At 40.9% G+C, this 576,716-nt stretch overlaps 2 protein-coding genes across 15 annotated transcripts; one reads left to right on the forward strand and one right to left on the reverse strand.

Moving 5' to 3' along the window:
* Positions 1 to 1,340: 1,340 nt before the first annotated feature.
* USP6NL (USP6 N-terminal like) lies at positions 1,341 to 97,816 on the forward strand. 3 transcript variants are annotated; one of them, XM_088526293.1, is made up of 15 exons: positions 1,341 to 1,435; positions 5,108 to 5,197; positions 45,455 to 45,528; positions 45,993 to 46,075; positions 62,413 to 62,452; positions 65,659 to 65,739; positions 71,313 to 71,420; positions 73,964 to 74,073; positions 76,302 to 76,350; positions 78,064 to 78,184; positions 82,006 to 82,100; positions 83,687 to 83,752; positions 83,870 to 83,969; positions 85,792 to 85,944; positions 95,905 to 97,816. In XM_088526293.1, exons 2-15 carry the CDS (start codon positions 5,194 to 5,196, stop codon positions 97,326 to 97,328), a joined length of 2,508 nt encoding a protein of 835 aa, XP_088382419.1. In that variant the 5' UTR covers positions 1,341 to 1,435; positions 5,108 to 5,193; the 3' UTR covers positions 97,329 to 97,816. The 3 variants fall into 3 exon arrangements, with proteins under 3 accessions (XP_088382419.1, XP_088382417.1, XP_088382418.1); XM_088526291.1 differs by lacking the exons at positions 1,341 to 1,435; positions 5,108 to 5,197 and adding an exon at positions 21,528 to 21,876; XM_088526292.1 differs by lacking the exons at positions 1,341 to 1,435; positions 5,108 to 5,197 and adding an exon at positions 41,447 to 41,531.
* A 54,566-nt stretch (positions 97,817 to 152,382) lies between these two features.
* Positions 152,383 to 463,613, reverse strand: CELF2 (CUGBP Elav-like family member 2). 12 transcript variants are annotated; one of them, XM_088526296.1, is made up of 16 exons: positions 463,546 to 463,613; positions 402,934 to 402,969; positions 259,194 to 259,390; positions 236,745 to 236,827; positions 217,813 to 217,861; positions 210,960 to 211,094; positions 203,490 to 203,519; positions 201,517 to 201,596; positions 197,034 to 197,192; positions 195,666 to 195,729; positions 186,231 to 186,365; positions 168,019 to 168,138; positions 161,738 to 161,935; positions 160,063 to 160,206; positions 155,569 to 155,740; positions 152,383 to 154,196 (listed from the first exon to the last, which is right to left on the reverse strand). In XM_088526296.1, exons 1-15 carry the CDS (start codon positions 463,596 to 463,598, stop codon positions 155,613 to 155,615), a joined length of 1,611 nt encoding a protein of 536 aa, XP_088382422.1. In that variant the 5' UTR covers positions 463,599 to 463,613; the 3' UTR covers positions 152,383 to 154,196; positions 155,569 to 155,612. The 12 variants fall into 12 exon arrangements, with proteins under 12 accessions (XP_088382422.1, XP_088382423.1, XP_088382420.1 ...); XM_088526297.1 differs by lacking the exons at positions 402,934 to 402,969; positions 463,546 to 463,613 and adding an exon at positions 358,170 to 358,520 and having other exon boundaries at positions 161,738 to 161,917; XM_088526294.1 differs by lacking the exons at positions 402,934 to 402,969; positions 463,546 to 463,613 and adding an exon at positions 358,170 to 358,520.
* Positions 463,614 to 576,716: the final 113,103 nt, after the last annotated feature.

Here is a 576,716-nt window from a genome sequence, read left to right on the forward strand (position 1 = left end):
CGAACCACTGATAGAAACATCATTGCAGAATTTGTATGTGGGAGTAGCGATAAAAGAAGTATGCTATCACTGTGAGCCCCTTGGAAAGCTGCGAGTTCAAAACTCTCTCCACATCCTACTTGTAGTATTGCAACAGACAACAATGAGCATATGGGAAACAAAAATGCTGATATATAGTTAGAGAACGTATGAAATAAAGATGGTTTAGATGAAGCAGAGAGCTCCCTGTGGAAGATATTTATCTTAACTAATTAGACATTTTCGGAGTGAAAAAATCCCTTGCTCAAAGAAAGATAAGTATGTTTTTATATTCCAGGAACCTCTGAAATTTTAAAAAAGGCAACTAGGGCTTTAAACTGGAAGGAGTCAGATAAGACCCTAGTATCCCCACGCCCCAAATCCCCCAGCCTCTTAGGATTTATGGGGCACTGGCAACCCAGTTAATGACAATTTCTTTATGAAATGCACTGCAAAGCAACACACGAGTACTGTTTTCCAGTGCTGCACTTCCTCTGCTTGCACAAGAGAGAAAACACTTGGACAAAACCCATCCAAGTCTTACTGCTTTTAGGCCTTTCCCCTATGGGTGACACGCTGCCATGCCCGTGCACCGCGCTTTAGGTCTGCGAGACTCCCAGAGAAACAGGTTGGCCGGAATGTTTGCCATGCTGGAGATGCTGCCTTTGGTTCTTCCAGAAGTAGCATCCCTCAAGACATCCTTCCTGGAGAATGAGAGATAACACTGCTGTCAAGAAGCCTTTTATAAAAACGTGGCACCCATGCACAAGATTTACCCATCTTGGGATAACCGATCGGTAATTATTCAGCTCATCTGACCCATCTATATAACTCTGGAACACTGCTCTTTCCAAATGGTCAGAAAAAGAACAATAAAAAGTCCTCGTATCACAACATTTATTAAAAATTAGTATCAGAAGTTGGGAACCCCACAACTGTTAGTCCAAATAATGTGGAAATGGTGATTTTTAGAAGTTTAGGAGAGTGCATCAACCTCCTCTGTTACTATTCGAACAGGAGAGGGGAGGGTGGGCATCAGAGGGAGAGGTAAGCTGGGTGACGACACCTCACCCATTTTACCCATTACCAAACACCAGCTTGCGTCGTTGAACCAAAATGCCGCATTTCAACCCCAAAACAACCCCTCTCCCCACCGCAGGGTCCCCGCGCCTCGCCGCGCGCCCAAGATGGCGGCGGGCGGGTCGGCGGGCGCGGCGGGGGGTACCGCCTCCGCGCCTCGCTGCGAGCCAAGATGGCGGCGGGCGCGGGTCAGCCCGGGGGGACGGCGCCGGGAAGGGGGCGGGGAGGGTTTCCATAGCTGCGGCAGCCCGTGTCACGCCGGGGCACTTCCTGGTTGGAGGCCGCCGCTCCCGGGGCAGCAAGCAGGGAAGGAGGAGGAGGAGGAAGCCGAGCAAAGGTAGGGGCGCGCCGGCCATTGTGGGATCCCCCCCGCTTTGCGGAGTGGTCTCTGCTGGCCGCGGCGGGGCGGCCGGGCGGACCCTTCCATTGGGGGGTCGGGGGGGGTGGGCGCTGGGCCTCCCCGCCGCGGCGGGCGGGGTGGGGCGCGCGCCCTGTTCCTAGAGAGTGGCGGGGGGGAGGGAGAAGGGGGGCTACCATCTCGCCCCGGAGGCGGGGGGGAGGTCGAGCGCCTCCACCCGCGGGGCCGCCCGGTGGAAGAGCCGCGTCCCTGGGGTAATGGGGCGCCTCGGACCGTTCCATTCCAAACGGGGGGGTGCGGGGCGGGGGGGGACCCAACTATCTCTGCCGGGCTGGTGGCGGGGGGGCGGCCGTGGGGGGCGCCGGGGCCGCGCGGGGCCCGAGGCCGCGGGGAGGGGCGGGCGGGCCGCCTGGCGCGGGGTCACCGCGGCGCCGCGCACCGAAACCCCAGCGGGCCCGGGGTGGCGTGGGCGACACGCGCGGAGTGCCCGACACTCGGGGGCCGCCCTCCACGCCCTGGCCAGGCTGTGCCGGGCCTGCCGCGTTTCTCTCCGCTCCCTTCGCGCGGGTCCCCAGCAGCCACGGCCTGGTTTTGGTGTGAACTTGACGTTTCCACCCTCCCGCGGAGCCTGTTAGGGGTTTCGGTGCGTTGGCTCTCGAAGCGCTGCTCCCTTTTGGCTTCGTTCCGCTTCCTCCTCGCTCCTGTTGTTCCTGGCTGGAGCTTCAAAGTTAATTCCCCCTGGATGAGCGTAATTTGGTAGAACTGCCTTTACACGAGCTGTGCTTCTGCGCCCTCGTTACATAGCAGAGAAACTGATGATTTGAGACTCAAATCACCAGCTAGCAAAACTTTAACCTGCATACTTCTTAATTCCTTGTCAGTTTTATTCAAGGGCAATAACATCTTTTTTGCTTAAAAAAGAAAGTATCTGACAGTAAAATATCGCTGAGTGCAAGTAGGCTTTGTTTTGATTATTATTATTATTATTTGTGTATGTGGCATAAAACTGCTGTTTGCATGTTGCTTCTGTGATTTCTGATTCTCGGAAGCTGGGGTTATAAATTCGTAGGTTAACTTCTTAGCATTTAAGTTACACAGAAGCTAGGATAAGTGCAGGCAGAATAGACTTGAATCTTGAAGCCTAGACTTCAGAGTAGACTTGAATCTTGAAGAGTTTTCAACTATTTGTCTCTGGATAGAGACCTAGCACAGAGAATTATAATAAATGGGAATTTACTTGCAGTCTGTCTCAAATTCCGTACAGAAAAATTAGTAAAAACAGAGATATAGAACCATGTAGCTCGGCGTATTATTAGTGTGTTCGAATTTGAAGTTGCAAAGAGCTTTTTCCTTTTCAGCTATTCCTTCCAAAGCAAAGTTGAAAATTTCGCAGCTAGACAAGTTGAAACCACCCTGGCCTTGAAATACATTTTATTGCTAAGAAAGTTCTGGATGCCACAGGAGGGTAAAGTGTGTGTGTATTTTATAACCTTCTTAATTGAAAGAGGAAGAATAAAGGGGCTTCAGCAGACTTTTTTTTTTTTTTTTTTTCCCCCCAAGATGGTATTTTTACAGCAAGCCACTCAACAAGTGTGTGCAGTATGATATTTGGTACTGCTTGTGTACAGGAGAGAAAAGTACAAGTTTCGAAAAGAATCAGGTCATTGGTTAAGACAGCCAAGTGACAGCAAGTTAGTTTCCCAACACACAGATCCTTAGTAAAAGCATCGATGTTGCAATGCAATAAACAGTAAACTCAGCCTTGCTGAGATGTGACAATATTGACCTTTCTTCGTTCTCCAGCACTGCTTGCTGTACTCTAAACTGTATATATAATATGAAACTTTTTTTTGATTTATGCAAAAACAAGTATGCACTTTTGAATAGTCCAATTAAACAACCTTCAGCAAATGCAACCTGAAGCTATAAACAGCAATTAAACTGCATGCACGGCACTTTCAAGGAACAAAATGTGAATTTTGTCAGAAGTATATGTTGACGAGTAGAACGGATATTAGCAATACCTAAACAAAATATTTAGATATGGAAAGCAAGATAGCAAGAGTTCACATGGGGAAGTTGGGAGTTCAGGTTGTTACGCTATGCTGAAGCGTTCACTTTTTGTCGATACATACTGCTATATTTTCTACTACTCATATCTGTGATTACACATGACTAGATTTTATGAATGATATGAGGGATAATTATGCTATTATTAGTGTTGGGTGGTTTTCCAAACTGTTGTTTGGGTTTTTGCCTCGTGAATAGCATCTTCCTGAACAAGCAACAGAGTGTCATGTAGCATCCCTGAGGCAAAGTTCTGTTTGTTCATATTTAAGAAAATGAAGGGGGGCTGAACCTTTGGAGAATGAGATAGAATAGTTTAATTTAACAGGAATGGCAGGACCTGCACTTCAAAATGCTGTTTTCCACAGATTGCACTAATGACTTTGTATTCTTGTACCTTTTAATAGGTTTACCTACGTATTTCTTCTGTACGCTACCATTTTCTTCACTTATTAAACTTTATCTGCCTTTTCAGTCTTTCCCATCTCTAGCATTACTGTAGTTAATTACTATTATTATTTTGCTTTTGCAATTGATTCCTCTGATAGTTCTTGTTCTTCTTTGGCGGGTGCTGTAAGTCTGGAAGTGTTGTGCTAAGTCACACTCTAAATTACTCCTCTTTGTTTCTCTATCTTCTTTTTAATCCCTGTGATATCAGGAGAGTTGAGGCTTGAAAACTGAGTCAGCACAAGGTATTAGCTACATGGGCCAGTGCAGGTGGTCGGGTTCAGCAGGTGCTAATTGGCCCTGAAAAGAGGGCATAAATCACATAATTCTTAATTTACAGAAACCATCTTTGTGCGGGTTTTAGAAGAAAACTTTCCAACTTTATATATATAATCTCAGCTATGAGGTGAAGTTATTTTCATTCAGCTATCATAGATTTGTATAAACTTGCTTATGGCAGCAGGATGGAGATTATATAATAAATGCTCTAAAATGCAGTGCTGTGCCATCACTGTTGAAGATTAAGTCCTGTAGATTTAGCTTTGGGAAAGCCAGGCGTATTGTTAGCGAATCTGCATCTGTCCTACCTAGGAATCCTTTTTTTTCCTGATTCCAGTTATGTGTTTGAGAGAGCAGATAGTTTGAACTCACTAGAAGTTGTAGCTTTTTCAACTTCTGTTTTCTGTGGAGGAGGTATTAGCTGTTGGTGCCGATCTGTGTTTCTTTAGTAAATTGGCTTGTGGTCGTAGCGCTTCAAAGAATATCTTGGCATTGCATTTTCCTGCTAGCTGACCTCGCTGAAGAATTACTTTGATTCTATTTCCAGTTATGTTATCCATAGTTTTGTACTTTTCCCTTCTTAAAGAATGTTTCTTATCCCTCGGGAAAAGTTAAGTTTTATGAATTAGTCTGTGCAAACAGTTTTACAATATGGATGATATAAAGTGCACGTTTTGAATTGATAAGCTTCAAAAAATATCCTTAAGTAGTAAAGTCCAACAGTTGTAACAAATGCACCTTTGTATTTTCTTTTTAACAAAGTGTATGAAAAGTTTATAGGAGAAACAATTTATATATCTATATATATAAAAAAACTTAAAATAACTATTTTTTTTTTTATTATCCTGCTGTCATCAGGACATGTATACCTCTGGGAAACCTTCTCCAACAAGACACCTTGCTTCACGCCCTGTCTTGGATTATATGCAAAGAAGTTTCCAGTCATGAGTGAGTAGATTCCTTTATTATGCCACATCTTATAATATTCAGCACCTAGAACAAGATTATTTTTTAAAAAAAATGAAAAAAAAAAGCCTCAGTTTTTGGTTCAGAAGAAATGTACTTCTGTACTGGATTTTGGAAAGCGGTTCTTCTGCCAAAAAATTTTGTGTTTCCAGTCCCTTACAGCTACCCACACAACTCCAGGTTTGACAGATGTTGCTCTTCATCTGCATCATTTTGGTGAATGTTTGCTCTGTTCTGCTCCTGTATTGGTAGTCTTGTATCATTTTCAAGAAGGTAAATGCTGAGACAAGTTGATGTTTGTTCCTTTCAATTTAAATAAAACATGCGACTCTGAGGGGAAAATGTCTTGGGGTTTGCCCAAGACTCCAAAATATGTGAATGCCCACTGAATTAAAATAGCTGGTAAAAATCCAACAGAAAATGAATGGACTTCATTCTATGAGGAAAAAATAAATATATTACTTAAATTCCCCTATAGATGTATGATCCCAAAGGAGTTTTGGCATGGGTTGGAAAGATCTGAGCAGCAAAATATTGTGACTTAAGATCTGTTCTCTCTTAAAAAAAAAAAAAAAAAAAAGGAGGGGGGGGAAGACACTAGAAGTTTGTTCTGAGGTTTAGGCCATATCTGAGTAAGGCAATCTTTTCTTAAAGAAATGTTTTGAATATTTAAATGTATTTCATAAGTCTTGCTCGATGCAAGTCTTTTGCTTTCTAGCAGCATTACTCTTGCATCATGCAGAAATAACAACGTAACTTCCGATGCGCAACAACCCTATTTCCAATATAGGCTAGTTTCAACATAACTGTACTAAATTTTTTTAAAAATGAACATCTAGTTCATAGCATAATTACATGTTTTGCCAGAAAAATAAGTCCATTTCGTTTTCTGGGAGGAAGTGACTAAAGAAAATTGTTGGCTGAATTTCATTTCTGTCTAAATAAAAGTGATTGTTCTTGTCACCTAAAAGAAAGAAAATTGGTGGAAGAAATACTTGCTAAATGCAGCAGAAAAAAACAGGATTGCAGGATTTTAAGTTGAAGCTTCATGCTTAGTGTCAGTGGTACTATTCTAGTGTTCGCATATGGTGTTTCCCATTTGTTGAGTTTTTGATGTTTAAAATATTTGCAATTTTGAATAAATGACAGCTTTTCAAGTGGTGATTCTGTACACCTGAATATTCTGACCTGTCAAACACTACTGTATTATTCATAATTTGTTTTATAGAGCATCTCTTGTGCTGCCATTGCCTAATGGCTCGTCTTAAACGTAACAAATGCCTGCAAGTCTTGCTAGCCTTTGAATTGTAGTTGTTGTATCCTATTCAGGGGTCTCATTGAAGTGCTGTGGCGATTTTTACTTGTTTAAATTGCTAGTTTGAGTAAGCAAAGGTTTTCTTGCCTTGAGCAGAATATCACTGGTTTTTGTGAGAATGTGAAGTGATTCTGGACTGGACAGTTTAGTTTTATGTATTCAAAGAAGATAGAGGCTTATTCAAACAGCAGATAACACTTTTGACGCTTGTTGCTGTTGTCCTACTTAATAATGTTACTCAGAGTACAGCCTCTTGCTTGCAGGAAGAACACCACGTTTCTGTGTTAGACATTAGTATGCAGGTCCTCTCTGTTTCACTGCCTTAAACCCCATAAATAGATAACATTATATATTTATAGTGAATAACTGTTGGATTTGTTGGTTTACTGTTTGCTTTAGTGAAACATGAGCTATGAGCTTGTTTCGCAAAGTTTAGGCAGCTCTGTACTAAACACCTCACGTATAAGGCATTTGTCAATTTATGCAGATGTATTTGTATACTTCTGTATATATAAACTTTCTAGGATAGCTAAATGTGTTAAAACAGTTGAATTTTCTTATATTCTGATATTCCAGGCTTGTGCATCTGCTGGTGCTGTGCAAAATTAAAATCTAACATAACATGCAGGAAAGTCAGCCTAAGAAGGTGTCTTCTTGGTTCATAAATTTAGATTGCTGTTAGAATCAAACTACATTATTTGTTTACATTTCTTACGGTTTTACTATGGTACGTTTCAGGCAGTATAAATTTCCATTGCAGCTTGTGAAAGAATGTCCTGGTACCTCAGTCTTGAAGTGATTGAATCCCTTTTCTGACATGTGTCCTATTCACATCTATTTGTCTTTTGTCAACCTTATTTCCTAGCTTAAAAAGCCTTTTTTGTTTGTTTGTTTTTGTTTTAACCCTTCATCTTGTTTGTCATTTGAGGAGTTTGCTGCATAGGGTACATTCTTTAACACAATACCTGGCATAAGTAAATCTCTAATATGTTGGTGCTTAATAAACACACATAAGCTTATCTTGAAGGAAGTGATCAATTTTATATTTTCAGAAAGTCAGTAAGGGAACTACTGCTGATGTCTAACTTTTTATCCTTATTGTGTGTAGGAAAGGGTTGTGAATACTGTTCACCAAGAGAAGAATATTGGTAGAAATGTAAGGTCCAGATTTTATGGATGATTCTGTCCCCCTCTCCCTTGGACGGTGCAGAAAATCTGTGACTATGTTAAAATAGTAGCAGTTTCATTGCAGGCTTTTAGTTTTTGGTAGTGCCTTACACTAAAAAAGACAGACATTTATAAGACATTTGTCATATTTAGAATTGTACTGTCCTGTGGTGCAGATAATTTTACAGTGGGATCATGTTTCTAAAGGGTGGCCACATTGATCTTGGTTTATTTTACGTCTAAAGATAATTTGTCACAGAAATTGTGACTATGTGCAACCTGCCTAAAATATCACACCATGTAAAATGTTGGTTTAATTTGTAAAAGGTTTTTTTTCAGTGATTGATGTATAGCTGTTGGAACATGTGTATTATCGTGACAAATTCTTATGCTCCTGCACCTTGCTCTTCATGTTTGAGGGTTTTCCTGTTGTTCCTCCTTTGCAAAAAAGGTTGTCAGCTCAAATTTATCTGGGCTTTTACAATAAACTCTGTTAGGAAACAACTTAACTAAATGTTGGTACTTACTGTTGCACTAAATAGCATCCTTGAAACAAGCTGCTGACATCTTTTTTTTTCTGAACACACAGAATGCGGTGCCAACTTTTTTTTTTTTTTTTGCCTTCTAATTCTGCTGTCATAATAATGGTACAGAATAATTCTTTCCTGGCTTTGTCTTGGTGCTTTTAGTTTTGTTTCCCACACCCTAAAAGCTTATATTGCATGCACTTGGGAAACCAACCTGCTATTCTTCATGCTTCACTGTTGTCTGTTTAGATTTTTCTTGTGACTGGGTTGGAGTGGGTCCTGGGTGTTTGGAGAGATGTTCTGCGATGCAGGGTTATATTTTGGAATTGTTCAGTGTGGTCTGATTGAACAGAGCAGCTTTTTGCCTCACCAGTTCAAATCAAGGCCGCATGGGTGTGATTAAAGGCTGCTCCTGTTTGATGGTTGCTTATTTGTCAGGACCTCTCATTACAACTGGCTTTCTAGTTTGTGTTCAGAGATGACCCTTAGGTTTTGAGGTGCATGGCCTTTTTTTTTTTTTTTTTCTTTCTTTCTTTTGGTTCCTGTAGTGTGAATCAAGAAGGAGATTTAGCTATCGGTTTATCAGTTCATGAGCAATAAACCTGGGAATTAAAAACCAGGTCAATGTGTTTATATTCTTGCGTTTGCAACTGAAAAAGAAGCATGTCCCGGGCTCTTGTAAAGCTTTCTGGTCTTAGAAAGCTCTGTTTTGTTAAGGCTGGCTCAGTTTCTCCCCTCCTTGTATGCCAGATTGAATTTATAGTGAATTGAGGACTAAGAGTGTTCAGAAAATAAATGATTTTTTTTATCACTATGGTTGTTTGGTGCGCATTTTAAAACTTATTTTGCATAGTGTTGCAAGTAATTCTAAAGATGCATGATGTAGTTGAAGAATCTTTGTAGTCATTACAGTTGCTTTCAATGAGCTGAAATACAGTGTTCCGAAAGAAAAAGGCCAGTTTGTTCTGATCCATACCGAAAACTGTGCTGGGGAAGGAAACTGAAAAGTAAGCTAGAATTTCTTTTTAACAAAGCATGGTAATGAATGGCCAAAGGAGGTCAGATTACTTCGTTATTATATGCTAAGTTTTTGTTTTATTTTAGAACCATGAATTCTTAACGCTGACTTTGTGTACCCTCAAGCCTCTACTTTGTATAAAAATGTTTTCTGTGGTGATTTTTCTTCCGATTTCACAGCCTAATGTATACTTCTCCATCATAGTATTTCCAAGGATTCGAAAGATAAAGAAGCTGTTGTGTCCTAGGTCATCCTCACTGAAATGTGAAATGCTAATTCTTTATGAAAAACTTCCCTGTGAAGGTCTGAATGCTAAAGAACGGTTTGAAGACTCAGGATATGTTCAGAATATCTTAAGAGCTAAAGAACACACTGCACTCGAAATAGCAGGATAAGAATAAAACCACAACATTTATTTTATTTTTTATACGCTAAACTTCTGAGCATTACTGGCTCCTAAAAGTTATTTAATTGACAGCTCGAGTATTTGCTGTACTTCTTGCTCTGCTCTTCTGTGAATGTGGCAGGGGAATTTACCAACATGGGTCACTGCAGCGATACATGAGTTATTGCACTGGAATTAAAAATAGTGTAGTAACTTTTTGTTAATCATGGGAAATGGTAGCCCCAAAAAGGCTCGTCTCCTAAGCTGACTGGCTCTCCTGCTGTTCTTATCTTGCTTCATTGTTGCTTTTCTCTGTTGTCTTGGTTTTTGTTGATGCTACCTCAGCTGGTGGCTGCTCCGCCTGGTACCCGAGGGAGGCCATGAGAAGCGGCGCTGGACGGAGATGCTCGGAGGGCAGAGTTGCTGAGTCCCAGAAACCTTTATGGACTTGCAGAAAAGCTTCTAATGAAGCAGAACTTTGTTAGGGGCATCTTGCATATAGAGACTGCCAGGACTGAGCTGAGGGTCTTTCAGGTGCCAGGAGCCACTTGAGCGTTGTCCGTGCCAGACAACGTCCCCGTCCCTGCGCCCTCTGGTTTGCATTGGGAGGGCCCCCGATCTTGTTTCACAAAACCGTGTAAATATTTGTACTGCTGCAAGGCGGAGAGGGCAGCACAGCAGTGAGGATAATGGTAGTGCTGTTCTACCCTTGCTGGAAGTGCACGTGAAACTATGGTTCAAGTGTTTTAGGATTTTAATCGTCTTAGGTTTCTTTTATAGTAGATGAGGAGAGACGTCTCTGGAGGGCTGATCAGATCTTAGATGATCCAGTTTCTTGCCAATGGTGCAATTAAACCTCTCATCTAAATACCAAAAGTGCATGAGAACAAAACATAAGCCTACATACTTTACAGACACACCACAGATTACATTCTGCTTAGCAAGGGTAGGCCTGTGTGTAGAAAGTTGCGTGGCTTCTTGATATTCCCATTTTATGATGTTGAACTTCTTAGCTAGATAAACTGACATAATGACTTTTTAAAAAAACATGTTTATATGTTTATATCACCTTGGCATATTTAGAACTGGTAGATTGTGGCTTTGGTTGCACGTAGGCTTTATTTTTAGATTGGAAGAGGAAAACAAGTATTTTTGCATTTGTGAGGTACTTTCGTTTTCAGTCACTTTAAGTAGGCAGAATACACATTAACTTGAATACACTGAAATGAAGTCAGTTTTCTTTCTCTGAAGCTTTGCAGGAGGTTTGCAGCTATCAAAAATATATTTATCATGTTCAGAAACTGATTTCAAATGACGTATCCAAGTTCAATAGCCTTAGTTTGTATAAGGCTCTGTTAACACACAAGTATTTCTTGGTGTCTGTTGTTTTATTTAAATTAATCAATGAGGTATAGTAAAATTATGTGTAAAAACCCAAACGGAACAAAACCCTTTACATTTATTATTTACATTTTTTTTTTAAATGTTGCCATTAAACCTAACTTCCTTGAGCTGAGCTTTCTGCCTATAGCTTAAAATTGATGGTCAGGTTGTTGGGTTACTGTAAATAAGTTAGTGGAACTTGACACCTGCATTCAAACCAGTGTAATTTGGGCTTGTAAACCAAGATGTTAGCGGTGGCGGAAAAGCTGTGGTGGAAAAGCTGCCATTATGTGTGTTACTGAAGGAGCAGCATTTTAGTATAACGCAGTTGGTGCTCCCTGACCATGTTTTACGAAGAGGACGTTGCATTTCACAAAGATCCCCTGTCATGCTTGCAATGAAGATTAAGCATGGGCTATTTATGAATTATTTATTTTATGACACTTCAAATCTCTGTGTGTGTCCCAGAAATTGCAGTGGTGGTTTTTTATGCATACATATGTATATTTTTCTTTTTGCAGATGTGTGTATGTATATATATATATATATACATATATAAAACACACACACATTCTGTTATGTGTGCATGTATATATGTGCAGAGAGAGAGTTCATTTTCTAAATCTGTCTTCCTGCCATTATTTTGATATTTCAGTAAGGACTGCTGGTTCCAGCATTATGGCTAATCAGTGTACACAGAAGTAGATGTCTTTGCCCTGTTCTAGGTTTCTTGTTTAAATCTCAGTTGCTGGGACCGCTCTGGGTTCCTCTGCAGCTGCTGCTGGGATCCTTGTACTGCAGCTGGGCTCGCCAGTGGGTAGCAAAGAACAGCACAGCCTTGTTCCCTGGAGCGAGTATCAGGTATCCACCCTGTGGAAGCAATTCACATTTCTGGCACCCTGGTCATCCTGTGATATGTGAATGTGCCGCTCAAGTACATTCCAAAGGTGAAGGCAAAACCTCACAGCTGAAATGCACAGGAAAAGCAGTAGCTGAAGGTATGGGCGTTTGGGCAGGCACCCACCTCTTTGTGCAGGGCGCTGTGTAGACACTGACATTGTCTACAGATCGGTCTGAAATGGCCCCAAGAACAACTTTCCCAACAACACTGAGGCATTTAGAAGCCTTTCCTTACCTGTTGTATTACATTCTGTATGTTTTTTGCACAATTAATAGGCAGTGCTGTACTGGAAAGGGAAAACTATTGCTGCTTCGTAGTGGAACATTACCACAGATGGGAAAAATAAGTGAGTTTAACATCTTCAAGTTTTATGTTATTTCTCCTCTATTCAAGAAACAAAGTATCTGATTTACAAGGTATGTGGTTATTTTAAGCTAAACTGACTGTGTTTCAAGAAAAACTCCCCTGACATTCTTTATGCTTTTTTTTTTTTGATAGGAAGCAACTTTGATTTGCAGCGCAGATGGAAAATACTTGGGGTTGTTGCCATAAATGGGGTTATGCAAGTAATCCCAGCAGGATTACTGGCTCCAGAGTGGCTCTGTATTTGTTTAAATTTAAGATCTTTTCTTTACTTAAACTATCCGATCTGTTGCCTCTTCAGTATTTAAAGGATATTCATAAGGGATATTTTGTGCAAACAAAGTAGCTGTGCTTAGATGATATCCTATGCAGCTGCTGGCTGCAAGGTCATTTTAATCTGCCATTGCAGAAGAACCCCTTAATAATTAAGGGATTTTCTTAAAATTGTGTGAGGGACCTACTGTGACTATTGCTATTCCTGTGCTTGCCCTGCTATCCAAAGGTCCAAAACGAGCAGGAAGCTCAGCAGGCCTTTAAGGCTGCCTTGGGAAGCCGATGGGGTGGGTTTTGCTCCCACTTTGTGGCATGCAATGCAGTCCATTAATGTCTGACATGCTGGAGTGTTTCCCCTGCTTTTGGCTTGTGCCACATTAAGCTCACAGATCCCTACTGTAAAAGCCCCTTGGTTTATTAAAGCCCCCTGCGCTGTCACACGAGAGGCTTCTTCAACGCTGTCTTTCTGCTTTGCTCCTGGAAAGCTCCTTGCAAGTCGGCCTGGTTCCTCGGTGGCTGTGGAGGGCTCGCTTGGAGCTTTGAGCTGCGGTTGGACTTCCCAGGATTTTGACAGAGAAATAAAAGGCTCCCACCAAAATCCCTTTTCATGCATTCGATATAAAGCCTTTCTCTATTATTTATATAGAATTTTATATGTGTTTTACGAGGAATGTGATTTACGACGCTTGTGTTTGAGGTATATAAAGGGTGCAGCGAGATACCCCTCCTTCCCCACCCTATCCCCAACCCTGCTCTTGGGCAGTCGTCGGCTGCAGTCGGACCTGCTTCCCTTGCATCCTTCAGAGAGGTTGTGTTTTATATTGCTTCCATCTAGTTGTAAAAACTAGACAAGCTTTTAGCTTCTCTCTTTTGTTTTCTCTTTGCTTTCCCCTGCTGCCCCCTTCCAACTCCATCAAGTTGCTGTAAAAATATTTGAAGGGCATTGGGGTTGGTCTTAGGGGATGGGAAAGAAAGATCAGGTCCAAACTTTTGTTGTTTTTTATTCTCCATCTCTTCTCCTGCTTCTCTTCCTCCCCCCCCCCCACCCCCCCCGCTCTTTTCTGTGGCAAAATCAGTGACAAAAATGTCCATAGTCTGTGCTTTAAATAAGTGGTAGGAAAATATTTATATTTGGAGCAAAGGCCAACGAGTTCCTTTTCAGTAACATTTCAATATTTATTTATGCCCCATGCATTAAAATAAATGAAAAGAAATAATATTTGTGTGAAACTCTCTGTGAAGCTCTTTGTTTTCTATTTGTTATTAAGTGGAACATCCATTTTGAAGAACTAACCCTTAGCTTATGTTTTTCTTGATGCTTTATATTCAGTGGGCCTGCTAGCTGCTGGTATATGAAGTCTACATTTGATATCTGTGTGGTGCAAGCATAAATCTGCTGCAGATGAGCACGTCAGCAATATTTTTTCTAGCACTGGTATAACACCAATGGAAGTTACAGTGTATTAAAATATTGATTCTAATATTGCTTAGAGCAAGGTGGTTCAGCTCCTTCTTGTCCAGACCATGGACAGCCTGCATGATGGTGGGACTTTAAATTCCCTAAAGCTGCAGAGAGTTCCTGGAGAATAACAAATACACCGCAGTCTGCTCCCTCCTGAGGGAGATCGAGGTGCGACTGTGCAATGGACGTGTCTGAGGGGAGAATGTAGGGAGGATGGCGCCAAACTCTTCTCCGTGGTGCCCAGTGACAGGACAAGGGGTAATGGGTACAAGTTGAAACACAGGCAGTTCCATCTCCATGTGAGGAAGAACTTCTTTGCTGTGAGAGTGCCAGAGCCCTGGCACAGGCTGCCCAGAGAGGCTGTGGAGTCTCCTTCTCTGGAGATCTTCCAAACCCACCTGGATGCCACCCTGTGCCACGTGCTCTGGGTGTCCCTGCTGGAGCAGGGGGTTGGACTGGATGATCTCTAGAAGTCCCTTCCAACCTCAACCATCCTGTGATTCCTCTCTCCTCTCTGTGATAGGTAGCTCTTCAGTTGGCTTGTTCACCTGGCTTCTGATAAAGCTGAACACAGACGCTGCTCTGTGAGTTGGGTTAAAGATGCCTGAGTTTTTTCCCATTTTTTTTTTCGAGCGGGGAAAATAGCAAAACCCTTTGTTCGTAGCTGAGTCTTGTCTGTGCTTCGTAGGAAATAGGATTGCATTTGAAGCAAGCATAACTCGCTAGTTTTAAAGCATTACTACTAAAGTAAACATCTTAAGAAGAGGCTAGACAGAGTTGTTATCTTTATGGTTACTTACCGAAATACTCCACACATCACTCCACATCACATTAATTGCAAGTATTCATGGTTAACATGACCGTCCTATTCAACTGTGATGCTAAGCTGGGATTTTGAAACACGGTAATTAAAAAAGCAAGATCTTTGAAAATGTTTTTTATGAGCGAAGGACAAGGAACAGGATCTTGGAGCAGGAGACAGAAGTCCACAGTTGAGCAGGGAGTAGTGGCTCCCCTTAAAAACACAACTGCAGTAGCCAGACAGACCCAGGTACGGACCCCTACGGAGTAAGGATCGCTTTGGATCTGTGTGACCTGTTTAGTTTAAACATTCTGATTCTGCTGCCAAGAGCAAGTTATATCATAGTATTTTTATTCAGCCTACCAATTTTTGCTTGGTGTAGCTAAAATTGTGTTTTGCAGTGGGCTAAGAAGGTCTCGTGACTCCTTCCTGATAGATCTGCACGGCTGCGTTTTCTTATTTCTCATCAACGCAGCAGTGTCCCATGCAGAGCACGATCGAGTCCTCCTAACAAACAGTGATGCACAGAATTGGTTTGTTTTCCTTTGCTTCAAGGAGTTCGGAGGTTGTTAATCATGTTGATATGCTTTTTCACAGGAAACAAAGCTTTTTATTTAAAAGCAAAGTTTTTAATTATTATTTTTTCCTTTGAATTGAGCACACACACATTTCTTTCGGTTTTTGCCAGATTAATGAATTTACTTTTGAATTCAACATTGAAATCTGTATGGTAGTAATGTTTTTTACAATATTTTTAGAAGATCAAAATTATTTTAATCACTACTATGTTTTTTGATAAATATAGATTTGACAGAATACTCTTTATAGCATTCTTTAGACTGAGGATAAATTTATTGATGAATGCTACAGCTGTGACCCAAATCAAGGAAATAAATAATAATAATGAAAAGTAGGAAAAGCTGCATTTTCTTTTTGGAGTAGCCTTTTTTTAACTTGTCTGCTGTAGTATTTGCAGTTTCATAAATGGTTGATTTCTATTTGAGGTTTCTAATATGGAATTTTTACCTCAATTTTTACAATATGCAGCTGAAAGTGTGTAAAGATTAGAGTGGGAGAGACACTGAAATTCTGTAGTGTGTTCACTGAGATTTATTAACTCTTTTTCCTCTTACATTTTAAATATGCGAACAGAATCGATTTTTAAAATGGGCTATGTGGATTTTTTTTTTTTTAAACAATTCATTTTGGTGGTGTTTTCCATAGATTACCTTACCAAATATTATGGCTTTTTGTTTCTGGAAGGACATGAGGCTGGGTGAGAGGTGAAGGAGATTATGCTGGATAGTTACTATAAGACCAGAGGTCCTTACTATCGATCTGCAAAATATGATTTGTTTTCCTCTAGTTTGCCTGTTTAACACGATTGTAATCATATAATTCAAAAATAAACAAACTTTTGCATTATATCTAATGAGTTCTGCATTGCAGCCTAAAATCTTTTTTGACAGCTTTTTACACATTAAATATCTAAGGATTTTTGTGCATCCTTTAAACTATCCAACTATCTAGTTTAGTTGGGTAAAGGTGTCCCATGGGTACCAAAATTCATTTGTATGTTTAGATAGGATGGTACAGTTTCACAGTAAATACATAACCAAGACTATTGCCCTTATTTTGCTGGTAGAAGTGATAAGTACAACACAAATCTATCAAAGCACTGATGTAGAACTCCATTAGTATCTGGTATCAGCAGCAGGATGAAGTGCTACAAATATACTAATATCTATATATTTAGCTACAAATATATTTTCTCTCTCCCTTTAGCTTTTACTTCTTTTTGGCCTGACAATTTTTTGCCTGGAACATGTGGAATGAATTTTATCGGCCCTTTATTGAAGTTTGAATAATGGATCTGAATGGAATGAATAATTCTCCCATGTTTAAAGTGGAAGGAAATACAGACATAAAACAAATGAACAAACGCCTCCCGTCATCTTTAATCAAACATCACTTTGGCAGTTTCCTGTTACCATTATTTGTTAACTTCTCCAGACTTCTAGGTCAAACATCTCTCTTCTACGAGTCAGATTTCTTCTACAAAGCGGTTGTGTATCTAAGTCTGTTTATTTAAAAGCTGTAGCCATTCTTTCATGATTTGGAAGTGGGATTAAAAATGCCAGAAATGCAAAAGAGAATTTTCTAAGTGAATTCCAATCCCAGTGAACTGAGCAGTTATGTACTCCTAGGATCATTCAGAAGGCTCTAAGGATATATCCACATATATGAAGGCCATTTTCAAGTTGGCAAACCAAATACCCCAAAGCAGTTTCCTTTTTTTTTTTTTTTTTTAAAAAAAAAAAGAATACCTTAAGCTTGGATATATCACCAGTGCCAACAGTTTCCCAGCAAAGGCTGCCAGAATTCCAGGTATGATTTCTTGAGGACATGAGGCTTTCTTTTATCTTTTTCATCATCCTCTTAATGCTTTTCTGTCCAAGAATAGTCTATGGAAAATATGAGAATCAGAATTTAAATTTCAGAGCCTTATGGGGTGCTTTAGTTATTACTGGAGCCCCAGAATTCTGCTTTTCTGGCTACCATGGATTATTTAAAATCTAGTGAATGAGATCTATAGGCTTTAGTTCACAGATTGGAAAACTAATTCAAAATATTTCAGAGAAAAGGTAGATGGCCTACTTTCCAGCTGCTCCGAGTAGTAATTCGTATCATGATGTATTGCCTGTCTCTGAGCTCAGTGCCTGTTTATTTTGAGATATTCCTCTGAAGACCAATTGTGACAAGAAAAGTCAGTGGGGACTATTGCAAAACAAAATGCTTCTATTGATACTTAACTTCTCTTTTGCAGTAAGCCAGCAACTTCATTGCAACTTCATATACAGTATATCTGAATTTGTCTTTATTTTGCAAGCAAAGGTATTTTTTTACTGCAGATTTACTCTGCAAATATTTTTACAATATGTTGTTCCTCATATTTCAGATTCAAAGGACCTTTTCCGAAGTCATGTGCCTTACTTGTGTTTCCTTAATCTTTTAAAACTAACATAATGTTGAAAACCTTTTCCTGCTTGAAAAGCACTTACTACTCCTGGTAAAATATATATATTCTGAGTGAAAATCTTCTTTGCTAAGTGGGGAGGAAGCTGAAGCAGTGCTGCTATGTGTGGTTGCTGAAACTGTAGCTTTTAAGTCAAACATTTAAATTAGTCATTAAGAACAGCTGCTTCTGCTGTTCATGATACTTGCCTTTTTATAGCCCTTGTTATGAATAGTCCTACTGACTTTGTAACATGTTTAAGCTCTGTCTGAGTTTTACGGATGTAGACAGAGGAGGCCAAAGTGCAAGTGGAACCGGCTCCCGTAAATCCCCTTGTGCTGCTCGTAACCTCAGACTTTGCTCTTTCACAGAACTAAACAAGTATCAGATGGAGTCTCTCATACGTGATACTTACCTGCTTTCTGGATAGTGACAGCAAGATTTGCAGATGGATTCAGCTTCTCTGGAAATCCCTGGAATTTCCCTGTCTCTGACTGATGTCTTGCTGTGGTCCCTGAATTTCCCTTTGGCCACTGCATTCTTGTGCTGCTTTGAGTTTGTTGGGTCTTCAGCTTGGTGTGGGAATCATTTTTAGGTTTTTACATAGGAAAAAGGATGTTAATGATGTCCTGGTTTTGGGGGGAGCACAAAGTGCATTCAGGAATATATATTGGCCTAGGTTCGTGCAGAGCTGGGATAGAACCTTGTGCAGCCTGAATTCTGGCTGGTTGATGGAGGAAGAATGTCAGAAAAACTTCGTGTCTAAAACAAAATACTAAAAAGGCTTGAGGGCATTTATTTGTGTGAACAATAAGCCTGCATTTTTTTTTAATAGCTTGTATATGTTTTTGTAAATGAGGACACAAGCATGTAACATTTTGGATAGCTGTAATACTGCCTGAGATTACTAAGAGGACTCTGGATAATTCTTCTGAAAGCCTGCCTATAACATCATGGATATATAAATGTTTCAGATTGTAAGAGGAGTAAGGAGAAAAAATTGCCAAGATTTTCTGAAGCTGAAAATCCGATCTTCTTGTTTGTTCATTTTCTTGCAAGTGCTATTTGACATATATTCCACTGAACCATGTTTTTGCAGTGTCTTTAGTGGTATGTGTTGCCCCCTGGCAATGTCCTTTATTAAAAAAAAAAAAAAAAAAGGCTTTCAAAGACCAGTTAATTGTAATTACGTTAATGGAAGCATTCTTGGTTTTGAGTGATGACAGCTGACTAGTCAGGATAGCAGGCATTTGTTCTATTACTGTTTGGAGAGTGCAAAAGCTGCTCCATATTGTGATCCTTAAATCCCTTCCTAGTTAACTGCTCCTTCACATACCACCTTGTTTCACTGACCTGGTAACTTGTGTATTTGCTTCACCCTTCACGTTAAAGGAAGAAAAACAAAATGCAACACACCGTGAAGTGCATATTTCTTAGCTAACTCATGCTGAATAGGTAACACTACTTTTTTTGTTTTATTTCTTGGACAGAATGCCATTAAACTATTGCACTTGCAAAGGTCTGACCCCTTGATTTCTCCCTGGTTTTACCTTGGGAGTGAGCCAAGTGAGTTTTACCTTGCTGTGAGCTTTTGCTTGGTGAAGATCTTCGCTCGCTGTGTGATCCTCGGGCAGGGAGTGTGATCTGGAAGTGGGTGGTTGCAATGACAGATTACCTGGAAGTATCTATTAATTTTCATGATTCAAAGGTGAGCAAGTGTAAACTACAACCACGTTACCGGTGGTGAGTGAAGGATGAAGATGTGTGGATTCGCTAGTTGTGTTTCGGTTCTTGAAGGATTGTTTTTTCTTCTGCAGCAAAAATGACGAAACCTAGTGGAGCAGTCTCTTAAATCAAGAGTCATGGTTTAATATTATTGTCTTGATAGGTGTAAGAATGGCTTTGAAGAAAGTGAAATAGCACAGAATAGTTGGCAAAGTATGTGTTGCTATTAGGAGTCTTTATCCTACCTTTCTGCTTCCCCCCCCCCCCCCCTTTTTTTTTTTATTCTAACATTCTTGCATAAAAAGACCATAAAAAAAATAGCAGTGCTGTAAAATATAATTCTTTGGTGAACTATTGACTTGGTCAAATTTTAGAGTAAATTTCCAATGCAATTTCGCTGTAAATAATGACATTCCTTAGAGTTAGATCTTTCAATTCAAGTCATTTGCCTGAAACCTGGAATTTAAGGTTATGTACAGGAGTCAGAAATTACTCTTAATATAAAGAGTTATAAGCTCAATTTCAAACAGCTCGAGGAAACCTTTTTCAGGAAGGGATAAAATACAGTTGCACTGTAATAATCTCTAAGCTTCCTATTGAGAGGACACTCAGTATTTGCTGGGTGGGAGAAGAAATGCGACAGCTTGTCACAACTAATGACTTATTTTGCCAAACCAAATATGATCGTGTGCTGGAATATTATTATTTCTGGCAGAGGCGGATTAACGGGCAGAGCAGGAATGAGACTACTATAATGAAGCAGTTTGCTGGGCCTGCACTGTATCCGTTTCAAGAGGCTGACGTGCACGTGGATAAGCAGCCCAGCAAACCTCAAATCCGAAACACCCGCGATCTGCGGCTGGAAAGGGAGAGGGATGACGTCTCTGTCCCCGTCCAGCGCTTGAGCAATGGGAACAGAAGGTCTGAAGGGTGGAGAGGGCGGCTTGCTGGGCCTCCCTCGCAGCCTGCGGTCTGCTCTGATGTTTTGGTTTTCCTGGAAAATGTCTTTGGCTTCCTAAATTGCTCTGTTTGTGCCAAGGAGGCCTCGCAAGGCTCAGTGTTCAAAAACATTCACGGAGGCTCTTCGGAGCTGACAGTTACTTAACACAACTGTGTAAAACACAGTTTCTCATGTTTTTTTTGGTAGCGTACCCTGACAGAAGGGATTTCTGGAGTGTCTGTGCATCTTCCGAGCGGCATTTAAACGGTGCTGGGCACATACTGCAATCTGCTCGTTAAAGTCACCGGCCAGAGGTGATGGTAATACCTGGGTTGAAGCTGTCCCCCGAGTGCCCGGCAGTGCGTGGGAGCAGAGCGCCCGAAATGCTCCTTGACTTTCCAGCCTTCATCCCGAGGCAGAGGAGGATCTGATCAACGTGTACAAGTACCTGAGGGGAGAATATAGGGAGGATGGGGCCAAACTTTTCTTGGTGGTGGCCAGTGACAGGACAAGAAGTCATGGGTACAAGTTGAAACAGGAAAGTTCCATCCCCATGTGAGGAAGAACTTTTTTCCTGTGAGGGTGCCAGAGCCCTGGAACAGGCTGCCCAGAGAGGCTGTGTAGTCTCCTTCTCTGGAGATCTTCCAAACCTGCCTGGATGCCACCCTGTGCCACGTGCTCTGGGTGTCCCTGCTGGAGCAGGGGGTTGGACTGGATGACCTCTAGAGGTCCCTTCCAACCTCAGCCATCCTGCGGCTCTGTGAATGCCGGACACGACCAGGAGAGTTGGAGGTGCGTGTGGAGGGGGAGGAAAGGCTACGAATGCCTCCTTTGGCAGGTGCTGCACCAGTAGCCTCTCAAAACCTTACATGAAAATTCATCAGTTGATACCTGCTTTAAAACAAGGTGCCAACTTGCTCCTTAAGCCCTAAGCCCAGGGGATTATGTCGTTTCCATCAACCTGCATTTCTAGAGGGGGTTTTCCTCACTTGCTTTGTGCTGCAAATGTTTCCTTTAAACTTTGCACAAAAAAATCAGCATACATTCTCTTCAATAAATAACCTGAAGAGGGGCTGTAGAAATCCACTCAGGACTGCTTGTGGCTTTTTTGTCTCCATGTGCTGAAGTCACTTTAAATCCATCACTCCAGACTGCAGAGCCAGGCAGAAATCTTCCTCGCAGAGGTAGAGGAGCTGCTCTTGCCTCGGTTTTGCTCGAGCACAGTCAAGACAGCCATGTAATAATGTGCAGTGATGAAACCTGTTGGAATTCTCGAGGAGGGTCGGGTTCCTTCCGTGCAGCTGAGGAGCAATGATTCAAGTGCTACAGATTGTAAAGGATCTGGTGTCGCCGGCAAGACGGAGAGCAGATGCTGTTAAGAAAGGTAAGCACAGCCCCGGCGTGGATTCAGTCTTCTGAGTGATCTCCTGTAAATCAGAAATATTTTGCAGTTTGATTATAGTTCACTTACACGTATGCTTGTTATTTGGTGTCCTCTGCTGTGGTGCGTGTAGCTACTGTAATTGGGTTTTGAACTATATTAAGCCCAATTATTACCATTTTGCCACTGCAGCTTTCCTGAAGAGAATCCTGATGACGTTTATTGTGCTGGAGATGGAGTTTGTGTCAGCGTTTGTAACTGCTGTGCTTGTTCTAAGGATCTTTTCTTCCCTTTACTGTGGAAGTAGCATCCATAGGCTGTATAATCCCATCAGGATAGTTTCTTGACTGTTTAAGTATTCTGAATGAGAATAAGAGTAAAAATAGGCTCCTTCAGTACTTATGGAAATAAGACTTAAAATACACAGCTGCACTGCTGCTTGCGTTTTACAATTAGACTATTTCTAGATTACAACTAACTTAAATATGTGCATGTGTGAGAAACACTTGAAATAATCCTTGAGTTATTGTTTGAAATTAATTGACAATGAATGCTCTTCTTGGTCGCTTCAGACTGTTGAGTGTCTTGTGTTTTCTTCTCTATAGTAGTGTCCTCCTTTGGTATCTTTCATACTTATCTAATGAGGAATTTGTTAAACACTACTTCTTCCCATGGTTCATTTTTACTTTTAAATGCTTTCAGTTGCTGAATATGTTTGTAGGGGAATAAAATGATTTTTTTAAGATATTATAAAAGTGGCATGTATATGTTTTTTGGGAGTTAATTTTTTGGGACTCCTTTCTTTTGTATCGAATAGGTTATGAATAATTTAGGACCTATAGCATCTGTGTCTGCCTCTTAGTGTGTCCTTGTGCTGTTCTGCGCTTTCGTGTAGTTTGTAGCAAGAGGCTAGTGCTTTTCTTTTAAATCACTCCCTTAATAATGTCAGGCTGCTGTAATTCTGCTGAATCAGTTAATAAAACACCTCTGTACAAGGGAGGAAAGGTAGAATTGAGCTGCACTAGTTTTATTTGTCAGTTTTGAGTATGGTTTGCTACTGAGGCTTGACTTTTAATAGTGTAAGTATTGAATTAATATAAGGACTGTTTTTGAAAGATAACCACCCAAACATATAAAAAATGTATTATTGGAACTGACTCAGCTGAATTGGAAATGAAAGCTTGGAATAAAAAAAAACAGGAGGAAAAACTTTTTTTCTCAGTTCTAAAGCTTTGAGTTTTTTATTTTTTGTTGCTTCTTGTTAAAAGTCAGTAAACTTTCATTGTTCAGCTGATGTTCTGAAACTGCTGGGGCAACTGAGCAAATTAGATATTAATTCCTATAGAATTTTATGGTAAATTTTTACAAGCAGTGTTAAGATCTTGCCATTTTGTAAATGTTTTCTTCAGAATGTTCTGACTTTTTTAAAAAAATAAAATATTCAAAATGCTGAGAGACTTCTGCAATAAATGCAGCAATCTGAGTAGGCATCAGTTTTATTTCACTGCGTGCAGCATTAGGCATCTGTTGTATGTGAAGGACTGTAGTCTCCAGAAATGACTCATTTTCATGATTGTTTTCAGCAAATGGAAAAATATATTTTTAAAGGAAGAGCTGCTAGGAAGGCCAGTGTGAAAGCGGGGTGATTTCACGGCGTCGTGATGGATGATATGTGAAGTGTTTACCAACATGCTTTCAAACTGCTGCTAAATGTTGCAAGGTTTCTAATCTCATTCCTCAGGTGCATCCTCCTCTTCCCTTACAAAGCGTGTTGATCGTGAGAAGGTGATTTATTGGGTAAAAGCCTGAAGTTCATTGTTCCTGACATGTGCGAATAAACCTCGGTGACAAATCTCTGTCCCTTATTGTGAGAATCAGAAACTCGAGGAGCTGAAATGGGAAATGTCAGAGCAGACGTGCGGGCGGTGGAGGAGAGCGTCCTGCAGCGGGTGCTGCCTCTCTCGGGAGAGAGCAAAATCATGGGGTTAACTGCGTGTTTTGGGTGTCAAACCTGGTTTCAACTACCCACTCTCCAAAATGGAGTGAATGTCTGCTACAATATTATAATTTCTGTAAATATTGCATGAGGGGGAGAGGGATTTCTCCCTCAGGGAGAGCTTTCCCTCCCTCTCCGGTTTCCCTGATGCTTCTTTTCCTGCCATGGCCTAGAAATGTGGTTATTAACCAAGAGCCGTGTTCCTGCATCCATGGTTCAGTGACAGAAGCTTGTTATAGCTCCTGGAGGGAAGAAAATATGATCCTTGCAGCAGGAAGTCTTGCAGAACGTTACTTGAAGTGAACAAATTCTCAACACTTTGTGGGCTGAGATGGGGTTTTGATGGGGTAGTTGGACAATTTACCAAAGCTGCTTGATCCAGTCATTACTAACATCGTCCAGAGTTGGTTTTCATTTGAGTTGTCTTGTGTTGCTAGTCAAATTAGATTTTGTTTTCTATATCATAAGTGACTAAAATAACTGGCTTACAAATGTAGGATTAAATCTTGCAAGAAGTTAAGCAGTGTGAGGATAAGCAGCCTTCTTGTATCGCAGTTGCGCATTCTCTGGTTATGGTTTTGTCTAGAAAATTCTTCTGTAGACTTGTTAGTTTTTTTTTTTATATTTTTCCCCCCTAATGATACATGAAGAGAACTAAATTTTCTAATATAGAGTGCCACAATTTCATACTTTTTTTCCAAAATGTTCTGCTTAAAACCCGAATCCTCAAATTTTAAAAAAAAAAAAAATTACTGTGTTCTGTGATGTTCCAATTTCCGTGAAAAGGTTTTGCTTTTAGAAACATTGAAACTCCAAATTTGGAGGCTCCAAGCCCTTACTGCATTCGTATTAAGTCAGTTAAAGATGAAATTGCCTTTAGGAGTGACACTTGATTCCACTTTCAAACCTTTGGGCTTTGTATCTTTGACCATACACAAAAGCTGGTGCACGTAAATAAAACAGAAGCAACAGCAAGATTGTGCATAACATCTTAAGACTATTTATTTTAAAATTTGCTAATAAAGTGCAAGTGATGTCCTACATAAAAAGCATAGGTGGTTGTGTCCTTAGAAAGCATCCAGTAGCATTTAATTTTTTTTTTTTTTCCTGGATCTGCTTCAGGAATCCTTCTAGTTCCTATCATTTCATTGTACAAAAAGTCTTTCTCAATCTTTTGTTTGAAAAACAAACCCCTCACATACCCTGCAATATCTTCTAGCTGACAAAAATATCAATTAGTGGTATTTTGGCCCGAAGGAACCCTGAGAGACACCCGAGCTTCTTGAGACTGTACCTACAGAACATAAAATAAATTTCCCTTTCAAGCGTGATGTTGCACTCCTAAAAAAGCTGCTGTGAAAAGTTGAGCACTCATAAAGAACAGAAGCTGCTATGTGGCCTCTTGCCTTGAGACAGGCTTGGGGAAAGCAGCTCCTCCATCAAACTTCTAACCGGGAGCCGACCTTGTATCAAGCAGTAACACAGTTGTCATGAACGGGAATGAAAATGGAGGAGCCACAGGCCTCACCTTGTTGAGGGAATCCTGCTGTAACTCAGGTTGGCTGGAACTGGAGAACGCTGCATAGAACCAGGGGTCTTCTACACCTCTAGACCTTTTTTTTTTGAATTATTATGGTTTTTAGGGGTAGCAATGGATGGGAAGAAGGAAGAGGATTTCTCTTATAAGGCCAGAAGGTAGACTAATAGTGAATTTTATTTTTATTTTTAATAAAAATGAACAGGGCAGTTTGCTTAATGACTGTGTAAGCAAGTTTTTCTTGTTTTCCTCATTAGCTGTGAAGTCTGCCCAAAGCAGTCCAGGTAGTTTATTTTCTGCAGCTCCCCAGTGCACATCTACAGCTTTATTTGTCACAGCATAAGGTTCTGCCAGCACGACAAAATGTAGCTGTATTTCAGCAGGCTTCCTGACTTTATTAAATTTGTCCTGAGGAGAGTCCTTCAGGCTGTGGCTTCGCAGGTGATTCCTGCCATTCCTGCTCGTTCAGCAGGAGCATCTCTGCCTCCCTGGTGCTTCTTGTGAAAGGGAACGTTCCTCGGGTGGAAGTATTCGTACTCGGTTAAAGCACTCCTGAAATTTAACATGGATGCAGGAGGGCGAGGAATTTCACTGCAAAATAATACATACATAAGCAAATAATTAATAATAAGATCAGATCATTGAACAGCTGGCCACATTGCCACTCAATGTTGTTATCTTTACATAAGAAGTTTTATTTTTATATAAAAAGTTTTATTTTTCTGCACCTGGCATTCACTATCCCTCACTTGAAATAATGACAACTTGTGTAGGATAAACACGTGTTTTTGCTTTGCTTTGGTGATTCTCGTCTTCCTTATGTATTTTCTTTGTACTTTATTTTAAAAAATGGCTTAAAATACTTGATTCTTCTCAGTTGCTTCTTCTCACTGCTTAGCTCTCAGTAACTGACTCCAGTGGCTTGTTTACTTGGTGTTTGATTATTAGGTATGTAGCATCATTTAACAAAGTGCTTGGATGTTGTGTCCTGGGAACTGCTCTATGGCTTAACAACATCAATAGCTTTTAGCTATGAAGGAGCTGCAGAAAAATGAGCCACTTCATTTGTTTTCTTTATTTGTGCAATAACGTTAGTCAACGAAAATGAGCTAACGTACAGGAGGACAATCACAATAAAGAAAACTGTTTTTCAGCTTCATACCGTGATTCCGGTGTTGGGTTTAGGCAGGGAGACTCCAAACCTGTGAATGGCTAAGTACCTTAAATTGATTACTTAATTTAGATGCAAACTGTGTTTTCATGTATGCCTTACTTTAGGCAAAGCAGAAAGCCCAATAAAAAAATCAGTTAATAACCTGCCTTGTGCTTAGTAGATTCTTCATTTGAAAAATACTTTACCTCTTTGTACTCTTAGTACTTTTGCACAGATCCTCTGATTTGTTCAATGTTACCAAATATAAATAAATAGAGTGTGAATTTTAGAGCTGCAGAATATTTGTGAGTGTAAATGTATCTTATTTGTTGTCTTTTCTCTATTTTTTCATTTGCTTCTTGCTTAGCTTGTTTCGAAGAGGTATTTTGCACGATTTGCTTTTCAGCTCCCGGCATAATAGGTGATCTGAATGACAGAGGGAATTTGGTCACTGCTGCAGTAGTGACTGCAATACAGGAGAAAAACTGCAATATTCCAAATACTCCAGAAATAACACTGCAGGTTTCTTATATTGTATGGGAAATTTGACAGCTGAACATAAGATGTTTGCATTGTGCTGTAAAAAAGGAGGATGGAAAACAGGAGTAAGGAATGGTGCAGCAGCATGATTGAAAAACCCAGTGTTCATGATGATGATTGTACTAGACGGGACAGGAGCTCAAGTTTGGTCTAAATTGGCACAATTGTGCTGACAAGCAGTATTACAGTCTGTCATCACTTTAATTCTAGTCCTTTTTCGAGGGAACTGCAGGAAGCAACTTCTGTGGTTGCCCTGGCTGCTCTCTGTCTCAGAAGAGGTTTCAGCAACGAGTAAAACTGGTCCCTGTGGCCAGCAGACAAGCTATATTCCAGGTTTTGACGTTGGTTCATTTGCTGCTGCTGCTGACTGCTCTCATTTTCCACTTTGTTGGTCTGTAGTACGACCAGGACAAACACGTGTAATGCAATAGCGAGCTGCGACCCTTGAAATGATGTTAAGTAGCCAGAGTCCGGATAAGCCTCTCTTTCGGCTAATGTCAAAATTGTTAAATGTAAATAGAATGGAACTTTTGGTTAAAAACTTCACTGGCACAAAACAAGCAAGCAACTGCAAGCTCTGAAGAATGCCTGATTATATATTACTGAAAATTGCTATTTATCCTCTTCTGATAACAGGCCATCATGTGGTTTTCTGCAGTTCAGGCTCCTTGGTTTGGTCTTGGCTGCTGGCTGAGCTGAAAAAGAGAAGTGAAGCCTTCTCGTTTGGAGAATCGCTTTAATCTTTACCTATTATGGAGGTATGCAATTAAATGTGCTCACACAAACTCTCCTTGGTGGTTTTGGCACGGCAAGAGGACCTGTCAAGGACCCCTGAAACACAGTGGCTTGCTTAGGTTTCTTGCAAGAAAAGGGCAGCTCTGTATGGAGAGTCACTGTTTCACTCGAGTATTTGTCTAACGTTTTGGAAGGTTAATAGGTTGCATAGTTGGAGCTGGTGGGATGGACGTGTTTGGATTCCTGGTTTCAGTGATACTGCAGCTGAGGCCGCCGCTCAGTGAGTTTGTTACCTGTTTGCCCAGTAAATCTGGGGCCTTGAGGCCAGATCTGAGCCCGAGAAGAAGACTGACCTGTGTCCTGCAGCTTGGAGTGTTTCTGTTGTATCAGCTGCTCTTATGTTTTTGAGAGGAATTTTAGAACCAAGTCTGTCTGTTTTAGCCTCTTCCAAGCTTCCAGGCTGTGAAACCTGTGCTGGGTGCTCCCTCTGCATCAAGAATCTAGGAAAAACAAACTTAATTTTGCTAACTAACATTTTTGTACTTTGAGTGAACATATCTTTCATCAAACCAAGGTCAGAAAAAATCGTGGCAATTGTGCCTGTGTTGTTTTAAGATATGTTTTTTTTGTGGACACTCAAATATAAGAATAAACATTTCCTTTTTATTTGACACACTTAAAGCAGCTGGAAATGACTTTTTTGCCTTAAATTGTTCAGATTTCAGTATTTTAAACTTGTGCTTATGAAACTTGGACTCTGATGCTAAATACCAATAGCAGCTTCCATGTTTATTAATAGTAAAATTTTATATGGAATTTATTTTATTCGTTTATAACTGAAGATGATGACAATTTCATTTGTGAAGTTGCAGTGGGCAGGAATAAGCAGTAGTGCTGAAATAAATATTAATAGGTTTAGTCATTTGTTTTTAATAATTTAAAACGTGATGACACTTTCAAAGTGACAAGGTCTCAGCTGGGCACTTTCTACAACTGATAATTGTAGCAGATTGATGGCTTAAATAATGTTTTGATGTATAGCCACAATTCACAGCTTTCCTGGCCATTTTATCTAATTTTCTCCAAAGTATTTTTATACGTTATCTTGGGCTTCCATATTCTTTTGTATAACGCATAAGTAAAATATTCAGAATTCAAAATATTCTCAGAACAAACACCCATTTTTTTCAGTAAGTTATGGTTATGTTAACAATAAATAAAAATGCAGCTTTTTCCGTGGAATAGATTCCTCTCCTTCATCCCTCTCATTGCAAGTCCAAGCAGCTTCTTCTAACAGAATTTTACCCGTCAGTGTTGGTATTAAACTATCCATAAAAATGTTAATTTGAACTGAATTTCCAGATCAAACAGAAAACTTAATTAATGTCAGTTAATTAAATTCTTGGTGGTGGAAATGAGGAAATAAGTACACAGATGCCCAGGACTGCTGCTGCCTCTCTGCTAATAAAGCAGCTAACGAAGCAGTTTGTAGCTGTACCTGGAGGGGGCTGGTGCTTGGCGGGAATGATTCCCTCAAGGATCGGATCCTGCCACCTCCGGCATCAAATCCCAAGTGATGCAGGTTGCTTTTTTGCTCCTGTTTCCTGCCTGTAACTTTATTGTATGGCACCGTGTTCTCAACCAAGCAGAGCGAGAGCGTCGGGGAGGCCGCTTGGTGGCCACGCTCGCCTCTCTGGAGGGCAGGAGGAGGCCCCGTCCGTATGGCCCGTCGCAGCCGTTGCTTGCGGCCCTTAGTCCTTCACTGGAGGCCGCAGGGTGAGTGTGGTGTCAATCCTAAAAGCTGTCACCTCCCGGCGTGTCCCCTCCCAGGGCCTCCTTTTCCAGTAAGTCTGGGCTCGTGGGTTTAGGCCCCATCCCTCTGGAGAAGCTTGGCTGATATTCAGCTTGCTGAGCTCTTTGAACACTCTGTTTAATTTCTTTGTTGAAAAATAAGTAGTTCTATAAGAATACGAAAATCCATTTCAGTGTATATGTGTTTCATAGCTCTACTATGGGGTGGGTGCTCTACTTTCTTGCATGGGAAGAAGAAATCCTTGCAACAGTAAACGTCAAGAGCTGGAGTTCCTGTAGATGGCCTCTTGTTTTGAGTCCTTCAGCGAAACAGTGATCTATAAACATGTAGTATAATGCACTTGGTTTGCTGTGTGCTCAGCTCTTCTGGGAATGGAAAAATATCCATGGATATTTTCAGAAAAAGAGAAAACAACAAAAGAAGATGTTATCTGAAGCTATAGAGTGCTTTATATAAAGATGTAGCTTACACATTTATAAATTTATAGATTATTTTTATAAATATAAATTTATCTATATATGGCTAAAGAAGATACATTCACATGGCAATGGTTGATAATTGACTATATTACCAGCAGGGCTGGGAAGGGCACAGGGGCTCCCAGGTCTTCCCAGCATGGGATATGCAGTTGATTTTAGGGGTTTTGCTTTGTTATGTGAGGGACAAGTGGCTGCATGGTTGGTCTGCATGCTCGTTTTCTCCTTTAAAAAAAAAAAGTCCTTATTTATTTATTTATTTTGGTGACAGCTGTACACTGAAATGATTGTAAAGTGTTTTGAAATTTCCCCTCATCTCTGCTGCAGCTGCAGCAAGTCCCGGAGACATCGTATCCCCTCAGTCGGTAAAAGAAAACGTTGTGTTTGCGGGCCGTTGTGTGGAATACGTCTTAGACACCATTGGTAAAAATATGTTTTTATTGCTTCTGTGCTATGAATCAGTACCATGCGTAGCTTTTAAAATGTATGGAATGAGTGCTAGTTCAGCGTCTGCCAAGTCTGTATATAACTCAAAGCAACTTCATACAAGAAAAAAGATAAAAGTCTACACAGATTCACATTGCCTTTACTATTTACAGGAGTTAAAATGACCTTCTAAATTGTGCCCTATTTTGTATTATGTATAAAACTGCACAGAAGAATCTTCAGAGTGATGGGACATGTATTAAAAATCAATGTCAGGAAACTAATAAGAATGTAAAGCCATCCTATAAATAGTTCAGCAAGGCTCTGAGGGGAATAATGAGCAAATATGCTCTGGCAAATCCGAGGCAGAGTGGCTGACCTGTGGAACACTCTTTAATATAACAGTATGTATAGATTGTCTGTACTAGCAAGTAGCATGGGGTGGTAGTGATGGATATACAGAGGAAAAGAAGTGGTGCTGGAGCTTTAATATCTGCATCTTTCCAGGCTTTCCCCCCCCCAGATTAAGTGCAATCTGGTCCTGGATCTTTGGACAGAGGATCTGCAACTCTTGTGGATGAGTTTCATGTCAAAGGAAGCAAATCTGCTCTCTTCTGTATTGCTCCTAGTGCAAAATGAAGGGTAATAAACAGGGATAATCTGGAGATTTGCTCCAAAACCAAGTTGCTGATCTAAACCAAGCCAATATTTACAGAATTGCATGGAACATCATTTCTTTACACCACATATATGAACTTGATGTTGGGTGCAGTATGTTAGTGAGTTCTTTAGAAATATGGGAAGGTCCAGTATGCTGAAGTTTAAGGAACATGGAGGCGATCAAGAATTGTCCATTCATGTATTGAAGACTGTAATTTATGACTCGTGTTTGTGTGTGCTATCTCAAAATCAAGAGGAAAATTCATGGATGATTTCCTAGTTGGCTGCCCCGAGGCTGTGGACGGATTTAAACTTTGCAGATGTGTGTGTTGCTGAGCACCCTCCAGAGAGCACCGCCAGGGACGGCAGCATGAACGGATTGACAGAGTTTGTGTCTCAGGCCGAAGACTGCGGTGCATTTGCATGATCCTGTTTACAAACACAGTCGGGATGAGTCCTGAAGTATCTGATTCCTTTTGATTTAGAACATCTTTCCTGCTTTTTTTTTTTCTTGTTGTTTTGCATTCATTTCTCCTCCCAACCTCTTTTTTTTTTTGCGTTCCTTTTATCTGCCGTGCAACTTTCATCAGCTGAATTTGAAGATTTCTTATTAGTTATTTCCATTTTAAAAAATAAAAAGCGAAGTCTTTTCAGCTTCAGACTTGAAAAAAATTATTTTAATGCAAAAATGTTTCAAAATTGCTATAGTATGCAAAGTATATCAGCTCCCTTTTATTCAGGATTTTTTTCATCATTAAAGCAACTGCAGATGAGTCTATTTCCAAAGCCTCCTACCTCATCTTAAGACAAATCTAAAAACTACTTCAGTTATATATTTTTTTCTAATTTCTGTGTTCTAGTCTGAGTCTGAAACCTGTTTAGTATTCCATTTATATGACTATTGATCTAAGCTTGAACTTAAAACGGTGGTAGCTAAATGATGCATCATTGAGCTGCTTGATAATGGAATAGTAATGGAATTTGGATTTCAGAGAGAAATATGTGCTGCTTATGTCCTGCTCTTCCCTCCTACCTCTGTACAGTTGTTGTGCCTTTATATCACGTGAAAGGGGACTTTGTTGAGTTTTGCTTTTAGCTTTTGATTACTTAATTTCAGCACTGTTCATATGTGCAAAGAAATATAGAACACCTTTGGTCTAATATTTGGATGCAAATGATGCAAGCAGGTGCAAGGCAACAAGAAATTGGTACTGAAAGCTGATGGACTTACTTGTAGAAGAGCTCAGTAATTTTTGGATTGTTTGCCTATGTTTTTGTGCATTAAAATGCTTGTGGTGAATGGTAAAATTTAAAAATCCTTTTCTATATTTTTTAGGTTCCTTATTCTCTGGTGCTGCCCTCTGCATGCCTTAGCTTTTTGTATCTCATCGACTTAAACTTCATTTTCCTGAATAACGCATAATGTTCTGGGGCTTTTCTTTTGCACTTCTCTTTTCACTTCACTTCTCATTTCATAGCTTTCAAATTTGTGCTTTGCACTAGGCATGACTTTTAAATTGTCAGCTCTTCTGCTTTTGTAGCCCTGGATCGTGTTACATTACATTACCAGAAAATAATTATCCAGGTCATTGACTATTTACAGACCGTTGTGTCCCGGCCCGCGGATGGCAGCGTCTGAGCAAGCCACAGCGCGTGGCTCGTACCTCCGTCAGCCCTGCAAATCTGGCTGCTGGGCCTGCATTATCCCCTTCACCTCCGGATCAGCCCAGCACGTTTGGATCATTAAGAGCAGTAGTAGAGCTTTCCTACACTCTCACCAGAAGTTTGTGGCTCAGGAAAACCTGATTAGGTAGGTTGCAAATTCACGTGCTCATCCTGCTCGTGCACTTAAACTCAGTGAAGCTGGGCTCATTTGTCTGATCAAAACATAATTTAGTTTGTTTTCAAATCCATGATTCAGTGAAACAGCCCCTCGGCTCGGGGGAAGCTGCAGGAAGCTGGTAAGGCTGCTTTAACGGGAGTATATATAACTTCCCCTAGGATGTGCACTCAATTTGTTTCTTCAGAGAAAAGTGTGAACAAAAGTATGTTTCTGAGATGGTTCGAGTGTTAGCCTGGTATTTAACAGCTATTGGACTTTCAGGTATAAAGCACTCCGAAGCTTAGTATTTTTTTCTACTTTTTCATAGCACGTATCACAAAAATGCAAACTGTTGGTCTCCAGAGTCAATTGGCTTTTGGAAAAACAACTGGTTTTGCTAAATAAAGACTATACAAGTAATTTTATAATGTTGATCGGTTTTCTGTGGTATATGTGTGCATAATATCATTTTTTTTCTCTGTACAATAACGCAGAGAAGGAAGTAAAGTAGGGAAGTGGTGACCTCTTAAGTAGTGAACTAACATTCTTGGGTAAATGCAGTGAAGTCTGTACGTGGAGCTCATATGAGCCCAAAAGTAACTTTTTTTTTTTTTTCTTAGTGTGCGTTATGTTTAATTTAAGGCCTGAGAACTTATTTTGACTAAGTTGTTTGTAAATTCCCTCAAGATCTTGCTCTTGTAACAAAAAGCTAGCAAAAAGTTAACCAATTTGAGAAAATATTCTGAAACAGAAGAAACATTTGGCAATTTTCATTCGCATTCAGACCTATCTCTATATTTGAAGGCAAATGACAGTTTTACTTCTGCTGAGGGGGGAACAACTGATGAGAGGCCATTGGATTTTCATCAGGTTTGAGGCTTCTCTAGTGGTAATGCTTTATCCTTTTGAAGGGCTCTAGCCAGAACGCGGCCCATATTGCTTAACCAGCTCCTCCACTGTCGTTGCATTTTTTGGGGGGAATGTCCTTATGGAGCTGCTGCCTTGGCTTTCTGCATTCAGTCACCTGCTTCAAGGAGATACCCGTACTGCATTTATAGATGCATCAGAAATGCACAGTTTGGATTTTAATGTGCACTGAAGAAATGTCTTTCATGGTAAAAGTAGAAGGGAACCAAAGTTTATAACCCAAATAATTTTGGATTATTTTGGAGTTGTTTAACTTCACTGATGAATAATTCAGGTTCTAACTTGTTTAACATTCATGTGGTTTTAGTGAATTTTAAAATAAACATTAAGGCTCAGGGGGAGTTTTCTGACCTCCTTGGTTCAGTCTCCCTCTTGAGCCAAAAAGAGGATTGAAAATGGATTTGGGCACAGCAATGCTCTGACCAGCACGCTCTGCTGTCTGCTGCTGCGGGCTGTGGTTGGAGCTCGCAGCTCTGCTCTTGGCAGTAGTTGAGGGGTGGTATTTTGTTGCTGTCTGGGTCACTGCTCAGCCCCATGCAGAAATGAGAGCCTGAGCCCTTGCTGAACTGCAGAACATCCTCACGGTTTGTGGCAGAATCTGCCCGTGGACTTGAGCTCTGGAAGGTGCAGACCTGCTCTTTTCCTGTCTCCGGGAGCGAGAGGACAACCTGTGCGTGCTGCTCTCCTTAGGAGGCTTTGCAGTTTGCGTTTGCCCTTTACACTTCGCTGTTGCCAGGTTGCTGAGTGTTTGTTTGCCAAGATCCGACTCGACAGGTTTGGCCGAGTCCTGAGTTTTGCTCTGGGTTTTGTTTCTGTGAGAGAGGTGAAGCCTCCGGAGGCCGAGTGCGGCCTGTTCGGAGGGAAACAGGTTGCAGAGCAGGACTGAAATGTGTAAAAGGTTTTATTTATGCATCGTATTGGCTAATCCTTGCAAATGTGAATAGAGTTGCCTAAATATTGCATCAGTGTTGGGACTGGGTAAAGTAGACTTGCTTCTCTTTACTGAGCTCTGAAATCCATTTTACCCATTTCAGGTCATTTCAGATATGAGAGTAGTAAGAATATTTATTTATTAACAGAGAATAGTGGTAAGAGATGGATCTTCATTAGTAGATTTACTGCATCATTGACTTCAACACTAACAAATAAATGGATCTTTGCTTGATGTCTGTGCATAGGGCCTGAAATAAAATTAACCTTATATGTGTTTGTGGTGTAGCAGTGTCTGTCTGTAGCTCTTCATCTTGCAGGAGTATTAAGCTAACACTATTTCCCTCAAAATCAAGGCTTTTAAAAACTTCATGGTCAGTTTGCAAGTGTCATTAAGCTTGTCACTGCTTACAATCTTCCTGCAAACCAGTGTACAGGAACTATTAATGATATAGATATGTTTGTGCACTGATGATTAAAATAATTATTTCTATGACAAAAGAGTGAATGAATAATTGACTTAAATGAGCACCAGGTCCTTTTAAATTATTTTCAGATTATCCAAAGTATTAATCTAATGATACGTGTGGTCTGTGATCTGTACAGTTCTTGCTTGAAGTAGAAGTGAGATGTGTAATCTCTGTGGGGATTCGGTTCTCATTCACCTTTATTATCCTTTATTTTTGGTAAGTATTTATTTACTTACTTTTAGAAAACCGTATTTCACTTCAATATTAGCATCACTTCAATCTCCATGCTGGCCTCTGAGTAAAAACACCCAGGTTGAGATCTCCGCATCGGCTCTGCCTGCCTGATGTCTCTTTGATGGTTCCTCAGATGTAGGTTGGAGAGGAAAAAAAACAGCTTTTTGGGCTACCCTAAAGAGCAGATTTTTGATTTCAGTCCGCTCAAGTGTTGCAGCAGGGAGGTTTGCCTTACTGGTACTGTATTTCATGGATAAACAGCTGCAGTGCTTTGGAGGGATTAATCAAATGTTCCTTTGTGCTGATTTAACCAAACTGTGAAATTGTCTTATAACAAACGCTTAAACCGCTGCATGCTCAGCGGATGCAAACAAATTTGATACTGCTATTTAGCAACACTAACACAATGTCATCTTCAATTTGCTTAGCTTAACGCAGCCTGCGCTTTCTTGCAGTCGCTCCGTTTCCCTTAAGCTTGATGCTGGGGCCCGAGCGCTCCCAGACAGCTCTCCAGGACTCTCCTCGTGCCTCGAATGGGAAATTCCCTGGCCACTGGGTTAGTTTGTTCCGCAGGTTCTCTGCAAGTGAGTGTGGAAACAACAGAAACCTGATGCCTATCGCTCACTTCCTTTCCTTGTACGGAGGATGAAGAAACTGGTCCCATTTCCTTTCCCAGTTTCTGCTGCTGCTTAACAAACTTGTTTACCCTTCCTTCAGCTTGCTTGTTATTCTTCTAGCCTTTCCTACGCCACTTTAGGAGTAGAAAAATAAGGAACCTAGTGCTGAATGACACTTAAGAGAAATTTCAATTGTTTAAAAGAGGCTTTTGGTCCTTTTTGTGCTCTCCAATCTCATTTTAATTTTTAATTAAGTGAATGACAGGTTTGAAGTAGCTGATTATTGAGATTTTCAGAGCAACTTGCTCTGAAAACTTGACTGATGTATATGCAGGCAGTTATCTAAATGTGCCTTGATGTCTTTCTGCAGTTTTACCCAAACTTACCTGGAAGTTGCTAAGAGTAGATTTAGTGTCAGAAGCTTCTTGATGCCATTCAGACCTTTTCATAGGAGCTACTTAAAGGATCCTACTTGTACTTAGGGTATTATTACAGTTAAAATGTTTTATCTACTCAAAGATGAATGGCCCAGAAGTGGAGGTGCTGAAGAAAGCTGCTCAGCTGTGCTGAAGAGCCGTTAAAACGGCGACACGTAACTCTCAATCTCATAAACTCAGTGATTTAGTGGGAATTCTTTTAAAGCGTTGGGGATGATCATCATCACAGCTGCACCCAGAAGGGCCTTGTAGCTCCACTGTAACCAGCACTGTGATTTCTAGCCATGCCTTTGGTGTGTTATAGGAGGTGGAGAACTTTAAGTGGACTCCATATGGCTCAGGGTCACCACAGGCTGCCCAGCAGCCTACAATAACTGGAGGGTGATGTGCTCTTGCTGGAGTCCAGCAAGAGATGGCTTTCCATCCTGCCAACTCTTTTGCTGTGTTTAGGGCTTTATTTTTCTGGTGTGCATTGGTTTGAAACAACCTGAAGCAACCGCAGAACAAATCCTGAGATGCCGACGTGCAAAGGTCTGCCCGGGATAGACACAGCACTCTTCCAGTAAGCAGGAGACCGAAGCTGCAGTATCTGCAGAGCCCGAGAGCTGGCTTTCCCAGGCTTTTGAGGAAGAGTGAATCACTAGCTGCCTTGTGATGCCTTTTTCCCCTTCCTTTTCCTGAAGTCAGCCTAGAAGTTCGTGTGCTGAGTGGAAGCGGTGCCGCAGCGTCAGGAGCCGCTCCGCTGTATGGCGCGAGCTCGGCCCACGTCCCAGCCAACTGGGAGCAAGAACTTAACGTCACAGGGAGGTGGCGTCAGGTTTGAAAGCAGGAGTGAGGAATTGCTGTGGTCACTGGCCTGGCTGGGACGAGTTCCCTCTTCTGCGATGGGCTCCTGGTGACATCTCGATCCTGGCGCTCGTCTGAGCTGCCTTTGAGCTTCTTAGATTACTCAAGTGGCTGAATGTTATCAGTGAATATTCACTTATGTGAATAATATTTCACGTAAGTGAAACCAACCAAACAAATCCTTTTTGTTCATGTTGTTTTAATCAGTTAAATTGTATGTGCAATCCAGTGATGAGGTGGGCTGCATTTTGGAGAGTACTCAAAGATTGCCTACGTAGAGGAACAAAACTTCATATTTTAGCCAGTAAAATGATACAAATACAGATTAAATTCCCCACCCAACTAGTCACTTCTACTAAAGAAATGAAGCAGGGCTTGTTGTAATAACCTTCTTGAAAGAAGGCTTCTTCCAGAGCATTCCTGAGTGGTGTTTTGCCTGTGTTTTAAGCTAGGAATAGACTTTGCATCATTACCAATGACTGTGGAAGTAGTATTATTGTTTGCTCCATTAATTTTGACTACTGTTGAGATAAAGATGATTAATGGAGACATTTAACGTAATTAGTGTGGTGTGGCATCTGACTACTTCTGTTTAAGTGTGTTAATGTGGTAAGATAACTCTTGTGCTATGTTCAGGCTTGTGTCAGAAAGTAAAATATTATAATGATTTTACAGCTACTGTTTAAACTGATAGTGCAAATCTCAATGCTGTTAAAGCATGCACAGGCTATTACTAATTAAAATTTATAATACAGGAAATTTGAAATTATATCAGCTGGGAAAATCTTAGATAAATTATTTTAAAAGTTCTATTGATTTTTATTAGTGGGAAAGATGATTTTTTTTAAATGTCAACCTAATGTATGGCACTGGGAAAACCAAGAGGAAAGATATTGTGGAGAACTGTTCTATTTAACCTTGCCGAAAGATCACTTTGCTGCTGTGTTTAGTAACCTGTTGAGGGTTAAAGGAGCTATGAATAGTTTCAATGTGCAGAAGGGATGTTTTGTATTTCAAAAATCTCTGGGGACTGCAGACCTAGTGTGTTTTACCTAAGGTGTGAGGGATCCAAACAGAATTTTCAACTTTATCTCTTTATTAAGTCATAACTGACACCTGAAGAGAAGTTAGTGGGGAAAGGATGGCTCAGGAAAGGTGGAGGGCGAAACTCAGGAAATACTGGTGCTATTCTGTCTGCTAATAGTACTTCTGTAGTCATGGGTCTGATCTCACCATCTAGCAGCGTAGTTGATTTGCAGAATATTTTATTAAAACATGAGTTACACAGACCGGCCCTGGGGCTGGCAAAGGTCATGAATTTCAATAGCGTGTGTGGGCTTGTGAGTAATATGGGCCTAGCAGGGTTATAGCTGGAGCAGAGCTCATGAGGAAGCTCAGTCCCTCGTGGCAGACCGTAGCGTCCTCGTCCCTTGAAGACAAAATACGTAAGTGATACTTGGCCATTGCCCGTGGTCCTAACGCCCTCCTTTCAGGGCAGCGAGGCAAGAGAACAAGAACAGCGCCCTGTTGGAAAGGCTGGATACCAGGGCCACGCTCGGGAAGGGGCAGGACAAAAGCTGAGCTCATCTCGGCCGCGAGACACTAGCTGCTTGTTGCACAAGTCAGACCAGTCTGGCACTGGCAAGCCCAGAATTACACCCAGCCCAAGCCGTGAATTTTCTGTCTCCTAAGAGTTGCCGTAAAACATGTCACACTGTATTGACAGTCCTGGGCAGGAGGGCGTTGCTTTATTTATTATTATTATTATTTTCTCAATAAAAGAGTATTGTTCAAAATTTGGCTTCCTCTTTTCAGTTTAGCTCGTTACAAATTAGCAATTAGGGTTTCTTTTGGCTTTGCAGCTGGCTGCGTTGGCCTTTAGCAAATTAATTATCTCGTGCTCATGAGTGCACCTACAGCACTGCGTAAATTGGAATTGCAGTTGAACCCTGCCAGTTCCTGTTACTCCACTTTGCAATCCATGTGGCAACGTTCCTAAGATTTAAGAGTAAGAGTAAGATGTTTTGAACATTTAAACTACAACTTCAGCCTGGATTAGCTACCTATGGCCATAGCTGATGGAGGTGATTTAATTTTAGGGTGTACTTATTTATGCAGGACAATAATAATTGCAAATTAAGAACAAATAAATAGCTAACATTAATTTTGCTAGATCATATTCTTCTTTTTCGCCGTGTTCTTGCATGTTTATTCTAAATTTTCTTCTTTCAGTGCTCCTTTTAACTGTATGTATTAGCAGGGATCTGTTGTTATAAACCTAATCTTGGACATATTGCGATAACTGATTAATCTTTGTAGAGGTCCTGTAAATCTTTCCAGCAAATTGCTGCTTAAAACAAGATAATAATAATTGATTTAAATTCTTGGCAATATAAATTGGACTCCTAAATTCTAATTTCATCTTTGACAGAGGTGTTCTCTGTGGAGTATTACCCTACAGTACTGCCTTGGTTCCTTTGCTCTTTCTTGGACCCCTTTGAGGATTGCTTTTAAAATTGCTTTGAGATAGCTTGTAGTGGCAATTAATTTTGTTTTTCATGAAGTTTCACTGCCAAAATGACCACATGCCACTGGTGACTGTGCAGAAACTCGCGGGGGATCTTGCAGAACTGCAAATAATCTACTGTAATGGAGCTTGTTTTTTTCATTAAGAAGAGAGTTCGCTCTTATTTCTTGTACATCTTCCTCAGGTTCCTTCTCATGCTGTACAGTTGCAATCCTACTCTGAAGAAGTGATTTTGGGATAGGTTGACTTTAAAAAATAATTTTATTGCATGCTTAGTGATTTTATTTATTGCATCTGCATAGGGAAAAGTTTTCTCTAGCCCCAAACTTCCCTTTTCTCTATCTTTGCTCTAAAACACACAATATCTATGCTAAATTGAAACGAAATTAAAGCGATAAGCATAGCAGAAGAACACAGCTCTGAAACTCCTGCTGTCTGGGAGTAGGATGTGGGAGGAGGGCATAAGTTTTATGAAAACCAACAGTGTTACCAGTGATTAACGCTCATGAGACAGAATTACGCTGGGTTGAGAGCATGTGGCCGCTGTGGGCGAGTACTTTCCACACAAAAATGCTCATACAGTTGCTTTGTAGAAAGGAAGGACAAGTCTTGTATAGCAAGAGGATCACTACTGTATGTGTTGAGAACAAAAATATGTAGCTTTTAAGGCAAATGTGCTTAGCAGGAGGTACCACGCTGCCCAGCTGAAGGGCTCGAACCCTAGCAGGCCCCTGCCAGCAGCCCTGGCACAGGAGCTTGAGAAGAGCAAACGCATAAAGACTGAAACGTTTGTAGGAGACCTCCTTGATGTGTCCTTGAATGGTGGCCGTGAGAATTGTATGTTCCCAGATTTGAGGATCATGCCTGTGTACCGGCTTTCACAAAGCAGACAAGTTCTACTGATATTTAATCTTGAAATTTTACTCTTTTCATTTAAAGATTTCTGTCAGCTCCCAACATCCTAGGTATTTTTGGTTCTGAAGGCATCCTTAACAATAAAGTAGATCTAAATAGAAAATATGCCGAATTCTCATCCTGTAAGTAGGAACCCTACCCAATTACGGACATCTAAATCATGCGTTTACGGGGTATCTTCATTTCATGTTTTTTAGGCAGTGGCTTGGATGTGAGCCTTGATTCTAGTAAGCGTGAGGCGTTGTTGTTTTTATTTTAATTTTTATTCATTTAAAGACGCTTTTTACACGGTCCTTGGAAAATGGGGATGCGAATCCCTGCGGCGGCGCGCTGGGCACGGCTGCTGTCGCCCCGCGGCCGCCGCTCCGCAGCAAAGAGCATCTTTGTGTGAACGCTGGTGGCTCCCGTAGCGCAGAGCGAGCGAGCCCACGTCGAGCAGCCCGCGTACGCGGCCGGCTTTTCCGAGCCGAGGGGGAGAGTTTCCCCCACTATTCCTGCAGAAGCCATTTAGAACATGATCTAAGGAGAAAAGAGACTTCATGAAGACTAAAACTGACTTTTACAAGGACTGGGAAGAGAATCAAAATCTAAATGCTGGTAAAGCATCTTACAAATTTTTGCACTCTCTCAGCTTTCTGGTTATATTATTTGCTATATTACTTTCTGTAAGTGCAAATGGGAAGTTTTAAATATGTAACATTACTAAGGTATGCTATTACATTTAATGGTAGCAGAAATGTAGATGAGTTAACTGCTGATAATACCGACTGCCTGGAAGTGTTGTTATGTAAAAGGGAGGTATTGTTTTTCTCACTGTAGCTATTTAACTTTTGTTTTCACTGCCTAAAAATAACCCGAAGAGGAGAAACAGATTGAAATATAGCAAATAATTTTTAATCTTTTCTACTTGGAGTGAGTTTAATATTGATGGAAGTATTTAGAAGTGTATTTTTGAATTCTTTTTCTTCTTTTAAATGTCAGCTACCCACAACAAAATACTGTTAAACACGATGGCTTTTATTCTGTTGCCTGTGGGAATGGAAGGGAATGGGGAATGAATAGCATTGATACTAAAGGGACTTTCCAGGATGACCAGAGACTTAAAAAATGTTCTGTTTATCGCTCCAACACACGCTCTGAGCGCCGGGCTGCGGAGCAGCTGGTGGCAGCGCCGACAAGAATTGGAGCAATGGGAAATCAAATTAGCACGTTTCGAAACTTTCAGATTATTTTTAAGATCTGGGAAGGCACTGGAATTGACTGCCCCGTTCTCAGCAGCTCGAGGACTGTTAGTTCTGCCTTCAGCTACCCTGGACCTGGAGGAACTTTGCTCCTTGCTTGGCAGCCGCTCGTCGCACTCCCTGACTGCTGGAAACGCAAAAGCAAAATCTGAGCGAATGCAAGACCATGTTATTGCTGATTTTTTTCTCCTATATTTTTGCCTTTTAGACCGTTTTTTAAAAAGTAGTGTTTTAGGTGGGCAGTAGTGGGACATCAGATTCTAACTTAGTTGCAAAACGAGGCCGTGTCTCCTCTGTTCTGAGTGATCATCGCGGAATGTTTCTTTCCGAATGGCAAATTTTGTTTCTTGAATCACAGTTGTATCCAATTTTGAAGCTTTTATAACAATAATAAAACTACCAGAGAAAAGGAAAGATGAAGGATTGATATTGAAGGTGAAGGTTTTGATTACCTGTATTGGTGCAGATGTGGGGCAGCCCATGAGGTTATAGCTCGAAGCACTCTACACCAGATGGGCATTTTAGAGGTTCATCACGCACAATCTATTGAAATGACAATTACTGATTAAAGTGCTTTTTTAATGAATATGTGGTTAGTTTTTTACTTGCCTATGTGTTTGCCATAGTAAACCGAAATATGGCTGTTTAAAAAATATATATTGAATAAATATATTGTGATCAGAAAAATCTGGTGATGACAAGAAATTAGCAGTACAATGTAGAAATTTTTGTCTAAACTGCAAGCACTTACAGCACCAGGTGTGAAATTAGCTGGTGTTTGGAATCCAGTGTCTGATGGATCCACAAATACACTTTGAACCTGTACCAGCACGGTTGGTTTGATAAAGAAGGCTTAAATTTTTTCCAACCTACATTATTACAAATAACCTTAGTATACACACAGCAGTGGCACCATCACATAAATGGTGATTTTTATACCACTTTCAGCTGATATACCGCTTTTCAGTGTGTATTTGTTTATGTTTTAGGGAGAAACAGATCTGTCTAATATTGATTGCATATTAATGTCAACCTCACCTGAGGTTGTGTTGTTTGCTCTATAATGGGGTATTGATCATCTCTAATGCCAATCTTTACTTAGAAAATGTAATCATATTTGTTTCACATCTTTAACTGTTTTCATGCAGATAAGACAATATTTAGAGCGTCTATTACTTGCCTCTAATTTCTTGTAAGGTGGAAGAGTGTTTTTTTGCTTAGGGAGGTATTTCACAGAGAATTCTTTCTGTTTCCTTACTTGACTTTTACCTGATCATGAGTCATTGTGTAATTTTAAACTTGGAGCTCCTTAAATACCTCCTTTTATAAGGAAAAAAAATGTATTTTATTCTTGTTTCCTGAAGTATAACCTCCTGTCCCCACTTCAAGCTTTTTCTGAATTTTCAGCATAGGTGGATTAATGTAACATTAAACTATCCCAGTGCAGCTCGAAGGTTAAGATGATTCTGGCAGGAAGTGAAGAGGATTACTTTAAAGGCAATGAATATGATAATTTCCACCCTAAATGTAATTGAATTGTCATGAGGCATAGAGCATGCCAAACTTTGATTCATACATTACTTATATAGAGGAGAAGAAGGCAAGCTATGGACACAAATGGTTTCAGCATTAATCAGGACGTAATTTTTAGTGCAAATATGGTTTGCATTCCTTTAATCAAAGGCTTCAACTTTGTTTCAACTTCTGCTTTTTCCATTTGTGATGGTTTTTGAAAAGCCTGTGTCCTTTTTAGTATGTTTTCCCTAAATACAAGCAGTAATACGTTTGAGCTCTATTCATTGACAATGTCGCCCTATTTGCTCTTTATTAGTTGATCTGATGCATTCGCAAATCAAATCTCATTCCTCTTATGCTTTTAAAATAGTGATAGGAATTTTTTCCCCCTTTCTTCAAGCCCAATGAGATTCATACTTCAAACCTGTAAGCTTTCCCCAGATGTATCCTTTGGAAAAGTAAGGGTTAAGTTTGCCTTATGCTACACAATGTCAGATGTCTAAGCAAGCAGGAAATTCGCTTTTAAGGCTGGAACTCTGTAAGGAGGCCCTGTAGCCCAGGCCTGTTTGTGTCTTGGAAAAGCCAGCGCAGGAGCACCCTGCGTGGGCAGCACCAGGCTGGGCAGCAAGGATGAATCCGCTCCCTTCTTTCTTTACAAAGAGGGAATTGTGTCTCGCTGCTGCAGCACGGAGCTGCAGGCCTTCAAAATGTAGCAGATGCAGTTGGCAAATTTATTTATTTTTTTTCTCCTCCAATAATTGCATAAACACATGACTGTCGGGTCTTGGCACGACAAGACCCATGAATGAGAGTAGCGCCATTGGCAGGCGGTGACACGCGGAAGGGAGCCCCAATGCGGCGAGCGAAGAAAAGCTCCTGGAGGTGGCAAGTGAAAGCTCCAAAGGAGGAGATGCCGTTTCCAATGGCGAAACTCGGGGCAGGCGTTTTGTTGCCATCGTGCCTCTGTTTGCAAGGATGTTCCTGGCCTCCGTGTAGGCTCTCCTGGAGGAGCGCGAGGAAGGGGCTGACGAGAACAGGCTAAGGCTGGTCCAACAGGCGGATGAGAAAGGCAGCCTAGCACAGCTGCGAGAAACATGTCGGTCACTTCTAGTAAAGAAATGCTGCATTTGCACAAATAAGCGTGCTAGTAATGACAGAAAACATAAAATTCTACTACCAAATTGTTTTTCTCAGGCCAACTGTCTGCAATGTTATCATATTCTGGTGTTTACTGAGCTGAATTTCATGTCTGAGCTGCAGGTCTGATACTCCATCACCTCCTCTGCTCAGGATAAGGTTAGAGGTTCCTTAAGGGTTAGGTTGTGCAGTGTTTTTTGAACATTCCTCGTTCTAATCCCTCTGTGTGAATCTTTAAATCATTGCAACTTTTATTTCAATTTAGTATCTGTGCTTCAGATTTCTCATCCTTTATGAATGGTTGTTTAATTAACAATTAGGACTTTACTGCTTTGTTTGGTCTTCTAGTTTGTGGATTATGATTTTTTTTTAACTTCCTGTACTTATTTTAATAGAAAATGGGGAACTTTCTGAATTCAGCAGTTGAGCAAAGTACAATTATCACTTAATATCCTAAACATTATTAAGATGTCACTTCTGCCTGCCAAGGTCATATTTTGCCTTGCTACGATTGCTTTGGCATTTCTGCACTAAATAGTCTCTCAAGTCGAGATTTTTCCAAATATTTAGCTACTGTTCTTGCTCACACGGGAGGAATCTCAGCAGCTTTATTTTAATCCCCAACAGGTGCAGATGCTGAGCAGGATGCTGCTGTCAAACTTGCCCAAGAACGAGCAGAGATAGTTGCCAAGTATGACAGAGTAAGTAAACTTGCTAATAACGTGAAAACTCTGTATAATTAATCTTAGTAATGTTATAAAAATAAATCATGGTTTCCCCTTAGCTTTTGTTTGAAATATAGGGCAGTGCTGATCTGGTGTTTTCACTGTTCTGGGTATCATCTCAGCTCCTTTTTCAGTGTGAAGACTTAGGTGCAGGACTGGGGAGAAACAAGAAAAAGCGTGAGACTATCACAAATCCAGGGCTGAAATCTGCTCTGTGTGAGCAGTGACTAAACGTTTTCCTCCCCAGAATTGATGAAAATACTTTTGCTGGGGGATGGGAGAGGTGCGTTGCCTTCCCTGCTGGTGGTTGGTAAGTGGAGGAGTCCTGTCCTTGCGGCGCAGAGTACCCCCAAGGCTGTGCTTGAAGTGGCTGAATCGTATCTTCATTTTTTAGTTAAGTTGTCATAAACCTTGAGTCTCTTTCTTTCCTTCCCTTTTAGGGACGCGAGGGTGCCCAGATTGAACCATGGGAAGATGCTGACTATCGTCTTTACAAAGTCACAGACAGATTTGGCTTTCTACAGTAAGTAGCCGGCTTGGAAAAAAAAAAAAAAAAAAAAAAAAAAAAAAAAAAAAAGCATTCCCTTTAATTATGCTTGTTTATTGGATTGATTGCTTGGTGAAAAGATTGATTATTTATTTTAGTAGATCTCTTGGGAGTTCTGTTTGCTGTTTAAAGTTTGTAAACTTTCATTGTGCTTTTCAATTCTAACTTTTCTTAGTTTTGTAACCTAATCTAGTGTGAGGAGTGAAATGTTTTTAAATATTTTATTTGGGAATGACAAAGGATGATATAAAATGTGATTTTTTTTTGAGCTGAGTTAAAATGCAGATAAATTTCATGTGTAACATAAATACTTAAACAAAAACTTCAAAGTCCTCAAAATGATTTAAAAAAAAATTAGAATATCGATCATTTTAAAAACTGTAAGTTTACATGGTAGCTGTGTGTGAACACTGACATGACTCAGTCTTTTAAAGTTAAATTTTATTTGACTTCATGTATTTAGAAAACCCTATTGAAGTCTCTGCAGGTTTGGGACCTAATGTTGGATCAATTTGTAAAGTCAGAAAATGTCAGAATCCCAAACAAGTTCATAGATGCCTTGTAAGAAATGATCTCTGTCTTTCTTTACCAAATGAAAGGTGATAGCATTAAATTGTTTTAGAAGCTTTGTGGTTGGCAAAGGGAAATATTTCAGACATACTAACTTGCAGAAATCAAATGCAAGCTGAATTGCTACTTTTTATAAAGTCCAGTCAAAAATTTTAATATATCCAAGCATAAATGTCATATACTAAAAATTGTGAAGTGTAGTTGGGCTATCTAGAAAAAAATGGCGATTAGTGGAGAAATGAATGTATTTTAGCAGTGTGTAGGATTTTTGCTTTTTGAGTTTTTTTTTTTCTTCTTCCTGTACTGTAATGTCATTGATTTAATTATCTGTTAATTAAACAGTTATGTTTACCTGTGAACTGCCTTCACGTCATTAGGAGACAGCTTTGTGCAAGACTGCCAGACGGTGTATTTTACACATAGAGATCTTTGTGTTGGTGATCTACGGCTCTAGCATGTTGTGTTTGGGTTACAGGGAAGAAGAATGTTCTCAGTGGAGAATGGAGGGCAGGATTATTTCTTGTGCAAAAATTGTTGAAGCCGCTCTTAAGTTCACCACTGACACAAGTAGGAAGCGGGTCAAGGTCCCTGGGTTGCGAGGGAATTCTTGATTTGGGTGCTTGTATGAACTTCTGAACTTCTCCTGTTACTTGAATTGTGATGTTTGCTTTTTATAAATATATTGAGCATGGAAGAGTGTTACTAATATCTGCTGCTGTTGCTGTTGCAGTAAGTCATTTCTGCACTGTGACTGAGTATCGTAATCTTTAGGCTGTACCTCCTTTCTAGTAATGTCCTTAGTCACTGATGAAAAGTCTATGCAGGGTTTGTTCTCTACAGAGTCAACTTCAAGGGGTGAAACTGGAAAGATTTGTGGAATGTGAGCACTGCACAACTGAACAGTGTTTGTAGGCACTCCGTCTCTTCACTAACTGTGCAGTGCTCTTTGCTTAGAAGCTGATCTGTGTCTCTGTTTAAGGCCGAGTTTGCTTGAGAGTATCATCAGGGCTGCTTTATGATTCTTCAAAGGGAGCTCATTTTAAATGACAATTCTATTTTCGAGAGTAATAAAATCTCTTGTGATATAAGAACTGTAATTAGAATGAGCATATCAAATGTCTTTGGGAAAGACAATGTATATTGCACTATCAATCACAGCTACGGTCTGGGATTCACGTACACTGCAGTACAGAGCCTACAGAAACTACTGCTTCTGAAAGAAAGGAACTCTTGTTTCTAAGATAATTTGAAAAGGCAAATGGCATAAATGCAGTGTGCATGAAAAGCTCCAACAGTGGCCTGGATGGATGTGATCCACTCCATTCACTGGAACCTTGAGGAGGGTAAGTCAGCGCTGCAGGTACAGTTAAACGTTCAACACTTGCTGTGCCTTGCTGACCATTCCTTCCTGAGCTGTCAACGCCAGTAATTCCCTGTGAAATCATCTATTTGCAGCATGAATTAAAAAAGCAATCTAATGCACACAGAAAACTAAAAATGTGGGGACAGTAGCAGGATTACTGGCATCATGTTAAGATGATTATGCACTTGCTGTGTTTACGTCCACAGCTTAAAATACAAAATAGCTGAAAAATTGTTTTTGTATCATAATGCTATTAGATGGGAGGAACTTATCAGAAATTCAGGTCTTGCCTGCTCCAGTGGAGTGGGCCTTGATTGCCATCAGTAGTTAGTAGTTTAAACCTTCTCCCCTGCCTTGGCTGTGTCCAGTTTGTTGCTTTCCTTGGCTCTCTTAACACAGGTCCAAAGCTTATCTGAGTGCTGTTTGAGTGGGAAGATCTGCATGGTGGGATGGAGCACGGAAGACTTCGGAAGAAGAGGTTTAGTCTTGAGACTTACCCTACTCTATTCAGAGTAGCAGAGGGAACATGCTTTTTTATGTAACGATACAGAAATCAGTAGTGCTTAGGAACAAAAATGGAGTTTGCCTCAAGCTGGACTATTTAACCTTGAGACTAACTTTTGTTTAAGGCTCATGGAGGGGAGTATCTGTTGAGTAGCTCTGCTCAGTTCCAGCAGCTCTTTGTAATGCTTAGGACCATGCTTATCTAATGAACTGTCTTCATTTTAATAGCTATTGCCTTAGGAAACAGAATTATGTGCTGTGATACTGTTCTCCATTTTGTAAACCTGCAAATGAATCTGAAACTTCCTTTGGCTTCAGATAGTAAAAGGTATTTGGTATGACCAGGCTATTGAAATAACTTTGCAAAGTGCGAAATCATTATAATAGTGAAGATTAATCGTATGAAATGAGTAGATGGAAATTTTAAAGCTGGATATGAGAAACTTGGCCAATATACTCCCTGGGGAGCTGAAGGGCATCTCTTCCTGGCATGCTTAAAACTGGAAAAAAAGAAAAAAAAAAAAAAAAAAAGGGGGGGGGGGGGGAAAAACACCCGTTGTCAGTGGGATGGGCTAAATTCTCAAAGGATTATTTTCAGTAACTTACAATTTATATGTGGCTGAACCCTGCATGAACCAGCAGCCTGAGACAAAAATCTCATTATGGCATAAAATATATTTTAAAAAATGCCCTTACCGATTGCCTTTGTTGCAAGACTTTGTTGCAAAGAGGTGATAGTTGAGCTTCATTGAAGCTATATAGTGGTGTGGGCTGAACAGCCTTGACTCTGGGGATGTTTATGTCATTTAGTGTGGGCAATTAACACAATCTTCTGATTTATGATACCTCTGTGTGTGTATCTGGATATCCCTATAAGTGTGTATAATCTCGTGCCCTTACCACCATCCCAAGGCAGAAAGGCTGGCTCAGAGTGCCCCCGTGGCCACAAGGGCACTGCTGGGGCTGAGCTGGGGTGCTGAGGTGCCCTCTCAAAGCAGAGGAGTCGCCTCACGCTCACACTTGGACTCAGGCCATAGCGGTTGGTGCTTTACAGCGCAGTATTTCCAATCCTGTCGCATTAATTTCAGCTTGGTCAGCAGAAGAAAAAAGGTGAGCTAACACTGTTTCATGTTTCTGCTGTCTCATACAGTATTCATAGCATTGTTCATCCTAATTGCTATGGATGTTTTTCCATTGAGTGCTTTTGAGTCCTCCTCAGTCAACTTCACCTGGTACATGTGAGGCAGGGCCTATGAAAGTCGTAATTTTCTAGCGGATTGAACTTGGAACACCCTGCATCTATGAGAAAGGCTCATAGACTCAAGGCCCTTCCTTATTGAAGCCTGAGCCAGATTTTAAAATAAGGGTTCTAAAACTTTTCACTGTGGTCTGAGCTTTCAGGGGATCTTTGCGTTGTGGATGCTTCTATTGCAGTTTTTCTTGTAGTAGTAATTTACAAGGGAATGACTAGGAAAGAACGTAAAGAGACTTCTGCGCGTTTTCATCCTTGTAGCAGACATCCCAATAATTCCTTGGGATCTAGGATTTCCCCAATTTAATTCGTCAGTCCATTACTGCTCTGGATGGTTTAAAAACAAAAAACAAGGAGAACTAATCTGGTATCCCCTGGGGCAACTGCAAATCCCCTGCTACTCTACTCCTTGGAACATTTTGAGAGATATCTTTAGTTTTCATGAAGACTGCTAAGATGAGTATTGAAAAAATTATGCTTATGGTGGCTGTCACTTTGGGGTTTTTATTTTTGTTCTTTTTTTTGTTTAAGCATCTGTTGTATGAGGAAAGACCAAGCGAGCTGGGCCTGTTTAGCCCAGAGAAGACTGAGGGGAGATTTGATCAACATGTACAAGTACCTGAGGGGAGAATGTAGGGAGGATGGGGCCAAACTCTTCTCCGTGGTGGCCAGTGACAGGACAAGGGGTAACGGGTACAAGCTGAAACACAGGCAGTTCCACCTCCATGTGAGGAAGAACTTCTTTGCTGTGAGGGTGCCAGAGCCCTGGAACAGGCTGCCCAGAGAGGCTGTGGAGTCTCCTTCTCTGGAGATCTTCCAAACCCGCCTGGATGCCACCCTGTGCCACGTGCTCTGGGTGTCCCTGCTGGAGCAGGGGGTTGGACTGGGTGATCTTTAGAGGTCCCTTCCAACCTCAGCCATTCTGTGATTCTGTGTGATCTGGTTAGTTCAAAGGACAGACAACTGTATTCTGCTTTTTTCTTCCCTGTCTTGTGTCAGGGTTCACTGGTCACACGTGCAGTAACTGGCCTGGCTCTGCAGAGCAGCCTGAACTTTGTATGCGCTGCCAAAATAGAGTAGAAGCCAAAAGCAGCATTTTGCAGCTCCAAAGGAAACTCATTGGAAGTAGCAATTTCTGTCCTTCCTCAGAAAGCAACAAAGCAAAATGCATTAAAAAAAATTCTTGGCTTTACTTTTTAACTAGCAATTATGATTTATATCATCCACTCTTTTGTTAGTAGTGTTTGTAGTGGTCAGTAGTGTGCGTGTTCTGTTTGGATTCTTTATGTATCCATATAGCACTGTGAGCTCTAACAGAGGTTTATCGTTGCGCTTTATAAGAAAGCTCTTTAAAACAACAATATGGAAAGAAATAGTTGTAGTTGTTTTGGGGAATTTGGGGCAGGTACAGCTCATGGCTGTTTTTGACTAATCTTTGTTGGAAAATGTACTGTAGTGACTGATACATTTTGAAAAGCATTGCAGTTGATGAGGCCTTAACACACATGAAATGCAAATAATAAACAGAAAGCTTGCAATTTACTTTGGAGCTTTTCAATAACTTTTCTATTTCTACCACTTGTTAATGGATGCCATCAACTGGATTGTCCTGTTCACTGCTGATTGTGACCTGTGAAAGGCATAAGCTGCCTTGAGACATTAAAAACAACCCAAACATTTTTTCTAGATTATTATATTTTCTCCACCTACACCATTTGAATTCTCAGATATTAATCTGTTGTTAACAAGTTGTTAAGTTTTGTATTAATTGGTATTAATAGCAATGTGTTGTTATTGGGAGAAATACAGGAACGCAGTCAGGGAATGCAGAGGTGCGACAAGAAAAGCTAATGCGCGTTTGGAATGCAATCTGGCAAGGGATGTTAAAAATAACAAGAAAAACATCTTTAAATATATTAACAGCAAAAGGAATATGAGGGAAAACGTGGGTCTGCTGGTGAATGGGATGGGTACCCTGGTTACATATAACACACAAAAAACAGAGTTGCTGAATGCCTTCTTTGCTTCGGTGTTTACCAAGGGCAGCCCTTTAGAGCCCCAGGCCCCAGGGACAAGAGAAGAAGCCTGGAGAGAGGAAGACTTGCCCTGGGTAGAGGAAGATTGGGTCAGAGACCACCTAAGGAAACTCGGTACCCACAAATCCATGGGCCCTGATGGGATGCACCCCAGAGTGCTGCATGAGCTGGCAGATGTCATAGCTAAGCTGCTCTCCATCATCTTTGAAAGATCCTAGAGAACAGGGGAGGTGCCGGAGGACTGGAAGAAGGCCAATGTCACACCAGTCTTCAAAAAAGGCAAGAAGGAGGACCCAGGCAACTACAGGCCAGTGAGTCTCACCTCCATCCCCAGAAAAGTGATGGAACGGCTCATACTGGCCGTTGTCTCCAGGCAAGTGGAGGACAAGAAGGTGCTCAAGAGTAGTCAGCATGGATTCAGCAAGGGGAAATCTTGCTTGACTAACCTGATAGCCTTCTATGGTGAAATGACCAGCTGGATAGATGAAGGGAGAGCGGTGGATGTCATCTATCTGGACTTCACCAAGGCTTTTGACACCATCCCTCACAACATCCTCCTGGGCAAGCTCCGGAAGTGTGGGATAGATGAGTGCACAGTGAGGTGGATTAGGAACTGGCTGGACGGCAGAGCTCAGAGGGTGGTGATCAGCGGTGCAGAGTCTAGTTGGAGGCCTGTAGCTAGCGGGGTCCCCCAGATGTCAGTCCTTGGTCCAGTCCTGTTCAATTTATTCATCAATGACCTGGATGAAGGCACAGAGTGCTCCCTCAGCAAGTTTGCTGATGATACCAAACTGGGAGGAGTAGCCGATACCCCAGAGGGCTGCGCTGCCATCCAGAGGGACCAGGACAGACTGGACAACTGGGCGGTGAAAAACCTCATGCAATTCAACAAGGCCAAGTGCAAGGTCCTGCACCTGGGGAGGAATAACCCCAGACACCAGTACAGGCTGGGGACTGACCTTCTGGAGAGCAGCTCTGCAGAGAGGGACCTGGGTGTCATGGTGGACGACAAGATGACCATGAGGCAGCAGTGTGCCTTCGTGGCCAAGAAGGCCAATGGGATCCTGGGGTGCATTAAGAAGAGCATTTCCAGCAGGTCGAGGGAGGTGATCCTGCCCCTCTACTCAGCCCTGGTGAGGCCACATCTGGAGTATTGTGTCCAGTTCTGGGCTCCACAGTACAAGAGGGATGTGGAGCTGCTGGAGAGAGTCCAGCACAGGGCCACAAGGATGATCAGGGGCCTGGAACATCTGCCCTATGAGGAGAGGCTGAGGGAGCTGGGCCTGTTCAGCCTGGAGAAGAGAAGGCTGAGAGGGGACCTGAGCAGTGTCTCTAAGTACCTCAAGGGAGGGAGTGCAGAGGATGGGGCGACCTCTTTTCAGTGGTGGCCACTGACAGAACTAGAGGAAAGGGCCACAAACTGAAGCACCAAAAGTTCCACAGGAACTTAAGGAACAATTTCTTCCCAGTGAGGGTGACAGAGCCCTGGAACAGGCTGTCCAGAGAAGTTGTGGAGTCTCCTTCTCTGGAGATCTTCCAAACCCGCAGTCCTGTGCCACGCGCTCTAGGTGACCCTGTGTGTGCAGGGGGGTTGGACTAGATGACCTCTAGAGGTCCCTTCCAACCTTAAGCATTCTATGATTCTATGATTCTCTTGTGCTGTTATTATCTTGAATACAAAGCTCTGTGGTCTGACTTGGATGATTCAGCTTAAACATTTTTCTTATGTTTATTTATCATCTGTTCAGTAAAGTGAAGCTGAGGATGTACATGCATCCTGATGAACTATGATGTTGATACCCAGGAATCAACTTGGGGAGATTTCTACAAGTTTTTTTTTTTTTTTTTTCTCCCTAGGAAAAAACATATACAGTCAAACTACCAGTGGTAGAAAATAGTTTTTCTTTTTTTTCCCCTGCATTCCTGAGTTTCTTTTAAAAGTTGGATCATGTTCTCGCACTCATAACTTTTAGGGTAGTTCCACATTAATTTTGATGGGATTGTACTGATTTAGAGCAGCTGAGAGCCTGACTCACACTTTTATTCTCTTTATCCCAGCAGTATTAGAGTAGTGAACATGTTTTTTGAATAGGTTGCTAATGCTGGAGATTACTGTGTAGCCTGAGGCACATTTCAAATAGAAGAGTTTGTTATTCTCCAGTTCACTGAGATTCTGAGGCTTACCTGCTCTTTTTTCCCTATCAAACTTTATTTTTTGCATTCTATTCTATGCATTGCATTTTTATTAGCTCTGTAATGGATTTTTTTCAGTGTACTGCCAAAATGGAAGTAGGGGAGGAAAGGAACGGAGAGCTGAGACAAGAACAGAGAGATACTTTATGAATCTTTTTCTTAACCCTTGACTTTTTAAAAAGGGCATAATATGGTAGGATTGAATTCCTCTCCTTTTTTTCTTTTTTCTCCTTGCTAATTTATGGAGAGTCTTGCTGGAGAAGAGTCCTTGATTTGTAAAATATTCTTTTCTATGTTCTGTAATGCTTTCACAATACAGTTGTAGAATTGCGTCTTCAAGAACAACATTTTTTATTTAAGCAGGTAACCTGCCTGATTTGAGCAGGTACCCAGGCAAAGTCTGCTCGGGTAAGAGGTTTAAAGATTGATCTCTGCTATAGGAAGCAAAAGAAGTTACCCTGAGACAGGGGAAGATTTGGTAATAGAAACTAGAGAGAGGGAAGGTAATTTTTTAATAATGAAAGAAATGTATAAAAATCCCTGTTGAATAATTCTAATTTCACATTTCTGTTAAAAAAATCTACTTGTCAAAGCTTAGGAAAAGAACACTAAAGCTGGAGACCAAGTTGGAGAGCTATTGTTGATAGTGACATACAGTTAATATCCTTAATTTTCTAGGCACAATAAGTATTCCCAAACTGATTAAGTGACATGACGATGTGCGAAGCAGCGAAATATTTATTCTTGGCTCATCAGCTCTAAGTCGCATTAATTTCTGGGTATTGCAGTCATTAACAGACTCGCTGGCATTTTCTCCTCCCGTCCTTTCCTCTCGGCTTGGGGAGACGGGGTCAGAACTATCCGTCAGGAAAGTGGCTTCGCGCTTCCCTCCCTTGGGAAGCAAGTTGGCTACTCAGCCTCTTTGAGCTGCCAAAGATACGTCTTAAAAGTCAGACCTCAGATGTTAGAAAAGACCCGTGTTTCTCTTAATTCCCTTCTCTACCAAATACATGAATATGCCTTATTTTGACCATGTATATATTTATTTTTTTCATGCAGTTATTTCTTGCTCCTGAGAATAAAATCTTACCGGGAAAATGCTGCTGCATCCTTGCATAGTGTATGATGAAGTCTGTCCTATAATGTGTGCAGTTCCCTAGACTGGTTTTGCTCTGAAATATTCACTGCTAATCAACATATTGAGGAACTGCTGTTTAAAAAAAAAAAAAAACTCTAATTAACCTTCTTTCCTGTACACTGAGGATATTTTTATTGAAGTGGAGAAATGGATTTTTTTTTTTTTAAAAAAACCAGTAATTAAGATTCAAAATGCTTTTTAAAATTCATCTTACCAGTGTTAGGCAGCATCCTTTTTTCTTGCTTGCTGTCACAGAGGGCTACTTCTAAAAGAACATTTTTAATTGCATTACAAAGTGGGGTATGAAAATGAGACAGCAATATAGCAATTATTAATGAGGGAGGTGGTTAAAATATTGAGCCACCTGAAACCATCCATCCAGTTTTAATTACTGGATAGTTAAATAAATAAATAGTTTTAATTATTGAGACCAGAACTGCCGATTTGACCTGTCTATGAATTTTATTTAGTTATTGTCCAGTCTGACCCGTTAATTTTACACCCCTGCTTCCCCATTAGGGACCGAACTTTGATCTCTGCCTTCATGTCTGCTTCTGCTCATGGGTGCCTGGTAATCCTTTTCTTTGCATTGATGTATTTAAACTTAGTTCTTAAAAACTCGGAGAGGAAGGTAGCATTTTGCAATAGGAATGCATTGACTCCTGTAATTTGTGAGAATGGAGGAGAAATGAGACTTTCACTCCCAGCTGATCACCTGTGAGCTACAGAACTGTGTACGATCTACTATATTCAGGTGTCACTTGTGTCCTCGGTGACGTTACTGGAACCAGAGAAGTAAGAAGTGCCCTGTTGCATGTTGCCTTCTGCTGTTTGAAGCACAGCTGAGCGAATGACTAAATATGGTAAAAATATGCTACAATTGGTACAATACACATATAATAATCTGATATACATCTGCTTTCTTGAGTCTGGTTTTAAGTTGCTGCTTAAGCCCTAAAATGCAAAAATTTAACAACGTTATTATCAGTTATTTTTCCTACAATATCTGCAGAGTATTGAAGTACCTGAATATAAGGAATGGCCAGAGTGAGATTCACTGACATTCATTGATTGTTAAGAGTGTAATTGGAAAAGGGCTCGGGGGACAGTTTTTAGAAATTCAAAAGTGCTTCTTCTCTAGATGCAGTGAAAGACCCACTAAATGAGAATTTTAGCCTGCAGAAGATTAATAAAAGAAGCACTTGTAGTTAGATAAAGCATTCCATGTCAGCAGTTAACAAAAATATATTGCTGAAACCATCTGTCTTAGTTAATTTATGTTGGAATATGTTTTGTCTAGGGCATGAATTTTTATACAGATGAAGCTGCCAGCATATAAATCCAGGATCACTATTAATGTATAGTGTAAATGATCTGAACGGTATCTGCTCTTTAAGCACTGCTTAAAAGCAATCTGTCTATATGGTTAGGAACAATCCTCCTTAGACTTTTATGTACATCAGAAGCAAGGCAAAGTGATTCATTCTTCTTAATTTGTCTCTTTGCCATTTTAGGTTTTTAAGGTAGCTTGGGCAAATAAGTGTGGTGTTTTTTATTTTTTTTTCTGCTGCTTCTTTTTAAAAGATGCTTGGAATGTGATGCTGGGACCTTTTTTAACCTTGATGTTTGTGTCTTCAGTCAAAGTGACTTCCCAAACCATGAGAAGTGCTGCTGTGCTTATGCAGATGACAGATTTCCTCAAAGCTCTTCTGATTCCTGGCTAGAAAAACTTTAAAGTTTGCATTTTCCTAAAGATGATGTGTTTCAGTATGTGGCCGTTAGAATACAAATACACTTTTCTATGTATTTCATGTAATTGTTTGTATCAGAAGTAAAAACTTTATAGCTAATTCATCTTCTCCAAAGCAGGAAAGTACTTAAATAATAATTTACCGCATTGATATATAATTGATTTTGCTAAGTCTCTCTTTTTTTTTTTTTCCCCCTTTGCTAATGAGTAATACTCCACACCCTTTGGGCAGGGACCATATTTTTACAGAGTTGTGCTCTGCCTATTGGCAGCACCATCAACAGTATCCGCAAAAAGTTGAAACTAAAATCTAGTTATAAACTCACATATGAGCCAATCCTTTGCCAGTACTAACATTTTTTTCTGCGACATATTTGCTGATAATTATTGTGTACCATATCACGTTGGCTTATCCTGTATGTTAATTAATTGGCTTTGGCTTGCTTATGAATTTTAACAAAACTTCTGAAAGCTGCTTTATAATCTGCTGTAGTTGCCACCCCCATACTGTGCAAAGGTTATTTGGTGAAATTGAAAGCAAATGATTACAGGAGCAGAGCCTCAATTATTTTGATGGATGCACAGTCCAAATTGTGAGTATATAGATAAAATATACAAGGGAAAGAAGAAGGAAATGATCAGTGGAATTTTATCTTGGGAAAATCCATTATTTAGTTTAAAAGACAATTTTATTATTTGCTCCTTAATATTTTCAAAAAAAACCTTTTCCGTCATCATTAGTATCGTTAATTTTGAAAAGGACCCTGTTGCCTTTGATTTCCATTTAGAGGTTGGAAGATGAAAGCAAGAGTTCATAATCAGAAGTCTTCTGAAAATTAATTTTTTGGGGACTAAAAGATCTGAATTTGTCATTGAGTACTTAGATTTGAGCTTTAAAAAGTAGAATAAATTAATCATAGGTCTTAGGGAAGGCATGAAATTGGAATATTGTTTTACTTGTGGTTAATTAGATTCAGTTACTTCAGAAGACAGTTTGCTTTGTGGTGCATTTTGTGACAGTAATTTAATGCAAACATAAAGATAATCATTTTAAGTAACAAATGTTACATCCCCTGTGAATTATTGAATTGGTTTTATTTATCTTCCCTCCTGTAAGATAACGATATGGTTGGTAGCTAACTTTTAAATAGAGATCAGTGACTACATTGGATGGAAAGAGGAAACAAAAGCTGCCCAGAAATGCTCTAGATACGTACAAAATAGGGTAATATTCTGCTGCAAAGCATCATTGCATCTATGCACGCTCTCACTTTTTCACTTCGACAGTTTTATCTGCCTTGTATCCCTGGCTGAAAGGGACACAGAGCTGCAGGAACATCCAGTCCGTATGTTTATTCTTGTGGATAGTTCTCCAGGATAAGGCACTAATTCCTTGGCTACAGTCACTTTTGGCAAATTACCCCATAGCCTAGTAACCATTCATTCTAGGGAACATGTATTCTTTGCTGCCACATTGGAGTTTTGGAAGGCTCTTACAATTTGAGTTACATGCTGTGCTGCTTAATAATTTCTTTTGTATGCTGACGCTTTTCTTCAAATATCTGCCTGCTGAATTCTTTCCATTCTGTCTTATCTAACCTGCCCGTAGTTGCTTTTCATAAACTTACTTTTGGTTACTTCGCTTCTGATTTCTGCACTTTACTGATGTTTTTTGTAGATGTTTTGCTCACATATTCCATGCTCGTGGAAGTTTCAAAAAGCTACGAGTGACTGGATTTTTAAAAAACTCTTAACCATGGAAGTAATTGCTTCTGTTATTTTGTATACTTTGTCAAGTAACTAGATCATGATGTAATATGTGTGGAAAAGAACAAAAATAAAGGTGTAAATATACCTCTAAACTTTTTAAAGCTGTTATTCCTTACAAATATGTTTTCTAGCAGTAACAAATATACTTTCATCTTGTATTTTTTTTTTAAATCATGTGTCATAATTGAAAAAGTGCATGTGCAGCATCTGCATGTACTTCTTAGTGGTCGGGTAAATGACAGTGTGAAGATATGTTCTGCAGGAAACATGTGAATGTGATATGAAATATGTGATATGAAACGTGATTCCAAAGTACTTTTCAGTTAACAAGTACTTATATCGATACAAAATGATGCTCGTTTGCTTAGTGGTAAGTTGAGGACAGGATGAGAAGATAGTTAAAAAAATAGTTTGAGAAACTTCTTTGTTTAGGGGCTGCATTGTAGGTTTTTAAGAGCACCCAAGTATTTCAGTGAGTTGATCGAGTTCCACACAATTAGTTACTCCTGGGATATTCATCAGGAAAAGATCCCCCCAGTTCTGCAGAGCTCACTGGTTACTTCTCATGACCTCGTCTTTAAGGAAGTGATACGGTTTGGAGTAGAAGTTATGAGAATAAAAAAACAGCTTGCAAAGAAATGAGAGTGTAATCATAAATCTTAGTTGCCATTAATTTTGTAGGTTTTTGTTTATTTGTAGGTTTTTAGTTTATTAAGGTCAGTTTTTGCCTCCCTTACCCCGCTTTTTTTCCTACTAGCAATGAATAACTCTTGACAGAACAGTCAGAATTTGTGCTATTTAGAAATGTGAAGAATTGAACTGACCTTCTGGATTTTGCAGTTGTAGAGCTTATAAACATACCAGGACTGATGTTTACACTAAACATCTTTCCAGTTTGGTAGTTCTGTACTTAAATCCTCAGAACTGAAGCTGATAGAGGAGCCCTTACATTTCTTAAACACATTTGAGCCAAACTGGAAGCAGGAAAATATTCCAGTGGAACCAGCAGGAAACTTGCTCTTCGCTCCAGTGTGAATGTGAGAAAAGAATAACTGTGATGAGTGACTAATGCGAGGAAGCCTTTCCTTGGGTTTGTAGTGAACAAATACATCAAAGTGCTGTTTAAGGAAAACTGTTTTAAACAGCAGAAGCAGGTGGGTGACTAAGCTTGTTCAATCTGAGGCTCTTCCCAGTTTATTTAGATTACAATATATGGCTTCATGTAATAATGGTCAAAACCATTTAAAATGCATTTATTTTAATGCATTTAATGCACATTTTTAATGTTCCTAAGTGTCAGTTATTTATGCATTAAGACTTTTAACACTTATCTTGAAAAACGTGTCAAAGCCAGTATTAGTCATAGTGGGTTTAGAGATGAAAAAAATCTATCCATCATTTATAATTAATTAAAAATATACATTCTCAATAAAACCCATGTTCTTCAAAGCAAAATCCTGGTTTCTTTGAACTAACAGGCTGCTTTTGCTTTGCATTAAATCCTCCCAGGAAGGTGGTAATATCCCAGGTTGAAAACGGGAAGAAGTTTTTGACCAGGCTGTGGAGGGATGTTGAGTCGGCTGCTGGGAGTTGCCTTCAGCTCCGTCTAGCCTGGGCTTTGGTCGCATACCAGCTCTAATGAGCCTTAATTCCTGCCCAGTTATCAGGTGGATTTGTCAAGTTTGGATCTTTTATAATTGTGGGCAAAGGAATGCTGAGATTGCACTGCTGTTAAGTGAGACCTTATTTACATGAGTGCGGTTGTCCATGGTTAAAGGCTCTGACTCCCTTTTTTTTTGTGTATCAGGTGTTGAATGGCTCCAAGCTAATTGCATTAATCAGGTCTACTCTTCCTCTCACTGTCCCCTGCTTGAATATTACTGGAGCTATTAAAGCAGTTGCCTTATGGCAGGATGTTGCTGTATAATGTTAATACTGCTTCACATTATTGCTTGGTGGGGTACACAGACAACAATATTGAAAAATACAGGTTTAAATTGACTAGGAAAGAAGGGAAGGATTCCACATCACAAAGATAATGAAGGTGTGAATTAAGCCGGTTAGGCTGAAGGAGGAGAGGAAGAAGTTGGCACGATAAAGAAAAAAAATAGCAGGCATAATAAAAGCAAATGGAGTAATGGGTATTAGCTATTTTCATGCCTGATCTTGTCTGATCTTTTTCTTTTAAAGTGTGATAGTGCTTCTGAGTATAAAGCCAATTCAGTAAATGGAAAAGTATGTATTGAAAATACTGTTACGGATTTGGAGGGTTTATTTTGCCCACTGTGCCTTTGCTTTGCCCCTGGTCAAATAGACCTGAATGTCATGTGTGTTTTTTTTTTTTTTTTTTTTTTTTTTTTTTTTTTTGCTATTTCTATTTATTTTTCTTTCTTTCCCCTCTCCGAGCTCCCAGCCTCCTGCTTTATATTTTTTCATTTTTCAAGTAAGCTTAATTTCTACATGAAGTTACATAACCTGAAAGCAGGCCCTGTGTATATTAATTTAGCTATATGGGAATCATGCACAATTCCATGTTTTTCTTTTTTCCTTTTTTTTTAGTCATTCAGAGCTTCGGGTGTCAATGACTGGAGTAAGTTTTTTTTCTAGCAGGTTAAACTCAGACCTTGGTCAAGTTTTGGAGGGTTTTGACCTTGCTTTTTCAGGAAAACTTTGAGATACTTTGAAAATATTTCCAGAGGATCGTGTCTGTTCCAGGGCTGCTGAAAACAGAGGGCTCTGCTTTTGAAACTAGTTTTTAGGATGTTTTGGTGCATTTCCTTGTTACCTGTATTTGTTATTATAACAAGACTCATCAGGAATGACCACACATACCCAAAAGAAAGATTTAATGAGAATCTAAAGCAGTTACTTTATTTTTGTGACTTATTTATCAGATCTGTAGAGTGTAAAGGGAGCCTTGCTGCTCACAGGGAGCTGCTCGGGCTTCAGGAGCTGCAGGTGCTGCCCACCGAGGAAGGGGCCCCCATTCTGGCACTAAACAAACATTTTAAAGTGCTGCTCTTCATGCTTTATAACAACCTCCCTATTTATAGTTAGATGAAAAAAACTTAAAATTTTGAATTTGGACTAAATACCTACTTAAAACAATTTTCCTTTTTTTTTTTTTTTTTTTCTTTCAGACTACTTCCTTTCTGTTAATCAGAATTTTTCTAAGACTTTGAGAAAATGTAATTTTACTATCCCAAGCCCAGCAGTGTCTCCTGTGGCTTTGCCTGGACACAGTAGTAGAAAAAGAAAAATCTTTTTTAGGGATATTTCAGCCAGCAGGAGCATGGGCTAGTAAGCAAAATTGATATTGATGTTAAAACTACACCTAGGGGCATAAGTATGTTCAAAAATAGCTGGATTTAGAAAGCAAATCTGCATTAAAAATACTTGGGTATGATTTTTTCCTTCATTGGAAAGGCTTTTCTTTCTTTACTGTGCTGCCAAGATATCACTTCGGCTTCAGGAATGCGGCATGGTGTGCTTTTAAGGAAAAAGTAATTTTTCGAATAATACATTTTATTTGAAGCAGTGAAAGCTGTTTTGATTTTGGTTTCTTATCTACTTCTATTTCCTTACGTAATGTCATGAGTGTTACTGTGTTTTACTCAGGAAAGCTTCTCATAATTCTTGCCTTCTGCTTAGTTGCTGGTGAATTCCTGCTGTAAATTAATCCTGAGTTTTGTGCCGCGATGAACCAGGACTGATGTGACCTTTGTCTTTGTTTCCAGCCCAGAGGAACTTCCTGTTCACGATGTGGCAATAGAAAAGGTAAGTCCGGCGTCGCCCAGCTCTTCAAAGAGGAACTTACAGGTTTATCACCCTTTTCTTAAATATAAATGGCTACAAAGTTAGGAGCTGAAGTGTTTTATTGGTTTGCATTTCCAAAGAGCTCTGTTCCTGTGTCCCATAAGGATGTGGCCGTTGAGGCCATGCTTAACCAGCTGCCACGTCCCATGGGGTCACGTAATACCTGTCCCTAGGGCAAAGGAAAAGCTCTTTTTTCTTCTCTTGCGTTGGTTCAGGTGCATTTCCTCATACCTGACCTGAAATTGTTGCATCCTGATGTTTTCCATCCCACTTGATCACATTCTGAGTGTACATCTAATTTCATTTCCTTCGAAAGGACGCAGCAGGGTGTTGAGCCCATGGGCATCACCGTCAGACAGCCTGCAATTATTGTACTCTTACGTGTTTTAAAGCTCTGATTCACAGTAGCTGTGTAGCTTAGCCTTAAATTATTGGGTGAAAGTACTGCCTTACTCCACCATCCTGTATTTGATTCATACTGTCTCAGACAAAATGTCAACCCAGGAACAGTATTTACTGAATCAGTGCTAAATTGGAAATGTAGTTTCTTTGGATAATCATGCAGAAATGCTCCTGGGTTAGACTCCTGATCACATCCTGACCTCTGCTGGTCTGAGCCTCAAATCCGCTTTTTAGCAGCAGTCTTTGGATCTTTGCAATTTGCACTGTACTGTTCCTAGGGTAATTAATGTGCTGTGTTATTGGGGACTGACACTAAAAGCTTTCTGTGCAGTATGTTTTCAAATCACTTATTTGATCGGACTGTTCTTCCTTGCTTTCTTTATTACCTGTGATTTAGAAAAATACATCTATTTGTAAGTGGTATTTTGATGTAGTTTGTAGCTTATGTAAAGAGTTGTCCATACTTGTGAATTTCGAATCCCTGCTCATTCATATACATTCTAGTGTAGAATTAAACTGGGTTTCCTTTGTAAGGTATCTGCATCCATAATGCTTTCAGGATGAGAATTATTACTGTGAACGCAGGGTAATTTTCAGGCTTCATTACATTGCCGGGCACGTGACTACTTAATAAAGCAAATAATAAATAAATAATAAAATAAATAATTGCCCTATGTTATGGACTAGTCAACCTTCAGATAAATTGTGCAGCCCTTCCTAGGGAGGAAGGGTCATCCAGAAAAAAAAAGGTGGATGGGGAACTGGGAAAAGCTGGGAGTCTGTATCTCAATCTGGTTTTGAAATGCTGCAGAAAGTTCTTTACATCACTTTTATTTTTGTTGTTGATTAATTTGATTATTAATTCTTCAGGAAAGGCACTTCGTGTTTTATAACTCTCAGCGAGTTTTGATTTTCGAGGCTTCTGCTAAAGCGTTGCTGTAAACCCCAGCTCTGGCACCCTTTTTCCCCAACTAAACTTCATGCTTTTGGCTCTCAACAGTGTATTATTTATTGACTACTAAGAAAACTTCCCTGCTCCAGTTAGGGATGCTGTTATTTTCAGTGGGTGAAATGTTTCAAAGTGTAAAACATGCTCAAAGACAGATAAATGGATTTTTTTTCTTTTTGTTTTTCTGAGACGGCTACATGGGACTTGCCTAAAAGAGGCATCTGCAAAGAGCATCCGTCTACTGTGCAATAAGCTGCCTCAGATCCGTGCGTGTTTTCACTGCTGCACCTGTTAGACATGAAAGTGAACATAATTCAGACAAAAAAAATAGCTAAAACTTTTTCAACAACCGAACACAGAAATAATTGCTATTTTGACTACAGTCGGATCACTTGAGAACTGGGATAAACTGACATGGGAGACATAAAAGCGTGAACAAACTTGCATTGAAGAGAGCTGCTGACTCAAAAGACTGAAAATCTTGAAAGCAGATCAAAGATACAAACAAAAAGACTGTGGGAGCTGATGGGTTTTTATTTTTCTTGTCAATTATCTGAACAACCTGTTGAGGGCAGAGACCTTTCCTGACTTGACAGCGATGTTATTCCTGCAGTTTAAACTGTGGCTAAAACACATCTGAGATGTTAAAAAATCTGAAAGGTTTGGAAAGGTCTGAGATAGAGAAGAATCAGAAGTGTGTAATTTAGGAAACTTTTTTTTTTTTTTTTTTTTTAAACATTTCCCTTCTAAATGATCCCTTAAGTGCTTTGAAAATAAAAAGGATGCAAGTGGTTAAGAAATCAACAAGCGCAGCATGGAACCTGAACAAGAATATGAAGATCTAATTGCAACATGAAGATCTAATTGCAACATGAAGAGTAAAGCTGAGAAAGCAAAAGTGCTTTTCTCCCCATAACTTCTGTGTACTTCCATCAGGTTTAGGTCAGTTGGATGGAAACACAAATAACTTTAAAAATAGGTTGTTTCCAGGGCAGTTCATGGACAGAATCTTGGTTGAAGTGGACCTGAATGGTCATTAAATTGTATTTCTGCTTTGCACGGCTTTGATCTGCTGGACTGAGGAAATTCTTTGCCTGTTTTATTCCATCGATAGCCCATAGATATTTCATTGAATTATAACAAGAGTTTCTAGCTTTTAATGTCTAGAATTAGAACCTACTTCCATTTTTATCGCTGCAGTGTAACTCTGTATGCACTTATGAGTGTGCTTTATTTAAAACTTGTGGGTAGTTTACCTCAACATATGTTAGTTTGCTCTATCAATGCCTTAAATCTGCTCATTCGTTTTTGTTAAAGCATTTTGTGCCCAACATAAGCACAGGTTTTTATTATTAATTGGAAAGAAGCGAATTGCGTTCAGGGCAAGTCGAGGTAGGGAAAGTCATCGCTTCAATGTGGACTTTTAAAGATTGCAGTAGAAAAGCTTTGCCTGAATGTTTACTTAATAAAAAAAAAAAAAGGGGCAAGGCCTTTCTGTACTTGCCAAAAATGTGTAGGGAAGAAGCTACTATAATTCTTACACTAAAAGCCTCCTAAAAACCAGTATGGCAAAAAAAAAAAAAAAAAAAAAAAAAAAAGTAAATGAAAAAGCCCTGATTGTCAGCACTATACGAAGAATTGTTATAAATAAGAGCAGTTCAACTTAAATGGTGTTACTTTGTTGCTTTTTTTTAGACTGAGTGAACCAGAAACTGAAGATACTGTTATATTTTTTTCTCAATTCTTAAAATGCCTAAAATAAATCATGTTAAATGTATTCTACTTGAAAAGACTAAAAATTGTGATTTCATTTCAGCAAAAGCACCTTGAAATCGAAAGAACTACAAAATGGCTAAAGATGCTCAAAAGCTGGGAAAAATACAAGAATAGCGAAAAGGTAAAATTATGCCTGTTTTTTCTTTTTTTCACTAACTGTCAGTACTGAATGAATGTAAAACCTTAATTCAAGTTGTACTGTTTTCTCTTTATGTAATCAGAAGTATACCTGGGGGAAAAGAAAAGACTTTTTTCAGTTTTTTCACAATGCAGTAATTAACATATGCCTCAATATATACTACATATATATCGATACATATATATAAACCTGAGGTTCAAACATTAATTTTTAAGCAGGTTCAGTAGGATATTTGAACTGCTGTCTGTTTACTGCATTGCACCTGCATGGTGGATTTGGGACCACACTGCATGCCGTGTTCACATCTGCAGAATAAATAGTGGTGCTGATGAAGTCTTGTCTTTCATGTACTGAGCCAAGCAAAATTGTTTTTGATTCCTATTTTGAGAAGGAGAGGAGAGTGAAGAGAAGGAAAAATGCTTTCCTCAACGAGAAAAGAGAGGACACCTTTAAGTGAGAATACCTGCCTTCTTCAGGAATCGTAAATCCCTTTTCAGGGTTATGAATTTTAACTTTACTTTTCATTTGTATGCTGGATATTGTAGTAATTCATATTTAAATTTAAAGTTACTCTTTTGAGGCACAGCTGGTGTCTTACTAAGATCCCTGAGTTCTTTATTATGATTCTCATCCGTGGGTTTATATTTTATTTTATTTTTTTTACTTTTTTTTTGGTCCCCAGGTTTACGGAACCGCCTGGGAGAGCTTTCAGCCATGGTTCAGTGAAAACTACCTTAAATAACTCTCCAAGGAAACTGATTAGTCATAAAATGGGGCATGTAGTTTGATGTTTAAATTATCTGTGCTGGCAGGCACGATGTTTTGGGATACTTGAAGATATGCAGTTGATTTGTTAAAAGGAAAAGTTGCAATGAGTCAGTTTTCAACTAGTAAGAATGGGAAGCCCTTTCTGGCTGATATTTTTTCCTTCCTCTTCTCCTTGGAATAGTTCCGTTATTTTGTGAATAATATGCCATGCAGCATTCATACTCTTTGGAGGCATGAAATTTTTGATGATATGAATGGGATCTCCTTTTGAATAAGATGCTTCATCTTGATGGGCTGCCTTTTTCAGCAAGGAAGGACTGTTTAACTCTATTTATCCCTGAAACATTTCGGCAGCTGTTCAAAAGTACCTTAGAGTACTATGGCATTTCTTGATTAGAAAAGAGGAATAAAAGGATTTTTACTTTGTAAAGTTACACCTAGATTTTAAGTAGATGGATCACTGACATATAGGTTTTACACCTTATAAAATTCATCTTCTACAATTACTCACATCCCATCATTTGCTGTTTTTTATTTTAAGCAGGATAATACAAAAAGTTCTGTAACTAAAGATGCCAACAGCATCTTTAAGTGTTTGCTTGTTTTAAAGGGCAGGTAGGGTTTTTCATGTAAGTAGTTTATTTGCTGGCAATGTAGTCTTGATCATCTTAAACCGATGATGAATATAGTAAAGAATTTTGGTTGGGGAAAGATTTGATAGAGAGATTAGTTTTCCCACGCTGACTTTGGATGAGGTTTTCATAACTGTTCCTGTTTGGACTCTTCAGTGCTTAATGCATGGGGTGTGACATTCCCAAATTCCAGTGATAGGGCTTAAATCCTGCTTTTTTTTTCCCCCAGGGGTTTTTGTTGCTACTCTCTGGTGGTGCTGGGCCCCTTTGGTTGGGTGACACACATTATGCATCTCGGGTCACTGCCTCAGTGACCAGTGTGTGGAGCCAACTTACCCCTCGTTGCTCTTCTGTTTCAGGGAATTATTCCCTGCAAAGTGGAAAGGCTTCCACGGGACAGAGAGAGACCAGAATACTACTTAGCTTGCTAGGCAGGGTGTTTTGCTGAGACATAAGAGATGCTACAGCTCAAGTAGAGAGAGAATTTTGCTCATCATCTCCCATGCTTGTGGCACCTGTATCCTGCCTTTGCTTTTTAGATTTTTAACTTTGTCTTGTACTTTGCTCTGTTTAAAAATGTCCAAAACGGTGGTTGATGTTTCTCTAGGTATCCATTTATTACCCCATTTTTTTCTTACCGTCCTACTTTCTATCCTGTCTGCTTTTGTGAAAGTAGAAGTTAAAGGTCATCACACTTCTGGCCTTGTTTCTCGTTGTGGTGATGGGCTGATTTGAAGATCACTCATCTTCCCAAACCTAAGGGATGATCAGACAGCTGTGTAACATCTACTTAGTTGCTAAGAGCATTATCACATGTGACCTTTCAGGTAACACGGTGGCTCTGCGTTGTTCAAAGAGCAAAGGTCTCCCTCCCTACTCACCAGTCCCATCAGTCCATTTTACACTGACTTAAACCGAATCATCCTCAGTCCACCAGGCACGCAGGAGGTATTGCAGATCAGCTGAGCAGAAAGAGCTTCAGTTAATGCAACAAATCATAGACTGGACTATAAATAGTGGCAGAAATAATTCAGCATGTTCCTAAACAGCATGGACTTTGCTGGGGGCTAGGAAAAATCTTTACTGGTTGTTGAGCTCTGTTAGAGCACTCAGACTTTAAAAACCAAGGGTGTTTTCCCTATTCTTTCTTGCGTCTTTATGTGGTAAGTGAAGCAGAACATGGAGTAAAGCATCAGCCTGTTCCTCCTCCCAGTGGAGGAGACAGTATTTTTTTCACTGCTGTTTGTGATGAGCCTGGTGCTGTTGCTTAGGGTTGTACAAACCTCAAAAATAAAGAATTTTTTTTTTATCTCAGAAATGCAGGTGGGGAGGAGGAGAGGAAAGGACCCAAGGATGGAGCAAGTACAAATGGACATATTACATTCCCACTAGAGTATTTCCACCAAAGTATTTCTGTCCTCCACTGTCTTCCTTCATCAGTCTGTAACTGAAGCTGCCCGAATGGAGAGGGGAAGGGAGGAGGAGAAGCGCTGGGGGCGCCTGGCGGGGCTCAGCTTGGGGCCTGCACACAGAGCCCTCACGGGGAGCCCTTGTCACCTGCCCCAGCTCTTCTGAAGGCCTGTGGCGAACAGCTCTGGTTTTGCACGTGCTCTTTCTCATATGCAATCCACAGAAGCTAAGAAACCCTAAAGACAGCAGCGTTTATAGATGTTCTTTCTTTTCCTTATGAATATACTTTCCTATAGGACTTCAGGTTTTAAATCTTATGCTTCTCATCACTGACATTTTTCTTTGAGGTGGCCTGCTTCTGCTTGTGTGCAGTTCTTGATATCAAAGAATGCTTTGCTTTCAAGAAAACCAGTTGCACATCTGGAAGTAGCAGGAATGGTAGTGCCCACTCCTCAGACTAGGGCTATGTGATAGTGGCCTTGTGTTTTGACCGTGAACCAGCTGGACTTGAGAGATTGCAGGAGGGGAGGTCATAAAGTTGGGCTTTGTGGACCTTGTTATTTGAGAAGATGACTAGTATTTATTTGGAATATTCCCAATCTGAGTGTTTTTGTTTCCTTTGTAAGCTTTTTTTTTAAAATTAATTCCATATAGAGTCTTGTTTCATTACTGGGTGGTCCGATTTGCAAATCCAATATCTTCTCGAGTGAGTAGCTCCTTTTGAATTTGCAGAAGAGCACATCTACATGTGGTATCTTTGTCATCATTTGTGATAGTCTGTGCTATGAAATACTTTGTTCTCAGGCTGCATTGATCTCCTACATAGATAGCAGACAATGAAAGCCCTGAATCTGGTGTTCTGATCACTCTAGCCAGGCCCTTGATACTTCTAATGACTCAAATTGTTATTGAGGATGCACTATTGCTATACTGTGGGTCTGAACAATATAGTTTAATGCCATGGGAGACTTAAAATCGATTAGGACCTCTCTCTCTAGTAAGTTTTCTAAACCTTACTTTCTAGCCAAGGTTTAAAAAACTTTGGAAATTTGGCTCATGTTCATTCCAGGACACATGATCAACACGATCTCTTTGCAGAATGACACTCCTGTAGCTGCTGTTCATGACTTTCAAATGACAGAATTATCCTCTCTTGCAACCTTTATCAATGTTGGGTTGAAAGAGTGATGTTCCCTGTATGAGCTGAAGTCTGGATGTACATCTAGGGAAGCTTTCTCCTTGGACAGGAGGAAACTATCCATATATAACTGTATACATATTAAAACTGCTGAAGCTTTTTAGTGCCCAGGTCATCTTAAAGGTCAGTATTAAAGGCAGCAAAGTTTTCTTAGACAGGTACCTTGAAATTGTCTTTCTGTGGTTAAACAGTGACAGCCTCTGGGTTTGCTATAGCATCTTATGAGTTAAGAATTTTAGCTTGAAAGAGGACAGAAAAATACCATATTTCTTCTGCAGGCTTTATTTGTATGCTGCTGTACATTGTGTTCCCATTAAAGAGCTCTCAAAATACTTGGGAAAAGATCACATATTCTAAAATCCAGACGTTATGCTTTGAAGATATCCTAAACAGCATGAGGTTTACCAACACAGTTACAGAGTGTTCATTAATCTTCCAAACCTGGCAAACGGGTCTATCTAATGATGTTTCTGTGCCATCATTAAAATAATGGTAAAAACAGAGCTTCAGAAAGAACTCAAAGAAAAAAACCTCTGCTTTTGCCTTTGCTAGTCATGTCTTGAGATTTTCTTTTTTTCTATTTTTTTTTTTCATTTTTAAAGTTTCTGTGGTTGGTTGACCTGAGGTTTTGCTTGCTTTGAATCGCTCCTGGTCCTTTAAAGCCAAGATTAAGACAACTGGTCCTTTTTTCTTTGATTGGATGGTCTGTGTGCTCCTAGATGCTGGAGCATAGAGATGCGAATTGGAGAGGAACCCAGGAAGGCAACTGCTTTGCTCCTGATATGTGTTTGTTTATCTTTTCAAGTAAGCCCTATGAGAAGCAAAGCAGCGAGTGGAGCACAAGAGCAGTGTCAGAGGCAGCACTCACGTGTATAGATAGATGCAGATACAGATAGGTATGGATACGGCTCCTCCCTCCAGTGTCCCCGGTCGTCCCCTTCTGACCTATTTCTAATACCGCATTTGCCTATCGGGGTACATGGGGAATTACGAATGGGGAATTTCATTTTCTATTTCACAGCAAAAAAGTTACATATAGTGGTGTAAGGTTATTCACAGCTATGATTTTTTTTACGAATTGTTTTAATACAAATATGTCCTAATGTGCACCTATGAAAATACTCGATTGTTAATTTATATGCTCTGAAATATTTGCCTGGGACGTGGCATTTCTGGTGATCTGTGTACGTGCACTTCAGTGTTGCAGTTTACAAGAATTGAACCTTGCTGCTGTTGCTGTTAAGCTCCAAAGCTTTGTGTGATGCTGCCTGGTGCCTTTTAGTATCCCCATGTATCGTTCAGGATTGTACTGAGCTCTCTGTGGCTTCTTCTGGAAATTTGTGCTGCCATGAATTTTTTTTTTTTTTTATGTGAAATATCAAATACAAAGCCTTCTTTCCTCTATTTGTAGAGCAAATGTTAAACAGTGGAGATGATACAATTTTGATAGGCCATCCTGCTTGTACAACTTCTGTAATTGCCTTTTCCTCCATAGGTCACAGTTTCTTTAGTTCAGCTTGTACCGCAATTATCTTTTCTTTTTACAGTTTCACAGGAGAATTTACAAAGGCATCCCGCTGCAGTTCAGAGGGCAAGTCTGGTCCTTGCTGCTTGATGTTCCTAAAATGAAAGAAGAAACAAAAGACCTTTATAATGTGAGTTTGCAGAATTTCCATTTAATATTAAAATTAACAATTTCAAATGCTAAGACTATAGGTGTTATTAAGCTTTTGTTATTACATGGCATGGAAGAAGGATTAGAAAATACATTTAACCCAACTGTTTGTTTTTAGCTAGGGGAAAAAAAAAGGAAAAAAAGGACAATGTCTTTGGAAAGTACTTTGCCAGGTTATTTTTTCATTCTATAATTAATTAAATTTCATCTTTCTTTTCCATTTCTTCTACCACTCTAAAATCATTGCTAAAATCCTCTGAAAAGCGAAGCAGAACAAAACAAGGCAAAACTCCTCTCCCAGCAAGGAGACAGAAACCTCTGAAACTACAGCTGTTCTTGGAGAAATTTCTACTAAGGAAGCACCATATTAGCTGAAAACCAGTAGTATTTTTAAGGGGATTGATGCCTTGTTGATCTTGCAGAACCTTAAATGGCCCTGCTGGCACAGGCTGACTATCTTTCTGGCATCTCATCCCTAAAAACAACTTAGATATTCATTGTAAAGTACTGTTTGTTTAGTTACTCTGAGGTGTAACTGCACGAAATGCTCCAGGCCTAAATTGACCTCTTAAGTAGATCTACTTAAAGAAAAATTTTCGGGGGTGTCCCTTCCTTGCAATACCCTGGGCAATAAATCCCTCTCTGAATTATTCTGTTCCTTGAAGTCACTTCAATTTTTTTTTTTCCCGCTAATTCTAGTGTTTTTGTGGGTGTTAGTAGAGCTGAATGCTTTCAGAGCTCAACTTCATAAATCCATAAATATAGAATAAGATTCATGTGCAGGCTGATAAGTTAGGTAGAAGAGGAATTAAATCCTGTAAAATTCTGTTTTTTTTTCTTTCTTTTTTTTTCTCTTTCCCTCTGTGCTAAGGGGCACCAGGCAGAGGGTAGGAGATAGGTAATTTGGTATTGTAGATTGTCTGAATCGTTCCCCACTGGAATTTCAATGCTCACAGGATTTTAAGAAATAATGCCCAGAGTTTCAAAGAAATGCATTGCTGATTTGGGTTTGACGTTTTTAATAGCATTTTTTCAGGAGCTGAGGCTTTGGATCTGAGTAGGCAAGGGAGCTCATACAGTGGTGAAAGAAGATGGATGTTGGCAGTGATGTTATCTACATTTTTGTCTCTGTGGTCTTCCTCCTGAATTATTTATCACTCTTTAGTCTGACAGGCTGCTCTTTCTGACTATTATATTTTGTTTAGCTTCGTAAATAAGTCTAGAGGCACATCCTGAAAGGATAAAATGAAGTTCATGCTGAATAATGTATCTGTGGGAAGGAATATGGAGTTAAACTACAAGCCTTTAAAATTACATGAATTCATCTTCAGAGGTTATTAATGCCATCTAGTGCTCAATGCAAAAAATAAATAAATAAAAAATAGAGGAAATAAAGACTTTGTAGTGAAATAGGGAGGTAGAAGGAGTTTTGTCATCACTACCCTTGTTGTTTGTTCATGATGTTTATGTGCAATAAGCTCATCTAATTGCTCTCCATTTTTCCCATTTGGTGAAGTGACATTAAAACACCCTGTTATGAATCTCACCTGGAAATTGTGCATTCTAAAGTAAGAAGAGGAATAGGTGTTTTTGCTGTAGGTCAAACTCACTGTATATGTCAAGAACTTCTTGCACTTCTCCGTACAGGGCATTTACTAATCTACTCTTAATATTCTTCATTATTAATCTTAATCTTCATTGATATGCCTGTTCAGATGTACTGTTTTGAAAATACTGTGTTGCACACAGTTAGGAATGCCTTGCAAATTCCACTTTTAGGGACAGAAATGAGAATAGATGTATGAATGTGGAGGTAAAAATATTGTGAATGTAAAAAGAATAAGGTGTCAGTCCTGCCTATGCAGCCTTTCTAAAGTAGGCAAAGTTAGATTTAATTAGAGAACTTCGAAAAGTGATAGAATGAAGTTGTGCTACCAGTGAATTGGATTAGACCAGAAAGTCGAGGGAAATGACTAGAGAAATGTCCAGTTATTGTCTAAGCTTAGGAAGAAAATAGAAAAACACAGAAGAAAAGAGCAATTAAATAAATATTACTTCTGCTTAGGAAAAACAGACAACAAAAATGTGAAAGCCACGCTGATCATTTGTTAAAAGTCCAGTCTGGAGCAACTGCATCCTAGATGGTTGTTCCTGAATAACAGAATTCCCCTTTTGTCTTCCTGCTGTCATGTGCATACATGAAAAATGGCAATAAAAAATTCAAAATGTAGAAATGTGGCCTCGAATATGGGTAGTGAATGATACAACACAAGAACTTATACTGTAGGGTTGTTTTTTTTAACATGTATACACTATGTAAACGTGTCTGATTCTACAGCACGTGTGTCTGTATATGCACACCTTGGAAATGAAAATTGCTGTTTTGTTAGTTGCCATTCCATGGTCAGTGTTCTGAATCCTGGGGTGGCAGATGCTTTAGTCTGGGTATAAGCCCAGGTAGGTTTCTCATGTTTTAGAGCTTGTAATTGTAAACTTAATTTCTGTTCTTTCCTGTTTTCCTAGAAATTGAAGTGTGAAGCACGAGGGTCTTCGCCAGATATTAGGCAAATTGATCTCGATGTAAATCGAACATACAGGGATCACATCATGTTTAGAGACAGATACGGTGTTAAGTGAGTAACTTGAAAGTTCTTCTTTATCTATCTTAAAATTGGCTTCTAACCTGTATGAAACCTCTTTGATCTGTCCAAGCATATTGAATGTACACTTCAGATTGTTCAAAGCAAAACTACGTATGTGTAATAATTACTTTTATTGCTGCAAAACCAAGTATTTATTTCCAGGAAACCAGCCAGTTTTCACTAGCTGTATGCTACAGTCATTAGCATTCGAGTGAAAAACACTTCTACAGTGTTCTCCTCTTGTTGTCTTATTAGTCTCAGTTATTGTAAATTCAAGAAACAAACAGAAATGCCAAGTTATTTAATTAATTGAGATTAATTACACAATTCCACAATTCTTGTATTTAACTGGTTATTTTTGAGAGACAAAACAACTTTTTACATTTCTAATGCCTCTTGCTTTCCCAGATATTTTAGTCATCCTTTGGATCTTTATATTCCTTCCTTCCTAGTTTCTGTTTAGGGACTGAATAAAACACTACTTTTAGATAGGGACACTTGGTTATTTACAAACATAAGCCTGAGTGCCTTTTATTTCACCCAAATATTTTTACTATCATTGCATGAGGAATATTAAGCAACTATCATCTTCAAAAATGCGTGATAGTGAAATAAGAGGCAATACAAACATCAGCATTGTTGCTAGCTCGCAGCATCAGCACCCTGCTGAGATGAATAGGGTGTTTCTTCTCCTTCTCTGAGTGTATTAATTCAGTTTTTAATCTTCTTTTCTTTCCAAGGCGGATTCAACTGTAATCTGCCATTTTCAAAAAGCTGTACTCAGAGAGCTTTAATGTGATAATAAACATTTTCTTGTATCATTCTTCGAGGAAGTTTGCAGACAAATTATAATTATTATATTTGCCCAGACTTTGCCTGGACTTTGCTATGAGCAGAAGCTTTCCACCCTCACCAGCTTGGCATTGACCCAGCTCCCATCCCATGGTGTAGACACACCTGCACAGTCCATGTGAAAGCCTTTCCCTGCATAAACCACTTTTGCCCTTGGAATAGTTTTTGGGCTTGCTCTACATGTACTGCACATTTCTAGTGATGCCTTGATGAAAATTCAAAAGTCGTTTGGCATATCAATGAAATAAGTCTAGTTATTTTTGTCCCCCAGGATAATCGACAGCTTGTTTGACTTTTCAGTAGTTTGTGCTTTGAAAGGATCGTTCTTTTCTAGGTCTTTAGAGGTATCACCCAGTGTAAATAGAACAAAAATTACCATTGCTTTATAAAGCTTAATGTGAATGAGATTGCACTGTTTCATGTGATCAACATTCCCCTTTCGGATGATACAAAAGATTCCCCTGCTGTTTGGTCCTAATTGTGTCTCAGGTTGTCCTTGTCAAATAAGACCAAAGCCCATCATAATGCCTTTACTTTACTCTTTGGTTACTGAAGAATGATTAAACTCCAGTTTCTGCAAAAGTGTGGGGGAAAATGCCATAATTTAGTCTCTTCAGTAAAAAAATCTCCAAGGGTGCATCCTCTTCCCAGTAGAAAATGTGCAGCTTTTTGCTTGTGCTTTCTTTGTTTTCAACTTGCTGTTGGCTATTTCTGTTTGTTTAGATTAGCAATAGGCAGGGGGAATTTCATAGGTCACAAGGGACAGTAGGCAAAACTCAGCAGATAATTTTTAGCAGTTTAAGATGTTTAGTTTTAGATGTTAAGTTTAGCATTCACATTTCCAAATTCTCTCCCCCTGGAAATGTCAGAAAGGTGTGAGATTCAAAATTCATATGGGAGCTCTACATAAAGATATAGTTGTCATTACGTATGTCCCAACATGAGGAGAGCAGAGTCTATACGTTTAGTCCTACTACCCTTCACAATTTAGGATTCATACAAGATAAGGCAGGCCCTTTTTAAGGAAAGCAAAAAACCTCTAAGTCTGTTTAAGTCTAGTAAATCTGAAGGTCCATACGGAGGTCATTATACTCAGAATATATACGTGTGTGTATATATATATATACATATACATGTACATATATATATATATACACACATACACACACACAGAGCAGAAAAGTGCTGAGTATCGTTAGTCAATGAGAAATCAGAGGTGCAACGTCAGTGTAAAGTGTTTTTCCTACTTAGCACTATGGAAGTTAAATTGGAGAAACAGATTTCCAAAACATAGCTCAGCACTTTTATGCTTATCTATTTAAAAATACATATATTACATTGTTTCTTTTCTACTGTTATTTCTCCAGGCAACAGTCTTTATTCCATGTTTTAGCTGCCTATTCCATGTATAATACGGTAAGTCATGCACTTTTTTACTGAAATGTGATTTCTCTGAATATGCTGTAATTCTGCAATTCTGGAGAATTGCAATTCTGAGTCCTTTTTCTCCCCCCAAAAAGAACATTTCATAGATTTTTTTGAAGCTTTTGAAGAGAAATCGTTTGTTGTTGTCGTGTTTTGAGCCACTGAAGTAAAAAAAGTAAAGCAAGGCATCTTGATTGTGAATATCTAGTTTTATTGGACAGGCAGGACAATGCATACATTTCAACTGAAATTAAATTTAGTAGCTAATGAGAAAAATGAATCTGTACTGAGCTTGAGTTTTCTACTACTGCTGTTTTTCCCCTTTTTATTATATGCCTCCCACTAAGATTGTCTGTATGATGGGGGGAAAACACACAGCAGACTGGAGTACAAGATTGCACATTGGAGTAAATGGCATATTGTAACCTGGAGGGTTCTAAAAGCTGAAAATGATCTTAAAGGTTGAGTCTTCTGTACTCTAGCTCTCATTTAGGAATGCTCCTGTGTATGCATTTAAGTATATTCTGGTAATAAACTTGATCTTGGATGCAGAATGAGGATTTCTTGAAATTGAGTTTCTAGACTTCATTGTAGGGGCTAGAAGCTCCTGCAGTTTGTCATGTTTCTTGGCTGCTTGATAGAAATAGAAGAAACAGAAAAGCTGTAATGTCCACCTGTATATTTTTATACACTATTTTTTCACTTAATTTGCCTACTTAGATATTTTTATAGATGCTTCATTTGCATTCTTCAGTAAATGACTTCACATATTTTTATTGAATTCTGTGAAGTTAAAAATTTGTGAAGTTATTTTGTTTGCACTTCTATTTTTAAGGCATGGAATATGTTTTACTTAATATATTGTCTGGCCTTTTATTGTGAGCTGCCTTGAAACATATTGAGAAATACAGCACTGGATCTTTATACAACTCCTATTGTACATTGGATTAAATAACTTCAAATTGCATGAAAAATATTAGAGTCAACTGTTGCTGTACACATGATAGGAAGAGTGAAGGGAGGTTTTTTTATTTAGCATTTTTGTTGTATTTTTCTTCTCAATGTAGCACAGAGCGTTAAGTGCTTTGAATTTGTTTCTAGAGCACAGTTCTGCTAATAACCTTTAAATCTGAAAACCTCCCTCACCAATTAATTCCTTCTCCCATAATATTGTATTGGGGAAGTTCTCCAAGCCGTTAAGTGATAGAAACAGTTGGTTCCTGCCATAAGAGTAAAAATTAATACAACGATGACACAAATTTGGGTTTGGAACATGAGTATGTTTTTTTCTAGCACATTGGTTGCATCTATTTGCTGTGTGCTGCTGTCCATAGGGCAGGTTCACAGTTAGAGATTGAAAACTCCCAGGTTTATCAGGTGGTCTCCATACTTTAAGAAAATACTAAACTGAAACTAAACAGGGAAAAATTATTTGACATTGTTTATCTCAGCAAGGATGTTGTGTTTCAGTAGAGAATTATAATACACAGTCAAACCTCAAACCTCAAACTTTTCAGTTGGAGGACAGTGCATCATCTGTTCTGTCTGGGAATATTTCAGATTTTTAAAATGTGTCTCTAATAGTGGCATAATTAGAGAGCTTATACTATCAAGACAGAAAAAAATAATAGCTGGTGAATATGAGTGTTTTTTTTTTTGTTTTGTTTTCTCATTGTTGTACTATTTTCCTTGTGTATTCTGCAGGAAGTTGGATACTGTCAGGGAATGAGCCAAATTACAGCTTTGCTCCTGATGTACATGAATGAAGAAGATGCCTTCTGGGCCCTGGTGAAGCTCCTCTCGAGTCCGAAGCACGCTATGCACGGTAGGGAGCCTCGCACAGCACGTGTTAGGTTGCAACTTGCCCTGGTTACTGTGGATTATTTGAAAACAGGGCTCCACTATTTTTTGCTTATGCCCAAAATAAGACATAATTGGAGCTTCACAACTCCCACTTATAGTGGGGGCCGTGGGATGTTACTGGAACTCAACCATTACTGTAAGTAATTGTTTTCGAAGAATTCTTAATGAAAAGCAGATGTTTTCTTTCCTCTTCATCTGTCATAAGTAGCCACTTGAAAGCTGCTTCTGTAGACATCTATGTAGCAAGTGGAAACTTAATGTTGAATGTGTTAAATGATGTTGTGGCTCTGCTATCCTTCGGCAGGAAGGGAGTCCAGAGCAAACAACAGATACTGTATTGAGGGATTAGCCTTGAGTGTCTTAGTTGTAGCTCTGCCTCGGACAGAATTGCCTTCTTTCAGTCTAGTTACCTTTCTATTGTTGCTTCTTTCTTTCCGTTTTGAGTCTGATCTGTAGATATTCTACTCCCGTAGGGATAAAACAACTGCAGGAATTCCAGCATCTTCTATAGTTGTTAATGGTGTGGTTATTCAGGAGAGACGTTGTTCTTGGAAGCCTGAAAAAGTAAATATTATCTAAACTTACTCCAATTTTAAGGCTTTTCAGTAAATTTCCAGCAGATTCTGGTTCTTTTTCCCTTTTCAGACTTTCACATACTTTGGTAGCTCCCTGTCCTGATTTTTCAGTCTTTCTGGATGTTTTGTCCCCAATACAGTGCACTAGTTCATTATTTTTCTGCTTGTACTTCCTCAAATATATCAAGTTTTGGACAAAATAGTGTTATCTGACAACGGAGTGAGTACCATAAATTAAATACAATTATGTAGAAGACGTTGAGTTCCTCAAAGGTTGTGGAAAATTTTAGCTCTTTGAGGGAGTGAATCTAAATCAGCTTGTTATAGTCAAAATCCATTGATCTGCTTTTGATCTGGACTTGTCTTTTTAAGATGCTACAAGCTCTTAAATAGGATTTTAAAACATTCTGCAGATTTTAAGTATTAGTCTTTTGTCCATTTCACTTTTTTCTTCAAATAGAGCAGAGTCATGATGTTGGAAAATGATGCTAATCTAAAAGTCTAAAGTGAATTTCTAAGACTTATTTTTGTAGAAAGTTTTGAACTTGCTGGGGTGAACAAAAGCAGGTTCCTCTGACAGCTGGTGAAGGGCAGATGTATTGCTTGCCCTATGGGAGTCAGTGCACTCATACTGATATATATATATATATATATATATGTATATGTATATATGTATATAAAACATGGATGCTATTGTCAGTTGTGCTACCGATAGAATAAACTGAACTCAAACATTATACTGCTTTGTGTTCCTTTTGAAATGTTGGGGTGACATCATATCGACTTTGTTCTGATTACTTTTTTCTCTAGTAACTCCTACTACGAAAATTGCTTCTATGCAGTAAGGAATGGCTAGGTACAGTAGTAATTTAAAAATATATTCAAAAAAAAAAACCCTACTGAATTAGATAAGGTGATATTGGATAGATGGAAGTAGGGTTTGTATTATTATAGGTTTTTTTGTTTGTTTACAAACTTTAAATGTGTAAAAAGACTTTTGAATGCTTTAAACGATCAGGGCTCGGTCTTTCTGGCTGATCCTGTCACATTGCAGAGCAGTTGGGTGATGAAAGGGGGAGCCTTGAGTCACCAAGAGACTTGACCGGATTTACAGACCGCATGGAGCATCGTGCCATGGTTTTGTGCACACCTCGAAGCTGGCCTGGCAGCATTCTCTAAGGAAGTTTGCTTTTGTAGATAATGCTGAGAAGCTTAATTATAAAGTAAATGAGTGCTGCTTCTTCACCTATGATTTAAGTATTAGTAACCTCATCTAAGGCCCTGCTTTCAACAGAAGATTGAAGCAGATAATCTCCAGAAGTCGGTTCTAACCTAGGCTTTCCCGTGAATGTGGTTTGTGGCACAATGTAGCATTACTGGAAATATCACTCTAGACAGTGCAAGGGTAACTTAAAAATTAACTTACTTTGTACTTCTTAAAGCCTAAGCCATTTCGATTCCAAATTGCTGATATTCCTAAAGAAAAATGTTTATTATCCAGCTTGATGCTAGTCAGTATCAGATGCTCTCTGAAATGAATGGCTGCCCATAAAAATTATAGGATGGGCCAAATAGTTAAATAAGAAGTGTATTGACAAGAATAGAATAGATAAAAGTTCCTCCCTGCAGACCAAGTTTTTCGTCTGTTTTCTTTTCTCCTCTGTCTGTGATCTAGACATATGACCTAGAATATTTTCTAGAGGGGCAAACATGTGCATCCCAAATGGATGTATAGTCAGATTAATATCTGCTATAACACCATTTGAAATCAAGGGGTGAATTTGGCCTTTGGATGATTCATATTTTATGCATGAGATGAAGTCTATAAATGACAAAATACACATAGCTGACCCTGAAAGGGATCTAGGTTTTTGAAAGCTCTTTCTTTTGGGATCTTTTTAATCTTAAAAAAAAAAAAAATAAAGATGAGTTAGCATATGGGAATTGAAAGAGCTACTTCCATGGAGAAAGCACCTTTGAACTTGTTATTAATGATGGCTAATTAGCTGTAGTCATTCAGTAGTCATTCACTGTTTACATTTAACAGCCCCTAACAGCCACTCTCCTGTCCTCTTGGTATTTTAAGGAAGAAGTTCCATGCAAGAGATGCTTCAGCTCTTTTATCCTTCGGTTCAGTGTCTTGATTTGGGGGTCACCCTGATTTCTTCCTTGCAAAATTTAACTTTCTTTTAGCATGAGCTTATCTTCTCTGAACATTTGAGTAAACAAGCAAAAAACTAAAACTTGATAATTTGCTCTACAAATTCACCATTTTCTGCTTCTGTTGTGTTTGAAAATATTATTATTATTATTATTAGTAGTAGTAGTAGTAGTAGTAGTAGTATTAGTATTTCTTATGTCTCCTGTAAGTTTAGGTAAGTTTTAGGGGGAGATTTGATTTCTAGCATTTTGATATTTAATCTGCCAGTGTTTGATCACTTCAGCTTTTCTCATCTGAACGCAGCTTAAGCTTTTGAAGGATCGTCTTTGAATGCTCTCTTATCCTGCTGTGTAGCTATGCTTGCTTGCCTTCACATTCCTCACATTTTTGACTGATTCTGCATCTGCTCTTTTTCTTTTTCTTTTTTTTTAAAATCTCTGCTGAAAACTCAAGTGGAAGAGGATCTTAGTGCTTTCCTTTTCAAGCACATTATCAGTAAAAGTGCTAAAGATTTTATATATATCCCTAAATTCAATTCTGTAAGCTCACTATTATTACTTCATATCATCTGTTCATAGTAGTTGGTCTTGATAGAATAATCCTCTTATTCATCTTTCTTCATGGTCTTTTCTTCAGTGCAGATGGTCCTAGTAGCTGTCTGTGTTCTCTGCCTTTGTCATGAATTTGCAGGCCAAAATCATGATTCATGGTTTTTGGTTATAAAAGTATTTAATTGAAAAATAAATATTAAAATCTGTTTTCCACATGCTCTTATAGTGAGGCAGGCTAATGTAGGACTGATGTAACTGCTGTTACCTACCATTGCTAATCTAAAAATAGGCAATAATGGAAGATATTGATGTTTTATTAGTCATTAGGGCAGGAGAATATCCGTGTTGTTACATGAGCATAATAGCATTGTTATAAAAATCTGTTTGGATCCAGTGGTCTTTAGAAGGATAATATTCTCAGTGCTTTGAAAGCTTTTAAAAATTGCTATTAATTTATGGTGTATACATGTGTTACATGGTCAGCTTTCTTTCGTAGGTTTTTTTATTCCTGGTTTTCCAAAACTGTTGAGGTTTCAAGAACATCATGACAAAATACTGAAAAAATTTTTGTCAAAACTGAAGCAACATTTGGTAAGTATTTATAACACTGTAAAAGCAATAGTAACCTACAGTTTGCTACCTTGTACAAGTTTAGGTTACCCCAATAGGTTAACCTGATCTAATTATCTTCAAGCAATTGAATATGATTACCTTTTTTTGGTTAATTTTGGTTATATTTATTCTAAGCAACAGACAGCAGCTATATTTTATTTTCCTAATGGTTGTAGAATGCTGTTCTAATGTAGTCAACAAGAATTTTCTTTAAAAATCATGATGGTTCTGCCAGAATCCCTATTTTGATGTCTTAAACGGTAGTTAAGAGATGCTTAGGTACTGCAGCAGCTTGTAAGAGCTATACCTTGTAGTTGCTTACAAACATTTTTTTTTTTCTCAGGAATATGTTATTCTGTTTAGTATGTTTATCTCCCTAGCAAAAATAAAGCAACTGGGGAGCCAACTAGCACCTTGGCAATGATGAATTGCTTCTCATGTATGCCTGTTGTATTATAAACTAGAATTAATGTCTTCTTTGACAACATGCTGTGAGACTTGCTCAAAACAGAATTAGGCATATCTGGTTAGAAAAAAAAATTATGTTAAAAGGTCAAGCCAAAATTAGCTGTATAAAAACATCTTCTCATGTCATATTAAAACAAGAAAGATTTATTAAGTCAAGACCAGTTCTGCAACTGGCTTGGATCTAAAATGAAAATTGTAGATTTATTTTTTACAGTAAATGCAAGATGAAAATACGTGAAAAAGATTGCAAAAAAGGTTGCTTAAGTAGTTGAAAAACTCAGCTGAAGTTAAGTGCTTTGATAACTCCCTTTTGAGAGAGTTCTTGGCCACTTTTGGGAAGTGGTCTAGAAAAAATCATTTTTTTTTTTCTTTCAGTTTTAATTTGGAACGTATTACTATTTTTGTGTGAATTAGTTCAGTGTCAATAAATGTAATAGAACTGTATCTTCTTTTTTGTGAGGGAAAGACCTGCTCCATTATATCTTGCTCTTTCAGGAGACTAATGATCATTCTATTGGTTAGAAAGATATCAAAGTAAGATGTACCATATGGGCCAGGTGGACACTAAGTCCTGTAGTTACGAATGAAATCCAGATGCTATTTTGAGGTCTTGTTTTAAAACAAATTGATTGTCTTAGGCCATTTCTGATACATCTGATCTGTCACAAAATTCTTTCAACAATTGGCAGCCTTCTAAGCAGAGAAAAGAAAGACCAAAGAGACCCAGGCTCTGGCTGTTCCAGAACATAGTTGATTTTTTTTATTGAAAGAGGATTTAATTCTTTCCTCTCCTTGTCCCAAGAATAAGATGAAGGTCTAAGATATATTTCTGTACTGCTGCATCTTCAAGCACGTATCTCTCTTAAATGAAAGATTAGAAATGATTAGAAATGTTTAGAAATGAAGAGAAACTATAAAGGAGGGAAATGGTATTTGTTAGTAAAGTAATAGCACTTAATGTAGTTGAATTAGTATGGTATGAAGAATGCTGGGGTACTGTGGCCAGAAAATCATTGGATCAGTGAGTGAAATATCTTTCCATGGACAGTGCAAGGTATTCCTAGATTCTTGTGATTGTTTTTTGTACTTTTTTGCAGGACTCCCAGGAGATTTCCACTAGTTTTTACACAACAAAGTGGTTTTTCCAATGTTTCCTTGATCGTGTGAGTATTTTTTTTTTTTTTTTTTTTTTTTTTACATTTTCCATTTGTGGTTTTTTTTTTTTTTATTGTGGGTTGGGACAAACTGTGTTCTCACTGATTCTTATTCTCTTGTTGCAGACTCCCTTTACATTATGCCTCAGGATATGGGATATCTACATACTTGAAGGAGAGCGAGTTCTCACTGCTATGTCTTATACAATCCTGAAACTACACAGAAGTAAGAAATCTCTCAAACATTTCAATGCTAAACAGGGATTGAGCTGGTTATGCTCTTATTTGGAGTGGCCCTTTTTTTTATGAAAATCTGTTTCTCTTATTGCACTTATTTGCATGTTTGCTGAATGTAAGCAACTCATAGAGAAATAGAAGATTTATTACAGTAAGTGTGTTATTTTAAACATCTACATAAAGTGAGCAATGTGTCTGATTAAACAATACTGTTTCTAGAAAATGAGGAAAAAGAATTTTAGTTCATGGTTTGGAAATGGTTTGTTAGCCACAACAGGTTTTATATTAATGCGAGACCAAAAAAAAAAAAAATCCACAAAGAATCCAGAGCCTAAAATGTGTGTCTTTACCACTAAATGCCTGGAAGTCTGTCAATAAGCAAAGCAGCAGCTAGGTTCTACAAAGGTTTGATGCTTGGTGCCCTGAAGTGGTTTAGTACCATAAGTTCCAAAGATGTTAGCTTCTAAACTGCTTGGGCATTTCTCAGTAAATTACGTTGTAGCTTGAGTTTGACAAAATTTTCCTCTATGCGTGGAGCTTTTCACACAACTGATGTCTTAATTAGCTTGCTGGTTTACCCTTATTGAACTGTGGTGATTGTACATCACTCTCTTGTTGGGGTATGTTCATTAGTTTGCAAACGGTTTTGAAAGATGAAAAATGTTTGTTACAAATGTGATTTGTAATTATTGAGCATAAGAATGCTGAACATATCGAGGCAGGTCAGTAGGCTTAGTATTTGGTTCATCTTTTTTGTTTACAGACAGACATCTACTCAAACCATTTTTCATCACTCTTGTTTTTATGAGGAGAAAAAAAAAAAAGTGCAGCTTTGCTTGCATTATAGTACATAGCAACTTTCTAATAACCCAAACACCCAGATTAGATTATGGTGGCAGAGATTGGCATAGGAGAAGACAGAAGAAAAATCAAATTCCTTTTTTGATTTGTTTTTCTGGTCTCTGCTTGCAGCCTTTAAAAGCTTTGATAGTATAGCTATTCAAACAAAATGTCACGGTGCAATACGTGCCAAGAGCCTTTTTATTACAGTGGTAAAAACAGTTTTGGTGGTTTAAGTAGAAAATCTGTACATTCTGGAACTTTTGATAGCGTACATATGCTTAAAGAAACTGCATAGGTGCAGTATTACAGCCTTGCAAGCAAAATGCATTTGTATGGAAATCATGGTCTTACTGCTGTGTAAAAAAGGAAAAGGAAAATAAATCTCCAATAGCTGCTAAAATTACTTTTAAAATGTGACCTGAATTAACTGAAGCACCAAAAAGTACCTGAATTTTCAGAGAGCCTAAAGCAGTGGCTCTGAGTTGTGAGCTGCCATACTCATTTTGTTGGAAGTTAATTCAGTTGTGAATAAACATACTTTAAATGTCAGTTTTTAGACTGTTTCACTGCCTTTAAACAGAGAGGATGAACTTTTTGAAGATCTTCGACAGTATTTTGAAAGTTGCAGACTGAAAAAATCAAGACCTGAAAAAATGTTGAACATTGGAAGGCCGAAGGAGGGTGACTTTGATTTTGTTTTGCAAAGATGCTCCATATTGGAAAACATTGTCCTAAGCAGAGAAAACGTGGAAAGCATTTTAATATGAATTTACAAGTGAATTTTAAAATTCTTTCATAGATTTTGTTTGATGTAGAACTCTATTTCCTGCTTAATTAATAGGTGTTTTTAATTTCACTTGAAAGTTATTGGAGAATTTATACAAATATCTAATATCTGAAGTACATCTTTTTAATTTAATGTTCATCCTCAAGATATTTTTAATCTATAACGTTTTCTTCTTACCTAGAGCATTTGATGAAATTACAAATGGAAGAGCTTGTAGAATTTCTGCAGGAGACTCTAGCCAAGGATTTCTTCTATGAAGATGACTTTGTAATAGAACAGCTCCAAAATTCTATGTCAGAATTGAAACGAGCAAAGTTGGATTTACCAGCAGCTGGTAAGAGACTTGTACAAATACAGATTTAGATGCCCAGAGCTGTTCACACATGGTCCATTTTGAAAGTGTTAATTCATGCTGCTGAAACGTATGCATATTTTTATCAGTGCATAGTGACTTTTCTTTCACAAAAATCTATTTTACAGTGGAAAAGCAGCACCCTTCATTTCATGAGTTTGCTCTTTTTTAGTGGAGTTTTTCCTGGTTGCAAGCCAATGAAAAGTACTTTATGTGCAGGATACTTGAAAGCATCCCATATTCAGATAATTTTATTAACTTGGATGAGCAAGACAGAAGATTTTTTTTTTTTTTTTAAATATGTTCCTAGTTGTTAGAGGCACCATGTTTTCTGAGACTAAATTGTCCTGCAGCCTGATGAGCTGTGGAACAAACCAGGTCAAATACTTTCTCCCCTTAGCCAGATTCTGCTTTTGAATTCTTTGCAGGTGATGGGTCTTCTGGGGGTTTAACTGGATTGCTTTCTCATTTGTTCTCAGCCTTTGTTTTGCTTTTTAGTTGAAGAACAGGGACAGTTATTTCTCTGAATGCTACTTTAGAAATATTTAATGCCTTTCTTCTTCCTGTATTGAGATTCCAATAGAGATTCTGTCACAATTGAGGTTCTGTCACTGCAGTTAAAGGTGTTTGCCATAGTTAGTCAAATTCTTCTTTATTCCTGTTAATTTATAAAACAGTATGTAAGGAAGAATGTGTGGTTTATAAAAGTTACAAAAATATAGCAGAAATGACCTTAACATAAAGTCATTACCTTCCAAAAATTAAGAAATATTGGAATAAAGGTTGGCTGCCTACTCTTGTTGTTATAACATGTTCATGACGTTGTACTTTCATTACAGAGTTTATTTTTTCTCATTTGTACCCCTTATTGCATGCTATATCGAGGTGTTTCAAGACCACTCTTGACTCGTAGATCTGCATTTCTTCAGGTTCTTCAGCAGATTTGTCTTTCTGGCCTAGTCAGTCACTCTTTGTACACTTGCTTCCCATCATCCTGACTTCTTGTCCTATGCTTCCAGCTTCTTTGTTTCCTTTTGTTAGGATTTTTTTTTTTTTCCTCTTCTTGTGACTTCGTGTAACATTTCTCCCATCACACTTTCTCCTGTCCCAGTAGGTCCCAGGAACAAGTTCTTTCTTCTTCTTCTTTCATCTACCCAGTCTTCTTGTTCACTTAATCCACAGACTCCTCATCCAGTGACGTCACAGCTCCTGCCCATACTGCTGCTCACACTTTTTCTCTCTATTTTTTATCACAGCCTTTTCATTCTACCTTTTCTTCATCCTTTTTCTTTTTCCTCCCCAAAATTTCAGTCTTTTCTTATTCTTCAGTGGAAGTCCCTCTTTCCATCACCCTCCTCATTGTCTGCTCTGTCAGACGTCTTCACCTGCCTGATGCTTGATTGTGGTGACTGCATGTGAGCAAATAAGTCATTGAGCTTTGCCTTTTAGTGGCAATTCCACAAAAAATAAAGGAAAATAGGATCATTGGAGTGTTTTCTGTAAAATTTTGAATACCCAGTGCTTTATGATTTTGTATGAACAGTGGGAGTCACTCCTTCCCCTGCCAAAACAGCAACAAGAAAACCTTAGCATGTTTGTAATAGGTTTCTTCGTGGAGGTGATTTTTAAAAGAAATCAGCAATGAGAAGTTATTGGTTCTCACTTGAAAATGTGGTAAGTGTTCAATGAAGAGGTTATAGATTGCTATCTGCTCGAGTTAGTGGGTTGTTTTCCAGTCTAGGAAATCATTTATGGATAACTTTTGTTGAGAATTTGTGGGGAAAACACAGAATTTACTGGAAATCTGCTTGCTGGAAAACAAATGAAGCTACCAAGTCTGTTCCTGACTTGCTTTGCTTCAAGGTTTCTCTTTTGGGAGAACATGAAACATGTTCAACTGCCATTTTGTTTGAAAATGTTCTGGTTTGTAGCAGAGTTCATAGCTGACAAAAGCCATCCACCTTGGTGTGCCGTGAATGAAGTGTGAGGTGCAAAGAGTCGGCTTGGGGAGGCCCAAAGCAAATGCAACAAATGTAGCTCCTTAATGAGACATTCTGGCAGCAGGATGCAATATGTTTGGTTTCATACCTTGTATGCTTAAGAAGTGTGATTACTTGATAAGGCAGCAGTTATTTTGAGCCATATTGGGTCTTTTTTTTTGGGATATCTAAAGCAACATCTATGTCGAAAAATGCACCCCCCCCCCAAATTTTTCTTTTTCTTTTTTTACCTGAATGATTTAATTTTAAGATAAAAACAAGGAGAGCAAATGTAGAGGGAGAAGTATATTTCACCGCTGGATGAGGGAGAGAACTTTTTTATTTCTTTTTTATTTGAAAGTAGTCTGGGAAATTCTCTCTGTGAGGTGTATTTTTGCCAGAGTAGATGGAAACGTTACTTAACCTTTTCCAAAATAAACATAAAATGTCTTTATCCTAATCTTTGAAAATCTAGCTGATTTGTCTGCTGTTATCTGTGGTTGAGTGAGACGGCCTCATTTGTGCTGCTTATGAATTTCACAAGCTTTGATTTTATTTTTTTTTCCTTTCCCCACTCTCGTGTGCATTTTGATTCTACTAATCACTGACTTCAGGCAATAATATTTTTCTGCAGGTCTCCAGACATTCATCCATGCTCATGTGTGTGTTTGACTACTGTCTATGTTACCTTCAGTCTGTCCTTGTAATTTTTCTTTCAATTCTGTATGGAACTTAGAAATCATCATATGCCACACAGAAATGCACAGAAAAATACCAGACTCTGGCTCTATGTATTTGTTGTGGCCTGAGAAAATAATGTTTATTTTCACTTTTCTGGGCTGAAATCAGAGGTCCACTTCATATCTTGTATTTTTATATATACATATTGAGCAACAATTACACCTTTAATTATTGAGAACTAAAAAAAAAATGAGTGTTTAAAAAAAAATCTCCACCAGACAGTTGCATCAGTATCTGTCATCCAGGAATAGCAGTGAGCTAATTAAGCTCTGAGGAATTTTCCATCTGGCATCCTTTGATAGGCTGTATAGATTTCCTGCCCTAGTAGAGTAAACTGTGGTAGGGTATTGAGAGAGATTAACTTTTGCATTACTGTAAAGTGGTTATGTCTGAGGTGGCCTTCTCTGCTTGCTGCTCCTCTAGTTTCTCCCACTGGATTGTAGGGTTCCTTCCTCCATCCAGAAGAGATGTCAACTGCTTTCTCAACAGTAAAAGCCTTGAAATGCTCATTGACACCCTAGGGCCGCAGCCAAACAGGTCATTCTAAGTTAGGGACCTCAGCTGAGTCACTTTGCCAGTGGTCGGGATCTTCTGCATAAAGCAGACTAAAATGGGTTTGCATCCGTTTTTCTGGTAAATTCTGATTTGTGTGCTGTGTAGGTTAGCCTGTGCTTTGTGGGGAGGACCATGAGGACATGACTTCTAAGCCACAGGCTCTTCAGAACCCAGAGCAGGGGTCTATATTGCAGAGACTCTGTGACAGTAGGTAGGGATAAGCACATTTCTTATCAAGCCACTTGCTTATGAAGGCCTCAAAGGATGAGCTGCAATAGTTACACAGAATAAACTGTCCAGTAAGGTGCTCACTCCAATGTCTTCTCAGATTTAGAAGAAAAGGGTTGTCTAATATTTTCTGTCCTACTCAGAATATTATCAAGGTCTCCTGCTTTACTATAAGTTATCTCTGTATGGCTACTATTAATAAATATTGTTTAATGGACAAGATATAAAACAGCTATTTATATATAGTGTCTAATTGTAGCAAATGTCTTTACTAGCCCTCAGGTCTACTCTCGAGGCAATTTCTCACCCATCCTTTGATGCAAGGTGCCTGAAAAGGGAGGAGAGAGAGATCCTGGGATTCTCAGTTTTTATGACTGAAAGTTTAATAGACTTTAGCTAAGAAGACCTTAATTCAGAGATAAAGGTCTTGAGCCTTAATTTTAAAGAAATTCTGTACAATTTGGAGGCTGCTGTTGTCCTCTTGATCATCTTGGTTGTCTCTGTATGGAGTTTGACACCATTTGACCTGGTTGTGTCTGTTTTTGTATATTGAGGGACAACTAGTAAAGAAACTCGGATCTTATGGCTGGTGCCACAGATTTATAAATGTTTATCTGGTGCTTGCCTTTAAATTTATATTGAAATGACAGTTATTATCAATATCTTTTAGTCATATATTTGTCTATTCTAAATAATCTATGGCATTCCAGAATTATATACTAAAATAATGTATTATCTCTGGTGTTAATCTTACGATAACCAAAATGATAGTGATATGTAATTCAACTTTACTGTTTCTAATGCTGTATCTCTTTTGATTTTATTTCAGAGGAATTTTGGATTTTTCGCTTATGTATCAGGAATAAACAAGTAGCTATTTCATACAGTGCACTTCACATTTTAATCAACTAATTTTTCTGCCTTGTTTCTGGTGTGATATGAGTGTTTTACAGTATTTTGAAGGAAATTAATATATGGAATGGTATGAATTTGAGCAGCTTTAGATATTGGCTTTGCATCATTTAAAAATCTTTACTGCTTAAAACTTGCATGTTTTTGTTAAATATGAACTAGATCCTTTGACAGACCTTTTCAAGAAGGCAGAGTTTCCAGAGGAAAAAGTGAAATCGATGTAAAATTAAGTGACTGAATTGAGTATAAAATACAGATACCTTGCAGACGCATCTAGGCACAAGTCAGTTAATCTTTTTCCTGCTTATCTAAATGCAGAGGTTTATAAAGTAAGTTTTTTGTTAGTGTGAGTACTACAAAACTGGCATAGCTTGCAGACAGGCAACTGTATATTTGGTTCCAGTGCCATCAAGTTGTCAGGCAGGATTTCATCTCCCTATCTCCGTTGCTGATGATGGCATGTAGAGGAGGAGGAAGAGTTTGACTTTCAGACAGCAGCCTGAGCTTCTAGTGCAATCACTTAAATTTCTCTAAAATTCTCTTGGACTTGTAAACTGAACAAGAAAGAAGGGAAGTCACTGATGGAAAATAAACACAAAATATCAAGATGTCATTTTAAGAGTTGTTTTTATGACCATTACCATCCTTGAAAACTGTGTTAGAACAGTCAAAGTGCATGTATTCTGGCGCTGAAAATTAAGGACTAGACTGTTATTCACCAGAGAGAGCACTTAAAGCACTTTACTCCAATTATATGTCTGCTATTCCATGCATGAGGCTGTTAGTGCCTCCTAAAGCAATTATCTGCACAGTCTTGTAGTTGGGATCGACTTCCACTGGGTGGTGACCAAGACTTGTTAGAGGAGCGGTAAGTCAGTAGAATAAACTTTAAGATGACTTCATTTTTTAAATCTTTTTGGGGAAAAGGCAGACCTGTGCATATTTGCTTTGTTCCTTTTCATGTCAGGTATTTTTTTCCTGCAGCAAACAAATACTTGACTGTTCTTGTTTTGTTTAAATTCTTTCCTTCTACTACTCTCTTTGCCCTTTCCACCTGTTTTTTTTTTTTTTTTTTCTTCTATTTTTCAACTATTGCTATGAGCAGGACAACTGAATCGCTCACTACCTTTTCCTTCAGGGAAGAATAGAAAATCCTATAGGATCCCCTCTGTAAATTCTGATGTAAGTTATCACATTTGTCTTTGGGAAAACCCAATAAGCAAATTGTCCAGAAACCTGTTTTATTGAAGGAAGTGAGGGAGGAGAAAGAAATACCCAGTTCTGCATTTTGTGCAAATCCTGGCAGCCCAGGACAAACCTGAGTGCCTGGTAAGCTCCCAAAGACCTAAGCGCAGTGTCCCTGCACATTTGATGATGGTCAAAGTTGCTGCTGAATTGGGCGATTTTCTTCTAAATTCTGGTTTTAAAATGTCTGTTTGCCTAAAAAGCATTTGCCCCAGAAATACTTTTTTTTTTTTTTTTTTTTTTTTTTTTTGTGGAATTCAGACGTTCCTCCGTCCTTATTTCTTTGGTCAGACAGACATGGCCAGAAAAAGCAGCAGCTCAGACGTAGGTTCAACAGCACAAGCAGATTCAGTTTAACGTCTTTGAAAAATACCCAAACAAAACTTCTGAGACACTGAGATCTGAGGGATTTGACCAATGAATTTAGCTGAAGTGGTGAAGCAGAGGGCTGCAGCTGCATGGAAGCTTTTAGGCAGTTTTGGAAAGGAAAATGGGTAGATAAAGGTATGCAGCTCTTAAGATACACACTCTTAAGTGCTTTTGCATGCTTCTGGCAGACTGTTACCAGTGGAGATGTTTATGTGACCGGGTTTCTTTTGTTTGCTTTTGCATTGTGGTTTCTTTTTCTCAGCTTTTTGCTTTTATTACCTTTTTTTCTCCTGCCACTCTTGCCAGCATGAAATATCATTTTCTTCTTGCCATTCTAGGTGACAGTGACTTACTTAAAACATTCATAGGCAAAATTTGCATGTTGTTTTGTGCGTTTGAGGAATGCCTGCTTTGTATGAACATGCATGGTGTGATAGATGTAGTTATCCCCTTTCTGTTTAATTTTTTCATTTAAAAAAGAAAACAAGACGTTAAGAGTTTTTGTTTGATTTTAGTAATAAAGTACTTTAGTAGTTCCTGACAGTGATAGCTAAGTGTATGTATGCATACGCATATTTATTTTATATGTATTTTTAAATACTAGAGTTAAATACATGTTTTCAGTTTAAATCAGTTTACCCTTAGAGGGTGACCAGTCTGCTGGAGGTCCCCGTGCTGCAGCATCGTGAGTCCCAGCAGAGCTGCTCTGCCTTGGATGTCTGTCGTGGCAGGAGGCAGATAGCACAGGCTTTTCAGAAGCCTCGGCCTGTGCTTTTATATCCTTGATTCCTAAATTGAGCATCTCCAGCCTTTCCCAAAGTCTGAGATGCAAATGCTGTTGACTAAGCAGTCTATGTGTGTTCAGTGTGAGGTAAGTTAATACAAATTCTGTGGAGGTCTTATGGCCGAGATATAAAACCGTATTTCTTTCCCCTGTTACTCCCACTGACCCCTCCTTTGCATACATACACATCAGTCTGTATTTTTGCTTCCTCTGCAAGCACTGAGCTCCAGTATTACCAGCCTATAAAAAGCTAAAAGCCTCGTGTCATGCTGTTAGCATGCCACTGTTTTCTTCTAAGCAAACTACTCTTGTGTCTGAACGCTTTGACCATCACTCAGTACATGGATTAATTTCCAGGTTTTAACAGTTTCACGACAGACATGGTAGGACTGCTTTGATATTAATTGCACAGCTATAGTCCCTGTGATTGCAGGCACCAGCCAAACGGTGCAGACCATATGTACCCAGTTGTACTGTGGTCTTTTACCTGAAATGTGAAGGAAAGATGACAAATTAATCTTCAGAGCAGTGTAGATAGAATTCAGTAAATATGTCTGCAGTTTTCTCACTTAGATTTTTATTAAACCTTAATAGGAATAGGAACTTTAAGGTTGTGAAATTAAAACAAACTTCTTTTTGTACAAGAAAGTGTATTTCAAAGGATCCCATTTTGCTCTGTATGCATTTCTTAAAGAGCAGGAGCTGGAAAAAAGAAAAACATTTGATGTTTTCAGTCCCTTTGTACAAACAAAGGAAGAGTCGCAGTTACTGAATGAACTTCTGTTCAGGTTTTTTGTGTAGCTTGATTTCTTCCCTCATTGAAGGGAAGAAATCCCTCCCTCCCTCAGCCATCCATTATGCTAAAATAATTTATTCTAGAATATTCTAAGGAATTTTTTGCATACAAAACCATAAATTTCCTCCCTGTAATCAAGTAGTTTACAGAGATAGAGGGGTGGTTTTGCTGCCGTATCCAGTAATTCCTCTGTGTGCCAGTTGTACAATCCTGAAAAGATGACTTAACATGTCGAGGACAAGTCATTGCGGGGGGCACTCAGCGTGTGCAGCTTCTTAGGGTAATAGATGGACACTGAGCAGTTTCTCTGGAACAGAGTAGGTTTGTGTAGCTAAATAATGGTGTGCTCATAACTGATTAGGGGAAAACTAGGAGAAAATAAGTGGAGAGCATTTCTACTGCAAACTCAAGTAGGTTCTGTGTTTGTTGGGTGCACGTGGAAGTTTCTGCTCTTGTGCATTTCTACAGGAAAAGGTTGGGTTCTGACCATTGGCCTCATGTGGAAACTTCGGAAATTGAGAAAAGACTAATTTTTTTTTTTTTTGACAAAGCCAGTCTTTTGTTAAATATTTTTCATTTAGCCAGCACACATGGTCTCATTGCATTTTTTCTCTCCTGTTCTCCTGCTATGCCCTAGTTGGCACAAACTACCCAAGACTGTAAGTTTTCTTTTAGTGTATATGGCAACTGATCTTGCTGGTAATTTGTTGATGCTGTTATAATACAGATGTATGTTGGCTAACAGCTTTCTGGTGTCTTTCTGTACCATGAGCCAGTCATCAGAGATTGAACTGAGGCTGTTGATTGTAAAATCTAATACGGCTCTCAATACTTCTAACCATTGCACTTGTATCGGAGATGGACACACTTATATGTGCTTACACATGTGAACCTTATGAAAGCTGTTTGCAAGTAACTAGTAAGAGTGAGACACAAATTTTAACTTTTAAGATCTTTGATGACAGAGAGAGGTTCTGCAGCTCTTGTCTCTTGAGAAGAAGCAGGAATTAAATTATTTTCCTGCCACCTTTTTGTATATTTTTTTTTATATAACAAAGCAGTAATTTCTTTTTTTTTCCCTCTCAGTAGAGTTTTACTCAAATGCATATACAGGAGGATTTTTTTTTTGTTCTGCTGACTTGAAAAAATCTATCTTTTGATAAATAGAATATTAAATTTAGATTAATAAATTAGCAGTGGTCATTTGATCTTATGATGGAAAAGAAATATATTTTACACAGTTAAAGAAGTCACATGTAAGTGTATACCATAAAAGACTTTATGAATGTCACTGAAAGAGACAAAGGCATGGACTGCTAGATGGAAAGACTTCAGTGAAAAGTTGATGAAACTTTGTTGTATCAACAGCATCAAACAATGAAACATTTCTTTATTGTTTGTGTAGTTCCAACCTGGGCTGTTTGGAGTCCTTACACAGTGCTGGTGTTCGCCACTGGCTGTTACAATATGTTGAGCTCCAAACTAGGAGATTTCTCCTTCTCTGTCCTTGTGCTGTAAATGATATCCTTGGTAATAGTGTTTGGCAAAACTTGCCTGTGGAAATTTTAACTACAATTTTCATGTAGATGGCATCAATCTTAGTTACTTAGATTGTTTTATACTTGATAAAAAAATGAATTGAAAAAATGATAGATACATCTGTATAGAGTTTCTTAGATATACTGTGGCTTTTTAATAATCTCTACATTGATATTTCTAGCCGGAGTTGAAGCAAAACAGGGATGTAACTGTGCAGATGTTAAGGGGAGCTTCAGGCAAACACAAGAAGTGAGAAGAGGTTTAAGGTCAATTAGAATGGTAATACCTGTGAGCTGACATTGTAGCTGTAATATTAGCTATAGCTAATATTAGCTGTAGCTATAATATTAATATTTATCAGAGATAAATATTAAAAGATAAGTGAATGGAAAATGATAGGTGGGGAGGTCTCAGAAAGGATCCTGAAAGTGAAGAAAGTAGTTTTTAGGTAATGTGATGATGGGGTAGTGGGAAGAAGTGTACGTACAGTGTAGTTAATGTAGCTGAAGTATCGTGTGCGAAAATGATTTTTTGCAGCGTATCATGAATGAACAAAAGTTTGTCAAGATTGCATGAGCTGCAGAAAGGAAGACTAGAGAGACTGAGAGATGAGAGCCTGAACAAAATCTGTGTTATGTGGATGTACAGAAAAGCTTTGAGGTGTTTAGCAGCAAGGTGGCATAGAGAGATACCTGGATAACTCAGTTGGTAGTTACTATTTTCTTAGCTCTAATAGTCACACAAGCAAACTTCTGTACAAAGGTGAATTTACATGATTGCTCTGCTCCCTTTAGGTAAAGAAGATGAGTTTCCAAAGAAGCCACTGGGGCAAATTCCACCAGGACCTCAGCCTGCTGTGCTTAATTTCACTCCAGTGCTCAACGGACAGAACAACACTGGTACACAAACAGCAAGAAGGACAGATAGGAAAGCAGCTCCTGGAGAAGGTTTGGAAAGTTCACCAAATAACCGGAAAAGAGTTAATTCACTGGAAAAAAAGCCTTCTTTAAAACAGCAGAAGCCCCGACCAATAGACACACACAGTGATCAGACTAAGAATGAGGTAGACATCAGAAGGAAACCTCAGCAAACAGGGCAAGATAGCTCAAGACAGTATAATAATGCAGCTGCTAACCAAAATTCTAATGCAACTTCAAATACAAGAAGGGAATTTGTACCGAAGTGGAATAAACCGTCTGATATCAAAGTAATTGAAAAGACTATGAAATTTACTGCAGAGGTGAAAGGAAGGCCAACGAACCATTCTGTTTCAGCCTCACCACCAAGTCCAGGAGAAACACAGCCTTTGAATGTAAAGCAGAAGATGAGGGTTTTGGATGTTGATGAAGGTAAGCGAGGGTCTAATGCGTCACAGTATGACAACGTTCCAGAAGTTGATCATGAGAATGAGAATCTTGTTGAAGAGATGCTGGAGAGAGCTCATCCACAAAGTCCTAGGCACGTAACATACTCTAACAGTCCAAGGAAGCAAACTGAAAAAATACCAGCTCCGCTAAAAATACCCAGTAATTACACATTCACTTCACAGCCCAGATCTCCAAAATACTCGTCACAATCTGATGGACTGCCTCATGGATTGAATGTAAAGCAGTCACTGCCATCTTACAGTAACCCACCTACTTACCACGGAAATTCTCCAAAGCATGTCCCCAGCATAGGCAATACAAGCTCTGCTTCCCTGCATTACCATGGGAATCGAACCAGCCCTTCTGGGAGGCCGTATGGTTCTTTTATTTCCATGGATTATTCTCCAGATAAATCCCAAATGAATTCTTACCCTGCCAGTCGCCAAAATCCTCTTTCACCGAGCCCTGGTCAGATAGAGGTAGCCCCTATTGATGCTTATCCCAACAATTCAAGGTCCCCCACAGGAGTCAAATTCATAATCCCACCAGTGGATTACGTACCAGAAGACAGACAGTGGCCAGATGCTGCATATATGTACAGACATGAGCCATATAGGCAGCCCTGGAGCCCAGATGCTAACAAGGGCCAATCGGATAATTTCCAGAAATACCAGCATTTTCAGTCAACACCTTTTCAAGATAACAGTCTTCCTGCTGTTTCTGTTGATAGTCCAATAAGATACAGGACTTCACCAACCTTTGACGAGCGTGGTTCGCCACCATCAGCTCAGACCCAACACTACCGAAGCAGAAACGATGGATTGTCCGTGCATGAATCCGTGCTCCTCTGAGAATCCTCTCTGCTTACTAAAATATCGAAAACCAAAACCAGCTATACAGTGCTGTGTTACTAGTAGTCCACCTCAACTCTTCAATGGAATGTGGACAGTTCATGCAACCCTGAAAATAACAACTAGTTGAACGATTTTTCAGCCTTTCCATGAAGGCTAGTTGAGTGCTTAGACTTGCATTGCAGCTGTTGAAAGTGATCTGATGCACATAAACATAGCAATAGCAATAAGATCATATACACAACATGGCTAATACTGTCATTGTACCTTAAATTTAAATAACTTGTGTTATGATCTTTCTGCCTAAAACCTGTAACGCATTTGCAAGTTTTATTTTGACTGACATTTTAATGCACTGTATAAGTGTGCGTGTGTGCGCGCGCGATTGTGAGTGTGTGCTTATATACACAAACACATATGGAAAAGAACTAAAGAATTTAAAGTTAAATGCATTTAATTTTGGGCGAAGCTTGTGAAGTACTCTTATTTCATATTAATTTTTCCTTATAATTTATTTGATAAGTCATTCACTATGAGTGGGAATCTCTGTCATTTTTATACAGCTGCCTCAGTATCCCAGTGTCCGTTCTGGGAAGAGAGATGCTTTGGGATTATTAATTTAATCTTGTTGTGAGAGTTAATTCTTGTCTTTTGACTACTGTTCTGTTGTTTTCCTCAGCAGGCTGGCAAAACCAGAAAGCCAAAAATGTCTCTCTAATCTGGCTAAGAAATGGTGCTTAAAATCAGGGCAGTCTGATCGTAGCACGTCTCCAGGGTTTGAGGTGCGTTGCAGGTGGGGAGGTTTTACCTTTGCATCCAAATCCGCTTCCCGGATGCCGTCCTATATGCAAAAATATTAGAGCACAGAGTAGGCAATGCCAGATATGGAAATGGTGCTGCACCCTTTGTGTTTTGCCGTGCTCTGCTGTCAAACTAAAATCAGTTGCAGGGTATCGGGGAATTTCCAGCTCCTTGACGCTGAAGCATATGCAACAGTTTGAGGCTTGGTGGAGCCTCGATGCCCACCGAGCTGTGAACGTGTGTGGGGTCCCTTCCCCAAAGCTCTGTCCCGTCAAGTCCGTGTTACTTTTTGCCCTTCTTTTCCCAAAGAGCCGGTGGGTCTGTGTGTGCAACGGCGCAGGTGCTGCTGTGCTGCGAGGCTGCTGAGAGACTGTGTTATTTTACACAAAAATCATCCTGACTGTTAATGGGAAGCGCAGTAGACTCCTGAGAATATAAGTATTTTGAGCATAACGAGCCTGGGTGTTTGCAGCCTTTTGTGCTTCATCGTGTTTTCCTTTCCTTTCATCGACTGTGAAATGGGGGGTGAGAAAATTTGCCGGCTAAATGGCATGTAGGGGATGTGATCCGGTAAGTGCCGAACGCACCCGGCTCCCGTCGCGGCCACGGGAGCTGAGGCCGACAAGGATCCGGCCAGAAGAGGCCCTTGGAGCGCTCAGCAGAGGGTTTCTGATGCTCAAGTACCAAACGTTGGTGTCAACGTCAGCTTGGATGGTGTGGGAAGCTGTCCTGTTTGTCTCTTGTTTTGTAAGATTTGTTAACCGAAGACGTAGAAATGGATAATTTTTTTTTCTTTAAAGAATGAGCTTTAGTGCCTATTATTGCTGCAGGTTGGCTCTGTAAGTTTTAAGGTACAGAAGTAAAACAATTTTTACAAGCGGAAGTAACATTTACTTAGAGTATTTCAAACTCTTTTTGTGTATATAATGCGTCTGATGTAATTTTTAATGATCTGGGCAATTTTGTATTTTAAAAATTGCAAACTGCAGCAAAGTAACAGTAGCAAAGCACTACACCGAACCTCTGAACTAAAATTGTGAAGATAAATATGACTTGGGCTTACCTTAGTTCTGATTGCTTACAGCAGCTTAGAAATGTATGTATATAATATTGTGGCTAAGTGTAATAATCCCGTGTTTAACAATCATTCTGTAATTCATAACAAAGCTGTACAATTTATTTGTGCAAGACTCCAAAATATGTATCAGCATTAGTAAATACTGTAGATTTTTATATATAAGATATATACACACTATTTTCTTATGTCATCTGCAACAGTTTTATAACTGTGTATCTATTTTGATGTGACTGTATTTTTAACATGTTAAAATAATAATTAAGCTTATGTTGTTCTGTCTTTATTTTTTAATCATGTTTGATTAGCTCAGAGCTGCACTTCTGCTCTTAGCACAACTGATTGCTCTTCAGAAATGAATGGTGTATCTATATTTGGTGTACGTCCTTTTTAATTTGTTTGTGCATGTTTATTTTTAGAGGGAGCAATATGGATATGATCTTTATAGTGCTTTTGCATTGTTACCAAAGCACTGAGACTATGGATGATTTTTGTTTTACACACGGCCAAACTCAAGCTATGATTTGTGACAGTTAGGAGTGTATGCTGGGAGCAAAACTTTCTGATTTTTGTCCTAATAATATCATTCAATGCCAGTACCCAAGAGAAGAAAGTTCATTGAACTAGAGGAGAAAAAAAAAAACGGCAAATAAACACAAACTAAGGGTGTTGCCAGATTAAAATCTATCATTCATGCTAGTAGCAAAAAACCTCAGCAGAGTGAGGCAAGAGGCAGCTGCACCAGTGTCTTGTGGGAAGAGGGATTCACCGCAGCGTAATGGATTCGATATCCTTGTTGGAGCTTTTTTTGTCGCTGTTTTCTTTGATCTGAAAACATTCAAGCAGTAACTATAAACATAAAATACTCGGAGACCTTTTCTTCTCGTGGTGTTCTAATTTTAGAAAATCGGCCTGTCTGGAGCTGCGTAAACTGCAGGTTTCCTGTCAGGTGGTTGTCATGACTCTCCTTGCTGTAAGCGGGAGAACTTGGAGGTTCGAGGGGTTTAGGCTAAATGTCCAACTTCTGCAGGGCAAAAACTAAATGAAATTAGCTGAGCAGAATGCAGGAGGAAATCCCCAAGGTGGGTGCTTTGATCTTACACTTGCTTTTCCTGTGACCCTCATGCCACCCTGTGTTAGATCAGTATTTCAGGGGTGAACTGGAGCATTTCAGCCCTTCAGGATAAAAGTTGTTGTGGCCATGACAAAAAGGGAAGATCACAGGATCGCTGTCCCCCTAACATTTCAGTGGATGCAATTAGAATGTGGTGGAGATAACCAGTTTGGGGGTGTCTCAGCTCAAGCCATGTTATAGAGGATGAGTGAAGGCAAAAGCTCCTTGCTAATCCGCCCAAAGGGAGGCTTCTTGAGACACCAGCTTGAGTGATGAATTTGAACCTAAGCATCAGCTCTGTGGGACAGTTTAGGGGACCTCAGGATGTAGCCTTACCCTTTTCCTAGATCCATCAGTGCCTCTGTAATGCTCCAGAAAAGGCAATACGCAGGAAAGATATAAAAGTCTTATCTACAGGGAGTCTATTAAGGAAAGCATTTCCTCCTCATCCCTGCTGCTGGCTGCCCACAGCCTCGAAGCAGCACGTTTTTGCCGTGGTTTTGGACGGTTCACATCACTGCAGGCAATCCTGTTTTTCCCAAGGGCCACGAAGGAATGTATTTCACACGTGTAAACATTGGTTACATTGCTAATACCTGAGAGCAGAATTAATGTCTTCTTGTAAAAGTAACGGACAGCGTATCCTTGCTCCTAGGAAACGTTCCCATACCAACACCGAGGGGTTTTGGAGATCTGGAAGGGTGCAGAAGAGCATTGTCTTCCTGTTAGTCAGAGATGCACCTTTGCAATAAGCCTCTCGGCAGCTCCAAAATTAGATGCAAAGAGTAAACAACATTGAATGTCGAAAGATGGAGCAGCCTTCCAGGGAGGAGCAGCAAATCCAAAGGTTCCCAGCAGTACCTGTACATTTTCCAAGGAGATTTCTCTAAAGAATCCTACCCTGAAATTCATATCATCCTCAATATGACTTTGAAAATTACAGATTTTTTTTTAATCTCCCCCTTGGGTGGTATCACACAGCATGTACAAAGAGGAATGCTGTTTAAAATACGCCATCAGCTGCCCACCCTTTCATTTCCAGCAGCGTGCATTCAGCTTTCAGTACTTCAGTGAGAGGAATAATACAATCTTTTCTTGTAGTCCTTTAAAAGCTGTGTTTTTGTAATGCTCTGTAAACAGAGCCTGGTTACAAATCAGCAGTTATTTAACAAATGCAGCGAATTTTCTCTTCCGGTGACATGAGGGTGCTGCAGAGTTTGCTGCAGAGTGTTTTCTTTTGGGGATGTTAAGACAATTTAAAGGCTTTTAGCTGTGTAGATGCAGCAATGCGATGGCTGGGCCAACCACTGAAATGGAGCATATCACTGCAGTTGTTTGAATATGGTCTTTAAACAGGGGCCAAATCAATTGAGCTGGGAGAAGACACTGTTTCCTGGTATCTTTGCTAAGAGGAGGTCTTCTTGCAACAGCAAAAGCATCACGTCCTCTCCCAGGTGATTTGTTTCTCTGACTGCCTTGTGCCATGGAGTTAATAAATCCATAGAAAATTACTGATAGTTTTAGAAGATATTAGAACAAAGCCAACAAAATCTTACCTCCTCAGTATTACAGTTGTCAAATATTATCCAGGAAGATGCTTTTGACAGGAGATGATTTAATTTAGCAATCGAAGGACATGGTGGTGTGAAGGCACTTGTGCTGCCTCCACAACCCGAAGTCGTAGGTTGCCTCTGCTCAGGACCAAGCAACATACACTGTGCAGTGCACAGGACCCGTTAAGCATCTGGGCAAAATGTGGTGCTGTGCCACTCAAACGTAGCTTCAACAGCCTTGATATGGTCAGGGAAGTGCTCCCTTGTCGTTCCTTGATGCTCTTTCTGTGCAGGTTTTCTGCTAGAAATGAGATGAGGCAGTGAATTGAAGCCATTGCTTCAAATTAGATGTCTCTGCAGCTGTCCTTGTGAAGAAACCTAGAACTGAAACTGCTTGTAGCCATCCGTGTCCAGGGTTGCCTTTGCCAGCTCAATAGTATCTTCTTCAGCAGTTTGCAGTCTTGTTCCTTAGAAAGACAGATCTTGTTTTCTTCCTGATTTATTGGTGCATAGTCCAGATAGGTTTATTCATAGAAGGAGCTCCATTAGATGATACCATCCAGTCTAAGCTTTCTTTTTAAGCTTATCTGTATACAGACTTTTTTTTTCCACTTAAAGATAACTCAGTTGAGAGCATGAGCTCTGTTTCACTGAGATGACACCAGCTGTTGCTACAGATAACGATCTGCATTGCCACCACCACGAAGGCTGAAGCACATTGTGGGGAATCACTGCTCTCAGGAAAGCAGTGGGTCCATTCTGCAGTCAGCAGTTCTCAAATTACTAGACACATGCTAAGTAATGGTTTCCTGGGGCAAACTAGATACTTTTAAGAGTCTTTTTAAAGTAGTGGTTTCAAAACAGCCCTCTTGGCCTCAGTCTTCCTAGCAGCAACATCTCGGTCAACCTTCCGCTCTCCAAAGACAACTGTGCTACAAGATCTTTATTTGATGTCAACTGCTTAAGTGGATCCTCTGGACACCAGAAATCACATTCAAACTTTGTCTGGCCTCCTGGTAGCCTCCACGGCTCTGTCCCCATTCTGTTCCACAGCGTTTATTGTGTCGGCTTCTTTCCACCCCTATGTTACCTTGTCACGGGCTGCCTGACCTCATTGATTCATGCACTCTCCATCTTGAAGCCTACCTTCAAGCTGCAGTGCAATCACTTTATTTATGATGTTTGGGATGTGGATGAAGTAAGTGGTTTTGAGACCATAGACCAGTAGATGAGCATAGGAATTTAAAAGCCAGTCCTAAGTATTTTAAAAAGTGTATCTGACGGTTGGACAGTGCTTTACATTATGCATCGCCAATAGAATGGAAAATGGTGTCTATTTAATCTGAAGGACTGGGTGGTTGAGTCCCCCAGGCAAGAACACCTTGCTTGAGAGGGACGTTGTGCCTTCGCTTTGAGGACCTCCTGCTGCCCCCCACAAAGGAACAAGTCAAGCTCTATTGGGTGGCTGGGCTCACTGCTCTGTGGAAATATTTAATCACATAGCGAGTGAAGAAAGAGCTAATAGCCTCTCTTAGCCATAGGATTAGCATGCTCGCAGCTACGGAAGGTCATTAATTTGTAACCGCTGGAGTTCAGCCATTGTTCAGAACTATCCCGCAACCTTTTTGATGCTGTAAATTGTAATTCTGCTATGTAAAGTGTGAAAGTGTAGCATTAACCTCAGGTGTTCTCTTTTTGGTACTGTTGTGCAGCATACAGGCTGCCTCTGGCAAGGGTTTTAGTGATGTGCTTAATTGCTATTGAACATGCCTCGTCCTGCTAATGAAACAAGCCCCCGGTCTCTCTTAAGTACTCGTGGCTCCTCCTAGGTGGAGGTTGTTTTATTCAATTGGTTGTGTTTTTTTTTCTTAAGCAACGCTCAAGAAAATACTCAATATTCACAATGACCTCCCCTCCCAGGCCTTCATGCCCAGCGCCGACGGGAAGGGTCCGATCGCTGCGTGCTGCAGAAACGCTCCTGGCCTTGGTCACGGACAGACTCAACCCACAGCAGGTCGAGTGGGTCGCTCTGCTCCCCGGGGCGAAAAGCTCCAAAGGCAACAATTCAGCCTGCTTTTCAAACGGCGTTATGAAAGAGCCCGAATTTGGCCAATGAGCGCGGTGCTGCACTGCGGGTGAATTTGTTGCTGTAAATGTTATGTCTGAAATGCCTTTGAAATGCTTTCAGAACTGGTGATTTTGGGGCACGTAAGCAGATGACTTAATATAACCCTCTTGTTATGCTCAATAGGGTTGATCATGTGGTGTTTTTCCCCGTTCATCTAAGTGGTTTCTTGCAGAGGCCTTCAAGCTCCGGAACAGCGTTTTGTGCAACCCTGATAATTGCTTTATTATTAACACTAAGGATAGACTCCTTGTCTACCTCCCCCTTTAGACATGAATCATGTTCTGGTATTTAGAGTGACTCTGAGCAGAGACCTCAGATTTCCCTGCCAGCTGGATTAATGGCTTGTAGGAGGGAAGTCAAACCTTCCACAACTTCTAATCACCATCAGATTGGATTAATAAAGGAAAATTACTTAGCTACAAGACTGAAGATGGAGAGAGAATTAGCAGTACTTTTGAAAAGACTTGCATGACGCCAACCATTTGAAGCAGCTGGATTTGACTTGTGCTTTTTTTTTCAGTCTGCTTTGGTATATGGTTCTCTTAGGCTTTATGCAGAAGGGCTCATCCCTGAGGGCACCATTTGGGTGGGCCATAAGTTGGTCGCCAGAAGTGGACCTAAGATGGCATTTCTATCGTCATCTCCAAGCTCTTAGGAGCAAGGCGGGTCTACCAGCATGAAACAATAAAGCAGGTCAAAGAATTTCTCAAGTGACTTAGCACCCTTCGGTCTTCACAAAATTTGAAGCAACAAGGCCTAAATTTCTAATATAAGGAAGAAATCCTGTCGTTATGTCCTAGGCCTTTCACAGGTGCTCAGTTTTGCCATTCACCCACAGTTGAGCCACCTCTTCTACCTGATGTCTCTTTTCTAGTGGTGTTTATACCAAAAACCTGCCTTTTTTACTGGTAGCTCCATCGGCAAATGATGGTAGCTCCTAGGGAGACTTTCCCTCTTTTTTTCTTGCCTTTGCTGGAAACAAACACCAATCAGCCCCAGAGGACTTTAAAAAGATGTAAGGTATCTCCCCCAAAATGTTTTGAAACATTTAATTTCCCAAATATTTCTGCTGCACATCATTCTGCTGAACATAATTTCACAAATACTTTTCATCTGATTTTTTTTTCTTTGAAAAGCCTGCTTGCTCTGATCTTTCCAAATCTCTTTTTTTTTGGCTTGGGGTGTTATTTTCTGCTCACTAGATGCTTTGTTTCTCTACTAGCTGGGACCTGTTTTAGACTTAGGAGATGTCACCAGTGCCTTGAGACAGACATGCCCAAACCTCCCACAACAGGGAGCTCACAGAAGAAAACAAGACCTCGAGAAGCCAAGCTTTAGGAGACTGTCAACTGAAATACTTAATTATTTTAATTAGAAATGGAAGCGAGGAAGGAAAGCAGAATTTTAAAAATATTTAAGCACTAAGGTGGTCCAGGGAAACATGGTGGAGGGATACGGTCCTCCAGGTCTAGGTACAGAGTGGATGGGATAGCGAAGTGTGAGAATTAAGAAAAAGCTTACAGCAAAAAGAAAAACCCATCCAACTGTGTGTCTTTGGTGCCTGCGATTAAAAACCTCAGGGAGATCTTCCTACCTGTTAGCAATGACTCCATGCGGGGCTGGCACTGTGCAAACAACGCTTCTCGCTTCTGCTTTCCGTTTTTCTTTTAAATTACATTTCTTTCATCTTTAATTTCATTCGAGGGTTTTTTTTTGTTGTCTTTGGGGTTTTTTTTTTCTTCTTTTGCATTCACATACGTGGGACGAAGCTTTTATGTCTGTTCAGAAGGACCGAACTAAGTGTTGTTTCTCTGTGCATGATACCAGGTATTTCTGTCTCTTCAAGTAAGACAAACCTGCCTGTCTGCAACATGTTTGTTAATTCACCCTGAAAACCACTGTCTTCTTCTTTTTTTTTTTTTTCTTTTAGGAGTTTCTTTCTGTAAAGATGTTGTTTAAAAGGATGTATTTAAAATGAGATTTTATTGTAACTGCTCCAGGAGGCGCAAAACCCTCCTAGCCTTGACATCTGAAGTCTTCCAGAACGAGTTAAGTGGGCTCTGCATTTGAAGTGGCAGCACAATGCAAAGGTGTAGCGGAAGGGAAATGAGTCGTATTAATTCTGACAGACTTCAAGAAACTTATTATATCTCTGGAAGTTCTTTACAGCTTCGATTCAGAGGTCTTGGGTAGAAAGGAGTGTTGAAATCAAGGACGAGGATGCAAAGACACGTGGAAGATGGACCCCCGAGCCCCTGTGGAAGATCTGAGACTCCTTTACTCAGGCTCCCGGCAGAGTAATAATAGTGCTAAAAAACACTCAGCACCATCTCCAAACACAAGGACTGAGAAAGTGTCAGCATCTCTGGCCTCGGAGATGGATTTCTTTATTGATAATTAAATGCAGTCATGGGCAGTTGCCATGCCAGGTGCGATCTGTATTTATGGCTTTGGTAACCAAGCAAAATCGTGAGTTACTGCTCCAAAGCTCGGCTCAGGCTCTGCCTACCAGTCGTATATGCAAGCATAGAAATTATTGGTCTGTCTTGCATAATTTCTTTTTCTTAGCAGGATCTGATATGATTTTTATAGCTGAAGCAAACTTTTATCAAGAGTAAATCCATTATTTTGCTGTAAAAAAAAAAAGGTGTATGTGGAGTACAAATCAATGGAGCTCAGATACCTTCTAACTGGCTCCTCCTAAAACTTGCAGCTTGCAGATCTTAAATATTGCCCCAGGAAATAAATTTCAAGAGTTGGCGGTGGATTTATAAATGCAATGACTTCCCAACAGTCGCTGCCCCATGCAGGTAAGTGTATGGAGGCTTCTTCCTTCTTTACAAAGAAATAATAGAGAAGCTGTGGGGTTAGCAGGCTCATTGCTGTGGTCCTGGGAGCTGTGAATTGCACATGCACTTTTAATTTGAACACGTGGATATTTCAGAAGGAGCCAGGAGGGCCCAGGCAGAGCTCGTGGGGAGCAGCTCCATGCAGACTCTTATGCAAGCGTGAGTTCTTTGCTGTCTATTCTGCTGCATATCCCAGACCCCATTTTTTGTTTTATCCCCAATTTAAATCCCGAGGCTCAAGACGTGCATTAATACAAAGCGTTCAGGAAACTAAACTCTTACTCGCCAGCAAAGAGCAGACAAAACTGAACCGAAACCCTGAAACAGAAACTGAAACGGAAGTGAATTTGTGATGTTTCATCTTCCAGTTCTTTGCTGATAAAACCCCAGAGTTTTATCCTCCTGCTTCCACAAAGGATTTCCCTGCATTTGGTTATGCTCAAATTGATTAGATTTTACTAAGAACTTTCAAAAAAAAAAAAAGAAAAAAAAAAACAGTTTATTTTCTATCAGTAAGTTCTCATTATTTACCACCATGCAATCTATTTGTCATCTACAGAAAATTTTCTATAAACATCCATAAAATTGTAAGATATTAAATAATATTGAGATAAGAGTAAGTTGCTGGGTAATCTGGCGGGAGAAGCCCCCCTGTTTCCTATCTCCCACTAATGTTATTAAATATAATTGCCTTTTTATATTGCTGCTTGTAATTCTAACAATAACATCTAACAAAAAAGCCATACCTGATACTTCTGATAGTTTTTTTTTTCCTTTTTTTGTATCAAGTTGCCTTCTTTATTATACTTAATTTGGGCAGTTGATCAAGTTTTCAGTGGAGACTAAAGAATTCAATATTACTAGTCTCTATTTTAACTGGAGGCTTTTGCCACTTCCTACTCTTCTTCCCACTGCTCCTCTTTATTGAAATGTTTGTTCCCTTTAACCAGACAGGGCTGTTGCCCAACATAGGTTTTTGCATCTCTGCTTGAGTGTTTTTGCTGCCTGCTGGAAGACCTTGAACAATTTGCTGGTTTTGCTAATGCCTCCCGCTCTAAATGCGATGTTCCCGGGTAGGAATGCCAGCAATTCCCTATACTTTGGGAGATTTGCCCTTTTAAAGTTCCCATAAACACAGGCTGGCAGCGTATCTGGCCCTGCCGGGTGAGCAGCTCTAAGTCACCATTTCTAGCACCGAGGCCAAAGCTTGTTTCTAGATGAATATTTCGCTCTGCAGAACATAATCTCATCAAACTGTCCCTGGGTTTTGCATGTCATAAAACTCATTTCTTCCACAGAAACGCTGCTTTTGGTTAGGGTAGCCACAGGCCATGTCTGGCAATGTTTGCCTGTGATGGGCCAGCTTTTCTTGCTACAGACCAATTTTTAAAGAATAATTCCTCCTTTTTGGCCCAGGCGCTTGGAGCCGTGGTGCACATATCACCCTGTCATTGCTTACAACAGTTATTACTCAGATGCCTGCGATTCTGGTTACCTCTGAGGAGCGAGCTATAGGGAGTACCCTCACCCACGAGGAACTGAATTAAAATTTAGTCATTATTTTCGAGGTGAAAAGACTAAAAACATTTCTCATCTACCCTGCACTCCAAACCTGAATAGAAGATTTCTTATTGGTGATGCAGGGCTGGTAAACCTTATATATGAAACAAGAGCTAAAAAAGGAAACGCTTTGCAGCCATTCATCCTCCTCAGGGAACACTGCTGGAGCCCCAAGAGTTAATTCCCCATGGAATTTACTGCTGTGGATGCCCATACTCGACACCCATCTGTACCGGGGTTTACAGACTCCGATTCTTCCTTCTTTTGGATGTTTTGGAGAGTTTCTGCTGAGTGGGCAGCGAGTGCTTGGCCTTTCTGTGTTGCTGCAAAATGCCCTGCACTGAGTTTTGGTGTTTTCCCTTTCTCTATGAAGTGCTGTAGTTGCTAGACAGAGCTGTGTTAGTTTACTGCTTTATTAATATACCTATACATATATTTACAAATATATAATATAAACATATATAATATAAATGTGTATTTCTTAATATTCAGAGTTGATGATACTGAGTACCAAGTCCTTTTCCTACCCTTATTGCCAAAGGATTTATTATCTCTAACAATCAAAAGTTTATAAACTTGTGTTAGTAGTGCGTGTTGTTTAGAATTTATCACTGAGAACAGGGCTCTCTTTTTCATAGCTTTGCTATTTGGTGCAAAGCATCCATTATTTTCCAGGATTATTAGTATTGCTTTGGTTACAGCCCAGCCGTGAGTAGTTTCAGCCTGCCTCAAACCTGCCTCGGGAACGGGGTTGCTTCCTGCTTCCAACACTGGCACTGACTTTGCTTGGTGCTTCCTAACTGCTTTAAGTCATTTCTTAGGGCAGCCAAGGGATTTACAGGCCCATAAACACATACCAACCTCCAGGAAAAAGCAGCTGAGCATGAGGGATTTGGAAGAACTGCGTGTTCCCACCGCTGTGTCCGACATTTCCCAGTTCAGGGATCAGCACGGACCTGGCTGAGAGCAGGACAAGGACTCAGTGTATTCCCGAGTAGCAAAGATGTGGAGCGTGCCCATTCTTCCAAACCTCATCTCCCCCCTGCTAGTGCTGGATGAGCCATTAGAAATAATTCATGTTTAAAAATCCAACAAAAAATGGGATTGGTCAGCAGTTATCCTGAAATTGTTGTTTTGTTGGATGTCTTTAGCAGAACTGATTGAAAAAAATAATTTCTAGGGCCACCAGAGCTAGAACTAAATACTCTTTTTTTTTTTCTTTCTTGAAATGATTTTTTTTGCCTTTGCTTTTTCTTATGAAAATAAAAACCTGGGAGTTCCTGGGAGATCTGGGGTGGATGGTAAGAGGAAGGAAGAAAATGTAGAGAATTTTCATTTTTAACATTAACCTTAGTATAGACCAAGTTTGACATTTCTTTCTACATGGGGTCCGCAGAATTTGCGTAGGGTTTGCAGGGGTGGTTTTCTCCCATTCCTAAATGCACCCTGAATGGTGCATATACCCTAATGTTTGCATATACCCTAATGGTGTGCATATGCCCTAATAGCTTTTGGTTTTGTTTTTTGAGGGGGAGAGGAGATATTCTACCAGCTCGTTTAGGAAGATTGGATGATAATTTAGCCACCGGAAAGCTAAACCACTAGGAATCAATAGTCCTGACCACCTTTGGAGAACCATCTGTGTCATGCTGACTTGGCCTCCTTCTATGCTTTGCCTTTTCTCCAAGCTTCTTTTTGTGTGTTAGCAAGCAAGGACATACCCTGTGTGCTGCTTGTGAAGTGCCTGGTTGACAGCGCAGAGGTCCTGCCGAGGCCAGGCGGATGGAGGACATGTGGCCCCGGTGGCATGGGCAGCAAGGCAGGTGCTGGACCTGGTCTCGCGGCGGGAGACGTAGCTGAAAGAGAGTGTCCAGCTGTCCTGGGGGCTCCAGAGGTGCTCCATAAAGCAACCAGAAGTCAAAATCCAGCACGTGGTTGAGGATTAATAACTCTTAGGGGGGTGATAGAACATTTAAAGCTTCATAAAGCTGCTGTCTTGTGTGAGGAAGCCCCGGGAAGAAATATTCCATGGTATCTGCCAGGATAAGGCAAGATACCTGGGCAGCTGCATCGGGATCTACCCATAGGGACAAGTCGGGTGGTTGCATTGGCAATGCAAAACCTCTGGAGAGTGGTGGGACCCCCAGGAGTCCAACATCAGTGCTGGTTTTCCAGCTAGGAGAAGCAGGAATATTTGTAGCACACGTACTTCTTGTATGCAGCAAAATGGAAGGGAAAGCATCTCTTCCCAGCGCAGATCAAAGCCCTGTCATTCCCTCCAGGAGCTGTGTGAGAGCAACAGCAGGTAGAAATGGAGACATCTACCCAGTAATGGGAAGAAATAGTCCTGACCTGGACATACGCAGCAAACGGGGAAGCTGTAATCGCCCGGCACTTTATTTTCCCTGGTGAAATAAATTGACTGTATTTGACATTTAAATTGCTCCCCAGAATTAACCTCCCATGGAGACAAGAGGAGAGGGGCAGGTCTGGTTCTTCTCCAGCTTTTTGCATCAACCTTTTTTTGCTCCTGGATATTCCTGCAGGGAACAGAGCTGCTTCCCTGTTCCCATCTCCTGCTCCAACTTTGCAGCAAGCTGGACCAAAAGAGTGGCATTTTCTTTATGAACATTCAATTAGTTACATATTTAAATCTTGCCACCGTGACCCGGTGAATTATGCAAGGGCCTGGGTACGAGAAATCAATTGAGCTCTAATTCCCAGCCCTGGCATCGGCCTCCTGCTCGCATCGCCGCGGGTGAGTTATTTCGGAGCCGGCTCTTTCCCTCTGCGCCTCGTGTCTATAAATCGCCCAGGCAAACGTTAGGTGACGCAGCAACATCACAGATGTAGTGAGATATTTGGGTGGAAATACGCAGAGTTGCAGCAAGTCTACCCCAATCGGCCACGGCAAACCGGGATCTTCGAATAAACGATGTTTTCGGAAGTGCGTCCGTAGCCAAGCACCTACCAAACTCCCTTGCAGGCTCTGTCTCGCTTCTATTAAAGACAGAAAGTCTAGGGGAAAATGTTACAGATTATCATATGAAAGGCAGTTGAAGACGAAGAGAAGGTTTTGAGAGTAACAGACACAGTAATTTTCCATTCCCAACTGCTGGGAGGAAATTATCACCGGTGCTCAGTCTGCCACGGGGGATTCAGAGCCCCGGGGGTCCTTATCTCCCGGTGCTCACACAGGAACCGGCACGTTTGTCACCATCAGGAGCGGCCACACGGCTGCTGGGACCATCTGCACCGTTGCAAGGTGCTCTCCAGCCTGGAGGTCAGAAGGGCTTGTGATTTTTCTGCTAGTTGTTTGCTTTTTTCTCTCCTTTTTTTTTTTAGCCTTGAACGGACTGTTTTTAAGATTGGCTGTGCAAAACCTGAGCCTGTGGCGCTCCTTTGCGATGGAGTTGTAATACAATGTAAGTGGTGGGGGAAAAAAATCAGAATTGCGATGGCTTAGAAGCCGTTCAGGTCCCTTTCCTTGGAACCTGGGCTGTGCCTGTGGTCTCCTTTTGTTGCTGCTCGCTTGGGGCTTCCCGTCACGTTGCACTTTAAAGGCAATTATTGCACTTTGGAATCATTATCCGCTAATGGATAAACTTGGAGCGCGAAGCAATTTGTGGCAAAAACTGAGTTTTTTTTTTTTAATTTCAAAGAATATTGGAAAAAAATATATAGTTGGACTCAGTGTTTCCGGAGCAGTTGGAAATGTCAGCCGAGACTGAATTGTGCTCAGCTGTTCTGCAGCATGATGTTTTCATGGGGAAACATTTGTACGGCGCGGGAGAGCCAAAATGTGAGCTCACTGGGGCCAAAGCCCACGACGGCTCTCGTGCCTGCACGGCCGGTCCTCTGAAAAGCACAGGGCGAGGAGGGGAGGGTAAATTAGGCAGTTTAAATGCCCTGAGCTTTAATTAAAGATGGTAGCACTGCAATTTTAAATGCAATTAGCCTAAGAGCGTCCTGCTAACAAAGTGGCCTTGGCGCGGAGTTGGGAGCTCTGATTTCATTTCCTGAGCTGCTGAAACCTTCCTGTGTCACTGAGGGCTCCGCTGAGATCAACAGCTTTTTTCTCCTTTTCTTTTTCCCTTATTGGCTTCCAGGATTTTTGGATCGAATCCCTAAATCCTCTGTGACTCAGCCACTTGCCCGTAAAAGAGAGAACACTTCCCTGCTTCCTAGACGAAGCCCTTGGAGATGGGGACGGACGCACTGCGGTGGCTCATGAGCAAGGCTGGTGGGTCCCCACGTGTGGTGTCTGGAGGACTCTTCAAGGTGGAGAATGTCTCTGGATGAGGGTCCAGACAAGCTGCTGCCCGTAGAAGTCCGGAGAGGAGGTGACAATATTTGCTGCATCCCAAATCTGCTGCCTCCTTTTAGCTGCTGCTCCACGGAGCATCTTGGGGCTGTCTTGGTTGCCATGCTGAGCCTCCTTTCCTCTGTCCCTTAAGGAAATGTCACTTGTAAGTTGGGGTGGACATAAAGTCGCCGTCCATAGGTGATTCATGGACTATCAGATATACAACGCTCTCTAGGTCACAGAACAGTTTGGCCTATCGATAAATAACCAGGAACCTTGACTGGTCCTTTCCGTCCATCTGTCTCCCCCGAGCGCTTTGTTTGAGTAGGGGTAATTTATTGGTGAGTGCGTTAAAAGCCAATCACTGCAATGTCACCAGATGAATTACCACGGTGCGACTGTCACTTGGCGACTTTTTCAATGCCAGGCGTCCGACTGATGCGAGGGTGGGTGGGGAGAATGTGGGCTTAGCTGTTGTTTTGCTCCTCTGTGCCTGTAAATGTGCTAATTAAACACTGAGACTGGGGGAAAAAAAGTGTTTTCAAGCTTCTCCAAAAATCAAGGGAGCTGTTTATGGTGCGGGCTCCTAGGGCTGGGGGCAAGCGTGTGGGTAGCTCTTCTTTTTGTTTCCCTGCCTTGTAGACTCGTGCCCAGGCTTTTCAACCTTGACAGGGAGGATGCTGTTGTTTTTGGCTTGCCAGGGTGACAGCTGGTGGAGCCAGGTCCCCAAAGGAGACTCTGTGAATTGGGATTTTCCCTAGGAAGGGCAGAGGCACAGGCTCCCTGTGGAGGCCCTTGCTCCACTCGCCTCCCGACAGAGATCACGTATCCAACGGTTTCTCTCTTCTGCTGATTTAAAATATCTTTCTTTTAAACATTTCCCCCCAACACGCACATCTGGAGCTGGTAGGACAAGCTGCCAGGCTGGCAGCCTCTGAAAACAGATACAAAGAGCCCCTGGAAGGCAGAGATTTGACAATCTTGCAAAAGACCTAATTTTAATCTAATAGACTGTCTTGGTATACTGGGTGAAAACCTGCTTTGTCCCTGGTGTGAAAAAGGATGCATTTCGAGTCAAATTTTGTCTCACAGTGATCATGGAACAAGCTAAAATGCCATGGAAGACCTTTCTAAATGGCTTCTCTTAATCCACTCCAAAATGCTGGGAGAAGAGAAGCTCTCATGTCATCTGCATGCACGTCCCAAGCCCCTTGACCTGCCGTATGTTTTTGAAGAAGCAAAGCCGGGTAGCAGGGATTGCAATATCCCATCTCGCCGGCCAACTCCTCTTCCTCCTGCCTGGCCCTGGCCCTGGCCCTGCCCAGAGCTGGTGCCTGTCTCTGCTCTTGCTCTTGTTTTGAAAAAGCTCTTCAAAAACAAGCTAAGAGAACTCCAAGAGTGCAGGAGGCAAGCCCTAAGTAGAAAAAAAAAAAAGAAAATCCAGTGCATACTTCTTAGACCCCAGAGTACGTGCCCACCATCGTAGGAAAACTTGTAACTTCTGCTTAATTTCTGCCAAGCCTCATGCACTCCAGCTAGCCCCTGGAGGCAGGATGCTCTTTAGGCTTCAGTGGAGAACACATGCAGTTCTGGTCGGTTATGGTTTGTAAAACCCATATATATTTTGTAAAATAGTAAAGCACTTGTGAGATAAAACGGGGGCCGAGGGGATACTTCCCCTAGGGAAGAATGGTCACCACTCGCAGCAGATCACTCAGTCTGAAGGGTTCTCCTTGCTGCCCTCTTCCCTTTTTGTAACACAGAAGGAGAAGTGGGAATTGAGCCATGTGGGCATTCCTGGAGGTGCCTCATCTTACACATGCTGCTTGCTTACCCATGGCTTAGATTTAGTCCCAATTTCCCGTTTTTTTTTTTTTTTTTTCTTTTAGTATAAAAGATAAATGGATGCAACATATATCCCTGTCCTTGAAACCGTAGCAGCAGCTAAATGGGGACAAACATAATTCAGCGTGTTGTTGTTGTGGCTGGAGCAGCTGTATGTGGTCTGGTACCCTGATTTAGGAGCTGTTGTGCTTAGAAATAACTTGGCAAAGAGTAGGTAGTTTTCCTGCTGCATGCAGGAGTCTGACACGAGCCAAAGACATGTTCAGGAGGGGAGAGATGTTACACTGAGATAGGGGAAAATTTTAATTCATTTCAGCTGTGACCTAAATTCAGGCCTTCTGGCCATCATGTCAACGCAACAGTCTTGTCTGCTAGATCACTGACGTAAGTAGTAGTGACACATGTATGTATTGAATGTCCTTCTCTGGGGCTTTGAGAAGGACAGCTCAGGAGAAAAAAAAAAAAGTTGCTTGGAGACCTCATTATACTCATAAATTCTGTTTTCCAAATACACAAACTCTAGTTTGCCCTGAGAGCGAAGGACAGTGGACCTCCCAAAAATACAATGCGATTTTCCTACCAGGATGGCTTATGTGGTTAGAGATTACACACCTTTTCCACTGGTGAGGCCAGAAAGGATCAGTCCATGTTGTCCTGAAAATAATGCAAAATGTGTGGATGATTTTTGTCAAAGCAGCTAGAAATCCTAAGTCCGTGGTTCTGCATATGAGATTTTCTCAGTGGGCTACATAATTTTGCTCTCACTGAGGCCTTTCCTCCTGGTGGAGGTGGAGTAGCAGGAGGAAAATTGGGGTATGGGATGTCCGAGCTGCTAGGTCAGGGGAGAAAAGCTGAGCAGCAGCTCCTCCCTCTGCCTTGTGCATAACAAAAAGCTAAGACTGCTCAGGGAACGTAAGCACCAAAAGGCCTCATTTTCACATCCCAACAGGCGTATACATGACATCGATGCTAACCCACACAGTCCTGCTGAGATGACAGCGTTTCTGAGTGCCGCAGCAAAACTCTAGACAGCTGCGTAATTACAGTGGCAAAAATTATGTGCTCATGGCCCTTCAGGAGCCTCAGGTGATAAATATTTTGTGGATTGCAAGCCTGCAACCGAGTACCAAAATTCAGCCCGGGTCTCCTGTAGTTCCTCATGCCTTCAGCAGGTCCAGACCTCGGTCACTGCCTGCACAGGCTGCTTTAGTCACGAATTAACTTCTCCAAAGTAATCCCAGGTTTCTTGTATGCTTTCCATAGGTCGGCCCCAACCCAGCGTGCCAGAGTCTGTGCAAGCAGCGGCTCAGCGGCGTGCCTGCCCCCGCGTACCCGGCTGAGCAGCTCATGCTGGGTGTTTCATCTCAAGGATTGCTGCCTGCTAAAGCTAAAAGAAATAAAAGTCATGCTTCACGGAAAATAAACCTTTATAATGCTGATCTCCAGCACCACCTGGTCTTCCGTCCTTTCCCTACCCTCTTCCAGGATAACATTTCCCATGCTGATTGGATTAGTGTAGTATGGAGTGAAGTACAGTCAAAGGCTAATCTTTTTGTGATTGAATATTAGATTCTTCATTTCAAGAGGCTCTTACAAGCAGGTTTGTGTCAGGCAGATAGAAAATGGTGGGGAGAGAATGTCTGTTCTTCCCAACAGTTCTACTCTTTTTCCTCATAGCTTTTAGATAATGACCTAAATTAGGGCTGTTATTTCAAGAAAATGTTCACAACTGAGTGGCCACCCTGATCATCTTCAGTAGGAAATGGGCTGTGGTTAGAATTGACAAGTTATCTGAAAAGGATCAGAAACTCAAACCTTGCAGCGGACAAACAGAAAAAAAAAAAAAACACCCTAAGACCACCTAGAGCAGCAGAACTTAAAATGGAGGGAATCTGCAAATTCAGTAAAAAGCTCAGTAAGAACATGATACACTACAATTTGAAGCCTCTTTCTTGTGTTTATGTGAGGACTGTTAATGCAGGATGTCAGCACTGACCTTCAGGAGAGCGGGAGGAGGAGGAAGATTCTGGCTGAAGATCCTGAGGAATTTGGGATGCTTTTCTACAACTCTGAGTAAAGAGCCTCCGAGGGCCATGAGACAGTGGGCCTCTATGCACAGCATCTTTTACCCGCTCGGGTAAAGCAACCTTCTGCTCTGTGTGTGTATGGGTACTTTTCCCTCCCTCTCCAAAGAGCTCTCATCTCCCTCTGGCTGTTGTAGGTGAAGCAGGTTCTGGATTCTTCCGTGAGGTGCCAAAGCCTCAAAACAAAGCACCATGTTGCCTAATTGTGAGAGCTGAAATTATTTATGGGCCTGGCCTTCACAGTCAGAGCCTCAAAAGTCTTCAAGTACCTTTGGGGATCCGTGTGCAGAATACCATGGTGATGAGAGTAATATTTGGAATTCAAGTCTTGTCTACTGTGCTTTAGCAGCTGGAATGGACAAGCAGCTGATTATGACCATAGCAGAAATCATGCCAATAAACCACACGCGCACCGTTTGGAGTGCTGGCTTTTTAATCAGACACATAAAACTCTTGTTATCTTTCTTAAGCCCTGCTGGAAACAAAATCTGGAAGGAAAGCTCCTCTGTTCAATATTCAACATCCCCGTGCAATCCGAATCTTTACCTGTGCAGCTGCTTCTCTGAGAACGTCCTTACCAAAGGAGGAAAGACTAGAATTTAAATTATCTTCAAGGTACTTCTAACTGGGCATTCATATACCTCCACCAAGACACAAAAACAATGGAAAATGCAAATGATTCCCACTACAGATCCCTACTAACATTGTTGGAGTTAGACTGAATCTGCCTTCAGTTGAATCAGGCTTTGCAAAATAGGAGCTTTGGGGAAAATGTGAAATTTTAGGGTGATTTGTTTTTCAAATGAAACCATCCAGGTTCATTAGCAGATCATGCTAATTGTCAGCGCAGCACCAGTGCAGCAGTGCTGATGATATCTGGGGACGGCTCTTGCTTTTCACGCTTCCCTCTAACGATCCACCAACGCACAGCTGTATTCTTTGTATTCTTCACTGTGGACCCGGACTGCAGTTGTTTCAAAAAGAACATGAGATCTAGAGGCTCTGAAGAAGCCTCGGAGCTCATCTGCCTTTAGAGCATGGGTCAAGGCCAAGTTTTCCAAAGATCAGCATTTAAAAGGAATGACTGAAGTTGCAGCTGATGAGTAGCTAAGGCAGCAGAATGGGCACTGATGTTGGAGAAGTGTCTTCTAGTCCTCATGACTTTGGGCAAGTTGCTGCTCTTGCTCCCTCAGCTCTTCCTGTTACCATGGGGCTGAGAAGGTACGTGAACAGGGAGGTATGTGCAGATTTGGTTTCCTCCGCCTAATTTTCTGCCTGGCCAGATGGAAGATGACCCTGGCACTGGTGTTATATAATGCATGGGTGCATTGTAGTAGCCATAATGCATGGCTACCCGAGCTAACACATCCTGCTCTCAGTAGGATCATCTCAGATGTGGGACCAGAGACAGTTCACATCCAGCCAGATCATAGCAGCAGTCTATCAGCTCTAGCCACGTGGGATTCATCTGAGCAAATAAACTAGTTGTCTAGTCTTGCTTTGGCACCGCAGGGGAATTGGCACATTCAAGGCATGATTCATCTTGCCCCAGAGCTGATATCTGAAATAGGTCAGCTGTGCACGCTGTGAAAGTGCCTGTTTCTCTTCATGATTACAAAGGACGGGCGGCTCAGTGAGACACAGATGTCTCCAGTGTGGATGTTTTGAATTAGGCAAGATGAACCCTGTCTACTCTGTCTTTTTTTAAAAAGGCTTTGTATGGTGCATATCCAGTCTCACTTGAGGTCTTGAATTGTTACTACAGGTCCAATTAAGATGGCGTGTCCTCAAACACCCTCAAAGAGCCACGGGGCTGAGCTCAAGTCTGACCCAAAGTGCTCATGTGCCTTTTCCTAACATTTACTGGTTGTAAATCTGGATTCTCCAGAGATTGGTCTTATCTTCACTGACTGTTTTCAGACAGATTTGGTGAAAATTATTAATTTCTTGGGTAACTTAAGATTGTTTGGATCAGGTAGAGTACACATTCCCTCCGCCACTCCCTCGGAGAACTACAGACCTTGTAATAATGAAAATAAGACTTTGCTCCAAATTCCTATTTTCTTCTTTCTTTTCACCCCTTATCATGATGCTGTGACCGAGCCATAGTTAAGGAGAGATCTTTTGAGGAGTTTGCAATGCCTTGAGCTTACATTTCTAATCCATTTGCATGAACAGCTATGGAAATGAATACCATCAGTCAGGCCTTTTCTGCCCGACACTTTCTCTCTCACATTTGTAAGAATAAATCTGAAGAGCAACATAAGTGAGTCTTGTATAATTACTCTTCCATTTATATTTCTAGACTTGTCAATCTGGTAAGCATTATATAGCAGGATTGAAAGCTTTCTCCTTCTCTTTCAATCAGCATTTTCGTTTGCAGCAGCATCTTACAGTAAATATAATCTTTCTGGCGGGAGATGCTTTTGTTTTCTGAGACAGTGTCATTCCAGTCAAGGGCACCCTTACTGGGGATATAGGATAGGGAGGTAGCTGCAAGGAGCCTCTGGTGCCGTTATAGCTCTGGACAGAGTGGGATGGGGTCAAACAGGGATTCTGGCATCTCCATTGGAAACCCTGGGCACTTCTTGGGGTTTAGGTGCTCAGAGCGAGGCTGACGTTCAACCAAACTCCAGGCGGGAGCGGGATGATGCCAATCCTCGTTAGCTCCACTTTTGCCCCAAATCTAGGATCTCTGGGAAGCTCTTCCAAGCATGCGAGGGCTCATCTGCCAAAACTGTCCATGGCTGCAGCACCTTGGCAGTGGGGTGAGGAATGGGGCAGTTTTGGGAGAAGGACACAGGCTTTGGGAGCGGAGACATCTACAAGGTTGGAGAGCAGCAGCACAGGGAGTTTTAAAATGTTTTCTATAGATTTAAGCATGGAAATCCCTTTTCCACCACATTTCAGCACTGTCCTTTATTTCAGTCTGCATCCCACCTGTGGGCTCTGCAAGCCTCACTTTCCAAAATGCAAAAAACACTCTGCAAAATACGAAATGAAAAGCAAACCTGCCCCTAAGCACCGCAAAAGTTTTTCAATGCTTTTCCTAATGTCTTTAGTTGCTTTATGAGGGCAAATGGCAGATTTTTAATCCCCTCCCATTGCAGAAATCAGCCCAGGTATTACAGGAGGGTTTGTACAAGGAGAGTCAGGGCTCTGCTGCATCTGTCAAGGGGATGCGCCTGTGGCATCTCCACTCCCAACCTTGTTTCTGAAATGCATTTCAATTCGGTCATTTTTAATTAGCGAGGGCATTAAACTTGGCACATGGCTACCCACGGGCTGTATGCTTCTGGTTTAATTCATTTCTTTGATCCAATCTGTTAAGCCTGTCTTAAAAAACAGCCTTTGTTTCCACTTGCTGGGCTGGCTTTAAATATCCGCATGCATACATGTGTTCCTCTGACTGTATAGAAAAGAAATGAGATTTATCAAGGTGAAGAATTGCATCCAAGGACCCGAGCAAGTTGCTGAAGGATCCCATGGTCCCAGGGCCACTATAATTTACACTGATTATTTGCTGAACTGCTGGATTTTTTGCTGAATCTCAGGCTAGGATTTTGTCCATTTGGGACATGCAACAGGTTTTTTTTTACAGAGTTAAACTCCATTTTATACACCATTTTTGATAAATAAATATTTGCAACTCACTGGAAGCTTTAAAAAGAAAAAAAATCTTGATAGCCAGTCATGCTTATGATATATAAAACTTTAAAAATAATATGATACTGCAAATAGTTTCATATTATACACTACATCTTTCTAAAACCCTGAAGTTACAGGGCCATAAACCTCTCAGGATTCCTTAAGCAGTTTTCCCTTATACACATTTCCTTTTTTTTTTTTTTTTTTGTCTCTGCAATATGTTTGAAAACAAGCCTTCAAAAGAACATTTACCATTTGTGCCAGGTATCTACACTAAGTTACAGAACTACAGCACTAGAAGGAGGGAAAAGAGATACCCGTGATGCCCATATCATTCCTGAGAACTGTTTTTCTTTACCTGCTTTTAAAGATCTGTTTAAAATTTACTTTTAATGATGCAGGTTCTGTGTTGTCAGAAAAATCTATTTTTCTCCCTGTTATCCCAACCTCTGAAAGTTTTTTTTTTCTAATATCTAAACTGAATTCCATTCTCCATGATGGAGGTTACCTTTGGCTTTGGAAACATCCTGACTCAACCAGCTTTTTCCTGTCTTTGCCTGAAGTCCTTGGGCTACAGCAACATGCCTGTCTACATGTCCCTCTGTCCCGTTATTCTCAGTGAGGGTCTTGAACCTGCAATGGCTGCAACCTGCTGCGGACCAGGAGATGCTTGGGTGGTTTGTTTGAATACAGGTCCGGGTTTGCCTTGTGTCCTGCGTCCTACCTGCTGTCCCGGCCACATAGCCTGGTGTCCCAACTGCAAGAGTTGTCCTGCTTTATAGGCTCTCCTGGTTGTCCGTGCAACAACCTTCTGATGTGTCACATAAATCTGGTGTCTCGGATGTGAGCTGCATTCTGAGCATCAACCCCCGACACGCTCTGCTTTTCAATAACTTGCTGTTTGCAGGATGCTTTTATTAAATCCACAGTGCAAACGTCTCAGGGGCAACTAGATGCTATGCATGTTTTCAGTCATTTTTCATGACCTTGCTCTCCCTGCAAGCTCTTGGGGTCCACCTGCAGCCAGAGATGTTTCCAGACTTGGCCCAGCTGTTGGGCTACAGTACAGAAAAAGAGCCACAGAGGTAGGTGAAGAAATCTGAATATTTCAGCTGAGAGTTGACATGACACGCAGAAGCCCAAAGGACTGTTAAGTAGATGGTATCAGCTCCTCAGGGACTTTGGGGTTCCTAAATTGGGGGTAACTCGGTGCAAGGTGAAGAGCACAAGCAGGTCACTTGCTGTCCTGGGAGGGCTGCCCCGTATTCTGGGAGGTGAGGAAGGGTGTTCTTGTAGGGCTTGAGGTGCTTTGTATGGGCTGCAAGTTGTTTTTCTCCTTCGCCTTGCTTTGCCCCAGAGTGGTGAGGACAATGTTTGGAGGAGCACAGAGATCACCACTGCCTGATTTGACGGGTCTGTCATCTGCAGCAACGCTGCTCCTGGGGTAGGTACGTTTGTCAGGTGAAATTTTTCTGCAATTTCCTTGACAGGAGCAGCGAGTGACACATGTTCCCTGGGGAGATATTTCCATGTTTTTGCTATTCTTCCAGCTTCTGTGACATTTCCCAAGCCCAGCTGTTGGAGCCTCAGGTTAAAGCGCCTACACTGCCCTGGACCACATCCCAGAAGGTTAATTTGGTCCTCCAGCGGTGAATACATAGAGACTGCTGCAGCCAGCGTGTGCAGGGTGGCTTTCCTGCATGAAACCTCTGTTTTTGAGTGCTCAGTGGCACCTGTTGCTCAAAAATGAAGATTAATAAGAAAAGCAAAAACATTTTTGTTTCCTTTTTAGCAGCGATACAGGACTGAAATTTTCAAGGTTTTAGTGATATATGAAATACACACATCCAACACCAGGCTTGAAGGCCATCAGAAAAAGTGTCATACACTATGATTTTCTTGATAAAATCATGGCAGTTAGCAGCACTAAGGAGCAAACACGAACTACAAAAAATGGTTGTTTTTTCTGAGTGTGAGCATTACTGGCACCTGTGCTTCTCCGGCCTGAGAGTCATTTCCAAATCTCTAGTCAGCTGTGAAAATTTAGAGGAAGCAGCTCTTACTGTTCCTGAACTTCTAAAGTCTCTGAGGACCTTTGCTGAGAGCGCAGCCAGGGGACAAACCAGCCAGTCCCTTTCATCTTCTCACAGCAAGAAGGGAGGAGAAGTCACTTTTTCACAGCTTGAAGGTACATCTACCTCTTCTTAAGGCCATAGGAACAGGTTTGGCTCTCTCTGCCCTCAATCCGGCATTTCCAGCAGACCTCGTGTCCTCACACACCTTAGCTACCCTCAGGTTCCCACATTTCCCATTTAATCAGAATCTCAAAAGTAGTTACCCTCTTTGGTAAACCAGCACAAGGTCAACCGAGACCTCTCTAATTGCAGGACTAACCAAGTCTCACTTGGTATCAGGTAGGTGAGATTTGTCACCAACCTGCTGAAGGACACAGGATGGGGCAACTCTCCCTCTCCTAAATTGCAGTTCTGCCGACTGGGAATCATATTGCTAGTTGGTTTTGTAAAATGCCATGAGATTAACCGGTGTGAAATGCTCTCTAAAAGTGATGAGGCCTTTACTGCTTGTGCTACCTGTTCCCACTCAGATGCCACAGGGAGCAAGGTTCTGAGAAAGCTATTTGTAAGAGGTGCAATTTCAACCTTCATCTTCTGTTGTTCATCGTGCTTAACACACCTGATTTCTCAGATCTACTGGAAAATAGAAACAGGATGGAAATTGTGGCTTGGTATGCAAAAAAAGACAGCCCCATTTTAGGTTTGCTTTTCATTATTATTGACCAAGAGCTAATCAATGTCCCCTCACCATGTTGTTGAAGTCAATTCAGCGCTGAATGTTCCACCCAGAAAAAGCAAAGCACTTCTTTTGAGAGTGGAAAAGAGTGCTGATAATGTGGCTGATTAGTTGCTCATCTTTAAAAATACGGCTGTTGGCAGCAGCTTTGTGGTGGAAAACTGTAGAGTGGGACATATAGAGGTTTGGTTTCCTCAGCAGGATCTCACTATATGCTAATGTGTCCTTGGAGCAGGGTTTATTTTTTTTTTGGTTCGTTGCCACTCTGTTTTGCAAATCCACTAAGTCAAAAGACAGCCTTCACCACCACACATGCTCATGCAACTTGAAATCTATTTTAGCAACTTGGCTCTTGAGCAGCTAATTGAACTTCTAGGTCATAGCTCTTCTAGGGAACATTTCACTCTCACTTCCATTAAAATACATAGCTCATGTGGTTTGAAAGCTTAAGTTGTGTGCTTACCTATGTGTTTTCCTGATACTTGCATCTAAACTCTCATTATTGTTTATTGGCAATAGCTATTATTTGGCTATAGTTATTATAAGGAGCATGATAATGCAATAAATCTATATGAAAAATGATGCTTGCTCTAAATTTGGCTATGGTGGTGACACTGCTGTTAATACATTTTAGAGATCTGACACCAACAAGCTGAAGAGACAGGTGGAAATTTTATTTTTTAAGATTATTTCCTGCCCCCTCCCCCAAAAAAGGAAGAAGAATGGTTATATAGAAAGCTCTATTTGAAAAACTAGCATTTATTTCAGCAAAATTTCAATGTTGTAAAGGAGAAATGGTGAGTTTTTCAGCCCTTCTGATAAAAAAAAATCAATTTTCAGAGGATACAATTAAAAATATTCCTTACCCAATGAAAACCAACAAAAATGTAGCTGAAACATGTTTTAACAGTAAAGGAATCTACCAGTTAGAGCAGTTTCTTCTCTGGTACGTAAATTGCTGATTTAATTTTTTTTTTTTAAGTCTTCTTTCACTGTACTCTTTCTACTTTGGTTGCTCTCCTGAGGAATCAGCTGTGGCAGAGGGAAAACCAGCATACCTTTTGCCTCTAGTTACCTAAGCACTTCCAGAATGGTTGTGAACTGCACCAAATTGATACTCAGTTTTTAGCGATGACGGCCAAAGCAAACAATAATTCCTAATGACTTTTTTTTCTAGGTTGTCCTAAACAAGATTAAACAAGTTTTCCTAACTAGAACAGTTTAGTCCCATGCACTGACAGTTTAAATAAGGTTCAAGACAGGATGAAATATCACCTGAATGGCTGTGTTCTAGTTTTGGATCTTAAAACTTCCAACAGAAGAAAATTTAAGAATTGCACTTAGAAGCTCTCAGAAATGAGCCATTAAGCTCTTGTCTTGGCAGAGGCTTCTTTTATTTCTGTTTCTTTTTTGAAACTGACAGCTTTACTGGATTCCACTCAAAATTGTGAAGGCCTCCCTGAATGCACAGGAGCGGAGCTGCAGAAACATTTATTAACACGTTTGCATTGACCACTTGCTAACGACATGATGAGTTTCTCCTGCATTCCTGGTGCAATAAAGCCTGGAGCACAAGGGGTTATGGTTACACCAAGTGAAAATGAAGCTGCTGTGAAGAGGGTGTCTTTGGATGGGGAGGGAACAAGCCTGGATGCTACAAAAGCTGGGGAGGCTGTGAGAAACTGGAGATAAGATGGTAGGATGACATCAGGGAGGTAAGGGTTAGAGAGTAAATGATGAGGCTGCCAGTGGCAAAGACAAGGCATCACTGGGTGAAAAGGCAATTAGTTGATCAAAGGGGCAGGAGCAGCATTGTGACACCGAGGGACACACTTCCTGGCAGTGGGGAACTGATTAGAAAAAGCCAAGGTGCAGACTGGATGATGGGAGTTTGGACTAGCTGATCTCCAGACGTCCCTTACACCCTCGATTATTCTGTGAATAGTTCTGTGAATTCTATTAAAAATAGAGCTAGCGAGCAATCCCAGAGCCATCAGCGGAGCAGAGTGACAGAATGCATTAATGGCAAGAAGGGGACAGATTGGAAAACACAACAGGGAGATGACAGACTCTCTGGGGCTCCGGATTTGCTCTGCTCTTCTTAACAGGATCTCAGCTGGTTCCCTACCTGCCAGCTACATCTCATCCTGCATTGCCCAGTGCCTCATCTGCCCAGGAGATCCCTCCTTTACGTTTCCTGGCAGTTCCTTACCTTCTGCTGGACTGCTCGGTTTTCTGTTCTTTACATCACCATCTCCATCAGGTCCTGGTCCCTCCATCCAGCCTGAGGAATGGCCAGCCATGGCATCTACTGTCTATAACCTGCTTTTAGGGACCCCTATACACACGTTTGTGTTTTATCTTCAAGAATCTGAGGATCCCTAACCCACGTTGATGGATTTTTCCCCAACATCAGCCTTGATCTTGAGATGTTTCACCAGCCTTATTTAAGCACAGAGGAAGGAGCTGCTCTAGAAACATGGAATCAGTAGAAACCTTCTGCATTACCACATCCAATCCTTCACCCTCCCTCAGTAACCACATTTAATCTGTTCACTAACTAATCAGGATCCATCTTCACACCCACCTGTAGGCAGGAAGTCTGGGTGGACACAGAAAGCTGGTCCTTGGTCCTCATGTATACGGAAGATGGCTGGGCAGCACTGAGCAGAGACTCTCTGGTTCATATTCAGGATGCATGTGCATTTAGGGGAAAAGTTCCTACCAATTAATCCTATCTTTTCATTTTGACTCTGACACTGCTAAAGGAGAGATTTAGAGAGATTGCATCTCTTCACCTGCCATTAGCCAGACTGACCTCTCCTGTGATTCTCCCGATCAGGCTAGAAGCTAATATCTGCACCAGAAAGAAAAAAAAAAAAAAGTGTATGTGTGTGGGGGGTGCATGGTAGACATCAAAAGCCTTAATTAAACTTTAACTAACCACTCTTTCCTGCTCCCAGACATGAACACATTGCTCCTGCTACATTCCCCTGGCCCAGGAGCTGAGCTTACCTCTCCTCCTGCAGAGCATCACTGGGCTCCTCTGTTGATGCCAGAGGACACGAGCATCTTCATGGCAGTGAAATCGATCTCAAATCAGAGCAGAGTTTTTCCAAAATTCACTTCTGTTTTGTTTTTGGGAGTGAGCCCTGTTGTCTCTGAGCTCACAGCAAGTCCTGCAGCCTTTCCAGTGCTTTGGGGAGAAGACAGCTTGCTCCTTCACTGTGGCTGCTTTAGCCACATGAAGATGGTAGCCCATGTTGGTCTGGGAGCCCCACCATAGCTGCATAAATTCAGGCTCAGCTGAGGAGGGAAATGGAAATGTTATTTCTGTCTGGCGTTGAGTATTCCTTTTTATCTCTGGCTAGTTCCCTTTTATAGGAGATTTTGTACACGAGGCTTCATCAGAGGATAAAAATCGATGCCTTCCAGCACGCGTCTCCAATTCATTCGTTCGACAGCTGACAGCTTCATAGCTGGGTGATGTGACAGCCTGAGAGAGTGCAGAGGAGTACGCCCAAGGCCAGGGACCCCTTGGGACCCTGCCACTACTGCAGTCACTGTGAGCAGCCCAGGGCTTCGCATGCAGAGAGAGGGGAAGCGTCCTGACAAGCAACAACCACTATGTTGACTGTTGCTTGCAGATTTACCTAACACCCACACAAAGTGGGGGAAGCTGATGGGGTTTTTGTTTTTTTTTACCAGCTAGAGTGATACGCCGTTTCTCAGGAGGGTTCTTGGTTCCCTTATGCAACGCAGTGACTCAGTGTTGACAGGGAGGAGAGTATTCCCTGGAGCAGGAGGTTTGGGGGTCCTAGGAAATCTGGTCAAAGGGCTCAAGTAGTAACACTCAGTTATATAAGGAGAGATCCTAGCACATTTAAAACCAAGACTACCACACACTGTATAGCAGATTTGCATAGGAAGAAAGTCTGGTCCCCAGCAATGGTGCCTGTGCACCCATGGGGTATTTGCCCTCGTGGCACTGAGCACAGTCATGTCGGTTTGGCTGGTTCAGGGCCCAACCAGCAAAATACCAGAGCAGATCACTTGGTGGATCTGGCTGGTCTGGGAAATTATGGGAGAAACTATTCCTCTCCCTCCAGGGATTGTATAATGGTTTTTACACCTTCAGGGAACTCAGTTGAGCTTTTGTGTGAGGTAATGAATGCCAAACATATTAAGTACAAATCATTTTTTGTTTGCTTTTATTCTAACCGTGGGTCCATTGTAACTAGACCCATGTTGCAATGATGTTCTGAAACATCAGAAATTCAATGCCATCATATTTGGCCATGTAAAGTTGCCTGGGAGGAAGTGCATATCAACCTGCTGAGAGCCCTTCACAAGCCAAAGCGTGAAAATACCTTGAGCAAGCGGAATTCAATAGATGAGACCTAAGAGCAGGATTTAGGAGCTAGGGTTTGCCAATGACCTTCCATGTGCCTGGGGGAAATCAAGCCAACTTAGTCTTTGCTGGCTCTTTCTACTCTTTGTCAGACATTTAGACCTAGGCTCTTTGAGATATGGGATGTCTACATCTGCACAGTGTCCTGGGGCTCATCTCCATGGTGTTAGAGAATTTGTATTAATAAGCAGTGTTTCCATTGCACAGGAAACACTGCAAGCCCAGAAATGTCTTCTGCAATGAATAAAATGTAAAAGTGAGCTGTTACATTGCACAGGATCACAGAATGGCTGAGGCTGGAAGGGACCTCTGGAGATCATCCAGTCCTACCCCCATGCTCAAGCAAGGTCATTCCAGAGCATGTAGCATAAGATCACATCAAGGCTGGTTTTAAGTATCTACAGAGAAGGAGACTCTACCACCTCTCTGGGCAATCCTCATTTCCCAATACTCCATCTTCCTAGTTATTTCATTTCAGACTGGTCATTTTTTTTTCTTTTTTTTTTAAATGTGTTTAGCTGGAAGATGCCAGATGTTTTAATATTTATTTTTACAAGTTTTGCCAATGTCATATCAAAAAAAAAAAAAGTTAAGGAAATTGTTTTGGCTGAATTTTGATACTATTCAGCTGCAATGTCTGTGGCATTTTGACCTGGGAACAGCCACCCTTAATGGCTGTTTATTGTGGCTGTGGGTCCCCGGGTGGCAGCTGAATTCTCATCCTGCAAGTGGCTTCATTTTAGCAGTGGAATGAGAGATCCCCAGTAGCCATTAAAGTCAACATTCATCAGCAGTTACCTTAGTCTAGTGGCTTGGGGAGTGCAATTTTCACTTCTTGAAGAAGAAACTGCCATAATCTTGCATCTTCTCTATCATACGATAATATATACTTCTCTATCGTATAAGAAGTGGAGCTTCCATTAATCACTGTAAGTTGCTGAGAGATCATAGGTGGAAAAGCACTTGACAGAGCAAAATACTCTCAGTGCCACAAACTTAAACAGAAAAAAACCCCCTCAAAATCATTGTAAAACTCAGCTTCAAGATTGGAAGGTATAAGTATATTGTGTTGCCTGAAATTAGGATCTTATGGATGAAAAAGATAAGCAGATTCAGGCTCTGTTAGCTCTGTTAGCTCACTATTTGCTTGATGGCCCTCCCTTAAATCAAGTCAATGACATATGAGATATTGCAGATGTTTTCAATCTTCTCATCAGGAAGATGTCAAAGGTTGCACTCTGGTCAAAACTGATCATATCCAAATCTAAATCAAAAAATTCCCATCCGAGTTTGTATTTTCGGCTCTGGACGGCAGTAGTGCAAAATGCCAGGGTGAGGGGATTCAGAAAGTTCCCACCTCTGCTTTCTGGCTGCCTGGAAAGGGACTCCTTAGAGATTTGACTTCCATACTGACAAGAAGGGAGAGGAGGAAGCTGCATTCGCTTTCATGGAGATAACTTCCTTGTATGGGACTACTAGATTTTTGGTGCTCTTCATCCACAGCACTGGATTGCAGGGATCATGGGAAGCAGCACTATAGAAACTATATCCTTGGTAATCCACATAAACAAATCCTTTATGCTGCAGTCCACAAAGATATCTTGATATGATGTCACCCTTCCAATTTTTCTATCTGAAGAGCACATTGACTCTTTATTATTGTTGTTGTTGTTGTTGTTGTTATTATTATTATTATTATTATTATTATTATTATAGAAGGAATTTTCAGCTTGTCCCAAAGAAGATAAGAGGCACTAGGCAGCAAGAGAGTTCCTGATTTGACCTTTTTTTTTTTTCTTTTCCCCCAAGTGAAGACTAAGGATAATACGTGGATATTCAGCATCTACTTCCAGGACCAGACAGTCAGAATTAATGTGCTGGTTCCAAAATTTGTCATTGTAAAATCCTAGTGGCTAGTGGTTTATTTTTTTCTTCTTTTAACCATTTGCCCCCTCATGCTGATTCTCTTTAAGTCACTTTCGTTATTGCAAAGAACCTGACAAAGAGGTTTGTGCAAACAAGCTTGGGATTTGGATCCCAGCGTGCTGCTGAGGGCCAGGCCCCGAGCCCAAAGGGGCAACATTTGTGCTGTGTCATCGGCTTCCTCTGTCACCGGGTATTATTGTTTCTCCATGGCTGAATGCTCCTATCCTTTAAAGCAGAGCAATCAGGAATAAAGAATGCCGGATGAGAAATGAACTATGAAGGACAAATATTTCCATTTCTGCACAAATAAACCTGTCCTTGATAGCCTCCAATGACAGTTTGCAGACAATGCAAAAAACAAAACAAAAACCCAACAACAAAAAGCCATTATCCAAGTACCTGGATGAACAAAATGCCGATTGCATGTTTATTTATGAAAAAAATAAAGGCACTTCCTGGCCTCTAAGCCCAGGAAGGATCATTGTCTTTTCTAATTTGATCTTCTCTGCAGGAAGCCCATTTTTTTCCACCTTATTTCCTGTTTGAATTTTTGTCAGGTTTCAACTTCCCGTCAGGACTGGTTCAACCATGCAAATGAATTCGTGCAACTCTGCATGACACTGAACTTCATTAAAGATTACACTGCTATTTCAACAGAACTAGAACACCGCGCGCATGTGTGTGTGTGTGTGTGTGTGTGTGTGTGTGTCTGTGTCCTGGCTGGGGAATGGGCACAGGTTTTGTGTATGCAGCTCTGTAGGGATGGCCCCATTTCTCCCACAACTAAAAATCCAAGTCTCTCCAAAGATTCCAAGTTAGTCCCTTCAGATAGTCAAGAACATTAGAAATCTTTGGCATCCCGCTTTGGAGTGACAGCTGATGGCTTGGTGGGGAAGGTATCAGCCACTTCGTGTGCACTAACTGCTAGTGATGGTGCACCTTATACAGGGGCTAGTTTATGGCACTGTTTTCCCTTGTCATCTATGAATAGAATAGAAAAGGATAGACTAGATTAGAAGTAAGGACTAAAAAAATGAAGCAATGTTGACTGTATTAAATATTTCTGACCTGGAAATTGGTTGCTATGTGACACTGCTACTGAACTTGACTCGGTTATTTACTATTTGCAAATGCAAGTACTGCTGATTCTGGGAATCCTTTGTAAGGAGGCATATTTGTTTCATATTTGTTACTGAAAAACAAATATGGGCACATCTGGAACAGCTGGACTAAAGCATGATTTTGCCTAGTTCTCCGGCACAGGACTGCATTTCTCCGTGCTGTGCTGCAGACTCTTGTTGGAATGAGACTAGGGTCTCAAAACAGAACAAACTGATTTCTGGCTTCTACATTTACTAGCCAATTGTGTGAAATCATTTTTTCATGTTTTAATTCAGCTTGCATTAGCAGTGTGCTTGAATTTCTGATCCTCAGACTACATCCCACCTTACTGATTTCACCTCTTTGTAGAAAGGAGTGTCATTAAAACCTGCTTCTGCTTGGAAACGGTGGAGGAAAACAAAACAAAACAAAAACACATCTTCTTACCTATATCATCCTGGAAACATCTCTCCTTACCTATGTCAGCTTGGATACTTCATGTGCATTCAGAGTTATGTTTTCAGACTGGGGAAACCATGCAATTTTTACTAACATCAGTCCTGGTGCACTAGCAGAACTCAGGAAATGGATCTTTTTCTATCTTCTGCATCATCCAAAAGAATTGATCATTTATTTCTAATTGTAGAACACACTGTGCAATCCTGCTGCCTCCAGACTGTGCTCTTGCTTACCCATGTGCAACTTTTAGGAGACACTTTATTACTCTTGATGGATGAGCCTGGAAGAGCTCATCTTAACTTTCAGATCTTAAGCTGCATTTACAGCCCTGGAAGATGAGAATCTTGGTGAGAAACATTTTGCCAGTAAACTGAGCAAATGAACATACAATAAACCAGAGACACAATAATCCCAGAAACCCATGACACTATTAATAATGAGTCCTTGTCAGAGCAAAAGCACACTTCATGCCCCAAAGCTTCTGGGATTATGCGTGGGTAAGCTGCAGACATCACAGTCCTTGGAGGGCAGTAGTCTAAATGGCCTCCTTGTCTGATGCCACTTACCTTTTTTCCCTTTATCAGAGATGGATACACTTCCTTTAGGACTCCCATTTTACTAGCTTCAATCCTTTTCCACCTTGCACTTATTGGTCTTCTAGGCAGGACAGGTATACTGGTGAGTGGAAAATTTGAGAGTTTTGTAGTTAGTTTTTATTAGCAGGAAAGATAAAAGGAGAACTTCTAATTTCTTTTTACTAATGAGAGAGCACACAAGAGAGAATGTGTGAGTGTGTTTGCATGTCCCACCTTGTATCTGCACCAACCATATGTACGGTTGGTGACAGAGACAATTATATAATTTCCACAGATGTTCTGATGATCCAGATTATGGATTTGAGTGTAAGCAAAGATCTGAGCCACCAGGATATCTCTTTTCTGGGACTGTCCGCTCCATTATTGTCCCACCTCTTCATATTCTCAGCCTGAGAGAGTTTTCTGAAAGCAAAAGGTTCCACGAGCTGCCTCTGTGGTTGCTGTGTGCAGCTACAACAACAGCTCCATGTCCTTGAGCAACCCATACTCCCATTGGTCCCTGTGTAGGCTTCTCCACCATTTGTTAAATTAAAGCAAGAAACGATCACAGAACCTCAAAAGTACTTAAATGCCCTTTGCCTCCTCAAATACCTAATTTTGGTGTTTTTGTTAATGTGTTTGGAATGAATGTTGAATACTTAAATGCTTACTAGTGGGTGTGAATAGAGCTCATGATACCCAAAACTCATGAGAAGAAGGACTGTAAGTCTATCCTAGGGAGTTCAAGCTCTTTCCTGCCCTCATGTGTCCTGGGAGCAGCCAGGTGAATTGCAGCCAATGTAGAAGACTCTTCTTTCCGTGCAGGTGGAAGTCTCCTCAAGGTCTCTTGGGTGGGCAGATGACAGGGAATGAGGGTGTTCAGGATCCTGTTGTCAACAGCCAACGTGCAGGTGTGAGCAGTACTATGTTACATCCACGTTAATGCTCTCAGCACGTTTGGGAACTGCCTGTAGGTGAGTTACTCTCTCCCTCACTCAGAAGCCAGCTTGCTGCTCATGGTTCAAGATCCCAAAGATGCCTTCTCCCCAGCCCAACCCTGCTTGTGAGCAGGGTGCTGTCACAGTCAACTTTTGCATCCTGGATGAGGGTATGGAGCTGGGATCTGCTGCAAATGTGGAGTCACCTGCAAAGAATTTCCAGTGAGGATATCAGGGTATTGCTACAGCTGTCAGGCAACAGTTTTCAGTGCTTTGATGGACTGTATTTCTGAAAATTGACCTTTCTGCTTTTCAAGTGTTATTATGATGTAAATTGTATTGTAGCTGGAACTATAACAGACTCATAAGGGATTCTTTATTATTATTATTTTTATTTTTAACCAGACTTGGGGGTTGAGTGCCTTCTACATTAGGCCATTATTATAGCTCCAGTATTATTATTATTTTTAACAGAGATTGTTTATTATGAATGCACTGAAGCGCAAATATGGAACAAATGAATCTGATATCAAATTAATGCTGTGATCAGGTTTCCTCCTTTTCCCTCTTTAGTTGCCATAACAATCTGTGATCTTGAAGTAACAATAGAATTAGAATTGCATTAAAGGTGTTTACATCATGTACACTCTGTCTCCCATTATAATTTTTCAGTGTAATAAAAGCATTGAGCGTTTGCTTTGGGAGAAAACACCATTATGACTCTTGCTTTGCTACATCTTATGTAGCTTTTTGCAGCCCTTCAAGTTGTTTGTTTTGGGAAGATGGCAGGCTATGATGGGCAGGAGGTTTTGTCAGTGGGGGGGAGTTTTTTTGTGATTTTTTAAGATTTCTAAGGAGTAATTTTGCATGTGCTACCTAGGAATTTTAGAACTTCGTAAAGATGCATCTCTGCAGGCTTCCAAACATGTAGCAGATCTCTCCTTCCACAGTGGTGGGAAATATATCCCTTAGCTCTTGCCTTCATTGACAGAAAAACAAAACAATATGGCAATGTGTGTGAGGAAGAGATTGCTTCAGCATGTGTGTGCACGCATGTGCATTTGTGTGTGTACGAATGTATGTATAAGATGTAATTAACCCCATTCCCCATGACTGCACAGTCTGCTGCACCTGGGGATGGGAGGAAAGGAAAAAAACTTGGCAGATGTTGCTCATATTGCCTAGTGCATGATTTGAAAGTGCTCTGATAGTTGAGCAATGAGCATTTTGGGAAAAAACATTTATGGAACAAAGAGGCTGTTATCTCAGCATCTCCACAGCGCCTGGCATCACGATACCTTTGCTGCTGCTCTTGTCCAGTTTAGCATGTTATTCCTTGCTGTGACATCTTTCCATGCAGTCTTTGTAGATAATCCTTCTGATAAAGCTCCCTTCAGAAAAAAATGGGACTTTTCATTTTTAAATACATAATGTGATCTCCTTATGTTGAGGCTGGACTTGAATTGAAATACCATGAGAAGATTTTCCTTCTCCAGCCACTAAGCCTGCTGTTCCTAGACATAAACCATCCTTTGATTTTTTTTGCAAGTTTAGTCTCTGTTAGGAGCACAGGATCCATCTATTTATGAACATTGTGATTTTTTCCCCTGATTAATCTGAATATAAGATGTATAGCAACGAGTTATTTCTGAGGCTTTTTCTTGGTGGAGCTAAGAACCTTTCAGTTCTTTACTTCCAGGTCTATAAAGCTGAAAGGGAGAATTGTTGTAGTGGGGAGGGAAATGTGAGAGGCAGGATAAAAAAAAGAAAAATTCCATGTAGGCTGATCACGGAACACAGTTAGCTGCCATGAATGTATAGAGACAAGATCTCCTCTGAGGTGGGCTCATCCCCTTACAGACCCCAGTCCGAAAGGTCAAAGAGTGGCAGACTGGGTAGTACGTATTCTGTTGTGACATGCTGCTGGAGATGAGCTACGTAGGAATCACAACGCTAAGAGATGACAGAACAATTCAGATTGGCAGGGACCTCTGTTGGCCCTTGTTCAGTTCAGAGCTGGGCCAACTTCAGTGTTAAACCAGGTTACTTGGGGCTGTACCCTCTGTATTTTGAATATATCTGGGGATAGGGATCTCACAACCTCTTGGAGCCTTCTTGTTGTTCTTTATTGTCTTCATGATGAACTTCTCTTTCTTTATATGTAATTGAGATTGCCCTTGCTGCAAATTCTTGTGTCCATCTACTCCATGTAGTTTCTTGTCTTTTTGTTACACACTTCTGACAAGAATCCAACTTCATCTTCTTTATAACCACCCTTAAGAAAGCTGTAAGATTTACCTTCCCCTGAGGCCATCTCTCCTCCAGGCTAAGCAAACCACCTCTCTTAGCCTTGACTCATATGTCATGTACTCCAATTCCCTAGTCATCTTGGATTATTAGAAAACTGTTGATCTTTCTTTTGCACCAAGGGCCCCAAACTGACCACAGTACTACAGATATGGCCTCACTGGATTCAAATAAAAGCCAATAATTGATTCCCTTGGCCTGCTGATGGAGCAAAGGTGAAGTTCTGGTGTAGTGCTGATACTGGTATGACAGAAGCCTTTTGAAGCTGCCACCAGCTCTCAGTGCTGGAGTGACTGGTAGAAAGGATGGCCTTAGGCCCGTTTCTCACTGCATAAAACTCTTCTTGTTCCATGAAAAAATCACCAGTTGTCTCAAAAGAGGCCCAAAGACTAAATGATGTTGCTTTTAGTCTTGACTGTGGCCTAACAGGATGAGGGCTTAGGCAATTTGGGGTAGCTGGAAGTCTGCCACCACTGCTCACAGATCTAACCTTGTTATGGTTATGCTCCCTTCCCTGGTTTGGGTGTTATAGTCATGCTAGTTGGCTTCAGGGATTGGTTCTGGAAAAAGTCACTTGGAGAAGGTTCTTGGGCTTTGCTGTCATGATATATCCATGAAGGCTCTGGAAATGTGACCAATTCTCTAACCTGATCTTACTAGACTTCACACTCTCAGACACTACTTTATCCTCTGTTACAAGGCCTTCAACACATACCCTCATTGTGCTGCTGTAAAGATATAACAAGAACAACTTGCAACATGTAATCCAGAGAAACTCTTCCCCTGCAGAATGGCTGAGGGCCATAAAGTACGTACAGAAAAAGCAGATTGAACTGCTAGACCATGTGGACTTATCTACTCCAGAGACTGCTGTCACCTTCCAGTGTGGCTATAAGGAGTCTGCCCCAGCAGGTCTTGTTGGAAGGATGTGAAAAGGGTCGATTTACGCTTTATTGTGGCCCAAGATCTTGCAGGATGGATGGCAAAACTATGGATTCCTGACACTGTTTGAGTCTTGCTTGGTGCTATAATTTCTTTGCAGATGTACTCAAGGGTTTCTGATCATTGGCACCAGTGACTGGGAAGATGCTACAAGGACTATAAAGAAGAGGGAGAGAGAGAAGAAGATATCTTATGCTGACTGCTGGTTTGTGACCATATAAATCATACTCACTCTGTGTAACACAGTGGAGAGGCTCTTGTGTTAGCTCCAAAATTACACAAAGTTTAGCCATAGGAATATGATTCTGTGCCCAAGGAAATTCATGTTAGTTCGGGCTCAGGGAATGGAGATCCTTGCTAACAGCCTGTATCATCTTAGGGTCCTGAAATTGTGTCCTTGCCTGGTGAAGTACCCAAGCAGTTGGAGGTCATGTGGTAGGTCACCATGCCACATGCTAGTGCATGGCAGAGACTTCCGTATTCCTCACACTTTAAAGCTCCTGCTTTTTGGAGTAAATTTTAAAGAGAGTTAAATGTGCAGAGAGCATTTGCCATTATTAAGAAATCAAACTAAAAGGTAGCTGAGACTGTGTTGTTTTTCCAGTGATGTGAATCACAGGGCTGGTGCAGTGTTTTCACACACCTTCTGTTGTATTCCTGCCTTCCTTTGTGTGACTGAGTGTTACACAGGGTACTGCAAGGATTTATAACATGCTTTCTAGTTAAGGGCATGTATTTATCATGTTACAACAAACGAATGATTAATAGTTGCCATAGTGATAATGAGTACTTGAAGTCTTCAAGCACTACTGAATCAAATGCAAGCCTTGGCACATCTTTGCTGCAAACCAAGTGTGGTGGGGTCTGAGAGTCAGTCTGAAAACTGAAGGCTCAGGAACTAGCATCACTTAGTAACACTTTAATACTTTATGAAGAAAACATTAAAAATAATCATACTTATTTGGAAATAAAGAAAAAAGGTAAAGACTCACTTCAGTATTTTTTTCGCTATAAAAAATAATTATTTTTGCAGACCTACTTTCTTAAATGCAGCTGAAATGTGCTGTTTTTCACTGCTAACCTTCCCCTGCCACCTCTTCTCTCCTTCTGGCCACAAATCTCCTGATGGAAAGGTTATATGGGCAATGTCTCAGCTTTTGAAGGGCCCTGCCAGTGGCTCTCCTCAGTTTGAGGCACTTAATCAGCTCTCCTTGCGTTTGCTTACAGACGAGCAATGACAGTGCTTAGCAGGAGTACTGTGAAACGCCCACTACAATTCCCTGAGATTATAAAGGAAAATGGGATTCGGGCATCTGTGAGGACATTAGGGCAGAAGGGTTGTTGCAGAACCTTCTATAGCAGTTTCTTCTAGAACAGGTTGGCCACAAGCCCCTCTATATTCACTGGTCTTCTGCTGTATAATGCGATGGTCAAAGAGGAGCTTCTTAGAAGTGGGAGACCTGACCAAGAACTGACCAAGTTAATTCAGTTGACACATCCTGACAAATGGATGACTGCTTCCCGTGAAATGGCAGCGTGCAGGAGAGGCAAAGAGACTGTCATCCCCCACTGGTATCAGTTTGCTGCAACATTTAGCCTGGAAATGAATACTCAGCAAAAGCAGAAAATAAAACTGTGAGGTCCAGAGTGGCAGAGCCCCCCCTCTTCCACGCTATCCCTCCTGAGACCGTTTATAAATGAGACTCTGATAACCCACAGGGAGAAGTAGCGAGCAGCCTTGCTGGCCATTAACTACTACAGAAACTAATTAAATGAAGGAGAATGAATCTGAAGCCGCGGGGACGCACACAAGCTTTGTTTTCTTTACTGGTGCACTGAGAAATTGCAGCTGCGGATTCAGAGGAGGCATTAACAGAGGTATCAAGGAGACCTGCTGAAGACTGGGGCGGGAGGTTTTGTGCCAACCTAAGGAATGTGCAAAATCTTGTTTGGCATCAATGTGCAGCTAATATCCTCAGGGGAGGAAGGAAAAGCGAGCAGTGAGATGCCTCTCCTGTGTGTTATTTCTACATTTTTTTTTTCTTTCCCTTGGGATCTGCAAACAGTTCTGAAGGATCAGGGTTTTACACTGTAAAATGGTTTTTCTTGCTCACTCTGCCTCTGTTTGTGGGAATCCAAAGTCACCATCAGCTCTCTTGAAGGTAAGACAGGACGCAGCGAAGTCCTCCCCTCAGCAATGTTGAATTAAAGAAAAGGGGAGCACAGGCACAGCTGGGAATCCCGGGGAAGGCAAAAGGACAAGAAGTTGTTTTGGTGCTACTAGGATGCTTCCATTATTTATTTACCCAGTTAAGCTTGGATCTCTCATTTGTTTGCACAGCCACTAGACTCCCCAGAAGCTCCAGGGCCTGCTCTGTTGCTCTTTGTCACCATTTGTGTGATCCATCCTTGGCTGGCGGGTGCACAAGGACCAGCTCCACCACCAATATTGCAGCATTAGGGACCATACCTGTGCAAGAGGCCAGACGCAGGCAGTGTGCACGGGGGATGAGCTGGGCTAACTCGGCCACACAAACTGGTGCCTTTTGGATGAGGAGGACCATAATGTGACAGCAGCTCCCAGGACTCAAGGTGACTTGTCCAGCACAAATGTGGGACATGCTCCACAGACCACCCTGGATCCTACGGAGGTACTTGAAGCACTGAATGCAGCTCATGATCCTGTTCAGAAGCAGTAGTATTTTGGCCATCTCAGTGAACCAGAGAAGACACGATGCCATCAGACCTTTGCAACACTAAAGCACACTGTAACTAAATGAGTACTTCTCTAGTGATGGGTTTCCTCCCAAAAAGTGCTTGTCCTCTCGCCATTTCCTTATGTTGCCCAAAGCCACAGCCTAGCTGGGCTCAAGGTACCCCTTGGTCTACAGCCAGAACAGGCCACGTGAGTTGCCAGTCATCCTGAGACTCCCCATGAGCAACAGGTTTGTGTGTTATTTACAAGACAGAAACTCACCCCCCCCCCCAAAAAAAAAACCCCCTCAAAACTGTCACTTCAGCAAGAAGACTTTTTTTTCCTCACTGAGCTGAATTTTCTGTTCAATTAATGCAACCTGATTTATTGCTAGGTGAGCCCTCAAACACATTCTGTAATTACAGCCCAGCAACTGCAAAGTAGGAAGATTATGAAGGTTAAATATATCAACAGTCCTTGTGTTAGAACAAAGTGATCAATAGGGGGAAAAAAGTAGAGCTAACAGGAGATAAAAGGATTCAAGAGCATGGTGGATAGATTCATACTGGGGCATTCTGTAATGAAAGGAGACAGCTCAGCAAATGAAAGTGGAAAACCCTGATATTGCTCAGGGTAATATTAGAAATCTTAGATGCAGTCTTCACAAATAACCCTCATTTTAAGGGCTAGTGTGCTTCCTTTTCAGTCCCAAACTTTCCTGCTGTGCTAATGCAGTGTCCTCTCACACTCATTATTGAAAACTAATTACTTGAGTAATAAAGATATATAAGGGAAAAAATCATCAAACAGGTTATAAAAGAGTTGTTTGCACTGAAGAGAAGTTGCCCGCTGCATTTTAAGTTTCTAGCATGAATAAATTTCTTTGGGTTCTCTTTTCAGTGCTTTTTCACACCCTGTGTCTCATCAGTGTGTCTGCAAGGGACAGACAAATACAACCTCTTGGGCTAGCTGGCCTTGACCCAGAAGGATTAGTCTTAAAGTCCCTTTTCTACTATTTCCAATTTTAAATGCCTAGGAAGCAGAAACCTCCAGTACTGCCCCAGAGGCAGACTTGCCCTCTATTACATTTCACTTTAAGGAAATATTTTCCTGATCTTCAGTTCTTATGTCTCGTATGCTTAATTCTTTCCCACCACATCTGGTTAGACTCCCTTGTACTATCCTGAATAATTGATCACCTTCGCTCATTTCAAATACTTGTTGAATACTGAGCAGAGAACAAGTGTTTCTTGGAGGGGGAAAAAGGAATGGGAAATGGATAAGATAGGACCAGCTGAGAAATTGGGAAAAGGGGAAAAATGGAGTTCCAACTGCTGAATCTAGGATGTTGGGAAACGTTAATAATGGACAAAGCTGTGCTTCAGGCTCCTTCCTGCTGCTTTTGCATATTCATTTGGGAGGTCAAAACACAGGTCCTCATAGGATCTGAAATTCTGCTCAGAAGAAGGGCTCTTTTGATTCCTGTCACTCAAAACAAGAGCAGAATGTCCAAACTTTCCAAGGCATGGCTGGACATCCCCATGCAAGACTGAGAGTGGTGGGTGCACCGTGAACACGAGCCCGTTCAGTTCAGGGCTGGCTCCCTCCTCTAATCCTGGTGTTCCACACAAGCCTTTGACAGGGAGAAGCTGTTCAGGAAAAAGCAGCCCTGCACATATGCAGGAGTAGGACTCAAGAGAGTCCTGCACTCATGGTAATGCTCCTCACAAGCTTTCCTTTGCAGGAGTCTTCCAGGAGCACAACTGCATTTTACGGCACAAAATCTGTTCTGAAGGTCTTATTTGCATTTTTTTTCCCCGTGTTTTGATTTCTTACTCCAAAGCTGATAATCTAAGCGAACACAGAAACGTGTTCCTAAAGCTCAAAGGCTCATTGCTGGTAGTGGGCTCTTCCCATGCCCCAGAGCATCACGTCCACCTGCCGCTAGCCAAACACTTGAAATGCTGAAATCACAGCTCAGTCATTAGGAGCCCTTCCTCAGTCTCTCATTCATCAGAGAATGAACAGTTTCTTCAGCTGCTGAATCAGTTTGGCTATGATCACCCACATCTGGTGATAGCTCTCCCATTAGGTATAGAGGGGTACTCAAGGAACCAAGCATCTTGGATAGCAGAGCCCAAGGCCTGGCTACGAAAACGGCACCAGTCTCCTGGGCTCCACAACCGTGGGGACTATAGACAGGAAACATTTCTGTACCTTGTAAAGGGAAGACAGAGCAGTCAACAAGAGGTGCAGGGAGATGGTTAACTGATAATGGAAAACAGTAAGGCCAAATGAGCTGGAGAAAATGAGGCTGGAGGAGAAAGGGACACTGTGAATTCCTCCTGTGAAGTCTATTTACCCTCCATGCAAGGCTACAATCCAGCTGTTTGGGGTTGTTTCTGTCCACTGTGCATTTCTTATTTATTTGTACCTTGGGACATGACCTCTCATCCAGGGGCCATGTTCCATGGAGCATAAATTTATGGCTGGCTTCTGCTCTGATGCCAGCCACAGAGGTGATTTACAGCAAAGAAATTGCAGGCTAACCCAGTTGCAAGCCATTTTATGGTGGTGTTGAGGATAAATAGTTAGGCTGTGGTGTGAGCATGGTGCAATTTCAGTAGCTATGAGAACAGTTACACTTCCCAACCTATCCCCAAGCCTACTGCTGCTGTGGAAAAGTGGCTGCAGCTACGAGTCTCCTGTAAAACAGCAGGACCATGAACAGGGACGTGCAAGGCCTGGGCAGGACCATGACAGACCTCTCTCCTTGGTGAGAAGGCTTCTTTTGGCATAGATTAGATGGCTGGTTAAAGAGCATCACTGCTCATGAGAGAGCAAGGTGCTTGGAATGGACAAGTGGGGCAGAGGCACAAGCATCCTATGTGGGAATTTTTGTGATGGCACATGACTATGTAAGGCCCATGAAGATGACCAAGAGATCTGCTGCCTGTGAAAGATAGTATTTAGGGAAAAAAAAAAAAAGTGAAAGGAGACCTGCCTACGCAACATCATCTGCTGGGATTGTTTGTCCTCCTCAGCATCTGGGGACAAACATGGTTGGAGAATAAGAATGTGGGGAAAGGGGAGGAAAGGGTCCTTCAGTGCATCTCCACCTCCAAACATGTCTGATGGCCCAGGTGTTCATACCTTTCTGGTTAGCATGTTCTCAGTCTGTAAAAAATGTTTTTTTTTTTTTTTCACTTAGCCTGTCTTGGTGGAAAATGAAAAAAGGGTGAAGAAAGGTGAGGTTTGCAGCAAAGAAGCTGCAGAAAAAGCTGTGATGAAGGTAGAAGAGCAGGAGGCCTAAACCTTGCTCATCTAATGCCGCAAATTGACCTCACGTCTGAAGAAAGGAGATACTGCTTTTGCCCACAAGCAACAGCTTGTGCTCATTACAGCCAAGCAGCAAGCAAGTGGGTGAGTGGATGGGCGAATTCCTGTCTCCTGCAAGTGCCAAGACTGTGACTGCCATAGAATCATGGAATATTTATGGTGGAAAAGACCTTCGAGATCATCAGGTCCAACTGTAAACCCATCACCACCAAGTCTGCTTAGCCATATCCCTAAGTAAGTGCCTCGTACATATTTCTTGAACACTGCTAGGGATGGTGACTCCACCGCTTCCCTTTGCAGCCTGTTCCAATGTTTCACCACTCTTTCCATGTAAAAGGTTTTCCTAGTATCTAACCTGAGAGATGTTACAGCCACAGCTTTGACTTTGTGACTAGTCTGGACAGGTGCTAGTGGCTCTCTGAACCAGTGAAAGTTTTGCCCAACAACCTGCCTCACAGCTTGGGCATAACGATGAGCAGAAGTGTTGGGCTGCCTCTGAGGACATGAGAGAGGTGAACAAGATCCCACTAATAACACACCGTCTCCTCAGCTTGACCTTGTGTTTGGTTCAACCATCAGGAGGACAGGTGAAACACAGGAGTAGAGCAACATCCATGTTTCACACTGCTCCCGTTTCCCATCTTGTCAGGATTGTAGATGACAGCAGGCAAGGGCAGGGCTGCCATTTGAAGGGACCTAAGTGAGCTGGAGGAAAGGGCCACCTTGTGAAATCTGTGGAATTCAAAAGGGACAAATGCAAATGTCTGCACCTCAGGAGGAAGGACAGAGGATGGACTGGTTGGGAAGTAGCTCTGCTTGAAATGACTTACGGTGCTAGCGGGGAAAGCTGAACACGAGTCAGCAGTGTGCCTGGCAGCAAAGAAAACTGACAGCATCTGGGTTGTATGGACAGGAGCACCAAAACCTCCAAATTCCAGCAAGGTCAGCCTTTGAGTTGCATATTTATCCCACTTTTCTGTCTTTACTGCTAAGGTTAGTCCCCATGAACTACAGAGCCCGGATATGAGAGAGGGAACCAGGAGAGAAGAAGACTTTCTGCTGGTTGAGGAGGATTGGGTTAGGGATCATTTAGGCAAACTGGACGCCCATAAATCTGTGGGCCCAGATGGGATGCACCCAAGAGTGCTGAGGGAACTGGCAGGAGTTATTGCTCAGCCGCACTCCATCATCTTTGAGAGGTCACAGAGAGCAGGAGAGGTGCCGGAGGACTCGAGGAAAGCCAACATCACGCCAGTCTTCAAAAAGGTCAAGAGGGAGGACCCAGGAAACTACAGGTCAGTCAGCCTCACCTCATCCCTAGAAAGGTGATGGAGCAGCTCATCCTAGAGACCATCTCTAGGCATGTCAAGGAAAAGAAGGTGCTCAAGAGTAGTCAGCATGGATTCACTAAGGGGAAGTCATGTTTGACAAACCTGATAGCCTTCTAGGATGGAGTGACTGGCCATACTTGTCTACTTCAGGGCAAGCAACTCTCGTGGTGCTTACTGTTGCCTGTCACTAAAACCAGGACTCTTAATGCATCTATAATCAGCTCAAGCTAGGGGTCAGAATTATCAAGGGCTTGATTGAGTTGCCCAAAGGGAAGATACCAAGAGACACCAGCAGATATGACAAAGGACCTGGAGGAGACCTTTACTGCAGCAGCTAGTGCCAAGCAGGGTATCAGCAGGGATGTTTGGTGCCTAAGTTTAGAAACTGAATTCAGCTCCTGTTCTGCTCTTACAGACGATGAAGGGTCAGCAGCACTTCTCCCTGGCCTTAGCCCTGCTGCTCAGGGAGGGAAGACTGTCTCCAAGATGTGCTATTGTGCTACCGTGTCCAGCCCATGGACACCTTCCCTGCCAGCAGCCTGTTCCCTCTCTCTCTTGATAGATCTCATGATTAGAAATCATTTCCTTAGCTAAATTCTGTTCAACTCAGAGATGGGTGGTGAGAAAATCATCCTGCTACTGTATTATAAAAAGTAGCTTCACACATTAGCAAAACTGGCTTCAGGTCAGCTCAACTAATTCAAATTTCTTCTGATTTTTACAAACTTGAGTTTCTCCTCTCTTTCAGATGACCTCTCTCCTCTGCTAGGTCCCCATGTCCCAGATGTTACCAGCTCTTACTCAAGTGCCTGCTTTAAAATCACAGGGCTTTAACTCACATCAACCTGTGCATCAGCCAAGCGGGGCTGTGCTGACTCAGAAGAGGATGACTGTGAAGGCATTTTACCTTCACTTGTGCCCCTAAGTGTCTTAAACGTTTTACACATTGCCCCTTATTTCCCCACCATGTTGTCAACTCCATCTCTGTGGATAGTTCACAATGAAAGCTCAGGAGGGCAAAGAAAGATTCAGGAGATATTTAAGTATGGTCAACAGAGCCATTTTACCTTCCTTTATGGAGGTGGAGAAACTGTTAACAGTGGTGCAGAAAAAGAGGAAATGGTAAAAATTCTTCTTTTCTTTCACTGCTATGTGTCAGGAGAATGGTAGAATGGTTTTTGGTCTCACTCCGTAATAACCTCCTTGGCTACTCTCTCTTAAGAATCTGTTCAGTATTTCCAAGAAAGTAGTCCCAGACAGTTGGGCAGGGGAACGGGCAGAGAGCTCTGCCCCACTGATGGGCTCTTTGGGGATTGAATCGTTAAGATTTGTTAAAGACAACAGCATCAACAGTCTGACAAGAGGGAACGTGCTCATGTGGTTCACATTTGGAGAAGACAGGATGACCCAGCTGGCGATAGGCTAGTTTGGCATTACTCTTTGGCAAAATAATGGAAATTCTGATTAGGGAATAAAGGAATAGAAGACATTAAAAAAAGAGGTAAACAATTAATGCCAATCATCATGCTTTTTAGGGAGGAAAGGTTGTCAAACTAGATTTCATTCTTTGATGTGATTGTAGGTTTTGGCTGATAAAAAGTAATTGCGAAGACGGACTACAGTCTGACTTTTGTATGTTTGACAGTGCAGCAGCTACTGATTAAAAATTAGCATTCTGCTCTATCAATACAAAGTACATAAAATGGATTAAGAATGGGCTGACATGTCAACAAAGAAGCTGTCAAGAGGGAATCACTGCAGGAGAGTATTTTTTTAGTATGGATCACTAAAGATCAGTAGTAAGTCTGACTGCTGCTGACTGCATTCTCTACTGACCTGGAAGTAAATATTAAAACTGCTGGTAGGGCTGGGAAATAATGAACAGGAATTGTACAAATAATGCTCTTAGGATGGTTGTAAGCAAGTTTTGACACCTAAGACCATGGTAAGCAGGCCACACAGCAGAACATCTGAGAGAGATTTGGGAAAAAGCCGCCCCAAATGATCTCCTAATGCAAGAGTTCATGAGTTTTGCATACTTTTCTTCTCAAGGACTGATGCAATCTCTGATTGCATAATGCAGAGGAGTAAAGCAGGGATGAACTTTTTAATTTCTGCAGGTTGCGTTACCAGATGAGGCTGTGATGAAGCATCCGGCTCTCTTGCTCACAATTTAGAAAAGATGCTGGAGGGGAAAGAAAAAAAAAAAAAGAGGTTGCAGAAATAAATTGCAAAAAATATTCATGGCCTGAACAGTTTCTGTTGCAGGGAGATACTTCAAGAGCATGATATACTTACTTTCTGAGAAGGAGGCATGAAAAGCAATTTGAGACTTGTTTATGAGTGCCTTCGGGGAAGAAATCACAGATACAAAAGGACTCTTTAATGCAGCACAGTGGTGCCTGGCCAGAACCAACAGAGAAGCCTTGGGACATGTCAGACTCGCCTTGGCTTCAGAGTCCCAGCGCCCTTTGGGCTATAGGTCTGTTGATTCAGTCAAGCAGCGGGTGGTTGACCTGTTGATCTACATCTTAAGGGTGACACGTGTTGATTTATTGGTCCCTTCTAACTTGTTACATAAGGGCAGGGAGCTGGGAAACCTCTAGTTTAGGGCTCTAGGAAATCCGTAGCTTTCACGATGGGCTTCATTCTCGAGTTTTCTTCGGCATCTTGCCCAAATCCTGCCTCTGTGGGCTGCCCCAGTGCCGATGAGCTGGGTATGAGCTTTCCAAGTAATGGGTCAGAATAATCCAAGCTAATACTGAAAATGTCCCTTGGCGTGATCTCAGGCAGGCCAACGTGTGGGATGTGCAGAAGCTCAACCACCACCAAAGTTGGAGGACCAGAAGTTAGTGCATTTGCTCAATGGCTGCTGCCTCTTTTGACTTGAAACTCCACAATTTATGCACATCCCATGAGTGAACCATCCCTGGAGCAGCATGGGATGGGTTTCCTGCAGTCCCATCTGCAGGAGCCAGCTTGCCTGGCTTCAGATGTGTTTTTACTTATAAAATAAAGTCCACCAGCCCCATAACCAATTGCTTATTCTAAAGAACATCCTCCCATTAACGCTAATGGGGCTTTGGAGCATATATCCTTGCTAATTGATATAGGAATGCATCCCAGAAGAGTTTACTTTACTGCTGATTTAGCTGATAGGTATAAATGTGTGAGCAGGAAATATTAGCATTCATGTAAAACAATTAGGTTATCAACAGCGGCGAACAAGACAGAAAATGCCTGCAACTTTGCAGATCTCATAAATGGAAAATAAAAAAAGAAGTCTACTAATGAGAAAAAAAGTCGGAGGGGATACAAATAGGAGCTAATTGCTACAACTTAATATTTGTGGAGCATCAGCAGCCCCTGAAAATGCAGAGCAGACCCTGCTCTTGCCCAGCTGGGTGCAGGCAGAGGATGGGGAGGTCTATCGGGTACCCCCAAGGCTAATCCCCTCGTTGGCCGCTTTATGGAGCAGCATCCCTGGTCTGTCCCAAAGGCTTATGGGGCTACCAGACCCAGCAAACATGCTAAAAATGCTAAATGCAAATGAAGAGCAGGGAATGAGAGAAGGAGCAGAGAGATTTCCACAGCCGAATTAAAAAAAAATAATTAGAAATAAAATCATAGGGTATGAGGAGGTGAGGCAGCAAAGCAGTTAAAAGGGAAAAAAGGAAATGTCTCCCCCACTGCTAAGCAGCTAATTTGCTAAATCCAACAAGTCTTAGGCATTGCCACAAACAACTGATTATTGGAAACCGTGCAACTTTGTGGTACTCAGCATACTCCTCAGTTTTAGCTATTGGACTCCGGTTTAAGTCATGGGATTGGGTGTGAAAAAGCTTTCCTAAAAGAAGGCTCAAATACCGACAAATCCCAGCAAACGGCACGTCAAAAAGACACTTGGACCTCGAGGGTTGGATCTGTGGTTTTGGAGCATATGGGATTTTTATTCTTTATTCTAATATAATAAAATAGAATCAGACGGAAAGAAAGTCGCATACCAGGAAGAAGCATAAATATTGTTTGCAAAAGAAATCCCGTCTCATATTTTCCGATTTACATGTTTTAGCAAGTTTGTACAGTCTTAGCAGGAAAACAAACAGTTTTAGGAAATGATTGAGATGTTTTAGGATCTTTTGCTGCAAATGACTGAATGGCGAGACTCTCCCCCGTCACACGTCAGTAAGTCTAATATTCAAGGTCTCACTTATTAAGGAAATATCAAGTGGAAAAGATGACATTTGCCTGGGTATGGTTGAAGACCATACGCCCAGTAAGAGTCAATATAACAAAAGAGCGCCCAACCCTAGAAACACTTTTTTTTTTTCCATTTAATGCTCATAAAATTTTACAGACAACAGAATCCTTTCTTAAGCTTTATTTAAGAAATCGAATACTATTATAGTTCAATATATATAAGACACATCCAGTATTGTGTTCCTGATAGCAAGTGCATAGATTTTGTTAAGATATCATTTTTTTATATTTAATTTATTATTATTATTTATTATTATTATTATTATTATCCGTTACTCAGTAGCACGTTTCATGATCACACGAAGGGGAAACTCCCGGGTGATTTCGCTAAGAGCATGAGAGGAAAAAAAAACAGAACACAGCAAAGTAGTGAAAAACTACAACAGAGATGAGGAACAGAAACAACCAGGCAAACTACCAGTACAGTCGATTCCTGATAAGTGAATAACCTGATTGCTGGCTCACAATGCTGTATTCACTTATCAGGAACGATTCTCCCGCGCCGCGGGGCCGTGTCCCCGGCGAGGCGCGCGCCCACGGGAGGGACAAGCTGTTCGGCTGCGCCGCTTGGAGGGGCTCGTTTGGGTTCGCTTATTTTTGCTCCCCGCCCCCATTGTGGAAATTGCAGGAGAAAAAAATAAGAAAAGAAACCATTATCTTTCAGCCCTGAGTAGTTAAAAGAAAGCCAACTATGGTATTAAGCCTTTCCCCCACCTCTTCCCACCCCCTGGATGGTATTTTTGGAAGACCTTCTGCGAAGTTCTAGTTTTCTTTCCTAAGTTGGCCAGGATGGGAAAAATCCCCGAACATTGGGAAAAAAAAAAAAAAATCCCAGCGAGCAATCCTGTGGGGTCATTGGGATGTCCTGAACTGCAGCAGCCGGAGAAACGTTCCCCGAACTGGAAACAGCAGCTCAAAGGGTGGCCCAGCCCCAGCGCGCGGTGCTGCTCCCGGCGCAGATCACGGAGCTGCTCGAATCACAGCGCGGCACTGAGGCCACGGGCCCGGGGACCATTCGTGGGCATCAGCCAGTTGCCTTTTGTGCTCGTTGAGGAATGCAGGGGGAAAAAAAGCGGGGAAAAAAAAATAAAGGAGGAAAAAAAGTGAGGGGAAAAGGTTAAAAAAAAAGGAGAAAAAAAGGAAAAAAAAGAAAAAAAGAAAAAAAATAGGCCAATTTGTGAGTCACCCAAAACGTCCTGACCCTTCCAAAGGTGGGGGCTGCTGCGGTGGCTGAAACTGAGTTGGGGGATGCCGGGATTTGGGGGCGCTGGGACTTTGTGCAGGGCCCCGGGGCGGCTGCAGGGACAGAGGAGGCGGCGGGGGGTGTCCATGGGGGTCTCATAAGAGCACTTCTAAGTGGGCTTCGATTCCTGAGCATCACGGAGAGCGGGGCGAAGGCAAGGGCCGGGGCGTATGGCTTGAATCCCAGAGAGCACCCGCGAGCGCTGCTCTCTCCTCCTGGGGTTTGGTTTGGTTTTGGCTTTTTTAACGTGTGTTTCTTTTGTTGCATTTTTTTGTGTTTTATTTTTTTCCCCCTCTCCAAATTGTAAGGTCTGTACCTGGGGTCGGACAGAGAGGCTGCAGAGACTTTACTTTGTAAACCAGACCGACATGTGTTTCCTTTTGCAGCTTTGATTTCGCCGTGGTGGGCACAGATAAGGGGAGAGCAGAGAGAGTCTCGTAAGAGAAAAACAATTATATATATAAATAAGAATTATTTTTTAAAAAAATCTAAAAGCTAACTGTTAAAAAAATGGAGAAAAAGTGCTATGGCATCTTCCTTCTACCCCTTCTGGGTTCATGCAACACTTCCATCCAACGTCGGGCACAACCTGCTGCGCAAGCCCCATGGCTAAACCCACCCCTTCAACCCGGGGGAGTTTCTTTCCCCCCAAATTTACTTTTTATTTTCAGCTTCCACTGGTTTCAAGATGAAAAAAATCTCCCTGTGGGCTCACTTGGATTTTCTTTCTTTTTTTCTTTTTTTTCTTCCTTTTTTTTTTTTTTTTAATTCTTGTATGTACAACTGCACTTAACAAACTTGCTCAGCCAGTGGCTTAAATATATATATATATATATGCATATTTTATATATGTGTGTGTGTGTATATATATATATACACATATATATATATGTATTTATCTTCCCTGGCTCTTATAGCCCTAGTTAGGATGTGATTTAGTTTCCAAGGAGCCTAACACCATATGCTGTCAGATTACTGTGTGGTTGGGAAGCATCCCAAGGCTACATCCTGCTTCTCTTCCATGGTTCAGAGGCTTCTGGGAAGGAGCAGCAGAGAATCTGGGCATTTTCTTTTAAGGACTAGGAAGACTTGAGCTCCCTAATCCGCACTTTCCCGACCGGCTACCCAAGAGGCAGCTCCTCGGCAGGGCAGGCACCCGAAAGGCTTCCCGCTCGGATGGGTTATCCGAGGGATAAGGCATGGGGAGGGAGTGGGAAAGAGAGAGAGAAAGCGAGAGAAAGCGGAAACAAAACAAAACAAAAAAGAAACCAAAGAAATCAGAGAGCAGCTAAAATGCACGAAGCCTCCCTTGCTCCCCAATCAGCTATTCACTTAGGTGGAATCGACTGTAGCTTTTGTACACAACCAACAAATAGAGAGGAAAAAAAGGGGAAAAAAAAAGAAAAAAAAAAGAAAAAGGAAAAAAATAACAGGGACGTGCAACAGTGAGGTGTGCAGATGTATTACCAACACAGAATGACCACCAACGATACGACACACAAAGTAGAGAGACAAGTATTAGGAAAATGGTTTAATATTGGAGACAGAAGCAAAAAACTGCATCACACAATAACATACGTTACAAAAATAAGTCTGACTCGTTTCAACTACACGGTTATGTTCACAATGAGGACAGGAGAATCAGAAAAAACTCTGATCTAAACAGCAAAAAAGCAAACCCCTAACGGCTTTAACTAATACATTTATCCACGCAAAGTGACCGAGTACTCCTAATTCTAATTACCTTATTGTGTAACTGCACGATACAGAATAAAAAGTGTAACTTACCGCTTTTGTATTTTTTTGTTCTTTTTTTTTTGATTTTTTTTTAAGACAAAAATCTAAACACTAGATATAAGCAAAGGGAAAAAAAGAAATCAAGCCAAAGTTTTTAATTCTCTAAACAAAACCAACTCTCTTCCAACTGTCCAGAAATCAAACCTGAAAATCAGTCGTGATCAAGGGGGCCCACGAGAGTAAGCCACAAAAATTTCCATTTGTTTTTTAATCTCCAGTATAAAAAGTTCCACTGGTACAAAATGCATAAGTACAATCAAGTTGTAGAAATAGGAAAGCCTGCTTTTTTTTCTTTTTTCTGTTTTTTTTTTGGCTCAAATTCCATCAAACAACAAAATCCAAATGCATCAATAAAACAGAAACAATACTCAAATGGTCTTACAGTTTCCACTAGATTGCATTAACTTTGGCTTTTCTCAGACAATACTTAAAAACTAGTTTGTAATTCTAAACAAAATGATAGTATTCTTAATCTACAAACAACAATTCCCACAGCACAAAAAGAACACAAATACATAGGCTTTTTTTTTTGTTGTTTTGTTTTGTATGACATTATCCAAAAAGGTAATGAAACTACAGGATATTTTTTTCCTTTTGTTAATTAGCACTTAAGATAATAAAAACAGAAACAGTAAAATGATTCCAGAGTAGCACAAGCCAAGGAACTGTAACCCCTATGGTGAAAGAAAGATGAACTTGTTACTCCTTTGAGGACTGCCATTTCATTGCAATTAGCTAATTTGCTTGAAAAAAAAAGGAAAAACAACTAGTCTAGGCTTTTGATTAGAATTTTGTAAAGCAATTTCCCTTGTTTTATTTATTTGCTTTTATTTTTTTTAGTTTCTTCCTCTCTTATTAGGCCCTTGCACCCTTGCAGCTTTTTCCTTTCAATATTTTTGAAGAAGAGAACGGGTGGGTAATTTGCCTCCCCGCAGGGGTACGTTGCAGTTTATTTTTTTCATCATTATGGGATCTTTTTTCTTTTTTTTTCTTTTTAAACTATTTTATTTTAATTTTTGGTTTCCGGGCAGGCCCTTTTCCCGGCGAAGCGCTCCGGTGCCTGCGGCGCCGGCGAACCCCAGGGCCGCCCCAAGAGAACAAAAACCTCAGGGATCTGATACGGAGGGGAGGACGAGGAGAAATCAGGGAAAACAGTCTAAACGATCCGAATGATGAGCTCATGTTATATATATATATATATGTACATATATATAATATAACGCACGTGAGATGAAAGTTCGACTACGCAAAAATTGCTGCAAGTAGTACAAAATAGCCCTCAAAGGGTGTAGGAAGGCCCCAGCAGTAGTAAAAACACGTGAGAAAAGTAGAGATCATTTATTTATAAGTGCATGTGCTATACGAAGGAAACTTTTTTTAGTTTTTTTAGGTTTTTTTTTTAGTTTTTTTATTTTTTGTGTTTTTTTGTGTTTTTTATTTTTTTTTTTTTGCATCGCTAGCGGCTAGTCCTTTCCATCCCAGGGCCCTACGTAAAGAAGCGGCTAAATCGGGAAAGGAGCCGGGAGACGCCCTGGGCTGGGGCTTCGCTCGGGGGCTGGCGGCGGCCACCGGGCCCCGAAGCGGGTCGGGACCCGAGGCGGCACCGCGGGGAGCGGCGCGGGCTGCAGCGCGCCCAGATCGCCGCCCGGGGAACATCTAGTGCAGCTGACTTAGGCAAAAAGAGTTCATTCCTTGAAATTTTACAAAAATAATTTTTTTTTCTTCTTCTTCTTTTTCTTCTTCTTCCATCAAGGGTTATTTATTTACTTTTTTATTATTTCTTTTATTTATTTATTTTCAAATGGTGGGTTTTACCGCTCCGGTCTGGGAGCGGCTCACGCAAGAGATAATTAAAGAATTGTTTTCTTTTTCTTTCCTTTTATTAATACTGAATAGCATATTCCAGCAGCATATTAAAAGCTCTTTTAAGAAAAGACAAAGATCCCCAAAATCTAAAAAGGAAAACCACAAGTTAATTACCGTTTTAAATAATTTTAGTTATAGATACAGAAGAAATTTAGACAGCAGTAAAATATTTTTTTTTGTCCTTCAGATCTGCCCTGTGCATTGTTCTGATTTCAACCATGTATTAAATAAACCACAAAAAACTAAGTATATATATATTTATAGATATAGATATATATATAAAAATAAACAGCAAAATGGTGAATGTATAAAAGGTATTAACACTCAAGACAGCTCTGGGTGGAAAGGGTTAAAAGTTCAAAACTTTCTCACCTTAGAGGTTTCCATACAATATGAAGAAAATACATTGTGAGGTTTGCTTTCACAGCATTGATGTGTGCAGAGTGGTTAAAAAAGTGAAACATGGGCACTTGTACAATGTTTTACAAAAAACATCAAAGAGAAATAACAAACAATAACAATTTCAGGCAACAAGACCACAGGATAGCAAGTTAACAAACTTTTTAACCTCTTTTTTTTCTTTAAATATTAGGGATTTATACAAAACACATAATAAAATACCCATGTTATCAAATTACTTCACACAAGAAACACACTGAAGCTCTAGGAAGAAAGTACCTTTGGAATTTGGCACTATAGTTTCACTGATTTTTTTTTCTTTAAAAGAAAAACCGATCACATTTTGCTGAACACAAACACATCTAAATTGTTCACAATAAAAAAATGACATCAATGCGTCACAAGCCAACACAAACTTATTCTGGAATAGTTTTTAATTTTTCACATGAAATCCTTTTTTTTTTGTATTTTTTTTAAGCAAACAACTTTTTTGTGTTTTTTTGAATCTTGTTTTTTTTGTTCCTGTTGTTCAAGTAAACCAATTTTAAACTCGTCCTTTATAAACATAGAACACTTAAGACCATAAGACTCATGATGAAACCACAACTTAATTCACAGAAGCACCAACGTAACACATTTTACAGTAACCTTTCTTCTGTACATTGAAACAGTATAAAATATAGGTAATTTCATGTGCATTAAACCATGGATTGTCTAACTGTGAGTCAGTTCAGCAAAAGGTGACACAAGTAGGTAGCATTTGCCCTAAAACAGGGTAAATATTTTCTTATACTAATCTACAAAAAGTGGTTCTATATATATATTTTAATGAGAAAGTGAGCCACCTAAAATGGCCTTATCAAAAAACTTTACACTGCCTGAAAAATGTAAAAACTATTACAGACCTCTAGAGACTTAAAATCAGACAGTTTTTATTTCTCAAACTGTTTTGGAAGTAGTCTGTTAGAAACCAACATTCTGTGCCTCTGGACACATATTGCTATTGTCACCAGTGACCAGGCAGAATGCCAATCCCTGTATAATACTTTCAAGTCTGTTTTTTTTTTATTTTTATTTTTTATGAAATGAAAGGAAAACTGGAAAAAAACCCAACAAAACAAAGGAAAAAGAGAGAGAGAGAAGAAAGGAAAAAAAATTGAAAAAAAAGGAAAGAAAGAAAACAATATTTTGCCACAGGTTGTTTTTTTTTTTAATCCTATCATTAATTTATCTAAGAAGAAATTTTCAGTCTTGCATGATTGCAGCAATGGTTTGTGTTTTTTGTTTTTGTTTTTCACATTGACTTCCCAGATTTCATAGCTAGATGAGGTCACATGCAAATCTCAAAAGGTCAGACTAGCTCAAAAGTCAGTAGGAGAACCAAACATGATGTGAGGTCAGAAAGACATCAGAAACAATGACGGGACGATGGAACTTTTTTTTTTTTTTTTTTTTTTTGAGACGCCACAGGGACATGCTAGGCAAACGATGGGCTATGGAGATGTCTAGGGAAAAAACAAGGAAGAGGAAAAAAGGTTACACAGAATCTATGCAGCACAAACGGAAAATAACAAAAATAAAGTCACTTTTATAGGTGCAGGAGAAAACGAATGCAAATCTTTTCTTTTTTTTTTTTTTAATCAGTAGAGTCTAGGAGCCATTCACATAATTTGCATTAAACTCACAATATTTGTCAACACGAGCACGATGGAGTCCCAAGAGAATCCGCCTGCACAAGGAGCAGCGAGAACGGATTCCTCTTTGGGGAGAAAAGAGAGGAAAGAACTGCTTTCTACAAATGCAAGGTAAAGGGATGGAATTGGGGAAAACAAGAAAAAAAAAAGATCAGACAACTAAACTTTAAACTAGGTAATGGAAACTACGAACAAAATAACCAAGACAAATACAAACAGGAGGATAAAAGCGTGAACTGTAAAGGGTGGAGGGTTCAACAGTGAAAAAACGCCCATTCTTGGCACAATTACTCTAGAGACTACTTCAAAGGATCTAGCTAGCACAGAGCTGCTCTTTAGGTATCCAATAAGTTAACAATAGGCAATAAATAACTTCCATTATTTCTGAGGCAGTAAAAATTTTGTATAAAAATAGAAATGCTTTTTACAAATAAAATTTACAGGCCTGTGGCTTTCTTTTTTATTATTATTATTAAATTTATCTCTCAAGAAACATCAAGTATTGTCACTCATTTTATTTTATTTTTTTTATTTTAAACCCTGTAGCTTTAGAAACAGATCTCTAAATCTTTTTTACATTAATACTTTCCAAAAAAAAAAACAAAACAAAACGCAAGAACTTTAAAAAAAGTGAAATATAAAGACGACCAGTGTAAAATCAGACTAATATATAACAACACGTCGATCTGAAACGAAAAAAAAAAAAGAAAAAAAGGAAAAATATCAAATCTTCTCAAAAACAAGTTGATGTAGTGGAAAGACTTGTTTCAATTATTTTTTTGTTGCAAAATAAGTGCTTTGACTGGCATGAGGCCATTTTGTTTAACCTATAAACTGCTGGTGCCACCCTGGTAAAATAGGATCCATCCGTACAAAACAACTATTATTATGTGCTAATGGCACCAGGGTTCACAGGGTTAAATTGCACATTTTTGTGTGTGTGTGTGTGCTGCTTTGAATTTCAAGATTTTTTTTTTGTTAAAAAGGAGATAAATTATGCTGCAAAACAAAACACAGTAACACAACTCAGTAACCACTTGGCAAAGAAACGGGAGCCAAGTCTAATAAGGGCAAGTGGGGAAATGGAAGTGGTAACTGTAAAAATAACCGTCTCTTGGTGAAGGTTGGCTATATGTTCTTTCTTAACCCCCCTGCAGAGGACAGGTTTGCTCATGGGACTTACCCTAAGAAAGCTAAAATAAGAGCAGTAAGCATCTGGGGTTAAGATCAGTAAGGTTTGCTGTCATTTTTGGAGCGCTTCAGCTGAACCTTCAAGCGTTTCATGCCAATCTGAAAGCCGTTCATAGCCTGGATGGCAGCTTGTGCGGAGACGGGATTGTCATAGCTAACAAAACCTGCGAGACAGAGCGGAGGTGGGAGAGAAAGCAGACCGCACGTTAGAGCACATCTCTGAAGGCTTTTGGATTGCATTAATATCAGCCTTTCCCTCAATTGCAATTAGTTCCCTGATTAAAACCTTTCCTCTCCTGTTCTCCTTTCTTCCCTTTACCTTCATCCACTATTCCTCTCCTTGTGGAGTGCAGGTGGATGGCTTTGGCACATTGCAGCTTCCCAACCTCTGATTGATCTACCTACCTTTGGTCTGAAGACCTTATTAGAGTTGCACTGGTCACCGTAACATTTACCTACCTCCCAGCCTATTTGCAACTGCTATTAGGCCAGGCAGATGGGAAGCTGAAAGGAAAGCCTGGTTTAAGACACAACAGCCCAACTTGGATGCTCCTAAGCGTTTTACACCTCCCAGCATTGGTTCACATGCGCTGGTCCTGTGTGACATGACGCCCTCGTCCCGTCAGACTTGGCCTAGGACAAGTGCAATATTAGTATTTCTTCAGCTTCTTCCTATTCAAGATCTCAAGGTGCATTAAATGTTAATTAATGCAGCCTCCTGCTCCCTAACGGGGTGTGTAAATGTCAAAATTAAGCAACATCATAAAGACAGTGACAGGGCTTGATGAGAGCTCCAGATTTCCAGCTCTTCAGCCCTGAGCACCAACGATGGGGACAACTCTTGCCAGGGGATAACTCAACTCATCTTCCTTTTCCCCCTCAGAGACTAAAAACTCTCTGTTCATAATGGAATCAAACCCTCCCTGATTCTGGAAGATCAAAATTCATTTTCATATTTGGGCTTCCCACTTGTAACTGTAAAGCTGTTCTAATCACTGCTCTGCCTCTGCTCTAATTGCTGCTCTATTGCAGCTATTGTGCATCTGCTTGGAAACGCTCCCCGGTCTCTCCACTTGAATCTTCCCTACCACAGGTCCCTTGACTCTGTTAAAGCCCGGATCCCACACACTGTTTTCTGCACTGATGTGGATGCTTCTCTGCTCCTCTCTTCTACCTTCATTTGTTCTTCTCTTCTTCATTTGTACTTAGTGTCTTCACCCTTTTCTGATTCTTAACCTCATTTTTTTTTACTATCATTTTTAACTTTTCTTTTATGGCTTTTGTTTATCTCACACTGCTGCCCTATTCCAGCTTGGTGTCAAATAATACACTTTCCCCATTGTAAAGAATAAAAGCCCCTACCAAGCCATTTGGCCCCTTGGCTTCTCTTCTTCCCTCACATATCTACTCTTCACGTTATATCAGCATCACCAACCTATCCACCTAAGAGTTGTCTCTGTCAATTCAGCCTAACTTCTGCTCCTTCCACTCAAAAACACCTCTCACTCAAGTCTCGGAAAGCTTTCTGCTCATGTGCTCTCTCCCTGTTCTTCTGTAGTTGATTATTCCTAGGCTCTTTAAGGTTTAAGAAGTGTTACTTCATACCTTCCTTGGTTTTGGTCACTCTCGTCACCTCCTCACTTTCTTCTCGCAATCATTTCGTCCTATTTCCATATTCTGAAGAACTTCCCTGCTCTCCTCCTTTCTCCTCACCTGCCTTCTTCTAGGAGATCTTGCCCATTCACATGACTTTACTTGCTGCAAGAGTGCAATACTGCACTCCTCTGTCTACCTCCATCAACACATAGATCTCAACCTCTATTGCTGGGGCTTCCTTGCAGGTAGAAAATACGTCTACCATGAGCTGAAAGGGAAGTGCAGCATTTTCCAGGCAGATGCTCCACAATCAAGGCATAGCAGTGTTAACTATCTTGACAACTCAGATTTTTCCTCTACAGCCTTCCTGACCTTCACGTTGTTCTCTAAAGTTCATTCAAAATGGTTTTCTATTATAAAGGTTTTCTATTGGTTTTCTATTATATGGTTTTCTATTATCACCACTTGTCATCTTCACTAGTTTCTCAAAGTTAACCATCTGATCTAACCTAGTCACTTAGGCGGCGCCTGTAAGTCAATGAAAGGGAGTGGGCACATTCAGAGGGTTTTTTCCACCTACCACTCACCTAAGCAATTTAGACACCTCCACTAATGACAGAGGAATAATTAGCTTAGGCTATGCTTCCCTCCCAGAGGGCAGAGATAAGCCACCTCATTCTGCATCTCTGTATTAGCTTCCTTGACTCGGACACAAATTCAGGTGCACGGCCTTTCTCACCCAGAGTTTGTCTGTACATACAGAACGCTGTGCCTTATCCTGCTACCCTTGCATCTTGCCCCTTACTGAGAACCTCCATTTATAAGACTTAAGGAGGAATCTGGCATTCTCTTTATTTATGTATTTATTTATTTACTTATTCTTTTTTTTTTTTCTAATTGCATCCATTCATCATTTTTGGCTGAAATTTAAACTACTGCATTTGGAAGGGATGATGTTTCTTATCAAATTTCAAAGAACTTGTCATGATGATACCCTGTCATGACGATCTGATCTTTGTTCTAAGTACTTCTATATCCAGGATAACTATTTTTTATCATGAGTAATTTTTGCATCGATGTCACTGGGTCCCCCCTCCCTTGCCTTACTTTTACACACCCTCACTTCTGTTATTCCAGGATCTATGACAGGAAAGAAGAAGTTCAAAGAGTGAAACCCTTTGACTGCTAAATCAACGAGAGTTTAGGAGAGCTAATGGAAAAGTATGTCCATGGGAAAAGGTCTGTATTATTATGGTCATGGAGCCAACACAACAAATAGACCATTCTTGCTACTAAAGCAGAGAAGATACATACATAGGACAGTATGTTAAACCAGCAGGATTCATGCTGGCTTCACCTGTGATTAGCAGGATGACCCAGGTGGTCATCTACTGAATCAAAAAATCTCAATTTCTTCTGCCACTGCAGTACTTTTTGTTTTTAAAGCTGAACACTGGTGGCACAATATCTGAGGAGGAAGGATGAGAAATGTAAATGTTAGTGAAACCTGATTAATGGCAAAAAGGCAGAAGACTCCTCTATCCTTTGGGTATTAATGTTCCCTCAGGTAAAACCCAATACTTCATGCTAAGTTAGATAATTGTATTCGATGAATCAAGACACAGATAATCAAAGACATAGGTAATCAAAGAGCACAAGGAAACCCACCAAAACCAAGTGTTGGAAGTGAGCTCCTTGCCCAAACTCATCTATGTTCTTTCAGAATTAATCAAAAGGCAGCAGCTGTGATGACCACAGCTTGATTTGGTATTTCGTCAAGATTCCCGAATACTTCAACAATCATTTTATCACCCCAGCATATAGACTCAACTGGTTGCAGATCAACGGGGATCCCCTTCCAACTTCACTTTTCAACTTTGCCACAGTCCCCTGGAGTGCTTTAACCCATTGCAGAAATGTACGGGACCATATTAAACTAAAGATCACCAATTTTTGAAAAGCCTGAACAGATGGAATTTGTCAGAAAGGGCCTGCAAGTACATGCAGAATTGAAAAAACAATGCAGTGCCCTTTCTCTTGTCTTTTAGTAAAATATATGAATCATTATTGGTCCTAACTGTCTAGATAAATTTAAACCACTTAAAGCACAATAGGTCTTCTTGAATGATCCTTCTGTAGATAAGCCACGTTTTAAGAGAACCTAGATTTTAAAGAACTAGTGATATGCAAGCTAACCTATGTTACTTGGAAGGCATCACTCCATTTAACAAACTCTAGAACTTGATTGATGTCAACGCATCATATTCCCATCTCATTTCCTGGCAGCTCCAAGCATCCTCTGGGAAACTTGGCACTAGATGTACGAGACTACCTTCATCCCTACCCTATGGCAAGGCGAGGTGCTGTCTTTTGTGATTCACTGGACCCTTCTGCAACTGCTGTAGCTACGTAGCTAGACACCAACTGTCTATAAAAGGTTGTGAACTATGGGTACATCTCACTCAAGCACTAATTGCACAATCTTGTACTTATTTCAAAAGAAAGAAATTCCTGCAATGTAGAAGTAATGGGTTAAACATGGAGCATTTTAAAGTGGCTCAGCTATACAATGGAGAATAATTAGGTATTCATAATAAGGCAGCTTAATAGTATACTAAATGACATTCCTCCACATAGGGTGTAATTAGTTTCCTGTGCTTGACACACTCATGCGAGATGTCAAACTGGAAGATTATTATTGTTTTTTCATATCCAGTTTTTAGTTACAACTAGCTTGTCTCTGGATCTTCCCATTCATTTGAGGATTACAATTCCATTACATTGGGAATGAAATGCCAGAATGACATTTCTCACATTGTCATTAATTTCCCCGCCCGGCCCCTTTTCAGTGCAATGCATGTGTTTTTGCTATTTATTAAATTTGACATACCAAAGCACTTGCTCAGATTGGTCTGTTTGTCAATGAAGACTTTAGCAGAGATAACATTTCCAAAAGGCATGAACATCTGCAGAATGTCCTGGTCTCCAAACTCCTGGGGGAGGTGGTAAATAAAGAGGTTTGCCCCTTCTGGACCTTTAGGAAAACAAAGAAAGTATGAAAGCAGCTATTACAATTTAATTTATTTTTTTCCATAACACCGAAGGAGATGGTCAAAAAAAGCACTCCACTTCCTGACTTTGAAGGAAGAAAAGTGGATTATCAAAAGAACAGAGTTGAAATGCAGCTCTTAAGAGCGTCCTACCTCACAAAGTGTTTACTTGCTATGTCTACTACAAAAGAAGTTAAAGTGCAGCCTCTCTCTTCAATTTGCACAAGTGTCTTTGGGTGTGATTAGGGTTTGAAAGCAGGTACACAAGGTATTACCCTCACTCAGCACCCCACAAACTGCCTTACACAGCCCCAGGGGTTTTGGGAATTGATTCCATCTGGGAGCACATATGGAAACGCAAGGAGCTGGGGTCAGATTTGAACAGCAGAGATTGAAACTAGAGGGGCAGGATGTTGGCTGTGACAGGAGGGAAAAAGGTGAGACAAAACAAAGCTTTCCAACTGGAAATCAGGCAAGAGAAATTGAACTCTTCACTAGTTCATCAGAAATCATATATTAAGAGACAAAATATGGCTGTCTGTATCTAACGGTGAAATTTATTCACTTTTTACCAAAAAAACAACATATGACAAAAAATCTATTCCAAGAGACACTACACTAAAAAATAAAAAAAATACACTTAATATGAATGTTCATAAACTAAAATATATATATATATATAAAATGTTTTACAATGACACCAAAAAAAAATTTGGTTTCAAATAGTCTGTTGTTACTGGGCAAAGTGAGCGCAGTAAAGATAAAAGCAGAGCATCAAAATAAGGAGAAAAATAAGAGATTAAAAAAATCCTTTCAGTTTAAATAGTCTAAATTGTTAGCAGTAAATCAGGTAATGAATTTAGAGAAAAATATGCATTTTAACCCCACAGTGTCTTTATATATGTAACAGCCAGCTGGGGGAATGCCAACTTTGTCTTCCTAGGAAACATTGCAGCCCATAATAGCACAAGATATTACTTTAAAAGAGAACGAAAATATTTCTCTCGAGGATCTCACAGTAGGTTTATTTCCAAAGCTTATCCCTGGCAAGAGCTGTAATGGTAACACAGATGCAATCTTAGAAAGCCTGCAGTCCTCCTAGAATAAGCCAGTATTTTGGAAGGGAAGCAGAAACAATCCTGTGCCTTTTTACAAGTGGCAGCCACTTGTCGATGGCAAAGATGAGGCAGTAAAACACATTGTGAGGGCAAAAAAAGTGAATTAAGTTGGGGGTTAAAATGGGAAAGATGTTAGGAATGAAAGATGAGTATAACTGAGGTTCTTCACCATGGACCATCTGCAGCTGCTTGCAGATAGCAAAGATGGAGCAGCAAAATACATCATGAGGACAAAAAATTGAATTAATTTGGGGGTTAAAATGGGAAAGGAGAGATGTAGGGAAGGTGAAGCTGAATGAGGTCTTTCACTGAGGACCATCCGCTCCATGAAGAAGGAAGCTCCAACCACTGCATTGACTTGGCCAAGCGTTGCTCATCGCGCGTCGGGGCCGCTTACCTTCCTTCTGGCTGCCGGCCGCGCTCTGCTGCTGTAGCAAGCTCTGGCTGTACAAGGTGGGCAGCGCGGCGGCCGCGTACTGCTGGATTCCTGAGTAGGCCTGGGTGAGCGCGTCCATGGTGCCGGCCGTGCCGTTCGTCAAGCCGGTGGCGCCGAGTCCGCCGTTCAGGGCCGCCATACCTGAGAGCATTTGAGCAACTTTACAAAAAACCCAACAATAGAGAGAAGAAATTGCACTTGTTCATTAGTGCTCTCCGAAAGTCGCCGCTTCCACGCGACGCCGCCGACGGCCACGCATGCAGGCGAGCGCTTCACCCAGAGGTGCCGAGACACGACGGTGGTGCAACGGTCGGACAAGCCCACTCGCATGCAGCCTGCTCCTGGCAAGTCCCAGCGCTCCGAAAGCCTCCTGCCCCACCTCGGGCAGCGCCCGGGCTCCTGCCTACACGGCGCCAGGTGCCCGAAATCAGGAGAGTGGGCATCGCTTGACCCTCAGCCCTGCAAGCAGGGCCGCAGGAAAGAGCAGAGTCTAGACAAAAAATGGGCATTAGGCATTTTGGCCAATGTCTTTAGCATCACAACGAATTAGCAGATGGTGCAAAGTTAGTGGAGAACGATGGTTTATTGCATTAGTTGCATTTGTGAACAGCTCTCATGAAAATTATGGGAATTCCTCCTCACCGCAAGCAAAGCCACTTCTTTTTATTATTATTATTTGAAGCAATTCTACTGATAAATAGCAGATTATTTTAATTGTGATGAATGCCCAAGAAGGAACTTCAGACGAGGTCACTAGCTATGCAAAAAATGGCATCCCTTGTGCATGTAAGCGGTGTGGCTGGCAAAGGCAGTTTTGCAATGGCTGGCAGGCTCCTCAGTGTGAATCCTTGGTGTGGTTCCTAAACGAGCCACATGAAAGTGAAAAATGTTATGACCTTTTTTTTTTTTTTTCCCCAGAAACTCCAGAAAATGTGAATTTTCTGCAGACAGTCCCTTTAGCAATGGACAAGGTGCTCAACTTCAGAGACCTGCTTATCTCCTACAGCTCTCACTGATGGTACAGGAGTGATCACTGCTCAATAGGTCCAAGAATTGTGCTGTATTTTCTGTGTGACTGGCATCCCATGTTTCCCTATTTTTGGTCGAACGGTTCACAAACAGCTTACGAGGTCTTCATTAGACTGCTCAAAGTGCTGAAAATCAGTTGCCGGAAAAATCCAGAACCTCCAGTGACCATTGCTTAGGTACTGGCTATCAAGTGTAGCCTCTGTGTTGGCAAAATGATGGGTAAAGAGGGGGTTGGTGGGGCCACACTAAGGAGCCAAAGGCTATCAACATTAGAAAGAAAAAGACAGATTAATTTCAGAGCAATAATAATGGGTTATATGTAATTTGGAGGAAAGTGAAGAAATTTAGGAGCAGACACTTTAGAGTGAATTAACAAGGAGATCTATTAGACTGGGAAACAATCCTCCTCAAGGAGAGTGGCAGCAACCTTACCACATGAGTAATTTAGAAACAGAAAGCAAACTGCCGGGAATTATCCTGCGTTGACAGAGGAGGATAAAGATGCTGACCTACTGGTTTTCTTCCACCTCTTATTCAAAAAGTGTATTCCTATGAGTCTCTGATAATCAGGACAATTGCTCAAGTGGCACCTTTCTGGTTCCACCCCAGTCTGTGCCAATTAAGTGGACTCTACTGCATAAATTACACCTTTTGATATTGCTATAATTTGTGTAACTAAACACTCGACAGAGATTTGGTATTCTTAGCCTTTGCTAAATAAAGTGTCTTGAACTTTGAAGATTTCACCTTCCCCTCTGCCCCACTTTACAACATTGCTGTTTCCCCACAGGAGATGACAGTGCTTTGAACACCACCCTGCATCAGAGCACAAGAAAGTCACTGTTTGTGGCATAACATCCCCAGTTTCAAAATAAAAACTGAGAAACCAATATGCAATCTATGAATATCTCATTTCTAAAAGTCTGGGCATTTTGAAAACAATGGCTCAAGTGATAGTGATAATGCAGCAGTTCAATACTGAGCCCTACCTTAATCCACTCTGATGTTTCTGCATTAAGGTTTGTGCCATTGCTTGCATGGACGTGCATACAGCACTGGTTCAAGTAAAGGCTCTGGATAAAAAGTGTGTGTCTCTTCCTTTACTATAGCATTGCAAAAACTGATAATGGAGAAAGTATTAGGATAACATGTTATCTTTTGTCAGTCATTGGCCTATAGATAGACATGTTTTGTGCTGCTGTGGGTGCTTTTGCCTATGATCAATAGCTTCTACCACCGCATGATTTCAGCTCAGCAAAAGACAGCCGGGCTCACCACTCTGCATCCACAAGGGTACTGGCACCTCTCCCTTCTCAGCAAAACAGCTCGGCAGAAAGTCTCCGGCATTCGCTTTATTCTGCCTTTTTGTATTTTTTTTAACAAAATCTTCAAGGGCCGACTGCACTTCCACCTCCCTGTGTCTCTGTGTCATCTCTACCAGCGCATCACAGCCTCATTGAACTCTGATCCCTTGCTCACTTCTAGGGAATAACTATTCTAGCCGATGCTCTCATGTGTGGCCTTCTAACTTTTCTTTTTTTTTTTTTTTTTTTTTGCGTTATTCTATATAATACAGAAGTGACAATGCTTAGTAACTACAAAGGTCTCTCGATGTGCTTTCCAAGCACTTTCAAATCTGTCACAAACACTTTTATCTCTGTTTTACACACGCAAACACTGGGGCAGAAATGCCAGCTGGACAGCTGGGGGTCACATACATTTCGCCATAGTTGTCCAATATCTTGAATCTCTAAATCCTTCTCTCTAAATTGCAAAGAACTTTTTTCTTCCTCTTTATTCGCTTTTCATCATCATTCATATATTTTTTGTTAGTTACATTATTTAAATTTATCTCCCCAAAGGAGCTTTTTCATTTATAATGTTCTGTTATTTAAGGGTTTAGATGCTTCAAGCACAGCTGAGGGAAGACTGGGCCACCACAAAACTGTGAATCATAGAATCATAGAATCATAGAATGCTTAGGGTTGGAAGGGACCTCTAGAGATCATCTAGTCCAACCCCCCTGCATACGCAGGGACACCTAAAGCACGTGGCACAGGACTGCGTCCAAGCGGGTTTTGAAGATCTCCAGAGAAGGAGACTCCACAACCTCTCTGGGCAGCCTGTTCCAGTGCTCTGTCACCCTCACTGTTAAGAAATTTTTCCTTAAGTTCCTACGGAATTTTTGATGTTTCAGTTTCCGGCCATTTCCTCTAGTCCTATCAGTGGCCACCACTGAAAAGAGACCATCCCCGTCCTCTGCACTCCCTCCCTTGAGGTATTTATATACACTGATTAGATCCCCTCTCAGCCTTCTCTTCTCCAGGCTGAACAGGCCCAGCTCCCTCAGCCTCTCCTCATAGGGCAGATGTTCCAGGCCCCTGATCATCCTTGCAGCCCTGCGCTGGACTCTCTCCAGCAGCTCCACATCCCTCTTGTACTGTGGAGCCCAGAACTGGACACAGTACTCCAGATGCGGCCTCACCAGGGCTGAGTAGAGGGGCAGGATCACCTCCCTCGACCTGCTGGAGACGCTCTTCTTAATGCAGCCCAGGATCCCATTGGCCTTCTTGGCCACGAGGGCACACTGCTGCCTCATGGTCAACTTGTCGTCCACCATGACACCCAGGTCTTTCTCCGCAGAGCTGCTCTCCACAAGCTCGGTCCCCAGCCTGTACTGGTGTCTGGGGTTATTCTTCCCCAGGTGCAGGACCTTGCACTTGGCCTTGTTGAATTGCATGAGGTTTCTCACCGCCCAGTTGTCCAGTCTGTCCAGGTCCCTCTGGATGGCAGCGCAGCCCTCCGGGGTATCGGCTACTCCTCCCAGTTTGGTATCATCAGCAAACTTGCTGAGGGAGCACTCTGTGCCTTCATCCAGGTCATTGATGAATAAATTGAACAGGATTGGACCAAGGACTGACCCCTGGGGGACCCCACTAGGGGGGAATCCCCAAAGCTGTGCACAACTGTTGCTGTATCCCTGGAGACAGCTAAACTTACCATCCTCCATTTTCTTTAAGGCCTTCAGGCATCTAAAGTTATGCATCTTCTTACAACTAAAAGCACATCACTAAGTTCCAGCTTTGCTGCACAATAACTTCAGTGACTTTCACGACAAAATAGTGCTTTTATTGGATTTCTTGTGACCACATTGTACGGTGAAACAGCAGGCTCTTTGCATACGAGATCTGTGAATCCTAGAGAGGTCTGAGCTGGATCAGAAAGGGTCTCTAAGCTCATGTCATCATTAAAATAGGCAGAGGAAGTTTCTTGTTATAATCTGGACAATGTTTGGCTATCATTAGCATGACAAGTGCCTGAAATTGATAATCAGTGTCACCCTTCTGAGAGAAACAGGGGCCACAGCACAGCATATGAGGAAGTTTCCCTCTTTCACAAATGTATGTATACCCATATATATATATAGTCAGACATACCCACATACATTTTATGTATCTTACATAGAAACATGGAATTCTAGGCATATATACTCTCTGTGCCTATAAAAATATCCATGAACAAGATTTGGAACTAATCCAAGGACAAGATTTGGGACTAAAATCATTGCTGGTACAAACCATGGAAATCACTGTGGCCTAAAACAAGCCAGAGTTTGGCAGTAGGTTGTGAATACATCACTAATGCTTCAAACTGCGTGGGCGGATAAGTTTGCACATGTGTCATCTGAAATCTTTGCTTGTAACCTAGCGAGAAGTGCTAAAAGGAGTGTAACAAGCATTCCCATAACAAGTGAAGAGCTCACAGGTGACTTATTTTTGGTCAGTCTTGATGGAGGGGATGTTATCTTGTGGTGCTTTAAGGTGCTTGAGTGCTTAGTACTGTGGCATGCCATACTCTGTTCTTGGTACTGTGACTGCTTATAAACCATGAAAAACATGGTTTATAAAACATGACTGCTCACCAGGGAAAAAACATCTAATGATTTCTTACTCATGACAAGGTTTATCACTGAGAGTACTCATGAGGGTACATAATTAGCTTTCCTTGCATGCCATTTTCAGTGGCTTGCTTAAATAACACGTAAGCATATGAAAAGAACCTGACATTGGCCATTTGGGGACTTAATATACTTACTTTTCTTAAACTGTGTTCTTGAGCCATATTTACTGTGAGGTTGTTCATGTGAAAGACACATGTCCTTGCCAGAAGCAAGATCTGTTTTACACAAGGCCCCATGCAACCAGTCACCATTGCTACAAGGACATCCGTTAACCCCCTTCTGTCCCCACTTCCAACAATGACAACCAGATATCACAGAACAAAACGACTGAGTGACCAGCCAAACCACACTGACAGAAAGGACATCATGCAGAGCATCAGAGTGAGCAAGTGATACTGAGGAGGACATCCATTCCTGGGGGTACATTATAGTGGCTCATGAGACTGCCAATGACCAAGGAGATTCCTTGCATTGCAGAAGGAAATGCAAGGAACAACAGCGGCTAAGAAAAAGAAAATGCAGCTGGAAAAATATCTTCCATTGCAGGCAAAGGTGAAGTCGTCATAACAGAAACACAATAGAGAGGATCACTGCTTTTCAGAAAAATCTTGACCAAGATTAAGAACAAGGAAGAACATTCCCACAACTGCCACCATCTATTTAGCTGGAGATGTCAGGGTTTGTTTGAGATGTCATAGGACAGATGCCCGTGGTCTGGTATTACAGGTGACTGACTGTTCTCTCACACTTGCCAATTAAAATGACAAAGAGCTGCCTTTACTTTTAAGGCAGGTATATTGCTCTCAACTCAATTTGATAATACCTAAACATACCTGAAAAGAACTGTCTCTATAGCAGACATGCATCTCTTATCATTGCAATTTTGAGTGTGCTTTGTATGGGGAGGTATTACTACTGCTCTCAGACTCCCTAAATGGAAAAGAAGCCTCTCCTATAATCTAAATAACCAGAATTCCTACTGACTTTCCTTTTACCTTTCATTTGCCCTGCAAGAAAAGGAGTCTTTTCGCAGGGAACCAAGAGACTTCACTTTGCAGTGGAAGCCATGAGAAACTTTAAAGACTCCAGAACTGCATATGCACCATGAGTGGAACTAGATCAACTTGACCCCCTTATTTTTCACACAGATTAAAAATAATCATATCTTCACTTTACAATTGATAGTTTTTTATGGCATGATAATTGGGGAAGGCTGTCCACCACAGCAATAAATACTCACTGTTTACGGTACCTGCTAGTGCATTAATATTATTCAATCCAACAGTGGCTCCAGCCAATCCTTGGAGAGTACCCAGAGAAGTCAAAGAATTCATGGCTGCACCAGCTGTGGAATTAGCAGTTGATGCAGCCACTAAAAGAGAAAAAAAAAGACAAAATTAAGATAATGTTTTGCTTATTTTAACTGAACACAAAATAGCTTACAATAATGCTGGATGCAATAGGGCTCTCTAGAAGAAAAAAACCTTATTCAATAAATTATTAAAATGACTACTAAAATGATAGTGTGGATGAATCTTCACCTTTAAAGATCAGATGACAAAATTTAGCACTGCGCTATTCCTTGCAATGTAATACAGAAATGGTAAGTGTGAGACCAGGCACTTTCTCAAAGGTCAATCAACCCATGTTGATCTGCTAACTAAGTGAATTGAGATATCGCCATTTCTTCAATACTGCCACTGTGGAGGAGAGAGGGGAAGCTACTCATATTAATGTTGTTACACAACTTCTTTTTTCTTCTGTGCTCAAGTCTGCTAAGTGAGATTTGAATTAAAATTTCTAAGTGAGACACTGCAGGGCACCGTATGAATATAATGTAAACCTTTGAAGCTTACAAAAAGAAATATGACCAACAAAACACAAAATATAATTATTATCCATTTTGCTTCAGACTTCCAGTCTATATTTGGTCTAGTTTGATTTGGCTTTAGTCCTATGTTTTAGTCCATGTTTTCGATTATGTTTTCAGCCTATGTTTGTAACTACTCATGTAGATGCACCCCACACATGATACATCTCTCAAAACTCTGTCCCAGAGGGGACGCTGAGGCTCAGGTCATCATAGCTGTTATGCCAAGGTAATGTTGAAGATGGATGAGATGAATCCACAAAACTATGTGGTTCAAGAAGATAGAGAGCCTCACTCTCCAGCACAGGGAAGCAATAAGGCTCCTTAAATCTATCCCGTAAGACAGTTTGGATGAACTAGAAATGTGTCTCTCTCATAGAGGATCTTGAATAACTAGCATAGATTAAATACTTAACTTACAGGTAGCTAAAGTTAGATCAGATGAATCACAGTCATAAGAACTGTGGAAGCAATTAGATTTTTAGCTTGTCTCCTGAGCCTACTTTAGTGCATTGATCACAAGGTCACTTTTTCTTTTCTTTTAAAGAGCTAAATTATCTTCTGAAAAGTGAACACTTTAAGTCAATGCTTCCTTAATGCTTTACCAGGTGCATGTAATCTCTGCTCCATGCTCCTTGCTTCTGTATATTTGTTGGCTGCAAAATGCTTAAGATCCCTTTTACTGTGACGCTCCTCAGGGCTGTCACCATCAAGCACCATCAAACCCCTCACCTTACTCAGAGAACACTGAAGAAAATGAAGTCTCTCTGGGTGCCAGGATCCACCAAAAAAGCAGGAAGCAACTTTTTCATGCTCTATGGACAAACTTCAAAGGTCTAACTCATGCATTAATCCTCTTTTAGAACCTCAACACTCACCAGACCCAACCCTGAGTCCCTCTCACCAGGCCACAGAGACAAGTGGACTCTGATGGAGTGGATGTGGGGACATCTGGAGCTAACAGCAACCTGGGAACCTCTCCTTGTTCCCACACTTCCCTAGCATCTGTGATGTTAATTCCAATAGTTACTGTATATTTTGTGCATAGAAGAAGCTTTTACTATTCAATCTCTCTCCACAAAGCAATAATAAGTCAATAATGTTGTTGATTAAAAAAATCCTCAAACAAGTTAAAAATACCCCCTTTTGTCAGATAATGTTGGTACCAACAGAGAAGAGAAAGAAAATAATCAAAGCGAATGGATGTCAGTGAATTCCCTGTGACTAGCATCACTCTATGTTTTAGTTCATGTTCATTAGCAGATCACTTAAATGCAGCACATAAACCTCAAATCTAAAGGATCTGATTGGTTTTAACTGGGCTGAATCACATCCAGTTCTGTTTCAGAGGTGTATTAACCTTGCCTCTGGAGAAAACACATATATTTAAGAAATGAAAGAAAGGGGGGCTAGGAAACCATTTGCCTGAAAATTACATTAAAGCTCTTGGGGAAAAGTAACTCCCCTGAATGACAGCCATACGCTCCTGGATCGTTACCACATCTGCGGGAGAAGGCAGAAAAGAAAGGATTCAATTCTTCCTTCTTGCACAGTCTTGAGTGCATCATGGTGGCTCTGATCATAGTCCACTGCTCAAGCACTGGCTTCGGTACTGACAAGATATGGGGCTAATATCTCCTTTTCCTTGTATTCTTTTCAAGTTTCTCTCTTCCACCAGACCAACACAGAGCAGGTATAGTTCTCCCATTTGATGCTCTAATGCAGATTGCCCTCGTTTGCCTAAATAATGACTTCCCATACCACCAATGTACTGGTTGGAGCACTGAGGAATCTCAGGAATCAGCATTTTCTGGTTGCAGCTATTCTTTTGCTTAGCAGTGGTCTCTCTTACAGAACCACTGGGATAGAGTTTTTTCCTCTGTGGCTTCTTTTTGCTTGGAGGAAAAAGGAAGTGAACAACTGCTGTGGTTTATATTAGGTTACTGAACGTGTGGGAAAGAGAAATGAAGGGATCTCCTTTCTTCAGGACACTTGTAAAGAATGAATCCAGCTCCTTGTTCCCGGCGAGGCTTCCTGAGAGGCCCCATGCTAGATACCTTCCTTCTCTTTAATGAATCCTGCATACATAAAGTACATACGAAGACACTGATGAGCTAAAATACCACCTTAAAGGGTGCCATAAAAGGTCTAAGATTTAGAGACAGTTGACAACTTGTCACAAACTTGTCCTGGATAATTGCCAACAGGTAGTGGGTGGTTCATGGGTCTCCTTGTCCCCCAAAAAACTTTTAGAGGGAGATGAAACAAAAGCCAGTGTCTTACAAGATATGTGTGGAGATTTATGCTAGCTGGAAGTTTTTATCTCACGTGCTCCCAGCATATGTTGGAATTCATCTAGAGACAAGAGCGATGCTTCTGCTGTCCTTTGCCCTTTTCTAGTTTATTTCGACCAAAATGACTGCTTAAAAAATTGTTACATATACAGAACCAAAGGGAAAAAAGAAAAATTGCATGCCTTGTGGTAACGGTGGCTTGCTGCACTCCTCATTTGAGGAACCTGTATAACTCTCTCATGTCAGCAAAGCTCCTGGCTGCTCAGAATAATGGCAAAGGAAGCATAGCTCACTGTCGGAGCAACGTTATTTTATATTTACAGCTTTTAGTTGTCCAGATGACAAAAATAGATTGGATACCTACAGAATTTATAAATTGGTTTCTACCAGTCTCCCCTGCTGCCAAATAAATTAGAAGAAAACATTTCATGTCTCTCTCCATCCCCCACGCCAGAACATTGCTGCTCTGAATCGAATCACTTCATAGTGGTGCTTAATAAACAGTAGGCATCTGTCTCTGGTTTGCTTGGACAGCTTGATGCACAGAGCTAAAACACCACTAGAAATCTCTCTTTTTATGCTACTGGTTCATCAGCATTTGGTGAAGCAGTAAGAAAAAACTGAAGCACAAAAAAGCACAAATGGCTTAGGCTCCTGGAGTTGCTCTACGTGGCACACCTTGTAGCCACAGCAGTGAGTTTATTATTTTTCACTTTACACTGGGAATTTTACCTTTCCCTCCTAAAAACCTATACATGTCAGAGTGTCAATATGTTTCCAGATTGGCATTAGCCATGACAGCTAACATTTAAGCTAGAAGGAAAAATGCAGCTGACTGGAGCTCCCACTTTGTGCATACTGGTTGAAGGTACAATGGTCAGAGAAGAACACTTTTTTTTTTTTTTTTTACCATCTGCACTGGTTATTTCCCTTGTCCTTCATAATTTTTAAGCTCTGGATAAATATCACAACAGGACAGATAACATTTTGTCTATTCAAAGGAACTTCCTCCTCTGAAGCATCAAGGACTGGAATAAGGGGGATAACTTTCTCAAAGGCAGATTCTTGCTCAACCAGAGACCATTGGCCCCAATGCAGGAGTTACTGGGTGGACATTTTTAGCCTTTGTTGGAAGAGTTCAAATACATCACAGCACGGTTGAGATTGCAAGGGACCTCAGAGATCATATAGTCCAACCTTCCTGCTCAAGCGGGGACACGTAGAGTACATGCTCAGGATATTCTCCACTGACCCTAAAAATCCATTCATATGTGGATATAATATCCCTGCATTGAATAAAGAGATCAGTTTAGGCTTATAAGACCAAGGAGTTGTCCTGTAACCTGTAGACAAGTGTGCTCTGTTTCCTGCAGATGTGCTGCATTCTGGTCACCTGCTGCCTTCTCCATCCAGGACACATACAGAGACTTCATTCACTTTCACATCTTCAACCATGAAAAGTTAAGATGTCTAAAAGTACTTATTTTCCTGTTAGCCTCTACTCTTTCTTCTTAATTGACCCCTCTAGTCCCACAACCACATTTCTGTCTGAATCACTCACAGCCACCTCTTCTTTTTTTCCAAACTCAACTTTACTTTAAAAGCCACACACCTTCAAACAATACAAATAATATTCGCAAGAGCTGGAAGCATTTCTATATTTAGTGGCAGGTATATTTTCAACTATTCTCCATCAACATTTATTTCTGTGTGTATCAGGTTATAATGCCTTTTAGGTCAGAGACTAGAAATGGGTCATTTCCCTCTTAATTTCAATTCCTTAAAACTATGCTGACCTAGAAAAACACCCAGCATTAGCTTATAAACACTTGGCCACTCTGTTGGATGGTTTAAGTCCATAGTGTCATGATAATTTAAATCAGCTGGATTTACATCAGCTGGAAACCTAGACTCAGCATAACATCTAGGAAAGGCAACGATGTGGAAATATTTCTTTGGCTTTGCTGTGCACACTGTGGCTGGGATTAATTTCCCCACTGTTGGCAGCTCATGGTTAGTTTAAGGTAGTTCAGTCTGAGCTATTCTTTTAGCTGTCTCTGAGGTTAAGAGACCTCCAATTCAATCAGTCTATCTTTAAACTTCTGCCCAGGGTGGACGGAATTGCGTCCTGGAAGTGCCTGTTTCCATTGACTGAGATGGTGAACTCAGTCAACACAGACTTTTCCGAAAAGAGATATGAGGTGCGATGGATCCTGCCCTTCTAGTCAGCTCTTAATTATGTTACCAACCTGTCATGTTTAAGCAATTCATGTGCCTTTTCCCTGTACACAAAACCAATGACAAATCATGCAAAGTCAGGCATTAGAATGTAGTCACCTCAATCAAATCCCAGGCTCTCAGGATTGTCTGAATCCACAGAGCTTGCACACTTTTTTTTTTTTTTCCCAAAGCACACTCGATCAGACAAAGCAATTATACAACAGGGACTAACACAGCATTACCATATAGGACACAGCAGGATGACAAAGACAACGTAGGATGGTCTTGCCGAAGACCATGCAGGATGAACAAAACCATTAGGTGGATCTCAGATAGTACTGGCGCCTTTCCCAGTTTTGCAGAAATCTGCCTCAGATTTTTGTGGTATCTTGGACAAAGCACTTTCTTCCCATATGTTTGGCTTGTCTCTAGAAGACCATATTCCAGAGGCTTTCTACTATACATATGAATTTGCTGCTATCAGTGTGACACTGAAGCACTGCCTGATAATACTCCCAGACAAACTATGGGTCCTGTACTGAGGTATTAAAAAGATCAGAGAGTCATTCCAAAGATTTCAAGTGAGATTTCTTTTTAGAAGCATTACTTTTGTTTTAGGGCAGAACTAAAAAAGAGAATAGGCAAAGGCAAAGTACAACTTCAGTTCTCCATCTGCACAGAGGGTTGATGTGGCACATTCACCACTTCCTCCATGTGAAATGAGACACCAACACTTTTGGATCAGAACCAACTTTCTGGTGCTGCAGGGCTTTAGGGCAGCTTTGAGTCTGGCTGAAGTTGCATTAAGGATTCTCCTTGCCAAAGGGAAGTTCATCTGGATGCTACAGATCTGCTGTGACACTTCCCTTATCTCAATGCAAGAGAGGTGGCCAAACCAAGCCTGGTTCCCCAGCTACTGCTGATCTATTTTCTTATCACATCTGGCTTAGTCACTTATAAAGGACGTGCGTACATTAAAAATAAACTGTCCTTTTCAGCTGTAAAACACAATGTTGTTCTTTCTTGTTTTACTGGAAAGTTAGGGGGGTGCCAGGGGTCAATAGCACCCCAAAATTTGAGGATCAGCATTTCTATTTTTCTAAGCATTAGACCTTCTGGAGAAAAACATTCTTTGTTTTGGGAGTCTCCGCTGTCAAATCTCAATGGGTTGTGTCTGAGTCCTGAATCCTTTTCCTTGCACTGAATCTGGGTGTAATCATATTGCTGATTTTCTGCTGCCTTCCTTAGCTCACTGACTGCAGGGATGGATAGAACGGACCTGCCCTAATCTGCTCCTGAGGAAAGGGCTTCAGAAGGACCTACACAGGCAGAACTGGCCCAGAGGAACTTTATGGAATGTAAGGATTGATGCAGCTCTGCATCTGGGAAGGAAGGATCTGGAAGTCAGGTTGTTCTCAACTGAAACAAGAGGGGATATAAGGAAAACCGTTTTCCACCATGAGGACAGTGAAGCAGATTGACCAGTCTCTGTCCTTGGATGTTTTCAAGACTCAACTAGATCAAGCGCTGGATCTAGACCACCTAGTCTGATCCTGCATGAAGCAGGAGGTTGGCCTAGAGACCTCCACAGGGACCTTCCAAACTGGATTCTCCTATGATCCTATAAAAATAGAGCAATGCAGTAGATGAATAAGAAAAGTAAGGCAACTCTGAGGTAGAATGAAGAACGAAAGCAAAAGAATGAGTATAGGTTGGTAGAAAAGTGAACAAGCAGCAAGGAAATCTGCACTTAAATGCCACTTAACTCTTGCCTGTGCTTGCAGTTCTAGTCTGCCACAACTATTTTGTGTGTTTCCAGGGCTAGGTGTACATCTAACAGAATAAGGCTTAGACCTTGGTGGATTCCTTTAGGTTTTACTGGAACACAAAATATAAGCATAGTAGAAGAATATAACAAAATGTAAGGGGGAAAAAAAGCATAAATGCAGCAAGAAAAGAAAATGAAAATCATTTTAATACTTCTAACATCTCCCCAGTCAGTGACATGGAAAAGAGAAATGATAAGATTTGGGGACAAAGGGAGCATTAAACCCAAAGAAAAATCTCTAGTTTTAGCAAGCTGAATTTAACATCATTTGTTTACCACCAAAAATCTCTTGGGTAAACAGAATATTCCTTTGTCCCTTCGTTAGTACAAGGATAAGAAAGCCAAAAGAGAACACCGGATTTAAGGATAATCAGATTAAGGCTGTGTTCTCTGTTTCCATTCTAATATTTAGTTGCAAAACCGAATGCGGCTTGCAAACATGTCTTGCAAATTGTATCTAAACGAGATGAATGTCTGCTAGCCTGAGTGAAAGATTAAGCATTCTGGCCAGAGTCTAGCTATGTTGGACAGGGTCTGTGCAAACTTTCAATTTTAGTCAGATCTCCGGCATCCTACTTTGGTCACAGGACTTCCTTAATCAGAGATAAAAGGCACTCAAGAGTAGAGAAGTTTCTTATGTAATGGGGAATCTGAACTACTGATCTGGTCTTATGCAGGATTTTGGCCAGATCTGATCTTTCACGTCCAAGGTCAACCCATTAAAGTATCGCCTCTACATCACCCTAACAACAACTGGTTGTTTTCAAGAGTTGGAGGCCAAGAACGACATTCGTAACACACAAGCTAAGCGTTTCTGATGGAAAAGAGCAGTGACTCAAGTATATGATGATAGAGCTTATGAAAAGAAAATTATAAACATGGGCGTGGGGGAAAAGTGGGAAAGTCAATCACACCGCCCATGTGACACTGCTCTCACCGATTTGCAGTTGCATTTGTGGCTGAAACGAGCACAGTCGACGGGTGCTGACTGCATAAGGAACATTTTAGAGGGTCAGAATAATTAAGCGATGACAGAGGCATCATCCTTATTAGATAATCACAACCCAGGGGCATTAATGAACGCTGAGTGTCTCTAATCCCATGGGGTCTAATTATTCTGTGATAATAACCACACCTCCAAGTTTTAATTTATTCTCTTGGAGAATCTTGCGGGGGGGGAGGTGGGGAAAAAGGCAACATTTTAATATTTTTGACGAAAGAAGATGTGGTTGGCCTTACAAAAGGGCTCATCAGTATTCTAATCTAACGAATGTGTGTGATTGGCATTAAATTGTCTGCCCTTTATGGTGCTCTCCAGTCAATGTGGGTATTCACCCCTACTCAAACTGGTGGTGTCACAGCCATACAATAGCACAGCATTGCGGCAGGCAGGTTTTGGGGGCAATTTTGGGCAAGAGAGGTGGATTTTTGCAGGCAAGAGAAATTAATTCTCCATAAGCTCCTCTAATCAGCACATTACCAACAGCCTGGGTAGAGAAGGGAAAACTTGCTCATTTACTAGTATCTCTGAAGTGCTGTCTGACATGTCAGAGAGGAAGATTTTAGTGAGTTTAAGTGCTCTGCCTGTGCTCAGATAGAATAAAATAAAAGTGACAGACACACTCCAGGGAAAGAGAACTGAAAAGCTAGAGAGCAAGGAAGAGTCAGGGGGGAACGAGCATGACAATATAAAAAAGCATATCCTAATACCACAGCCTTATCCCAAATAAGTCAGCATTCCTCTCTTCATTAATCACAGATGAACTATTCCTGTGAAGGATTATCCATCTCTTCTCACAGAACAGGGACAGAGAAGGACCGGGCCAGGCAGCTCCATGGAAAGGGGGAAGGGAGCACGGCAGACTCTCCATGATCTCGTCCATGAGTCTGTACACTCGTTTGCCAATAAGAGAGCCAGCGGGATGGAGGGAAAGAGAGAAGTCCTTCCCCGTGACGATCCTTTGGGCTAAGCTTTCTGAAACCTGCCCTGGCATTCCCAAGGCCCTGTGAGTTCATGCTCTTCTGCTAGGAAAGGGAAGCACAGCGAGGTGGAACAGTTCATTCACTTGATTTGCAAGGACAGAAGGAGGTATCAGGTATTCAGAGCTTTCAAGAACTTAGACTCCTAAATCCATATTTCCCAGCAGCATGTGGGTCTTTAGGGGCTAAGGAAGCTCTGTGAGCTCTGTAACTTATGTTACAGACTAACTTCACGTTTCCAATTGTCTTTAAATTACGGTGTCTGCGCCAAAGACCTTCCATAGCTCTACAAAGGAGAAGGAGAAAACAGAGCAGATGGTGGAAATACTTATCACTTGGCTACTTTAGTAGTCTGTTTTTCTGTTCCATAAGTTTCCACCAAACCCCTTTATCTATCAAACCTGTTATTTTAGCTTGTCAGGCTTGTGCACATCTTTGTGAATCTATTGTCTTTAAGAGCATGTTTTCCTGCAAGATTATGGTGATGGAAGGCGAACAAAAATAAACAGTTAATATTTTGTGTCAGTTCCACTGCAACTTCTGTTTTGTTTGAAAAGCATTGCTCAGCGAAGACCATCTACCTTCACAGAATACTAAAAATTATAGGTTCTCTTTCTGCCCTTTGTGTGCAGCATATTATCCGTGGTCTACAACCGACAAGAGTGATAAACATCTCTTGGTTCTGGGTGGGAGGTACATGAAAGAGAGGAGGGGAAGGGAGTTAAACGCAGGGCTGTCTGGAGGACAACTTCATTGCTACCCATTAGATAATACCACCTGTAACTTGGCTGAATTCAATCAAACTCAAACCCCACACTATGAAGAAAATAAATAATTACTGGGAATCTGTGGCTCTGTTTTATTCAGCAGGCCCAAAAGCAGTGGCTTATATTCACTAGAGAGCCAACGAGTCTGCATCAGAACCAGAGTGTTAGCGTTTCTCTGCAGAACCACTACGTTCCCAGGCACTACATTTTTTCTATGTTAGTCTCATGTTTATTAACGTTATCTAGCACTATTTGTGCCCTGAGATTGCTTGGACACTCAAGCCCTGGTGCCGCGTTGACCTCCATGCAGAGATACTTCAGCATACAACCACTTTAAAATGGCTTGCCAGAGAATTTGTGATGGAGGATCAATAAGGCTCCACTTGAACCCAGGATCTCCTGCCTGGAGTACAGGCTTTTCACACCGCCTCCCATGTACTTGTGATATCTCTGACATACTTTCACCACCAAGTAATAATAAACAACAAGCAGCAGCATCTGTCGATAAAAGAACTGTTAGCGCCTGAAGAGTGTGGGCCTAGAGTTTAAGATAAGCAATATTTGGGTCACAAGAATGCTCATCACATATGTGTATGGCAATTCCAAGTGTAGTAAGGAGGAGATATCTGATTCTTCTTGAGTCCCAGCTCTCTGTTGCATCTGAGATCAAGTAAACTGCCCTGAGGAGGTGTTTGTCTCTCCACGGCTACAGGAAGAACCTGAAGGATGTATTTTAGACCAGCTACTTAACTTTATGATAGTCAAGCTCTCATACAATAGAGGGGAGATAAACCATAGATTGAAAATTTGAGAATCTTAGGCAAAGGAGTCTGGAGTCCAAAAAATGCATGATAATGATTTCCACGTGGAGATGTGGGGTTTTTAGTGGGATGGGCAAGTAAAGCTCCATGCCAAAGCACATGGGCTCAGGGGACATTCATTCCACTCTGCAGGCAACGGGCCTCAGAGATGGTCTGGGTCCAGATGAAGTAACTCACCCCTGTACTGGGTAGTCCATTTGTGAAGTTACCTATTGGGTCAGTTTTATTCATATTGCACATTTGGGTTTCACCGACCTCAAAGGCCATTAGTAAGGCAGATCAGGCTCTATTTTATACATGGTTTTAAATCCATGGTGTTGCTGGAGCTACTGCTGTTTGGCCAGTATATTAAAAAAGCAGTGGACCCATATTGAATCCACTAGACCTTTTCTTACAATCCTGCAACAATTTAGGCTGAAGGCATCCACAGACACTAATTCCCATTATATTCCAGAGTTTATCTTGCCACGGGAAAACAGACGGCGGGTATCCATGAACACACTCAGAATTCAGTGCAATGACGGAGCTGCACTGGCAGTAGTAAACTTAAAATATTTGAAAACTCCTTCAAGCACAGGAGTTTTACTGAGATTTAGATTATTTCCTGACTATTAAGAACTTCAACATTTTCTCGGTCTGGACTTCTGACAAGATATACAGCATAAAAACTCACATATCTACCTGGGCAGCCAAGCTGAGAGTATCATGTTTCTTTAGGAGAAAACAGCCTTGAATAAGCTTGAAATAGAGGTACTGACACAAAGGAAAAAAAACAGTCTTTAAAAAATCTGAATTTCTAGTGGCCTGAAATACAGATTAAGAGTGGAGTAGAGCGATACATCCAAAATATAATGTATTACAAAGGGTTATTTGTATACTGCAAAGCAAAGTAAATCCTGAATTGTGCTAAGGCGATGTATTTAATACTTTAGGAAGATGATAATGTACTAATGTTTAAAAACAAACATGTCTCCTGTTGAATTAGATCCTTCTAATCCATGGTTTAGTACTGCACATTGTTTCCTAAAAAAAAACACTCAAAGAATTAACCAGCACGATGCTCCCCTGGAAAACATGCATGCACTCCTGTCCTCAGGACACAACTTTGGTATTTATGCAAATCAAAGGAAACAGTTTTTTCTGTGCCAAAACCCCAGAAAATGTTAGTTTTTAATCTAAGGGGGAAGAAGGTTTTGCAAAAAGCCTTTTTTCTGCTGGACAGTCTCACACTTCACTGACAGGTTCTGCCTGTCTGAAACCTGTCTTTTAGCAACTGAACTTCCCCCAGACCCTTCTGGGCATTAACGCAAACCTGCTCATAGAACCCTGCTTGCTATGAGCAGGGACAACAACCTGTTACATTTTAAGGGATAAATCTGCAAACAAGTTGTTTTGCAGTATTGATGTCTGTTCCATCCCCATCCTTCAGATCATCACCACAACTATGGTTTCCCACAGGAGGAGACCAAGCAGCGACCCTTCCTTTCCTGGGGGGCACCAGGAGGAATTCAACACCCCAAAATGCTCTTTTTACTGTGCCAAGGTGTTGGGAGATTCTCTGCTGCAATGCAGCCTTATATTCTTTTCATCTATTTTTGCATTTAAGATGTTTTGAAGCATTTTTAAAAATATTAAACGTAGGTCAAAGATTCATGCAGAGACCTCTGGTTTTGGTTCCCAAATATTGCAGGGTGGCCTAATTATCAGTTGGGCTCAGCACCAATAAATCTCTCCAAGCAGCAGCACAATATCGGGGCACTTAGAGCAGGGGAAAACCAATTCACATAATGTGGGGCCTAACCATGGAAGCAGCAAGTGGGATAAGCCCAGTGGAAATACTGCAGTTGAATAAAACACATGCAATGAACTCTTGAAGCTATGCAATAAACTATGCAAGGAAATGGCCTTGCTTCTGGTAGGTACTGGGCAGTGGGCATGCATGGTTTTCTGCCAGAGCTTCCTAGTCAACAGCTGCTTTTTAAGAAGATTGGTGCTGAGACCAAGGTTAGGACCTTGGACTGCTCTGTGCTTAAAGCATTAAGACAATGGCTTTTATAATAAAGCTAGATTTAGACAGAAAATTGGGAAGTGGAGTTTTTAAATATCCACCTCCCTGGAGGCATCTGTACATACACTGTAAAGAAAAAAATATCTCTGAGATATGCTTTATATTCATCAGATATTTTTTACTCCAAAAAATAATGATTATGAGAGGGAAGATTCCTATCATATTGCAAAATTAGTAAGGTTTATTTTTAATAGTTTATTTTACAATAATGGAACTTCTTGTGCTTAATTCTAGGCAAAAAAGGCACAAAAATAATCAATCTGTACTGCGACATTTGTACTGCACCGAGTGACATTCTGCATTTCCCACTGATCTATTCCAACATGAAACATCCACCCCAATTCATTCTTCTGCAAACTGTCAGACCTTCCTATCCACCTACTGGCAAGGTTATTTTTGGATCATCCTGGAAGCAAATCACAGATATCTCAGTGGGTGTATTGGCCTCTAACAAAATGTCACGGTGGCAGACTTGCACTGCTGATTGGAGAAAAACGTATTGTGCTGAACGGAACAAAAAGCAAATCTTCTAAGAATGATTATTCGAGCATTCTTTGCCGCTCCTCGGCTGAAATGTCTTGTATATTCTATAAAATACCTAACATTTTGACAATTGTGTTCACAACATGAATGCCTTCAACTAACAAAGACGATCTTTATGCCATATTAGTGGGTAGACAAAATAATGAACCGCGGCCGCTCACTGTACTTGGCTGCTCCTAGCACAGGGAAAGAAAGAATTAGCTCTTCCAAGACAGGCAGGGGCTGTAATCAGCAGGCTTCCTTTCTAATCTCTCTTTTTCAGATTATTATAAACTTGACAGACTTTATTCTTTGGGGTTGCTCTTTTTCAATGTCAGCATCTGTCTGAAATGAGTATTTTTAAACTTTTTTGCTTAGGAGAACTTTTTAAACCTACGAGTAAACGCTTGAGTTCTAGTATAATATGGTAATACCTGTGCTTGATTTGAAGAGGCTATTAAAGAAAAAGAAAAGTCTTACATTTTACACCGACAGTATTTGTTTGCTGAAAGATTTCCTCTTAAGTTTATAGAGCAGATAAACCTGAAAAGCTTTGTTACTGAAGCATGAATACCTAGCTCAGCTGTGTGAATAAATAATAGTTTAGAGACTCAAATAATCATGAAAATGTCATGGAAAAAAAATCAAGGCTTCTAAGTCTAAAAGTGAATTAGCTTCTGGTTTAGCAACTCTATTCCCCCACAGCTCAGAAGAAAGATATATAGAGTGTGTTTGTGTAGATAAATTTGCAGGTATAATTAGATGTCTCGTCTCTTGATTTGCACAGGGAAGAGTCTTCCAACAGGCCACTAAAAACACATTTGATGCATGAATTTTAAGAAATAAAATTGCAATAGGGGTGCAGGGAGGATGTGAAATGTCCATCCTTGGCGATATTCAAAATTTGCCTGGACACAGCCCTCACTGACCGAGGTTCTAGCTGGTCCTGCTTGGAGCAGGAGGCTGCAGCAGAGCCCTCTGGAAGGGCCCTCCCACCTACGTGACTCCTGCTATGGCATTAAGCAATTAAATTTGTGCAGTGATGCAAAAGGGCAAGATGACAAATTAAGCTGGTATCTGAGCCCCAACTTTCATGCTTTTTTTTTTCTATTTAGAGGACAAAATACATTTGTTTAATATCAGCTTCTGAAAAGGCCAGGAGCTGGGATAGCAATTCCACCAGGAAATTTTCACAGTGCTCTATCGACCTCGCAGCACCCACGTGAGTCAAAGTAAACATTATTATCCTGAGGAAAATCAGGGTAGTGGGTCAACGGAGGCATGTTAAATGCCAGGCAGCATTAGAGGCAAACGCTCTGAGCTTGCAAGTGCCTCCCTTGTGCCCCCCTCCAGGGCTCAGCACCACCACAAGCCCAGCACCTGAGAGGGTGACCCCGAATTCCCTCCAACGTTAATGGGAAATAAAGACTTCTAAGGCTCACCCACAAAGAAGCCTGGACAAAAGAGCTCGGATAACGGCCATGGCCATGGGGAATCAGGTAAAATACATCCCTAGCCCAAATTCTTGTGTTATTAAGTATTATAGTTTCATACCTTTAAAACAGGGAAGTATTTATTCTGAGTGAAACGAAAAGAAATTGAAGAATTAATTAACTAAATAGAGGTGATTAAAGTAAATAAAGGAAACAATTATCATATCAAAATAAAAGACAAGAAAGATGATTAAATGAGTCTTCAAAAGACCCGTGAGAAACTCATGAAAGACATAATATGCATTTACCTGGTTTTTATTCTTTCATGATTTCATTTTCATTTTTATTCACTACCATCTGATAATTGCAAGAAACAGTTACTTTAACCATGGGCAATTTAAACCATTTTATTTTTTTTTTCAGGGCCAAGAGACAAAAGAACCTATTTATTGCCTGAGGGGATTTTTACTAAAATGAAAGCTTAATCTTTCATGTTTTTTTAAGCAAAGGCTTTTAAAAAATCATTTCTAACAATGCTGTAGGGAGAGACTTCCATGGGTATGCAAAATTGAAATTATAAATTTACAATTATAAAAAAATTAATAGTTTGGGGGATTGCATTGTCTCTGTTCCTTCTCAATGAATACTGTTTCAAGCTTAAGAGAAAATATTTAGTACATGGAGGAGAATGACCGTCCTTAGACTCTCCTGCAGTCAAAGCTATTTAGTAAGCACACAGTATATATGAGAGAAAGATATTAAAGTATCATTTGTTTGGAAATAAGTCACTGTATGAGCCTTGGAGAAGGAGTTTCACACAAATTCAGCAATGACTGTAACTGGTGGCAAATTCTTTTTGTCCCTTTGACCATACTGCAATTGGAGGCCACTAGCAAAACCTGACGCCCTCAAAATGTCAGGTACCATTTTGGCTTGTTCTCACCTCCTGGCCTGTGTTTCTGTATTGCAGATACATCCAAGTTGGTCTGAGCACCATCCCTTCTCAAATAATTTGATATATTCAGAGTCATTAAGTCACAGCTATGCAAAATTAAGCTACAAGATGAATTTAACTGAAGCAATTTTAAACTGAAGCTTTTATGGCACATATCTAAAAAGGAAAACACAAAAGCTCTTGACCAAATACCGACTCCAACCTTAGGAGAGATGTAGATATACATAGGTAAAAACATGGGTATAAATTATCTGATTTGTTTGCCATGGGTAAAGGCATATTAGAAGCACATGTTTAGCCTAGCTCTGTTCAGTGCAATATTTTGGATCAAGCAAATGATTAAAATTAAGCATGTACCATGGCATTCTCCTACATTTGGGCAGTTTTCTGAACTGAGAAATATTAATTTAATGCATTATCTGGAGAGACACAAACATTTCTTCCTGGGCTTAGTGCAGGCTTTGAAATCAGACAAAATAATTTATGCTTATGAAAAACAACAAACTGGAGTGCTCTATTAAAAGAAAACTAGACCAAAAAAACACCCTCAAGGCCTCTATGTATCCACATGTTGAAAGGCAGATTTAAATGTTTTCTGCCAACACATTTCAAGTCTTAATGGAAATACTTTGAGCTAATATGAAAACCTTTATCGAACTAAATTCATTTTTCATAGAGCAGAGAAGAATCATTGAAGACATTATTCAGGTTTACAAAATATTTAATAGGGCGGAGAATGTGGAACCTGATAAGAAAGGTTAAACTGAAGGACATTTTAACATGGATTAGTTTTAGGTTGGTTATGGAACACAAATAGCTAATGAGCCTATTAAACATCGGCTTTCTTTTTGCCACACCTGTCTGATTAGCACTAAAAATGTTTGTGCTTGGCTACTAACTCTCTATAAGACTTTTAAAAGCACTAGTTATTCTAAACATATCATTCAAAATGCTAAGCATCCAAGTTTTCTCGAAAATAATACATGGTTAGTGTGTCAGCCAAAATCATTAATCTGTTTGGGAAAACCTTGCCATCTGCTCTAATACACCAGCACCTGCAGACTGTAGCCATCCCGGAGAAGCATCTGCCCAGCTCCATTGAAGTGTCTCTCATGTGTTTCTCCACACTCAGATATCTGCTAAAACCACGTACTTTCGCAGGGATGCGGGTTAAAAGACAGGAATCCAGCCAGGCTGGATAAGGAGATTGTGGAAGAGGAGATGAGAGCAAAATGTGGACCTTAAGCATGCATCCTAGGGATGCACTAGCAGGGCAAGGCAAGGAGCTCTCCAGAAACACGCTGTGCTCCACGTGCTGCTGTCCCCTTTGCTCCTGGACAGTGGTCAAAGAGCAGGTTCATCTCCATCTGTCCTGAGAAGTCTTATCATGCGGCTCAGGCCATGCTGAGCATCCTTTGGGAGGACACACTACCCAAGAGAGAGCTCAAGTCTAAAGAAAACAGGCACTACAAAGTTATTTTCACCCAATCTGCTTCCAAGAGCTGTTCAGATTGAATATATATTCTTAGGTCAACATGAGACCCACATCATAACCAGGAAAATGCTGCCCAAGTTTAATATTTTGTCAAGCTGCCTTCATATTACCTCTCTCCCAACCACACAATGAAAGTGTGATATGATGGGAAGCACTGGCCAGCTTTAACAGCCCGCACTGTTCTTGCTCCCGGTCCTGTTTTGCACTGAAGACTGTTTTCCTTACTGATGAGCTCAGACCGTCTGCCATGAATTACTTTTTCATGGGGAATAAATACAGACTTAAACAAGATTAAACACAAATGTTCTTTAGTGGTGTCTAAAATAATACGAATGTTTTTTAGAACAGCAATAAACGCACTTCACGATGCAAATAATTACACCCTGCAGCCTTTATCTACAGATAAGCGGCCGGATTCTTGATTCAGCTACATCACTGTAAATCCAGAGTAACAACACTGAATTTCTCAATTTCTCCCTCCGCTGATTCTGAAGATGAAGAACTGTTATTGTGCTCTGGATTTGTCCTGGTCTGAACGGCAAGGGTTTTGCAGACATGGGGCACACACAGCTGAAAGTCTCCACTGCAATAACAGAGTGACCACAGTGTTTGTCCTTATTCCCTCAAAATGCCTCCTCAGTTTAGAGTAACGGATTCGGAATCTGGCTGCATTTTCCTTGTGTGTCTGATACCACTTCCAAAACTGATTTTTAGTTATCCCTGTAAGAAAACTCTACTGAGGCCAATGGTAAGGAAAAGGAAGGGGAAAAAAATAGAGAACTGCACAAAAACCCAGGATGGGTGAAGGCAATATGTGCATGAAAAGCTGCAAATCAGTGATTACTATCTCCAAGATTAAAAAAAAAACAACTCAGTTGATCTTTCGCTAGGATGAGAAGGATTTGCTCATGTTCTGAATCCTCTCTGAAAAGCTAAATTTTGCTCAAGTATGATTCTGTTATGGGGTTCTGCGAGATGGGTTCGTTAGGCTGAAATGAAGCTGGAAAGGTGAATGTGCCCAAGTTGGACTACTTGAAAAAACAGCTTGTTATTTTCTTAAAAATAACAACACAATTGCACTCGGCTGTTAAAAGGGCCTCCAGAATTCATATGAGAACAGTGCTTAGGCACACACGGAATCACAGTTTTGACTGTCTTCCTCCCGTTTGATGCTCCACGCCGTATTTTGAAAGAAGGCGCAGGGCTCTTACCAGGACTTGTGAGGGCTCCCAGAGCACCAGTCGTTGTGGAGAGAGGATTTGCATTGGTGGTAGTAGCTGAGGTTTGGGCGGCGGCTGCTGCGGCTGCTAGAGTTGCCAAATTCTGTAATTGTAAAGCGTTCATGCCTGCGTGGAGAAGCAACAGGGTTAATTAACAGGGTTAACAGGGTTAATGCTGTTCTGCTTCAAAAGTAAACTATTTTCAGTGGATACAGAGCTCTGAAGGTGCCTTCTCAAGAGACTCAATTCTTCTTTTCACTTTCAAAACTTCTATAATCTGGGCACCACCTTTTACAGCCCCCAGGTGGGATCTTTCACCTCGGCAGTGAGAGGCTGTGGTTAAAGCACTGGCCTCCAGCTCAGGAAAATTAAATTTGGTTTGTGCCTCTTCTATAAAGGAACTGCAGAATTACAAGTCATTTAAACTCCGCATGAAGCAGAGGCACAATACTATTTCCTGACACCACAGGGGGTGCAAAGAAGATAACCAACGTTTAAAACACATTCAAGATAGGGCCATATAATTCAGATGACTATTAATTGTTTCTCGTGTCTCCTCTGAATGCCTCTGCTAATCAGACACTGCACGGTAGCCAACGGTTGCAACAACTTCGCTTTTGATAGGTCATTTCTAAAATCACATATGAACTAAGAGCACCAAATCAGTATCAGACCGATCACTCAGCAGCCGTCATTGTACTGGGAGCTTTTAGCCTTGAAGTACTGAATTGTACGTGTTCATTGAAAAGATTTCAAGTTGAACCAGACATAGGATTTGAAAACCCTCATGAAGTTCCTCATCATCACTGATTTCAGGAGACTTTCTTTGAAATTTATTTGCTATTGCCATTTGTTAATGTTGTTGCTTCCAAAACTTACTTTTCGATTCATTCTTTTTTTTCTGAGCGTGTTAGTTTTCCTAACAAGAGACAGTACTTCTTGAAAACCTTGTTTTTCAAACCAGTGGAACTTAATAACAACTTACAGAAAATGAAAAAAGAGGATAAATTCAATGCTGTTAAGCACTGTATGAAATGAAGAAGAGGTATTTTATAGGAGCTGAGAACTACTAAAACAGCGATGATTCAGTGAGTATGTTTTTGCAAATGTCACTGTATTTTTTTGAAATACTCAGGGAACTGAACCACTTTCTGACAATACATAGAACCTGGAGCGTATTTTTTTTTAATTAAGAATCTCCTCTTACTTTGGGGGTAAAACCCTGAAAATACTTGAAACAAAATTTTAGGGATGGAGAAGACTGAACTGGGGTCCTACTCTTTGCAAAAAAAGCAGACAGTGGTCCTCAAAATGAGCCATGGGATCCATTTTCATGCTGGTTTGATATTTGGTCCTCAGGGAACCCTCTTTTATCTTCCTCCTCCACAAGAAGTACAGGTAATTCAGCAGACATCGCTGGTCTTTACTAGGGCTATGGTTCGTGCTGTTCTGCAATGCCATCAGTGGAGGATTTGCTAAAGCCCTGAACTTGCTTGTCACCAGAGCAACGTGGTTTCTATCGGCCAGTGGCCTGCCGTGGATCAGAACGACCAGTGGCAAACACAGAATCACAGAATCACAGGATGGCCGAGGTTGGAAGGGACGTCCAGAGATCACCCAGTCCAACCCCCTGCTCCAGCAGGGACACCCAGAGCACGTGGCACAGGGTGGCATCCAAGCGGGTTTGGAAGATCTCCAGAGAAGGAGACTCCACAGCCTCTCTGGGCAGCCTGTTCCAGGGCTCTGGCACCCTCACAGCAAAGAAGTTCTTCCTCACATGGAGATGGAACTGCCTGTGTCAGCCCACACTTCTCCTGAGGTTTCCACTCCCGACTTTCAAATAGTCCGCACTGAGGAGGCTTAAACAATAGTGAGTAAAAATATACAGAACGGTCCTGGAAAATAGCTTCATCCTCACGCTTCAGGAAAACACTTGGACCTCTCCCCACAACTCAACAAATGGGTTTTGAAGTAATTCACTATTGCTTTTTCTATTGCATTTTATCTGGCCAGGGCTGAACACCCAAGCAAAGCTGCTGCTGCATCTGAGTGGATGCAAAACAAACATCAGCACTGCCTCAAACTACAGTGTTTTCTTAGCAGGACATCTCCTATGGAAGCAGAAGATGAATCCATCAACTTGAGGAATTGCGAAGCCAAAAGACTATCAACAAACACAAGCTCTGCAGAGACAAAGTCCTCTCCCCACCTGGCATGCTTCACTGCAGGCGTGACTAAAAGATACCGGCCACCAACCAGCTGTGCAGATGTCATTGGTGTCAACTATGGAACCATCACAAAAACAGCTCTTTCTGGTAGTCATGTGGAGGAGAAGTACCCCAAGAAGCCCCGGTGACCCGGGCACCAGAGAGCGGAGGTTTATCACCTAATGGGCATCCATGGTTTCATCCATGCCTGCTGGAACATGTCTCAGCTAGGCCCTGCCAGCGCGGTTGCACTTTCCTCAGACATTTTATCATCGCTGCTCTCTCTTTTTTGGCTTTTCCCATCGAGTTGTCAAACGCATCAAAAATCCCACTTGCCAGGACAAACGCGGAGGAGGGAAACCAAATGCTCTCAAGCCCCAGACCCAGAATGTACTTTGCTTCCCAACAGCAATCGTGGTTCCACTGAATTTCAGCCAAGGTGCACGACTGTGGGACTAATCTGCTCTCTCATTCTCTCCTCTTTCACACACTGCCTTCACACATTTCACATCCTACAGCTTTCTTTTTTTTTTTCAAAACAGTCCCAAATCCCGAAACAGAACTGGACCGAAAATGAGGAGATCGTTTTTATTTGAAAGTGCTGCTCACTCAGCAAATGCACCTCTCTGAAGAAATGCAAATTGCTTAACACTGAAGAGCAGCCTCACAGGCAGAGCTGCACATGAAAAATGAAAATCCCCCTGTAGGGAAAAAAACTTCTGGGGAAGAAATAACTCTTGATCTTCATGATGGAGATGATGTTGGGAATTAAAGTGAAATGATTAAAAAAAATAGAATCACAATACAGTTTGATTCCATTTTTAATAACATGTATTTACCAATGTGCTATCAGCTTGGCAAATAGTCAAGATTGCAAGGAAATCCAACTTTCATTTTGTTATTTGGCAGATTAAAAAAACAATTAAATTATGTACAAAACAGATGCACAGTATGCCTTGCTTGAAACTTAAGATTTTTTAAAAAATTATTTATAAGGATAGGGGCATGAAAATTTAATTTAATGTTCACCTTAGGTAATTTTGTGTCTTATTGTTCACAGCAATTACCATAAATCTACATATCAATAAGCAAGAACAGATGTCAGTTGTTACAAGTGCTTGCCAATCAGGCCTGTTAAAAAGTGACAGATGGATGGTTATAGAACATTCTCATAAGGCCTATTAGCACATTCGCAGGAAATTTTTGTAGTGCTGCACAGGCACAGATGAAGTGCTGTGAAAACACGGGGTAAATCTGAGAGCACGAGATTTCCATTTTACAACTTCTTGGGCTGCCTCCGAAGCAAACTTTGGTACTATAAAGAAGTAATTTGCCACGTTTTGGTCCCCACAGCTTTTCTGCTGTGATAACGGTAAATTTGGAATTACTGAGTATTTCTGGAGAAGGCAGTACAATCGCTGAGAGGTTCTTAAACATTCCTTAGGCTTCACCTGATTTTGGGTTTCCAAAACTGTAATAAAATCACATTTAGGAAATAGTTGAGATTCACTTGCGCGTGCATACTGATAAAGGAAGGCAATAATGATGTTTTAGTAACTCTATATGTATCAAAAACAACATGATCAGTGGTGATGATCAGAGCCAAACATTGCATGGATCACAAGCCCTTTCCAACAACTTGACCCCTACAGCTGCCCACGTTTTCTTCAGAAATGTTATCCCTTCCAACTATTAGGATTTATCTTTCTGAATTAAACCCTGACTGCAGCCTAAAAATTGTGGCTTAAGGTAAAACTTATCACGGTAAAACTCTGGGCCAAAAGGCGACCATTTATTAACACTGGTACTGGACATTTGGGAGGTTTAAGTTAAAAAAAAAAGTGGGAAAAGTCTTCATGGATGGTGTTTGCAAGAAGGTGATGTTACTGCCAGCAAAATCCTACATATTACAATGGACAGGAGACCTGAGCACTACCTCCATCAAACCACACATCCTCTGCACCCTTCTTTAGAAAAGCTGCTTATTTGCACAGTACTTTTGAAGTATCCTGACCACTTAGTGTCTGATTTAGCAAAGCCATTAAAACAACTTTTAACTGTAAGTCCTCATTTCATTCTGCCCTGTTGATCATATTATTTAAAAGCATGTGATAAATCCAACTGCAAGTTGTAGCTACTGGTTGACTCACACTGGGATTCGGCACATTTTCGAGTCATACATGTTCTTAACCCTTTCCTGGTAGGGAATGTGCTTTTCGCTCAATTTAGATTTTCTCAGCATGAGATTCCATGAGATTTACCAGCATGAGATTTACCTGATCTTACTTTATCCAGATAAAAGTTACTCGCCTTTGCTCTGGCTGTAGTCAAAGGAGAGAGAGTGGGTGATTCATCCAATCCTAAAACAGGCAGATTAACCCCAGCTCTTGGTAGGATGAAATCACTCCTCCTTCACTGATATTACAAGGAGGCTGGATGCCTAATTTCCAAATGGCAAAGGTCAACGAGATGAATTCCACGCAGAGCTGGGCCAAAGGAGTAAAAAGTCTCTCTTGCTCCTTTTGCTGCTTGCAGAAAGCCCAGCCAGAACTACGGAGCTTGTGCCCGGACTGGGCCCAGCTCCACCTTGTGCCCTTCCACCGTCAGAACAGGCATGTCCCATCTCACCAACTTTCCTCTCCAGGTGCTTCTCCTGCTTCTGGTAGCTGGACTGAGAACGGCCTCAGTTCTTGCAAACTTCGCCTCTCCAAACACCAATTGCAGCCCCTTAATTCATTATCTAAAAAAAGTGCTAATTGTATGGGTCAAATTAAGTAGGACTTTCAATGGAATTAGTGTTACAAAAGCTCAACGCGTTCAGTCCCTGAGGTCAACGCTTTCAAAATTGGTAGTTATCTTTAAGAAACAGCTATCTCCCTTGAGCTAGAAACAGTTTCTTGGTGACCTTTATTTTTAATATGATATCCCTTAAGAGGTCATAGCAGGAGAAAACCTCTTTCAGTACGGGTTCTGTTGGAACGAAGCCACCAAAAAGTCAAAGGATGCAAAGGATCCATGGGCCAATGCAGAAGCATAGAGCTTTTGTGCAGATGGTCCTGGCTTCCAACTGGTCCCTCCAGATCCACCGAGCCAATCCCACAATTAGAGGGAAATATTCAGAAAGCAGAACCTTGCGGAGTTTCTCTCACCCATCTGCTCCTGCAGACTCTGCAGCAGGAGGAAATCTGGCTTGGGTAGCAGCAGAGGGGTGAAACGAATTGAACAGGAGTCAGAACAGGCCAGAAGATCAACCCAACATGCAACCAACCTGCGAGGGAGCTTGGAAAAGACTGGGAAAAAAATACACAGAGACACACTGGAAAAAATATAAAAAGCTCCAGCTGTACAGGGCTTATGGGTCCACAGCAAGAAAAGCCAAAAGCTCTTATGCTCCTCCTGCGCAACCTCAAAGAGCAAAATATACTGCTTATTCACTGCCATGAATTTTGTGTCTCTTATTGGTACTGAATGGTTGTGCATATAGCAAAAGATCATCTGTATGTGCAAATATTTATTCCTGCTAAAACATACAAAGCTATTTAGATGGACAAGAGAAAAATTTCATAGATAATATATTTTTGGACATTGCAACTTCCTACAGCAACCCAACACGAAACAAAATCTCTCTGTTTATTCTTGTCTGTACAGCACTTTCTAGGTTCTTCTTAAACAGACAGGCTGGCCTAAACCACTGCAGCTTTTAGGTTCTGACCTAGGGCCACCCAAATTCAACAGAAACATTCCGAGACACTAATCACCTCTGAACCAAGCCTTATATGCAACTTGTATATATGTGAAGGAGGAATGTTTTTAGCATTTATAATGTAGCTCATATCGTCCTTTTGAATAAGACAATTAAATCACATAATGCAATTCACCCACGTTCCTAGCGTTCCCCAAAGACAAAGCCCAGCCAGGCTGGGGAGACATGTGGGAGAAAACACTGCTTTTAAATTACTATGAGGAGATACCCATGGAGGGAGGAGGCATTCACTAGAAAATACACCCTAAATGGTTGTACGTGCTTGCATGATTTACAGAGACCAATAAAGCAGGGTTGGCAAGGAGAGGGTTAGCTCCTGTAAACCAGCACTGCAGGATTACTACACTAGCAAAGGCAACATTGCCACCCCCCCAACTTTACTAGTACTCTTGACATATTGCACTCTTTTCTTCAGCTTGGCTTCTGAAACAGAAGGATTTCATGGAAATTCTGCTTTGCAATAAAAATGAGGAAACTAGTCAAAGCAGGATGGAACCTTAGGGCTGGAGGACCTACATGGCAAACTACTACTTTTAGTCTTTCAGATTTTAAAATCTCACAGATTTTAGTCAAGCCATTTTCCCTCTGCGTTTGGACATTACACACAGAGCAAAAGCGGTATCAAACATCTCATAGTGGGCTCCTCCAGCAAGAGCAGCATTCGCTGCTGGAGCTGATCTTCTGCGGGTTCAACGTCTGGACATTCGGGACTTCTTGAGGAAGAAATACTTACAGGTGTGAAGGCTCCTAATTTTGACCAAGGGGGTGGCGATATTACCAACACCAATTTAGACAACCATGACTTGGGGGGAGTGTAAGTGCACAAGAGCTTTGTAGAATTAGAGACCTGGCACCAAAGACTTGAAAGATCCAAGTTTTACCCTTTGAACACGCTGCACATGTTTGAATGAATTCTTATATGCAAGAGCTACCCAAGTACGCTAATTCTCTTGTTGCTCATGCTGAGGAATCCTCAGCTCTGCTGGTTAAGCTCAACACAAAAACAGCTGCAAATTTCTGGCTGCAAATATGTTTTTTTTTAGCTCAAAGAAGCTGCAAGTTGCAGTGATGGAGCTTATACAGCATCTTGTTCAATTGCGTCTCATATTATTCCTCATCCCAAAATCTTACATCGATATGTAAGCCAACTATAATATGAAACTATAGTAAAGTAATTTTTATAAAATGAATGTATACTGCTTAAGTTAAAAAAATTAGGGCCTTTATGCTACTTTCTGGACTGCAAAGATAAGCATTCAAGGATGGCTTCAGCAGGTAATGTGAGATCTTGCTGCAGACATATGGGTATTTTCTATTCCTTTCATAAAACATGAATTTTTATTACTGGATGCACAGCATAACAGAGTCCTGCAGAGAGAAGACTGGGATAATTTATGATTTCTAAGGTGAGGACATGAACTCTCAGTCTTAACGAAGACATAGCGCAAAAGTCTTTTGCAGCTTCATGTAGAGCTGCAGCTTAGAGAGAAGCTTAATATCACTAACGTGACCTCGGACATCAAGGCCAAAGGGGTACATGTTCTGGGGAAAGGAAGGAGTAACTTGGAGCACCTGCCATTGGGAAACGCGTAAACATGAACATAAGATAAAAAATGTATGTTCCAGGAGATGCACACAGTCCATTGCAGACTATCCAACATATGGCCATATTAACAGTCTAATTTTTAGTTAAAGAGTTTAATTAAAGTCCTTCAAGTAGAAAAGACGCATCATTATGACTGCTTAAGATTATTTTCTTTTAGTCTCAAGACCCTATCACATACTGGCTTGAGAGCCTATCCTAAAAACACTTGACAAAGATCCTTAATTTCAATGCTGTTCTTTGAGACAAAGCTGAATCTACACCAACAGTGAGAAACTGGAAACAGAAAACTTCTAAGGTGCCAGTAACACAATGGAGATCACATTATTTTTCCTGAGTGCCTCAATTCTTTCATTTTGTAGCCCTAACCAAATATGAAAACATTAAACACAATCTTTGAGCTCAAAGCCACTGCCAGGACTGCCAAGTGTAAAACGGTTACTGAACAGCTCTGTTCTGTTTATCATATTAAGATACACTTTTTTGATGAAAAAAAATGCTAGATTGCAAGTGTAACATAATAGAACCAGCAAGCACTGCCAGCAGGTCTCAGGAAGAGAGAATAATTCAGAGATATTGTCATCTGTAGGCCAATTTATATTGTCAGACAGCAGGTTCACATTAGTCTCTGATGTCACTGCAATAATGGCATAATATAACGATTGAGAAAAGAATACCTGTGGGGTATAGCTCTACTGCAGGGTATAGCTATACTTGTTAAAATATGGCAAAATCCTTTCAAAGCAGAGGCAGAAAGAAGCAAAAGGCTAGGATTAAAAGCAGGCAAAAACGCCATTCATAAAGACTTCTGAATATTTTAGCTCTTGTTTTGTGATGATGAAGCAAGTACAATGCTGTATTTCATTGATGCAGTGGGTTCATGATTAAAATAAACTAATGTGGCAATTTGGGGGTTTTGTGCTGCCTTTTTCTTTATTTTTTTTTCTTCCTGTAACAAGAAAAAAAGGCTTTTTAACAGTTTCTCGCGGCAGGCATAATGTGCATCTGCGCTCTGATTTACTGCACATGCTGCCTTCTCCAGCATCATGTTAAGTTAGGGTATCAGCATGGTAGGTCACACAGTGGGAGCGACCTTTTGCTAATCACTACACATCAGTTACTACTGGCACACAGCTCATTACTAAGAAACCTTCCAACTAGCCAGCTTTCAAATACGCTTGCACTTTGATTTTCCCTCCCTGTTCTTTCTTGCTTGCTTGCTTGCTTTTTTTTTAGCTTTCCCCCAGACCAAAGCTTATACTTTTACATAAAACCCTCTGTTGTGTAATTTTCTTAGCTAGGGTTCTAAAGTCAAAAATGCACCCAGTTAATTTTCTGTGATTATAAAAGGAGCCTGGAAACTCATACCAAAGGTAGGCCTGTAATCTTGGGTTTCAATAAAAAGGTCAGAACATTTTTATTCACCACCTATTATTAAAATGTTTAAGGGCTGCCATTAATTTGATTTTTTTTTCAGGATGCAGAAATATCGCTGGAAATTAGAGCGTAATCCTGCTGGTGCTTTCCCAACACTTTTCAGAGGCCAGGATACAGCTGTGGGGACTAAGAGCTCCCCTGCAATTTGCAGTCGGGTACTTTGGAGAAATGGCAGGTGACTAATGCAAGACAAACTGTTTGCACAACCTGGGGGCCCCCAGTTTAATTTCAGTTTCCGAAGAGGGGAAAAGTGTTTCTATTGACACAGAAACATGAGCTGTTCCCTGCCAATACATCTGCTGTGTTCAATGCACTGCTCCTCCCGCCCCCGACCGGGTGATTATTAGCGGTGTAGAATTCAATAGCGGAAGAATAAAAAATGTAGCTGGAGCAGAACGAAATTATTTTTGACTTACCGGCCATTTGTTGAATGCCGCTGAAGGCACCCAAGTTACTGGAGGAAGTTGCTTGCTGCAGAAGCTGCAAATGAACAACAATAACACAGCGATTTATGTGCTGTTAAGGTAACAAATGAAGGTAAAACTAAAATGAGCTATCATTCTACATTTGTGGCATTTATGCTTTCCTTTACATTTATATAGTCTCTTGTTTCTGCCTGTTGTTGGAATGAAAATCCCTAGAGTCGGTGTTGTAAATCCATATTAATGTCTAATCTCTATTAAGAAACACAGAGACACAAGGGAAACTCAATAACATTGCTGCTTTAAAACAATTAATCAATTTATTCCTTTTAACAACCAGGTGTTAAATCTATTTAAACCAACATAGCGTGACTAATTACAACCCTCTGTAGTCTAGTAGTTACCATAACTCATCTCTGTCAATCACAGTCCATTTGCTCCTACCCCGTTGAATTCTGTTTTTTCTTTCTTATATTTGTGAATCAAGCACACAGATATTCATTAGACTGGTAGTACTAGCTAACAATTTAGCCTACCTCAGTATTAATTAGCCGACCTCAATATCAATATATATTTTTAATTGCTAGGTAAATTAAGGTTTATCATATTAGATCACTACACTGATGCTTTGCCTGCATACAGATTATGTATTTGGGCATGCACGGTGCATTTATGGACACATATATTTGTCTATCACAGAGCCCTCAGGTAAGCCCTAAATGATTGAAAAGCTGCTAAAAGTGACCGTGTGACTTCACGGCCACCAAAGGCCGGGCCTCGCTCACAGAGGGGCTGCAGGGGACCCTGGGCAATGCAGGAGCTGTGATATATGTGACACGTATTTAGCACTGGCAGCATCTTGCTTTAGGAAGAAAGCTGTACAGCACTTGAGAAAGGTGTAAATGAGTATTTCCAAACCAAACTGTATAAAATTAGAGGATTAAATGACAGCACTGCTCCCATCTTAGAGGCTATGCAATATACATATGTACAGTGCTCAGCCAGCCATCTGTCCTCTGCTTTTTGGTTCTTTTAAAGGGAGAACTAAAACTTCATCCCAGCTATGAAAACGGCAATGTAACATTCAAAAGGACAATAAAATCAATGGGATCAAACTTTATATTTTCAGAACGACTAAATTTAAATGTGTTCCTCAGACTGCACTGGCACATCTTGAAAAGCTTATTCAACTTCTGTTCACTCGTATTCGCTTTTAGACCATGCTATGAACGTACAGATAGTTTTATTTAGAAGAAGACATGCTGTATCTCCTGGAAGATACACTGCAGGGCATTCACCCCAGCTTTCCCACGGTTTCTAAAACAGAGAATGGTGCAGGCAGCACCTTTGGAGGGCACTTACAGCTAGATATTGTGGTGTGAGTCCTCCCAGACCTGTGAGGTTTCCCCACGTGGCAGTATTGAGCTGCTGCATCTGCTGCGCCAACTGCTGCTGCAAGCGCCGCTGCTCCTTGTCCTTCTGGGTGTCGGCAAACTTCACCACGATGGGCGAAGAGCAGCCCTGCGGGGGGACACACGGGGAAACGGCGGCGTTACACCCCAGCACTCACCTCCGGGCGCCCCGAGGGCCGCTCGCCCGCCCTCGGCACTTGCTTTTTTGGATGCGCTGCAAGGATGGAGATTTTTTTCAGGTTCTTAGAGGAAAAGAGGCCGTGGAGGAATTATCTACTCCCAGAAAGGGTGCTCGGATGGTTCACCCACCTGCGGTGCGTTCCCAGGAACGCTTCGGGTGAAGCGTCCTGGAGATGTGGCCCAAGGCGCTAGCACTGGCGGTGGCTGCCCATTCCTGACTGCCACCTTGGCCAGCACTTCTTCCATGAGCCTCTCCTTACAGGATACGGGAGGGCTGTGAGACACCTCGGGAACAAGGAGGCTCTAAGTCTAGTGGTCTGGTCTGCAGCCTCCTCCTAACCCCTGCCTTTGGGGCCCTCACATCAGGCCATGGAGCCGCTGGCCTGTGGAGGTCGGTTGGATATTGCCCTTGGGCTCCAGGCCGGGAACAAAGTCACGGGGAGAACGAGACACAAGAAGGGGGAAGATGTCTCTGTTGCTCCCGCTCTATTTTTTATCTTGTTAACAAATGTGTTTGTATGTTAACCTTTCAAATCCTCATTCTTCTTAAATCAGGGAGCAAGGCAGATACCGTAATGATTCAGCCCTGCAAATTAATGCAAGCATCTCATGAGTCATAGAGGTTGTCAATCCGTTTTAGCATTTCAAACTACTTTCCAACTTCATAGGATGCAGTGAATAACTTTCCCCAACCCGCTATGCTTTGTTATACTAATTTCTTGTCTAACTTCAATCTGAAAACAACGGCAGGAACAAAAGATGACTCACATCCAAAAAAAAAAAAAAAAAAAGCCAAAAAACCCCACAGCTGAATTTTAGCTGGAACATGCAGTGTGGGATGCGGAGTGGGCTTATACTTAACCTAACTTTCCAACACTGTGAGCATCTTCGGAAAAGCTCCTGTCCTCTATCACCTGCAGAGAGGAGATGTGCACTTGTCCTCACACTGGGACAAATAGCAGGAACGTGCACCATCAGCAGAGAGAAGGATGAAGAAAATCCCCATATCAACCTCTCTCATATAAGAATCACCCATTAATCCTCCTTCTACTGCATTACCTTGAAAAATCATCATTTGTGATTTATTATTCCATGTCCAACTCCTTTCTTGCACTTCTCATTGTAAAAATGTTTTGGGGAGGAAGTGGGGAAATATATGCCACTCCAGCAAGCAAATAAAGATTATGAAGGAGTCAGTTTGTTGCACAATTGCCTCTTTTCAGTGATTTTTACATTAATATTAAAAACAAGTCTTTAAGGAAAAAAAAAAAAAAAGAAAGAAGAGGGATCCAGGGTGGAGGGTATGAGAGAGCTTATCTAGTTTATCTAACTCAAAAAAAAGTTTGTATTCTATTTAATACAAGCTTTGGTAGTACTGGGCTAAGAACAACAGAACTTCCTGCTCAGTACCTAGAGAAACATGGGAATTGAGTTGATTTCAAAAGAAGCAGAAATGAATTTCAAAGGAAGAAATATTATATAGCTATTTTGGTTCTCAGTTCAGCAGCTCAGTACTCAATACTACAGCTGACATCATATTTATGAATGCTTAAATGTCAGTAAATTGTATAAAAACAATATCTCTACAATTTATGAATCTATAATTCATTTTTTCACTGTCTGCTCTGTATTTCATCACTTCATCATTTTCAAGAGAGCAAACATTCTGAAGACTCAAATTATATCCAGCAAGTGGCTCTATATAAGAAAAGGATTGTTATTGTTGCATCAAATTTACTCCATGATAACAAATTAGTGTCTTCTACTGGTGCTGCATTTGAATGCCTTCAGCAACAACAACAAAAAAAATCCCTCAGAAATGAGCTGGAAGAGCAAAAACTTAGAGCAGCAGTTACATTTTTAAAATCAGTGGATTTAATCAGGTTGGAAATGAGATACAAAGGGTAGTAAGAGAATTCATGACTCTCAGACACGTGCACACCTGAACACAAATAGCCCCACTGTTCTGCATCCTTAGCCTGGTTTGAAAATGACTCTTGGACAATGATGTGTGCTGAAAAAATCCCAAAATACTAAAGTAAAAAAAAAAAAACAAAAACCAAAAAACAGTAACTAACTGAGCTGAAAGTTGAGTGAGTAATGCATATTTTTTCCCTCCATTTTTTGGGGTGCTTTAAACATGAAACACAATGTCCAAAGATCACTGTTTCAGGCTGACAGTCCAGTTTTAGCTCTAGTTAACCTAAATTAACTTTTTATTAGAAAAATGGCAAAAACTGTTTGCCTAAAGAATGACTTCTGTCTCAATTTCTCCAATCTTCTCTCTCAAGAAGTACCACCCAGCACATCTCAGTGCCTCAGCATCTCCACCCCATCTAGGGCCATTTTGGGGGCAGGAGAAGGTGCACTGCTTCCCTCAAAGAAGGGTCTCTCACCCTAAACTTTATCAGCACAAAGATGCCCAAGGTGCAAAAATATTTGGAATCATCTTGGCAATTTGGGGGTTTCCTTGCTGGTGACTTTAAAGGTGTTGAGAAGTGCTTTGCTCCAAGAGTGACTATGCCACAGGACTGACTTCAAGAAGGATAGGACATGAAACAACAACTGCTCTCTGAGGTATTCTTCCTTTAATTTTAAGATCTTCTGAGGTGGAGCTGTGTGAAATTCATTTTGCTAGACAGAAAAATACATTAAAACATGTGGAAAAAATATATGTGAAGTACAGGATTACCAATAAACATTCTCCTTTCACTTGGAATCAAACCTAGGAAAAATATCTGCATTAACAGAGCATACACATTACTGAGAGTATTCCTTCAAAGCCTCAAAGTGGCAGTTTTTTTTCTTTGTTTCAACATATATGGTCAAGGCTGCATACATCAAATACCATCAGCTTGCTAGCCAAGCTAGAACTCCATCTCACTGAAGGACTCTCATCTAACACTGTATACCCGGCCTCTAAAAATGCATTGCACTGGAAAGAAAACACAGCGATTATAAAAATAAGCTCAACCAAATGCAAACGTTGATGGTCAGAAAGACAATAGCTTTGCAATGCCAATACCATTACTTGTCGTACACAGGAAACAGTTAGTGACATTTTCATGCACTTTCTTTCTCTTTTCTTCTCTCTCTCTTGCTCTGTTTATTTTTTTTTTAAAAAAAGTATTACTGTTTTCTGGCATTTTCTCCTCTCTCTGCCCCCCCACCATTTGGGCCCCCGCTCGGCTGGTGACACAAAGCAGCTCAACGACATGACGCAATAATGATTGTTTTAGTGCCCCGCATGCTTTGGGAGACTAGAGCATTGCAAAGGAGGAAGAAAAAAAAAGAATAAAAAGGAAATAAAATAACTGAGGAAAAAAAAGAAATATCGAGAGTTCCTGGAGTAAAATAAATAAATAAATAAATAAAATAAGAGAAACAGTGCACATAACATCAATGCCACCTTGGAGAGAAATCATCACTACACGAAGATACAGTATACGTAATACAGTATAACATGCACTCTCCTGTGATAAGCTAGAAGATCCAGCGTTAAGTAAAGGCTTCATACTGGTGTGGGTTCTATTTTTTTTATTTTTTATTTTTTGGTGGGGAGGGCGCAAAATAATTCTGAAAGACCATGACAAAAATCACAGACTGGGGGGAAAAAATAATAAAAGTAAAACAACAAAAAAGCTCGGTGGCCCTCAGGAGCCTATGGTGGCCAAGTAGGATCCAAGCGAGGGGTATGAGGAGGCCTAAGGCTGCCGGGCAGGGGACAGAGCCGCCACAAAGAGCCCCGGAGAAATTAATAGTATTAATTTAAAAAAGAGATCCCCTCACTGCCAAGTGCAGGTGCCGACAGCTCAACTGTGGCTGGGCAGAATCTCCTAGAGTTTCTTCCTCAGAGCGGAGAGCCCCAGGTGCTTAAAAATCTCTCTAGAAAGAAAACTAATGAGGTGTTTGGGGCTTTTTTTGGGGTTGGCGGTTAATATTAGAGGTAATTTTCTCATCGGGGAAGCTCTGAGCACATCGTCCTTTGCTGCTGAACGCCGCCAAAACAGGCTGGGAAGCGGCTCTGTGGGGACTGCGCCGCCATCTTCTGAGGAAAACCATGTTTCCCTGCAAGGGCCAAGCGAGGTGGGCCAAAAAACTACCAATACTACAACTAAAAAACAAAGGGGAAAAAAAACGGGTTACATCTGTGATTGTCATGCGTCCGATCTGGTTGAGGAGAGCATGGCTTTACCATTCGCAATCATTTGCACAAAGAAAACAAAGAAAGGGCAAATGATACAGTACTGTACCTCCATGGTCTGAGACTGGTGCATGGCTTTGATTGCATTCTGTGCCATTGCCCTTGTAGAAAATGTGACAAACGCACAGCCTGTGGGAACAAGGGGACAGGGAGCAGGAAAGACAAAAAACAACAAGACAAAAGGGTTGGACGCTTGTTAAACCAACACAGTCTACGAGAACGGCCACAAGACGACACTGTTCTCAGTAGTACATAAAAAATAAACAACTTCTCTAGTTTATTTATCAACAGTGCTGACTTGCTAATCTGACCATAGATGGAAGGTAGAGGGAAGAAAATCAGGTGGGGATAGGCGAGATGAAAGGTTTTTTTTTCTTTAATTTGCTCGTTTTTTTCTTTTTTTGGTGGGGAGGGAGTTTTGTTCTTTAGCCACATGGTTTGCAGTAATTATGGCTTGTTTGTACAGTTTGGATTGCACAGTATCAAGTTTGGATTGCACAGTTTAATCTACATGCAGGCCACACATTACTAGTTGCTTGCTAGGTCTCTTGTGCAGGCAAATTTTGGGGAGCAAATAAATGACTGGCATTGCTGACAAGGGAACTGCGAGTTTAAGAACGATCCATAAACTCTCTTATAAATCTCAGTGAGGCACTGAGAGTGACCACAGAGATAGAAGGAGGAAAACTCTGCTGTGCACCCAGCAGCCAGATGTGAAAAGACTCAGACAAAATTCACTGACATAGATGGGCTCTCACCATTTAAGAAAAAATTGCATTTTTTTTTGTTGTTTCTTTGAGTCCTGGGCACCAGGATAACTCTTTGATGTGTGAGAGCTGCCACCAACTTTAACAATTCTGCAGCTATGTGCTGAAAAACTGAGAAACCACTTTTCACCTTCTTCAGTCTTTCAAATCATATATATGAAAAAAGCCATCAGGCTAATGCTTGGGCTATTTTGCTTCTCTTTTACTATTGTCTGTCATACCTAGAGCGGTATGGTGGAGGTCAGCTTTTTAGTGCATGACTCACTGCCCTTTCAACTAATAAAAACACTGCTTTCTGGAAATTTACACTTTATTCTTCATGCACCCTTGGGCATCTTAAAGAAAAAGACTGTGAAATTAATGCAGATTTGGGCTGATTTTGTAATAATACCATGGCACACTAAAAGCTTAGCTAAAGCAACACAGACTTATTTCACTTGTGATCTCTAATGACTTTAAAAGTGCATTGATTTTCAGCTCCCTTAGCCTTGCACAGTTTGAACTTAGGTTTCAGAGGATAATTTAGTGTTCCACTCAATTTCCTCAAAACATTATTATTATTACTACTTAAAAGATTTCCAAATGAAGCAAATCTAAGCACCGAGACGCTAAAGCATATTGTCATTCTAGAGCTAATGCATGAAAGCTACATTCTGGCATCAAAAATGCAATATTGTTGCCCCTGTGGCCAATGGACAAAATAAACCATTTTGCAATCCAACAAGCAACAGATCGTTTGGCTTATGAAAATCAATTTGAGACATAAAGTATCTTTTTTATTTTTTTTTTGTGCTTTGTGTGTACCTGGTAAGATTATCAAGTCAAGACTGTATTCACATTTTAATCAAACAACAGTAAGAGAAAGCAATGCCTGATCATTACCCAAAAGCACTACATCTAGTCATGAAAATAAAGTCAATGCATTTTTGCATCATGCGGTATTTTTCTTTTTAAGGTAAAGGCCCTTGGTACAAGGGAATCTGAGCTGTTTATATATCTCTGACCAATAGGTCGTGTTATAAAACTGGAAGTCAGAATTTCTTAATGCAAACTTCCCGGCAATGTCGTGATACTTCATGTATTTCTTGGATAATGTTAACAACTGCTGATGTCTTACTACTGTTTAGACACACTACGTGTTGCTACTACTGTTATTCAGAGACAATGTTTTGTCAAAGAAAACGATGTAACGAACAGCTTTCTATAAGGCATTCTAGACAAAATGTGTAGGAGAATGGTAAATAAGCCACAGTACCTCGGCTAGACTCCACATTGCTGCTGTGCACTAAAATTAGAGAGGCCCAAGTTTACCGTCAGTCTCAAAGTATTCTCTCTTAAAAGACATTTCACTTATCATTAACAGAGGAAATAACACCGAGGGTTTTCATTTCTTGTCTTGCAACTCCAAAGGGGGATGAGCACCAATAAGAGCTATACCAGGGTAGGCACGAAGCCCCACGCAGAGCCTCGGATAACGCTGCTCGTATCGGTCAAGCAACTGCTCCGTTCGCTTCTTCTGCTCTCGTTCCCCAGGAGCGTGTACCGCAGTGACAACCACCGAGTGGAGGTTAAGCATGCATAAGAAGCATGTAAAATGTCAACGAAAATCAATAAGACACAGTTTATGCATTTATCACAATTTCTACCCAGCAGTACTGCTGTAAATAACTTACTGAGAGATGGTGCAATTAGCAGGTCTCAAAAGGAATGTGAATCTGCAAAGAAAGCAAGCTGCACACAAGAGGAAGCAGATTCGTGCTTTCCTCCCTTGTGCTTTTTCTTTTTCTTTTTCTCTCTCTTTTTTCCATCATCTGACACAATGGCAAACCCCTTCCTTGTTTCCCAACACGAATTCACTGGCTTGGATTCCCCTTTCCTTTGTCCTGGAGGGAGAAGAGGTTTTCCTGCGATCCTCTGCAAAATGCCATACAGTGAGCTACTTATTTAAAGGAAATTTGCTCTCTTGGAAAGGGGAATGCCAGATGAACAACGCTATGCCACTAAAATAGGAGCATTTGGAGCCTTTTGCAGCAAAGAGAGAACTTCATTTTAATTATGCTCTGCCAGCCAGGGGCTACAAGGCTGGGTCCCTCTCCCATCTTCAAACTGCTCCCCATTTCCTACTTTTGCACATTGGCGCTTTGCACAGCAATCACCTGACTTGCCTAAATAATCATGCTAAAAAAATAGCACTCAACTTCATTTCTAAGTGTTTTGATAATCTAGGCCTTCAGTGGTTATCACTAAGAAGCCCAGTCACATGCTGGCTAAGTTAACCATCTTTCTAGACATTGTTCAATGCTAAATGTATCCACATGCAATGGTTACGTTTACAGTTATGAAACCTGGACACTCAGACTGAAAATTCAGACATGTATCATATTTGCACATATATTTTACTATGTGGGAAACACAGATCCTTTCCTTCCACATAGGACTGTCAGACTAAAGAGGAGATTATTCTATTCAATAGGATTCAGTCCACTTGACCATCTAGCTTGCACATATGATTTAGGTATTTAGAACAGCACATACAGTGGCAGCACCACTCGTTTTCTATACGGGGAACATGTGCATTTTAGCATTCCTCAGGCACCCTGAATTTAACTGGAAATCTGTGTCCATGCACCCAGGACTTCTTTCCCTGTTTAAACCAGATTAACTCTGCTGGCACCAAAACCCCAGACTCTTCCCGTAGACATTTCTGATGGGATCGGGAATAAACTCCCTTCTTCATGCAAACTCCCTCTCTGTATCTCCTGGATACGGGTGGTCATTTGGGAGCAGGGCCATTAATCACAATTATAAACGGGACAAGACTAATCAGATTTCACGCCTCACAGTGCAAGGAAACAGGAAAGATTGCCACGGCCGCTTACCTCGTTGCAAAAAACACTACAGCAGCTGCAGTGCCATGGGTCAGGCTCGTTCAGCACAACAGCTCTAAGCAAACTACCCCTGCTCTACCATATGAAGCCCAGTTACTCCCTTCTTATGGTCATCAGATATAGAATAAAAAAAACAACAGAAGGGAATATTTCTGTCACCAACGCCTTAAAATTACTTCTTTTCCTGTGTCATTAGTTGCCTAGCCTTGAAAAAAAAATACCTCTCTTTGTAAATATGGCCAACCTGCAAGTCACCTTGCAATTATTTATCACCTTGGGGTTCAAAATGCCAGGGATCAACCAGGGAAACAAAAGGAGGGGCGAGAACTTGGCTGCCTTCCAACCTGCTCAATGGGTAAATGATTGACTAGGGAAGGCTTCTGCTGAGTGATTTCCTCCTACAGACTGAATTGAGGCAGCCACTGAGCCCTGTGCAGAGGAGATGTGGGAACACATGTGCTGCACTTGTCATCTCAGCCAAAAGGAGCTCCAAACTCCCTGGTTTCTCTTTCTCCCCCCAAAAACTAGAGGAGAATTTTGAAAGGGCTGACAAAATTATAAAAGTTGCCTCCTGGAACCACACTGTCCTGCACGTAGGGCTTGCTGCTCGAGTGACCGAGTTAGCGGCAATACTCAAAAATGCGCAGCACTGCCTCATTTCAACTCCTGCTTCACTAGCTCCTTCTCATCTCGGCCTTTCAGAGACTATTTTGAAGTGTTCGGCAGGCAGTTCGTGCACTGGATAGCAGAGCATCAAAACTTGTGAGTTGCAAGTAAAGTAGAACATTTTTAAGCATGGAAGCGTCAAGGTAAGGATTTCACATCTATGTCAAGCAAACCTAGGCCTAGAATTAAGAGTTGAAGTTTAAAAAAACGCATCTTTAAAAAATCTGGAGATGAAATAAAGGAAGTTGTAAACAATTTAAATAAATGAATATAAATTTATATGGCTTCCCATGACAGAGAATAAAGCTCCAGGTGAGCTTTTCACCATCATCCAAGCAATCCTAGTGCCCTGTGCTATGGCAGTGCTATGGTTGTACCACCAAGTCCTAGTTCACTTTAGGCAGGACTCTTCTTGGCTTCCTGGGAAGAAAGAGCAGGGAAAAGCCTCCACGACTCCTGCATTTTTGGATCCTCTGAGATGAAAGTCTCTAGTTAAAGAAAATCTAGATTTTTCTCCCCCTTAGTTTCTTGTTTTGACTTCAGACACAATGGCCTGAGCAATGTCCAGGCCGCCTTCCCTTCTAAAGCTTTATTTTGCTCTGTTTCCTAGCTTATTTTGTCCCCTCCTTTCCAGCCTTTAAAAAGTTTAAGATGAGGAAAAAAAAAATCCACATTTCAGCAAGAGAAATAAGGCAGCAAGGTGCTTCCATAGGGAAACTAAAAATGTTGCGGTGCCATTTCCCTTACTGATGCTGAAGGGAGAAGGTGGCCTCTAATCCAAGCTGTTCCCATGCTCAGCACTTCAGCTCATTGAAGGAGCAGTAAATATCCATGAGAAGAAACAAACAGGCATAAAACCTATTCACCTACCCTTCACTACAAGCAATTATGAGGCAAATATTAATTTTCTTTTATATGCTTATCAAAAAAACCCCAAATCTCAAAACTTACAAATTTTATCAATACAAATTGCCTCACCATGGCGCGACTGTCTCTGACATTTCTAAACTGCTCTTAAGAAAATGAACAAAGTAATTCCTTGTAACTGAGGTCTGCAGAAACGTTCGCTTGTCCCCAAGTGCTTAGAGATGCTTTGTTAAAAAGTCAAAAAATTGGAGTGCAGACGTAGGAATATTCATTTTGAGCCTTTCTACAGCGTTCATGTAGATCCAAGTGTCTGCACGTGTAATTAGCAGTTTTTTCAGTGCATGCTATTAATCCAGTTGACTTCTTTCTCATATCTGCTATATAAATCTGCATTTAGCAACACAGCAGCATAATTTGCCGTGTGGTGCTCCTGTGATAAGCAGCTTTTTTTTTTTTAATCATCATTATGGATGATAATAATTCCTAGAGCGAAGAAATATTGATCCACTGATCTTAAAAAAATAAAAAGGGCAGGGAGAAAAAAAGCATTTTGCAAAGGTGGAGAACCACAGCAATCTTTATTTTGAGGAATGTTATAATCCTCATGATGAGAGAGCAACTCACCTATGGTCACCCAGCACATCAGCAGCACAGCTGCAAATCAGACGTGGGTTTTTCTTGCTATTTTTGCTCACCGGGGCTGTCTGTGCTTGCATCTGTGCTCCTGCAGACACTGCACAGTGCGAGGAGTCGGGAGGTCCGCAAGTTTCCTTAAGCCGCTCACAATAAGTGATTTAAAAAAAATCTCCATCATCTGAGGCAGTTCACTTCTGCTTTCTCATGATAATGAAGCTTAGCCCATGATATCACAATCACAAATTTTTGTAAAGCATACTTAGCTCTTACGAAAAAGCGCCGGATTAAACAACCCTGCAGGCTGAATCCTTCGCTTTGAATAATGAATTCAGTGCTGGCAGTGGCAAGCTGCTTTAGATAGGCCCATAGACCCCGCTAAAGCGAAGGCCGGCCTCATGTCTGTTGACTCTTCGGCTTCTTTATCTCTACAGCCAACAGGGTATTTTTATTTTAAAACGTTTTTCACAGTGGAGAATTATTCACAGGAATTGTTCCAGAGCCTTCAGAGGGCAGTGCCTTTTCCTTGCTGCCTATTTCTTTTTATAGTTGACCAGAATATAACCAGTGGCAGATATAAACAACAATTATTTCTTAGATGCAGTAGTAAACGACAGCAGGAAAAAAAATGACTCCAGGAAAAACAGCTAAAATGCCTAAAACACGCTGTTCCACCACTGGCACTTTGCATCATTATTTTTAGTCTTTGGGTCATTATTTTAGCCTGGTTGTAGAGACGGGTTTCAAAGAGCTGTCAGCTCCTGGCTAGGAGCTGCCCTGGAAACACCCCGATCAGCCTCTCTCCGTCTCTCTCTTGACCTTAGCCCATACATTGTGCTCATCCTCAAGGGTTTCGTTTCTCCTTGCTGCTGCTGGGAGGGATGTGGATGTCTTCCTTGCCATTGGAGCCATGTGCTGCATTACAGCCCTAGATGCAGTTATGGACCTGCATTAGCCCATCCCTGGGCTAGCAGCACCGCTGTGGCATACACATAGTCTGAAAGTCAACAAGAAGCTTTTGCTCTTCATTAAGAAAAAAATAGCAGTTCAAAACAAAGCCGTCTGATCAAGCAGTGTAACAGGGAGCTTGCAACTATCTACTGGTGCTAAAGATTATTTCCCTGAATCCTTCTACAAAGCTCCAGAGTTGGCATAAACAGCAATAACTGAACTTCTCGAGCTGCCTTCTTGCGAGATGCCGCATTACACAACTGGAAGGCGATGCCAAATGGGCTTGGTTGGACCATATTTCCACGGCACTGCTGGAAGTACTGAGAGTTCTTGAAGGTTCTGTGTTTTCCTAAGAAAGTGCCTATTTTTCATTCCCCCATCTGTGCCCAGGAGGGAAGCAGATCCGGAGGGGTGCTGGGAAAACATGCAGTGTGGCAGAGGGAAGGGACATCTCAGAAATGTGAATCAAAATCCACCAAGCACTACCATTTAAAACACCAGCTTAACTGCATACATTCCCCTCGCCTTCCCAAGACGGCTGGTGACCTTGTGCTGCTCCAGCCAAGACCTCTTGGCCACAAATCTCCCTTAATACTTTTCATTTGAGCTCAGTGATACTGCCCAACTTTCCCAGCGCTTGGGCTCCTCAGGCAGCGCAGCGGCTTCACAAAGCTGATAAACATCTGCCTGAGAACCCAGCGGGCACTGCCGAGCTCATTTTCAGGTGTGAACACAGGTGTGTGGAAAGCAATTTGAGCTTAACAAGGCAAGAGGCATGAGGACACCATGGAGCATCAGGTGTGACCAGGACCCAAATAACCCACACGGCAGCTAGGACACTGCTTTGCTGAGGCTACTGGAGCAGACCTACCTGGACCATGATCTTTGGCCTCTTGTGGGAAAGGGTGGCCTCTGCTCTGCCTGGGATGCGCATAAAGTGACTTAAAAATCTCAGCTCCTGAATATCATAAGGTTGGAATTTGCTGCGGAACAAAACTACTCTGTCCATAAATTCATAAATAGCTTTTCTGTGTTTGCAGGATACCCCTGTCTAGGGAACAAAGCAAATGCACAGTTTGATTTCTGTGGATCCCCCAAAGATCTGTATCTTTGCTGGGTAATGCTAGTGCATCAATTAATTCTTCAGAGGCTCAAAACACTTGATGCCCAAACCTTGCTGTTTCAGTAGTTATTTAGCACCATTTCCACCTCCGACTTCCATTGCCCCTTCTGCTCTGCCGTCCTTGCAAGTGAAATTACTAAAATTTAGAGATTTGCCTCACGGGGTCTAGACACATAACAACAGCCTTCAGCTGTGCCAGCAAAACACTCATTACCGAGCTGCAGAAACCACCCTTGGACCTTCCCCCAAGCCTTCCTCAAGGCAAAAGCATCAACCCTGAGACTCCCCTTGCCCAAGGGGACTGCTGCGTCCTGAGCCTAAAACTGGTGGGATTACAGTCTTGGCAAGCACAAATGCACAAGCAGAACTTTCCCAGGGCATCCCATTTCTCGTTAGCCTATCTTTCCAACAAGTGCTTAATATTCAGAAGCAGTAGAGTAAATGCTTTCATCCAGCTCCATGAAACATACAATGATACATGCAACTTCCCCCGGTCAGAATTTCAGGCATTTTGCACAGTCTGGGTAACACAGAAACAAAAAAACATTAACTTCTCAACATCATACACAATATACTGCAGATTCCAGAGCCTACAGGAAACAAGTAGATTCGGAAGTTAAATAAATATGTACTATAAATATATATATATGTGCAATTGGGCACTGTTATCTTTTCTGTGCATTTTGAAAATGTAATAAAATGCATAAACTGTGATTTCCATTCTTTTTTATGGGTAGAGGAAAAATATGGCTATAGAAACAGCAGGGATAGTCTTCAGAGCTCCGCACCTAAGACTCCTTTACTCCTTGTGTCGTTCAGTGATGGTGGCCATTACTGTGGCATCTTTCCCTGCTGACAGACGGGAACATTGAGATTCGCTTTTCCCACAGCACCACGTGGCACTGATCTTGTGAAAAGCTTTGTGCTCCTGAGAGTAATTTTGGGTCTGTACACCATGGAGGAGATTTGCAGTCTGGGTCATCAATATACATTTAGATCTTTCTTTCCGAGGGTCTTTCCCTCAAAAAAGGCACTTTTGTACTCAAAAGGGACTGCCAGCTATTGAAGCACTTGGCAGCCCAAGGCTAGGGCAGCCACGTGATGGTTCTCTGTGGTGCTGTTCCATACCTCAGCCCTGGGGTTTGGCTTGACACTTGGCCCCAGGCTTTAAAAGCTCTTTGGAAAGCAGTTGAGTCTGGATGAAGTTCTTGGTTAGGGCTAACCTCTCCGTTCCCAAGATAGCGCAGCCCCATGTTTCCCATATGGTCATAAAAAAAGCAGGATTCAAGGAGGCCACACTATGCAGAGGGCCAGGTCCCATGTCTGGCCTGCCTCCAACCAGTCGTCTATGGTCCTTTCTCTATTGGCCTTACAACCCCAAGCAAGAGATGGGGTCAGGAAGGGCTCTTTGGCGAGAGCAGGAAAGGGGCAAGGGGACATTCCCAGCTAACAACCGGTGTGAGGACACACGCGGAGACGGTGGCCCTGAGGCCCTTGCGGGAAGTGCACAGGCGATGAGCCCAACCCTGAGCATCGACCGCGGCATGGAGCTCCCGTCGGCACGCGGAGATGGAGGCAGGACGGGCCGCACGCTCACCTCTGCTCAGCCCGTCGGGTCCCCGCAGGATCCGGCATTCCTCTATCTGGCCGAACGGAGAAAACATCACCCTGATATCGTTCTCATTACACTTCTTCGAAACCATTCCTATGAACAATTTTCTGTCTTCCACGGCTAGAAGATAAAAATAATGAATGAGCAAAGGCCATTTCATCTTTTTTTTTTTTTTCTCCCTGTGATCAATGCTTCATTACCACATCAAACCAGGCTCCAGTCATGTGAGGCCAGCTCTGTAACTGCAGACAAGTCCTAAGGCAAACACTTTATACTTACAACCTCCCTGCCTCCCACCCCAAATCTCCAGTTTTTCTTTATCTCATTCCTTTAAAAAAAAAAATCTTTTTTTTTTCTTCTGCGGTGGTTGCTGTTTATATAATGTATTAATTGGCTGCCTTAGTCATGCCGCCTCCGCCTCCCCATGGCAGCTTCGAAGGGAAAATCAGCCTCCGTCTGCAAGTAGCAATGCCCTTGCATAGGTTTTCACGCCAATAAATTCCTTCAGGGACCAAGGAAATCATGATGGGCGGAGAGGGGACCATGCACGGAACGCTGGGAGCTAATGAGAAATATTCCTGGGAACTCTTTGGAGAGAGATAGAAGCTCCTGTCCTTGCTTGCAATTTCCACCAGCTCAATGCACAAAAAGGCAGCGACTGGTCCGGAAAAACAACAAGACACAAGGTGTATGGTTGGGCAGCACTGGGCTGAGTTTGCAAGACGAAAAGCTGCTCTACCTGAATTACTGGTGGAATATTTCCTGCGGGTATGGTCACCAACACCAGCCAAAGCTGGGCTGCTGCGGTAGCAAGCACACAGCGCTGCTCTTAATCATGCAGAGATTTCCCAGTCCAAAGCTGTGGCCTCTTGTCAAGAAAGAAATAGCTCCTCGAAACTTAACTCACCCTGGAAAGACTTAAACCACCCCCCCGCCCCGTTTACTTGCCATTCCATCTATACTGAACCGAAAACCTAAGAGCTTATTATACAGTATATACGCTAGTGCTTTCTTCTTCTCTTGAAATGGCATGTAAATCTAATTCACCGCTAATGAGCAGACTGTCAGAGCTGGTGGGGAAGCAAAGGCAGAAGGAAAGCTTTACTCCTGAGACTCTGCACTGCACTTATTTATTTCTATTATTGTGCAAATTATTTTTGTAATGAAGTATTTTCATTTCAGGGCTAACAAAAAATAATAATGACTCTTCCCTTGCTCCCCAGCCCACTCTCCTTGTATTAACGTGAGTTTGTCAAATGGAATAAATTGCAGCTGAGAAGGAAGAAACTGCATTTATTTTCATAGGATTTTATTTGTGTTATACTTCAACACTTTAATGGCATTTAATAATTCCAACAATAAAGAAGGAGAGGTTCATGTTTATTGATCACAAGAGAGGTGCTGGAAGTAATTTTTTCTCTGAATTGCTGAGTTCAAGAAGTATTTGTAGCTTTTACACACACAAGCGCCAAGACCACCAATTTTTGTCAGAGTCCAAAATGCAGATCAGCCCTCTGGAATCTCAGCTTCTCACTCTACAAGCTTGCAAGAAAAATGGTGCAAATTTAAAACCCAGGAGAAGCAGCTTTTCTCAGGAGACATTCCTCAAGCCTCAACATTTTCATTCCCACTTTATATGGAGGTTCCATGGGCAGGTTAACCCTTCAGAAAGGGTTAACCAAAGATGAATACATGGGATGAGCCTGTTCTACACAGACCAATGTTGGGCTTGTTATATATATATATATTTGGATACACACACACACACACACAGAGATATATATATACATATTTATATATTTTAAACATCTTTTTTATGCCTATATGGCCTTGAGTAACCTCTTTGAGGAAGGTCTCTGGCCAGCCTGTCTGGCTGACATCAGCCATGGGATGTAGCCCTGGAGAAAGACTCTAGGCAAAGAAATTCAGATGGATATTGAAAGAAATGAGTAACTTTGTACTGATGCAGGGATCCTCATCTGGCAAGTGCAAAAGCCAAGTGTTGATGGCCCCCAGTCCTCTCTACCCTCCCTCAATGCCCAACGTGAAGCTTTTGTTTGAATTTCCCCCAAAAGGAGCTGACAACAAATTCCCCACTGGCCTCCTTCAGTTTTGCTAGTAAACCTATAAACATGCCATTTAACTAACATGATTTGCAGGTTTGCAGCTTCAGGGTGATTTTATAGTAAATTAAACATCCAGCTCCCGTGTACTGTATGTCTCAGAAATGCAGATTTCACAAAGGATGCTCAGAGTACAGAAAACATATTGATATGGTGACGTGCTCGGCATTCAGCACTATTTGTCAGCGCTGATCACTGCTGAAGCTTAAGAAAACTGCTATTCTATTTTGGCTAGAGGCCCAGCAAAAAAAATATTTAAAGGGACAATAGTCAGGATCGAAATGACATGTTTTCACCCTGTCTGATATAACATCTGATATCATTAAGTCAAAGGAATTTTCAATTCTATATTTTTGCACAGAGAAAGGAATGCATTTTTACCTGCCAAAGACTGGCTATCTGAATTTGCTTCTGCACCCTGCATGTCACCTGTTTCCGCCCTTTCTTTCCAAAAAGGAGCCCTACGAGACTTGCAGAAATGGAGTGAAAATTAAATAGATAACAGATTGCACTAAGTATGAAGAGGTATTTATTTAGAGGTTAGCATACTCCCCCATGGCATATTAGAAATGCAGGTCAGTGCCCAGGCACAGTTTGATGTGACACGACCAGCGTTAAACCTGCTGGATTTGGGGTGAAAATGTTTTGCCTGACCGCAGGTGTGCACAGTGGGGGAACTCTGTATAACTAATTGCAGGTATCTATTTTACAACGAGATGAATTGCTCCTGCAAACCCAGGAATTCCTCCCTGCCTAGCAAGGGTGCCCAGGTGTCTCGCTTGAAGGGACATAACTACACCTTAGTCCTCTAAAGGTAGCTGAGATGAACTCAGCCTCTGCCTTGGGTCTGCTTTCACACTGGATCTCCTACCTTCTGACAGTGCTACACCCAACCTGCAAAATGCGGTCTTAAGGGCCTGAATTTTTAGCTAACCAACAGTAATGAGCATTTCTCACGAGGAAAACCCTCATTCCTCAGTTAACTAGGTCAGCTGTGCTAATCCATGAGAATGAAGGGTACTGATTATTATCAGTATGCTACAGAGGAGCTGAACCCTACAATAATCAAGGGAAACCGCCTTAAGATTTGAGCAATTTTGCTTTTCTCTCATTCTAAACCTCCAAAACTCCATCCTGAAAAAATCATAGGAATACTCCTTTATTATACATTTTGACAGCTCTAGTCAGTTAAAGAGCACATTTCCCCTCCAGAAGTTGCCTTCTCTTTTGAGCCAATCAAGAAATGGTTAATTAGGTATAAATGGTTATTTATTTTTTTATCATCCAGGAGGGAAGAGGGGAAAACAGACTTTTTTATCCTTATCTGTGAGCCTGTGAAAAACCCTCGCGTGCAATCTGTCAAAGTCACACCTGGATTCGGAGCTGCCTGCATTAATTATCAACTTTTCTATGTGTTAGTGCTAACATATGGCATTTAATTACTCCTTCCAAATCGGCAAAGTCGTGCCACTTAGAATTTCAAAATTATTTCTTCAAGTTTTCACTGATAAAATAAATAAAAATAAATGATAAGATCACACAACTCTCTCCCATCCCCTCCCCGCCTTCTATTTAATGGAGAATTTCATCATTTTCCCTGAGGTGTTTCTGCTTTGATCCATTTAAGAAGATTCTGCCCTCAGGATATGTGCCTGAAAGTATTGACAATATTCAAATTTTGATGCAGAAAAAAAATTATTTAGTAAATTGTAGCATGCGGCCACTGACTACATAAAGTCAAGCATGCATTTACATGCTTTTCTGTATTGGAGTGCAGCAACATACATATATTTTTTGAAAAAAAAATAATAAATAGCCTTAAGCAGCCAAATGATGTGAGTGATTAACACTGGAGAGCAAATGGTGGAGTCTTTGAAGCCTTCAAGCCATGCTTTTCTGGCAGGCATTCCCTAAACAAAACTTTGTCAATAGGTTAAAATAACTGAGAGCAATATAAAGGTGGTCAGGTCTATATTTAAAAGGTGATCAGAACAGGACATACTATAAACTGCATCATCTGAGACTCTTTCAGGGATGCTATGCTTGTCAACAACAAAAGCCTTTTAAGAATCCCCCAGGGTAGACAAATAGACAAAATTAGACCTAAAGGCAAATCTTTCTCCAACCACTCTAGCTGCTAAAAGCTCAGTGGAAGAGATGAAGCTTTGGTTCATCTGTGCAAGAGAAGGGATGAGTCAGAGACATGAGCTATAGTTCACTGTTTCCACTCCCTTAGAGAAGGAAGGGATGGAAATGATTGCCTAGACCTATCAGTCACCCAGTTCCTACCCAGAAGAAAACAGATTTTCAGGTTGCTAATAAAGTCTGAATATTGCAGAAATGCCAAGGCATTTTGTCAAGCATGTGCAGGAGGTGTCTCTTCCACATCCTTCTTCAAGTTTCCAAGAGGCAAGCTTGGTCTTTTGTGCTAAGCGACAGGCTTATGAAGGGGCATATAAATCTAAACAGAGGAACAGCGAGCAAGAAGCAACCGAACTTCATATTTTTGACTGAAAGAATTTCTTTACCCTCTTTGAAACTTCAGAAACACTACTTCACCAGAAAATGTAGGAGGATCCTCCCACTAGTCACCAGTCAAAGGTTTTCGAGCATTTCTCAAAACCTCAAATGCCATGGATCATGAAAACCAAGACCCTCTGGCATGCCTGTTTTCTCCTCCCCTTGGAACCTGCCAGTCTTGCCCAAGTGGCACGTTTCCTTCCTGCCGTTTGCTCTTGGCACAGACAACGTGCCTCTTCGCATGGAAAGCCTGCAGCATATGGAAACACACGCCGAGCCCTTGCCCAGGCTGTTGGGGCCTCCCTTCCAGATTATCCAAGGTGCTTGCAGGTCTCACCACCAGCATGGAGGTGCTTCCTACACCTCATCACTTGCAACATGCCCATAAGAAGTGCATGTGCTCGCCGGGACCCTAAAGCAGGTGTCTAAATCTCACAACTCAACCTCTGATCTTTCCAACGGTTTTCTCCAAAATACAAAGAAAGTCAACACCCCTGTGCCCCTAACCCAAACTCTCCACCCTTAGTGTGGAGCTATGGCCATGCTAAGAGCAGTGAGGAGCTAATCTACCCAGCTTTCTGAGCACGTTCTCCTTGCAGAGCAGGACCAGGAGCTGCACAATTCCCCATAGCGCTTTGCCAATATGTTCAATCTTCTTTAGCAAGAAAAAAACTTCAAGCAATGAACAAGTAATTCATTTGGAGTTTATTTTGCTCCATTGTCTGCTATTTTTCTAATTTGTCAGGAACTTAAGGTAAATACTTTTCCTTGAAAGAAGGGCCCATACAGGCTGCAATTAGCTCGGAGGGTCCTGGCTGGTGTTCCTGTACCTGGGGCAAAACTTTGCCCATTGCAAGCACAAGAAAAACGAGGGGGTGACATTCTGGTTTGAATTGCAAAACTCTCACTCACTACGGTGGGGGCTGACAAGCCTGACAAGTCCTGGCCTCCTGCTCGTGCAGATGCCTTGGTCTCTTTTCCGAGCGTTCAAAGAAAGGCAATATATTGCTCCTAAAATGGTGTTCTTGGATAACATGAAAGAGAGAGTCCGGGTGACAGCTCAAATCTGCTGTGCTTGTGGCCAGTTTTGTTTTGAAAGCTGTCCTAATAGAAAACCTAGCACAATGCGAAGTTTTAATTTCGTCCTAAACTTTATATTCCTTGGAGAAGCCTGAAAATGGGATGCACCACAATTAGCAAAAAAGAAGCCTTAAAAAAGCCTTGCGGAGAGATTTAGAGCCCAATCATAATTTACATTTGCAGGTATGTAGATCTCTAAGTGCATGGCTTCTGCCCTGATTACTAATTAATGAGGTGCGAAGATGCCTGTTGGAGAAACCAGCTCTGATTATGTGGGCCTTATGGGAAAAAGAAGCTCTTGCAATCTAAGAAGGGAGATGATATCTTTAACATACATTTGAGAAAATTACAGGAACAAATCAAGGGGAAAAATATACACATGTATATATTTTTAAAGGATCACACACAGCCAGGCTGCACTACCATCCGATTATCTTATTTCCTTGAATATACAAACCTGGCATGTTTAATAGATTTAGCGTGCTGTCTATTTTGCATGTCATATACATCCATTTAGGCAGTAACCTAGTATTCCGAATGGATATTACTGTCATTATGGCATTCATTTCAGAATGGTTGAGAGGAATAAATATACTGCGAGATGCAAGGTGGCTTTCCCAGTTCAGAACTAAGCATACAATTAAAGTTTGAATTTGGCTGGGATTCAGAATGGCATCATTCCACAGAAAAGGAAGTTTAGGCAAATGTTTAAGAACCCATCAGGTGCTTACACACTCTGTTAGCACGGGAATGCTTACTTTGCTTTTCCCTTTGTCTTCCACCATTAAAATTTCATCTCCATCCTATCAATATCAGATGCTCCTGGATCACCTAACTGCCAGCAGAGCAAGTGGAAGACACATGTAATAAGGCAGGCCATGACATACAGCAGGTCCGAGGCAAGAACGCTCCTCAGAACATTTCCATCCGTTTTCAAAGCTGAAGATAAATTGGAGTTCAGAGCAGGTCAACGTCTTTCCAGACCTGTCAGCTGTAGGGAAACCTACTCACACAGCTTTCGCCACACAGGGAGGAAAGCAAAAACTCTGGCAATGTTTTGTGTGCTTTCATGGAAAGAGAGTCACAATTAAGTAAGAATAAGTGAAAACACGTACCATTGGACTTTTCACTATCTGCAGGTTTCATCTGAATAGGATGATGCATCTAAAAATAAAAATGAAAAAGAGTAAGGCAGGTTGGATTGTCATAAAAAGCAAGAATCATGTTTCTAATGAGGGGCTAAAAGGATACATGATCAGTATTAAACATGCTCAAATGATTTAAATTCAAAACAGCACTACATTATAGGCTTTTAAGAAAAAATAAAATGGTAAAGAGGCATTTTACAACCAGGAAGATTAAAAAAAATAGATCATTGGGCCCATAGGAGTCATATAAAACTTTAATTTGCTGTATCTCGTTTCAGAAGACCACTAAAGTTACAGCCCTCATTAGTTTATGGCATGCTTGCTTTCCGTTTAACCAACTTTTTTTTTCTCAAGTTCAACTACTGCCAAAACCAAGATGGAATATTCAAGTAATTTAAGACCTAGCAAGCATTGGAAACACACTCTGAGGAGTTTAGCTTGACAAATGAACCTTGCTTGTAATTAAAAAACCATGTGCTGATTGAGTACCAGAGAGGATGAGACGCTTTCTATAACCGCTTAGTACCTTGCCTTCTTTTTAGAAACTCTTATACATTTGTTCATAAGCTTCTACCACAAGACAGAACAGCTCTGTTTCCCCAAAAAACTCCTAATATTTTCATTTTCAACCTGTTCCTCCCTTCTCCCCCCCCATTATGGCTAAATAAATCTTAGTGTCCTGTGGTGTCCATCATGTGGCATCCCAGGTTCACACACTTGGTACAGTGTGTCCTCATCTTTTGCTACCAAATGTTATTCCCACACCTTTTATGATTTACTATGCCACCCAAACTCTCTCTGAAAGTGTTTTCTGTTTGTTCAGGATCAGCAACATCAGAACAGCTAATAATAACCTCTCTCTGATCAGAATGCCTGGCACTTCCACTGGACCTTCTTCCTTTGATTATAGATAGCTGTGTGTCCACTGTGATAGATTCAGATGAAATTTGTTACAGCTACTCAAAAGCTTCCCGAAGTCTTGTCCATGCTTGCAAAAAATGCCCCCTCCCTTATTTTCTTGAGTAGGGATCTGCAGAACTGCAGGGATTTGCCTGTACAAACCTCACTGCAGCAGTGGAGCCCCTGACTTCTTTTTCTTCCTCAATCCTTCCACAGTTCTGACCAGCATGTATCAAAGTCTGTGTTCTTACTGCTTTTATATTGTCTTTCAGTGAAACAAAGCTGAGTACTGCCTAAATAGTCATATATATATATATATTTAATAAAGGACTGTTATGCCAAACTTGGCTTTGAAAAACCAAAGCATCTGAGCAGGAGATGACATCCACCCACTCATCTCAAACACACTTCCAGAGCCACAAACAACCAAATCTGTGTTCATTTTGGTGAAGTCATGTAACACCAGGGACAAATCTGCTAAATTCTTCAGCAAACATAAAATATTGCTGCGAATCTTCTCAAAAAATTTACTTAAAATACAGAGTGCTCCCTGGCCCTACAAATCAATGCATTCCTCGGACTGCCTGAAACCTCCCCACTGTGCCCTAAGGAGAAGGCAAAGCCACAAGGTGGACACAGTCACCAGGATGCATAAATTTGCTTTCAATTTTAACAATCCTGTTCTTTTTGAATCATTTGTTTCCCAAATGGACTTTAATAGCCCTGCACTTTCCTGCCACCGCTCCTATTCCATCTAATTTACAGCAAAAAGGGAACTTACACTGCGCTCCATCTTCTTTAACCAGTGCTTAACATTTAGCTGGCATCAACAATACACCAGGCACTGCAGGAGCCTTTGAATTTGCGGGAATGTGATGATGTGGTGCAGTTTGTCCATGAGCAAGCAAAAAAATAAATAAGAAAGAGGAAAAAAGGTGCAACCTGCTCCGATGAGGCCTGCAGGCCCTGGTGGCTCTGCAGAACGATGGAAAGATGGAGCAATCAAGCAACCACAGGACTTGTCTGGATGGCTGTAGCAGAGCACAGCTAAGAGCAGCAGGCACAGAAGAGCTAAGGTAGGCATGAGGAGACCCATCTCCTGATATGAGAGGTCCAGAAGGATGTAGGATATTTTCCTAGGACCACCGGAAACACCATTTCTCAATTTGCCGTACATTTGGGAATATGTACCTCTAGAAAAATCACACTTAATCCAGACCCTAGGAAGTCTTCTCTCCTTGCTAGCAAGCACAAATCAGGGGTGATTCCATTGCATTTAGCAGCCTTATGTCACTGCAAAACTAATGGCAGATTCGGATCAGGCTAAGAGGGTCTAAATCACAGCACACCCATAGCAAAAGGGATGCGATACACAAACATGGCTTCGGCAAAGGGCTGGAAAAAATATGATACTGTCAGTTCCCTAACATGAGAGGGCTCATGTTGAAGCTTGTTTAACCCTGACCATCACCAATTGATACGTTAACAACCTTTAACACCGGATTCAATAAAACATGCCATTTATAACCTGAAATGGGTTTTACAGAGTCACTGGTTCGCATCTCATTATTAAACTCATTGCTGACCTCTAGAGACAACTGCCGTGACAATACATATTATAAGCTCTCTAGCCATAAAATATTTAAAAGTAGGTGTATAAAAGAGGAGAAAAAAAAAGAGAAAAGAAAGAATGAATCTTGAAGAAGAGCACAGTGAATACGAAAATTAAAGAGGCAGACACAAAGGCTAAACAGGTGCTATCTCTTCCCTCTACAATGAGCAAAATGAAAATAGTCTGTGCGTTTTATATCTTGCTTGTATAACTGTAGGCTATAAAATAATAAGAGAGCTGTGCTTTCCCAGGCCCTCCAAAAGATTACAGATGATACAGACCTGTTTCAAATTAGATGCCACCCACTAGAATCATGTCATCTATGGCCATGAAGGATTTCACGTCTTATCAGCAAGCTGTTATTGTGGCTATACATCACACCGCCGCACACTTAGGCGTCTCAAGGTAAGCGATGGCTCGGTGTGTCACGTTGTCATACAGAAAAAAAACAGGAAATGTTTTCTTCTGCGGCTTGAAGAGAAAGCTTCACTTCTAAAAATACAGTATTTATGAGTACATGCTTGCAATTAGTAAGCAGTGAAGAGTTAGGGGAGTGACTGCAGTAAGTAATTTATATATGGTAATGCTATGCTGAGCATCGACTCTATAGTCAGAAGAAGACCCTATAGAAGCAGAGAGGGCAGCAGCAGGCCCAAAGACCTGGAGTTGGCACTGATTAGTTTTACATATATATATATGTGTATATAGACTCTTTTTTTCCTGAACACACACAACCATATGCACATATAACGTCATCAGAGAGAATAAAAACCAATGGAGCAACCCCAAACCCTCCCAGCGCCACAGATCCTCCCCAGCCTTCATTAAGCCATCACTCCTGCCAGCTTTCTCTCATCGGCTGTCAAATAAGATTCCCTGACCCCAATTCGCAATCTTAACACAAGGGCACAAGCAGGGGATTAGGAGGACCCAGACCTGGCCCAATGCTCTGAGTCCAAACCAGATGATCTTGGTGCATAAAGTCCATGTTACACAACACAAAGTCAAGTGAAACTTTTTTTTTTCTTTTTTTTTTTTTATTTTGTCCCTGGCAAAAGGCCAAAACATTTCCTTGTGTTTAGCCTCCTCTCTTCGAATGCTGCTGCTGGAAGCTCACCAAAGCTTGCTCCACCACCTAACAGGGAGTGCAAACACCTCCAAAACCAGGGAAAAAGTAGAAACAGCGTGTACAAGGGGTCCAACAAAGGAAAAGGAAGCAGGAAGCTCTAAGGAAGGGAGAAGGAACTGAAAATAATGATACAATGGTGAGATGAAGGCTAAAAGAGATATAAGAGCTTGCAATTATTAATATTGACCCATTCTCCTGAAGAACTCGCCTTATTTGGGTGACATCCAAAGCAAACAAACAGCAAGAGGATTAAAAGATGACAGCTTGCTTGTATCTTGTCATTTCTATCATTTTGGGACCTCCTTCTTGCTAGGATCGATCACTGTCAAAGCCAAAGGAGACTTCCTTCATGTTTCATATGTCACAAAACTATAAAATGGTAGGAGAGGACGTGTGAAGAGAGAAGAAGAGATGTCAGACCATAACGGGACCTTAATATTCCTCCTGCGCAAAAGGATTATAAATCTATGGACTGTTTGGAAACAATGGGAAAACCAAAGATGAAGAAAATATTAGTCATTGGTTAGGGGACTCAGGGAAGAAATACGCCTGAAGAGGCATCAACATGGATGCTGGGAAATAAAAGTGTGTGTGCTTTGTGTAACTAGTTTAAACTTTAAATCAATTTAAAGTTTTCTCCAGGCTACTGATTCAATAGGTGAATACAGCCTAATTGGACTGGTAGTGCAAAGAAAACGAGAAACAAAATGTCCTCCTCATAAATTCCTGCACATCCATCCCTTCAGAGCATCTGGAAGTCCGGATGCAGAGGATTGACCCATCAAAAAACCGAGGGAAGAGGGGAGAATGGTCCACCAACTCCAGAAAATTAAACGATTCCCTGTGTCTTCAGAGAGAATTATTTTTCTGGGTTATTATTAGCAGATGCTTACATTCAGCTCTTCTCGAGGGTCCTGTTGGAGAAGCTCTTGAACATATTTCTCCCATCACTTCAACAGCAACTTGTTTTGCTCTTGAAAACCCATGCGACTCACAAGAAATAGGAGTTTCCCAGAAGCGAAAGAGGTGTATTTTCCTATCAAAGGGAACTGTTTAGAACTACTACTCTAGGGTCAAACTAACTTGAAATACACAGTCAATATCTGGCTGTAGCTTCAGGGAACTTGTCTGGAAGCTGGGTACAGTCTCTTAGGCTGAATAAATACTAGTGGAATAAAAGAGGCAAGGGACCACTCTCTGGCTCTTAAGACAAGTGGCATGGCACAGCTTGCATTTATACATCTATACTTCTCTTTTCTATCAAAACAGGACGGCCTTGTCCACCCTGCCTAGTGAGAACAGTGTCTACCCACATTATTTCCCCAAACATACTTATTGGCACACACCAAACCACTACACATCATACCACAAATCAAGCAGCATTGAAACCAGTGCTTCAGTCACACTCACTTTACTAGCACAGAAAGAGCCCTGGATTCCCCAAGCCAGTGTAAATGACAGCTCGGTGTATTCCTGAGTAAAAGGAGCATAAACGTGCATCCATCAGAGCATAAGTGTGCATCCATCATATATAAGCACAAACAAATAAATGCAAAGTAGTGGTCGTAACTGTCTGAGCAATGCAACAGCCTGATCACTCCTTGCTGTGATCCTTTTGTGAGTTCCTGGGTTAAGGGATTGAAGCCATATTAGGTATTTGTATCATTTTGGCATCAGACGAACATGGTCTGTTTCCTTCCCTTCTAGATTTCTGCCATACACATATTTATATAAGTATTTAGGAAAGAGAGCAAGGGATGGAAGGACAGAGGAGAAAAGCAGTGGAAAATGAAAATTGGTGGTGGGTGCCAAATATAGCTCATGCAGTAATGCATAACATCATTATTTTCTATTTAGAGCACAGGAACAAGCATATAGCTTGCTTAAAACATGTTGTTGCTTTTGCAGGAGAGCACTGAAGCTGCTGCAATTCAATGACTTTTGGAAGCCTTCCAAGTCAGTCATTTGCAATCCACTACAGTCCATTTAAAAATCAAGTTAAATTGAACATTAGCTTGAGTGACTTAAAACAACGCTGTGCTTTAAAATAGTAATAATAACACTCGAAGGATCCCTTCCACAGTGACTCCCACATCCCGCGGCTCCTCCTGGACGTTTGCTAATTGGACTGTAGCACGCTGTCTTCTTCCAAACTCGCACCCTAATATAGAAATGTAAAAGTTGGTGGTTTGAGAAGTGACAGCTTCATAATGTACAAATAACTATTGTTGCTCCGTTAGCAGTTCTACACCATTTATTCAATTCCCTCATTTCTTCCCACCCACACAAACGGCAACAATTCCAGGACATACGCAAGCCAGTGCGGAGATAAGGACGGGCAGTTACGACAAAACTTCTCTCTTCAAAATCACATGGAAACCAAAGTGATTAACTATCTTTTCTTCAAACAAATGAGCCTTCACAGAACCTATTCAATCCTAAAAATAGACATTAAGTGGGATTCTGTATCTTGTTGGGAATAATGCCTTGGGGATATTTTGTATTATCCATGCTTAAAAAGCAAACCCATTAGACATCTGAGCAAAACGCCAGATATTATTTTAACAGCGAGCATTATCCATCTCATCTGCAGCAGCAATAACTTTTGTTGACATTTTGCCAATTGGAGTTTGCGTGCCCATGCTTCTCCCTTCCCAGCAAAGCGATAAGGCGACGAAAGATAACCAAGTGCCTCCGCGACATCGATTGACTGAGCTGTAACACCCACTCGAGGTAACCGCAAGAAGCATTTGGTCAAAAATGCCCATCCGTGTTTCTGAGGGGACAACGTGGCACAGTGGTGGCTCCCCTTGCTCTGTGGAGCAGAACAACTCGTGGTGGGGCTGTAGCTCCTTGTACTTTAATAGATACCCACTCCCAAAAGGAGGATTTGGAGCTATCTCTTTTCAGCAGAAGGCAAGCACCTGGGAGAAACAGGGCTCAGGGGGACCATGGCAAGGTACCATGCACCCGAACAAGTCCCTCAAGGCCTACCTAAGTTGAGAAGGGCAACATGAAACTCGAAGCACTGGTACAGCAGTGTCAGTGTTGTGGGACCCCAGCTAGCACAGCTTTGGGCCACACCACATGGATTTGCCTCACATGACTTCAGATGCCAGGACTCACTTCCCAGAACGACACCGGCACTCAAGGCTATGTCCCACCGGAGATGACTCCAGTGTTTTGAAGTCACACTTTCTTCCATTCCGTGGCCAGTCTTTGGCATGTGTTCCAGATGGCAACAGGATGCTTCAAAAGGGGCACTTTCCTTAAAACCAAAGAGCAGCAACCCATGTGAACATTTGGAAAACAGAGCCAGAGCCAAGCCCAAAGCCGGCACCTCTTACATCATCTCCTGTGAAAAGTCTTAAAACCTCCTGACCTCTGGATGGGAATACTTGAGTCTTCTGCTTGCTTGAGTGACCTGGAAAAGCTTATTTCACTCCTGTTCTCCCTGCATGTGTCAGATCCTCGGTTCGGGTACTACTGGTTCCTGGATACCCTTAGGGACATCTGCCCTTCTCAGTTATGATTTCAGCATCTTTAAAGACAATGTTCCCCCAGGATTTAAATTCTGACTTGTGAAATTTCCAGCTTAAAAAAACCTTTTCTGCCGCCAGATGGAAAGCCTTCAAAATCGGAGCGCTTCATGTTTGAATGTGGTCCTCGTGAGCGACCTCCCTTCTGAGCTGCGATTCCACGTAAACATCTAGGAGGATGCCAAGAAAGCAAAGCAACCTTCCACCTCCTTCTCCTCCCCTGCAAAACCCCAGACAAAACCCAAATGAAAGAAATGCTTTGGGAGGCTACTGGCAACGGCAGGGAAATTCAGCTTAAATGAAAGGTACTTAGAAATATGTGGCATCTCTTGTAATACGAACCAAAAATCTCAGGGCACCACTAGCGGGATATTAAATGCTTGTTTCGCAGAACTTTTATTTTAAGATTTACTCCACTCTGGGCTTGCATGTACCGTCTCCTCTGTTTTCCTCGGGGAAAACATCATGTGATTTCACTCAGCAACATCCTATACCATCGCCCTGCTGAAATTCAGGAAACAGCTCTTTAAGGGGAATGACCAGGGACCGCAACGTTTGAGGAAGGCAAGGCAGGCTGGTCAGGGCTCCCTCGATTCTTTGTCAGCATCATCTCATCTCTGGGTAGCTTCTCCATTTTTGGTTTCCCTTCAATATGAAAGGAACCATCCTCAAGCCATCCCTGGGTTTTACATCAGATTTTTTTCTCCCTGCCTTTGCTGAGCGCCTCTTCTGCTCCCTTCTGTGGGATAGGTCACCTTGCTCCTGCACCACACTTGGTCTCCCCTTCTGACAGAAACTAGAGTTCATTATTTGGCACAAAACTCCAATTTGAGGGTATGGATTTTTTTATTCTTTTTTAAAGTTCTTGTCGCAAAGCCTTCATATTTGCATTTCAATGCAACAGTGAGAACATTTTCTAGTTAAAGAGTGTGATTGAGGTAAGTCTAAAATAAGCCCCAAAAGCATCCAAATTATAACTTCTATTGAAATTCTACCTTTTAAATTAGAGCAGAGGGTACAATTTACAGGATGAGCTGGCACTGCTCACAGGGGGCTGCTGAGGAAAGGTAAGGAGCAATGCTGAGTCCAGCCTGCATTTCTTTATTCCCAATTCCCTTGTCACCAGCAGCCTGTCAGTCAAATCCCTCCCTGTTACCAAACACAGGCCAATCCAGATTTCTTGAAAGGTCAGACATGAGCCCCAAACTAGTGGTCCACATGGCAGGAATGGCTGGAGCATTTAGGTAGAAAGGAGGTTGCGAATGGAGCTATCAAAAATCCCCCTCTCTGGACTGGGATCACCGAGGTGAATCCACATGGTTTTATTGGAAAGGCAGCGGGGCCATAACGTTTTACGCCAAGTGAGGATATGGCTCATAGATTTTATTTAAGCTCTCTGTGAGCTGCACTATAGACGTTTTCCACAGCTATCCAGTATCGGCATCCAAATAAAAGCTCTCAGTGCTCTGCCAATACTCTGCAGTGGCGAAATAAGCCGGCTGCGGAGACAGAACGAGGAGAGCCAGATACTTGATCCATTGCTGAAGACAGAATGTCACTGCTGCCCCAAACCACAAACATGCACGAATATACACTGTCAGGGTGAATATAGGAGCCTCCAGCTGTGTCTATATACAAATATACACAGCGGTAAGAGCACTGTAGTAAATAACTGTGCAATTTTTAACCATTCAATTCATTCTCCTCTCTCTCTCTTTTTTTTTTTTTCCACATCTCTGTAGCTAATGTAGCTTGCCAGGGCTTTTGGAGGGGATGAAGAAGGTATTTGGTGCCCACCTTAAACATCCAGCATATATTCATAGCACTTATCTTAAGAAAACAGATCTAATATTTCCCCCGATAGGCACTGGGAAACTGAATGAACAAATTACATACACAATATTAACAGAATCATGTATTTTTAAAGAATCGGTTCCAGACAGCTTTGTTATTTAGAGAGTGAGATTAAGTTTTTGCTAGCAAAGGGGATGGTATTGGGAACAACAGAACCAAAATTGGCTTATCTCCACCTATGATATTCTGTATGAGCAACTGAACCCAAGGATGAACATCAAAGCAATTTCCCTGAGACTGAGACCCCTATTTTCCTTAACAAACCACCAATGTAATTCATAAATGCCATCCTGTGCAAAACTACCTTCCTTTACTTATTCTTTAAGTTGCTTTTGTACTCAATGAGCAGCTTTATTTGCTTTGTGCTCCAAGAGCAGCATCTTTATGTGCCGCTGGCCCAAAGATCTGAGCACGCCCTTTGCAAAGATGCTCCGTTATCCAGAGGTGCCCTCCTAATCCAAATCCACATCATTCATCCTGCCTGCTCCACAGGTAGAATTGCTAGCCCTGGGATGCCTCAAGCTCCCGGTTTCTCAGTGTATGCTATTTTTTTCTGAACTGTCCTAATAGAGCTTGATAGCTGCTGAAACAAAGATGAGGCAGGGCAAGGAAAGCATGGGGGAAGGCAGCCTGGATGCAGGGAATAAAACGCTCTATTTTTGGCTCTCTCGTCAACAGGGAGGAAGACGAGTGCCAGACACAAGAGCTGTGAGCTATGGTGCCTCCTTTAAACCAGGATAAACCCATGTCATCCTTTGCAAAATACATATGGTCCCAAGCGGCAAAGGAGATGCCCACCCAAGCAACCCTGCACCCTCCCCGAACAGAAGCAAATGAGCAAAGCATTTAAACTGACTGTAACACTTAGCAGCACCTTTCTTTTTGGTTAATCATGTATTTCTGTATAGACAAATAGGAGGATTCTATATTCAGACAAGCACAGCAATTTCCTTCACTTAGCAATTGCAGCAACCAGAGATGAAAAAATCCATTAGCTCATCTTGAATGACTTAATGCCAATACAGGATTATTGCTTGTCATATATTTTCTAATTCTTTCCTACTCCACATGCCCCTAAGGATTGGGATTTAACTTGGTTTCCTTTAGAAGATTATTCTAATTGGAGAGATACTGTTTTCCCTGATACTCGATCTAAGTTTTATTTCACCTCCTATGGCTGTAAATCCTCAATTCTGTGCACAATCAAAACCAATTCCCATTCGTCGTTTGGGCAGTACAGGCGCTTGGTCCTGGAGGAAAGAAGCACCGTTGGCATCTGCGCCACTGCGGCTGCTTGCCCGGGAAGCCCCGGCACGGCGTTTATCCCCTCCCTTGGCCCACAGTGTTTGCAATGAGCACACTGTATAAACACATGCTGCGTTCTCCTCTACGGTATTGTCACGAACGAGCCACAAAATAGCATTAGTTGCTGTCTGGTGGACACTCGCTCGAGTGATGGGCTGGAACGCACAACACAAACTGCACTCAATCATTCGAGGCACTCGGAGCCAGAGGGGAATATCCAGATCCTGCGTAGCTGGGAGCTCGGCGCCAGGCTGAGACCCATGGACTGGCCCCCTAAGAGCTGGTTCCCAAGCGGGAGCCACAGGGCTTTGCATCTTCCTTGAAAGCTGATCTTATCCTCTGATCAGCGTCTTATTTTTTTTCCCCAGTCTTATTTTCTTATTTTATAGAATCCCATGTTCTCCATCTTTAAATCAGCGCTAAGACTTCACTCACACTTTTAAAAAGACTTTCAATTATTCCTCTCAATCTTGGGGTGCTTTATTTTCTTTTTCTTTTTTTTTTCTGTATTTCTCCTTCAGAAGATTTCCCCTCACCACAAAAGGTTCTTGCAAGTGGATCTGGCCAAGCGAGTGACCCTGGTACGGATGGCAGAGGTGACGTATTCACGAGATCCCCTGATACAGTGCAAATCCCCCTTCCAAAAAAAAAAAAAAAGTCACTTATTCTAAGCCTCTCTTGCACATCCTATGCCCCTCCACTGATGAGAGCTAGCCCGGCTCGAGGCTACAGTGGGGTGAGAGCGTGGATCGGCTGCAAGCTGCTTTAATGCCACTCTTAATGACAACTGGCGAAGATTAGGAAGTCGCCAGCATCAGATAGCGGCAAAAGCTCCGGCTCGCTTTGTGTAGCCAGCCTGCATTAATTAACGGGTAGCTTGCCTTTGATATCGCTTTGATATTTGGCTGCAGCTGGATAAAAATCAACCACAAAGGAAACTACATTTTGTTTATCACCGCTCAGGACTCTGCTTAGTCCTTGTGCAGATTTTGCTTTTTTAATTGCCCTAGCACAACGCTATATAGAGAGAGGCTTTCATTAATAAAGGTGGTTATGATGGCGTGTTTTCCACGACTGCTTCCCTCTTCTCCTGAAGATGGTCAGAGCACACTGAGGAGCAAAGCCATTCCTGATTTTAGGAAACCTGCAAGTAAAATGATGTACGGTCCTGAAAGTAAGGCAAATATTAGCTTGGCCTGTTCTCCTCCTATTTTCCAGCTGAAAGGTATTCAGCCTTTAAATGATATTTGCTCTGTTCCTAGAGGGTGGTGATAGTTTGCTGCATTGACAGGCCAGCACTGTAGTACAAATCTTCAGCCCTCTGCAGCCAAAGCAGTAGCTCTTCCAGCTAAACTGGTGAAGGTAACTTTTTTTTTTCTTAGGAGAACAAGCAAAATATCAATTATTTTTCTAGGTTTGCCAAGGTTATTTTTAATTCGAGTCATACAATTGCCCAAAGTGGGCTATCAAAGCGGGAGATGCAACCAAGTCACCCAATCTCACCTGGCTTTCCAGGAAGTATCCTGGGATTTCTACCAGGGTTGGACACTCGCAGAAGGATGCTGAGAAAAACATTTCTGTCTAACATGTCACCAAGCCTGGCTCTTTAGTCACAACACAACTCTGAGGCGTGGGAACCCGACGCTGCTCTCGAGGCAGGTAAATGGCATCCAAGGGCATCTCTAACAACGTTATCCCTTGACGCCTGCGACATTGTTTACGATTTGCTTTTCTAATTTCCCTACACATGCAAGTTGTCAGACAGCTAGGAAGGCTCCCTCAACTATTTTTTCATTATCAAGGCGATTTTAATAGCTTGTGTCACAGTGCTAATGAGGCTGACTGAAGCACCTGTAGTTTCTGTTCTTGCTAACAGAAAACAGCTAACACCAGCAGGATGAGAAATAGCTGTTTAAGAGAGTGGCTGGGCTATTAGTTAAACATCCCGCCTAGGTCTCGGTGAACATTGCAATACCCTAGAGGGGCTCTCAATTTTGCTCAGACTTTCCTATTCTTAAGCGCACAGAAGGCGGCTCTGCAAACAGCCAGCGATTTTTGGGTACTCAGCTTGAAACTGATTTTCTGTGAATAGATAGCTGAACCTCTTGGAAAAGCAGGTTAAGATGTTCTAAGCTGGCCATAAAAATCCTGAGGCATGTGGGGAAGTGTTGACCTCAACTGTCCGGAATTATGGAAATTAGAGGTAAAGTACAACATCACATGTTGGAGCAGTTTGGTCTTTTGGTGATGGGCTTCACATTAGGAAAACCTTCTCAGGTTAAGCCAGTATTTTGCGTTATTTAGTTTCCATCCTGTATTATTATACTGCAGAGCTGTGCAGAAAATCCTGAGCTACTCCAAAGGAGATATCTAAAAAAGCTAGCTTGCATCTAGCTGCATTTGCAGCTGGGCTAATGTGCCCTAGCCTCTTGTCAGATCTACTCCATCACACAAAAAACACCCTCTGGGTGAACACCCAGGATCCGAAACAGTTTCCTGATGTCTACACGCTGCATGGCTCAGTGTCCCCTTGGCAAACGCCAGGGACTAGGCTGGGCCCTCGCCCCTTGGAGGGTGGCAGGTCAAGGTTTAGTCTCCTGTTCCCTGTGGTTCAAGCCAATGAGTTTTCTTGCCAGATATTACTGTATGCACTTCCTAATTCTGGGGGAGTGTCTTCCAACCTTTTTAAGCTTTCCAAGTAATAAGAACACTTATTGGAGCATGAACTCCCACCCATCTATGACAATTCTTGAATCACTGCTTTTGATACTTGGCAGTCAGATGGTTTTACTTGCTTTCTCTCAATGCCACTAGAGTTCATTACTGTCATAGCCAGTGGAAGAGCATCAAGAGGAGAAATGGTGACCCTCCAGTCTCAATGAGCATTGCAGTGGTGAGGGCACTGTTAGAGGAATTAAAGTTACACCTTATGGCAAATAAGCCTGAGAGGATGCGAACTCCATTCTCCTGCATCCCAGACAACTATCCTAATAGCATGATGGAGGAGATGACTGGCTTGGTGCATGAGAGTGCTGGATGCCTTGGCTTTACAAAGGCTTTTGACACTCTCTCCCATAACTTCCTCATAGGTAAGCTGATGAAGAACAAGCTGTATAGGTGGACAGCGAGGTGGATTGAAAACAGGTTGAACTGCTAGGCTGTGAACAGAGGGCTGTGAATTTCAGATGGAGGTTGCTCACTAGTGATGTACTCCGAGGGTCAATACTGGGTACAAAACTGTTTAACCTCTCCATGAATGAGCCGGATAATGGGACTGAGCGCCCCCTCAGCGAGTTCACGGATGATACAAAGGAGTCCACGAATACACCAGGTGGTTGTGCTGCTATCTAGAGAGACCTCAATAAGCAGAGAAGATCCTCAGGACGTCCGAAAAAAGAGAAATGCCAAGCCCTGCATCTGCCATGCACCACACATCAGGATAGGCTGGGGGCCTGACAACTGGAGAGCACCTTTGGATGCCTTGGTGGGCAACAAGTTAACCATGAGCAGCAATTTGCCTTTGTGGCCAAGAAATCCAGTGGTATCCTGGGCTGCATCAGGAAGAGCATTGCCAACAGGCTAAGTGAGATGACTTCTGCTCAGTGCTGGTGAGGCCACATTGCAATGCTGTGTCCAGTTCTGGCTCCCCAGTACAAGAGGGACATGGAGCTACTGGAGCGAGTCCAGTGTAGGGCTAGTAACATGATGAAGGGACTGGAGCATCTCTCATACGAGGAAAGGCTGAGAGAGCTGGGACAGTTCAGCCTGGAGAAGTCTGAGGGAGATCTTATCAATACACGTAAGTATCTGAAGGGATAGTGTAGGGAGAGAAAGGGGAATTCCCAGCAGGATGTGGTCTGGGGAAACCTGCTCTAAGAGACCCTGCTTGAGCCAGTGGGTTGCAGGATCTCCTGAGCTCCCTTCCAACAGCAGAAACATTGCAATTCTGTGATTGTACAGTAACAGAAGGTGAATCTGATCCCTAACCTTCATTAATTAAAAGGAACATTTAATTATGGATGAAATGTTTTGCTCAACTTAGCTCAACTTGCCTTTTCACTAAGGCAATATGCCCCTTCTCCCTATGCCTGCACAACTGATACTCTTCTGCCGATAAACTGCAAGTTCAGGTGGAAAGGCAGAGGTGGGACTGGTGTATTTATGTAATAAAAATGAGCTTCTGAGCTGAACAAAATTATCACTAAGTGGCTGCATTTGAAGAATATCTTAAAACAAGTAATGGGCCAGATTCACTTTCTCAGCTTAATTCAATGTCGTGTAGCCCCTGTTGCTAGGAATAGGCACTGACTGGGAATTCTCCACTTTCCCAGCTGGTTATTTTTATCCTTTAAGTAGGTCTAGACTTTTCTGATCCTTCATTTACTTGGCCATGCTATATGGGTACTGAATTAGTTTCATTTGTCATCATAAATCAATCAGTCCAATCCCTTAACTAATTTAATTGCTGTTTGAATTCCCTTTCAGTTTGTCAAAATCTTTCAAACTCACTGATATCCCATTTTCAGGCTGTTATTGAAGTCATATTGGATGATTACCTTTTTATTACAGGTAATTTTTACCTAATGTCCACACAGTACTGACAACGCATAAGACACAAAGCAGAGCAACACATGGATATTAAAATGCTATTCCAAAAAGGAGTGTGCAAAGATGTTCATTAGAAAGGAGCATGATGGAAGGTGGAGAGCAGAAATATATTTGGCGTTTGCATCTTTTTGAATAAACAGGACTTTATCAGGAAGTGGAGATAGAGCCAAACAAAATCTTTATGGTTGATCTTTTCTAAACCTAGGAGGCTTTGGTCTCATCTCAAATTCCCAGTCCAAATTCAACAGAAGGATTTATCTCCGCAGCCTGGTGGAGGGCACAACAAACCATCTTCTAAAAGGGCACCAAAGCAGAACACTAATCTGTCTTCCTCTTTTAAAACGGTTTTGCATAATCTACCGCCCAAATGGGACCTGAAGTTTTTACCAGCTAGCATAGCATCTGTAAGGAAAAAAATCCCTCTAATGTTTCCCTATCACGTAAATGGCATTTAATAAAACCTGCAGTGATTCTTACAATGTAGAAATTGAAAATTTTCTCCTTAACAACATCTGGCAAAGAGGGGGTCATTAATATTTTACAAGACTTTTAAGAATCCGCAAACTCCTCCATGCTGTTAAAATTTTAAGCACTTTCTCCAAACTGTATTTCTCCATTGACACACACGTAATTAAGTTGGTTCATAAAGTGAATGTCGTAATCCCACACAAGGACTTCAGTACAAAGGACTCACTGCTGCTCGGAATATGTCTATCATACCTGAAATAAGAACCAGGTAAAACACTAGGACTAGTGTTAACTGGGATTAGTTAAATGCACAGCAGTGATGGGACTTAAATCAGGGCTGAATATCAATTATTTTTGTGGTAACCTTAGCTATGAGGATATGTGCAAAAATACATATATGGCAAGAATGATCAAATGAATTTAAATTCAAATACAAAATAAAGAATCTACAGAAATTCAGGTCTAGGTTTTGCAAATGGATTCCAACAAATTCCTTTCAGACTGCTTCTGCATGAAATTAAAGGAGAATTTATTCAGATACTGAGCTTCAAGAATGGACTGACAAATAGTCCTTGAGATAGCTATATAAGGATAACTTTCACCAATTAATTTTAGCAAACTCGCCTTTTTATTTTTTTTACATTAGCAAAGCAGCCCAGATTACATAAATATTAAAGGTAAAACAAATAAAAAATGTCTGTCAGTGCCAGGGAAGTGCTGAAAGTAGTCCCTGCACACAAATCTTCAAGGTTTAGCCCCTATCTAAAAGGCAATTCTTGCTACATTTCAAAACTGGGGACACAGAAGAAACTAAACATATAACTCTATATAACTACAGGTACAGAATAAATTGAGATGGGAGGAATTATTTTGTTTAGGGACTGGAAGTTAAACACTTTCAACAAAGCCATGAGATTCTTGATGGAGATGAGGATGGGTAAGGATTCAGCTCTACACCTTGTCCCAGGGAAACACATTCCTATGATCACCATTAAGTTCAAGCCAAGATTTTTCCTCTCTCCCCTCTGCTTTTAAAAATAAGATCCAGAACAACTTCCAGGCCAGCAAAAAATTACTGCAAGTAGGAATATTACAAACCACACCTCTATGAGCTAGAGCCACTTGAATATCATATTTGAAATAACATCCACGAATTCAGGCTGTTCATTTACAAGGTGTAACGGCTGCTCCAGACACCGGTACTGAAAGGGAGCTGTTCCTTTTTGTTGATGCACATCATGTATCAGCCTGCATTTCTCAAACGCTATGTTTCCTCCTCTCCACCTCGCAGAAATATTACTGTAACAGTGATATCTAAATACATTTTTGGGGGTACATAAAAGCTCCATTATATGACAAGGAACTTTAGGACAAACAGAGAGATACTAATCAGGAGTAGAAAAAAGATGTTTGATCTTACTTAGGTGGAAATTTTTTAAAAATTAAAAAAAAAAGCACAAAAACCTCTTTTAAATGAATTTTATCCTCAGGAAAAAACGATTAAAATCAAAAAAGCCTTGAGATGTCAGCTGGTGACATATTTCTCTTCTTTATCTTTCTTTTTTGTTGTTGTCGCTGTGAAAAAAAATCTGAGGGAATACTGTAAAGTGCATCATTAACTTCTTATTAATTTCATAATACAAAGGCAATTCGGTTAAAATAGTGGTGCTGCAACTTTAAATTACAGAACTGGCTTGGTATTTAATGAGAGATTTAGCACAGCGGGGTTTCTGTTAAATTAAGTTGTGCCTTCACATCACAGTGGGAAAACAGGTGTATATTGGTTTAGAATTATGGAAATGTTGACTAATTCCAAGGCTTGTAATCAAACAGCAAGGCACCCTGCAATATTTTCTTCCAAGAGTCTGCATTAATCATTTATGTCTGCTCTTATTTTCTACATGTCCACTAAAAGGCCATGGCTCAGGGGAACAGACGAAGTGTTCTTAGATTTTCATGTCTCTGTTAAGGGTTAGTTCTGCCCCCAAAGCAGGACAACCTTGGCTCAAATGTCTACCTGCAGTAAAAGGCAACGTACTGCCTTGGCCACTGGATGCATCTCACACTACAGGAGCAATTCTAGGGCTTTGCAAGTGCCCATCCAAATGCTAGATACTGAGCCACGTGGAACTGGTCTTTATTTAAGCAAAGAAGTGGCAAAGACCAGAACTAACCACGCTATAACTACAGCCCTGCGGCAGCAGGGTCCCCTCTGCCCTTTGGCAATGGGGAAAATGCAGCGAGGGTCCAGCCTCTGCACCCTGCTCTGGCCTCTACTGCAATTCTAATGAACTAATGAACTAAAAAACTAACGAACCACCTGCCTTTGCCTCTGTTTTTTTTCCTTTTTTTCTTTTTTTCTCCCAGGACTATTTGAGGAATGCACCTTATCTGCACCATGCTTATATTCTAGTATAAGTGGAATGCACAGATTTTGTTTTTATCTCAGGAGGCTCCCAGGCTCCCTATCATCGTTCTGACACTTGATGCCTAAAGAAACCCGATCCAAACTCATCCCCTGCGGTCAGAAGATAGCTCTGATTTGCTTGCACAGACTGTTTCACACATGGGCCTATGCACTGCTCATTCCTGCTGCTTTGCTGAAAACTGCCTTGTGGGCTGGACCAAGCAACACGGGAATCAGTAAAATCCGTATCAGGAGAATCCTGCTCTAGTGAAGCGTTTTCAGGATAGATGCCTCTGCTTTGGAGGGTGCTTAAAGGGAGTTATTTTGGGATCATGCAGATGCGTTGTAACTGGATCTTCATATATACTGAATGTCAGTGTGCAGCCCGTGCAAAATATAGACCCTGTTATATAACATATGCAGAGCAAAGAGAAGTCATTAATCTGCACTGGAGTTGCTGCTCTCTGTTAGAGATGTCTCTTTAACACATAGGTGGAACAACTTAGACCAAAGGAAAATCTTAACCCCTCGTGCAGGAGCGTGGAGGGTTTGCCAAGCCTGAAGGCCGGAGTCATGAATGTCTTTTCCATGTTTCCTTAAAAGAAACATTTGCAACCTCACAGTCAGCAGGGCAAAAAAACAAAGAGCGTGGAAAGATAAATCTTAAAGTCTAAAGATCTAGAGGCAGCATTAGAAAAATAGTCGTTTTTGAGTTTTGTATTAAAAATAAAAAAGATAAAAAAGGCTTAGCATTCTGTTTTCCTTCCCCATGTTCACCAGGTGTAGCAAAGCAGAGGAAAAAAAAACAGTGTTTTTTTCCCTCTTCACCACCCTGCTCTTTTGATTTTTATTTTTAAATTGGTTCTACCTTATTTTTGGCAGGAACCAGGGCCATTTGCAGCCAAGGGAGGGCCTATGGAAAAGCAATTGTCTCTAGAGCTAGTGCCACTGCTATCAGGTAAACCTCCCTCCCTCCATGACACCAATGTCGCCTGAGGTGCTCTGAATATTCGGAGCCAACAGGGCCAGTATTCCAGGCAATAAAATAATGAGGATCAAAAAAGGAAAAGTACTCACCCCAGGTAAAGTTTTAATATTGTGCAGTGCATTCTGTGCCTCGAGAGCAGCTTTTCTTGTATAAAACGTTACGAAACAACAACCTACGGAGAGAAATGAGAAGCTTTCAGAAATCAGCGTGTACAATTTGCGAGCGTACAATAGGGAGGGTGGAAAAACAAAAAAAAATACAAAAAAAAAAAACACCGGTGGAGCAACACATTATAAAAGCTGGAAATGCGAATTATCAGGAGGCTGCCTGGGTAACATGAATAAAAGAAAAGCTTACATGGCTGGAAATAAGAAAGTCACCCCCCGTGCATTGCCTCCATAGCACACCTACATCGTTAGTGAACTGTAACCACTTAGAAATTAAGTTAACCAAAATCAAATTGGCTTTATGCTGTGTAAATAAGGTTATATTTTTCTGAAGGCTCCCTATTAAACTTTGAATATAAGCAACGTGGCAAGCTTAGCGCAGCAGGATTTCATCGGTGCCGCCACATCAGAAAATGGGGTTAAATCAAGACCTTATTTAAAGAACCCTACCCAGAGCTAGGGGTTGTTCCTCTCGTTTTGAACCAGCAAGGACTGGGGGCCGGATACCCATCCCTATTGCAGGAAGGAAGACAGGAAGCAGCAGACTTCTCCATGGATGATAACGGAGACTGCAGGTCCCCAGCCCTGTTCAGGTGGGCAGTCCCATTTTGGGACCATGGCACACAGGGAGGAGACCACAAGGCTGTCCAGAAGCTCTGCAGCTGCCCGGGGGGCTGGAGGTCCCAGCTGTGGTGGGGAGGTGACAGCAGAAGGTGCTAGCAGAGTAAAAACCCGCTCCGCATCAATCCAGAGCATGCAATCCTGTCTGATGAATGCCAAGCCACCCCTACCATCTTAATTACCCTGGGATGGGCAATGATGGGCCTCACTGCAGCAAGCAAAGGGAGTCGTTATTCCCAGGCGGAATTATCCTGGACACGGGAAAGCACTTTCAGGCAATACAACACGCTGGCAGGTAATGCAGACTTAACATTTTTCATATTGCCAGTGAATTCCTTAAAATTTCACAGTTTACAAAGGAGGCAGCTTGATAAGGATACCCGCGATTGAACAGGATGGGGTAGAACAAGTTGTGTCCAAGCATTTCTGCATCGGCTATTCCAATGGCGACCTTGAGACTCTAAAATTACTTAGCTCCAGAATTAAAAATGGGAAGCAAACCAAAATTCCTGACATTCAATAACACAAATTTGAGAAAATGCCACTAGCTAGCCTGTCCCATATTGTATTTTATATTATTGTATCTTCCTTAGACTTTTTAGCTGTTTAATAAGCATAATATAAATATATTTTGAACCTCAGGGGAGGATTTTTAAGGGAAGGATCAAGCAGATGTCACAACTTGGCAATTGTGTTGTCCTTTACCACAGATCTGCATGGGTTTATTTTGGATTCCAGCTATAGAGGCTTCTCCAGATATGGGGAAGCTAGCAGTCTACTGGCTTCTCATTCTTGGCACTACTTGAATGAACAGCATTTGATAGACAAATATGCTGTGAAATACTCATGCACTGGCCTCTTTTAGGATGTAAGGCTGAGCTAAAGAGAAGAGAAAAGAAGCAAAAGCAGGAGAATTGAAGGGGCAAAAGGACCTGCCATCCTGAAGGAAATTCTTGAGTCTGGCCCATGACTTTTCTGGAGGGCCTCACTGCCAAGCCAGGCAAACTGCTGGCTTTGAAGATGTTTCAAGCATTCAAATGCTCAGGAGCATGTTCTATAGCAGAAAATCCCAAATTGAGCTTTTTTTTTTTTTTTTTTTTTTTCTCCCTGAGGAAGTACTGCAAAAATAGGGTCTTCTATTTAAGAGAGCAGGCAGGGCTGGTAGCTGTCCACTGCTGAAGCGCTGCAAAGAAGTGACTTTCCTGCTCCGTTTTCCCTATGAAAATGCAATATTGGCGAAGACAATCAGTGCCTTTGCTGGAGAGGGGAACATACATTTCCTACTAAGAGAAAAGAGGAAAAGCAACTTTCTTCTCACCTGGCCCCTGCACACGCAACCTTGGCTTCATCCCATGTCCGCCCAACGGTGTCTTGAGCCACAGCTAAACCTGCCTGACGTGCGAATGACTCGGAGCCCAACAGCGCAAATCTTCTCGCCTCCCACCCAGGAGGACCTGTTTGGGGAACCCCCTCTGTGGCAGCACCACACCACTTGGCCTTTTGCTTTCTTTTTTTACTTCTGAAAAGGAACTCCAGGACCAGGAAAAGACCATGACGTCCCAGTCGTTGCACTAGAGACTGTTGCCTGAGCCAGCCGTAAAGACGGCACCAACAGATTACATGGATATGGTGAAGACTACACGGTGTTTTTAAAAGCACCATCCAGAAGTTGGGGATACAGGGAATAAAGGAGAGAACCAAGAGGATCTTACACCCTTGCACCCATGTATTTTATTTTCCGGTGCCAGCAATATCAGGTGCCTGTGCCCTTTGCAGGATTATGACAAACTTACAGAGCTTTTTACCAAGAAACTTCCTTTATGAAGGTCTCAACCCCTTCCTAAACCCTCCACAGGACAATGGGGGAAGCTCAGCAGTGTCACTGTTTCAGCACTTTCCCAATTGTAGCAAGAGCTGTCAATGCGATCCCGCAATCCTGCGTGCACTCGCATGCAGGATGACGATGAGAGTCCTGCCAGCGTGAGCTGAAAATCTCTTGAAAGGAGGCGCTGGGATTCGGAGGCACCGGCAGATCAAGACAGCGAAGGTGAATCCGCCAGGCTGCTCTTTCACCACACATGGAGCTGCCTTCTCTTTGTGTATGTGTCCAGGTGCTGGCCCTGGACAAGCCTGGAATCTCAATGGAGACAGTGGCTTCTTGCCAAGCCGGTGCAGCTCAAGCCAGGAAGTTAAGGAGTATTACTTTTCCTTTTATTTACTTCTTTTTTCTTTTTTCCCCCTGCAACAATGGTTTGCAACAATGCAACCAACGTTTCCACATGGATGAAGTTGGATGCAGAGCAACCAGAGCCTCCTCCTGCATGGATACTGCTGGGAGGATTTTCGGAGCGATTAGCTAACCTCCATGGACGAGGCTGGGTCTGCAGCCACCCCGCAGATGGCCAGTAAGAACCGAGCCTGGGGGCTCCATTTTCCCTGCTGGGGTCTGCCGGCCTCTCTGCTAACCGCCTGCGAGCCCTCGCTCGCTGCCCGCCTTGGGCTGTGCCGGGGAGCTCCTTCACAGGAGCCACACGTCATCCCCTGCCCCCAGCGAACGCACATGCTCTATAAATGTCCTCTGCCCACAGAATGGAAGTGCCTTTTCCTTTTTTTGATCTAGATTAAATCTGCTGCATTTTCAAGCCTTTTGGGGAAAGCGACTCAGAAGGAACCCAAGTGAGTCCATGTGCCGCGGCTCTTCCCCAGCCACCCCTATGCATACGGGGACTGAAGCGCGACACAGATAGAAAAGATACCAAGGACAAAACCCTTGCATCCACTTTTGGTTTTTCTCTGAACTAAGCTACTGCTCTTCAACAGTTGTAAATACCTAATGGCTTTAAGAGTAGCTTTTTTTTTTTTTTTTTTTTCACCCTGGACAACAGCCACTTTTAACAAATTCCCGGCCTCTGCTCTGTGTGCATAAATGTGGCATAGAGAGGAGGTCCCTGCGTTATGTCAGGAAAGGAAGGACCAACTTCCCACCTGCAGCTTGGCCATACCCCTTCAGTAGCTGTAGTAGCCAGCAATAAATATACAAAATAAAATTCTAAAAAAGCAGATTCAGAATTGGGTTATATACATTGTGGAAGGGTAAGGAATTGCTTGCAAATTGGGTTTATGGTAGCGAGGTGATCTCATGTTGTTCTTGGCTAGTCTGTCCCTAAAGAAGCATCATCTCATGCTGGGTGTGACTTCAGCTGGACCCTCCAAGCAGCCATCCTGGAAAATTCCTTCCTGTGTCATTTTTTTCTGGTAGCTTTATGAGAAGGAAGAAAACCAATAACACCGTTGAGAAAACCAGAATGACTGCGCTGTGACGAAAGTTGTCTTTGGTACATTTTCATTTCTATGTCTTGGAGAGAGCGAATAACTGGGATCTTCTGCATCAGCCCTCTCTGCTTAGGATAAATCCGTCTGGGCAAAGCATTTGGAAAACTCTTAGCAAGGAAGCAGGAGAGCAGCAGGAGAGGCCAGGAGATGGTACCGCTAGCTCTGTGGTGGGTCTCCTGGAGTGCTCACCTCAGGGCTCTGCTTCCCCCATGCAAAGGATAGCAAGCCACACACAGCACAGCAGAAATCAGGCCTTTCCTTTTTTATCCCCTTCACTGCATCAGCAAGAAATCTTGAATTTTGAGGCAAGGATACTAAAGGAAACAACACCAAAAATAATCATTTCTTATGCTGCCTTCTCTTCGTTTCCTCTCTGTTTTCTCTTTTTCTCCTTCATTTTCTCACACTAATTTTATCCTTAATCTTTAATTGCCCTTCTTCTTCCTGCAAATATGCCCCTCCCTTTTCTTCCTAGCAGCAACTTCCGAGTGTAACAGGAACAGGTAACATTTACTGACTTAAGGTTACTGGCTTTGCAATGAATTCACATCCCCAGCCAGCACGCAAGCTAACTTTTAAATCCACAGCTCTGCAAAATGTGCCTTTGGAGCTAGCAGAGAGAGGGTTCAGAGCACAGATCCTGCAAAAGTGCAACTGAAAAATTCCACTGTCCTCCCTTTTTAATCCGTTCTTACAGGAGATAAATGCAGTGATGCTGTATTTCAACTCAAATGTGGAGATTAGGTTTGTACAAATTAACTGAAATGGGAACACCTCTTTCCCAAATTATATTTCCAAAATGCCACACTCTGGCCTTCATGCTCACTAGTAGTGAATGTAAACTTCATGGTGTCCACCTTCGAATCCCTGAACGTCCATGGATGTTTGTTTCCATTTGAATGCTCCATCAAGATCATTACACTCTGTCTTTCCCCACTAAAACTTGCAAATCACAGATTAGCCAAAACCCTAATTCCACTACTCAGCTACCTGCTCAACTATATGTAAAAATACTCACAATATCATAGTTTTATCCTAAAACAATCCCTTTAAAAATCTTCAAACTCTTGACTATGCAGAGAGTTAATTGCAATTTATAAACCTACAAACTGTCTCATAGACAGAACACCAGAACTACTCTTTTCTTTAGAAACAGAGACACTAAAATTACAGCTTGTTCCCTATTGCCACAGACAAGCAAGGCAGTAGCAAAGTACATCACACCTTGTTTTCAGAAACATCTTCAGAAATCTGTGAATTCAAGAGTTGGTGTTTAGACACTTTTCTTTACAGTTTATCCAGTCTGGTTATATCCGTTACATCAAGAAGTGTTGTTTAAATTCCATGTGAGCAAGTCAAGCTTAAAGTCCCTCAGTAGTACAGGACCTCCTGCCCATCCCACAGCCCTGGCAGCTCCAACCCTCTGAGCTCGGGTCTTCTAAAGCTGGATTAGGAAAGGCCAGATTTAAAATGATATACATATAATGACAAAAGAGGAAAAGACCCAGAGATAATGAGGGAATAAGGTAGAAAGGGCAATGCTGCTTATGCTTAATGAAAACCAGTCTTCATAAACAGAACAACACCTTCCCCTTACCCACAAACTTGGTAGGAGGAAGCCAGGTGGGCTGGTTTTGTTTGGATTTGCACTTTGGGAGACTTGCATTTTCAGCAAAATCTAAATCTGACCTTGGATAATTCACTTTGAGGAAGAGGGAGTTGAATTTCTTGTGAAAAGATCATTCAATGTCCATCTGAGTCTTTAGCTGCCTACGTGCTTTTGAAAAATCTGGCCTTTAATCTCCCTGTGTCCCAGCTTCCCTTGGTAAAACATAAAGAATAAAATGTCCTGATCTCAAAGGAATGCTCTGAAGAAACTATATAGAAAAAAAAAAAAAAAAAGAAAAAAAAAGGAAAGTGCAAAGACACAACAATAACACTTCGCATCAGTGCTGCTTTTGCCTAAACAACTCTAACTTGACTCCTCTCCTCCAAAATTTGCTTATAGGAAATGGAAGGACATTTGAGCACTTAAGTGACACTTCAGCAGTGTAGAAAAATATTTCAGGTTAAATAATGCCTTGAATAGCCCTAAGCTTCAGTCCATAAAGGCCAACTTGCCAAAGCAAAAGCCCAGCCAAGGCCATGTTTAGCTGCTTTCACCCACCAAGCCACATAACAGTGACCAGAAGAGGTTGGTTAAGGAACTGCCAAGACTCCTCTTGAACTCAGGATTTTTCAGTAAGATACACACTCATTTTGGGGAGCTAGCTACCATCTGTGTGAAAACCCTTTTTCCTAAAAATATATTATTCTTCCCTTTCCTTTGCAACCTAGGTGTAAATTTGTTGACTGAATTCACCATGCTCCATGCTCCTTTTGCCGAAGATGCAGTGCAATACGTCAATGCAGTCCACTGACTTCAATATTATAACCATGCCCTTACACATCCCTTACTGATTTCCAGGCCTTCCCAGCTTCACTCTCCCAGGATCATAACATGTGTCAAATCTCCCTCCATTGCAGACACCTCCCAGCAGCTTCGCTTTCCCCAAACTTGCTAGCAGAGACACATTTATTGCCAATTATTTTTCTTTTGTATAAATATATATATAGAAAAGAATTAAAAAAAAAAGAAATAGGAGAAACTCCTGGCAACTCTTCTCTCTCTCAAGCTGGCTGAAACAAATCTATGCAGATGGAGCCCCAGCTCTGCAGAGCCTTTGAACTTTAAGCACAGCTCTTTGCTCGGCTTTGAACTCTCAGCAGGGCCCGTGATCTTTCAGAGCCACACGCTCCGTCTTCGAAAGCTTCAAATATAGGAGGAAAAAAGCACGGTTAGGGAAAAAAAACCTGCAGAAGACTTTTTTTTTTTTAATAGTGCTTGATGCTTCTGGAAATAATAATAATTAAAAAAAAGAAAAAAACAAAAAAAGCACAGAACTGAGTGGTATCTGAAGAAGTGTATTCGGCACTCAAGTGTTTCCCTAATTAATTGTTTAGATGAGTGCTAAAATAAATGCGGCAGCAGCGAAGATAAACAAACCACTTTAGTAATAAAGCCATATATTTGTGCAGACGCACAGAAATAAATGGCGGTGCCTAATGAGCGCAGACAAGGGAAGGGGGCGGGCGACTTTGGCGGGCGGGAGCTGCGCGGAAGCATCTTGGTCCACGCAAACTAAGGGCAAAAAAGAAAAGTGACCGTTCGTATTTCACCCTGCCCAGGCAGCCTAACAAACAGGAGCAAGAAAATCAGAGCGGCAGCAAACTTGGTTTATTATTGTTTTTAAATTTTTGTCCACTGATAACCAAGGTGAAAAGGGTGAAGACGCCAGATACATGAGTAGTACCCATGCTTCTAAAAGGAGAGAGGAAAGCTGAGATAATTCAGATGTTCTTCTCCTTGGGTCTAGGAACTGAACTAATAAAACACAGATACGAAGGGAAAGTGTTATTACAAACATAGCAAAAGTTACAATTACTGGAGAACTGGGAGAGGAAGGAAAAAGTGATTTTAGTAGAACTGGAAGACTAGGAGACAGAGAAAAATTAATCTAAGCTCACCTCTCCTCAAGATGGCTAGATTAGGCTTCCACATCTGATCCTTCCAACTTTTATCTCATCCTATCAGGGTATTTCCTAGTATCAATATCCCCACAAGCATCCCCATAAAGCTATCTCACTAACATTAATTTTAAAGACACTATTCATGGTAAATACCTTTAGCTCTGCTTAATCTCACCTTGCTATTCCTTCTCTGAACTTCTTAAACAACACTGACAACCTTGCAATTTTTATTTAAATGACCTGCTAAGCAGAACTACATTGTAAAAAAAATCCAGGTATCATATGAATAAATGTACTATTTCTACCAGAAGTCATTATATTATTACTTCTTTCTTGCAGCAGGCAACCACATACGATCTGGAATGCTGATTAAAGATACCTATTCATATCTATTAAGGAAAAGGAGCTTTGAGAGCATGGTGGTGACCCAAGGGACACAGGCCCTCTGACTACTACCATGTCACAGCAGTCCAAACAAGAGAGTGCCAAGACATACAGACCTGATGGCTCTCCAAAGATCTCTATCGTAGATGTGGCATTTAATCAGCCCCGAGATTTAAAACAAATCTCCTGCAGGCTGTTTCTAAGTGGTGACGAGCTTGAAATGCTTGGCTGGAGAGGTAAAGGCTGCATGAAATGACTGGCAACCTATCAAGGCAAAAAGAGAAAGGAGCCGGATGACTGGCAACTTAATCAGTGCAGAAGGAAAAATAGAGCAGAGGAACAAAAAGAGCACCCAAGCATCCCTGGGTTGGCTCCTGCAGTTGTCGGAGGTGGCCTGGAGCAGCCTGTGGCAGTAGGGCTCAGACTGAAGCTGATTTGAAGAGGAGATGAAACCATTCAGTGTCTCCTGGCATCGACGGCGTGCAGCTAATCACGTTGGCTGCAGCCCGACTTCACCCTGGAAAAATTCAAATTCTGTCCTTGCATGGTGTTCTCTTGCTCAGCCTCTGCTCCTCCCTGGACAAAGGCTCGGTCTTCTCATCACTGTTTCTTGCTCATGAAGAGCAGCCTGCACTTTTGCAGCATTTTGGTGGCAACATCTTTTATTTAGTGCTAGTGTGCCTCTGTCTACAGTGAGGAAAGTCAGCCTGCTAGGATCTCTGGATAACAGCTATGTAAAGCCAAAAACCGCACAAGACAGACTGGAAACTGGGGCTTTGCAGCCACTAGGTCTTACCAGGATCAAGTATTACGTGCTGTCTTAAAAAAAAAAAAAAGAGAGAAAAAAAAGAAACTCACAAACTATCTTGCTGTCCACTAACAAGAGATAACCTGTCCATAGCCATAGATTTCAATGAATCAACAGAGAAACCACAAAGTGCATCCTAGAAATCAGTTTTCTTATATTGAACAAGATGGGAGACAGGGCACTAAGGATTTACTTGGCAAGAGGCTCCTGGTAAAATTGGGGCTGATTTCTTTTATCATTTCAGTTCCTGATAAGGCTCATTAAGGCAAAGTTGAAGATATTCCCAAGCAATTCCAAATCCTCTCTCGGACTGCAGCATTACCCTCTATTGCATTTGGTATGCAAAGCAAAGCTTAATGTACAGCAAAATTACTTCTGAACCTGCACATTGCACACTTTCATCATAATGCATATCACAAGCTTTGACATTGAGATAACTAAGAGATTTCGCGTCAACCTCCCCTTATTGCATCAGTCTTGAAAGAAAGGCTAAAGCCTGCTTTTCATGTGCAACAGCAGGGCTTCAGATTAGTCCTGCAGAGTTCTCAAAAATGTGGAACTAAATATCAGACAAGCCCAATTTGTAATGATGAAACACTTTGGGTTCTAAAACAATTAGGCTGATTTACAACACACGGCCTGATACCCTGTAGGTTAGCATCCCTCTTTGCTTGCTGAAAGGGGAGGCATTTTTACATGCTAGTCATAAATTAATACAATCCTTTTTTTCTTTTCTTAAATAATATTCAAGAGCAACTCTTACACCTCCTAAAGACACTTGTAAAGGATTCCTAATTTGCTTTGAAAGACACAAAGTGAGTTAGAAACCCAGGACAGGCCAACCACGACGCACAGCATGTTACACTGCAGCCAGCTCTACCGGCTGGCAACCAGCAGCTGAGGAACAGCATCATCTCCTTCTCCTGTGGCTTCCCACTAATGATACCTGCTGTAAATCCACCAGGTTTCCATTGCTGCTGCCCTCATTTCTGCTCCAAGTGAAGGATCCTGGGATGCCAAGAGGACTGATCACATGAGGCTTGCAGCCTCCCTCTACTTTTCTTGGTGGTTGCTCCCAGAAAACATGCCTTGAGTGTGTCTGATCCCATTGGGACTCAGGCAAACCCGGGCACTATCAGTGAAACTCTGAGTGAGAAGGACACTAAAGCGTCTAGAGTCACCATGGTTCAATAGCCTCTTGAGAATTAGAGGTATTTTAAAAGAAACAGAAAAGTGACAAAACTCTACTTTCTGTTACAACAATATGATGATCATGATGGAAGTAAAATTGCCCTGGATTCACTCAGAGGAATATTTCGGCCCCTTCACTAGAGAATATTATTACATTACAGAGAATTACAATTAAAAAAAGAGATACAATGCACTTGCCACCCTTTTTTTGAGGCCTTCGCTTATGCAACACATGTGCAAAGAATTTTTAAATGAAAGTTCTTTTTCTCTATACTTAAGAGTATTAATATTTTAGTATGACTGCATCTGTGAATGAAGACATTCAAAAAGCCATTATGTTTTCAACTTTGGTTAATAATAAGGCTATTTTTCCACCACTCTCTGGCACAGCTGTAATGTCCTTGGCCTCAAGTGGGAGGCAATGTGGAACAAGGATTAGCAAGATGGATGGTATACAACATACAGTGCCAGTTCACATAAAATATTACTAGATTGGAAATGACTGTTTACTGTTTCAGTGATTACATGACCACTTTTTTTCCTTCCAAAGAACATAGAATATGTGGAGCTCCTCAATGCCAATAAAGCTTAGTGCATAGCACCTGGGTAATGACAAATTAATTTCTGAGCTAAGCCTGATGAGGGGGTCAGCCAAAATCTTCAGCAGAGTTTATCCCCAGAACTATTTTACATGACAGAAAGCGCATCCCTCACATTCATCAGCATTAGCATGGAGCAGTGATTATAAAACAGCCAACAGAAAGTAAACAAAGTAGGGGGATCGAAATGCCAAAAAATGATGTGTTTTTGCAGGACAATAATAAAACACTTAATCTTCCAGGAAAAAAATAAAAAAGGTGGAAACGGCATCCCATGGTCCACTTCCAAATAAAACTGGACAAAACATTCGGGAATGCACTAACTGGAACAGTCAAGGCTTTGGCAGATCACAGGATGGATGAACTAGAAGGTCTTGTTTCAATTAAGGCAGATTTCTGAACCTGGAATCCTTGTGTCTTGCCTGACCTAGAAACCCAGCTCTCTGACCGAGGCTGTAGTGGCCCCGGCACGAGTGGCAACGGGCAGGATGGACCTCCTAAGGACAGCCTGCTAAGGACCTTCTCCCAGTCATATGCAGAATCCAGAAAACCACACAGATGTGGTTACCACAAAACAAACACTTCTCTTACTGAAACTCACCCTAATCAGGACCACTTCACTAAAGCTGAGCTTGATGGACACCTCCAAATTTTACATCCTACCAGTAGCTCTTCTTTTATCCTGAAGTCAACCCAAGGTGCTTACACTATGAACGCTCAATAGCTCATAACTTTGTTGGACAAAGTTACTACCCAAATATTAGCATTACTTCCTACCTTGATTTTTTTTTCTCTAATAATTTTAGTGAGAGAGTACTAGGATGGAAAAGAGCAACAGAAGAACACTTACTCAAAACGATAAAATACTCACTTCTCTGAGCAGAGCTCCTCTGAAACAATCGACTGCAGAAACTAGACACTTCCTTCTTCATGTAAATCGATTTAATAAAACATATAAGCAGGCTTACAGCATTATTATGCTATCTGTAGGTGATCAACATTAACTGACTGATCTATTCCTGCAAGTATAGTTTGTCTGAAACAAATCTCAGTGTTCACTCCCCTTTCTCTCATACGCTAAAATCTAGGCTAGGCATCTGGAGAAAGGGTGCATGTTAGGTCCTTCAGTAAATGAGACAAGCAATACTTGTTTTTTGTAGCACTGAAAACAGAGTGTAAGTGGATGAGCTCTTTACATGTCCTGGATGATGAAAGACATTAAGTATTGGAATTTCCATGCTTTGAATCACCCAGAAAAAAAAAAAAAAAAAAAAAAAGGAACCAAGTTTTAAGCCTCCCCTTTGTTGTCCTTAGCAGACAGTCAGAGTTTCCATGATGAGTGTGTCCTAGCACTGCACTCCACAGCCCTTTTTCAAGGAGTTGTGGTAATGCTGTGTTCAACGACCCCAAGTTTGGAAATTGCCTCCCCTGACATGCCGGGTTTGGCATCCATACGAGAGACGCTGGTAGATGACAAAAAGAGAGGCTGATGTAGGCACATTCCCTTCTCCTACTCACTCTCTAATGCTCTTTGTGCTCTTTTCTTCTAAATCTTATTTAAAGTTTCAGGCTTTTACAGTCAGAACAGATCTTTGCTTCAGTGAAGACGTACAAAGCCCTTCTTGTTGAGGACCCAGGTCCAAAACTCAAGTGTCTGCACTCCGTGGCATCGTGGCAAGCACGCTCCCGGGCCACTGCGGTCATTGGTGCTGGTGGCGGTGGGGACAGAGATCACATTAACTACCTGTTTATACGGCGTCTTGTACCGTCTGAGCAGCGCGTGTGTAAAACCAACCGCGAGGGATGCAAAGAGCACGCGGACAAGACTGCAAGAGCAGATTTTGGGCTCCTCTGGCACACAAACGCAACCCAGCAGGGTTGATTGCATCTCTGATCCACTGCAGGATGGGAAGTCTGTGCAAAACCCAAGTGTTGAAAATTCCCCACAAAATAACAAAGAAGTGGCCTGTCTCAAGGGAGTTTTTATGTAATTTAAAGCCAGTGCAAAAGAATGGGAGTAAGATGCCAGATAACTTTTGCGATATTGTTCTTAAATACAAAAACAAACATGAAGCTGGGGAGAAAGAGAAATAGCACATGCTGGCTGCAACCGAATGCATGTTCAGGCATAAATGCTACATGCAAATGTATGAAAAAAAGCTTCTCTCCTCTCTCTTCCAGGCAGTTTGTTCCCCAAAATCACAGCTGACCATAACCCTATTAGTGCTCCTCATCCTTTTGAAGTATTTATCGAGTTGCTTGTTTTGTTCTAAGAGAGCGGGCAGTTCTGACATTTGACGCACTCAGCATTGACCTTTCCCTGCCTGCAGCACAGACCCTTATTCTCCTGCTTTACAAGGTGGTTTCTCTTTTGTGAACCGAGGCCTTCAATATATTGTGGAGGGAAGGAGGAGGGGGATATCACTTTTTTTTTTTTTTTAAGATAGCTGAACAATTTCCTGTAATGAACATCAGTTGACATGGTAATGAACATCAGTTGACATGGGCAGTTACTCCTCCTTTTTTTTTTTTTCAGAAAAACAGAGACACAAAAACAAAGCAGAGTCTGTAACTCCTTCCAAAGGCATGTGCTTTACTGGGTGCAGGAAAATGTCAACTGCGCAGCAACCCAGACTTGGGAAGCTCAGGAGTGAATGTGGATCATTAAAATGTTGGGTGCGTAGGCTAATAAAATCTTCAGCTTGCTTTGGCCAACAATAAAGAAAGTTGCTTTAGAAACTTATTCCATTCCTTCTCAATTTGCATAAAAGAGCTTTGCAAAGCTTTTTCTTTTTGTTTTGGTTGTTTCAGTGAATGAAGAATAACAAAGATTTTTTTTTGGTCATATTTCATGCATTTTCTATTTTTTTCAAGAATGCATTTGAAAGAGAAAATAATATCAAACATAAAGAGAACTCATACTTGAATGACATTTTTGACATTAGAAAGCATTCTGTGAAAACATCCAAAAGAAACACGTTTTCTTCTTATGGTTAAAAACTAGAGAAGGAGCAGGGAAAGCCACGGGTATCTTCATCACTGGCTCAAAGCTTCTCTCCGGCTCTGTTGCTGCCTTCTCATGCACCTGAGTTCTCGGTTTAGCTGATGTGAATACGTTAACATAACTTATTTGCACTTCAGCTTTTATACAGACAGACACCCAAACCACCCTTCTGGATCCCATCCTGGTGCCTCCGTATGATGCGAGCAGGTGGTCTGTGCGTTAAGAGCAGCACTGGAAATAACACTGGGATCGGGGAGCAGGATCCCTCCGTCACCGTGATGGGTTGCGGACGGGCTTGCAGCCGGGCTCACACTAGCACTGATGCTTACTCAAGCCAAAATCCACCTTCCTTGGGTACCTGGAAGTCCCCTGTAATGGGAATCTCCATAAAAAATGCTCCTAAAGGGGTTTGGGAATTACATGTTACTTATTTACGTGACTACTTGTGCTTAGCTCCATCTCTGCTCGGCAAAGTCGTTAAGGACATCCTTTAATTTTAATCATTTGATGAAGTCATTGGGACCATATGCTTAAATGAATGGGGTCTTTACGAGCCCAATATTATTCTTGGTAATAAGGAGACTTGGCAATACACTAGATGGAGCATTTGATAGCAAGTAACATTAATTCAATTAAATGCTCTTACAGCACACGCTCTCCAGCTAATGTGGTTTACAGAGAAATTTTCTCCTGCACTCATTTAAATATAATTGCTGCACTTATCTTGTCATGAGGAAATTTCTGAAGGTTACTTGTGCTGTGCATGTACAAACCTCCAAGCTAAGCTGACCTTTAGTTGCCAGGAGCTTTTTTTTGAACTACTAAAGCTGTAGCAACTAAAATAATAATAATAATAATAATAATAATTTCCTACTTTAACGTGGCACCTTTTAACTGGTGGCCTTAGTCCTCTGAAAAACACCTTGAGACCTGTTGCATTCACCTGCTTCTTATCGTCCTACCTGAAATTGCAGCGTGCCACCTTGAGCTACTAGGACACATTCAATATTGTTTGAAACATAAATTTGCCCAGTTCAGTTAGGCAAATAAGCGGTGCTGTTTATTATGAAAGATCTTTCACATTTTTACAGCTCATCTTCTTCTAAATGGATGCATGACTCAGGCAGAGCAGTAATTTTAAATTAAAATCACAAGGCAGCAGACACTGAAGTTTTTCCCTCCCTAAACAAGGACAAATTTATGCACTGCAGAGTTGTACCTGCAGAGGGAAAGTCTAGCATCCTATTTAAAACAGCAGATGCATGGGCATAGATCAGGCAGGAATTAAGTTCAGCAAAAATATGTGCTGGATGCATTCAAATTTAACTTATTCGCCAGCTTTTCTGAGTGTTTTTTGTAAGGAATTAGGAAGACACACTGTCTTGGAAATGCCTTCTTCATTGAGAAGCATTTAGCTCAAGCTAGAAGATTGGTTGCTCTTCTTCTGCAACAGGCTGATGGCTACAGCACCATGAAGTGGGCAGAAGTGTGCAAAAAAGGGAATAAAACAGTCGGTATATCTCATGCTTTCCTGTACCATGGGAGCCCTCCACCAAACCTACTGTTATATCTGGTATTTGGCTCCAGCAGAGCTCCTCGCTGGTCTCACCCTGCAGACAAAGAGCATGGCAAGGCCCAGCTCAGCGGAGATGATAGAAATAAGAAACCAGGATTTAATTTACCCTGAAAGTGCTGCCTAGCTATGTGTTTTGTAACACAATTCGGAATAATGAAGAATAACACACACCCGCTCAGGACTTTCCTGACATTTGAAATTCATGTCAAGAACTATGTAAACTGATGGCATATTTATGCTATTACTTTTTGCGTGGTCTTTAGCTTTTACTGTGATCCTCCCGGGTAATATTTAAGTTATTTAAGGGTCTTTCACATCATGTCAACTGTGACAGAGAAATCCTTAGAGTCTGCAGCCCTCTTGTTCTAGCTTTCAGGAGCAAAACTTCTCCCACTGTGGCTTTTATATTTTAGGTTTCTTATTTATGTGCACATATGTGCACGCACCACATGTGTGCATGATTTTGGCAGGGTGAGCAGCAGAATACAGAAAGCAGTAAAATGCTATTTGTGGGGTGGAAATGGAAGCCCAAAGACATGCCTATAAAATCACTGCACAATTGCACTTTACTTTTGATGCCGCTCAGTGGTCAAACCTTTTCTTTCTTTGAGCTCCATGGCAAAGTGTATGAAGGTTTCGGGCTGGTCCTCAAACCCTTTGCAAAACCTCCCACTGTGTTATGAGACAATAACTCAAACATTAGCATAGCACAGAATTAGAAACACAATATAATAAAGGGGTTTTGGAGAAGCTATTGCTCTGCAGCACAGACGTGCATCGCGGTTTACGCGATAAGCAGATAAATATTGTATGTTTATTCATTTAATAGAAAATTGGAAGAGGAAAGGATTTGAGCACCACAACACTGTCATAAAAAGATTGAAACTCACTGATGGGAGCTTTAATATGCAGCTGAAGAAATTGGATGCCATAAATCTCAAGCTGACATTATCCTGCATTATTATGGGGGGATATTTCCTAAATGTAGGCACCAATCTTGAGAGTACTTAAACATGTATGTAATTTCATGTCTAAGCATTATATCCATTGATTATATCCTGTGTGCAAATGCTTGCATGACTCGACTTAAATTTTTCATTGGGTTACATTTTTTGCCTCGGAGATCATATATTTGAGAGATTTGACATATTATTCAGATTCAACAATGAAATTTGATTAGCTGGGTGGTTTTTTTTTTTGCACTTTTATTGAACATTCAGGCTGTTTTAACTGCCTTTCTATGCCCTCCTTCTGATGCAATGCCGACATTACAAAAAACAAATTACCCATTTACACTTGAACAAAATTTGAGTTTTTTTTTCTTTGTAAAGTTCTAAGATATTCAATATGTAAATGCTGGCTGGCATACTGAGGAAGTCAGCACTATGGCAAAGATTTGCTTGCCTTTTTCAACTAGTGTGCAATATGTTCTTTTCCAGCACCGCCTCCAACTCAAAGACACTATTGTTTAAGCCCCTTAATTCTCATTCTTAGCCTTCAAAGGAATTTTAAAGAATTTTTTAAAAAAGGAAGAGGCACATATGCCTTGCTTTTTGCATTTCTTGCTTATGTTAGTAGCAGGAAAATTGAATCCCATTTTTCACCTTTGTTCCTGAGGCGGTTGAAGGTACCTATAAAGAAGCTGGATTTATGTCATTCCCAAATTTAGAGCTTGGGCATTCTTTCGCATAACTGACCTTTTCCCCAAGTGTTTATTGGCCATCAACATTAGGGATCTATTATGAAAACCACAGTCTGAGTAAAAAGCCCTTCTCGTCTAATAGCTGGTCTGCATATGAGTTTTCTACTCAGATAATTAAACCAATTCACATAGTCGAAGTTTATGCATTTCTTTAACATTGATATAGCTGACAATGAGCCCATATCATAGCTTAATTCTGAAAATTCATATACAGTTGTAAAACGCAGTTAAGCTGCTACAAAAGTCTGTAAGAGCCAAGGCCCTGCGCGATCTGCTGCAGTCCCTTAGAGAGGGGCTGTTATTTGTACAGTTCCTCCCAGCAGCAGCGCCCGGAATCCCCACTTCTGAGCAGCATCCCCCTGCGATCAACGTGGTAGAAAGACACAGAGCAAAATGATGCCTAAAATAACCCCAAAACTCAGTTCTCTTGCAGCTCCCGTCATTCATAGAGTTCTGCCATAAACAAGAGCTTTGGAAACATATCCGAGGAACGTTTGAGCTCTGGAAACATGTCTGAGGAAGGTTTTTTCATCTCCCACTTAAAATATCAGTACCAAAAACTGCTCTCTATCCCATCTCCTCCAAATTCCTCTAATAGTTTTGGCAATCATCTTTGAAAAACCGCTCTGGTCACGGCATCTTCCCAAAGACCTTGCTGGACAGTCAGGCGATACGTTTCCTTATAAAAGTGTCCCTCTCCCTCGCCGTGGTTGCCGAAGGGGATCCTCAGCGAGGTTGATTTATGTGGACAACAGGTTTGGGCGGTCGGGTGCGCCGGGAGCTGCCACCCTCAGCTGCTCCCTCCCTTCAAAGCGATGCACAAATATCAGGGGTCAGGAGAAACCTCAGCTCCCCGTCGAGGCGGCCGCGGGTGCGCAGCCGTGCCCGGCGTCCCGTCCTGTGCAGAAGCCGCCTTAGGTGCCTTTCCCCCTGCCCCTTATCCCTGTGTATCCCTATATGCCACACTGGAGCAGCAACTTGCTTTGGGAACTTTTCTTCCTTCTCTTTCTGCAAGAACATTTCCCATTCTGCTTGAGAAGGAAGAAAAAGGGACTTAAGAAGGTTCCCCTCCCCGCCCCCCCCCCCCTTTTTTTTTAGCCTACTGTTGCTTTATCTTGAGCCTATTCTGTGCGGTCCGTGGGTTTAATATTAATTGAAAGAGCCTATCTGTTCCTGTCTCCGGCACACACTTGGACACACTGCAGAAACTTCAATCACAGCCCCTTACACCTTGTTCCTTTCCAAACCCAGGCACAGTCCTGTATTCTTCCACAGCAATTCCCCTTTTTTGCTTTCTTGCAAGCTGGTGCTTCAAGCCCTTCACAAGCTCACCTTCTTAGACCTCTTCCCATAGCTTAACCCTCCCTGGCTCTGTACAAAACATGCTGCTCTTCTCCGGACCTCTGCCCTTTTGCTGCAGAATGGTGCTAAATATTGGCAACTGGCGTTTAAACATGATCAAAAAAAAAAAAAAAAAAAAAAAAAGAAGGCCTCCTTTAAGTGCGACAATGTTTCCTTGAAAGCTATATTCAATATTCCCATTTACAGTGCTCTGCGTTTTCGGTGCCTTTTTGCCCACACGGATACAAAACACCCTGTTAGTCCTTTGATGAGACGTGCACGCTCCAAATCTGCTCCCGCGGGTTTGCAAAATCCGCTCATTCAGCACCTACAAGACTTGGATTGACTCCTTTGGCTCCCGGTTCTCTCTGCCCAGCCACATTGCCCTATATCACATTGTTTTCTCCAAGTTATCAAGGTGGCTTTTTGCCCCTTCAGTCCCTTCAGCAGGTTCCAAAAGAATGTGGATAATGAGCCAGGGATTCTTTCTGTCAAATCCATTTACACAGACAGTGAAAGAATATCGATCTCCTGGGGAAACCTAAGGTGGCAATAGGCATCATTTCCCATCTTGAAGCAACCCTGCAAGATTTGCCACCTAAGAATTACCCGTCACCAACCACCAGAGCAGGATGCCAGGGCTGGCATTTTGGTGCTCATTTTGGGGACCACCAACCCTGTGGGATTTAACAGGGAGCTAAGCGGGGGCCAGGGGCCAAAAAGACCTTGTGGATCTGGCCCAGGATGGTCCTACAGGTCCAAAGGTCTGCAGAGTCCCTGGCTGTTTGTTCCAGCTCTTGGAGTCGGCAGGGAATTTGTGATGGGTTAACAGAGCACCCAGGACAAGGAGAAATGCAGGTGGTTCTTCCTATGGCCTCTGCATGCAGTGGCTAGCAGGGTATTGCAGCCACTCTCGCTAGCAACAGTTCCAAAAAAGTCACCTCTCCATCCATAATAAATGATATAAAGGGAACAAAGCAGACCAGGAACAGAGCTGGCCGATCCACCTGGATTTTGAATTCCCTCGGCCCCCACAAGTTGAAAGTGCCATTTTATTTCAGTGTTACTGGATTTACTGTGATATTTTTTTCCTTTCATGTAGTTTACTTAATCCCCTGGATTTCTGCTGCTGCAGAAAGAGGGATAGGTCTTACAAAAACAACAGGGGACAGATCTCGCAAGCCAAATGACTTTGCTGAGCTCCTTCACACGTGCAGAAAACCCTTCAGAAGTGCATGCTCTTGAAAGCACGATGAGATTTCTGCTTACAGAGAGCAGCCCGGCCACTGCTCGTGGAAACACAGCGTCTTCTGGGTGCAAAACCCAGAGCTGCAAGTGCCTGAGCGCACAGGGAGGAGAGCAGGGATCTGTGCACGCGGAGCACCCCCAAGCCAAGCTCGGCATTCCCACTAGCGGCGCAATCACCATGGAGGTCCTATGGAAATGGCTCCTTGGGTGGGTAATGAGAGAGCAGCAGGGGACTGTAGGGGAAGAATTCTTTCCCCAAAGGAGCAAAACTTGGCTTTCCAATCGCCTGTCTTCCTCCAAGCTCTGCAGAGCTGCTGGTTAATGAAAATAAGTGAGATGATAACTGAACGTGGCCGTTCACAGCTGGAGAGAGTGCCGGGAGGTCACAGCTAGCCCAGGGATACTTGAGCCAGAACTCCATGTGAAAGCACTTGGGCTTCACAAACAGCTCGTTGGGAAAAGTTTTGCCCAAATTGGAGGGACCCCTTTAGCTGAGCAATTCCCTAATAAGAGAGATTCGTGATGAAGGTATGGAAGAAGAATTCGTAAGGAAAGTTCAGTATGAGACCTCACCATCTAAGCAAGAGCAAAGCCCAGCTTTGATAATAAATCCTGTATCTTTGCTCATAAATCCCATTTTGAGAGCACTCCTTGGTCATCTGTGATGACAACAAGACCACTGCACATTCATCAGGACAATTTTCTTTTGCTTTCTTGCTCATATCAGATGCCTAAAAATCACTTGCATGGAGATTTCTTTGTGCTCTTGGATTAAGAAAGTAAAGATTGCACCTAGTCAGGGGAAAACTCCAGAGGTTTCTATATCTGGCAACCAGGCTGGGCCAGAATGAAGGGGAGGGCAAGCGTGGAGATACGCTCGTCCGAGCTTTCCAAGAGAAAAGCTGACCAAGGGAGGAGCTCGCTGCTGCGTCAGGGAAATATAAGTCTGAAGGTTGCACTGGCTGCCTGAAGGATTAATTTCATTTACTCATTAAAACATATTAAGGCTGGAGTGACATAAAAGCATCATCTGTGCATGGCTGAAAAAAGTCCACGCCAAAAACAAATAAACAAGCAAACAAACAAAAACCCCAACAGCAACCCCAAAACGCCAAACAAAAAACAATCTGCAAAAGAATATTGAACATGGGGACTACAAGCCTTTGTAATTAGCCAATAATGATTTGCACGACCTGGATTTAATCCTCATGCCTTTGAGCTGCTGGGCAGCCAGGTAGAGCAGGTATAGCATATTGGAAAACACGACAGGAACGGGAATCAATGAGTTTCCTCTGTCTAACCACAATATCATTCTCACTTCATTTGCTGCTTAGTGGGAAGGCATTTCTGTGGCCCAGGAATCAGCTCTTTCTAAATGGATGAGCCTCAAGGTTCAGCATTTTGGAGGTTTAAATGGACGAGGAGTTTGCTCATCCATAGCAGCCTAGGTTGCAGAAAATCCCATGCCTGACCTTTTAATACCATCTCCTCTCCAGCTTGAAAAGGAGAAGTCACATGGTGGGAGCACTGGAGTAGAGGTCTACACGCTAACATACATCATCTCGGGCTGGAAGCACAGCTGAAAAAGTGCCAGAAAAAAATACCTTTGGTTTCCTAAGTACCAATGGGAGAGAGCAGTCTAGTACGGGGATATGATCAGCAGGAGGGAACGGTGATATGAACCCTTCCCAGATGTCAAATAAAAGATTAAAGGATTCTTTTTTATCTTTTTTTTTTTTTTTTTTGACATGGAGGAATTTGGGTAGGCAAACAAAAAAGAACTAACATGATGCAAAGCGAAAAATAAATAAATAGAGATTAAATTGGGGCAGCAAAGAAGAGGCCACTGAGAGGATCCTGGACACCAGAAAGGGAAGGAAATTCTGAGCATTGGCAGCGTTTGGCACCAAGCCAGAGGAGCACCTGAAGTTGTGCAATGTGACTTAAGGATAGAATCACCTCACTGGGCACTGGAACGCTCAGGACACACAGAGCTGTATGGCACTATTAGTCGGCTGCTGGCCCCCAAAATCTTTTAGTGCCATTCACCGTAGCGTGGGCGCTTTAAGGGGTTTTAGAAGCAGCAGTGGGAGTGGACGAGGAGGAATAAATATCTAGTAGCCAGGCGCACATGTGCATCCAGCTGTGCCTCAGAGGTGCCTCTTTATTTGCAACACTAGCAACGATTTAATATACAGCTCCTGAAGACGGGAGAGCATAAATGAAAATACACAACTATCTCAGGGGAAAAAAAGAGAGCATTTTGTGGAGCAAAATCTTCACTTTAAATCTACATAGACGCATACATTAAACCTTTGTCCTATAATGCATAATATTCTAAAATACGCACATAGATATATAGTTAAACAAAGCAATATAGATCAGGATAAACATTCAACATACATTGAATAATGTGGGGGGAAGGGGAGGGAGGAACCTCTCTTTTAGAAAAATATCAATGCCAAAAAATATTCCTTAATGTGACAACAAATGGAAATCTGATTTTGGGGAAAAAGGCAGGGCCTTTTTTGCTTTTTTAAATTTTGTACTGCCTCTGGAGCAAAGATGTAGCAAGAGCCCAGCACTATCCTTCCTCCCTGCCTGTACCCTGAAAATCATTCCCACCTGCGGGGCAGAGAGAGGAAACGAAAGGAAGTCGAAAATTATGTTTTTCATGAGCTAATCCCAGGAAAGTGACCGCTCAGGTTTCCGCGTCTCTTGGCAATAATAATTTAAACAAGGACGGCAATCTTTTGTTATTTTTTGCACAGTTGGACTGCTCGCTTCCAGATAGCAAGCACTGAAATGGCAATTTCGAGGGAAGAGCACGGCAGCAATCGATGGGTGTTCGGGGGGTCCCTGCTCTGCATAGCTCAGCACCGGCTGCTCCAAACACACAGCCTGGGCACAAACCTCTTTGGAAATCCCGAAGCAAGCAAGACCGTCGAGCCAAAACAAAGCAAAAAGGAAAAAAGAAGATCACAACTACTGTACCTTTACTTTGGGGAGGGTTCTGACTTCTGTCTCGGAGAACATTAATCTGGTAGACAGCTCCATAAGGCTCAAAAAGTTCTTTTAACTCTTTTTCCGACCACGAACGGGGAATCTGTCCAACAAACATCTTAATGGCATCTGGGTCTGGTTGGTCTGAATGATCCAAAGCTCCATTCATCTTGTTAGCTGTGCCGTTACTAGAGAGTGGGAAGGAGACGAAAAGAGAAGGCAAGTTAAGAGCCCGCACAGTTCCAACGTGCGCCAGATGCAGAAGATGATCTCAGTGGGCACAAAGCAGGAAAAAAAAATCGGCTTTTAATTAATAGCATAAGTACTAGGAATAAAACAAAAAAGAAAAACAGCACAATTACATTTTTCATCGAGTCCGTTTTTCTGTGCAGGCTGCTGCTTAGTGGCATTATATAAGAAGAGATCTGCACACCACAAATCGGTACGTTTGCATCTTAGGGGCAGTTGCAAATAAGTGAAGATTTCTCTCCATGGTTGCTGTAAACAGAACCGCAGTGAATTCTCCCTAAACTGGCTCCTGGCAGAAATAAGGCAGCGCTGGGGTGTGCGCGCGCGTGTGTTTTGTAATAAAGTCACATGAAAGGAATATGAAACACTTGGCAATCTGTCAGATGACTAATGCAAGATGCCAGCGATGAATTTGCAGATTGTGTGAAGCATCCATGTGTGCATCAAATTAGCCTGATATTGCCTAGAATGGAAAACACTCCGGCTATGCGGCTGGCCGCTGCTGATTTGTTGCCTACGCTCTAGCAAAAGAAAAAGCAGGCTCCAGTTTAAAGCACCTTGTTTTTTTGCAATAGGGCACCAAAAGCACAATTCCAGAAGAGAAGGCAGCAGCACATTTGTGCACTTTGAGCACAAAACACAGCTTCAAAAAGTTTTGCTCCATGTAGAGGATATCAAATGCTTCAGAGCTTTCACACCCCATAAATTGTTGCCCTGTCTCATCTCCAGATGTATATTTAAGTTTAAGGCAACTCTCCTCTTTGGCAGTACTTAGAGACAAAAAATAACCTGCTCTGGGAGAAAAACTGCATATTATGATTAAGGAAGAGTTGTGCTCTTGTGAGAGTTACACTCTTGTAAGAAAAATAATTCACTTAAGGACCAAAAAAAGGAAAAAAGGGGAAAAAAAAAAAACAACTCATGTCACTACTGATAATTTAGGGCACTCATTTCCACTAATTATTTGGCTAAGGATTCCATAAATCATGATTATTTTTGGATGCTTCAGTTTTGAGCAAGAACAAAGCACAACCATTTGAATGTTCTCTCAGACTGCAGCCATACAACAACGAGAGGCAGAGAAGAAAAAATGCAAGGAAATGAGAAACCCAATAAGCCTGATCCTCAAGGCTGCCTCATGTAGACAACCCCCAAGGAGACTCTTGGCTCTCATGAACCTCCACGTGGTGTGAAAGTTCCCCATCTAAAGCTCCCTTCCAGCTAGGGGAAGCAGAAGTATCACTAAGTGTTCACCCACCACCACGATTCCTCCTGGCCTTAACAACTGCACATCCCATCCATACACACCACTTAAAAAAAATCTAAAGCAAAACAAGAAAGTCTCCAAAACAAGTGACTTGAAGAACGATCCTCAACAGGAGCAATTTTCACAACTGTAGCAGGCATCTACATAACCTCTGTACCTCTAGGAAGCCACCCTATTTCTTTCATAATCTCCTATTTCTTTATATAAAACCCAGTGCATTAAAAAACCTCACCAGCAGCAAAACCAAAATAGACGTATTCCAACCATAGCTTAACATAAGCAAGGGAAATGCTCACACTCTATTTTGGATCTGCAAAGAGAAGGATGGTAGAAATGTAGCTGTGTATCCACTGGCTTTTTCCTGTACTCTTTCGGCTTTTTTCCTTTAGGAATCAGCTTGGCTTCTCCTTTCCTGTATTCTCTACTTTGTTTACATTAAAAAATGAATTCTGAGCTCATTTTTAAATTATGCCCTTCATCACTTCCCTCCCTTGAATCCCTAGTTTAACATATCCACACACAATTAGTACATTAGCCCCAAATGACTGCAAAGATCATATTTAATAGCAAATTGCAAGTCTATTCCTTGGCTTTTCTTCTTGACCTGAGCCACCTTTCCTGCCAGGTGTGCCAAGAGCACCACAATTTCCATTGCTAACAAGGCCATTTTGGGGAAGCCACAAAACCTAACGCATCTAACTGTTTGCTCAGATTAATTACGCAGCTACTATTAAGTTCCTGTTTTAAGTGAGGGGTTTAGGAGTGGGCCGAGAGCTACTCTAATGCAATGAAAATACTTAACCGCTTTCTTCCCTGCAGCGGAACTGGAGTGGCAATAAATTGCTCTTATTCTTCAGATGCTTTTTTGGCCAGAGATGGTGCAATGCTCTGTGTGCTGCGATGCAAGGGCCAGGAGGACGTGTTTTGTAACTTGCTGCTTACATGGGTTTGAGCAAAGCATCAAAACTTGCCCAGAGTAACCCACCATTCACTGGCTGCTCTCTGAACCCCTAACTCCTCGGATTTGCAAAAAAAGCAACCAACCAAACAAACAAAAATCCAATAACAACAACAACAAAACAAGAATAATTTAAGTTTTTCCTTAAACCCTTTCCCACCACTTGCATAGGGTTTTCTTCTGGTCTGCCAGTGTTTTGGGAGCGGGAACAGGCAGGTTTGGACCTTGGAGGTGGCCCTGTTTTGCTGATCACAGCTGGCAAGGGTTGAACTGCCTCCTTTCAACACCCATTTCTGAACCCAGATGTAAAACAACAGGGAGAAAAAAAGGAATGAAAAAAAGTGTTGCATGTTCTGTTAACCTGCTCCCTGAAGTGCTCTCTACAGCCCACTGCCTTACGATTTAGCTACTGCACAGCTTGCTCAGGTCAACGAAAAAGCCAGACTCTTATTTCGACCCCTGCTGAAGATGACTTCCCTTCCCCTCTCCTAACCTTAAGCTTCACTTGCTGGAAGGTGTCGTGCTATAGTCAGACCTAGGAGTTGCCACGTGCAGTAAGATTTTTTGGTGCTCGTCTCTGCTAGACCCTGGAGTCCCCTGGGAAGAGGTTCCTTCCTTCCCCTCTCACTTTGGCCAGCAAATGATAAGGCAGAAAAAAATCCCAAATCCAAACCCAAACAAGCCCTATGTGCAAAACTTTCCAAGGTGGAGGCAAAGCAATACCTTAAGACTGTTTCTTGGAAGCAAGAGTGTGCTTTGATAGTGGTGCTGAGGGGACACTATGGAGAGTACGATGCCCTGGCATATGCCAGCACCCACACGGTGACATATCTTAAAAAAATAAATGAGATTACATAGCTCTGCACTGCTGCAACCCTTCCCTCTCCGGCCAGGTTAGCCCTTTGGACTGGTGGGTGACCCAGCACATCCCCTTCATGGACTGGGTGTCTCCTCCATCTCCTCAATGTCCTCCATGGCCCCGGGGGGGCACGAGCCAGCAGGCAAATCCCCACCCTGCAGAAGCTGAATTGCTGCTTCATGATCAAACTGCATCTGGGAAGGCCCAAAAGGACTTTCTGAACTCACTGTTTGGCTACGAACGACTTCATCGGGAGGTGACAGCAGCAGCTGTTTAATGACACGGAGCGTCATCTCGCTGCCACCGGAGCCAGGACGGGGAGAACAAAACCATTCCCAACAGGAAGCCACCGGGCTGGAATTTACAGGCATGCAATGTAATTACCTTTGCTGGAGCCATGCCAGCAAAATGTGGGCCAGAGAAAGAAACACAAGCATATTTTTAAGCCGTAAATGACCAGGTCTCCATCTTTAGGAATAGAAAACAAAACAAAACAAAACAAAACTCCTGAAGCTTTTTGTCCCATCAGTGTTTTCACAGCTCCGAGTTTCTTACAGAGAAGGTGATGTTTTATGGAGCATGAGCTGCTCCTACTGCACTGCTGGGGACAGAACCATGAAACGCTCATTTCTAACAGCGATGCTCCTCAGGGTAGTCACTGAGAAACAAGTAACACAAGAGCAGCCGCTGCGCGGGTCCTACACGGGGCCCGGCTCAGCCCGCAGCGCATGGTGGCACTTTGGTGCCAGCTCGCAAGGCTGGTGCTGCACATCGTGTGGAGACCAGCTAGGGTTTGAGGAGGGATCCTTAACCCTGAGCACCCCAAGCCCTCTCTCCTACCCCTAAATCACCCGCTGAGACAGTCCCAAAGAGCTGAGCAATTCTGCAGCCATCCAGCAGAGAGCAACAGCACCAACCCCGCGAGCAGCTCCGAGGGCTTCTGCAACCTGACAGCCGATGCTGAGGTTTTCCTCTTGCTAATAAATGCTGATTTAAGCTAAATGCAAGAAGAGTTTTTCTCCTGTACTGCAGAAACTGTGAGACAGTGGGTCTGTGAAAACCCACTGCTGCTTCAAGGCGAGGGAGTCACTTCCCATGCTCAGAGAAAAAACTCAAAAACCCTGGGTGTTTTTCTGGTGAGTCGGTCTCTATCTGCTCGGGCTTGGCTGATTCTGCCTGTATTACACTGTGCAAATCAAGATGAAGCATTGCTGCAAGAGGGAATGGTGTGTTTCTGGACTCATTCCCAATTTAGTACATGTGCTCACTTTTAAGACCTTAAATGCAAGTTTTAAGTAGGGTAAGGAAGTAGCATCCTGTCACAGGGGAGGAAACTCTCAGAAAAATTATTTTCCCTACCTTGAAAAAAAAAATTGTTGGGTAATAAATTGGGATGAGGTGATGGCGAAGTGGAGGGAAGAGGTCAGGAAAAGGAGACACGGAGCCCAGCATGACCTGGGAAAAGCGCTGAGCAAAACCCAGTATTAAACCCTTCGGCAGAGCACACCTGACATGAAAGCCCTTTATTCTCGAGAGATCTCCATGCAGATTCCTCATTAGGATTACAGGAAGAAATCAAGGGTACAAAAGGAAATCACAAGAACAGCTATGTTAAAATGCAATTACCTTTTCAGCCCGTGGTGTGCAGATTAGAGTACAGAGTACCGCTTTGCACGCTGGCTTCTCACCTTCCTAAAATGAACCCCATGCAGCCAGAAGGGGCTCGTCTTGAGGGTGCTGTGTCCCCTCCAGCCCCCTTTGCACACCAGCTCATTAGAGTCCAGGAATTCACACTCGATTCCTCATGCATACGGGCTCAAAACCACCCAGTGACTTTATTTTAATGCCTTTGGCACAAACTCTGCTCAGGGCTGCACATGCAAGCAAAGGTAACTCTGCAAAAGCTTTGTGTATCTGCTGCACAGTGTCTTTAGAAAATCCTTACATTCAAATAAATCTTCAAAAATAAATCTAGCAATAGCCAGTGTGGTGGCTTCAAACTCTTTGCAACTTTGCAACTATTTCTTAGGGAAATTTTTCTTTAAGATGTTTGGTAATGATGTATCCATGCTGTACACACCATATATAATCTTGTATTTATTCCTTTTATAAACACCCTTGCTATACAAATAAACCAGAGAAAGACTGTGTGCACACAGCGAATGCAAACAGAGGGAGAGGTTTCATTTAAAGCCCTCTATTTTGAAAACCAATTAAAATATCATTGCTAGTTCATCCAGTAGTGGAAGCAAACAATTAAACAGACCATCTGCACAGGTCTGAATTGAGCACTATATTTCTGTTTATGCTGAGAAAACTTATAATGATCTATTTTCAATATCTTTAAGGATTTGCCTACCCTATATCCTTTTAAAATGCTGGCCTGTAGATTTTACTGCACTGAAAATAATAAGGGCCGAATAGTGCCAGAGACGTGTCCTGAAGAGTTGAAAAAAGAGGAATCTGCCCCCAATCCTTCCTTTCTTGGGTTTGATCCCTTTCTTGTTCAAGTGAGGATGGCGATCATGGATTTGTGAGGGTAGAAGACATGAATGGTTAAAAGAAGAGCTTGGAAATCTGCACTGAGAGGCTGTGTATGGACCTAGTGTTGCTCCTCTAGGCTCTCCTGGAGACTTTGGGTCCTAGTTGGATCAAGGCTAGATCTTGGCAACCACCCTGGAAGGATCCATCATTTTGCTGAGTTGTACATCAAACTCTCCTGGGGTCTGTATGTCCCCAGGTATAAAATAGGCTCATAGCTAACTCTAATTCACACTAGAGGTTAGACACTATCACTAAATGCCGAAGTCAGGATTTTTAGATAGTCCTTTCCTGCAGGACAGCTCACCCATGGGTGTCTGTCCATCTGGTTTGGACCTGGAATATTGAGCACTCACAAAGGCTTCTTATTTATCATTTGTTTTAATTTCTAAACTCATCTTACGGCAAGAAGAGAGCCTTGACAGGTCGCTGACCTAGCAAGTGAGCAATTCACAGCTCAGGATTTTCTCCTGGCCCCCTTTTCCTATGGGGCTTGCCAAGTGTCTGGGGCAGAGGGTGTCCTTGTCCTTGAGCTTCAAAGGGACTTTTCAGCATCCCTGCAAGGTGGGATGCGAGAGGGCTCCTGAACCTGCCCAACTACATGAGAGCTTGGGAGTCTTGACAGACCTCATTTTGCACACAAAGAAGCAGCTCAGCATTAATGCAGATTATTAATGCCTTGCTTTACTGATTGCACACATCTGCATTGAAGCTAACTTCCTTCTCTGTGGCAGGAAACATTTTTCGGTATTACCTTAAAAAAAAAAAAAAGTATTTGATTACACCCAAATACTCACAGAGTTGTGCCATGTCAACAACTGAATTAGAATAGTACCAGGCTTTTAAAATTCAAGTCACGTAGGACCATCTGTTTTCTTGTCAACAACCTCAGTCTCTCTCTCCCCACTCAAAACACTTAGCGCTAAAATTTACTAAGTTGTTACTCAATTCCCTTCTTCCAATGCTGTAAAAAACTTCAAAGCCAGACAAGACGGCTTAAAAATGTATTTTTTTAAATGGCCTCATTAAGGATGGAGCCGTTTCTGCCAGTTTTGCGTCCAGGCTGGCATTTAACTTGCATGTTCCTCTCTGAGGATTGCTGGGGTTTTTTTTGCAGGAAGGACTCTACAAACCCAATCTATTACAAGAGTAGCACCAAGGTGTACGTGCACATAAGCTCGTGCCAGCGCATGATGCTACTTCAGCAGGGTCCACGAGTGAGTGCCCAAAGAGGGGGCTGCTGACAGCCCACATGCAGCTGATCCTGCCCCGTTCGTATGGGCCATGCAGAGGCAACTGCACGTAGCTGCGTTTCCTTATGTGGAATCTGAAATAGATCATTAAAGCAGGTTGCGACATTCGATTTCCTTGCATAAAAGAAAAAAAAGTCCCATCAGGCTCCCTCTTTTGCAAACCTGAACAGGACAGAGGACTGTTGTGCACAGGACAGTGCAACTGCAATTTTAAGAACCTGAGCATCATTACAACAAAATACCCCTCAGCTGATATTTTTTTTTAGCCATTTCTTTGTTTTTTTGACACCACATCTGGCTTGTAGAATACAGATGATCATTTGTTTATATATCTGTCTAAATGCCTTTTCCAAACACAGCCAGATGGAGCCTTTCAAAATCAAATTAATTTCAGATTAATTCACTCTGGACCCACTCCAGTTTCATGACTCTATGCTTTGAGGCACCAGCTAAATTGATTTAGAGTCATGAACTTAAAGAGCTCAAGACCTTAGGTAGAGAAAGAAACCCAACATCTTTCCTGCATACTGAAAGAGTCAGCAAACCAAAAGGCATCAGCAATCCCCAATTTTCGTTGTTTCAGACAATCCTCCAAATCAAGGTAAGAGCACAGCAATGCATATATTGTCAAAATAATCTCTTAAAAACTTCACGTTTTGTCCAAAAGAAAGAAAATCACACAAGAATCTACATCTTTAATGCTCTAACTGCTCCCAAGGAGACCAATAAAATTTATTGCTCTAATTAAAAAGCAAAATAATAACAAAAAGGGTTGTTTAAAACCTTGCAACAGCAGCAGTCACAGAAAGACAGGGGACAGGTAATAAAACCTTTTGCTGCAACAGATTTATCTAAGGACCTATAAACAAATGCAGCCTGCAAACACTGTGGGCTTGCACTGTCAATCCTCCACGGATGCCTTTATTATCTCACTTGTTTCAATTGCAATTTGGGTTTCCATGGAGATGTAACAGTCAACTCTGGGAAATTATAAGATAAATGTCAGGCAGTGATAACGGTGTTAATGAAGCTTCATTGACAAGCAGAACTACGCTTCAAATAATAGGCATATTTCTATTAGCATATGTATAATCTGTCCAGAAAAAGAAGAAAAAGAAATTCTGACAACGGGGAAAGACAATATTAAAAAATGAAAATGAATTTGTGCCTGCAGATGATGCACAATACTAATGACACGTGCTGTCCGTGTGAGACTGTGAGTTCCTGTTTCCCTTTGGCACTTGCTGAAACTCCTGGGCTCTGTTGCATGGGGTGGTCCAAGCAACTCAAAAAAGGCTTCGCTTTCGCTTGTGGGAAGCCAAGATTTACACTTCCACATCGGAGGAGATGCTGGTTGTGTGACATGTTAAATAGTGACAGCACACAACTAGTCACCAGAGAATCTCAGTCACTAAGGTGACCTGCAGTTACTGTGCAAGACTTTATTTAGCTTCTTGCGTTTGCCATAATACTGCAAGTAAGTTCTTTCGCTCTGCTAGATTACATGATTGCAATGCTGTTTTGATGCTTACAAGACAATAAACACCTCAGATTTGGGTGGCAGCATCTGCTCCTTTAAAAAGATCGCTCGAAGAAATGGAAAACCACAGAAAAACTGGTTTAAATTTCCCCAATGAACAAACCATGGTAAATCCCAACAAAACACATCTTGATGCTCTTCCAAAGTCATATGGCAATTCTGAGGACACTTTTGATGTTCAAGATAGACGTGCCATCTCCGTGGCATCTCGAGGTGCCATGCTGCTCGGTGTGAACACAGTGATCCATCCTGAGAAGTCATTTCCAAGTTGCTTGTCAAATCGACACCAGAATACATTTTGAAAAGTTGACAAAAATGGTGTATTTAAGGTCAGAGTAAATTCTCGCAGCAGAAAGAATTTAAAAAGACAAGGTAACTTGCTAATTGGACCCTTTGGACTAAAGCTTAGTGTGGTGGGCTGCTGCTTCCCGTGGAGTGTTTATTCCCCCCGAGAAAGCAGTCAGGTCCCAGCGGACAGGGTGGCAGCTTTCTAGAAGAAATCTGAAAGATAGGGGAGAAATGGGAATACCATCTGCATCTCTTTGATCATCACATGAAGTCTGAAGCTGATTAAGTGAAATAACCTCTTGCAACTCAATAAAAGTTTATTTGTGGGTATTTTTAAGCTCCTGGTACGTCTCAGGTTTGGCTGGCTGTTAACGCCAGCGTGAGCCTCAGCATGATTTATAGAAATCTCTGTCATCACACCACAGGGTTAATTTCTTCCTGTCTTTTTTCTATTTCCCTCCTCCCCCTGAAAGTGGAAAACTCTTATTTGCGATGACAAGTTTTTGGAAAGCTGGTGCATTAGTAACACCATGTGGCTCCTCTAAGATCTCCATCCCTCTTCCAGTTGCTTTTCTGTATAATTCTTCGTTGTACGGTCACCGGCATCTTCACTGAGAGGGGAAAAGAAACCTGTGCCAAGGTCCTCACGGACCAGGGCAGGGCCAATAAAAAACACCTATCTGAAAACACCTGTCTGGAGCTCTTGTCCTCAGTTGCTTGACAGAGGACACGTAATCCTACACATGGACAATTCTTCTAATGACTTGAGGCTTCAGCCTGCTGGGCTCATTGCTGTACACAAGAGATACGGGGAAATAAAGAGATGAAAGAGCTTGGATGGAATCAGCCTGCCGGGATGAGACCTAAGAGGTGGCCAAAGTGAGGAGGTACAAGCAGAGGATTGGGAAACCAAGAAGCTGTTTTTTACCTGCACATGAGACTCTTCCCTTTGCTGTGCTTATTCCCTTTGCTTTTTGACTCAGCATATTGCGTTCCCATCTCAACATTCACAGGAAAGCGCTATGTAAATGTTGAACTGTTATATTATTAAAGGTCCCAAAGCTTTCATGTTACACTTTTTCTTTTAAGTGCGTGCAGTTCTAATTTATCTTTTAAGAGCAGAGTTGGAAATTTGAGCGATGCTGCAGGAGCGAAGTGCTTTCCAACACCACTATTCCTGTTTGCCTTGCAAGAGCATCTCCGAGGCCCCAGACAATTCTGGCTGCTTTCTACGCAGCAGACATCATTTTATTAGCAAACCCAGATGTTTTCCTACTATATTCATCTGGTAGGAAACATGCTGCCCTCCCAGACTATTTTTAAAGGTGGTTAATGCAGGCGCTAAAAAAGAGGCAGGAGGGGGAAGGAAGTTAGATCTACGTTCACTAATGCCACTAATTCTGCACCTCCTTTGCGACGTTTCGTTATTTAAATGAGTGCTGCATTAGTCTGTGATGCTAATTAATGCCACCTTGAAACACGAGCATCTACATTGTGCTTGACTAGTATAAGAAAAGTAGCTTGGATACGAAAATTAATACTAGTTTATACACAGAACAAATCATTACTTAATAAATTCTAATTGCCCAGGGCATTCTCATGAACAACAGGGATTAGCAAACATAATGTATGCAATATACTTGTATATTTAGCAGATGGAGAAATCAGCCCTGACAGTGCACTTCTGACTACTTTGGAGCCGATATAAGCAAGAGGGAACGAATTGCAGCAAGTTTTCCTGCAGAGCACCAGGGAGCCGACAAGGGCATCCCGCCTCCGAGTGCCGCATCCACGAGGATGGCCCCATGGCTGAGCCATCGCGTCGGGTCATCGCACAGCGTGGCTGTATTTAAAAAAAAAAATCTCTTTTTTTTCCTCTTTCCTTCCTTTCCAAGGCCACCACGTTATTGCTGTGTTTGAGAGAGCTGGAGCCACGTTTTCTCCCACACAGCCCCGAGAGCAGGATGGTGGCGTAGCCCAACTCATAAACCCAGGGAGGGAAAGATTTTCACTCCGTTAATGATTTGAGCTGATTCCTCCCCCTGCTTTTCCTCTAAGGTCATGGATCACATGTGACCCACTTTCCCTGAGTGCTTTCCCACCATCTATTTTTCCCGTCGGAGTCGCAATCCAGTTGCTAAGGGCATATTGCAAAGCAGCCACTGAAGCTCTCCCTCCTACAAACCCACACGCGTTTCCTCTCCCCATCTCTATGATATTTTCTCCGTTCTACCCTCAGCAAGACCCTGCTTTCCACGCAGGCAAGCCCACGGCCCAACTGCCAGTAAGGCCGAGAATAGGATTTTCTAATGACTACAGAGCCTCCCGGGGCCCTTCAGATTTGAAAAAATAGAAAGGCAGCAGCCTCAGTTTTTAATTACTCCTAATGCTAAATCTCCTGGCCTTCAACACAAAAGCTCTTTCAACGGCGGATAAAAAAGCACGACGCTAATCAGCACGAGAGTCCCCGGTGCGAGCGACAAGCCCGCCGGCGGCTCCGCGGCGTTTGCACCGCTCTCATTCCTCAAGGTTGACCAGTGAGTCAGCAAAGCCGAGACGGCTCCCAAGTATTCATTCAGGCAACTCAAATGGCTTTTCCAGGCTGGGTGGGAGGCAATTAGCCAGGGCAATTGGCGCAGGGGAGATACTGTGAGTGCAGTGAGTGGGGAATGGAGGAAGAGCGTTGGTGTGGGAGCTCCGGATGGTCTGGAGCTTGGGGTGGAGTGTGGCCTCTCTGCCCGAGCAGGTGATGAGTGCCATTAAAACGCATTACCCTTGAGCTGCAGCTCAACAGAACCTCAGCGAAGAGCTGATTCATCCGCCCTACTTCCCGCACCGTAGCCTGCTCATGTTCCTCCTCAGTGCACCCATCTGCGAAGCAGGAGACGTGGCGTTCAGCAGCGCTTCCTATCAAAATCACTTTCCTTGGCACTTGTAAAAAAAAAGGATGTCATCTGCGTGTCCCATCTCCAACTTAAACACGAGCATTGACATTGCAGCTGCTTGGAAGTCCCTGGCTGCTTAAGCTTCCCATGTCATGCTGGACTTTCTAGCATCCCTGCGCAATCTTCCTTTTGGTGCCCTCTGTTCCCCTAGCAATATACATATAATACAGATTCATATTTAAATTGCAGTTGCCAACAGATAAGATGGAGAATTTAGTCACCAGTTGTATCTCTGTCTCTCTCCATCCCTTTTCTTTTCTGCAGCACATCCAGAATTTTACACACACTGGTGCAGAGAGCAGAAACTGCAACTGCCAAGGGGATTAGGCCGTTAGCAGGACACTGAACCGGCATTTCAGAGCTGAATCCCACCCATGACATTACAAAAACATCCAAGTCACTCAAAAAAAATGAGCCATAAATACAATTACAGTCCAGTAAGTAATTAAGAGGACCGGTCCACTGACACATACACTGAGAGCGATGAAGGGGTCCCTGCACTCAAGTCAAGGGCCTCACTTGCCCATTAAGACATGTTATTAAAGACTGTTCTTAGCCGTGGGCTTTAACTGGAAGGAGATTAAGGAGAAAAAAAGGAAAAACAAAGGGGGAAGGAAAGGAGCAGGGAAAGCCTGAAAAGCTGAACTGAAGGAAGGGTATGGAGCCAGTAGCACTAGTTTCTTTGAATGAGGTTGGTCAAGGCGAAGGCTTTGGAAAGCATAGCAGGGGCTGGGGACCTGCCCGCACCCTCAACTTCCTTTTGCAATGTGGATGAAGGGAGATAACAGGAAAAGGCAGCCAAACCTAGGTGGACACTGGAGTAACTCGCTATAATTTTGACCAAGTTCTTCTCTGCTTTATGCTGTTTCCATCCCGCCACTTCCCTGGTACTCACGCTGTTTCTCCTGCTATTGCTCTCTTTGTTTGCCCATAACACACCTTTTCTTTAGGTTTGACTTACTCCCTCTTGAGTAAACTCATTACTTCACCAAAAATACACCCAACATCATACACAAATTAAAAAAGCACCCAAAGTAGTTGGCTGCTGTTACTGGTTTATTCCCAAATTCTTTCCAGCTCTTGGCGAATCACCTCTTTTGACTCCATACTATAAGAGGAGACACACAAGTGTGGGTGTGTTTGGTTTCTGCTCCCTTGAGGAACTGCAGAAGAGCCTCCACGTCCATCTCCCCCAGTGCCCCACAGCTGCCCAGATCCCTATAGAGCTGCTCTGCAAACTGCAGCAAAACCACCTATATATCCATTTTCACACTCTTATATTCTGGAAAAGACAAAAAAACCAGAAGCCAGACAGTTGCAGTCAGCTGCTCTGTTTTGGTATTTAGCACTTTGCATCGTCATTTGGACGTGATCAGGAGACCGTGGAGATTTACACCGGAAGATTTTCTTCAAATCCCCGTGGGTTTTGCAGCATTTGCAAGCAGCTACTGCTTCCAAAGGCATGCATGGGGAGCCACGGTAACATGCTGCAAAGAAGACCCATTCTTGTAAATTAAAATCTTTAAACAAATCACCGACAGTGAAATAATCTCTGCTTCAATTATATGGTTAGCTAGCACATCAAGTCTTTTCTTGCTTCAGCCAGAAATACTGAAGATCGATCTAATCTGTAATCATGTTGTTTATTTCAAATTAGAGATAATATAAAAGGCATAACAATGTCTATGTATATACTCATGGTACAATTACAGGCAGCCAAAAGGAACTCTGTTTTATCTCCAACACTTTGCATTTTTGCCTCGTTTCTTCCCCTTTACAGGATACGGTAAATACAATATTTGCTTTTAGAGTTCTGACTCTCCAGGGATTGTAAAGGAAAAGTACTTAACACAGAGATTATGTTGCTGGTGCTGCACTATAGGAATGAAAATTGTTACATTAATGGGAGTATATAGTCATATTCAAACACCATTAAGTACCTCTCCAGAAAACATAAGGCACAAGAGCGAGGAGCAGCAGCATAGCTGTGCTTGGATTTGCGAGGACATTTGTGTTCCCCCACTTTCCCCATGCAAAAGATGCTCTGGAAAAGACTTTCCAGGCTTTTCTTCTCTTCAATAAACACTTTCTAACCTGTGCTGTGAGTAACGGGGGAGGCTGCTACAAAGCACGGGAGGAGGCAGGGATGTGTCCAGCACGTGGGTCTGTGAATTCGCAAAGTCTTCCCAATCAGGACACGATCTCACGGTGAAATCCTGCCCTGCTGAAGCCAGGTATGGTGCTACCGGCTCAAATCGGGACCAGCTTGCACACCTACAAGCCCCGATCCAGCACGCCATCAGCTTTGGGTCTGCTATTGAGGAGATCAAGACTCACCATGTCTTTCCCTCTCCCGTTTGTCTTCCTTCCTGGCTTTCGGATTTATTTTTAGCTCATTGAAATCAGTACAGTTCAGATGTGTATCTGCTAATGAGCATTGGTAATTAAGGTTTCAGACAACACAGCAGTAACCCAAAGCTTTCATGTTGCCAATCCCCTCTAAATTTGTGTATGTTTTCAGAGCAATTTTTAAGAGTCCTGTTTGATTTAATTCCATTATGTTCTTCAAGGCAGTAACTACTGGCAAGAGTTCAGAGTGTCAGTAAACACAGACTTTTCATGTCACGCTTTTTGGTTCATTTTATTCCTTGAAAACTTCTGCAATAGTACTGCTCATCCGTGTTCCACATATCATTAACTTCACTTAACGTTAGGAACATATATCTCAAGACACAGGAATATATATCTTTACAGACTTTTGTATTTTGGCATGTGTAAAAGATGAAGAACGTAAAAGCACATAAATTGTTTTCATTGTTTGGGTATTTAAAAACACTAGAGCAAGCACATTTACGTGTGCTGAAAAGACTTCATAAGAAAACTTGGCAAAACCTATTTTTCTAATCCTAGTTAACTGCAGGGTAACATTTGGGGAAAAACTCAGCATATCTCAGCTTTCCACCTTATATATTGGATATGTCCCTCTATGTTTGTCAGGTACTTTAAAAATAGCATGTGAAAAGCTGGGAGTGCTATAGTATAGAAAATATGAAGAAATGTCTTCTTTCCCATAGATTTCAGTTTATGGAGCTCCTAGGAACTGGACAGGTCTCTGTAATGTGTCCTGTTCAGAGATAATCTCATTTGTATGTGTCTGCTCCTTCCTGCACAGTGTAGAAAATAAAGAAGAGAGGAAAAAGGAAACCTCAGCGTGATCCTGAAATTAATTTTCATGATAGGAGCAATTGAGTCCATCTACTGAGGTACTTATAATTACATTACACTATTACTTGGAAGAACGGCCAACTATATTCTAAGAAAATATTAACCCCATCAGCCCAATCACAAATTACCACATTTAATGTATCCTTCCTTTTATTAACACTCACAAGGTGCCCATTAGAGGCACTTTCACTGCTCCCCTAAATCACTTCTAATTATGAGACCAGTAAAAGCAAGGAGGAAATCTTATTTCACAATGTCTTCCAAGGAAAGCTGCTTTGATGTCCAAAAGACATGTCAGCACTGGATGATTCAACCCGTGATTTTGTTTACAGCCTTCAACTTTCATTAGTGTTAAAAGCCATAAGATTGTTTTCCCCTGACTGCTGAGAGATCTTAGGAGCAGGGAAAGAACCTACGATACTGAGCTCTCCTCTCCTGGTGCTCGGACCGGTGCAATCACCCACACTTTTTGCTTTTCCAAGTTGCCTTATTGCAGAGCTCACTTTCTAGGAAGGAAAAAGAAAAAAAAAAAAAAAGAAGAAGAAAAAAAGGCAAAGCACAGAAACTGCACCAATTGTGCACAGAGATGAACACGTCTCATCCTGCACATCCTCTCACCTGTCTCCCAGTCCTCATTCAGTTGGGATTCACGTTTCCACGTTTATCCCACATTCCTTTCATCCCATATTCCTGCCATTCCCCAGCAAAATGTGAACACCCTAAATGACTGAAGAGGCTACTCGACCTCTGCTGAGTCATCTCAATGAGACTTTGAGGTTATTTGGGGTTCTTTATTAAAAAAATGAAATCCAACGCTTTATAAAACTTTAGCAAAACACTCACTAATCATTTTCTTATTTTAGCTCTAAGATTTTCCAAAGCTTTCCAAAAATACTGGGAGCATTTCACAAGGTTGCAACCTTCTAGCTAAAGAAAACAACTATTTCCTAAAATTCAAGTCATCAGCAGGTTTATATAAGCTTAATCCTGTTCAGATACATGCTAATATACTCTCAAACTGCAACAAAAGAGTGAAGTATGACAATAACATATGGCTAAGAACAAGGAATTAAAATGTTCACGCTTGTTTCATTCTCGCATTTGGTGCCCAAGGGGATGAGAGGTCCTGAGCAAGCTGACCCAGCTGGGTCGGTTCCAGCTGGACCTACTGGAGCTGGGGCTGGGACGGACCAGCTCCAGGGTGGCCCAAAGGGGCAGTGTGCTACAATTATGTGATCTAGGAAAGAGTCCCCAGGAGAAAATTGTCTGGAACCAGAGGCTTTAGGAAGCCAAATGCCTCTCCTCTGAGAAATCTCCGAAATAGCAAGCCAGGAGAGGTCCCCAAACTCTTTTTAGTAGAACATGATACAAATCCTTCCCAGTGGAATCATTTGCTCCATAGAGGTGGCATAAGTGAGGCCTGACTCTATAAGCCACGAAAGGGGGAACAGAGGACCTTCCCCAGCCCAGCGTGAACGTCGGGAACCTCCACCACTTTGCACTGCGGCTCTGTGACCACTGCCCAGGGCTCATGTAGGATGATTCACCACTGACCACTGCACCCAGGATCCAAACATTAGAAACAAGAGCTGGAATTTCTTGGGTTGGCAATAATAATTTTCTCTGGTTGACTCCTTTCCTTCCTGCCTTCCTGCCTTCCTCCCTTCAATCCATCCATGTATCTCATAGATGCAGCACAAACCTTCCGTGTAGACACTCTGTCTTATTTGGATTTGTAGATAGATAAGCAATGATACAAACTTATTATACAGCAATTCCACTCTGCTGTTATGTTTTACTAGTGGAAATGCAGACGTTATTCTGCTCTAAACTTCTCTGTGCTGTTCTGCAATGTCGTTATTAACATGCACACACAACAATAAAAACTTATGAGCATTCACAGCCAGTTGTTATATCATTTATGAAACAATGATAATGCTGTACACTATAATCCTGACTTGTCAAAAAGGAAAAAAAGGGTACAAATTAAACTAAAATCAATGATTTAAACTACGACAAAGTATCAAAGGACAAGTAGTTTGCTATTAAAATGATGCAATCAAATAGATGCACAAGGAAATCCTGCAGCTCAAACACCAAAGTTGAGACCATCAATCTCCTTAACCAATGCAGAAGGAATGATTAAAAGGTTATATATGAGCTTTCTGATGTACTGCAAAACCAAGCACATGATAAAATGTTCTCCTGCTTGCATCTCCCAATGCCCTGAAATTCGTGGGTCACACAAAAATGAAATTCAGATCCCAAACATCTCACATGCTGATTGCAAACCAAAAATGTGCCTTCCTCAATTTCCCTTTAGATCATTTGTCAATACTTCACAAGAAATGATGAATGATTTCTAGACTGAAATCCCTCCTTGAAGCCAGCAAGTAACAAACGCTTCCATTTATTAACCCCCTTTCACCTCCTTTGCTCCAGGGCTGGCCTTAAGCAGGAGAATCACAAGGTGCCAGAGTGTCTACTCTTCTGCAGCCTGTGCACAACCTCCTGGGCTCTGCAGTGCACAGGCCAGCCCATGTTTCAGGCCAGAAACAGGACCATAAGGCAACACATTCCCTGTCCCAACCTCCTGTTCGAGCAGCTTGGGAGCCAGGAAAACCATCATCCTGACTCTATTTCTCCTGCCTACCAAGGAAACAGATACCTCTTAGGTATATACAGACAAAAGAAGGGTTTACAAAAACTAAATGCTGAAATCACTTTGGAATCTGTTTGCATTTCACATACACACTACAGACCTAATGGGGAAGGACACATTCATTTTTTATTTTTTTAAGAAAGGCAGTGACAAGGTATTTGCTTTTAATCTCGTGTAAACTGCAGTATGTTTTAGAAACTTTGTGGGCATGATGCCAAATATATATTTATTGCTGTAGGAATCCTTCCTCTCACTACTGGTGCGACTATATACCCAACCCCTACCTCATTCACAAAGATTTAAACTATACATGAGAATCTCAGCAAAGTTTACCTTGCATTAAAGCAAAGCCCAATACAATTATGTCCCAAATGAACAACAGGCTAATGCAGTTCACTTTAAAAATAGCGTGTTCCTGGTTTCTGAAACAATATTTGCACCCTGATTGTCCTTTGCCAAACGCAACATGTATATATAAGAAATAAAAATTTTAAAAAAACTCAGTGACAACTACCGAGCAATCAAACAGGCAACCCAACGCTGTACGAGCGGGCAGATGAACACCGAAGTTGCATTTAGCAGCTTGCTTTTACTGTCTCTTTGCTTTTGGGAAAATGCACTAGTGGCTTCTGAATATTAATTGAACAAGGAGCCGTGCAAAATCCAGCTGTTGCCCAGGCGATTTAGCCTGGAAGACGGGTGTTTGCTCAGCCCTTGGTCTCGGTTCTGGAGTTGCACATATGTAGCCCTGCAAGTTGCACAATTTAATTCTGCAGCCCATCTGCGAAACTCCATCTTCGCTGACTCCAGCGGCACATCAACGTTACGGAAACCGTAACTAGGGCAAGAGCCCTATTTAACTCGGCTCTTGTCCACATGCTGCCGTTCCGTAAAGCACTAAAGGGACCGGGTTGCTAAAAGACAAACTCCTGTCTTGCAGGAATATGTCTAACCAAGTCCAAAGGCTGTGAAGCAGGTTTACATGCGCCCTCCGAGCCCTGGTGGTTTTGCTACCAGCTGTGTAATTATACCCTGGAGCACAGCTCGTCGCTGCGGATGGCAGCTCCGCTTGCCCAACCCATTCCTGGGATCGGTGAGGTCCTGCTTGAAGGTTCACCCAGGAGGAGCGGGAAGGACATGATGCTCCTCACACCTGGAGAGCACCAAAACCCGTGGAAAGGCCCCCAGTGATCACCCGCGACAGCTCGCATGTGTCAGCCTTGAGCAAGCATGAATCTGGAGGAGGTCTTCACCAGCCATTTAATGGGGAAAAAGGGCTCCTTTTAGGTATCCCATGCTGAGTCCACCCATCACTCACCAGTTCTGACCATAAAGTACATGTGGAAGTATCAATAAGTGCAATCAGGGAGGTCTTTAGAAAGATTTTTTAAATGACTAAGATCTTTATCCTGTCACATTTTCTGGGCACTAGTACAATTTAATTTGATTTTAAACTGTACTGTTTGATGAAATGTCCTGTTCTTTCGTTCACTGAAGTCAAGACACAATAAATGGATTTTTAATGGACGAAAGTTCAATTTCTCTGGCAGCAGTGGCACAGGAGAAGAAGAGACACAATGTACAAATGATGCACTCCGTGCCGACTTTCGACCTCAGCCGTTTCATGACAGGTATAAAAATGAAATGCTGGAGCAAGGGGAGAGGAAAGATGGAAAAGGAGAGAACGGTGGAAAAGGAGAGACCGCCTGGAACGGTGGGGATGCTAATTCCCAGCTGCATCCAAATAGCTTGGAAGGAAAGATTGGTCTTGGGTTGCAACAAGGTACAGCTGCATGGTCCAAAATCCCCGAAAGTCACTGAAGATGCACTGGATGCTGCTTGACCTGCAAGGTGAATTCAGCAAACGGCAAGTGCAGAAAAGGCTGCTAAATAACAGCGGGGCATTTCAGTCAGAGCATGTCCAGCTTGGATGTGCGGGACAACAGGCGCTTGCCTAAAATGATCTTTATTCTCTTTTTTTTTTCTATTAGCTGCTGTGCTCTCAGCAGCTGCTCCTCTGTTCAACATCTGACGTGCTACTGCAGCACACGCTGCTCACTAAAGTCATGTCAGGTGTTGGTGGAAGGGGAAAACGTGATGATAATCTCTGTATTATGTGAAGGAATCCTTAGTAGAACGCGTGCAAATAATGCTAGTCTCAAGCATGTTTATTCAGCAGGAAATGAGTTTACTGCTAAAGACACAGTTCAAAACAGGACTGAGGAAATGCTGCCCGAGAAATGATTCAGGAAACAAAGATAGATATGATGGTGCACATATTTATCAGGGCTTGTCGGAGCAACATTAATTAAATAATGATTCTTTAATTGAAAATATGATGCGCTGTGTCTAAAGCTCTGAAAGACCGCTGCCATCTATTCGGGAGCTCCGAAAATACTTCGGAAATCAATTAAATGATATTAAATACAACACAGACCTTCACGCTGCCTTGCCTTCTCCGAAACCACGTAGCAGTATTTACCTCCCAGCTTCACCCAGCGAGAGACGCTGGCCAGTTCTATAGCTCCTTTTGATTTCATTGACTGTGGGTGGCACTTTTAAACATTACTTGGAATCTCCATCCAGCTTAGCGGCTCTGTGTGTCATCGGTGCCATCTATTTCCCTTGAAGGAGGCTAATTTGTTCTCTGTAAATGAGACAGCTGGCATACCCAGCTTCATAGCAGATGACCCCAGGTTCCTGTTTTGGTCTCTCTTTGGTGAGGCCACGAGAGACACTGGTGTCTCTTCCTCTCACTCGTGGATGCTGATGGCTTTTAATGCAGGATTTCATCAAAGCTTCATGATGGGGGAGCAAATTCGCTGCTGTCAGAGCACATTATGGAGAGCAGATCTGGAATAAGCCGCAGCTTTCTACAGGGAACATTTCCAGCGTAAAGACAACTGTGGAGGGGGAGGTCTTCTCCTTGCATGTTATGAGAATATATATATTGCACATTAATATGTACATCTAAAAATACAATATATAGAGATAGAATATAATATACATATATAATGCACACATGACTTAACCATTGACTACCAATGAGCCTCACTGTTCAAGAGCTCTGGCTTCATATGCCCCTGCAGCAATACCCCAATTCTTGAATGCTTCATATTTGTTCAGGGGTCTGTTTTCATCTATTTTCACTGGTTGATTCGATTACAAGGTTTACAGGTTTTTCCGCACCAGAAAAACCTTCGCATCCCTCTCGCCAACTCCTTCAAATACATATGCTACTAGAATCTAGCATATCCATAAACACAATGCTTTGTTTTTTCAGGCATTCATTTGCATTACACGTTAAATGGCTTATAATGGAGCCATATCATTTAAATGTTAACTGAACATTTCATTTTTTATTGATCTCCTAGCTTTATACATTTTTCAGGTCACCTCTCTCCTATTATGAGATGTAATCCAAGTGTCCTGATTTTATTTATAACCAACAAGGTACAGAAAAGCAGAGCATAATCTGTGTCAACACTTTTATGAAGCTTGTTGCCTCCCCTTAGAGAAATAGCTGATGCTCTTCTAATGTTTACAACTACTTTCTTCACAGAAACAGTAATGTCTTTTCCCCTGCAGGCACAGCAGACAGCAACCTTTAAAATCCACCTTTAAACCTTTAGGACATCTTGAGGCTGGATAAACATCCTGTAGACGGTGCGCAGAGCTGCCCTCCTTACAATATATTCGTATATGCCAGTCCCAAGGAGCTTGATCCTGAATTCCTGCAAACATATTACTCCAGAGGCTCTCTGAACCTCGAGGCTAAAAATAGGTATTGATCGTGTAAAATGCACCTAGCAGGTCCCCAGACGGGGTGCAGGGAGGGTCTGCAGCAAGGACAGCTTCCAGAGATGCTCCCGCAGCGTTTCAGCCTCTCCGCTTCCAGGCAGAAGGGGTATGTTACACATAGCAAAACAACACGAATCCTCAGCCTAAACTACGTGGCAGCTCCAAGGACAGTTGTAGCCAGGATCCCACAGACCCACCACATGTCATTTGAGTAACTAGAAGGAATAAATGTGCAGGAAGTGAGATAACCGATCACCTAGTGATAGACAAATCTCTTTCATTCTGCTTCCCTACAGCAGTAGTTCTGGTGAGCTCTTTTTCAGTAAAATAAAGTAAAATCATGTACTTTACTTCAGCAAAGTAAAAATCATGGACTCTGATAAGGAGCCCAAAACTTCTCCAAAAAACATCATTCTCCACTGCAGCCCCCAAGGAGAAGATCAGCAAGGAGAAACACTGAGTAGCTCCCCCAAATCTGCACTTTCTTGCTTATTCGGCTTAGAATAGGACCGTAATAAAGTCTTGCTTCATTACTACTCTGCCATTTCAGCTGAAAGATGAAGGGCAGCCGTAGCACTTAGTTTAGAAAGGGAAAAAGCCTAATGCTACGCACTAAATATTTCATGCCTCTTAAAAATAGATCGATGAAAAAAAATCCTGCACCTCATTATGCTGGGCTTAAATAAGAAACAATTCTTGAAAAGCTTTAAACATGTTCTATAATGCTGTTATGTCTAGCTTGATTTCTTACAATTTCCAACTGTGAGAGGCGTGCAGGAATTGTATATCCAGGAAAACACTATTGAAAGGAATAATGTACATAAATTCCAGAATGGGAGTCAGTCCTTCCTGTCTCTGTGAGGCTCTGCTTAACATTAGCAAAAATGACTGATTCTGCAGCAATTCTGCCAATGAGTAAATCTCCCTCACCAACCACCCCCCACCCCCGCCAAGGAAAAAGGAAATATTGATGAAGCCAAAGTGTATTTTTCCTCCAGTTAAAGGTCACAAACATTCAGCTCTTTAACACCAGCATTTCTCAAAAGATTTAATTTTCTGGGGGCTGCCAGATTTGGGTTGCAGATGTTGCACCATGTAAACCGTTCAAAGCACAGCATTACATTCTGCTCCCAAATCTAGGCAAATTTTAACCAAAAAGCATTTGATGTGCCTAACTGAATGCATAATCTCAATACCAGCCCTGATTGTCTTCTGAGTGACCAGCCTTCTCATTGAGGGCAAAATACTGACAAAAATTAATCTTGGGATTTCAGTCCAGATTCATCCCATACGTTGCTAGATAGAGCTGACTACTGGAGGATCTATCCAAGGCAGGAAATTAAATAGAGACATCTGCTCCAAAGCCGAAGCTCAGTGCCTACCCTAAATCCAATCCATGTCTGAATTTTGCCCAGTTGTCTTACCCTGAGCCTTGACACTTAATCCCTAGAGGTGGCTGCGTTAGAATCCCCCTTGCCCAGATACTACATCTTAGAGGAGGAGCTGACCGTCTTCCATGCATGAAAAGTACTAAATGTTTTAGCTCCAGAGATGATGCATGGAGCTTCTCAGAGGTTGGGAAAACCAGCTTTGCAGCTGCTACCAGGAGGCTGATGGAAAAGCAGGTCCACATGGCAACCTCTTTACCAAATCAAGACAGGGAAGATGATGATTGAGGACTGCCTTCCTCCTGCACAGCTCCTGCCAACAACTTCCTGAGACTGGGAGGTTGTTGGAAAGGAATTTAGAGAGGAATTGCTTTCTGGCGTCATCTTGAATTAATAAATAATAGATGTTTTTCTGAGATAGATGTTTTAGAGCAGCATACAGCTGGATGAGAACTAGCACTATGGTCCAATTTATTTACCATTAGTTTCTTTCTCTCTCTCCCGTTCTCTTTTTTAAACTCTAACAGACGATTTCAGACTACTGTGAAAGCCTCCTTAATTTGCCTCTGTATTGTGCAAAGCAGATGTCCTGCCTTCCCAAACTGATTAGTAAGTGGTTTATATTATTCCAGTGGTTGTCATCATTATTGCAGATATATCGAGGGAGGCTGCTCCAGGCTGCCTTTGGAAATGTGTAGAATGACAGTCTGTCTGATGCACAAGTGACACAGGTGTGCCAGAACACCATTTTTTTACAGAATTCAGGCCAAAATAATATTCCTCTAAGCAGCACATCATGTTCAGGCAGTGGAGTATCTTAAGGATGATGGTAGATATAGTATAAAAATCACACTTGCACTGGACCATGACGCAGAAGCCCTGGGTCTTATCCCAGTCCCTAGCACTGTATGAGAAATTCCATCTTTGACAAGTCCTTTTGCCAGGATAAATCCCTGATTTATCATCTCAGTAGCACCTTAAATGTTGGAGGCAATTTTCAGCAGGAGCCAGGCTGTATCTACAGGCTGCAAAACGACTGAGGTGGATGAACGCTTAATTTTAAGACAGCTGCAATTAAGTGAGGTGGATCCTGTCATGGGTCTCACAGGAGGCTTAACATTTAAATTATTATTTTTTTTTTGTTGGAGAGGGTGAGGCAAAGTCTATATCACTTGCATGTTTGCTCACCTAGCAACTGACCTTGATTGAGCTCTCTGAACACTACCGCAATAAAAATTAATGCTAATTATAGCTTTAAAGGATTAGATAAGTTAATTCTGCTTCTACATGTCCTAGCAGCCTTAAAAGCAGAAAAAGTGATGCATGCTCAGTTGATTTTGCAGCCATCCTTTATTCCCAGAAAAAGTCCGATGGAAAGACATGAAAGACGAGCTAAGGTCCGGCGGAAAGACAAATTCCCAGACAAAGTCCGGTGGGAAGCCCTGAGCACACACCAGCTTGGGCAGCCTGTGCCATCGCTGCGGGAATCAAAGCCAACACAGCAGGGGCAACCACAGGGCTCTACAACGGGACCAAGGGCAGAAGGTGCCAAGTAAAGTGTGGTATCCTATACCAAAGCCCTACAACACTGAGAGACAAATCTGGAAACATTTTTACAATCCCAAACTGCACCCCTACACACACAACCTAAGTATTTTGTCTCCAATCTGATGCAGACATACAAAGGCTAAAATATTCTTTTTTTCATTCATAAACTTTTTTTTTTCCAAGATAAAGCGAAAGACATTGCCCAGGTCTTACACAAACGTAATTCTGATCCACTCTCAATCTTCGTGGACTTTCAAAACACAAGCCTGAATCCAAGTCCAGTTTTTACAATGAAACACTCACATTCAACAAACAATTTACACATTTTTTATCTTCTGAGCATTCTCAAAAGGATCTTAAGGAAAAAAAAAAAAAAAAACAAAAAGTACTTTCTAAAATACGACCACAGAAATTTTTATTGTGGGACTCTGAGAAAGCTTTACAACATAAAACCTCAAATTGTCTAGTTCAACAGACAGATTTATTCCCCATGTTAAACATGGGGGAATACAAACAAAACACAAATAAGTTGCTAAATCAACTTGCCTTTCAATATGACCCAAGAAAATAAACTTCTAAGTGTGCCAAAGCAGGCCAGAAAGATTCCTCCTGCTAAGCACCGGAAAACTCAAGAGTTGCTTATTGACTTCAGATTATTAATTTTCTTTAGAAAAATCTTTTTTTATTTTTTAATGACAGTTTGAGACTGTCCGTCCATGAGTGAATCAAATAATCATAAACATCCAGTTCTAAATATTTGTTTCAACTGAAATATTAACGTCTATTCTTTTGTACTTTGAGGAACATTAGCAAATTAAAGAAGGGAACCATTTCTGGTTTCTATTTCTGCTAGTAGCAGTTTATCAAGCCTCAGGGTTAAAAAAAAAAAGAAAATAATAATAATAAACAGAAAGAACAGAAAGAAATAGCTGCATTTAAAATGTTTCCTATACTTTTTTTAAGTCTGATTTGTTTTAAGATCCCTCTCTCTGCAGGTCCTCATAGGTGGGTGAGCATCCATGCTATAAAGCACAACACCCTTGCAAGCAACCATTTACACAAAGAGCACAAATGCCTTCTCAGCAACCAAAATTCTCAACCAGTTAATACTCCCCAGCTTTTTTGCATTTTTTTTTCCTAGACATCCTTTCACCTTTAAACATCACAGCTTTAAAACCAAAAAATAAAAAAATAAAGACTGCTTATAAAATCTCACTGTTTTCATTACTCTTTTGTTTCCAAAAAAACCCACTAGTACCGAGACCAGACACTTCAGCGCAGCCATTAAAGCCGAATGCCTTTTGAGGCAGAATTCCGTGAATGCACTCGGGCTTATAAAAAATGTATTAGATGATAGCTCTGAAAAAGGCTCTGAGGCGTAACATGGTCTATCATGTTGTGCATGCATGAGTTAGCTTTTACAAGATCAGAACCAAAAGCTAAGATGAATGCTACGCGCTGCCAGCCCGGAGCCTTGGAAGTGCAATATCGCATCGCTCGGGGGTCACTACCAGAGCTATTCACAAAAGGACATTCTTGAAGAGAATCGTCTCTTTTTTATTATTATTTTTTTAAGCATTCGACAAACGTGCCCAGCCTCAGTTCTCCATCCCACAGACACCAAGCACTGCGGCCTGCCTTGCCCCGCTCAACCAGCCCAGCTGCCCTTCCACCGACCACACGAGCGAGAGGCTCCACGTCCCTGGCAACGGCTTTGAAAAAAGTCAAGTATCACTTAATGAAAAAAAAACAGTGACTTTACAACGGGTGTAAAAAAGGAGCAATTCTGGCAAGGCCTCGTCCACTTAGTGTCAGAGAAAATTACACACAATTTCCTATGCTGACAATCCAGAGTGCGGCCTTGGTGTAATTAGGATTTGGAGGTCTTAAGGAGAAGCCATTCCAATGGACATTAAGCTAAATGGCTTTTTTTTTTTTTTTGGATGAAATAATGGTAAATAAGCACACGGGTGACTTTGGCTGTTTACAAAACAGCTTATTTGCTGTCAGCTGCCTATAGCATTTTGAAAATACCCCCACACTCAGGACAGCCCCATCTTTGAATGCTGGATAGTTTATGTTAGACGGTTTACACAGCTAATGAATCCTCCTTATTGCCTATATACTCCCTCCTATTTGAAGACACTCCTGAGAAATATGCATAGAATTGGGAGAAAATAGAAATCTTGGGAATCCCAGAGTGGTCAAGGTTGAGGTTGGAGGGATCTGGTCCAAATCCCTGGCTCAAGCAGGGTCACCTAGAGCACCTTGCCCAGGACCAACACTTCCCTCTGCCATTGTCTGCAGATTTCAAGCAAGCCAATGCCAAGGCTGACAAGGGGCCCGGCTTGGCAGGGACCCTAAAAATGTATTTTTAGCAAATGCTCCTTGTGGGTTTTGCCTCCGGAGCCACTGCTTCGGCACCAGCTCCACGCGTCGGCCGTGACTGTGCGAGCCGCTCCGAGCCGCAGCGGCAGCCCGCGCTCGGTGCAGGCAGAAATTCCCTATCTTTGCCTCCTCTAAAAATACCACGGGCTGCCACCAGCGCCAATCAGCAGTGACGAATAGCTGAAGGGACAAGCGGCTCTCTAAATTTCCTTCATATCTGACAGCCCTTCGGCAGATACGGGTAATGGATCCTGCTTGCTCGGGACTGCTGCAAGGCGCTTTCCCACCGCGCACACACAGACATTCACTACGGGCTTCTTAATGACCTAGGGCGTCTCTTTTTCCTTTTTTTTTTTTTTTTTTTCCCTCCTTTTTTTTCTTACCCATTAAGCCAAGCTGATTACACATATAGAGCATTACAGAACCTGATTTCCTGAAGGTCATTTGATGGCTTTCGGCTATTTTGGGGGTGTGTGTGCATTTTTAATACAACATTTTTGGAATCCAGGCCAAAGAGCATCTGATGAGGCGAAGGGTATTTACTGCATCCCCAGGGCTCCCCAAAAAGGCAATTATCTCATCATTGTTTTTAAATTCTAATAAAAAAAGGAAAGATAAAAGAAGAAAAGGGGGTGGAGCAGGGAGATAAGCACTAATTAAGTCACAGGAATGGTTTGTGTGGGGGTGGGGAGCAAATTGCATTTGTGCTCACTTTTTGTTGCTCACAATATCAGTTTTATTGAATTAGCTGTAATTCTTCGCACATAGATTTTTTCTTCAGCCACTGGAACAAGTGGCTGGTGGGCAAACTTCTCCAGAGCTGTGACTCCGAAGAGCTGCAGGATATACCAAAAAGCAGCAGATGAGATGATATGTTTGTATGGATGTGTGTGTGCAGCCTCATCTGTGCAGCTTCCAATTGTTCATATCTTTAGGACTTCTCCAATGGAAATAGCACTCTTCAAGCCCTAAGTTTTCCTTTATGTCACTCCCCTTCAGTGCTCCTGTCCTTGAAACACTAGCACACAACACATTTATCTTGACGCTCCTCACAAAGACAGGCGAGCTCAGTCCTCCCTCTACACAGCAAGTGACCCAACGAAGGCAACAACATCGTTCTGTGGCAGAAAGGATCCAAACTGGGTCCATTGGGTCCCCTAAGAGCGACGCAGCCACCAAACACGTTGTTCCTTTGCACTGCAACTCACCCAAAGTGCACACTGAGCTGGCTTTTGGCTGCGCTGTGCTCTGCTCTGCAAACAAAAAGCAGCAATCCAATCTTTAAAACAGAAAACACCTTTCCTCCCTTTCCCTCAAAAAACATTGGGAATATTTTTTAAAGATACATGCATGCCTAAAATGTTTATATGAAGATTTTGCAATTTTGCAATAATTCGATTGCTTTGCTTCCCATTTGGTGACAAAGGCATGAGGCCAAGTTCTGCTCTCCTCTAAGCCCAGGGGAACGGATAATATATATCCCTGCTGATTTCGGAGGCTTTGACCCATATTCAGCTAGGCGAGAGGGAGGAGAGGCCGGCACGGCTGGCGCTGCTGCAGGTGGACGAGCTCTGCCCTGGCAGTTTTGGAAATCTAGAGAGCCAAAGCCCGTGCCAGAAAGAGCTCCTCAGACAGGGGCTTATTGCAAGCGACACCTTTAAGGATGGGGCTCTTTACAGCTTGCGAGCCCAGGACAAATGCTGGATCCCCCGGCAGTCGTGTGCGCTCAGCATCGCTTAACACGTAAAGAGGCAGCCCAGAGGCTCGCTGGGCACGGTGATGCGGCTACCAACAAGCTTCACTTGGAAATAGAGACCCTAGGATGGGTTTGCAGTGGTGAGGAGCACACTCGGAGCCAGATTATCCAACTTGCTCAGCTCCCAATTAGCCACCTGAAGGACGCAGGCATTTGAGCTGCAGCGTTTGTGGCAAACGGTCCCGACGAGATCAATCGGGATCTGCAAGACAGGGTTGCTTAGTTAGGCGCTGAAACACAAGCTAGGAAATGACAGGCTCTTTGAAGTCAACCCCTTTAAGTCACGCTTCCTAGCCCTTAAAGAAAGCAACGGTTTGACATATCTTTAGTCATAACAAGGCATCGCGAGATGCAGAGAGTAAATTCATGAATGTTTCCGTGCTCTAAATACCTCGAGGGCTGATTTGCACAGTTATTGCCAACTATCAAACCTCGATGTAAAGCTTCTGCTGCTCTCTCAAATTCACATGCTGGAAATACTCCTCAGATTTCCGAACCAGCAAATGTCTGGTTGTTTCTTTGGACATGTTTCTTTTTTTGGACATGTTTCTTTTTTTGGACATGTTTTTTTTTTTGGACATGTTTCTTTGGCCAGCAAAACCTCAGGAGATGGTGCTGCAAACACTCCTGACCCAATCGGTGGGATGCACAAAACGGGGCTTTGCAAGGAAGAACTACTGCAACAAGGGATAGTTAGAGAATAGCTGCAAAATAGGGCAATAAGTCAGAGCTACAGCAGTGTGAATGAGCAAAGGCTTTTTGCTACACTCTAATACACACACATAATTTGACGAGCTGTATTAGAGTCTTTTGAAATCACGACCCTTCTCATATGAGGCAGCGTTGCTTGGGAAGCAACACAGACAAGAGCCCAATATCAAGCGAGCACACTCACATATCCCTCCACAACGGCAAATAATTTCTCATTTTACTCAGCTTAATGATTTTTCCAAGTGCCTAGGAGGATTGAAAATATGGGTTCAGAACTCAAAAAGGACAGATACAGAGCACTCTACATATAAATACTTATATATTTCTGTATTACACATGCACATACACTATATGTGTATTATATTGTGTGTGTATGTATGTACGTATTTGCATCATGACCCAGGTTCTAATTGACGGCAATGCAATTCATCATCTGAGATGACAACGATCAAAATATAACAAAAGTACATAAAAAAACAAGACCTACCCCCCAACTCCTCCTCCCAGAATCACAGGAAACAAGAAATCTCCTGGTAGGAGAAAAACTTGTTAGTTTTAGTCTACCTTTGAAACTGCAAACAGTCCTGAATGCCTCCAAAGAATGAATGATCCTACTGTTTTTGGAACAATTAATAAAGCACTGAGGTTTAAATGGGGCTGGTAGCATGATGGTGATGAGGCAGACAGTCACGGCTGGCACAGCTCACAGAACATCAAAACAGAGTGGAATGGGAAGAGAACGGAGCCCGTAACCACCTATGTTAATATTTGCTTTGGCTTTTTTGAGCAGGCTAACGAAAACGTTGATACAGATCATTAAAGCTCTTAAATTGTCATCATGCTAATGTCAGTAGTGCCGCACGAGCTTGTTTGATCGTATCATCATAAGCTGCTAGCAGAGCGCGCTGCAGCTTTCTTCTTTACGGGCACCTGGTTTTGCACATTCTGGACAATCTCTCCTCTTTTTGCAAATCGTGACAAAAGTGCCTCGAGGGAGAATGGCAGAAATAAAGGCCAAAGGCTCATAGGCTGCATTGTGTCCAAGATGTTGAAGACAATATTCTCCTCAGGAAAATGATGGGAAAATGATGACCAAACCAAAGCTCTGTGAGACCTCCTTGACCTCCATTTCTTTCTCTGGAAACATAACGTGTTTCCTAAAGACCGTCTCATTTGGTAACTGGTCCCTGATCGTGAAAAACGCTCAGAATCTCACCCACAAGGAGGGATAGGAAGCGTCAAGTCAAGGGGTGGTCGCTGGCTGTGGGTCCTTGAGGTCAAGCTGTGGCTGGAATGAGAACCCCGGGCACATTCGGAGATCAAAGAGGCCGATTCCTCGCATACAAACGTGGGCAGTGTCTGCAGTGTTCCAAATCACTGTTCCCTGGCCAAGAGGTCCCCTGGAGCAAAGCAGCACCAGCAGGAGGAATATCCCTGCTCCGGGAACAGCCAAGTGGGTGGCAGGAGCGTCAGCTGTGGCAACAAAATACTAAGTTGTTTAATTCATATTCAAATAAAACATGACCTTTTAATATAAAATCTAAAGTTCTGGAGGAGCTTGCTTTAAGGGGACAACCAGCCGATCCTGATTGACTCGGGCTTATGTCACAGAGATGTTAACACAGTACTGCACTCACTAAGTGTCTCTTGACTGCCATCAGCAGATGTATTTCACAGGTGTTTGGTTTTGCTCACCCCTATCTGAGCAATTTTGTGATTTAAAATCAAAGGTATTTGACTGAAACAAAAAGTTTGAAAAGGTCTCATTTTTCAAGCTTACTGCAGAAAAATGTCTTGTCTTTTAGGAAGCAACTAGTGATATGCATAAATGATTTCCTCGTTTCAGGGAAAAGAGACACCTTGAAGTGCTAAGAATTGCTTTTGATGATCTAAGAGACAGACGTCCCTTCAAATTCCATATTTGTCTGCAACTTTAACGCCTTAATGAGTAAAGCGCCATAATTCCCAGTTCTAACCTTCTCAGCAACATCCCCAACGTGGGAATGCATAGAGGACATGTCCTTTGGTTTATCCTAGGTTTATCTATGTCTAAGAACAGTTCTTCTCTACAGTATGCTTTACCACATTTCATAACCATGTTCATTTGTGTTTGTACTAAAAGGTGGTCACAATATCTTGATTAATCCTAGGAAAATCTGTATTCACTCAGATGCCATTACAATCTAATCAGATACTGTACACTCGTGTGTCAGCTGTGGTTCCTCACTCTGGTTGAACAAAATATTCCTGAGCTTATTTTAATGTCATTCCTATACTTTTAGCACTTTCAGAGTCTCTAGAATTTACATGTACATTTGCCATAACCACTGCAGTTTGAAAACAGGCAAATAACAGACCTAGATTCAAAGTTTCCATCAGAGACACAATCATAAGTCAAAAAAAACAGGTAGTCTTTGAATGCAGCCCAGTGGGTGGGAGGTATCATAAAAGTCACTACTAGTGATGGCACTACCTGGTATTCAGACAGCAAAAAGTTTTATGGAATCAAGAAGACAAAATCTGAGGCACTGAGGTGGCAGAAACAACATTACATTATTGATTTGGGAATTAAAGTTTCTTTCTAACTGACTGTAGAGAAACAAATGAAACGGGCTGGCTGGCAGCTCACTGTTTCATCACTAGCAGTAGCTGCAGTGGAATCAGAAGAAGTGATCTCACATTATCATATACTTCTGCTACAGAATTTTTGCATGCAAACACGTTGGCTTCAATGTTATATTCCACCATGGGCCACCATGTCTCTTAGGACAACCATCCTTCTTAAAACCCTAGGTTATTTTCCAGTTTGCTCCTGATATCGCTTGCAGGTCTCCTGCCTCTAAATCAATTACTCATTCCTGCGATGTTTCCTCTGCTAGCGAGGATTATCCTGGAGAGTTATTTAGCTATAAGAAAGCAGCTAAACTTGGATGAGAGGTCAGAGGATAACGCCGACACCAGCTGTCTTGGGGAAATGACAGATCTCAATTTTATCAAGCTAAATCTTTCTCCAGAAGTATTCGGTGCATTGATAGAGCCACCTCCTCCACCCCAACAGTCCACGTCAGACCAGGGAACACTATTCCCTCAAGGCAATCAGGGAACGTGTTGCTTGGGACCTACTTTCCCTCTCTTGGAGAGCAGACTCTCCTCAAGATTTTTCAGAAAGAAAAAAAAAAGAAAAAAAAAAGTTAGGTCTGCTAGCTATGACAACCACGTAGGATCTTGTAGGTATGACCAACCATAGGAAAAAAGAACCAGAAATTACAATTCTGTGGATGATGTTCTAAGAAAAGCTCAGAAATGGTTTGATTTGGAATGAGCTACCATCCATGTTGCTACTAGATAGCTCCTTCTTGGCTCTTTAAAGCAGCCAACGAATAACCCATAACATGCAAAAGCTCCTACCTGCCATGGAGCAAGTGTTTGATCCTGCTCTAGCCAAGTGGCCAAAGCAGTTTGCTGAATTTTGTGCAAGGTTTCACTCGGGAGGCACCAGCCTTCCGTCCTCTCTGCCTCCCATTCACAAGGGCCAGGTGCCCATCCCGGGCTTGCCAACCGAGCACACAATTCTCAGAGCATTTCTGTCACAAATTGCTGAATTTTGAATGAAGCTCTTGTGCATACATGATTTTCCATTTGAATTAATTAAAACCGAATTTCGGTAGAAATAATAAAAAAAAGAGGTATCAGAAAAATAAAACACCCAAAATTTTGATGCCTGTCTCTTACTAAGCATGTTTTGCTGCAATGCCATTTTCCAAGAGACAAAGTCAACTCCTCCAACTCTCCCAAACTGACACAACGAATAATAGCTTTGCTCCTAAAGATCTATTCTTTAACCTGTTTACTTGATACCTTCTACGGACTCAGGCACAGCGTTCCCACTGTTGAGAGGCAAAGCACAAGCTTACCATGTAGTTGTTTACCATGCACCATTTCTCCGTGGCAGAAAGGGAAACCTTGGGATTTTAGGAGTCGGTGCAGATTACAGCATGTCATCTGCTTTCTGACTGATTGGCAGAAGATTATAACGGCTCATAGCACTATAAAAGATGCAATCAGATAAATGAGGAAAGGATGCCAGGATTAACCCCTTGCACACCTTGAGCTTCTGGCCGTGATTCGTGAAACACAGAACTCGGCGCTAACTGAGCACAGCCACAGCCTCAGTGTATTCGGCTGGCAGTGACAGGCCAGATCAATACTGGAGACCAAATGCCAACAGTAAAAGGGTATGTCAGTCAGTATTTCACTGACTAACTGCCCTTATCTGAAGCTCTCATGCTTCACTGGGTGAAAATACAGCCATTGATCTTAGTGTCACAACTCAAACTCTTCATATATCACCTAGTTGTGTTTTGTTTTTTTCCCCCTCTTTTCAGCTGAATTTCTGGGCCACTATTTATTTTTATGATCAATACTTCTATCACCCTCACATGAACTATACTTTTATTATATTAACCTTTAAGTACAATTTTTAACATATCTGTTTGGCGTAAAGTCACATTTTTTAACTCAACATCTCTTTCAACGGAGTGTCAAAGCTGCAGCTGAAGTGCAGGTTTTTGAAAGCCGTTATGGCAAAACTGCTCTGCTTTGCAGACAGATCTACGCAAAGCAGCGCTCCCAAGGAGTTTTCCAGAGCTGTGGCTAGCTGCACTTTCAAGGATTCAAATTCCCTTTCCAGGAATCTGCTGTTCAGCTGTGAGCATTTTTCTCAGTTTATGCTCACAATTGCTCGGCCCGCTTTATCTTAAAGAAGTTAAACATTAGAAATTAGCATTGCAAAAAAAAATCCCTCTATGCAAATAGTCCTGTGTTTGTGATCGGAAGAGGTTGGCTGCCGTATTAAACAAAACGGAGCGCTCAGAGAGGGCTTAATGTTTATGGCACGTCTGGCTTATGTTCCTGACTTGTTTTATGGCCCTGGCTGAGGCACTGTGGCACTCTGGATTTGCAGCTTTTTTCCTGTTTGCAGAATGGAAATGTGAAGCACAAGTTACTTTCATTAGGTCCCTTGGATCTACAAATGAATGAAACGATATTCCATAAGCCACAAGGGTAATTGACTGGTCCATATTAAGTGATCTGCGAGGCTATTCATTAATAAAATAACCGAAGCTAAATGTTCTGAGATCTTTAAATAAAAACCATTAGATGGACAATAAAAAAAATCTACAGACATTATAAAACATATTAATATTGTGGGGGAAAAAGCTTTAAAGTAAAAATCTGAGGGAATATATTAAAAAAATAATAAAGTTCTCTCTCTCTCATTCAAATAATGTAAATGTGTCTTACCAAGCTTGGCTTTGTAAAGATCCTAGGAAAACTGTTAGTCATGTTATTAATGTCCATCTTGAAAGGAATATAAACAAGGTAATTCCTTGACCCTTTGACTAGCAGAGGCAGAATTCTGCCGCTATCTGATTTTTCCTGATTCAGAGCAATTTTCAATCTTGCTAGAAATATTACCAGAAACTAAAAAAATCAGTAAGAGATGCAGTCAAAGACTTTAGCTTTTTTAAGTATTATTCTTTAAAATTTTCCAGTATTACATTTTGGGCTCCAACTTTAATACAAAAGTTCATGTCTCCCAGAGGAAATTGTTCTCCACCAAAGTGTTCCATCAATTATTGTGCCGCTCCATCATTATCCAAATTGTCGGAGCAATTTCATTATAAATCCCACATAAAGTAGCACTAAGGGGTAACGGCAAAGTGGCTTTGGTCCCTGTAGGACCATCTCCAGAAAAATCATTTCAGGCAAAGAGAAAACAATGTTTTGCTCCTGTGCCGGGGGAGGCAACTTTGTCTTTCTCGTCTATGTCTCCACGAGAGAGGAAACCCACAGGAGTGGGGCCGGCTCAACCGGGAAAACAGCGTTATATGCCAAAGTCAGTCCCTTGAAAGAGTTAAGGGGGGCCAGATGTGCCAACATCCCTGCATTTCCCAGCTGTAGATGTGAAGAATATACTGGGAGGGTAAAATATGGGTGGTAAGAGGGGCATGTACATACGCAGCCTCTCAATGCTGGCCAAACTTCTTCTCCGGTAAAGTTCTTCCCCTTCTATATAAGAAATTTACATTTATATATTTAGAATATAAACAGCATATTTAGCATGAGCAGGTCCCAGACAGCAACAAGCAGCCTACTTTTTTCAATGGGGTGATGAGAAGTTACAGGTTAGAGGACTTCCTTCCTAGGAAGGAGAAGCCATTTCAATGCTCTCTTAAGGGTTCCTGTTTTTGAATGAATATTACCAAATTAAAATGCTACTTCCGCAGCATTCTTGCAAAGAGGACAAAGCATTCAGACTTGATTTATTTTTATGAATTTCTTGGTGGAAAGAAAGATGAAAAAGGGGAGAAGTGAAAAAGGAAACATAAGTGTATGAAGATGGGAGGCGGCTCTCTACAGCCCCACAAATAACCCGAGCCAGATAATACATCCCTAGACAGCAAACAGTTTAGAAGAAACTTGTAACACTGAGAATACACAGAGGCAATAAGCAATCCTGTTTAACTGATGAGCACGGCGAGAAGCAGGAACAGGCTTGGTAGCTGGGGAAATCCGGGTTCCCTTTCTGGCTCCTGCAGAAGGAAAATTACTTCCCTTCTCTGGGCCACAAGAGAAGAATGTGAAAAGTGACTACAGAATTGCATGAGGGAATTTTTGAGGTTTGTTCAATATTTAATGAAGGCTTGAGTGTCTTGTGTGAACAATAGCAACAAGCATTATTATAGGAGGATTAAAGCTAATTAAGGCACAATTTTTATGCAACTGAACTATGAATTGCATGCAGCTATAGTCACTATTGCTTATCCCAAAGATGTTTATATTTACAATTTACTCCGGTTCACTCTTTTAAAATGTAAGGATCTTTTAAAATGCACTAATTCAATTTGCCAGATTTTAGATTTTAGGCCATTATTGTCAGTTACATGAAGCTTCTAAAAACTCATTTTATGGCAATATTCCATGCTGCAGGAAGCCTCAAGATAAAATGAAATTTAAAATGACTGGATCAATGAACACTAGATTCTTAAATGTGTTCTGCATTTCTGAAATATCAGCACCTCATCCGAGTCTCCCTTTGCTGCATTCGAATCCCACAGTGCTATCGCAGGGCTTCAACATAAGATTATGAATAACACTGTATTCTAGATGCAAAAATACATTATTAGTGGCCCTACTAGGCCATCTCCTCAGCAATTATTACAGAAATGGCAAAAATTAGTCTCTGTAAATGGATTAGCTAGGAAAATCAGTCTGATTTTTTTTTCCTTTTATACAAAAGGAACTTCCTATTATACTGTGGAGAGTAAAATAGAGAACAGTCTTATTTGAGCAACAAAGGCTATATATATATATTTATATTTTCTATTCTCTTGCCCAACATTTGATGCCAGGGAGAGGAACCATCAGGCTCCTGATCACAGTGGATGCCCTGCAGCCCCTGGCATCTGCTGAAGGTAGGATCAGCCTGATGCAAAGAGGCACCCGAAAGCTCCTGTGGAGTCAAGGAAAGCATGTCTGAACCTTCAAGAGGCTGAGGGTGAAAGACCCAGAGGGAGGTTTTCATTTTCCAGCCAAGGAAGACAGAGATTTCATTTAGGAGCAGAGACAGATCAAAAGAAGACAACCCAGATGCCTCTTTGCCCTAGTTTCGGAGCCCAGGGCAAGGACCCCATAGCATCACGTGTTGAGATGAGCCTCCGTGCAGCCTCCCCCTGCTCACAAGCTGCTCTTCCTGTTTACCGAGAGCGAGTCCAAAACTGAGCCCTAGACCCACATCTGCGTGGACCGGGGTGACGGCGGCGTGTTCACCGTTTTACATATCCGCTTTGCTCTCGGTGCCGTTAGGACTTCCCCTGACAGTGCAAGGGGGCTCAGGGCTTGCTCGGGCCAGCTCGGAAGAGGAAAACCAAGATGCATGGTACACCCCGAGGCTTCCTGCATGTACAAGTTCCTTGTATGCCATGGAGGATCAACTGTGCGCCTGCTTCCCCTCCAAATAACCGCCGTTTCCTACATGGCTATGGCAGAACCTCTCCAAATATCCTCTCCGCCCATTGCTTTGGAGCAATTCGAACACCAGCCATTGAGTTTTGCATCATTTACAAAGTGCAGAGAGCTCCCCGGCGAACACGGTTAAAAACCCAGCTCCACTGAGAGAGAGAAAGCGAGAAAAATCTATAACTAATTGACATTGTTCATCAAGATTCTTCACCTGATCCTGAAGAGCACAAATTCAAATGAAAACGCAACACATGTAGGCAATTAGATACCAAGTACCATGGGGCAGGTTAGAACTGGGAATGGATTGAAGCCAACCACAGGAGGGAAAGGGAAGGCAAATTACAAGTTGTCAATAAAAGTGAAATGACGGGTCTGTATTGATGGCATTCGCTCTCTCGGCCCAGCCACAGCAGCAGCAGGAACACCCGATATTCCCCGCGGGCACTTGCTGCATGAAGCGGCTAGTTTGCCCGTCTCTTCCGATGGGGAAAGGCAGCGGTGGAGACAACACGGGCGAGAGGCACCTTGCATTGATGACATTCAAGTTGCAAAGTGATGGTGGATGTAGCAGCTACTCTGAAAAAAATGAAAAAAATGATGAACTGTTGGAATTCCTGCAATATGGAAAGGCAGCCTGTGGAAGGAGGAAGCAGAAATGCCTTTAATTTGCGTTTCAGGGACTCTCTTCTCCACCTCCTGTAGAAGCTCTATTTTTTCTCCAGAAAATTACTCTTAACCAACCTGTTGCTGTGCAGAACAGCAACCTGCAGAAGCACAGGAGGGCGAGCTGAGCGCTGGGCCACAACCGGCCCCCGAGCCGGCTCGTTCCAGCCGCGCGGGACCTCCCCGTTCGCAAACAGGAAACCTGCGGCCGCGCTGCGCGAGCTGCTCTCAAAGCAGCAGCCTCCAAAGCAGGCACGGCAGCTCTGCAGAAGCTGCTCACCACCTGCAAGCCCGGCCAACAAGGGCAAAAAAGGAGATATTGAGAAGCTGCCTGTCCCCCGAGCATCCTCACCCGCAAAACCCATTAAACTGGTACTCAATCAAGCTACAGAATGAGAGTATTTCAGCAGAAATACAGAAAAATAGTATAGAAAAAAATAGTGTTTCGGTAAGAAGAAAGCCATCTGTAGCCAAAATTGTGAATTCTACGAAGGAAAATCCATTTTTCCTGTTAGTTAGCACACGTTCAAGCTTAACAGAACAGCAGCTACAGAATTACCACACACCAGCAGCACAAAGGGAACCTTATGGTGTCCCAAGGCTCCCAAAAAATGCACCGGTGCTTTCATTATCTTCCAATACAAGTGGCAAATCCAACACTGGCAGCATGAAAATAAATAAATAAATAAAAAGGAATATCAGAGATATTCCACATTTAAATTGTCCAGATTGTCCAGATTTAAATTTATCACAGAATCACGAACAAACACCGTACGACTTCCACAGCAAAATTTGTTGGGATGCTACATTCTATTCTCTCTTTTATCTAGCATTTACTGTAGAAATGTCTCTCTCTCAGATTGAATCCAAACTAGTGTCTTGGCCCTGCTTTACAATCTCGTTAAATGTGCATGGTCTCCTAGTAGTGCAGTTTTAATGGCACTACTTAGCAGCAGCCAAGGGTGCAGAGTATGACTTTGGAGGCTGAGCAGCCTATTTGAATGCATAATAAAGAAGCAGCTGAAGTTTGACTGGGTTTATTAAATTGTTTATGGATAGTTCAATAGTGGCTGTTAAATTAACCATCCTCAAAGAAAGAGAAAAGAATGGCTAATACCAGCTATTATCACCATCTTCGTATGAGACTAGCAGTAATTTTATGCTTCAGTTTGAAAGCTCTGGTTCTTGAAGTCATATTGATATGGACATCGGGGCTGTGGTTTTTCATTTTAAATGCCCGTTGAATGAAGCCTGGAGACACAGCTCTTCAGGATTCAGAAATCAATAGGTAACTAGAAAGGATGAACCTTTTTTTTTAAAAAAAAAAAAAACACAATTTTTAAGCTGCTCAAACCCAGAGAAGGCTGACTCAGAATGTGCCGAGCGGCGATGCTGACCTCACCACTTCAAAGCCTTCTTTTTCACCATACATCTAGATGAGAAAAATTAATTTCCTGAACCTCGTGAGCTGTTTCATTTAATAATTTCCAAAGACAAACAATCCCGAGAGCCCTTCCAGTGCCCCATTGCTGCAGTAAAATCGTGCCGATAAACGAGGCAACTCTCAGGGCACGGGGGAAGGAGAGGCTCAAAGCACCGTCCACATGGGCTTGTTAAAAACACCACGTGGTTTTTTTTTTTTTTTTTTTTCCCCCCCCAAGAAAACCAAAGTGACATAAACTGGAAACATTTCTTAAAAACTTCTCATCTCCAGCTAATTGCTGATGTTGAAGATTAACATTCTGTGGTACTTCAGCTTCAGTTACTTTCCTTAATTAATGTCATATTTGCAAAGATCTATAAAAACACTGTTTAGGTAAATGATGTGTGTTCATTAACTGTTTAAAACCGAGTCTGCTTTTTTTTTCTAAGTATTTGCAACCTTGCAATTCCTAACTATCAACCTGTAACATCTCAAAGGATCTGTAAGCAAAAGGCCAGTATTTCCATAATTATCAGGGCAAAACGGGCTATAGTACCAGGGAACCCCCAGAATACATATATATGTAATGCATGTAGAAAATACTTAAGGGAGCATGGGAGGCAGCAGCATGACCTCAGCTGCTATTAATAATTATTAATAATTACTATTTCAGCTCTGCATGGTCTCCATGCTCTGCGTGGGCAGACTAACCTTTCCTGATACTTGTTGCCTTTAATGCAGATTAGAGCCCATAAACTAAAGGCATCTCTGTTGAATGTACAACACGGAGCAAAGTATTTTGTGATAGGAGTTTCTCTTAAACAAAGCTGCCACTGCAATGGAATAAGATGCATTTTTTAAGTCCACCTTCCAAACGACAGTCCTAGGGCAGGCTTGGCAGGGCAGTTTAGCACATGTTGATGTCAGATAACCACCTGAGTTCTTGTCTAGCCCTACTAAACTTGTAGCTATAAAATCAACGTGCAAAAACACTTGAATAAATACTCTGCTTGAGAGGGTAAGAAGCCGGTCTCACGATAGTCTCATCAAGTCTCTTCAATATCATAAGTTATCTTGGGCTTGTCATAGCAAGCCCATCCTTTTGTGAGCCTACTTGGTGCAGAGATGTGTTTTCATCCCAGACAGTGCTGCTTGAACAGGAGGGGATGTGCAAAGGGGATAACTGCGCTGGCGCGGGAATGCACACACCAGCTGGGAAAGGGGCCTTCAGGCAGGTTGAGTCTGCAGACTACGGTGGTGTTACCACATGGAGAGCCACCATGGGGCTCCAGACCCACGTGCTGGGTCCTGTGGTGGGACATGGGGGTCTGCCTTGTCCCCAGGGTCTCCTTGTTCCCCTCCACCCACCTCCAGTCATTGCACTGGGCTAAAGAGCAAACAAGCAAGAACTTTAAGGATAAAATTTTAGGGCCAGATCCTCAGTCTAGATAGACTTAGGTTCACTCCTTCTGCTCCCACCAAAGAGACCACCACGAGATTAAAGAATTCCATAATCCTCCCTACATAGATTAGAAATGTTTTTTTTTCTTCTGATAGCTTGAGAAATAGGCCATAGCTAAAAATGAAAGGGAATTAGTGAAAAATATGAACTAATATGTGTGTTTAATTAAGAACAAGCACGCTGTTGTGATTTGCAATCTTGAGAATAAGTGAAAAAGTCTGTGGAAAATGGGACAATTTAGCACATCATTTGCAATCTTAAATGCTTTCCTAAATAGAAACAAAGGAACAAAAAAATACTCTGAAGGGACTTTTAAATCAAGCAGAGACACAAGAGAGTAAGAGACCCACAGACTGTTATTCCAAGTGAGTATAATGACAGAAAAAAAAATCATAAATGATAGATTCAATGAATAGCTTGAAAGATCAAAACCAGATCGAATTCAGTTATTACTTTTGCAGAAACACCGCAGCATCATTACACTGTTTTCACGTACAGTTATACGCCATTCCATGCAATTGAAATGGACACAATTACTAAATAAATCGCATCCAGTTAAAATAGAAGCAGGGGCACCCTGTTCTTGTCCACAACTGCTGCTAAACTGTTGCAGCACTTTCCACATCCTCACTTATCATTTGTAGCTTGACTCTATTAACTTTGAGTTAAGCACAAAGAATTGTATTATTTGCAGCAATTATAAAAGCAGATCATATAAACAGATTGAACCATCCAGGCAGATACGATCAAGGTATGCTGCAAAAATGCAAGTGCAATGGTACAATGTCGTACAGAGCAAAAAAAGCTCTTCTCTTCAACACTGTTTAACCAGGGTGTCCACTTGTTTTCTTTTTCCTTCTTCTTTCCTTCCATCCCTGCCACTGAAGCCCTCAGCCCAGCACATGAACACAACGGTTTTAGTGTTGTGCATTGAGCAATTAATCCGTTAATGCAAGGATGGCACGACCAGGGACTGTCCCACATGTACCCACGGAGGAGGCTTCAGAGAGCTGGCAACCCCACCACGGCCTTCTGCTGGCACCCTCCCAGTAAGCTATGGAAATCAAACACATCCGAGGAAAAAGCAGCACGTTTACAAATAGGAGAAAGAAAGCTTAAAAAAAATCGCAAATTTACTGCATCCATCGGAATCCTCTATGGTCCAGAAGCCTCTCCCAGTACCGTAATCATTGTTTTCTTTAACAACAACATTGAAAGGTCAGTTTGACAGATGCAAATACACTATCATTTCCTAAAATGACTCACAAAAAAAAAGGGGGGGAAAGAAAAAAGTTAAACCAACTCTATCTAAACTCCTTGCAAATCTCTAAATACATTTTATTCTGCTTATTGGTTCTACTTTCAAAAATCCCATTCTACTTTTTACATTACAATAACGCTCTCTTCTTGCCATTAATATTGTGTTCAGTGAAATGCTAATATTTTTCAGCTCACTGTCAGAGGGAACTAAATCTACAGCAAGCTAATCTGCCATAAAGTCATGTTTTATACACATGACTACAAATTGAGTTTTACACTCCATGGAAAGCAATCTTCCATCTTTAAGGGTATCATGAGACACAGAATTAGATCTATTCTTCTGGCATTACTAAATCATAAGATGAAATATAATTTGACGTGCAAATGATATTGTAAACCCAAGGCAATGAAGCGCTGAAAATGTTTTTAGTACTAACTTACTTGTTTTTGAAGTATTAAGCGTCTTTTTGAGAAAATTAGTCTCCATTTATAATGGAAACAGCATTACATGAACTTTTTTTTTTTTTTCTTTCATAAGACAGGTACTAGCCTGGAAATTGAGAGACCATGTATATTTATTTCCGAATTGTACAGCTAAATTTAACCCTGTGTTTCTCTATTTTCAGACTCAACGGGTGAACACCAGAACTCTACCACAACTGCAAACTCTGTGTTGGGCACTCAGAAGCTGAACGTCACTTAGCGCTGCTGGCACTTGTCAAGTTTCCAAACAATGTGAAAATAAACCAGATAATGTATTTTTTTGATTTACACAGTGGGTTTGGGGTTACTTTAGCTTGCAGAGGAAAGCCTGGGAGCACCGAGTCACTACTTCTGTAGGTATTTTCAAGGTAAAACAGGAATTCCCCAGGTAGTGGTGTTAAGTGCTGCCTCCTTGCAATGGTAGATGATCTTTTGGAAGACGGACATGATCACGCCAGCTCTGCCCTGGCCATTCGTTTTCCTGTATTTATAGCCCCGTCTCTGCAAGACCTGGAGCTCTCCTGATTTCACCTTGTAACTTTTTGTGTGCTTGAACCCAGAATGCCTTCATGTTTTCTTGTGGGGCTCTCTGCTCCCTCCACATCACCACTTCCAAAGACACAAACATCTCACAACATGCTCATCCCGGTCTTGCTTAACTGTAGTCCTAATCAATTTAAACCCAGTTATCCCTTTTTAAACCAAAGGGTCAGCCTCACCTTTTGTACCACTACCCGTATCACTGCCACACATGTATCACTGTTGTTTTTTCTGGACTTATGCTGTCCAAGGGATCTTGGCAGCCCTCCTTGATGCTTCTCTTTCCAACCAAGAGGAGGTTCAAGTTACATCAAGGCACCATCTTCTCCAGTCTTCTCACCTACCCCTACCTCTCCCACACTCATGAAAAAGTGTCTGTGGTGGATACAGCAAAGTCCACTGCCCAAAGGTAGCACTAATGGCCCCAGTAGGACAAACACTGCGCTGCCAACGCATTTTCAGCTGGCCTCCTCATTGGCCTCGCACTAACTTCCATGAGCAGAGCAACCTTTCATTGGACCCATGTTCCACTACTTCTTCTTTGGACCGTTCCTCCACCTCTTCTTCCATCTCTCTCATCAAAACCTACTTCTTTGGAAAAGTCATTTACCCAAAATTAGCTGCACTGAGTAAAAGCAGGACTTTGCTGCTAATGAGTGTCTGAGGAAAAAAAGGACCAAGTTCTTGCAGCTCTTCTGGAACAAGCTTTCTGGAATGACAGAGTGGCATTATCTAAAGATGGGACCAAGAGTGAAAACTAGCCAGAAACCTTCCTGGATTGCAGTGCGAACAGGGAAACTGAAGTTTACCTCTAGCATGAACCACTTGCTCTTTCGAAGAGCCAGCCCCCCAACCCAGCAAAGCAGCAGATCAATCACAAGCGGTGGCACATCACTGTGTACCCACCAGCATGTGTGTTTCCACGCTGAGTAGGAAATTATGTCTGATGCCAACCACTACACTTGGTTCAGCTACACACGTTGGCAGAGCTGTATCACGTGGGTTCCAAACCACCAAGCTCGTTCCTCTTAACGGAGAAGCGAAAGAGAAAATAACATTGAGCTCTGAGACACGGAAGCACCTTCTGGCAGACGAACGTTGGGTACCAACCACGCTTTGATGTTTATATAATGTGCTTCTGCAAGAATAGGCAAGTTCTTTCTTTCATTAAGAGCAACACTTTGAACTTAAAATAATTCCTTTCATCAAAAGCCCATGGAATACTTTACGAACGTGGCAACATATTATTAGCATAGTTTTACAGAGGGGAGAAAGTGAGGCCAAGGCAGATTAAGGGAGTTGTTACCTGATTTTTTGTCTGTGGCTGGTAAGCTAAGAACAGAACTCAGGCTCCAAAACTGTTCTTCAAACTACTGGGCTGTGCTGATAACAAAGAAAACCAAAACACACTATCACTTGACACTAAGAAAGTCCTTTGCAACAATCTTAAGAATGAGAGGATCTAAATACAAATGCCAAATCTTCAATTATTTTTTTCTCTCCTCTTTTTAATACTCATTCTTCACTTCTATGCTGCATTGCATTTTGCTTGTGGATATTATTAATGTGAATGCATTGATGTGCACGGGAGACAGAGGCACAGAACTGCAGTGTGAGGTAGTGTGTTAGAGGATTGTGCAACGATGGGGACATGCACTGAATTTGTTTGCAAACTGAAGAAGCAGAGTGGCTCAAGCAACGTGCAAAAAAGGTCCCTGAAAAAACAACAGAAAAAAAAAGAGTGGATCCAAAGTTCAGGTTGTTCCTGTTCCAACTGTATAAGATGACACACTTGTTCTCTTTTCTACTAGATTTTAAGGAAAAATACTTCCTAAATACTTGTTACAAAGAAGGGATGAAAATGAAGAGCAAACACTCCCTCTAGCAATTCATTTGTTGCTCTCTTAAATCCTTTCCACTCGCACAAAATTGCTGTTTTGATGCCCCAGGTCACAGAGCAAAATCCTGAGGTTTTGAAAGTGTAGGGACACATGGGGGAGGAAGAAGCACGTAGGGAGAACAGGGATGCAGGCGAGGATCAGGGTAATCAAATCTCGGACTTCACAGTGTGTAAGAGGCAGGATCACTGCCATTCCCAGCTCCACGTCTCCGAGACTTCAAGTGGCACCAATTAAGCATCAGATTCACCAAGACTAGGAAGGTATAAAAGATGCTGATCTGCTGCTAGAAAAAAACAGTGCTTCTGGTTTCCTTTCCCTCATGCCTTGTTTGCCCTTCTTAGCATACTGACTCCATTCGAGACAGGGTATTTTACACATGTTTTACAGTTAAGGTCTTAACACGTATACGCCTTCTCTTTGCACTGTTAGTTTTAAGACATTCAAGGTATTTCAACCAGGAAGCTGACGCCTAGTTTGCAATAAAGTGCCAGTCATGAGTATTAGAGAACCTTTATGCTCTAATGACAGAATTATATAGAGTTTTTTTGCAAAGATCTTTCACAGATCTGTTTTAATGCACTAGCATGTTTAAGTTGCAGTGGAGAACCCCTGATAGACAGATCACAACTCTGCTTCCCATTGCTGACTTTAGCTCCTTCAGAGAAAGACCTTGGGAAGGGTATAAGAAAAGTTGCAGTAGCATATATGAGAAATATTAAATTGTTTGGAATCCAGGATATTTCTCAGCTGCTCCTACTTCCCCCTGCCTGCACTGCTTAAACAGCATACATGAAGACTGCAGCTGCAGCCTCCTTTATCTCTCTGTCCAAAACCCTCGGAAAAAAAAATCCCATCTACTTCAGGCTATAAATAAATGCATTCCTTGATTCAAATAGAGACATCATAACGCTGCAAAAAATATGGAAAAGATGCCACCTTCTTTCCAAAACCATTCCTGCTCCGCTCATTTCTGTCCACTTCATTGCTATTCTGACCCACCCCTTTTCCATAAATATTTGTCTTGCATTTGTCAAGACTTATATTTAAAAATGAAATTTTATTTGGCGTCTTACAGTATGGGAGGCTATTATATATACATTATCCTTATGTGCATGATTGGGGAGAATAGATGATTTGTGAAGTTATCTATTATGGGGAATAATCAAGATTAATGAGCCCTATGGCACTTGCTGAATGCCTCCAGAGATTTATTACTCAGGTTGTTCGTTTTTCTTGTTATGTTGGTGCTGTCAAGAGTCCTATAACAAATGCAAACACAGACGTGTATTAATTGCAAATGTGGAACAAGGCTACTGTGATGTTACTAACTACTTACAACAGCATCTTCACTGGCTGTAAGATTTCTTATCTGACGGGTTTTTGATCAACTCACTATTTATTTTGGTATATAATGTAATTTTTAAAGGCTTAGAAATATATAGATGGGGGAATTAAAGAAGGAAGGGAATTCTGTGCTCATCTTATTTTTAATAACACAAGCCGTGGACAGAATTGATTGACAGTTTCCTGAGCTTTTCCAGCTTTTTCAAGTGCAGGCAACTCTGAAAATCTAATTTTATCATACGTTCATTTCAAAACAAAGTAAAAAAACCCCACCAACAATTGTGGCATAAAATATTTTTACTATGAAACAAGCGAGCTCTATTTTACTTGTAAACCTGTTTAAAGCTGCCACTCTAACGTGCACCTGGCAAGAGGATAACGCTGCTTTCCTGGGCTGACATTCCTGTTTTTCCACAGTGGTGCCAGCAGACTCAACGGTATCAACAGGAGGATCACAGTGACCCATGAGGCTATTAAGTTATTTATTAAAAGCTCAAGGTGCTCTGGGAATTTTAGGTAGTCATGCTTCCTCAAACGGAAAAAAAAAAGGAAAAAAAAAAAAAAAAAAAGAAAAGGATTCCTCATTTTAAGCAATCTTTTCCCTGTACTGTCTCTCTTCATTAACGCCTCCATACTGAGTACTGCTTGAGAGGCATCACACTTAGCGTGTACCATTCATGCTAAGGGCATTACATTGAATTATTTCAAAATTTCTAAAAAAAAGCCATCTTCTGGTTCCCAGCCACTGGCCTACACAGGTCTTTTTCCCATTCCCTGGTGTGACTTCAAATGGGAAGCTGCAGAGTTTTCATGTTCACGCATTTATACATAAAAACACATTTCTACCTTCCAGGCAGATGTTTTTCTGATTCACCATGCTGGCACAAACACAGAATGTGTGGGATGATATAATAGTTCTGAACTATTAATATACAAGAGGGTATAATAATGATAATAAAGTAGCAGCTTACAGTGATACCATCACAATATATTGAGATTTCCTGTCCCGAAATACCACTGCTGGAACCTTCAAGAAACCACTAAAAACTTCCTTCATAGAAAATAAATCCAACAAAACCTATTATTTAACACAAATATGGGAGCACAACTTCAAGCTCAGGAAGTTCCCTGCTACAAAGACAAAATCCCCAAGGATCTATGGAAAAAGCAGCATCTTTCAACACTTCCACCATTCTTTTGTGTCTTGTCCTTTTGCATTTTCTGCAGACTTCTGCCAAAGACAGGGTACTGGGTTTGGTGGACATTCATTCTGGTCCCACAAGGCTATTATGTTTTTACATAGCTAATCTTGATTTCTTTACAAGTTTTACGTACAAACAAACAAAAACAACAAAACAACAACAACAAAACTACATGTAATCTCCTTTTTCACCAATATTCTAAATTAAAAAGGCCCCTAGTCTGTCTGCTCAACACTGCTCCTGCTATTCCTCTGGAGCTGAACAAGAGCAAGGGCCTTCAGATCTCAGTGTCCCTGTGGCCTTATTTTGTTCCTCAAAAATCTGGACTGGCACTGTATTAAAGCTCACATTAAATGTCAAAAAATTACAAAGAGGTTTTGCAGGAAGAGCTGGGGTGAAGTACTCCAAGAGCAGAATAGATTTGTATCTGTCAGTATTAGTTAAAAATTTAGAAGCAAAGATAATATACAGAAATACTGAAAGTGCCAGAAACCACCAAATACTTACTAACTTCTAGAATAAACTCTCTCTTATCCAGACAATAACTTTTCAGCATAAAGAGCTAAATCCCCCTCCTTAATACCCCACTTCCTGCTTTCCCAAATCTCTGAACTTTTTGAGTGAGAAGACCTTGTTCCACTTTTGTGAGGTCTGCAAACATAATTCTGAGACACTGTAGTATCATAAACTATAGTAAAGACAACCCAAAATTAGAAAAATGGGTTATTGCAATGCTAAGTTAAAAGGACTGGAAAGGATGTTCTTTTCATTAAATAACTACACGCACCAGTTCTTCCTCCAAACACAAACTAAATTAGAGGGAACAGGGTCTTGCAAGGTTTAGAAATCCAAATTAGGGATTCATCCCTGACTAGCAATCTACTTGGATTTCCCTCTTAACACTATGAAAAGAAAGGCAAAAATCCAGAGAAATACAACCGGAAATAATATCATAGTCCTGAGTGCTTTTTAAAACCTACACAAACAGGTGTGTATTTCTTGGTAGACTGTTTTTTTTAGAAAAGCAAATGTGCTATTGAACAAGCAGAGAACACTGATGCAATTCTTTGCCTTTGGGTGCTACTCTGCCTTACAACAAAACAAGTTTTTGTATAGCTGCTACCCAAACTGATATGTGCTGTCTTAGGAACAAACACTTTCCTCATTTCCTTAAGTGTAACCATTTGTAACAGCAATTCATGTAACTTCAGGCAGTCAGGTAACATGAGAAAGTTGTGATATCCCTGCTAAAGCATGGCTAAGTGGTAGCAATTGAGAAAAAAACAACAAAACAAAAGACTACAAGGAGGACGACAGTCCCTGAAGTTCACACTTGTGGCCAACTGGCACCAACTATTCTACTTTTCTTTCAAACATTCTCTTCCAAAGTTTTTTCAAAGAGTCAAAAACATTAGATATTTCCAGACTAACCTTCTATATAACCTCCCCATAGGCCTGGGAGGCTTCCCTTCAGGGCAACCCCTGAAGTCATCTATTCTCCAGGCTGAACAAAGCCAGTTCTCATGCATGCTGCAAATGCAGGGAGATGACGAGCAACAAAACATAAGTTAAAATTAAAGTATCTTGCTTAGTAGAAGAAAAATTTGGCCATGAGGACAGTCAAGCAGTGGAACAGGTTGCCTAAGAGGCTGGGCAGTCCCTGTCTTTGGAGGTTTTCAAGTCCTGATCTGATCCACTGCTGAAAAGACCTTCCTGGTGTGGTCTCATGGCTGACCTTGCTTGAAGCAAGAGGTTGGACTAGACACCTCGCGTGGTCCATTCCATCCAGTTATCCTATGATCCTTTTACTGCTAGCAGGAGCACTTAGCAACTCTTTACGAAAATGAAAAGTGACTATGGAAAGCCAATACATCATCTAGAGAAGAAACTAATATATCAGAGAGTATGAAAAATGTGAACTCTTCTTCAGGGAGCAGCATTAACCTTATCGTGTGTACCACAACAGCAGCTCAGTCTTATGTAACAGGACAGAAAGCACCAAAGTCTCTTGTTTTTCAATAAACTGTGAAGCACCTACCAGTTAGCAAAGAATAAATTTCTCATGTCTCATGAAGACAAAATATCACCACAATAGCTGAGATTTCATTCGTAAGACCTGTCCCACACTTCACTAGTAACAGCAGCAAAGAGGGATTGAGATTTTGCTCTTTGCGTATGACAACATAGTGGATATGGAAATGAGTGATGGATATTTCATAATGCCTATCCTTAAGATATAAGTCAAAAACCTGATACTCCAGACATCCCCCAAAAGTAGGTATTTGACTTCACTGAACCTGATGACAGAAGGAAAGACTATACCCAGGTTATACCAGCTTGCAATCCCAGACCATACTTTAGACAGATACAAGTTACTTTTGTGTTTTTCGTGAGAGCTGATATAATAAACATATGACAAAACAATAATAATAAAAAAAAACCTTAAAACAAGCTACCACATATTTGTAAAGCTACCATACAACAGGAAGCCCTCCACCATCTAAGATACACAATTAAACACTCAAGTCTGAGGCAGAAGGCATTCAGAGCTTCATGTACTGGTGGTGAAGTAACAAGGAATTTTTCTACTGCCTCCAGAAGAAGTCCTGTAAGAATAATGTGGGGTTCAGCATAGGATTTGTGAGCACCACAGAAGGCCTCTTCACTGACCTTTTAGTTTTACTTCCACAAAGGAAATTAATGTAGACAGGGAAAGAAAAAAGCTCATGACTGAATGCTAAATCTGTAGTGTGGAACCACTTCAAGCCCAAATAACCCGAATAACAGAAATCAAGCTATAAACAAGCTGGAACAAAAGCTGCTAATTAGTAGCTGACATCAGCTCAACCAGTTAAACCACAAAGGTTAAAATCCAATTTGCAAAACCTTAAAAAACAGGTAAGATGATTGAAACACCACCAGATTATCCAGATAACAATGTGCTTCAAGATTCAAGAACCAACAGTGAATATCTTAAACTTACAAATCACTTCTGCATGAATCGATAGAGCTAAAAAGAAATAAGCAAGCATCACTTTTGATTTGCTCAGAGAGATCTTTCCCAAATCAAATCACTACATCTCTTATCTTTTTGACTATTCTAATCACTACAATACATAGGCTGTCACAGGGTCATGCAGCTGCCAAAACGGACATAGGAAAATGTAAAACACGTGGCACTGAAAACATAAAAGGTGTCAGGAGGGAGTTTTGTGCCATTCCGAGAAAGACAAATGGATGACATGATAATGTGGATTATTCAGGCAGGCTTCAACATATTTTATGCAAAGCTCTCAAGTTCTGAAATTTGACATTTGTTCTAAGGTTTGCAAGAACAAGCAGCAGTGTGGGCAGACGAGCAGTCGCGGTGCAGTCCCAGCCGCCGGTTCTGCGGGTTGTACCAACCACCGACGCCTGCTGACCCTTCAGCGGTGCCTGTTGAAGCCACACACAGGTATTTTTATTGTACAGGATACAATGCAGTTTACATGCATTTTACAGACGTGAGAGCTAAAGACAGAGAGCATAGCCAGGAAGCAGATGCAGATGGACTTCACACAGAACCATAACTGCTTGCAAATATTCACATCACAGGCAAAGATCCCTCACCTTTGCTGTGCACATTAAAATGGCACTAAAGGCACTATTGCACAAAGTAATATGGCTCAGAGACATCTGGTACTAATTTTTTCTTTTTCTTTTCTTTTTTTTGTGCTGTGCTTTCATTCCATATATGTCCCAAAATTACAGTTTTCAGAGCAAACATCAAGTTGATTGGAATATCACCTTATCTTTCAACTTTGCCTTCTGTCTCAAAGCATTTCAAGCACTAAAGCAGTGAGAATCTTGCTTTCACCATGAGACACAGCCTACAGATGGGCAAATTAAGGCACTGAAGCTCAGACTGATTTCACTGAGGTGCAGTGGCCTCAGTAAGTCCTGCCTTAGTAACTCAGCCACCCGCTCTTCTTTCTATGAGCAGGGAGAAGTGGAAAACTGCCCCACCAGGGATGTCTACCTCTCCCTTGACATGAGCAGGATTTTGGGGTAAGCAACTTGGTTTCTGTGCAGCATGGAGGGCATTAATCCTCTGTATTCTAAGTGCTTCAATGTCTCTATGGAGAGAGGTAGTATCACCCACAAAGTTCTCCCCCTACCTAAAATTTGGCACCTGCAGGACTTTCCCCACCACTGACATAGCCTTTGAGAGCGATGGGGAGCAAAGAGAGCAAGGTCACTAGCAGATACAGGAATAAAAGCAGGACTCGCCTCTGTTTCAACAGCCAGTTCATGTATTTTTTAAATCCTCTTTAGCTCCTATATTCATCTTCATGCCAAATGGTACAGTCTGACTGACATTTCTGACCTTTTCTGTATAGAAAGGGCTGCAGAGAGAAATGATGGGGACAGTCATTTCAGTACACATTAAACTCCTAGTCTGGAATATTTAGGCCAGAATTAAAATCCAACATTCACACGAAGCCAGATGAATAAGATTTTCAACAAGAGAACAAAGACCTAACTAACATCTGTTGAAAATCAGGCCTTTCCTTTCACTTGTTGGGAGCCCAGATATCCCTATCTGATTTAGGCTATTTTGAACTTGAAGGAGGTAAAAATAATTCTCAGTTTTCTCAGTGGAATTCATGGACTCTCTCACAACGTCGACGAAAGTGCTTTCTTCTGTCTTCCTGGTGGCTCGATAAGATGAAGAAGAAAAATTCATAAAAAATGCCTATCTACTACTGAGAGACTAAAAAAAAAAAAGGCGGGGGGGCAATGCAGACAAAAAAAGAACACGGTAAAAGTGCTCTGCGGTCCTCAAAGGCCAGCTGAAAATTGGGAGCCAAGAGCTCTGAGCCCGTCAGCACCCTCAGGACTTAGCGGGTATTTCTGGGGAGCTGGAGGAGCTGCACGACCAGACTGCCCTCAGCCCTGGCCCTTGCATTGGAGAGAAGGCAGAAAAATGTTTTCCTCAAAACCGTTTCCTCTTTCTGCACTTGCTGAAACACAGAATGGAAGCGGGTTGCTGCGGCAGCCGGCAAATAACTCTGGTTCCTCCTGCACTACAAAATTGGCTAAAAGCATTAGTAAATACCAGTGTTTTGGGATGCTTCTTTTTTCTTCTTCTTCTTTAGTTTTTCTTTATTTTTGCCCGTAAGCATAAATTTTTACCCATGCCTCAAAACCATAAACTTTCACAGCTTTTATTCATGTCAAGGTTTGGATTCTTTGCAAGGCAAAATAGGGGGGGAAGAAGATAGCATGGTCACTGCTAGCCACGTGCCTGTCGGACTGGGCTTGCAATGAAGCACACAGCAACACATGCAGAAACAGGGCAGCTCTGAGGCATATTTTTTAAGCAAATTGGGATAGAGCATCTGCATAAAGCCATTTATTGTGGTCTTCCCTTTCTTCCCATCCATTAAACACCTGCAGGTCAATTTTTTCCACATTCTGAACTCTGCAGAGAGAGGACTTGCAGTTGTCATCTATGGTGTCCAACACAACAGGACCTTGATCCATCCTTGGAGCCCCTTAGAGCTGCTGTGAAACAGCACCAGCTTCAATCTGTTTTATCCAGTCTTAGTGAATGAAGCTTTCGAGGGTATTTTTTTGCCGGCTCTGCCAACTAGATACTTCATAAAGCGAAACAGAAGCTCGGCTTCCTTCAGGGCACCTGCTTTCAATTACAGGAAACATACGGCACCTTCAGATTTTCCGCTTTCAACATCTGTGCTTTGCAGGTACAATTTGTTGCATTCAAATTACTGCTAAACCCTGCAGGATGGTGCCTGGCTTTCGGAGCTGTGCGTCAAGGGATGCTCGAGATGGACACAGAGAAGGGCTGGAGATGGACAGAAAGCCGGGGCATCTGAAAGCACTTTCTAGTGACTGACGAATGGCTCTTCTGAACAAAATCCTTTAAGTTATTTAGAGACCTTTCCCCACTCCTCTTGGAAGTCTGTCCAGCACCAGCTTGAGTAGGGAAATCTGCTTTACTGTGCAGTGAATGGATATTCTGATGGTGCCATCCAGCCAAACCTCGCACCCTGTAGCTTTTCCTAGCAAGTGATAGCTATTGTACTCCTTAGTGTAGACATTGTTTATTTTAGTGTCATATTCTTTAGAATTACCTTATATTATTTAGAATTTGCTCAGAGAGGTTGTCCTTCTGCTTACCATAAGAAAGTGAATTGAGTCTGGGGGAATTTCACTGAACTGACTTAAAATCCCAGAAGATCACTGGACATCCTACTAGGAAGGAATCTCCACTGTGTGTTCCCCCCTCTCCTGTCCTCGTGGTCCTCTTTATTACACTTTATGTCAGGGAAATTAAGAATATGGAATAAATAAATTCTTAGGCTTGGATAAATTGTAACTTAAAAGAAGAGAAAGAAGATTTTTTAGATAAAAACATATTTAGAAAAGGGAACTAGAAATCAACTTCTTTCATTTATGTAATGCCAGGAAAATGCCAAAAATGAGTGCCAACCTCAACCAGTTCCAAAGGCCATCAGTCTTCCCTCTTAAATAACACCATTTTATGCCAATTTGTATCACAATAACAAGCAGAACACTAACAATTCACACTGTTGCAATCACTAGACTGCTTCGCTGAGCTTTTTAACTTGGATTCAGCTCTGGGCTTCTGTGCCTGTCTCCTTCCGTTTTAATTCAGCAGACCGAAGCAGTAGGATTGGACCCAGATTCATCTTTGCATTCCAAGCAGTCCTGCGTTTGGTTCAGGACTTTTTCTAATTTAATTATGTTTGCACTTGGATGTAAGTTAAGTCACAGCTCAACCATTAACTGTGCTCTGCTATGGCATTCGCCAGTGTGTATTTGACTTCGCTAACTGCATAATGTTTGGCAGCGAGTTTTTGATAAGTGTGTGTTTGCAGATGTTCATGACAGACTAATAACACCAAAGGAGGCTCTAGGAATGTTTTAAGTAAATATTATGTGTATATTTTCTCAACAGTGTCTGTATACCAGTACCTTCAGAGCTGCATAATCTTATCCAGAATATGTTTGCATTAACCAGCACGGTCCATACTACTAAGCAGATTGCTATTTGACTCCTATATCTATATATAATTACAGGTCACACAGACACGAAGCTCCAAAGAGGCAGCAGTTTCTGTAAACTTCTGTTTGCCATCATTAGATATTTCTTCATCAATCATAATGAAGAATGAGAAGACAGAGGCTTTTATCGGGGCTAGGAACTTCTAAAGGTATTTTAAGAAACTCTGTTGCTTTCCTCCACTTGTTTTCTTCCCTCTCTATTATCCCTCACTATTTAGGCCTAAAATTTAAACAGGGATGGATCCCAGGGGTGTCCATCTGCAAACAGTTTGAATTTGCAAGACCTTCAGAGCAGGGATCTTCTTTTACTGTTTTAAAAGGTGACAGAACATCAGTACAATGAAGATGCTTGAGCCTGGTGGAGAGCAGATGTTAGGCCTCTTAACTTTTTTTCCTAGGAATTTATTACATTGTCATCTTTCGGCTGCCACCAGCAGATGGTTTAACAATTTGGAGTGATAGCCAAATTGAAAAGAATTTAGCAGTGCCACTGACATTGCATTACACAGAGGAGAACTGATTAGGGCATTATCCTCTCATCTAAAATATGAGGATCGAATTCCATGCTCAGCCATAGACTTCCTGTGGACATGTCTCATTTAGGGTGTAATAACAGTACACTCATAAGTACAGCAGATGCCTATACAGACCATATATGAAATAAATTTAAACTAAGCTAGTTACCAGCAACAGCTGTGAAAGCACAGACTCTGAAACTCATCTGCTATAGACAAATCTCTAATCTCTTTGGCTCAGATTTATTAAATCTATGTGTCCAAGACTTCCTATTTAGTCAGCAAAGAGAAATAAGCAACTCGGAGGGCAATTCAGATTTTTGGGGGGCTTAGGGGATAGTAGTGTCTCCATTGACTACAGAGACATCCTACAGCAACTGTGAAAAATTAGGACCTAGTTTTAGAAGATAACAGCTTTTTCACAGCAACTTTTTTGTTTTCCACTGAACTTGTTTTAAAACTTGCCACTTGTAAGTCAAGTAGTTGTGCATCTGCTCTGGAAAGGCCAAGTTTTTATTTTCTGTCTTACTAGCATAAGGTGTTGAAATGATATAAGATCATTTTGCTACCATGTTACAGATAGGTGTAACAGACCATGTTACAGATAGGAGTAAGAAGCAGTCATTCTGGGTAGAAAAATGGATTTCTGATGCTGGTGCAATGATATGGTGCACAGAAGTACGGACTTGAAGAGGGGGCATTGGGTGTAGCATGGAGGAGCAGAGGTCCAGAGTGATGCGAGATGGGGCTCAGAGGGACCCTGGGGCCCCAGGGCTAAAAACATTTGCCCACAACTGGATAAAGAAATGCAAGTCTGAGGTTTTAGGGATAAGAAGGATATTATGGAGTTACAATGCAATGCGGAAAAAGTAGAATGTAATATTATTACATATTGGAAAACATAAAAATAGTGACATGTACTTCTCAGAGAAAGGAGGAAGAAATCATTAGATCACACTGCTCCTGGGCAGCAAGAGGAAGGAGGAAACTCACCATGAACATCCTCCTCCGATGGCCTGGGGGCACTGGCTGCTTGTCAAAACAGCTCCCCAGCACCGAAAATTAAAGCCAACAGCCCCAGGACCCGCAGGGCCAGGCAAAGGCTGAGCAAAACCACAGAGAAAGGAATAAATGCTAGGAAGTGTGTGTATGGCAGTTTTAACTATTATTACAGGCTTTTTTTTTTTTTTTTCTTTCTCTTTCCTGCAAGAGTATTCTTTTCCTTCAATAAGTAGATCTGGACTAATAATAATGATTTGATTAAACTCTTAGGATTTCAATTACACTAACAATATATTTTTGCCTTCGTACAGAGGGGCTGTTTCTTTTTGCTAGTAACAAGATATGGAAGGTAACCAAGTTCAGTACTGAAACCCATTAGGTCTCCTGCCTTTGTTCCTCCTAAGAGCCAGCCAAACCAAAACCTTGCAGCTCTGACAGAAAAAGTCCATTAATTTTCAGCATGAATGTGGCTGATTTATACCCATGACTGGCTTGGGCCGTAGCTCCTCTGTAGTGTTTTGGTCCCACTGGGTATTTTTTTTTTCCCCAGTTTTCACAGTCCTTTTGGCCACTTTTTTTTTAAAATTCTCACTAAGGCAAACTCTCTTTAGCCTCATGCTATAGGGGAAATATGTTGCCAGTCTCAATTTTTCTCACTGTAGAAACCCCAGAAAGACAGATTACTCAGGAAGTTTATGGTGACCTTATCTATCAGTTAAAAAGAAAAGCACAAACATGACAATTTTTGCTAATTGCAAACATTCGAGCTTGCTGGAATAGTTTTTGAGCAGTAACAAAGCAAGAGCTAATAATATAACAATCACGATAATATGTTAATAGATTTAATTGAAGTAATTTCTGTAGACAATAAGAATTATACCCTAATGCTTTCATTAATATGCTTAAGAAATGGTACAAACATGGATATGTAAAATGATATAGCGTGATATCAAAACAGGCATGTTTTGCAGGGGATGAGGCTTCGGAGCTCTCTTTGGGGTGAGAAATACAGACATTAAGTTATGAGGCAAGGTAAACAGCTCTTTTGATTTTAGCTATAACCAACATCAACTCTGCACCCTGATTTCTGCTTAATTAAACCTCCGACTGCAACCAGTTAAAAACAAACAGCAGATAATGCGCACGCACTGAGGCCTATGTAATTCCAGGCTTATTTTACATGAAGTCTATCTAAAACACTGTTGATTCAAAAAAATTAGAATAAAAGTCTCTCTCCTTCTCTCCTCTGACAGTCTGGCTAACAGTTTCCCTGTTAACCGCGGTAGCCACAGAGGCAAAAAGCAGGAAGGATAAATAAAAAGTTCAAAAAATTTGAAAAATTAAATAAAATACCTTCCTCGTCTTGCCCGGGGAGGCACTTCCTCATTATTTGTAATGCAATTTTACAGCAAAGAAATGAAAGCAAAGATGCCCATAAGGGCATGTCCCCCCAGGCTGCTGAAGGGCAGGCGGGCAGCGACCTCATGGATGTCACCTTCCTTGCAACTGTCCAACTGTGTCGGCAAGGAGGTGAAACCCGGGCATGGCACGTGGGAAAGAAAGCAAGCAGCAGGCAACACCCAAGTGCTTCTTAAATGCATTTAAAAATTATTGCATATATATATATGGGGTCTACTTGTTAATAGAGAAGATTTTAAGAAGTGTAGGACTGTGCTTTAACTATGTTTTTAAGAGCATATAGTCACTTCTGGACAAAATGTCCCCCAGCGAGGCGCATCACTCATCTCCGGAGTAGCTTAATGCGCAAGCAACACAGGACTTGATGCGAGCGACTTCTCCTACCGCACTTCGAGGAGAAAAATAACGAAAACAGCCAAAAAAGAGGAACTTATGCCCTAAAAGACACCCGAGGCTTTTACATATTTGGGTTAAGGGACCCTTCACTAGGAGAAAAAAAAGGGTAGAAATACCTCATGGGCCCCTCGGCTGGGGAAGGGACGGCTGCCGCCTCCAGCGAAGGCTCCCGCCAGATCTGCGCGCGGGCCCCGCCGGCGCTTCCTTCCGCGGCCCGGGCGCCGCAGCAGCAGCGCGTGATGGTGGAGCTCGGCCCAGCCGCTCATTGGTTGCCTCTTTTGGGGTTTTTGGTTTTTTTGTTTTCTGTTTTTTTCAAGTTTACTGCTTTGTAAAGGTATTAGGCAAAAGTCTGGGAAAACATTCTGAAGTTCACTTCAAAAATAAACCAAACCCATGACGATCTCTAATATAAATACCCCTATTGACTTGCAGCATGGTTGGGATGTAGCTAGCTCCTGGTGGGATTTAGCTAGCTCCACCATTTTGCAGCTCTCCCTCAGAAGCAGTGAAGTCCACACGACACCTCATCAGCTTCCCGGCAGCTGGGCTACCCAAGCCCAGCTCACCTCCAGGGAAAAAAAAACACTTAATCACTCATTTTTTGATTGCCCAGTAGCTCAAGGTAATGGAGCTAAGCATTAAGCTTATTCGGGATGCTTCAAACCCAAACTACTCGAATGTTGGAAACCAAATTATAAGCAACCTGGAAACAAAGCCACTAACCTGTAGTTGCCATCACCTCAACCAGGTAAAATGGTTGAGGTTAAAACCAGCTATGAGACCACAGCAATGAGGCTCATGCAGGGCAATTCCCCAGTCACGGGAGCAGCCCACCCGGTGCCATCGACTGACTTTCATCTCCCTGCCTGCAGGCCCCGTTAGTGCACGGCTGAGGTGGTATGTAGGTCACCTACACGCGTGCTCCAGCCTCGGCATTTCCCTCCAGCTGCCGAGATGGTGGATGAGTGGCCTTTACGCAGGAGCACCAGCGTGAGGAGAGTCAAGTCCTCGCCATGAAGCAGCATCCTACCTTCCTTACTGAGGGCTTGGCAAGGAGGGTCTTGGCAAGACAGGTGCCAAAGATGCCCACCCACCTCCTCATGACAATTGACACTGCCGGTCCCTTCTGTGCATTTGGGGTTGCATCTGCCTCAAGATGACAACAGGCCCAACAGTTCCTCCGTGTCATTGGCGGCCTCCTGCACCGGACTTGAACTTAGATGTCTTAAGGAGCAAAGCCTTCCCTGTATGGTTCATAATCTGTTTATTTAACGTGGTGATGAGGTGAGGAGACCGATGGACAGATCACTTGAGCTACGGCACCTGAAACACTTGGGTAAAAAGGTGGAAGACCAACCTGAAGAAGGTCATCAAATAGGGCGAGAGCGCTGCTGCTTTTTGGATCAGGTGTTTCACTCCCTGCTCAATCCAAGCTCTAGGAGATAATTTTCACCAGCCTACAGCCCACCCTCTTCCAACCAAGGTGGGGTTTGAAAAGGTGGTCAAGTAGCTGAGAAAGCCCCACTTCACCCCTTCCCTCCAGGAGGACATTTGCCACAGGGTTGTACCCATCTTCCACCACCCATGCAGGATGACTCCTGGGAGGATGTGGACACAGTTACCAACACCCTTTAGCTACATCTCAATTTGCAGGCAAGAGGGGTCACACGCTAACTCCACCAACAGGGATGTCCAACCACACAGCCCTGTCCAACACAAATCCTTGAGTGCAAGCCAGAAGACCTGCTTTCCTTCTACTGGCTACTACCCATGTAAATACAAAAAAGGCTGTACCAGCACACCCTAGACTGCCAAACCACCAAGGCTTTTACTTTGCCAAAGTTAGGAAAATTTTCCAGAAAGTCAACACAGACATCCATAATAAAAAAAAGAGAGAAAAAAAAAAAAAGGAAAGAGAAAAAAAAAAAGAGCCAGCTATTGATGAAGAAATTGCGCAAGGCCTAATTTGCAAGGCAGAGGATTAATGTATTTTTAATGGCTGAACCAAGGGAAGGTCATTACACAGTGTTTTAATTCTAGAACATTAGCGTTGCATTTCTGCGTTAGTAGTTAATGTGATAATGTCAAAATCTCCTCTGGTTGTGACATCATTGTAAAAAAGGCCATATTAGTATACTTTTGGAGAAAGTACGAGAGGAACTCAGACCTAGCATTAAGCCCGCTTGCCCCAGCCATTTGGAAGATGCTTCTCTTGCTCCATCAGCTTGGCAAACCAGATCAAATCTATATTGGAAAGTCAAGAGATGTGAGAAACGCAAAGCTCACTCAACAATAGCAGATTTTTCTATTCTTTTTGTCTTTGCATCTTTTGGGTGCTTTCTGCCTTGAAAATGCTACGCTTACTGGAAGGCTCTAAGTCGGAAGAGTAAAAATAAGCATTAAAATGAAAAAAAAAAAACCTGAAAGTCAGCTTTAGGAAGCGGCTTCTTCAGCTTGGCTGCTAGTTTTTGATTCTTGGAAGGTCGCAAGCACTAATCTGACAATCAGCTGCTTGTTACGGCGAGTGGATGCTGCTCAGAGCCCATGGCAGGGAGCTCAGGAGCAGAATCCGAAGCGCTGGGTCTTACGTGGGGACACTGCCAATATTCATGACAGCAAAGCGCTGGATTAATATTTAGCAAAACTTCCGCAGCTCAAGGCTCATAAAAAACTCATAATACTCATAAAAATCACAGTTCTCTTTGTCAGGAGCAGGTGACATCGCAGGGTAGTGGCTCCAAAGGGCCAACACGGAGCCTAAACACTATCGTCCTTCTGAAAACTGGGCTCATGCAACGGTGCCTTGCACTATTATTCCCATTTTCAGCTGGATGCATTTGTGAATTTTACCACCATTGACCACAGGGACATTTGTTTGGCTTCACTATATGTTTTCTTTTTCCGGAAGTCCTTTTTTTTTCTTTTTTTTCTTTTTTTGTAAACAGTAAAGCAGTTGAAGTAAAATAAAAAAAAAGGAAAAAGAAAAAAACAACAAAAATATTTTATTAAAGTTTACATTAGATTTCACATGATTTGCCTGCTCCATTTCCTTTGAAAAAATGCCTTGTCTTCACTAAAGTAATTGATCATAGAAGTTTCCATCAAATACTTCTACATCACTTATCATTATTCAGTAACTACAACTTTTCTTTTTTTTTTTTTTTTTTTTCCTTTGGAAGAAAGGTGCTCCCAGATTTACAAATACTAAAATAAAGCTGGATCTGGGTTAGGAGGATTTTTGTGATAGATTTATGATGCAGCTGTCCTCTTTCAGGCACTGCACCCCTGTCCCTTAGCACACAGGCAGAGATTGCACCAAACCTCTTGTTTGAAGCAGTCTGCAGTCTTATACAAAGGAAAAAGGAAAAAAAAGAAGCACTTTGCATCAGTAAAGCAGAAGTTGATGTGGTTCCCACCGACTCTTTAGCTAAGCATGCAAATGGGCAGTGCATAGAAAGAGTCCTGCTTTAGGGGCAATTTATGCAATTATGAATATGCAAGACATGTTCTCATCTTCTGCTTTGACCTCCACTTATGGAAACGCTGACAAGGACAGCGATGTTCTGACAGAAAGCCAGGCTTTGGGTTCATATCTCTCCCCGAAAATCAACAAAAAAATTTAAAAACTAAAAAACTCCACAAATCAAGATGAAAAGTGAAAGAAGACAACCATCAGTTGATACAGTATGTGGGATTCATGGACTTCACTTAATCAAAACCAGAAAAAGTTTCTTTCCAGCCCACATGGCTATAATAAAAAAAGGAAAACAAACAAACAAACAAATAGAAACAGTACCCTAATGCTTTATAAATCACAAGTTTCTTTTTAACTTTCAAGTTCTATTACTTCATAGAAACCTCAGCATTTTTGAATCAATCCGATGTCTTTTAAAAGGCAGACTGTTTTTAATCAGCTGACTTTTGCTTTCCCACACTCTATAAGGAGTGAAAGTTTGGTGATTTCCTCACTGCAAGCTGAATACAACACCACGACAAACTACCCTAGCCCCAAGTTTGTAAAGAGGAAAGCTGGTGTTTTATATAGAAGATGTGCATGTTTTTAGCTCAGACTAGCTTTTAAGCATGCAGCTTCAAGGAAATAAAAAATATCACTCCCCTCCCACCTCCAAATAACATAACATAACATAACATAACATAACATAACATAACATAACATAACATAACATAACATAACATAACATAACATAACCCACTGAGACTGCTGCAGTGGGAGCCCCAGGACATCTAGGTGATAATCTAAGAGGCACCTGAACAACAGGATGAGCTATGCATGGGGCTGAACTGCATCATGAGGTTTCTCCGTGATAATTAAAATTATACAAAAGAAAACACCAAACTCAAGACCTGATGGGGAGGAAGAGGAGGGAAAAATGCATTCTGTGCCTCTGAGCAATTTCCTAATCCCAGTAGCCAAAATTCCTGCCTCCTCTTGCTCTAAAAGCTTCGAATCTGAGTTATTTTTTGGAACCAGAGGAAAGGCAGAGATAAGGAAGGCATGAAGGGCTTTGCAAAAGGATCGAGTTACATTGAATAAATCAAGGCAATGGTATGTGAGCAGGGCAGGTAAAGACAGTGTGCACCTTCCCCTGGCAAGGAAACTATTTTCTCTATTTTACTGTATTCATCACTTCCTAGAGCACTGGGAAAATATGTAAGTATTTTATAGAGTTAATTATGTCCCACTCCTGTTTCTCTACTATCCCAAAGACTGAGAAACGCTAAAGAAAAAGCACCAAGAAAACTACAGGAAACTAAGCCAATGAACAACAATATCCCACTGAGAAATTGTTACACGGCAAGAAGATAACTAATATGGAAAACTGGGAACTAATGCATGACAGGTCACAATTTTGGAAAGGTGACTTTGAAAAGTTTAAATGAGAGTGCAATTACATACAGACCAAATTCTGCAGGGAAAAAAAAAGAAAAAATAAACAAAAGAAAAAAAAAGAAAGAAAGAAAAAAGAGAGAGAAAAAAAAAAGATTCGGACTTAAAATTCAAAATAAAAACAGGAGGCAGCTGGAGAAATGCAAGATGATTTTTTCTTTCCCCTCAAGCCAAAAATGAAATTTCTGAATGTCATGTTAAGGACTGAAGTGGAAGCAAATAGCAGAGAGCCAGGCTTTTTAGAAGGGGTTCAGTGAGTGGTGATTATGCGACCGCTCCGTGGAGCAAAGTTGCAAAGTTGCCCAAAATGCTGAGCCTGCTCTAATTCTGCTTCGCTGACAAGACTTCAGCCTCCGCCTCCAACTTTGGACGTTGTTTCACTTTCTAAAGTGCAAAAACTGAGAAAAATGTCTCCTTTGGTATGGCCTCTTAAGAGAGTATTTAGTATTTTTAAGCACTCTGAGATGGATTTGTGAAGGACAGAGATATGAACGTATTCTGTGCAGAATGATAGTTGTAAACCTAATTACTTACAGGACACACAGAAGCAAAATATACACAAAACCTTATGGAAAATATTGTTTTTAGTATTTTTGCTTCTACTAAAAGCTTTTAAAAGCAGAACTTGAATAAAGAGAACTATAGTCTATAAAATATTCTCATTTCCAAGACCAAGACATGTGAGGATTAATAAAAAAGGGAAAACAACATTTATTCTCTTAACCAGGGTGTTCAGGCAAGTGAAATGAATACATAGCTGATAGCACATATCAAACTCACTTTTTTTCTCGGGTCTCTCCATTTTTTTTAAAGCCTATGATCTTACAGTGAAATGATTAAGCGAAAACACATTCTCACATTCTCTTTGTATTTATACATGTATATATATAAAAAAGGTTTTAAATGATGAAGCCTAGAAAGGAAAATTTACATTCATACTGTGGCTTAAATTCAAAAGCTCAAAAACATGAAAGCAATTCAATTCAGTTTGATTATATTTTTAATACCTTGTTACTAAGCCTGATGATTTTTTCTGTGCCTGGCAATTCCTGGGGTCTGACACCCGGTACGCAGCATCACTTGAATACTGAACAATGAACCTAAAGTTCGAACTCTTTGTTCTGAATTTTTGAATTTGTAAGGTTGCATTGACTAAAGGCTGCGATACTAAACCCATATTGAGGTTCGTGCTGGAGTAAAAAATGATAAAATCTTAATTGGGGATAGCTTTATCAACAGGCAAAAAAAAAAGTTGCATTTGGAATGCAAATAAGATTTGGGGGATGGGGAGAACGAAGTGATGTTTGCAAATTTTTAGGTTTCTGTGGTTTTGATGCAAAAATAAGTTGCAAGATAGAAGTCCTGTGAGAAGCAAGAATCCTCTCCAGAGAAAATCATTTTTTGGCCTTTTCACCAAGCACTGCAGACCTTGCAGGGAAGATGAGTCCAACTTAATGCAGAAGCTACACAGGGGCTTTTGATCTACTCTGCCCCAATTTCACCCTTAGCTTTGACTGTAAGTGAAGTGAGGGGATACGGGAAAGGGAAGCGGGGGAAGCTACAAGGGATTTGTTCCAAAGCTGCAGTTAGGTCTGATGCACTGGACTTCTTCAAGGTGAGGTGGTGGCAATAACTCAAACCCAAGCAGCAGGTCTGGTAGGTTGGTGGGTCCAACATGCTCCATCATCCCCATTCTCTTCATACACTCATCCTCGACTGGTGGCTGTGAAGGTCCCTTTGCATGAGAAACCTGGCTAGCTTCTGCAGTTAATATTGCCTCCTCTTAACAAACAAACAAATAAAAAAGCAGAGAAAAGAGACAAAAGAAGAGAAAAGCAGAGGGATATGCATATTTTTCTGGCCTGGCCTCCTTCAACCGTCATCAAACCCAGCTTCCAAACGCAGTTCACCAGGCAAGGCAGCAGCATTGGTGTCCCCAGCATCGCTGGGACAGATGCAGGACACCGGTGCAGCCAACTCCACAGCACTCAGCGCAGCTTAACTTCAGCCTGCCAAAACCTCCCACCCATCCACAATTAAAAAAGAGGAGTTTAATACTTAATGCCTTGTGCTTTTTTGTCCCTTGGCAAATAACAAAGTTTTGCGCTCCTGAAAAAGAGCCAGCACAACATTACTGCAGAAGGCGCAAGGGAGTAACAAGTGGTATCCGTCCAGGCAGCCCGGTAATGAGTTACACCCAGAATCCTATTTAGAAGTTAACATAATTCACAGTCTGTCTGGTTACATACGTTGGGAAGTATGACATCCAGCTGGGAAAGCTGGGCTGCTCTACTGTCCCGTGGCAGCTGGTTGCTTCATATCATCCCAATAGCAATTAAAAAGAAAGAAAGAAAAACACTTTAACGCAGCTATCTGAACTTCTTCATGCTACACTTGCAAACACACATATGCACAAAACAGGACGGGAAAAATAAAGGAGGAAAAATAAAGTTGCCTGAAACATAAACTAGGCAGCACAAGTGTAATTTCCAAGAACCCAGGAAGAGAGAACAGTGAACGAATATGCTTAAATTCCACACCCAGATATTTTATTGATGCACTTTTTCAGATAAGTGGAATTTAATCAGAATAGGCAGCCAAATAACGGGCTGGCGTCCTGGACGCCAACGTTACGGCATTTTAAAACATAAGAGAAGGATGCAGAAGTGTTACGAATATATGTGCACTTAGTAAATATGAGCAACATCAATCAGAATCAAAATGCAAATGCTCCAAAATGCCTAGATGTGTCATGTTACTCACTTCTAATCCTAATCGCTTGATTTTAATCATTGGGATTTATATATGCACCAGTATACTACTGAAGCAGTTAAAACTAAATGCATGCAATTTTTTTCCCCAAAGAAAGTAATGGACTTTTGCAGTCATGTTATTGCAACGGAAGATATTAACGTGCCATTCTGCTCCAAACTCCGGGTTACAATACAAGTGGATCAATTGATCACCCACAAAGTTTTGCTGGGTGCTGAGGGCAAATTACATCTATAAATCCCCAAGTGGGTCTTTCATTACTCTCAACAGAAACCTATTCAGTGTCTTAATATTGCAGAGCTATTTTTTTGCCATCTATTAAGCTGGATGTGTGGCACATGGAAAGTAAAACACCATTTTGCTGGTTGCAAGGAGAGCCATGCAACATGTGTAATGGATATAGTAAATGCCACCCACCAAATAAGACATGCCCAGAAGAAGCCAAAGCAGAAGATACGCAATGTACGATCTACTTATTGCTCCCACGGGATTTTTCATGCCTTATTCTCAAAGTGTATAGGAAGCGAAAGCTGAATGACCTATAATCTATAAATGGAGGAAATGAGGTTAACTAGGGTGGAAGAGAAATTATTCCATGGAAATAAAAACAGCTTCCAACACGCGTTGTATTAACAAACTAATATTGCCTTGGGGATAAGTAAAATTGATACCGAAAGGGGAAAGAAGGGGAAGTTAAATTAATTAGCGGGGGCTCCCACCATTCATTTAAAACACGTGTGTCCCTGATGTTTAAAATGCAGAAGGCAGTTTGCAGGGTGAAAATGGGAATTTGATTGGATGTGGGGGACACGGGCCCCATAAATCCAGTTGCATGGAACAGCTATCCGCAGAGGTGAGCCGTGGAAAAAGCATCTTGAGTCTGCGGCAGCAAACACTGTCATGCAGATGAGCAGGCTGGAAATCCCTTTTGCTATATCCTTATCTCTAACATTTTTTTTGGATAAACCAACAGTCCCTAACGGCTATGACCTTGCCCCAACACTATCTTTAAACCAGAGCAGCTGGTTTTCTGTCCCATTTGGGCTAGGGACTCACGTAAGCAAGTGGCAGGCGCGGAGCTGCAGGCAGCGCCTGCTCCTTCCCATCGTGTGTCTGCATCGCGCCTTGAAAAATTTATACATCACTTAGCTTTGCCAAGGCCAAATTCCCATGAGAACAACGGGAATTACAGCCACGCTGGCAGCGTAGGAGCAAAGACTTTGTTGGAGTTGCTGTAACAGAGTGGATCAGGAGAGAAGGGACTCCAGGGAACACTGCTGACACCCTCCCTGTGCAAGCTGCTGCACACTGCTTTCTTTGTGCTCCGCTTTTCAGGAAATAAAAGAAATTTAGTTATTTGTGCATGGGATTCTGTTCACGTGAAAGCTTTTATTATTGTTATTATTATTGCCCTCTTAGAGGACACAATCCCCAATTGCATCTAGAAAATATCCATTTAATTATTTTCCCAGCTAAGACGGGTCACTCCTGGCAGAGGAAGAAAACGCTCTATTGCTAGAAATTATCCTGCACACAGCAAGTGGCAAATTCCAAACACCAGCACACCGCTACCTGCTGGCTCCTCAGTGCTTGAGCACTTCCAGCACGTGCCTTTGGCATCACTCCCTCCTTCTCTCTGCTCATTCACTTGCCTATTTCTTCCCTGCTTTCATATTTCTTCCTCCAAACTGGTCCTTTTGGAGGGCTGCTCCTCCCTGGCAGTGTGAAAATGCCTTCCCAAAAGGCAGCTGCTGAATCTCTTGCAAGAAATTGGGACTGCGAATCTCTGCATCCGCAGGGTTATTCCCGACACCCAGAGTCCTCTATCCTGGAGCAGAGTCACTGAGGGCTCCAGCTGGGAGCAACAGTGAGGGAGATGGAAACACCTCCGGAGGCTACCTCGGAGCACCTAAGATTTAATGTAATAGACCTATTAATAATACATAAGAAAAGAATTATCCAGAGCTTTTTCGACAGAAAAATCTACAGCCCAAGTCCCATCTGAATTAAACAGGGATTTTTTTTTCCTCTGGTTCACCAGGACATGAATTAGTACCAAGTACATAACCTACATTTCCAGCTGAACGTGCAGTGTTGCATCCAGCCCTTGCTTAATGTTTCAGTTCCCTATTTCAAGCATAATCATCTCAAGCTTGCCCTAAAACGCACTTGTCATTTACCTCCCATCATGTCAACTGTCAGGGCTTTTTTTTTCATTTTTATTCTGTTATTCCCATTAACCCAGTCTCTAATCTTAGCATTTACAGTGGTAATTTCATGGATAACTTGCTTGCAGCACAAGCCCCAAGTTGCAATTGCTGGTGTCTCTCTCCACTTCTTTTTTTTAAACAATATGATCAATTCCGTGCCTTAAATGTGGAGGCAAGGGGACCCTGTATCATCCAAATTAGGCACATTGCTGAATCGGTGCTGGCACATTTGAAGCCTTAAAGCCCCCAGCTTGTTTCTAAAGCCCCATCTTTGCAGCACTGTTATTCACTTTGGAGCAAGCCAAAAGTTTCCGTCAAACACTAACTTATCTTGCTTGCTCAAACCTTGCCTAATTCGAGTGCCTAATCTGCATCTTTTTATCTTATTCGCTGCACTCCGCATGTGGAATTCACTATCTATTTGCAAAAAAAGGGAAGTAAGTACAACCGCCGTTTCCTAGACAACGGCTGAGCAAAATTAACTCTTTCCTCATCCTTCCCCAAAAGACAGGCAGGAATATTGAATTTTGCTATCTGCAGTGTATTAAACAAGATTTATGGCTAAAATAACAGCCCTTAGGAAGCCATGCATGGCAAAAATAAAGATGCATCGGTGCTCCAGGGTTGGAAATATGCAGTCTATTGGCTTTGCAGAACATTAGAGTGGGCACCAATATGCAATTACAAAGCAGTTTGCAAAAGACCTAGGTGCAAATCCACCCCAATCGCTTGCACTGCTTTTTTTTATTTTTATTATTTTTAGGCTTGCTGGCTCCCCTGCTACAGGCTGGGACGGACTCCATGTCCCATGGGATTCCTGGACCTGAGGAGCCTTTCTGTGCTCATAATTCAGAGCCAAGAATTGCCTCACACTATGCTGTTTCCTTTTAAAAGCACTGGATTGCTCCTTTTTGAGGTACAGAAGGGGACACAGATCACTATATTGCAATAATATAAACTCTTTCAACTTGTTTTCCATTTCAGCCCTTTGCAGTTAGTTTTATGGAGCCTCGAGGATACTGGGGTTCTTTCCGCAGTCGCGTTTTGCAGCCGCTTGCCTGGCCTGTGCCCATGCAATTTGAGAGCCTGCGAGCAGAGTCATTCACGAGACGCTTTAATACACAGAGATATGATCTCCGGGCATCAAACACGGTTATAACAGATTTAAAGAACAGATTTGCTTCCTGCCATGTGGAAAACTGCCAAGGCCCCGTGCGATTCCTCTGCAGGTGTGCACCACAGAACACCACAGCCCCCAAACTTGCTGCAGGATCAGAGCACAGGCCACAGAACTTTTGCTGTAAAATGTCTCTAAGATAGCAATATAGGGCATCTTGCAGAGTGACTAGAACCAGCACCGTGGGCACACTCTAAATAATCAACAAAATCTGAAATGTGCAAGTGCAGAGTGAGCAGGCAGCACATGTACTCATATACGCGGGCTCCCAGGTGCTGGTACTCCATCACGCCCAGTGCAAGGACAAGAGAGGACACATCTAGTCTTTTAATGCAGAAACATCTCTTATTTTTCCTGCTTCTCCCCAGCGTACAGCGCTGCAATCCACCATGCCTCTAAGCGTTTCTTCCCTTTGCAAAGGATGCCCTTGCTTGTGTTGAGATGGGTGAAGGAGGGAAAAACAAAGAAAAAAACCAAAGCAGACATTCAAAAGGCGAGGACGAGCCGGGGCTTCCCAATAGCTTCTTACTCATGCAGTGCTTCAAGACACGCTTGGGCACAGCACAGTCACCCACACGAATTGCATTTCCATGGCCATGCGCCCATCCGCGCGCGCTGCCTGGCCTCCTTTCCAGGCCACGCAGCTCTCCAGGCTGCCCCGCTGTCAGAGGCACTCAGGGAGAATTGCAGATAAGAATTTCTGACTTAAGAGAACAAGTCACAAAACGCATTATTTGGCTGTCAAACCAGGACTCGCTAAATTAATGAAGCATTTTAATTCCCCGATCAACAGAAGCAAAGTTAATTTTGTGAAAGTGTGCTAGATTCCAAAGCTATTACTATTAAGACTAACTTAAACCTCATCTACATTCTTCAGGGAGCAGGAGGGGAGAATAAACAGAGGTGAAATAAGCCACAAATGTGGAGAGGTAGTTTTTGGGCTGCAGTAATTTTGATGAAAGGAACTTAGAGGGTCTGTTAACACTAAATCCCAACAGACGGGCTCTTTTTCAGACAGCCTACAGATGCTTTCTTCCTTATGCACCTTTTTTTTTTTTCCTTCCACCCTGCAACAACCAGCAGATACTTTTTTTTTTTTTTTTCAGGAGTTAAACTTGCATTTCCCAAACCATTATTTGCACAGTAATTGCTGCTTGGACATTTGATGGATCAGATTCCCTACGTTTTGCATGAACACAGGACAAGGGAATGGTATTTTCTCTAAGGACTTTGCAGTTTATGGTTGAAAACAAGGAACAATTTACTCAGTAAAAGCAGTTTAGGACATGGCTGAGATCTTGATGCTATGTGCTTGGTCTGTCTCATATTGGAGGAGAAGACTGAGGAGATGCATGATGAGACTTTCACACAAATAAGGTTCATTATGTTCCCTACATGTCATGGTATATTTAATTTGTGAGAACAGACTTTCCTGGCACTGTCCTTTCGAGTTTTGAATGGTGTCAAAAAGCAGAGGAAGGGCCCTACCTCTTTCTACCACTGCCTAAGAATCACCAACCAAAGTGGCAGATGGGGAACTTGGTTGATACAAGAGACACTGAGGTTCAAGTCCTTCATTCAGATCAGGTCAAATTAGATGGTGCCTAGGCGCTTGCTATTTCTTCTAGATCAATCTCTTTTTTACCCAGTTTCACATTGGAGTGGAGAGTTAGTCCTCACCAGAAAGCTGCCATTTCTACAAAAGCAACTGTGACAGCAAAGACACAACATTTTCCAAAAAACAAACAAACAAAAAATACCCCACATATTTTCCATGAAAACTTCCCAAACCACATAAACCTACATCTCCATCCTCATTTTCAGCATTTGAGGAAGAACCTCTGAGACAGGCTCTGATCTGGGATGCTTCTTTTGCTTTTTCTGAGCCTACTGCTTTCAGCTCTTTGTCTTGGATGGGGTTGCAGAGAGCAACTCTAGGGTTCAGCCTGAAGGGCTATCACATGAGCTCAGCCAAATAACACATCTTTATCTAAACTCAATGCAAACAGGACACACCTGAGAGAAAACGGTGGTCTCCTGTGCAATGGAAAGGTTTCAGGGCCAGAACTCCAAAGGAAAAGCTGGCTCCTGAGCAAAAAAACACTTGGAAGTTCAAGATAAATGAGCTCCACTTGGAGACTTTATAGAATTTGATCTAGGAATCTCCCACAGAAAATAAAAAAGTAGGATTGGAAAGGATAAAAGTCCTCCAGGAAGCAACCATGGGCTACCCTCTGGGCTGAATAGTCCAGCAACAGAAGTGCTCACAGGAGCTAGGTTTAGACACAAGAATCCAGTTCGCTAGGTCTCCTGTAAGGACACAAGAGGAAAAAGCTTCCCAGATGCAGGTGCCAATATTAGCCTCTTACAGAACATTTCAGACCCGGGGCCCTTCCTTCCCCACAGATTACAGAGGAAGCCTAGGAAGATGGACCTCCTTATAAATGCCTCCAAAGACTTTAGACCAAGTCGAAAAGACAGCTGTACAATCAGGTCTGAACATAGATTCAAACTCTTTGTACCTCTATCAGTTTTTCTTACTTTACCAAGACATTGACATACTTCATAAAAACACTCAGATCTCCTCAGAAAAAAGCACTGTGTTAAAACTAAGCTATCATTACTTCCATGGAAAATGAGCATGAGCTTTACAATATATTCTGTGCTTGCAAAAAAAAAAAAAAAAAAAAAAAAAGGCAGGAAGACTAAAATAATTGGCCTGATTTTCAGTGCCTAACTTTAGACATCCAAATTTGAAAATGTAGGTCATGTGACAACCCATGCTATTTAAATCTCATACCCTGGATTACTGAAATATATAGAGCCACCTTTTATTGTTCCTCTGCTTGCCGTTTTAAAGGGAAAGCTGCTCAGGGTAAGTAGTAGAACACCTTTGTATCAACATCATGCTCTCAAAACTACATTATCCCATTCACCAACAACAGGAACAAAAGCAACTTTATTTTTTTTTTCTTCTGTTAAGTACTAGTCATTAAGAAAAGCCTCTGCCTTCCTGGAATTCAGAAGTGTTGCCAGATGTGTCTATAGATGGAGACGAGCTTGCTGTGCACCTGACCTGGATGACTGCAAAGGGTTTGTTATTCAGGTCCATTCAATTCCTGGCTGCTTTACTGCGAGAAGGATGTTGTGTGGTGCCAACTGAGATGGTGCTTTGGATGTGGACACTTTCCCACTATAAACTGGACTGAGTCCACTAGCTTATCCCATGCACTGAGCAGCTGTTGCAAAGAAAACAAAACAAAACAAAACAATTGATCCAAGTCAGCATCCCAGGGGTAAAAAGATCCTGCAAAGAGAACCACTGTTCAGATGTAATGTTTAGAAAAGTATATTTCAATTTAATGTTGGCTTGGGAATAGAGAAATACAAAGTCTCTTTTTAACTCTTTGCTTTCTAGCTTTTCAAACAGCAGAATTCATACAACTTCAATCAAAAACAAAAACAAAAAACAAAAAAAACACCCTTTCAGCTACCCCTTTCCCTTGCAATTTGGTACCTAAAATTTAAAGCAAGAAGAAACTTGCCAGAATGAGAAACTAAAATACACGGAAAAGGCAGAAGGAAGCCATTATGAACATCCTTTCTCTGGAGTGAGCTTGAGTACATTTATCTTTAAGTAGAATATTTTATAGTATATGCTATTTCTAATTAAACATATTCCCAACTCTTTCTTTCATTGATTACACAGTGAAGATAGATGACAGAATCATGCAAACAGTTGTACTCACTACTTACCACCATTATTCAGGTCAAGTATCTTTATCACTAAAGCTACAGGATAAACCTCCTTCTAATAAACCTTACAAACCCCATTTATTTTGGCTCATCTGTTTGCTCCCTGGACAGAAAACTGCACATGTAGTTAGAAGTTACAAAAAAAAAAATTTTTGTATCACTCCAGGAGCGATGGGTACACAGGAAGAGCTGGAATTTGGAGGCCGGTATTAGGATTTTCTTTAGGTCTTGTGTATTTAGCTCCTGTCAAGCTGACTGTGCATCTTCCCCAAACATATCCTTGTGCAATGCTATATTTGCTCAGCAGCCATGGCTGTGCATTAGTCATTCTGCACCTATCATAACGACACAGCGCAATTAAGTAAACACACTGCTGCACGAGAGAGGTTCAATTTTAATACACTCAAACGAATTAAACTAGACGTAAGCAGGTTACAAAATGACGAGAGGGCTGCCAAGAATCAAGAAAGAGATTGAATTTAACCATTATTAAAATGACAAAACTTGGGATCGACAACTGTAAACAGTTTTCATCACCTAATTAAACAGCCCATTAGTGGTTTTCAGAAGAGATGCTTGGCGGCGGCCGCTCCGCAGAACCCGGTTACTTTGCGCTCTACATTGACAGAGCTGCTCTTAATTGAGCGCTGCCCCTGCCTAGGTCATTGCAATTGCATCGAATTCGAGGGGCAGCAGCAGACCTGAGACTAGATCAGATCTGGTGGTTTAGGTTTCATTGCTAGGGACAAACAAAAATCTCTTGAGAAGAGTCCATTTCCACATAGATTTTGGAATATGCCGAGTATTCAGCGACACTTTGCAGGTACAAACAACGCTCCTGGCCAAAGGCTCTCTGAGTCACTGAGATTCCAGGGTTCACATGTCACCCCTGGCATGACAGAAGGCACCTTCCCAACAATTTGCATGAATCGTGGTGAAAAAAATTCCCACTTTCTGATTACCCTGGTAGACCATCACCCAAAGGCAGAACAAGGCTGGCATGCAACTTGAACAAGATGACCCAAACATTTTCCAACCACCCGAGACAAATGAAAAATATTAAAGAGGGTGAAGATTTGCTGAACTCTTCTACATTGTTGGGAGTCATTGTTTAGAACGGTCTCCTTTTTTGCATCTCTTGCTCTCAAATAGAACTGTATCTGAAAATATATTTGTTTATGCAGATTGGACATCATTCGCCTGTTTGAATTAGCTACATAAGTACATTTTGTATCGGTGCAGACATACTCAACGTATTTAATGTCAACACTGCTAGCAATGATGGAGATTGGAAATATTTCTCTGCTTGTTGGCCATGGAATAAATTTGCCAAACAGAATCAGTGTAGCTCTGGAGTTTAAATTAATGCAAGCAACACTGTTATCAGTAGTCTTTAGCCTGCCACTCTTAGCTTCTAACAGAAACATTTAGGAATAGGAAGCATTACATCTGGCTACAGCTGCATATTACATGGTCCATTGAGACTTAGATGCTGATGGCTGAACTGAATAACAAACAGCTGGGTATAAATGCAAAGATCAGGGAATCATAGGAAAATGCTTGTATAGTATCTTTGAAGCCTCAAACACAATGATGCTGTATTAGTGCTATTAGCATTGCAGAACGAAATAGCCTGAGGATTGGAGTTCAATTCCTTACACAGGGAAGGAGCTGCTTTAGGGCAGGTAGTGGCAAACTCTTTTCTGGCTACTCTAATGTTTATATTCAAGCAACACGTTTGATTAAAAAATTGGTTGTGATGCCACAAAGAATCCTCATGTCTACACAAGTGGATAAATCAGGCTGCCTCACAGTTGCTGAACCTACTTTCTCTGTGTCTTTGGGGAAAATGTTGACGAAAATCTTCTCAAATTAATGAAAGTGATGCCGTCCTTACAAAAACTAGGCACAGAGATTTGAAATAAAACAGGTTTGATTTAACACAGAAGCAAACCAATTTAGTGAAAAAATGTTTCATCCCCCTGCAGGACTAAAGCTTACTAAGAAGGGAAGTCAAATACCAAAGGATGGGCATGGTCACAGTGATGGATCTTCTCAACTGTTCTGGTCACCAGAAACACAAGCAGCCAAGCAGTCCTTGCAACTTCTATGGGGTGAGAAATTTGCAAAATTCAGCAAAATTTGCAGATGACCCCAAGGTGTAAGGAAGAGTTGATCTGCTTGAGAGTAGGAAGGCTTTGCAGAGGCTGGATTGATGGGCTGAGGCCAAACATATGAGATTCAACAAGGCTAAGTGCTGGGTCCTGCACTTCAATCACAACCCCATGCAATGCTGCAGACTTGGGGCAGAGTGGCTGGAGAGCTGTGCACCAGAAAAGGATCTGGGTGTCTTGGTTGACAGGCGACTGAACATGAGCCAAGAAGGCCAACGGCATCCTGGTTCTATCAGGAACAGTGTAGCCTGCAGGACAGGGAAGTGATCGTTCCCCTTTACTTGGCACTGGTGGGGCCATACCATGAATACTGTGTTCAGATTTGGGTCCCTCACTACAAGAAAGACACAGAGGTGCTGCAGTGTATCCAAAGAAGAACCAGGAAGCTGGTGAAGGGGCTGGAGCATAAACTTTATAAGGAACAACTGAGGGAGCTGGGGTTATTTAGACTGGAAAAGAGGAAGCTCAGGGGAGACCTTATCACTCTCTACAACTACCTGAAAGGAGGTTGTAGTGAGGGGGTGGTAGTTCCCGTCTCCAGAATAACCACCGCTAGGACAAGAGAAAATGGCCTCAAGTTGTGCCAGGGAAGGTTCAGGTTAGATTTTAGGAACAATTTCCACACAAAAAGAGTAGTCAAGCATTGAACAGGCTGCCAGGAGAAGTGGTGGAGTCATCATCCCTGGTAGCGTTCAAAAAACGTGAAGATGAAGCGCTCAGGGACACAGCTTAATGGGAATAGTGTTGGGGGGCTTATAGTCAGACTTGATGAGCTCAAAGGTCTTTTTCAAGCGTAATGAGTCTATGTCTCTGTGAACTTATTTTAAAGAAGAAAAAGTCCAAACAAATGGGTGTTATTCAATGATATTTACTACACAGGCTGTATATTGTGGGTACCCATGCTAGATATGACTATCTGGCCTACAAAGCAACCATGCAGAAAGCATCAAAAGACTTCTCTAAAACAACTGAAGAACAAAGACAAAAAAATATATTTGAGAGTGACATAAATGAAGAACTAAAGACTGTCACTTGACAGCATAATGAAAGAATAGCTTGTAGTTCCTGCTATAAAAAGAATGTATTTCAGTCAGTGAATGTGAGTATTTTGGGCCGGTAAAACCTAGAAACCCATTTTCTTGCTGTGCTCAAACTCTCTGTACCTGCCTAACTGAAAGCCCTATGGGTCAAAGGACACTTTGTTAAATTCTTGTCCATCTGTATCAGAAAGGCATTAGCAGGGAAGCAGATACCCAGGGAGGAGAGTAGGTACATAAGTTGAATATATATGGCATATGATGAGAAAATTCACGTACATCTCTCTCTATAATCTGTTTTATAGGGCACATCTTGCTTTCTAGTGAAGGTCCTCAACTCTACCGAATTCTCCCCTACCAGGAAGACTGCTGCTCACATTTCTTAAGTAGCTTAAAGACCAAAGAAATATCCCCTAAGACTGATTAGTTTTGATTCACCAGACGAGAAAGACCGAATAAGCTGGAGACTACTTTTTGGATTCCAGTAGAAGGACAAATATTCAGGAAGATGATAGAGACTGTTGAGCAAATGTAACCCTGGGCGGTTTTGCAAGAAAGACAATACACTTCTAGCCCATCAGAGTTAATAGATAGGGAAGATGGAAAGACAGACAGACATGGATTCTATCAGGATGCTAAGACCAAAGTGAGTTTAACTTCAGCAAAGAAAGTGACTTCAGTTTCCCTCCTGGAAGCACGGCCTCCATCAACGTTGAAGATAGCTCTGAGAATTCAGGAGCATTAAAGAGGCTAATGTATTTGAGCTTTGTTCTAATTACTTTTCTTAATAAGTTTTGCTGGACCACTAAGAATAGCTGCTGTCCTGGGACCTCCAGCACTCACTCATGATGGTATTTGTGTGCACTAGCTCGCAGCAATCGGATGGGAGAGCCCAGGGGCACAACAACCAACAGCAAAGAGCACTTGGAGTTCATGGCCCTTATGGCCACCAGGCTATAATAACGTGCTGCCTGCAGCCCCTTTCGCTTAGAGATGGGTGGTCATAAGTGGATATTTAATGGGATCAGCATTATTTTGTTCAAATAATCAAAAAAAAAAACAATAAAACACGAACATAAGAGTCTATGAAGAATATCCAAGTTATCATCATCATCTTTAAAATATGAAGAACTGAAATGACAGTAGCAAAATGAGTGGATACACACTAAATTCAGTTCAAAGTATTTCTACTATATTCTACTAAGAATAAATACATTAACCTACGTGCATGCACTTATCAATTTTTAATGGATGCACAGACATGCAGCACCATTTTCCTTTATTTTCTAGTATTCCACAGTGATCTTTAAGCATCTATATACACTTGTTAAATGCAGCACATCACAGCATCAACAGCTGCATTTTCCATTCCATTTTTTTTCTCCTTAGAAGCATGGCAGTACCACAGTACGGTACAGTCAGAAGTTTTAAAATCCCTGTTATAACCTACCAGATAAATTTGCATGTTACCACCAATTATAAATAAAATCTCAAAACCATGGCAATAACATAATAAATAAGCAAACAACAAAGCAATCACTCTGACTTTGTTTATACTGCAACCAAGTACAATTTTTTAATTTGCCCAATTTCAGCTTCAAACTATTGGAAATAATAGCACTCTTTTCCATCATCAAAAGGTCAAAATTTTAAATGAAAAATACTTTAATGCAGAGAACGTTCCTGGTTCCCTGAAAGCTACAGTACTAGGCCTTAAAGTCTGATTTTTATAAGCCTTATAATGAGGGGAGAGAGCATATACATTCCCTTCTTCAGCTGCATTCCTGTTCCACAAAGACTGCAATTTTCAGTCTCTTGAAAATGTAATTATAGATAATGTTTGCATCAGTAGCAAGAACACAATGAGCACATGGGGCATGAAAACTGCACTCAAATCCCATCCTCTTAGGTTATGAAGCTTGTCTTCTGCCAAGAGGAGAGCCATTTCAACAAGCTAATGTTCAGTACGAAACAGGCGGTGTTTTATACTAGCCCATACCTTCAGCCCGCCACTACTTTTCCCAATATACTACTCTTTATACAGGGAATCTACACAAATCAGAACAAAAATGTACTAGAGTTGTTTTGAAAATCTGGTAGCTATAATGCATTTAAAATATCTTAACTGAAAGGCTGAGGGGTGTTTCAGTATTCTTTGTTCAAATGATCAGGTGTTTTGCAATTGCAAAACAAATCGAGATCAAAGCAAATAGCAAGAGAAAAGATATCAAGGTGGCAAGAGGGGAAGTCACTTGGGGACAAACTAACCAGGTTCAGCTTAAAAGGGAGAACAAAGACTGTTTCAACACCAACGCAACTGACTCCTCTAGATGGACTTAAGGAAGAGAAATCAAGCATTTGATTTGGTCTGAAGATCCACGCAGACTGAGTTACGTTAAGGGAAAATAAATGCATATATTTGATATCAGAGAAATCTGTGCCGGCGTCTGTCAGAATGCACGTTAGCTGTATCTTTAGTAAAAATGACTTGGACTTGTATATTCAAAGTACATGCTCTTCTGCCTCAGTAGATGCTAGAAACAGCCTGAGAAATCCACGATCTCTGCACTGATTTGGTGCTCAATGCATTCATCCCTTGGAGTGCGTTGAGAAAATTAAGCTGGGTGCAAAAGAAAAGACTCAATAAAGGAGGAGATGCAGATTTCCACATAGATCAAAGTACCTACATCCCCAAATCTGCTATCCCAAGGTCTCACAGGGGCTTAGATCTGAAGATCTCCTATGTGCAAGTAGGCAGACTCAGAGACCCAGAGCTTGGTGCCAGTGGCAGCACAACTGCAAGGGAGCTGAGAGACCCTCGTGTCACCAAAGGCCACAGATTTACTGCCAGCCTTTCAATATCATTAAACTTACCCCCATATCAGATCAACATGACCTTTTCTTTTTTTTTTTTTTTTTTTCTCAATTGATTTAATTTTAGGCTACAAATTAAGGTCTCCAAACCTAGAGTCAAAACAAGAAAACCCCAAATTATTTTGCTATCACTGAAAAACTCTCTCTGTGTTGTAAAGTGCTGTAATTCTCAGCACCTGGAGTCAGCGTTTTTGCTAATTGGGAGTCCTTCCCTGCAGCCTCCCAAACACACATCTTCCAGCAACAGAAAGACTCTGGGGAGAAGCAAACACTTGTGTTTTCAGAAGCAAAGTAGAGAACTAAACTCAAGCCCTCGCCACACCGAATGTGCCTAATCAGCATTAAATCTTTGTTTTTGTTTATGCATGGTGCACTTAGATCCCCAGTACAGAGCCATTGCAAATCAAAGAGCACAACTGATGTGTGGAATTGCCCAAGCCCCCAGTTCAGATCTTAATTTATTCATCAAATCAGCCTTTGTGGAATCAAGATCTCTGATTTCTGAGGCACTTACATTAACTGAGTTTTATGATCAGGTTCTGTTTCTACAGTCAAGCATGTCAAAAAAGAGCCACGAGCTACATAAACCCTGCATGTTCCTGATGCATGTTGTGCTGGGGAATACCCTTCCCTCCAACGATGCAGCCTGCACATCAGCACCTCACACCAAAGCTGCTACTACCGCACAAATTCAGTCATCGCTCTAATTTGGGGGAATTCTTTACAATTTGATTATGCCGAGTTTTACCCGGTCTTCTTTCAGCGCTCAAAAATCCTGGCTGAAACTCTGAGCTTATCATGCGGAATTAACAGATGCCCTTGAAAAAGGCACGTTACGTAGATCCACAGTGATTTGCATTCGGTAAGTAGGGCAACTTGCGGTTGCGAGGAAAAAAAAACACGATAGTATCATGTCTGCTTGACAACTGTTGTAGTAGACTTGCTGCTGTTCAAAAAACGGAGCTGACACAAGCCCCTGGAAAAAAGGCCCAATAGAAAAAGGCAAGCAAGTCTATTATATCTTGGTACACAACATTTTCCTCAAACTATATTTCTGTAAAGATATATAGCCCCGGATATATACGTATCTCCATCTTCAGAGGTCCTGGGAAATCAGTCAAGGATGGCAATTCCAATGTGCTAGGTCAATAAGCACAGATCTAAGAGGATGTTCCTACTTCCAGAAAGTTTAAAGACATAAGCCACCAGCTGGATTATAGGAGTATAAAATCATTAAGCAGTTTGGATCAAAATTACAGATGGATCCCCAAAACCCTGAAACTCAGCCTGCTGTGTTTTTCTTACCTATGTTATCAAAGAAGAAGGAAAATTATCAATATCTGCAAAGCAGACACTTGAGATTTTCTTCCACCAGAGCAACTAAGCACAAGGGTGCTTGCTTGAATATTTAATGCATAGTGATAAGAGGGTGACCACTGGTCACAGTGACCTTTCGGCAGTGGCAAGTGCAGATAACAGAGCAGGGCACGACTTTCCTTGGGAGGCAGGAGGGACTTCTTACACACATGCAACACGTAGCAAAGCATGCAGAAAGCTCCCAGCATTTTAAACAGGTACGAGGAGGGCAAATTGCATATGTCAAAGGCAGAGAAAAATTATGACATGAGGGGGTAAAAGCCACAAAAAGAGTTTTATTGTTGATAGCTTTTTTTTAAAGTGCGAGCTTCTCAGCTTCTTTACTGATTAAAATACCCAAGGTTTTCAGTTAGACCTATGAGTGTTTTCATTATTTACAGCATATTATAGGATTGGATAAAAGGGCTTTGTTTGCTGCTGCTTGGCTAGGTGATTATTTGCTGTTAAATATTTACAGATTTTTCCCCCCAAAGAATTTTAGCGGATGGGAGGCAGGTGACTTATTTCCATTTAATTTTCCATGAAGCCTTACAGCTTTGCATCCCCCAAAATTATCAGCAGCAATTTTGCCTTTCCTGGGATTTGAGGTTTTGCTGGGCTTAAAAATACAATCTTGGTTCTTTTTTACATAATGATGGTTTTTAAACAACACCGTTTTTCTCTGCTAAGTAGCATCTCTTCAGAAAGCCCCCCTAAAGATGTATCTGGTTTTATTCCATCCACTGCCCAGCAAAATATTCCTCTTGCCTGTGCCCAGTCGCCAGGCATCATACGCATGAGCAGCATCTCCCTGCCGTAAATTCACTTTGTATTTACATCTTCAACCCAAAGGGAGAAATCTGATTGACTGAATTCAGCCGCAGTCCTCTTCATCTCCACTCCTGCTGCAGAAGAAACCCAGGGAAGCCGAGGGAGCTTCCAACCCTCTGAAGGCCGGTGGATAAAACCTCTAAGTAGCCCCTGATGTGGAGGTGAGGTCAGAGGAAGCAAAGAGGCACCAAAACAGCCCCAAACCCTCCAGCTCCCGCAGAGCTTTCAGGGAGCGATACCAAGTACCTGAGCAAGCCGAAAATTGCTCCTTTCGGAATCCCTGCTCACATCTCTCCTGTAATGGGCCGCTTGCTGTTCCTGAGGCAGGGCCTCTTCCCAAATCCGATCAACCAACCACACGCACAACAGGGAAAAGAAATGACCTGAAAGAGGCTGGAATAACACTTTACTCTGAAAGCACAGCTCTTGGAGCCCATCACAGGCAGTATTTCTTGCTGGGATACAAGTCTTCCTTCTCTAGCAATTCCAGCACAGTCCAAGGGTTGCACTGGGTGTTGAAGACTTGCTCCTTCCTTATATTACTGCAGTCCTAAGACAACGACTAGGGGCATGCTACAAAAACCACCGCGGAAAAGCTCCAAAACACACAGAATTGGCTTCAAAGACAGTATGGTGTGTAATATATAGTAAGGCATACAGAGCTTTATTCCGTTCCCTTAAAACACTGGGGGACCACCAGAGCCATAGTAACAAGACAACATTAAGACTCGGAGATCATCCTATTCTCCACAGCTTCATCTTGAAGGAAAGCAAGGTCTAGCACATTAGGTACTAAGATACACTGACAGGAGCAATAAAATTGGCCAGAAACAGTTGCTTTGAAATTTTGCAATATACTGTTAGAAGCTTCTTCCATCATGCTTGAGCTCCGTTATGACCTGAGCCTTCCTCCACAGATAGCGAACAAACTCAAAAAGAAAAGTTGCCTTCTGCCTCCAACGGCTAAACACTAGAGACAGATATCAGGGAAAACCAGAACACCTTAGGCACCGATATAAGTCCTCCTCCCTAGTAAAAGGGAGAAGGTTCATGAAGAATAAAAGAATCACCACCCCTGTCTGAGGCATGAGAGTACCTTCTAAAACAGTGTAGGGTCTAGCAACTAAAACCAACTCTCTTCAGTTCTGTTGCTGCTGCAGGTCTAGTGAGCCCAGAGAGCACTTGGAAAGTCGGGCATCTCCTGTTTGGGAGTTTAAGTTCACATCAAAGCATGTGATGGGGAAAAGGAATGCAAAATATATTTATGCAAAATACATTTCTGCAATTACAGTTCTTGGTTCGGAGCCAGCCAGCCCGGTGCAACACATGCCCTTGCGCATGTCTCCTTCAGGCAAGCTCCTATGGGCGCATTGGAAGGTGCCTGGAACATGCACTATAGTCCATAGCAAAATACCAAAAAAGGTCTCTTTGTGTGTCCAGAGGCTTTCTTCTCTTCTTCTAAAAACCGCTTCACAAAATCAAACACCAATTACATTTTTTCCCCCCTTTTTCACCAGCTCCCCTCCCACTCACAACTCAATTCTTCAAAGAGCTGGCAGCTCAGAACCTGCTGGAGGAAACGCAACCCGTGCTCACATTGCCATCCCGAAACTTGGCCTTGGAGGAAGAAGTTGTATTACGTGTGCAGAAAAGATAGTTCCAAAAAGAATTACCCTTCTCGTACCAAAATTCATATTTAAACTAACAGTAATGCACTGTGATTTCTTGGACTTTCCCCCTCCTACGTTTTTTTCTCCTGTTTGGACAGCCAAGGGTTAAACTAACTTAGATAAAAGAGTTAAAGAAAAACAGGTTCCCAAACAAGAAGCTCACGGAAACAGAAATTTAATGGAAAGTTCATTTACTGGCTAACATAATCTTTATGATCAATAAATATAGAATCTTATAATGATTTTTTATAAATGTTTCTATGGAAATATTGCAAATAAAACTTTAAAAATAAAAGCATTATGACAAGCACAGGACAAGTTTACTAAACCGCATGATGAAACCAAGCTGGGGTGCAGGCAGCTGCTTGGACCTTCTGCCGTGTTTTGCAGGGAAGCAAGCTCCTGATTAGGGTTTTCTTGAAGATATAGCCACTGGGCATAGAGTGTGTTTGACAACGTTTCAGGCTTCTAATGCTTGTTCTACAACCCATCTGTGGTAAAATATTAAAAAAAAATAAAAGGGTTTATTGATAAAGGGCAGAGCCAGCTGTCTCCCTCGCTAACGATGAATTGCAGACGGGAGCTGACAGATCTGGGCAAGCGAGCGAGCCAGGGAAAGGAAAAAATTAGAGGAAGAACAGAATGGATCACTTGATTTTGTGTATTTTCAAATGCAGTTATCCTCTGCCAGAAGTTAATAACTTTCAATTACCTGGCTCTGTTTCAGGCAAATGAAGTGCACGGCTCCTCGTGCCCCAACACGCAACGTGGCACCTCCGGAGTGAGCGCCAGCGCGGGCTGCGGTCACCGGCCTGGCACGTGTGGGTCAACCAACAGGGGTTTCCTTGTTTGCATTGCTGAGTGGATGGGTGGTATAACACCATGGAGAAGCAAGTAAAGAAGCTGAGTACACCCTGCAAGGCCTTTGGATTAAGAGCAGGATGCATCCCAGGATAGTCCATGGCAGGAAGGCTCGTGGTTCAAGCCTCTTCTCCTTGGAGGAGACCTGAAGAAGGTTGCTTCAGGAGGCAACCAGATACACTGGGACACCTCCATTCTTCCTGCCCACTCAAATAGTGCCTCAGGGCAATTGCATTTCAATGTCAAGAAGCTGAAAAAGTTGGACGCTGGCATTGCAATGAGCTACTGTCAATGCCAGGAGAGAGTTGATATCGAGCCTTTCTGCCAGGACTGTATTTGCTTGCATCTTATAGAGATGCTATATGACGATAACTTGTACGAAAAGGAAGAAAAAAGAAGAAAAAAAACCCCACACAATCACTAATCACTAATGCCACCTGCACGAAAAGATCAATGATTGCATCTCCACAATAACTGCAGTTGTAAACTTTAAAATCCCGGTGTGAGAACCTCATAGTGATTTAAGGGATTAAGTGGGAGGTCAAAGCAATAAAACAGAAGATGTGGGTGGCTGCTTTTCTTCCTATGGCAACCTGAAACAGCTCAAACCATACTGCACGACAGGGAAAGTGGGGATGGAAACTGCCTTGAAGGACCTTGAGGAGCTTGACAGGACCATGTCCTTGCTCCTGGCTCCCTTGACCTCCTCCCCACAGGTGCCACGTGCTGTCCCTTAAAAGTAAGCAGTGGATCAGGTCGCAAAATAATGCTCAAAAGGACCCATTCAGTGCCCTGGCTGTTGCCTTCCACAAACTGTAAATGACTGTGTCTTTTGAAGCATTGCCTTCAACCAGTCCCACCTCTTCATAGGCAAGGGGAGCCAAGGCAGAGGGAACCTGCACCAGAGCAGGGCTCTGGACCCAGATCTTCCACTGTCCACATCTGTGTCACAAGATGCAAGAGCACAGAGCTCTCCACTCTATTTTTAATTTGTGTAAATCTCCTAAAAAATAAAATAATTATCAAACAGGCACTATTGGTACAGCAGTCAACTCCTTTGTGAATTGGCTCATTTAGGCTTTCATTTAAATAGAGCAATTAAGATCTAACACAAAACAGAAGCTGCTTTCGGATGTCATTTTGAAGGCCAGATGATCTCCTCTTTATTAATATTATAATTTTCAACTATTGTCCACTGATTTTCGAGCCTCGCAGAACAGAAAAAAAAAAAAAGAGAGAGAAGTGGATCAGAGATCTGCATCACGGCAGAGGGATTGGCCACCCCAACAACACCCAAAGGTGCTCAAGCTGGACAAGAGCAGCCAAGACAGAGCTTTGGCCACTCACCTTTTACGTACTTACTGCCGTACCTTATATTGCACCTCTTTATAGGCTATTTATGTAGGCACCATCTGGAAGAGCGCGGCACCGTTCGAGGCAACGTGCATCTGCAGACCTCTGCAAGGAAGCCAGCAGCTTCCTCAAATGAAAAACACGATCCTGGAGGGAGCACAAGTGCTTCGCCGCCGCCACGCCGGAGCGGAGACGGAGGAATGCGGGGGAAAAGCAATTAAAGTATGATGATTCTAAAGGGGAATAATTATTTCACAATTACTCAGGAACATTACTTTTATTGCTCTCATTAGCTTTTATTTTCCAAATAGGCATTCGGGTTCCGACATTTTTCTTGTACCTGCGAAAGGTTTCCCACCTCCCTGCTCGGCAATGCGGAGATGTCCGCGCTTTTGCCCTCAGCTGCTGCTCACCCTCGACCCAGCACGAGGTTGTTTTCATAATATAGCATCAGGAGATGCAATAGATTTTGCCATTATGAGGACGAATAAAATATATATATATACATATATACACACACACACACACAAATATAAAAATAGATAGATCTCACTGATTTCACTGTAGGAAATGCACTTTGGAGCCATGAAAAAAATAAATTTGCCCCTCTGCTTCAGAAGGAAAGCGGGTTTTGCACGCTCTACCTGCAGCACCGTGAATTTTCTCCCGAGGGTGATGCTCTGCCAAAGCGGATTCCTTTCACTCCATGGGTTTTTCAGAAAGGAGAGGGTTTTGCACATCTCTGCCCTGGATCAGGTGGGTGCAATGTGCTTCTATTAGCCTATGAATTAACTATGGCATTTGAATAGCGTAAGCGCTTCTAAGACATCAAACATGCAAAAATGCCAGAGAAATATTTAGAGTCACCAAAGTTTTTAAAGCAGTCGTACCTGATGATTAATGTGGAGGCCGAGTACATGTAGGGGGAGGCTTAAAAACTTGCGTGATCATATTAAGAGCAAGTTGAAGAAACATAGAAATATTAATAAAAGTGCTAAGAGTTATCACAGAGTCATGTGGCTCTAGGCAGCTATTAGAAAAGATGATGGGGAGAAGGACCCCACAAAATCCTAGTTCCTTAGTAGGTATATAAAGATTCTTTTCCCTTTTTGAAGCTTTGTGGTTTTTTTGGTCAACAGTCGAGAATTTTCTTTTCCCTCTGCTTTGCTTTCCATCAATAGAGACCCAAGTGATCTCTGTTTAGTTAAGCAGCAGGTCATAATACTTAAAATAATGCTACTACCAAATCAAAAGCAGAATAAAATGTCAGTAAACAGCTGAGGTTACAGTCCCAGAAAACAGCTAAGCCCCAAATATCAACAAAGTAAATAGCTGTTAAATTATTTTGGCTGTAGTTGAGCTTACCCTATGGAATACATTTAAAAAAGAAAGACAGAAAAAGTTAATTTTATTATTTACAGCTTTATGCTGAAAAAAAAAATCTTATTCTGCAGCTTTGGTGGAAAAAGGAAGGTTTTGCTTTTTTAAAATGCAAGAATTCTCCACAACAGCACAACAACAGCATACAGCATCCCTTATTTATTAAGCAATACCTAGCTAATGCTCAGTGATGTAAAAATATATTGTACTGAAAATGGATGTTGGCTGCTGCTTAACCAGCGCTTCGCTGCGTGTTTGCGCTGGACTCACCCCAGTAAGCAGAGGCAGGAATTCAAACCCCGAGCACTTTCACGCAGGATTGCCAACCCACCTGGCCGCACGTGGACTGCTCTGACACCAGCATCACGGATTTTAATAACATTATACCCAGCATTAAAAATTAAAGTCACACGTGAACTTGGCTCTGTGGCGACAGACACTCTTAGCTGTTACATTAAAGGTGAGCCGGGTCCCAGGGGAAGAGCGGAGGACACCAAAGCACCTTTGGTGGCTTTGCAGAAACTGGCGCGGGGGGGTTACGCCGGCAAAGCACTGCGGAACCGCGGACTTGGCACGTACGAGCCATGAATTCGCCAGGCAAATTGCAGCGAGCTCACGTTTTATAACTGCACTTAGTCACCGTTAACCCCCTCCTGCCCTGCTCGGAGCAGAGCCACCCACACGCTTCTGATTACATCTCCTCGACCCTGCTCGATTATAGCCCTGACTACGCTCAAGATGCCCCCAAATTCCCGCTCTTTCGGGCACAGCAACCTCTCCTCCTCCAGCACTCACGATGGGTACAGCATCCATCTCACCATCTGCCCTCAAACCCCCAAAGTTACTGCGTTTTTATAGCCTATATCTTACAGCATCTCTCTTCCGATGACATTTCCGTAAGGATTTTTTATTACCAAAATCATTTGTACAGTGACGCTATGCACAGAGTTTAAGTATCCTCGATAGCAGTACTTGATGTAGCCAGTACTCTATTTCATTGACACAAACCTAGACAACAGCAGCAGCAAACTAGGGACTAAGACAGCGTTTCAGAGCAATTAGCAACCCGGGTCAGCGCATCTTAACCTCGACTGCTGCCAAGCTGGCAGCTAGCTTGTAAAATAAGGCGTTAAGGAGCCCCCCAAACTATTCCTTGAGGCTTCTGCTACTCATCAAAAGGGAGGATATGAAAAAATGCATTTTACAAAGAGCTCAGGTACCTGTCGGCAATAGGAAGCGTAACAGATACAGTATCACAGCAATTCCCTAAAATAGGGGATATGAATTAAAACGAAAATCTCCAAAATTTCCTTGTAAAATAGAAGGGAAGTTTGGTGGGTTTTTTACATGCAAGAGGGTAACTGCCTCGCTGTAAAACCAGAAAGCCCCTTTGTGACTGTTGCACAGAGTGGAGTGGACCGCGGGGTCCCAGCTTGGGAAGGACACGTGTCCCTGACCTCCATGGCCAAATCAAACTTCTCCTTGGCACCCATGAGGCCAGAGAGCTGGGGATGTGTAAATAACTGTATCAGCACATGGTGAGGGGGGGAGATAGAAAATAAGATGCTTTCAATGTTGCAAATATGGCTTTAGGAGGGGGGTGTAGCAGTTCAACACCTAATATTGAGTTTAAAAGTTTCTTTTTTAGGCACAGAGACTGTGACACTCGATAACAATTTCTGTCCCTTTTGCAGACAGCGATGTGCACGCATGACCCGCGCCCTGGTGAAACCGAGTTGCAGGGACACAAGCCAGCGGTGTCCCCCCCGGCAGCCCTGACGGCCACACACGGGGACAAGGTTTTCCTCCTCTGGACACTGCACAGTCACCCCCTACCTGAATTATAACGGGAAACCCTAGCAGTGGATACACGCTGACCCCCCTCCCCAAATGTCACTGCTAAACTCCAGGATTTAGCGATCGCCTTAGAAGCTCGCATGCACTAGAGGAATTTTTGGATGCACATGTGTCCCCACTGAGACCTAACTGCATTTGGGAGCAGCTTCCCGGTGGCAGGAAGAGTGGGACAAGGCAACCCCCCCAAACCCCGCCGAAGAGTTAAAGTTATATAAGGCTCCGCACTGGCCAGCGGCGGCTTCTCCGCCCCGCGGGATGGGGAGCGCAGCACGGAGGGCTCGATGGGGACATGCCGGGGGGCAACGAGACCCTGTTGCGGGGGGGTTCGTTCACCAAAGCCCCCCGCCCGCCCGGCTGCAACTTTCGCAGCCCGACGTACATCACGCGCTTCCAAAATCTGAATAAATAAGTGAATAAATAAGGAGGAATCGAGCAGCTTTTCCAAGCAAACCCATCTCCCCGGTGCCAACAAAAGCGGATTCGGGTTTTATCGCCGGCGGCCGCCCGAGCGCTGCCTCGGCTAGTGCCGAGCCGCTCGCTTCGCCTATCGCGACTCGGACCACTGTCACGGAGTAGCCCCGAAATACCGGGCGTGCGGGGACAAAACGCAGCCCTTGCCCTCAGCAACCCCGCCCGCAGCTGGCCTGCGCGGCCGCGCAAACTTTGGGCTAACAGGGCTGCAGCAGCCAGCACCCCCTCCCCCCAAATAAGCTCAAAAATAAATTTAAAAAAAAAAACAAAATTACCGCTGATCCCTGCCCGGGTTCGCTCCTCCGCGCGCTCGCTGCTCGCATCGCCAAGGCGGCGCCGCGTGAGCCCCTCTGCGCGCTCCCTGCGCGCTCTCTGCGCGCTTCCTCCCCCACCGCGGCCGCGCAGCCGCTCCAGCCGCCGGAGCCGCCGCCCGCCCGGGGCTGCGCGGCGCGGAGCAGCTGCCGCCGAGGAGCCGCGAGCGGCTTTGGGGAGAAAAAAAAAAAGCGAAAAAGAAAAAAAAATAAGAAAAAGAAAAAAGGAGGAGGCTACTCACAGCCTGTCGGGGACGAGCAAGCGGCCATCGACCATCATCTCCGGCAGGAAATCCAGCTTGAAGGCAGAAGTCATGCTGCGCGGCGGGCGGAGCGCGGCGCCGGGCTCGCCTGGGGCGCGGAGGGGCAGGCGCAGGTGCGGAGGCCTCCCCGCGGCAGCCGCCGGCGCTTGTCACATCGCTCCTCTCCCCCTCCGCTGTTTTTTTTTTTTTTTAATTTATTATTATTATTTAATTTCTTCCTTCCTCCTCTCCTCTCTCCTTTTTTTTCTTTCTTTTTTTCCCCCTTCCTTTTCCTTTTTTTTCTTTTTTTTTTTTTTTTTTTTTCCGCCAATCCCCTCCGCAAGCGACTGCCGAGGGAGGCAACGCTCTGCGGAGCACCAGGTGCTGCGAGGGGAGGCGGAGCCGCCGCCGCCGCCGCTCCGCGTTAACCCCCGCGCCCCCGCCGCGCTGCTCCGCGCTGCGCCGCCCCCGGGGCTCCGCGCCCCGCTCCACGCTGCGCCGCCCGACGGGCGCCGCGGGTGCGGGCGCACGGGCTCACACACGCACCCAAAAAAAAAAAAAAAGCGGGGGGGTGAAGCCCTTTTGCTAAATTCCAAGGAAATAATAATAAAAAAGAGCCCCTTGGTTGCACTCTTAAAAAATAATTTTAAAATCTAAAATTTCTAAGCTTTCTATGTACCCCCCGTGTCCCTCCTTGCCCCACTGCTGTGCTGGATGCCTCAGGGATGCAGAAGTGCCATAAAGGCTCCCTGTGCCCCAAATAAACCTCTAACCCACGTACGGGCTAATTGCGCTTGTGTCACTCGGCTAAAAAACCCTAAGTACTTAAGCGGGTGCTTAGGGCGAATTGTTCTGTGCGTGGACATCCTGCCCAAAGTCCTTCCTGCGCTTGGCATTGGCCGCAGCCAGTGCAGCAGAGCATCCAAAGTGAGACACGCACGTTATTGGACCTACAGCACCTTCAGCCTACGGATAACTCCAGCAAAAGCCCCGCGCCGCTTTGCTATCCCCTGAAAATCCCGGTCCAACCTCCCTTGTGCCCTCAGACCTGCTCGCCTTAACCCAGCACCATGCTGGCAAAAGCATCTTAACCTCTTTTCGGAGGCTCCTGGAGGTCCGCGCAGTCGATGCAGCCGCAGTGCTTATCCCTCTGCTACTTGCTCCTTCACAGTGCTTTTTTTTTTTTTTTTTTTTTTTTTCCCCCCCGCTACATTTTGTGCTTTCATTTACCCAACACTGGAAAGAAGTGGCCAAGCCTAATTTAAAGCTACAATGCTGAAACCATTTGCACATCGCCCCCCCCAAAAAATCGCGGTGACCAATGCATGGCTGCGCTCTGCATCCGGCCAGCTTTTATTTAAACTGCAGCCCGCGTGGATAGGGCAATAAAAACACAGGCTAGGCCAGCTGTAAGAGGCCGCTTTATTGCACTTTGCCATTTTAAGCAGTTAAAAAGAAGAAGAAGAAAAAAACCCTCAGGCTGCGAAATTTTCTGCCTGCTTTGCAAGTCTAAAGCCAGAGGAGGTTCGCTCGGCCCTCGGCATAATCCTTGCTGGGCAGCTGCAACCCGGAGCGGGCGCCTGTGGGGTTATTAACCTCCTCTGTGAGGGGGAATGTATAGCAGGACATACAGAGAGCCTATGTAGAGGAGGAGGAATAAGGCGAAATAGGGAGACTTTCACCAGCCAGGCTTTGATCCGAGGCCTCCACGGTGCTTAATCCAGCTCGTGGATTAACTTTCCATTTCCCGAGCTGGCCAGTGCGGAAGGGGCCGATTCAGCAGCTGGGAAGCGCGGGCAGCTCTTTGAGGATGAGGAGACGTTTTGGAAGGAGGAAGAGGAGTCTCCACCCCCATGTCACTGGCCATCCCTTGGCGTCATCACCTGCTAGGGTGGCTTCGAAGGACCCGCCGTGCCGCAGCTGCCCGAAAAACAACCTTGTCCTCCGCATGGGACACGGGGCCGGGGAGAAGGCGAGGACCACCAATAATTCCACCCAAACTAGCAGGATGCGAGGGCTCAAGAAATGCTTCGTTAAAGTGCATGTTCCTTTGAAATATTTATTTTCCTTTTAATTACATGTGAATTAGCTGGAAGAAGCTGTAGGGAAGCCCTCTTACTGACTTAAGCCTTCTCAGCAGTTTGTTAAATTCTAGCCTCAAATCCCTTGAGGGAATAGTGGATTCAAAGCAGCTTTTAATCATACTATAAGGAGGGTGAAGTAGTATGTAAGTAGGTCATAGAGAAAGCATTACAAGTGCATAGGTTATTGCTTTATTTAACAACCCCAGTGTAACACACTTTTCCAAGCACATTTACTTTTGCCGTTTAAAAGTTGGAGGCAGGAGCAGGGTCAAGCGTGAGCCGAAACCCACTGTAGGAGAGACAGGGAGATGCGAGCGCAGCGGGGAGAAGCTGCGATTAAATCCGCTGGGTCTCCGACATAAATAACATGGAGCCTCCGTGCAAATTAACTCCAGCACCCAGAGGGGCGAAGAGTGAAAATGAAGGGGACAAAATTAAAAGCAAGCTGGGGTATGTTGTTAATGGATAGGTCTGGCCTCAGCGTGAAGTTTTGCAAAAATCTTCCTCAGGAAGATTTTTCCTCAGGCGCCTTCTATACTTGAAAATATGTATATTATGTATAACATGTATACATGAAAATATATAGATTTATGCCTGAAATGAAACTGAGCACTTAACTGACACCTTCCTGCATTTCAAGAAACAAAACAGCTCACCCATAGCCCCAAAGCCTTTCAAAAAGAAAAGGAAATGATCAGATAGAGCAGGTACATGAACTCTGCATATTAAAATCTTAGTGGCTTGTGGTTTTTTGCTCCCCCCCCCCCCAATTCCTACAGGCTATTGGAGCTAAGCAGCGATTTTCACAAATAAGCGTCATTTAAAATTAGCACTGTGCAAAGGTACCTCAAATTAAGCCCTTCTAGAGCTTTCGCTCCAAGCATACTGATGTGATGCAAACTTGGTTGCTATAGTAAAACTTCCCACTCGCTTTTGCTTTTTTTTTCTTCCCCCCACCCCTATTTTACACCAAAGGGGGGGGGGTGAAATCAGGGGCCCTCCTGCGGGTTGGTGGCGGGAGTTGGTTTCTCTCTCATTTCTTCCTATCATCTCCCCAGGCAGGGGGGTTCTGCAGCTCTGATTTCCCCTGCGCTCTGTCTATGGTCAAGAAGAGCCACCCGCAGACCCACAGTGGGAGCTCATTGCTGGATTTTGGGGCCAAAAGCAATGGGCAAAGGCAGGCGTAAGGCTCAGATGGGACAGGAGAAGAGGAAGAAAATCAGGAGAGGCAGGAGCCCCGAAGCAGACTTCTTTTTAAACCCTAAAAGATCCAGAAGAGGGGCTTATTGCAACACCTGACTGGCTGAAGCCTCCACACTGCCCTTCTGATTCAGCACAGGATCTTCACACCATTGACCTACGTCTTGTCACCTTGTCCCCTTCTACCACACGCTTTCCTTCCCCTGCAAATCGTAACAGCTCTATGGAGTTTTACAGGTCTTTTCTCACTTGTGAAGTGCCCAGTACACATCTTCGGTGCTCAAAACTAACAAGCAACCGCCTCGATAATATGGAAAGTACCTATGTTTGATATCATTATTTCCTGCAGACAGAATCCATTAAACCTCAGACAAGTTGCATGGAAAAAAAAAAGCTTCTACAACAACTGTAAGGCATGCAGACAGGCAGAAATCTTTTTTTCTTCTTCTTCTTTTCTAATAAATAAATAAGTAAATACAGAAAGTCAAGAACTGCCACATGGGTCAGATCAAAAGGTCCATCTAGTCCCAACCCAGGCGCTGATAATGGCTTGTAATGGCTGCACAGAAGGAACACGAGCATGGCAAGTGTCCCATGATCCTTCCCATCTTCCAGCAAACCAAGGCATTTAACAGGCTCAAAATCCTGTCTTTTTTTTCTTTTTTACCCTCAAACTCTCTCTCCAAAAGGAGCATTTAAAAGTCATATGTTTATTTCTCCCTGAGTTGCCTGTAAAAGGGATCTTTCTTAACCATTTCAGAGATTTGGGCACAGTACAGCAAACAGGAGCATCAGCTTTCTCTCCTGAAGCAAGAGGTTTAAATACACTTTTTTAACATAACACGTTTCACTGCAGTAGAGTCACAAGATTCCATTTGGAACTTTATACATATATACAAACACCCTCCCCATTTGAATCCTAATTCGATAGCACCAATAGCTTCCTACCAATTGCAAGTGCCTGGTTTTGGCATCCTTTGCAGAAAATGACTCTTTAGGAAATATCTTGCCCACTGGAGCCTGCTGCGTTTGGAGGAGGGTTTAACCGAGTTAACCGTGTGCGCACAAGCCGAGCATCCCTGTGATTCACCGGAGCGGCGCTGCAGAACACCTGATGTTGCCCAGGCAGTCCTCTCCTGTTTTGTTATTTTTAAAGGGGGTTATATAACTCCCTCATTAAAATTAAATGTGGGCTGAAATGATGCAGGCAAATTCTCGAGCAGTAGCGCGAGCTCCTTCCTTGCGTTTCAGCTGAAAATAGTCCGATTGCTTTTAGGTAGAAAAGACAAGAATGAAACCAAAGAGATTTTTTTTTACAATTGAAAATAGTGTCTTTAAGAATTTGTATTTTCTGGTAATTCGCCATTTCCTATGGAGAACAGGTGGCTGCATCTGAACCTCAAATTCACCCCAGAGAGCCCAGCTCGCCTCACCTGCAGACACGTCTGCTAAAGGCATGGCCCATTCCCACTGCCTCTCTCTGATTTTACATCATTTTGCCCCACTTCAACCTTCTACTCTGTGTTCCCACCAGGGCCAGTCCATCAGCTGACATCCTCCAAGTGCTGTGTTTAAAACTTCCTAAGCAATTTTATTGCTATCCGTATTCCTTCGAATCATAGAAAAATGAGTAACTTAAAACTCCATTGCTCTGCCAGGATAAGCAACACGTCAACTACCAGACTTGTTACATGGAGGACCAGTTGGATAGTTCTCCCTACTCCAAACAGTTTTGTGTATTTTAATTTAATTTAATTTTATTTTATTTTTAATACAAGTATCATTTTTACTCTAGCAGGGCTGCCTCGGTCTCATCTGCACGTTGGCTGGTTTACAGAGCTAAGACACTTCCTCATGAGGACACATCACAGCCTCATCCTGTAACGTGGCCGCACTGCCCCATATAATACGTCCCAAAGCCAAGGGCAGATTTGGGAGCCTGAGCTTTCCAGTAACAGCCCGACCAGGAGGCCAGACACCCTGCTGATGTCCCTGGCGTTAGCCCATCAAGTCCTGGCAACCTAAGAGAAACTCAAGTGGCTTTTGAGAAAACCCCAAAACCTTCTTGCATCCTGGCCTAGTCTTCTCATGGTCACGAGACGAGAGCCAAAGACCAAAAAATTCAAGCTGGGCTCAAGATTTGGGGCAAACCAATCCCTGGGTATTCCTGCCCATCCCCTTCCTGCTAAAAACAAGTCAATCCCCACTGAGCACTGACTTTGAGCTTTGACCGCAGGAGCCAAAAAATGCAATATATTGCCAAAGGTGAGAGCTTTGCTGTGGCTTTGTTGTGGTTATAACTATATATAACCAGGGAAAAAAAAAGTAAAATATATAACTAATATAACCAGGAGAAAAGCCTGCATGGGAGAGAAAATCCTGCCACAATTGGCTGGTGGGAAAAGATATTACGGCACTAGATTTTGCTTGAGTTCAGCACTGTGTGCTCTCAGAAACAGAACTGCTCCAAAAGCAGGCGAGAAGGAAAGAATTTTCCTTTTTTTTAAAAAAAAAATCTTTTTTGTTCTCATCTGATTTAAATTTCACTTGTGCAAGAACTGTTATCTGATGTATATGCAGCTGAAGACTTTTTGGGTTTTTATTTATTTATTTATTTAAGCAGAAGGGATGCGAGTGGGAGCTTGGAGCAGTCCAGGTTTGAGAAATAAAAGCTCACAACGAGAAATATTTTAAGCCGCGTGCACGAACGCATGTGTGTGCACACGCGCAGGCGCCCACAGGCCTCACGGATACGGAGCCGGGGCAAAAAAATAACTGCTCCCATCAGCAGGGCCAGGAGTAGCTTCCAAACATATGAAATAATCCATATTAATTTATGGTAATCTCCAAATGAATGCTGCGCAGACATTACAGGTTAGCCAAAATACTACTTGCATCTAATGAGAAACTACTGCAAAATATCTCCTCGGCTGATTTAGTTTGCATCTTCTAACACCCCTGGAATTAAAGAGAATAAAAAAGCCCCCTGCAGCCAAGTCAGAGCCGTGTTTCCTGTTGGAACAGCCGGCTCTGCAAATGCCACAGGCGAGCGGAGCCTTTCACTCGCTATAGAGTCCTCTTAGACATCTTGCTTTCAGATTTCATCAACTTAGGTGTTTTCGGGCCGTAAGCAGTGAACTTTCCATCAGCAGCATCTTCAGCTAATTAACCCTCCTGATTACAATAATTAGTATTGATTCACTCCTGAATGACTTCTTAAGTATTCAAGCACAATCTACACTTGCAGGAAAACTTCCAGATATGAATATTAATTGAATGCTCGCCTTTGTTTTTCAGCCCCAAAGGTATAGTTTGCAATCTTATATACTTAAATTTGATAACAGAAACACTTCAGTTTTATTCTCGCTTAACAAAGAGAATATTAACACGTTGATGCTGGAGATTGTGCTTTGCGGAGCCGAGGAAGACGCAGACAAAGACGCCAGGCTAGGAAGTAAATACATTTCCCTTCCCTTTCCTATTGTAGAGCGGAAAGGCAGCTCCTGAGTCAGTACCTCTCCTGCTCTCACAGGTAGGACTGGGGTTTTTTTGTGCATTTTGCATCTTTTTGCATTTTGCAACTTTTTTTTTTTTTTTTTTGACTTTTTTTTGGTGTCGCACTGGGTCATTGCCAGAAGAAATAGCCACCTGCAGCACGGTCTGAATGAGCCCTATCCTTGCAGCAAAGGCAGCCGACACCGCTGGGTTTGGTGGCTGCGAGGCACCATGTGGCTTTGCCAAGAGGCGAGATGTCACCAAGCAGGTGACATCGCGATGGCCCCATGCGAGGTCTCAAGCTCTTCCATGTCAGAGCCCGGCTGCTGAGAAATGGCCTCTCCTAGAGATTGCCTCCACTGCCTTTGATGTTAATAGTAATTGTTACGGTTCAAAAAGCAGTATTTCACTAAATCTGCATGGAAGGATTTCTTTCTTTTTTTTAAAAAAAAAAAAGGAATGGGTTTCACACAGAATAATGCGGCAATTAGGCTTCGATGTGAACGTGATGCCCGAAAATAACCTTGGGAATGAACAGAACAACAGGCAACGCATGGCGTAAGTTCTGGTTTTGTGGAGTTTACTGCAACCACAGGCCCTGGTGCCGCATGTGGCCTGAACTCACCCGTGAGAAGCAAGAAGCGGAATGGGAATATGTCACCTAATGGGATGTTGGCTGCCAGGATCTGCTCCTGGTCACCACTAACGAGTGCACATATCGGGGAGCAGAGCATTCACTTTCTTGCCATTGCCCAAGGCGGCTCCAATGCATGATGCAGGAGAACGCAGCCAAGGAGATGCCCCTCCATCCTGCCACCCAGGGCACGGCCAAGCTGGAGCAACCAGGGTTGCTCCCAAGGAAGTTCTCCCAAGAAGCTGCTGCCACGGGACAAGGCCACGATGCAGACATGCTCCACACAGACACACAACATGCACCACAATCTCCTGCTCCATCACCTCTAGGCTTGGTCTGTATCGTAAGCAACAAAGCCCTTTGGTGCCTTCTGCACTAGTCATATCCACCAGATTTTCGCCCCAGGGAAGGGGAGGAGATAACAGCAAAAGAAACAGAAAAATGCAAAAAAACCCCCAAACAAACAACAACAAAAAAAAAACCCACCCAAAAATTCTCAGAGTTTCCCCCAAAAATGTTCACTGTTGAAAATTCCGGCTGTGGAAAGCCTCAGCCCTCACCACTTTATCTTTAAGGTCCCTTTTTGCTGTTTGTTTTCATTATAGAAATCAATGCAATACAATCCGGTCAAAAAACAAAACAAAACAACGAACATCAAACCTTAAAATTAATTGAGCTCCAGAAAAAAAATTAAAAAGCACCATTAAGTATCTATCATTTCTCTCAGAAAGGCTTGCAGCTGTTAACAATAGCAGTGATATATTTACATAGCATGTGAACTATTTAAAGACTTTGAACACTTTCAGAAACTCCAGAAGCTGGGTAGCAATTCCTGTTATTTAAGACATAACCTGCTGTCCGAAAAACAATTCATGTATTTTTTTTTAGAAAAGGCTTTGCAACAGTTTCTTTTCAAAATGCACACTGAACATGAACATATTCCAAATCCATAATAACAAATAGAAAAGTGGCAGCTGCTCTAATCCATCTGCGGCTTCCTAAATAGATAGATAATTCACAAAATGCCATGTGAATAATTTGTTAGATTTGAGGTTAGGAATTTTCCAGGTGAATTATTCTGCTTGACCTTAAAAAAAAACTCATGTATGTGAATAACTGGATGAGAAAAATGGAAAGGGGCACCGTCTCCTGCTTTCAGGGCTGCTTTTCCTTTTCCTTGTGTTTCCCTTCCCTACACACAGTCACACGGCAGAGCTCCCAAACAGCACTTAAAGTTGATACGATCGGGCAAAAAAACAACAGAATAGCACAGAAGCAGGTGAGGCTTTTGCTGGATTGATAAGTTTGCTCGTCCCAGTTAGTGGGGAGGGGGACGAGGAACCTGCAACTCAGTGTGCCCACTGCCCCCTCCCTGGCGCCAGCTGCCGCGACAGAAGCGATGCCGAGGACACGCGTGGAGCAATAACAACCCCCCAGAAGATGAAGAGCAATAAAAAAGAGGCTGAGAAAGGAGAAGGCGGGGGTGGGAATAGCCCCATCCAAGAAGCATCCGCAGCCCTGCGCACACGGAGCGCCCTTGACAGCCCCATTGTTCCCTGTCCCATTGTCAGCCCCAAAGGCGCATCCGGGGCTCCGACGTCTGCCGGCGCGGACACAAAAGGCCGCGTTTCCCAAAGCGGGGTGCCGAGCCGGGCAGCAGCCCCGCGCGGGTGCGTGCGGGTGCGTGCGGGTGCGTGCACGCGCGCGCGGCGCCGGCGAGCGCGGCCGAGGCTCGCCCCCCGCGACAGGCCCACGCGCGGGCGCGCTGCCGCCAGCGCCGGCGAGCGGGGACGGCTGGGCAGAGCACTGGAAACTCCCTCCATAGGCTGGGCGAAAATCAAAGTGGTATTTAGGGCACCCGCTCTAATATGGAGTCTGCCTTCACCTTCCTTTTTTGTTTTGTCCTCCCCGTGATTTTTGCATGCCTAGTGCATAATAACGAAGCAGGCAGGTATATTGCAAAGCAGGCTCCGAAAGCAAGACCAGCTCCCATTAGGATTAAAATATATATATATATATATTTATTTTTTCCCCTTGCCCCTCTTGGTGCCTTCGGCGTCACGCCGGCGATGCGCGATCTGAACTCGTGGGAAGGCTCTGCCTCCAAACCGGGACGCTCCTCAACGCGGCCGCCGCGGCGGCGGCCCCACTTGCGGCGGGCCCCGGCAACTCGCGAGCGCGCGTTAAAACAAAGGCGGGCGACATACCTTAAAAGCAGCTCCTCATTTCTCATGGTAACAGCGGATTTGGGACAGCGCATGCTTTCTGCGCCGCGGTTCGCAACAAAAGCCGGCTCAGAAGCGCGCTCAAACATCAATGCCGTGGGAGCCGCTCGCTAATGGCTACTCTTGCTCGCTCACGCTCGCTCGGCGGCCGCTGAGTGGCGGAGCAAAGGGGCCCCTGCAGATTCACTAAGCAGAAATAATCCTCTCTGACAAGTTATGTTGTCTGGGCATATTTTGCATTAATGCACCGCGCTGCCTATAGGGGTCTTGTTTGCGTTCGCTCTAGCCTAGCCGGTGCTCGCGCTCTTAATTACCATTGGGGAAGGGAAAAAAAGAAAAGATTAGTGAAACGTCCCCCCGCCAGCCTGTCCCTGGAAAAAAAGATGTAGTAGATGGAAGGAAGAAAGGGGGAATATAAGGGTGAGTGAAGGGGGGATATAAGGCTGGGAGGGTTTCCTATCTGCTCGCTGGAAACATGCCTTTTGTTCGCCCTGCAAACTCGGTGGCTGCGGATGCTGGGAAGGGATGCCGGGATGTTCCTGACCTGGCCACCGCTCCGGGGGACCTGCCAGCCCTGACGTGGGTCATGGGCTGTCAGGTTGCCGGGTCAAGTGCAGAGCCTGCCTGGGTCCCCACAAATCCCGCAGGGTGTTGAGCACACACCTTGAGCTCACGAGCACCCGCAGTGCCCGCTCGCCCTGGCACGGATCGCGTGGCCGGGGAAGGGGGTTGCAGTACTGCACAATTTGCTCGCTTCCAACACATGAAATCCATAGATTTTAGGCAAATGCCCCTTTTTAGTTTGTTTATTTGCTTTTGGGGGGCCTCAACTGGGAGCCGGGCTGTGTCATTTGTAGCAGTAGGATGCAGTCTTCCCAGCTGCCAAGATTTCAGAGACATTTTTTTTATTTTCACTTCTTAGTTTTGACTTCTAGTGCTGCTGGATTAGACTTTAAAACACATGGCTAGCTCTTTCTTTCTTTCTTTCTTTCTTTCTTCCTTTCTTCCTTTCTTCCTTTCTTCCTTTCTTCCTTTCTTCCTTTCTTCCTTTCTTCCTTTCTTCCTTCCTTTCTTTCTTTCTTTCTTTCTTTCTTTCTTTCTTTCTTTCTTTCTTTCTTTCTTTCTTTCTTTCTTTCTTTCTTTCTTTCTTTCTTTCTTTCTTTCTTTCTTTCTTTCTTTCTTTCTTTCTTTCTTTCTTTCTTTCTTTCTTTCTTTCTTTCCTTCCTTCCTTCCTTCCTTCCTTCCTTCCTTCCTTCCTTCCTTCCTTCCTTCCTTCCTTCCTTCCTTCCTTCCTTCCTTCCTCCTTCCTTCCTTCCTTCCTTCCTTCCTTCCTTCCTTCCTTCCTTCCTTCCTTCCTTCCTTCCTTCCTTCCTTCCTTCCTTCCTTCCTTCCTTCCTTCCTTCCTTCCTTCCTTCTTTCTTTCTTTCTTTCTTTCTTTCTTTCTTTCTTTCTTTCTTTCTTTCTTTCTTTCTTTCTTTCTTTCTTTCTTTCTTTCTTTCTTTCTTTCTTTCTTTCTTTCTTTCTTTCTTTCTTTCTTTCTTTCTTTCTTATTTAGTCTACATCAGATACTGGGCTTGCTGCTTGTTAACCAAACTGAAAAAGCAAATAAGATGTTGGTGCTCTTTCAAGCCAAAGACTTCTCCGCACCAGGCTGGCAGTATATATGCCTCTTAATTTTTTTTTTTTTCATTTTCTTTGAGGTCCCACTAACATAGGAACTGCAAAACATTTAATAAACAAGAAATCATCCAAAGCAGAGAATTGTCTAAAAAGCCCAGGAGACATCAAATACACTAAGCTAGGAACAGATCTGGGCGTCAAACTTGAATTCAGACTCTCATAAGCTTCTCGTTACATTGGTGGTGGTTCTGAACCTCCTTCCTACATTACTCACTAGTATCCTAAAATATACTGAAATGACCTCCTGATGCAATGATACTTCTTCTAATTCTTTCACAAGAACTTGGTATTTAAGAGCTGGATCTTTCTGGTGAACTCAAGTCTGGGAATGAAGGCAAAGAGGGAGTAGTCAGTGGTATAAATATACTGACAGCAAGTTCCTGCCTTCCATAGCAGCAGCTGTAGACTTCTATTAAGGCCATAAATTGTTCACAACAGAAACGATCCTTTTGTTCTACACTTGTTTTACACTCATTTACCCTGGTGAGACCTTGGGATTACTCTTAGTCATTCTGATACAACATTTGTCAAATGACCAAAAGACAAGTTAAAAACAAACTTTGGGGTAATCTACTTTTAATGATGCAGAGAGATGAAGATGGTAGTTGAGGGAACACGGATCTCGTGAAGGACTGCAAGTCAAGAAAAGATGGGCTTCAGTTTGCTTCCCTTTTCATCCGCAAAACACGACTGTGATTTGAGCCGCTCTCATAATAAAAAACAATAAATCATTTTAATGATTAGCAATTCAAACCATTCCATGTTAAAAAGTCATGCTCCAAGGTCAACTAAGACAACATAGCCTGCACTACATGCTAAAAATATCTGAGTGGTTGTGGAAGCTGGCCAGGAAAAAACTGAACCAACATGATAAATCCCATACCTCCTGCCCCAAATACTAAATCCATTGCTAACATTTCAGGCTGGGCCACCAGCATGCTCCATTCCTCCTCTTTCACCTCTGCAAAGGCCTAGGTCCCCACAACGCCGGGGCTGCTGCAGAGCAGCCCTGCACTGCCAGGCTGGACGTGTGCGCGGAGGCGAGTGCCAGGGCAGGCTGGAGCTCAATGGGAAGCGTCCGCAGGGTTGAAAAACTGCTGCAGTTCTCCAAAAATATGGCAAGTATCAGCATCTTAAGACACTACCAACTGAAGGAACAAAGCCTTCTTTTGAGGTGTGAGCAGAGCGGCCCCCGCGGAGCCTGCGGTGGGAATCAATGGGGCTTCTGTCAGGCCGCTCCGTGTGGCCGCCAACGCTCGGCCCTTCCTGGGCTCCGAAAGACGGCGAGGCAGCAGCCTTAGGAAATGAAGCGGCATATTATGGAAGGACTCATCCACAGCCAGCGGCGTACGTAAAGGAAAGCAAAATCCACAAAGCGGCAACCCAGACGGACAGAAAGAACCTACGTTCTCTATCACACCTAATGAAATATCTGACAGAACAACATCTGCAGCGGGAGCACAGCTGCTGAGGATGAGAGGGAATATGAGTATTATTTTTCAATTGTAAGATGCACTAAGCAGGAGTGCCTTTAAAATAATATGGCTTAAGGGAAGATTAAACCAGATGCACAGGGCTATCTGGCTTCTTTCAAGATGCAAGTCCAGCTGTGGAGTTTAAATTCGACAGTTAAAACTAAAATTGATCGTAGGTTCATAACTGATGTGAGTATATAGACCATTATAGACAAATTACATGCAGTTGTGGACATTTATAGTCTATAGTTTTATAGTTTTGCTGCAAATTTAATCCCAAACCTTCTAAGTCTGGCCTATGAGTTTGCTAAATTAATTATGTTACATTGCATAAGCTTGGAAGGCCACAGGAATATCATTCATTTATGGAGGCAAAATGACCAAAACTTCTGTGCTTACAGTAATTTTAAAACATTCAGAAGCTAAAAGCAAGGGTAATTCATTGCACCAAGCAAACAACGTTGAAAGCCTAGCAATGAACTACATTTAATGACAGAGAATTGGTGGACAAGTGTCTGTAACAACAGCCCCAAATGGTGAAGCAATCGGGAGAGGAATAGAAAACCTTGATTCATTTTCCCATTTTACCACACCAGACATTATGCAAGCCAATTAACCTCTTGTTCAGATGTCCATCTTTAAAACAGAAAAACTCAATAACTGCACAGGGCATGGCAACAATAAATACGTGCGACTCTGAGAGGTAGTTAAAGCACTGTCTTGCCAGGAGTCACAAAAACATTTGCAATACGTCTCCTCCAGGCTGGTGGAACTTGCAGGCTAAGACCCAGCTCTCTGATGTGCTGTGTAGCTATTTTGGCTCAGCTTGCATTTGTTTCGTAAGGGTGTGAAAAGCTGCTACTCTAATCTGATAGCATTTCACTGTTTTAGATGGCTAAATCCCGCTGCTGGAGCGGAGCAATTCGTCTAAGCTAGTCATCTAGGGTTTCTCTATTGTCACTGGAGGGAGATTAGTTATACTAAAGAGCATTACCCTCTCTCTGCATTGACAACACAGGGATTAGATCCCTAACTTTCAGATACATTAGGCAAGACGAATTCCGCTGATGTGACTGATGCAAAGGTGAGAAACCCTGTGTTTTTCTTGAGCGTTCCAGGTGGAAATGCATGTGCTGGTGCTGCTGGTAATGCTGCTGGGATCCCCGGCACCGTGATGGCCCTGCCCATGCAACTTGGGTATCTCAGGCAGGTCTGGCACCTCCAGACATAGCTTGGACCTGGCTGTAGGACTTCTCCAGGAATTGGGATTTAGCCAGACAAGACTTGCAGGTCCAAAGCAGACCTATGTTTTACACCCCTATAAAGCCTGAGGTAGAAGATGGATCAACTTCAGCTTCAAACTGGAGTATATTGAGTCTTTTCAGCATGCTTAGAGAAAGCAGACAGGTCATTTAGGAATCTCCTCCTAAAATCTCCTGCCAAAATGAGTAATTCACAGGTTGCAGTTCTTATGCCACTAGAAATTGTAGAACATGAGACCTAGTGTTGCTGAAACCAAAGTACACCGAACCATGTTGCTTAGCAATGCGAAAGGCAAGGAGACTCAATATAGCTCACCTTTGCTTTTATTGGGGTTGTTGTTGTTGCTTTTTTTTTATCTAGAATAAATAATTTCATTTGTTTATCTGTTTAGACTTTTACTTTTACTTTTTTTTTTTTTTTCCCTGGTTCATTCAGCCGTTAAGATAGCCATACATAGTCCATCAAACTTGGTATTAGTCTCCAGAACCCTGATATCTGAGAGATTACACTGACCGGGACAGCAATCACCGTATAGTATTAGACAGTCTCACATTTGCTATTTATATTATGCATGTACATACAGGTTGCATTTCTTTACTCTCATGGGATATGATAGCACAAGACAAAGATGCAGTTCCTCACCCATATGTATCTTGACACAGCTTCATTGCAAAATCTTATCACTCGATTGTGGAGGCAGTTGTGTGTGCATCCACACTATCTCCAGGACAGATACTAACTCTGTAGACGCACTGTGTGTTCATCATATCCACAGTATCTAAGAGTGTCATCTCTGTGCACAGGAAAAGGAAAATTACTTTCAGTCTCCTGCAGTAAAGATACAGCAAAATCATGGTCTTCTGGTTGAAGCATGCAACTGAGAAACAGCTTAGCGTGTGCCAGCAGCTTCTTTTGTCTATTTTGGTCCATTTTTGGATTATATGCCTGCTTCTCCTATCTGAGTTACAGACCTGCAAAATACAGGCCAGCCTAGGGGATGCAAGCGTTCTTTTCTGGCCTTACTACTTTCATCTGAGGGCATCAAAAGAGCATCACAAAAATTAAATACTGTTGACAAAATCCACAGAGGCACAAAATGTTGCAGAAAAGCTGAAGATTAATATTTGGGTTGCACGGGAATAACAAGTTTCCTCCTTAGAGCATGCAGCGAGGTTGGTACCATTGCCTCTGTGGGTGCTGTTGGACAGTGCTGACTCCAGGCATCCACAGGCAGAGGCTCCACAGGGAACAACTCCCCCTTTATTAAATAATGTTCTTGGATGCTTCCCTGCAGCCTCAACAGGGAGCGGGGAAAAGTTGCAAACCACAAGGTGTAACTAATACAGCCTCACACCCCGGGATGTTTTTTTTTGAAGACACTATACTGCTTGAAACAACTTGCAACTGACCAGGTTGTGATTTGCAGACACAGCAAATGTCATGAGAACATCCGGCCTGCAAGTAACATGAAGTAGAATAAAGCTGATCAAAAAATGAAAGAGAAGCAGAAGAGGCAATTGAGCACCAGATCTGAGACAGAAAAAGAGGGGGAGAGATCATGAACACTGCTGATTGTAGAATATTTTCTCCTTTAATTTAAAACCTATTTAAAGTATAAATTGAATCTGCTGTGTCTAAAGACGAATATGTTTTATACCTGTAGTAATGCTGATATCGTCACTTTTGGAGATGCCACATGGAGTATCATGGATCTTGTGTTCTCATGAGCATAGTCTAATGAGAATGGACCTGCACAACAGGTCCTATATATACACAGAACTGTATATATTAATACAAAGGAATGAATGAGGCCAATGTAAATAATTACTAATGAGAATTTAACGGCTCCCCCTCTTAAATTAAAATTAGAGAGAAAATCATATTTAAAAGTACTATCATGCCTAATGATCTTCAGCTGTTCTACACACAACAGTCATTTCATACATCAGTGAAATGTCTCCAATGCCACAGATAAATGTGGATATTTAAAAACAAACGGTCAGGAAAGAGTGAATAAAATGATCAAGTGAAAATGGAATCCCAGCTTAATTTCTTGGACTTAGAATCTAGATGATTGAATCTTTTCATCAAGAGAACTTTGAACTGTGATAAGTGGACCTTCCTCCTACACCGTCCTACATGAAATGTAGGCTTATTAGAATAATTCATTTTTTTTCACATATCAAGTTACCAAAAAGGTAGTTAATATAGCACTGTTCTATGGAGAAGGGAAACAAACTGAAATAATTATACTCTGAATCAGATGAAATGATCCCTGGTTGTAAGTACTGGTTGAGAACTCTTGCTTCATTAGCTGACAATACTGAGTTAAACTTTGAAAAAAAAAAAAAGAGAATTTACATAATATGTATTTCCTTTTATGCTCCTCCTGAAGCGAAGAAAAGAAATGGGTGAATCGGCATACAGTGGTCAGAAATAAAACGGATTAATACTTAAAAAATAAATTGTATATTTTATAATCAGATTGCAGTAAGTATGTGCTTAGGTAGCTTTGACCACCTCACATCAGTATTACTGCATGTTAGAAAAAAATTATATATGCTCAACATTTTGTATCATGGGGATGGCATTCTTTCCTCTCTTCCTCCCCTCCTCCCTTTTAAAAAAGTCTGTTGATGTTGATTAAATAAAAAGAGCTGGGAGATAAATCTTCTGTTAGATTTACTTCACAAATCACTTTTCTTTGACCTTTCTGATGTCATCAGACACGTGACAATTTTCTACAAGATGTTCCACAGTGGCTAGCGATTTTAGTGATTCTGGTGCCCAAACTCACACGGTTTTACAGGATCTGTTTTTCAGAGTTAGGATGTTGTTCCATGGGGAAGAAGAAATCAGATCCTGTGAAAACGCCCCGAAGATGGAGGCAATTGGAAACCCTTGATGAAAAACCCACCTAACTTGAGTTTCATAGAGTTACAGCATTCCTTAAAAGTCAGAGCGCCAGTTTTTGGAAGCAAAGGTTTTCAGTTTTGAAGTTGCTATTATTAGGCCAACATATTATTTTGAAATGAACTGTACACCTTTTAGTATCTAAGGAAAGTGTTGCTTAAGGACATTCTAATGCTGTGTAATGCCAGGATACCATAACCTAAGCATAACCTAAGTGAAGCAACGGAGGCAGAATAAGAAGAAGAGTAAATCCACTTGCAAAAAGCTCTTTGCTGCAGCAGATTTATTGCACAAGAAAGAATATTTTAGTGTATAGTCTAAGCAGATGTTAAGCCCAGAGGGAGGAATGGCCAGGCTATACCAAAATACTGGGGAAAGGTAGGGTCAGGTTGTAAATAAATTGAATCCTAACGTCAAGTCTCAAGGTAATGGGACTTTTCATGATGGGTTTCTTTGTTCTTTCCTTGTTCCTCAAACACGCTTTGGCCTGATCAGTCCCACTTAACTTTGGGCACTCAACAGAGAAACTCAAGAGCCCAGTCACATTTGACTTCCTCTGCCCTCATCAAAGAAAGTCAGATACTTCCACGGGTAACTCAGATTCAATGTGCCAAAGATCTCCATTTGGCACATCCAGATGAACTAGGGCCTGCACCTAACGTTAGTGAAGCACCAGCAAGTAGAAGAGACATCTCCATGGAGATCTGCTTCCAGAAGAGTATTTGGGCAATGCGTTCAGACCCAGCAATGACATTAGCTTGTGAAATGGGCTGGGCAATGCTGCTCATGTTTTTGTCTCATTCCTAGCAAATAAAACTTCTTGATATGACAAAGATGTGTATGTAGCAATCCCAACATGCCTTGAGATTACCCTCTGGAAAAAAAAAATGCAAAAGACCCTCTATTTCAGATGCTTTCCATGACCTATACGTGAGAAAGGCTTTTCAGGAAAAGAAAAAGGCATAAGAAAATCAGTCGTGCACTTTTTTTCTGCCCCTCTGATCACCAGCAGGCTCCTCGGCTTCTCATAATAACCAGATGCTCAGATACCACTTGTCAAAAGCAATTTCTGTGTCTCCAGCAGTGGGTTCCTTGCAACGCTTACCACATTGCTAGCCCCAAAATAAGGCTATGAAATGAGATGGGAGTGGAAGGGAAGGCCGAAGGGCAAGCAGGGTGCGAGAGGAAATGAGTCATTTGCACAGATTTCTCCTGCCCCAGAACACAGGAAGATAATACTGTGGAGCTGCAAGAAGGTCGGCGCTTTTGGGATATCCATCTGCGCTCTTGAATCATTTGGCACAATTCATGGTCAGCTCACACAGCCTTGTGGGACACATCCAGCTGGACACAGCCCTTCAGTGCTAGGCATGTGCTGAAGGCTTCAGGAAAACCTGCATTCCGATCTTTATAGGGGAATGGCCAAGAACTCTACTAAAGCAGTTATATATAACAATATTAAATGCTTGGTAAGTCTCCACACTTATTTGAGACTTCAGTATTTCCAATTCCACATCTTTATTTTGCAAGGCCAAATTCTGCAAAATTTGCTGAGTGCACTTAACTCCAAATTAACAACCTGTAAAAAAGGTTCTTCCCCTCTTCTTATACGCTGTTGTATGTAAAATCTACACCCCAAGTTAATTTCTTGCTGACCTTGTGCTGATTAATGCAAATTAAATTACATGCTAATTGCCCCAAATGGCTTACATGCGGCCCAGAAAACAGTTCTTTTTGCTGCTGGTAAAACACATTTGTGATTTTTGCACAATAATTACACAGAAGTCATTATTAGTCTTCCAGCACCTTCAAAAAGCTTTTTTTTTTTTTTTTTTTTTTTTTTTTTTTAGCCCCTTTTGGAGAGCACAGTAAAATAAGCTAAAAAAGCATTATTAAGTTCTGATCCAGTGTTGCAGAAACCTCACTTCTACCTCATGGGAGGAATTCTGTGGCTTGTTCAGAGCTCAGGTTCCAAGAGGCATTTTACAAAACCTTGAGCCAGTTTTGTGAAAGCCGTCACTCCCTAATCCCCTTGTGCTTGTCAGCAGAGAACACAGGCATTTGAGTTTGGATGTCTGACTTGATAAGGGGGGGAAGAAGGCAGGGAAACAGTGACTGTTATTTTAGATCGATTCTGCAATATTCTTGACATTCAAAAGAGAGCAAGGAATTATCTCAAGCAGTGATACTGGGAGGAGAAGCTCTTCGAAAGAGGCTGCGTGTTGAGTTCCAGGATATCCGTGTTATTTTGGCACCAGGTCTGAATCCCAGTCATGAGACCTGATGTGGTGCGCTGGGGCTCTGCTTGGCAATTGGCATGGTGATCAAATGCTCCCCAGCCATCCCTGGAGTGTCTGACATTTAAAAGTGCAAATGCATTTTGCATCTATGTCCAGCAGTGGGGATAAAATCTGATTTGTGTCATAAGGAAGATAGGGAAAAGGAACCCCCAAGTGTGAAGTCGTCTAAGATAACGATTGTTTCTTCTTCACAATCTTTGCAAAAGTAAGGTAAAGTAGCCACTCTCTGCCACACTTTTATCTTTTCTTGAAGGTAAATAAATGAGGTTATGTCCATTTTACAGAAACAGAAAATACAACGCAGAAAAATTAAGTGAATTGCCCCAGATTGTACATGCAACATGAGGCAGAGCTGAAAACAAATTAGGAGGAGAGCAATGGACTCAGATGTTTTTCTCCCATGGCTGTGCATGTAAGGATACAAGTCCAGAGTGGATCAGCCCCATTTAGAGGCAATGCATGCTCAAACCAAAAAGGCACAAACCATCTTCCTCCGTGCTTCCAGCTACAACCGTTCTTACCCCAACATCCAAGTGTAACAGCAGGCAGCAGAAGGCCTAGCAACTGCTACTGCAAAAGGCCTTGAACCTTAGAACACGGGAAGGTCAAGGGAGGTTGAAGTCATTCATAATTTTCACACCCTCTCTAGTCATTCAAAAATGATTGAAAGTGTAGGATGAGCTGATAAAAAGGTTATATATATACATGTATAGTAACCCTTAAGTGAGCTGGTGCTTAGAGATGCTTTTTTTTTTCTTCATAGCCTTTTCCATTGACTTTCACTACTTCTCCCTGCCTGTCCCAATATCCATGTCTTTGTACAGACTCACTTAGGTAGGATTCCTTCCTTTTAGATATTGACTTTGACTTCTATTACAAGCTGAGACTGTGAAAACCCCAGCCCCTAACTCTACCTAATCAGACAGCATTAGCTCACTCCATCTTAAACATGAGTGCAAAGTCAATGTTTAGGAAGTTAAATAACTTATAGCCGACCATGTACAACTTCCCGATCCAGAGACCGATGCGCGCCCATGGACCACATGAGCTTGGCTCCACAATGCCCACCCTAAGAGGCCTGCGCTGTTGAGCAAGAAAAGTATTTCCCCCTCCAAAGTCTCTTCTAAGCAGAGATCCTCCCGTCACACTCAGTTAAATTATGTGTGATGTGTCTGTCGTTAGAATTACTCTGTCGGAGAGATGGCTTGGAGGCTGCCAGCTTCATTAAAGATCTTCAGTGGGACTTCGTGGGGCCTTTCACTTACCCTGAGCAAACAACAAACACACCCTTTGTGCTCAAGAACAAAGGCAGTTTTGGCACTTTTGTTTGATGTCAGTCACAACTAGAGATTAAAGCCGCTGTTCTGAGTATTTCAAAGTTACCTCCCCCCTCCAAAGCCGCTACTTTCGATGTTCACGAGGCACTTCAAAAAGGTTTACAGCTAAAAACCCCCAAACAGAACAATATTAATAACAATCTGCTTCAGAAGCGCTACATATTTTTGGCAGCTGAATGCATTTCACTTGTGTATGTGGCTGAGGAAACTAAGTGCAGGAACTGGGTTTTTCTTAATCGCTTTGCACTGGAAAAACTGGGGTGGATTTGTAAACTGGGATTTCTGTGTTCACTTTAAGGCAGAGCAGGCTCTTTTCCATGGAAGAAGGTGGAGTTCATTGCAGCTAAATCTGGCACTATGGACAATAGTTTCTGTTTTCTCAGTAAAAGGTGCAAATGGGGGAGTTTGTATAAAGCCTGCACAAAACCCAAGCTGTTGTCCTCTCTTGTGGTCTCCATGTCCAGAGTGAATGAAGATGGAAGTTCACTGGTTTGCACTAGATTTCAGAAGAGACACCCAAAACTTAGCAGGGCAATATCCAAGAGAAGTTTGCACCTCTTTTCGCCACAGAGACAACCCAACACACATTAACACATAGTAAGGTGCTCTAGGATTTGTCTACTTCTTTACTCCAGCATATCTAAAGGGGATTAAGGTGGATTGCTATAAAAATTGCAAATATTAGAACAGGTATTTGCAGGTCTAGGAGAGAAACAAGTGAGCAGCAGTAAATCAAAACTCTCTGGCATGAGGCAAGTCGCACATGAACTCAGTGCTCAATCACACATGAATTTCCTCCTGTCCTGATCTGTAGGAGATAAAAAATTGAAGTCCCTTCTACGAAGCAGAGACTCACAACCCCCACTCCTCTCAAAACAGTCTAACCTGATTATGTTTAGCAAGTTGATCCTGAGCCGCTCTTCCCAACCTGTGCGGACAGCTTTGCGCTCTGCTTGACTGTCCTCCTTGCCTCCAGCTAAATCAGTTGAATAGACAAAAAATGTTACTTCTCGCACTACTCAACCCCTCAGAATATAAACTAAATGAAGGTTCACGTTGCGCTTCCTAAATCTTTAGTGCTGTCAAAGGATGGATGAGATGGCTGTGAATGCAGCAGCCCTCCCCTTCAGCTCAGATATCAAAACACTACATGCAGAAGAAGATAAGGCAAAGAAGCCAAGGGAGGACTGAGCGATTGCTGCAAAATGCTTTGGAGAGAAAAGGAGTGGGCGCTGTCTGCAGTTTACCTGTGCTTGAAGGTCCAAACCTTGCCCAAACAGAGGTTCAGGCTCTTTCTGTTCCAGTCACTTTTAGAAGCAATGAAACTGCAACAAATTGTGATGTTCTGATGTTTGGAACTCCTTTCTGGGCCCAAAACAGCTCTTACAAAACACTATCAGAAAATATTGTGGGAAATCACAGAAATTTAAGGGATCTGGGAATTACTGGGCAAATCCTGGGATCTGGGCATTTTTTTTTTCTTGCCAGTTCTTACGGAGGTCCATCTGATGGCACCCAAGTATCTTACTTAAAGCATCCAGGTTTTCTGACGATGCTATATCAATAATAGGCTAGAAAACATATTTCAAGCTTTTTATGATTGACTAGCTACAGAGAGGACCGTAAATCTCACAGTTACTGAGAGGCCACCTTGCTACACTTGATGGTATTTCCAGGCTGAAATGATCTAATTACTGCAAGCAGCAGTAAATGTGGCTAAATCCTAACTTTCAAGTCAGAAACTCTCCTTTGGACATAAATTATACAGCCAGCCTCACCAAATGATGTGTGCAGATGTGGCTTGATACAGAGCACTCTAATGCACAACAGCCTTGTCATTAATACCAGGTTCGCTTTAAATAATGAAACAAAAGTAAAAATGTTTCCCAGAGGACACAGACTGTAAAGAGTAGAAAGTTATATTGTGGGCAAGAAAGCAAGTTCTGCAGTTCAGAGCATCTTCTTAAAAACAAGCAAGCAACCAGGTCGCTTGCAACCAAGATGCACTTGGGAGACTTTTAGTCCACAGGAGCTTTGCCATTCAATTATTCAGTGTGCTTTATATTATTACAGAATCACACAGAATCACATGATGGTTGACGTTGCAAGGGCCCTCTAGAGATCACCCAGTCCAACCCCTGCTCCAGCAGGGACACCCAGAGCACGTGGCACAGGGTGGCATCCAGGCAGGTTTGGAAGATCTCCAGAGAAGGAGACTCCACAGCCTCTCTGGGCAGCCTGTGCCAGGGCTCTGTCACCCTCACAGCAAAGAAGTTCTTCCAATTATAATATAATTATAATCGATTATAATTGATTGTATTGAGGTTTGTTATGGTCTATTGAGCTTAGCTTGTACAATCTAAGGGAGCATTACGATCCACATACCCATCATGTTCTGCAAATTTCTTACAAAACTGAGGAGCCTTCATCTCCTTATTTCCAGTTGATAGAACTGCACTGGGAGGGAGGGAAAGATCTTAGAAATGGCACTGCGTTCCTTAAGCAGTAGTGAGAGGAATTGCACTACAAAACATGCAGTGCAATGGCTCACTCCATCAAGCTGATAGTTGCAAATTATTATCATTTTTTTTAAGAGCTGCATTTAGTTTTTATTTTGTTTTTGCATGGGTTGCTCTGCTTCCAGGCTGGCCACACGACTGTTGCTGTGGGCTGGAATGCTGATGGTGAGAGGGCATTTCCAATTGCTCAGAGCTTTGTCCATTCGCAGGGCTGAAGTGAAAAGCCTTGAAAGGAAAAATTCATTGTTTGAAGTGTCTTGAACAAGGCACAATGCAATGAAATGTGTGGACAACAGCAGATCCATGAAATCCCCATTCTTGGCCACCTTGCCAAAGAGGATGGAAGGACACTCCATGCTTTCCAGAACCTGAAATTCATACCCTGCAAAACAGCTGGCAAAGCCAAAGGGCTCTGGTCTTGAGGAAACAATTGCATAACATTTTCTAAAAGTGAAAAATGTATTTTTTCTTATTCTGCCCAGCACAGTCCAACTTCCTTTCATTGAAAAGTTCATTGCAGCCCTTGACATCTCCTTTCTGAAACTGAAGACTAGAAAAACAGACATTCAAAACACATCACGGTATCCATCTGCTCCATTGAAATTCTTTATGCAGCACTCGTAGATTAAATTATTTTCCTTATTTCATTTGGTCACAAAGAATAGTGACATAATTAGGGAGCTAAATAGCAACAGTTTCCTTCTGTTAAATTTGCTGTAGCTAATTTTGTTAATAACACCGATAATTGTTTTACACTCATTCAATATGTTAAGTTTACCTAATACTAAAACCAATCAGAACCTTTAAATTAATTTTGGCTTCATTTCTAAAGGAATCAATGTCATTATTAATCATAAAAGGAGTGCTGAGTCAGACAGAGGGTGATAAATCTCCTTTGGGCTTATTTGACTTTCATATTTATGGCTTGGCTAAGGTTATTATGAAGGAATTTTCAGGAAATGATGGAGGAGAAAAGGGAAGAGAGGGAGGTAGGAGATACTACTCTCTCACGAAGCTGCTATTGACTTCAGCAGGTGCATGCAAATAATTTAATTTTTTTAAGTTTTGCGCACTTAAGCCTGGCAAACAGGTTCAAAAAACAGATGTCCCCCACAGCCAGCCTGCACATCCCTAGGAAGGACAGTTTCTAACATGGTATTTTTGAGAGCAGATTTGCAAGAAACTAGCAGAGAAGAAGATCTGGGGAAGAAGCATCAGGATTTTGCATACCTGGCTGTGATGCTTTGGCTTTTAAAGCATCAAAGAAACACTGAAACACTCTGATTACAGTTACTTTTGTTGCATTTCCGGCATTGCTGCAAAAAACCCCTTGCAGGCTGCAGTCCGACAACCCAAGGCATAGTCATTCGATGGAATGCCCTAGATAAACGCGTCCAATTTTGACAAAGCCAGCAGTGCCACCTCGCTTTTTACACGCTTTGACAGGAGAAGGTCAGTGCCCGTTGGCTGTGCAGCACGCGGGAATGTCACTGGCATTGCTCTTGTCACAGTAATGCTGGAGCTCGGCGCTGGGAGCTGGCGGTCCCCGGCTCCGTGACACTGAGGCTGCGCACATGCACTCGTCTTTAACGTTCTCCATCACTCTGCGTCCAGGGCAGGGTACATGGACATCTGAATTTAAGCACAGTTACCTTCTCTTCCTGTTGTTTTGAAAGTGAAAGAGTGTGTCATGCTGAAATGTCAGTGACGAGTTTTCTTGTTGGAACTCGTCATGCTTTCTGCCAAGAGGATTTTGATTTTCTGAACCCTGCCCACAGCTTCTTTCAGTTGCAAAAGCTATTTCCCAAACTTAGAGCTCCATGAAGACTACAGCAAACTCTCACCCATGTGCGTCCTTCCTGCCCGTGGCACCCAAAAGGAACATAAGCAGAAACCAAACCAACAAAAACCCCACTCCCACTCCGCACAAATCCCTACATCTTCCCATTGCCAAACACAAACTAGATGTTTGTGAACATATAGGACGGAACACATTTTGCTGGCATGATATACAAAATCTGAATGATCCAAACAGAAATAGCTTCCATGTGGGTCTCACAACGACATCCTTTGTCTTTTCTTGTGTCTTTTAAGAGACAAACCTATCAAAGGAAAATGTTATGATAATGTATTACCATGCTGAGTTAATTGTCGATTTCAAGTTACTTAAGTGTACTTTAATGATATGTTTAAAGACTTATTTTCAACTCTAATAGCTTTTAATGGTAGGAAGGAAAAAAAAAAAAAAGAAGAAACCAATTTTCCTTAATGTAGAGAGGAGCTCTATTAATCATAAGTGAACAAAATTCTAAATATAACAAATTCTTTAGATATTCCAGCTCACAGGGAACCCACACTGTCCATATTGCAGAGTAGCTACACATTACTTTATGGGCAGCACTTATATAAGATCACACAGTATCAATCGTGCCAAGGTTGGATTTGTTTTTTCACGTGGCATGAAATCATTCCCTAGGACAGAGATAGGTAAACTGAAGGGACGATCCTTCATCTTCGAGATATCTACCACACAAAAGACTAATTCAGTATGAAAAACCAAGGAAATATTAAATAGGGTCTCCATAGTAAATGTTTGATAGATATTTGATGCTAGGGAGGTTCAATCAAACAAAAAATTCCTCCTAGCATCAAAGAAATCTGCAGTCAAGCTCAAGAAAACATTTCTGGGTCCAGGGACTTTGTCCTCAAATGACTTTCTGTTCATTTCAGCTGCTCTACTACACTCACCACCCAGCACACGTCTGCTCTCCCTCCTTCCAAATGCCAGATTTTGCCAGTTCTCTGCAGCGTAATGGACTATTATGATCTTGAATGACCCATTGTCCCCTACATCAAGAATTATAACCAATATAAGAAAAGAAAATCATTAACCCACATGGTACTTTTTATCTCAAAGATGTCATGAATATGAGCGATTCATTGTAGATATTAGCAGGTTTTCCTAGAGAAGACTTCCTTTTCTTACTCATACATCAGAAAAAGTAAGATGGACTTTTTTATGTGAAACAATCATAGATGACAGCAGGACATCTTCCACACTCTCCTGTACTATTCTTTTAAACATGCTAACTGTATGAAGTTATTTAAGTGTCAAATCATTTTATAATAAAACACACAGAGAAAATTGTTAAAAATGTGAAAAATTGGCCATTGTAAGTCATTACAAGTGCAGCAACTTTCCTCTCTATGGGGAAAAATATACTTTAACTACTGCTTTGCCTTTTGCATTAGCATTTCTGAAACAGGCCTAGGGAACCTAATTCTTTGCTATTCCACTTTCATTAGGAAAAAAAATACAAGTCTCCACCTTGGGAACAAGGTATTTGTTACAAAACTATTTCACTCAATCATCAGTTTTCAATATGATTAATTTAAGCTACTCTCAAATCTTTCAGCTATGCACTTCAGCAAAGTTACTCAAAAGAGGGAGATTTTTAATGCCAGAGATGATGCAGTTTTAAATCTCCGCTGTGACTATTTTGTTTTGCAGAATCCCAGAACTGGGCATGAACCTGCTAAATGTCAACACGTGTTCTGGTTTATGGATTTTTAAGGCTTTATTTTTTTTTTTGCTTACATGGCATTTAAAAGCAACCTTATACCGCATCAGACGAGCTTCACAAACAAATGCCTTTGCATATAGATATCTGAAGGAACATATGTTTAGTTTTGCTGCTGCCTCTAAACAAACAACATAAATACAGTCCTGGGGTACAGTCTTATTTCTCCAAATGATTTTTAGCAAGAAGATAAATTGTCCTGAACTGAACAGTCCTGCAACATGCATGTACAAAGGCAGCTGCTGGACACAACTCAACCTACGTGAGGCAGAAAATCATGAGCTTGATTCCTAGATGGAGGGAGATGATAACCACAATCTTTGTCTTACAGCAGGACTCTTCTGCTGGCTTTTGTTTTAATTTAAAAGTAGACAATATTCTCTGTTGGCTCAGGTTAATGGAGTTAAAAGTAGTGTAGCATAATACCCAAAATTCTTCTCCAGTTTGTAAAAAAGGGTCTTATCTGAGCAAGATCTTCAAACCTGGGCTCTCCTGTTAGAAGCCTGATGGTTTCTTGACCAAACTGCTTTGGTCAAGAGCTTTGGTCAAGGTCCAAAAGGCTGGAAAGAAGATGCCCAAAATACTAGACAGAGCATTTTTAAGTTAATTCTTACAGTTTCTGTGGCTCTGATAAACATGGTAACGCAAACATTTTTCTGCCTGAGTCCATGTGTATCACATAAATTCATAGTATTTACCCCTAATTTTATGGGAACATCGCAATATTTCCCTATGTTTCCCTATTTCATGGGAAAAAAAAAAGGAACAAAGAATATGGGTATTAAAATTATTTCAAATCAAAAGTGTCAAAATCAATATTTCATGATAACTGTATCAAACAGTTCTTGAAACAAGGTTGTATTTCCCCTGACCAGTCCAGCAGCATTAATTCAAAACTGCCAAAAAACTTGTTTGGGAAATGTTTTGTGGAAATGAAAGAGTAAACAAATATTTCTCACTGTTTTTCCATCGCAGCCCATTTATTTTCCCTATCACTGACACTTAAAAAAAGATTTTTTTAAAAAAACAACAAATAATTAAATCCCTCAAAAGAATATATTTAGGAGATTGTCACATAGAAAGATGACATCTTACAAAAAGGGACTTCTCTATGTATTTAGCTAATTGATAGTTTCTGTACCACCAAGTCTGCCTGCGTGTTCTATTCTGAAACAAAAACTAATTTCGTAATAAGCAGCTAGGGCTAGAAATTGAGTTTCATTGGGTCACACTTAATCCCTTTTCATCTCCCACCAAATCAATCGCTTGCTTCAAAAATAAATAAATAAATAAATAAATAGCAACTTAATTGCCCAAACAAAACAATTAGCAATATCAAAAACAAGTGCTTGCTCTGCGTGTTCTCCCATCACTCCGTCACCGTCCGCTCGCTGCTCCTGTGTGAGATCCAAGAAAGCACCCAGCACCTGCGAGATCCCAAAACTGGGCCCAACTGGGCAGCCTAGATTAGGGGATGCTTCTCAAATGTGGCTATTTGGGGAGAATTTTGCAGGAGTTGAGTGGTTTGCACACAGGGAAGAGTTTGCACCTTGTAAACCACACGGCTTCTGCCATATAGGCTATAGATGGCTTGTGCTTATATGCACACAGGTCCCCTCTATGTTGCTGGGAATGGGGCAGAGGTGTACACCACATTATAGCAGCTAACAGCTTATTTCTATGCAGGAGAGTCAGAAAAAGGACTTTAACTCATTCCTATGCTTATGTACCTCTTGAGAAAAATGTGTTCTGGATGCTTCGTGTGCTGATTAAATCCATTCTTGCTCCATAGCAGCTTTGAGCCCATGTGAGAGTGATTTGCTTGGATATATTAGCTTTATTAGTGTAGTCTCCCTTGGCCCTCCCTATGCACCAGGAGCATCTCAAAGTACAAGGGGCCCATGATCGTCCTCAATTAAACCATCAGAAATGAGATCACGATGCGGGGCTGTGGCTTCATTTCCCAGGGCACAGTGTCAATTTAGGTAACTTTCCAAACACATGATACATCCGCAACGTTATTTAAGTTCAGAGGATTTTAATACTTTGCCTTCGGGAAAGGAGCAAGTCTTTTTCTTCTTATTTTGGTGTTTTGTTTGGGAATAAATGGGCCACCATGCATCAATTGCAGCAATGTATTTTTTTTTCACTTGCTTTAGAGGGGGAAAAAAAAATAAAATCCCTTCACACTGCCTGGTTCCACTCCTCAAGGTAAAGTCCTGTCTATGGACATCATGTTTCCCCAGTTCTTCAAAGTTTATCCTGGTATCCAAAGACTTTACTATCCATGAAACCTATGGGAAATTATAAAGTGATTGACTTCATACTTACTGAAATTTGACATTATGCTTCTCAACCTCCAGGGTCCCAATTCTTGCTGAAGTTACCCAGATTAAGTACAATGGTGCTAATGAAATCACTGTTAGTTTACAGAGCTGCAAACTGAGAATGGATTCTGCCCCAAAACTCAAGCAGTAGAGAAACATGACCATCTCCATGGAGCATGAGCTGCTTTCTGTACATGATTATATTGCTTTCAAATTGCATAAAGCCTGTTTTTAATTTTACTGATTTAGCTTGTTTTGAGCTTTTGGGCTGTACACAGAGATTTGTATCATTAAATACTCTCTCACTGCCTAAAATTAGATTGAGAGTATGAATTAGATTTTTTGAACTACTTTAAAATAGAAATGGGAATAATATACAGAACGCATTGGCACACTGGATATTTTACAAAATGAAACCACTCATTACCTCAGGTTTTCACAAAGTTAAAAAGAAAAAATAAAATGCAGTCAGATTCCCTCTTCTCACTACCCACCTTAATTGCTTAATATTTTCAATAGTCATTCCCCAGATCTTCTCATTCCTACCTGTAGCAATGAGGAGCAAGGCAGCGTATATTAGTCTCACTCAGGTATCACTTACCACCACTTATATAATTGCATTCTAGACAAGCAAAAGGGTTTTGGAGTCTGAAAGTCATCAATATCTCATTTTTATCTGGGCTCCAGACATGAGAAGCATCTCTACACAGGGCTAAGATAAAGCCAGCATTAGAAATAACAATTTGGCCTTTGCTCTGTTACAAACTCTTCTCTAAAGGAGAGGCCTGATGTTCACTATAACTTTAAAAAATAGATTCGTGGAATATGAACCCTAATTAAATAGCTGCAAAAAAGAAATCTTCATTGTTGCATAGCTAGTGCAGATTACTGCAGGTTGTTTAGGCATAAATCCAGCATCAAGAATGTAAAATTCCAGCATAATCAGCTGGATTTGTTTACTATGTCTCCACATTCTGAGAGAAACAACACAGTAAAGTTTCTAAAACTCTCAAAACCCAAAGCTTCAGAATTTAAAATAAGCAAGCAAGCAGTCCCATGTGTTGGGGCTTACTTCATAGAGTCTTAGTTTTCACTGACATACGTTGATTTCACTCCTTACGCGGTGTTCTTCAGGCTTTGATCCTGACAAGCTCTCTCTGAATCGAGCTCACTAATTTTCCCAGACATGTGCATACATTCATCTTCAAACCACTCTCAAGCAACGTGACTATTCCACAAATCAGATCTCGGTATTGTGACTTCTTTGTAGGACACGTTCCTACTACTCGCAGTAACACAAAGCATCTTGGAAATCATGTTTTAATGAAAGGAACATTAATAATTAATTCTACCCATACAAATCCGCAATATCATTTTTAAAACTAGGCTATTAATTATTGGTGATTGTGGCAGCTTTTCCAGAGCTTTCTGTGACTGGCCCTCTCTCATCGAGTCTCAGCACTGTCCCCTATCCCCTGGTGGCATCTCCAGTTGAGCCAATAATTTGGGTAGGGAAAACCACAGTGTAGGAGGGGAAATGCCATGAAATCTGAATGTGCAGATTCACCAGAGATTGGTCATGTTCTTCTTGTATGTTTGCCCAAGATAAGAAAAGCCACCGAAACATATGCCATTATGGCATCAACTCGTTTGCATCTAAATCAAAAATAGCTTTTTATTAGCTGCCATTTCAGAAGGATATCATTTCACTTGCTCGGCCTTGCAAGTACTTATACATTTATGAATATACTACAGAATTCTAAAAGAATTTACAAGTTTATTTATGTGCAGAAGATGCTGTAAATAAAAAACATACTTCTAAGACATAACACTGCAACCGCTTCTCTCCAGAAGCCTTCAAAACTCCCTAGCATTTTAATTGAGGATTTTTTTTCACAAGCTGGATATACAATTATCTCTGTAGAGTGGCAGAATCGCAAGAGAAATAAGTTGAAGGCAAAATGTTCACAGAGTTCAAACAGCATCACATGATGGTACATTCAGCATGGCATGCCTTTGAAAAGGCACCATCAGAAATCTGAAGGCTTCCGTATATTCTCCATCTAATATCTGTTTTGGATAGGACTTACAAAAGACACTCTTCCCTTTGATCAGGGAGTTATATTTAGGAAGGACTACATGAGCCAAATGATCTTTCCAACAGATTCATGCCTTGTTTTCTGTCCACTGACTATCCAAAGAGGTCCCTAGATAGTGATAAATGAAGGGATTTGCTCTGAGAAGTTAAAAAGGGAATAGCCCATCACTAATCAGATAAAACGGGGGAATATTATTTGTACTGAGGATGTACTGTTTTCACATAACTTCAGAGGTCTCGGTTTCTCAAAATACTGCTCTCGTCTCTAAAGTTGGTGAGGCTTAAACAAATGCTGACATGCTTTGCTGAAACATGGCCTTGAACTAACATTCAAATTGAAAGAGAGAGAGAGAAAAAAACACAGGGTACAGAAGACGCCAGACACACTTTGAGTTTTGTTCCTACTTAATGGACAGGTAGGCGCCGCGATAGATAAGCCACATGATTCGAGCACGCCAAGTGTGAGGAACACAACCCTGAGCATCCGCTTTTAACATCTTTTGCAACACTACTGGGCTGCGCTAATTTTTTAAAAAATGTATTTAAATCTATTATGGTAAGTAATGAATTCTGTCACACTGCAATGATTGGAAGACGATCCTTGTAGAAATCAAAGGGCTACATCTTACATTTTTAATCAAATGGTATATGGTCTGACTATCATATTATCCTGTTCTCTGCTGTCTGAAATGTCACAGAATCTCTCGAATGCTGGAGTTTTTGCTATCTACAATTATATTGCTGACTACGGCAGCCTGCAAAAAGGAATTTCAGCACAGTGGCAATGATAAGAAGATGGGCATCTAAGATGGGGTCTTCAGCAGTGTCGATATCAATTTTTGCTAAATGGAATGTTAAAATTTCCTATCTGCTTAGATGTGAACTAAATTAAACTTGGGAGCACTGTGGAAAACCTGGGCTAGCACATGAATCTGGATATTCTTTTCTTTTGCACTCTATGGCTACTTTTCAAATCTCAGGAATTTCCCTAAAAACATATCTTAAAAATTTTGTAACCCTTTCTTACATCTTTACTTAGCAAAATGAACAAGCCCCTAGAAGCTTGTATAAATAACACACCAAAACGCATGTTGAAAATGTAAAATTTAGCCTTGGCTAATTAATAACAGTCCTCAAAAGAAAAGATCAAACTTTCAAAGACTATGTTGTGAAAAGAACCAAAAGTCTTTTCAAATTCATATCTGGCATTAAAATAAAACAGTGATTAATGTATCAAGGCACTTTAATAAATCTGAAAACCAAACTTTTATTTTAATTTTCACATCAAATTCTTGGCAAATGGAGAGCACCCACAGTATTTATTTTAGTGGAGCAACAAAGCTTAGGAGCAGAGTGAAGCTCTGACAGGTACCAGGCCTATTATTTCACATAAATGTAACCAGGCAGAACAGCTATCAAACTTCGTTACTAACAAGGGATGGTTTTATGCAAACAGACTAACTTTATTAGAGGCTCAGCTAATTCAGAGGCCCAGAAAGAGGTTAGCTGAAAATTCCCCCCGTTCCTTGATAAACAACAGTATCTTTACCTAACTTCAACCCTGTATATGAGCAGAAGGCTGAGATCCTGCCAATTGGCAACCAACATTCAGGGAAAGATATCAGTCATGCGCCTTATCCTGAAAAGATTTTCTATCTTTTCAATGCAAAAAGAAGGCAGGTTTAAAAAATCAAGGCAAAAATATTTTAAAGTGCTATCATCTTGATATGGCATTAGAAAAGAGGAGGAAAAAAATCCCTCCCTATTTGTCATGACCATTTCCAGCCTTTTGTGACCCAGGTTGAGAAGCTTTTTGCCACAGCATCGCTGGTGTACATAGAGAAGCCCAGTTGGATGCACTTGTTAAATAGTTCCTACCTTTAAAAAGCCAAGCTCCAGAGACCTATTGAATTGATGAGGTTAAAAATGACAATGTTATGGGTGAAAAATTAAGAAAAAAAAAAGGAGTTCCTCTACTGACTAGAGTGGACAGAGTTACTCACAGGGAAGGCCACTGCATCTGACCCACTAATGCTGTGTTCCATGTTTGTTTAACATCCCTTGAAGTACACGGGAAGGGCTCAAACACGATGGAATCAGCCCACTTTTGTTCCAGACAAGTTTTTCCATGGACTTCTGGACCAGCAGAAACATGACTCTTCTTCCCATTCCCACTCCTCTCACCATTAAATCCCTGCCAGGAAAAACGTTTTCTCCTATGATACCCAGGGGGAAGATGTCCCTGCAGAAAAGGTATAAAAGACTCCTACATGACTCTCACTGGCCTGTGCAGGTCCATTGGTGACTCCTAGTCAGGAAAGCAATCTTATAGCCTGCTGATCTGTGAAAGAGTCCTCTGCAGATCATGAACCGTCTCCGGCTCCTCTTACAAAAACATCCCTGCAAAATAAACATCCTGGTGGCTTTGGTGGCTGTACTTTCCTGAATTGTGCTATCATTGCAATCACAAAGATCTAAAAGGATTGCAGAGAAAAAAAAAATATATTTTTATGCGGTATGCCACCTTAATTCTCTTTGCAATCTCCCAGTGTTGTAGGATGCTAAATGTGCTGGAAATTTAAATTGGCATCCGGCATCCAAACCATTGAAAGAAGAAGTGCAGCAGACTAGAAAATGAAAGAAGAAGCCAAAAGGCAAAAATTCTTTCTGCAGCTGCCGGCACATTTCCTCTTTCTCTGCCCCTGGTATGTAAGTTCGCATGATTTTCTAATTTGCAAGGAAAGATGTTAACCTGTAACAGAAATCGCAGTCCCTGCCACCCAACAGGGGCTAATAGCATTTAAGCTTTGGTTAAAATTAACCCTAACTTGTAAATAAGTGGATTCTCTTAAGGATATAATGGGGCCAATTCTTTTTGTTGTATTAAATCTTTTGAGCAATAGAGCCTATTTTATAGGCACAAATTAAACTCTTCACAATACCTGAACCATATATTTTTTTCTTTTATCAACAGAGTACTTTTAGGTCACTTTATAATTTAACCCCTTGCTGCATTCCCTAGGTCTTAAATTCTTTAATCTGGTGCAATAATTAATTTATAAGTAGATATTGTTGCCTTGAATAAAAAGATAGCTATTTGTATTTTAAATGTGCTTCCTTTACATAGTAGAGGGTGCATGTCAAATAAAGACAGTTTTACTTTTACTAAGTCCACATTGGCAATATCAAGAAGAGAAGCCAGGATCTGTACAGGCTGTGGAGATCATCTCATCCTAAGAGACAGTCTATCCAGATCTAAATGAAATATTGAGGAACTTTGGAAAAGTATATTTTATTGCCCCACTTGTCTTCTATATGAAGATTTTCACAAAGGGTACTATTCTACCATTACATAGATATTTATTTCTTCAGGATGTTACTGGCATTTATATGTCTGGGGGCATCTCCGGGGGTTGGGAGAAGAAAAGTCATCTCAAGAAAAGAAAATTCAGATGAAAAGGTTGTCATTCTAGGCTGCTTAATGAGAATACTACATTTTTTGCCGGTTCTTGGAGCTGGAATAATCTAGCCTAGGGCAGGTTCTTCCATCACTTCATCCTGTTATTTAATTAAGTAAACACTAACAATGGGACCAAAGAGGGGAGTGTTTGGGAAATCTCAAAGATGTAAAACATGTATCAGAACTGCAAAAATCTCTGTTGCAGGCTCATGCTACAGCTAAAGAAAAAAAGCCTTGCTATGAAACCATCCTGCAAAGGCCAACTTATGAGAACCCCTTATTATGAGCATGTTTTTAAAATTAGAATGTTTAATAATTGTTTAGGGATCTCTTTGACACAAAGTTATCTCTTGAAGGGATCAGTGACACAAATGGGACTAGCTTCATGATAGTCATTATGAGATCTGGCACTTCTGAGGCTGTGTGTTTTTTTCCCACTAATACACTGACCATTACAAAGATCTTGATTTCAGGAGGTACCAAAAGGCCTCTCATTTTTCCACCAAAAAAAGAAAAAAAAAGAATGCTTGCATATATGAGATCCAGTGACCAAAAGAGATTTTTCAGAAGCACCTGGGAGCTGGAACTTTATTGTACTCTTCAATACTTGGGCTCCTAAATGCTTAAACATTTTTCTGCTATGAAACTAAGTTAATTTGAAAACTGTGCCGTTTCCTTCCTTCTATCGAACACAGTTGATAGAGGCTCACTGAACGGGGTACATTTATCAGGCAATAGTTTAGCAAAGGTTGTCTACACAAACACATATGTGAACTGAAGAAGCTTGACTTGGAGAAGAATCACTGTATGCTTTGGCCGAAACATCTTCCTAAAATTGTATTGTCATTACATGTACAAACAGAATATATTTGCAGCACTACAGGATAAAGTCAGTCAACGCAGGGTTTGACTTTCAAGTCTGATAAATTAATGAGGAACCCAAAGGGAAACTGAGGAGCAACACTGGGAGCAGGGAGAGGGAAGCTAACTCCTTTTCATTAGCCATAGTTCTTCTAAAGGGCTAAATTCAGCCCATCACACCCCATTTTTATACATTTAATTTTGTGAAGATCAATAACATGTAAGGTTTTGCCTTCTATTGTAACTGATTCTGTAGCACCAGATTTGGTACAGAATTGTGAGTTTGCATTCACATCATCAGTATGTAAAGTTTCACCAGTGCACACTATCATAAAAAAGTAACCCTGTGCATTTCCCTACTCTACTGTGTCTATTCATAAAATTCTAGTAGCATCAGTTAGCAGTACACATTACATTGCAATACCTGGGATATAATTGGGTACTTTTATGTTTTTTTTTTTTTTTTTTTTTGTTACTTAGTGATCATTTTGCCCTAGCTGGTTAAGATGATCTATGAATTTGTATTCCATAACTTTATCTTTCAGAGCAATAAGGAGTTCAATTCTGATTTCTTTGAAATCAACTTCACAAAAACTGTTTGACCGTAAAAGCTAATTAGTAAAGACTCTCAGTGTTAATCATGTGCAATAGATTATAGCTTCAGGATGCAAAAGGACCATTTCTTCCATAATAATGGCAGCATTTCATCATCTTAAGCTACATAGCAATGTAGAGGTAATGACATTTTTATTTTATCTTTTATGATGGGTCTCATCAATACCACTACCCATTTTCAGGTTTTTTTTACTAACATGTGCTTCTAATAGCCAAGTGAAGTCTCTGGAGAATCATAAAATCAGTTTCAGATGCTAGTATGCAGCTGAAAAATAAGATTTTTGAAATCCCAAGGAACATTAATGGCATGCAGCCTAATAATACAAACTTTTGCTCTCTCTTTGACTTATTAACAATACAGGCAATTAAAATGGCCTGTTCAAACTGTAAGACAAAGCAGTTTGCTATATTCTCTGAGGCCAGAGGGCTTCTGTATTCCAAACCAAGGGTAGCCTCTGAGACTAGAAGCCTATTTCTCTGTTTAAGCCACCGTTGATGAACTAGCTCTTGAGAGACATTCCAAGAAGAAAAGATCCAGCAGAGACCCCAGTACCACTCATGGACCTCAGAGATGAAGTATTTTAGGCAGGTAACAGTCTCATGAAGTAATAAGGCCAGATGGATCATTATGCTTCCCTGTGGCTTGGTATGACTCTTCTTGACTTAAGGAACTAAAATCGTCTAGCAGTAGTTGACCTGATTGATACTGCCCTTCCCATTCAGAAACACCAACAAACAACTGCAGAGTTTAGTGAGCAGCTTCGTGCTGGGTGGAGAAAATTCTGAGAAGCTTCACTAACCATCACGTCATTTATGTGTTACTTCCAATCGATTCTTCTTATTTGATATTTGCCAAGTACCAACAGCGTTCTGCACCAGCAGGTAAAAGCATGAAGAAAAGGTTCTTGTCACAAAGAGATTGCCATTTAGATACACTGGGTACTGACAAAGGAGAGTGTAATGGGAAGCAAGGAGTGAGCAGAGTAATTGAATGATGCATTTAAGCATACATTTTGTTATCTCTGTGGGGTTTTATGTTTGTTTTCTTCTTGAATTATCGAATTCAATGTTCATAGTTTTCAATCATTCATTAGCTTAAACAGCTCTCTTGTGGTTTCCCAGATTAGGAAATGAGGCCTCGGACGAGCTAAAATGAGGAAGAAGGTGAGAATTTTGTTAAGCTCAAGCAGCTCACATCACTTTTGCAACACCTTTTGCTACTTAGCATTAGCATTTACCGCAGAACTGCCTGATGGAGACCAGACTCCACCAAGTTATTTTATTTATTGCACCAGTGAAGCCTTTATGGACAGTACAGTTTGCTGGACACATTTGAGGCTGGCCAGTCAAAACCCAGGGCAATCAAATCATTCAGCTCTTGAAATAATAATAATAATATCAACAACAATAATAATAATAATAAAATGGATCTAGGCAAAATTCATCTAATGTGATAAAAAGAGATATTTTTAACATCTGCCAGTCATTAGAAGATATTCTGTGAGGCAATGTATGAAAGGGTGGTTTTTATCCTCTGTAAGAGATCAAGACACAAGTTGGTACCATCTATTTCCATGGCTTTAGAGCTCTTTAGAGAAGGTGTCTACACCTGAACCAGTAGTTCAGATCACCTGTATAGTAATGCCTACTTTTCCCCAGTTGAGTAGGGAGAATTCCTTATCACCTCTTTTGAATAGCCATCTTTGGAAAAGATATTTGGGAAAAAAATACAGGAAAGATATTCAGATAAGTGTCTCTTTTTCCTCTGCTCACCATAAAGGAAGTGCAGCAGAGCCAGCCTGGATGAGGACATCTGCAGTGTTGATACCAGTATGCAATTAGAACGTGCTGTTTAGGATTCATCCAAGGTTGCACTCAATACTCCATGGGAAACAGATCAGCAAATGTTACAAGCCCAACAAATGCCAGATCTACACAGACCCTTCCCAGTGGAGGCATTTGGTACTAATTCAGTACAGAGGATCCAGGAGCCATTCAATAACCATGAACCTATTAATCACAGCTAGGTTGAAAGTGCAGTGTTAAGAATACAGTAATAATTAAACAAGCTTAAAGGATACAAAAAATCAAGCTTTCTAAAGTGGATAGAATTACAGATAGACTTTAAGTTACTTTCACTTAAAGGAAGCTAACAATAAGAAGGAGAGCTAACACATGACCATATTCCAAAACCTAAATTCTAAAAACACATCCTTGGTGTACATTCAGGGTCTTCAAAAGTAGGCCAAGATATTGTTAGTCAATAAGATTTCTTCCAGTTAGAGAGGAATTTTATGTAATTCTTATTTTCTCAGAAACATCAACTCAGCTTCAGTTCTGAATTTTAAACGCTTGCAATGCCCAAACTACCTTTTCACATTATATTCAAGAAGCAAGAAGATTCTTGGAACAACACATGTAACAAACTCAGCTTAAAACAAAGATGATGATGTTACCTACATTTACATCAGCCACTTACTTACGTAAACTGCATCATGCAACATTTCCAGTTGCTGCACACAAATCTGTCTGGACATTTGGTGGATTCTCCTGGCCATGCATTGTTTCAGATGCCAATTATACCTGGCAAAGTGATTGTCACTTTATGAGAAGAAGCCCCGAACTAGTGCATTAAACTATATAAATGGAAAAACAAATAATAATAATAAAAAAAACCCTTCTTATACATGCTTAGACTCGTGTTTAGGCTAACAGTGTTCTCTTCAATATCCTTTCAATATTTTCTTCCAGCTACCCCCAGAAGTAAATCAGAAACCACAGATACTAGAATATGCCTATCCAAAGAGTTTGGGACCTCTTCTTAGAGAATCAATTTAACTAACTGTGGGGGATTTTTTTTTAATCTCATTTCATAACACCTTGTTTTTTTTTTTCTTTTTTTTTTTTTTTACATGGAGAGGGAGGAAAAAAAACTTGCCAAACAAGTATCCCACATTCTGAAAGCTCTTTTTAGAACATATGGTCTTATCCTTCAGAAATTATGAGTTCTCTTGACACAGGCTGTGACAATCATGTTGCATATGAAGCACTGCTATATTCTAATTACTCAGTTATGCCAGGCTTTTCAACAAAACTTTCCCAGAAGTTCCTGTCACTCAATTCTGAATGCGCATTCAAAGATTTGAAGCTTTAATGAGCCTTGATCAAGTAAAGTAATGGCCCCACCCAGCCTGTGAAGACAATCTCCGCTCCGCGCAGGAGTGATGCTAAGTGTTTTGGCAAGACCCAAAATAGTCAGCCTGAGGCAATGAATAGCAGGTCTAAGCCAACTACCAAAGAATTAAGAAAGCTTCTGCCTAGAAACAAAAGTCCCCATGAAAACGAAACGCACGCGCTGCTGTCTCCTGGGAAGAGATGGCTGCATCATGCAGAGCTTTGAGAAATGAGAAAGGAGCCAGGCCAGAAGGTGCAACAGCTCACATTTCCTCCATAACTTTCTATAAACACAATCGGTATTGACATTATGTTAATAAACTTAGTTGGGGTCATCCAGTCGTCTCTTGACTTAATAAAGGAGTGAATTTGGCTTGTGCGCCAGCTAATCTCTGGCCAGGAATGAGCTGGTGCCGTTGCAAGTAGCATTTTAAATTTTGCATATCCATACAAACTGAGAAAATTTAGTCTGGATGGCATTTGCGTTTCTTTCAGACTTTAAAGAAAGAAATTCCCTTTTTAAAGCTGAAGAGCACTGTTTCTGATTTTGCTGTATCTCTCTTTGTCCTTCCCTTTCCAAAACTCTGAAACCTTCTCTGCCAGAGATGTACAGTAAAAATAAGTTTACAGTGATAAGACCAAGTGGCTCCTGGAATAGAACAGCAGAGCAAACTGAACTACACGAAACCTTGTTACAGCAGTTACCCCACTGATTACTTCATCAAAGTGAGAGTCTTAACCCCAGTCTCACTAAAATGATGGCAAAGATGCTAGTGAGATGTATCTCCCTGAACTTCATCTGGCTGCAAGTGGACTTTTACATGGGAATCCTTTGGCCAAGGTCCCCTCCATGAGCACAAGCAAGGAGCAAACAGTTTCAGAGCATGACTCATCTCATTCTAATAGGGATGTGTGAAGGACCCTGGGATAAATCTCTTTCCTGACAGTGTGATGACCTGTTTCAAGGCAAAGCCAGAACAGAAAAGACAAAAGCCAACAAGGAGTCCGAATTAGCACATTTCCAACAGAAATGAGGAAGTTCAGATTTTCAGTTCCCTGCTAGGGTTAGAATTTATAATTAACATTGTGATTACATGTATTTCCCCTCTTTTCTTTTCCAGTGGACATTTCCCATAGAAAAATGCAAACAAAAGGAACCATCTGTTCATAGATGCTCAGCAAAGCAAAAAGAAAAGCATCTTTAATGGCAACCATATTATGTACTAAGAATACATGGGAAAGAGAAACAGATACTACAGAGAATTCAGCTTGCAGACCTTGCTGAGGGTTGGCCTGTTGGCATGGTGCTGACAGCTTCAAGAGCTGGGCCATGCACAGGCTTAGCATATCTGAGCATGCACCAGGGGCATCTTGGTAAAATCAGCATGAGACCCTCCAGAGCCAGCTGAATGCATCCTGGTCCGCCATCCACCCGCCTAAGGTCTAACACCCATCTGAGGTGCTTCAGTGTATCAGCGTGGTGATCTGCGAAGGACGAGACTGCAAAATCACTCCTAGCAGAGAGCTTTCCTTGACCTTTCCTCTACCTACTTCTCCAGCCTTGCACAGGAAATTCCTATCAGCTGAACTGTATCATGTGGTCACTCTCCTTTTCTGCATCAGTCATGTGAGTGCAAGTCACAGGGTGTCCATCAGTCTTTGTCAAAGCCTCCAAATCTCACACAAGTTCCACAAAAAAGGAATGACTCCAAAGCAAAGCAAACTCAGTGCCACGTTCCTTTGATATTCTCCATCAGCCCAGCGATGCTGAGACTATGACGTATTGCATGTAGTCACAAAAGAATATACTTTAAATAGGTGTCTTCCTGCAAATTTGTAAACACAGTTAGGTGTTGATAATATCTCCCTTCATACTCGCTCTTGGAACAGCTCCTATCACTCTGATGGACCATCTGCATCTCGGAAGGTAAGCTAGCAAATACCTCTAGAATTGCTTTGCTTAATAAGTAGGTAAGGAAGGGCAATAAAAACTAAAGTGGTGGCAAGATACTCCTTTTTCTGTGTTTGTTTTGACCCTTCTAGCTCCTACATCTGTTTCTAAACTCTTTTTGGCAGATTGGATCTGGGTTGGTTAAGCAAATCAAGTGTTCCCTGTGTAAAGACTGCTGACAACAGCCCTGTTCCTTTGGAAAACCTTTCCATAAGGACCAGAAAGATGCAGTCTAGCTCAGCCATCCTCTCTTTATTCTTGGTTTGGCTTTATTTTTTAAAATGAAGATCAATCCTTCACACCATCATTCACACCATCTGAAGATGGGTCTCAGAAGGTCTAAATTCCCAAGTTCAGCAACATTGTTCACCCCTTGGATTTTGATACAGGGCAAGGAAACATGCTGGCTTCACAGGGAGCAGGGCACAGATGAGCTTGAGGAAAGGGAAGGGCCGGCATGTGTAGGAAAGTGCTTGTTGTATGGGCAGCAGGAGGCAACTCCAAGCGTAGGAGGTGAGAGAAGGCATAAAGCTGGGAGTGGGAGAAGGGTACAAAGAAAAGTCAATTCTGAGAGAGGAGAGTGAGGAACAGAAGGAATATCACAGTGTGTGGGATGAGATGAGAACAGCGATGTAGGTTTTCAAGAGAACTTTAAAACAATTATAGGTTTTTACCATGGGAGGTTCTGTTTGACTAGATCAGAGTGCTCGCTTCCGCATTACGTGCCTGGAATTGAAGTATTTTTTGAAAGAGCATGCTAATACGCTGCGATTCTTTCAATTAACATTTTATTTAAATGCTTTTAGATGGTTTCTAGATATATTAATGCCTTACTGATGAAATCTTGAATATAATTTACACATCTAAGACACATTTGCATTCAATACCCAGACAGCCTTCCGGCATGGAGTGCGCGCCATCAGTAGCCCCAATTGCTGGTGTCTTGCTGAATTTCCCTAGCTGCCTCTTTCTCTTCAGATGCAAAGGGCTATATATTTTGCTGAAAGAAAGGAGACAGCAATATTATCTGAGATTGGGTGTCTTTTCTGAATCCTAGCTTGATGCATCACAGAGAACCGCTTTAACTCGTATATGTACGTACAATTTGGGCGTTATCCTCAGGACCTTTAAGAGAGGCACGAGCATGTGTTTTTAGTTTAATATTGTTTTCTGTTAAAAAGGAAAAAAAATGTCAAGCAAGTGTTAATAACCTTCCTACAAATAGAACACAAGGCATCAGTATTTATCCACAATGCATCTGCATGCTTCCCTGGGGCATTTTTCATTATAAAATCATATCTCTCTGTTATCAAGTTGCAGTATCATAATATGTGGGATATGTGATAAGCCCCCACCATTTTTTTTTCTAGCAATGAAAAAGAGACTGGTGGCTACAGCAGATTTCTGGAGGATTTTCACATTTTGAGAATTTGCAAATGCAAGAGGGACTACGGGCCATGGGTAGATAAACAACGGTGGCTAGTGCACTGTACGCCTGAAAGGAGCAGCCCACTGGGTAGCCCTGCATTGGGCAGTGCCTCTGGTTAGTCTGGAAGGCTCTTAGGCTGTAGGAGCAATGCTGAAGGTGGACTTGGTGCAGGAATTAACAGTGAGGGTGCCAGAGCACTGGAACAGGCTGCCCAGGGAGGTTGTGGAGTCTCCTTCTCTGGAGATCTTGCAAACCCGCTTGGAACCCTGTGCCACGTGCTCTAGGTGTCCCGGCTGGAACAGGGGCGTTGGACTAGATGACCCCTAAAGGTCCCTTCCAACCTTAAGCATTCTATGATTCTATGACTTGGGTTTTCTTTATGTTTCTGGAGTTTGGGGGGGAAACTCCTGGAGTCTGGTGTGGGGAAGATGACTCTGGGCAGCTTAATTTTTCATAGCCAAGAGTTGATGCTGCACCTTGAGATTTAGAGATGATATAAAACTCATACACCTTTTGGAGAGTCATAGAAGTCCAATTTGATACATGCAGCATTCAGGAAACAAGAAAAAAAAAGGAGGAATTTGGGCTTTTTCCTGCTTTACTTATTGGCAGTCAGTTTTGTGACTTCTAGGTGTGATTCTTTTGAGCTGTGCCCTGTCACACAAAATGAAGCTAATCCACACAGAACCACATAACGGTTGAGGTTGGAAGGGACCTGTAGAGGTCCAAAGTTAGGTTTACAAAAAGAAGTAGGTTTTTGGTATTGGCACATTGTTACTCTGCAGAAGCATTCACCCTAAGACAGCATGACACCTGAAATTCAGAGGAAACCTGTCTGTCTATATGTCTCAAAAAGATAGAACATCATGAATTAGAAAACTCCTGAAAAGCATACAGATTTTAAGAGGATGTAAAGCATCTTCTTGTTATTGTGGAAGGAGATTTGCATAGAGGAAGATGAGAATTTTCTTGAGGATACTTATTTCCATAGCTGCCTACTTTAGCCTTTAAAAGCAGCTGGTATCTTATACTTGACGGACAGAGAGCTGGAGCAGATGGGCCATTGGTTTCTTCCTGAACAACGGCTCTTGAGCTGCTATAAAGACAGGCAGCTCCTGCCTCATATTTTGCATTATCCAACAACCATTATCCCACACCTGACAACGTTCTGCAAGTTGATAAAATATCACCTACTTAAGGCCAAAATTGAAAAACATGCTTGAGAGTAGCCAGCCAAATCTGACTGCCAGCATCTCAACATCCGCCCAAATGCTGAGATTTTCAGAGGGGGTTGCTATCTCAAAATGCCTACTCTGTCCCTGGGAAATTCAGGAGGGGAAATTATCTCCCCTTTATATCATTTTGCCAGATGGAAGTGCCGGGGAAAGTCAATCACTCACAAGGCAAAAGGGAAGCTGGAAGGAATGAGAAGGATTTCCGCGCTGACTTGCTCTGACATGCACAGAACTGAAAAGAAAGTAGAGCTGACAAAGTTATTCCAAGTCCTTAAGGTAATTTTTTATTTATTTATTTTTAATCACCTTGAGCGCTTGCCATTCATCAGTCTCACTAGGTTTACAGCCAAACTTCAAGCAACTGATCTAAAAACCCTGCATTAATTCTATGCAGTTCAGGCACTGGAGAGGCACTTGAGGTTGTGGCAAGAGTTCACGCATAGCTTGGCCTAATCAATATCCCCTTTAAAACACATCGCTCTTTTCCGCCTTGCAAGTTTTGAAAGTTGCTGCTTTAACTGAATCTTTTTCTCCTACAATTTCTTCTCCCAGTTCTGCATGTGCAGTGCTGTCCTCAGGGATCTCTTTTCTTTTGCCCTGCTACAGCCACTGAACTGTTAATTCCACAGACTTGTTCCATGATATCGAGGTTAAAAAAAAAAAAAATCAGTTTTGCAGCATTTCCAGAAAAGAAAGCTAAAATAAAATGCCAATTAAAACTTTCTGCTACTCTACGTTCGTAAGGGACTGGCTCCACTCCCTGCAAGTGGTGAGCGACCTGTCAGGTAGCTCTGGAAAGAACCACGTGGCTCTCACAAAAAAATAGGTCACAAGAAGAAGGAAAAAAAGAAAAAAGAATCAATACCTAAAGCCTCTACATCATTAATCATTTTTGGAATCTTTAGCTCTGTTCATGGGGGTGTTCTGCCTTTCTTTAATTGCCACCTTCTTGCCCCGTTTTGCCCAACGGGTGCGGGAGCTGGTGAGACCCGAGATCCTCGGGGGTTTGTGGCATGCTGTTGATGCTGCTGTTGGAGAAGATCCTTGGTGCGATTCCTCAGCTCAGCTCCCACTTCTCCTCGGCTGCGGGAGTTAACAAGTACTTAAAAGTTTTCCCATTTCTGTTTCTTCATGGAAACGTCCATCCTTAACAGCTTTGGGGATATTAGTGGGCATCATTTCTTTTTCTACTTAAAGAAGAAATTAGCCCTATGCATGTAATAATGTTTCTTAAGACTTGGATTTCCCTTCTCTGCTATAAACTCAAAAACAAGCCAAAAAAAAAAAAAATCTATGCTTAGATAAAGACCCAAGTAACAGGTGGCTTTTTAGTAAGATGATTACTTTTATTATTGCATTCTGAATATTCAGCGTTAGCAGAAACCAACTCTTCTCTTGAATGCCTTTCCAAATTCAATAGCTTTATCCAAGATATCTCTGTTTATTTCAGCAAGGGCAGGATGGGAAAAGCAGTGCTATTTCTGTAATATTTTATTTTATTTATTCTCAATGAAAATGAGAAGGTCTTTTTTACAGCTGCACAGCCTGTAATGTCAGCTTCAAGCAATCAGCTAAAAAAAAAAACACAGTTACTTTGCAGGTTTGAGAACGAGAGAGAAAAGAAGAAAAAAGAAAAGAAGAAATCAATTCATGTTGTCACAGTCTATCTAGAGTCATATTGTCCTCAGCCATTGATATAGAATGAGAACATCTGGGGATTCAATTACTCATGACATGAGTAATAATATTTCATTTTTGTCAAATAAAACTTTTTAGTTGCAGGAACTTTGGCTTACGTTCAGCATGTGATCTGGAAATGAAAACTAACACTGACTGAGGCACAGGAGGCCAGAGTCCTTGGGCTCACGCTCAGTGCAGGTGCAGAAAATCATAATCGTGAAAATATTTTTGAATGTCTACTTACAAGATGAGCTGCTGCGCTCCAACTCTTCATAGATTTCCTATCCACCTTGGAAGATTTTTGCACTAGTCACATGTAGCAATAGGCTGGTTAGGGAAAGGGCTGCACATCATCTATTCGAACCCAAGTTAGTGCCATTGGTAGTTAGTTGTCCAGCACTTTGGATTATTCAATCCACCTACTTAAATAGCTTTAGGAGCCATTAGGTCTTTATTTTAGTCTTCTGCTTCATGCGCATTCTCAGCTCATGCCTTTCAAGATGGTGCTACCGAAGTCAGTTTGATAGAAATCAGAGTTTTAACATGTGTATTCTTATTTTTTCTTAGTTGAGTATAGGTCTCTACAACTTTTGTCACTGACCATCACTGAACACTCATTTTGCAGCAACGGGTGAGCAGCAATACCCAATACTAAATCTGCACTCCCCTGTGCAATGCCTGGCTACCAGCAGGACTGTTGTCCCAAGCCAAGCACATAAACATTGTAAGATGAGTGCTTAAAGGCTCAGAGACAAAAGACTCAGAAAGGGCTGAAAGGCATTTCTCTATTTTTGTGTGTTAGTTAAAAGCCTGGATCTTGTTTTCTCAACTCCTTTCTCCATGTACGTTCTTTAAGGCTAGAGTATGGCCAGCAGACGTGATTTGCATCCGCTCTACAACATCACGGTTTTGCTGAGGCTTAAATGTTCCCCACAGGAAATGGTGTGAATGCTGCAAAAATTGCTCAAGTCGGAATGAAAAATATATTCCATTAGAGTCCAGCTAAGAGAAGCGCGGTGTTTGCACTTTGCTTTTGTGGAAGTGCTGTGTATGGCACAACTCACAAAATGCTTTGGGAGAACAGACACAGAAAGTGGGGTAAGTCCTCAGCGGCTCTGAACTGGCAAAACTGCCTCACTAATAACATTTAGGGCATCACTTGAGACCCTGAGCTCAAACACATGAGTTTGGGGCACACAGTCTTCCCTTGCTGACCTGGGAAAACTTTCTGGACTGCCTGCTTGTAATGTGGAGGTGGCCATCTCACAGGAGCAATTGCAAGTCAGCGCCCTCCAAAAATAAGACACAGTCACCAAGTACTGCTTGAAGGTCTCGCGTCTCGTTTTATGTAAGGCATCTAGTCCCACTGTGATCATTGCCTTTTAGAAATGTTTAACATTTATGGACTCCAGTAAAAATGTTTTTAATATAACGCAGATGAAGTTTGAGCTGTTAACCTTGAACACTGGGGAATGTGTTAGCGAACTATTTAAAGATAGGGAAAAAAATCTAAGGATTGTCCAAGATTTGCTTAGGATTCAGAAGAGATCTTTCAGAATCATTCAAATATTTGGAAGTTTTTGTAAATTATATACCAGCTATTATTACATAAATAAGGGTGATGCTCATAAGGCAGAGAATGCTGAAGAGAGGCTAGACGAAAGTCTCTGCTGCGACCCACCAATCTTGTTATTGCCCTTCTGGGAACAATACTAAGCATCGTATGCAAAAACTGGGCTGCATATCAGCCGATCATCTTTCACCGCTTATAAAACATGGAATACAAAATTCTATAGATGATTTAGCTCAAATACTAAGAAGGTTAAGAAAGTCCTCCTTGATGTGAGTTGCTGGGATCCTTCTCCAGAAGCAGAAGTGTTTTCCCCCTAAAAATTATATTTATATCTGAACTTACTCCCACAAGTTTCATCCTCTGCACTGACTTCCTAAATAATATAATTTTGATGATCTTAAGTGCTAAAACAACCCTTAAGCAAAGGATATAACCAAGCCACTAACTTTTGACCACAAATATTTCTACTGAAATATTAACTACAGTGAGGATTTGTAAAGGATTTGTATTTTAAGGTGGTCTCCTGTGCTGTTTCTTACATTTGGTATGAACTCTCAAAACCCATCTGTGATGGTTCCTTCCCTTCATCTTCATTCAAATTGCTCTTAAAAGACTCATTTTTTGAGCAAAGCTAAGAAATAGTATTCCTGTGTCAGTCGGCTCTTCTCCCCAGACCAATGTAAATTTAACTCAAACCAGTAAGATATTGCAGCACTATTAAGTGACACAGATAATGAGCTTGAATAATTGTTCAATCTTATTAGTGTAGCCCTCATACACCTTCCTTTCTTCCTCAAGCCCTGCTGCTTAGCATTCATACCACCTGATTTTAGACTAAAATTAGATTATAGGAATGCGTGCTTTTTATAAGAGGTCTTTTATTTGTTCCATAAAGTATTTAGCACTCTTTAGGCACTGCATAAATAAAAATGATCATGATCTTGGAATTCACCTTCAGGAATGGAAATGAAGAGATCTGAGTCCTTTCATTTCTGCTGCACATTCTCATCAGTGGGAACGTCTGGATGGCAAGACTTTGTGAAAAAGTCAAAAAGATGTCAGTATGGCAAAGGTGAATATGACAAAAGTATGGGTAGGGGAAATATATCTTAGTTTTAGAATTTTACAATATGGATTAAAAACAAGAGCCTTATCAGTCTTTTAAGTAAAAAAGATCTACTGCCAAAATGTTTGAAGGAGATGATAACAATTGCTGGCAAAAAAAAGTGTTAGTGGGTTCAAAACCCAGGTCAGCGAGTAAAATCACTTATGCTCATTTTAAGATTCAAAGGCTACATATAATTAATTAGGAGACATTTCAAGACTAAAAGCAACGATTTCTGGGGATTCTGCACAGTAAAGAACAGAGTTACCTGCCTTCTAGGTCAGAGCTGTATCAAGTCCAATGATCATTTTTGTCCAGCTCCCCCCCTTCTTCCCATAGTCTATATTTAGGGCTTGAAGTACCAAATATCGAAAGTTTTTTGAGGTTAAGCATGCCAATGTCCTCGAAACTCCGGGAGGCATCTGCTTAAGTCATTTGGCACTTTAACACTTGTAAAATGCTGTCTGCTAGGACTCACTTTAAATTAAAGCTATCATCAAGTGAAACAGCCAGTCTATGCTATTCGCCACGTCTCCTCTTTCACGCAGAGGAGAGAGAAAAGCAATTCCCCAAGGTTATTCACCCTATCCCCACAAAAAGCACCTATTTTCCCTCATTTCTCCCCTGGTTCTTTAGAACAAGGACTTTTGTGATGATAGCTAAAATTAAGGCAATGTGAATCTTATAGGCAATGTGAATCCTAGCACTGATGTCCTATGATTTTTGAATGCAACAGTCGTCACTAAGCACATATGGGTAGCCACCCCCCACCCTATAGGCTTCTCTTCAGATTTTAAAAATATCTCTGCAGAGAAGGATCAGATTGCACATAAGTGTGTTTTAAGATTAACATCATCTGTAAAAAGTATTAGGAGACCTAAAACAAAAAAATAAAACATTTCAACAGAAATAAATCGTATGTCATATTTTATGGGTGTTGAAGCTCTGTTTGGAGAAAATAAAAATCAAAATAGCAAAGGGACAACTCATGCATAATTTGCTCAAAAAAACAGGTTCACTTGCAGTAACATCACACCAGTTACGATCCCAAATAATTGCTGCTATTAATATTGCAGCACTTCGGCAAGACCAAACAACATTGGGCTGTTCTCATCTAACACATATACTGGATAGCGAGGAGTACTGCTCGCAGCACAGGAAAACAACTTAAAAGGTTAGAAGAAAGAAAGCGATACTTAGAAATAAGCATCTGAGGCATAGAGGATGCCTCAGTAATTTTATTTTGTTTGCTTATGGAGTAGTTACTTAAATTTGAGTCTCAATTGAAAATAATGATTTTCCTCCGAAAATGGCAGCCATCCAAATTGTGAAAATCCTGCTCTTTCCAATGGCTCACTTGAGAATGTTTAAATAGTGAGGACTGGATTCTCTTTCTTTTCTTTTTAATGATACGATTTCAAGCAAGACACAAGACACTACCCTATCCAGCTCCAGCTACTGTTTGACAGAGGAGAGACTTGGAGAGATTTTAACTTTCTCAGTCATCATCACCTACAACCTTGGATGAAAACTTTTTCTGACCTGATATTTATCCACCTCTAAGTGAAAGCGAGTCTTGAGAAGAGATTTGGAGCTGGAAAGCAGAACTGCTCCAATTACCTGAGATGGCTGTGGATGGACTCCTCGAAGCCCATGGGTTATATAAGGAAGCATAAGACATATCCTATATCAAGGAAAATTCTCTACCGTAGTTGGGGAGAGAGACACATGGTGGAAAAAAGGGTGTCCAAGCCTGGCAAAGCAGCATAGATGACATGAGAAGATGTCCACAGTCTACAGAACATGAGTAAAGGTAAAACTGGATGAGCTCTGAAATTGCTTGGCAGAAGGTCTCACCCAACAGGGACCAGAACAGCAAACAGCCAAGCTCAGCCTGGCTCCCTCCTTCCCTGCAAAATGTGGAGAGCAACTTGGGAGTCAAGCAGGTGTTTACAGGATCATTACGGTTGGAAAAAGCCTTGAAGATCATCAAGTCCAACCGTAAATGTCAGTCAGCACCACCCAAAACTTGCAGAAAAGAGATATGTTTCAATGAAGAGCAATTAAACCCCCCCAGATGCTTTATGTATTCACCCTGCAGATTCACCTAGCCTTTTTAATTCACCCTGCACTTACAAGCAGGTACTTGGTTTGGGCTGTCAAGACAGAAGTGAGTCGAAGCCATGTGTGCCTAGCTCCTCAGAAGACAGATCATTCCCTAACACAATGGTACGAGAGAGACGGCTGACAGGTAGCGATCAGGAGACTTCATTCCACTTGTCATGTGGTGGGTTGTCAGTTCTTCTCTTCTTCTGAGATAAAAGCTTAGTTGCATTAGATTTAAATAATGGGGAAGTTGCAGGTTAGCGGTTTTCAAAAGTACCCAAGTGACTTCAGTACTTAAATTCTATTTTCAAAATGATGTCGCCATGCAGGAATATAAGTTGCCAGAATAAATGGAGCTTAGGCACAATAAAAGAAATTTATGGAAGAGGAAGAGAAAGAAACCAAACCAAGAGGGCATAAAACTTGTCCTCTGCTGCAGGCCCTTGGCTTAAGGTATATATAATTTGCAAATTACATTTATAAGACAAAGCAAGGACTCAAAGTTCTAATTTAAACATACTTTTCATTTTGTTCTATCACTATATTTGTTAATTTTATTGCACATTTCTCCTTGTCCTTCTAAAAATGTTTCTTGGTGACACTTTTAAGATGGACTTTACCTCAAAAGGCAAATTACGCTAAAGATTTAAGCAGAGCTTCCCGAGTTTCTTTTCCAGTTTGCTGTGAAAAATATCCACTTAAATTATTCACTTGATTATTTTTTTTTTGACAGTAAGTAAATACCCACCGATTAGAAAAGGAGGTGATCATTTAAACCTCCCTCCCCCAAGTGAAATAGAAAACTGAAATGCTGCCCAAAAGACAAGAAATAAAACAAATGGTATTTCTGCTGCTGGTACCAACCTAGCATTAGGCAAATGAAGAATCCCTCGGGCTATTTCTTACTTAAAATATTTGTAGCTCTTCCAGCATAAAGTGGTGTTCACGGAAGAGGCTCGAGCCTGGGATTGCTCCTTGGAAACACGTTTCTCCTCATGCCTGCGAGGGTTCCCCCCACCAAGCCGCATCCGTGGGGACTCTGATGCCAACGTCAGGCTATGGAAAGCCCAGCTGCAACTTTAGGTAGGCAATTTTCAGAGCTGGCTTTCACTGCTTAATTGCTCTGCATCACCTTATAGTGCATGGCTCTCATTAAGCTATAGGTGCTTGCAGCACTTTCATTTTGATCTGTTATTTCAGCAGGCATCTACGCAGCACTGAGAGCAAATATGGTTTGAAACAGGGCTGCCATAGCAGCTATAGAACATCTAAGAGGAAGAGGGGAAAGAAAGAAAAAAAATAGGCCAGACCTTTATTAAATTTTAAAGTATGCCTTTGCTACACTCTTGTAAAGATCCAAATAGGGTATTCAAATCTCTAGAGATCACCAGTATAATTTCTTTATCATGTTCCATTTAAAATTTAATTATGTAGTCTACAACAAGAAGTATTTGAGTACTCTAAATAGGTCATGCAATAAGCAACTTAATAATATTATAAAGTTTTCCTTGTGAAGATCTTTTCTTTGATGTGCTGTTACACACAGAAAACCTTATTTCGAAAAAACAATATGCACTCGTACATATAATAATGACATTCTATATAAAAATTGTGAGGCTTCTTTATCATGTTATAAGCTGAGATTTTCAATTCCTTTTCTAACTTGTACTCCCCAAATGATCAGAAATAGCTGGTACAGTAAAACTGACACAATATAATCATGGAGAGTATTTTTATATCTTTCTACAGGCAAAGTTTATCTTATGAGGTTTCCTGCTAAATGATGTCCTCCAACTCAGGCTTTTCTGCTTTTGAATATCATCTGTAACATTTATTATTCAGTAGCAAAAATGAGGCTGTTTCTTCTTCCTCTTAAAAATCATCATTAGGGAACAATCAACAGCATTGGGTGGAAAATGGTGATATTAAAAGTCACTGTTTACCAAGATACTTTGTTTCCTTTATAAAAAGGCACATAGAGAAGAGAAAACATTCCCTCTTCCAACTTTTGACTATTTACAGGGCTTTCTGGGAACAAATCCCCAGTTTTCCTTCTGTAATCCAAATTGGAATTACAAATTACCCCCCTGCCATACACACACACACTTCTATCTTAAGAATAAACAAAATATATGGAAAAAAAAACAAATGAGAGTCACCAGTGCTGAAATCATTCTGATATTAAGACAAAATGTTCCAATATAGACACGTCTGTCCATGCTTGCACAGCCTGCAGCCAAGAGCCTTTGGCCAGTCTTACTGAAAAGGTGTAGATCAACTCAAAGCACAAGTACATCCATGAGCCACCATACCCAGGAAATGGCACTACGTCTACCTGTACAAATGAGGCTTCATATCCTAGAATTATGGAGGGTTTGAGTTTGCTTTCCTGACCCATTAGGCAAAACACAGCTTGCCCAGGATCTACAGGAAAGTAGTTCTTAGTTTTCTCATCTCGACGTGTCAACCTGAAATTGTATATGATATAAAACAATTTGGGTGTTAGGGCGATGACGACAGCGGAGTGTTGCAGGTTTATGAATTAATAACAGCAAAATGGCTCACTTGGAGCTTGAGCAAAGAACATAAAATATTAGATTAATACATTACAACCTAAAATTAAAAACCCAAGGGAGCCACTCGCTTAGAGGAATGCGAGAACAGGTGAGTCCCAGAGAGGGCTTGAGGACTAGACCTGCACGCAGCTGTAAACATTTGTTTTAAATCAAGACAAAATCAGAGCTTTTAATATTTATAACACAATTACAATGCCTTGTGCACATTGCTTACATAATCTGATTTTTACCCGCGACATCTTGCCACAGATGAAATTAAAGCCTTGCGGTAATAATTCAAAAAGCACATTTAGGCAATCATTAATGGCAAGTGTGAAACTGGATGTTTATTCAAGCACCTGCATCTTTCGTTTTAACTTTAATTTAAAGCAGAATTCATTTCTGCAGTACAAGGACGGCATGTTTCCAGTATATTAGTCATATAATATCCAACCAATTAGTGGCACGCAGTCAAACTGGAAATGCTTTAGCATTAAAAACAGTAAAAGAGACAGCTAAGTGGCCATATGTACATTCCTAAGCAAGGAGACAGTTGCACCATTGACTCTCTGATTTTTGTATGCAGAATAGTAACTTTTTTGCAGCTGGGATGCACAAAATCTCTTAAGTAACAGGTAAGCCTGATTATCGTCCAGCAAACAATTTCAAATGCCTGGAAAACTTTCACCAGAGTATTTCATTACCCAAGTGAGATACCAAGTGGTGGGAAATCTTAAATAAAAAGGTATGCAATCAATTAATTGATGCAAATATAATAGATTTGTACCCACAAAACAAGATGGTAGATGACTAAGGAGAAAAAAATCAAATATAGTGAAAACAGACATTTTTACAGCCTATCAATACAGACAAGCCAAGGAATGTACTCCATACGAAGCACAGGGAAAACTACATATCATAGCAGATTTCAGTTTTGTTTTTCCTTCTCCCCACCCTTTTCTCTGTCTGCATGATTACAGCATTTATTGCATCCTCCGAGTAGGCAGCTCTCTCTTCCAACCTCTGCCTCAGCCTGCAAACCATGTCTAGCTCTGTTATGTTGCAGAAAGTTTTCTCACCGCTGGGGAACCTGATCCGAGCTTTTCTGCTTTCCAAACAAAAAAATGCATTAGGAGAGTAATGTTTTCTCTCCACTTTCCACGTTTCCCTCCCCTCATCCCTCAGGTGAAATATAAAGCAAAAGCAAGGCCACCTGCAATGTCTCTAATTGCACAGCTGGAAGAAAGCCACATCTGGGATGTTGCTTTCCAGGTATGCAAAATCATGCTAAGCCTCCAAACCACTTAAAAGTGCTGCTTTAAACCCGTGTAGTTTCGGATGCTCTGGTGTTTCGCAGATGTTTTACTGCCTATGACATGCAGAGTATTCCTTGCCCTCCCTGCAGGCCCAAATCTCAATATCCCAGCAGTTTTCCTTATGAAAAAAAATCACGTTCTGGCTCAAAAGGTCGTGCTTTTTGAGAGATTTGCTTTAGAGCAACTTGCTTACCTTGGTAACGCTCCAGATAGCTCGGTGGCAGACTCTCTGAAAGACACAAGGGATGGAAAAATCAGTGTGTTTAAAGCAGCTGAAATCAGTGTGTTTAAAGCAGCTGTAATGTTTTAGCAGCAAGAAACCATTATACTACTAGTATTTCATATAAGTGCAGAAGCACATGCACAATTTTATACATAGACGTGTCTTTCACAGAGATCAGAAGCACTGAGGTTAAAATGGACTTTTGGAGATCATCTAGTCCAACCCCCTGCATGAGGGAGATATCACGATTGTGATAAATGGATAATGGAGTGTGATCCAGGGCTTTTATCAAAATAAAGTTCTCAATGGTTCAATTACTCATTTTCTAAACATAAAATTATCACTACTTCAAATGCCAGCACTGCATGATCCTACATAGCTAAAATGTAGCATTGGGCCAATTTTCTAATGGAAAAAATCCCCATTTTTAGTGCTGCAGAAACGAGATATTCAACTTAGATTTATACAAAAGTCATACTCTGAGAAAACGCTAAGTTAGTGTTGAACTGTTTTGTCTTGGGTGTTAGGCAATAGTTCTTTTCCAAATAGTTGTTTTCCACACCTATTATTTGGTGTGTTTGGAATTTTGCGGGGAGAAATGATGTCAGAGAGTGAAAGTGAGCTAAGGTAACCGACATATCACATTAAATTGCAATTAGCTACATTACCATGGCCTATATACATGACAAAATATATCTCACTTCTGCTACCATGTTATGTCCTTGCTTCCCTCCCCAGTGCATTTGCTTAGACCTTAACCAAAAATCAAAATCAGTTAGATAGCTCCAAATAAGCAATTTTCCCTGCTCTCCCATCTATAACAACTCCAGAAAACAATAATAAACAGGCATAAGGGGTTTGTTCTGCTAGACTTGACCAAAGGTCCATCCAATTTCACATTTTATTGCTTAGTTGCTAGATGAAATCTCTGTCCTATGGCCAAGGTGACTCTAGGAAAGACAGCCAGTTAATATCTGATTTCCTTCAGCTAAGATTCAAATTGCAAGATTTCACATCTATAGCTTGGGATCTTGTTCTCAGCATTCTACTGTCTTCTCCTGATTACCAACAGATGGATAGAAAATCTTTCCATCCTCTTTTACATTCAGAAAAAAAAAAAAAAAAGTTAAATGACATAACTAATTAAAATAGCTTTTGGAAAACTCTCTAGATTAAAGATTGCCCAAACCCTTAGTCTAGTGATCCCTGAGTAGCAGAACCATGCCTTTGGGTTTTTGTTACAAGGTAATCAACTTTATAAAATCAATCTCTGAACCTAATTTCTTTAGGAATCCAAACCAAAAAGGTAGACTTCCACCATTTACTGTAGTTTCTGCATTTGTATTGGTAATCTTATGTAAAATCTGTTTAAACTATTAACCTTGAGAGATACCTCATCATCAAGCTAATTACCCCTTGTACAAAATATGAATCATCAGTTTTACATGACATCTTTTTATCGTCTGTCACCAAAAAGTGAATAGGATGATCTTATTTACCTTCTCATTGCTGCTCATTATCTGACATATCTTTAAAAAAACACCCCTTCCCTCACACTTTGACAAGTCTTAATCTTTTGATTTCTAGTTATGCTTTTTCCTGGGGCCATTTGGTTCCTGCTATACACTTTTTTGATGTGATGACTAAAGATTTAGCAGAGCAAAAGTCAGAGGTCTTCTATAATTATAGATCTTTCATGCTCTTTGGCACTATTTTGTCCATGACCAAGGTGAAAGGATCTTGCGTTTTTAATTATTTTTCTGTTGTTGTTGAGTCAGTGACACCCAGCTTTTTCCTGAATGGTTACATTTTCATTTTTAAGATCCATTCTGGTGCCAGGGAATATAAAAGGGTGCCCCTGGACACGGGCGACTTTGCGTTTTGTTGACTCTATCTTCAAGCTGTGCTGTTCAGTTTGCGGGTGACAGAAGGTTGCCATGAACCTCACAGAGTTTCGCTTGAAAAGATGCAGATCAGTGGTTGCAAAGAGGAGTAAATAAAAAACAGACTTCTCACACCCTTCTCGTGCACGCAGCATTCAGAAACAGGCCAATACGGCATATGGAAGCAGTTCAGAAGTCCCAGCTACAAACTAGGCACCAGTTCCCACTCCAGAAATCATCTGGGTAAGTATTTAATAGGGACCACTGACAAAGGCCATGATAGTGAGTCCAGTGAAGGGCTACTAAGATCATTTAGGGACTGGAATATTTCTCATATGAGAAGAAGTTGCCAGAGCAGAGCCTGGTCAGCCTGGAGTAGAGAAGGCTGAGAGAGCATCTCATCAATACATATAAGTATTTGAAGGGAGGATGTAGAGAGGATGGGGTCAGATTCTTCTCAGTGGTGCCCAGTGACAGGGCGAGATGCAATGGGCACAAAGTGAAACACAACAAGTACCATCTGAACATGGAAAAAAATCCCAAAACCAAACCCCCAAACTCGTCACTTATTGTGAGGGTAACAGCGTTGGAGCAGGTTTCCCAGATAGGTTATGGAGTCTCCATCCTTGGAGATATTCAAAACTTGCATGGACATGATTCTGTGCAATATGCTCTAGGTGACCCTGCTTGTGCATTGGGTTTGGAATAGATGATCCCTAGAGATCTCTTCCAACCTCAACCCTTCTGCGATTTTGTGATATAAATGACTGCAAATATGAGAGGCAGGAGAAACAGGTAGAGAGCAGAAAGAGATAAGAAAATGAAATTAAGGTGGTGAAATACAGAGTTGGCTTCTAGGGCATACAGCTGTATTAAATGTATTTTATTATTATTAAAATTTCCAGCCCACTGGTATTAAAAGACTTCCTTTTCTAAGCCTTATTCAGAAATTATACAAATCAAATAATTAACCTAATATTTTCTGTAACCTATCAATGAACTTGATCATTAGATGGTTCCAACAATCAGGAAACTGTTCCCTTCCACCTATAATCATAAGCACATTTATCTTTCATTTTTTGGGGCAACAACTTGAATTTTTTAGTAAGGCTGGATATTACTTCCTCTAGAAGGATTCCCCAGCTTTTAGCTACCTATTGCTGTTCTGATAATAGAATAGTACAAAGTGTGATGGGTTAGAAGACAGGACCACATTTTATAAAATATCAAGTAGTGAGTCAGTTTATTCCAGGAAGCACCAAGAAGAAACCATGATTAAGGAGCATGTTAAACTGGAAACACACTGCCAATTTCTGCCCAGGGCAGTGAGAGAACTGTGCACCTAAATTTCTAATGATTTTCATTTTTTCTTAAATAACCCACTCTACAAGACATGCTGGTCATATGAAAACAATTATTAAAAAATCAATGTGGTGAAAAAAAGCCTGAATGTGATGAGAATTGTAACTGAAAACAGTGTGTGCCTTTGCCACATACATTTTTAATGCAATTAATTACATGGTCAGTTTTGCATTTGGGCAGATCAAATGCCAATTTTAAGCAAAAATGTGCAAAGTAAAAATTTTTGAAATCCATCTCAAACTTGAATAAAATTATAAAACTTACAAACAAAGGGGAAGAACAAATCAGGATAGTTCCCAACTATGCAAGATTTTATTGTTTCTCATCAATTCACTGAACATTTAAACTACAAAATAATCTTTCCAAAAGAACTTTAGATTAATAAAGAAAAAATGTTTGTTTTCTAGAAAACAAATACAACTATCCTTTCAATGGCACTGGAAATAAATAGTACTTTTGCTGCTGAAGATGGTTAATGTCCACTGTAAGTGTCCTGTAAATATAAGAAGTAGCAACACCGCTCTATAAATATATTTTATTGGAGTTAAAAAAAAATTTATGGAGCAAATTACTTATCAAGAAAATCCTTAACATTTATTTAAAGATAATGGATACTCATTCTGCAGTATTTCAAGAAAATGAAACTGGATCTATGCAACTAATTTTCATATTCCTATTACTCCCAAATGACACATACAGTAAATTATCATTTGTGTTTATTGTATCTACAACCAAAAAAAACCCCATTTTTTTTTTAAGAAGAAAATCAGTCTTGGATAAAAGCGAGAGAAAGATAATACTAAAGGGAAAATGATTTCAAGATCACATGTGTTCATGTCCTGCTTAGGATATGCAAGGACAACCTGAAAATAGCGAAGATGTGGACCTGAGAGCTTTCCCAGGATTGCTCCACTGAATTCAATGCCAATTCCATGCACTGAAGTGACAGAAAGTTTACATTAACATCACCCAAATGAGAAAAAAGGCATAGGACCAAAGGAGGAAAAAAAAAGACTTTAGCTGAGTCCCCTGCAAAAGCAGGGATGATGTTAAGGGCAGAAAAAGACAATGCTAAAGAGATGGAGAAGGCAACATTACTGAACTGCACATGATCATGCCATTTCCAGGGAGAATTTATGTTTTCCAAGGTTTTTCCCAAAATGCTGTGTCGTGCTCCAAAAAAAAAAAAAAAAAAGGCAACAAAAAACCTGATGTCATTCAATAAATATGTGAAGAGCTTAGGCTGTTAAAGACGCTTTGCACCCTCTGGAGATGGATAAACAGCTCTTCTTAGAAAGCAAAGTGAGGGTAGGGGAACGAAGTACCACATACACATACGTATGTTATGAAATTTCTCTCCACCATCTGAGAAATCTTTCTTGTAGGATAAGAGTAGGATGTGTGCACATTCGTGTACCAAAGCAGAAAAGTATAAATATTTTAGTCAGAACCTTACATTGAAGTGGAAGTGGGAAGATTTGCATAAAAAGCAGCAAAACAGACTCACGGCTTAATAGTTTTGTTTAAAGAAAGTTGTTCAGAAGAACTCTTCATACTGTTTGGAAAGTGGTGTGTTTGCATTAAATGTTTTGTTCACTGAGAAATCATATGGTGCTCTTATCTCGGAGGCTGACTGGCAGCTGTTGTTACCACCTACGCGCGGGATTTGGCACAATAAAATCCAAGCCTTTTACTCTGTGCAGCATTTTTGTCCAATTTATAACTCTGCCTTGTGAATTTGCAGAGGTGTAAACTGAGGCACAAGAAACAGGCAAGGTTTTAAAAGGCAACTGCACTAATCTTATGCATAGGCTGACCTTAAGTACGCATCTGCTAGATGCCTATCACGAAACTTAGCAAGCTCTGAGTCAATTCACATCAGTCAGGGCTATGCTTAGAAATACTTCTTGCAACTGCAGCATGGAGCTTCAGAATACTTTTAAATCAAATCACAGACAGCATGCAAGCTATGAAATGGTCATAAGCCATGTACCCAAGAATTTGGGAAGTACTAGGTCTCCGTCAAGAATGGTTTTTGTTCTCAAAAGTATGTATTCCACCAAAGTAATGTATGGGTGTACTAGGGAAGATGGTTTAAAAAAAAAAGTTAGCAACACATTCCTCTGCTTGCCTGAAGCACAATTCTTCCTTTAATCCTCCACACTCTTGGAGAGAGGATAAAGCCTGCCTACATTGCAAAGAGCACATGAGGACAAGGACATAAGGGTTGTGGTAGGAGGTGTCTGAGCCAACAGCCTTGGTGTGTACAAAGAGTGTGAGGTTTTGTCTTCTCCAAGATGAGCCAACACAACCAGTCAACTGCCTGGAATGTGTTGCAGCAGTTAGTTCTATCACTTGCTTTCATTTTTAATGAAATGCAAAAAGAAAATCAAAGGCTAAGGTCATGTATCTAGTTTTAGTTTCATCTCCTTTGTTAAATTTTGTTAAAGAATATCACAGGTGGCACAAGCATTAATTGCAACAGAGGGGATGTGTTCAAGAATGGAATTAAGTGCAAATTGAAAAGAAGTTATTCTAGAGTATCACTTGAGATGCTATGGTTTTTTGCTGGAATATCCATCGACCGTGGACATAATTGGATATGTCAAGTGTGCTGATACAGTGTAAGCAACAGATCACAATCATGTTGACATCTAAGAAGTCCTATCTCGAGAAGTACTCAACTATTGCAAAACCATGAAATTCTTCTTTGTTTTGCCCCACAGGCAAATTCCTGATTGCCAGGACAAAAAAAATCACCCGTTCCTCCAGGCCACTCACTGTCCACCTACACGCAGAGAGAGAGCAAACACCACAACCACCACCAGCCTGCCCACTATGTTCAGCAACACACAAAAAGGGAGGTGGAGGGGGTCTACAACACACACCTGAGCAGTGACAGCATTGACAGCTCCAAGGACCACCAACCAAAGGGGTATGTCCCATTCATTTCAATGTTTTTTAACCAGGCCATCAATGAATGGCTTTGCAGATCACGTGTATACATGTGTCCACTCACTGCTATGTCTACATACAGCAGTAGTGTGATGAGAGAAAAGGGAGATAAGTTGAAGAGAAACGTTAAGTTAGTCTAAAAGAAAAGATGTATCAGGAAGAATATAATTACTTAGTTGGGGATTTCACGAAGACTTGGGGGTCAATGCCTCTACTCTTGCAGAAAAGTCCCGTGGCGTTTTTAATGACCGGGAATGGTTAGGACATTGATTTCTCATTTCAGCTGAAAAATGGCACCTCTAAAGGCACATTGTTGTCTCTCCTCAGCTTCACAAGGAGGATGATTCAGAATCGACTTGGAAGAATTAATAGTGCCTATTGAAACACCGTGGTGAGAGACAACACCATTCACCAATCTTAAATTGGACATTTTCTTTGCTTTGGACAGTTTCTTGGCTTTGTTAGACTGCGTGAAAATAAGCAAGCTACGCTGAGAGGAGATACGAGGCATAATGTTATGAAATTTTGAATGCAGTATTCTTATGGCCAGATCAGTGTATTTCATAGAAGGTTTTGTTTTCCCCATAACACATGTTTTTATCACGCCTTTCTTTATAACTTTATTATACTTTATAACTTTATTAGGTTTATATAGGCAGAAAGGATCAAAATGGTAGAAAACAATTTTAGATAAAAAAAAATGAGATATTCAAAAATACCAATATTTCAAAGGATTCTTTTATGTAAGTATATTACTGTATCATGCAAAAAGCAGCAAGCGGTTACATTACACTACATTTAAAACTTCAGACAGAGTTGAGCTACCTTGCAAGGATCACATATCTGCAACAGAATTTCTGTGTGAACAGTCTCTGAATGCACTAGCTAAATACTCTTCAAATACCAGCTAAATACTCTTTTTTTAGCAAGTGATGTAAGAAGTTCATATGTAAAAATCTATTTCTATGCAGGCTGACATTCTGGATGATTAGCTGACTGAGATAAATGACATGAGCAAACATGCTTGTTGTTTTCTCTCATGATTATTTTTAAAAGCTGCATTTTTCACAGTTCTAATTTTGCTGCTTCAATATTCCTATCTTTTGCCTTCCTCTTTAGGATAAAGAAACAATGTCAGTATGTATTCAGTGATAAAGCCTACCATTATAACAATGTATATCCTGGATACATCCTAACAGATACACCAGTACATATTCCAAATAAAACAGACCATCCTCATTGTGACTTTTTTACATATTCCATGTAAATTAAGCTTTAAGATCTCCAAAATATCTTTGGAAGCACAAATCAAAATGCAATGCAGGCTAAATGCAATTTAGTCAAGAACTTGGCCTCTTGCCTGAAGAAGCATCTCAGGACATGGCATTAAAGAACTCCCAACAAAGGCTGCTCTGTTGCTAACGAGGAAGATAAAAAATGGAGAGAGAGATGGAAGAAGCACAGTATTTTACCCATGTTTTAGATTGGGATTGGGCCACAGATGGGATGCGACTCAGCTAGATTTCAAAAGTTAAAAGTTCAGAAAATAAAGCAGTAGACACCATCTGTGGAGACACAGTCGGGTCCTCTGGGGAACAGCAAAAAGCAGGGTCTGCAAGAAGGATCATGTAGGAGAATCCACGCTGGTCCAGACTCTTACATGCTCACCTGGACAGCGCAGAGATAGAAGGAGGTGATGCACGGATGTGCCTTGGGGCACATTTGTGCAAGCTTGGTGGGAAGAAATATTTTCTCTCACTACCAAATGGGAAGAAACTCATATGAACCACAGTAGACTTTCCTCCCCATATTCTTGTAAGTGCTAGGGTCACTTGTCTGGGTAGAAAATTTTGCACACTTGGCATTGGAGTGTTGGATAGCTCATGTCATCGCTTCAGTTGGATGTAGCATCATCCTTTGAGCACTGGCAAAGAGAGGGTGTGGGAGGAAGAGAAGGGAATCAGGCCTGCAATCCCAACAGTAACCTGAGCTCAAATTTTGTTCCTGTTGTACAGGTATAGAACTGAAGGCAGAATCTGGGCCATGTGTTAATTCAACTGAAGAATTCACACAGTCACAAGGATGTGTAAAAGGTACAAAGAAAGATATTGTACGATAGACGAAAACGACCTAGATTCCTTGCTTAGCTTCTAGGAGTTGGTGCAGGATTGCAGCAAATATATTCTGATATTTGAGACAGCCTCATGTTTGTGTTCAGGGCTGTTAAATGTGCCATCTACATAAGTGGCTTTTATCATGTAGCAGCTGCTAGTTGTGTCAAATGCTGAATTCTTTTCAGTTTAATGATGAATGACTTTTTTTTTTTTTTTAAACTAACAACTGTTTTCCATTGAACATCCTCTCCACCCTCCTCCCCCACATTGCACGTGTTAAGTGTTCAAAATGTTGGGATTTCCCGGTACTGGACATTCAAACTAATGCACATGTATTTTCAGGAACCAAAGGTATTTGGGAGCTTTGTCTAAAACTTCTTGCAGAGAAGTAACCCTTGATTCGCCACCAAGCAGCGCTAAGCTTGAAAATGGTATCTCATCCTGATCTCAAAATACATCACAGACTTAGAACAGTTGTGCCAAAATGAGCAATGGGAAGATCAAAATTCTTTTGGGTCCTTCAGCAACTGTGTAATTCAGATATTTATGTCATATTTTATTCAATGCAGGGCTGGGCAGAGATATGCACATGGGAATCTCTGAAATCTTGTGAAGGACTTCTGGAATGAAATGAGCTATTAAAATACAAGCACCACAGAAGAACTAACATTAGGTTAGGAAGGGGATGGCCTTGTTTGCTTGATTCAGCATGCAGAGATTTCACTTTACAGAAAACTGGTAACTATCAAAAAAAATGCATCTTTTCAGGCCACGAGTCCTTCCTACTTCCAGCTCTCAGAGCTGCCAACTCTTGCTGTATTTTTCCACTCAGAAGAAACCAGGAAGTATCTGAAAGTCTCATGAGGTTGGCTCTTGCTGGAGTTTTGGGCAGAATCTGGGATGACAGGCATGTCCACATGCCGTAGCACAGGCAGATGCAGCTCACCCTGCCCACACGCTTCGCTAAGGAAACAGGAGCCGGCTTCTAAAAATGCTGCAACTGCCTTCGCTCAGCTCCGAGGAAATATTCAACAACTTTGGAAAAACATGCCTACATTTTGGATGCTTATCTTTAACCAAGTGTAGGTTTCATCAGATAAGAGTGCTACGGAAACCAGTCTTATCTGTCATATAATACCTGTGTTGCAAACACTGCCAACGTCTCCTTCAGACATCTGTCCATATGTCTTTTAATAAACCTGACACAATAGCTTACCTATTGTGTTGGGCAAGATCAAACAGTGCCAAGTTAGCTCCTTTCTACCCCAATCTCTCCTCCCTGTGATCCAAAAAAGTAACAACAGGTTGCAGGGTAGGAGAAATGCTCAAAGGGTTCTGTGAACAAGCTTGCCAGCCAGCACGTCTGCATCCCATTAGCTGCAGTTTATAACCGTCCTTATGCTATTTCCATAAATACCGCAATGTCTTCTGGACTATCTCAGCACAAACCACAACAGATGTTGGATGCTTTTATTCCTTCATTCTGGTCCGCTTGCTGTTTATTCTTTTTTGACCCCCTTTTCTTTTAGCCACCTGTCTGTCCACAAATCAGAGCTGTTTCAAAAAAAATACCTGAAATTCTGTTTTCATTGGCCCCTCTACCGCTGCCCAAAGATTAACCAGGCAGAGGTAGGAAAAGGGGGTGAGATCTGGTCCACCATGGAACTTCTGACCTTAAAAGACTGCTTAAATTTATTCATGATCACCCCAAGTAGTTAGGGTTCACAGTAAATAAGTCTGCTGAGCCAGCCATTCAGGGAAGCCAAAGTACACAAATACCGCTGTTCTCTAACCAGCTTGTTAATGTTATTGAACAATTTATTGATGGTGTTGTGAAATTATTACGTGAAGTGTTTCTAAGGTGTGTGTTCCTAGTGAAATAAATCCATAAGCAAGCCCTTTCCTCCCCGACCCTGTCCAAACCAGGAGATGTTAAGATAAGCTCTTTAATGGCACAAACTATTAGGATGCGATATATAGCAGGTACATCTATTAATCATCAGACCATTTATGCTCTGCAATTCCAGCACGGTTAAATAACATGGACAACTAAGTACCTGAATCAGCTATTAGCAAGCATTCCCGCTCATTAAAACTCACTTATTTAGACTTCTGCAGTGGTAAATGTAACCAGCCCTGGAGGAGTGTCATAGTGCTTGGAAATGGCACATTAAGCTTCATTTACCCAGCTCTGTTCACAGGCAGAGAAGGGAAGAGGGGGAAAAATACAGTGAGGGGCCGTGGCAAAGCTTTCCAAGGTGGCAGTAGAAAATGACGAATCTGACCAAGAGAGCCATAAAGCTTCCTCAAGTACGACAGTCCTGTGAGGAGTTATTTATCATAGTTTGTTGAAAAGACTCCTACGTTTAATACTATTGGATTGCAAAAGCTGATTATTAAATATAATTACAGAAGCAGCACAGAAATGATAGTTTATTGCGGAGCACAGGCAAAAGAAATGGGGAACACTGCTAGCACTCAAAGGCCTATCGTTAGCTTTTCTGGGAGAGCATCCACAGATGTATACACATTTTATTCCAAATTAGCATTGATTAACCAGAATTATCCTTCATGAATTTCTGATCGGGGTCAATGCATCCATCTATACTTGGAGCGTGAAAGCAGTCACCAAACTGGATTGCTATTTGGGTTTCAGCTCTTATCTCTTTGCTTAACACTGGTTTATTAAAAAATCCACAGCTTGCTGACAAGAAATATTGCTCACATTTGCTTAATAGCAGCCCTGTAACATATATTTTTTGCCATAGTGCTGCCGTTTGAAGTGAACATTTTATTTAGACCATGCTAGTTATCAGAAGGGTCTCCAGGCAGTAAATCTTCTGAAACAACAAATTCTGATTTCTTATTGCCACCTGCAAGAAGAAGTTTAACCTCTATTATAGTACGTCCTTTTCTCAGGATCTGCCTCTTGCTTCTCGGGCATCACTGTCTATGTTCGTGAAATCTCTCTTTTAAAAAAAGAGGTTTTTATAATATCTTCTCTAGTGCCTTGGGATAGACATGCACACTTTTTTTTTTTTCCAAACTACCAGGCAGAGCAAACTGAGACGTATGTTTTCTCCTTCATATCTGGGACTACAGTTCACGCAAGCACCAAGCGTGCAACAGGCAGGGCAATAAAGCATCTTTCTACCACTGCTCTGAAAGATCCCTTCTGGTCCACAAAGTCTGGAATATATTAAAGTCTGAATCCTGTTGCTGGTCCAACACTGAAACATTTCACAAAAGTCTTGGAAGGAAGACATTTAGTGACAGATGAATTTTATCTTACTTTTGAGGATAAAAGGAATGGCTTAAAACAGGTTTGGAGGACCGGAGATGACCTTGGCACTTCAGGACAAAGATTGAAGGCCATTACAAAAGCATGAACAAATTCATCTGTAATATGGTGTGATCCCTTATTCGTTTAGCAGAGATTTGTTTTGCAAGAGGAAATATAACTGGTAGTTTTCAGGCTCAGCAGCCTACATTAAGTATCTGCATTCCTTCTTCAGGAAAATATGTTTCAAAAGCTTCATGTTTTACAGACAAAACTGGAGTCAAACACTGGAACTGCACGTAACACTCCCGAATGAAAGGAAGATTGTACATTAACTGCGAAGAGAAGAAATCAGAGTCTACCTTGAGGCATTCAAATCCACAGATTTTTTTTCACATGGACTAGTGACTTGTGGGTTGCATCATCAAGAGGGTTGCATCTAAAAACTAATGGATAGATATCTCATGAAGATTTTTCAATCATATTGCAAAATAAAACAAACAAAACATTGGCCATCTACCCGCCTCGGTAAAACCAAGCACATTTGGGAAAAAAAATCTCCAGGTCACATCAGCTCATTGGTGTAAAGAAAGCAAGTTTTCCTTTTGAAGGTTTTTGACTCATTTGCAACAGATAAATCACTGCAGCAGCACATTCCAAGTGACAATTATCTTGCTGCTATAACCATAAAAATAAAATAAAATCAACACAGAGAGAATTCAAAGTAAGAGACCTAAATTATATATAACCATACTCATAAAACTCCACCTCTGCTGAAAGTTGCTCTATACACTATACATATGCCAGGATCTCTTAATCTGCTGCTGATGTGCTGCATATTGCAGTCGTGTGCAATTACAGTTAGCTATAATTAAGAACAATTACAGCTTTTATTTCTCCACTTGTTCTTTAAAAAGCACAGTTGTAATAAAACTTTTTTTCCCCCTCTCTTTTTTTTTAAAGGTGAATATAATTATACATCCCTATAACATCTCCAATAATTAGTTTGACTCAAGTTTCTTCTGGAACAATTTTCATTTTAACTGTCAGATCTGCCATCTATAGTCAATAGAACACATTATAAAAAATTCTATCATTAACCTTTTTTCACCCTATAAAATTCTGCAAAAGAACTTGAAGAAATTGAAGAATTTATTGCTTGAATGTTTAACGGCCAAATTCAACTAACACCCCTTCCCCAGCAATCCCTTTTTAATTGCATTGAAACATTATTATTAGTATTATTATACTAGCTAACTGTAACAATAATAAATTAAAGCTGGGTATAAAAGGTATTTGGCATCTCTCTATATTTTATAGGCTGCTTTCCAACCCAATTCTCATAAAAGAATCTCTCTACTGTATCTTTGTTTAGAATCTACCGTGATTACCAACCATGCAGACTGCAGGGAAAAGTAATTAAGTTTAATAGAAGCCACCCTCATTTTTGAAGCTGCCCTCAATTTAAGCCATAGAAGGAGAGTAATTAAATTTAATGTGTGCCACAGCTTTTAAATGAAGATATAGCATGTAAAATTCTCTTGGTGCACAATGCATCTTTTCCTTGCACAGCAAAACAAGTGTTGCGATGCAAACAGGTACCAAGCTACAACCACTAAAGTCAAATTAGTTTTCTTCTTCTATCAGTAGCGCTTTCCAGATGGCCAGGTAGGGCCTCTGGATGGGTGAAGATCAGCATAATTTAGAGGATGGGAATTGGGAAATCAGCAGCAGGATCACAACTGAACTCTTTCCTTATCCAGCCTTTGCCACTTTATCTGCTTAGATTAAGGTTAGAAGAAGTAAATTCAGCATAGGTTTTAAGTGCTCCCCAAAAACATAATGTGCTCAGCCTGCTCTCAAGCAGTCTCCTGTTTTGAGCAGAGATTTGTTCCTGTCCTTAGAGCTGAGCAAAGCTTCTGCACTGAAACCAAGACCAGGCTTGAAGAGGCAAAACTGGAAGAGAACGGGGACAGAATTGGTCCAAAGCTTCCCCCAAAACTGCAGGAACAGTGGACAGAGCAAAGAAATCCCAAGCATCCTTCAAACCTCCCACCCTCACAGAAGTGCTGTGAGCTCCCAGTGCACTAGACAATGAAAATTCATGGACAAAAGCAAAAAATCCAAAATAAAACACAGAAGTATGAAGAGAATAACTAGATTCCTTCAGCCCACAACACAGTCCTGCAATGCACTCCTCAAAGTTTTTTTTTTTTCTTTTTGCCTACATTATTTTAGCCTAGTGCATGTGCCATAAGAACCCCGAATGTGCAACAACAAGATTTACCCCAAACCCCAAAGCGACATTCAGCTGGCTTTCATTTCTTTGTAGCATTACCAAAAGGCAAGATTTGTAGTAGTAAACAAGAGGCAACCAGAGTGAGTCGTGTTTGGTTGACAAGATGTCATGTGGCCCTGACAAGGCCCACAACCCATCCGTCCATCAGCACCGGGCTTGCTCAATAGATATACGTGCCAAGTCCTGAAGCCAGGGCTAATATAAATTGCAAGCAATTTGGGAAAGAGACTGCATTTTTAGTTATTTTTAGGTCTGTGAAAGAAAGAAGTGATTTGTTTATAGATCTCCTGACAAAAAAGAAAAAAAAAACTTTTGGTTTAGAAGTAGCAAAATAGGGACAAAATTGCTGTTTAAATTCTAATTTTTACTCAATTATATTTTAAAGCGATCATACCAGATGCTGGAACTAAAGCTACATAATTTTGCTAAATTTGAAATGAAGCTGCAAAACATTTCAACATTTACAAAGAGTAAGGGGAAAAAAAATCCTGCTAATGCCAGGAAAAGAATAAACTCAAATGCTATTGCATGAATAAACTCAAATGCTATCGCATGACAGCTCTTAACGGTTGGCATGAGTGGAGATATGTCTCCATAATGATGGCATCAAGGAAACTTGCATTGCAAGTACGGCATCATCACAATGAAGAAAAAACTTGCAGAGCTGGGGACAGAACATTAAAATGTTTCCAAAAGCCCAAATGGAGCTAAACTGAAACTTGTTACCGCCTCTTGTTCATCACCCTTGATCAAAACTACCTCTCCCTGTCCAACCTACCTGCTTGTTCATGATGTTTGCTTCCTGTAGGAAGCAATATCCTTTTCTCACACATTTCACAGTCAATATTTTGGCCCTTCTGCTGTTGGCTACCAACAAGTTGATTCCCTAATATTCCCTCAAAACGAGCTGCCTTTTCCTAGGTGCTTTGCCAGAAACGTGGGTTGAGGACAGGCTGACCAGAAGCTTAAGAGAGATAACATAAAATAGATCAGAAAATAAAGCTTCAGAAATCCCTCCTCTGAATCCTCATCAGCTTCTAGCAGGGATGTCTGCAGCATGGTCCTCATCCCTCACCTCATCTGTACTTGGAGACTGTGGCTCTTCTCCAATCGTGTTGCCAGGACTGCAAGTACCAGTGGGACATGACTTAGACCAAGGCACTGGAGCAGCAAGGTTCCTCCAGGGTACAGCAGGCTACGCTGCTCAACTGGTTAAAAATCAGAACAAAGCTCACAGGAAACTTCTGAACAAATGCTACGAGATCCTGGAGCACATGTTACAGCTGTAGCCACCCACGGGTTCCTCCTACAGAACAGAAACACTGTGAGCAAAAGCCATTCACTGCAGAAGTTGAAAAATAACTCCAAAAATGCAGCCGTAAGTATGAAGCAAGAGTTTAATGGGCATTTCCTAAAAAAAAAAAAAAAATGCAGAGAGAAAAGGGAAGTTTACAGGACACAGCAGAATGAGGAAAAGTAACCTTGCTTGAGGAGGTCACAGGAAGGTCTGTGCCTCGTACATGGGCTTATGCTAGTTGTGATGTTCTTCAGTCATTTCTCACTCATGAAGAAAATCAGATTTTAAAGTGAAGAGGTGCAACAGTGAGTGGGATGGGAAGCACAGCCTCTTATTTCCAGTATTAAAAATAACGAAACGAGCCAAAATAACCCTGGATAACCTCAGTTACAAAACTTTCCAAGTCTCCAAATCTTTAAGGACACATCTCTCACAGAGAGACGATGGAAGGGATCATCTCACAGAGAGACGATGGAAGGGATCAGTGTGCCATTTGACATTGAAGAGGGCTGGATGTCCTGAAACTTTCTTATAGTTGAGGGGGTAAAAAAGAAAAAAAAAAAGATAAAAATAAAAAGCAAACTACATGCTTTCTACTATGGTGTTGATTTTGCATGTTCACTATTGCAATAATGATTCAGTTCTAGGAATTAAAAAAAAAAAGAAAAAAAAACCCCAACTCTGTCTGATGTGGATGTGCTTGGTCAATCAGCAGGATATTCTGCTTCAAATACCAGATCTGAAGCTCTTGCTTTGATTTTTGTTTTCAAAGCTGCAGCAGGATTTTATACTTCTCCTAGTGTCAGTGAGGTCCAGTTGAATGTTACAGCGTCTAGAAGCGCAAATTAGAGACAATTATAACCTGGCTAACCTGCCTGGTCATTAATATGCCTGGCACAGCTCATCTGCCCTCCGAGGAGGAGACTTGCCGCTCTCGTTTCATCCAAGCAAGCATGTCCTCCGCTGGAGATGCTCCAGATGAGCCGTTTGCTCAGATCAAAGGAGGCAAAACTGGGGAAGGATATATTCCCTTCTTGGGAAAGGACTGCCATAGAGGGGGATGGACGTATTACCAGGTGTGCTAATACTACCGTTCACTTGAATTGATTCTAAAGGAGTTCTCCAGCAGGTGTTATTAATAAAAAAATGAAGATTCACCTTTCTGGGGCCAACTGCTCAGAGTGACCACGCTGACCATCCTAGGGAAAGGGGATGGCAACAGTAAGTGAAACTCCCCAGGGGTCCATCACCCAAGCTGCAGTGGGAATGTGCTGCATTGCAACCTGATGTTGAAGGCTCCTTGCAGCTGAGACCTGCCTTGCATTATCAGCTCTGCAGGATGGGTGGAATTGTGTGTAGCTGTGAACAAATTGGCATCAAAGTAGAAAAATGCTAAGAATAAAATTCTCTTTCAGTGAAAGTCTTTGAGAAGGAATCGAAGTCAGAGCAACAGGAAGACCCAACCTTTCTGCCTGGAGTGGAGATACCTACAGGAGTTTACTTTGTCTACAAGAATTTACTCCCAGCTGGGAAGCATGTATTAATGGCAATCCCTCGGCTTACATTATATTCTCTTTGGGCAGAAGCTACTTTTCTCTGGCATTTACAGAGCACTGCTAGGACTTTGAGGTGCTGCCTCGAATGCTTCAGTAAACCCAGTAATGTTTCAATACAAAAAAAAAAAAAAAAAAAAAAAAAAAAAAAAAAAACAACCAACCAACCAACCAACCAAAAACACTCTGTGGAAGTTTTAGCCTATTTAGCATCCTTACTTGTTCAGGTGAAGGACTTTAAGGACTTTTGTTAAGATGAGAGGGGAGTTTTCTCAGTTGTGTTGCCTTGCCTTTGCAGCCCTGCTTACGATTGATGAAGTTCAGGCCAAAGGACAAGCCCCCCAAACAACAAAACCCCCATCTTTTTCTTTAAAACATGACCTTTTAGTCTCAGGAAATATATGTCAACTTCAATCTCTTCAACCTGACCCCAATCCGTCCTATTCCCTGAATCTACAGCGCTCTTTAAGGAAACCATTGCTACCTCGGGCTACGATCTCGTCAGATCTCATAAGCGAAACGGGGTCAGGCCTGGCTGCTGCAGCGGGATAAACCTTAGGAATATCCGGACACGCCAGGAAGATCCTGCTGGTGACTCATAGACACACTTTCCTTTGAATGAGCACTGGATCCACACCTCATGATGATGATGAGGACATCGAGCTCCTTAAAGCTTTGTATTTTAAATAGGAAGGGCGTAGAGATTAAAAACACTGTCATGACATCCTGGTACGTTTCCTTCACTCTCTTAAGCTGCAATACAATCATCATGTGTGAAGTTCTACGCCATCTTTTCCAAAAAAGACAAACCTCGGAGTCCCACAGTGGCTCTCACTTTTTCCGTATTGCTGGTGAAGTTCATCTCTGCACCTCCACACCTTGTCCTGACCCAAGTCACAGTGGCCCGTCCTTATTTCATTCGCAGGAACTTCTCTTTTTTAAACTTCTGCTCTCTTTAAATACTGCTAGCTTGGTTTGTGTCCAGTGTTCTCTGCCACTTCTTGCTTCTCACTCTCTGTTTACACTTGCTTCCTCTACCCTGGCTTGCTTTATGCAGGTCCTGCCTATGTTCTCTTGCCTTGACTCCAGAAATAGGCTACCCTGTCCCCACCTCCTTTATGACAATTAGTAGAATTCAAACATGAATATCCATTAAACCAAACCTCTTTTTACTGCTTCTACTCAGACCTGCAGCATGAAGGATCAGTTTTGACTGAAAACCACCCAAGAGTCAACCTGGAACATCGATTTCCATCCCAATGCAGAAATCACCAATATGCTGCAACATGAAGCTATTGCTAATTTACTTCATTTACTTCTTACTACATTTATGCTCTTGTCTATCTTGCTGCAGACTGTTTAAAGACATTCACATGTGTGAATTCTGACTTTTTAGCTATCACCATCTATATAAGTTGTACTCGCTAGCTTTCTAATCTCAGGCTATTGTCTTTGGTCATTAAGCAATAGACGTTCACAGTGATGTCAAGGAACAGTTGGGACACCACAAATATAGCCCACAAGCTGGCAGAAATTTCACTATGCCTAGATTAACACCTCCAAACTGTCCCCATCTTGTGGAAGTGCCGCCAGAAGGAGACAACAACAAGAGAGCAAATCTAATCTTTTTTTTTTCTTTTTTTTTTTCTTTTTTTTCTTGTGTGTACATTTCTTTTTGGAATCCACATATCTGAAGAATTTTCACCTCTGTATTTCATTTTTTCTTTTAAGCATACCCCATGATATTTGTTTCTTCTGTTATTGGATATTTTACATTACAATTTGGACCTGAAGACTTGCACAAGAATCAGCTTATTTCACTTATTCAACTTATTTCACCCCACCATTCACTCATATAGGGAATTATGTAATAGCAACTCCTAGGAATCCAGTTAAACATAGGTGTAGGAGAAAGAAGAACAATTTGGCGAGCAGCAGAGCCCAAGAAGCCGCCTTGCTCTGCAATGTGCCCCACCAAGTTGCCCTCCCACATGCCTTTTTGCATGGCTAATACATGCTGAGCTTTCTCTCCCCTATAGCGACTACTTTCTCTGCTGTGCAATGGCTGCTATATTCATGAAAGCAGTGGAAATTTAACACATCTGAGATCCCTGAGCCTGTCAAGTTTGGTTAGAATGCACCTGCTGGCTTAGAGAGCAAGAAGAGGGGAAAAATAGGGGCAGACAGACAATTCAACTATGTAATTCCTGGTTCTTCAGAAAAAAAAGATGGGGAAAGAGACGAAAGAAAAAAGAGAAAAAAAGAAAAGCAGACAGACAACTCAACATCTGTCTCTCAAAATACAAAGAAAAATATTTCCTGTGCTCACAGCCACTCACATGCAAAACCTTCATTGCAATGGTCAGAGGATACCATGGACATTATGGTACATGAGGGAGACAGACGAACCAAAAGACAGAAGGGAGCAGAACTGGATTTCAAAAGCACAAGATCTGATCTTTACATTCCCAGCTCTTATGTCTGCTTTTGCTTCGTGAGTGCAGCTCCCTCTTGCTTTCACTGAGAAAGGAGCAAAATCAGTTGAGATGATACACAAGTAAACAGAATAGCTTAACACATGTCGCTGTACCACCTGCAAAGGGCTAGTCTACTTAAAAAGCACAAACAATTTATTTGGGGCTTTTTTATTTGCAGTTGAATTTCAGAAAGAGAAGGTCAGTCCATATAAACATATAGCCAGCATAACATAATTTAAGCATATATGGCATTCCCATCTGACCAAGTTAAAAGTCTAAGGTCTATGTGGTTGGAAGTTAAACTTTTCTAAAAACATTATGCTTGCTGCATTAGTTACTATCCAATTCCAATGATCTTCCATTGGTTACAATGCCAATTCCAACGGGCTTCGCAAAGTACAGCAGAGCCAGCCAGATTCCTCAACTGCTTACACGACACACTGCTTATCCCACAGAGCAAACTGCCACGTGTCTCTGATGGTGCAGAGTCAAAAATGAAATTAGTCTATTAATCACAGGTGAGCAATGCACACCAACAACGGCATATAACCAATAACGGGGTAAAAGAGAAATACAGTAAAACCTGAATAAGAACCTCACAGAAATCACTCGTAAAGCATTAGAAATGGAAAAACTTTGGGCTGGTCTCCATTACTCATGCAGGAAAACTTGCCCATGTAAGTGCTTCTCCCATGACTAGGAAGGACCATTAGGTCTCCTTTGCGTCCTTGCTAAAGATCTCCTTTTGCATCCTTGTCTATACTGTATGAGCTATGGATTTGCATGACATTTTATAAAACTAAGACCGCGATGAGAGATCTTCAGAGCAAGCTTGGCACTTATGTGAACAGAAAGAGGAAGCCAGGTAAAAGAGTGAGTGGCATTTCTAACACAAACAGCAGTTTGGTCATCGGGGTGTATTTATGCAGAAATGATAGAGGTGCTTAAACTTTTGCCCAATATCTTTTCACATCGCTATCTGAACTCAGCCCAGGTCACAATTCAGTTCAATTTTTTGAATTAAAATAGATCACTTTGCCCAAGTTTATTGAGAGGACAGGAGAATGCAGGCATTCAGAATAAAAATCTATGTAAAATCACAGAATGGTTGAGGTTGGAAGGACATCTAGAGATCATCTAGTCCAGCCCCAAATAAAATAATAACAACAAAAACAATAACTACAGGGCAATTTATGCTTCTTTCTGTATCCTACCCACCTGCTAGAAATCAGTCAAAACAGAGGAATGGCTCTTCAAAGAGGTGACAAAAGAGTTAGCAGTCAAGACTGGTATTGTAAGGACCAACCTGCCCAATTGCTAACAGTCACATACTCCTGGCAGAGCAATAAAGTCAGAGTGAGATAGAAGGAAACACCTGCCAAGAAATGTTCCATATGGGTTAGAAAGAAGGAAAGTTGTCCAGGAGAACAAGAAAACAACAACACAAAGGTTATCAGCAAATAATTTTCTCCAGTTTTGTGCATTCTTCTTTCATCCTATGGATAGAACGAGAGGTAGTGAGAGATAGTGGTGAAGAGAGATTGTAAGTTTGCTCCTGGAGGCCACTTCTGTCTGAAAGGGATTTTTTATGGTGATGGGTTGTGCCCGAGCAGCAAGGCTTTGGCTGCTTTGACAGTCATAGGCAGTATATAGCTATAGCTATGGGTGCAGTTAAGGACACACACGAACTGAAATCTCTTACGAGTTCACTCTGACCATTAATAGACACAAATAGACTAAATGAGAATCAGTTACCAAAAGGTTTAAAAGAAAATAATTTTGGAATCTTTATAAAATAGAATATACTAAGACATTTTAATTTCAAGGGTATTAAAACAAAAAGGCATTAAGTAAACCTAAATCTGAACTGGTAATTTGCCTGTTTTGCAATCTGGAAACTAAAAAAAAGGCTTCAAGGTAAGGCTGAGTAAAATTTCACACTTACTCTGGTTCTCAGTATGAGTATTCTCAAATATAAGTTTTGGAAAAATGAGGTATAGGATTTTTAGCTTAGCAATTTTATCACAAGTCTTGCAATTACACTTTCTTCAGGAGGACATCTTGTTTGTTTGTTTGTTTGCTTTATAAGCAAGGCCTCATGTTAATAACAATAATAAGGAAAAAAAAAAGATGCCTCCTTTGCCATTCTCATTCTTGCCCTTCACCTCCGTTCTTCCCTGGGAACAAGGTAGGCAACAGAGTGGTTGAGAAAATCCATCTAACAGGGGCTCTCGCGCCCACCCTGAGTTTTTTACCGAAAGCTGTGGTGTTTTTTTGCCCTTAGGAGGAATTGCATTGCTGGGCATGGAAGGAGTTTATTGCTCTCGCTTGCTTGCCCAAAGGTTGACCACCCATGGGTGCAGCTGGGGAGCCAGTCTTGTTTTCCTATCTGGATGTAAACAAGAAAGTAATTGAAAGGCTCATGTGCATCCAGCATGGGAAAACCAAGAAAGAAAGATCAGGCCCACAGCAGTGCACTTTAGCCTGTCTCATTCTCTCCAGTTGCTAAAGATGAAAGATTTTAGATGTTTAAACAAAGGGGAAACTTGGTTACTAATTGAGAGGGTTGCAGTTTCTAATTAGCAATTATTTTCTTGAACCGCAATTATTTTCTTGAGTCATGTTGACAGCTGGACCGAAGATGTCTGTCCTTCCCACATATCCCCCCATGTAATTGTGGGCAAATTGGAAAAAATATTTCCAAACTTAGCTCAGCTCTTGCTCCCAGGCTTCTTGTGAAGGCCATGTGAAGGCTGATGACTGCATCGGATGAAGGATAAGTTCACAAGCTTTTCAAAGCCTCTATCATGGTTTTACAAAGGAAATTACATTAGGGCCCTGATAAATGGTAAATTATATAGGGGCTGTTGCGGGGCACTGGCCATGAAAACATATATAAGCTGACCGTGAAACATGCTCAGTGCAATAAAAGAGCAAGATTGGAAGGCTGGTAAGAAACTCAGCTCAATTTCCTGGCTCTGGTCATATAACCTGTCATCCACCTAAATTAAATGGCAAACTTGAACAGCTGCTTAATGTCATGATCTAGGGGAAGGAAACCCATTTACGAAGAAAACAGATTTTGCACAAAAACTCAGAAGTACTTACCGACAGACATTATTATTTACTCCAGGAAGCTATCTCACACAGAAACCACTGCTCAGTAGCTCTGTAACCAAGTACAAACTACTGCATCTTTCCACTATACATAGAGTTTCAGTGTAGTGGGAGAAATGAAGGAAAAAAACTTCCATGGAGTTTTTAGGAAAAGGCAATGTGCCTGGGCACCCATATACTGGATAACAAAACAAAGAAAAAGGAAAAAAGCAAAAGAATAAAAAAGGTGCTTTTATTGTCCCATCCACAGAAATCACCCAGATTGAGAGAATCTCTCAACATCTTCCGTTCTGGATGCCTTTCTTGAGCTTTTCCATCATCAAAGGGGTCAGTTTCCAAAACACAGGCTACCTGCACATGACACACAGTTTTTCAATACAGCTAATTCAACAAGCAAACATCAAAGAGAAGTTATCATTCAACTGGCAACATTTATTTGGTTTTACTACAACTGGGACTGGCAAGACTGAAGCAGTCGTTTTTGCAGGCGGTTAAATCCTAATGTACTCGGACAGAATGGACGTAGTGGGAGGAGGGAACTTTTTGTCTTTGAAGGAATATACAGATATGTGAAGGGAAAGATGAGAATAAAATGTTAACTGCCAGAGTGAAAACCTCAAAGAACTGGGGTGATTCAACCTGGAGAGTAGATGACAGAGGGAATCTGTAACACCTTCAAATACAGAAAATAATGCAGTGAAAAGAAAAGAATAGTATGTTCTCCATGTCCAGAATGAGTGGGAGAAGTAATTGGCTTAAGAATAACAAGCAAAATGTTATTAAAGGTAAGAAGAGCTGAGTACTTGAAGACACTGTCCAAAGAGAATTGGAGGTAGGATTGGTAGGATTGACCAGGCACATCTAATGACAGGTGTCTGTCTAGTATGGTACGAATATCACAGACAATCCCACCTTGCAGAAAAATAAATTAAAATACTCCTCCACTTTTCTTCCATCTCTGCTGTTCCATCTTCCCTGCTGCCCACTAACCGTTTTTTCTCTTCATACACAAGCATCCCAACTTCTAAATTATCAACTTCTCTATTACCAGTGAAAGTATTTCGTACTAAACTCTACATATCTCTGTAAAAATGCAGTTATAATGAAAATTCATTCAGTACTCGACTGTGAAGCATAATCACATTTAAGGATATCCTCTTCAGTCTAGGTATATGCAATGTTGTATGCGCGGAGGTCAGATCAGGGGAAACACCAACTTTTCTCATGACCCTTTATGAAGAGTTTCTCTTCTAGCTCTAGCTGAGCACATATGAAGTGTGAAGTCAAATCCACAAGCACAGACAGCTGTACTGTAAAAAAAGGTATAGGAGCATCAGAAAAGGACAGAGTTTAGGGAGCTCAGCAGTAGGGAGGTATCTCTGATACAGATGGATGACAATAGAAAGGGAAGAAGTCACTACTCAACTGCAGCTCAAGATTTTTATTGTTTTATAAGCCATGAATTGGAAATAGTTTCTTGAAATATCCTTTAGAATAGAAGTTACGGTTGGCACTAATATTTTTAACTGCATGCTGTACTAGGCATTTTTCCTAAGGTTCTCAAAGGGATTTAAAAAGAGATCACATGTGCTCTTCCATTGAGAAAACAGAGGTCTTGGGGAAGTGTCTCTGCAAAGTTGCAACAAACTTCAGAGAGTGAAAAGTAGATTAAGAAGTGGAGGAGGATGAGAAGGTGGAGGAGGAATGTATATCATGCAAATCATGGCTGCGATTTTAATAAGTTCCTGCATAAATAAGACATAAGAACCACAAATCAACAGCAAGTACTTTTTCTTCTCCCATAGCTTACCCCAATAATTATTAGAAGAGGTCTGCTTATCAATTTGCAGCACAGATGAATGCAGAGTTTATGATCTGAAAACTCTTTTACAGCTGCTGAAGTCGTAACCACGGGTAGGAGAGATGTGTTATCACACGTGTCATAGCTAACACAAACATTGTATTTCACACACAGCGACGGTCCATCCAATACCTCTGCTCCTGCCTACATTTATTTTTCCACCGCTGATATGTGGACCCAAAAGCTAAGTTTTTTTAGTGAAAACAGACCAAAGAGAAATCAGCTGGTTCTCCCAATTCATTAGCTGCACCTTTGAGTTTTGCTGGGAAAGGGGAGAGGAAAACACCCTCTCATTTGCCATATGCAAGACTCTTTATAAATACAAAGCACCTTTAACACTGAGAATTGTCTATCCTTTCTGGAAAAGAACCTATGGAATGTAGTGGAAGGATTCATATAGGCAACAAGGTTGTTGATGAGATACAGTCATAATCACGACGTCTTAAGATATTCACCGTTGGGTGACTGCTTAGAGACAGGGTTTCAAATGATCTCTGTTACAAAGAATCATAAGATAAATATTTATTTATTTTTAAAATACTCTTCTGATGCTCTGCACTGGGAACTTAGGATCAAAATATTTTATATCATCTACTTTATACATGAACCTCCAAGATGAAATAGATTTTCATTGCCCTCTGGAGCTGGGAATTGAGAGAGACAAGAAGTTTGCAGAGAGAGGCAATATCTTAATAGATTGATCCAAAACACACTCTTGTTTGGGTGCAAATAGAATCCTTGGAAAGAGGTCTATTTTCCAGCTGCATTAAAAGTGGACAAATTGAGGCCCTGAGATTTAAATGATTATGCACAGATCAGCAAGACCCTTGCGGCGTTTCAGGCAAAAACATTACCTGCTGTTCTGGCCTAGAAACATGAGCCAAGGACTTAAGAAGGGTTTAGAGAGGCTCGAAGTGTGCTAGTACTTACATGAAAGGGCCCCTGTTTTAGGTAGCAGAGCTAGGCTGTACATATGTGTCTAATTTCCAACCAAGGAAAAGAAAAAGAAAAAGAACAAAAGAATAAAAGAAAAAAGAAAGAAAAAGAAAAAAAGAGATAAAAAGTGTGATGAAGAAAGCAGGAAAATGAACAAAAGGGCATCCCACAGCACGAAGAAACTGAGCAATTAAGTTTTACCTGCTCCTCTCTTCCCTGCACCCCTCGTGATTAATGAGAGAGCTTTCCTATCCTTAAGAGTGGGCCCAGGGCTTGTGTATCAGTTTTTACAATCTGTTTTTAATGGGGAAAGATAATAACTGTGCAAAATGGAGCAGACTGTATAAAAATTCTCTCTGCAAATGTGATTACACATAAAACCCATAAAAATTGTACAAAGCGATAGATGAACCAAAACTGAACAGCTGTAGTTTTTCATTATTTTGGAACTGAGCAGAAAGAGTGTATGTATAGAGAATGACTTGAGTTTTTTTTAATCTTCTGGCCTTAATTGAATTATACATCTGCTGGGAATTTAAAATTTCAGAAGGAATATCACATTTCTACTAAATTGAATTCTATATTGCTGAAATGAAGAACCGTCTGTGAAATATTAGCAATAAGGTTGATATATTTCAATAAACCCCTAGCAGTACAGCTCAAAATAATGTGGCAGAGTCACATATATATATATATATATATATAGTTATTACAACTAAGATTACTGGTAATCTCAAGCCATTTTTAGCCCAGAGAACAAATTAAATAAAGGATCGTGCCTTTTATATTTACTTTAGGGATGATTTTAGACAAATAAATTAATGACTTAACCACTTCATGGCCTCCGCTGAACCGCATATTGTACTGCTCAAGTCTATTGTCAACTGCTTTTAGTTGCAAAAATAAATATAAAAACAAACCATGGAACACTCCAGTTTTAATAGTTTCTTATTGTCAATAAATAAATCAATAAATCAATAAATAATCTCCCACTTCTTGTGCTCACTGTTGCAGACAAAAATGAAAGTATGCCCTAGTTATGCTAACACATACATGAGCTTACCCCTAACTTTGGCTATCATCACGTTAAGTGCTAACCACAAACTTTTATTGATAGTTGGGCTTCATCAAGTAATTTCATATTGCAAAACCTTACAAGAAGTCATCTTAAACCCCCTTTCAGTTTTTTTAAGGGAGAACAACAGAACAGGAAGAAGAATGAAAAGGGCCATGAGAGACGAACCAACTGCTTTGCGTGACACAAATCTCTTCGTCCCGGGTAACCTCCATGTGGCTTGTCCTGCAAGCTGGCCACTCTCCCATCTCACCCAGCCCCATTTTATGCCATCGAGACCTCAAAACTAATATTTTAAATAGGTAAAGCCAATAACCCATTAGCTTTATTTGACTCCACCTCCAGTGAGGCTAGTTAAAATGCCACTATCAACCCTTCAAACCAGTTGTGCTGGGGAATTGCTTCTCTCTGGAAAGTAATTCCAAAGATTTTGGATGAACTAGCCCTAAAGGCTGAACTGAGGTGTGTTTCAAGCTCCTATCTCTGGACATGGCAGCCAGGACATCCCTTTTTTGGCTGCTCACAAATGCACTGGCAAGCCTTGCTCACCAGTGACTTAAGTCTCCTGTGAGCCTTCTGGCTATCACCAATAAATAAATAAATAAATTAAACATCAGCCTTGTATACTGCTGCATGTGACTCTCATGAACATAAAGGAGACAGATTAAAACAACTGAGTGAAAGAGAAAACAACTTTATTATCTGCAGTGCGTCAACACGGCGACTATGAGCAGCCTGAATTGCAACACGTCTTATTAAACACCTTGGCCAAAACCCAGCTCCCTTATCATGTTGTGTGATTAAACAGAAGATTTCACTAGAAAAAGTTCTGTTTACTCGCTGAAGAAAAGGCCAACACTATTGCTAAACATGCTTTCTTTTAAGAGTCAAAAAAACATGCTGAATTCCCCTTCTCGGCCCCAAAGACACACACACATCCAAAAAAGAAGAAATTTGCTGTTACAACAGAACTTAATTAATAAACATTGATTGTGCTCATTGACTGCTGCAAATTGTATTAAATATTAACAACAACATTTTGTATATTTTATATTACTCATGAAAGTTTTATACCTTTGCCCTACAGCAGCCATAGATTTTATGTAAGCTTGCAACACGAGTGACAAACTATTAAGCAGCACAGCACTTCTATAAATATTAGTGGCACATTATATACAGATGGGGGCTTACATGACTGCACTTATATGTATGCACCAAAGAAGGTTATTTGAAAAACTAACAGGCTTCAAACATTAGGAGTCCTCTGCTGCCTTTCAAGGACGGTGAGAGCACATATTTTTTCCATCTTTTGGGCAAGCAAATGGGGTTATGGGCTGGACCTAAGTGAAGAATCACTGATTTGGGCTGCTAGTGTCATAATGAAAGGTTTTGCTCTTCTCTCTCTTCCCTCCAATACCTACCCCCAAAATCCTTTTCACTTCATCTGTTATTTTTTCTTAAATATAATAGAGGCTAAAGATTTCAAAGCTTACTAGTTTGAGAAGGAAATTATATCAATTAACATTTTATCTAATGAGTGCAGATCAGAGTTGAAAGATTTTTTTTTTGAAAAAAAAAAAACAGAAAAGCAATATTAAACTTTGAAAACTGGGAGATGAAAGCATCAGTGCCTGCTCATTTCTAAATCAAAGGACTTTACTGACTTTGGATCTTGACTTTAAGTAAAATATAAGCTCATCTCTCTTGTTTTAATCACACAGTTTACTACCTAAATATTTTTCTCCGGCAACCGTCCCTACAGGTGGAGCCAAGCTTGGAGACCAGGTTGATGTCTGGAGCAGCACATGAGAGCTTTTCCCAACCCTAGCAGTACATTTGGGGGCATTTTAGCCCCTAATATTGGTCCACAGGTACTGTCACCTGCCAGAAGGAGAAACAGGGGACCTGAACTGCAAAATTTGGACAGATGGTGGGAATTATCCACCCCATTCTATATTAGGTCAGTGCACGGCACAATAACACAGGAAAAAAAGCCAAGTATTTTCCCACACCATTCTCCCCACCCAACCAAAAATCAAAAAAAATCGATTCCTTCTACAATATGTATGATTCATTCCATCTTCTCCCTATTTCCACAGAAGTATTGGAAAATATATTACTTCCCGGTGCTTGGGAACTGAAGGGGAACTGTTTCATATAAGCCCATGTAGCAGCCCAGAGGGCATGCTTATTCTTGGCACAAAACGTGACAGCTTCAGTAAACTATTTATGTTCCTGTTCACGGCACCTCCGGACACAAGACAGCACACGGAACCCATCCCGACGCCTTTACCCCTGGCTTGTGAGTAAATTAAATCTGCATCTTGACCGTGTTGCCTCCAAGAGGTTATTCAATTATTTACGGGGCAATAACAGGTAACTGCACTTTACAGCAGTTTGTAGACAGCTACTGTACGGTTTCTAACAGAGAGAGTACGGACTGTGGCAGTCAGGGTAGATTAAAAAAAAAGGAGGTGGAAGAAAAAGTGCTGTGAGCCAAAAAGTCTCTCACTAACTGTTTTTCTCCAAGGTTTCTCAGGTCCCTGTGTCACAGATATCCTTGTCATATCTTCAGCGAAACTGATATTACCTGGAGCCGGGCATTGCTGGGCTCCCAACCCATCTCAGAATGCAAGGCTTATATAATGTAAAGAATATAAAGAATACAAAGAATGTAAAGAATAGAAAGAGCATAAAGAATATAAAGTTTGCCTGGCCTCAGCTTTAAAATCCGTTTCCATGGGCTCCTTTTACTTCCCTGTCTCCCCTTTGCCTGACACTGAATAGTCTTTGAATAGCTTCTTGCATGCACTGAAGTAGCAGGAGACCCTGCTATATATAGCAGAAAGAAGCTGGAACACTGACCGGGTCAGGGGGTTAAGAATCTGCAAAAGAATTGGCAGAAGAGTCTTCTACAGAGAGGCTTTTCGTCACTTAGACAAGTGTTTCCTCTATATATTTTTTTCTTGATTTTCCTTGAAGGCAGTAAAATAAAATGGTCATTTTCTCATGTTTTCCATACCTCCCCGCTTGTGTTTTGCTCCAAAAGAGCATTTAGCACCGAAGGAGTCTTTCTGCCACATCACATTTCGGGGAAAGCTGCGCTCCGGGGCCAGCTGGAGCAGCGGGCGGAGGGATTTGCGAGGCGTTTCGCAGCATTAGCGCCCGGCTGCGGCACGCAAGCCCCGCTCCTGCGCCAGCACGGTGGAAACCGAGCCGGGCCCAACCACGGGAGGAATCCCCAGGCGAATCCTGGCATTCGCTGCCCTCACCTTGGGCTTTGCAGCTTCCCGTCTTGCGAGCTGAGCTCCGCACCGCACCACGCACTTAATTAAGGTTCATTGTGTGCCAGTGTGAGCAGGGAGAAAAAAAAAGGGGAAAAAAAAAAAAAAAGGTTGAATTTGGCCTAATTGCACATCAAAATAAAAAATTAGGCTCATTGAAAGAAATCAGTGTGGGAGCCCTTTCTCCAGAGCGCGAACATGGGGCTAAAGCTTCAGCCTCATTTATTTCCATCAGGAGGAGAAATGATTGTTAAAGAAAGTTCCCAAAGTTTTTTTTTTTTCCTCCAATTTTCGCATAACAGCAATTTCTCATGGCTAGATGAAGCTGTGCAGAGGGCTTTCACTCTTTCATCCGATGTTTTTTGGAGGAGGGTTTATTTGCAATTCAGAGAAAATTCTTGGGGGTAAGGCTCTTCCAGACCTCATAGGAATCATCACCTCCTTTGTAGCAACATATCTTTACATGTTTAAATCCGCATAACACAGATTTTCTAGATATTTTGAAGCAGCATCTCAAGGACACTTAATTGCACACATGTTCTTCTTTGCTCTGGAAAAATAAAAAGTATCATCCTATATATTAATTACCCCTTTTGTTCAGGAAAAGCAGCATTTTGACTAGTATTTGCTTTGACAACAGGACACCAATTTGAACAAATATCTCTGTGTGGTACCTCAAAATGAGTTGCAGTTAAACCCTGTCAACATAATTTCCCTTCACCCCCAAATATTAACAAAGCGAAGTTGAATCATCTAAACTTTGAAAGGCTTTATTTGCAAGAAATCATAAAAACCATGCAGTTGTAAGGAAAAGATTTATTAAACCAGACTTCATCACACATTTTCCTTTAGTATGTGATTAGCAAGTGCTTTAAGCAACCTTTTACACTGATAAAAAGAATGTATTTTATTAAATAAAATATTCATGCCACCCAGGAAAAGTCCTCTATAGTGAGACAGACACACTGCAGTTCTTAATTTAGGCTACCTGGGTTTGGTATTAGAAGTAAGACAACACAGTAAAGGATTGGGCATGGAAGAAAAAAGAATGTGCGGAACCACTAGATTAGAATTTAGTCTTTGAACTAAGATTGCTTAATCTGCTCAGATTCACAGGACTGGGTTAAGAGCCCAGTGGGCTCACAGGTGTTAAACTAGCCACTGGCAGGCGATCATATTTTCTCCAAAGCAGCATAAACATTCTTTACTTCACAGCAGGAGCTACACGCATGAAAAACCTCATGCAAATTGGATTTACTTGACTTGACTGTTCTCCTTCTACGAAGGCGTGGAAAGATGATGATCAAGCAGGCAGTTTCCTCCTGCATTTTTCATTCCCAAATTGTTTCCACAGCTTCAAGTCTCAAATAACACGTGCTTTTTTTTTTTTTTTTTTTTTTGGCTGGTCTAATGTTGGAGTAAGCAGATCTGTACACCCCTCTCTGCTGCCTGAAATACTAAAATTAGGTTTTAGGGCTTGAGACTGTCCAAAAGGCTCAGATTCCCCACCAGTATGCTCCAGTGATGTTGAGTCTTGGAAATGCAGCACAGCACTGAAATCAGACCTACCTATGCTGAGTCACAGAAAGTTTAGAGAAAGGAATAAAACAACACTTGCCTTCTAATTTTTTGAGGCCCCACTACTACAATTTCAATTTAGAGGGAAAAAATGTGCCTTTCACATTGTATAACACAGCTTAGGACAGTTACACTGTGGGGGTGACGGCAGAGGCTTCATGTTTTAGGTGCAAATCCATCAGACAGCCTTGAGAAACAGAGTTTGCAAGCTTGCTCGTAAATATTCTTTTAAGTAAATTAAAATATTTCTAGACTCACTTTTCCAATATATCGATGCTTGTAAAATTACACTGCCAAAGTAAAGAAGTATTATCTGATAGGGAATTTATTTCCCTCCCTCAATCATGAGTAACGATGAATTCCTTTCTGAGCTGAAGGCAAGATGCAGTTAAAATAAATAAATAAAAAGGGAATTTGCTCATAATGAATGCTGTGTGTAAGTGGGATCCTTTTAAAATCTCTCCCCCCTCAAGAAAAGAGAGTAATTTTTATACTACCAAAGTTTTTTTCTGAAGAACATAAACAACACAACATGGGCAAATAGTGGATTCTTACAACCAGACTTCAAATTCTTTCCAACTAAAATACTAAAGTGATAGCAGGTATTACTTATTATTAAGCAAGCTGAATTGGAAGATCACCACTTCAGTACATAAGTGCAGCCCTATGCCTCACTATCATCTAAGTGCATCACATATGGTCTTAGGTCCACCAGAAGTGCTAGACTTCACTGTCCCATTCCTGCACTTTGCATACAAGTACCACAACACTTTGCTACACCAAAGTTAAATATCTGTTCCAAATTCATGCTCTGGGAAAGGACATAACTCTAGCTAACAGGGTTCCTGGACTTCTATATACCCCTTTTCTGCTCCTGGAAACTCTTTCCAGCTATGAAATTCCTCTGCAGCACCTCTCTGATGATGTAGGGACCATCACTTCTTAAAAGGAACATATTAGAGCTCCCTAACAACCAGTATCCAGGTAGTTATATGTGTATATACTGTATACTTATATAGTTCTTTATTTTAAGGACTCAACCCTTACCCCCTACTGATGCAGACAGTGCTCCTAAACAGCACCTATCCTTCATCTCCAAACGAGTTCATCTTTGGCTTTGCCATTATTTCCTTACACTTACTGCAGTTTCTTCTAATCACATGCTAATAGGGGCTGCGTTTAGCTGCCTTTGTACAAAGCCAGCACAAAGGCAGATGGGTCTGCTTGGGTTTGCTCAGACTAGCTGTTTACTCAGGAATTTATAGAATGAGATGCCCAGTTTGTATTTTCTCTATTTTTCTGGAGCACCTCAGAGTAAAATAAATAAAATAATTTACAAAATATATATCTAATTAAAAAAAAAAAAGGAAAGAAATTTGGCAGAATGCGCAACTGCTAAGCCAGCTCTTTTGTATTAAACTGTCTTCAGGGAGCGGATTTTTGTGACTGTGAATTACTGTTTTTAATATAAAAGCATAATCGTGTTAGTTATTTGTACAAAGTAATTTAGCTTGCATGATATGCTGTGTTTCAATCCAAGTACGGTTTCCCTCATTTCTGAAAGCCCTTGCTCCTACCTCGCCAACGGAGCTTGAAGAACCCTGGCTATTAGAGTAAACAAACTAAAAAGAAAACATACCTTGCCTGTTCTTACACTTAAGTGCTGAAGAGCAGGACGCAGTGGTATTTTGGAGGGGAGCTGGAGTTGTATTTTGGCCAAGTCCGCTCAAACCATGATGTGAAGGCTGTGTCACGAGTACCTGGAAGCTGGCCTATCCAAACAACGTGATTACCAGAACTGCATGCAAATGCTAACGAGTTATACCTTCATAATACCTACATTATCGTCAGCCTGATTTTCCAACGATGAACAGAGGCCCCTAGGTATTAAGTGACCTCTCGAAGGTCATCCTAGAAGCCCAACATCAGACTAGGATTAGACTCCTGATTTACTAAATCCTATGGTTTGACTCTTCCATTTCTCTTTATTAATCATGTACCTTAGTTTCTTTATAAGGCAAACGAGTACCTTGGCTTTTGTCTTAGTCCTTATAATGCAGGTTGCAGCTGGATGCAACTTAAAAGCAATCAAACCATCCATCCCTACTTGGTGTCTGCTTTTGATGCTTGTTCCAAAGGATGCATGAAGGCTGGAGATCATAAAAGGAAGGTTTTGGATAACCTCATTTCCTGGTCCACCATTCTGTTAAGGCACATCATATTAAAAAGTGGGCAGAAAGGTCCATGAACGTACATATAAAAACAGTTGCACAACACTTGCTAATTGGAAATCAAGCTAGAAAATAAGTGACAATTAAAGTGTGTTGCACCTCAAGTATTTGGGAAAACAGACTTCATTCTTCTGGATAAGAACATTTGGGAGAATCTTCTTTATTATGAATGGGTTTCCTTTAGGTTATTGTGCTTTGTTCTCCATAGGGTGAAATACCCTTCCCACCCAATCCCCAGAAAACATCAATAGCACTGGCACCTAAAAATATTAATTTTATTCCAATACCCCTGCAAATCACGGTGGCTAAGTGATGGTCTTTTATATGTAGATGTTATTTCCTACACAGCTTGACAAAGATATATCAGCTGTCTATATCAGATACCTTTGATGTAAGCTATTTTATTTTATTTTTTATTTATACCAAGGAAGGAGAAACTTCCAAGATTTTGGAAGCCCCAGGTCAGAACTTGAACTGAGGAAGGTCTAATACCTTCCACAGAGAAGCCAAATTGAAGGCTGGTATTTGAACAAGATGTTTTCCTCAGATTAGAGAGCTTGGTTTAGGTTTGCTCAGGTTTCAGATGGGTACAGCAAAGGGAGCATTTTTTAAAAGTTTTATTTCAGCTCTATCCAAGAAAATAAATAAAAGTGCAAATCCATGTTGGGATGGAGAGATGGTATCTCAGAAGCCAGCTGCAGTCCTAATTTATGGTGTACCCCATTCTTGGCCTCTTTACTGAGGTAGATATCACAGCAAGACTTTTTTTTTTTTTTTTTTCATTTCTGATTATCAGCTCCAGGACCAGATTGAGGCACAACAGGTTTCACAAGAGTATCATGGCCAGCTGGTGTTCTCACCACCCATCCACTGGATGCTTGTGAGGGACCCATGAGCTACTAAGAACCTCCAAAAGCTACTAAGAAACTCCAGATAACGCAGCCTTGTGTTAGATTCAAAAAAAGAAGGTTGAATTAAAACAGTATTTTCTATCAGTCTCCCCAAACACAAAATACAACTTTATGCTGCTTTGCAAAGATTACCACTGATCTGTTAATGGTTTGAAACCAAGCTTTTCATAACTCTTGCTGACCAAACCATTCCTTCATATATGCCTGAAAAATTCTTCCACCAGTATTTAGCACTCATACTGATTACTTGCCTGGTTAGAAAGTAAATACATGCAGTTAACTTCTTTAGTTTTGCACAGAGTTTTGTTAAGTTCCTTTTTAATGAAGACCTTCCTTCAGTAGCGCTCCATCTGTCCCATGGAAGCATTATAAAGGGTTGTTCTAGAGGGGTGGTATCCTGCCAACCACTGGTGATGAAGGGATGTGTCTTTGTTTGCAAATTTTTACACTGATAAATGGCATAAAGCCACCTCAGGCCAACTAGATTTCAAATCTTTCCAAAAAATGAGACTGACTCATAGTGTGTTTCTATGACAAGAAGAGGGTAGCACAAGTAAGTCATCAAGCCAACACAGCGGGTCAAAATACAAACATTGAAAGACATAAATGTTTCTTCCTTGATGGAAAGTCCCTTCTTGCTGGGGCACAGGTGTCAACAGGCTGCGTAGGGGCAGCCAACACGATCCCGTGGGAGACGCCGTCTCAGCCGCGGGAAGCCCATCCTATGTGACAGCTACGTCACTTCGGTGGCGCCTGCCTCTTTACACCTGATCACACTTGTTGACACCCATGCCAAAACGGAACATCCGTGCAGGCGAGAGGAGCGAGTTGACGAGTTCCCGTGTAAACCAGGCTGCCAAGGTGACATGTTGCATTACAGCAGGGGCTCGCCAAGCCTTCCACAAGCACCACGCACGTCCCAAGGAGAAATAAGAGAAATATAGGCAGTGCAACTGGGGACACATATTGCACTCGCATGCCTGAGTGAGGATGGCACTCGGCAGGCTGAGGCCAGCGGTCAACTGGCCCCAAAAAGCAAAGAAGGAGCCAAAAGCATGCAGCTTTTATTAAACCTTGTTGCTGTTTCATTCTGTCTTCCTGGGAGTTGCAACGAGAGGGAGAGCATCACTGCCCTCCAGATGCCCTTCTTTTTGTGTGCTACCTGCAGGAGATGACAGACAACTCGGCTACAACTGAGGGCTATTCCAGAGCATCCTGCCCATTTTCCCACCTCAGCTTCTACTACTGCTCCTGTGGGCAGGAGCTTCCGAGATATCCAGTTCTCATGAATTTATTAACACAGAGCAGTGCAGAAGTTGTGCCTTTTGGACGGAGGGCCACCAGGGAAAGCGTGTGCTTTTAGCTTCCACAGCTTCGCTAGTTTGGGCAAAGTTGTAGAAATATGACCATGCAAAGATTCCCCCAAAATATATCGCTCCGATCTACTCCTGGGCTTTCTTCTAGCTCAAACAGTAGGTGTCTGAGCTATGGTGTTCTGTTAACCAATATATTCTACTTGGCTCTTTTCTGGGTAGTAAATGCCTTAATTTCTTCAAGTTACAGACTTCTCCATTAAAAAAGAAAAAAAAGAACAACCCAGGAACAAAAGGAAAGTTCCAAAAATCAATTAAGAATCTGTGGCTCTAGGTTATGCAAGTCAAACTGCCAAAAATTTAAAACAAAACAACAAGTCATTTATCTTCTCCTCTGCATCCTGGCAAAAAAGCATCCAAATCCTTCTAACTGTGCCGCCCAAATAAGTGTAAATGTAAAAGAAAAAACAAAGCAACTTTTCCTCCTTCCTTCCCCAGATAAACGTTGTTAGATAAATGTTTTTGAAGGTTACCCCTGCTCACCTAGTGTACAGACAGCTGTTAAGTCTGTAGATTTTACCTTTAAAAAGATAAAACCAACCCCTTGCAGAGCCTTTTGGTGCACTAAGCATGGCACAAGCAATGAAAAAAAAAAAAGAAAGAAAGAAATTCCATGTAACAAATCTTTTTTTTTTTTTTTTTAATTTAAGCTCATGTTTTCTCATTAGAGGGTGATAGTCAAAATAAAGTTTAAGGATTAGAAATCCCGCCTGGGCTAAGGCGAATTTGGCTTTTGTGCATTCGGCACAAAAGCTCCAGGTTATTCAGCCTAAGAGGTGAAAAGAGTCATGGATGGAATTATAAAGCCTCACCATGCTAAAGTTATAAGAGTAAGAAGGGATATATTTGTGATGCCAATATCTACAGGTCCAAAACAGGAACCAGACCTGACTGTGTTGAACACCACATAAAGCATATTGCAAGAGCACCTCCATTCTTTGCGATGTAAAGGGAAAAAAACAGAAGAAACCTGGAAGGGAAATATAAATAATAATAATAAAAAAAAAGAGGTGAAGACAGTTACTACATGTCACATTCCAGGCTGTGGCTAAATCATGACTAGACAGAGTAAAAGGCAGCTGGATTTTAAATCATCCCGATTTATTAGATCATATATTGCTAAGATTGCTGCCTCATGGGAAGGAGAGGTGAGAGACGTAATAACACCAGTGATGATAAAAAAAAAAAAAAAAAAAAAAAACAGCTTGACATTGAGATCTTGGGCTAAAGATGTGGAGTTGGCAGTAAGAGAAGGAACCCAGTGTTCCCTTACATCCAAAATCCTTTCAATAGCCCACTCAGAAGTTTGTGGTTACTTGAGGCTCCTTGCAAAATGAAGGCAGGAAACAGCAAGACAGTTTCTAGATAGCAGTATACTGGCATCACCGAAATTCCGCCGTGTGTACAAACTGTAAGGTGTTCTTGTGGTGCAACTCACCCATCATTAGCTTTGGACAGTGATATTGATCTCGGCCGTGTCACAGGAGGTGATTGCTTCATTTCTGAAGCACAAAATAGCCCAGTTAAGCCTGATGTTGGGACAGTTTGGAATTCCTCTATTAACCCCAAATGCAAATTTTAATTCAGACTATGCTTCCTATGAGCAAAGAGAAGGAAATATGGCTTTGGAAATATGGCTAACTTCTTTAATTTTGCCAAGTAACCACCGTTGCCAGCACAATGCAATACCCTCCGTAAAAAAAATAGCCTTTTATTTGATATTTTTCTGCCAATATTTTACTCCCTGGACATATTAAATAGAGCCAGATGACTTAAAAAACAGACCTCCTTTAAATTTATCCCTCATGAAAAGCAAAATTTCATAGCCTGGTTTTGCAACATTAACAACATAGATGGAGAGATCAAATTAAAAAAAAAAAGAGATTTTACTTAAAACATACTTAGCGAGACAATTTTTAGTGAGGAAATGAAATGTGCTCACAAGGATTTACCTCAAGCACACATATACAACATCAAACAGGAAACTGCAGTCTCAGATAGCTGGTGCCCTTATATAAATTCTGCCCAACTCCAAGCCTTTAGCCGGTATAACACAAGCACATGCTGCAAGGTACCATTAGGTCTAAAAAGCTCTGAATGTTTAATTGCAAATACTCATAGCTGACTATAACGTTAGGCTATAGCAGACGCTGTCCAAAACACTACAACAAACAAGCAAGCAAACAAGGAAACAAACAAAAGAACAACAAAAAAGCACAGCTTGGTATTACTTTAATTCGGATTTAACAGCATGCAGTTTGGCGCAGACAATAATTCTGATTTCCTTTCAATAGCACAGAACTCGACATAAGATCCCTTCCTAATCTCACTTCAATAAAAATCGCTTGACATCAAGATCCACATACGTCGCTTTGGATACCGCCTATAAATATGTCTCTCTGCGTTGCTCGAAATGGAACCTCAGGGTACAAAGCAATACAACACGATCATAATTGTGCCATTTTATGACTGTGAAAGCTGTGTAACTTTAAAAGCACAGCTCAACAAATTGGAATTATAAAAGCAGTCTTTATTACACACAATTTTAAGAGATACATATATATATTTTTAAATTCATATCCTCATGATGAAAGAGCTAATGAAGAGATGAAAGGAAAGCAGAGGTTATTTTCAGAGAATTAAAATGCTCAGCATGGCCCAGAGACAGCAATAATATAAAAATGTACATCTAGGGACTTAGTAAATTCACCTAAACAGGCTGGCATCTGCATGAATGGAAACACAATTGCTTTTAATATCGAGCAGTCAGCCTATTGTGTTTCATAACGACAGAGGAAATTCAAACAAAACAAGAGTGTTGCTTTGTAATTGCTGGAGAAGCACAGGCAACCGCTGCCTCCATTTTATCCAGTGCAAAACTGCCAGTTCACTTTGCACAGTAGTCTCTTCCATTCCAAAGAGGTTAAAATATTCTTTTTTTTCTTTTTTTTTCTCTGCTTTGTTTCCGTTTTTTTAAATTTTATAATAATAATAATTACATTTTTTAAAGATGGACCTTTCGAACACTTGGGAGTTAAGAGACATGATCTGGCTGTGGTCAGCAGGTTAGGGAGCACATTCCTTTTTGTCCAAGCACCTCTTTTTAATCTTTCTGTTAGTAAAGGTGAAAAACAAAGCCTGTGGAGAGGCTTAGGTAGTAAACAGTAGCTGGAAAAGAAAGCAGAACTCTGCAGGTATTGGAGCAAACTTTCCTCTAGAAGATCTGGATTGTAATTTCACTGTCTGACCGGGGGATTTCCACCTCACCTTATTATGCTCATTTATATCATAGTAACAATGCTTTCCTTTCTTTTTTGGCCTCCTGCGACCATAAGCTTTCATAGAAAAAGAGTATGTTAGAAAGCATGAACAGCACCAAGCACAGAAAACTCTGCAGTTCACCTCTAACCACCAACCTAAGGTTTTTGATCATTGCATATGCATTGGGACTGATATGCAGTCCCAACACCCACAATTAGAGAATCAAAGAACAGTTGAGATCGGAAGTGACCTCTGGAAATCATCTAAGCCTCTGCTCGGGCAGGAGCACCTAGAGCACATTGCACAGGGTCACATCCAGACAGGTTTTGAATATCTCTAAAGAAGGAGACTCCACAACCTCTGTGAGCAGCCTGTTCTTGTGCTGTCACTCTTACAATAAAGAAGGTTCAGACAGAACTTTCTATGTTCCGGTTTGTGCCAACTGCCTCTTGTCCTACCCCTGGATACCACTGAAAATAGCCTGGCCCCATCCTCTTTACACCCTTGCTGCAGATACTTAAACACATTGATAAGATGCCCCGCAGCCTTCCCTTCTCCAGACTGAAGAGCCACAGCTCTTTGAGCCTTTCCTCATACGAGAGAGACTTCAATCCATCAACATAATAGCCCTACATTGGGCTCTCCCCAGGCTCTATGTCTCTCTTGTGCTGGGAGCCCAGAGCTGCACTGCAGATGTGTGGCTGGGACTCACCAATGCCGAGTAGAAGTTGAGGATCACCTTGCTCGATCTGCTGGCAGCGCTCTTCCTAACGCCTGCCAGGATACCATTGGCTTTCTTGGTTTCAAGGGCACTCTGCTGGCTCGTGGTCAACTTGTCCACCTGGATTTCAGATGTGAGAGTCTCCATCCATGCAATCATCCCTTGAAACCCAGCTGGGCTGTGTTTTCATCCAGCACATCCCTCGAGCTCACAGCAGACAACGAACCGACTCTCCCTGCATCCTTACAGATCCTGCCCCACTTTTCAATAATTTGTTACCAGTTACATAGAAGATCCCAGTTTCCCTTATTCCACTTGGGACAAAACTGTTCAAGAAACATTGATCAAATGTAGATGCGATAAAAGAAACCACTCTGCCTCTTTTACTGCAATCCTCTGTACTGTTTAAATTGAAATAACTCAGATTTTCTATCTTTTTTTTTTTTTTTTTTTTTCCAAGAGAAAGCAGCAAGAGAATCATTGTTTTGGCCTCAAGGCATTCATCAAGCCTTCTCATTTCTTTCAGGAGTTCAGCAGAGTAGCCACTTTATCTGGTGGGTGATTGGATATATATTTTTTTCCCCAGGAAGATACTTCATTTTAGTGTATATGGAAGGTATATTGCACATAGAAACCCAGGGAATAGAGTGGCAAGGCATTAAATCTATCTGCTAAAGAACATTTATTCAAAGACGACCACAAGGCTCCATCTAATTGACAATTTCTGCTTGGGGCCCATGATTAAAATCCAAAGGTTGCTGTAGGTGAGAGAATAGGAAAGAACTAGCATTGCCATTGGCAAGAATTTGCACAAGAGCTGTCATGACCAGCAGTTATCACCAATTTGCTTTTAGCACTTAATCAACACGTGAGGAAAAAACTTCTCAGCTCAACAAGAGGTCTTAGCCCTGGGGAGGAAGGGGTGAGGGAGTGAACATACATGATTTTTATGATGAGTATGCCGTGGAATGTATCCTGGATATCCCAAATATGCATGTATAAAAATGTTGATTGTGCTGTTTTTTTACAGCACATTTATAGCCTCTCTTAGTTTTGAAGTAGTTCATCAATTCAGCTTCATAAAGGTTTTGTTCTCTTGTTGACCTGTTTGTACAAAGTAGAAAGTGAACACACAGTTATATCTAATTTCTGTTTTTAATGAGTTCTCAATCAATTAACTCCTGCAAATGACAACTGCACTAAGCACTTAGTTGGGACCTGCAGAGTGAAGTATTTCGTGAATTCTGCAGTTGAGAAAGCAGATTTTTAAAAAACATTCCAGCCAGTGGTCATGGAAAGGAGATGTGGTACAACTACTACATTAGTACTGGTAACTTCAAACCCTTGCATCCGCCAGTACATACCGTTTTCATGCACTAACAAAAAAACCTGTGTGCATAATATATTATTTTGCACATGCATACCTCAGAGCAGTGGGCTGTAGAGCAGCTGCTGACTGTCCCTCTGTTTAATAATGTATCTGTAAAGACATCATCCCTGCCAGATTCCTTTTACAGGTGAGAAAATAAAGCACAGAAGCCCGAAGTACAGCCAGTCCACAGCAAGCTCACTGTAGTTTATTAGATCTGAATGTACCTGATCTACTTGAAAATGGATAACAGGTTTTCTTTCCTCCCCTCCCCTTTTTTTTCCCTCCTCTTCAAAAAGAAGCATCACAGAACTCAACATTGGTAAACTGTTCAAATATTTACTATGGTTCCTGGCAGGTTTTGTGAACCACACTTAACTCAAAGGAACCAGTAATTGCTTGAGAACATTGCTAATCACTGTAAAATAGGAAAAGGAATGGTCTGCTTTGCCCTGGGACAGTAAGGAGTGTGAACACGATCCCAAACCATGAATGCTCCAACATGTTCCCATGATATATCTTGACAGAGGCATGACCAAGACCATTTGCAACAGAGCTATCACAAATAGACAAAGAACATCATTTCCAAGCTGATTTTCTACTGCTTCTGAGCTCTGAGAACCAATTTCTTATGGCTCATTCAGTTTCGAGACCTTATAAAACAAACAAGCAAACAAAAAACCCAGCAAGCTCCTCTCTCCAGCAAACTCAAGGAAATGTTGCATTAGTGTCTTCGTTCAACAGAAAGAAATTGTGGTCAATCCTCCAGTCAGCAATGACATGAGGACAAGTGTCCTCTTCAGAGGTCTGTACAAAGACAAAAAAATCTGACATAATACAGTACTAGATCCATGCTTGTGGTTACCCAGTAGCATTATTTGACCTGACTGAAGTGGTCATTCCTGGCAGACATATATTTATGTACTTTAAAAATCTGACTTGGTTTTATTTGGCTGTGAGACAAGTTTGTTCTGCTTTTAATGACAGGGTTGGTTTGGGAGTTGGTCATCAACCCCAAGGGTGGTATAATGGGCTCTGACACCTGGATGCTGCTCTAACTTGTGGTTTAGAGTTATAATTTCAATTAATGTTTGCAGAAAGTGAGGGATCAAAGGTGGTGGGAAGAAGGATTTTTACCTCTATCCTTTCAAACTATAAGTGTTGAAGGCTATAAAGAGGAGAGGCTGGAGAAGGCGCACCTAAACCAAAAGGCAAGGAACAAGCAGAACGGCCTGAGTGCAAGGCGGTAGGAGGAGTTTCAGAAACCTGTGAAAGGCAAGTGGAAAATGGTTTATTAGCTTTCTGTGGGAAGATAGGTAAATACTAAGTAAATATATCACCCCTTATTCCAGCTTGCAAGATAGAGACCAGGGTTTTACATCTACTTTTGCATGCATTTTCTGGGCAAAATTAAGCCATTTAAAATAGCTTCTCATTTACTTTACTTTTTTAAAAAAGAAATCAGATCTGTCCTAAAATCGGTTAGCTGCAAAATGTGTACACAAGTAATTTGTATCAGAAAGCTTTTGATCAATGCATAGAAAGTTTATCTCCATTCTCTCTAACAAATGTAACTATCTTCATTTCTTGCATATTATTTAGAGGAAACCAATTATGTCACTGCCTCGCTTCCCTTCGCCAAGCACCCACTTCCCAGTGCTAACAAGCCACTGATGTTATTTGAGGAAAGAGAGAGGGTGCAGTTTGTTTCCAAATGATTGGAGTGAGGTTTGTGAGCTCAAAGTGAAATATGTTATTCAACACCATATAAGCTCACTCTTGGTCAAAAGCTGAGTTAGGAAATGCATGAAACACATGATGAATCCTAGCAGCTCTTCACAAAGAACTAGTTAATTTAAGATGTTAGATATTTTATCTGTGCTTTTGGGAAGTGGTCTGGCATTGAAATGACAACCACCATTCCTCTGGGAAATACCTATGATTAAGTTGCTACTTATAGTACAACAGCCTGCCATAAATGCTATTTAGAGAATTACTATAATTCCACAACACTGTTGAGTCTGAATCCTGTGTGCTTGCATATATGTGCATGACACGTTTAAATCCCTAACATTTAGGAGCCAGAATTTGTTTTGTGCTTTGAAGAATGCTACACCACCACCTAAGCAGCACCTTAATACATCCAGACTTACAATCATAGTAACCAATCTACATTATGTAGACACAGTGGCTTTCTGGAAAAAGAAAAAGAAAACATCAGCATGTCCTGGAGTATGAACAATGTATTTGTTAAGAATGAAAAAAAAAAAAAAAAAAGAAAAAAAAAAGAAAAAGAAACCCTGCAACAGAATGTTTCTTCCTGATACAGTTAGTCACATGGAAGAACATGAAGAACTTCATAAAGCACTCCAGCACTTTAAAAGCAAAGAGAAAGTTTGATGTTCTTAAAAAGAAATCACTAACTGAACTAGCTGGGACAGAGTGGTAGTAGGTTCTTCCTTAGTTGTCATTGGGGTGAGATAGAGAACGTGGCGATTTGCAGTGGATGTGGATACTGGAGTTCAAGAACTGACAAGACGTGGTTTTACCCTACTTGATTTATCGCACACAATCACCCCCCAGCAGCATTATGGTTACAACATCTCAAACTCCCTCCGTGCCAGGAGGTTACTGCTGGTCAGAGAAGGTTGGACAGAAAGTTAGGCAGGGTTCTCACATTTACCTCCTCGGGCATCACTGGCTGAGGTCTTCAGACATCCCCTGGCATTCGCTTCCACCCACCCCTGGTGTCTAGGATCTTCACCCACATTGCAACTCTTTCTCCCAGGTTGGATCTCCTCCATCTTTTTTTTGTGTTTCCTCCTCTCCAAGATCACTTCTTCCCAGGAACTCGTCTTTTCAGCCACTTTTCTGAAACCCCAAACCTCCCACTTTCCCAAATACAATAGTCTATGCAAAAAAAAAAAAAAAAAAAAAAAAAAAGTACATAATCTGCATGCTGATTGGTGGTTCTCTTTATTTTTTTTATTTTATTTTTAATTTTATTTTTATTTAGGATAGCCCAGATGATAGCAGAATTTACCACTGGCCTGTAACCTGTTGCATGAACAAGTAGAAGGCTTGTGGTGGACAGTTCACAAGTTCATTTTTTTGGATATGTGCCCTGCACACCCCAACTTCCTGGAGTTGTTTAGTGCTCATGACTTTTTTTTTGCTTACAGCAGCCATCGGACACACAGAGGCTCATCTTCTGCAAGTACCTCATTACAGTCACCTGCTTTGGAAAGAAATGACGATATTGAATTTGTGTATAAATATGACACTTTTACTGCATAAACTCCTTTAAATTAGGAGGATGATTTATGTGTGTCCGTAACTTTCCCTCTGCTCAATAATCTGTTGAGTTGCTGCTACATTTCATAAGAAACCCCACAAAGCTGCAAGCATAACTCATAAGCTAGATCCATCCCTGCCTGTCCTCCCCTCCAAAATACCAAACCCGTTTAATCATGCCCACAAATATTAGCTTTAGCCTTATGTAAGCTTCGAATGAGCACACAAATCTTACTATCACTATTTGAAGTCTAAAACATTGGCAAAGTTCCCACGTAAACCACTGTGATTTTGAAGAATATCAGGAAATTCAAGCGATGTGGGAGAACTCGGCCTGCCCCAAACAAGCAAACATGATCCTTTGCCAAGCAAAAGTTCAGAGGAAAGTTGAATGCAGTATCAGAAACAAATGAGATTCATGGAGGACAAGTGATAAGAGAGATTCAAAACCCTAAAGAAAGCAGATCTCCTCAAACTAGGCACCCAATCTCAAGTATTTTACATGCCCGCGTGCAATCCAATCACCAATGCTTTTTAAAGTCAACAACACTTCAAGATGGCTAATACCTTGAAGGAGTTGCCTGCCATAAGAAAGATTTTTAAAAAATCCCAATGTCTCATTTTTGAACAGAGGAGATCAAAAAAATCTAGTGCTCAGGATAGTCAGAGGATATAGGCAAGAGGCCAGGCTTGTTCAGGAACGCAAATTCCAAAAAACTGAGAGCACGAAGGATGTTTGAAGTGCAAGCCATCACTTTTCCCGGCTCAGCGAGTGCCAGTGAGCAAGAAGATCATTTGAAAACTTGGCCATAGACTTCTAATTCTCATTGTGTTTCTTTTAAACAAATAGCTCAGCCTAACAATCTCCAGGACAAACAGAGCTAAACAAAAAACGATCCCCACCCAGCACTGTGCGGTTCTGCAGGCCTTTGGTTTGGCTGGGGCTCTCCTTGGACAAATAAAAACATAAATACATTGCCTTCACACATAATCTGGGGCCCCACAAGAAAGATTGATTACCACTGGTATGAAGCCTTATAAATAACAGATCTTCAAAACTATTAGCCGTAAACATGAGGATCGGAAAGAACTAAAGTTAAAATGGTTTAAGTGAACTCTACTCTTTCCTTGAAGCATACCATCAAAAACCCTGGGGATCTGAGGTCCTCTGGGGTCTTCTGGGGAAGCTGGACAGGACTTTTGCTCTACTGCAAGGATTTGAGAGCAGTGAAAAATTTCAGTAAGAAACAGGAGCGATGCTTCCAGTTTGAGTCAGGAAATCTTTTTAAAGCAAATAGGCAAGACTCAGTGCAAAATAAAAATACCATGACTGAAGCAGAAGTGACTGTTTGGTCAAGTTCACTTGAGACTTGGGGAAATCAGTTGTCTTACATGGCCAGAGATCTTAGCAGAGTTCCTGTCCAGAAAGCTCATGGACAGTCCAAGACTGACAACCTCAAAAAAAAAAAAAAAAAAGTAAGTCTCAAAATGAGTTCAAATCTTGCACAATGAAGTTGAAGAGGGAGAGAACAAACAGAACTATGTGATTATATTAAAATCATATTTCATGTATTTTTGCTTTCTGACCAAATCAGATACTCTTGACCTTAAAAATCTTTGTACATGTGCGAGTGTGTGTGTTTTCCCAGTGAGTTATAAACTTGAAATCCCCATTCACCTTAGCATCTCTTTCAGGAGCAAAGGAGCTACGAAAAGCAGCAACGCTGCATTCATTGCTTTTACTCCTAAAAGTTCCCCAATACTGGAGAGATGAGCAATGCCCTAATTCCCAATGTTAGGAATATAGGAATATCAAACTCATAATGAAGGTGTCTATGTTATTCCTGCTTTTTTGCCACATTGACAGCACTGCAGGGAAAATTAAATTTCATGGTATATATTGCTATTGTCCTCAGCTAAAAATGATTTTTTTTTTCCACAGGAGGAGAAGAGGGAACGCTTGAAAGCAGGTATTCAGACAAGAGCTCAAAAGCAACTACTTGGCCAAGAAAGAACATAAAGGTGCAAAGTAGCAGAGTTTATTGGCATAATTAAGTTAAGACGCATCCCTGAGATTTGATTCAGTTCATCACAAATCTAAGAGCCACTCAAAGGTTCAATGCAGGATGATGCTTACGTAACCAAACCTCGGAAATCTGACATTTGTAGAACTAACCTGGTATTACTGGTTTCCAAATAAAATAAACCTCTCTTCCCCTACTAGGGAACAGACTGGACAACTGGGCGGTGAAAAACCTCATGAAATTCAACAAGGCCAAGTGCAACGTTCTGCACTTGGGGAGGAATAACCCCAGACACCAGTACAGGCTGGGGACTGACCTTCTGGAGAGCAGCCCTGCAGAGAGGCATCTGGGTGTCATGGTGGACGACAAGTTGACCATGAGGCAGCAGTGTGCCCTCGTGGCCAAGAAGGCCAATGGGATCCTGGGGTGCATTAAGAAGAACGTCTCCAGCAGGTCGAGGGAGGTGATCCTGCCCCTCTACTCAGCCCTGGTGAGGCCACATCTGGAGTATTGTGTCCAGTTCTCGGCCCCACAGTACAAGAGGGATGTGGAGCTGCTGGAGAGAGTCCAGCGCGGGGCTACAAGGATGATCAGGGGCCTGGAACATCTGCCCTATGAGGAGAGGCTGAGGGAGCTGGGCCTGTTCAGCCTGGAGAAGAGAAGCCTGAGAGGGGATCTGATCAGTGTGTATAAGTACCTCAAGGGAGGCAGTGAGGGGGATGGTGCTGGCCTCTTTTCAGTGGTGACCACTGACAGAACTAGAGGAAATGGCCACAAACTGAAACATCAAAAGTTCTACAGGAACTTAAGGAAAAATTTCTTAACAGTGAGGGTGCCAGAGCACTGGAACAGGCTGCCCAGAGAGGTTGTGGAGTCTCCTTCTCTGGAGATCTTCCAAACCCGCTTGGACGCAGTCCTGTGTCACGTGCTCTAGGTGACCTTGTGTGTGCAGGGGGGTTGGACTAGATGATCTCTAGAGGTCCCTTCCAACCTTAAGCATTCTATGATTCTAAGTACAGTTACATGTGCTAGCTTAGTTCCTTCCATCTTTTTCGAGCTTCTTGGCTAGCTTCTGTGACACTATGCTTGCTGAAGTTTCATGATAAAAGGTAGCTAGGTAAGGGCAGATATTCTCTTAGATGTGGCCCTTCAAAAAGAATTGTTTTAAATTAAAAACAGCAATCACAGAAATACTAAAAAATAACAAACAAGAAAACAGCCCAAGCTTCATGGGAGAGCTACAAATGCCCAATCTGATCTTCGATCTCATTCAGTATGACAGAATCCGACCAAGACACAAAATTCAGAGAAAATCAGATTTCAAGATTCCAGTTCTTCCAGAATATTCTGTTTTTCGTACTTCAGGTTGAAAGATAACAAAAATGAAAAATAATTAGAATCCCAAATGAATAAAGCTTTGCTATGAAATAAATAAACATATATATATATATATATATGTAACTGATCATATAAATCATTTCAGAGGAAAGTTAAGTTCAAATCCAAACTGGTCCAAGTAATATCAGGGCTCACTATGCACCCAAGTCAATTCTCCATCTATGTATTTTCAGGTAGGCCTTTGGAAAGTTTGCATCATTGCAGTGCACAAAACATTGCATGATCTCGAAGTCACGACCTCATCCTTCCTGGTCAGCCTAATCAAAATGCTTTCCCTCGGGCATACATCTGAATTTATCTTTGATCACCAGTGCACCGAGTTCTCAGGAATTAAATGAGAATCTTGTTACATTAAAACAAAGTTGTTTGTAATCAACCATGCACAAGCTGTTGGTATGGCGAGCTGCCACACAAATCAAGGTTAAAACAGAGCAGGCTTACAGGCGGAATGCAACTAATATGATATTATTCTTTCAGACATTTGGTTATGCTATCAAATTTGTAACTCCGTAATTTACACGGTGTTCCTATGACACTTGGCAGTGGTGCTATGGTGTTTGGAGATTTTTATCATGGGAAGAAGCGTGAAGAAATGTACATTTTCCTAATGCAAATCTTCTCCATAACAATTCAGGGACACATACTGGCTTGCTAATGTATACAATTTACCTATCCACGAGTACATGAAGTTCAAACAACTATGGATAATTATTTTAATGCAATGCAAAACTAGCTTGCAGAACTCCTTGGCACAGAAGGCAGTTAAGATATCACATATGAAACTTTTCTTTAAAAGTGTATTTTTTAACAAGACACTACAAAAACCTTGAAAGATATGTCTGTCTTTTGGCTCAGGCATTGCATTGAGAAAATAAATACAGATAGAATTCAGTATTATGAAAGAAAATTCAATTAGTGGGATTTTAATACTCTAGTAAAACACAGGAATTGTCTTGTGGGGTCTGAACAGTAGTTTGTTTTATATGACCTTCTCCCAAGAGGTTCCAAAAACTGATATAGATGTTGCCAAATAAGGAATGATTCTTCCCAATCTCAGAGAGTAGCTGGCCAAAGTGTGAGGACTTAGATAGATTAAAATGGATGGGGAAGAATATAAGAGTAGATGTTCTCATCATCCTTATAAATCCCCTTTTTCGGCTCAAAGCATTTGCCACCATGGTATCTTCTGACCCAGCAGTCTCACAGCTTATCAGTCTCAAATCTCTTCAAGACATTTTTTCTTTCTTTGTATTCTAACAAAATTCAAGTGACAAAAGCCTAGCCCCTTATTTCCAAGAAGTGCTTTCCACCCTGCAGAGCTCTTTGCCTCCCTCAACAAACACTCCTCATAAGGAAGTCCTTCTATGTCTGAAATGATTAGCTAACGATCTCTGGAAACCCTCTGTCAAAGCCTATCTTTATCATCATCCTCAAGGAATTCAGAATTGGCCGCTACTGCTGCAAGGGTTTGAAGACACCATATATAGGTAACTGCTCTGTTGCAGAAGCTCACATCACTAAAAATATTGATAATAAAATTGAAAGAGCATGATCTGCACTGATGATACAACCTCATCCCTGCAAAGGAGATTTTGTTTGATAGCACTACACCAAGTTTCCAAAAATATTAAGACATGCCCAACCTGCTGTGGATGAGTTTTGTTTCCCCCTTCCCTTTTACCATGTGGATTTGTGCAAACTTCCTGTGTGGTCTGGCTGCTGGTAAGTGGAGAAAATAAATGAAATGCAGAACTCATTATTTTTTTCAAGCTGTGGTGTTTTGCGATGTTGCAACTTGGACTCCAGCACTATTTCACATCCAGAGCACAGGCTTGCTGTATACATGGCTTGTTTTCATCAATGGAGCTCCATTTTCCCGCTGTGGTTACTATTTTCATAGTATCTGCTTAACTTTAATTCATACACTGAATTTACAACATTCAAGATACAGGCCTGTAATATATAGCAACCAGCAGGAAAAAAAGTGGCAATTAATTAGTACAATAAGATTAATCCAGGCACATGGTATGATCTTTGTGCTGTTCTGTCTTTGGAAGAACTGGTTGTTAGATGCTGTGCTGCGTAAGGCTATACCGCATGTAAAGGTAATAATTACAGAAGGAGGAATATGAAGTGCAGAACTGCATCCCAGGCACGTCAACAGAAAACCTCAGACTCTAATCCCCTACAGAAAATATTGTTAGAGGGGGTACTTTTAAACTAAGGAATCTCTTAGTCAGTAAATGAGTACTTGTTTTTTCTTGTGTGATGGGAGAAGCTATGACTGAGACTATTTTTAAATTCTTGTGAAAAGTAAAGTTACAAGAGAGAAAATATTCAGTGCCTCAAACTAGCCAGTTTTGTGGCTTCCCCTAACAACAAATTTCACTCATGAGAGCTGCTTATATGATATGAATACTCACTAAGCACAGATTTTATGAATCACAGGGCAAACAGAGCCCTGCCCATAGATGTGGCTGCAACTCTCTGTGTACTCTGCATTCAGCTCTGCCTGCCCTATAAACACTCCCAGAGCTACAGGTGGGAACAAAGTTGGCCTGGATTAAAGATATAAACTGCTTATTCAGGAATAAAGAAGTAAATCTTGGCTACAAAAATATTATGAAACTTTGTGCCAAAATGGTAGTGAAAAACTGTGATACGACAAACCCTGTGTCTTTCCAACAATTTAGAGCTATGTCATTTTTTTTCCTTTAGGTATGGAAGAAGATGACTACAAAATTAAAACATAATGCAATATTACTCCCAAGAGCTTTTTAGAGTCTAGATGTCAGAGTACAACTGGACTTCAGCAAACTGAAAGTAATCTACAGAGCGAGTGTCCAACCAAGACTTTTTTCCCCTTAGATGCAGAAGCTTTTAGTATAAGAAGTCTGTAAAGACCATAAAAAGGTGCAAAGTTTTCTGCTTTTAAATATGTGGAGACCAACTCTCCAGTACTCCAGCAAGTCAGCAAGTCTTGTTCAACAGAACTTCACCATTCACAACAGCTGCAAGTCCAACCCCCAAAGTCCCATAAAAGACCCTGCCAGCAATTACTGTTTGAGTCAGGCATCCAGTACTTCTCCGCTTGAAGAAGTCATGCAGAAAGTCACCAGTAACCAGGAACCACCTCTGGGCATCATTGTTTAAAGCAAAGATTAGTCTTAAGAGTTGGAGAAGTGCTCCAACTTCATCCTGCAAATGCTTGAAGGTAAATATAGTTACAATCTGCAGAGCCATTTAGTCTCAACCTGGAATGTGTCAGTGCCAGGATGAGCATAACAGGAGGGCGCTGGTGCCATGCATGGATTCATTTGCACATTTATAACCTCTTCTGCATGCAGAAATGCTATTAGGTTAACATGTTTCTCAGGACTGGAACAACCACAGGTTTAAAGACTCTCTTTTGGAGTCCCTGCTATGACATATCACCATTTTCTTTGGGACATAGAAACCCAAGAACTTTCTTTAAAACTACAGTTCTTAAACCAAATAAATAATAATAATAAAAAAAACTCCCCTGTCACCGCCCTTAATTTTCAAACTGAATTTTGGCTCAGCCTTTCCCTAATTTCATACAAATTCTTGGGTGGAATATGCTTACTCAAGCCATTCCAAATCATACTCAGATTTCCAACTCAATCTAAGTTCTGGCTTCACTGATTCACTAATTTAATATGATAAATGTAGTCTGCAGTTCAAAAAAGTTAAATTCTAAAAAGCAGTCTTCCACTCCAGAAGACTCTAGTAAAGCTACCTGAACAAAGTAATTAATTTCCTATCGGGTGGGAATTATTTGCATATATAAAGTATTTCTTGAGGATCACCAGCTGCAGGCTCTGTAAGGTGATATCAGGAAAAAAAAAAAGAAAAAAGAAAAAAAAAAAGGAAGTCTAGCACAGATGACATAGCAGATTTTTCCAATAATCTCAAATCCACCCATTCAACAAGAGAGACAAATGATTACTGAATCACAGGATCCTCCCAAAACTTCTGTCCTTATAAAGCCTTAAGTTTTACATCTCAGTTGGAGAGAAAAAAAAAAGAAAAAAAAAAGAAAAGGAAAACCAAAATCAGTGTCTGCAGATAAACAAGATTCCAGAAAGCAAAGTGATGTATTGATGTCAGCTTGGGTTGGTTTCAAGAACAAGTAACCCATAATGAATTGTCAGAACAAACTCTACATGCCAGGGACACATGGACTTTCCAGGATGAAGAAAAAAAAAAAGGCAAAAAACTAAGGAACCTCTTCCGTTTGTGACGAAGGATCTTCTCAGTACTTGCGGAGAAGGCAAAACAATCACAATCAAGGAAAAAAGGTCTGAGAAAATTACACAGAAATGCAATTCATAGGCGCTTTTTATTAGTGCAAATTAGTGTATGTCAGGAGCAGCATGCTCAGAAGCTCATGCAAAAGAAATTGGATGGCAGGCTAATTTAGGTTATGCTAAGAATTTCTGTAATGCCACAAAGCAAAATTATTTCAGAGCTCATAAAAATCCAAGTTTTAAATTGTTGCGCTCTCCAAAAGAGAGCCTGGCAATTAAGCATAGGTATGTGCAATTCTCAGCATAACACATTTCTTAGAAACGAGACTCCAATCCTGATCCCTATCTCTGATCCCTTGCTTGGGTCAGGCTAGAAGAAATCCTCTGAAGCAAGTCGAGACCATTGCAGGATGCAGCTGGTCCTTCACACATCTCTCCTGAGTCGTGGTTGAAGCAACACCACAGTAAGACCTGCTGAAACAGTCCCACCCTGCTCTACTTGCACGCTAACATGCTGGCCAAGGGGAACACTGGCCATTATCAGTAACCGAGAAAATGCCACGTGCCAGAAGCGTCACCCCATGAAGGGGGTGAAACACACAGGTGCATTTCAACTGGGGCAGTGCAAGGGGTAAGAAATTCAGAATAATAAAGAGAAGCAAGGAATGAAGCTATGAAAAGGAATTATTCAAATGTATAGCTATGAGACCAGAGATAACAGGTATATAGAGAGGAACTGCATTCCACAGGAGGAACTGGGTTTAGAGAGGGAGCTGATAAAGAATAGCAGCTGGTACGAATATGCAAAGAAATAGTTAGAAAGGGTTATTGAGAGGGAAAAAAAAAAAAAAAAAAAAGCATCACACAGACAGCTAAGCAGTTTTCCAACTCGGTACTCTGTAGACAGACAGTGTCCTGGTTCTGGATACCAGGCTTCAGGCAACTTCAGACTACTTGGGAAAGAAGCTGGCGCATGTGAGAAATTAGAGTGATTTTTTTCAGAGGTCCCTTGCAAAGAAAAACCTGCTGATTATGGGTTTTCAGTAAACCAGTAAGGAATGACTTGTTCTCAAATGAGCCGAATGCTGGTTTAATTTAACTTATTTTTATTATGGTGGGTGCTAGAAAGTCCTTGCACAGGCATGAGTTCTATGCAAACCATGAAGAGTCTCTACAGCCATGAAAAACTCGTAGTCAAAGTAGTTAGGACAGGTATTACTGAGTCCACTTCTAGCAGAGATTTATTGAATGATCCAAATTCACTCAAAAGTTGGGAAAAGCTTGTAATCGCACCCTTCTCTCTCAAGGCCCAGTGTAATGCTTCTGTTACAGGGTTGCCTTTGCTCTCTAGAGACATCTTCCTCCCTACTTCCACTCCACCCAGTGCACAAGGAGACAAAGCTCAAAAGTTGTCACAAGTTAGCTATGAAACAGCTGTGAAGATCTGCAAAAGCACATCAGGAGTCCAAATTACCTGGGAGATGAAATGGTAGAAGAAAGTGAAGATGAGTAGAGTGATGCCAATAAGAAAAATCTTGGTTCCAAGAATATGGTTTTACTCATATCCTACAACACATGCATGAGTGTAACTGCATGGGACTAATCACCAGTCAGGAATTAAATTTTGAAGTGCTAATGGATTCAGAAACTGCATGTCCCACAATCCCATCACAGAAACAAATCTGAACTTGGTGCCTGAATGTTAGGAATCTCCAGAGAATAAAATAGGAAACAAAAGGAGAAATTCCAGATGCTTTCAGATTCTTAATTACTGTTCCCCTTTCTCTCCTGTAGACGGGAAAAAGGTTCAGAGAAGTACAAAAAAAACATGATCAAGGTCTCAATCTTACCTCCAATTAAAGATTTTTTTCTCCTCCCCATCTATTGCCAACACAGGGACTAGAGGGAGATGCTTCATCATACTGACAATAAGTAGTGGTGGGCTGGTGCAGCTTACTGCATCACCCAGCATGCAAACGCAAGGCAAAACCTCACCCAAGAGCAGCTCTTCCAATGCACCACTTGGTCAGCGGAGATGCAACCAGCATGTCAAATCACAGAATCACAGAACTGTTGAGGTTAGAAGGGCCCTCTAGAGATCATCTAGTCCAACCCCCTGCTCCAGCAGGGACACCCAGAGCACGTGGCACAGTGTGGCATCCAGGCGGGTTTGGAAGATCTCCAGAGAAGGAGACTCCACAGCCTCTCTGGGCAGCCTGTTCCAGGGCTCTGTCACCCTCACAGGAAAGAAGTTCTTCCTCACATGGAGGTGGAACTGCCTGTGTTTCAACTTGTACCCATTACCCCTTGTCCTGTCACTGGCCACTACCAAGAAGAGTTTGGCCCCCATCCTCCCTACCTTCTCCCCTCAGGTACTTATACATATTGATCAGATCTCATCTCAATCTTCTCTCCACTAGGCTAAACAGGCCCAGCTTGCTTTGTCTTTTGTCATACAATAGATGCTCCAGTCCCTTAATGATCTTTGTCACTTTACACTGGACCCTCTCTAGAAGTTCCACCTCCCTCTCACAACTTCTTCACTGCAAGATGTTGTGGATGCTCAAAGTCTACATGGGCTGAAAGATATAACTTCAAAACAAACCAGACAAACCCATTGAAGAAGCATTAATGGAGAAAGGAACATTGCTTCTGACAGAGAAAGTCTCTGCATTGCAAATCCCTGGATGCTAGGAGAGAATTACTACACACTTGTCTTCTCAGTTCCTTGCTAGGCATCCTTACTGCTGAGGCAGTAACTTGATGTGAAGCTCTTTAGGGGTTAGAGTAATTTAAACAGGCAAAGGAACATAGCGGCAACGGCAGAGTAAACCGCTTTGTAAAACAATGTTCATTGGAATTGGATGGCTAAATCCCCTCTAAAGCACCTGGAAGATTTAAGAACTCATGTCCGAATGAACATGATGTAATGAGCTTGTGTACAGGCTTGATATGAAAAGGGGATTGTTTTTAGTAAAACAGCGGAGAATAGCCGCTTACAGGAAAGAGCGATATTGAATTTTAATCAGGAGAACATAAAGATACAAAGGGAAAAACTGCTTTGGCTTAGAAGTGGACTAGATGACTTTCTCAGTCACCAACAATAGAGGCTGGAGAGTGTTACCTCCTAATCTTCCATATTCTGTTATCTTCACTTTTTCAATCACCCCATATATCCTGCCTTTCTAAGCCAAACCACAAAAAAATGCCTGTATTGTCCTCCAGAAAGCATAGAGAAAACAGAGATATAAAAGATGAAACAATGATTAAGAAAAAGAAAAACAGTAAGAGCTGGCTTTAGTTCTTCACCCCACTATTACTCACTGAGGAGTTACATGTTTAGATTGAGAAGAAGAATCCAAACTATGTCTGCTTGCCCATATTTTATGTACATTATAATATATTCACAACTGCCATTCCTCCTGGTGATTCTCATTTGTAGGACTGCTTGGAACTTTTGTGACCCTCACTAGTATTAAATGCAGTTTATTACATGAAATGTATTTTTGAAAGGATTAACTGGAAAACCCTTCCTTCAATGTGTTTTTAGTTACTGAAAGATACACACACCCTCTTTGCTTACTTTTTTTTTTCTCCAAATGAGCATATTGTGGCAATTATGAGGGAATTTGTATTCTCTGTTGATGGCCAAAATTCCATTATCTGTATTTCATGGTGATGGACTCCAGCACTATGTCCCTCGGCCAAACTTGAGGGGATTTTTTTTATTGTTTTATTTCAGTTTTGAGGAGTGGGTGGAGACAACGTTGTTTAGGTCCTCAGAGTAAAGCATATGGTGAACCAGTTGGGTTTTCTTTTCCTTTTTTGAGCAGTAGTTCTGTGCTGGGGGTGACCATGAGTGGTTTCACTCCAATGCTGAATGCTAAACTCTTGGGATTGAGCCATGGTGGGTGCTCCCTGCCATTCCCCCTAATTTTCAAGCACTTTGAAGCTCTTTGCCCTCTCTTAATTTGCAGGCAGTCACGGGAAGAGGGTGCAGAGAGGGGACTACTTGTCTGGAAGAGCAAGTATTACAGACACCAACTAAGCAAGCCTGAAATTGCTCCTCCTGGACTGACTAGCCAAGCATTAAAGGCAGTCGTCCCTTGAAAAGCCAAGCTATTTACAGCTGTTTTGACATTGTGGGGTAGGAAAAGGGTTCTTCAAGAGAACATTTTAATTGTTGCTGGTTGTGTCTGCTCCATTAGAGGGCCCATTTGCTTAGGAAAGCCTGAAAAGGGGCTCCTCAACCCAAGCAGGAGATGTGGCCCTCCAGGAGATGCAAGCTGCACACTTCAGCCAGCCAAGCTGAACTGAGCAACTTAATAGGGCTCATGAAATTTAGGTATGCAGGACACTACAGCAAAAGTCTCTGCTTCACAGCCTTCAGCTCAACCACTATCCAGGGTGAAAAAATAACTTCTCCTCACTCAGCTTTTTACCTTGGCTTCACTAAGTTAAGTTGGGAAAAACCTGCTCATAGGAATATGGCATAGAAATGTTAAATACTTCTCTCAAAGACAATGCAAAGATGTGGAAGGTCTTCCCTGCATAGGCAATGCAGGTAACTTCTAGTGCTGTGCTTGGCATTTTTGGATGCAAAATATGGGAGAGAAGCTCAGCCGGTGCATATGTCCTGCCATGTATGAGGAGCAAAAAACAGACTATAGAAGTGCAAGAAAAGTGTTTGATTAAAGACATCTCTCGAGGTATGGCAGCTCATGCCTAAACATCTGATGCATCAGGAGGGCTATGTCCCCACTCCTGCATTGCTTTGGAGCCATGGATTCCTGGATTCACCAAGAATTGGCTGAGCGTGGAATGTTTGCAGATAAATAAGGTTCTGGTGTGTTTTAAAAAGACCTGAAGATTTACCAAACTCTTCCGCCTCCATGGAGTCTCCCCAACACCATACTGAGGTTAGTCATGCTATGAAGAGCAAGAAGGAATCTATAGGGGCAGATCAGACAGAACTACATTAATGTCAGAGCGTAAATATTATCCTGGGAGCTTCTCTGAAGAGAGACAACAGGAGGAAAAGAAGGTCCATGAGAGCTCTAACAGTATTAGAAAATACTTCATTTACTTGTGCACCTTCTAAAAATTTAAATGTTCAGAACGCTGTAAAGAAACCCAGTGGCTTTCTGAACACTTTCTGAAGTTTCTGTTTATTGTTGTCCTTTTATTCTGAACATGAAGCTTTGCTTTTATAGACTGTGACATCCTCTCCCTCTCACCCTGACACGACTCAAATGAGTGTTAAGACTTCCCAGAAGATATTGCCCCTCAAACCATCCTACCTCAAGCATGGATGCAAAGACATAAACTCTTCTGTACCATCTTGCCTTGTGTGTGTGTATGTATATATTTATACACTTTAATTGCTCTATACATTTCCCTGTGCTTTTATTCAGAGCTGCACCAAGTGGGTCATGGGGGCAAAAGGGGCAGGTAAAGAGCACAACCACAGCTCAGAGCCCTTGAGATCTCCTGTCCCTAGCAGCTCCCACCAGTGCAATTATTTTGCCCCCTCTCCATGAAACCTGCCTCCTTCAGTTTTTTCCCAGGTAAGAATTACAGAATCAGAGAATGGATGAAGTTGGAATGGATCTCTAGAGATCATCTAGTCCAACCCCCACATGGCACAGGGTGGCATCCAGGCAGGTTTGGAAGATCTCCAGAGAAGGAGACTCCACAGCCTCTCTGGACAGCCTGTTATAGTGCTCAGTCACCCTCACAGTAAAGAAATTCTTCCTCATATGGAGATGGAACTTCCTGTTTCAAACTGTGTTTCAATTTGCACCCATTACCCCTTGGTTCTGTCACTGGCCACCACAGAGAAGTGTTTACCCCATCCTATTTACATTCTCAGGTATTTGTACATGTTGATAGGATCCCCCTTTCAATCTTCTCCAAGTTAAAGAGGCCTAACCCGCTTAGCCTTTCTGCATACAATAGATGCTCCAGTCTCTTAATCATCTTTGTTGCTCTACGCTGGACCCTCTCTAGAAGTTCCACACCCCTCTCATACCAGGTCGCCCAGAGCTGCACCCAGCACTCCAGGTGTGGCCTCACCAGAGCTGAGCAGAGGGGCAGGATCCCCTCCTTCGACCTGCTGGCAACACTCCTCCTGCTGCTCCCAGGATCCCATTGGCCTTCCTGGCCACGAGGGCACATTGCTGCCTCATGGTCAACTTGTTGTCAGCCAGGACTTCCAAATCCCTCTCTGCAGAGCTACTTTCCAACAGGTCAACTCCTATTCTGTACTGGTGCCTGGGGTTATTCCTCCCCAAGTGCAGGACCCTGCCCTTGTCCTTGCTGAACCTCATGAGGTTCCTCTCTGCCCAACTCTCCAACCTGTCCAAGTCCCTCTGAATGGCAGCACAGCCCTCTGGAGTGTCAGCCACTCCACTCAGTTTTGTATCGTCCACAAACTTGCTGAGGGTGCACTCTGTACCTTCATCCAAATTGTTGATGAACAAGTTGAACAGCACCGGGACCAGGACTGACCTCTGTGGGACACCACTGCCCACAGGCCTCCAACCAGACTCGGCCCCAATTATCATGATCCTCTGAGCTCTGCCATCCAGCGAGTTCTCAATCCACCTCACTGTCCACTCATCGAACCCACACTTCCTGAGCTCAAACAGCGAATGAGTCACAGGGGATACCCAGGGAACCAATCCTGAGGTTTGCTGACATAGGACACCACTCTCAAGTCATTCTCCTCCATTTACTGTTGTGTTTGTGTCTTCAGGAGTGGCTTTGAGTCACCTAAGAGGGATGGACAGGCCAATTCCTCTATTTCCTGTAAATATTAACTGCAGGTTCCCTTGTTTCATGTTGGTGAGAAAACATTAAAAACAGTAAACCCAGGGACACCAAACTGTGGTGCTGGAAACTGGCCTGGAGAGGAGACGGTAAAGTTGGTAAGAAAGGTAAAACTTCATTATAGCTTACTAATCACAAGCTGTATTAGCTGCATGTTGACTTCTAGTGATTTTTTTTTTAAAGTTACCAGTTTATATTGGCTGCTGCCCTTTAACCCTCTGCATCCTGCAGAGAATGTGCCCAGTATGTCCAGCATTTGCTGGTATGAATATACACTGCTTATTCAGGAGAAAGTGTACAGCAAATTGATTTAACCACCTCATGGATCCGCTCTCTCTGTGCAGCTGCAGTCTCCAGAATTCACACTCACTTCAAGGAGTTGGGAAACTTCAGCCATACTTCGAGTCCCTGCGCCTACCATGTGCCACCCTGGCCTTCCTGACCTGCTGTCAGCCTTTCCTTGCTTTGAATACTAAGGCTGAGTCAACATCTGCACAGACATCTTTAAATATCTGGGTGTTATTAGCTTAGGGAAAAAAACCATACTCAGTGATTCAAGGAGGAAAAAAGCACTGAACTTGCAGTAAAACTGCTGTGCCAGTTCTCACACTGCAGACAAGTGTAAAGTATCTTAGCCCATATTCCTACACTCAGTCTTGGAAGGCAGGCAGAGAAATGTAAAGGTTCTGGAGGAAAAAAAATGAAATTCAATGCTCTGCAAGTATGAGAAAAATTTGACAGCGTAATTAAGCTATCTGGTCTGGTTTTGAAGGGTTCAGCTTTCCTCTTGCAGCTCGAGACATGTTAAGGTCCTTAAAATATTGCACTAAGAAGCTCAAATATGCTCCAGCAAGACAATAACAATCCCATCCCCTCCCCAAATCCCAACACTTTACACTTTTTTTTTCCTTTTTTTAAATGACAGCCTGAACATACTACATGCAGCCTCACGCTTCTCAAGAGAGTAGAGGGAGATAAACTATGTGCTTAACTAATGTCACCAGCTATTTTCCCAGCTGTTTCAAATGTTTTAGTGACCCTCCTGCAAACCATCAACAAACTTTTTACTAGGTTTCAGGATTCTCCCTAGGCAAAGTCAGACAATTAGAGCAGCCTTAAGCCTGGTCTTTTAACAGCATGCAGCTTCAATAGCTGCTGTAGTCATTTTCACCCACCACCCTTATCTGGTTTGAATTGCTATTTTTCATCATAAAAAGAAAAAAAAGTGCCAGGATAAAATCAGTAGCAACTTTTAAGCATATGCCTTAGAGGGACAACCAACTGTGGAAGGATTCAACAACAAAACGAAACCAGTACATTTTTCCTCCTTTTCCCTCCTAGCGTATTTTCCCCTCCCCGATCAACCCTCATGCTGCTTTTTGCTGCTGCAAAGTTTCCCGCATATCCCCCTACAAGGCAACGTGATGAAAGCAGAGAGTTAATCCTTCCACAACTTCAACTGCCACTAGCCCTACTATAAACTTTAATTTACAGAGCAATCTCTCTTTTGGAAAGAAAGAAAGAAAGAAAAAATCCACACTTTCTTCCTGCACTGTAACACTGAAGTATATTTGAAAAGAGAGGGGAAAAAAAAAAAAAAATACACACACACACACACCCTCCCTCGGGTCTCTCTAAACATCTGCTTAAAGGTTTTCCCTATCTTAAAGGGGCTCTAATTACCAGCAGTTCCTCTGCTCCTTAAGCCCAAGGCTCACATTTTGATTATAACTCAAGCACCAGTTAATTTAGGGGAAAATCCAAAAAAAAAAAAAAAAAAAAAGGAGTAAAAGGACGATAGAGAAGAGGAAAAAAACACAGGCCTACCTTAAAACTTTCCAGCTTTTCAGAGGATCCAAGTCAGAGATTATAGACACCATTGTATTAATAAAAATTAAAAAATAATACTAAAAGGGGAGGAGGGGTGGGAAAAAAGGGGCAAGCGAGCCCGCTGCGGTGGGATGCGACGGGAGCACTCCGTCCTTCCCCTTTCCCTGCCTAAGGAGCTCTCGTCCTGGCGTCACTCCTGATGCCTTTTAAAGCCCTGGCTGAGCGAGCGTGGACCCGAATCTGCCCTTCACTCGCCGCAGAGGCCGCGAGCTCCCCGCGAGCTCCCGCGTTTCGCCTGCGCTCATGGGCAGCTCACGGCGAGCGGCAGCCTCCTCCTTTGGCGGGCTGGGTTTTCCACCTCCCAGCCTTGCATTTAGCTCTCTCTCTCACTCTCTCTCTCTATATATGTATTTTTATTATTTTTTGGAAGGTTGTTGGTGGGTCTCCCTTGCACCCACTCTGTACAGGGTGGAGTTGGACACTTTTAAAGGAGGGACTTTTAACGCGACTCCTCTCCCACCCTTCCCTCCTCCCCCTCTCATTCCCTTCCATACATACAAACGGACGCAACCCCCTCCTCCCCCCCAAAAAAAAGGCAATTCCAAACCTTTTGAATGCAGCATCCTCCCTCCCTCCTTTTATTTTTTTTTAAATATCCTAGGCTTGTGCGCTAGAGTCATGACTGAGAGCGGCACAGTTTATGGCAAGACTGTTGTGAAGGGAGACTAATAAAAAGCCTAATAATGCAGGGGCAGAAGTAGCCCTTTTCTATATCTAGAAGGGAGTGAAGGGGCTATTTAGCTCCATTAAATGTGTTTCTTCTTTTTGTTGCGCCTTGAAAAATAAATAATAGAGCGTTCCCCCCACCACGCCTCGCCCCCGGATCACTATGGTGATCTGAGAAGTTGTGTATACTGCTCTGTTGGTGTGTGTTTATTTAGAAAACAAAACAAAACAAAACAAAAATCCTACCTGAGTGCCATCGTTTGTGTTTTTAGAATGCCTTTTGACGTTGATTTCCCTGCATTTGAATATTCTCCTTTGTATTTCCCCACTCCTTGAAATGTTCTCCATTCATTCTGTTAGTGACCTGAGCCTTGAGCGCCACCAATTCATTGGGATTTCTGGAAAATCCCAAATTAAAACTCTGAAATCAAACCAAAACCATATTCTAACAAGTGTTCAGCCAGGGCCAAACTACCCTAAATGACAGACACTTCCACCTTGCTATTTATACGATAGGCATCTGCTGGTAGTTCCTCTCTGCCACCAGTTCCCAAAAGAAAAAAGACAATAAGGAAGTTAAAAGCAGCCTTTGCATATTATATATATATATATTATATATACTTACACATACACCTACACATATATATATGTGGTCAGACACTCAGCAGAGTAGTAAAGCATAATAAAGTTTGGAGACTGCTTCCCAATTTAAGGCCTTAAGCCTCTGATTGGTACCATTCTGTCTGGCAGAGAGCAGCTAGGAGATAATAGCCCCTGGGCAGATGGAAACGTAAAGGAGAGTCGTACCCACCTCCACACACTTTGAGGGCCATACACTGATTTACTTGAGCTCCGTAGGTTGCATATCTGGCAGTGGAAAATGAAATTTGGTGGCCACTTGTCATGTGTTTCTTTGTAGAGTGGAGCAAATCTTTACTTTTGTCTTGGGAAAGAACCAAAAGGAGGTCAGGCAGCAGCTCTTCTTCCCAAAAGAGTGCAGGTCCCATTAAACAGATTAATGTTCCACATGAGGCTGGGGAGAGTATAGCTCCCTGGCCTCTCTCTACCTCTTACACTCACTCATTTTAGATCTATATTCCCATATTTGCCCCTGCAAACCTCTCACTGAGCATTTCACATCAATGAGCAGGCTTGAAACAGCAAAAGCTTCATGGAAAAAAAAAATAAAATAAACTGTCCCATCAACTCAAGTCAAGTGCAAGTCCCCGCGAGGTCCTTGTCCCATCGTGTCTGCTCATCATCACACCTTGAGATGGGAAGGGAGAGATATATTTTTTCCTGGTGACCTGCAAAGAAGAGCTTTGCACGAGAGCAGGATGTTCCCACAGCTGTGGACCTCAAGGACTAACCACATGAGGTGGAGGACCAATGTTTCTCCGACAATGTGAGAAACCAAGGCCAAGAGAAACAATTTATCCACTTTTCCCCTTCAGGTCAGTGCCAAACTTTTGCTCTGCTGCATGGAGATTCTGGGCATCTCTTACTCTATTCATCCACTAATTCCACAAACTCTTTCCGTTTCAAGAATTTTATCTCTAACAAGTGTATTTTATACTTTCCGTAGACACATTTTTGCATAACTCGCTGCCTTCCTTCTGAAAACACTCCATTATTTTCTTCCCATATATCTGCATGAAAATAATACCATAGATTCTTATTCCTTTCCCATTCGCAATTTATACCATCATTTTTATTATTTTATTCTTAAACTTTTAATCTCTGGAAAGAAAAAAAAGAAAAAGCCCAGTCTTCATTTCATTGGACCTGGCTGGCTCTTTGCCAACTTTCTACAACACTGGAAAAAAAATGCAGCTCTGAACCTTCTAAAAATAAAACGGGCAGATTAAGTTTAGCCCAGAGAAACTTGCAACAGGCAGTGGATTTTCCAAAACAGCCTTGCGTATTTTATATGGCATGTAGCTATAGGAGGAGGGAACAAATCAAACAGCAACAACAAAAAACACTACAAAATTATTAAATTATTTTCACTATCATGCTTGGCTAGCAACACTCCCACCTGTCTTTAAACTAAATTGTTTTGTTCTGTTGTGGTTTAGGCTTTGTCTCCAAAACTCTTATTTTTATGCCCCAAGTGGAGAAATCTCCTATGATCTTTAGCTCATTTGCCAAGAAATGGAGCACACATCTGTAAAATATTACTTAGGCAAACTGAGTACAGCGAGCCAGCAGGCAGCGGCTCGGAAAGTTTCTCTACCTGCTGAAATGCAGCGTCCCGCCTAGCTTGGGGCTCTCCTGCAGCAACATGTCCTGACCGTGTCGCTAGCGAGAGCGGAGCATTTCTCCATTAATATGACAAAGAAGCACATGCCTTCGAGGTTTTGAGTCATGTTAAATTAAATATATTGGCATGCTACTACAAGTAATACTTGTCTATAGGCATATGTGCATAAAAGGGTCTCAGTGCAATGTCAGGGGCCTTAGTTTAGACAGCTGCATAGTCAAAAAAGCTCCAGATCAGCTAGTTGCAAATATTGGAAGGTCAAGGACAGGGCAAAGTATTTTTTTAAAAAGTGTAAGCAGCAACGGCCACCAAGCAATAGCAAAATGGTTTCAAGTCCTAACGAGAGTTTGTCTTCTCCCAGATGTTTCTTTATTGGAAAACTTATTGGGCTGAGGATTTCATAGCATCAGACAGAAAGAAAAACCAACAGCACTAAGCAGTTTGGAGCAGTTATTTAATCCTCTCTCCTTTATCCCATTAAAAATATTTTAAGAGACAAGGAAGTTTGGTCAAAGCTCAACATCATAGTCAGGATGCCCAGCAGCTGGGCCACCAGGCAACTATAGGCCACAAGGTAGCCTCCTAGCATGGTCTCAGTGCATTTTTTCCAACCCCCATCTTGTTGTCTCCTTTGCTCTCCGTACAAAGCAATATCAAGTTATTGGGGAAAAAAGAAAACCACAGGGCTCCTTTACTGTGAAAACTCTCTCTCCCTAGGGAATGTGGTGTAAAACAAAATTTTATCGATTAAAGGGAGGCCTAAAAGTTCAGGGCAGGCTGCTGTGGTCTGAGAAAGGCCCTTCTCCTGCCCGTGTCCTGGTCCTGCATGTCCAGCCCCCTTCCTCTCCTCCCAGCGCCTAGTGCCTCTCCATTTAAGCAATATAGTGACTAATTGGAAATGCATTCCAGCACTTTAGAAGCAGCTTTTCCTTTCCTGCTGACCAGCCAAATGTTTTAAAGTTGGCAAGGCGCTGCTTAAACTTGGGAGTTGGAGCACTCGCTCGTGGCCTAGATATGCGATAAAATCCGGCTGAATCTAATAACTCCATTGTAAAAAAAAATATGCCCTGTTATTAGAACTGCTATGAGTAAATCCAAGCATTACGAATCTCTACAGCAAGTCCTTTCTCCCTTGGCGAAACACGCGATGTGGGAGACGACAAATTGCAAGGCTGAAGTTTAAGAAAATGCACAAAGTCACGCGCCAGCGCCTGAACACAACAGCAGAAAAGGCAGGCGTAGATCCAAAAGAAAATTACCCTTTGGGAACAGTGTGGTAACTGAAACACCCTGGGGACATCAGTAATTGCTGATTCACAGCCAGGAATTGGCCAGAGTGCTGGGGCTCAGAGCATCGTCTCACGTGGAGCAAGTGAGAAGTTGCCTTCGTCCAGCAGCCACAGAGCCAGCAGTGGGGTTTATTTCTTCGCTAAAGAATAGGTGCAATTGCATGGAGCTCGTACTTTAATGGTTAATCTTTAATGTTAAATCACAAAAAAGCACCTTGTATGGGTTGACGCCTCACTTTTACAAAGTCTACAGAGACAGACTTTCAAGAGAAGGTATTTTTCTTATGCGGATTGCATTTTTAATGGATTTTCAAGTGCTTTCAGGTTTTCGCTCATGACAACCGTGGCAATAAAATGCCGCAAGAACAAAGCTGCGTTTTTGTGCCTCTTCGCCTGCAGAAAGTGACTGTTACAGCATGCTTTAGTATGAGAGAAACACTTCCCAGACCCTCAAAGACAAATCTTTCACCACAGTCCCATCGCCCTAACTGTTTTTTAAGGTGTTTGTCACTTGCTTTAAGCAACACACCAGCCGAACATTTGCATCCTATGCTAAACTTTTTTTAAGTCTACTGAGTCTTTTCCTTTGGCAGAGCACAGACACTTGGGCCACCCCAGCTGCCCCTTCAGCGCCCGAAAGAATGAAAGGGAAGAAAAGTTCCTTGTACTTGCCAGGGATTTTCCAAAAGAGCTCGTGCACACCCCAATCTGCTCCTTTCATTCCTTTCAGGGGGAGTCATGGGTCAAATTTGGTGCAGCGAGAAAGAGCAGCTGTTAACCCTTCCAGCACCACTCGGGATGCCCAGGCAGACAGTGCTTGGCTTGGCATTCCCAATCCCTTGGTGTCAGGTCATACGGGGAGCACCAAGAGATCCTTGTGAGTCCTCATGAAAAGGTTGTTGTTCAAGCTGTCTCTGTGACACAGCCCAGAAAACAAAACCTTCAGTGATGACCTTAATAAACACTTATTAAGCTATGTTTTTGCATGGACCACAGCTGCGTTTGTGCAGTCCGGATGCTGTCTCATGCGGCGCCGAAATAGGAATCTAAGTTAATTAAATTGTGCTGAATGCAAACTGTGAAATGTTTAGGAAAAGATTTCCAAAGGCACAGAGTGGCCTCAAATCCATATGCATCTTTAACAGATTCTTTAAATATCTCTGGTTTTCTAACCAATGCAGAAGTTCAGAGAAAGGGATGGTTACTGGTAAGGGACTACATGGAGATGTTTGTTTAACCCCTCTTAGTCTTCTTGACATTGAGAAAAGTTTTTTTAATCTGTGTTCTATTTTCCCATCTGAGAGGGACAGACACCAGACTAGCAAGGCACAGAGCAGAACACGAGGAACTGAGTAGAAGATATAAAAAATTGGCAGCTTTATGAAATTCTTTCCTTTCCAAGATTGTTTTAAGTCTAAATCAACTGAAATACTAGTTCATCATTCAGTGTAAAAGAACATGATCTGTTAAGACAGATGGCTTCTGCCATTTCAAAAATTTAAGAGTTACCATGGCAAAACGACAAATCCCTGAAGCTTTAAATGATGGTCACCTCGACCATATCCTTTAAAATAAAACTAGTTTAGAAACTTCAAAGACTTGGGTAGGAATAGCAGGAAAATAGCAAAAGGGAATAGCGTTAGAGTTAAGCAAATGATGAAATAAGTCTTACATTTAAGTGCTTTATATTGAAGCAAATAAATTGAGTTTGTGCTTATAGCCTTTAAATAGGAGAGCCATGGTCACCAGTGAACACTTATACTTTGCTGTTGAACTAAGGATGTCAGCACAAAATCAGGGAAAGAGAAAGCATGTTAGATGCTTGGGAAGCCATGTACATATTTCATGTAAAGGCAGGGAGGAGCATCCTCCTAGCCCACATATGAACCACAGCAGTACAGCCCGAGTTCAGGAGTGACACTGGCCGGGATTCAAGAGTTGCCAGACTTGCTGGAAATGACATCGTTTCATCTTTCCTTTCTAGTACAAATGCAGGGAAATACAACGAAACGAGAGAGATTGTTTTTTTTTCACTGTAGCAGCTGGCAGAAGATATTTATAGACACACACATACCAAAAAAACAATAAAAACCAAAACCCCCCAACAATGACAACAACAAAAAACCAAAGCAATTAAGTGTCCTGATCCTGAGCATGTACCTCCCCTGAAGCCTTTGAGGCTGAGTGCTTATCCGCATACATATGCAGAAACATCAACAAACCCACTGTGTGCAGGCGTGTGTGTTCATCCAGAGCACCATGGATCACACGGAAGAAATCTGTCTCTGTCTCTATAAAAAACAACCATCACATTACCCCAGTGAAAACAGTCTATAAGGGAATTTCATAGTGCTATTACTTCATCAATATAAAGCTGAAATTAAAGTCAAAAGTGCAAACATCCATCTAAATTCTCACTAAAAAAGTGCTTTTTTTTTCTAAATCAGGGTAGAGGAGATAAACTATATGATTTTGATATTTATGAAGTGCAATTATTTCCCCTTATCATAAAAAATACCTTTTTTGTTTTGTTTTGTTTTGGAAAAATAAGTACCATGCTCTTTCTGCTTCTGAGAATTTCCTGGTTCAAGAAAAGCTTCAAATAATTGTTCATTCATTCCCATGTTGACTGTTCCATTATTTCCTACTTCTCTTCATGAAAGTTTTATAACTTTTCAAAGTCTTAATAGCTACTGCATCCCAAATTACATTATTTTACACACAGCTCATATGCATACATACAGTTTTTTTGCTGGAGATCCTTCCCTTCCATTCAAAAACATCAAAATCTCATGTCATTATTTGCTTTCTTGCTAACCTCATTTACACAAGCACTGAAGTGATTTTTCTTCCAGTTAAGACCTGGTCTGTGATTCCAATAAAGACAAACACAGATCCCCATGTCGAAAATAAAATATTCTTATTACTTTCTAAACCTTAGGCATAAGCATTCTCTGCCTCATCAGACAGGACCCAACCAATAAAAATTGCAAAAAGAATTAGCCTAATAGGAGCAGCTTCCTAGAACATGACACTGCCTCTAGACACCGTATTTTTGAAAGCTTCATATTGGATGCTTTGGCCTATAGAACACCAAGAAAATATCCTTGTTTTGCCATTTGGTTGTTCAATCGTTATAGACTTGCCAAATTGCTAGTTTACTGGAAGCTGGATGAAATCACTAGTTCTCTGTAAGCTGCAAGGGTTGCTGAACTCTCCTTGGGAAACTTGGCTCACTTCCAGGTGACAGAACAGCCCATGTCCCTGGTCCTGATAGGCCAGCAGATATCAGTAGATCGTCTTGGGTGGCCTTCTTAGGTTTCATTCAGCTGCCCTTGTCTGCTGGAATTAGTAAAGGACTAAACTGTAAATTGCACCTGGCTGTTCCACATCATCCAGGAAGACTTTCAGTCTCCCTCTGAGGGGGGAGAAGATGCAGTAATTTTCATAATAGTTTGAATAGCTTATGCTGCTCTTGTTTAGTCTGTCCCTCCTCTCCAAATGAGAAATTCCATCTCTTGATTATTATTCCTTATCCAGTAACCTGAAAAAAAATTAAGACTCAGTATTTTCTGCTTTCAGAAATAGGTGTCTTGTCATTTCCCAGGCTGTTTCTAGACACCCCCAAATATTCCTTTCTTTTTTTTTTCTTTTGCAGCCAAATTCTCAATGTCTTTTCTATGACTGAAAATTTTGCCTATGATGACAGAATGAGCAGCCAGTCGGTATGTGGGGCAGTGAACCTGCCCTTTTTGAATGCTGGTTTGGAGTTAACAGGATCATGGTGCAGTAAAATTTCCTTTCAGTGCAGATTAACCAAGTCTACTTATTTAAAATGGTCCATCCCAATGAGATGTTTCTAGCAGTCAAAGTTTTTAATGAATTTGAAACACATCCCATTATCCCAAGAGGATGTGAGCAAGTCATCCAGGTGCTTTTCAAACACAGAATTGAAATATTTCCCATTGAAGCGAAGAATATTGCTCACCTCTGTCTTTTTCTGCACCACTATTATCAACTTTATCTCTGTCTATAAAGGAGTTCATACCTAGAGGATAGTATGAACTCCACTGCGTGTCTGTAAACTATTTTAAGACAGTTTGTAATCTATGCAGAAGAGGGAAGCCACTTTTTGTCCCTGCTCATACATGGGGAAAGTCTGCCAGCTCTCAATGAGGCAAATTGCTGCTTCCCAGCTCCCATGTGGCTATTCCACTCTGCTGTCAGAAGTCATGGCCATTAGCAGAACCACCTGAACTGACATGTGTGTCACTGCTCAATGTGATGTCCTAGCAAAATTGCTGTTGTGGGAAGCTGTCTTGACCTGTCGGCAGGGCAGCTTTTAAGTATCTGCAATTGAAATGCAAACCCTTAGTATGAATATGCTACAGATTCTTTAATTTCTGCTCCAGCTGCTCTAAATTCTGGCACGGGAATGGAGAAATAATAGTTGAAACTTCATCAGCCATTGAACTTGGCAGTAAGGAAAACTTTACCATGACCAGAGAAGTGTTGAGAATCATGACTTATTGTGGAGCTGCTCCAGGGAGGAGAAAAGATAAGGTGCTTCCTTCTCTGCAAGCACTAGCTGAGCTGGGGATTTATTGGGTGCTATCGTCTATAGCCAAGAGACAAAATTCAGGGCTGCATTCAGTGTGCTATGGATACTCTTTGAAAGTCCGCCAAAGGCTTTTGAACCAAAGAAATAAAAATACAGATTGAAGGTGAAGGAAACTGCCACTGAAACTATCACCTCCAGCAAATATAATTAAGAAAATAAGCACTGAAAAAAAATAAACCAGTGAATGAATACTACACTGCATTTTTAGAAATTATGTCATTTTCAATAACACAAGACAAAGTTTCCTGGAGCAGGAGGTCCCAAATGCGACATAAGAACCACTTTTAAGTAAATGGTCTGTCCCAGAGCCAAAAACTGTTACTGCCTCAGCTGTAAGAATATCAGTACGTGGCAAAAAAAATGTTCACAATCCCTTGAGCTAGAGCACTACTTAGTGTGCTTTTTGCTCCTGGCACATCATCAGGTTCTTCCACTTCTTAGTCCATCAGCCGTAGGTTCCCCTCAACCCCTTAGGCTTCTTTAGCACAATCCTATGTATTTTGGAACTTTTCATTAACCTCTATTTCCCCTTTTTTCCATTTTCTCTCTGCATATCTCTAAACATCTCTAATTGCTGCCCATACCACTGAGATGACAGAAGCTTTTAGCCAAAGGTGTCCTTTTTCCTGGCTGTGACATTATTATAATCTAATAAACTGTGAATAAAGAGCTTTCTATTTTCCAATGTTTCATTCATAATTTTCCACTTTCAGAAAATTCTCTTTTTTAAAGCACCAGTTATGCGTATGACTAGCAGGGATGTACTCAATTTGCTGTACTGAATGCAATCACGTCACGACCATTCATCCTTAGGCCGTCACTAACTTCCAGTCTAGCTACAAATTCATCTTTATCCAATAATGTCAGGTCCAGAACAGACTTGTTTTGCATTGAGCGCAACATAATTTATGTTTGAAACTGCTTTATTTAAAACACACACATGAACAAGCAAACCAGCATCAATACTTTGCTGCCCGCTGCGGGGAATCAGTAGCCATGTCCCGCAAACTGAAGTCTCCTGCAACACCAAGTTTCTTCTCCATACATTACTGACAGGTACGTATGAAATATCACATCTTAATACTTTTAGTACCAAGTACTCCTGTAATCCTATGAACCTGCACAGAGCCTCACTCCACGGATATTCCTGCTCTGTCATCTACTGACTCCACAAACTCTATCTCCCTTTCAAGAACTTTATCTCTAGTAGTTATACTTTATGCTCACTGTAAATCCATTTTTTTCAGACTCCTCTCTCTGATTAACCTAATCTGACCACAGAACTGATCCGGTTTTTAGCAGGAAGCTTGACTAGATACCTTCTAAAAGTCCCTTCCAACTGAATTATTCTATAATTCCTGAATAATTCAGGAATTCTTTTCTTGCCCACTGCACCTTTAGTAAATTGGTTGTGAATAGACATGCTACAGTTCTGATCATTCAGATTATCTATTTTTCAGCAAGAAAGTTATATTTTTCTGTATGCTCTTGATTTTGAATCACAGGACAAGCACCGGCATGCGATCATTAGAAAATATATTATTTTCCCGTTTGGTGTTGCTCAGGTTGCATATTGACTGCTGGTTTGGAGTTTGCACAGCTGAGCTCTCAGCATACCCTCCTAGCTAGATTAAAGACCTCTTGGCTGCTGCAGGATTATTTGACTGCAAAGTTAGTTCTGTGCTGCTTGGTTTAGCAGCCTGGGGCAGGCTCGCTTAGCCAAGAGCACCGGTTGGCCAGCTGTCTTGTGGAGACCAGGGTGAGGCAGACCTCTTGTGCTTCTCAGGCCTCCTGTGGCTTCCACAAACCTGGAAAGCTGGTCTTTTTTCCAGTGTGCTGAAAGCTCTGATACTTCTGCTGTGCTTTCTGTGCTCCCCAGGTTGCCTGACCCAGCAGTTACTAAGGTGTCCACATCTGCTCCCTTGGCTCGTTCCAGGTCTCCAGGAGCACAAGCTGGTAGAAAAGAAGCGGTGGTGGAGGAGCAGCGTTGGGCTCTGCTGAGGAACACACGGCAGCTGAGGCCCAGGGATGAGAGGGGATGAGTCATTTGAGCCAGGCACAGGCTTTCCCCCACCACCTCCCCACCTCGCGTGAATGCAAAGAGGTTCTGAGCCAGACCATCTGGACGGCGCGGTGGGAGCTGCGGCCTGCGGAGAGGGCTTGGGCCGCCCGCAATGCCTAGCAGAAAGCAAAACAACTTGCTCTGCAGACCTTCCTCCAGCCTGCTCACCAGCAGCCATCGGCTGATTTCATATCAATGAGCATTTCCAATGACTAATTCTAATTTCTGCGAGGTGGAGGAATGGGAAGGATGACTCACATTCGATTAAAGAAGATGACATCATGAAGAAATTTGCCCTACGAAGACAATGATATCAAATTTGATCTGCAAGAGCATTTAGGAGCCACTGCCTAAAAGTAAGAAAATTTGCCAGGGAATATGCAGCAGTGGTTGGAGAGTGCTATGTGAATTCATAGTGCTATCCCGTTCTCTTATTACTTGACTATATCCAAAAAGGAGCTATGAGTTAAATTTAAAGTGGAAATTCATAGGTTAGGTAACTGAACAAACAGGTCCAGAACAACAACTCCAGAAAGTGTAGATTTGCAGAGCTCACAAATCTGTATAAAGATCCCAAGATAGTTTCTTCATTTATCTGATTTCTAGTGCTATATAAATATTCTCAAATTACTGCGGTCAAAATTGTCATTTGTTCCTTTATGACAAGGCAACTAAATTTCCAACTTTTATAGCTCCCCCAATTACCACTTTCCATTAGCCCCATTACACTTCTAACCATTTTTTTTCCTAGGATCATTCAGCATTTTTCAGTTTTGAATCATCCAGCAATAAAACATACAATGGAGAAAAATTGGCAATTGTATAGAGTTATGCTGTTTATTCAGGAAAGTATGAATCTGTCCTGTACTAAATATATCCTAAAAGGAGAAAAAATTGCTTTTTTTTTTTGTTAATGTTGCCATGAATATTACACCAAGAAAAAAAAGAAAAAGTCCCCTCTGTCTTATAGTACTGTATTGGTTATGTAGCCTGTAAGAAAGAGTTAGAGTATTGAACTGACACAGTTAAGATAAAAACAGTTGGCTAAAACAACAAAGGACTCCCTTTCTAAAAGAACAAAGAAACTTTCACAAAGCTTAAAAATAAATTACAGATTTTCTCGTATATACTTCCCATATGCATTTATTCCAAGTTGACCCTGTTAACTATAGGCCTGTTGGTTTCGTCAAAATGATGGTGTGTACTTAATGCAACCAACTTTCTTGTTTTTTCTTTTTGAGGCTCAGGTTTTCTAAATTCTGCAGAAATTCTGATGGGATGAGACAACCACCACTAGTTCCTTCTCCTGGAGTCTTGTAGAAGGTGTCTGGGTGCACTGATATGGCTGGATAATGAAATAACCTGTATAAGTAGCTTTCAGATCTCTTGAAGTTTGAAAATTATGGGCAGGAAAATTGCTATACAAATCAAAACCGGAATGAGTTCTGCTGAAACGATTTTAAGGTAATAGAAAGTTTGAAAGATCCAAAAGAAAGAGAATACAGAGGCCAGGAAAATCATCTCTAGTTTAAGCAAATGTCATAAAAATGCATTTATTAGAAGTACAACATTAGAGACATCCCATATAACTAACTCTTCCCCTAACATTCATGCTGAATTATTATGCACAGTGGATCCATGCTGTTCAAGGCATCAAGAATTGAAAGTAATGTAGGAAATCCACCCTTTACACATCCTTTGCTTGTTGCAGTGGCTGTAAACAAGCTTAGTGCATAGACTTAAACATTTCTTCCCACAGAACTTTTTTTTTTTCTAAATAATTAGCTGATGGAATTTATTGAGCACCCCTCTGGTTACCTTAAAAGCAGAAATACAAAAATATAAAAGTCACAAAATAAAAATCATTTTAACAGGTCTCCATCTGGTAATTTTAGTAATGGAAATGTAAAGTTACAAAACATGCCTGTTATCCAGTACTTGTATGAAAAGAAAAATCCTTATTAAACAAATTTTTTAAAAGTCCTGCAAAAATCAGTTTAGTAAAGTGTTTAGCTCAATCTCAACTAAGAATTTCAGCGCCAAAGGAATCCAGGTCACATTTAGAATAGAACTGGAAAAGCAATTTTTCTCCAAAATATTGGGGTTTATGGCAATATATTTATAATAGACTGCTAAACTAACCTTGTAATGCATAGCTTAATAACACCAACCAACATTAGGTTACCCTTCTACTAGGGTGGAGACTAAGGCTGAACAAGGCGATTTCAAAAATATCTTCTTCTGAGACTGATTATATGAACACAGTCTAAAGCTTTTAAACTCCTGGACTCTCAGAAATGTCACTTTGTTTTGACTAAAGAGAAAAAAACCTCAGTGACTACATTAAATTGAATCATATTGCAAAAGTTTTGAATCATCATATTATATCAAGAAACATGGGTGCTAAGACTATAGGTACTGCAACTTTTAATGCAATGCATTCTCTAAAGTTCGCCCAAAACATGTTCACAGTGGGTTAGGAATGACTGTGGCTTGCATTTTTTCATCTTTTTTTTTTTTTTTTCTTCTTCCCACTTCTCACTTTTGTTTTGTTTCGCTTTGAATACTTCACAGTGTTTGTATTTTGAAAGCTGGCCTATTTTCCCTTACAAAGCAGCAGATTCAGTTTGTGGTATAAATGCTAAATCAGCATGTGTCAAACTTGTTAAACCTTTTTTATGCCAAACCTTGAAGAACCTGATAAAATAAAGCTGTAAAGATATACATTTTAATAAAACATTATTCATGCACTGTTAGTCCACAAAATATTCTTATGTACTATATAGAAATGAAAAGCAACATTTCTCTGGCCTAAAGCTAAGTTTTTATGACTCCCTTGGTAATTTCCCCATTCTTTAATCCTACTTTATTTATTTATTTTACAATAGGCTTTCAGAAAAGGGATGGCATTCTTCCATTTTTCTTGACATGTTTTCATGGTTTTGTTTTGTTTTTGCCTGACCTTTTGCATCATCTATAGGAAGTTTAATAGGGACATGGAAAGTAGAAGGGATGAAGGACAGATGCTGGAAGCAACATAGGCTGCAGGCAATAGCTCTGCTGAGGGGGGAAGTGTGGTTATATGGTTCAGATACTGGCCTGGGCGTCAGGAGATCTGGGTTTCCTTTCTCAATCTGCCTGACAACTCTGAGTGATACCAGCTCTCTGTTTGCTTAGTGGGAATGATAATATTTACTTCTCCCATTCCTTTGTCTACTTAAGTGATAGGTGGCTTGAGACTCCTACTATCTCTTATTGTGATGTGCCTAACCCAGTAGCACGATTATTCTGGCTGAAGTTTTTATGTATCAATGTAATGTGATAAATTCATGTCAGCCATCCAAATATGCCGCTATAGCATGTGACTCTGCCATACCATAAGGCTGAGGAAGAAATCCCTGAGGCAAAGCACTGTGTGTCTAAATGTTAAATCATTGTGCCTTATATTTCCCAATCTGCAAGCTTCGGAGCATCCTGGGTGCTCAAACTGTCTTCATCCTACAGCATTTATAAGGATGTTTTTTGATAGATGCACCAAATTGTATGATAGACACATAAAGTCCACTTGCCCTCACTCAGGAAATCACATTTATTGGTATGTTTTTAATCTACTTGGACTTGGCCACATCTGTGAATCACGTTCGACTGCATCACAGGGAATTAACACCATGGTGATATTCTCAGCAAACACTTACATGTTTCCAAGCTTCTGGAGAAAAGGCAGGAAAGTTCCCTGGAACTCTCCTTCAGTGAGGTCTCTCCTGTAAGTCTCTCCACCAGTGAGGAACAGCAGCTGTTTTTGGTAAGTCAAGCCCTACTGGATCCTCCACAGGATCCATTTTTTTTTCCCTCCTAGTTGCCTAAAAATCTGTAAAACCTTCATGGATCTTTGCTACTCCTCGTGCCTTGCTGGCTCGCTGTGTGGGTCACTACCATTTTCTCTAACTGGCCCGAGATATTTCACCAGAACGTAGACTCTCTGAAGAGCTCTGAAGGATGCAAACTGGTCAAAGTGTCAAACACAGCTCTTTGAAGAGCTCCTTGAATTTGGCAGTCTTGTTGCTGGCTCAGTGACCAGCAATCAAGGTCAACAGTAGGATCAATAGGAGAAGTACAGGAGCAAAGAATGAGTCTGTGCCCAGAGGCAGTAAGAACCAGTTGCTGTGCAAATATTAAGGACTATAACTAGGTTAACTATACCACCATAAAGAACCAAAAGGACTGCAGGAGATGATGATTATCTTTAATGCAGCGCGACAAAGTATCACTTTCTCTTATTATGCAAAAAAATGATGTGAATGGAGAAAAAGACTAAACTGTTGCTGGGAGCATAGTTTAGCTCCTCCGTTGCAGGCGCTGGTAACACAAAGCAACTTATTCTTTCTTTTGCTCCCCATGCCTGAGAGGGTTTTTTCCTGTCTTGAAGGAGCCCCACTGTTTTTCTCTGCCTTCCACACCTGCTCACTGCTCTGTCTGCTGAGCTACAAAGTAAAACAATAAAAATTTGAGGCACAAAAAATCATATATTTTGGCTCCCAATACTCAGAAGCTCATGGACAGAGACAAAGGAAAAATGTTTTTTTTCTTAGCTGGTGCTTGGGTTCCTCCTTCTGCAAAGGAATTCCTCAGCTAGGAAGTTTAAATCCGCAGACAACCATATTTAAAGGTATTTTGGGTTCAGGATTTCAGTGGGATGCTTTCCAAGAGAACTCGCATCCAAGCGCTGATGGGTTGTGTGGTGGGAGGCAGAACACGGTCCTAGGACTTGGGAGGTGGGTTCTGCTGCAGCTGGCATGCTGGGTGATTAATGCAAGCCACTTAGCATCTCCTTCCTCCCCCTTGCTGTGCCTTAGGTTGCATAGGAACAATGACATTTTTCTCCTTTGTACTTATTTGAAAGCTACTGATGAAACCCCCTACTTAAGAATTAGTTAGTAATATAGAGCTGGGCAGAAAATTCTGAAGAAAAAAAATCATTAAATACAGCTTTTGTATCAAATGCATGCTTCCAGGTTTTTAAGAAGAATTAAAAAAAAGCCTTTCCCAGAAGAGCTGACATTTCCAGAAGAAATTTTTAATTTTACACAAATATTTAATTTTACAAAAATATTTTTTCCTTCTGAAAGAATGTTGATGGAAAATTTCTAGCATGCTCTAGCAACAAATTAATTCCCAGCTTTGCTTAACAGGCTTTAATGCCACAGTTCTATTATTCACAAGCAAAGAAAATCTCAGAAGGAAAGATTGGTAGATTTCCCATATTCCTGTAAGTGAAGCTGTTATAACTTATTACCTTAGCTACTGCACAAAAAAATCTCAACAGGTCATAATGTTCCACTAGGTGTCTTAGATCTGAAGGAGCAGGGGAATTCACATTCATTTAAAGATACTGCAATACTGTCTCCATAAATCCCCTCAATAGGACAAGATGTAGGCCTAGCTTGATGGGATAAAGATAGTGTTTTATATCAAGTTTTTGAGCTTCATTCTAAATAGTCATTGATTTTTGTGGGTATATATCAGATTTTAATGTTCTTTTGGATACCGTTGTCTACAATTCCATCCTTTACTTCTAAAAGAGCAAAAACTGACTGGCAACACCCAGAATATATCCTACAACATCCATCTATTGTGTCTCCGAATCTCCCTGCAATACAATAAAGCACTTTTATTCCCTATGAAGAATGATTTACGGTGAAGTGAATGTCTTAAGTGTAACACATCTACACAGGGTGGTGTTATCATAGCATATATTTCTTCTGTAAGAGTTAACCTACTATCCAGCATGCTTTACCAACAATTGTTTGCATAATGTAAAGCAGCTACTTTGATGCTAATAGAAATAAATGGCTGAAAGAACACAAAAAATTGAGAGCTTTTGCTTACTATTTAAATGCTTTCGGATAGCAGTGCTGTGTGAAATTCTAATACACTCTCTCTGTAACAGTCAGATATTAAAATGGTTCAAAGATTAGGAAATCATTTAAAAATGTAATTAATATAGCAGCACAATTCTCTGTGGTCTGTAAGATACGATGCATTAAGTGTAGCAAATAAAACATAGCAGAGGACAGTCATCCACCTGTATTATACATCTAATCCATTAAAATATGTACATAGATTTACTGAATTTGCCTTTCAAACATTGTATTTCTGATCTGGATATTCAAGAGTGATATTTGCTTGTTGGCAATTTAATTATATAGCTTCTTCTCTGCTGTTCTCTTTTCCTTCAGTTTTTCATTTAATTTCTTTAGAAAGTTCTTATAGTTTTAAACTCAGAGTAACAAAACTAACAATTAAGAATGAAAGAATATGTCTGAAACTCAAAACCTAAAGCCTTTTTCATGTTTTATAGAATTCTAGTACCACAGGAAAATTCAGGTTGGAAGGGACCTTACAAGGTCATCTACTTCCAACTCCTAATCGAAACCAGGTCACCTATGGTGTACGTTTCCATGCTCAATGTCCTGTTTTCAATGCCTAAATTTTCATCTTAATGCTTTCATTCAATTAGAGGGTCTAAACAGGAAAGATGCTCTTGCACTGGGCAGGCAGCTCTGTCCTGTGCAAAATGCACATCGGTGCTTTGAGATGATGATGTGCTTGCTTCCTTAGGGATCCCAATTTCTGAAGCCCCTATTGCATCTCCAATTGCTTCATGAAGGATTTGCCAGAAGAAAACGTTTTGCTCATTTCAAAGTGGAATTAAGGATTTCAAAACTGTGAGCACTTCTAAAAGTAAAAGTTCATTGTTTGCCTGAATGTATTCTACATAAAGATTGAGATGCTACTATAATTTATATGCTCAAGACTCGAGGCAAGCCTAGCAAATGGTCTTATGAATGACCTGAAACACGTTACATAATCCTCGGTCCTCCCTTGTCAAGACCTATGCATTGATTTTTGCAAGTTCTAAATCTTTTCTGTATCTTTTATCCTAAAATCCAGTTTCTGAGTCTAGTAAGGAAGAGAAGAATCAAAATACTGCATAAGTGGTTACTACAGTTTCTCTGATATACATGCATATAGTTATGAATGCAAAGAAGGCACAACGTCCCTAAATTTCAAAACCATGTTGCAGACTTCTGAGGTTTCGATAATGCTGATAAGAATGTGAAGTTTATTGAAATGGAGCCTTCAAACCTTGAAGGTGTTCATTCAGTCCAAATAATCTTTCTAAAGATAGAGTCTGGGCAGGATGCTAAACAACACAAAGCAGATAATTCCAAGATTAAGTCCAAGAACATGCTGAGAAGTCTGATTCCTTTTCATAGGATAATATTGCGAATTAATTAAGAGAACCAACAAGGGAGCAAATTAATAATGGAAAAGGCACTAAAATATAGATGGTGACTGGGAAACCATAAATAAATATACATTTAGAAATAACTGTTCCTTTCTCGTTAAGATCTTCCTAAGACTTAAGGCAAGTGTGCTGGCAAAATGATGTACACTGGCATAATATTCAATAATTGCCAGGAGTAAGCCAATAGCTCAGTGGAGCATCTTGCTCACACAACTACTTCTTTTCTCTGTTAAAGCACTGAAAAACTTGGTCTGACCTCACAGCTGGTCCTTCTTTGAGTAGGGCTTGATGAGGTCCCTCCTGGCCTGAATTAGCCCACAATCCCAAGATGAACCCAGCTTGGGCATCGCTGCATGACACAAGCTTGTAACAGTAGCAAAGCCTACTCAGAGCTGTATCTAAAAGAAAAGAGGGAGAAGACGTATGGTGGACCAAGAGAAGCTGAGTGAAATGGATTGGATGGCATCTTATTCTTTCTAACCGTTTATGTGCTTCTGACCCTTAATTTTAACATCTGCAATGCAACACAAACTCTGTGTGAACTGCTGTGCAGTAGGCAAACAATAATTTTCCACTAAAGTGTCAAGGTCACTGATATGGGTAATTAGCTAGCACTGTGGTTCAATACATTAATTCTTTGTGAAGTAGTAGTAAAATGTATGTTGACTCTTGGTAGCCTCAGTGTAGATGCTGCAACTTTGTAATAGATGTGGATGCAATAACCTGCTTGAGCTTGTCTACTTGAGATAAGGTGTTTTCTTAAGTGATGATGATGAATGCTGCTTTTCCAGGAGCCAGAGAATGTCATTAAACTAGCTAATATTTTGCTGCCCTCCCATGTAGAGCAAGCATTGCTAAAGGGTAGTGGTGCTGTCAAATCTTTATAGGCTGGAACGGGGAATAAAGCAGAGAGAAAAAAAAATAGATGAAAAAAGTAGATAAAGGGCCTAAGGTGAATTCAGGCCTAATACACAATACATAGAATTGTTTGGTTTGCTTGCTTTTCTTTCTCTCCTCAATAGTATTAGTTCAACTTTTTTTTTTTTTTAACCAGCAGTCGAACTCGCTCAACTCTCCCCATATTCCTCAGTCACAGACCTAGTTCATCATCTGTCAATAGAAGAATTTTAGATCTCTCCAGACCCAGAGACATAAGCCAGAGTTCAAAATGAAAATACACAGATTGCTGGTAGCCGTGCCAGTGGTAGAGAACTGCATCAGTGACTGTGTATATATAAACACAAGCAAACCTATCTAAGGATAAGAAAAAAAGAGAATAAGTGTCAGTGTACAAAGAATTTTGTCTGTGACAGGTCTTAAGAAACTAGAGGGCAAATTCTCTGCTGATGTAATTAGCACAGCTCTGTTAAACTCTATGGACCTGTACCAGTTTAGACACACAAGAGATTTGACCCCATTACTTTATTTAGTGACAGTTACAGTAATTTCAAATTGTCAAGTCTGCTGTATTCCAACAAGTAATGCCTTTAAGCTCTGTTAATAACTTGCCTTCCTCAAAATGTCGTGCAAGCAATTGTCTTTGCTTTACAATCAAACTTAAACTACAGAGGTAGATAAATTTTTGTTATCCATGTTGGGATTTATATCCAGAAGAACGACACAGCTTAGAAACTCTGAGGCACAACTACCCACTTTGCAAAGCCAAGTACAGTTGAAGGAGGTAGAGCAATCTTATTGTACTGATATGAGACAAACACATATTTAGACAGGACATAATTTTAGGCAGGAAGGAGAGAAATGAAATTCTTGCTTCATTCAAATGTTACTCATTTGTTGTTATGAAGTTCTCCAGAAAAACTCCGATGTGCTACCATAAGTAAAATCTACCAACAGAGCTGTGCTTCCCTGACATTTGCTAGTGGTTATATGGCAGATTATAATACTATACGTTTAGAAGGAAAGAATGGCTCAATATAGCCTCTAATGGCTAATAACGGGGAATAGCTGCTGCCCAGGGCGAAGGAAACCCTACTGCAACATAAGCCTTTATTGTGTCCACAGCTGAAGGGATCTGTTGGAGTTCAAAGCAGGCCACCTTCTTCTGAGTATTGGTCTATCACCATTTTCATACCTCTGTTTCCAAGACAGACTCCTCTAAGTGAGAAGTAACCTTAAAATAGTCAAGGGTATTCTAGGGCTTCGTATCCCTGACTATTTCAAATAGCACAAATCACATGGTGATGATCTTGAATTTTGAGCAGGAATACACTCCTGTTATATTATTATTTATGTTTGTTTTTTCTTAATATTCTGGGTTAAAAATTAATTAATTAAAATTTAATATTAACTGGGTTAAACAGCAATGAAAACTTTTGATTTTGTATAATAGTGTTTTGATTGCTGGTGTGGATTCCTCTTCTTTCTTTCATGCTCAGTTTTGTTATTAGGATGTGCTGAAGGGGCTTTTCATATGTCTTATGCACTAAGTCCCCTAGATATTCTGGCTTGCTAACAATGGCAACAGCGTGAAAAAGTATTTCAAGCTATGTTTTCTATCATTCTTCCCATTTAGTCCTGTCAAAAGTTTGTCACAGTAAACCTTAAGTAGAAAAATTATTCTGACATCTGCCAATGTCCTATTTATCTATTATGCACATCATTAACAAATGCATTCAGCTCGACTCTGAATGCTCAACTTTTGTGCACCACCATGTTAATGTTTCAGAGAATTAAAGAAACAATAGATGGGAGGAACAGCAAGAAATCGTTCTTTTGCTTCTGGCAGGATCAACTACATCTGAACCATTCCTAACATTTGTTTAGATAAACTCTTCTTAAGATCTCCAGTGATGGAGATTCACAGTCTTCTTAGGCAATCTATTTCCATGTTTAATCATTCCTAGCATTAAAAAGTTCTTCCAGTGTCTAACATAAATATTCCTTTTGGCAATTTAGAGCCCATTATTTCTTGTCACATACAAAGTGGGCATATGGAACAGTTCAGTCTTTTCCCCTTTTCAGCAATATTTTATGTATTTGAAGACTATCTTTTCTCACTTTTCTCTCTTGAGTAAGTAATTCTAACTCTTTGACTTCTATTAGTTCAAGTTTCTACTCCTCTAATCATTGTGACTGTTGTCCTCTCTTTTGCCTTTTCCTGGCCCACATCTTTCTTGAAATGCAATCAGCAACAGCAGCATAGTGCTTCAGCTATGACCTTATTCATACTAAGGATAGCAGAAAGGCTGTGTCGTGTATCTTACAGATACTATTCCTACCTCTGCATCCTAGAATAGTGTTTATCTTTTCTGCAAAAGTGTCACTTTGCTGATTGTGTTAATTTCAGGGATCTACTTTTATCTTGCTTTTCATTATTGGTATTTTTCTGCAGAGCTACTAATTAACCAGTTGTTCCCTCCAATAATCTCAGATGCTTCAGACTGTTTTTCCAAATTGTCAAGCTCATTCTCAGTTCTTGCCTTTCCAAGTCATTGGACTTCCTTTCAGCTAGTTGCATCTTCTATTTTAACAAAAAGGCTTAATTTTCATTCATGTTCCTTAAGGAATTTTTCTAGGCAATTCTTCCCTAGCTAGGCCCAACTTCCCTAGCTTCATTTAGCCAATGTTCCTTACTGTGAAAGTGTAAGGAAACATTGTCAAAAGCATCTCCTTCTTTCGCCCTATCTACAAAGCCTGTTACCTTGTCATAGGAGGAAATTAAGTTGGTTTGACAAGATTTTTTTCTGACAAATCCATGTTGGCTGTCACTCATCTTTTTGTTATCTTCTAGGAGCTTACAAATTGTTTACTTGATTATTTGCTCCAGGATTTTTTTCTGGGAATTGAAGTTAAGCTGACAAATCTATCCTCCTTCTCCTCCTTTTAAAGACGGGTACAATAATTGCCCTTTTTCTGTGTTTTGTAACCTCCCCACTAGCTCTCCAAGGTATCTCCAACAGCTCCAGAATTGCTCTGGCAACTCTTTTCTCTAAAAGTGCTTGCCTTTGGATGGATTTCCAGGGGTGCAATAGCCAAAAATATACATAACTAATAAAAGTGCGTATTTTACTTAGTCTGAGTTTTTGTCATTTGTTCATGCTTTTGATTGCATTAGTCATTTGGTCACATCACCCTTTGCAGTGAACACAAAAGCAAAGGAGGCATAAAGCACTGTGGATTATTTTGGTGTTTCTGTCCATAGTTTTTCCACACCACCTTGTTGCAGGAGAATTCTTTTCTTACCCAAATTATCTAACTGAAAAGTGTACTCTCATAGAGGATTCTGTTTCTGACCTGGATATTTCTGATATAGCAAATGATTACTTTGTTGTTGATTTTTAATAGCCTCCCTAGAGGTTTTTGACAACAGCTTTTGAAAAAGCCAAATAAGTTGTGTCAGTTGTGTTTACAGTAACGTAGTGTGGTGATGCTAAGTACACTCATCTGGCACATTTAAGGAGTTAATGCATTTCATGCATTGAAATATTTCTATCTAACATAAAAAAACATTTTCTGAGCACATTGATCTTTGAACATTCATTTTTATTTACTTTTAATAAGCACTATAAAACCCATTTTAACAAGCAGCAATCTAATTGAATCATTGCATTTGATCATATGAACATAATAAAGCCTTCTCTATAAATAAACATAGAAAATACAAATTAAACTTCCATGTGAAAATTCGTTCCACTCAGTGTCTCTATTCTTTGCTTACATGTCATGAACTGAATTTTTCTCTGCAATAACATGTACATTGACATGTTGCTATATACCTATCTGCATACTCATATAAATTCTGCTAATGCATTATTTGACTTGGGATTTGCCCCCATTTCAGCCAGAAGTATAACTACTCTGAGGAAATCCATTTGTATGCTTTAGAAAAGCAGATAAGACTTGGCTGAAAACTGGGAAAAGAAAAAGAAAAGATTTAATTTTGATTATGAAAAGGACATTTTTACACAGTCCAAAAATTCTATGAACAAGTCAATCCAAATTCCCAAATTTTAACAGCTTTGGGAGTTTCTCTCCCCAAGCTATCAAAACATTTTAAAGTACAAAGATCATTCCAATGCACTATCAATTGCAATGCACTCTCAATTGCAAACGTTTAGCATTTCCTTCTCTCAAAGTTGTATGGATTGTGAAAGAAAACTCGAACAATAAAAATATGCACTTTCCAGTAATTGTTAATACAGGAAATGGATGCTAAACTAATCAGTGTTATTGGACATTGGTGAGTAGAAAACACTCTGTTAGTGCCTAAACTGTGCAGTGATCCATGTCTTCTTATTCTGGGAGATAGTTATGCTAAATTGATTTGAAAATAAGTGGATGGAATCATTATGTCTGCATTTATGGCTAAGCTGATGGAAATCAGATGGATTTAAGTTTTGCAGTGCACCTCATAAATTGATGGTGAAGATCCCAATAGAGACTTCACTGCCTGCTTTTTGTCCATCCAGTAAATTGTGATTATTGGATCCTGATGAAATCTGCTCTAAGGCCATTTCAAAATAAATAACCCACAAAATAATAAATATTAAACCTACAGAGAAGAGCACATTGGGGCAACTTTAACTGGCGTGGACCATATACACCAAAAAGCAACATTTCTGAAAACTTCGGTGTTGTTTAATATTGCTCCTGGAAAACACATTCCCTTTTTATTGTTTTCAGAACAGAATAAAGCACAGAGATAGTTCATAGCAAAAGCAGGAAAATGAAACTGGATAAGGCATGAAGGTCAAGGTTACCCACGTGACCTTGCAGTTACAGCTCTGAGCTCTGGCTTGTTTCTAGAACACTGGACTACCCTGGCCTTGCAGAAGGGCACGAATGGAAGGAACACTGGGCAGGAGCAGTGGGAATGCTCACTGCAGACTTCTGGGAACTGAATTAATGTTTTTATTAGGTGACCCAACCCAAATTCCTTGGCCAAGAGAAGCCCTCAAGAAAAAGACTTATCAGGGTGATAGGTGTAAATAATAAGAGATCTTCACTACCGTATATACCTATTCCTTCACAGTCTATGCTATATTTGTATCAACTTTCTTTTCAGACCTGTACAATACATGATGCCATATAAGATATACAAGTTTCACTATAGAAGAAACTGTGATTTGATGAGCTTAAGACATGAGGATCCAGATCCACGGAGACACCGAGAAGTCTAAATCTTTGAACAATCTCTGAATCAACAACATGCTACTGGAGACAACATGACTTAGGAACTCGTTGTGTTTGGGAAAGGGAATATCTTTAATGAGATACTTTCATCTCTGTCAAATGTATTTTCTAAGTGGAATTTTTAGTACTTGGAAAAAAATCAAAAGACCAATACTGAAGAAATGTCTAAAGTTTTAGAAGTTGCTAATTAGAGCTTATATATATATACACATGTATATATATATGTATAAACACAACTAAAAAAAATTCTTTGAACCCAAACCACAGCTTTTATATTCTAATTTTATTTTCTCCAGACAGTCAAAAGTTAAGGGCTGATTTTTGTAACAGGAGAGAAGCAAATCTATGTACAGATTTGGTTTAACAGATATGATCTTTAAAACTATCTATAGCTACTTCACTTCCTGCATCTACCTCCTGTTGCTTTTCCTGGCACTGACATTGCCTACACTTGGTCGAGCAGATGTGCCCTTCTCCAAATTCCTGTAACTGCTTGGGCTCAACCCTATAAATCCCAGAGCTCATGCAAGAAGCAGCTCCTGGCCTGGACATTCTTCTCCATATCTCCAGAATGTGCTGATACTCCTTTGGTACTGTTCTACAAATCCTATTGAAATTGAAGAGATTTGTGATTTTGATTGTCTCGATGTCTTCAGTGCTTGTTCTGTGTCATATACATCCAGCTGGTGGCCTTATAGTAATTTTATAGCTCTGTAGTCATCGCATGACAATGGGTCTTTCTAGATGCTTAGGCTGAGGAACCACTAAAGTAGGGTATATTTCAGAAATGGCACTGGTGTGAGTCAACTGCTTTTCAGACTGTCTGAAATGCTGAACTAATCTGTTTTCTAAGCCAATAAAAATACGCATTTTGAATAGTAGGACCTGGAGAAATTCTTGTTAGTTTAACCACATGCATCAGACAGCCTCTACCTCATTAGCGATTTGGTGTAACAGACATAAAGTCACTGGAACAGAACATGTTTACAGGGTAAATATCTCCCACTTTGAAAATAAATATCTTGGCTTTCTCTCAGCATTTATTTAGCAGTGGGAAACTGCTGCCCTGTGACAATGCTCCATTCCATTGACATTATCTCCTAATGATGTTATAAGTGGGGACAAGTCAAACTCTGAAGGTTCAGAGGTTCAATTTTCATTAGGATAAGCACCGAGAAACTTTGAAATCTTAAGAACCATAATCCTCATTTCAGCAGTCTCCTAGCCCTTCTTATTTCCTAATAAGCCCTTACTTCTTTTTGGCTGAACTTCTGAAAAATCTGCCTCAGACTGCCCTGTTGCTCATCAGCTGAGGTGGTTGATTTGGGATAAAATGGGTCATGCTGAAGCCCTCGGTTTTTCCCTGTTTCTCAGTGTGGTGAGCATAATCACCAACGGACTTCTCTTGGGAAGACTTGCAAGATATTAATTTGAGGCCACAGTGCAGCTGTCTCCTGAAGCACAAATGGTTGGTAACATTTACAGATGGCCTGAAGTTGACACCTTGGTTTTAGACATTTAGCAAAAACTCATCATTGAATTCTCCTTCATAACTGTCAGGAAGGTTTTACTGACCCTGGAACTGACTCAAATTTAGATGACCTCCATTAAGTTTGTCTAGTGACATTTTGCCATGGCTCTCATATTTTCCTGTCAATTAGGTTCATCAGCTCATTGCTTTTTCCAGTAGAGGCATCCTCATGTGAGCCTATCAAAGCTGAACAAGTTTTTGGCTATACTCCAGGAAAAGGACTGTCCTATGCTGTGATCCACCAATTGTGCCTCAATTTTTAGGAATCCAATTTGTGAAATATAAAAATGGCTGAGTATGTCTCCCACTGAGGAACAAGGAGTGTGAGCTAGGATATGCCAACCGGCAAGCATTAGAAATACACTGATTTTGGGGGCAAAAATAACAGATTAATATAACATCTACTTGCTGTTTCAATACTGCTTCTAAAAGTCTCTCGCATGCCTGTCTTGCTCATAGGAACGTGTGCATTAATCAAAATAAACAGCTAGTGTATGGGGCACACACACATAATAGATCTACTTAACTCCAATTAAACCAAGCAGTGGGCACTGTAACCTCTCTTTGCCTCTGCTGATCACGCTGCAGTTTTGCATACAGATTGCACCGGGCAGGTTTGCTGCTTGCTGTGCAGTGCTCTCCTCGGAGCCAGGCATTTAACACCTCTTCACATGCAGGAACCTTTGGGTTTTACAGCTTGGTTGGAAAAAATAACCCCAGAAATTAGAAAAGGGGTTAAGGCTTGAAGACTAGAACCTTAAATAAATGTATGCACATTTAAAGTTGAGGATGTGTTCAAAGGCTTAACCAGTTCAGGATCCCTTCTTCTAACGTTTATTTTCCATGCCTGTATGTTTACAGCATCATTGCCAACTCTTGTGGTTTGACGCAAGTCATATGAAAATATGAAAAACTCATCTTTTATTAAAACTGTGAATTTTCAGGCCCATAAGCCTTTGAAGCAAAAGCATGGAAATTTGACTCGTGTGTGCCCTATAGACACAACACAAAGGAAACAGCGAAATTCTGCTCTTTTTAATCTTTGAATTAATAAGACTGAGACAAATGCATAATTTTCTGTCCACAAGAATGAAACATTATTGGTCTGATGCAGGATCTGGGTGTTATCAAATGCTGCTCCAGACCAATAACATCCTATTATTTTTTATTTAAATGGTTATTTTCCTACCAGCTCACCTGCATTCTTCTATTTACTGTGATATGTGGTCCCTTTAAGCAATATAGATTCATATACCTGTGGTTATTTTGTCATTTATATGCAGTTCTACCATTGCTTGTTTTAATCTCCGTTTTTAGGGGATGTTATGTTTACTGCACTGCAATGATTTTTGAATTAAGCTCAGCAAAAAGTGTTACTACATCAACTATATCTTTGAATATTTGAATATATTTGTTTGCTTAAACATTGGCTTAGTCAGACATCACTAAGGATTTGTTTTTAAGTACAGTATTTGCAATTGACAGATGACTTTTCTTCTGGTGGATTCTAATCGCTTGTAACCCAGTGGGAAAATGTTTGCTATTGTATACATTAATTTTTTAAATTAAGAAAGTAGTATTTTTTAAAAAAATACAACACAAATTGATACTTCATAAACCAGTACTCAATCTGCAAGCCCAGTTGGACATAATGGAACTATAAATTTAAAATGATGCCTTTAAGAAATAGACTTGGAAAGGTTTGATGTGTGTGATGACTCTTCCCAGCACTGCTTTGCATACATGCTATGAAATTCTTAGTTCTAATGCCTTGCAGAACATGTTGAGGTAGTAAGGAAAACAATAAGAACAGTAACAGTATTGATAAGGGGTGATTTTAATAGGGAAAGAATCCCAGACAACTTCTACTACCTGTGGGTTTATGCTTGTCTCTGATTCCATCTTACAGTTTGGCGAATCAAATGAATTTCTACAAATTTGTATGTGGGGGGCCTCTAAGAATATGGAAATGGGAGTGTTGCAGAGAACAAATTGTAATATGAAAGGAAGGGCATTGCAACAACACACAGCTTGCTAAGACACCTTTGCTATTCCTCACATTGATATTGCCTCTGGAGTAGTTAGCATAACAATATTTGCTTTCATTTTTTTTTAGCACACACTATGTTTTGTATAACAAGGACATATTGATTTTAATGGTACTTGAAACTTCCTGATCCTAATCAAGAGCATGTGACAGAAACAGTGCAAATGGCACAACACCATAGTAACAAAACAAATAAGACTCAATCTTTTCTGTTCAAAAATGTGCCTATGCCTTCTACCTCTGAATTTCAGAAAGAAAGAAAACATAGAAGTTCTACATAATAATGTGCATCAAATAACAAGACGAATGACATTTAGATACTGTAAGAAGCTAGAAAAACACACTCTCCTCTCTGCCGCCAAAATTTTAGCTGGATTTTTCTGTAAACAGTAATCACACGTGTATGAGATTATTTCATTGAAAGGGGAGCCTCCTGGAATAGTTAATCTTGATTTTACGATTCCTTATTTAAGCAGTTCTTCTGAATCAGACTTCTTAAGGCAAATCGAAACTGAATTCTCAAAGACTCCTTTTGATTTAGGAGAGCTCTGTATAGGGCACTAGAAATGTTAGGAAAAAATACTGAAAAATCACCGTCATAGGCAAATACTGGGAGGCATATCACAAAGGCAATCTGTATTCTTAATCCCACTGCATTCTGCAAAGAGCGGAGAAAATATTTAAGGATTTTTTTTTCTCCTATGTACTGCAGAAAACACGCCTGAGATTCCAGCAGCTATTCAGAAGGATGAAGTCTGTCATTTGTGTTAGTTTCGGTGCCAGCTCGTAGTTTTTAACAAAGGCATGTGGCACTTTTTATAGACCCTGAGTCTGAATAGGAATAAAAAGGGATTTAGTGACTCTGGGCCCCATAGCAACCGACACTGAGCAGCATCCCCACTGCAGCAGTCAGCGTATATGACACCTTACCCAGTCCTCGCCTAACTAGTGACGGATGAGGAGACAGGCAGGTGACAACGCCATGTTCTTTCACTCTATCACAGGGGCTACAAAGCAACTGTCATACGTAGACAAGCATCCTGACTAACGCCACCATCACCTATTTGCATTTCAGTTCTACACAAGTCAAATTGGTTTTAGTGCATGAAAGTTATTCTGATCATGTGTGTTTTTTTCTTTTCTTTTCTTTTTCTTTTTTTTTTTGGTTTTGAGGAACATGGTCTCTCAAAGCAGTAGCTATATCATATCTGAAATAACAATATAAGGACTTGAACTTGAATGCTGAATGAATGAAATCTGAATGCAACAGAAAAGAAAGGAATCTGTCTGCGATTTAAATTTATCATGACTGTGACACTCGGTGACTATGTTTTCTCTGTTTTTAGATGGATGTTTGTGTTTTATTCAAGCATTTTGCCTCATCCTCTAAGGCACCCTAAAACTAAGTGTGAAAGAAGGGCATTTGAGGTGTTAACTTCCTGCAGGATTAGCTCTTACGGCTAAGAAATGCTTAAAGGAAAAAAATGCTGCTACACCACCATGCACTCTGCATTAGTGGCACTCGTTAGAAGGTGCGTATGGATTTACATTCTTCTGTTAAAATGCTCTTTTCCTTCTCCAGCCGTTGGGATTTTTCGTCTTTAATTTAGAGGGAGACAAGATTTGTCCTGCATATGAGTGTCGTACAAGCCATAAGCAACTGTGCTTTCTTAAGCAGAACATTTTGCATTTGAAGATTATTCAATACTGCCTTATGTTGGCATGCAAAAGCGCTGTTGAAACTGAGAGTTCCCTTCTGCTGGGCGTACATGCTAAGGGAGCGTCCTTGCATTGAGGTTGGCAACTGGCATAGGAAAAGCAAGTCAGGGGCAAAGGATACAGAAGGGAAAATAATATACAAACTTGCTATTTTATACTTGCAGGCAATAAAAGTTGGTGTACTGGTGGAAGCCAATTCTCCCACAAAATGCCATAAAACTCTTTTGGAGATGGTCTGCAAATGAATGGAGGTCATCTTGCTTGGTCCAGCAAAGCCGTCCCTTGTTCTGCTTGTTCTAACGGGATCAAGACAAGCTTAGATTATCTTAGATAGCTTAACTGTGATAAGGAACTTGCTGGCTTAATTAGGCTCTTACAGCACATATGTGTTGTACCTGTCCTGGGAAATATTAGGGCAGCTGAGGAAACCATGATCATGTTACTTTAGACGCATAGTCCTATTTGTCTTATTTTTTTTTCTACATTTTGATGCCATCCCTATCCAAAATCTACACTATCAGACAGGCTTCACATAGAATACCATAAAAGCAATGTAAATGCTTTGCCATGAAAAAGAGGCCTATTTTAATGTAAAGCTGTCTTCACTAAACAGCCTCAGAAACTTATGTAAAAATTGACTCACTAAATCTCCTGATGCATTTTAAAAGCTCAATACCTAATACATTGTATTTAAAAAAAAAAAAAGCCGTAGCTTTCAGCATTTTTTCTCCATTTTTAATTCAACTTTCAGAAATTAAAAGCTTCTATCCTTTGATACAGAATATGGAAAGGTCCTTGGCAGCAGGCTCTAAACAAGACTTCCAATTTGACCTGAACAAAGGTATAGGGATTTAGAGAGCGCAACTGATAGGATTAGCACTTCTTTCTGGGTATCCATGTTAAGACAATTAAAACAGGAAATAGTAAAAATAGAGAATGGCAGAAGATGTAGAGAGTTAACTCATGCTTAGCTATAAAACACATAACTATTTTCTGCCATATGTTTTCTCTATCCACATATTTTCTGAACAAAAGTCCAGACCAAACCAACAAAAAATTAAGTCATTCACATGCTATGGTATAATGTAACACAATGAAAGTGGAAATGGCATGCTTAGGGTGCAAGAAATGGCTTTGAGTAATAGGACAAAATTAAATAAAAGAGTTTTGCTGACTGCTAGGTGAGATCAGTTAGACTGTGAAGAGTTTCCTCAGGGAGCTGATGCGAGCTCTGTAACTTTGGTCATTTAAATCAGACTGAACATTTCAGCAGGAAATATACTTCAGGGAGCCATCAGTGATATTTAAGGCATCATTTACAATACTTCTCATATACTAGAATTTTGGAAAGCCGACATAAAGTACCATGTGTGAAAAAGTAAGAAAAAAAAAGCCACCTGGAAACAAGCTCATATAGGTCTCAATTCAGTAAAGGACTGGAAAATCATGTTTTTCCCCCTATCCTCTGATAATTTTGCAAGGATGTCCTATGGCTATTAAGCTACCTTCAGCCCTTAGGGATCTGCTTGCATGTCCTTGCACTGTCCCAGGCTGTCCGTGGCTGCTGTGGGCACAGGGCACTGGTAGGACAGTAATGAATCTTGCCTATATTCCAGACAAGGAATCACATGTTTAATTAGGAAAGCTGGCCATGAGAACTCTGATGTCTCTTTGGGATAAAGGTGGATGAAATCCCAGACTGAGAAGCTAACCAAAACCACCTGGCTGATGTTACACCCGGGCACTTCAGAGCTCAGAGGTGTTTTAGCCTCAAAAACTGAATTAAATTTTTGCTGCGCGTTTAATATTATTCGTTTATTATATAAATAGAGATTTTTTTGGATAGTCCTCTTGAAAGAACACAAGAAAACTGAAAAGCCTGAGTTGTGAGCTGTTGCAGGAAATTTGTGTAGTTTGATGCGCTCAAAATATATGCCAATTAAGCATATTTCACGAGCTGAACTTGGCATACTAGGAATAGCCCTTCTGGAGTCAATGAAACTACTCACGGCATCTTATACAGTTGATAAGCTCCTGTAGGAAAGGGGCTGGTAATGGGATCTCTGTTTCCTTGGAGATCACATGCTTTGGAACTGCTCTAGCAGCCTCAGAGCCTTCTGCCTGTAATACCTTAATCATTTCCATAGAAAACACTTAATACATTAAGATATCACAAGAAGGATGAAGCCTTCAGATAACCAATAAATAAGAAGGAATTAATAACTCCTAACATTCTGGTTTCATGGGACTAAGGGAGAGAAAAGATATGAACCAAAAAGCAATTATCAGATTATTTTATTTTATTTTATTTTATTTTATTTTATTTTATTTTATTTTATTTTATTTTATTTTATGCTGGAAAATCTTTTTAATTCCAGATTTCAAGCTAGTGTGGCATTTATAAATACAATCAGCAGAATACTTGGAAGAAACTCTGTTAAAAAGAAGGAATAAAAATGCACGTAATATAATATCCTTTGAGAAGCTCTTCATTATTACTCTGAGGGGAAATTAATTTTATTAATGTCAGGCGAGAGGAAGTCGACAATTTCTCAGCTTTCTTTAGGCATAGCCATATTAAACACCATAGAGAAACCTCCAGTGAGCCCTTCTCTGAAGGCAGCTTATTTTGGCTTTTCCAGACTCACATCCCTGACAGAAGTTAAGGGGACTCAGGGAGCCTAATCAACCCGTCCAAGTTTTCTCACGGTTCCCATGGTTGTGCTATATGAGAGGCAGAGTGGGGTTTAAATACCTCCGATTCATGAGAATTCAGGCTCAGACACGGCTGCGAACTCGACAGCTGAGTCTGTCTGTGAAACTCGAACGCTCAGAAAGCAACAGATGTAATGGGAGAGCAGTGTGAAAAGGGTGACTTATTCACCGCAGCCTTTTGTCCACAGCGTGGAGATTCAAAGCCATGACCAAGGAAGATGTCCCACCGAGGCCAGCTGCCTGGCTCCCTGCCAGCAATTTACATTTGCTTATGTTGTTCACGGAAGAAAGGGCTGATATAACCCATTATGCAAAATGTATACTCTAAAGAGAGCTGGTCAGAAGGTAATTTCTTTTGCCCTGAGAAAAACAAAAATTATGGGAATTAAAGGTCACTTATTTGTTTATTTATGTGGCAGGTTTGCTGTATTTTCTGGCTTTTCACTGAGAAACTAAAAATGTATTGTCCAATTTTCTACCCTCAGCAAAAACTCACAAATTTAACAAACAGGAGCACTTTATTTCACTGAAAATAGCTTTATATCAAAAAAAAAAAAGAAAGAAATTTAACTATTTCAAGATATTTTAACTGCTCAAATTGAACAATACCAGGAAATATTTTATAAAGGATGCCTTACAGCTGCTGAAAACTGTACTAGAGGACACCCAGATGCCATCATGCTTTGGATGCACCTAAAATAAGAGCCATATTAGCCAGTCCTCTGTGAAATGAAAGGAAGTTTATCGTTATCTTGGCATTTTAGTTATCTGGGAAAACATATTTTGTCTCTGGTTCGTAGTGCTGAAGACATGATGGCAGGTACTGTCTTCTTAAAAAAGAAGAAAAACTTTTTTAAGCTAGGGATACCAGATGCTCTGCCAATTTAGAGGGGGTAATTAGCAGAGGCCACAGCTCGTACAATACAGTTTTGTCTCCTTATGGATAATCAGTGCTCTGACAGCTTGATAGGGGGCACAGCAGAACTAACAGCAATTAGTCAGTACAAAAAAAAAAAATCCAAGCTTGGTAAAAGAGGAGGGATGCTATATTCCATCAAATCAGCATACCAGGTGATGTTGCCTTTGAGCAAACAACTGTAGATAATGTTCAGTTTGAGTGTCTACACAGGATGATAGCAAAATTCATTATGAATCCCCAAAAGATTTTTCCTTCCTTCCTTCCTTCCTTCCTTCCTTCCTTCCTTCCTTCCTTCCTTCCTTCCTTCCTTCCTTCCTTCCTTCCTTCCTTCCTTCCTTCCTTCCTTCCTTCCTTCCTTCCTTCCTTCCTTCCTTCCTTCCTTCCTTCCTTCCTTCCTTCCTTCCTTCCTTCCTTCCTTCCTTCCTTCCTTCTTCCTTCCTTCTGAAACATCTTAGAGACAATAAAATGTCCTTCTAATCATGTACAGAGAAAAAATGAAAATAATTAAATAAAACTCCAGCAGCATTCTGGTGCTTTTATGGACCCTTGTGCCCATCTGGGGTACAACGGAGCACAATCCAGCTCCTCCCGTAATGATAGGCTCTAGTGCAAGGTGGCACCTCCAGTGCCACCCTCAAGAATTAAAAAGGATTTAATAAGGGAGGGGAGAGAAAACTAATGATGTTCAGAAAGCGGGTGTTTCTCAGCAGTCTTGATTTCTAGCCCATTTGACTTACACAGAGAAAACAAGGCATTCAATCAAATGCTGTTATGTAAGTGCAGTTCTTTGAGAACTCTCCATATACAGTATAAATGGTACAGGCAGAGTCTTTTAAGCCCTTGGAAAGTGCAGAAGATGGATATGGGCTCTTTCTAAATCCATATAACTTCAAAAATGGAATAAAAAGAATTATTAGTACACGAAACATTAAGGGGTGAGAGGGAAGGTTTATAGGAAGAGGTAACATCTTTTATTAGAAAAACTGATACTGTTGGAAAAAAACAATCTTTCCTGTACAAAAGCCCCTCAAAGCTTGTCTGCTTCTATTCAGTTCTATCAGTTTGTCTGGGAAAAGACATTACTTCTACCTACAAGTCCTGTCTCTCTTCTGCGTTCAGGCAGTCGCTTAAAAGAAGATATTTCACTTCATTCAAATGCTTTTAAATAACTGAAGCTGTGTTGTCTGCTTTCCTGGAGTGAGTAGGAGTTTGCACTTAGAGCAGTCAGTGCACCCAGGAATAGGCATCTGGAAAGGGCTGCAACCTGCCCTTTAAAGGGCAAGGGGAAAAAAAGAATGGTCACATGGAGTTCACAAAACCCCTGTTTTTTTAGGACTGCTTTCTCTGCCTCTGAGCAAATGAGACTTCTCACATGCCTTTCTTCATCATGTTGCTCCCCATGAAAGACGGCCAAAGGAACTAACCCTGAGTGCCTTTCACCCAGTGAAACTCAAAACACTTTGTAATGATTAATTAATCAAGTTTTGATGTCCCTGGAAAACTTACAAGTGTTTTGCTAGTGACACCATGGTAACAGAAGTGCCGAAACCCATATTGCAAAGTACACAGAGCATACTCTCCTTCTCATGTGGCTGGATTCAATTTCCTACATTGCACAGAATATCGAATCAAGCTTCTGGGAAGAAATGGAAAACTTTCCATGTTACTTTATCTCATACACTTATTTTAGTTGACTTTCCTACTGGCTGTAATGCTTTCTAAGGTGGGGTAACAGGATCAAGACATACTGAAAAGTCATCCATTGGTAGTCACTGTGGTGGGACCTTGGCTTTTAAGGCGTAACCAGAAGAGGTTCAGTTTTGTCACCATAGGCTTTAACCAGACTGAATGGTGAGAAATATGGATAATTTTAAGCTGTAGCTAGTTTGAATATATTTTAAGGATTTATTCTCAAAAGAGATAAACTGTGCCTGAGAAGCAGCTTTTTTCTTCATTGCGCATAAGAGGAGGTTGGGTGAATTGTGGAGATGCTTTCTATGCACTCTAGATGCCTACATTTGATCAGATGAATGCAATCCTCCACGTCTACTTCTGCCAAACTCCATCCGCCCATCAGGGCATGATTTCTTCTTTACAACTCAGCCCCTTTTCATCTGCGCCGTCTGCGGTATTCAAATGTTTTATGCACACTGTGCCATCCCTCTGAAAACCTCATGAATGTTATCTTTTATTTATACCCCCAGAATTGCTGCTGATTATATTATGGCAATGTCTGGAAGGCTTAAACAAGATCAGGGCCATCTTTGTGAGGCACTGTCCAGAGCAGCCATGCCAAGGGCAGGGAGACAGTATTTCCAAGCTTGAGGTTGGTGACCATTTCACTCTCTGGTAGGACCTGAATATGTCCAAATCCCCTTGCCCTCTTCTGCTGGGTTAGATTATGACTCCTGTGGTTTGTGAATAGAAAAAAGAACAAAAAACAAAACAACACAACAGCAAAAAAACCCTCCAAACATCAAAAAAAAGAGACACACGAAGTGTTTGATTACCTCACAAAGTCTGAAACAGAAGTCATCTCTAAACCTACAAGATATTCTGCACCAAATACACAAAGAGTTTTACTGTTTAGTCTTAAACACCCTGTCCGCAACCATACAGCAGCTGTGAGACAAAGTTATAACCCAGGAATTACAACACTGATTTTTAGCTGAGACCTGAGAGCTGTAAAAACTACAAACCTTGGGCAAAAGGATATAAAAGATATCAAACACATTCAGTTCCTTCATTTGCTTTGAGAAATGGAAGTTGGAACGGAAGAAAATATTTAAGTAATTTTCCTAAAAAATAGTGTAAAACCTTTTCCTTTAAAATATATGATGGTGTGTTAAAATGTGGAGTTAAAACTGTAGCATGATCTATAGTGCATGGACGTGAATGACTCTTGATATTTGATTGTTTTATTACTTCCATCTGAGCCAACCTTCGTTACTTGGATTTTACAAATTTAAGAACTTGCCATCATGCTTGCCAGTTAAATAAAGGGCACAGCTAAGGTCTCCGAACATCTGGTCCAAATACTTAATCATCTTGTTGCATGAAGGCTGGTATTTTTATCTTGTACCCTGATTGGGTCTGCATAATTTTTTTTCACAAATTGGTATTTAAACCTCAAAACCTTTAGCTAACTACATCTGTCATTGATATTTTATTGTTTAATTTCTTTTTATAGAGCCAAATTACATCTCTCCCACATACAGCCTGCACTTTACATGTCTAATTTGTCGACATGTTCTATAATGATAATTTCATTGATTTAGAAAGTGACATTATGAGCAACATATGTTCAGTTTAGTGGTAAACCTTGTTAAAGCAATAATGTCCCATTTTTCCCTCCACCCTCCCCAAATTCAAATATATCCCACATTAGGAGGCAGCTGAGTCATTTAACTGCTTTGATTCTTGTAAATATAGAAACCTGCTAGCTGTTTAACTTTACACTTTGGCTGCATATATTTCCTACTTTGGGCTGCTAAGAAAGGACAGTGCAGAGATGAATTATGCTATAGTACATTCTCTAAATGCACGATATGTGTTAATTCCCTTTAGAAGAGACACTTGGAAGACAAAATTGCTCCCTTAAAAAGGAAAAAAAAAATACAAGACAGTAACATAAAAAGGATATAATTGAGAAACATCAATCCATGGACAATAATGAGAAGATGCCCTATTACTTTCTCCCAATTATCCCTAATGTAATCATCAAGAAACAGATCTATTTTTCATATTACTCTTGAAACAGCTGAGTAATAAAAAAGAATTATTTTTATAGACTCCAGAGCTAGTTGAATATTTTACCATCTGTACTAGTATACTGCCTCTCCACCAAATGTTTACAAACTGACTGCGTTTTGACCTGATGAAAAGGACTTTAATGATTTCAGGATTAACCTGAAACACTGACTGTGAGTCTTGGTTCAGATTTTGTGCAGAACATTTTAGAAACATTTTACAAATCCCTACAAAACCCGTTAAAACCTATAGCACAATTAACTAAAATGGGTCCAGAGCTTTTCTGAAGAACGCAAAGAAAGGGTAGAAAGAAAGGAAGCAGGAAGTTAAGCCTCTCTTGATTTCAAAACAGAGATTCACATGAGAAATAGACAGAGAGAGCAGTTATGTCAGTCTAGTGCTCTGAGAAGATGCCTGAATCAGGAGACTCATCAACAAAGATATTATCTCTATGCCCTGACCACTCTTGACCTCTGCAGGGCCGGTTCAACCAGAGGTTAAGTGCCAGCAATGGAAGACTAAGTGTCCTGCTCTTCCCTTGACTGTGACATTGACTCTGTGGTCTCAGAAAAAAAAGAAAAAGTGACACCAAAAATATTCGCTGTTGATATTATATAGCCAAGGGAATTTGCGAAGATCAGTGTTGGAATGTACTTCGTAGATGAAAATTTCGAAACTTATGAAAATCCCTCCTGTACAGATATATTTTTCACATTAATAGGATACTTTTTATTAGGTAAAATTGACACGACTATACTTTTCCACCATCTGAAATAATATCAGAAGTGTTTTTCTGAGACTTTTCAAATGTTTGCACATTGCATTTCAATGGATTAATAGCACATATACAGGAAGAATATTTCTTCAGATGCAGATTTTCAAAGTTTATTCTTGATAATGATTTTTTAAATACATCATTTTAAATACTTCCTTCCTTCCTTCCTTCCTTCCTTCCTTCCTTCCTTCCTTCCTTCCTTCCTTCCTTCCTTCCTTCCTTCCTTCCTTCCTTCCTTCCTTCCTTCCTTCCTTCCTTCCTTCCTTCCTTCCTTCCTTCCTTCCTTCCTCCCTCCCTCCCTCCCTCCCTTCCTTCCTTCCTTCCTTCCTTCCTTCCTTCCTTCCTTCCTTCCTTCCTTCCTTCCTTCCTTCCTTCCTTCCTTCCTTCCTTCCTTCCTTCCTTCCTTCCTTCCTTCCTTCCTTCCTTCCTTCCTTCCTTCCTTCCTTTTCCTATATATTTTTTTCTTAATTAAATAGAAGGTTTTCCTCAGGCAGCTAAATACAGCCTGTACTTGTAGTATTGGTGTGCAGTACATGCTATAATAAATCACACATTTCTTTTCACAGTTCCTCTGAAGAGAATTTTTTTTTTCAGCTGGAATGAAGATAAAATATTTCTCTACAAAAAAACAAACAAATGAACAACAACAACAACAAAAAAAAACCCAAACCCAAAACACCTGCATTGTGTTAACATTAGAGAGAAAAGCAGGCGTTTGCTGTTATACGTTAAAATGAAAAAAATGACTTAGAGGAGGCAATGCAGCCACTGGTTTTCTCAGTGAACATGTTAGCCTACTAACTTGTATGAAATGGATGCGCAGCCTGTGTCTTCATGAATGCATCTCATATTATTTCCCAAGTATTAACAGATTTGGGTAAGAATCCTTCTTTTTCATTAATAAAGGAAAGGCATTAGGGAGCAGAACATTCTACACTCTATTGCGATGCAGAAAGACAGCCCGATGGGGTTACACTGGACAAATCACTTCTTTCTTTCCCATTTTGAATGGCATTGGGTGCCTTTTAAGAGCACTTTTCTTCTGTAGGATCCTCCTTAGCAAGAAGATCAAGCAAGTCTCCGATGCTGAATGCTATTCATTCCATAAGACAAATGAAAAGTCTTTTCTCTTGTTTCAACTAGCAGAGCAGCAGAACTATGAAAGCCTGTGATTTTAAGAGCATGAAAGCATGTTATTCTTTGAAAACATTGTGTCAGGCCCTGTAATCTGACGAGGGTGTACTGAAGTCTCCTGGAAAATCCCTGATTTGTACAGCAGACCAAATGTGGGAGGCAGATTAACATTTTCCATAGCAAAGCCTTTTACCCTGCGACAACTGATTAAAAACTTGGCTTGATAATGAATGGGCTGCATTTCCCTCTGACACCTGTTCATGAGAGCTGCACAGCATACTTGCTACAAGTTTTCATCAACAGTCTTCCTCATCTCAGAAACACCACAATTTGCAACCCAAATAGAAGAGCAAAGAGATCTAGAAACATGACTTTCTCCACTGAAGATGTACTCCATCAATTCAGGCTTCACAAGAAGGATATGGGAAAGAAAAAACAATCTGTTTGGACATTTTTGAAAGCATTCTCCCTGTGTGCAACAAGTGATAGCAGGAACCAAAAGACATAAGTTTTGCAAGTTCTGACTTAGAATCATAGAATCCTTAAGGTTGGAAGGGACCTTTAGAGATCATCTAGTCCAACCCCCCTGCACACGCAGGGACACCTAGAGCACGTGGCACAGGACTGCGTCTAAGCGGGTTTGGAAGATCTCCAGAGAAGGAGACTCCACAACCTCTCTGGGCAGCCTGTTCCAGTGTTTGCTGTTAAGAATTTTTTCCTTAAGTTCCTGTGGAACTTTTGGTTTTTCAGTTTGTGGCCGTTACCTCTAGTTCGGTGGCCACCAGTGAAAAGAGGCCAGCACCATCCTCCTCACTGCCTCCCTTGAGGTACTTCTAGACACTGCTCAGATCCCCTCTCAGCCTTCTCTTCTCCAGGCTGAACAGGCCCAGCTCCCTCAGCCTCTCCTCATAGGGCAGATGTTCCAGGCCCCTGATCATCCTTGTGGCCCTGCGCTGGACTCTCTCCAGCAGCTCCACATCCCTCTTGCACTGTGGAGCCCAGAACTGGACACAATACTCCAGATGTGGCCTCACCAGGGCTGAGTAGAGGGGCAGGATCACCTCCCTCGACCTGCTGGAGACGCTCTTCTTAATGCACCCCAGGATCCCATTGGCCTTCTTGGCCACGAGGGCACACTGCTGCCTCATGGTCAACTTATCATCCACCATGACACCCAGGTCCCTCTCTGCAGAAGGTCGGTCCCCAGCCTGTACTGGTGTCTGGGGTTATTCCTCCCCAGGTGCAGGACCTTGCCCTTGGCCTTGTTGAATTTCATAAAGTTTCTCACTGCCCGGTTGTCCAGTCTATCCAGGTCCTTCTGGATGGCAGCGCATCCATCTCTCAAGGGGGGCTGGAAGTTTCTGTGGAGAGTTTTCCAGCCACAGGATCTAATACGAAGGCAAAGCCAGACGTGTTGGAGACAATCTCGTTATTCACCCTATTCGCCACAGTTATTCACCACATCTCTGCTCACCTTTGGCTTTCTCCACTACGTAATAATCTTACAACCACAAACATCCTGAATCTTCCTTTAATCACATCACAGATACATATTTTGTTGAGCACACGGGCAGCTCTATCTGTTAATGTTCACAATTAAATGAAACAGACGAAGGCCTCTCATAACGCAGTCATTTTTCCGTTGGGTGTAAGTGTTGCTGAACACTCAACCCCAACAACCTTTACTGTAACATTATGGCCAGCTGGTTCTCTCCTTTTATCCACAGAAGATAAAATCTCTGTTCATTAAGTATGAGATTTCAAAGCCATGAAACCCATTCTCAGTCTGCTGAATGCCTTGTTAAACTCCTTCGTAGAGCATATTTTTTTTGCGGGAAGCAGGAAAAAAAGAAATATTTAATGGGCTTGCTGTTTATTTGTGAAAGTTGTCTAAACAGGATATCTGTTCATTACCCTTTGAAGAATACGGCTCTAAGTCTCCAGCGCAGACCTTCAAAGGCTGCGGATGATGGAGTGCTGGAGGGGACTCTTGGGAGCCCCAGCTTCAGAGATCCTCCCCATTGCAAAAGAGTTGGTGGGATTTTTCTGCTGCTGATAGAGTCCACCCCCTCTTTGGTTACAGCTCTTTGCCAGAGACAACTTATCCTTGGGGTTCTCAGAAATACTTCTGAAGAGCAATACATATATATATATATATATATGCCTTTGAAATAGCCACGCCACAAAGCAGGATTTCACTTCCTACCTTATTTTTGAAGTGCTTAACTGAATTAAGTGATATCTTTTACTGATATAGAAGGAAGTAAGAGAATATTTGAATATTTGAAGCACGTGAATTGCATTTGATTGGCAAGTGGTGCCTTTGTACCACAGATCTATCGCTGTTATAAGATATTTTGTGCTTATATGTGTGTGTGCTTGCATGGAAGGCCTTTATAAACATTGGCAGGACACTACTAATAAATCCTCACCACCTTTCACTACTTAATTTTTTTCCATGTTAGAACTAGAATTCTAGTTCAAAGATTCCTCCAGTTCCAAGTACTTTGCCATTTTTTTTTGTATGATGGAAATGCTAAAGACTAATATCTCTATGCAGAGCTTTCATCCAGAGGTCTCATGACACCATGTAAAGTGCATTCTCACCAGAGTGTGTATCAGTTGGAAATTTTTAAACTCTCAGACTCTATTAAACATTTCAAACAAAACAGATGTTCATTAAAAAGGTAGCCAATCAAACAAAGTATTTTCCTTGAGATTTTTAGTCAAGTTCTTGTGCGGTGATTAGTTTCAACCATCTTATCTGGATGTTTTAACTGGAAATCTGCAGTCAGATCGACTTGAACTTTGATTTACCTAGTCTTTCTAGCTAAATTCTTGCGAGACCAGATCACAGTTAGATAAGAGACTACCAAGAAAAAAAAAATGAAGAAACTGGAAAAGGATGTGGATGTTCAAGGATTTGTTTTTATTTTATCCCTTAGACACTCTTTGTTGATGTAAAGAATACAAAAGGAAATGATGATAACTAATTGCTGGACTGATTCTTTTTGCACAGGTCGTTTGAGGCCGCAAATGGAGTTTTAACATCCAGCTGATATTTTAGCACCAGGACTACACTGACTGCCTGGTCCTGCCCATGGATGGAGACAGGTCTCAAATTGAAAGCTCTTACAAATAAGCATTTTTTTTTAAGGACCTATGAAGAGCGATTGATGCAGAGAATCTGCTGGTTCCCAGCAGTGCCTCCCTCCAAAGAGTGCAAAAATATTGTTTCACGGCCTTTCAGCCCCGTGATCCTAATTGGGGCATTTTCTCTGCTGCTCTATCCTGCATCTGGCTGCAGCAGAAATATCATGATTGAAGCAGAACTTCAGGATGAAGCATGAAATCTCGTGTCCTCCCAGGATGGAGAATCCCTTTGTAGGCCGCCAAAAAGCCCTGTGTGGCATCAGTGATTACCCAGTATGTGTGTTTAAAAGGAAATGAGAAAGTGTTGTGGAGTTCTGAGGTATGTCTCTATGGGTTTATAAACATACGTGCACATATATATACACACAAACACATAAAAATTGTTTTTTTCCTAAACTGTTATTGAATATCTGATGGCTGTGTACAGACTGTTCTTAACTTCCAAGTCATATTTTGATGTAAATTAACATGGATAAATTATGCAAAGTAAAAGGAAACAAATGATTAATATATTTTAGTTGTGAACACAGATTAGGTCTAGGCCTTCCTCAACTCTTCTGTGTGAAAGCTTTATTTTAAGGCATTTCCAAATGAACAGAAGTATGCCAGATTCTGAATTATATGGATTTTCCAGATTTTTTTTTACTTGAGATCTCTGAAATGCTACAAAACATTTAAAATAGAGATCACATAGGGACATCGTTACCAGGTCTGATTAATTTTCTATCTGTTCCACTATTCTGTCTCCAACAGCAACAATAATACAGCAGCAGTTCAAGAAAGATCAGAAGGCATCTATTCTGCCTAGTTTACACTTAACGCCACCCAAATTTGAAGTCCGGAAAAACAGTCTTTCTAGAGGAAATACCTACAGCAGAGAAATAACACCTTTGCATGTCTCATCCTCATGCCCTGAAAAGTTGTTTCAGCCTGGAGCTGTGGCAATGTGTGCATCAAAGTGCAATGCTCTCTGCAATTTGAGCTTCAGCCCCATTCCGCATGGAGGGCTGCTCAGCTCCTCCAGGCTTACCTTGCATTCCCCAGCCCTGGCAGTGTGTTAACAATATTACAAGCAGCCTTTTAATTCCCGCCAGGATTGCTGTAATGTTTTGGAGAGGAGCTCGCAGTGCCGGAGGACTCTCCTGAGCTCGGCATGTCTTTGGTGCCAAGCTCTCAACTGGACTGAGCACGGCTGGAAGAGCTGAGGATGGGGTGAAGATACAGCGGGTAGGAGATAGAGATAGATAGAGACTTTCTTAAATTTAGAGTAAGCTCTAAAGGGTCTGGAAAATCAAGATGGCTTTACACTGACAGGACGTCCTAAGGAAATTGTATTATTATTCCTTGTTCTGCTGAAACCCTCTGTTGCTGTCAGCTTCTCCTTCTTGGAAATGTTTATACTTATATTCTTTATACAAATCATGTATGTCTGTATTATCAAAATGCTTGGATGTCTCTTGACTTAGTCATTCCACATTATAATTCATGCCCATCATCCTTCATGACTGCAGTGTCAAGCAAACTTTCAAATCAATGCTGGATTCTATATACTAAGATACTAGTGTTTTCAACATATCCCAAAGGAATATGTGGCAAAATATTTTACTGCTTTTCAAATTAATAGAAAGAAGCACACGATAAATGATACATTAGCTTGCATATCCATTAAACAGAAAGCCACTATGGCCATGAATTTTATCTGCAGGTGCCCTACAACCCATAACAAAAATTGTTTGCGAGCCTGCTGATAAGGGACAAAGACTTAAAAGAGATTTGCAGGGCCAATTTATTCATATGCCGGAGACGTGGTTTAGTAAAAACAGTCAGACTCTTCCCGACTCTCCCGCCGCTCCCTAAGTATATCAGTCAGGCCTCTAATCATTCCTGCTGCTTTTAGGGAGAGCTTGCCAACATCTTGCTGGTACCGTGCAGCCCAAGAAGCACCATCCACGACGCCGTGTTTGCACAGCGTGCAGGAAGAGATCCAGGATTGTTTGTATATTCAGCACGGAGTTGAGCGTGTAAACAGTCTGAAGTGTGTGGCAAGACTGTATGCAGATCACACAGCATCCTGCAAATATTTAAGAAGTACGGAAGCTTTGAAGTTGCTCTTTGATCTGCACTTACATACTAACGCTCATAAAAGAATTCCAGCGCCTGGATGAAGTAACTTACTTTATGCATTGGAGTAGGGAGTAGTTACAGTGTTTGCAGATTATTCTCTATGAAGCTAATACAGATTTTAGGGAGTATTTATGCCTTTTATTTCCATGGGTGATAGGTATTACTGAGTAACAACTTGGTAAGCACAGACTGATTTTGGCATTTTTATTTTGTGTACAGCAATTTAATTTTGCAGCGTGTCTGGAGTCTGAGAATGGTCCCTTAGTAAATCAGGGATAAAAAATCAATGTGAAATGAATGGAAGCCATAAAAAGTAATATAAAGACAAGATAGATCAGTAACGGTATAAAATCCTGCCTAAGTACTAAAAGTTGTCTTTGAAGCAGTGCACAGACATGAGTACAGGTGATATTTTGAAAATCTGGCTACACTTTTCAGGGCTGACACGCTTTTGAGAGATTTCCTGACTGTAGCTGGATTATGTATCAATCTCTGTTCTTTCAGCAGTTATAAAAGGTTATTTTTTTATCCTAAAACTTGGTGGAGTTATGACTTGCAGTCATAACCCTAGAACAGGATAGCAGCATGGTTTTGCACAGTCCAGACAAGAAAGAACTTTTTTTCAGGGGTGTCAAACTTGGCCAGTGTACACTGCAATTAAAAAATATTTCTTCAGAAAAAAATTCAGTTTCCCATTGGATCGTTTCTCAAAATAGGTTTTGGTGAAGGACAATGGAGAAAGAAAGGGGGATGGTGGCAGCACTCTCTAATTCCGACTCGATTTTGGCCTCAAGCTGCACTGAAGACAGCAGTGGGAAACTCTTTTGAGCTTGATCACCTCCAAGATCTGCAGCACAGCAGTTGTGTCCTGAATCCAGAAGATGCACTCGCAGACATACGTTTCAGAGATATGCATAAATTGAGGGGGGGATGCAAGTGTATCAATTGTAAATCTCAAAATATACACCAGACAGTTTTAAGTCTCTGCTACCAGATTTATCATCGTGAAAACAGTCATTTTTCTCTCTATTTCTCAGCCACATGAACAAAGAAGGCGGCTGAGAGAAAGAGCTGTTAAAATGTTGGGTGTTTCTTTTGAGGTAGGTGCCTTGGCCTTCCCTGTAGTCAGGGAGGCAGATAAACACCTCCAGAAACAAATAATTCCAGCTGTATCAGACACACGTCCTAGAGAGGGATCTGCTGTCCCTGTGGAACTCCTTAGGTTGATCGTTTACTCTAGATACTTTAAGAGGGCTGAAGTTAGAATAAATGAATCCTAACTGCGTGCCTATGCAGGGGAGTTAATGAAGGTGTGTAAGCACAAAGCTCTGACAAATGCTCAAAGAAATACTGCAAGATTAAAGAGACAGGTTTAAAAAATACATTAATCCTTCAGCTGTGGGAATCTTAGGTGTTACATGTGGCAAAAGCTGTGAGAAATGCAGGAGAGGAATGTGATGTTTTAAAGAACTGAGGGTGCATCTTAACAAGCTAGATATCATCAAATCATCAGTACTGACAATATCACTAAAAAGTATTTTCTGCTCCATATCTGTTTTTTTTTTCTGTATCGAAGATATATGTCTATATTTTTTTCTTTCTAAAGCATTAACTAGGAAAATATACTGTTTTGAGTAAGAAAGTTCAGTGACTTGGACACTAGGGAAAGGCAATTGTACTGGAAATGGGATACTTCAACTCAGTCAAACTTTTCATAAGCTTCATATATTCTTCCACTTCACTTTCTAATAGACAGAGACAACATCTTTGCCAAAGGACTGACTCAGAGATATTGTATAAAGAAAGAAAAGTTATTTCTTTAGCAAAGAAATGTAATTATTTGGAGCTCTTTTAGACTTAAATGTTGCCTTAGCTAGATGCTTTTTCTTAACTAGCTTTTTCATCTCTACCAGTAAGAACTGCTGATTTTACTAATCACTAAATAGTCCCATGAAAAGGAGGCTGGTTATCTCATTGGTGTACATGATGCCTGGAAAAAAGATCACAATACAAACCCCAGATTTTCAGTATGCTTCAGTAGTGCCAAAGAAATAAGAGGACCCTTATGAGAAGTGATGGATGAGACCGTGGAAATGCTGTCTCTTGTATAGAAAATAGATGTTCTGCCTGCAATTATGAAGAAGTACAAAGGATTTTGGTATCCACTGTAACATGCTCAGTTCATGAAAAGTGATCAAAGACACGCCAATAGCTGGATCAACCACAGAGACGAACTAATGAACTATGCTGGTACAGAAGCCAAAATATCCTCAGGGAAAAAGTCAACATTTAATTATAAATTAATACATCTTGCTGGCTGCACGTGGTGGTGATTCACAGTTAAGATTCTAATGCTCAGATTTCTCTTCTCATTTACACTCAACAGTATCCTACCACCTGCAGCCGCTCAACCTCAGGGTGTTATCGTTTCATATCTTCCAGGATTAGCAGGGTGTAGCATATAGAGCTGGGTAAATATGTGCATGGCACGCATCTAAGACAAAACACTAGGCTGGCTGTAGTGTGTATCCAGCCTGAGGTAATGTCTATGGTATTAGGAGACAAGAGGCTGCTGTAAAAGTCTTTAATGTGGAAGTGGAAGGCACATCTTGCCACGTGGTTCTTAAAAATCTGAACCACTTAGTAAGGAAACACTCTGTCTGTATTAGATCTGGGATCCTGGCTGATTTCCAAAAGGATAATTAGGTTCCTGCTACTGATACAGAACTACCTTTACTTCCCATCCTGAATAGTGTGTGTTGAACAACCCCCACTGTTTACTTGGGGTCCTCACAGGCAGAGACTTCTTAAATACATCTCCACAAACGCACTCTGGCAGAAGGATTTGTGATGATGCTATCTAATTTTAAGCTTATTCTAGTCTCATATACGTAAAAAGTTCTATTTGCATATGTCCAAGGATCTGCATACACATAGATGCACATGAAAATAATTACAGATAATGCTTGGTGGTTCTGCAACATAACACCCATTAATAATGGTGACAGATATATTTTGAGCGAAGTGCTCAGCAGGGCAAATGATTCAGGAAGAAAAGCTATTAAGGTTTAAGTAACCAATGAATAAGTGGCAGTTGCAGACCATCAGCAGAATGGCTATCACATATGTGCATTAATACAACCATGGCCTGAATAAAACCTGATCTCTACTAGACAACCAAATAATTTTTAAACTCAGTTCCAATCAGACTAGACATAAAACAACAGTAATAAAAAGAACAGTTCAGGTCTAGGACATTTTATTAGATATATCATGTAGAATACTGGAGCGGTCAGAGATGAGTGGAAAGTTCTGTTTGGAAATTGGAACAAATAAATAGAGAAAAAGTCATTCTGTGCTTAAAGTGCATGGCCAGGGACAGTTTGTTTCAATGCTCAGAAAAGCAGTGCACTGCCCACCCAATGAACAGTGGGCAAGATCTGCCCTAGGAAGGGTGATTCCCTGTGGTGCCACAGCCAGGGAGATCCACAGAGGAAAAGGGAATCCTTTTTCTAGGCCTACTTTAGTTATGGCACCAGGTGAGAATCAGCAGACAGGTGGGTCCCTAGAGAAACAGCAGAGAGGGAAACTCCTGCCTCATCCTTAGTGCTGCGGGTTTTACTCTTTTCTACATTTTGTATTTATTCTACTTATTTTTGTAAGTAAAATTTTGCTTATTTTTTTGTATAGGCAGCTGCTCTTGCCTGGCTATTCTTGCCTGCAGAAGACCCTTCTCTCTGCATTTAATCTGCAAAATTAGGTTAATAAAAACTCTCCAAAAGTCTCCAGAAAAAGTCTCCAGTGACTTTTTCTAGCCATGTCATAAATACTGTGTGGAAAAAGGATGATTCTGTATGTGTAGGTACAGCATCTAATATATCTATCTCTAAAGTTGCTATATTACCCGTAGTAGTGTTATGCTTATTGATATAATGAACCTATGTTGTTTTGAGGCCATGAAATAGCTCATTGGAATGTCATATTTTAACAGGACTAATTCCAACATGACAACTAGCGACATGAATAGTTTGTTCAAAACTCTGCTCGACATGTCCTCTGGCTTTCAACAAAACATGGATTCTGAGGAGGGAAAGTGTTTCTCCTAAGAATCTGTCCAAATACTCAGGCTGCCTGTGGCAGTCCTATTCTATCTGATCGGCTGCATTATTCTGCACTGAAAGGTCACTGATAATTACTGAGCACAGCCCTGTAATTTTTCATCCAGGAGTTAAATAATGATAATTTCTAAATATCACTTAGGAGAAAAAAGGAGTAGAGTGAGAACATGAAGCCCATACTCAAGAATCAGAGCGTATTTATTAAAGAAAATAATTCTAGAAAGTTACAAATGGACACAAAGATTTAAAGGGAAATATTACATGCTATGTCTGACACTAATCTGTTTCCATCAAACAGTGCAGAAAAAAAGAAAAATAAGTAAATCCTTGCTCTTGCCTTGAAATGTCCTACCTTTCATTAAAGAGAATTTTTAGATATGGGTTTAAAAGACAATATTTTTATAAATGAGTCCTCAAAGACTCAAGAAGAGTCAAAGGGAGTTAAATGTCTATAATCATCTCTGAGACCCGTCTTTCTTACACAATTTATAGACCTGAATCTCAGGCTTCACTCAAGCTTTATAGGTTGCTTCTTCAAACATTTCTATCTATGTTTTTTAATATTATTTTTTTGACATATGAATCTTTGACTTGCTCATGGCTACCTAGAATGCAACTGCAAAATCACTGCTTGATTTTGTCATTTTGCTCACTTATTTATTCTCGTTGCATTTATTTATTTATAAATAAATTATTTATTTATGCACCTATTTATAAAACAGGAAACAGCCTACTGGGCTGCTGAGTTCAGTCTGCTCATCACAGGAACTCACCCCATGCAACCCCTTTCAAAAAACATTCCCCCCTGCCTTTAGCTATGCATCTCCCCCAAAAACCAGGTAGATTTCCCAAAAACTCTATTATTGTTCCTAGAGGACCATTTCAGAACCTTACTTTCTTGACTATTAGAAAACTTTTATCTGTAGTATTTCCCACTTTTCTTTTTTCAACAGGAGTAGTTAATTACCGTATGCTACAAGAGGAAATAGTCTAATAAATTCCAAATTAGAGGACAGGGTTATATTGTTTATTTAATAAATTAAATGTACCTATTTAATAAATTTCAATCTAGATAGTTTTCTTAACGAGACAATCAGTTATTTTGTCATTTATAAAACCACATGTATAGTATTTTTTCCCTTTTACTTCGTAGTTGATGATTATTTTTTCCAAAATTGATTCTAACGTATTACATCATCTCAATCTGCTAGTTTTCCAAAGTCTATTTTCCATTTCATGGGATTAGTTTTATCTATTTTCCATGTATGTGGCACATGACCTGGTCAAACAAGTTTCCTAAAAACCTTTGCTCCCAAATATGTGAATGTACATGTTGATACTATCTGAGATGTGTGTTAGTGATTATAACCAGAAGTCCCTCAGCTGGAGATTTGTTTCTCACCTTTGTTAGCTGTGATAACACCCATTTTCAGATCATTATGTTATCATTATATATATTTGCTAACCTTCCTTTGCCCCTGTATTCCACCCTAGGGTCTGAGGAGACAAAATTCTGAGCAACCTGATCTGCTCTCATGACTAATCCTACTTGGAGCAGGGGATGGACTACAGATCTCCTGATGTCCCTTCCAGCCTGTATTATGCCATAATTCTATCATCCACCAGTCCTTAATAAGAACTGAGCTAAAGTATACATCTTATCTCATGCCTGTTTTATGATATATTTTTTTTCCTTTATACTAGGACCATGGTCTCATTTATAGCCCTGGGGAAAGGAATTGCAGAGTGGAGTCTCCAACTGGGGTATGAGGTAGGACTTTGCTTAAGCCCCCATGCAGTGCAGGGGATATTATTATTATTAGCTAAATCACTTAATCACTATTAGCTAAGTCACTTCTGCATTTCCAAACAACTTAGCTACGCTTATATTAAGTTGTTAGACTGCTTCTTGGAAAGACAAGAAGAAAACATCAAAACAGCATGAATGTTTTCAGCTGAACTTAGTTTAGCCCCCAGATACCAAATTAAATTAAAAAAAAAGAAGACTCAAATGAGCTAGTTGAGTTTAAAGGTGAGCAGAGGTGGCATAGACTTTCTTATCTCTGGGATCCAAAGGGACCTGAAGGAACCCTGATAATTTGCACTGAGTAGACCCTTAATGAAGAGTTTTACCAAACTGATCTGACAATTTTTGAGGCTGGTCACTGTTCAACTGCAGAATGTAATCTCAACCTTTTCCTTTGTTAATTTTTACAATGGACTGTATGGAAGTCATTTTGACAAGTGTTTCAGTTGATTCAGTAATAGGCACGCAGATCCTGGCACAGACAGCATTATGGAAAGATCTGAAGATGATAAAAAGACCAAAAATGTATCTGCTTTTTATTTATTTTATAACTCTGCATTACTAAAGTAGTACAAGAGGGACCTAATTTCTTCACTAACCCTGTCTAATGAAGATTGAAATTTAATAAACATGTGAGAAAGCTGCATCACCATGAACTAAGAGGCTTCAAAATATGACACTTAGTTCATTATTTATTAAGCTATCCCCCAGGAATGTGATAGAGGGAATGCAGACTATCCACATTAGAAGCTGTTTCATCTTTGAGAGATAATGGAGCTCCTATTTCCTTTGCACAAGATTTATATTCTAAAGAGGAAATGGGATCTATGATGCAAAATTTATACCATTCATGTTTTCTTTTTTCCCATGGGAGGTAGAAAGAAAAGTCCCCTAACTGATGTGCCTGGCATTGTATGGTTTAAAAGTACAACTTGTTTACATCAATTGGAATTGTCTATCCAAGATAAAATTAAAAAGTGTATATGTGGTGAGACAAATGTAATCGGGCAATGTCCCTCTAGACATTAAAAAAACATAGATTTTGCAATCCACAGGAAAGAGGCTGAAGTCTGGACACTTAAATGCTCAAAAACAACTTATCAAAACTGCGAGAACAGCAGACACAACAACTTCAGCCACATATAGATATTACACTATAGATGCAGTATGGCTACTCCCACTTCTCTTCAAAGTCTTTAATTTTCATTTTATGATGTAAAATAAAGGCAAGAAGCACACAGATGAGAAGCAGAACTTTATGGTCCGTAATTAGAAAGTGGAATAATTTCTACTCATTCTGGAATGATTCCCAAGACAAGTAGTGTGATTGCACTTTAGTATCTGCAATATGCTTTTTCAAACTGCATTCTCTGTCCTGCAAACTGATTCCAACTGGCAACTTGTGTATCTTCTGGGAGTACCCCTGAAATCTGCAAAGTTTTAGCAAAAAGGAGAAAAGTGACTACCTACGTGCGTTAGACTGGAGCATCCTGGACTTTTTTGGAGCTTATGAAAGTGTTTCTCTGGCTTTGGTTAAGTAAGCCTCAAAGAAAACAAATTTTACTTCACTAAAATATAACTTCCATTTTGTGAAAGTGAATAATTGGAAGCAAGTTAATAAGTGTGAATGTGCTAGACCCTCCTCTTCTTAGAGGGAATGATCTACAAAATAAAAAGTAATTCCAACAAACTGCTTTAATGCTATGGTCCATACATGTACTTGACTTAAATTATTCTATCATAAATTATTGGCAATGAAAATGAGAAAGCAAATTAAAGGCCCAATTGTAAGAAAAAGTTACAATGGCAGGACATGAATTATTTTAATACCTTACCAACTGAGGCATTGGTACTTCACAATTCATGAACAATTTTTCTATTACTACGGAGTCATGCTTTTATTGACTGGTATAAAAACACCATTTGTATCTTTTTTTCCCCTGCTGTGTTTCTATTTTATTGGAAGTGTCCTGTAACAGGTATAACATCAGTTCAGATTACCAAGAAATCTATAAAATAGCTTCCTGCTACTACCTTTGGTGCAGATTGAAAGAATACATTATGATCCCACTGAGTAAATGATAAAAGCTGTTATTCACAGGCAAACATGATTTATCCTCACCTGTTAGAAATTCTGGATGCACTCACATTATTATTAAATTATGAAAACATTTCACTTGCATTGATTAGGAACACATATACATTATTAAAGAGAGGCTATTAGGAATCATGTGTTCCAAATTTAAGTTCTGAGGTTTGTGATTCATTGCAGGATCACAAATAGTTCAGTCAAATGAGAGTGGACAGACACAGCTTCATAAGATTTAGAAGTTCCTTTGCAGCAACAGAAATACATGGAAAAAATTTATTATTGATTAAAAATCAGAAAATGACATTGTCCAGTTCAGCTTCAGTTTTCATGCAGTGATGACTGTATATTAAATACAGAAAAAAATAGTAAAAGAAGATTAGATTTTAAAATATTATGATTTTGTTTAAAAATTATGAATTATTAGGACAGAGGATTTTTTTCTTTAGCACACCCTATCATTATGGGACATTTAAATTAAAATGCAATACTTTTGCTATTTTCCAGTTCTGCATGAGACTATATTAAGTCTAGTTACCAGTTTCCCAGAGCTAATCTTTTTGTTGTACCTTCATGTATTTGTTCCTCATAAAAGATAATTAATAGAGAATATATTACGTATGGATACATGTGGGGTGTACTGCTTTTTGTACGATTTATGACAAATAAAACTGTACCTAACTTTAAACAAAATTGGAATTAATTTAACAGGAGAAGATAAAGACCTGAGTGCCATGGCTACCTGTTGGCCACAGCCAGTGTATTTTTCTCTCCCTCTAGCTAGTGGATACAACGGATAATGTGCAGAGGACTGGGATAAGCAGTTGCATGATGTCTGCCTTATATTTCTTTGAAAGATGCTCAGACTGAAAGCATTCACAGAAGGAATGCTTGTGTATGTGTATCTGTGCATGTGTTTTGTGGGTTTTTTTCTGCATTAAAAAAGGAAGCATATGGCAAAATGGTCTCCCTGTATGCTGAATAATTTATGCCTTCTCCATCTTCTCCATCTTCCCTTCACACTACTGACTGGTTTGATGCTGATGTACATCAATTTACAATGTAACAGTGTAACTTTGATTTGCTTTTAAAGACCAGATTGCTTCATAAAGCAGTAAGACTCTGTAGAAACACAAGAGTGCTGCAACAAGCAATGGCCGGATTTAGACCAAGGCTTGGAAAAACTTAACATAAGTATACGTGAGACAAGCAATACATTATTAGATGTGATTTCTGTCTGTTTTTATTGAATACAACTTTTTAATATTGCATTGACTTTGAAGGAAAAGACATAAAAATATTCTTTTCTATGATTTGCTTTTGAGTGAATGCTGCCCAGAATCTGGCAGTTATATTCACTTTCTGTTGTTGACACCTATCCGGTTTGTGACTGAATCTTCAGTATTTTTGTATCCCTTCTTCTGTATGTCAACAGTTACAGTTCTTGCTTGCTGGTAAATATAGATGAAATTAGGATGTTTCACGAGGATGCTGTTAAAGCTTTACTGACACCCAAACTGCCCCACTGTAACCCTTACAAAATTTCCCTGATAAACTTTGTTGACCATCTGTTTGTTCTGCTTTTTTCGTCGTCTGAAAGTTTCTCAGTCCATTTGATGAGATCTCTTGGAAGCTGGATCTTAGCTGTCTCCTCACAAAGGCAAGATAAAAACCCTCTTTAGTTCAACTAATAAAAGGCAGAAATATCAGTCATCATTTAAAGGCTCATCTTTGTTATATAAAACCCTAACCAAGCTCGTTTATATCACCCAAAATGGATTACATTTACAATGATTTTATGGACCGTAGTAACTTACCCAATTTATTATGCCTTTGGTTCTGTATGAAGGAAACACTAAAAGTCATGCTTAATGCTGGGAGCTAACCTTAATCTCTGAAAATGCCTGCAAGTATAATCTTGTTCATTTCTATGATTAGAGAGTAAAATATATAGTTTATTTCTTTTAGGCTCATTTCACTTGCTTGGCTTTTGCTAAAGAGATCTGGCAATGTGTCACTAGGACTACAATGGAAGCATAAAAGATGTTTATTACTTTCAGGTTGGTACAGCAAATGCCAGAGCAATCCTGCCCATGGTACTAATGAAACAGGCACTGTAGCATATGCAACTCTCTCTGCATCTTTAGCAGAATATCTTTTTCAGCCCATATAATCTATGTTTTTTCTTTTATAAAGAAAAACATCAGATTGCAAACCTGTTACTGAAAGGAAAAAAATATGCAAACCTACACAGGTCAATATAAATATTAAAAATGTTCAATTCATCATTAAAATGTTCATTTCATCAATCACTTTGTACAGCTAAAAAGGAGAAGAAAAAGCTCACCACTTTCTTACCATTGCGATTGTGATTGTCTGAAGTACATTTCAGTTCTTTGTACCCGCTTCTTGTCCCTTGAAATCAGAATAATTGTCTCTAACCTCACTTGAGTTCTTGTGGTAATGTGTGTACTTTAGTGAGGAGGACTGGTGCAGGGGATTGGAATTGCATCATGGAAAGAAAGGCTAAGTAGAAGGGAAGACACCTAAGAGACACACACACTCCACACAATATTGAACTAGCAATTCTTACCAGAGGTCAATGCCAGGCAGCGTGCTAAAGTACAGTGCTCTGTTGTTGTCTTGCGGGAATTTTTGTAAGATGGGAAAATATCATTTTCTAATCTGGGGCAGTGCATAAAAAAAATCGAGCTATTATTAATAGCCTCAATCTTTTACATTATCTTTGCACTGTTATAAGAAAACAGGACTGCTTCTTCAATAGACTAAAAATTATTTATTTACTCGATGATCATTCTTGCAGTTCCCTAATGTTAGAGCAGCAAGTACTCTGTCACTATATTGTATTGCTTAAAAGTAGTTAACATGTCCTGTATTCTGTAATATTCTCATGGTGAGGAAAATTTTCTTCTCAGCACTACCAGGAACATTATGATGATAAGAAGGTCACCAACTTCAAAAGGAGGTTTTAGAGCCAAATATTCAACTAATGCAAATCTGTCGTGACATACTTCCATGGAACATGACCTTTTATATAGATTTGGAATAGGCAACAGACTTTCAGAAAGCATTGATCTTATTACAAAGTACGCACATTAAGTTGAACACAGAAGAACACTAGTACAATTTAATTTTAAGGTCTAAGCAATGATTTGGGTAATGAGATGGTACAGTTTTAATTTGTGTAATAAAGTATCTTTGGAAGTGGTTGTATCATGGTAGTTGCTGGCTACCACAATTCCAGGTTGTAAATCAAGCAGCAAACCCAGGCTGAAATATTTGAGGAAACCTGTTATGAAACACCACAGTGGTACCTGGAATTATATCAGCAGCAAAGGGAAGACAAGAGAAAATGTGGGCCCCACTGAATGTGAGGAGGATCCCAAAGGACCTGGAAATGTCCTTTTTTCTTCATCTCAGTCTTGCTGGCAAGATTGATCTTCGGGAATCTCAGGTGTTTGATACCAGTGAGAAAGTCTTGATGGACTTGATGGACAAAGATCAGTTTATTGAACATGTTAACAGACTAGACATAAACAAGTCCATTACAAGTCCATTGGACTTGATGGGATGGACCCAGAGTGCGGAGTGAGCAGGCCAAGTCATTGCGAGACCATTCTCCACAATCACTGAAAGATCATGGTGAATGGGAGACATTTTTTAATCCTGGGAAAAAGTCACTGTCATATTCAAGAAGGGTGAGCAGGAGGATTCACTGAACTACAAGCCAGTGAACTACAATTTCACTTGGAATCCAGGCAGATTAAGGGAGCAAATATTCCATTTCCAAACACACAAAAAGAAGGTTTTTGGGAGTAGTCAGCATGGATTTCTGAAGGGGAAATCATGCTCACCCAAGCTGATTGCATTCTGTGGTGACTGATTTGGTGGGCAAAGGGAGAAAGTGGATGGTGTTCATCTTGACTTAGTAAGGCCTTTGATCTATCTCTCAAAACATCGTCACAAATAAGTCGATGAGGTATCGCTAGCTAAGTGCGCAATGAGCGGCATCGAAAACTGGGTGAGCTGAACTCAAAGGGTTGTGGTCAGTGGCACAGTGTTTAGCTGGAGGCTAGTTGTTAGTGGTATACCCCTGGGACTGATGCTGGGTACAATATTGTTTATCATCTTCATTAATGACGTGGATGATGGGACAGGACCCATCCTCAGCAACTTTGCAGATGACACAAAACTGTGAGGATGGTTTGATAATACCAGATAGCTGTGCAGCTATTCAGAGGGACCTCAGTAGGCTAGAGCAGAGAAGAACCTCAGGAAGCTCAGCCAAGGGAAATGGAGGAAAGATCTGAGTGCTTCATAGCCCAGAGCACCTGCTGTATGTAATCCTGCCTTGAGTGGCAGAGTTTGAACTAGATGATCTCCAGAGGTCCCTTCCAACCTCAACCATTCTGTGATTCTGTGAAACAAATTATTTTAGAGCAGGAAAAAGTAAGATATAATGTTATCATCTCCAATTTATTTCCTTGCAAATTTCTATTACTGCAAATATTTTTGTACCTGAAAATGTCAAATACAGAATTCTTGTGAAGTAGTTTAAGGATTCTAAGCTCCGGATCATGGAATATAACAACATTCTCTTTTAAAAGGATGGAAAACACACAGTCCAGTATGAAGCAGCTACTCTGAGAGACAACATCAGTGACAATTTTAAAGAAGTTAATCAAATCTAGGGCCTGTATGTATCTGTTCATTTATAGTGATGCAGTGTGGAAAGCAAAAGAATTGACCTAAGTTTAGTTTGTTAAAAGATATTTTGCAGCCATAGAAAATTTAAAGACTATATAGTCAAATTTAGTTGAAGTTAAATTAAGCATGCACCTTGACTCCTAGTTAACACTCTCCATTAGAAATCATGACTTCTCACATACTGCTGCTGTATCCTCCTAAACTGGTAAAAGTAATAATAATAATAAATCAGCACAAGATGAAGCCTGCAGCTTGCATTCCACTATAAATTGTGCTTTTGATTTTCTAAATTAATGATTAAATTTAGAGTTAACAATTAGCACTGCACAACATTTACCAGCAAAATTATATCACTTGCTGTCAGAATGACGTTTCAAACTCAGTTACATTTCCATATATCCCACACTGGTATCTTTGATACATTCTAAGAAAACAAAACCTAGAAATGGGTCAACAGCAAATTCCCTTGACCAGATCCACGGTAGGAAATAACCCATTTTCTGTTTCTGTTTTGACTACATATGCAATCTTATATGAGCAGTGGGAAACTTCATCTCAGATTAATGGAATTAAAATGCAAGCAGTTACATTATAGAGTTCTAGCAAATTTACAGTGCTGGGTGTCCTTATTAGCAGGTACTTGAACACTGCCAGGAGCTGCTACATGGTGTTATTTTTCAGTGTGATAGTGTATGAATCTGAGAAGTTCACAAGGTATTTTTGACAAACAGTCAGACCTAGAGGGACACTCACAGCTGGATTTTGTGTTTTGCTTGCTCTGTAGAACCAAATCTTAGGAAGTATTTTCTCTGCAGCCACTTGAAGGCTAAAATCCAGAGACACCTACACTTGCTAACCCAATTAGAATCACAGAACTGAATTGCATTTCACTTGTTGTCGTAAGTGGTGAAGGATCTTAAAGTTATAATAAAACGAGCCATTGATGCGATTCTAACTGCTTCAATAATAATAACTTCACAAAGGGAAGGAACTCTGTTGCCATTGAGGTATCGATCCCAATATTCATCATACATCTGATACCATTCTCACCTGCACTCTTTCAGGGTTGTTGACTTTTGGAAAAAAGCAGAATGTGTAGTTTTTTACCTAAGTCTAAAACAGGAACACTAAGAATGTGTTTGAGATCCTGTTTTTCCTTTAATGAAACACTGGCGGCATTTGATACCACTTGCCCTAACCTCTTTCCTGCTAAAAGACAATGAATTATAAGATTAATCATACTACTTGTTTATATTTCCATGTTCATTCTTTAACATCTCTTGATTTTTTTTTTGATTTTATAATGAGAGTAGCGATGCCCGTTGTTCTATACCTGACAGTTTTCAATACCTTCATGTTCCCCAACTCCAGCTCCCAATTGAAAAGGAACCTGTGCCTGGAAATCTTTGACATTCTGTTCCAAATCCTTTGCTATCTTTCAAACCATATCTTCTCATAACAAAAAGAAGTTGTGCCATGACCTTATGGATTATGTCTTTGCTCTTTTTCCTTATGTATTTGCTGTTCTGTCCAAAACTGGTAGCCAGGACTTTTTCAGGATATGAATGCCAGGAGCACATTTTCAACCACAGAGATGAGGTGTAGCTTCCTAATATTCAATTAAAATATAAAGTAATGGCTATGTGTACACTCTCAAGAATTACCTGCACAGGTCTGGAACACTAGAGATATTTATTGCGCTTTGTATACGAGGTGTAATTGTCATTGAAAGATTCATTTAGGAGAAATATTCTGTGCAGTATGTTTAAAATGTATTTTTTTTTTGCTATCACATCTTTGCTATCATATCAAACTTTTCTGCTCTATCAAGTCGGCAAATGTGTGATCCATGCAATGCAATATATATTTACTGCTATTCTCAAATGTATTCTGCAATGTTATTAGGTTGCATCTGCTTCTGTTCACCCCTTGCTAAGTCAACCAGATTAAGAAACTTTACATGAGAAACTTTAGATAAAAACTTGGAAGGTAGGATTCATCTCATCTACCTTTGGACATCTGCAGGATCAGGATCTAAACCTTAACTAATTTCTAGAGGTTCCTTTTGCGGTTAAAAAGAGAAGTAATTATCTTTAGAGTGCATTTGAAATATGGTAGTATTTTTATCAAGCTCTGTCTTCCATGACCTTGAAATTCTTGTAACTTTTCCTGATAAATTAAGGAGTCATCACAATTCTTCCTTTTGCAATTATTAAACTCTGATCAAGTCAGTTCTTAAAAATCTTATCTCCTTAAAAAAGTTATCGTTTGATATTCTTACACCTTTATTAAAGTACATTCTACACACTAAGCACCTGCTAAATATGCTCAAACTCACAAGAAAAACACAACATCAATTTGCATACTATCAAGACACAAGGATGCAATAGGATAAAAAGAAGCTTTTTTGGTTATCTCCTCTTTTTGCTATAGCAGAAGGGATGCCACGCAACACAAATAACAACTGTGACAATAAACAACATGAAAAAGTTTACAGCGTAGGCAAACTATGAAAAAGAATGTTAGTCACAGGCAAAGAGCATAGAAGAAACAAACTAGTGATCCATTCATGAATACTGTTTTCCAAATTAGGACACAATTTTGTGCCGAGAATTATTTATTTCTTAGTAATAAAATCACAAGATGTTGGTGTGCAAAAGAAAAAACTACATTTAGAGAACTTTTAGTTAGAAAGATTTTTTTTCCAATTTGGCTTCTAACACACACACATATATATGTATAAGAAAAGCTGAAAATAGAAGAATGATTCAGTGAAACACGAATTTGGCCTGCCTTAAAGATCTTCTGATGGATGCACAAACCTTAGGTCCACAAACCTAAAACTGATGCTGTACTAGTCATGGAATAAAATGTATCTCTCTGTAGTTCAGACTAGAATAGATAAACAGATGGAATGTGCAGTTCCTGTTGTCCTGGTACTGTTAGTCACACTCCTCATAGCTTTGGCTACAGGGCAACAATGTATTTTAATAATGATCTAAACCCAGTGCAGATACTCTTATTTATAAACAGTCAAGCACTGCTGTGACATGAAGATTTGAGTTACATGTTTTAATTTGAGTTTTATGAATGCTTTTTTTTTTTTTTTTTTTAAATTTGTGCCAACTGTCACAGGAATGAGAGTGTCTGGGTTACTAAGGGATACTGCAAATCAAAACCAAACAGTTATATCTGAAGAGCAAAACTGAACAGAGGGAGAACAGTGGCCAGAACTGCAGCAGGCAGATGAATGCTAAGTGCAGGCTTTCCCAAGCCTGCATCTCAAACCTGCAGATATCAGTAGGAGCCTTTGCTAAGGGCTGGGCTGGGCTTTTGCCTGCCAGAAGAAATCATGCAAAAGCAAGCAAAAAACCAAAACATCTGGATCCATTTAAAGGCCCAGTTCTTTATAAACCAGTGTTTGCAGGGATTTAGTTGAATTTTGGCATTCACGCATAGCAGAGCAATCCTTAATAAAGTTTTCCAGTGGCCTAGTGCATATTTGGATCAATAACGGCAACACATTTTAACCCGGATAACATGGTGGCGTTATGGTAATGTAGGACTCTACGAGCATCTGGGCAGCGATTTGGCTAGTGAAAAAGAAAGGCTGGTAGAAAGCGTACTCAACTGTCCAACCATATTTGACATTCACAATGCAAGTCATCAGCAAATTTGATTGCAATGATGTGCCAGACCATCCAAATGGCTAATCCCTACTCTTTCACATATCATTAAGCAGCTAACACAGTTTGTAGGAAATTTAAAACTGTATGCAGTTGTCACACGCATTGGATTTCCTGCTTGATATCAAACAGAGAAAAAAGTTGGAAAAGGTTACCAGGAAATTTGCTAGTGATGAGAAGACAAAATGCTTGGTTCCGTTTGAGTTCATTCCATTTCAGTGTTTGGTTTAAACTGTTTGCTACAGTAAGTATCGATCAGCAAAAATAGTAACATCTGGATTTCAATTCTAACTGCACTTTCAAAATTTTTTCATCTTTTCCATCCCCAAAACTATCCACCCCAGGGTTGGAAGAGCATCAGCATTACCACGTGGCATCACATCTGAGGCTTCTGCGGGAAAATTACAGGAGCCTAGCTAATGCATCTAGATGCTCTTTCAAGACATTTTGTGAATATAGAGAAAATGTGCAGGAATGTGATTTTCCTTCCACAGGAAAACAAGAGTTTATGGGAACTTTGATAGAACTGTAGGAAACCAGCAGCCCAATAGACTGTGTTAAAAAAAAAAATCAATATTCATCATATCGCATTGCATTTAGCAGCATCAGCTGATCTGTGTTCGGCTTAAATTTCATAATGCTGCTCTTCCATTTTTAACTGTGATAGGATAACTACCTCCAGAGGTTTGTGTAAGAACGTACTGCTAACTCTTTTATTATATGAGGACAAGGCACTTCAGATACAACACCCTAATTTATCACCTAAATAAGATGCCTAAGGCTATGAGAGTGGCAATAGGACCTGGCATTTGGTTGCCATTGCAGAAGTTTGCTTGAGACTGCCATACATCCACTAACATACATGCTGATATACCAGGAGAATTTCACATAAAATTTGTGTTTTCTGAAATGGCACTAGACATGAATATACGGGCAAATTAGTCAGCCTCAAAGGATTGTCTCCTTGTCTGATGCCTGCTGCATTGCCACCCCGAGTTCACAAAGATCTGCAGCAATACAGATGGCTACCAGCAATACTAGCTACAAAAGAGATCAAAGTCAAGAGATAGATGTGTCAAAAGATCAAAAAGTGTGGCTTGCCTTGCTTCCAAAGTTTGGTTTTATGAAAGGAAAAGAATTCCTATCTAGTAAGCTATATTACCTAAGAGCAGAAGGAAATATACTAAAAATTCAAACTATTCATAGGTCATGGACAAAGCTATGAGAATGGAGAGTCTGAAAAAATACTGCCTAGTCTGTTTAAAAATCTGGCCATGCTGCTGTGCACTTGCAAGTATCTTAAGTAGGAAATGATGGAAAGCTCAGCTGATCTCAGTAACTCAATTCTTTTTCCTTTTCAAATCAAATATCTTCATACTGAAAGACCAGGAGGGCATCATTCAGCAGGCAATGCTGTTGCCAAGACATAAAATATGACCCTTCACTATTAATGCAACATTAAAGATTAAAAATATTTATTACCTGATATTTTTCTGTTAAGTGTTTTTGTATAGAGAAAAATAGAAGTTATGCCTAAATGCATAAAAAATCACAATGTGCATTCATAGTTGAGAGGAAAGGGTTGGGGCTATGAAAATTATGTAAATGATGTATTCCAATGAAAGAACTTTCAAACCCTTAGGGTCTTTAAACGGCATTAATTCAAGAAATTAGATACAAAATTTAACTTTTTCATGCTAATAATGATTTCGTAAGGAAAAACTCATTAGTAAAGGTGACAAATATGAAGTTCTCTTGAACATTTAAATTCAGGAATCTTAGTATGCGCCCCTGGGATATATTTACACAGCCAATGACTCTCTGATGCTATTAAGTAATTTATTTGAGAAAGTCTCCATTCATGAGTTTACATAAGAACAATATCAGGTTTACAAAGGCTTGTGTTGTCAGAATAGCAAACACCTAATTCACAGTGACTTTTGCTTAAGATTTTCATTAGGTTGTTCAATATTGTTTGATCATTTAATGTCAGCTTCATAAGATCATAATTTCCCCTATATGAAAAGAGGAAATTAGAGGGAGAAATAAATTAAAAAGTGAAGCAAACGTAAATTTAAATCAGCTTCACCATGAAAGAGAGGGGAGCAGTGTCACTGCTTGCACTTCTGCTTTGCTTGAGTACAAGCTATTTTACATTCGGCAACCTGAGGTTTTACTGTGGTACACTTCTACACCAAAAATAATTTGGAGTGTTGCATACGGCTTGCTCATTCCAAGCTGATCTGTGGTGTGACAGGATCAATTTGCAGCAGCATTAGTGGTGGGGCCATCAATTAGAAAGGCATGAAAATGAAAACACCTTAGGTCTCCTTTGATTTCTATGCATATTTGTGTTGCAATCGAGGGCCCCCAGCCATTGTTGCAGGCAATGTACAAATCTAACAAGAGATGACAGTCCCTGCATAAAAGACCAGAGTGGATATGACAGAGAGGACTAGCACAGGGTCTCGTGATGCTAGAAATAAAAGCTGGTCAAAACTGTCCAAGAGAATACTGCCTTATTACGGAAAATGCTGATTCACCAATGCAGAAATATTCTCCTGGGCAATGTGTTGATTTTGCTGAACTTTCTAAAGAAACACATACAAGTCTTGAAATTGTCCATGCTTCCTGTCTAGATCCTCCATCATCACCCCTAAGAGACTGCCCTGATTCACATGTTCCATCACAGGGTTGTGCTAGAGGAGATCTGATTTAATGAGTGATTGAAATCATAGCTGGCTCCTATAATAACAGGTCTCCAGCACTTTTTTTTTTTTTTTCTTTTCCTCCTCAGGATAGTGTTTGCTTTCCTATGTCAGTGCTTCATGCGCTCAGGTACTTTTCTATGCTTGTCTCTCTTACCCTTCCAGGCTAGAACTACAGCACATTGCCCGTTCTGGGCTTGTGTGAGGGACCCAATCTGTGCAAGCGCTCTACTCCAAATCTAGTTTCTAGTGTTTCCATCAACTTTGTCACTCATGTCCTAAGCCAAATGAGGCCTAAAGGGCAATCCACCTCTGTCTTAAATCTACCATTTTGTGGCAGTATGAAAGCCTGGCCTGCACGTGACTTGGCCTACACTAAAATATGCATTCAGATCAAAGACAGTATCATATTTTGAAGTACTAGTAGTAGCAAGTTAAACTGCTAGGAGTTTTTTTATAGCGTCATTTTCTCATGTGCCACCAAGACCTTCACAGATTACGAGACAAAGCGGAAATGGCACGATTCTGCTGATGACGTGTAGCCACAGAAAGAGGAAGAGGGAGTGATTTTGGCAGGAAATGTTGGATGGGAACTGCAGATAACCCTGCGGACAGTATCCTTAACTGTACCATGTATCTGCTCCCAAAGTATCTCTCTTGGACCAGCTCCTTGCTCTCTTTGGTTCCCAAAATTGTATGAAAAAGTTCTCCTCTTAGGTCCTCAAGTTCCCAGAGCAAAAAAAAAAGGTATTTCCTTCAGGCTTTATAGCTCTACGTTGCTGAGGAAATGTGTCCTTAGTCCCTATAACCTATGGATCAGCATTATTTTGAATGTGAGATTGTTTCTTTCTTTAGAAATATGTATATGAATGCTCATTTCCATTAACATAACAGGAGAAGAGTATTCTAGTAAGAGGAATTTCTTCCCTGAAAAAGACTACTCTGCCTACTAGCTTTTGTTCAAAAAACTTTGATTCTGCATCATGTGCTTGCTTCAGTGACCTTCCAGTATTTTGGCAGTTTAGGAAGAAATAATATTATAACTGAATCTTTCACAGCAGTAAATTTTGCTGTTTGATACAAAATGCAATCATACAATATACCATTAGAGAATTATGTCAAACTGACTTAATAGTTGCAAATAGTATTTCTCTACTGTTTGAAAGCAGAGGATTGAAAATTGCCTAGGAAATATTATTTCTAGGGAAAGATAAAGATGTTTCTATATCTTAGAGGTAAGTTAAGTAGGTCTTATGTAAAATTTCTCTTGCTTCAGATAAAATGAAAAACAACAAACATGCAATACAGGGATACATAACTATGTGTTATCATCCCTGATTAAACTGCCAACTGCTTAACTGCTGAATAAAAAGTTGAACAGAAAGATCCTAAAAGATCCTAAAATTTCATTTTGATTATATTCTACACATTTCTGGGAGTACTAAAACCGAGAGAGTCAACCCTTGATTACTTGAGTTAGCCAAAGTTTGGTTTTGCAATGCCTTTTCCATTAGGTGGGAAATCATTATTATGGATCAGCGTTATTTTAAACGTGAGATTGTTTCTTTCTTTAGAGATGTGTATATGAATGCTCATTTCCATTAACATAACAGTAGAAGAGTATTGTAGTAAGAGGAATTTCTTCCCTGCAGAAGACTACTCCGCCTACTAGCTTTTGTTCAAAAAACTTTGATTCTCCTTCTTGAATATACTATATCTAGCAAGTAGACAAGATGGGCAAAAATATGCATTGAACCACTGACTTAGCTCTGATTTTTACAGTAACCCAATGAAAGAGCTACTTTGGTGTAAGACCTGAGAGAATCAATCCCAGAAAGCCAGGGCTTGCAGTGCAGAACTGAATCAGTTGCAAGCCCATGACAAAGCGATCACATTTATCCTCACAATAAAATTATCAAACATTTTCCTGAAATTTAATTCTGAAAGCTTACATGTTATGAAGACAGTTAAGTTATGAAGACATAATTAGAAAAAAAAAAGAAAGAAAACATGCAGAATTTGATTTCTTGATATTCTTTATGCACACACACATATATGTGTGTTTATGTATGTATATGTTCAAGGAATTATTCAGAGGCTGTAGAAGCTGGACAGATTTTCCTGGAGTTCATCTTGTCCCATGCTACTGTTAGTAACAGCTAATAACTGAATCCAAAGTCTTGAAACCAGGTGTTTTATCCCAAATCCCTGCACCCGTCTAAATGGAAAGTAAAAAGATGCAGATATGTTTCTGGGTCACTATTTGTTTGTAGGTGAGGTTGGTGTGTTATTTTCATTTATGACTCCCCAAAGAAAGCACATGCTCAAGAACCCATCTTGATTTTCAACAGAAAAATGCCAATGATCTTCAACCATGATGTTTTATAAGTTGGAGGCTGAATGCCCAAGCGGAGAGAACTGGACTTGCTCCTCTATCAGGAGCCTGGGGCCTGTCAGGCACTCATAAAAGTGCAAAGTTAATCGGCATGAATTTGGGCTGCAAGCTGCAAGGGTTAATAGTCTAATGCCCCCTTCTGCAGAGGGTACTGCAAAGCAGCGGAGTGCAAAATGACTTGTAATGGCATGTGTTTACCAAAACGCACTGCTCTTAGCTAGATGGCTTCAAGTACATTATTTAAGGAAATTAACCATGATTTATAGCAGCAAATAAATAAGACAAAGCATGTTTAATATGTCCTAGCATTAAGTATCTCCCACATTAATTGTCTCTCAAGTCTGTTCCATTTGTTATCTAACAAGGTATGTTCCATTATTATTTTTATCCAGTTCATTGCTTGATTCCATCTGTCCTTTCAAAATTAGCTTGTCTAATCAGAAACCACTTTTGCTGGTAGTTCATTACACATAAAAAGAAGGAATTCTTGTTTATTGAGAAAGTAATTGGATTATAATGTCGAAAAGAAAGAAATATGAATCGCAATAAATTATTTCTTAAAAAATACAAGCAAGTGTGAAAACCAACAAACCCAGAGCAAATTAAAAGGCATAATGAATGAAAAGGCTAAAAATAGAATATGAAACTGGAAGGAATCATTTATCATTGTAACTTACCTAGTCTTTTTTATTCAGTTGAAAAGAGCTGAATATCTAAAAAAAAAAAGTGGAAAATATTTATGTATTTACTAAATGATGGTCAAGTAAATATTTATATTAGCTGTCATTTATCTTCTGGCCTGGTAAATAATAATTAAACTTTTAATTAAAAAAGCATAATTTAAATAAAATGTGAGAGTCCGCTATTCCATTTCAGATTTTTATTAATTAACTAATATTTTATTGATAATCTTGTTTCTTTAACTAATACAAGAGAAACAACATGTGCTGAGCAGATGAGAAATAACTGAAAGTAAACTATTAAACTTGCCTAAAGGAAAATAACGCACATCCTAGAAAAAAATGTGCAAAATAATTGCAAAGAAGATTATAGAAATTGGAAACATGATCAGATATAATTATATTACAGAGAGTGGAAAAATAGAATATTTAAAATGAAATTCTAAAATCTTGTCTCTTACCTGTTCTGCAAACTAACACCTTGAGGTCTTTCTATTTGTAGATCTAAAAAAGAAAAGAGCAAAAATAAATTAAATACAGTAAGCAATGTGAGACAAATGGTTATAGATTTACATTGATTCAGCCTGATTTTATGTATCTGAAAATCATTCATGTTATCCTTCTGTCTGAATTGTTGTTATGATAAAACTTCAGGCTTTGATCCTTGAATTACATGGTTGGGGCATTAAAGTGATAACAATTTGGGATTAAAATGTTCCTATTCTTATCTGGGTATCAAACAGGTTGTTTATAGTTCAGTTTATTCAGTGGCTATCCTGATATTTAGCGTGGGGAGAATGACAATCACAGTATTGGCTTAGAATAGAGCTGAAAGCAAAAGAGCTCTTGACTTGGTAAAGATAGGAGTTAAATGCCAATTTATACGCATAAGTGTGTCAGGAAGAGGAAGCTCGTGCACAACAGATGCTAAAATGGGCATAAAAAAGAAATGGTCAGTACAAACGCTATTAGCAGTGCCATGATCATATCACCAAAGCATATGTACAGCTGAACTTGCAGATCCTCTCAATAAATTCAGCCAGGATATTTTCTTGCTAATACATGAGTAAGATGACAACATTAAGCGGACTCTGAATGGCATTTAATGCTCATTCAATGTTTCTACTCTAATTTAGGAAGAAAAAGGTTAATATGGCACCAATACTGCAACACTCAAAAGGGCAATATAAAGTGACAAGGCTGAGTTTTATTTCTTATAGTAAGTTCTTATAGGCAGCTCCCATGGACCATAGCAATAAGTCAGGCCCTAACCACCTGTGTAGGCTACATGGAGAGAGACTTTTTGAGGTACTCAGTGGGGAGGACCACGCTTTTCCTACAGTGAATCTACGTAATGTGAGACCTAAAGAGCAGTGGGATGGGAGTGACCCAGATGATCATTGATGTCCAAACAATACAAATTATTTAAAAGAGAGTACTTTGTTAACTGAAATACAACTTAGTATTTTACCCACACTCTAAATTCATAGCAGGTGAGAAATTTGGTAGAGATGTGGAGATTCTCAGATTGCCTCAGTTACAAGGTCCAGCTTTTAAATCCCTTCAGGATATCTCAGAGAGCACAGTCCTACTTTGATATACATTCAGTGAAGGTCTTCAGCTAAGTGTGACTGATAGGAAACCCCAGGGAGGGGATGAGGTAAATTGACCAGTCTCATAAAGATTTGGAGTTTTGCTATTTGCAATAGAGTGATCCAACTTGAAAATGATAAAAACTAGGGTGAAAATCCCAGGTATTTTCTCATGAGATTTCTAGCACTCTGTTTTTCTTTGGGGAGCAGAAGTAGATGACATGGTTGTTTCTAATGCTTCCATTTGATCTGGAATCTGGAAGAAAAATGGCATATAAGCAGCAAAAGTAGTTTTAGAGTTATTTGAAACTCAACAGTTGAGTTTGAATACTGAATAGGTAGTTTTAATTAGTATCTCATGCATCATAGATTGGTTTAAAATTCTCTTTGTCTCAATACACACTATTATGGCTTGAAAGTCTCACAAAATGGAATCAAATATGTCCCCATTAAAATTTTGAAGTATCTTATTCCCTTTGATGCTTATGGTATCATTTGTATCTCATAACAAGTGTAATCCTGTCAAGTTACCTGCCTACCTACCTATGTTTCATCTTCTGTCAGTTCCCTTTGCATTTGGTCAAAAGACCATTTATGTATGAAACACCTACCAATTATAAAAGGTGTTTAGGAGGCAGGTAAGTATCTCTTAGGAATGAAGGCAATTCTTACTCATTCCACATAAGCTACTAAGAAGCAAGGTGATAAACTACTTACTTCAGGTATAATGCCTATGAGTTGCTACTTCCTTTATTAATTAGTCAAGCAATGAATGCCCAAAAGTCATTTTTCCTTTCCACTGGCTATTAACTTAGTATATATTCATTTCTGACCTCTCTCGTTTAGCTCATTTCTGCCAGATGTGCCCTGTCACCCAATGCAAGATCCATATTCTTCACCCCTTGCTATGAAGAAGTGGGGGCTCTTCAGTACCAACGTAAATTATGGAGGTTAAGCTGAATTAAATAAAAACCCACAAAACAACTGTAAAGTGCTTCCTTTGGGACAATCCTAGTCTTTGACCGTCTCACATCAGAAATCGCATGAGAACATGTATAAATGCAAATTTAAATGTACACATGTATAATGTATAAATAAATATATATGTTTTATATGTATGTATATATAAAGCCTACTGATTCAGGGTTCTGAAATTCCCTTAAACAGCAACTCAATTGCAATCTGATGCCTTTGCCTAATACACTCAAAAATTTGATTTTCTTTTCCTGAATGGAGACTTTTCTTTGAGTAGAATGAATACAATCTGTGACTCACACTGAACATTCTGCATGTGATTCTGAAGTTTCAGAATTAGTTAAACCAAGCTTCCTGGCAATAATATCACTCATTTTCCTCACCTCTTGTAAATGCAAAGTAAAATGTGTTTAACAAATCTGAAGATGATTGGTGATTTAAGATCATTTTCTCTCTCTCTCTCTTTTTTTTTTTTTTTTAACACATGCTGTAAGAGTGGAGCACGCAGAAGGTCAGAAAACATGGATCAGCTGGAAAGAAGTACGTCGGTTGACTGCAGTAACTCAGGCACTTGCAGTCATGCAAACATGCCAGCAGCCTCTACCTAGGGAGTTTTGAGAAAGAGAAGTTTTTAGGCCATGTAAAAGTAACTTCATAATGCTAATAATTCACAGCAGTTGAAAGTTATACTACTGGAATTATGGTGATGATAAACTTTACTTAATTCCCTGAATTTGGTTAATTAACAATTTCAGTACTCTGAGAGAAAAATAAAATCTGTTGTGCTGTTTGGCATTGTGCTTGCCATGCAAATGGTTTATACACACTGTGCATCATATTAACTGGAAGATGTTTTGGACAGAATTGCTGGTAACAGTCATGCAGATATTTTTCAGAAAACAGATTCCTAGACCCAGACCTCGGTAAGCTGTGTGTGTTCATATACAACTGAAATACATGAGATCAAGAAAATTAAGACAGATTAAAGTGTTTTTACTATTGATTTATAACTAGGTTTCTCTATGCATAATACGAATTATCACCCAGATACAAACATGAGAGAGAAAGAGAAATGCGCAAATCTATTTCACATTCAAAGCACACACACTGGAGTCACAAAACTGGATTGTTTTGTCCATAACTAGAATGCTGGAGAGCAAAATCTCATTAAGATCAGTGTATGGAAGTAGGTTTACAAGCCATACATATCCATGAATAGGTTAGTTTAAATGTCTAAAAAATAGATGGCATTTCATAGATCTGGCTGACAATCTCAAGTTCAGAAATACAAACTAAGTTGCACTAAAAACTTCATACTCAGAAATAAATCTGTGTGGAAAATAGTGTTATAAAGAAATGACTCTTCAGAAAGACTGATTTTTAAAACTGATCTTCCCATGACTCTGCAACATGCGTTTATCCCTGGCAGTCTGGTGGATTTGGATCTAATGCGTGTGTTCTCACATGACACATTTTAAAATCTGATTTGCATAAACTGATGCTTGCATAAGGTGTTTAAAAGATTTGTCAACAGAAAGGAATATTCTGAAGGCTGCTGAAGGAATATTCAAAAGGCTTAGACTTTCATGCAATATATTTTGTAAAATCAGACTTACATACTCATAAAACTAGCAAATATTTCCAGTGTTTATGTGCACCAGCAAATAGAGATATAATTTAATAAGTTAGATTGCTTATGTATCTATAACAGCATGCTATATACATACACATGGATATATATTATCTATCTTTATGGGTTTCTGAAACATTTGCCTGCATGGAGAGAAGGACAGGAATGACCCTTGATATTTGCTGTCAGCTCTTAGATTTATTCTTAGACCTAGGAAGAAAACAAAACAAGAGCAGTTTCTAGAGGTTTTGTTTCTGTATTTTGGGCTGAAACATTGTAGGTGGTCATTTAATAATCCGTTCTGAAACATAAAAAACCTTATTGAAGGAAACCTCAAGAAGTTAATTGTTGCCCCGTATCCTCTCGTAAGACCATATCTGGCTTTCACCTTGACCAGATACCGAAAGCAGCGTAGATGTAAGGGTTCATTTATACAGTTATTAATTCAAGGCTAGGGTGCTAACACAGAAGCCAACATACTCTATTGCTATAAAGATAGCAAGTATTCAATGTATGTTGTTTTTACTCTGCATGCTAATGTGCCTCACAGAGACAAAATACAGAAGAACAAAAGAGGCCAAATCCTTGCAAATTAAACCTATTTTTCATTCACTTAGTCATGTATGAGCTCAGGTAGGTTTGAACTTTGCAGCCATTGTGCTCCATTCAAAAAATAATAATGCAAAAATTACCGTGACTTCAATAGAGTCTCTGTTAGTAAGTGAGCTCTCCAGTGGCCAAAATAATATCTGTAAATTCCCATGAATTTTAACCCAAAATGAGGCAGCCTAGCATGATTAAAAGCTTTAAATTCTCAAAGAGCAACATGATTAAAGCAGAACTGTAGTCGTGAGTGGCACCTCACTGGTTTCGTTTGCCAGTATTGTTATTTTCCAAAGTAACATTTGATTTACAAGAAAAATGCTTTCAAGTCACACGGTAAGTCCTACAATGTATCCACAAGTATAAAATACTCAAATTGCCTTCATTTGTCAAATGCTAAAGCCCTTCCTGAGACTATTCAGTGACAGAGCAGGAATCTAATGATGGCAGTAGGAAGGAGGGAGGTTAGATTTATAGAGGTTTTAGAGGCTCTACCTCTTCCCTCTCCTCCCATGTCCCCTTCCTGACTCCCTTTAATTATGTGCTTTGACCACAGTAATTCAGTTAAGCCTCAGTATATGGTGCAGATGGCTCATAAGTCCAGGCACCACGATTTTATTGAATCCTCTCTCGTGTTAGTAATTTGAATTGATTTTAAATTCCTAATTATGAGTGAAGATGAAATACTGAGCTTTAACTTTAACCTATCCTTCACCTTGTGCTACTTCTCCCTCCTAAAGTGTCATGTTTTTGCCTCACTGACACTATAGTTGCCTCCATTTTATTTTTAGCTCTGTACATCTAAAACTCAGTGAATGAAGACATTTTTACAATGGAAATACTAACGAAGGAAGCCTGGATGAGGAAGGAATTGGAATGAATATCTAATCACCAAACTGATGCCCTCTATTTTTGCTTACTTCACATAAACCCAAGTCATCAGATATTATTAGTGAAAAAAGGCTGATAGTCATTCATAGACTAATGATCTAGATGGTATCTGCATGTGGAACTACTACTTAAAACCATCATAGACTGTTAGCTGAAAAGAACTAGCTTTCCTGGATGAGCCAAGAATTGCTTTCAGTAGTTAACTTTGTTTTATAAAGAACCTATCTCAAGTACACTCAAGGTTTTCTCTACCATTTGCTTTAAGAATCTGAATTAGGTTCTTAAATAAGAGCCAAGTGTGGATAAAAGCAGTAAATTCTTGGGCATTAAATCCTTACTGATCGGCATTACTCAAAGACAAGACCTGCTGGAACATCTTCATAACATTCTTTTTCCTTCCTTTCTTCATGTGCAACATATTGCAGTAATCAATTAACATGATGGAATATTCCTTCACCGAGACCTTCTTGGAACTCCCATATGGTCAGAAGTTGATCTTAATAGCTCAGATTTTTAATAGAAACTGAAGTCATCCTGTGCATTATCGATGATGGAAAAACAAGCCCAAGTTCTCAGAGGGGACCAGTGATATTCAGCCCCTTGGTATTGGGTAATTAGGAGGAGTCTGATACTCCAACACAGCCAAGCATCCTTTAACTGAGCAAGGAGTCCATTTTAAACCATTTCAGAACAGGCTAGTAGAAGTAAAAATGCACATCATTTCCTATTGAAAATACGGGCCTTATCGGATCTCCTTAGAAGTATACAGGCAAACTGCTTGATTACTTGAGCTTGTTTAAATAATGCATTGGTATCCATCTTATCATGCCATCTGTTTCCTTCCTTAACTCAGAAGACTATTTGATTCAATTGTACATAAAAAAGGAAAATTCTGATTTATAAACCAAATAATGCCAAGTAGAACCTAGTTCACATATAAAAAAGACAGTACTTGGGCTACTATGCCTTTGTGCTATTAACGATTCTCTAGCAGGGTTCAGAAATGCTACAAAAAGTTGTTTGAAGCTTTTTAAAAGTCCTCTCATCATGTTTAAAAGGTCTGAAGCAGTTGAGAAACTCCTGGAGGTTCACAGCCATGACCACCTCCTTGCCATTGCTTCCTTTGGAAGAGTACAATGGAGTTTTTTATGCTTAGTTCATAGTGATTTTGGAATAAAGCTTATTACAGAAAGATGTGTAAACCTAACATTTCCATTCTCTCAAAGCATGATGTCCTTCCACATACTTTATTTTTTGCCTATGGCATATGAGTCAATATGACAAAATTCAGGCTGCTCATTCTAACAGGGAACGGGTGAAGAGACTTGGAGACATGGAGAAATGACTTGGTCCATATATATTCCAGCAGAGGGTAGCAGCACACTACCACACTCCCATGGCACCACAACTCCAGCAAAGGAAAAGGAGTATCTGTGTCTTGTGTCTTCAAGGGATGAATATGCTATGCAGAATATGTTTTGGGACTGAGGTGTGAATTGGACTGTAATGTAATCTCAAAATCACTTCAATGACCTTGTAAAATCCACTCAATCTCCATCTCCCTTTCACCTGAAATATTTTTCTTTCGTAATTGCCATACACTGATGACTACAAACCATAATAATACTTCTGGGTATAATCAACTGTGAGAATGAATGCTAGGATATCTGAAAACAGAAACCTCTACTGATTAACTAATAACACCAGAACCATTAACTTCATCAATAACAGGAGTAGATTCACCAGTAATATTGTGAAGGTTAAACTCTGGGGGAGGGAATGAGCCAGGCTGTGGCAGGATGACTGACATTTGCATTTTCATGGCACTGTGAAGATGCTGAAAGCCTCCTCCCTTTCTTTCAGTTAGAATTTGCTACTTGTGTAGCACAGTATTCCTCAAAATTTGAAGTTCTTTGGTATTGCTTCAATAGAATGTAGATTTCCCTGATCCTTTTGAGGTTGCCCTTGTGCCTAGTCTGTTACTTTTGAAAAGTCGAAATCACATGTGAAACTGTACTGAGGCCAGCCAAAAAAGAGAGGGTGGATTTTTCCCTTTTCACATCTTTTATAATCTTTTGTTTGATAGAGTAAGTAGCATAAAAATATTTTAACACATTGTCGGATTTTGAATCTTCCTAATTTGATGCTCTATGTCTTTTGGAAATGAAGAAATATTTCAGCAAAAGAACAAAGTAATCTATAATAGGAAGACTACTTCTTCATTATGCAAATAATGAAAATTATTTGCACATAAAGCACAATTTCTTTAATGTGCTTTTATTTCCCCAAATTTAACCAAGTAAATATATAGGTCAAAGTAGAATATGAAGAACAAATATGTAGAACAAAAGCTATTCAAAATCAAGCTTTCAGAATAGACTTAGGTAATTAAAAACATTTAAGTAAGATTTCATGATAGAAATGTAAAAAGAGGCTTATGTTAGCTGCTCTGTAACCAAAGTGAAGCATATTTTTCACACATTCTTTCAGACAACAATTTTTTAAAAAATAAGTAAAATAAGAAAGCAGTTTTCTGGAAATTCATTCCAGTAAGAAGAAAAACCATAGAAATGATGCCAGGTTTTTCAGGTGAGGGGCTTCCTCCCAAAAATAAGAGATTTTTCTTCAAAGAATTATGGGAATTAATTATTTTCACTCAAAACTGCTGTCAGGAATAATTCTCAATTATTATAAATGTCTTTCTATTAATAGATTTCAAACTGTTTTACATAAACATCCTTAACAATATTCCTTCTGACATGAGGAAATCTAAACTGATATCCTTGAAATTATTCAAAGATCTCACTCATCATAGATGGGTGAGTATCATCTCACTCAGTAGATGATAAGGGCCTAAATATATTTGAAAATATAGAACTCATGCCCATTTACCCTTATAGGAATTGTCACAGCCTAGAACTATGTTTGATTTCTATAGTCATAGCACTTTATATTGATTAATTTCTACTTTGAAAGAACTTTGAAAAAATTTGGAAAACTTCTGGAAATCCTCCATGATACTGGACCATAATATTGGACCATAAGATATCTAGAGATAGTAAAATTGCAATAAAGAGTCCTTGTATAAAGGTGAACAGAACATAAATAATATCCCATAATTACAGAATCACAGAATGGTTGAGGTTGGAAGGGACCTCTAGAGATCATCCAGTCCAACCCCCTGCTCCAGCAGGGACACCCAGAGCACGTGGCACAGGGTGGCATCCAGGTGGGTTTGGAAGATCTCCAGAGAAGGAGACTCCACAGCCTCTCTGGGCAGCCTGTGCCAGGGCTCTGGCACCCTCACAGGAAAGAAGTTCTTCCTCACATGGAGATGGAACTTCCTGTGTTTCGATTTGTATCCATTACCCCTTGTCCTGTCACTGGCCACCACAGAGAAGAATTTGGCCCCATCCTCCCTGCATTCTCTCCTCAGGTACTTGTACATATTGATGAGATCTCCTCTCAGTCTTCTCTTCTCTAGGCTAAACAGCTCTCTTGGTCCTTCCTCATACAATAGAGGCTCCAGTGCCTTAATCATCTTTGTCACTCTACGCTGGACCTTTTCAAGAAGCTCCATATCCCTCTTGTCCTGGGGAGCCCAGAACTGCACCCAGTACTCCAGGTGCAGCCTCACCAGAGCTGAGGAGAGGGGCAGGATCATCTTCCTCTACCTCCTGGCAACGCTCCTCCTGATGCAGGCCAGGATCCCATTGGCCTTCTTGGCCACGAGGCCACATTGCTGCCTCATGGTTAACTTGTTGTCAACCAGGACTACCAAATCCCTCTCCGCGGAACTGCTTTCCAGCAGGTCAACCCCTAATCTGCCCTGGTGTCTGGAGTTATTCTTCCCCAGGCGCAGGACACTGCACTTCTCCTTGCTGAACCTCATGAGGTTCCTCTCTGTCCAATTCTCCATCCTGTGTAGGTCCCTCTGAATGGCAGCACAATATCAGCCTGGAAACACCAGTTCTTCCAGGCACTCAATTATCAATGATTCATTTTTCTTCTGTAATCATGTCTCCAGTGGTTTTGGTGAGAGGCTCACTCACTTTCTTAAATCTGAGAATATTTCAGCTGTGTTTTCTCACCTTCTTCTATATTTATTACTATAACTTCTTGCAATGTATTCTCCTGAGCTATTCCTACAGGAGATTATATGCTTTTCAGTACAATTTGCAAGTAATCTGCTAATAATAAGTGATAATATATGAAATGTATATATATATATGCGTGTATATATATATAAGCCAGAATGATCAGAAATGCCACAGATATGCTTGGTTATCATTAAGATTTTTTTTCTGTGTTCTTTTAGAGGGAGTTCATGTAATATATCTAGAGGAACAATCTTCCTTAAAAGTTCCTCCCACTTTTTGGCTACTGTTGAATGGCCACCAGACCTGTCTAGAACGCATTGATGACATTTATCACCATTTTACATGAGGTCTATGCTATCAGAGACAGACTAATATCCTCTTTGGGAGTGTGTAAAAGGCAGTAGTCTATATGAATCATGCTCCAGACTCCTTCAGATCCCATCTGCATGGATGAGATGCAGCAAGTCCTGGCAGATGAGCAGCATTCTGGAGTTCTCTAGGAGAAATCTCTTCTATTACTGGCATCCTTCAAGTATCTGACCAGATAGAGTCAGACCAGAAAGAGTGAAATGGTCAAACGTTTAGGCAAATATGTTTCTGAAGTTAGAATAATATTTAGTCTCTGTAGTAATTTTGCCCCACATGTCTAACAGGTCAGTGCTTTTGGTTTATATCTCAAATTCACATGTAAATTAAGCACTGTCCTATAGAGGGAACCTTTCCTGTAGAAGTATCCATTCCTATCAGCTGCTCCCCAAATTTCTCTCTTACAGATGTATGTTCCGAGACTGATATTAAATCTGAATGCTCACAATAGGGGACCACATGGGATATACATAGGATACATAGAAATCAGTAATAGCGCTCTCTCATACGTGTATGGAAATATAGGGAGTGCACAGCTGACATTCAGAAGTCCTTAATGACCTACCTACCCTTCTGAATATTTCCCTGCTAATGAAAAAACTTATAGCAAAATATACCAGTATATATATATGTATCCTGGGCCATATAAGAAAAAAAAAATAAAAAATTTGAGAGAGAGAGAGAGAGAATTTTACTGGAATAAAATAACTGGGCAAGACGGAGGTTTTGAGGAGAAAAATCTTCCAGAGAAGAGATTTAAAACCCGTTTCACTGATATAACTCCGAAAATCCACGATTGAAAACTCTAGCCTTGAGAAGTTACAATACATCATAAGAAAAAGGTGAGTCAACATGTAATGTTTCAATTATAGGATTCTCAAGAGTACACAGGTGGTGTAATAAGTAAGGTCATGGTCTTTCCATCAGCAGTACCCCTGCTATTTCAGCACTTGCTATGAATGGGAAACAATAATACTTATGGTTGTGAAAAGACCAAAGTTCAGAGCAGATCGATCTAGTGTTCTGAAAGGTAAATAGATAAAGATTTGTTACGTAACGAGTGCTTATGCTGTTTATACTGGCTGGTTTATGGCTGTGTGATAGTTGTCCAGACCATGCAGATGATCAATACATGCAATAGTATATACTGAGATTTAGATGATGTCTAAAATATGACATTTAAAATAGCGAGTTCCCTGCAGATATATATAATTTCTTCAGACACTTAGTATGTTAGCGGAATGCAGATGTTTTAATCCACTTTTAAATGCAGACTTTCTTATTTATTTATTTATTCCTATTCCAGAAAAGACTAGGAAAGATCAACAAATTGGATAGGTTCCAAGTATGAGAACCCACCAAACCTGCTAGTTTATGCTCTGAGCTGGGTTGCTGTACAGTTGCAGCTTCTCCCAGCTTTGTCACCATCTAGCTGCAGTCTGTGACCGTTAGGTTATTTCTCTCATCTTTCTGTGTCTGTAAGTTATTTCCTCAATTTTTTTTTTCTCTTTGAATTTTGTATTTGGACTAGCTTTTTGGTTTGCTCTTTCACCTTTTTGGATGTTGTGGCTTTAGCATGAGCCCTTCACTAACGTGCAGAGCCTTGTTGGACTATGAGGAATTAAAAAAAAAAAAAGACTATTCAGGTGCTTCTTGAATCTCTTCAACTCATATTCATTCTTTACTAATGATATGCTCAGATTCACAAAATAATGTGGCGTGTTATTCAGAGTGGAGAGATTTTTCACAAATGGGATAGGAACGTGACTTTGAAGAAACCTAAAATACAAGAATCTTCTAGAGAAAAGTTCTAAAAGATTAGAAAGGATTAGAAGGAAGAAAGGAACAGACTGAGAGAAAGGAAATGCAAGGAAGCGCAGACCTGTTATTTGAACAGGACAGACTGGTCAATATGCCTAAAGGCAGGTTAATGACCATCAACCTGTGATGATAATCTATTGTTTTTTTCTCTGAATGCTTTCTTCATCTACTAACTCTAACACTGAACCTTCAAACCCTTGGAACTGGAATTTGTCTTCCCACTCCTTTTTTCATGGCATTTTCACAGGGAGTTTCTAGTAAATGACCGATCAGTTTATATAATGGATTTGACACATGGGGAAAACGTCCTCCCAAAAGACTTGCAGTAGGACATGCCGCAACCTCAAGACCCGTATTGAGAATATACATTTGATATAGATTATTTCTAAGGGAATCTTAGCTTTTTCCATTTCCTGATCTTACATCTTAAAATTCCTAGCCTTAATGTTGTGTTAATACAATTATTTTTTAATATTTTTTATTTGTTTAAAATGCAGTGAAATAAGTCATAGTGATTTATACAGTAAGCTAATAGTATTGTCAGATCCATTCAGGGGCCTTTTACTTTTCTTTGGTAAGTTATCAAATGAGAGTACATTTAATGACCTATTAAACTTTTGCAGAATAATACAAGAGTTAATTACTATTATATCATAATTCAGAACAGAGAAAATGAAAAAAAAAAGATTTTCTAATCATTGATCTTCTTCAGCATAAAAATTCAAAACATTCTTAATTATGCATAAAACTCGACATGACTAATACAACTATCTGGCATTAACAAGTTTTAAATGCTGTGCTTTCCCTGCCTTGCCTTCTGCAGAAATGAGGTAAGCTCTTTCCTTCCGTGGAAAATAATCAACAAAACACAGACAAACCAATAGAGATAGTGTTGTCCAACTTTATCTACCTGTCATTAAGATTTTTGAAATGAGACAAAAAAGTTGAATTTCCTTTGACATATTCTAAATCATTACTGATTTGTTGACACTCGCACGGTTGCTTAGTGGCAACTGAGGAAAATTTTCAAAGCGGTTGTCAGACAAGAGGAAGATATATTTGTGAGTGTTAGAGACAAAAGGGAAAATGGATTTACAGAATTTGCTGAAAGTTGCTTTCACTGTTTTCTTCTCAGCGTGTGTGTGTTTGTTAAAGAAGGGCATGTGGCAAATACAAGCAATCTGCCCATAAAAAACCTTTTTAATATTTCTGTTGCAGATACTTTTCACATCATAGGAGTGTTAATTTCATCTGGATGATAATAAAAACAGCTATGAAAATAACCTATGTATTTAAGCAGTGAAAACAGAGGTAGGAACACTTTCACACAATGCAATCTGTTTTCTATTTGAATTCAAAACCTAAGTACTGTCCATTTAAAGGAGACCTTGCTATCTTGATAAACAAAACTAATGAGGTGGCCTTTGTAGGGCTAGTCACATAATAGCCATGGTGACAAGGACCTCTATCAAGAAATAAAGCAGAAGATAAATGAGATTTTTCTAATATCCATTTCACCCATTGTTCACAAGTGTCATGCAATACAGCTTCTATTTATCGTGAGATAGCAGATACGAGGCACGATTTTGTAAAGGAAGCCTAAATTACAACACTGTGTATTATCAACATCCTGTAAACACTCCTTCTCCTTTTCCCTGCTCTTTTTGTACCTGTTCAAAAGTGTGGTTTATTGTGAACCTAAAGGATATTGCTTATATTTGCACATGATCTCCCTGTAGCATTTTACAACACTATGCCAATACATCCTTCAATCTGCTAGCCGAAATGCTTGTCCCATCCACCCCAAACGGAAGGGAAGTACAGCTGGAGCTCCACTTTCTCAGGAATCCAGCTTCTGTTATTTTACTGCTCATACAAAGTCTCAAACTCCAGCAAATACTTCCAATTTGACCTGGGGCTCTATGAGGAAATCTTCCTTGGCTTCTCTCCTTCTTTCCAGGAGAGTCTGGCCCATCTCTCTCCCTCTCCCTCTCTCTGTGAATGTCCTCACTCCACAGCTCAGGTTGACTTTCCCTCAGTAATTGACTCAGTAATTGAGTTCCTGCTTTCAGCTTGGAAGTAGCTGGTCTTCCCAGGCATGCTTGGACTTGGTTTGTGATAGGTAAGTTTATAAAAGGGATTACTTATCAAAGTGGCCTGTGATAGCAAGGGACTGAAATTTTATTGCTCAAGATGTGCCTTCCAGACCAGTGTTTTCACAATATTAGATGCCTACAGTTCAGAACTACCAAATCCTTCTTTTCCCCATATTCCTGTACAATACACTAAAGTACAGTGGTTCCCAACAGAAACAGACTATTTTCAATAACTATATTAAAAATAATATAACATTCACAGACTTACAAAACGGTTGAGACTGGAATGGACCTCTTGTGATTGTCGACTCTAATAGACCTCCTCAAAGTAGGGCCAGCTAGAGCAGGTTGTTCGGGGCCCTGGCCCACCAGCTTTTGAAGGTGTAAGATGGAGGCTACACTGGATAGAGGCTCCTCAACTTTTCCGGTCAGCTTGTGCCCAATTTGTGCCCATTTTCTCTTTTTCTGATACTGAGCACACTGAGAAAACCCTGGATAGACTAGGGCCACAGGAGATGTCATTCATAGCATCCTCTAGCAAGAACATTCTTAAAATGTTTTGTGAGTGTAGATGCTCTACATGGAATTCATTGTCTCAATGCTGAAAAAAAAAAAAAAGCAATATGGGAGGTTATGCTATTACACTTACGATGTATAAATAGCCTGAAACAATGAATAGGAAGGCTGAACACTACACTCTGATCAGCCTGATGAAATGAAAGGGCTATGTTGATACAGCAATGCCACTGATGCTATTTAATCACTGGCCATTTTGGTAGATAGTATGGAGTCTGGCAGTTGTAATGAAACCCATTGAGTTGCAAAGTGTGAATAGCTCTGGTAAATTAAATGTTGGGGAGAAGAAATTCAGAAACAAGGGAGGTAGAGCGAAAGAGTTGATGAGGAGAGGAAAGAGTAACCAAGGGGAAAAGATCTGCCTGGTGTGTAATGTGGTAACAACAGTTAAATGCCTAATTGCTATGTTTTGCCAGATTTGCCCCTTGATCTCTGTGCAGGGAGTGACAAGGAAAGGAGGCTGCTATGCAAAAGAGCGAGTATATGTCCCAGTCCATTGATCAGATTTCAACATTTGACTGAGTTCTCCTCCTTTGAATGGGCAGTCTTTGCCCCTGGGGCTTTTCCAAATCTCTGGCACCCTGCAGCAAATACTGAGTTTCCTTCTGCTGTATCTCCCTTTCAGCTAAATGGCTGGGAAAACCGAGGGAAAAACTGTGTAAGAATTTGACTGCTGTTTCATAGGTTGAAAGGCTCTATATATTTTACAAACCATGCAGCTTTTACTGCTATATGGCTACCTCTGGGGTGTCAGCGAAGCCAGCAAACAATCAGTAAACAGTTTTCTGCAGAACATGAGAGGAAGGGGAAAATTCCAGCCATAGGTATTGGCACAAAACCTCTCTCTCTTGAAAACTCTCTCTGAATCTTTAATGTCCAGGGAGAACACCTGGCAAATCCTGTGCTTAGGGCAGTGTCTTATGAAAGATCCCTGTTTGGATCCCTGTTTTTGCTACACTTTTCCATTGTGACCAATATGGTTGAATCCTGTGTCCCTGTTCCCCTATCCTAAAGCTTTCTGTCTCCTACCTCAGCCATTTCTCTGTTTTCAGGTGTGAGCTCTTTGCAATTAAGGGTGGAAAATGTTTTGCCCAATAAAGCACTGATAATAATAATAATAGCAATCACCATCTATCAGGCAGTACTTTTCATCTGCAGATCTTAACGTATTCTGCAAATTATTGTTACTCTAATTTCCTAAAAAGCAGAAATTGAGGCAGAGGGAAGGGAAATTATATGTGCAAGGTCATGCCAGAGCCATTATTTTGATCAGACATATGCCACTTTTCTGTGCTTTACTTACTACATCCCACAAGCATGCCTTTCTTGGACACAAAGAGTAATGGTGATGGTCATGAGCACACTGATATCTCCCCTGAAAGTTTTCATAACATACCTGCCTGCATGGAACTCAATTTATACACCTGGGAAGGATGAAGGCCTGAGTCTATATAGCATTAAGATAATATTCCAATGACTGCTAGCTTCAAAGACATTGTATTGCATTTTTCACAAGAAACAAGACTTTAAAAGGAGAGCAGTCATGATACCAATAAGTGACACCTTTTAAATTATGATCAAAGCTTAAATGTACTGTAAAGTTGCCAAGAGACCTATATATTGGTTTATATACTGTACTTACTACATCCATTATTTCATATATGGTGTTTCTAGCCTGTGCTCCTGTGTGATAGGTCAGAAAGAGATGAAGTGGTTCTTTTTTCTCTAGGGGCATGAAAGGGAACAAGGACAATGCTGTAGTTCAGATACTGCAATGAACAGAAAGACTTAAGTAAGTTTCCAGTTCTGATCTAGACTTACAAGGATGTCATGAGCAAATCAAAGATTACTACGTGTCTTTGTATATATCTGGACTAGATTCTAGGTACCTTTGCCTGTCTTAGATATTGTTTCTAATGTTGAATTTGAATCTTTCTTTGTCATTGTATAACCCTGTTATTCCTTGTTCTGTCCTTTGCATCAATTGGAAGTACATAATTCCTCTTCTACTTCCAACAGCCTTTCAGATTTTGAAGGCTCATCATATCCTTCTTTGAATCCTTTTCTTTGAGCTAAATAAACCCTTTTCTCATAAACTGTCCTCGTAGGTCATGCTTTTTAGACATTGCCGTTGCTCAAAGATCGTTTGGCACCTTTCCAGAAGATGTAAAACTGGAGGAACTTCAGTTGAGATTGTGAGGGGTGCTATACTGGCCTTCAGTATGCTTCCTATGTTTTCTGCAGTTTTAGTGAACATGTTGTTTATTCCCTTATTGACATTTTAATGGAAGTCTTCAATACAACCCGAACCAGAGGTGAACCCCTGGAAACCCTTCTGAATCTCTCTCCAGTTTGATAACAAACTATTAACAATAAATTATGCTAATGATTTTGCACGTTTCCTATTCTAATTTTATCACGAAAACATCACATAAGGCAATGCCAAAATTGCATTAAAAAGTCAGATTATCTGATCTCAACTGCTTTTCCTCTATCCCAAAACTTCCCACTTCACTGGGTGTAATATAGATTGTTTTGATACAATATGTGCTTGGTGAATTCAGGCTGACATTTGTAAGTATGTACATAAGTGTGTTTGGATCAAATAGTTGAGAGTCCTTCCTAAAAAAATAAGGGTGTACACACCCTTATAGCTCATTTAATGTAGCTCGTAACATTGTAGGTTGTCTTCACCACCCTGGGTCTTGGAGTCAGACTGTTCAGGAGGAGAAAGAAATAGGATCTTAGTATTGTAGACTGAAAATCAGGATTTACTCTTTGACCATTTCAGAGATACTTAGAGATTTTCTGAAGAACATTATTTGAAAAAATAGTGATCCTGAGGAATATATTGAAAGAAAGACTATCAGTGACATTGTCTTTGATACTGGGGCTGGTTACTGTGGGAAGTAGATGGAGCTTCAGATGTTGACTGATAACTGTGACTTAGAATCCCACAGAGCAAGAAACAGTCCTTGCACAATGCACGTCTCTCTGAAATTGCGTCCTATAACAAATATATCATAAAATATGATATCTATACACACTTTGCAAGGCAGGCATTCTATTACACATAGTTTTAAGTTAGAAAAAGGACCAAAAGAAACAAATGCAACAAAAAATAATGATATTACTGAGTATGCAGCTAGAAGAGTGTCCGATATGTCATATTAAATATGGTATAACAGAGGTATGGAATAGAAAAGATTTTTAAATATCTTTCCCTAATAAATCTTCCCAAAGGAAAATATTTGCAATTATTATTATTTTTTTTCAGTGCTGTTTGATTCAATTTGGAAGGCCTCCTCCCTGTCATAATTAAAAATACTCTAAGTTATGAATTGAAATTGGCATTAGCCCTTAAAAACAAATCAAGGTGTTATATGTTGTTACCCACTGACTTTCATAACTTTCATGCCAATCACAAAAAGATAATATGAAGAAAGCAATATTTGCTTCTAGACAATACATTTTTAGTGGTTTATGACTAATTATGAGTTAAGAAAGGTGCTGTATATAGCACTATTGTAGTGTATTCATCATAATAATGTCAGAGGAGGCATTCTCTGAGAATCTACGTTGTTATTTTCTGTGTCTCAAGTCATAAAGTGCCAGCTAACCATTTCAGACTTTCCTTAGTTTACACAGAATTCCTCTGGAAACCAGAAGAAGTATTGCTATGATTTGCATATGCAGGATGGCCTGAAGAGGTCTCCTGGCAGGACAAATGAGCTCCTGGTTACCACAGTGGAGTTATTTTGCCATCCAAATGATGCTGTTAAGACTACCTTGATTGTATCTATAGGATGCAGTGATCACCAAAAGCATCGTTCCATTGCTCATTGCACGTTGTGCCCATGATCACAAGGTAGACATCTGTTCATTGCATTCTGGAGCACACTGTTGCGTGCATAAAGCACTGCACATTGATGTTTCAAGGCACAAGAACACTTTTAGAAGGCTCCTGGAAGATACATACTCTTATCTGCAAATAATAGTTGTCCCATGGGTGCCATGGGATCTGAATTCAGGACAAGTAAGAACTGAAAGCATCAATGGCACCAGGACAAATAACTGAGCTCTAGCTCCATGCACACAGTATCAACTTCTTTCTTACTATCATCACCTCTGTCTAGAGCTTAGCGAGGGAGAATTTACATGCACTCAGTGGATTAAACAAACAAGAGGGACAAAAATGAAAATGGCATTTAAATAGAATTTTGTTTGAGATCTTCCTACCAGATATATTTAGAGATATATTTCAAGATACCTGTTCAACTGTATTAAGAAAGAGAATTTTCCAAGATTAACTTTTCAAAAATGGATATTAAGAGAAAATGAAGTCATGTTAAAGATGTAAAAAACAACACTGATAACTCTCATGGTTTTATATCAGGTCTTTGAATATTTAGTTTTTCCTAGCTTAAAGATTTTATGTAACCTAAGAAGTCTGTCTATTTTTATTTCTTTTCAATTGTGGGAAGAACTTCTTCCCACAGCAAATAGCTCAGAACTCTTAAATTCTCAGGAACAGGGCAGGGAGCAGAATGCCTGCAGGCAAAAAGATTATAAACAGAAATTTTGGAATTAATCTATGATTTTTTTTTATTGCTGGTAATCAGCAACGTGGGGAGGTACTGCGTAATTTTTCAGAAACAAGGAGCTCTTTCTTTTTTGTAGTACTAATCCTGCGTGTTTTTTTTTTATGCTATTGCCTCTGAGGCTGCTATAATTGAAGTCTCAGGGTTCCGTTTTTCTGAAAATTTTGCTTCATTTTGTTTAGAAAGAGGTGACACACACCAGTGCCAGCTTTTGGATAGAAAGCATGGTGGGTAGGATGCAGCCCAGGTCTCTGGTGCGGAAGGGCCTGCAGCCTCCCGAGAGCAGGGAGTCAGTGAGCTGTTGTGGTCACAGGGAGAGTACAACAACCTGAAATCTGCTATGCATGGGTACCTGGATGTTGTGGGGCTTTAATTAACACTTGGAAAGCCTTCTGAGGTTCTCAGATGACAAGGTTTACAGAACTTCAAATGACTGTTATTATATCCCCTATGTGCTTCTGATGGCAGATAGCCAACAAGAAGAAGTGTCCAACCAAGCCCAGGCATTTTTCCTGAGTCTTTCTTATTTCTATGCTGCTGTTTGTTAGGGGAAAAAAAAAAAAAAAAAAAGGATCTGCATCCAATTGCATCCAATTTAGTCAGCACAAATTGCAAGTGTCTTTGTTAGGATTCCTCTGTGATCTTGAGCATGATATATGCAGCCAACAACAAGTTGTCTTTCTGCTTGAGTATTTCCTTATTGCCCAGCTAAATCAGAGAACTATTTGAAAACCCTAATATTTGAGCAAGACCCATCTATCTGTGACACATCTTTGATAGAGAATACGATAAACAAATCATTTCCTCCATGTGCAAATCTCCTATTTCTGCAAAATTGTTCATGTTGTCAGACCTTGGCATATATATTGAAAATAAACCTCAAACAAAATAAAACTCTCTCAAAACTATGTACTATGTATCATATTCGACTGAACAAGAAGCTCAGCTATAATCAGCAGGTGCTAATCACAGGACTTAGGGCTTGATTTGGAGATCCTCACATAGTACTGTGATAACAGTAGCATTCGAAGATGTGTCTACGTATATGTCCATACACAAAGAAGTGTTTAACCCATGGCATCTCTCTGCCTAATTTGACGAACAAGGCTTACTCACAAAGGGCAGATGAACCCATTGCTCAACTTCCACTTTTCTGCACAATGGAGAGTGGCAAAATAACCAGGATCAGCAAGATTGGGTTGTGTGTGTCCTAATGGATTCAGTAATATAGCAAAATGATTCCAAAAAAGATTATGACTGCAGTCACCACACTGTTGCATTTACTATGTGGCAGATATGAAATAAAGAATCAAGACATTGCCCTGCTAGTGCTCTCTGCCCAGGCAAAACACATTTTGGGTAGCATTAAACTGTAGCGATGGAGGTGCATCCCAGCTGGCTTTGCCTTGTCTTGGACTTTTAGCAATGGGTGGCAGCATCACATATCTCCACGTGACCTAAAAGTGCAAATATTTTCTCATTTCCTTTACTGCTGACCTCCAAGCTGCCATGGATGGCAGTAGCGAGCTCAGCAGGTAATGGGGGTGTCCACCTCTGCGGCAGCCCCTGCGGACCTTCTGCACCCTAAATTGCTCAACTGATCATTGATGGTGTTGAAGTTAACTGAAGTGTTCAGAACTGCCAGGAGAATTTTGCTGCAGCGAAATTCTATTTTATTCTAACTCTATTCTATTCTATTCTGATCTGTTCTATTCTATTCTATTCTATTCTATTCTATTCTATTCTATTCTATTCTATTCTATTCTATTCTATTCTATTCTATTCTATTCCAGTGCATAGCACTGGAACAGGCTGCCCAGAGAGGCTGTGGAGTCTCCTTCTCTGGAGATCTTCCAAACCCGCCTGGAAGCCACCCTGTGCCACGTGCTCTGGGTGTCCCTGCTGGAGCAGGGGGTTGGACTGGGTGATCTCTAGAGGTCCCTTCCAACCTCAGCCATTCCGTGATTTGCTTTAAGAAAATCACTGATGTTGATAGTAGTGTTGCAGTAGTGTGCTCTGTCTGGCTTTCAAAATCTCAACAATGAAGCTGATGCTCTGTTTGTGTCCTGCAGCTTTGTCAGGTATCCACAACATTATTGTTATAGGGCGGACTGTAAATCAAGCAGCTCATGCGTCAGCTGTGCATTGAGATATGACAGCCGAGGTCTTGGCATGGGCCTTTCAATAGCTAAAAGAGCTAGTTTTCCATGTCTGTGCATATATTAGTGAACATGATCAGCTATTCGGTATTTAAAAGGCAATGAATTAAGAGAAAATGGCACTGGGGTTAGTCATGAAAGCAGAATCCTGCAATAAATCATTTCCAGCAGTGAAATAATGGGAAGAGAAGGGAAAGGAAAGGGGATTCAGGAGAAAGACTTAGCTAATGCATAAATATATGCTATCAGTACATGTATGTGGATGGCATTAAATCCTACTTTCCACCAAACTTCTTTACACAGTTTAACTGGCTTAAGTGATATTGACATGAGTCATATGTCTCTGTTGTGTTTTTATGATTAAAAAAAGCATTTCTATAGTGTAAACACTTACAATTATATTGCAGATGACTGATTCATCTCTTTTTCCAAATTGAACTATACTGCTGCCATGGAAGGCTATTAACATAACCAAACTCTGGATCTGATTTTATTGCAGAACTCAAAGCTGCTTTAAAAAAGTAGATAGAGAAATGTTAATATATGCAGCAGAAGGTATTTTAAATAAATATCTGTCAGATAGTTAAATCTGTGTCTCCTCGGTGTTAATTATGGAGCAATCAGAAGAGGACAGGGAAAAGAATATTTATTGCAGTTTGAAAAGCCAGTTATTAGGCCTGTATCACAGCAAACCATGTGGACCTATCTTTACAAACTGCCTTTTTTGTGATGGATGGAGTTCTTTATAAATAGTTTTCCATCCATATTTGAATTAGGGGTATTGTTAACTGACAGGAAACAATTAAAAACAATTAACAGCAATGGGCAGAAAAAGGTCGTAGGTTAAGGCAAAGAGCATTACCATTTGCCTGGCTGTGAGTGTGAAAATAGAGTCTATTCAGGTCATTGAGAATTTAACAAGCAGAAAGCTGTAGGTTCCGCCAGCCTAAAACTACAAAATATTTGGACATTGCCATTTATTTCATTGGAACATATGTCTCTAACCACTTGTTTGGATCCAAGCTTGAGTGTTTTGCTAGATATGTATTAGAGATGTATTGGTTAGGACTAGAATGTTCAACTGGACCTAGAGGAGTTTGGAGTCTAATTCCCATTGACCCTTAAGGCAAGCAGAGCATTAAATTACCATCTCTCCTCTGCAAATCTTGATGTAAGGTGCTAACTTATGCATTGGCATAATTGCAAATGGAATGGTTAAGTGCGCCTCTCTCTTCTACCATACCATTTGGTTCATATTTCCATCAACCCGATGGGACCGGTGTGAAATTGCTATGTGCTAAATGCTGCTCATCTGCATTCTGCTTGTAGTTTATAAGTGATTGGTCCCTTATAAGGTGAAATGATCCACAGAGAGAACATAAAGAGGTCTGCCAACAAAGGCATGTCTGAAGAAGCTAGATTTGACATATCTCGCATTGCAGGTCTAACACATGCACAGGAGCACTTGCACATGAGCCAAATCATCTTTATTGCATCTGTTATTTGTCTGAGAAAACTGAGAGATAAGAAGTGGGCACAAGAAAACAGCAGCGTGGCAAAACAGTAGGTTGTCATGAGGAGTTGCTGTAGGTAGTGGTAGAGTCAGCAGTTACGTCTACGTGAACTTTTCCTCTCTCTTGTCACTTGCTGTCACTCACTTTGGGACAGTACCCCTCAGACTCACTGCTGCTAATTTTGATTTTCTGGAGGTGCTTTTTTCAGTCCTATAACTATAAAGATAATTATAGACAGAATTATAGATACCTATACTGCATCTTTCAGAATTCTATAAAATTAATCCTATTAAATGAGATCTATACTCCTGCCTGATTTTAGATACCTGTCTTTCATCAGGCTATTCCAATTTAAACCAGAGATAGTCCAGGTTGTATACCCTTGGATATGCAAAGATACAGCCTCCATGTCATTATTTTTTTCAGGCTTATTCATTATGATAAATGTTTTTGTGGTTTCTACAGTGAACAGAAGTTGAGATGTACAAACAGACACTCAACATATTACTGTCCTACAAGTTCTAGATGCTTTATATTTGTATCTGTATAAGTATATTACCAATTGTCTTGAATTTAGTAGGAAAAAGATGCTGTACCTTTCTGCTTATTTGGAATGCCTGCTGTGTAACAACTTTGGAGGCGTAGTGGTATTTTTTGTAGCCTAATGTTTTGTAAGAAATCAGCTATTGAAAATCAAGAGATTAAAAGAGGCTAAAATGAGATTTGCAGCGCATTGGTTAGAATATTACTAATCGATTACTATCTTCCCAGTCTATCCCTGTCCACAAACAAGATCCGAGTATCACAGTTCTTGCCTACTTCGAATGACCACTGACATCAGCAGGCAACTAAGTGTTGTCTTTGCATCCATGTTCTCACTAGAGACTTAGAAGTGGTTCTAGTCACAAATGTAATCTCCTATTCCTGCCCATACACACTTTTTAATATCAAGGACATAAAGTGAAAAACTCATTTCCTTTGTGAAAAACAATGTCATTCTTGAGCATTCTGCAACATAAGCTTCAGGAAATTCAAAAGTATCATATCCAAAACCATGAACATAATGCATAGTGATTTAACATGCATCCACACTCCAAAATGCCCTCTACTAATGCTGATAGAAAATAGAGCATACTGCCAGGGACCAGGCTGTAGTGTGCCTGATAGAAACAAAAATTGGTGATGTTGGTCTTTTGAGTACAATTTATCCTGGCTGATATGTTAATCAGATACTTTTGCACTGGTAATTCCATTTTTGCAATTGTAATGTGTTGTCTTTGTATTTTCTGTATAATTCTTTCTTTCCCAAGGTAGAGCTCAAGCAAAAATAGATATGTCAGTATATTACTCCTTTCCATGTTCTTTTTATGTGATTTTACTCTAGTGTATTTGTGATTTTACTCTAGTGTATTCAATGCAAGGCACAGTCCTCTTTTCCTGAGTCAGCATGGAAGCTGGTTGTTTGTCTTAGTTAAAAAACAGCAACTAGCAAAGACCGTAGCTTTTCAGTGCATTTCGGTATTATTTTCTGTTAGCTCCCTTGTTTTGTGGCACAAGGATGTTTCTGTTTGAAGGGTAGGATTAATTCATTCTTTTGTACAGAAAAAATAACCTGCAAGGCAGGAACTGCTAAGAAGATGCCTAGCCACTTCTTTTAGTGGTTTGCATTTTAAAGGGCACTTTCGATTAATGTGAGATACTTCCATGCTTCGTTGAGCCCTTGGCATTCTCTGTGTCTCACAAATAAAGTTCCCTGTAAGGCAGAGGAGGGGGAGCTGTAAATCTCTAGGGCTGTCTAAATTAACTTTATGTTGTCTTCTAAACCTCCTTGAGAAACAGGAACTTGTTGATAATCTGAAATTGATTTCTTTTCTAGGATGCTATGCTAGGCCAAAACAGATGTCTCACTAAAAAACAACTCATGTCATGAAATGTTATAGAAGGGTGTATGGGTTAAAGACCCTAGAGAAGCTTTGGTTTATGTGAACAGCTTGTCTATTTGACTAAATTAATAAGCTCATGGATTTTAAAACCAGAGAAGTCTGTGATGATGAACTAGTTTGACCTGTCAAGTGTGACTTCTGGCATAACACAGACCATACTTCATCCAGGGCTTTCTGCCTCAAGCCCAGCTAGATGTTGTTAAACTAAGATGTATGTTTTATAAGCCCGTCTCTTCTTGATTTAAGGACTACAATGACACTCGGTAATTTGTCCCAGTAAGTTAGCTCATTATGCAGTTAAAAAATAAATGAGTTTCCTTTTATTTCTACTTTGGACTTTTTTGATTTCAACATCCAATTATTAGACCTTATCCTGCCTCTGCTAGATTAAAGGCCCCTCCAGACTCAGTGTAAGTACTTGTGCAAATACTTAGAGCCTGTGATTTAAGTTAATTTTAAATCCATTCATCTGAGCAGCTAAACAGAGAATTCCTTTAATGTTTCTGCTATGTATATAAGTATAATACACATTTCCCCAAGTTACCATATTGTTAATAGTCAATCATTGGCTTTTTATGTATTCTGAAGTGAAATAATTTGTTTATCCCGAATATTTCTCTGTGTTACCAGACATTGTTAATGGAGATGGTATTGGGTATCCTTATACTTTCGAGGCAGTATATAAATGTTTCTGGTAATCTAAAAGTACCATGTTTTGCATTTGGAGTCATCTGATTTTGCAGGGATGAACTAGTTGCTTTAGTGCTTCCCAGATAAGTGATGTTTCTGAGGCATTCTGTATAATGGAAAACAACCCCTATTTTAGGGGACAACAGTGTTTTCAAAGATATTCCCATAGCTTTTAGCAGATGGGCCGACTTGGAGAGGAGTCCTGGTTGTGGAGGTTTGTTCAAAGACAATAGTACCTTGTTAGCAGATAGTTAACCACAAGGGTGTCAGTCTTTGCAGCAGATGGGGGACAGAGCCGAGAAAGACGAGGACTGAGGAACACCTCCCCCTGCCTCGTGTGCGACGTGTCTTGCCAGAAGAAAAGAAACAAAGCCAGACAACCGCGCAGGTGGCCAGATGCTGATTGGTTGTGCGCTTTGCAACACTTGTGTTAAGAAAGTATAAAAAGAAGTCGGTTTGGAAATAAAGTTGTCTCACTCTGCACCCCAGACTGAGTCCGTTTCTTCACAAGGTGCAACAAATGGCGCCCAACGTGGGGCACGAAGACTAGCTGTCTCTCCGGTTGCACCGCCCAGCTGAACTCCCGGGAATCACGCTGAAAGGAAGCGTAAGGATCAAGCTGAAAGGAAGCTTACTTTGTGTGCACACTAAAAGCCTCTTGAAAGGAAAGAGGTAAGCGGCTGGGAACTATGGGTTCATACCTAATGAAGGAACAAAAGGACGATTTAGAAGCTTCTCCTAAAAACTTGAAACCGCAAAGAAAAAAATTAGGTGAAGAAGAGCTGCAAAAGGTTCTTGCATGGGCTTCTAAAGACGATCCTTCGGTGAATAGTAAGAATGTTTTTAATCTGGAAAGATGGGACCAAATTGGGGTCCGACTGTGGGATAGTGCCACGCGCGGTGATAAGGCTGCTGCTAACCTGTTGCCACAATGGCGAGTTGTACTCGAAATATTGAAATCTCATAGTGGGTTGCAGTCGAACATAAATGACGGGATCGGGGCCCCTGCCATCCCCTCCGCGCCTCCTTTACCTCAATCGTGTCCTGATGAGAATCAGAAAAGAAAACGTGCTGCAAAAGCCTTTGCGGTACTGCCACCTGATGAACAGGACGATGATCCTTTTGGTCCGGGTCCTATTGACCCTGGAAAGGAGCCAGACCTATACCCCCCGGATCCTCACGATAAATGGGCCTCAGTAAAACGAGGAGCAAAACAGGCGGGGGATGTGGGCATGCTGAAAGCCTTTCCCGTTATCTGTGCACCAGACCAGAATCCGCGTTGGGAAGGTTTGTCGTATAATCTTATTAAGGACGTGCGACGTACGGTGACAGATCATGGCCTTGGCGCACCATATACCACCCACCTTATACAATCTCTTTGTGATTCTTCGGTTTTTACTCCCCATGATTTTAAAACTTTGTTTCGCCTCATTATGACTGATATGCAATACACGATGTGGGAATCGAAAATGAGAGAGCTTGCTCGAGCTCAGGGGGAGGAAAACCAGCGGCTGTCGAAAAAAGGTCCTTTACGGGCTGTTACTGTGGACGTGCTAATGGGGGAGGGCGATCACAGTGCTACAACAGCACAAGCAGAAATCCCCCCTGAGGGCTTGCAACAAGTTAAGGCACTTGCTCTCCGCGCCCTTAAGGCCGTTCCGGAGAGTGGTAAACAAAGACAACCTTTTGTTAGCATAAGACAAGATGCGAATGAGCCATATATGAAGTTTTTGGATCGGCTTAATGAGGCTCTGGAGAAACAAATTGATAATGAACAAGCACGAAGCTACATTTTTAAGCAACTAGCAGTTGAGAATGCTAACCCTGATTGCCAGAGAGTTTTGCGGCCACTAAAGGATCCTACTATTGATGACATGCTAAAAGCATGTATTAATGTCGGTACCAAACAGTATGAATATTCACTGATGGCCGAAACATTTGCAACAATGTCTATGAAAAGGCCATGTTTTGCTTGTGGCCAATTTGGGCATATTCGTAAATACTGTCCGAAAACACAAGCAAACAAAGGAGCGCCTGGACTATGTCCGCGCTGCCACAAAGGACAACACTATGCTAATCAGTGTCGATCAAAATTTGATAAGGAAGGTCGACCGCTAGCCCCTTCGGGAAACTTCAAGCGGAGCGCGGCAAGGGGTCGCGCCATGACGGCAAATCACCCCTCGGAGTGGCTCCCACCGGGAAGCAGCCGCCGCTTGTGCGCCAGCACAAGCGGCAGCGCCGGGGTGGACCTGGCCACCACAATAGAAGTGCTAATTACTGATACATCAGTTGTGCTAATTCCAACTGGTGTCCACAGCCCCCTGGGGCGAGGAAGGGCAGCACTATTGATTGGGCGATTTTCAACAACGAGACAAGGGCTGTTTGTGTTACCTGCAGTTATCAACGCAGATTTCAAAGGAGAAATTAAGATAATGGTATGGACTCCGATACCACCCTGTACTGTGCCAGCAGGAAGCCGAATAGCACAATTAGTATACTTTTTACCACAGACACCAAACGCTGCAAACATTAACCATGGCACAGGCTCTTTTGGGTCCACAGGGCATGAAATTTTCTGGACTCAACAGATAACTATGAATCGCCCGCAGATATCCTGTACGCTACAAGCAGGACTGATAAAATTTAATGTACAAGGAATTTTAGATAGTGGAGCAGATGTTACAGTCATCGCTGCCTCACAATGGCCAAACAGTTTACCCCTAGTTAAGGCACATACATCGCTTTCAGGAATTGGTGGGCAGAGTACTCCAATGCAAAGCAAAAGATTGATAAATATTATTGGCCCAGAAGGAAGAACTGCAAACATTAGGCCATTTATATTGCCTGGATCCATCACCTTGTGGGGGAGAGACTGTTTGAGTCAATGGGGCATGCAGTTAAGCACGGATTTTTCTTAGGGGTCACTATCCAGCAGCAGGTCCCACCCATGATTTGGAAAACGGACAAGCCAGTGTGGGTAGATCAGTGGCCCCTTCCACAAAATAAACTGCTGCAATTACACAAGTTAGTAGATGAACAATTGCAAGCTGGTCATATAGTTCCTACTACAAGCCCCTGGAACACGCCAGTTTTTGTAATTCAAAAGAAAAATAATTCCTGGAGGCTGTTACATGACCTTAGAAAAATCAATGAAGTCATCGAAGATATGGGAGCCTTACAGCCTGGACTCCCTTCTCCAGCAATGTTACCTCAAACATGGACTTTGATAGTAATCGATTTGAAAGACTGTTTCTTTACCATTCCACTTGCACCGCAAGATGCACCTCGGTTTGCATTTTCTGTACCTTCCATCAATGCTATGGAACCGCATAGCAGATACCATTGGAGAGTTCTGCCACAAGGCATGAAAAATAGTCCTACATTATGTCAACAATTTGTGGCAGCAGTTTTAAGCCCAATACGCAAATATTTTGATAATGTCCTCATCTATCACTATATGGACGATATATTGATTGCTGCAGAGCAAAAGGAAACAGCAGAAGAGGCTCTGCATCAGATTACGCGAGCAGCATCAGCTGCAGGATTAAGAATTGCGGAAGATAAAGTACAGGAAAGTCCGCCTTGGCGATATTTAGGATGGAGAATTTCTGATCATCAAATTCGACCACAATCATTGACCTTAAAGACAGACATAAGGACTTTGAATGATCTTCAAAAACTTTTGGGAACTATTAATTGGATCCGTCCCTCCTTAGGAATTTCCACAGAAGAATTACATCCTCTATTTAAGCTCTTAGAAGGAGACACGAGTTTGACATCCTCAAGAAAGCTCACTCCTCCCGCGCGAGCTGCGCTTGGTAAAGTTGTGGACAAATTAACCACTCAGACTGTTCACAGACGAAAGCAGAATTATCCTGTCAGTCTTTTTGTTTTTTATTCTAGCTTCCAACCTTATGGCCTATTAGCACAATGGATACCACAGGACGCATGTCCATTAATAATCTTAGAGTGGGTGTTTCTGCCTCATAATTTTGGCAAAACTGTCACCACCGCTATTGATATGATTGCAATGGTTATTCAAAAAGGAAGAGAGCGTTTGATGTTTCTAGATGGCACAGAGCCTAATATTATTTATTTACCACTTGATACAAAACAATTAACCTTTTTGACTCACCAGTCTTTTGTTTTTCAGTGTGCCTTGGCAGATTATCCAGGACAGATAAGTATTCACTTTCCAGGCAATCAAATTTGACAGGACATGTTATACTATCTAGTCCAGTAAATCCGTTTGTAACCTGTCTAGTAGGACAGCCTGTTGATGTTTGGCATATTTCGTTTATTGTTAGTGTGCCTGCTTTGTTTCTTGTTATGTGTTTAAGGATAGATCATTTAATTAAGTCATGGCTGTTCAAACAAAAACAAATAAAGAAGGGTGAGATGTGGAGGTTTGTTCAAAGACAATAGTACCTTGTTAGCAGATAGTTAACCACAAGGGTGTCAGTCTTTGCAGCAGATGGGGGACAGAGCCGAGAAAGACGAGGACTGAGGAACACCTCCCCCTGCCTCGTGTGCGACGTGTCTTGCCAGAAGAAAAGAAACAAAGCCAGACAACCGCGCAGGTGGCCAGATGCTGATTGGTTGTGCGCTTTGCAACACTTGTGTTAAGAAAGTATAAAAAGAAGTCGGTTTGGAAATAAAGTTGTCTCACTCTGCACCCCAGACTGAGTCCGTTTCTTCACAAGGTGCAACACCTGGTTTCTCTTTTACTCCCTCAAACACTCATAATGAATATAACCACTAGAAATGCTGGTAACTCTTTTTTCCCCCAGCCAAATTCAGAATTTCAAAGCTTCCTTTTACAAGCTCTGGATTGAAGCTTATCATCTCCTCCCTCAGGATTTGTCATGTGGATTACAAGCACAGTGCATCATGGGTGCCTGCAATCATGATGTATCACAGGTGATACCATTTGCATGAGATATAACTGAAACCTTCATGGAAAAATGCCCAACATACAATTTCTAGATGTTATAGCCAAGGTTTACCTACATTTACAGAGGATAAAGTAGTGTAGTTGCAAATACTGGAGCACAAAGAGTGAAAAAATGGGAGGTTCTGAGAAGTTAGAATTGAAGGTCAAGAGTATGTGTACTAAATAAAATGCTCCAGCTGTGATAAACTCTTTGCTGGGTGACGGCCTGTAATTTATTTCAACTTTCCTCTATTCCTGGTCTCCAGAATTCCCAAGGTGTCCTAGCATAAGAGGTCCTAGTGTTCACAGTAATGATTATCAAGGGTATATGGCTTGAACAACCTACTTGTTTTAATGAAACATACACAATAGAAAAATTAATACAGATGTTTTATAAATAATGAATTCCTATTATATTTCCATAACAATTATTCTTCGTGTGGGCATCAATTTAGAAAAGTGGACAATTGTCTAGAGAGGATTATATGTGAAATAGCCTGTGTCATGCAATCCAAAGTTCAATCATGTTTTGATGCTGGATGTGATTCAGCTCCAGACTGAGGTGTCTGCAGGTGCACTGGTTACCAGAACCTTCACTATAGTTAATGGAGATTCAATTAATATGATCGGCCATATCTAAAGGGTGATTTATCTGGGTTTGGGGTTAGGCCTGTGGTTTACTTAAAGATACTCTAGAGTCCATTGACTGTATCAAGACGGGCAACATAAAAATTGGTCTTAAATCATTTGTACGTGTTAGCATCAGATGTTGCCACAGGTGCCCCATCCACTCCTCAGCTGCCACCCCAGATGGGCTTGAGTCTCTCCTAAGCCCTATGTCATAGCCATCAAGATTCACGAAGCCTTAGATGTCTTGGGTATAACGTACCAGCATGAGAAACTGAATTAATGGTAAAGAGAGTTTAGCTACCCAGCTCACACAGACAAATTTGTGTGTTGACATCTGAATTATAGCCCTTTAATCTCTGCCTGAAACTTACCACATGTGAGTTGCCTAAACCTATACCAGCTTTCTAGGGAATGATTGATGTCCTCTGTCCCCTCACTCATTTGCTGAAGTCACTCAGCAGTTGTGATACAGGTCACCTAAATTAGGCCTTGGATTCAGTTGCCTCAGGATAGACCTCTAGTGCTGTTTGAGTGTTATGGAGTATTTTACCTAGCTTCTAGTTGCTAGTTTAGAAGGTCTTGAACCCAGTACAGCTCCTGTATCACTTCTGCCAGTCTACATGTGCAGATACCAGAGGGTATCTGAAATGAGCTTACGTGTCTGTTTTTGGGCAACTGAATCTCTACCTGTGTGTCTCAAAAGGTGACTCATCTGACCTAGCAAAACTGACTATTTTGGAGAATATTAACAATCCTTGGGAGGTAATCATTTCTGCAGACTATCCAGGGAACATAGAATGACCAGTTCAGATTTAAAGAAGCAGTTTTTAGATGCCTAAGTTAAGGCATATGAACTCTGTTCAAGTGACAAAAAGTCAAGTCTTACAAACAAAATTAAAGGCTTCATTTAACAGTAGTCCTAAGGCGTTTAGAGAAAGTTCTTGCCCTTGCATGAGAAAAGTGGTCATGATATCAAAGCACAAACACCATTGTGGGGTGTGTTTACAATCCATATTTGACATACATTAAAAACTATTTGAAAATTATTTTACAACACAAAGCATGTTATAATATGCTGTCAATATATTCAATTTAAAATGTACCACATATGATCAAAGAATGCCACCCAGGGGATTACACTGCCTGAATTCCTCAATAAAATGGCAACCTTTAGATGTATTAAATATTACATTTGGAAAAAAAAGTAAGAATGAAAATCTATAGCTAAAAGAAACACAAGCCCAGAGGGAGAATTCAAGATCTGTTTATGTGTAATTGGGTTTTTCTTTGTGAAAATCTTGACAGCTAGAGGAGCTGCCTTACTTGCATGAGACTGTTAATCACATTCATGAATCTATATGCTGCTAACTACGTACTAAACTCCTGAAGATTTACAGCCTTTGGTCTGGTTGTACCTCATTTACAGCACCCATTACCCTATAGAGATTACTCACTGCATATAGGGGATTGCAATTTCCACATTATCTCAGCATCTTAATAATTAATCCTGAGTGATGCAACTGAGAGTCCAAGAGCACTGTTGCACACACTGAAGTAATTTAAGTAGTGGCAGTCTATAATTCATACTGTAAATCAATAAAACAACTGACACATTTTATAATTTGGCATAGGCACATGAGTATGCTACATGTATAAAAATCAGTTCAAAAAGATAAAACTTTGCAGTAACATTTTACTTAGCCTAGTCTCATGCTCAGTATTTTACAATTTAAGTTATGGCATGTTTGAAAAAAGAAGGTTGTAGCTTGAGCAGAAAATTATCAGCATTGTGAAATATTTGTGTATTATGGTCCCACTGAATCCAACTGTAAAAAATATGAAAGCATCAACAGGACATGGATGAAATTACAATGGAGTATTTTCCTTTCAGAGTCTCTCCCTGTTTTAGCTTACCTTTCATATAAAATTTGCGCTCTTCCCTTTCAAATTCTGAGCTGCTTCCTTCTCCGTTGTTGTTGCTCATTACCATTGCCTAACCCTGCCTAGGAGACCATGCTTTATTAGCATTTCCCATACTAATATTTCACTGCTCAGAATACTCAGGCACCTACTGTTTGGGGCATTCTGTGGTGCAGGTTCAAACTCCCACTGGGGACATTTAAGCACATTTTCACACTCAGCATTCCTACCCATTCTTGCCCATCTTCTACCACAGGTATCTTCAAATTGTTAAATTCGAGAGTGTGAGCAAAGAAGAAAGTAGAAAATATACTGCCCTAAAGATTGCAGCGAATACCCAAAGAATGGGTTTATTGCATGACCTCCATAAGAGCCTCATAGGGCATCCAGAGTCAGCTGCAATGGCAGTAACATAAGACTTCAGAGTTTCATGATGGATTTTTGTAATGGCGATTTCAGTGTCAAGTGTTGGCATTATCTTTCCAAAAGAAGTGGAAGTGGAAAAGATGGGAAAATCAAACCACCTCAGTTGGTACCCGATATGTATAGCCAATGGGGAGAGATACTTGCATCTCAAAAAGCATAGAGTTCAATCCAACATAGAAAGCCTAAACTAGTAGGTTTCGGAGTATTCTGAGTGAGACTGTCTTGAAGATGAAACTCTGTGTGCCCAGAGATGCAAGAAAGCAGAGTTCATGCCATTGAGAGAAGCAATCTGTGAGTGGATTTCATACCTTGCTTTTTTGTTCTTGCTGTCCCAGTAGAAAACTGGAGGAACTTAAGGCATTCTCAGACAAATTACTCCATGTCCTAGTGCTCTGGGCACTTCAGCAGCCTGTGTGCTTGACTAAACCTGGATAAAAATGAAGTTACAGCAAGGGATTTTTTCTGACTTTGCACAACAAGCATTTCTGAGCATATTTTGGCAAGTTAAATACTGAGTGAAAAGACGCCCCATGAATGTCTGTATCTCCACTGGTTAACTTTTCTTGGAAATATGGCAGACTAAATCACTGAGTGAGATTAAGGTTTTTCATGCTTTACTTCCAGTCTAGGTGGAACGGGCACCTTCCACCTAGGCATTCCATTTCATGCTTCCTACTTAGACAATACGCTCCTCACAACAAAACTCATGTTCAGATTCTGAAGACACCTGTCAGCAGTTAGTAAGTAAATGGCAAGCCCTTGGTTAGGACAGAGGAGTAGGAAAAAATACAGGATCCCACGCCATGGAAAGAAGACTTTTAAGATGCTGTATGTATATCCTGCCATACATAGTCTGTCCATCTTTATGAAAGCCATTTTTCTTTCTTTTTCCTTGGTTACTATGTATACACTGAAGGAAAAGTTTCATTCTCATGAGTGTTGTGTATATGATATATTTATTATGCTTTAGAAATATGAACATATTATAGAGACACAACTAATAAAAAAACCCTGGATGAAAAGCTTTTATGCTAAATAGAACTACAGATTAGCCTATATGCCCAGACTTCCAAGTGTAAAAAATGCAGCTAATACTGCTTGCTTAGTCTATAAGGGATTTTGAGGTCCGTGGAGGATGCCAGCTTATATAAGTAGAATGTACTAATGTAAACAAACTCTACATAAGACTTCATGAAACACCTAAACCTTTGCCTAGTGAGTAGCCAATGCCTTAATTTCCCTCTTTGCTTTTCATATCAAATTAGGCAATTTGTGGCAGTGTATTTTATAACACAGTTTTGATGGAAAATACATTAAACACTAATTAAAAGCTGGAAAAGGCTTAGATTTGACAATCCCTTAATGCAATCAATTAATAAAATAAATCCAAAAGCTGTCATAATGAATGAGGTTGGCAGCAGTCCATTAGCTAATTCTGATTGCAAATCATGCGATAGTATCACTCTTCGCAAAATTCATTCTTTATGACAGCATTCAATCTTTTTATCTCTGTTGTAAGAACTGGACACTGACACTAAAGCCTACTGCAGGCAGTGTGAATAAAGGCTGAGGAAAAAACTCTGACTCCTACCTATCATAATACTAATAAGTAGATCAATGTTGATTTCGTTGCTGAGGCAGCATTGAAAACAAACTTTCCTGGAGTCCAGTACTTAGAGCTCCTGAAAATAATAACATGAAGGAAGAAATCATAGCAACTAGTTTGTTTACCATGAAATAAAAGCAGCACTCTCTACCTGAAATAATACAGTAGAAGGATAAGCGGCTCTGTTTCTAGTTTTCAGTCAAAGGGTGTACAGAGAGCAGAGGGATGCAAGTAACTAACAAAGATAAAAATTATACATGAAAGAATGTACTTAACTTGGCGTTGAAGTCAGGTTTATATGAGGATTTTTCCTTCAAGTAGATATGTTATTATTTGTATAACACAAATGATCATAACAATGAGGAAAAGAAAAAATTCTATGATGGGTTAAGGAACCTGCAAGAGCTGTGGGAAGGGTGTTAGGGAAGACTGCTTCTATGGTTATGTCTTCCCCAAAAGACATCTCTAGAGAAAGATTCATTCCATTCCAATCTGAAAAAACAGATGAATTACTCTGTTGAGGTGCTGACTGCTATCAGTTGAATATAAAGGGGTCCCTACAGCAATAAACTCTGTAAGTTTTTAAATATTATATTAGCACATGAAGGCTTTAATTCTATCCATGTTCTCTTGTGTTAGATGTTTCATAAAGTCATACAGGACACAGAATACATTCTTGCTCCAATAGTTAGCCTCGAGCATGAAGGTAAAGTAGCTTAGGAAATGTGCAGCTATTAAACTGAAAGCTATCTTGTAGAATTAGTTGAGGATCTTCCAATAAAATGGGTTTTGATTTGTTGAAACATATCAGTCTGGGTAGGACAGAACTTCTCACAAAAGAAGTAGAAGTTACTCCAGAATTGTCTTGGTGACTTGGATTTTGGCACCCTACTGGAATGCCCTATAATTCTCCTTTCTCTCTGAGAAAATCTTTCCAGTCTTAGTTACATTCTTGCTTGGACCGTATAAATTTCTGGAAATTCATAACCTATTTTTCACTGTACATAGTTATCAGACAATCAACAAGGAAAATAAAAGGGTATTGAATTCTACTGCACCTAGACAAGCACTATCTGTACTGGGGCTGATCCAAAAGCCACTTAAAAGTATGAGGCATTTTACGGGGGCTGGTTTGTCTATGTATAAATTTGACGTGCATGCAGACAGACAGTGCTAGAGCTATGCAATATGTAAGCTGCTCTGATGTTTCCTAAACACCAAGAAATAAATCACTAACAGAATGATCCTGAATAGAAATGAAGGGTTTTTTTTATGTTTAAATACCTTGGCACATCTAAAATACCATGCTAATAAGAAGAGGTAGCATGTTTATGTGCACCTGTTTATGAAGAGTAAATTCATTTGTTTATACCAATGAAAGACAGAAGGAAGTACATACATGAACAGTTATATAAATTCATTAAATTGCTTTTTATGAGCACATCCTAAAGCATAAATTTCCACTTTGCCAATCCGTCTTCTTCCAGACCCTCTCCAATATTGCAGTTGCAGTGAGAAATCCAGAAATCATTATCCAGCCTTCAATCAGTAGCTTACACACTGGGCTAACTTGCTTTATCTTAATAGCAAGATAGTGACTGGCAAGAGCAATAACACTGAGATAAGACTGGATTCATATCTCTCCTTGTCAACATTCTTGGAACACTGCTCGTTTTTTATTCTTGAATAGAGACTCAATCAATCCTAACTCACAAAATTACTATTGGCAATGCCTGGGATGCTATAGAGACTTTAATGATATATCAGTTTTAGAGACATACGACTCTTATAAGGTTTTGTAGAGTAGTTTGCACAAGGAGAACGTTGTTTAATATGGACAGAGAAATACAGTTCATGGAGCATCCACACATAATTAAAGACGCTTGTGAAAGACAGTTTGTCACGCCTGTCTTTGCTTTGTTCATAGCAGCTGTAGCACATCTGTCCTGTGTGTGACACAGCCCCATCAAAGAGAGTGCATTAATTGTTAGTAACACTTAAAGGCAGGTCTAAATAGATGAGAGCACTGGGCTTATGGTGCACAGAACCTGAAGAACACCAACCAGTTCCAGCCACCGTAGACCATTTCCCATCTTCCTAGTCTCCATGAGCCTAAAGAGAAAGCCTGCAGGCCAAAGAGGTTGTCAGGACCAGGCATCATGTTCTACCAGTTGGCTTTGGATGTCTGAAGATGCTCTTCTGGAGGTCATGCAACAGATCTGTCCTTTGGAGGATATCTGTGAATGTTAGGGCAATGCATCATTTTGATTTTTGGATTTCAGGTTCTGAGGGACACCTAACTATTTATCATGTCCATTATACTGGGGAAATGAGCTTTGAAAACTGTCAGCTAAGATACCAGATAACATGACAATCTAAGCGGTGTGAGAAAAAGGCTTGCTCAGGTCATGGGAAGGGTTACGTGACACAACTACCTGTGGTAACAGCTGGCCAGACCTAATGTCCCAGTTCTGTTATTGTAGCATTAATGAATGATGAAATTAAAACCAGAATCTGCATTCTGGATGGCTTGCAAAATAGAGGTGAAATCCATTTAGCCCATGGGCTAAAGACAGCCGATGGTTTCATTTCAAACATGAACCCATGCTCTTTATGGGTGTTACAGGATGAGGCTAAAGAGCAGTTCAGCATGTTGGAGGCTTTTTTGGCATGCACAAGATGATAGAGAAGCCTCCTGCTTGTTACAAAAATAGAGTTAAAAGATAGTGAAAGTAAGGAAGAGATTTTCCTAAAATAGGACAGCAAGATAATAATGTCAAGCACTCTTTCTCTCAGTCTAATATTCTACCTGCTAGTCATGATACCTGAATATATTTTTGCTAAGAATGCAAGATGCTCAGTCCACTATCCTTCAGAAGCCTACATCTATTTAGATTTTGGAAAAACATGCTGATCGCTCTAACTTGTAAAGACAAACATACTTCTTAAAAGGAGTTTAGTGAAGACTTAGGCAGATCTGTTTTATATATTCACCTCTTATTTGCTAATTAAATATTTTAAAAAGTGTTCTTCATCACTTTTTGATAGAAGTATTAGAGTTCCATCATTTGAAAGCAGAGAAAAAGTAATTAGAAAAAATAAGATACAAATGTAATCTTCATAATTAAACAATAAGATTGCAGTATATAGTTTTGCACCACATAGTAAATAGTAAGTTAGGGATCCTAGATGAAATGTCAGAAGCTTTTTCTTATGAGTTTATATCAGCAACTTGATTATCATATTGATTCTGCATACCAATGAGATAACATCCCACAGTGTTTATTTTTCACCCAATTGCTTTCTTGAACATAATAAAATTAAATCCAATATGATATTAAATGCAAACATGCAGTGATATTATATGTAAATATCCATTTGAGAATCTCTCTGCTTATTGATATTGAAATTCACTCTGCAAATGTATCATTGTGGACTACAATAATATATTTTTCAACCTTCATCCAGGGACTGGAACTAAAAAGTGGATAATCTTTTTCTATTCCTTTCCATAATAACATTGTATTATTTATGCAGAAGAAAATGAAAATAGTGAGTCTATTCTGCCTGAACTATGCTTCTTAGTTGATCCCTTCTGATTGGTCTTGGAAAGCAGAATGGAAAAAAAAAAAAAGTATGTGATGCACATGCCAAACCTCTGCTGTCCAGACTGAACTTTGGATAATTTCACTCTGCCCTCTACAAACCAAGAGCTATATTTAGGTTTGAAACTCCTTACATGCCCCAGTGCTTTGTTCTGGATTTGTACTGAGACTCGTGCTTCGGGCTTGTGCTGTTTCTCCCTCTCCTTCACCACAGTAGCACATGTAGAAATGAATGATGTCTATTTTATAACATTGCAAGCCTTGATATTACTTTATGCAGTGACATTAGATGGTTTAGCAGTGATTCAGACTATGATACTGTACCATTAAGAAACCATCCTTCTTAATGAGATTACTAGTACCTTACACAGGTGCATTTATTGCCTATGATGGGAGTCTCAATCCCAACTGAGCCTGTGAAATTTTCGTGTTATCTCTTGATGATATTATGTGCTTAAAGCCACCATCCTCTATCAGCTTCCTACAAGACCCTTCCAGTTTCCTCCATGCTAAGATGATGCAAATGTGTACATTGACAATGTCTTAATAAAACATATATAAGTCAAGAACAAACGTAATTCATGTAATCTGAGACATGCCATTGACTCAGACTATCCAGGCACACACACACACATAGTGCATGTTATAAAGACCACAGGTGTATTTTAAAGGACCGTATAACTCAGGTTGCATCAGAAGAGGCTGTCAGAAATATCTTGTGAGTTTCTTAAGGAGATTTTTGGTTCCCACATAGGCTGTTGCATTGCTTGAACAGACTGCTTGTTGCATGGGAACTCTTCGATTAACAGCTTGCACAGTAATAAGCTTGCTATAAGAAATAAATGCTTCATTTCCCGAAAGTGAATTTTAAAAAAAATCACATTAAAAACAACTTTCTAACACATTTTTTTTTCTCAGAGATTAATTTAGGTTTGTGAATTGCCCTTGAACAGTCACAGTTCAAAGCAAAAATTGCAATTACCAGAACATTAATTGTTGCCAGCAATCCAATAAGGGACTTGTTCAACATCATATCATATCAGTCTAGTTTAAAGTAAAGTAAAGGTCTCAGGTTTTTTTATGCAGCCTGAAGTTTACTTATTCAACAAAGAGAATTAGGGACATTACAATCTATAACAGACCTTCACTAAATTCATAGTAATTTTCTAAAATACTCAGATGATCACTAGAATTCTCATTCCATAGGAAACTCCTTGTATCCCATTCAGAGTGCCCATAGTGAAGGAGCTCTCCATATTTCTTTGATTTACTTCATGGGGAAGGGGAAGGCTGAATCAATCCGTCAGACCATTGGAAAGAAAAACTAAGCAAAGCAACTGTTGATTAAATTTTATTCTAGTTCAGAATTCAACCCATAGAAATCCTGTGATTTAAAACAAACTAATCACAACACTGAAAAAAAAAAAGGTTTCTTTTTTTTTTTACATTGTCTTAAGACCTCTTGTAATTGCATATCTGAAATAAAAATTACAGCTGTGGCCTCATATGTGGGACTTTGCAAGTGTAATACATGATATTACACTTGACTTCTTTTGCAGTTGTCACTAGATAAGAACATAATTGCTGTCTTTGTCTAGCCTTGCCTTTGTGCTACAAGGCCTTTTTTTCCCATGTTGTAGTATTTAGTATGTTGCTGCTTTAACAGTCTTTGGATGGTTTGATATCACTTTTCTGCTCCATAGGTACTAACTGTTTCTTTCTCTCAAGTATTTTAATTGATTATTTGAATTAAATCATGTGTAATTCATATATGAATAGGATTTTGTTGTATCCATGACTTAAAGATTTTTCAGTCTAAAAGCAATTTTCTTCTAGTAAGATCATTTTCCCTTTTAGAGACACTTCTTTATTGTAAAATCTTGTTCCTTAAAAATATTTGATAGCACTCCATGTCTTGCAATGATAATGTTATTTTTTAGTGTTAGTGTATTTGCAAATTAATAGAAAGTGTGAGTACATACTTCCAGGTTATTGCCCAGTTCATGAGCTATGCAACATAGCAAAAGACACAATCTTTATTTGACATTGAAGTTTGCGTTACAGGCATTCAGTCAGTATTTATCAGTTGTTAGAAGAACTTCAGAATTATAGGAGAATTTATTTTGTCAGTATTTAACTAATGCAATGAGTCAGGTCTTTTTTATCTCTAGATCTCTGAAACTGGAAAGAACTTCAGAGGTTTCCTTTTTGTTTATATGTAATTATGAACAGTCTTAAAAATCTTTAAAGGTTAAAAAATCTTTAAAGGTTATGGGGCTACCTTAACTGACTGAGCACACTGAGAAAGCAATATTAAAGACCATAAAGTCTTAAAAACTATAAACATCTCATCTCCTATGTGCTAAAGCTATAATATCACATGTCTATTGGCAGAAAATTTGTAACAAAGAATTGATGCAAAATATTTTAGCTATAAAAACAACCTTTTTTAAAAACACATCATGATAAAGAAGTGGAAAGCATTTCTTTTCCTGAAAGGCATGCCTTCACATTTTGATTTCAGCAAATAAAATAACCTTGCCTGATCCCTCTGCTTCCTATGAAGAAGTCCTGACTTCTCATGAAATTGTGGGCATTATTGAAGGCTTGAAATTTGATAAAGAGGGGTCATGTGGCTTGTTTGTATGAGGAATATTGTGTACTTAGAGATTGAGCACTGCGTGGGTATGAGCCTGAGGAATCTCTTGCACTAAAAAGCAAGCTGAAGTTTACCTTCAAACCTTGAGCACTGGGACTTTTCAAAATCTGTGGACTTTTCAAAATTTGTGGACTTTTTTCCTCCATTCCTACTTAAAATTAAGCAGGGAGAATATTCCTTTGCGCAAACATCTATGAAGGAGTTGCTGAAATCAACAAAACAATGATATTTAAAGGCTGTAATTGAAGTTGAAGATTTTATGATCAGTGGCGCCTGACTAAACGCACATTGCATGAAAGCTGATAACACATTCTTTCATTAATTTTTATTTTTTTTTATAAAAAGATCACTGAGGTCAATTGGACTATAGAAATGAAATAAAAGCATATGATAGGTACCTTGTTTAAACAACAACAAAACAAAAACATAAAGCCAAGCATGATTCCATATTTCAGACAAGGAATCATGACTACACTAATTCTGCATAGCATTGGAATATGAGAAATGACTACATGTAAGTTATATATAGAAAAAAATACTGATATTTCTCCTGTCCATGGTACCTCTCTTCTCTACTAGTAAATGAAGATAGCCTGAAGCCAACAAGCTCTACATGGCTTATGCCCATACAGCTAAAACAGACTCTCTTATACTCCCAAACCTGGGGGCTGCATCGCAGACTTTTTCGTGAGAATAGCCTCTGGCCCATGATAAACCCCAAATTTCTCCAGAGATTGTCTGGGAGAGCAGTGGCTTTCTGGGAAGCATCCAGCATGAAGGAATTAAGCGAAAGGGCCAAATCTGAAGGCTAGTACAGATAGTCATTAAGCATGGCTCAGTCGCAAAAGGAGATCCAGTTGCACTCACAGACCTGAGAGAGAACAAAATAACACCAACTAGCTATTTGACCATGCTTTCCAGGTGAAAACCAAGCTATGTTATGAAAGAGGTCACCCATTTTCAATAGATGGGAAAGGTGAGGTTAGGAAATTAGCAGTATGGTACAAAGTAAAGCGGTCATTTGGATGAAACCTGCTGCTTGGATTTTCAAAATGTATGGAAAATAATCCTCCCCATAGTTCATTGACCTCCTTGTTATTTTTTTTATTTTTTTATTTTTTCACATTTCAAAAGCAACACAAAACGATCTTGGCTTTTTCAACATGATTAAGGCAGCCACAGAGTAGAGTTGAAATCAGTGTGCAGTTTGGTCTAAGATTGCTTTTAAAGTATACCACGTACTGTTTCAAGGTGTCAGTGATGTTGTGCATCATACACTAAGCTCTCCCATATCTTCCTGTGTTTAAAAGGATTTGAGGCTAAAAGCTGTTTTAACTTCAGCTGCAGAAGTCAGAGTTCACGTGTACAGCTATGTAATAACTTGTTGCAAGGTGGAAGAAACCAAAATGTACACCAGATATAGGCGAAAAGATTTTGCTAGAGTTTAACAGATTGGAGGGCTTTAGTAGGTGAGTGTGGAGCAGATATGCCTGACAGAGCTGATTGAAAAGAGCTGTGATCTGGACCCCTTGCCTGGGCTAAGGTTCAGTATATAACTTATATGATACCCCTTCCATCCTGTTGCCAGCCTCCACCCTGTGCCAAGGAATGGAGCAGAAAGCCCAGAAGAGCTGAGTGTTTTTTACTAACTTATTTAGGAGACAATAGCAAGATCTTCACCCTTATCCAAATTTCAGAAGATTTCTGTTGAGCTGTGCTGAAACTCAAGGAATGAATTTGGATTTTCCCATCATTTATGCCTCTGTTGCTGCTCATCAGTTAAGGCAGGTCTCAGCTGCAAGCCCTAGAAATAATAATTTCTATTATAACATCTTCACTATGGGAAGCATTAGTAAGGTCTGCAATGGCACTGAGAGACTGAGCTCACACAAATAAGAACTGGAGTGATGAGAGGAAGGAGGTGAGGGCCTAGAGAATGTATAACACCACAGTTGACCAAAGACCATAGTTTTGCATATATGTTCTCTTAGACTCTGCTCACAAGCAATAATGGTCATAGATTTAACTTCCTACTTCCAAAAGATTGATTCAACAAACCCTTTGTACCAAAGATCTTGGAGGTTAAGAGGTGAATATACCATATCTTCCAAAAACACTGAGAAAAACATGTTGTGTTGACATGAGAGTCAATCAGGAGCAAAATGATGAATTTATCTAAACAGCCACAAATATACTATTCCCCTTCAGTTGTTTTTTATTGAAATAACCTTTTGTGACTATTAATAGCTTTCATGTAACATCAGTCTCTGTAGCCTGACCCGACCTGACATGAGCTAAATATAAACTAATGAGCACTTAACTCTCCATTACATAAATGGGCATTTATCAGATGACAAATTAAAGCCAACAAGACACCAAGACAAATGTGCTGTCAACAGCATTAGGATGGGTCACTTTCCCTATTCCCCTCAACTGCACATTAATAAACATTTCCTACTGCAGTCATTCAGGGCTTTGATATTGATTTCCACAGTGGACCAACACAAGTCAAAGTTCCTCCACAGACCACAGTGTTAAGTCCCACAAGAAGCATCATAAACACGACTGCACCGCTGAAGTGATCATGACTGACAACCTACAAAATATATTTCAAGACAACATGCAACAAACATGCTCATGTTTTCTGCATGTTATTTTCAGTTTCATAAGTCAGTCACTGGGTATTCCAGTATTTCAAGTATCCTAAATATTCAGGCAGAACAGCAAATGTGAAGGGAAGTCTTTGTGGTCTATTTTAAAAAATTAGAACCAATCTAGGTTGATTTAGTTAGTTTTACAGCTAATTGATTTAATGCATGCTTGGTACATTAGTTTAGCTGGGAACTTAGGAAGTTTCCATTTTTATTTGACAATGCCTTTCAATTCTTGAAGAAATACATTTCTAACAGGAGGTGATTGTTTTGGTCATGCTTCGGAAAGACATTTCTACAAAATGAGGATGCAACTCCTACTGATGTTAACCCTTGCTCGAATCCTGGGAATAACATTTCAACCTTAATGAGCAAATGCCACATGTGATAAGAAGCCATTGGTGAGGAACAGCAAAATATAAGTGACTGGGTTATAATTAGGCAATGAGATCTAGCAGAGTGAAAGGCATTTTTGGAGTGCATGGAGGGTGCAGTTAATGATTCTCAGTGTTCAGTGCCTGTGTTCATCGTGCCATGAAGAGGCAGAGTTCACTGCCTGTCAGAAGCACTTGATGGAAAATGAAGATATGAGCGTTTTCTGGAACTGGCTCACTAAGTGAACATGTGAAGTCGTTTAAACTATCATTACCAATGTGCCTCTGTGAAGAGGCATTGAGAGTTTGTAAGCTAGTTTCAGAATTTCATAGAGGAATTTACATACAGAAATAGCTATCAGGACCATAAAAGGTGGGGAAAGGAGAGATGGAGATCAGCCTGCTCGACACCAAGTGACATGAGCAATTCTGCTGGGTACAGACAGAACCAGAAAACTCACCAGAAATCATATATCCGTAATCAGCTGCATCTGGGCAGCCTTCCCCTTACGGGAATGATGGCCAGAAAGGTGAGTAGTTTGAACTGCACTTTTCCTTAAGACCAGACAACTCTGACCCTGGGGAAACATCAAAATTATTAGCTAAATATTATCTAATTCTCATTATATACATATTTTAATATCTAAACTTAGAGTTTAGATATCAAAAATGTTAAATCAGAAGGTCAAACATAAACTGGGATTCATTTGTCTATAACTGAGCTCCAGTGCTATGAGTTCAGAGGCTGCTGTGAGGGTCCACATTTTTACAGATTATGATGAGACTCATTGATGAAGTGTAGCTGTCTATGTTTTAGTCTCCACTCTTGGATGTGTTGTCTATCCCTCTACTAAACTCAAAAGGAGTTTAAATGAACTTGCTGGATTGTAGGTGCAAGTAAGCTGCTGTGTCCTATAGCTATAGCTGCGTAGTAAGCCAGTGGCCATCCGCTGAAGAGGGTTTTTGGAAAAACTTGCAATATTTGAAATATAATTTCTAGCAAAAGCAAAGGCCATGATACTGATCTTTCTAGGGATGACAGCCATCCCTGGGGGGTCATTAAAACCTTCTGAAGATCCATCATTTGCCTTCAAAATAGGCAATAGTGCCAGTGGTCAGATGTTTTTAAAAGATTCCTCGAGGGCAGCTTTTTGGGTGTGTGACTTTGCAGAACGCTTCCATTTCAAGGCACGTATTGCATCCACCTTTGTGGAGACCGCTGGGGAAAGCTGCAGTCTCCTGAAGGGATGTTCCATACTGTGATCCTGCATCCATGCAGAGATGTGCAAATGCAGTGTGATTTTTCATGGCTCTGCACCCTTGCGGGATTACTTGGCATGTACCGAGCTTTCCCTATTTGCTTGTGGAGAGGTCTGGGAAAATGAATAAATTCTTTTGCCTTTCTCCCTGCCAGTATAAACAAACCTGCTCCACAGAGCTCATCAAGGGCTGGGGGAAATAGGGCAGCTGTTAAAACTGTGCCAGAGCACTGGCAAAAGCAAAGTGTTTGCTAACTCCCCAGGTCCCAAGTCCTGTGCAGGGCTCTCTGCTTGCTGACAGCCCTTGAGATGCCTGAGCAAAAGAAGCCACCATCTACCCTCCAAAACAGCTGTTTTAGCCCTCTTCTGAAGTTCTGCTCAGTTCAGCATCTTTTCCATTAGCTGTTTACAAATGTGGACCCCCATAAAGCACACTTCAATCCCTCAGTTAACTGGATAGCCTTTGATAAGCATAAAAGACCTTGATGTCCTCCCATTTTTAAGGTTTTCTGCTCACGTTGTCTTTTGATCCCTTTTTGCCCTTTACACTTTCAGATACTTCAGGTCACAGTCACAGGTGTCACCAATATTCAAGCCTTTGTGTGTGTGTGTGTAGCTTTGCCATTACTGAAATACTGTCACTTGTTCAGCCTTCCAGGCAAGTCTTTTAAAGGATGATGGTGACAATGACTTGTCTCCTGTCTCCTGTGAGTTCCCTCAGCACCAGGTAATTGGCCATTCTCACCAGGATATAATTGAGCAGGAGTCGTGATTTGGGACCAGCTAGTGTCCTTACTTCAGCCAGCAGCAATGTCAGTTAGAGCAGTGAGCAGTTTTAGGAGTCTCTTCAGAATCTGGCGAGCTGCCTCTGCGCAGCCAAAGGACTGACGTTGGTGGCCTGAGGACTGGCTGCAGTCAGATGTTGATGACTTTTGCAAACTATTTGAACAGTCAACCCAACTTCGTGATGAGCCAGTGTGCATCATCAGGAATCATTATGAATTCTCATTACCTCCTAGCCGTTAATTAACTGTGACCTGCTTGTGG

This window comes from Tinamus guttatus, unplaced genomic scaffold (assembly GCF_059628265.1).
Source record: "Tinamus guttatus ecotype Peru unplaced genomic scaffold, ASM5962826v1 Tinamus_guttatus_pri_ptg000245l, whole genome shotgun sequence".
Classification (NCBI taxonomy): Eukaryota; Metazoa; Chordata; class Aves; order Tinamiformes; family Tinamidae; genus Tinamus; species Tinamus guttatus.

Excerpts from the sequence above, each read along its gene's own strand:
- USP6NL (XM_088526291.1), top strand. The coding sequence starts at position 21,804 with ATGATTCAAGTGCTACAGATTGTAAAGGATCTGGTGTCGCCGGCAAGA. Across the intron at positions 65,740-71,312 it reads AATACAAGAATAGCGAAAAG|TTTCACAGGAGAATTTACAA; the intron begins GTAAAATTATGC and ends TTCTTTTTACAG. Across the intron at positions 85,945-95,904 it reads GTTGGATTTACCAGCAGCTG|GTAAAGAAGATGAGTTTCCA; the intron begins GTAAGAGACTTG and ends TGCTCCCTTTAG.
- CELF2 (XM_088526294.1), bottom strand. The coding sequence starts at position 358,276 with ATGTTTGAGCGCGCTTCTGAGCCGGCTTTTGTTGCGAACCGCGGCGCA. Across the intron at positions 197,193-201,516 it reads ACCAGTCTCAGACCATGGAG|GGCTGCTCTTCGCCCATCGT; the intron begins GTACAGTACTGT and ends GTCCCCCCGCAG. Across the intron at positions 195,730-197,033 it reads TCACACCACAATATCTAGCT|CTTCTGCAGCAAGCAACTTC; the intron begins GTAAGTGCCCTC and ends GTTCATTTGCAG.